General features: G+C 38.4%; 41 protein-coding genes, 4 long non-coding RNA genes, 4 other non-coding genes and 2 pseudogenes across 69 annotated transcripts; 30 read left to right on the plus strand and 21 right to left on the minus strand.

Annotated features, from left to right (window-relative positions):
* The first annotated feature begins 3103 nt into the window (after nt 1-3103).
* LOC122655771 (levodione reductase) lies at nt 3104-13268 on the plus strand. The gene is made up of 5 exons (XM_043850094.1): nt 3104-3266; nt 3350-3552; nt 11659-11888; nt 12851-13144; nt 13185-13268. The coding sequence occupies exons 1-4, from the start codon at nt 3175-3177 to the stop codon at nt 13127-13129; spliced, it is 804 nt and encodes a 267-aa protein (XP_043706029.1). The 5' UTR covers nt 3104-3174; the 3' UTR covers nt 13130-13144; nt 13185-13268.
* A 37-nt stretch (nt 13269-13305) lies between these two features.
* On the minus strand, nt 13306-30710 carry LOC122655774. The gene is made up of 3 exons (XR_006332004.1): nt 30699-30710; nt 29872-29873; nt 13306-13434 (listed from the first exon to the last, which is right to left on the minus strand). It is a non-coding gene; the product is annotated as an uncharacterized LOC122655774 (long non-coding RNA).
* On the plus strand, nt 16751-19275 carry LOC122655772 (probable UDP-arabinopyranose mutase 1). Its single transcript, XM_043850095.1, has 4 exons — nt 16751-17107; nt 17968-18218; nt 18358-18526; nt 18888-19275. The coding sequence occupies exons 1-4, from the start codon at nt 16784-16786 to the stop codon at nt 19203-19205; spliced, it is 1062 nt and encodes a 353-aa protein (XP_043706030.1). The 5' UTR covers nt 16751-16783; the 3' UTR covers nt 19206-19275.
* On the plus strand, nt 30536-32540 carry LOC122655773 (probable WRKY transcription factor 75). The gene is made up of 2 exons (XM_043850096.1): nt 30536-30921; nt 32338-32540. Exons 1-2 carry the CDS (start codon nt 30536-30538, stop codon nt 32513-32515), a joined length of 564 nt encoding a protein of 187 aa, XP_043706031.1. The 3' UTR covers nt 32516-32540.
* Nucleotides 32541-41907: 9367 nt separating this feature from the next.
* LOC122653994 lies at nt 41908-45013 on the plus strand (annotated as a pseudogene).
* A 3876-nt stretch (nt 45014-48889) lies between these two features.
* Nucleotides 48890-60418, plus strand: LOC122654548 (SUMO-activating enzyme subunit 1B-1-like). 3 transcript variants are annotated; one of them, XM_043848676.1, is made up of 11 exons: nt 48890-48914; nt 49063-49171; nt 49290-49341; nt 50397-50592; nt 51615-51694; nt 51849-51965; nt 53415-53465; nt 54896-54962; nt 59794-59897; nt 59983-60090; nt 60191-60418. In XM_043848676.1, the coding sequence occupies exons 2-11, from the start codon at nt 49089-49091 to the stop codon at nt 60299-60301; spliced, it is 969 nt and encodes a 322-aa protein (XP_043704611.1). In that variant the 5' UTR covers nt 48890-48914; nt 49063-49088; the 3' UTR covers nt 60302-60418. The 3 variants fall into 3 exon arrangements, with proteins under 3 accessions (XP_043704611.1, XP_043704612.1, XP_043704610.1); XM_043848675.1 differs by lacking the exon at nt 48890-48914 and having other exon boundaries at nt 48976-49171; XM_043848677.1 differs by lacking the exons at nt 48890-48914; nt 51849-51965 and having other exon boundaries at nt 48974-49171.
* A 2186-nt stretch (nt 60419-62604) lies between these two features.
* Nucleotides 62605-94031, minus strand: LOC122654546. 4 transcript variants are annotated; one of them, XM_043848673.1, is made up of 14 exons: nt 93876-94031; nt 82748-82821; nt 81956-82030; nt 79780-79855; nt 78996-79063; nt 73585-73686; nt 66898-66987; nt 66724-66798; nt 66578-66610; nt 66399-66479; nt 66096-66158; nt 63399-63470; nt 62932-62976; nt 62605-62847 (listed from the first exon to the last, which is right to left on the minus strand). In XM_043848673.1, the coding sequence occupies exons 1-14, from the start codon at nt 93916-93918 to the stop codon at nt 62656-62658; spliced, it is 1089 nt and encodes a 362-aa protein (XP_043704608.1). In that variant the 5' UTR covers nt 93919-94031; the 3' UTR covers nt 62605-62655. The 4 variants fall into 4 exon arrangements, with proteins under 4 accessions (XP_043704608.1, XP_043704607.1, XP_043704606.1 ...); XM_043848672.1 differs by lacking the exon at nt 63399-63470 and adding an exon at nt 63974-64045; XM_043848671.1 differs by lacking the exon at nt 63399-63470 and adding an exon at nt 63974-64048.
* Nucleotides 94032-97764: 3733 nt separating this feature from the next.
* Nucleotides 97765-108536, plus strand: LOC122654545 (probable DNA primase large subunit). Of its 2 annotated transcripts, none has more exons than XM_043848669.1 (20): nt 97765-97906; nt 98167-98228; nt 98340-98443; nt 98540-98621; nt 98703-98762; nt 98993-99050; nt 102313-102332; nt 102988-103071; nt 103627-103691; nt 105650-105698; nt 105835-105882; nt 105967-106056; nt 106211-106270; nt 106370-106429; nt 106773-106847; nt 106929-107014; nt 107352-107445; nt 107549-107656; nt 108284-108340; nt 108417-108536. In XM_043848669.1, exons 1-19 carry the CDS (start codon nt 97774-97776, stop codon nt 108299-108301), a joined length of 1356 nt encoding a protein of 451 aa, XP_043704604.1. In that variant the 5' UTR covers nt 97765-97773; the 3' UTR covers nt 108302-108340; nt 108417-108536. The 2 variants fall into 2 exon arrangements, with proteins under 2 accessions (XP_043704604.1, XP_043704605.1); XM_043848670.1 differs by having other exon boundaries at nt 108284-108318; nt 108417-108530.
* Nucleotides 108537-124456: 15920 nt separating this feature from the next.
* LOC122656908 (squamosa promoter-binding-like protein 16) lies at nt 124457-129524 on the plus strand. 2 transcript variants are annotated; one of them, XM_043851599.1, is made up of 3 exons: nt 124457-125197; nt 127601-127737; nt 128694-129524. In XM_043851599.1, exons 1-3 carry the CDS (start codon nt 124719-124721, stop codon nt 129263-129265), a joined length of 1188 nt encoding a protein of 395 aa, XP_043707534.1. In that variant the 5' UTR covers nt 124457-124718; the 3' UTR covers nt 129266-129524. The 2 variants fall into 2 exon arrangements, with proteins under 2 accessions (XP_043707534.1, XP_043707533.1); XM_043851598.1 differs by having other exon boundaries at nt 124458-125197; nt 128646-129524.
* Nucleotides 129525-132162: 2638 nt separating this feature from the next.
* LOC122656906 (F-box/LRR-repeat protein At5g63520) lies at nt 132163-140968 on the plus strand. 2 transcript variants are annotated; one of them, XM_043851596.1, is made up of 10 exons: nt 132163-132407; nt 132549-132656; nt 132765-132857; nt 133046-133189; nt 133291-133395; nt 133513-133552; nt 133882-134079; nt 136186-136367; nt 138083-138189; nt 140415-140968. In XM_043851596.1, the coding sequence occupies exons 1-10, from the start codon at nt 132186-132188 to the stop codon at nt 140869-140871; spliced, it is 1656 nt and encodes a 551-aa protein (XP_043707531.1). In that variant the 5' UTR covers nt 132163-132185; the 3' UTR covers nt 140872-140968. The 2 variants fall into 2 exon arrangements, with proteins under 2 accessions (XP_043707531.1, XP_043707532.1); XM_043851597.1 differs by having other exon boundaries at nt 133046-133174.
* A 1313-nt stretch (nt 140969-142281) lies between these two features.
* On the minus strand, nt 142282-146238 carry LOC122656910. 3 transcript variants are annotated; one of them, XM_043851603.1, is made up of 3 exons: nt 146052-146238; nt 142471-142558; nt 142282-142303 (listed from the first exon to the last, which is right to left on the minus strand). In XM_043851603.1, exons 1-2 carry the CDS (start codon nt 146201-146203, stop codon nt 142480-142482), a joined length of 231 nt encoding a protein of 76 aa, XP_043707538.1. In that variant the 5' UTR covers nt 146204-146238; the 3' UTR covers nt 142282-142303; nt 142471-142479. The 3 variants fall into 3 exon arrangements, with proteins under 3 accessions (XP_043707538.1, XP_043707539.1, XP_043707537.1); XM_043851604.1 differs by lacking the exon at nt 142282-142303 and adding an exon at nt 142311-142435 and having other exon boundaries at nt 142467-142558; XM_043851602.1 differs by lacking the exon at nt 142282-142303 and adding an exon at nt 142311-142432 and having other exon boundaries at nt 142465-142558.
* LOC122656911 lies at nt 143701-144002 on the plus strand. The gene is made up of 2 exons (XR_006332190.1): nt 143701-143875; nt 143943-144002. It is a non-coding gene; the product is annotated as an uncharacterized LOC122656911 (long non-coding RNA).
* An 8655-nt stretch (nt 146239-154893) lies between the features above and the next one.
* LOC122656909 (gamma carbonic anhydrase-like 1, mitochondrial) lies at nt 154894-160348 on the minus strand. The gene is made up of 2 exons (XM_043851600.1): nt 159936-160348; nt 154894-155684 (listed from the first exon to the last, which is right to left on the minus strand). Exons 1-2 carry the CDS (start codon nt 160303-160305, stop codon nt 155308-155310), a joined length of 747 nt encoding a protein of 248 aa, XP_043707535.1. The 5' UTR covers nt 160306-160348; the 3' UTR covers nt 154894-155307.
* A 48296-nt stretch (nt 160349-208644) lies between these two features.
* On the plus strand, nt 208645-214328 carry LOC122653932. Its single transcript, XM_043847897.1, has 2 exons — nt 208645-208782; nt 214084-214328. Exons 1-2 carry the CDS (start codon nt 208662-208664, stop codon nt 214326-214328), a joined length of 366 nt encoding a protein of 121 aa, XP_043703832.1. The 5' UTR covers nt 208645-208661.
* Nucleotides 214329-231990: 17662 nt separating this feature from the next.
* LOC122656621 (agamous-like MADS-box protein MADS4) lies at nt 231991-248809 on the plus strand. Its single transcript, XM_043851229.1, has 7 exons — nt 231991-232285; nt 240040-240118; nt 247028-247095; nt 247170-247269; nt 247425-247466; nt 247548-247589; nt 248619-248809. The coding sequence occupies exons 1-7, from the start codon at nt 232101-232103 to the stop codon at nt 248781-248783; spliced, it is 681 nt and encodes a 226-aa protein (XP_043707164.1). The 5' UTR covers nt 231991-232100; the 3' UTR covers nt 248784-248809.
* Nucleotides 241952-243079, minus strand: LOC122655952 (AP2/ERF and B3 domain-containing transcription factor At1g51120-like). Its single transcript, XM_043850350.1, has one exon. The coding sequence runs from the start codon at nt 243077-243079 to the stop codon at nt 241952-241954; it is 1128 nt and encodes a 375-aa protein (XP_043706285.1).
* A 5069-nt stretch (nt 248810-253878) lies between the features above and the next one.
* Nucleotides 253879-256197, plus strand: LOC122656623. The gene is made up of 2 exons (XR_006332132.1): nt 253879-254023; nt 255863-256197. It is a non-coding gene; the product is annotated as an uncharacterized LOC122656623 (long non-coding RNA).
* A 2263-nt stretch (nt 256198-258460) lies between these two features.
* On the minus strand, nt 258461-259015 carry LOC122656622. Its single transcript, XM_043851230.1, has one exon. The coding sequence runs from the start codon at nt 258961-258963 to the stop codon at nt 258754-258756; it is 210 nt and encodes a 69-aa protein (XP_043707165.1). The 5' UTR covers nt 258964-259015; the 3' UTR covers nt 258461-258753.
* A 5781-nt stretch (nt 259016-264796) lies between these two features.
* Nucleotides 264797-265078, plus strand: LOC122656396. The gene has a single exon (XM_043850887.1). The coding sequence runs from the start codon at nt 264862-264864 to the stop codon at nt 265072-265074; it is 213 nt and encodes a 70-aa protein (XP_043706822.1). The 5' UTR covers nt 264797-264861; the 3' UTR covers nt 265075-265078.
* Nucleotides 265079-267823: 2745 nt separating this feature from the next.
* On the minus strand, nt 267824-268190 carry LOC122653865. The gene is made up of 2 exons (XM_043847820.1): nt 268128-268190; nt 267824-268078 (listed from the first exon to the last, which is right to left on the minus strand). Exon 2 carries the CDS (start codon nt 268073-268075, stop codon nt 267866-267868), a length of 210 nt encoding a protein of 69 aa, XP_043703755.1. The 5' UTR covers nt 268076-268078; nt 268128-268190; the 3' UTR covers nt 267824-267865.
* Nucleotides 268191-271642: 3452 nt separating this feature from the next.
* LOC122653867 lies at nt 271643-271972 on the plus strand. Its single transcript, XM_043847822.1, has one exon. It carries the CDS (start codon nt 271763-271765, stop codon nt 271967-271969), a length of 207 nt encoding a protein of 68 aa, XP_043703757.1. The 5' UTR covers nt 271643-271762; the 3' UTR covers nt 271970-271972.
* Nucleotides 271973-277116: 5144 nt separating this feature from the next.
* Nucleotides 277117-277548, minus strand: LOC122653866. The gene has a single exon (XM_043847821.1). It carries the CDS (start codon nt 277480-277482, stop codon nt 277273-277275), a length of 210 nt encoding a protein of 69 aa, XP_043703756.1. The 5' UTR covers nt 277483-277548; the 3' UTR covers nt 277117-277272.
* A 3937-nt stretch (nt 277549-281485) lies between these two features.
* LOC122656702 (CBS domain-containing protein CBSCBSPB1-like) lies at nt 281486-287737 on the plus strand. 3 transcript variants are annotated; one of them, XM_043851319.1, is made up of 15 exons: nt 281486-281844; nt 282411-282413; nt 282661-282826; nt 282917-283049; nt 283146-283316; nt 283452-283530; nt 283650-283763; nt 284356-284422; nt 284616-284721; nt 284821-284879; nt 285900-286009; nt 286081-286214; nt 286814-286899; nt 287001-287097; nt 287190-287425. In XM_043851319.1, the coding sequence occupies exons 1-14, from the start codon at nt 281714-281716 to the stop codon at nt 287094-287096; spliced, it is 1455 nt and encodes a 484-aa protein (XP_043707254.1). In that variant the 5' UTR covers nt 281486-281713; the 3' UTR covers nt 287097; nt 287190-287425. The 3 variants fall into 3 exon arrangements, with proteins under 3 accessions (XP_043707254.1, XP_043707252.1, XP_043707253.1); XM_043851317.1 differs by lacking the exon at nt 287190-287425 and adding an exon at nt 287461-287737 and having other exon boundaries at nt 281489-281844; nt 287001-287090; XM_043851318.1 differs by lacking the exons at nt 282411-282413; nt 287190-287425 and adding an exon at nt 287461-287737 and having other exon boundaries at nt 281489-281844; nt 287001-287090.
* A 7004-nt stretch (nt 287738-294741) lies between these two features.
* On the plus strand, nt 294742-334936 carry LOC122656701 (calmodulin-binding transcription activator 4-like). The gene is made up of 12 exons (XM_043851316.1): nt 294742-294903; nt 296659-296784; nt 296946-297061; nt 299976-300064; nt 311134-311179; nt 314967-315480; nt 323320-323456; nt 323706-324155; nt 325830-326512; nt 327851-328439; nt 328761-329054; nt 334623-334936. Exons 1-12 carry the CDS (start codon nt 294894-294896, stop codon nt 334722-334724), a joined length of 3156 nt encoding a protein of 1051 aa, XP_043707251.1. The 5' UTR covers nt 294742-294893; the 3' UTR covers nt 334725-334936.
* A 4012-nt stretch (nt 334937-338948) lies between these two features.
* On the plus strand, nt 338949-339996 carry LOC122653933. The gene is made up of 2 exons (XM_043847899.1): nt 338949-339146; nt 339491-339996. Exons 1-2 carry the CDS (start codon nt 338949-338951, stop codon nt 339941-339943), a joined length of 651 nt encoding a protein of 216 aa, XP_043703834.1. The 3' UTR covers nt 339944-339996.
* Nucleotides 339997-342728: 2732 nt separating this feature from the next.
* Nucleotides 342729-344657, plus strand: LOC122654831 (non-specific phospholipase C6). The gene is made up of 3 exons (XM_043849097.1): nt 342729-343843; nt 344015-344191; nt 344331-344657. The coding sequence occupies exons 1-3, from the start codon at nt 342730-342732 to the stop codon at nt 344627-344629; spliced, it is 1590 nt and encodes a 529-aa protein (XP_043705032.1). The 5' UTR covers nt 342729; the 3' UTR covers nt 344630-344657.
* A 4392-nt stretch (nt 344658-349049) lies between these two features.
* LOC122654833 (nuclear transport factor 2B-like) lies at nt 349050-353930 on the minus strand. Its single transcript, XM_043849098.1, has 2 exons — nt 353510-353930; nt 349050-349402 (listed from the first exon to the last, which is right to left on the minus strand). Exons 1-2 carry the CDS (start codon nt 353804-353806, stop codon nt 349328-349330), a joined length of 372 nt encoding a protein of 123 aa, XP_043705033.1. The 5' UTR covers nt 353807-353930; the 3' UTR covers nt 349050-349327.
* Nucleotides 353931-367362: 13432 nt separating this feature from the next.
* LOC122653686 (mediator of RNA polymerase II transcription subunit 30-like) lies at nt 367363-370295 on the minus strand. 3 transcript variants are annotated; one of them, XM_043847616.1, is made up of 4 exons: nt 370208-370295; nt 369277-369591; nt 368967-369068; nt 367363-367651 (listed from the first exon to the last, which is right to left on the minus strand). In XM_043847616.1, the coding sequence occupies exons 2-4, from the start codon at nt 369589-369591 to the stop codon at nt 367553-367555; spliced, it is 516 nt and encodes a 171-aa protein (XP_043703551.1). In that variant the 5' UTR covers nt 370208-370295; the 3' UTR covers nt 367363-367552. The 3 variants fall into 3 exon arrangements, with proteins under 3 accessions (XP_043703551.1, XP_043703552.1, XP_043703553.1); XM_043847617.1 differs by having other exon boundaries at nt 370235-370256; XM_043847618.1 differs by lacking the exon at nt 370208-370295 and adding an exon at nt 369935-369956 and having other exon boundaries at nt 369277-369596.
* A 318-nt stretch (nt 370296-370613) lies between these two features.
* Nucleotides 370614-370695, minus strand: TRNAS-UGA. Its single transcript has one exon. It is a non-coding gene; the product is annotated as a tRNA-Ser (tRNA).
* A 1344-nt stretch (nt 370696-372039) lies between these two features.
* TRNAS-UGA lies at nt 372040-372121 on the minus strand. The gene has a single exon. It is a non-coding gene; the product is annotated as a tRNA-Ser (tRNA).
* Nucleotides 372122-377193: 5072 nt separating this feature from the next.
* LOC122654287 (histidine kinase 3-like) lies at nt 377194-385360 on the minus strand. Of its 2 annotated transcripts, XM_043848305.1 has the most exons (12): nt 385344-385360; nt 384679-385258; nt 384169-384450; nt 383666-383835; nt 382459-382674; nt 382175-382361; nt 382034-382085; nt 381694-381923; nt 381481-381579; nt 379928-381066; nt 378756-379117; nt 377194-377721 (listed from the first exon to the last, which is right to left on the minus strand). In XM_043848305.1, exons 2-11 carry the CDS (start codon nt 385186-385188, stop codon nt 378853-378855), a joined length of 3150 nt encoding a protein of 1049 aa, XP_043704240.1. In that variant the 5' UTR covers nt 385189-385258; nt 385344-385360; the 3' UTR covers nt 377194-377721; nt 378756-378852. The 2 variants fall into 2 exon arrangements, with proteins under 2 accessions (XP_043704240.1, XP_043704242.1); XM_043848307.1 differs by lacking the exon at nt 385344-385360 and having other exon boundaries at nt 384169-384436; nt 384679-384845.
* Nucleotides 382734-398577, plus strand: LOC122654288. The gene is made up of 4 exons (XR_006331891.1): nt 382734-382744; nt 385843-385847; nt 392959-392964; nt 397987-398577. It is a non-coding gene; the product is annotated as an uncharacterized LOC122654288 (long non-coding RNA).
* Nucleotides 398578-405836: 7259 nt separating this feature from the next.
* LOC122653728 (protein NUCLEAR FUSION DEFECTIVE 4-like) lies at nt 405837-410579 on the plus strand. The gene is made up of 3 exons (XM_043847664.1): nt 405837-406235; nt 408578-409506; nt 409606-410579. Exons 1-3 carry the CDS (start codon nt 405900-405902, stop codon nt 410120-410122), a joined length of 1782 nt encoding a protein of 593 aa, XP_043703599.1. The 5' UTR covers nt 405837-405899; the 3' UTR covers nt 410123-410579.
* A 5559-nt stretch (nt 410580-416138) lies between these two features.
* Nucleotides 416139-420190, plus strand: LOC122655913. 3 transcript variants are annotated; one of them, XR_006332017.1, is made up of 4 exons: nt 416139-416349; nt 417038-419489; nt 419553-419776; nt 419887-420190. XR_006332017.1 is itself a non-coding variant. In XM_043850297.1 (2 exons), exon 2 carries the CDS (start codon nt 417216-417218, stop codon nt 419628-419630), a length of 2415 nt encoding a protein of 804 aa, XP_043706232.1. In that variant the 5' UTR covers nt 416139-416349; nt 417038-417215; the 3' UTR covers nt 419631-419826. The 3 variants fall into 3 exon arrangements, 1 of the variants encoding a protein (XP_043706232.1); XR_006332016.1 differs by having other exon boundaries at nt 417038-419776; XM_043850297.1 differs by lacking the exon at nt 419887-420190 and having other exon boundaries at nt 417038-419826.
* A 2765-nt stretch (nt 420191-422955) lies between these two features.
* Nucleotides 422956-426558, plus strand: LOC122653964 (stress-associated endoplasmic reticulum protein 2-like). Its single transcript, XM_043847931.1, has 3 exons — nt 422956-423071; nt 425545-425701; nt 426309-426558. Exons 1-3 carry the CDS (start codon nt 423069-423071, stop codon nt 426353-426355), a joined length of 207 nt encoding a protein of 68 aa, XP_043703866.1. The 5' UTR covers nt 422956-423068; the 3' UTR covers nt 426356-426558.
* Nucleotides 426559-428592: 2034 nt separating this feature from the next.
* LOC122653791 (protein transport protein Sec61 subunit gamma-like) lies at nt 428593-430575 on the plus strand. 2 transcript variants are annotated; one of them, XM_043847729.1, is made up of 4 exons: nt 428593-428785; nt 428939-429058; nt 429527-429529; nt 430323-430575. In XM_043847729.1, exons 1-2 carry the CDS (start codon nt 428701-428703, stop codon nt 429052-429054), a joined length of 201 nt encoding a protein of 66 aa, XP_043703664.1. In that variant the 5' UTR covers nt 428593-428700; the 3' UTR covers nt 429055-429058; nt 429527-429529; nt 430323-430575. The 2 variants fall into 2 exon arrangements, with proteins under 2 accessions (XP_043703664.1, XP_043703665.1); XM_043847730.1 differs by lacking the exon at nt 429527-429529.
* A 1871-nt stretch (nt 430576-432446) lies between these two features.
* On the minus strand, nt 432447-438161 carry LOC122656593 (F-box only protein 6-like). Its single transcript, XM_043851186.1, has 2 exons — nt 437938-438161; nt 432447-433971 (listed from the first exon to the last, which is right to left on the minus strand). Exons 1-2 carry the CDS (start codon nt 438069-438071, stop codon nt 432717-432719), a joined length of 1389 nt encoding a protein of 462 aa, XP_043707121.1. The 5' UTR covers nt 438072-438161; the 3' UTR covers nt 432447-432716.
* Nucleotides 438162-447576: 9415 nt separating this feature from the next.
* On the minus strand, nt 447577-449066 carry LOC122656143 (non-specific lipid transfer protein GPI-anchored 1-like). The gene is made up of 3 exons (XM_043850597.1): nt 448724-449066; nt 447966-448046; nt 447577-447846 (listed from the first exon to the last, which is right to left on the minus strand). Exons 1-3 carry the CDS (start codon nt 449058-449060, stop codon nt 447788-447790), a joined length of 477 nt encoding a protein of 158 aa, XP_043706532.1. The 5' UTR covers nt 449061-449066; the 3' UTR covers nt 447577-447787.
* Nucleotides 449067-452021: 2955 nt separating this feature from the next.
* On the plus strand, nt 452022-452095 carry TRNAV-AAC. The gene has a single exon. It is a non-coding gene; the product is annotated as a tRNA-Val (tRNA).
* Nucleotides 452096-453842: 1747 nt separating this feature from the next.
* Nucleotides 453843-454862, plus strand: LOC122653679 (probable methyltransferase At1g27930). Its single transcript, XM_043847608.1, has one exon. The coding sequence runs from the start codon at nt 453844-453846 to the stop codon at nt 454846-454848; it is 1005 nt and encodes a 334-aa protein (XP_043703543.1). The 5' UTR covers nt 453843; the 3' UTR covers nt 454849-454862.
* A 2738-nt stretch (nt 454863-457600) lies between these two features.
* Nucleotides 457601-458545, plus strand: LOC122653938 (glucuronoxylan 4-O-methyltransferase 1-like). The gene has a single exon (XM_043847903.1). It carries the CDS (start codon nt 457601-457603, stop codon nt 458537-458539), a length of 939 nt encoding a protein of 312 aa, XP_043703838.1. The 3' UTR covers nt 458540-458545.
* Nucleotides 458546-458660: 115 nt separating this feature from the next.
* On the plus strand, nt 458661-460572 carry LOC122653940 (annotated as a pseudogene).
* Nucleotides 460573-461532: 960 nt separating this feature from the next.
* LOC122656494 lies at nt 461533-472663 on the minus strand. Of its 2 annotated transcripts, none has more exons than XM_043851036.1 (5): nt 472233-472663; nt 471530-471630; nt 463888-464001; nt 463020-463103; nt 461533-461758 (listed from the first exon to the last, which is right to left on the minus strand). In XM_043851036.1, exons 1-5 carry the CDS (start codon nt 472507-472509, stop codon nt 461702-461704), a joined length of 633 nt encoding a protein of 210 aa, XP_043706971.1. In that variant the 5' UTR covers nt 472510-472663; the 3' UTR covers nt 461533-461701. The 2 variants fall into 2 exon arrangements, with proteins under 2 accessions (XP_043706971.1, XP_043706970.1); XM_043851035.1 differs by having other exon boundaries at nt 471530-471633; nt 472233-472661.
* A 10144-nt stretch (nt 472664-482807) lies between these two features.
* On the minus strand, nt 482808-504494 carry LOC122653941. Its single transcript, XM_043847904.1, has 14 exons — nt 504182-504494; nt 503565-504091; nt 503430-503496; nt 503010-503347; nt 502862-502925; nt 502427-502773; nt 501816-502257; nt 501615-501715; nt 501229-501272; nt 497251-497443; nt 494637-494781; nt 483830-483954; nt 483140-483319; nt 482808-483023 (listed from the first exon to the last, which is right to left on the minus strand). Exons 1-14 carry the CDS (start codon nt 504237-504239, stop codon nt 483018-483020), a joined length of 2637 nt encoding a protein of 878 aa, XP_043703839.1. The 5' UTR covers nt 504240-504494; the 3' UTR covers nt 482808-483017.
* Nucleotides 504495-522913: 18419 nt separating this feature from the next.
* On the plus strand, nt 522914-535120 carry LOC122655526 (alpha-ketoglutarate-dependent dioxygenase alkB). 2 transcript variants are annotated; one of them, XM_043849716.1, is made up of 7 exons: nt 522914-523086; nt 523182-523333; nt 527069-527424; nt 530159-530297; nt 530501-530567; nt 530660-530781; nt 534783-535120. In XM_043849716.1, the coding sequence occupies exons 1-7, from the start codon at nt 522980-522982 to the stop codon at nt 534920-534922; spliced, it is 1083 nt and encodes a 360-aa protein (XP_043705651.1). In that variant the 5' UTR covers nt 522914-522979; the 3' UTR covers nt 534923-535120. The 2 variants fall into 2 exon arrangements, with proteins under 2 accessions (XP_043705651.1, XP_043705652.1); XM_043849717.1 differs by lacking the exon at nt 534783-535120 and adding an exon at nt 533570-533705.
* A 155-nt stretch (nt 535121-535275) lies between these two features.
* On the minus strand, nt 535276-535782 carry LOC122653944 (zinc finger protein SHOOT GRAVITROPISM 5-like). Its single transcript, XM_043847907.1, has one exon. It carries the CDS (start codon nt 535780-535782, stop codon nt 535285-535287), a length of 498 nt encoding a protein of 165 aa, XP_043703842.1. The 3' UTR covers nt 535276-535284.
* A 5560-nt stretch (nt 535783-541342) lies between these two features.
* Nucleotides 541343-541423, minus strand: TRNAL-AAG. Its single transcript has one exon. It is a non-coding gene; the product is annotated as a tRNA-Leu (tRNA).
* A 295-nt stretch (nt 541424-541718) lies between these two features.
* LOC122655524 (pentatricopeptide repeat-containing protein At3g62890-like) lies at nt 541719-544070 on the plus strand. Its single transcript, XM_043849714.1, has one exon. The coding sequence runs from the start codon at nt 541737-541739 to the stop codon at nt 543663-543665; it is 1929 nt and encodes a 642-aa protein (XP_043705649.1). The 5' UTR covers nt 541719-541736; the 3' UTR covers nt 543666-544070.
* Nucleotides 544071-546197: 2127 nt separating this feature from the next.
* On the plus strand, nt 546198-546619 carry LOC122655528. Its single transcript, XM_043849719.1, has one exon. The coding sequence runs from the start codon at nt 546229-546231 to the stop codon at nt 546517-546519; it is 291 nt and encodes a 96-aa protein (XP_043705654.1). The 5' UTR covers nt 546198-546228; the 3' UTR covers nt 546520-546619.
* A 3317-nt stretch (nt 546620-549936) lies between these two features.
* Nucleotides 549937-552426, minus strand: LOC122655527 (chlorophyll a-b binding protein, chloroplastic-like). Its single transcript, XM_043849718.1, has 5 exons — nt 552287-552426; nt 551946-552134; nt 551774-551811; nt 550290-550801; nt 549937-550190 (listed from the first exon to the last, which is right to left on the minus strand). The coding sequence occupies exons 1-5, from the start codon at nt 552340-552342 to the stop codon at nt 550173-550175; spliced, it is 813 nt and encodes a 270-aa protein (XP_043705653.1). The 5' UTR covers nt 552343-552426; the 3' UTR covers nt 549937-550172.
* A 2022-nt stretch (nt 552427-554448) lies between these two features.
* Nucleotides 554449-566309, minus strand: LOC122655525 (ubiquitin-like modifier-activating enzyme 5). The gene is made up of 14 exons (XM_043849715.1): nt 566126-566309; nt 565551-565619; nt 565330-565443; nt 564566-564694; nt 563891-563959; nt 562596-562748; nt 562286-562322; nt 560568-560650; nt 558652-558726; nt 558297-558371; nt 557876-557962; nt 557648-557763; nt 556470-556519; nt 554449-554741 (listed from the first exon to the last, which is right to left on the minus strand). The coding sequence occupies exons 1-14, from the start codon at nt 566213-566215 to the stop codon at nt 554602-554604; spliced, it is 1287 nt and encodes a 428-aa protein (XP_043705650.1). The 5' UTR covers nt 566216-566309; the 3' UTR covers nt 554449-554601.
* Between the last annotated feature and the right edge of the window lie 10407 nt (nt 566310-576716).

Here is a 576716-nt window from a genome sequence, read left to right on the forward strand (position 1 = left end):
TCTAGAAAGAAGATCTTTTGTTTCAAGATAATTTGCTTCAGTCCCTTTACGAAACTTTCGTTATTGGGTTAGCCATACACTATCCGGTTAAACCAAACCTTGTGGTACAAATCATATATCAACAACCAGAACTTCAAGCAACAAACTACTTTTGTGTTGAATTTCATGTCTTCTTGGTAGAAAGTAATGGGATTTCATTTTGGCGTTTAGAACCATCAAAATATTCTTCTAATTTTTGGTGAATAGAATTTTTATTGAAATGATCAACACAAGGTTTCATCATTGTAAAGGGAATGAAGCCAAAGAGTGTAGTTTGGCCAAATTGTCATACTAGATAATGACATGGCCTCCCTTGCTAGAGAATGGGCTGTATAATTAGCCTCACTAAGAACAAAGTTGAATTCACAAACTATAAAAGGAAAAAAAAAGTGGCCAGATGAGTAAGATCATCAAAATAGTCCTTCTCTATATATAAGTATACGACCTCACTTTATCTCTCTGTCCCTTCCATGTTTGGCATTCCTAGAGCTGAGAATTGCATGGATTGCATGTGCGGTTGCATCTACGCCGCTCAAGCTGCTAGGGCAGCTGTGCCATAGAGGATCCATAGAGGAATTGCATAGCCCATGCCATTTCTAAACGGGCCATTCGAAATTCATCTGAGTTTCACCCACAGCCTGGATTTATTGTATATGAATTGCTCCCTTTTGATTTTAGTTGATGAATAGATGAGCCTTATCTTGCATGAATGTAGTTCATGATATTGCATTGGTTTGTTTCAAAATTGATATTGATATCGATATGTATTGATCGTATTAAATGTTTTGTCTTAATTTTCTGACCATCTTTACCCACTGTTCATATCATGCCACTGATCCAATACCAATATTGATGTTGAGCTTATGCTAATACAGATCGCTGATTCGATACCAATTACTAAAACCTTATTTCTTGGTCGGATAAAAAAAAAAAGGTTTTGTGGTGGGATTCCTTTTTTTTCTCTTAAGAATGTGTTGGGATCGTATTGGCGTCTTTGAAATAATAAAAAGATGCCATCTCATGAGTCAATCAGTCAACCACAAAGTTTCGTCATGAACATATGAATTATCATTAAAATAAAATTACCTAGTTATCAGCCATTTAGGCTTTTGTATGACATACGAGTAACAATTTATTCATCCATGTGTCATTACTAGCAGTTATATTTTTCTTGAGAACCAAAACAAAATGGATTAATTGTTAAAAAACAAAAAAACAAAAAAAAGAAACCTTCTTGACTATTAGTTATTTGAGAAAAAAATAAAAAGTCTACCTTGATGACTCATGAATCATGATCCACACCTTAACTTTCCAATTTTTTTTATATCATACAAGAGTTCACTGAACACCATGACTAAGGGTATGCTATTATTACGAACTTTTTTCTATCAAAGAAAAAAGAGCAAATTACTTAGACCTCCCCTAATCTTTCTGACAATTCAGGAAACTTCCCTATCCTTCTGACAACTACTCAGACTTCTTTTATTTTTTAAACTTGATTTCACTTAAACTTGTGTTGGGCTTCTCTTTACTACTCAGACCTCCCCTTCTATTTAAACTTGCGTCGGGCTCCTCTCTTTGGAGGCATCTGCCCAATGAACGTCCAATGAATGCCCAATGACATGTCCAATGGCTGAGCTATCTGGCACATATTCCGGTGCATGCTTAGGAATGTGTGCCAGCCAACCCAGCCATACTACCATAGGATGCTCATTGGGCTGGCATGCTCCAAGGAGAGGCCATAGCCGCACACAAAAAACTTACTATAATTAACCTCTAATTCCCTTCTTGGCTGAGCAAAAGAGTTTGTTTTATGACTTCTTGGATCCCTGGTACCTACTATTACTTACTAGTAGAGATACCACCAAGCATCAACTATGTTTACAATTGTTTTCCAGAACATAAATATTTGTCAGTCCCTTAGTAATAGTCGATTTAAATCATAGTTAGTTAAAATAGGAACGACAAAAAAAAAATTTGTATGATACGACATTTTTGAAATGGCTCTGATTTCAAACAAAATGATAGAAAATATGGTCAAATATTTTGAAAATGGTAAAAAAATAAAATAAAAATGAATGATACAAGTTTTAAACATTTAGATTTGAAAATCCTTGAACCAAAAAAATGGCATAAATTACAAAACAATAATAAAAAAAAAACATTTAAAATGGGTTTTAACTAACTATGATCCCAATCATTCACGATTCATGTCTGGGAAAATGGATTAACATAATTTTTTTTGTGTTTTGGTCTTTAGCTCTCCCCCATCTATTTCTCAACATAGTTAATGAGCTTAGACCGTTGAATATCCAAGTTGCCACACGTCAGCATCTCCATCTAGTATTGCCGCACTATCGAACTTTAAGGAATTGTAGAGGATAAATTCACCCCCTCCTCCTCCTCCTCCTCCTCTTATTAATATATCTACTTACCAAAAAGGGATATGGGAGAGTGGGAATCAATCATGAAGGACTTTTATATGCCAGGAGGACAGAGGACCACTTACAAGGCTCTAAGCTTTCAAGCGACAACTTAACCGGTACATCTCTTGTTTGGCACCCCTCCTTGTCTCCTTTTCTTTGTTTGGTGTGTATTTGTACCATTTTGGAGAGACCAATTCTAAGGTTCTTGTGATTGAATAGCTGGATTTCAGATCCGAGGGGCCGATTCTAATGTTCCTCCGATTTCAGGACTGGTTCAACCCCAATTCCTAGATTGAAATCATTTTTGTTGGTTCGGTTTTGTGCCACCCTACATTCCTAATATGCCATCCCTCCTTTCATAAATCATAACAAGTTCTAAGCTCGTTCCCTCTCAGTCTCTCACCAACCCATCCACCTACTGACTGACTGACCCACCGAACCACCCCGGAAAAAGAAGCCTGATTCTGCATGGAAGGTTGGTAACGAATTGACGTTCCCAACCCAACAATTTAGCATATGCATTTCGGTTCACATAAGAACAAAATACAATTTGGTAAAAGATTTTGGGTAGTGTTCCTCTACTGTATTTATACCTCTCTGCTCGTTCGTCTCGCACCTTGACAAGTTGAGAAAGGGCAGTTTGTTGATCATCCATTTCTCGTTTGCAGTGGTACGCTGGGTTTAGTTCGATTGGTTTCAACTTCCATTAATGGCAACTCCAGGGAAGAGGGTTTTGCTGACTTCCAGTGGTGATGATATTTCGCTCAACATTGCCCTTCATTTAGCGAAGCGCGGCTGCAGGTTTTAACTTTCTTATCTTTGATTTTTCTCCCAATTTAATCCAACAGACCATTTTTATACGTTTTTTTGGGGATAATTATTAGGTTAGTTTTGATGGGAGATGAAAGTCGCCTTCAGAGCGTTGCGGCTAAGATAACAGAATCTCTCGACAGAGGGACTGGTCAGATCGAGGTGGTTGGGGTCGATACGAAGGATGGGAGTGAGGCCCAGTTCGATCAGGCAGTCGATAAGGCGTGGAAGATCTTGGGGAATTTGGATGCTTTTGTCCATTGTTTTCACCATGAGGGTACGTCCCTTTTGCCTCAGTTCTGGTTTGGTTTTGGTTGCGATGAGAAGAGTATCGTGGAAATCATGTTACCCCGTTAAATTATTTGTTCTTTTTTAATAATTCTGCTTAGTCGTAGACTGCTAATCAGTTAATCGGTAAGAATTCTGTGATCACAGGGAGAGAGAGGAAGAAAAAAAAACCCTTTAATTTTGGTCTGGTTAAATTTTACGGCAACTCTCTCTGGATTCATCATATCAATATTTTCATCAGAGGCACCCCTATCTGTTATTCATAGTTTAAAGGAAAACCGTAGTAAAAGAAACACTGATATGAACACTAAAACCAATATGGATTCTGGTCACATATTTTAATATTTTATCCTCTATTGCTGTCTTGTTAATATTTTCTCATTCGATAGCAATTCACAATCAAGTTATAGGTCATTTATTTATTTTTAAGGTTTCTTTCCATTGCTGTTTCCAGAGAGAAAGTTTGATTCCTGTAGTGCATAACCAGCATTGGTGGGTGAATAGATGGGGAAGTCTTCCACTGTGGTAAGAAACAAAGGCTATCCTAAGGGTTGGGCCATTGGAGAAGCAAATGGAAGTCTAAGGTGCAAGAAGGACATACTAACTGGGGGTAAGTGGGAAGGCACCCTGGTAGTGGAAGGTTGGAGATACATGGCAACTGTTGAGGCCAGGATGATGTCTCCTGGTAGGGAGCTACTAAATGAATATGATAGGTGAAAATCATTTTTCACTTTTATTGAAACTAGCAATGTTTCTAGAATGAAGAAGTGATTAGAAATCTGGTTTTATTCCTTATATGTGATCCTGTTGCAAGCTTATCTCCTACTAGATCTCATTGGTTCGAGATTAATACTACATTATTTAGTATCAGAGCCTAACCTGGCCGTGAACACCTACGTTTCAAGACTAGAGTTCGTTTGCCGAACAGAAAAATTGCTGTTTTATTCATAGATGAAGGGTAAAGTGAAAATTTCATCTCGCGGTCTGTGGTGGAGATGTCATCAAAAGTTAATGAAATCATCATTGGAACTAAAGATGATGTTTTCCGTTGTATTTTAAACTTCTCAATATTGTGGTGGTGCCTATTGTGAGCTATTTTAATCTTTCCAAATGCATCATTAAAGTGGGTAGAGAGTGGTTGGAAGCACGAAGCGGCGTTGTTGATTGCGATAAAAATGTGTGTTTCCCTAGAGCCTTCTCATCTACGACAGAGCTTTACTTTTAAAGTACTGATTGACGAAATTTGCTCAAAGCCAAAAGAAACAACATTAGCAATCCAGCCACAAAAAGAACCGCAAGTAACGAAAAAGGTAGATGTGAAGATTGTGATTCATGTTGTGGATACAACTCTACCTGTTTGATCCCCTTGCAAAGGACATGAGATTGAAGCTTAGGGTTTGCTTAACGACCTGATTGAAGACTTGGAGCCCCAAGAATAGATTCCAATTGGAGAGACACAACTTTATTTTGTTCATAAGGAGATCGAGACAATTGACTTTCTTCTTCCTCCACAACTCTTGGAAGTAACGAAGCTGGTCATTGCTCATTCTTATGAGAAGCGCTGGATCACATCAAGTCAAAGCAAGTGTTCAACGATGTTGATCAAGTGGTGTTGTTTCTCCCTTACTATAAAACTTGAGGATGAGTTTTTCCAACACCAGAAGAATCGATGCAGTTAAGGGTGTCCAATTGGGCTCAGAAGACTTTATTTTGGCCCATGGTTGGGTTTCATGGGCCTTGGGCTTGTTATTTTTTTTTGGCTTATTGATGTAATGAGCCTAATTTATAAGACCGTAAAGTGGGGGTAAAATTAGTACACAGGATTAGTTGTTCACTTAAGTATTTGACTTAGATTAGGATACTCAATCACTTTTAAGAGTTTTGTTTTCTATTTACTTTAAGTCAGTATAAGAGAGTGATTATGAGTCATTTTACGAGTCAATTTAGGAATTTTAGAAGATCTTTATATATATAATACATCTCTATCAATTAAAGATGACTTGAGTAACGATTATAAGTTTTTTAAAGAGTTTTGGAGCTGTTGAGCTTGGCATATGGGATTGGTATCCCAAACTCGTTTCTTTTCTTCTCATCTTCTTCTGCATTGATAAGAAGGTTAGTTTCTACAATTCTCTTCTCTCTTCATTCATATTCTGATTCTGATTCGTTTCTTAGCATAAAAATCCTATCCTTTTTTCTTGTTTCTTGAATTCCTACTCCAACTTGGAATTTTCTAAAACTTCAATTCTGACCATTGGATTTCAATTCCAACTAGGAATTTTCTAAAACTTCAAATCTGACCATTGGATTTCAATTCTGCTTCCATACTTAGCAATTGTTTTCTGTTCTAAAGTGTCTTATGGTTTCAAAATTCCATCTTTTGACAGATTTCTGGTTTTCCTATTTCAAGTTTGACTTCAGTCAACTTGATTTTCAAGTTTGACTTCAGTCAACCTGATTTTCAAGTTTGACTTCATTCTCTGGTTTCATATTTCTGGTTTTCAGTAGAATTGTTAAGTTGGGCTGAAATTGATTTCTAAACTGGATTTTCTGAAATCTGCATTGGTTCTCAGATTTGGGAATTCCTTCTTCAAGTATGAATCTTCAGATCCTAAGAATCTGACCATTGAATCAAGCATGATTTCTGATATTATATTCTCCCATCCAATTAGAGTATTTGACCAGAATTTTGGCTGAATCTGATCCCTTGATTCTCTGCTATTGAAATTCTTTAGAAATCTGGTTTTATTCCTTACATGCAATTCTGTCGCAAGCTTATCTCCTACTGGATCTCACTGGTTTGAGATTATCATCGCATTACTTACACAGCTAATCCTCTAAGCTTCTTTTTTCTATAATTTGAATTTTCATTATTGGAAGTTACAGTTATGTCTACTTATTGTATCTAACCATCTCCATTATGGCAACTTCAAAAGCTACTTCATCATCCTCTGCCCATGAAGCAGTAGAAGGGAGAATGAGATCCTTTGTGTATGTAATCCTTTCATCATCATTTATTTTCCCCTTATGGTTCTTTCCCCTTAGTTTAATGCTGTACATGACATAGACTAATAGACTAGACATTTTTTCCCATCCCTTTCTTTTCTATCGCTTAGCCTATTTCCCCCTTGTTGTACGCACCAACAGTGATGTGAGACTCAGAATTAAATTCTTCATGAAAATAAAGACCCTGCTCAAAATTTCTCCGGCTCTTGTTGCAACTAGAAACACTTCATATTAGGCTTAAGACCACTTGATGCAGTTTAATCACCTAAATGGTCTTATTTTATTAAAAACATGTCTTGGGTTGGGTTATGTATGTGTTGGGCCTTTGTTCCCATGTGTTTTTATTGTAATGGGCCACTTTAATGGGCCTATACAATTGGTAGAGGCTAAGCATATAGGGCTAGTTAGTTAAGTATCTTGATTTTTTTTATTAATTGTTATTAAGTTTTTTATTTATGCTGGATTAGGATTCTATAAGTCCAGTCTTTTTTTTGAATCAGTTTCCTTTATTATTTCAGTTTCGTAGTGTCTGAGTCTGTTTTTAAGTATTCTATATAAGTTTGTAAGGGAGTTCAGAATTGTACACAAATTTTGATTGAAAAGCTTTGTCTTTGCTGCCTATCGTGGACTCGTGGTTTGCCCTTCCCTTGTATCTGATCAAGGTTTGGCTGGTGTTTGATCCAACCAAACACTTTGCATGGGAAGCTCGGGTGCCCTTCTCTCATTCTCTCATCTTTTCTTCTATTAAAGGTATTATTTCTGCTGAGATTTTCTCTGCAAATTCTGTTATTACTGCTGCCTGTGCTTCTTCAATCCTATCTCCAATAGGATTTGCTGATTTGGGGATGAGTTGCATACTGGTTTCAAATTCTGATTTCAATCCCTAGTAATCGATCTCTTCGTCTATCAGATTCTATGTTTCAATTTCAGAATCTATGGAATAATTACAGTATCTTAATCTTACTAGGACTGTTTGGTTTTGATAGATTGGTGATGTTTATTTCAGTTCTGTCCACAGAATTATTCAATTGAAATTTTCTCTTTCATAATCTGTCTTCAATTTCAGCTTCTGTTAGAGTACTCGATAGAGTCCTACTTCGAGTAGGATTTTTTTTATGGGTTTCATTGTTGAATTCTATACCCTGTCATTACTGGTCTGATTTGTTTGAAATTGATATAATAATATCAGTTTTTTTTTTTGGGGGGGGGGATTCTGCTGTCTGATGAGTATTCGGATTTGTGAATTGACAGTTTTACCCTTTCCTAGCCTAACTAGAAAAAGGGCGTACCCAGTGCACAAGGCTTCCGCCACTGCGGGAGGGTCATAATGTACACAGCCTTACCCCTGCTTTCGCAGAGAGGCTGTTTCCAGAATCGAACCCGTGACCACTTGGTCACAATGGAGCAACCTTACCATTGCACCAAGGCCCGCTCTCTAACTAGGATTCCTTATTATATTCTGATCCAATTATTGAATCCTGCTGAAACTTTCAGCAAGGGTTTCCTTCACTAATAGTAGATCTCGGCCTGAATTTCAGGTCCATCTGATTGCTGGATCTTGTTATATGAAATTTCTTCCAAAAACTGCTTGCTTGTCTCTCTGTTTTCGATTCTGTTTTGGTACTGTTTTAGTTTCCTAAACCAGTATTACATTACCACTTCATGCGTTACATCTATCACATCCGTCAGCCATAATGACATGTCTTTGAGGGCCTCACATAGAAGCAACCTCCCCTCATATCCAAACATTAGGCACCATCTTCCAAAAACTGCTTGCTTGTCTCTCTGTTTTCGATTCTGTTTTGGTACTGTTTTAGTTTCCTAAACCAGTATTACATTACCACTTCATGCATTACATCTATCGCATCTGTCAGCCATGAAGACATGTCTTTGAGGGCCTCATATAGAAGCAACCTCTCAGAAGATCCAAACGTTAGGCACCATCTACTTCACAAAAATTTACATTGCATCAGAATTTAACATTGAAATAACTATTATGTGCTTTGATACCTTAACATTCTCTATTTGGTTGAGGAGGCTGTTTTTGCTGGTATAGACTTGGAAAGTCAAATAGGTGGCAAAGCATGTCACAGTAGGATGTAAAATCTCCTCATAGAGCCATCGTTGATCCAAAATCTGATCATGCTGATAAATGACTTCTGTCACTTGCTGCATTCTCTACAGCATCACAATGTACTCTCATCTTCCTAATGGACTGCACACTAAATCAATTTTGAGTGCAGCAGTAGTTAGGAAGTGCATTTAGCTGTAGATCTCAAAACTGAAGAAGAGTGATTGTTTTCACTCCACTATTCTCTGGAGGAAGAAGATTTTGAATTTTTTTTCCTAGAAGGACCTGTGCTGCATGAAGAGACCCCTTCAATTGAAATTTCCGTATTTGTTTCAAATGGATAAGAAGGAAAGGTATCTGATTGTACAAAATAAGATCTGGACTCCATACTTGAGGAGGAATCTAGATGGCTGGGGAGTGCAGCTATTTGTTTGTCTGATGGGGTTTTTGGAGAGTACAGCAATCGGAGAAGGTATGGAACATATAAGAGTTCAGCTAGAAAACTAAGGTCTTTTTAATTAGAAAAATCTCAATTCGAAGCTTGAACTAAACTCTCTCCTTTATAAAGCTATTTGTTTGAAGGGAATTCCTACAAGAATGCAGTTCTTTCTTTGGTGTGCAGCTTTGGATGGTATCCGAGTTCCTGATACATCTAATTGAGGGAAAGCTTTATCTTATAATATCTCCTGTTTCTCAATACAGCATACTCTGTTTCTTATCATATGATGCATTGCTATTTTTTTTCTGAAGCTTGGACTGCAATATTTTCAGAACTCGGGGTTGGCTGGCCTATGCTGATTTTTTTGCCTAACATTTTGGAGGTTTCTGCGTCCGTCTCTAAGAGCATTTGGAGAGATAGGAACACTGTTCTTTCGGGACCATGCCAAGCGAAAAAGTTGCTTGATGAAATTATTATCCTTAATAAGTGAACTGGCTAGAGAGGGCGGGCCTCGGCACAACGGTAAGGTTGCTCCATTGCGACCTAGTGGTTACGGGTTCGAGTCGGGAACAGCCTCTCTGCGAAGCGGGGGGAATGCTGCGTACATTATGACCCTCTCCAAACCCTGCAGTGGGTACGCACAGTGAATTGGCTATAGTCACAACTCTTTACTTCACAGTTTCCGGAGTAATGCTATCTGGGTCCACCTACTTCCATATCTACAACAACAACAACAAACTCAGCCTTTTCCCAGCTTAATGAGGTCGNCNANANGNANANANANANANANANANGGATAATGGACACTTACAAATGAACATACAAGCCCCGTTAAACCATCATATATCTCCTCTTCATATAACCACACCTCATCTTATAGTCTCCCATTTGATCCTTTTAGATAGTAGTTAATTCAAACGCTACTCTTAGTTTTACACCTATATTGTTTTCCAACTTTCAACTTCTTTTTTCCATATCAAACACTAGCTTTAAACATCATATTGAGCCTTCTTTTTGATAAAATCCCATATTTCTTTACTTCTTCTAGTGTAAAATTGTCTACTTTTATCAGATAAATTGTCCATGAGCTTTACTGGAGTTTGTGCTTCATAGCTCCCACATGGTCCTCCTTCCAGATGTGTAGAAGGAAGTTACTTTGCACTGCATTATAAGGACCAATGATTCTGTGGGTTGTTAGCTCTTAAATTGAAAGGACATTGTGGAAACCACGGATAATGTGGGAGCCCATCTGGTTATAACTACAACAACAACAACTCAGCCTTATCCCAACTAAATGGGGTCGGCTACATGGATCCTTTCAAAAACAAAGTAAGAGGGATGAAGATTAAAATAAGAAGAAATGGGATAAAAAAGTAAGTAGTGAAAAATAAAAGTAATAGGAAAGAGGATAGCCCAGGAAAACAGGAAAATCTCAGCTACATATTTTCGCTAATGTGGATCCTTGCCCTCCAAAAGTGATAATACTGGGGGAGAGGGATTTCTCTACAGATGCACATCATAATTGCCAACTCTGATAAAGCAAATAATTGATAAAAATGCAAATATTGATCTGCCCTGTCCCCATCCTTTGAACCGAAGGATAATATATCTAATTACTGTCCATCGAAATAATATGGTTTAGTGAACAAATAGTAATGTGGATCATGGTATCAAAGGGTGGTACTGATATTATTTAAAAATAATACTAATGGAGCTTAATACATAAAAGGAATTGTATGCTATTTTCAATGATGCTTTCAAAGATGTTGTCTGGTATCTTCTACTGTAGAATATGAGTTGAAAGTGTTGTTTGAGGTGATATTTATAGTGTGGAGGTCATTGAGTGCACTGGTTAGGAGGAGTTATGTGGTGCAAATCATGAGTTAAAAGAATGTGGTAGGAAAAGGATATGAATTGCTTTGGGCTGATGACCACATACATGCTTTAAACATGGTTGAATGGTGAAACAGATCCATCGAGCCAACCCCATTTAGTTGGAAAAAGGCTTAGTTGAGTTGACTTTTGCATTCAGCTACTTGTTACTTCTGTTTGTTTTTCTTTCTGAAGGTGATTTAAAAAATGGATAAAAATTACTTTCCATCCACCAGCCTATCGACTTCTCATAGCAAATGCCTATCACACCCATCTCGTGTCCATGGAAAAAAAATTCCTTGATCTCAGTCTTTCCCATTTGCCGTGCATTCGTTTAATTGTGTTAGGTCAATCTCTGTCTGAAAATGAGGTCACAGGTCCTATTTGTAACTTCATTAAAGAGAGCCAAAAGAAAATCATGCAAGGAATATCAGCTTTAAAGTGTGAGTTATACGATATTTAGAATTATGTATCACTCCCATGATAGTGGGTAAAATCATTCCCTGAACATGGCCAAATACTCTCCTTAAAAAGTCTTTGTTAGTCATCTCAAAGGTGGATTGTTGCTGCTAGCATGAAAAATAATAGACAAATGTCATTTTTTCGTCTGCATTGTTCTTTCTTATTTTTCTTTTCCCCAGCCACCCTTCTCCTGATGTGGTTTTATCAGCTGGAATTCAAAAGATTATCTATGTGATCTGTAACAGGAAAGAATCAAAATCTTCTCGACCTGGTTGATGAAGAGTTCCAAAAAATAGTGCAAATTAATTTCATGGCGGCGTGGTTTCTGTTAAAAGCAGTTGGAAAAAGAATGCGAGATTTCAATTCAGGAGGCTCCATTGTATTTCTTACCTCAATCATTGGTGCAGAGAGGGGACTTTATCCAGGAGCTGCTGCATATGGTTCGTGTGCTGCTGGAGTGCAGCAGTTAGTAAGGGTATGGACATTTTTATTTGCATCACTTTGAATTCGTTTAAGATTTCATTATTTGCTGAGAGTTTATGGATGTCATAAATCAAGCTTTCTAAGATAGTAAGCCAAGTGTGGTCCTTACAGAATAAATATTTTATTCCAGTCTTGTATGGAAAATTTTGACCACTTCAATTAGTAGCTAAGATACGTATGCATAAAAAGGTGCTTAACCATAAACTCTTGTCTATTTCAAAAACTGAGGGTGTCTTAAATTTTGGCTCAGTAGTTTTGATTTTGAATTTTAGAAAACTCCTTTTAGGAACCATGATTTGTTATCATATGTGCCTAGGACATGGCTGTTCTTATCTTGAGAAGCTGTGTTTCTTTGATGTGGACTTTGAGACTTTTAGGAAAGTCTGATTACTCATGGAACTTGGTTCCCACTGGCATATAGTGGGAGAAGCATTCATTCATTCCTCAACATACCCAGTAACATTGAGCTTCATGTTTAGTTGAGTCTCAGTCTCCATACTTGTGTTTACTCAGTCCCTGCTATTATTCTCCCTGAGATCCTCAATTTAGCTTGGAACATCTTAGTACTTTAGAAAGGTCAATAACCATGAATGTGCTGAGATGGCCTGTAAAATTTCTCTCTTATGTCCAATACTCAGCTTAATGGGATTGCAATCATATCTGGATATAGATTGTAGTCTCTTGCTTTCATGCTTTTGAGTGGTTTCATTCCTAATGAAATAACCCAATATTACCGAAAAATAAAATATTTCTGATGTTATACACTACAATAAGAGACATCCATTGAATCTTCCATACCTACTACTCCCCCCCCCCCCCCACCCCCCACCAATAGAAAGAATCTTCTATAGCAGATCATTTGTTTCAGCTCACGTTAGTACTTTATATGTATATTCTGGATTTAATTTCTCAATTTGTTTAGTTTGTTGCCTAACATCTACCCTTCCAATTCAGTTGGCAGCATTAGAGATTGGAAAATATCAGATTAGGGTCAATGGAATTGCCCGTGGTTTGCACTTAGAGGATGAGTTTCCATCATCAGTGGGGAAGGAGAGGGCAGAGAAGGCAGATGGTGACGTGTTGCCGCTCCTAAGATGGCTTGATGTGAAGAATGATCTTGCATCAACAGTTATCTATTTGATCAGTGATGACTCGCGATACATGACTGGGACCACCATTTTTGTTGATGGGGCTCAGTCCATAGTAAGGCCTCGAATGCGATCTTATATGTGATTTAATGTTCCATTTGTTTAAAAATTTTCATTTAAGAAGTATGCCTGATTGTTTAATTACATACTGAAGATGGTACTGATGAATATGGTGCCTTGCAAGGAATAATTGAGGGCTACATGCATAAGTTATCTGTTTGATCTTTGATAAATCTCTTACCAAAAAATAATAAAGATCATTGGTAAGTCGCGATACATGACTGGGACCACCATCATGGATAGGCATGCCTACTGTGGAAATTTGAACCTATGCATGGATACACTATTATAAGCGTAAAAATAATGTAAAAATCTACATAGTTTTTTTTTCTTCCTTAAATTCATAAGAGAGCTAATGATGCATATATCTGATGAGAAATACCACTGTGATATAGATATTGATGTATTTAATTCTGAATTTCTTAGGTGATAAGCACCATTATGTGTAGAGTAAAATACCTTGAATTTCTGAGACAAAATCATTGAAATTAGTGACAGGTAATATATGCATTAGTTAATGTCCAACAATTCTTATGCAGTTAATATTTAGAAATTGATTGCGGGTGATTCGCCTAATCAATTTCATGAGCAGAAGTATCTAGTGTTGTTTCAGTAATTATAAGGGAAATTTACACATACCACCCTTGAGGTTTGACGAAAGGATATTTTCACCCCCCCCCCCGTTTTGGAAATTTCTAATTTTTTTTGTGGGGGGTTTTTCTTATAAGGGCAATTCCGTCAGTTCAAGTCTAATTTTTAACAGTGTTAGTTATGAACTGACGGAATGAACTTATTTGTTAATATTTGCAAACCTCAGGGGGTACGCAGAATTTTTCAAAACTAGGGGGTGAAAATATCCTTTCGTCAAACCTCAGGGGTGGTATGTGTAAATTTCCCTAATTATAATTACCCACCCTGTGTATTTCTTGGAAGGGATTTTCTTATTGATACCTCTTAAGGTGTTGAGACAAATAATGTTGTAATATTTTTTTTTTGGCCTTATGGTATAACATCCTTCTTCTCTGAATGAGGGTAAAATCTTGTCATTTCATTCCTATTTGAAAAAATGTACGAGACAACAACAGTTCTTGATGATGACATAATGGTAAATACATTTTTAAATTTTTTTAGAACATGTATCCTTCTTTTGATTGCCCTAGCCTTATTCTCAAAAACTTCTTTAGGTTACGGGTAGAAAGGGGTTTTCAAAATAATTTGAAAACAACTAACTATTATGTCATTTTCAAGAGTGGTTATTATTTCACATGTTTTTCTAGTACACATGTGAATGACGGGATTTTACCCTTATGTGTTATGCTTAAAAGGGAAAAAATTGTGATTACAATAAGATTTTTCTTATACGCTAGACCTACAACATACTTTGAAACCTATTTTATATGGAACTGAAATCATTGAAGGCTCTGTTTGTTGTCATGTAAAAAAGCAGGAAAGGATTTTTTATTATTTTTTTTGTAAAATAAGATTTTTCATTGTTTGTTCTAATGTAAATGCAAAAAGAAAAAAAAGAAGAAGAAGAAGAAAGCATTGAAAAAGTAAGAAAAGTGTACATGGAGGAAAATTTTCATGTAAAATATTATTTGCAAGAAATGTTTTACAACAAAACAAATAGGACCATAGTAACGGAGCATTTTTTAAGCCATTGAGGTAGTGTTATTGTGCTTTAGATTTTGCATTTGCCAAGGAAAACATGATTTTTCAAAATCAGATTTATACTATACTTTCAAGCATTCGACAGGTTTATTAATGATCTCAAAATTTGACAGCTGATTTGGAATCCCAAAATGGATCCACCTATTTCTCCACATCACCTCCAGGCTTCCTTTCCATGAATTTTTTTTCTTTTTCTTCTAAATATTCATGGCACACCTTGTGGTATAGTGGCTACTTTCTTAAGCACTCACCTTCCATTTGATCCAAGTTCTTTGCACCACTTGTGAGTTTGGGCTTGGCCTAATGGGCTTAGATGAGATACGCGGCGGGCTTGATACGTACATCACAGCTTGCATGTATGGGTCTCGTGGCCTTTCACAAATAAATGCTTCAAAGTGAATTAAAGCTACAGAAATCATGTGGGGTTCCGTAGTTATAAGGAGAAAGAGTGAGTTCTTGTTACTCTTCATCAAGGACTTTATGATTTCCCCATATTTAAGCTTGAAGTCTAACTTTGAGCCCAGTTTCTTCGCTGTTATAACATGGATTAACATTTAATAATCTCGACCCACTTTTCTCTCTCATAAAAAAATGTTTTGGAAAGTCACTTTTCTTACAGGAAGGGTAATGAGTTTGTCCTTAAAGTTAAAAACTCGATTTGTCCAATTTAAAAGAATGAATGATAACATCTCTATCTAAGGGTTTGAGTTTCCTATCCGGGCTGTGTAGCATATGCTAGTGCTGCTCTCTATGCTTCTCTCTCTCTCCCCACATTAAAGGGCAGATATGTCATTTCATAGGAATGTTTGCAACACTCGGGAATTATGAATGGGCCTCTGCCGCATCAAGTCTTTTCAATCATCAAGGCCATATCCTAACCATACTGTTGGACTTAAGCCCAAGCCCAGATTTGGATTATAAGTTTTTCAGAGGTTCGCAAGTCGCAAGAGATTGCAAACTCAGTTTAAAAAACAACTGGTGGTTAATCCAAGGGTGTCAATTGGTCTATTTCCGTTTCTCAGTTTCGATTCAGTTTAGGATACACTGTATTTACAGATCGAAGTAGAATAAAAATCAAATAATCATAATCGATTTTGGTTTTATTCGGGTTTCATTTGATTTGTATACAATCTCAGTAATTTGATTTAAATTCATTTTAAGTGGAATAACCTGCTGAAAAAAATAAAATTGGAAAGAAAATTAACCTTATGAAGATATAGTCCCACCATATCAAATCTAACACCTTTCAATCTTTTTTATACAACTCAACAAAAAAAATCCATATTAAGTAATTTCACATAACTCAACAAAGACATGATCGTAGAGTTTAGTGTGGTTTATGTTCAGTTCGATTTATACAGGTTACATTTTATTTGGTTCTATTTGATACAAATTGACGATTTTTAGTCTAAAATCGAAATCATATCAAAGTTAATATAATTTTATGGAATAAGTTTTCCTTAATCACACGATGAAGGTTCGACCAATATCATAAGATTCACAAACCCCTACAAGGTTTGAAGATATTTCTTAAAGGAAGAAAATTCTCTGTGCCGCAGCGCAAGCTGTGCCAAGACACATAGGCCTGCCATTAAAGGGGCAGCAGGGTGGTCATTGCACCCACCCCATGTGCACAGGGAACAGCGCCCTTTTCTTAAAATACCCCCATAGGATTTAGCTAGTCTCTCTCTCAAACACACTTGAAAAAAACGCTCATCTAAAAAAACCCCAAGCAAAGCAGGTCCATGTGAGGCAGCGTGAGACTGTGAGTTGTCTTCTCTCTCTCTCTCTCTCTCTCTCTCTCTCTAACCCTTTTCACTCATTCCTCGTTTCAAAACAACGAAACCCGCGCTCCCTTCTCTCTCTTCCGTCGCTATAAAAAGGAACCCACGCTCCCTTCCACACCCGGAAATCTTCTCAGTTCTCTTGCTCACACATTGAAGTGTTGAACTCTTTGAAAATTAAACAAAAACCTTTTCGGATTTCTTTACCTTCCCTTCCCTTGACCATGGCACACCCTGCAACTCCGATCTCTCCTCCTCTGAAAGATGAACTGGACATAGTGATCCCAACGATCAGAAACCTCGATTTCTTGGAGATGTGGAGGCCTTTCTTCCAGCCTTACCACCTGATCATCGTCCAAGACGGAGATCCCACCAAAACGATCCGAGTCCCTGACGGCTTTGACTATGAGCTCTACAACCGGAACGACGTCAACCGGATTCTGGGACCCAAGGCCAGCTGCATTTTCTTCAAGGACTCCGCTTGCCGATGCTTTGGCTTTCTTATCTCCAAAAAGAAGTACATCTTCACCATTGACGACGATTGCTTCGTGAGATCTCCCTTCCTTCTTTTTTCCTCTCTTTTTTTAGATTGCTATTATGTGATTAGGTAGTTAAAGTTAATTAAGGTTACCTGGATTGAATTATCACTATTGTATTGGAAATCATTTTTAACTTTTTCACTGTTTAAAAATGAGAATTATCGATCGAATCTTCGGATCGGAATCGGCATTATTAAGGTTTTGAGTCGGACTAACCATTCATGTGGTTTCTGTGCCTTAGACACAGGACTGGGCGAAATTACTGCTCAGTCCCCAATAAATTAAAAAATTAATATGCACACGCTGCGAAACCAGACGAAACGTTCTCTCTCTGTCGGTCGGGTCATGGGGCCTGTGGCCCGTGCCCTCGGCCCTTGTCCTGCCAGGCAGCTTGCAGGCAGTAGAGGATCCAAATTGCAGATAGATGATCATTTTTTTTTTGGATCCAGATCTTCTACGGTGCAACTGCCCTAGTGGCCTGAGGTGCGTGCAGACACAACCGCAAGTGTAATGACCGTCTTACCCCGCTCAGGCAGCTATGTGCAGCTTCGCAGTAAAGGATCTAAATTGTTTTTTTTTTTTTTGTGGATAAACTAGGACAGACAATCATATTCCCCCATCTGATTCAGGATCTAGGCTGAGATATTCCAGTCTGACTTTGGATTATACTGTACTGGACCCAGGGTTGGGTTGGAGTTTTAAAATATCTGGCCGCTCAGTTGCAACCTTAAAATTATAGTTCTACTCTCGTGCTGGTGAAATTATCGCAATGCCCTTAGATTGGTTGAGTCCAAAGCCCAATTCCTTGGATTACAGTAAGTTGTTACAGTTACTTCTGGTGTGGGGTTGTTTGTTTTTGATTTTGGAAGGTGGCTAAGGATCCGAGCGGGAAGGAGATCAACGCGTTGGCTCAGCACATAACGAACCTATTGACGCCCTCGACGCCCTTCTTCTTCAACACACTGTATGACCCCTTCAGGGAGGGTGTGGACTTCGTTCGGGGATACCCATTCAGCTTCAGAGAAGGTGTCTCCACTGCTATCTCTCATGGCCTCTGGCTCAACATTCCTGACTACGATGCACCCACTCAGCTCGTTAAGCCTCACGAACGTAACACCAGGTTACCCCTCTTCTTCTGTTTCACAAATTCGTGGGTCAAGAATTTTGAGTGTATGGTTGTTTAATTAGTCTTTTTCACCTTTTTGAACGAAGGGGAAAAGTTTTTCCTAAATGTATAGTAATTTTTCTAGCTCACATAGGTACGTGGATGCAGTCATGACAATACCCAAAGGCACCCTGTTCCCAATGTGTGGAATGAACTTGGGTTTTAATAGGGAGCTGATAGGACCTGCTCTGTACTTTGGGCTCATGGGTGATGGCCAACCTATTGGAAGATACGATGACATGTGGGCTGGCTGGTGTGTCAAGGTATATATTCTCATTTCTCCTGATTTTATTTTCTCATACTTCAATCTATTCTTTGAGGCATTACTTCATACAATCTATTGGGAATTCTTAACATAGCATTCAATACATGAGAAGAAAAAAAGAGATAGATGTGATTTAGTTGAAATTCCAATGACCATTATGAATATGATCATTTACCTTGGAAAATAAAATATTAGGAGCTAGCTAACTTGTGAGGTATTCAGAAATTGTCAAGGACTGTCGATAGATCATATAAAATAGAAATACAATTTCCATTCTCTAAGCGTAATAGCTAAGTCTAAGTAGATTATTATGTTGAAAAGATCTTGCTTATAAAATTTTATTTGGATATGGTTCGTAGGTAATCTGTGATCATTTGAGTCTTGGGGTGAAGACAGGGTTGCCATACATTTGGCACAGCAAGGCAAGCAACCCATTTGTAAACTTGAAGAAAGAATACAAAGGAATCTACTGGCAGGAAGGAATCATCCCATTCTTTCAGTCAGTTTCACTCCCAAGAGAATGTACAACCGTGCAGAAATGCTACATTGAGCTCTCAAAACAGGTGAAGGACAAACTTGGTCACATCGACCCTTACTTTGTGAAGCTGGGAGATGCTATGGTCACATGGATTGAAGCCTGGGAAGAGCTCAACCCACCACCTAAAGCAACATCCTAGTCTGACATCCGAGTCCTCTCCCAAACCCAAGAAGAAAGCGGATAATGATAAAATTCCTTTACTTTTACCTATTCTGTTTAATTTTATGTTCTTCTATGCCTCTCTAGTTTTTTATACCGTTAAAAGTGTTTGTTTAGCTTCTAAGAGATTGTTTTCTTCGGCTAGAAATGTATCTCTTCATAGCTGTTTTTAGTACTTTCTACTATCATCACTATATAGAGGTTTGGCGCTATGTCTTGAGAATGATATCCGGAAGATCTCTATCCGTTCGGGTTTGAAGCTGACCCATGGACTCTGCAACATTTGAAGAGTTTGATTTCAGATTTGGATGATATAAGCTGTCTTGGAGTATCGTCATGTGTAGAGGGAACTTAATCAACCAGCGGATTATATTGCCTCCAGCCTGTTGGAGATGTGGAAACTATCATGTACCCTTCTGATTTTCTAGATGAGTTTTGTAAACTTCTTAAAGATTATTATGACCGGTTTTTCTATTACCGAATGTAAAGTTCTTCGTTGGTCAATGAAATTATCCACAATAAAAATAAAAATTAAAAACTCTCCATTCAATCCTCGTGTATATGTTCTACTCTTTATTTAATTTAATTGAACCTAGTCTCAACTAATTAAATGAGTTCAACTACATGAACCTTCTTTCTTCAATTAGTCTATTCAAAGACCTACTTGTTATAACTAGTTATAAGTTATGCATGTTTTTCCTGCTCATTTCTCTTATGATCATTTTAACTCTTATAATCTGAATCATATTACTACTCTTTATTAATGGAACATTCAAAAGCCTCCGTTGTACATACTCATGTGACCTTAATTAATATGTGCCATTTAAAATTAAATCTCTGATTTGACCAAGTAGGTTCTGCCTCGAGAAATAAATTGAGATTATGTTTTGAATCTAGTTGAACCAAGTTTGATTGGCCTCAGCCTTGATAAGACACAAAGCTTAAAATTACTGTAAATGGGGAATAAAAAGGAAAAGGGTGACTTTCTCAAAGCAAGTGGGGGTAGCCCAACCCTACATAGAGATTTTTTTTATTCATTTTTTTTCCTGTTAAAAAGAAGTAGGGATGAAGATATTTGTCCGGGGGTGTGGCCTACGCCAGCACTCCCATGAGTCTATCGCTCTCCTTCCCATGTGAAAAGACACATCTGCCCCTTATTTTAAGGAGGAGAGAGATAGACACATGAGAGTACTGCTGGCGTAGGCCACACTCTCGTATAAAAAACTGCTTCCCAAAGAAGTAATAAAAGAAAAAGTTAGGAGGCATAAATTACCCTAGGGGTGTCAAATGTTAGCCTGCACTGATAGGATCGATTGAAATTGATCAATTATAGCTCGACAATGGATTGACAGATTAGTAAATGGCCAGGTGGCAGACCTAGCCCAATTATGAAATAGTCATTCTAGTTGTTTAGTTGTAGCTAGACAAGCGCCCGCCTGAGACTGAACGACACCGTTAATCGACCATTTATAGCCCTACTGGTCCATGTATAACACAATTAACCCATGTACAACATGATTAGCCTGTTCATGGCCCATTTATAGTCTGATTAACATGATCTTAACTATGGATTGGTAACCGATTGACTGAATAGAAACATGTCCATGATTGAGCTATGAGACCTGATTAACTAAACTGTCTAAAATGATAAGAGACCTTCAATTAATGGGGACTAATTAGACTTGACCTATTGACATCCCTAAGTTATGCCGCTTGTTCAAAGATTGACATCCGTAATTTATGCCACTTGTTCAAAGAGACTTTTCCCAAAAGAAAAGAAAACACAGTGGAATAACTTAGATGACACTTTCAATATTCAAGAGGGCTGACCTCGGCGCAATGATAAGATTATTGCTCTATTATAATTTAGTTATTGTTCTATTATAATTTAGTTGTCATAGATTCGAATTGGGAAACAGTCTCTATACAAAGCGGGAGTAACGTACGCTGCCTATTTTCTGACCCTCTCCAGATCTCACAATGGTTGTATACTGGGATTCTGAGAATTCCTCCCCTCCCCCTCTTGGATTGGGCTCCTCTCCACTGAGTGGAGAGCCCAATGATGTATCCGATGGCTGGGTTGTACCGTACACATCCCAACGATTGATTGGACGCATATTGAGATGTATGCAGCACAGCACAGCCCAATCGTCAGATGCCTGAGAGGAGCCGGATCCCCCCTCCCCCTTTTTTCCACTTAATTTCAACGATCAAGGAAAGGCCTTGGTGCATCCGTGGATGTGATCTTTTGTGTTACTTTGTGTAAGTGTGTAACATTATCATCTTTTAAAATAAAAAAAAAAGCATTATTATCGCTCTCTAATTGGAAAAGAGATGTCATGGTCATTCTTTTTATAGTACAATGCATGCAGCCATGTACTCTACCATCTGGAACTGCAGGAGTCCACAAAACTTGGGGTGGCTGCATGGAAAATGGAAACTTGTTGGAAACTGCCGTTCCTCCTCCTCTTCTTCCTCCTCGTATCCTATCTTATTGCTCTTAATCGCTTCTCTGCGTCCATAGTCTTTACCAGGTGACAATTATTAGTATATATATATATGTCGCTTTGTGGCATATAAAAAAAAGTGATATTGTACCAACTCTACAAACTTAATTAATTAGCTCGTAATTTGAATTTTTAAACATTTTGCACTTAATTTTTCTTTTTGATTAAAACTCACACGTGACTTAAATTTAATAGTAGACAATGATCAGTGGGAGCTATAACAACCTAATTTCCATTGTATTTTATCTTTATTTTTCTTATAAAAGATGACATATATATGTAGTTGTTAATGAAATTTTTAAACATGATTTGAAATGGTTAAAAATAGTACCAATTTTTTTTAATGTTTAAATTTGTCCCACAACGGGCAGATGATCTTGACATTAATCCACAATTAGATTTTTTTTTTACGTTCTTTATTTATTGGTTGTCTAATTGATTGGGTTTGTTGCTTTCGTAGCGAAGGAATGAAAGCAACTTTCTAGAAAGCTTGACTGGATTGGCCTTGGCCATGGTTGAAACTGAAAACCAGACCCTCCTTATGAAGTATACTATGAAAACGAAATTATTAATTATTAATTACTAATAATTGTCGTCTCTACTTTTTTATTGCCCAGTCCACATATTATACTTTGAGGCAAAAATATACCATGATTCAATTTTTTATGTGTTTATCAAAAGATTTTATTTATTTATTTATTTTTCTTTTTATGTTTGACCATTCCTTAAGAACGAAGAAACGTATCACTTTGTCCTCATACTGAAAAGCCCTGAATTCTTGTACCAGTTTTAAAGATCTGTGCGCTCTGACATTTTTGGTGTCGATTCAAATGAGATTTTTTTAAAAAAAAATCTATGATGGTAACGGAGGGTTTAACCCAACCTGATAAATTGACCCATTTGGAGGAGTATTTATATGTTTTACCCATCTTTTTGTATAAGCAAGTAAAACAAATGAGATTTGGAGATTTTCAAGTTAGGGTTTCTAGGTGAGAGTTTTTGTTACCGTTTAGTTGTTCTTGAGAGATCTCTATTGTATTCCTCTTCAATTTACATAATGAATCATTTTCAGCTTTGCCTATGAACGTAGCACATCATATTGGTGTGTGAACCGCATTAAATGTTTGTGTTATCTTTATTTGCTCTTTTTTTGTTTTGTTCATGTTCGTGGTGTTTGTTTTAACAACAACTATTAGGGGAAAATGTCATTGAGCTGCTGGGATAATCTATGTCCTCTCACATAGAGTTTCTTTTTCTTTTTAAAAGAGAAAAAAAATGAATAGGTAAATTTATATGAAGGGGCATATGATACCGGGTGACTCAAAAACTTATCTTTATTATTATTATTATTTTTTGCTAGGGCAGAGGTTTCTCATAATGTTAGAATAGAAAACCACACCATGTGGACCAGACAGCATATTATGTGAGAAGACATGGGAAATAATCCCCACTAATCTGGCTTCATGGGGATCTTTTCACAAACAAGAGTTCCATTCTCATACGATATACAATTTTTTTTTCTTTTTTCTTCTAAGATAAAACATTTGTTTGGGTTCCATATGAAAGCAATGTCCCACATTAGATGTGAGTAGTTTGATAAAGACTTATAACGACTTGAACACCATCTCCTTAACAACTAATTAACTTTTTAAGGATGAGTTCTATCCGAATTGCAACAAGTACTATTAGAACTAGGACGTGACAACTACAATGTAATACTGAGGATGAAATAAAAATTCCTTAGAAAAAATCTCAATTCTCATGTGTGCTTTTGTAATGAAAGATGAATTGTTTTAGTTCCACATGAAAGAAACAATCTGCTAGCTCCCTTCTGTATTCTCATTGGTTTAGGATCACTTGGCGGCCCACAGCCCCCATCTCATTAATGGTGATGAAATGATCCTTATTTCATTCACATGAGATAAGGTCCACTAAGGTTGTGGGCTATAATTGAGACAAGTTAGGGTTCACAATTATAAGTACTTTGAAGGTGTATATCATTCCATGTTAATAATTTATTGTCTAGGAACCTTACAAGATTAAAACAGTCTTAAATGTGTTTGTGGATCAAAATCCACTGGATTTGGACTTGGCTTTGGACCTTTTTAAGGGGGGTGGTACTTCGAAGTTGGAAGTGTTCAATTCATCCCAACAACAACAATAACAAAAACAACGAGAGGAAGAGGGAGTCTAACACGTGATAAATCCTGATTCTCTGGTCCACCTACGACCCAGGCGGCTGGTGCACGAACGTAAGCTGATGGTAATTTTTTAATTTTTTAATTTTTTAATTTCCAACACCTTAGGCCCTTATGGTCAAGATGTCAAAGTGGACCTTGGTCAAACCATAACCTACTAAAATACTAATCAAATGGTTGTTTGGCTCTTTGCACTTTGTACGACCACCGCAAGAAAGAGTTCATTGTGGCCCATCCATGGACTTAGGTATTGGTATCGTATCGGTCGATATATATATAACTGATAAAGCACAAAATCATCTCACCAATTAGAAGCTGCCACGTGATTGGCCTAATGTCAGTCCAAGAACCGAATTGAGCTGAGCAGGAAATCGGGTCGACCCTATCCCCGATTGGTCGCCTAACAGAGCCGAGCTCAATCAAGTCCGCCAAGCTGAGGCTGAGCTCTGAACCGAGTTCACACGAGTCAGCCCGACTAGGCCGAGCTCACACAGGTCAGCCATAAACTTCTGTCCGAGCATACTTAGGACAGCAAGGCCGAGGTGACTACGGAGATCGACCTCCCATGGCCGACCTCCATGACAGAGCTCCTAGGCCGAGCCCTCCACTGAGGTCATCACAACGGCCTGTCAGGAATCGCAGAGCCACGTCAGCACCGCCCGAGTATCCCGGAATAAAGATCGAGCCACGATCCCAGCGCGATACGGAATCACAGTTTACATGAACTCTTACCTTAATAAGAGTCCGACCCCGAAAATGACTCTCCACTTCGCTCTACGCGAGAGAGCCTTCCAAAAGAAGAACTCCTACCATACTAGGACTCTCCCAACCGCCTCACCTCATCCACGCTCTATAAATACCCAGGTATGGAGCACAATTCCACATCTCACTTTTACTTAGTTGTTACGCTGTTGCACTGGAGACCTGATTTGGGCGTCGGAGATTCCTAGGCCGGAGCCACACCGGCTCTCTTGCGCTCATTCATCTTTTTGCAAGCTCATCTGTGGGCGAACCGGACGACAGAGGTTTTCACACGCAACAACAATGATATTGTTGGTGATCAATACTAATATGGTACCGATATATATCATCACTAACAACTAACAAGCAGCTATTTGGGTCTAAAAATTGATTTTTGTGCAAATTGGATTGATATGGATTGATACGATGGTTCTGTATTGCTTCGGTATCGGCAGTAAGCCATAACTAAAATCTTAACCCAATCCAACTATTGTTGGGTCTTATGTCTTGTACTCTGTAATGATCTACATAATTGAGTTAGGTTTTTGGGTTCATTACATGTGTGAGAATAGAATTATAATAGTGTGGGAATTAGAATCATAGTTTTAGTGCACGGTATCAGAACAAGTATCGATCAACTTGGAAACCGACATGGTATTGGATCAGTATTGGTATGGATCCACAGTATCAGACAAATTTACCTTTGATTCTCTTGTAAAAATAGGTTTTTTTTGACCATTTTACCCCTTGTTCGTACTATGTTATTGATACGATATCAAGATTGATCACTTGCAAAATAAATATCGAACGATACGATACTGATACCTCAAACAATGATTATAATTAGTATCCCAAGACAGATGTTTGTTTCCAATTTCTGAGACCAATTCTTAGAATTATGTTTCACGGTGGAGGAAAACTCTCCTTCTAAAAAAGGCAAAAATTTCTAGGATTAAAGATTGTTGATTACATGTATTTCAATGGTAACATTCTCATAATTTCCCAATTAAACATTAGAAACAAGAGCCAATTAAGAGAAAAGGAGTGTTTTGTCATCAACCAAGCATCCAAACACAATTCTTCAATTCCAAAAATCGAAACCAATTTTTGATTATTAAAAATAATTGGTTCGTTTTCTTATGCATATGGTTTTATGGGGAATGCGGTCCCACATGTGGCAAAGTAGAGAAGTTAGTCAAGTCACGTGTTTGACGGCAAACAAAAAACTATAAATCCACATGGTTTTATGAAATCTCAAATCTTTCCCCTTTTAATATTCATGTAATTTAATTAATTAAGAAAGGTTTACCAAAAAAAAAAATTAATTAAAAAGGGGTTCAATGTTAGTTCATCTGGTGGTTTTGGTCTTCAATTTCATGTAAATTTATCTTCAATTTCACAAAAAGAGACAAACTATTCTCGCGTTAATAAATAAATATGGGTGTGTTACTCTTTCTCCTTAGCATTGACGAGGAAGAGGAACCATTCATTCTTTCTGGATATGTTTGAAACTTTAAACTTGAAAGAGTTTTCGATGGTGCACATCAGCATTGAGGAAAAGTCGCTTCCCAACGTAATTTAGTTGAAAATTGTTTATGTCATTTATGTCAAAATTGGACTACAATGGATCTCTCTCTTTCTCTCTCTCATGGGTTAAGGTATTGGAATCGGATATCTATACCAAATGATTCGTATCTATATCGGTCGAGCAAATACCAATATGATATTGATACAAATTATTGATATCGATTAAAAAACAGTTTATGTTTTTATCATATCGATATCCACGGTGACCAATACCACGAACTAAAATCTACTACTAGTGTACTAGTACATTAATTATTTTTTGTGCTTAGCATTGCAATCTTCATCCATGGAGTATGGACTATGGGCCATGGTAATTAATTAAGATGAATTGGTAAATGGTAAAACCTACTACTACTACTACTGTACTACAATAATTTTTGCTTGGTCAAATGCCAAATTCAAAGGTTAGATGGGATCACCGTGCAATATCATTCGCTCAACTAATTACTCCATCGATTTCATTATCTTAATTGGACACATTATGTGTGAAGTCATTGGTCTATTGACTTTTATATTAACTTAAGGGAAAAAGTTCTCTCTCCGGGAGTGCTGGCGTAGACATTCCCATGAGTCTATCTCTCTCTTCCCCATGTGAAAAGACACCTCTGTCCCCTTATTTTAATGAAGAGAGAGATAGACACATCCCGTATAGAAAACTGCTTCCTCTTAACTTAATTAATAATTACACATACAATTTAGGTACACCCCCATGCGTCAACATTCCTTAAAAGGTTAGGAAAACTTATGCATGCCTCACCTATTTGACAAATGGAACCAAGACTCTATTTAAATGACACCTCTATAGGTGACTTAAATGTATTAAACTTTGATACCTTGTTTTCAGTGCCCATTGTTTTATTGACTAGACAGAAGTTTTGGGTCAAGAGTAAAAGAGGATTTTTAAAATGAGGACAGTTTTCGTACACGATTGTGTCAGCCGTGCATGTGAGAGGATAGGAGATTGAGGGCTTTAAATAAGGGTGGAGGGGGGAAGTAGGGGATGGGGATAGGTCCTATGAACTCATGATCTCTTATTTGAGGAGTTGATCTTTTGCCAGCTGAGCTGACCGCTGGGGGTCATTTGGCCATATCATTATTATCCTACCTTCACAAAAGAAGGTTTGGTTGGAAAGTTTCTTTATATTATATAGTTAAAAAAAAAAACAGATTTCTTAGAAATTCAGCACTTGCAAACATAGATGTTTCAGATTTGTCTTGTGATTTTCAGAAACAACCCCTTTCTCTATTACATGAATATTATCCTCATAATAATAATCCAAGAATGTTATTCTCTCTGCTGGTATGATTAACACAACAATAGTTTGACTTTTGTTTTTCTCTTTGGTAAAAAGGAGTTTATTGAGGAGTGAGACACATGGCTTCACTTACACAAGCATTGTGAAGCCAAGATCGTAGTGGAATTTTGCCATTCTGTTATTTCACTCAAAGACATGATCTCCCTGGCCAGATTATAGGCTACCCAGTTAGTCTTCCTGGGAATTGAATGAAACTCACAGAAACAAAATTGAGTGTTGGTCAATGGGCTCCACGTCAAAGGGCATGGAGGGGTGGACTACTGTGGTCTACAATCACAAAGAAAATGCCTTACCAAGCAAAGAAAATTACAGAGTGGTCGTAGATCAGCTAGCTCATCTGTTGCTTAGTTGCATGGGCGCTAATGCCTTATATAACGGGGCAAAGGCTCTTCTTGCTAGGGCTCATCCATTGCTTGGTTCTTTTGGTACATAAACAAATGCTTTAAAACCAAACACTTTTAAGTGTTCATATGAGACATTTTTCCTGATCCACACTCTGCTAGATAATCTCCCTTTTAAAGGAATTGAAGGAGATAAATTGATCAAATAACATACAATGCGCATAGCCTCACCCCAAATTAGTATCTTGACAATTTAACAAGTGAGAGCATACATCAAATTCCGTCAAATTCAACATGGATTTTGGATATATTTTCTTTCAAAGCTTGAGCCAAGCCCAACCAGATAGCCAAAGCCTCTCACGTGCCAACGTCGCCGAAATGAGTCGAAGATGAAAAGGTAAAAATTTGGGTCCCCGTCGAACTCCTACCAATCACTCTGAAACCTTCACAAGATGTCAGAGCCAATTCCGATCCGAATCGAATTCAACATGGACACTTTCTCATTGGTCCCCGCCCTAGTGCAGAGCTACATAGGTTAGCAACTCTTGACCAGGGTTTTATAATTTGTAATAAAAAATAGAAACATTCAGAGCCAATTCCGATCCGAATCAAATCTGAATCTGTCCGATCAACTGGTTCTAAGCAATTTTTTGGTGAAAATAGACCCAGTCCAAGAATCGAGAATTGACCCTATCTGATTCAAGATGGATTACAAAGAAAATGACTAGATCCGATTCAGGGAGTAACAGTTAGAAAACAGTGGAAATTGGGATTCTTAAAAGCGTGATCTCGAGTCACGACCTCGCCCACCCCCCCCCTCCCTTCCCCCTCCCTTCTTCCCCTACCTTCCTTTCTTCTTGCATTTGACTCGTCAAAAAGGGTTGGAATAATATTCGTCGTTCAACAGTCAACACACACATGCACGGTTACCCACATACACGCGCGCAGACAGGCTGCGCGGTGGACACTGCCAAAACAAAATCCTCAAAACCACCATTTTTTTGTCTTAATTTTCTTATTAATTATTCGTTGCTTATGTCATTCATTTACTACTTTGGCTAAACCTTACCCCCACACACCAAGTCCGAGTTACCTTCCCCCTGACTTTCTCAAATCCCAGAATCTTCAAAGGTCTCACACACGTGCTCCTTCTCATATCATATCTCATTCACCTAATTTATTGTTAATTACATGCGTAATATTAATTAATAGACTCCTTATTTCCTTCCTTCGATCCTTCCTTTCTTCCTTCTTAGCTTTTAAGGTGAGGGAATCCAAGGCTAAAAATCAACCGGGCCCCATCAAGTTCTTTCGGAACTCACGTGTGATCAATTTCCTTATGACTGATATGGGATTGTAACATAATATCTAAACCTTTTTAAATTCAAATTAATTTATACATTAGACTGATATGGGATTGTAACATAATATCTAAGCCTTTTTAAATTCAAATTAATTTATACATTAGTACTATAATTTAGTTTTACCCACTACGTGATTTGAACAAGCATTAACATAACTAAATCAAATGGCTATATATAATGTCAAATACATACATATTTTTTTATTTCAATCAAGTATGGTAGGGTTCACTAAAAAAGAAAAAAAAAAATCAAGTACAATAGGGTTATCCAATATGGAAGTTGATAGTGTTAGATTTCAATAAATAATTAAGAATATTTTTTTCAAGAAATAAAAACAATTATAGACCAAGTTAAGAAGAGTGGTCAATTAATTACATCATATTGTTCATACTTAAACAAGGTGAAGGTAATAAAGAGGTTATTGAGATAAACTCTAAAGTACTTCTTATTGAGGCTTCATCATACAAGGCATAAACTCTGCATTTCTTTCCTTACCTCTTTTTCTAAGGTTATTTCAGGTTTGTGCGCCTTTGATTATTTTAATTCATTAATTTGAATCAAATCACTCCACCATAATGGAACATCCAAAGACTACTATATATTGAAAATTACCATGCCACCTCAAATGAGAAATGAACATGGAGGAATGACGGACGGTTAAGGATATTATTTTCTATCCAATTAAAGTTAATTAGATACTTGTCCACCATTGCAAGTAGTCATACCCTTTATAAATCTATTCTCTATTTTATGTTTGCTAAAAACTTTGTTAACAATTAGGGTCGTATCCCTAATCATGAGCCGCCAAGACTTTTCTCTCTCTCTGCCTGGTAAGGTATGTTTGGCTTGGCAACCCAAAACAAAAACAAAATTACTTTCTATCCTCTCCATTTTACGTGCCGTTTACGATACATTTCTCTGCGGTACATAGCCCTATCGGCTCTTTCTCTTTCTCTGTCTCTGTCTCATGAGGGTCGCTGCTCCAACCATAGTGAAATTAGACCGCTGGCCATTAGCCGCCTCAACCTTTTATTTTCGCTTCAGAGTTCATATATATCAACCATCTCTTCTTCTTCTTCTTCTTATCTATCAACGTCTAGAGACGGAAGAAAAATAAACCCAACTCATCATCTCATTTCCTTATTATCCTCTCTTTCTTCTTTTTCTTCTTCTTCTCCATCAACATCGAAACGGAAGAATAAAAAAACAGCCCAACTCATCTTTTCTCCTTATATATTATGCTCTCTCAACCTGTGATGGACAATTACCCAATCTTCTTCCCTTCTTCTTCTTCTTCGTCGTCGTTGTTGTCATCTTCAAATATGCTAAAATCTCATGCTTTTATGGATATTGATGGTAACAATAATCCAACTGGGTTTCAAGGTTGGAAGATGGATCATCATCAGACCGAAGTGTTACGTTCGCAGCAGATCAGAGATGATCATCCTTCCCACGGAGGAGGAATAAGCAGATCTATTAATGTATCGGACAGTGAGATGAAAGGTGTTAAAAAGAAAGGTGAAAAGAAGATTAGAAAGCCGAGATATGCTTTCCAAACAAGGAGCCATGTTGATATACTTGACGATGGTTATAGATGGAGGAAATACGGACAGAAAGCCGTGAAGAACAATAAATTTCCCAGGTTTAATGTTCTTTCTTCTTCTTTCATTTATCATCTTATCACTAACTAGACTACCATTGTTATGATTTCTTTGTTCTACTTTACTAAAAAACACCAAAAGTAGATTTCCACTCCACACTTGTTAATTAAATATATCGAAGATTAAGATAACATATATAAAGAGTGCAATCTGACTCTTAATTTGTAGGATATTATATATATATATCCTTTTTGATTCATTTCTTCAAAAACCCAGTTAATTAATTATCAAGCTCTTTAAAAGAGGAGTTGTCCCCTTCCTTGCCGAATTCTTTGACAAGGAATTGAATCTCAAAAATTTCTGTAAGAACATCCTTATTGTGAGCGGGAATGGCATGGCAGAAAGGGAGGCTGACTTAGTCTCAGCCTTATGTACAGTTTGAATTGGAGTGTGATTCATATCCATAATATGGTTATCCGGCCATGACTATTAACAATATTAAGGTTGTTTAATTGGCTCTCTCTTCTCACTAAATTAATAAACTTGGGAGTACTAGAATGACTCCTTCAATCTCTAGTAGCTCAACTTATGTAATCCTTCCTGAAACTTCTCAATAAAGTTCCTTCAATCTCTACCCCCACCATACCAAACCCTACCCCACCCCACCCCCACCAGAGAAAAAAACCAAAAGAAAAAGTAAAGAGGTCTAGTGCAATTAACCCTCTTAATTAGTGCAGGCACTTGGTTGGGGGGTAAAGGATTTCATATGGGTTCATTTGGGCTGATTAATTTAGAAACAAGAGACATTAAGACGATCATAAAATATTGAGGTTGATCAAGGAATAATTGTCTTCGATCTCTGTCATATATCACTCTCTCTCTCTCTCTCTCCAAATATCTACTATGATTACAAGGTTGATATATAGTTGATCTGTTGCTTCTTTGGAAGAGTTTTTAGAGTGTATATATATATATATATGCTAAGTGATGCCACCATGGATCTAATCTTGGAATTTCATTTCCTTCGCTTTCTTGATTGGCAGCCTTTCGTCTTTAGCCTGTCTTTGGAACTTAATTAATTTGTGGTTGACCTTCTCCCTTCCCCTAAGTTTTGAGATGAATCCTCCCTTTTGCAAGTTGTTTCTTAATTTCCTTCCCCCCTTCATTTTGATATTTCATCCTTTTTTTTACAAGATTGTTTTATTTCTTTTTTTTTTACCCCAATCCATTCAAATGTGTTAGTATGAACATGAAATGGCTAATAATTAACCTCTAGAAAGATAGAGCTAATGAAGCTTATGATAAATTAAAATCCAAAAATGTGAATATGGAATGGACCCATTCCAATCCCATTAGATAATTATATGAGCAGTATTGAATTGATCGAAGTAGTGTAACTCATGGGTTTTGTATACTCATTGTTTGGTTTGGTTTGGTTTGGCTTGTGATGCATGCAGAAGTTACTATAGATGTACACATCAGGGGTGCAACGTGAAAAAACAAGTGCAACGCTTATCCAAAGACGAAGGGATTGTTGTCACAACATATGAAGGCATGCATACTCATCCAATTGAGAAGTCTACCGACAACTTTGAACATATCTTAAATCAAATGCAAATCTACACTGCCTTTTAAATCTCTATTTTCTGTTTTTTTTTTTTTTTTTAAATAATTTTGTGTTCGTGTAGGAATGTAGGATGGTGGAGCTTGTACCATTATAGTCTGATTTTATACTTTGTATAAAGTTTGTGACTTTTTAAATAAAAAAAAAAAAAAAAAAAAAGGTTCCTAAATTGGTTTTTTTTATAAATAATAAAAAAAAAAAAAACCTTGGAACTCCAAGATCCACGCAAACCTCAAATTAAATTGTATTAGTATCATGATGAGTTGGAGTTGGAGTTTCTTACTTGGTTCATTTGATGTACAAGTATGGGAGCATATTAGATGGAATTTGTGTCCTTGTTAAGAATCCATTTAGCTAAGCATCATGCGGAAAAAGGCTAGCAAGCTACTACCGGGGCTTTCTGTGCTTTTGTTGCTCCACCCCTGCTTGCTAGCGCACTCTGGGGCATGATGACTTGATATCATCCTCACCTTCTTCCGGCTTATCATCGGCAGTTTGTTTAGGATCATAAACTCAACAGTGACAATTAAACACAAGATACCCAAAAAAAAAAAAAAAAAAAAAAAAACACTGCAGAAACTCGGGCCCAATATGCCCTATGCTTGGAATTTTAATTGAGCCTGCGCTGCACTGGGCCCAGTCCTCCATGAGCGAGCCTAAGGGCTGGGCTGGGCTTCAGGCTAGGGAAATAATTCAGTCATCCATGAATTATGTAATCACCAAACTAGTAGAGACCTAAAATTCGCCCCAAAAAAAAAAAATTTGCTTCATAAAAGGCGAATTCGGTAACCATTCTCGAATTTTAAAAGAGGTATTTATAGCGAGCGGCCCTGCCCGATTTTCATGACAATAACGGTGAGTTCTCATTGCAAGCAGTTGAAAGCTACTATCCAGTCTCTCAATTGCAACAATGGGAGGCACCGACAAAGGTGCTCTCTCTCTCACACCCCCAATCAGTTGTTTGATTGAGATTTGCAAAGCATAAACCTAACTTTCTTGATCTTCGTCCATCTCAGAAGCCCCAGTTGATTCATTTTTGTTAAACAAAACAGCACATATCTATTAACCACCTGTCCACATCATCACATCCACGTGGCCAGGGTATCACGTGAGGCAGTTGTGCTAGTTGTAAACTGTGGAAAACAGTTGTACATCACTATCTATTTTAACTGAATATTTGTATTATATAAATGAATAGAAACAGATCTCATCATTAAGTGAGATTGAAGTTCTCAGAAACCTCTTTCCTTTTCAGTTCGTCTTCTCCATTTTCTCAAAACTCTTTATGGTATCAGAGCTCACCAGAGCAGATTTCTCACGCAGTCCTTCAATGGTGTCCTCAATGGATTTTGTTTTTTCCTTTCCAAGTACTCTGAATGTTGCACATTTTGTGACGATTCGTCTCACGCCGGATAACTTCTTGTTGTGGGAAACACAGATGATTTCCTTGATCAAAAGTCAAGATTTGCTTGGCTTCATCAATGGCGACTGTCCACTTCCAGCTCGTTTGATCACAGATGAAGAAGACAAGGAGGTGCAAAACCCATATCATGCTGTGTGGATTCGAATGGATCGATTAATCAAAGCCTGGATCACAGGTACGCTGTCCGAGTCAGTTCTTGGATTAGCAGTTGGTGTTCACTCTTCGGCAGAGCTGTGGAAAACTCTGTCTGAAGCTTTCTCACAAGTCTCAGAAGCACGAGAGTTTGAGTTGTTGTCCAAACTCCATTTCTTGAAGAAAAAAGACTCCATGTCTCTGTCTGAATTCTTGATTGCTTTCAAGCAAGTTTGTGATCAGCTTAACTCAATCGAAAAACCTGTACCAGATCAACGGAAAGTGTTTCTTCTTCTCACCAATCTTGGTCCCCAATTTGAAAATTTTGCTACTGCGATACTTAAGCCTCCTGTTCCTAGCTACAGTGAGTTGATTCCTCTTCTTCAGAGTCATGATCTTCGCAATAGGGGACATCTTGCTGATAGTGTCAATCCTCATCGAGCCTTTTTTATGGTGAGAAGACTAGCCAAGGTTCTCGCCAGAACAAAGGTCGTGGCAATTCCTCTTACAATAGAGGTCGACGGCCCTATTTTTCCTCTCGTGGTCGTGGCTTTGTTCAAAACAGTCGATCCACCGATGAAAATGCTAACAAGGAGAACAAAGAACCTGATAAAAATTAGCAAGTGAATCATTGATATGATGGCCGCTCTGTTATCCGTTGCCACATCTGTCATAAGTTAGATCATGAAGCTCTGAAGTGTTGGGGGCGTTTTGATAATAGCTATCAGGCTGAAGAAATTCCACAAGCTTTGGCTGTTGTTCATGCCAATGATTCTCAGGACTCGGATTGGTTCCCAGATACTGGAGCAACAGCACATGTTACAGACTCACCAGGTAAGCTTTGGACTCTTGTTCCTTACTCTGGTTCATCCTCTGTCATGGTAGGAAATGGAGCACAGCTTCCTATTACCCACACTGGCACTGCAAATCTAACCACAGCTAATGCCACTTTTCCTTTGAATGATGTTCTGCTGGTACCTTCTATCACAAAGAACTTATTGTCTGTTTCAAAGCTTACTAGTGATTATCCATGTTCTTTTGAATTTGACAAGAATGGTTTTGTTATCAAGGACATTCACACACAGAGAATTTTGGCATCGGGGAATAGGCATGGTGGTTTATACGTTCTTGAAGGGCATTCTGATTCTGTTGCTGCTCAAGCAGAAATTCATTTCTCTTCTCGATTTCAGGCTGTTTGTGAGGATGTTTGGCACCAACGGTTGGGCCATCCACAACATAAGATTACTAGTTTTCTTAAAAATAATAAATCCATTGTTGTAACTCAGGCTTCTAAGCACCTCTGTGCTAGTTGCCAGATGAGTAAGAGTACCAAGCTTCCCTTTAATAGTTCATTTACCCGCAGTACTATTCCTTTAGCCAGGATTCATTGTGATTTGTGGGGGAAGGCTCCTATCTCTAGTATACAACATTTTTATTTCTATGCTGTCTTTGTTGATGATTTTTCCAGATTTACGTGGTTGTATCCTCTAAAGAGGAAATCTGATTTCTTTAAAACTTTTTTGATCTTTCAATCCATGGTTGAATGTCAATTGGACAAGAAAATAAAGGTGTTTCAATCTGATGGTGGGGGTGAATTCTCGGATAAAGGTTTTTTAGCTCATCTTCAATCTTGTGGTATTGTTCATCAAATTTCATGCCCAGGCACCCCTGCTCAGAATAGTATTGCTGAACGAAAACATAGGCATATCGTGGAATTGGGTCTCGCTATGATATACACTGCATCGGTTCCTCTAAAATTCTGGGTGGAGGCTTTTTCGACAGCAGTGTATCTTATCAATCGTTTGCCTTCGATAGTGTTGGATATGGTGTGTCCTCTCATGGTTTTATTTGGGAAAACTCACTCTTATTTCTGTTTTGAGGGTGTTTGGCACACTTTGTTTCCCTTATATTCGGCATTACGCTATGCACAAATTCACTCTGCGCTCTCTCTCTTTTGTGTGTTCTTGGGTTATAGTGCCAAGCACAAGGGTTATCATTATCTTCATATTCCCACAGGCCGTGTGTATATATCACGGCATGTTGTATTTGATGAGGGTGTGTTTCCTTTTCAGCCTTCGTCTGATGCATCGCCTAGTCCTTCTTCCATTGAAGATCTTTGGAGCTTTGAAAGTTGGGTTTCGTTTTCACCTGAGCCATCCTCCCCTATTGAGGATCACAACACGGATAAGCCCATATCAGATATAGGTCCTTGGTTTTCTGAAGTTACATCACAAGTTGTTGTTGGTGTTCCACAGCCAACTACCAATGACCCACCTGTTGATGGGCCGAACGTTGTTGTTGTTAATGGTGCAGCTCACGACTCTATTGCTACTACTGGGCCCTTTGATGATCCTGCTGATGGGCCGCATACTAGTGGTGGGTTTGGCATTTGTGATTCGCCTACTGTTGACTGTAGTAGCCCAAATGGTGTTAAATCTGGTTGTGTTAATGTTAGTGGGCCTGATGTTGGTGGATCCACTGCTATCACACCTTATGTTAATGTTAGTGGGCCTGATGTTGGTGGATCCACTACCATTACACCTTATGGAGCAAGTGGCGGTTCTGATATGTTGGAGTTTGATTCTATATATGCCATGCCACATGGTGGTGCTGTTAGTACTGGTTCGGAAGTGGTTATTCCTACTCCACGCCTTTCTATGGTTACTCGTAGTATGTGTGGGATCCATAAGCCCAATCCCAAGTATGCACTCACGGTTTCTACTATTCCCACCAAGCCGACTTCTGTTAAGGTTGCTCTTAAACACCCTGGGTGGCACCAAGCTATGCTTGAGGAAATGAAGGCGTTGGCTGATAATCATACATGGTCCTTGGTTTCTCCAACTTCAACCATGAATATTGTTCCTTGTAAATGGATTTTTAAAACTAAACTCAAAGCTAATGGGTCCTTAGAACGGCTGAAAGCCCGCCTTGTTGCCAAGGGGTTTACTCAGCTTGAGGGTATTGATTTTATTGAAACATTTAGTCCGGTTATTAAGCTGGGGTCTATTCGTTTGGTTCTTAGTATTGCTACGGTGCTGGGTTGGTCCCTGTGGCAGTTGGACATCAAAAACGCCTTCCTCCATGATTTCCTAACGACCCCAGTCTATATGGCCCAGCCTCCTGGCTTTGTTGATTCAGCTCAGCCTTATGCTGTTTGTAAGCTTCATTGTGCTTTGTATGGTTTGCGGCAAGCCCCTCGAGCTTGGTTTGATCGGTTCAGTCGATTCCTTCTTGGGTGGGGTTTGTTTGTAGCCTCCCCGATGGCTCTATGTTCATTTATCAACATGATGGTCGCATTATTGTTTTACTTCTCTATGTTGACGATATTGTGCTTACTGGGAATGACGCATCCTATCTAGACTCATTTGTTGCTACCTTGAGCTCTCAGTTTGCGATGAAGGATTTGGGTGCTTTGCACTATTTTTTGGGCATCGAGGTTACTACTACTCCAAGTGGTTTATTTCTTTCTCAGTCCAAGATTACCTTGGACATTCTCCAACGAGCCCATATGGTGGACATCAAGCCCATTTCTACGCCAATGGCTCTTCGATCGTCTGTAGAGGGTGATTCGAGTCCCTTCACTGATGTTACCCTCTATAGGAGTATTGTTGGGGGACTCCAATATCTTACTATGACTCGTCCGGATCTCTCGTATGCCGTTAATTCGGTTTGTCAGCATATGCATTCTCCAACTGTGGCTCATTTTGGTATGGTGAAGCGCATCTTACGTTACGTCAAAGGCACTTTGGATCATGGTCTACGGATTGTTCGTGATAGCTCTCTTACTCTTTATGGATTCTCTGATTCTGATTGGGCCGGTTGCCCACTTACTAGACGCTCTACTACTAGATTTTGCACATTCCTTGGCGCCAATTGCATTTCTTGGAGTGCCAAGAAGCAGTCAATAGTATCCCGCTCTAGCACTGATATATGGCATCTACAATGGCCGAGCTTACTTGGCTTACGTTTCTTTTGCTGGATCTTGGAATCCCACAGTATTTGCCTATTACTCTCTTTTGTGATAATATCAGCGCTCTACATATGACGGTCAATCCGATGTTTCATGCGCGCTCCAAACACATTGAGGTTGATTATCATTTTGTGCGTGAGAAGGTGGCTCTTGGTCATCTTGTTACTCGGTTTGTCCCGTCTAGACTTCAGGTGGCAGATCTTTTCACCAAATCGTTAGCTCGACGGGAGTTTCATGCTTTGTGTCTCAAACTGGGCCTTAGTTCTCGGCTCAGTTTGTGGGAGGGTATTAACCACCTGTCCACATCATCACATCTACGTGGCCAGGGTATCACGTGAGGCAGTTGTGCTAGTTGTAAATTGTGGACAACAGCTGTACATCACTATCTATTGTAACTGAATATTTGTATTATATAAATGAATAGAAACAGATCTCATCATTAAGTGAGATTGAAGTTCTCAGAAACCTCTTTCCTTTTCAGTCCGTCTTCTCCATTTTCTCAAAACTCTTTAATATCTTCGTCACCACGGCCTCGTCGGGTCTGCCATTGTCCGAAAACTTGAAGAGAATGGATTCATGTAGTATGCACTTCAACAAGAACAAACATGAGAGTATTCTTTGAGAATTATCTAACAGCATTTGTCTTCCGATCAAGGACAAAGAACATTGGAGGTAACATGCCTACAACCATATATGTTTAAGATCAAGCCTGTGACTCCCTTAAGAAGCTATCAGCATTAAAGCAACTTGAAAGCAGCTAATTGGACATTGTCTCCACTTTCAAGTGGATATACTTTTGAGGGAATTTTGCTTAATACCTTAATTAGGAGGACTCAACCTTGAAATGAAACTTATCCATTTCATTACAAGACATGCTTAAAGTCTGTACATGCCTTCAGGCTTCAGTCCATTGAAAAAAGATGAAGTTTTCATTGGAAGTATCGCCGGAAAGTTAGTTTCGACCATTATCCAATGATGTGGGACATGGGTATTGATATTTGATACGAACCCAATAACAGAAAAAGGAAAAAATACCACTTCGAGGGTGGTGACCTCCTAGAAAAAAGATAAGAGAAGAGATTTTGATTAATTCTTGGATACCTCTACGAGACCTTCGTTCCTCAATTTATAATAACCATTTACGCTCTAATTACCCAACTGCCCCTAACAAATTAACCCAACACAAATTACCCATCTACCCCTAACAGACTAACCAACACAATAACCCATCTACCTATGATCATACCAGGTATGGTTTAGGTTGCCATTTTTTCCTAACCACCCGCCCCTACTACCGTGTGCGCCTCACACACAAGCAAGGCAGTACTTTCTGCTGCGCTTGTGTGTTGGGGCGCACGGCAGTACCGAGCAGGCGGAAGTAGAGGAGTCGGATCCCCTTTAAACAACGGTGCTTGCATGGCATCGTGGGAAGATCGGTAGCTCATTTGCACCATTCTCGCTGCAATGAGTAGTGTATGGACTCTTTAAGAAAAAAGGACTTAGTCAGCACGCCATGGCCGGTTTGGGAGGTTAGAAATACACGAGCGAGAGCATTATTGTCTTTTTCCATATAAACCCTTCCTTGAGAGAGAGAGAGAGACTATGGTTGTCCTATTGTCATCATTGTCAATGGTGACAAAATAAAGCATCTACAATATTGTGCGTCCAAATGGATTCACCTTTCAAGTACCTGTGATTCATCCATTTCACCCATAAAGATTCTTTATCGGAAGCAACCCATCAAAGTTGTTTCATGATGCCCGCCATATTCATATCCTTTATTACCTTACGTGCAAGCAAAGGTTGGTTTTGTGTTTCTAAGGATCTATATTTCTATGGTGACTTTATATAATTAATGTTATAATATACATATACAGCAAGAGAATCCGTAATACATATATTGAGATGGTAAGCTTTAGCTGTTCTAAACTTGTTTCTTCATGCTCTCAAATTAAGTATAAAAGAAATCGAATTAAAATGTACAAAGGTGAAACTGAATGTGAAGCAACACTACAAGCCGCATGTAAATCACATGTAAGCCAAAATTAAACACATTACAAATTGAAATTACAGACAAATTTTCAAAACCGAAACTACGAAACTAGTAAAATCGGACCTAATGGAAAACGATTCTGATTTTAACTGATTGTCATTCCGGTTTTGATTTGCACCTTCTAAAATGGTAACTGAATCAAAAAGACCGAATAACCGGAACTGACCAATAACACCCTTAATCAGAATAACTTCTTCATAAAACAGAAACACAAGCAAAAAAATGGAAATTGCCTTGTAGGAAAAACGAAAGATGGAGCAGTTTTCGCAGTGAAGTTAAGAAGCAAAATAAATTTTCAAGAACAAGAAAAATTAAACATCAGCTCAAAGGATTAAAACAACTGAAATTTGTTAAAAGAAAAGAAAAGAAAATCTGGATTGAAGACGAATCAATTACAGAGTATAAGATTCCTTTTGAAATGGATTACATATTTCATGGATTTCCTAAATTATTTACTTTTTTTTTTTTTTTTTTGGTAGTTTCATATTTGTTATATATTCTAGATTATTTAGTTTCTTATTTTAATCGGATTTCTATATTGAAGTAAGCTAGTTTTCTTTAAATTTGACGATGTAATACCTTTCTATAGTACCTGCGTGTGGTGTTTGCGGCATTGCTGCTCCCTCTCCTCTTCTCCTCTTCTCCTCTTCTCCTCTTCCTCGAAGGTACGAAATCTTCTTCCAGTCTCTGGCTCTTCCTGCTCTTTATTTTCCTCTTCTTTTACTTCTTCTTCTTTTAATCCTTTTCTTCATATCGGATGGTAGTTCTATTCACCCTGTTCTGTAACTGACGATAATGGCAGAGCTACGTATAGTCGCTTCAAATTCTCCTCTGGGAAGTTATTTATTCTGAAATTTTTTGTTGTAGTTTCTTTCAATAGGTTCTTTGTTGCGAACTTATACCTGAAATTTCATGTCAAACCATGGTCATATGAGTACGATTTCCAGCACCTGAATCCAAATCCTGTTTTCTGCCCTTTTCTGGTTGAGTTCCAGAGGTTGAAGACAACCACGTGGTTTTTTTTTATTTTGCCTCCCCACGATATTAGATTTTAGTTTGGTTTCTTGTTTTGCCCTTCCCTTTGTCCATTGATCTCTTACATCCTTGTGTTATTTTTAGTTTCAAGTTTGCCCATTCCACTGACACGAATTACTAACACCCATTCACCACGGAGTTGGGCTCACGTTCACGTACGAGAACAGGTCCCAGCTAATTCAGATGTCAATTTAGTTTGATTTCCTGTTTTGCCTTTCTCTTTTTTCTGACTCTACTCATCCCAATCAAACCTAATCTGTACACCATTTAGTTTAGGAATAATTTGATAATCAAATACAAAGACTCAAGGTTATTAACCATCAACAAGTTGTAGAGGGACTAGAGTTTTCCCTCAACGAACTACCAAATAGGAGGACACAAGGGTTTTTACCATTTTATCCAGGTGGAATAGTTTAATAGATTATTTTTTTTAAAAATGACCGGACTCATCGAATTTGTTGCGACTCAAATAAAAAGATTAAATCTCATTTGACTCCGATGAGTTGTAATCGATTGTTGTCAATTTTTTACCCTGTCCCAGTCTATATGACTTTGGACAAGGTTTTAAAAAATTCTGGCTTGACTCAAAAGACACGCCCCAGTCAAACTCAAAACCTGGTTTTACCTCGGATTGTCACAAATAATTTGGTCAGTTTTACATATACAGCATCTAGAAGGGTTCATATGTAATAGTTGGATTATTTTCATTTTCCTGAAACTTAATAACTGAACAATTTTTCCAACTCTTGGGATTTTATTTTTATTCTCCATGTAGGTTAGAGACCTTTATGTTCCTTTTTTGGAGTATTTTCTCAAATTTCATAAAATGGAAGGAGGTAATCCAAAAGCAGAGAAAACAGAATTTAGAGAATGTTTTCTTACAATTAGGAAACAACCTTATATTATGAAACTCCCTTTATCTGCTGGCATCGGAGGGCTTCTCTTTGGTTATGACACAGGTATGTTGTTTAATATTTTTTTTTTTTTTTTTTTTTATCGTTAATGGCTTCCTAGCTCAAAGATATTTAGTTTTGGGAGAATGTTCTCTTTGCCGGGGGTGTAGACTGCACCCAGACATATGGGGGTGGGCACAATGACCATCTTGCCCCCCGGAGTGGCAGGCCCATGTGTCTAGGCGCAGCCTGCGCTGCTGCACAGAGAACATGAGCCCTTTAGTTTTATACATGAACATTTAAAGGAATATGATACATGCAAATTTAGTTTTTCAATTTTTTTACTTTCTTTGACTTCTTTTTTTGTGGTTCTCTCTTTACTATTACATAGGAGTTATCTCAGGTGCCCTTCTTTATATCCGAGATGATTTTGAAGCAGTTGGCAAGAGTACAATTTACCAAGTAATTTTTTTTCTATATTTGCTTCTCATTTTTATCTTTGAGTTGTAGTTGGTATTACTCCCCATTGATAATAAAATGCTCATCTCTTACATATTTGAGTGTGCAGGAATTCATAGTAAGCACAGCAGTAGCAGGAGCTATGGTTGGTGCTGCAATTGGTGGATGGTTTAATGATTGGAAAGGGCGAAGAAAATCAATAGTGGTAGCTGATATTTTGTTTTTTGTTGGTGCATTAGTCATGGCTGCCTCAGCCCCCCCCCCCCCCCCCCAAACCACCCCCCCCCAAACCCCCCCCCCCCCCCCCCCCCCCCCCCCCCCCCCCCCCCCCCCCCCCCCCCCCCCCCCCCCCCCCCCCCCCCCCCCCCCCCCCCCCCCCCCCCCCCCCCCCCCCCCCCCCCCCCCCCCCCCCCCCCCCCCCCCCCCCCCCCCCCCCCCCCCCCCCCCCCCCCCCCCCCCCCCCCCCCCCCCCCCCCCCCCCCCCCCCCCCCCCCCCCCCCCCCCCCCCCCCCCCCCCCCCCCCCCCCCCCTGATCCCTCCCCCCCCCCCCCCCCCCCCCCCATCCTTTGATGACAATTTGTGGAAGGTTACTTGTTGGTATGGGTGTTGGAATGGCATCCATGACTGGACCTCTTTATATTTCAGAAGCTTCTCCTGCTAGAATTAGAGGTGCTCTTGTTAGCACAAATGCATTGTTCATTAAAGGAGGTCAATTTTTATCTTACCTTATTAATTTGGCTTTCACAAAGGTACATCTACAACAATAGAAGTAATTTGAAAATAAGGTCCTCACACTTTTTTTTTTTTTTTTTTGGATCCTGTACAATAATATCACAATACCTCTTACTTGGACCTAGGTACCTGGAACTTGGCGTTTGATGCTTGGAGTTGCAGGGCTTCCAGCTTTGATTCAGTTTTATGTGATGTGGTCACTTCCTGAGTCCCCTAGGTGGCTCTATAGAAAGGTTATTATTCAAACAAATTTCATCCATTTGACTTTTTTGTTTTGATATAACTTAAATAAGCTCTACCTAAAAGTCTAAAACTATAATCAATGGTATATTTGACACACCAATCCATTAGCTCCTCTTTTGTACATAGTTGAGGATAAAAAAAGTAAAGTTGCCAGTTATTAATAATTCCTTTTCTCAAACTTCTTTTCTTTTACTTCTGTTGAGTTTTACTCATAAGAAATGAGTAAAACCCTTTGCTTGAATGGTGAGTTTTATTCTTACTTCCTCCAAAACTATATGTTTCTTACTGTAAATGTTATTGTTTCTTATATTTGTTGAACAGGGTAAGAAAGAGGAAGCAGTGGATGTTTTGAGGAAAATATATCCACCTCTTGAACTTGATAGTGAGGTTGAGGCCTTACGCATATCAGTTGAAAATGAAATAGCAGAAGAAGGTTCCATTGGTGAGGGTAACATATTTACTAGAGTGGGAAAGCATGGAGTAATGCGGTAGTCAGAAGGGGGCTCATTGCTGGAATTGGATGTCAAGTAGCACAACAGTTTGTGGGCATCAACACAGTCATGTACTACAGCCCAACTATTGTACAATTGGCTGGGTTTGCTTCAAATAAGACAGCACTGGCACTCTCTCTTGTTACTTCTGGTCTTAATGCTATTGGTTCCATTGTTAGTATATTATTTGTTGATAGATATGGGAGGAGAAAATTGCTTCTTTGGAGTTTGTTTTTCATCATAGTTTGTCTTACTGGTCTATTTGGAGTGTTCAAAGAAGCTGCTATGCATTCTCCACCTGTAACTCAAGTAGAATCGGCCCACTTTGGTGGAAATGCTACTTGTCCTCTGTACTCAACAGCAAGAGATGCATCATCTTGGAACTGCATGTCATGCATAAGAGCATCCTCTGATTGTGCGTTTTGCGCCAATGGTCAAGTAAGTAATTTTTCGTCATTTTCAGTTTATGAATTATCTGTTGTGTCAAGAGAACATTAAAACTTAAAAGATCTCCTGCAACCCATTTTCAATTTTCTAATTTTTTGTAAAGCTTCTTTGAAGTTCTAGTGTTGAATTTCTTTATATTATGCAGAATCCTGGTGCATGTCTGACTTCAAACCCAAGTGTAAAAAATGCATGTCATGGAGAGCACAGTGAATGGTTCACTAAAGGATGTCCAAGCAGTTTTGGGATTATAGCAGTACTTGGCTTAGGAGCATACATAATTCTTATTCTCCTATTATGGGAAGTGTCCCTTGGATTGTGAACTCAGAGATATACCCACTGAGATATAGAGGGCTATGTGGAGGGATGGCTGCAGTTGCTAACTGGTTTTCAAACTTCTTGGTGAGCCTGACTTTCTTAACTCTGACTCAAATCCTTGGCTCAGCATATACATTTCTCTTGTTTGGATTCTTTTCATTCTGCTCTTTTGTATTCATCTACTTCAAAGTACCTGAGACCAGAGGGTTGTCGTTTGAGGAGGTTGAGAAGATGCTGGAACGAGGGTTTAAGCCCTGGCCTTTCAATTCAAAAGAAAAGAGCAGCATAAATGAAGCTCAAGGAAATCATTGATCTATAGTCTTATTTTCATTACTTTATTTGTTTTAAGGACTTAAATTTTTTTTTCAGGCCATGTTAAGCCATAGCTCATGGATAGACACATAGACAGGTATTTCTCAGTTTGGAGTTAACATTGATTCTCATACTTCTGCTAATATAATAGTATGTGTCTTTTATACACTTGATGTGATGTGTCTTTCAATTTTTGTGATCAATGGTATGGGATTTTAGCTTACTACATCCAACCTTGTATTGCCATGAGTTCCCTTCTCATTCTCAAGTGAGTACTTATCTTCCTTGGTAATGTGTATAACTGAATTTTTTCAGGAGATGGGGAGGGTTGGTTTAAAAATTTGCTAAAAGACAAACCAAGAGTTGTTAAAATAAAAAATTTCCTCAATCATCTGATAGAAAGGCATATTTAGAATTTAGTACACTACCCATTCTTGCAGAAAATGGTTTCTTAAGAGTTGACAATGGGAAAATATATTGATATTTGACAATGATTCATGGCTCCATTCCATTATTTTTTAATTAGATAAACAGAGCACAGGAACTGAACCATTTAAATACAAGTCCGCCTAAAGGTCTGCAAACTATTTTTCCAATTTTGTTTATGGCCTGCAACACAGATCATCTAAATACATTGGTGCGGCTGATTTCAATGTTGTGCATAGTTCTCTTACTCATTTTCCTTTGGCAATTGGGCTGCCTTTCTTTCATCCAGTTTCGTTGCATGTGCTTCCTGTTGCTATCAAAAAATGGAAAAAATACAAGCAAGAGCAAGCAAAGTACATGGAATGGAAAGCAAATGCAGGAGAGTCCTAAGTTGATGTTCAGCAAGTCTCCATTGATGACTGTAAAAGAACACAAAGGATCGACTAAGATGAGAGATCTCATGATCTGTGTCCCATGGAGCAAGTCTCCATTGATGACAGAATTTGTGAACTTTGGATTTTCCTTTGCTGTATTGAACATTAGTAGATTGACCAGTAATGATGTTCCTATGCACTCGAATTTTGCAGAGCACATCTATTTAATTTGATGTTATAGGTCAGGAGCATGCCCTATTCAACTGTCCAATGGGGCTAGCTGATCTGCTCTGATCAAGAAGAAGCCCAATCAGCCACCATATGGTCAGGTCACAAGACTTAGAGCTTGGCATTCTCTTTCTCATATTTCATGAATCCATAGCATAAGGCCTGCCTTTACACAGTAATAGTTCTTGACTTTATTTCCTATTAGAATTAAACGAAATGTCCTGACTCCTGACCCCTTGCACTTCTGGGGTCCCAATTAGAACAAATACTGGAAGCCTAACAGCACTTACATAATTGATCAATTTTGTACGAGTACAAGTGATATCCAACTTCAATTAATCCACAGTCACCGCATCGAACTATATCAGAGTGATATAATGAATTCAAGGAACATGGATTGGAGTAATGGAGGTGGTCAAGTAAACCTTGTAAGAAGATCATTCTGTGTAAGAAAAAGTAGAAGAATGAATGAACAGAACAAATTTTGATAATTATTATTAGGGTGCCAAGAAAACTGAAACACTCTTCATGGCAGCTGAAATTCTTACTGAGCTTACCATTAGAATCCCCAATGCCTTGAGATCCTCCTCAGTCATCATGTGCGTCAGTGCAATTATGGAAGATTCCAATCATGGGGTCACTCAAATCACCATTGGAGAAGAAATTCTGACTTCTATATATGCATGAACGGAAAACTTTTAGTCCAAAATAAAAAACGAAAAGAGATCTATCCTCCAAACTTCTCTGTCTGTTGGAAATCACCCCTTTAAGTTCCACTTAACTAATCTAGTAGCCTAAAGTAGAGCCTTTGGTTCACAGCGGTTTGTGTCTCTCGTATTTCTAGAGACGACTCTCCAACTTCTGGGTAATGGGGGAAATATTGATCATAATAGCAAAACTTATTTAATACCCACCCCGTTCACTTCCCTCGGCTTTTGTTTATAAAACGAGAAGAAGTGAAGAAACCATAGATGGAAGGAGCAAGGTTAGGTTCATTCCTGACTTTCTATCTGGGCTAATCGATCACTATAAAAAATAGTACTAGACTTTAAGCTGAAGTTGAACCAAAACAAAATTTTAGCGAGGAGGAGATGAAGGCGAAGATGAACTCAATACATGAAAACGATCAAACACGTGGTAAGCTCCGTAAGCTTAGATTGTCTTTCGTACCTTTGGGAATAACTCTGGATCTGTGATTTGTTAAAGCAAAAGTATGGTTTTCTTACAAGGCTGCCTGCAGGCCTAAAAGCAATACTGTGTTGTGCTGTACATGAAAAGCAACCTTGCAACGATCGTTTAGTTTCAAGGCATGAAATGCTTAAAATTCCCACATTTAGCAGGCAAGATCAGTCTCCTTATCCGCCTTTCTTTCGTATAGTAATGCAACTCTGATTCATTACAGTGCCAGACACAGCTTTGTGTAGTACAGTTCTCCTGTATTAAAGGAATTTAGCTCGTGTCTCCGGGGCGGCGTGCACCCAGGGTGATGTCAGGGGGCATCCAGCAGTTGAGCCACATACATTTTGGCGCATGCCCATGGATGTGTGCAGCACAGTGCAACGCTGGCAGCGCCCTGGGGGTTCCCTGCTCCCTATTTAAAATCCTCCACCCATAATCTTCATGTAGTATGTATCTGGACTTTGGAAGAAACTTTCAAGCTTCTGCTAGGGTTTTCCAGCCCATGGACCGGGTTCGGATACAAAATATAGGCCCAAGATCTATCCGAACTGGGGATTCTGATTAAGGGTTAGGGCTGTGTGACCTCTACGCCTAAATACAAAGTAGCACAAAATGACTGCCAAGCCCCCAATGGAAGGCAGAAATCCCACTCAATTAATGTTTACATGCATGCTCCCATTGCCTCTCCCCCAGTGTTAGGCGTTAGCTGCCCCATTAGTGAATCCTCTCCGTTTTGATATTTAGGTGTTTTTTTTTTTTTTTTCTCATCTTGATATTTTTACAAATGAAATATAGTTTTTGCTCTTTGAATATGGGTTTTTAGTGAACACAAGACAAACAAGAGCTAGCATAAGTCTCATAGAAAAATTGGTTAATTACATTGTAAATATGGATCTTTTTACTAACCTAAGAAATGATCCATTCCACATGGAATAAAAATAGATGGCTAGCACTATTTATTTGAGTCCTAATTTCAATAATACTTGTAAAAACATATAATTAAACCCCATTTTATAAAAGATGGAGTTTACCTTAACCCCTGGTGAAGGAATAATTCATTCATCATGGGCATCTACAAGTAAAGGGGTAGTTTTGACCCCAAACAATAAGGCATGGGAGTATGTTATGAGAACTTTGGCTCTAACACAGAAGCCAGATAGCTTGGCAACAAACCCCTTCCCCTTGCTCCCAATCATAAAGCAGTGTGAAATGACTGCCCCATGCCCCATAAAAAACGTTAGTCGTGTCATGTTGATTCTACTTCTGTGGATGCTCCTATAGGCACATGTGTTGGCGTAGGACTCACCTCCCTCTATTAGATGTACTTTACGACGAGGACCGACAGAGTAATTGAGAGGATAAAAATTCCTCACACTTCCTTTCAAGAATCCTCTCCCCTTATTTTATTGCATTTCAAGCATAACCTCAAACCTTATCCCCTATCGCCAATTTTGGATAGGGCAAAAGGGTCTTTTTGAAAGAAGGTTGAGAGAGGAAAACACTTACTGAGCACGCCGAACACTTTTCCTTTATTTTCTTGCATTTTAAACATGACCTCATCCCGTATACCCTGTAGAGCCCTGCAATAGTTCTAAGGTTTCCAGTTTTCACTCACTGACAGACAGAGGTAAGAACTGAGTTGATCACCCAGCAAAGCCTCTTCCCCTTCCCCTTGGGTTTAGTTGGGACGGTCAAATTCGTGTTCAGCCAGTGGGTTGCCCAGTAATCGTAGTGGGTTTTAGGGTTTTCATATTTCAGTCTTCATCGCCTATATACTGACTTTAACAACGACTTCCTTTTCTTTCTTCTCCCTCAAAACCTCAACTTTTACTGCGTTCTTATTCCCGAGGATACAACAGGTTGCGGCTGAAAATGGATGGCGAGGAGTTGACGGAGCAAGAGACTGCTTTGTATGACCGCCAGATTCGTGTATGGGGTGTTGATGCGCAGAGAAGGTATATTGGTTCTGTCCTCCTTTTCTTTCTTTTTTATTTCTATCCTGGTCTTGTAATTTTTGTTCTTTTCTCAATCAACGCCTTGTCCGTTCTTAATGTCATCGTTGTTCATTGACAGGTTAAGCAAATCCCATATATTGGTTAGTGGAATGAAAGGGGCAGTTGTAGAGGTTATTCTCCGACTTTGACTTCCTGATGTGATGTTCTCATTCTTGTTGCTGTTGTTCTTGGACTTTCTCGAGAAAATATCAAGTTTAATTGTGCAGCCGAAAGGGAATGTGGCAGCTCAGAATGGTGAACTATGTTCTCAAGGAGCGGAATTTAGAAAAACTCAATAAAAAAATCATTGAACTTTAAAAAAAAAAAGGTGTATCCAGTGCGCGAGGCTTCCCCCCATTGCCGGGTCTGTGGAGGGTCATAATGTACGCAGCCTTACCCCTGCTTTTGCAGAAAGGCTGTTTCCAGACGCTAATCCGTGATCACTTGGTCACAATGGAGCAACCTTTACCGTTGCTCCAAGGCCCTCCCTTTATTAAACTCTATTGCATCTTTTTATTGAAAAAGTACAATTAAAGCAGATTATGTGATATCTAACAAATTTTTTATTGCTACTAGTTCAAGAATAAATGAATGTAACATTGTAACATTAGAGAGATAATGAATATATTTCTCTTTCTTAAATGTATATCTAAATGTTATTTATATCTAAAAAAATTTACAGAAAGAGTGAGAGGTGGGTTGGGGTTGAAGATGGGAGGGGGAAAAAAGAGTCATTAGAATCCAGTGGAGTGTCATATTTGAGTTGTCCTTAATCATTTCAAATGGCAGCAACATACCTCTTTGTGATTTCTTTCTGTCCAAGAATCATAGGAACGATTGATTCGCGCGTGATACATTTTTTGTAGAAAAGCTTTTACCAATTCCAACAAATTTTCCTTTTGGATTTGTTGAAACTTGTTCAAATTAGATCCTTTCGATTTCTATATCGAAGATATGCTTTCGAAGTTTTTCCAACTTATTGATTGATACTAACCCTATATTCTTGCCCCTAAGAAATAATATGGTGTGCTTCATGCAATGTCTGGAAGAATACTTACAAAATTAACCTCAACGTTGGTGTTTTTTATTTATATACTAAACAGGTATCTTTACTCGCTCTTGATGTTCTCTACTCTGAGAAGCAGTGTTATTTAGGTACTCATTGAGATATTTATCATTGCTGCAGTTTTGCAAGAATATTGTTCTTGCAGGAATTGGTAGTTTGACCCTGATGGATAACAGGCCTGTTACAGAAGAAGCACTTTTGTCAAACTTCTTAATTCCTCCTGATGAGAAAATGTACAGTGGGCGTTCTCTTGCTGAACTTTGTTGTGATTCCTTAAGGGATTTCAATCCAATGGTCCATGTGTCAGTAGAGAAAGGTGAGTCGTTTATGGTTGTGTTTTAATTTTTCGATCAGTCAAACCCAGCTGTAGGTTTGTACACTGTAACCTTCAAGCTTACATAAAATCAGCAAGCTTGTATAAAATGTAATCAAAATGTTCTTATGTTGGACTGTTCTAGTTTCTAGCCTGGCTGTTGGTTGGCATGGAGGCCTGACAATATTACCATCAAGTCCAGCACACTGAACAGTTAGATTGATTAGTACACAATTTGCTCCAACATATAATATATTTAAAATAAATATTGTTGTTTGAGCACAAGCAGCATGGCTGGTATGATGGTCAGGGGACTAGCATATAGTGGTGGAGTTCTTTACTTTAAATCTTGCCATGAGCATGTTTCTGTAAAATAGTTTTTTTTTGTGACAATTTTTGCCAACTATCCAAAGTTTGGCAGTCCAACCATCTGATGAAACTGATCCAAAAGATCTGGTTTTGGGAGGTTTTGTTGACCAGTTAATGATTTTCGAAGGACATCTGGTCCTCAAAGTACAGACCATTCAGGCCCAGCAGCCAACAGTGGTCCGCAAACATTTTGGTTCTATAGCTTAAATTCTTCGAGTATGGATAGCTCTGTAACTTCTTTAGGTCAAATATGGTGTAGAAGGGCTCGTTTTCTTCATTTAGGAATTTCTCATTGCTTGGTAAAATCACTTCTATATTCTATCTATACAAGAAAGAAAAAAATCTCTAGACCATAATCTCGTCCCCTGGTCTGCTTATTTGAGGATGGAACCTAGTTGTGCAAACTAGTGCTATACAGCTCTTATTTGCACAACCCACCCCCCACGCCCCTCCAAAAAAAATTTTTAACATGAAACTGATCATTGGAGACCCCACAATCAATCTCAGGTTCTCAGCAATCGTGGACTGATGTATTATGTTGTATTGTTGACCTGTTTAAACTTTAGACCTGAAGAATTCCTACTTGGAACTTCAATATGTCTGGTTGTCAAATTATATTTTTGATATGCACTAAATTCCAATTTTTATTCTTACAGGTGATTTGTTGAGCTTTGATGAAGATTTCTATGACAAGTTCGATGCTGTTGTTGTCAGTTGCTGCTCTTTTACAACCAAAGTAAAATCTATATTCTTCTTTGTTCATATAAATAAAGTTAATGCTATCTTCTGTGCCCCATGATAATATTTTATTTTTTATTTTTTTTATCTACTTCTTATTAACAATTTTTTAATGTCACTTACTTTACTCTTACTGTATTATTCTATTGCAGAAGACAATCAATGAAAAATGTCGGAGGAGACCTAAGCGGATTGCTTTTTATACTGTTGATGGTAGAGATACATGTGGTGAAATATTTGTTGATTTGCAAAAATATAACTATATGCAGGTGATCATCTTCTCTTATTGTTTCTGTTTTTAGTTGTTGACCATGTGTTTTTTGTTCTTATTTGACAACTTTATGGTTTACTCTCCCTTAATTGTAATGTAGATTATGGAGACAGAAGATGTAACAAGTCTGTAAACCTGTTAATGGCTTTAGCATGTTGCTAAGACTTCTGATGCTGCTTGCTACTGTTTTGGATGTTAATATGTTTATCACGATATTTCTTTATTTTTGAGCTGTTGATTTGTTTAGATTTTTGTATTCGATTAGTGTGTTACATAGCATGTCTTGCTTTAAAATTTTATATTATTTCTTAAGTGACATTTTATTGGTAGAGATACACGCCTCCAAAAGGAGTCAAGAGACAGGATCCATTAGTAATAATAAATCAACATTGAGCAGCTGGACATAAAATAGATCTACACCTTATGGCAGTAAACTACTCCCAAGACAATGGATAGTGTGAACTACACCCTTTCAGTGAGAGATCATCAGCCAGTTCATTAAAATCCTATGGATCTCATTGGAAAGAGAAATCCACGCATGTAAGGGCCAGTTGAATCTGTGCCACACCTCAAATAGGCTCCTTTGAAGTATTAGTTATCAAAGAAATGATGTTGCCGAGTCCCCTTCCACAATCAATCTTCATAACCACATTGGATGATAAGATTGAAACTGGCTTTCAGACAACGTATTTTTTTTCTACATGTATACACTTTTACAGATTGGCACACATTTTGCCCAGGAAAGGATTTGTTATTACTGACATTTTGGTGTAACTAGAACAATATAATTACTTGAAAGTTATTTCATGTTGTTGTAAGCCCCTCTAGTTAATTTGAGTATCTAGAAGCAATTTGTTGCCACTTGTTGGCCTTTTAAGAGCTTATGCTGGCAGATCTAGTAAAAATGATGAACCAGATCCTTTATAGTTGAACAGATATAGGACGATTGATGGACTAGCCGAAGGAATTACTCGAAGGCTTGATCATCTAAACTTCCTGTTTAACGAGCTAATTGATTGTAGAAGGAAATTCTTTCATTACAACTTGGTCGCTTGCATTATATCAGAGTTCATTGATGATATGTTTTAACAACTGATGAGCATTGCTGCAATTTTTGGGTTGAACTGAAGTGCATTGATTTTAGCGAGACAGGCTACCAACGAACCAAGCAAAGACAATTATTATTGCGAAAGAATTTCAGAATTATTAAGAGGAATAAATAAGTGATCTGTACCAATCATATGCATTAAACGTTTACAGATATGATTGCTGCTGGCTTAACAGATTTGTTTATTAGTTTATGTTTAAATAATTGTGTTTTGCATGAATACAATTATGACTTCCATAGAAACGGTGGATTTTCAGCTTTTCTAGCTTGTTCCTGCTCATATTTTTTATGTCAACAATAACATAAATGAACTAGTGTCATTGTACATTCTTTTTGCAGAAACAGCTTGATAATACAATTGAATGCCAATTACAATATCCAAGTTTTGAGGTATACAATCAGATTGCCAGATCTTGTTTGAATGATTTAATTTTTCCTTGGTACTGTTTTCTATGGTTGAGTGCATGGTCCCACAATGTCATTTAGCATTTCCATTCAGGAGTTTTAGGTGCTCTCAACTCACCTCAACCAAGCGTTTTCCCAACTAAATGGGTTCAGCTATAGACAGGCCTGTTTCGCTATTAAACTGTGTTTAAAGGCATGTTTGTTGTCAACTCAACAACAACAGCAGCAACAACATAGCCTTATCCCAATTAAAAGGGGTCGGCTACATGGTTCCTTGCTCTCCAATCAGCTCTATCCGAAGTCATACTTGATGCAATGCCTAAGCTATGCATGTCTCTCCTCACCACTTCTCCTAGGGTTATTTTTGGCCTGGCCCTGGCTCTTTTGGCAACTTCCATCAGTATCAAATCACTCTTTTGAACTGGGGGCATCCCAAGGTCTCTGTTGAAAATGGTCATTCCACCTCAAAACGACTTTCCCAAAGTTTATCACATATCGGAGCTACTCCCAACTCAGTTCTAGTATGATCATTCCTCACTTTATCCACCCTAGTATTGCCACACATCCCTCTCAACATCCTCCTAGTTTGTTGTCAACTCAAATTCATTTATAATTATTTTGACATTTCTTCCCATGTCATTTCAGTCTGTCCCTTGGTTTTTTAAGTTCTCTAATGTGCATCACATCTACTTATGGTAGAATCACTTCTAAGTGTCAAGAAATTCAATATAAGAGTGGAGTCTTGGTACCTGGTATGTGCAGGGAGACCACAATAAACATTTTATAACTGATACAAGGATACCTTTTGGATGTAGGAAAAGGTTTAAGCGATATTGTAATCATCAATGAGTAGGTTTTCTCCTCGACCATTTGTTTATTTAACCTTCCAAAGAACATAGTTATAATTGGATGATTGTCATCATCCAGTTGGTATTTGGCTATACTGGTGTGGCATCATGTAGATCATTGTATTTCAGGAAAACACCACTTTATTACCAATAACCAAATTAATGTTTTAGCTTCCCTCCCGCACTATCATAATTCATTAGTTCCCGTTCTTTTAAAGTTGCATTTTGTATGACGAGAAACTTTCCTGTGCCTGGATAACTATTCCCACATACGAGGAATGCTCAAAGTTATAAAACATATGGAAGGGCCTTGAATTTCTTTGCTCTCTTAGGCCACTCATCTTGTTTTTCCCGACTTTTTCAAATAGCATAATTGAACAATGACAAGGTTACCAGCATGGGACAATTTTAGTTGTGGGACTAACCTACATGTAAAATGTTTGGCATTGAGCTATATTTCATGTGTTTTTAGAACATGCCACTACTTAGATTCGAATTTAGTTGAGTTTTGTTCTCCAAAGACTTGGTTGCCAATGAATTGTACTTTACTCATACTCTAATTCTCAGGAAGCAGTTGCAGCCCCTTGGAGATCACTTCCAAAGAAAGTGACAAAGCTTTACTATGCCATGAGAGGTGTGTTATACTGTTCATACTTCCATGTTAAGATGTTATGTACATTGCTTGTTGATTCCCCTTGTACATAGTATGCTGTGGTTGGAAAACGGGATTAATATTTGTGCACATGTCTTTGGTTGTGTCAATCCTTTGGCAATTATTGAGTTTTATATGCAACTTGAAACTATTTCAAGTGGAAGCAGTTTTCGTTCACCCACGGTCAAAGGAGAATTCTTTGATCGAGGGGTGCGGATGGTATGCAGAGGTTATCGGGGAACCATGAGGGTATTATCGACTTCTTACTATAGGGGGTAGAGCATTTATGACCCTAGATGGGTGTACTCCTTCACCTATAGTGGAGGAAAACTTCCATTCCAAGCTAGCTTCTATGGTTAAGAGGATGTGACAGACAACATAATGTTCACAAATGCCCATGGGGGGTTGGGGAGGAATATCTATGACATCCATTGTGAGAGAATGGTCTTTGGTGTTACAGTCTGCTTTACTCTTTGATATGGTTTGCTGTCTAGTGACCAGTATCCTCCATGGTGAACTATGTCGAGCTAAAGTTTGATAGGTGCTTTGTTGGAACCCTTGGTTATACAGTTCCCGAGGTGACTTCAGGGATCTATTAGTCACGGAATCGTATTGTCTCTGGACCATTTAGGCTCTCTATGGTATGATTTAAATTTAAAATTTTCTTTAATTTCTTGAAAGAAGTCAACAAATAGAGTTTTGGTTTAATAAATTGAAATTGTTTGGTTGCATCAATTGAAAATTTTCCATGAATAAGAAATTCAGTTGGTAACTTTTAGTTTTGACAATAGATCATAGTTGTCAAGGCGACCTAAGGCAGTGGAGTGGTGCCTAAGCGCTTAGGCGAACAAGTGCTATATTTTATTTCTCCTCTTTTCTGACATTATCTGGTATGCTACAACATATACCTTATATCATCAAAAATCAATATTAAGCCACATATCAAGTCATCAACTCTGGAAGGGCAGGCTTCTCTCCTATGCGGGTAGGCTTGAATGCATTAGATCAGTGCTTCAATCCTCTTACATCTATTGGTGCGGCATCTTTGTCATTCCTAAAGCAACCATCAAAGCTATGGAGTCCTTTTTTGCTACTTTCCTCTAGAAAGGGAAGGAATCCTCCAGATTCCTCCACCCGGTCAGTTGGAAATCTATCTGCCTTCCCAAATCCAAGGGAGGTCTCGGTATTCGCCGTATCTGGGACTCCAACACTGTGGGAATTCTGAAGCTTATTTGGAAAATCTCCACTAAGCATGACTCCATGTGGGTCCATTGGGTCTATTCCCATTTTCTCAAAAACGACTCCATTTGGACTGTCTCCATCCCCAAGGACTCCTCCTGGATCTGGCGCAAAATTCTCCACCTTCGTCCTTTGGCTATCTCAGCCATTTCCTCCTCTATTGCTGATGGATCCTCCATATCCTTATGGCTTGACCCCTGGCACCCCAATGGAGTTCTCTATAACTTCTTTAGAGCTAGGGCAAATTACTCCTCCAGGATCCCAAAATCAGCCCCACTTTCCTCCATCATTTCTCATGGCACTTGGTCCCCCTCCCTCCTCCCTTACCCCCCCCCCCCTCTCCCTGATCTGGAATTCCCTCCCCCCCCCCCCCTTGGTCTTGCAGACAAGGTTTCTTGGCTTCCCTCCAACAATGGCCTCTGTAGCTTTAAATCTGCCTGAAACCTAGTTAGGCCTCAAGTCCTACTGTCCTTTGGCACAAGCTAGTCTTGTTCAAAGGCCACATCCCCCGCCACAGCTTCCTTGCCTGGAGAACCCTTAACCTTTGCCTCCCAACCCAAGCCTTCCTCTCTCACAGAAGAATCTCTGTCCCCCTCTCTTGCATTTTCTGTTGAAATGGTTCCGAAGACATTGATCACCTTTTTTTTCGCTTGCCCGTTTACTTCCACCATCTGGAAAAAAGCCCTTTCGTTCATCTGGCCTCGCAGCAGAAGTATCCTCCCCTTCGCACGAGAGTGGCTTTGGTTGGTCATGACTTTTCCTGGATGCACCACTTGCGACATTATTGGCAAGCTTCTGTTTGGTGCTACACTCTATCACATTTGAATGGAGAGGAACCTTAGGAGATGGACCTCCAACTCTCACTCTTTTGACTTGATTTGGAAAGCCATCTTTTGGGATGTCTCCTCTAAGCTCAGTTTTCTGCCTCACAAGGCTCTTTTGGATTCCCCAAGGAACAAGCATATTGTTGTTTCCTGGGGTTTAGATAGTGCTCTGTTACGCCCCCTTTCCCCCCCTTAGTTGGGATCGGGGTCTCTCTCTCTCCCTCTCGCCCCTCTCGGGCTTTGGTAATTTAATTTTTATTCACCAAGCAAAAGAAGTCATCAAAAATCAACATTAAGTCGCGTCAAGTCATCAAAAATAACATCAAGTCATCAAAAATCAACATAGAACTAGAAGACTGCAGAACTGAATAAGCAATCTATTGAAAGTTTGGTTTACCAAAAAAAAAATCTATTGAAAGTTTGAAACAATCAAAACATACATTTGGTTTATACTATCCTTGGAAATGATCATTGTCCTGGTGTACCCACTCTCACATTTGGTTTATAGTATTCTTGGAAAATATGATCTTATCTTCAAGTAATTAAATTGCTCTCGATTTAGACAAATGTTCTTGTTCTCTAATAAGTTTGACTTGTCAAATGATTTAATTTTTACATAAGATTTTTTGTATTAGGTAGAGCACAATGCAGTTTTCCAACAAATCCAATATTGCTTAAATCTGATTTATATTGAAGGAATTATGTTCCGGTCAAACCTTATTTGGTGTGTGCGAATGCTGTTTAAAATCACCCCGAATGAAAATAAATTTTTAAACATCAAAATTCAAAACAAAAGATTATTTTACCACTCTTTTGATTATTGGTTTTGTTTTGGTAATAATAAGATTCATAGAATTTTTAGATTTGAGAAAAAAACCCAATATTTGAAAGTTGAAAATTTTGCCTATGATTGAAAATCTAGTTTTTGTTCTTGAACTGGTGTTTGGCTTTTTATTATTTTGGAATTTGATTTTTTAAGTATTTTTATTGGATTCAAATAGGGAGTATTTGTTTGTTAATGAATAATATCTAAAGTAAATGGAATTATATTTGGAATATATAAGTCCCAATCCTGGTTCGATACCAGTAAAACCAGAGCCTTGCACTACTGCAACAGTCGCCTAAACCCCAAAAAAATTGCCTGGATGCGAAGCTGGCGCCTAGGCGACGCATTGACAACTATCCAATAGGTCATCTGCTCTTCCTCTTGTACCAAACCAAGCATCCAATGCTTTCTCTGATAATTCTATCAAACATCTTCCATGGATCTTCAACTTGAATCACTTTGGCTGGTCATAAGATGGATTTAAAAGTATACGATGACAATATGTGATTGATTATCTGAGTCGCAACTCTTTTCTTCAGGTTGTCCTGTACAGAAGGGAAAGCCTTAGTCACAGAAGGGGCTACATTCAGTAACTGAGTTCCTTTGTTTGGATAATCTAGTAGGTCTGAACAGTGATCAAGCCTAGAAAACAGAACCTCATGTCAAACAGTGGAGCTGAGAGGAAGTGAGGTGGTAGAGCTGATAGGGTGTGGGCCGGGACTGCTAAGTGGGGTTGGGGTGTAACTGTTGAGAGGGAGGTGGTGGAGTGGGAGAGTTGAGAGGGGGTGGGGCAGAACTGCAGAAAGGGAGAGGTTGGGGCAGAAAGGAATTACCCGAAGGAGGGTTCATAAAAGCATCAGTACGAACGAGACACTTTATCCACACCAGCCGTAGATTGAAGGTGTGAATCTGCCAAACGGGGCGGCTGCCCAGCAAGAGAACTATCCCGCACCAAGGCCATACTGCTTTCTTTATCCCACTTACCAGTAGTCCGTGACCCACCAGGTGCTAGAGGTAAGCAGTCGATACAGTACTTGTGTCTTGAGAGGAAAAACAGAGCTGGGGTGGGGCTGGGATGGGGAAGAGGGGGGGCGGCGGAAGGCCATGGTGGAATTGAGGGAGGGACTGCAGAAAGGGGTGGGTGGGCGGGAGAGTTAAGAGGTGGTGGGGCAGGAGAGAGCTGAGAAGGGGGTGGGGTGAGATGGTATACTGGTAAGTCCGGTTGACGAGCGTGCTTAACATACCTATCTTCAGTGCAATGAAGCTGAAGAGGGGAACAAATGGGGCTTTGAGGGCAATCACTCAAGCATCAGTCACATGGGATGCTTAAGGAGGAGCAATGTGAGTTTGGAGTCGAGGAAGGTTTCCAGTGAACTAACGGTTTAAAATAACTTTTGTATCAAATGACATTTTTGCCCATGATTTGAGCCATTGCAAACACGTGCTCATGAATCCTCATTGCGAAATAGATTTGAATTGAATTCAACAAAATAAGTGAGAATAGCTCTATTTCACGGTTTTGATGAATTTGATTTCAATTTCTAATAAATAAGGTGAACAAATCATACCAAATACCCTAATTTCACCAAATCATACCAAAGAGAGCCTTAGTGTAGTAGATTCTCTGGGAAAGGGCCTTGCATATATCTTCATCGTCCCAGGTCCTACGTGAATCATTCACCAGGTCAGGTTTTTGGCTTTTAGCAGGTTGCAGTATATGCAATGTATCTATTGCGATATCTGTCTACACCCAAGTGCTTTAGACTCCAGAGCTGTGAACCTGACAAGCTATTATAGGTCATCAATTATGGTGGCTCACGGTTTTCCGTTGTACAATATGGAAGCTTTTTTTGTTTTTTTTTTACGTCCATCTTTTTCAACTATGCAAAGAAGTAACTTGTTTAAATTGTCTCACTTTTTACAGTGATAGAAGGGTTTGAAGAGTCCGAGGGCCGTAATCCTGGTGAAGTCTCAGTTTCAGATCTCCCTAGTGTTTTGAAGATGAGGAATGAACTCTGCAAGGCTCAGGTAGGTGGTTTGGCTGTATCTTGTTTGCTTCCAACAAAAATATCTTCATGTTCTGACACTAATCACCCCTCCCAAAATATGGCAGTCATTGACTGAATCTCATATACCAAATGGTCTCCTAGAAAGATTGCTGCTGGCAGGTACAAGTGAATACCCTCCTGTGTGTGCAATCATTGGGGGAATTCTTGGCCAGGTACCAACTGCAAATCACGTCATTCTCCTCTCTCCCAATTCTAATTTTATTTTCTACTTTTCAATGGTTGCAATTGATGTTGGTCCATCTAAATTAATAGGAGGTCATTAAAGCAATATCAGGCAAAGGTGATCCCCTCAAGAATTTCTTCTTTTTTGATGCCATGGATGGGAAAGGCATAATAGAAGACATATCAAACTCAAACCACTAGAATCTGAACATTATTGTACGGAGAAGCATTGAGCTATTTTAAGGTGGGGATTGGGATGTAAGTCTTCATTTGTAAGTAGTTGAACTGCATGAGTGCCGCCCTTTTGTCATAGATTCAAGTAGCTTTGCCAATTCTTTGGTGCAAGTGCAACTGATTTGATATGTGTGGCCACTCCATAGTTTCAAAGTGATGTCTTAAGAGTTTTCAAGATTAATGTAATGGAGTTGTCATACTTGGATTTATATATTCATTTCTTGTTTTCTGCATTTCTCTATTCCAGTTCCAGGCCGAAAAGATCCCATTTTAGTGCATCAAAAGCATACATATGGTTCTCATTTGAAAAAAGAAAAGGTATCCAATCCTTTTTTGTTTAACCACCATGTATATTAACATCCTTTTTTTTTGAAAAATGATGTTTTTGATCCTGTATTGGTCCGATACATATCAGTATTGGTATCCAATCCTTGGTGGCCATAGCCTCCTTGATGTTTGGCGCATATGAATACCAAGCAAATGTAGACGTTAAGATCAATGGGTTCTGACATTTGAGTGCCGAACAGATAAACAGTTCTCTGTTCTGGTGAGAGCCAAGCTCTCTCTCCAAAAGGGAAAAAGAGAAGACGGCATGGAAAGATCATCACAAAAGGAACTGCAGCAGCAATTGAAGTCTCTGGAGCAGGACTGGAATTCCTTAAAGCAATCCAATGTGAGATGAATTAAGGGAAGGAAGCTTCTCGACTTGAACTTCCTGGATGTTGTGGGGAGGCATTCTGATATTAATATCAGGAGTGGAGAGGATATGCGCAGTGGCTGTTCTTCTATTTTGATTCAAGCCAGTTAAGTGATATCCATTTGCTTCTCTTCTTCTTCCGATGAAATTGATGGTCATGGTGTTATTCCTTAAAGATGATAGGGATGGATCCTTTCTTCGTTTGTTAATGCATAATATCTAAAGTGATATCCATTCTTTTTTTCAGCTTCTTGTGTCCCCGCAGACTAAGGGATGGCAGGCGTTCGTGGGAAGAGACATTCGGAGAGGTTTGGATGAAAATGGAGAGAGATGGAAGGCGTTGCCTTGCCATTGTTTTTACGTTATTGTGGAGCTTTGAGGGAGTGGGAGATCTGCAATCTTTTTGATTCCGACATGAGATCTCCCACTGAACGCACACATTCTCTCTCTCTCTCTCTCTCTCTCTCTCTCTCACGTACAATATTAAGACCTCTCACATGTGCATTAAACTTGAAAAGAAGGTAAATAATATTTTCATATTCCTGTTCTATTTTATGGGGTTTCCAATGCAAAAAAAAGATCTCTACAAAAAAACAATGCCAAAAAAGATTTGTGTATGAACTGTTTGCATAGAAATGTGAGTAACTTCACCGTATGGGTGAAGCTGGTAAAATCCTGAAAAGAGTTTATACATGATTAAAATTAGTTTTACAAGCAACCATAGATCAACCTTTCTATATGAACTGCCTTCTGGATCTAATACCAAAGCAAAAGTTTTCCTCATCCAGTGGACAACTTAGGATTTTCCCATTGACAATTTATCAAATACCACAGCTAAACTCAAATTATGTTGTATCAGGAATATTTTCTACCGTCCAAGTATAAACATATTGGTATTTTTTACTTAGCATTTTCAGTCATCCATTTATTTCCAATGAGTTACAATTTTATTACAGTATTTTTAAGGTGGTGTTTCCATTGGCTCACTCCATATCGGTGGAAGCTTGAAATGCCATCAGGGGACTTGCGGGTCTTAACTATTCACCAAATTTCCACCCATTAGACCTATCTCGTGGTAGATATCCTTGGTTTCCCTATATTTCATAGTGAACGTGCCATATAAGAAAAATGCTCCCAATTATAAATAAACAAATAAAAGAAAACCATATAACTAAAATTAACAATATCAATATGTAGAAACAACCCCACCCCCCCCCCCCCTTGTTTTTATTTTTCCTCCATAACCCCCTTTATTGCCATTATGGAGGGGAAGTTCTTGTGACCATATAAAAATTATGATCTACAAAATTTTGTGCCTGGTCCTGTTTTCATGTATATGGCAAACACTCTCAACCTGACGGATCCATACAGCATTAATTCTAATGTATAAAATATGGGAAAAGGCTGGGCACGCCGTCGAGCTACCCACCCTTGTGTCTGTCTCTCTTCCCCCCACCCTCCCCCCTCCCAGTAAAGTAACCAACCTGTCCCCGTCCCCCCCCCCCCCTCCCATGTGCCTGTCACCCACTAGTTTACCCGGAGTGGGAGACGTGCCCAACCCTTGCTCATAAAATATACAGATAAATTACGATCAATAGAGGGGGTGAGTTGGCCTGAAAAAATACTACTTGAAGGAGTAAGTCGAACTGTGTTTTCTTGGTAGAAAATATGCATTCAATCCAGGAATTCTCCACCCAGCCCGACTGGAACTACTCGTAGATTCATTGCTGTTAACATCTTCTGAATTTTGGATCCCATTATAAATTTTGGGAAACGTTGATGCCTCAATAGTAGCATTTGTCATTCCTTGAAGCTCCTGAAACAGAAATGTCAAGAGTTACATAATTAATTCACATTGTCAGTAAAAGAATGAATGGGAAAACACACGACATAGGCTAACCTTCAGACCCGAGGCTGACACAGCACCCTGCAGTGGTCGTGAAACCTGTAAAGGAACTCGAATAAGGAATATTACATTTCATCCTTTACAACAACTTGAGTCTAAAACAAGGCAGGAATTTTCTTTCTTAAGTAAAACTTCCCACCAAATCTCAAAGAGCAGAAAGAAAATGCCACGATTTTAAGGGTCCCCAGAAGGAGATTTTTAAATGGCTATTAATCCACTCAAGGCAGATTCATTTAGCTCATTCAATCTAAACCTTTCTGGACCAGTTGCCATATTTTGGGGACACCCGAAGAGCCAGCCATATGTACTTCGGGAGACATCCGACATTTGGAATCACCACCAAAATGGTGGATACCACTTCTGCACATGCCACGTGCAAAGTAGTACGCATAAGAATGGCAGTGTACTTTCCTCGTCTCAGTTTATTTCTCTTATCCTTTTCTGATGGCGAGTACACTAACCTTTGGAGGTTCACTAGGTGCAGATGGAGATGGTGGTTCCGATGATATAACTCTGGGCGGCAAAGAACTCATCCGCTATAGCAAAAATGACAAACACACAGTTTCAGTTAGAAAAACTACCAATTCAACAGACTAGGCCAATTGAGGTTCATGAGGACTAGCACTATGGGGGGGTATTTCCCTACAAAACCCAACGAAGGCTACGTTGTGTGTACACATGGGGCCTTGGAAAGGTTTAAAAGTTACAAATAAAATTCCAAAGCCCACATGCACACACTCAAAGATCCTCTGTAAGGGTTTCATAAGGAAACCATTCACAATTCATCGTTTTTCTGTAGTACCTTTTCAATTGGTAATGAGCAATAAAAAAAAAAGCATACAGTGAGGTACAAGATACATCACAAAGTAAATGTCTTTTTTTGTGAATCATAAGCATTTTATTAAAGAAAACAAAGCCCTTTTTATAATAAAATAAAGGTCCTATTTATTATATGTTATATGCAAGGAGAAAAACCATCATATAATACATAGTGTAGAATCTATTAAGTTTTATAGGAATTCTATAGTACACTAACCTTTGGAGGTTCACTAGATGCAGATGGAGATGGTGGTTCCAATGATATAACTCTGGGCGGCAAAGAACTCATCTGCTATAGCAAAAATGACAAACACAAACAGTTTCAGTTAGAAAAACTAATTCAACAGACTAGGCCAATTGAGGTTCATGAGGACTAGCACTATGGGGGGTATTTCCCTACAAAACCCAACGAAGGCTACTTTGTGTGTACACATGGGGCCTTGGAAAGGTTTAAAAGTTCAAATAAAATTCCAAAGCCCACATGCACACACTCAAAGATCCTCTGTAAGGGTTTCATAAGGAAACCATTCACAATTCATCGTTTTGCTGTAGTACCTTTTCAATTGGTACTGAGCAATAAAAAGAAAGCATACAGTGAGGTACAAGATGCATCACAAAATAAATGTATTTTTTTGTGAATCATAAGCATTTTATTAAAGAAAACAAAGCCCTTTTTTATAATAAAATAAAGGTCCTATTTATTATATGTTATATTCAAGGAGAAAAACCATCATATTATACATAGTGTAGAATCTATTAAGTTTTATAGGAATTCTATAGTTCAAATTTTTTTAGAAAAACATATGCTACCAAAGTCTATATAGGTACTTGACCGATACGTCAAAAGCTCCAAAGCAGATAGAACGCGTTAAATCAAGCCATTTAACCTATACCATACTAGGCTAGCCCAATCTAGCGTCCATACACTAGATTAAGCCCCATTAGGCACATAGCAGACCACCACACTTTCGCAATCGTCATCATTGGCGACTCTCACTCTAGCGGTAGGTAGCCCGTTCCAAGCCGCTCCACTTGCTACAGGGTTTTTGCATGGCGGCAGGTAGCCCTTTCTTGACGGCTTTCACTCTACTCTAGGTAGCCCTTTCCATGACTCGAACCCGTGACGTGATGCCCAGCTCTGATACCAAATGTTAGGTATTTGACCGATACGCCCAAAGCTCCAGAGCTGATGGAACACCCATTTCCATGACTTGAACCTGTGACGTGATACCCAGCTCTGATACCAAATGTTAGGTACTTGACCGATACGCCAAAAGCTCCAGAGCTGATGGAACGCTTTAAATCAAGTCCTTTAACCTATCCCATACTAGGCTGGCCCAATCTAACGCCCATACACTAGATCAAGCCCCATTAGGCAGCCAATCAAATAGATTTTCTTTTGAACTATATGATTTGTTTCACAACTTTGAAATAATTCATCAGTAGAAGATATTACATCAATGGATTCTCTTTATGGTGACTGAAATAAATTAATCCTCCTGCAAGTAGCTGAACAATCAAATCAACCGTTTCCTTTTTCTTGTTTGTTTTTGGCAGATCCATTTTAAATTGGCAGTTGCTTCCAATGAATGCACTAGCAGTCTTCAGACCATAGAAAAGAGACATAAAGTACCTAGTAAGGGAATCTCGAAGATTCCAGAGGTTAAAATCAAATAATGGATCATTTTGTTCTAGGATAGACCCCTGATTAATTGATCCCATGTGTGCACCAGATGTTCAGAATCCATATATAAAGTGACACCAGAAGCAATGGTTACGAAACTAACCCAGGCTGGCCCAAAAGTAAGAAAACCTGGAATGGGCCCTGTAGGATGAGTAAACAGATCCTGAATAAACCAGCCAATGCAGCTGGTCAACCTTATTCATTAGTTGGACGAACCATTTTGACTAAGCCTTGCTTTGGTCAGCTTTTGCTCCAGACCTGATATTCATGACTGGTGAAAGGGAGTTCCTGCCCCCTCAAGATCTGCCAAAAAAGCACAGATTGAACCAGATGACCCAGTTGGACAAACCATTTTGACCCAGCCAGGCCCCTCCAGTTCAACATTTGCACCAGATCGGATAACTATGAACGGGAGAAACAGCAACCCCCCCCCCCCCCAAAGAATCAGTCAGGCTTGTATTATGATACTGAAGCCACAAACCCCCCCCCCCCCCAAAAAAAAAAATTTACTCTGCAGACTTCTTATTAATATCAAGTTAACTAAAGAACTACATTTGTGAGGCAAAACGTTTTCAATGACCTTCCTCCACCTAATGTCTACTGAAACATACTTTCAACAAACTCAATTCTATACAAATGAATTATGGAAACTTACCCTTGATATCGGTGTGGTTTGTGGAAGGTCCAAAGCTGGCCTGGATGAACTGGACTGTGATGCCTATAGAGTTCCCAAAGAGAAGTTGAAATTAAACAAAGAGGAAAAAATGTAAATATGGTGTAATCTGAAAATTAGATCTAAAATTTGAAACTTCACAACTAAACCATGAACGGACAAAGCGTTATGCCTAAATTGAAGAGCAGAATTCAAAGATGAAATGTATGAGAAAAGACCAGCAAGACGGTCTTGATAAATAATATTTGCAAAACCTGACAAAAATGTGATAATGATGAATCTTGCCTCAATACGCTCCGGCATTCTGTTTTGCTCCAAATCCCAGACAAAAGCACACAACTTTTGAACTCCTTCGTTAGTAAGATCCTGATGTAGAATTTCACAGAAAATACATGCAACTATTAGAGGGCTTAAATGAATTATGTCCAAAATTTTATATATGTGGTTGAAAAAAAAAACAATACCTGTTTCCCTGATATTTTCACAATTCTTGTTTCCTGAGACATGAATAAAAATCAAAAATAAATGAATTATTTTATCTTCTAAAGACCATCTTATATGCTAAACGCACAGAAACAAGAGCATATTAGGTAGAATGAAGATATATCACCAGAGTTTGCACTGCACGATGAACAGATTCCACATCAATGCCAATACTCTCCGTATCACCTCGTACTTTGGAAATCTACAAAAAAAAAAAACCCAACAGTCAGTATACTTCTAGAACAATAGTTTAAATATCAACCAAGGAAGTTTAATTACTAAGAAGTTAAACAGGTCCAACCTCCTCTTTTGTTGCGGCTGTGATCTCTATACACTCATCTAATCTAATATCCACACGATCAATTCTTGTAGATAAAAATCGCTTTGCTTGCTGCAAACACAAGGAAAATTGGCATTAAGACGAGGGTATTACACTCACGAGTTCTATATCTCTTAGTCAAAATTTATCTTAAGTTGGCCAACACACACAATGAAAAATCCATGAAATAAGAAAATATTATCCACACCAACAAACATATAACAGTAAAAGATCATGTTTTCTGCAGTGCATATGTCCCTGAACTGTTCCATGGCTGAAAAGGTATGGATAATGTTTCTTGGTCTGTTCGGGGTGAGTCTGATATGGCCTGAGAATGTCAACAAGCTTTTACTCAATGGCATAATAACCCTATGGAGAAAGGAAGTGTCATATCACCTACGAAACTCATTAACATAAACGATTGTCTGGGCTATGTGGAAAGAGAGGAATAGGTGGGTGTTTGAAGACGTCCCCAGGTTTAAACCTCAGAAATTGTTTTAAATATTGGCTGGTACCTGATAGATTGGGCTTTGGTTGCAACAGTTCATTGGGATTGATGGGAATTGATTTCCTTCCAATAATTATATTATAAAGGGATGTGATGAAAGTTGTTCCAATTGTAATTATACATCTTTCCAAAGAAATATATATACATTTCTGTTGCTATTCCCCCCCCCCTTCTATTTCATTCCGTTTTTGCTTTTAACTCCATTTCTTACTTTTCATCTTCAAATTGAAATATAAATACTAGAAGAAGAAAACCATCCAAATCAATCAAAAACTTCCGTACACAATTTAGTTCCTTAAATAATATGCAATTGAGTTCTCAAGCATCTACTAGCATTGAAACTTCAGTGGCCATGGTAAAAATATTTTAGGATTTACGGATTGTCCATTTGTCCGAGTTCACTAAATAATTTGATGATTTCATTGATGAAACATGAGGAGTTGTCAAACAAGCATCTACCGGCTTCCTTACTGCTTCAGATGTTTTGAGATTTCTGGACTATCCTCCAACGTGCCGAGTTGTTTGTCGAAGCTTCTCAAAACATGGAAGTTGGCTTCTGTTGAAGTACTGTTCATGTGACACTGTTCACGTGAACAATGATTTGGTTGATATGTGTATCTTCTATTTTCCTAGTCCTAGTTGGAGTTCTTGCTTCTAATTATGTCAAGTCCAAATTCTACTGTGAGTTGTTATTCTTAGTTTCAGTTCGAGTTGTTAGTTCTAGTTCTTTTCCTATTGTAACTTGGAATCCTATCATGATTAGGAATTCCTAATCTAATTAGGAGTTCCCCTTTCTATTTGTAATTTCCCCTCTATTATAAATAGAGGGGCTTTCCTATCAATGACAACAAGAAGTTATTATTCTCTCATTCTCTCTTTTTTCTCTTCTCTCAAGTTACTGGTTACAGGGCCTAGGTTTTCTACATGGTATCAAAGCTAGGCAATCAGTGACTGATTCTCTCCAACATTGCCATTTTGAGAGTCGGTTCGGGTTTCTGGTTTGAAGAAGAAAACCCTAGTTCATAGAAAAAGAAGAACTAGGGTTTCATGTACTCAATTCATTTATTCGATTCTGAAAACTCTACATCAGATTTCGAATCTGATTTCTGCTCTTCAGATGAGTTGCAGATTAAATACTGATTTGTTGATCGATTAATGAAGAACCTGGTTCTGGGCTGTAGTTGCTTCTGAAGAACCTGCTTTCGTTGAAGGTGCAATCCCTTTTTCTCGATTTGACGGTGATCGAGGGGCTGGAGTTCAGAACCTGCCCTATTTTTGCTCAGTTTCTCTTTGCTTATCGTGAGGAAGATCTCTGATTTTCTGGTTTTCGTCTTGCTGAGTGTTGTTTGGCTTAGTTGTTGGATGGGCTCTTGTTCTCTGATGTTGGCTATTGATTTCTAGTGGTATCGATTCTTTGCTGGTATTTTGTTGCTGCTGGTTCGATTGAAGCTGTTCTTCCACGGAGTCAAATATTTATCGCTGTTGTTCCCCTACCGTCAGATTGGAGTTGCAGGTTTTCTGTTTAATCTTCAACCTTCTATTTGGAGTTGCGTGGAAATCTTCCTTTGCTGGAATCATATCTTTTCTGGTTTTACTGTGAGGATGAAGTTGCAACTTTTGTTCCGCCTCCTCCTTTCCCTGCTTTCTAATCTGAGATTTTGGAGATTACATTAATTTTCTCCATGAGCTGCTGCTGTTTCTGATCGAAGAATCAGTTGGCTACTGGTTCTCGTTTTCCTCTGTGGCTCATTTTCCTCTTGTGGTTGGTTCTTTCTCCCATCGTGAGGTTGAACTGTTGAAGACAGCATTATAATGTTTTGGCTGGTTGCGTGAGGAAGACATCCAATATCTCAAAGTGGGTTTCCTTTTATGAGTTGGTTTCCTTTTTGGTTACTCAACTTTATTCCTAGCGTTTTATTTTATTCTTTAAGTTCCCTTTTATGCCCTTATCATCTTTTCTTATCTACCTTTGTCCTTATTTTACTGCTCATTCCAACATTACCCTTTTGCCTTGGGTGGTATTTGTAAGTAGATTTCATCTAAATTATCTACCCAAGAGCCCCTTGACAATTCCTGTTATTTACTAGATTGCCACTCTCCATAGCCATTATTTTACTTATTGCATCCCATTGCTTTTTGTTTAACAAAAAGGCCCTTGCAAAATTTTGGTTATTTACGGAACTGCCATTACCTTTGAATACATTCCCCTATTTGATTACCCAATTGACCCTTGAAAATTCAGGTTTATTACCAGTTTACCCTTTGGCTTGGATTGAATTTAAAAGTGGATTTCCACCAAATTACAGTCATGCCATCCTTTTTTCCAACACCGTTCCCTTTCAATAATTCTAATTCCCTTCATATCCCAAAACATACATTTGGCATTTACCCATAACACCTTTGGAAACTTCTGGTAAATTACAATTTTGCCATTCCTTCCTTTTTAATTACCCATAGCACTTTTAGAAAATTCTGGAATATTATGTTTTTGCCCTATCTTTTACATTATCTCTATTATGTCCATGTGTACTACACGTGAGGGGGGATTATGTACAGTACACCTGCAGACATTGTAGAAGCAGAACTTGCAGGAACACTTGGTGCAAAGCATAGACGATCAGAGTTTTCACCATTGCCAATGGATATCTACTTTGTTATTGGGTTGAGTCTACCGTAAGGGGGAGATTGAAGTATTGAAATATTGAAGATATTTGGTTGTTGCCTATTTGAGGACTTTCGATTGGGTTGATACAGTTTTTTTCCACTGCATGATTCAGTTTGTTTTCGCTACTTGCTGCTCTAGTTATTTCACTTCAAGATTCTAAGTCACTATGACAATCTGAGATTCATCACTGGATGGCTATTGAAGATCGTTGAAAGCTGCCTTTTTTGGAAGACATTCTAGTCCCGGATTGCTGATCATGTCTGTCCAAGTTTTGAAGATCTATTTTTTCAAGTTCTTGAAGGTTTATTTGGGAACTGCATTCATATGTCAAGTTGGATTCTACTACAACTCAGTTTTTTTTTTTTTTTTTTTTTTTCATTTTGTTCAAGTTGGGCATTAGTACCTTGTATGCACCAACTTGAGGAGGAGTGTTAGCATTATTAGGAGTTCTTTTTTCTTTAGTTCAAGCTGGATCTTCTTTCTTTACTTATTTGTATAATCCAGCTTGAGGGGGAGTGTTGAAGTACTGTTCATGTGACACTGTTCGCGTAAACAGTGATTTGGTTGATATGTGTATCTTCTATTTTCCTAGTCCTAGTTGAAATTATGTCAAGTCCTAATTCTACTGTGAGTTGTTAGTCTTAGTTTCAGTTTGAGTTGTTAGTTCTAGTTCTTTTCCTATTGTAACTTGGAATCCTATCATGATTAGGAATTCGTAATCTGATTCGGAGTTCCCCTTTCTATTTGTAATTTCCCCGGGCTTTCCTATCAATGAAAACAAGAAGTTATTCTGCATTCTCTCTTTTTTCTCTTCTCTCAAGTTACTGGTTACAGGTCATAGGTTTTCTACAGCTTCTTTTGAAAGAAGGTAAAATTGTGAAGCACCCCAATCCAAAACAAAATATGTGAAGAGAACTCATTGAAGATCAATATAAGATATAATATCAGTGAAAATAAGGAATGGATATAAATGGGTAACTAGAATAATGATAGAATTTCGGGGGGAACTCAGGAGTCACACCAATAAAACCATACATGGAGGAACATCTGTTGCAACTGTTCATCCATGCGCAGCAAAAAGACCAACGAGCAGAGTAATGATGAAATTTGGGAGGTGGGAAGAGGATAAAGGGAAAGGTGACAATCACCTGTGTTGAAGTGTTGTGGAAGTATATGAATGCTGATGAGTTAACTGCTACAGATTTAAATAGTGTAATTGCACATCAGAATTTGCATAGCTGATTTCAAGTAGTTCCCGTAAGGCTTATATTCAGTCAAGAGAATTGACTTCAATGAAGAACAGCCAAATGGTTAACGCAGCACAGGATGTCTACATTGTAAGGGTTCACGAATCTAAACTTTAAGTTGTTTAAGGATTGGGATCATTTACATTCAGGATGTGCAGCCGTTTCTACCCTTTTTTAAAGAGGGGGAGGAGGAACTTGATAGCTTATGAATGGATACAATTCCATTCAAACAGAGAATTTGATTTAGATCAACCACTTGACAAAAGCCAATTGAGAAGATCCATCGACCTAAGACGAAGAGAAAGGTCTATCTGATGCAGATTTAAGACCTACCACAGGAGGAAGACCAAGACAAGCCAGATTAGTGTGGCCAACATGTTTAGTCTTTTAATTCTGTTTTTAAGTTAGTTTCTTTTATGTTAAGTGTTTTTGGTTCAGTCCAATTGAATTAATGGGTCCAATTTAAGTCATGGTTCAAGTTTGGTTAAATCTAGTTATTTTTTTTAATTCGCTTTAAGTTGAGTCAGAGTCCAAATCCCTCTTAAAGTCGACAAAGGTTAGTAGACATTAAAAGTGGTTGTGTTATGTACTGTTGGAGTCGTCTAAGGGGTCTCCCTAACCCAACTCCAACTTTATCTCTCTCTATTGTCAATAAAAGGCCATGCATAGGGAAGTTTTTCTTCATCAACAATTTTTAAAATATGCTGCTGCTGATGCTGCTCCTCCTCTCCATTGGTGAAGAACCTTGTGTTTGATCAAGAAATCCTTGTGTTCGATCAAGGCTGGTTGGTGTTCGATCCTTCCAACTACCTTCCGGTGTGAAGCCCGGGTGTTTTCTCTTGTTATTTTTCTTCTTTCTTCATCTTCTTCTCCATTAATTCAAGTACTTACTCTGAATTTTCTGCAATTCCTAACCTGATTTGGAATTCATATGCAACATTTTTTTACACGGATTTCAGTTGAGGAATCTGGCCATCGGATCATCCTCAAATGTTAAGGAGCTGTTCTTAAACCTACAGGAAACCTTTGACCAGATTTTGGCCTAGATCGAACCTGCTAATCTGGAGTTATTTCATTATTTCAATTCCGCCCTTATTTCTTAACTAGTATACTGATTCAAATTCATACATTATGACCCTTCACAGACCCCGCGGTGACAGGAGCCTCGTACACTAGCTACACCCTTTTTAGTATACTGTTTCGAATTCTAGTTTTTAGTGATCTGTTATTGCTGAGTTTTATGGTTTATGTTCAGAATTGATTGCTCATCACATTCCTATTTTCTGATTTCTATTTTGAGTGGTGAATTTAAGGATATACCTCTCCTAGTGTTACTAGGATTGACCCATAACTTCTAATCCAGTCTTTGGATCGAGTTAAGAATTTCAGCAAGTCTTCTACCCCTTGTTCGCTGAACTCGACCTGAGTTTAGAGACCACCTGATCTCTTGATCTTGATCTATGTGATTTCTACCTAATCTGGTTTTATATTCTCAGGAAATTCAATTATGTTTGGTACTGTAACTAAAATTCGTTATTGGAACAGATAGCAACAACCATTTCATCGGACTTGCATATTTTTTATTTTCCAATTGATTTACATGTTTCATTAATGGAAATTTTTGGACGTAGTGATTAGCGATTGATCTGGTTGTTCACCCTTCAAGAATTCTTGTTCAGACAGTTCATACCATCAATACATAGTATTTTGATCTAAGATTTCAATTCTTCCATGTTTCAGCGATAGCATATTGTTCCATGGAACTAATGTCCAAAATATGGGATAAACAAGTGTTTCCACAACTCTACCACCCTGTCAATTCTGTTCATTTTATGGTGAATGGCGATATACATGCTGATTAATTCTCTGTTATTTCTTGGTGCCAGTTTGTGATATATCTGGATTTTGTTTCTTGCTGCGTAATCCTTTCATATGAGAAAAAGCCCACTATCCATCAGTGAAAATGGTAGAGACAAGTTCGGAATCTCCACTTTCCTGTCTCATCCATCACAGAATACAGAAACAGAAACTAGAGAAATAGTATTTAGTTGTTCAAACAGCAAATGAATATGGAAACTATATTATTTCTTCTCTGTTAAACCTACAGGGATCATGTGTTTGTTCAAGCAAAGGTTCTGTACATGATACATATCTGAGCTCAGTAGATAAGAGTTCACAAGGAGTAGCTCTTAAATGTCTTGTTACAATATTTCAGGAAGAAGATATCAAAAACCAAATGGGAAACTTACTGAAATGGATGAGGAAAGTTGGTCAAGCTGACTAGCTACAGCTGTGCGAGCTTCAGATAAACCACGTCTTGTTGCAAACATCATGTCAGAAAGCTTCCAACCCTTAAAAAAAAAAAAATTCAAAGCAGCTGTAATTAAATGGGAGACACTGCAAATTAAAGATCCTAAAAAGTTTTAGGGTAGTTATCTATGTAACAATGGAAGGTAATGTTTCCGACAATTACAAGATAAATCTGAGCCATCCATTTTTATGGGTTTTTTAATCTAAATGTTTGAACCCACTCAGAGTTGGGAGAGTGCACAGTAATGTCTAGAGTCCTGATACACATATATGGACATATACAGGATGCGTACCAATACAAAAAGGGGCATTTGATTAAATTAGACTGAAAAAATTGACGTATGGCTAATCTAGATCATTCCTCTCTATAATGTAATCCTAGGCAGGAGTAATCCCACTAGGAACCAGGGTAATGGGGTCACACTAAAAGGCTGGCCGATTGGATTAGGGTTTAGTAATTTAGGGCAAAACTAGGGTTAGGGTTGGATATTGGGAAAGGGGTTTATAGGGTATTAATGGGCAGGTCTAGAGGGCTATTATGGTATAAAAAAGTTAGGGATTGGATGAGTTTTGAAATTCTGCAATTTTGGGCAGAATTGAATTTTAGGTCAAAAGGGTTAAAGTTAGGTTTAGGTTAGGGTTGTCTTATATACTAATGATGGGCAGGTGTAGGAAAGTCTAATGGTATAGGTTTTATGATGTTTAAGTGAATGGAAGTAGGTTAGATGAGTTGGACAGCAAGATAAGGTTATTTGAGACAATTCCTAATAGAGGTAGGAGAAGGAGACTCTAGGGTTTAGGGTGGTGGGGGTCTGATGAAGCTTGGATCGAGTGTCAATAATGATGTAAGAGATGTATGCTGAAAGTTTGGGCAGAATTGAATTTTAGGTCAAAACTAGGGTTAGGGTTGGATATTGGGAAAGGGGTTTATAGGGTATTAATGGGCAGGTCTAGAGGGCTATTATGGTATAAAAAAATTAGGGTTTGGATGAGTTTTGAAATTCTGCAATTTTGGGCAAAATTGAATTTTAGGTCAAATTAGGGTTAAAGTTAGGTTTAGGTTAAGGTTGTCTTATATAGTAATGATGGGCAGGTGTAGGAAAGTCTAATGGTATAGGTTTTATGATGTTTGAGTGAATGGAAGTAGGTTAGATGAGTTGGACAGCAAGATAAGGTTATTTGAGACGGTAAGAGAAGGAGATTCTAGGGTTTAGGGTGGTAGGGGTCTGATGAAACTTAGATCGAGTGTCAATAATGATGTAAGGGTTGTATGCTGAAAGTTTGGTTTGAAACTGATGGACAGGTTTGAAGTTATGGAGGAATCCTAGTTAGGATAGGAGTGAGAAGAAAAATGTTTAAACAAAGTTCAGATTCAAACTTACTGGATTTGAAGAGATCTTCAATGGCAGCAGCTTTGAAGATGAACAATGGGGTCTCCCGATCTTCATGATGCTTCATGATGCAAGGAGTCGATTGGAGATCCTCCAATCCCTTCCACCTTGATAAACCCACAAGGATGCAACACTCTCAAGCAGCAACAGCAGCAACAAAGGCAGCAAGTATAAAGCTGAGTTTTTATTAATCAAATTCATATCCAATGCTGGACTCCCTTACAAACTTATATAGAAGACTCAAAAATAGACTTAGACACTAAAAAGGGAAAGGCCTAACCCTATCCCTAACCTATTATGTAACTTAAACTGATTAGGAAACTGAAATAGACTCAAAATAGAGTCCTAATCCAGCCCAACTAACAACTAAAAGAAAAACTAATAAAATCACTTAAATTGAACCACTGGTTTAAACCAGCTTTGGACCGGTTCAATTTAAAACATTAAAAATATGAAAATAAACTAAGTATAGGGCTAATCCCGTATGCAACTTATGTACCCATATTTGAGGCCCATTAAAATGGCCTATTACATAGAAAACCCATGGGATCAAAGGCCCAACACGTATATAACCCAAGCCTAAACTTATTCCTAATAAAAAAATCCCAATTTGGTGATAAATCTGCATCAACTCTCCCCAGCTTGAAAAAATTCGTCCTCGAATTTTGCAGTGATGAAGGGGAAACAACTTGTGAGTAGCAGCTTTAACCATTCCCAAACAAAATTCTGGTGAGGCAGGGACATTAGGAATAAAATCTTCAAGGCGTGGAGCTTTCTCTTCGAAGAACCATGGTGGCATAACAAACTCTATGTGCTCGAACTCTTCAAGAACAACATCTTGGATGTCGATGATTTCTTGTGAAGTGTTCTCAATCACCACTTCATCTTCCATGTCCTCAGCCTTGTCTACTTTGCTCTCTTCAGTGTAGACCTCTTCAATAGTTTCTTCTACCATTGTGTTTTGGACCTCCACATCAATTTGATGGCCGAACTTCTCAACCATGATCTCAACTACTGGTGCAGCTTGGTCTACTTGAATTTCTTTAGCTATAGGTTCTTAAATCTCTTCAACACAAACCGTCTTAGCAGAATCTTCTGTTGGTGCAATCGCTATTGGTGAAACTTCAAACACAGTCGATGTCACTTACGTTTGAGTTGACATGTTCGGCAACTCCTATGGTTGTACAGTCGATGTGGTCACCTTTGGTTGTAACTCTTTTAAAGTAAAACAATGGTATAGACAGTGTCGATCAGGTAGGACACACGAGTTGTTTTCAAGTTCAATCCAACCTTGTCGCTCATCCAACTAATCACAACTTACTACAATAAAGCTCTTTGGAGATGGTACCGGCTGACACCAAGCACCGTCAGAGTATGAGGAACGCTCAAATTCAACAAAGACTTTACCTGTAGGGATGATGCAAATCTCTCCTGATTGGGGCAACAAATCCACCACGGATTGTGAAATAATGTTGTAACGTCGCCTATCATCAACAAATAATATGGTTGTGCTCCCATTGGGTAGACGAACTTGGGTCTTGAAAATGAAAGGAGGTGGGTCTCTCGAGGCTTGGTTGGAGCTTCCCTCCGCCATAGCTTTGACACCAATTTAATGTAGTCCTAGGTAGGAGTAATCCCACTAGGAACCAGGGTAATGGGGTCACACACAAAGGCTGGCCGATTGGGTTAGGGTTTAGTAATTTAGGGCAAAACTAGGGTTAGGGTTGGATATTGGGAAAGGGGTTTATAGGGTATTAATGGGCATGTCTAGAGGGCTATTATGGTATAAAAAAGTTAGGGATTGGATGAGTTTTGAAATTCTGCAATTTTGGGCAGAATTGAATTTTAGGTCAAATTAGGGTTAAAGTTAGGTTTAGGTTAGGGTTGTCTTATATAGTAATGATGGGCGGGTGTAGGAAAGTCTAATGGTATAGGTTTTATGATGTTTGAGTGAATGGAAGTAGGTTAGATGAGTTGGACAGCAAGATAAGTTTATTTGAGACGGTAAGAGAAGGAGATTCTAGGTTTAGGATGGTAGGGGTGAGGGATCTAATGAAACTTGGATCGAGTGTCAATAATGATGTAAGGGATGTATGCTGAAAGTTTGATTTGAAACTGATGGACAGATTTGAAGTTATGGAGGAATCCTAGTTAGGATAGGAGTGAGAAGAAGAATGTTTAAACAAAGTTCAGATTCAAACTTACTGGATTTGAAGAGATCTTCAATGGCAGCAGCTTTGAAGATGAACAATGGGGTCTCCCGATCTTCACGATGCAAGGAGATAAGTAGCAGCCCTCCCGATCTTCACGATGCAAGGAGTCGATTGGAGTTCCTCCAATCCCTTCCACCTTGATAAACCCACAAGGATGCAACACTCTCAAGGAGCAACAGCAGCAACAAAGGCAGCAAGTATAAAGCTGAGTTTTTATTAATCAAATTCGTAACCAATGCTGGTCTCCCTTACAAACTTATATAGAAGACTCAAAAATAGACTTAGACACTAAAAAGGAAAGGCCTAACCCTATCCCTAACCTATTATGTAACTTAAACTGATTAGGAAACTGAAATAGACTCAAAATAGAGTCCTAATCCAGCCCAACTAACAACTAAAAGAAAAACTAATAAAATCACTTAAATTGAACCACTGGTTTAAACCAGCTTTGGACCGGTTCAATTTAAAACATTAAAAACATGAAAATAAACTAAGTATAGGGCTAATCCCGTATGCAACTTATGTACCCATATTTGAGGCCCATTAAAGTGGCCTATTACATAGAAAACCTATGGGATCAAAGGCCCAACACGTATATAACCCAACCCTAGACTTATTCCTAATAAAAGAAGCCCAATTTGGTGATAAATCTGCATCACTCTATCCAACAGTCAGAATGAACACATCATCTGTCCACATGGCAAAATACCTTGTGTCATTTGGAAAATAACAGACCTTTGTGATAATAATAATTCGCAAAAAGTTAAGAAGAAAATGAAGACCTTGTAACTTCTTCGGCAGCATCTAAGCTTCCCATATAATCGTATCGAGAAAAAAGAATGAGTTGTATACCAATAGAAAATGTAATACTTGCCAAATTAAGATCATCTACGACTTCAAGTCCAAGATCATTGTTTTACAACCGCACCGCAATGCCCCCCCCCCCCCGGACCTGCCCCTTGATAAATCAAACTTTTATTGATGAAGGCGAGAATTTATACAACAGCAGTAAGCAGCTACACAAAACACATACCTTCCCCCCCCCCCCTTAATTAGCGGCTTGTACTAGAAACAGAAAACGATAGCACTAAGAGGACTGCTGCATTGGTGGTTTTTACTGGCCTATTTTGAGAATACAAAATAACACCACAAGCCACATTAGAAGAGTTGTTAAATAAATTTCATGGACGAAAAAACAAACCTTGAACTAGGAGAAATATAGATCTTAAATTTTCTTAGAAAACCATGTGGAACCCACAACCAAGGCAACCTGCACTAATAATATAACAAGCCCAACTCCAAATCTCCAGTCAGGTATAACTCAAAAGAAGATCCTGGAAGTGATCTCATTCAGATAATCCAACCCCCTCCCCCACTCCCACACGCCGGCCAGAAAAAAAAACACAGACAAATATCAAGCTTCTCCATATAAAAAAGGACTTCATTGTTCCTGCATTAAAACTGCATTCAACGTGTATGACAAAATCCACACTAGATCTGTGAAGTGAGCCAAATCAAACAAAACTGAGGCTCAGCATTTTAGTATTTGCACAATCTATATTAAAACTGCATTCAACGTGTATGACAAAATCCACACTAGATCTGTGAAGTGAGCCAAATCAAACAAAACTGAGGCTCAGCATTTTAGTATTTGCACAATCTATATGTTTCATATTGAATATTTCAAGAAAATGTGTCCTCCATATTCTGCAATATAGGACATCATAAGAATAGGAGATCAATTACCTTCCACCATATATATCCATATCCTACACCAAAGACGATGACAACTGGGACCCCATAGGTGCCAGCACCTGCACATGATGAAAGCTGATTAAACAGATGTTGTGAGGCTCCTAAAGAGTAACAGATACCAACATACTAAAGCACGCAGGAAGCATGATAAATTTCAATGTGAATACAGTAAATATTTAAGTCTCCTATTTAACTATGTTTCATTCCTAATTTCTGACTGTCCCTATCTCTGCTATCAACAGAAAAATATAATTAGAAAAACTGTAGCCAAATGCCACAGTTAATTGTTAGAAATTTAAAATTTTACATATATTAAAAGCTACCCAAATTTTGGGATGAAATAAGTTGGTATCCAATGCTATTAGGCATTGCAGGGTCACCATATCCAAGTCTCGGATCATATCCCCCTGTTTTGCAATCTATAGATTCCATCTAAATCTTGGAACCAATGGGCCGAAGATATTGAAGAGTACTAACATGGAACCCTTCCCCCCCTCCCCAACAAAAAAAAAGGCCATTGAATATGTAGAAAGTCACATTGTCGGTTATGAACAGCAGCTCTCACTGTCAAAACGGTTAGACTTGAACCTAGACATAACTTACCAACAAGCAAAACTTCCTCATAGATACACTTACGAGTATGTTCTACATGCTCATAATCATTAACCAGACATAACATACATTTAATGAAAATATCTAATATTGTGCTAGAATCTAAAAACCAAGGAGTATTCACATCAGATATAAAGTAAGATTAATATTGCAATAAGCCAACCTGATCTACCCCCAGTTATAATCATAACTGATCTATTCGATGCCAAAAGCTGCAGCTCTTGCCGTAAGCTATTTACCTGTAAAATAGCAAATATGCTATCATTAGTTCCAGCATATTATTGCCACAAACCAGATCACACACGTTTAGAAGAGGCCCTTATACTTTCTAAAGTAACTGGACCATCCATTAAAGGGAGAAAAACTAGGAGCATAATATGCAGCAAAAAGATTATAGTGCAAAAGCAAATGAAGTTGCAGTAAACAATGACTGAGAATACAAGGCATATAAGCAATCAACGTACTAGGAAAAGTGAATAATTGCACTCACAACGATCACCCTCCTTCCCTTACCATCTCGAGAACTATAAAAGCTTTAAGAAACGATAAATTCTAGATAGAGCTAGTGGATAATGAGATCAGGACAGCATAGAAACCTCACCCACCAAACCCAGAGAGAGAGAGGACACCGTCTGAAAGAGGATCCTATCACCTTCTCCCAAACTCATGTATAATGGGTTGAAAAAAGGATATCCAAGTTCCTCTAGCATTCCTTCAAGGGTAAGATATGACAGCATAGGTGCTGTGTTGACATTAACATATTCCATATTCTGACAACTAAACCAGATAAAGATATCACCAGATGACATGGATGAACTAGGGTGGGAAACTATGAGAACATTAACTGAGCATAAGTTCTTTAAGCCACATCCTAGATGAATTGTTCTTAAAACTTAACAAGAGCATAAAGCTCCTTTAAGAATACGCACTAGCATGAGAAGATCTGCAAAAACATTGAGTGATCTTGGAATCAAAGAGAGTGTGACAAGGACAATACCAAGCCATAAATTTCTTTGACAGTATCAGAGATTCCCAAGAGTTTTATGGATGAACAGATAGGAAAGAGAGGAGGAATGAGAGAAGGCAACCAAGGTTTCAAGGATTGGGACTGGGGGGTTCAGATCATTCCCAGCTGATCAGGAATTCAGGATCTGGATCAGTATCAGGTTGTTTGATCCACCTGACCAGATTGGACGACCCAGCAACTGTGGTCATCCCAATTGATACTGATCTATATTAGTGTTAGGCTATCAGCCCATCCTTGAAACCATGGAACATGCTGCCACCAATGTAAACAGTTCGGTGAACCATAGGTTCCAAAACTGGACACCTAGCCAATATTAAAGCCATGCATGGAAAGGAGGCGGCGGGAGCCAATTCTGCAAAAGCCACAGAAACCAACCTGAATGAAGTAAGCTTCACATCTTTGAAATACTAGAAACCAAAGACCAAAAGAAGTAAGCTGTAATTTTATAATGACCCTTGAGATTCCCAAGTAATCAAATTAGAAAAGTAACTGCTTTTTTCTTTCTTAAGGCACCAGCTCACTTGCAAAGGGAGCATTCGCAATAAATTCCTACCCCTGTCAAATACTGCCAAGGCCCAACCATGTGAGATTCATCTCAACATGATGTGGGTGAGGAGCACTAGTCAGACCTGGCAAAGATGGTAAACCAGCAATCTAATGCTAACCTTGCACAACAGGGTCAAAAATTTTCCTAGAAAAGATGCAAAGTAGTTACCACAAGGACAACTCTAACAGAGGTCATATCTATCACATATCTACTAGAGATTTCTAGAGACCTTAAAGAAAGGCAAGATTTCATCCTATTGGAACCAAGATAATGAGAACTCAATCTTCAAATGTCTCCAAGGAAATATATCACCTCTGATATTAGTATGGCCCAGATTTCCAAGAAGACATTTCACATAACATGGCACATACTCATCAGTCATCACTGGAGCCTGTAGGACAGTAGTCCACCTAAAGTATGGAAAATTGGGGGGTGACCGAGCCACCCCCTCAATAATCCTTGGAATGTGCTTCGACTCCTTAAAAATCTTTAGTAGCAAAAACCCAATCAGAATTCTTATGTACACAAAATTTTATAAGTGACCATAACAAATCTGTAAAGCTCAGACAGTTCATGACATGTAAGTGAATCTTAAAACTGTATTTTTAAGTTTTAACATCTTTTGGGGTATATAACCAAATCAGAACCCATTAAGCAACCCAAATAAGAGAAACATAAAAGTGCTCATGGAACTTGACACAATTCAAAAAATAAACTACAAAATACAAAAATCCATTAAGAAAATTATAAGAATGGAATATAAACCTGTGCCAGAAGAGCATCATTTGGGGGTTTGGCACTTGGAGTAGAATCATCTCTCTGAATTTGCTTCACAACAATCTGTTCAAGGAGCATTAAATGATTACAACAATTAGCATAATAACTATCAATTACAGTTTGATCTAAGAAAGGGGAGGGGAGTACGACCACAGTCAATCACTACTATGAAGAGGTAAAATGTGGCACAGAATTAATCAGGACAAGAAGTAAGTCTTAATGTCTTGTGGAAAAGCCAAGTTGGGAATAGCCAAAACCTGGTAACATCGAGCCATAAAACAAAGGTTTTAGCCAAAAGCAGAACTTGCAGGAACTAGTCTCTTCTCAGCCATATTTAACCATCCGTATCACACAATTCTTAAAATCTTTGATAAAGTCCTAGTGCTACACATCTACAGTATCTCAAAAAAATATATATGGGCAACATTTTCAAACATAAAAGGGAGTGCGATATCTGATAACTCTAACCGGACTGACTAATGCAACTACTTAAAATTAAACTATCAAACAGGGAATAGATCTGGTTGGAAGAAACAGAAAATATGGTATGCCAATGCCAAAGCCACAAAACTGAGCAGGCTTGAAAGGCAGCCAGCAAGTTAATCATCCAATCAAGTTATGAGAAATGGCGAAAAAGATTCTGGCAACAGTACTACAAAGATGTATTTATCAAAAAAGTGGGAGGTGGGACCCAAATATGTGTGCTTCATTGAAAAGCTTGGGAAGTGGGCCTAAATATCAAAATCAAAATTATATCTAGTTGAATAGAAACATGAATACCTTAAAAGCACCAGACAAAAAGTCAGATACATTTGACATGTGACCCTCCTTCGCAAGGACAGACCCAAGTATACCTGAAAACAAATTCAATAGGTTAGAACAGAGCTCTTCTTTGCATCGAGCATCAAGCAACCAACAAATCAACAATCAAATGTGAAAACTTCTTTAAACTTCAAGATCAAGGAATATTTGAAAAGGAAAGGGAAAACGGTCAAATCAATTGAGTTTACAACAAAAATGAATTTCATATTGAGGCATTTCAATTGCACATAAGCTTCCCCTTCCAATGTATCGTTCAAAAGTATTTTTAAAACAATTACATGCGAGAAAAATATAGGACGAGGTAGTGCTGGATGAGAGAGGAAGGAAAAGGGGAAGAAACCGAGGAAGTTTAAATTCTCTGAAGGTCCAAGCGAATCCTAAACTTAAATAAGTTAATTACTTGACAATATTTGCTTGTAGAAATGGGGCATTGGAAACTAAAATCTCTCAAATTTGACAGGATGTCACAAAACATGCCTGAAAATGATTTTTTCTGGGGGGGGGGGGGGAGAGGGGGGAATCAGAAAAAAAAAATAAGCATAAATGTTCAATATAGACAACATAGGAAATGGTAATCACACATACCATTCAAAGTTAAAATAAGGAAGAGATAAAAATAAAGTGTGCTATCTCTACATAACACAATAGTTACATTAACTACGTCTAAAAATAAGAATTAAAAATTGCTGTAATCCTACATAGAAGTAACCAAATTCTCTGTACTATCCTAACCAAAATAGGTCCTAAAAGTGGGCCCAACAAACCAACCCCGCCCACCCAAAAAAAAGGCTGCAACTAGTCTGAAGCACATAACTTGGTCTCTTTCTGCTTCCTCTTTTAACTACTAATACAATAAAAAAAGTTTTTCAACATCCTGGATTCAGCTGTGGGGTCATTGACATAAAGGATGACCAATATGCCCTTGACATATCAATAAGGTTTTTAAAATATTTTAAAAAAAAACTGATCAAGTTTGTCAGTGGCCAGAAATATTGTTGAGGCAAGTTCACAGGTGGGTGCCCCCTCCTATTGGAATAGTTAAGCTAAATTTTGATGGATGTTCAATGGGAAACCCGGCCTATTAGGGGTAATCAGGTGATCAGGTCAAGCTCTTGTTCCATTAAGAGAATTCACCCAGGTCCAGTGGGAGAAGGAACTCCACATGGGTTTGTAACTTCGTATTTGCCATCAAGGGTGGTTTTACTAATATCGCAGTGAAAGGTAATTCAGCCACAGTTATTGCTTGGATTTCATTGCTTGAGGATCAATATCATAAAACAAATAAAGTTCTTGGCTTCATAAGTGAATCGCGTGTTCCAATGGAAGCCAAGGTCTGCAAATGATTTGGCAGACCTTGAGGCTAAGGAGTAATGAGACCAAGGTGGTGTTTGGGGCATTCTTTTCCTTCGTAGCATTTATGCATTGTAACATTTGGGTTTCCGGTGGACGATAATGAATTTTTGCATTGGTGTACTATGATGTTGAGAGTTGTTGTGCCTATTTCTGTTGGTTGTACTATTCTTACTTTGAATTCCCATGATAAAGTCATAGCTTATCGAAGTGGCAGGAAAATTGTAGGGGGTCTGCTAGCCTTGTAAAAGGGCCACAATTCTCTTCACAAGTTGAAATATAGGTGGCTTGAAGTATTCAAGGACATAAATCACAGTATCAAAGACCAGATTGGACTCCACTGATCACAGTCCAGCTGATACAGCAAAATACTCACTGGTCTTTAAGGAAATATTGGCAGTATCGGCCAGTATCAGCTGGACTGGTGCTGGATGATCCGCCTGATCCAACCTGAGATTGAAATCCTTGAGTAATGAGTCTATTACATCAATAAAGGAAATTCTTGAGCTATAACATAAATTGAATTACTATTTAGAGTACTTTTTCCATTCTGAGTAATGTATTAGGGCTTTAAATAAATATTCAAAAGTAAAATACATAGATTCAGTGTTTCAAAACATGCATGACAATGTTTTAAGTATTGATCTTCTTAAACCGTTACACATGGTTGTCTTTCTTTGCAATGGTTCTTCAAAGTGTTTGGCGCTTAGCATTTCCTGAAGTTTCACCTAAAAGCAGCATGATGTTCACATGAATCCCATGAAAACATTCATAAACTTCCACAGGGTAATTCCACTTCTGAATGGACAGAAGGTCATGGCAAAACCTTCCATGACCGTATAACTCATACACATTGAATTGACACTAAATGCAAAAACTGAATAGCATCTTAAAACGCAACTGTGAATAATTCTTACAAAACTCTGGAGTTCATCCTCTTGCCAAGATAATGGAACCGATGACCCATGACACAATCCCATTGTGTATAATGGGGTGTATATTATTAAATTCTCATCATTCTAAGCATCCATAAGGTAATCTATGAGAAAGGATTTGACAAATAAAATGGTTAGATCATTCAGTTCAGTTACACTAATTGTTGGGCAGTGATTCTCTCCCATGAAAGTGGAGCAGCAACAAGTGAAATTTGCATGTTGGAAGCAAAACATATCCCTTTGGTGGGAGGATAACATAGACCAAGAGTGCTTTGGATGAAATGATTGCATATACTATGTCCCTATTAATACTGCTGTTTACTGTATCTGGAATAATTGAGAAGCTACAAAGAGATTGTAATTCGAAAGAAAGAGGGAGGGGAAGAAGTTTCATTTGTTTAATTGGGAGTTGGTTTCAAACTGGTGAGAAATTAGTAGCTCGAGTGCCTCATGAATAATGCCCAACAAGGAAAATGACATTGCTCATTTCCCGGAAGATGATTATTAGTGGGGATTGGGGAATATGGAGTACTCATTGGGTGATAGGATCCACAGCAAGTATCCACCACTTGTATGTTGCTTGGAGAGGAATCAGGTCACAAAAGAAGAATTCTCAAGCAGAATAATCATTAGAGCTGGTAATGGGGAGACCGTCCAGTTGTTAGTTGGGAAAACTATGTGATCTAAGCAAACTGATACATCTAACTGTCAAGAAAGAAGCTGCTAATCAATTACTTCATTTGAAATACTCTGCCAATCTCTCAATTCTTTGGATCAATCAGGAAAATAGTTAGTGTTTCACTATATACATGGAGTCTAACTTGAAAAAATGGAGAGAAACTATATCATCAAGTTGCTAGCTGTATAAATACTCCCACCTCCAATTGGAAAAGTTTGGGAAAAGCCTATATCATCAGGCCTCGAAGCCTTTTCTCCAGACTTTGTCCTTTATAAGATTATGAAGATTCATGATTTGAATAAAAAACAGAGACAGGCTAGCATTTGGCTAATTGTTGCTTGACGGTAATTTAAAAAAAAGGCCAGGTGTGAACCATCTATTACTTCATTGCCAAATATCAGTGGATGTACGATTGTGTATGTGCAAACCATTCAGTGTTAAAAAAAAAAATTTTAAAAAAAATACCCAGTGCACGAGGTTCCCCCCACTGCGGGGTCTGGGAAAGGTCATAAATGTAAGCAGCCTTACTCCTGCTTTCGCAGAGAGGCTGTTTCCAGACTTGAACCCGTGACCACAAGTGGTCACAATGGAGCAACCTTATTGTTGCACCAAGGCCCACCCTCTCTCAGACTATTCGGTGTGCATTGGGCAATCCGAACCCCTTATGAAGTGATGAGAAACATGACTTTTCATCACTGTTCATACCCTTTACTACTCAAAGAAGTATATTATGGAAGAAGGTTGCTGCCCCAATTTTGTGGTAATCTGTTTTCTAGCTAATGAACCAGTCATTGCAACTTACGAGAGTTTGCTAGCATGCCTGGTTAGTCTTTGAAGAGGAGTTTGGATCCATATTGGGAAACAATGAGTGTAAAAGTAATCGCAAACCGAGCCTAGTAAAATAGTTGGGCTGGGGGATTGGGTTCAAGTGGGCTGGGGTCAAGTGGGTTGCAGGTAAGCTACGGGTAGGGGGAGAGGGTGTGGTTGTAGGAGGTGGAACCGTGGAAATGGAGAGCGGGAAGACTAGGAAGCAAAGTGGAGGGAGAAAAAAAATAATCAACTACAGACCCTCGATTATCCTAGGCATGTGAGGAGGGAAAAAATCAAGGTGACATCAACAAGCTACCTAGGGAACCAAAGGAGCCTTCTAGCAAAATGTGCTTGAATGCTGACGCCTTGACAACTATGATTTGTTAGCTGTCAAGTATGAATTTCGAGACAGTCTCTCTAACTTTCCAGCTATCTCACTGTCACTAACTCTCACTCTCTCTTCACTTCCCTCCTCTATACCTTTCCCTTGTCACTCGTGTCCACTTTTTACTTTATTTTAATGGGAATCTCCTGTGTGGCGCACCTCACCTGATCGTTTCAGGATACCAAGGCACAAAGGCACTTAAACAACCCAACCTTTTACCCCTTCAACCTTCTTTTTCTCACCTTTCCTTTTCGTTCCCTACCTTTCTGAGATTTCCCACCTCTTGGTCCCCACGTTACCCTACCAAACCTCTCCGTTTTTCTCGCTTGGACTTCAGTCATGGCATACTTTAACCACGCCAGTAATCCTACTAATCCAAACAAGCGGTCCCCTAGGCAACACCAGTGGACCCTTATTTCCCCTCCGTGGATCAGGCAGAAATCCGACCACTTCGGCACACCTGGCCGGCAATCGGCTTCTGGGTTTAGACGCCTTCGCGATCGCCATTTAAGTACTGGATCTTCCTCTTCTTCACATCAGAAGGCCTCCTCCTTTCAACATTTTGGTAAGCATTGCTACACTACTGCTCCTGTTTCTGATCCTTCGCTGGAAGCTGATGATGACCTCTTACCGGCAGGTCCAACTACTCTTTTTGGCATGGTTCTTGGATGGGCTGACCCTCCTATTTTTTCTCTTAAAAACCATCTTGCCTCTTTATGGCAGTCGTTGGGTGCTCGACGAATTCATGTTTGTGATGGAGGGTTTTTTTGGGTGGAGTTTTTCTCTCTTGATGAAAGGAATTTTATACTTTCTGAATCTCCATGGTGTTCTCTGAACATTTTTTACATCTTTTTCTGGGGTCCCCTTTTCAGCCCCATTGTGACTCCTCTGAGTTTCGGGAGATTCCTATTTGGGTTCAACTTCTTAATGTACCGGAGTTTTGTTTCAATGAGCAATCTAACTCTTTGGCTGTTTCCCCTCTTGGGAAACCCCTTACCACCCTTCTTAATTGGGATCATTGGGGCTTACCCCCTTGGACGGCCAGAGTCAAAGTGCTTTTTAACTTTCAACAGCCCTGTGTGCTTCTACTAAATTGAACATGAGTGCTGGGAATGAAGTGGTGATTTTCATTCGTTTTGAATGTTTCTCTGCTTGTTTTGCATGTGGATTGGTTTCCCATCGTACAGCATCTTGTCTGTACCGTGAAAAGCCCTTACTTGGTGTGGATTTCTATTTGGCTCCACCTTTAATTGCTGGCATCCACTCTGGTACTAAAGAGAGTTCTGATGATGTTATAATGGTGAGTGCGGATAAAGTTAGTTCTGCTAAAGGAAGTAATGAGGGTGATGGAGTTACTACCAAGAGTGATTCAAGGAATTTTCAAACCTCTCAAGATCTTCAGTTTTTAAATAATTCGAGTCTACTTCAAGCTGTGCAAAATGATACCGTTTTATCTAAGCAAAATACTGACCACCACTTCCAGCCTTCTGCAACTCAACGGCTGGATTCAAGTGAACTAAATTTTACTGGTTTTTTGCCTTCCTCATCGGACTTTCAATCTACGGTCCAAGAGGTGGAGGCTTTGATTTGTCTGGCCAACTCTAATCTTCAGCCTGGTTTCACCTTTCCATCTGCAGAGCACGTATCCCAGCATCTACAGGAAGAATGTTCTTTGGGTTTCTCAAAATCACCGGCTCAAGCTTCTTTTCCTCCTTTTGAAGAAACCAAACAGGTACCTGTCTCAAGATACATGGACGGTTTTAATATGGGAACCCCTATGGATGACCCAAAAGCACCCATCAGCCCATCCTTTCTTGAACCAGTGAATAACTTTCAGGGTGTACCTCCTCAATCCACTGGTTTCCACAACTCTAATGCCTTCACTGTTAACACATTCATTTTCCCCCCAACTGGATTTATGGGTACCACTGCACAACCAAATTTTCTTCCACCCATCGATACTTGTCAGCCATCATCCAACTCATTCTCAATTCACCCCAACAGATCCATTTCTGACAGGCAAGACTCCTTTGGATGCCAGAAAATGAAAATTGGGGAGGCTAACCTTGATTACTCGGACAACTCCTCGGATTCGGCTTTACTTAAGATGTGTGCTAATCAGCTCGCCCGTACTAAGTCCAGATCTAACCTAGCAGCTCGCCTTTGTGCCTTAGTATCCGAAATGCAATCAGATGAGGGGAACAACCCCCGGAAACGAAAAATCACCAAAACTTTGGGGAGGATTGTTGTTCTAGCGCCACACAGAAGATTCCACAAATCTCCTTGCAGGTCTTTCTTAACCTTTTCTCCCTTGTTTCTGCAATTCCGTTTGATATTTTCTTTATGTTTCTCTGGAGCACTTGCATTTGTTATTTCAAATTAAGTAGGAAATATACTGTTCTGCATATCAGGTTCTTACTTCTTTTTGTTTTATTATTGTATTTACTATTACTGATTCTATTTGCTTTATTACTGCCTTTACTTTTACTAGTTGAGTGGTACTTCATCTTCCTAATTCTACCCCCTACTAATCTTATTTTCTTCCTCTTTCTTTTTCCCTCCTTTGGGACTCCAACCATGATTTCCTTCTGCTGGAATGTTAGAGGACTGCATTCTAAAAACACATTAAGGGCCCTAAAGAAACATTTGGATACTCATAACCCGGACCTCATAGTGCTTTTGGACACTAAAATACTGGTTTTGGAGAACTTTAAAATGCCTAGATTCCGTAACAGATACACTCTAATCAGGTTCTCCCCTAGTTCTGGTACTAGAGGCCTCTGTGGTGGGTTGATTTGTTTAGGGAAACAATCTCTTGCCTTTAATTCTACTGTCACTAGACCTCAGTTCATTGCCATCACTGTCCCTGGTTTTGGGCATGTTGAACCTCGGTGCCTTATTGGCCTTTATGCCCCACCTTCCCCAAATGAAAGACATGATTTTTGGACCTCTTCAAACAGCTTCATTTCTGATCTACATTTACCTTTTGTACTGATGAGATATTTTAATCAACTTTTATGCCATGAGGACAAATTTGGGGGTTGTACACCTTCCTTTACTTCCTCTACTGCCCTTAGCTTGAATCACATTGTCTCCAGTTCTGATCTGATTAATTTACCTCTCAGAGGATCCCGTATTCCCGTTTCACCTGGTCAAACAAACAAAAAATTCCAAATCTTATTAAGGAAAAAATTGACCAATGTCTGTCCCATCCTCTCTGGCTCTCTCGGTGGAACCATGTCTCCTTTTCCTCTCTTCCCCCTTTTGGATCAGATCACAACCCTCTCCTCCTGAAAACTGATCTTTCCCCTTCCAAGCACAAAAAACTTTTCCATTTCAAGCTGCCTGGCTCTCTCACCCCGGTTTCCTTGATTTCTGCAAAAGCAAATGGATTTCAATGAGTGTCTCTGATAACCTGTCCTTAAAGCAACATCGCTTCAAGGCTGACCTTATTGAATGGAATCATGATACTTTCGGCAACATTGCCACTCTACGTGATTCTTTCTTCCACCAGCTTGTAGTACTCGAGAGCCTTGACCCCTCCCCTGAAATTGAAGGAAAAATCTCGGCATCAATTCTAATATTCAATGGATTCTGGAGGCAGAGGAAATTTTTTTGGTTTCAGAAATCTAGGCACCTCTATGTGACCCAAGGAGACCGGAATACTCGTTTTTACCATTCTATCTCCAACCTCAACAATAAAACCAGACAAATTGAGGGCATCAAAAACCACGAAGGCACCTTTATCACTGATGTCAAATCAATTCTCTTCTCATTTCTCCGCCATCCTTACCACTTCACACCCTTTAGACCCTTCCTTCATTAAACCCCTGTTTTGCAATGTTATATCTGACTCCTCCAACTCTGACCTTATCACCCTACCTTCCTTGGAGGAAATTAAGGATGCTGTTTTCAGTATTGGGCCCTACAAGGCCCCAGGCCATGATGGTTACTCGGTTATCTTCTTTCATAAGAACGAGGACATTCTACAATTTGACATCCTTAACTTTGTTCACACTTTTTTCACTAATGGTTCCCTCCCTCAAAAAACAAACCATACTCTCATCACCCTCATTCCCAAGAAGGACAATGCCGTTGTACCTCCGGATTTTAGACCGATTAGTCTTTGTACGGTCTCGTACAAAATCATTGCAAAAATCCTCGTAGGTAGACTTCGGAAACATCTTGATTCATTCATCTGCCCTTTCCAATCTGCCTTTGCTAAGGGCTGTCAGATCTCTGACAACATCATCATTGCACACGAAGTTGCTCACTATTTAAGAAAATGCAAAGGAAAACAGTGATGGGTCACTATCAAACTTGACATGTCCAAGGCCTATGACCGAGTGGATTGGAGCTTTATCCAGAATCTCTTCTCCTTTCTGGGATTCTCTTCTAACTGGTGTGACCTGATATACTACCTCATGTCCTCTGTTTCCTACTCCATCAAATTACGTGGGGGTGCTTTTGTTTATTTTGAGCCTTCGAGAGGGATCAGGCAAGGATGCCTCTAAGCCCCTACCTATTCATTCTTGCTATGGAAGGTCTCTCACGACTTTCGGCCACCTACTGAGACCTTAATCTTTTCAAAGTAATCCGCATTTCTAGACAGGCTCCCGAAATCACCCATCTTCTCTTTGCAGATGACACTATGATCTTCTGTCGGGCCTCGATGGAAGATATTGACACAATTCAATCCATTCTGCAGCTTTTTGAGGACCTTTCTAGGTTATCCATTAATTGGAACAAAAGTGAGGTACTTTTCAATAAAAATACACCTCCTGAGACCCGAAGCCAAATCTGTAGACGCCTTCAGATGCAGGAAATGACTCCCGATTCAATCTACCTTGGCACTCCCTTATCTATATCTCAGAGGAAGAGCACCCATTGTCAAAACCTTATCTCTAAGGTCCAAAGGAAACTATTCTCCTAGAAATCATCCATGCTTTCTCAAGCAGGATGTAGTGTTTTACTCAAATCTGTCATTTGCTCCATGCCCACTTACCTTATGTCCTGCTTCCTTCTTCCAAAATCCATACACTCCAATCTTGACTCCATCAATTCCAGATTCTGGAGAGGTGCAAAAACAAATGAGAAAAAACTCTCCTTAATTCCATGGAAGGCAATTTGCAAACACAAGTCTGAGGGAGGTTTGAGTATCAGACTCTCTTCCATCCCTAATGAAGCTCTCCTAATTCGCCTTGGTTGGCGTCTTCTTAGCAATCCCAACTCTCTTTGGTGCAAAATTCTTAAAGCTAAATACTTCCCTCATACGTCCATCTTGCATACAGCTTTTAAACCAAAAGCTGGCTCTTGGACTTGGAATAGTATTGGTCATATCCTACACCAAATCAGGCACATGACGAAATGGAAAATTGGTATTGTCTCAATGGTTTCACTTTGGGATGGAAATTGGATTCCGGGTCATTCACCACCATACTGGATGAATTAGAACCATACCAGGCCACCTTTACAAGTTGTCTCCAACATCATGTGTGATAGAAGTTGGAACCTACCTCTTATTCAAACCATCTTTTCATCTAATCTAGCATCTCAAATTTCCACCATTCCCATATCTCTCCACCCTTATAATGACTTCCTCTATTGTCCCCTTTCCAAAAATGGTACCATCACCACCAAAACTGCTGCTCGAATCCTCAACATTCCATCACCTGGAACTCCCAACCCTCAAGCTACCACCTCTTCCAGGAAGCTTTGGAATACTATATGGTCTTTATAAATCCACCAAAAATTCAAATTTTTCTGTTGTAAACTCCTACAGAATGGCATTGAGACTAGAGCAACCCTAACCAAATTTCTCAATATCAATGGTGCTTGTGATCTTTGCGGGAACTCCACGGAAACACTTTGGCACCTTTTCCTATCCTGTGATATCTCCAAACATATCTGGCTTGCTGGGCCGCTGGGGCTTAGAACTGAATTCCTACAAGCCGAATCCATCCTTCATCTTTGCACTTCCCTCATTATTCAATCACCTTGGCCTAACCTTAATCCAAAACTGTTCCTCTCCCTGTTTGCAATTACTTGCTATTTCATTTGGAATGAACGGAACAGATGTTGGATTAATCACACACCCCCCAACCCTTTGGCAATAATCACAATGTAAATAAATGGACCCATGAACTTAACCTCTTACCTTTAAGTCTTTCCGACATCACTCCCAACCTAACCCCTGTGTGTCCTAGTACACATGACTTGCTTCTATCCTTACCACATAATTCTCTAACAATAATTTGTGATGGAAGTTTTCTGGCAGAAACTATGGAGGCTGGTTGGGCGGCACTTCTATTCCACAATGACTCATTCAAATGTGCATACTCTTAGTTTGGTCATACAGGAACAGCACAAGAGGCAGAAGCTCAAGGGGTGCTACTCGGGCTGCAGCAAATAGAGGAGTCTCAAAGCACAACTCTCACCATCTGGACTGATTGCAAGGATATTATTCATTGGCTGTACCCCCAAAATCACAATGGCGATGGGAGATGTTTACTATCTTGTGGGACATTAAACATTTTTTGGGAAAGTTCAATAATTTTGTGCTTTCCAAAAAAGACAGACCTTGTGTTTATTTAGCTCATAAGTTAGCAACTAAAGCAAGATGTATTAAGACTGCTGTTTGTATTTCTGATTTCAATTTAATCTAATCGTAGTTACCTTTATCAAAAAAAAACAATCGCAAACCTATCGTATGTTGTATCCAATTAGAAGGTTCGCTAACTTACTTGCCCAGATAAGTTTCTATTGCTTAAGTATATTATAAAAAACTTGAATCGATATGATTTCAAACAGAGACGGCAGTAATCGGAGATGGATTTTTGGCAAAACGTAAAACAGTATTCTTTCAAAAGCACATACATGGCTGAGATGTTACATATAACATTGAGAAATAGAAAAGCGAAGAAAAACCTGCACCGACAAGGATAGTGAGCTTCCCCAGAGGAAGCGCCATCGCCGATCAGAACCCTACCACGTAGCTGAGAATCTATCAACCATAAATCTTCTCGTCTACTGGCGAGTTTGTCCCAGGTTCAGACGGTATTTTCATCAGTTTGAAGTTCCCGTCTCTGGCAAAGAGTAGAATTCCAAATATCTAATAAAATTATCAAATCTCAAACAAACCCTATTTACAAAGTCACACGGCTTGAGGTCCACGACTCACACTGCATGTTACTGCACTCTTAGAGGACAGTGATTGAACACCCGCGGGTGAGCTATCTGATCAAATCACAAGGGGAAATACGGAATCCTTGGTTTCTTCAGAAATTTCGGGGTTCCTTTTACCGTGCGATACGAATATTCGTCTTTTAACCTTAAATCACGGAGATTTCGGAGTTCCTTATACCGTGTAATAAGAATATTCGCTCTTATATCAAAGGGTGTCAAACGGTTCTGCTTTGGCTATTCAGTTTGGTTTTTAAGTTCTTTGTTTTTTTTTTTGGTAGAAGATTTTTGAGTTCGATATGGACAAAATAAACTAAAATCAAAACAATTAACAAACGCACCGGTTCTAGTTTAAATGGTTTGATTCGATTTTGATATATAATTTTAGCTTACAATTCACAACGTTAGTTATAACTTTTTCTTTTTTTTTTTTTTTAAACTAAACAACTTAATAACCTTAGCCATAAGTTCACAACTCATAACTACAAAGTTCTAAAGCTGTCAATGGCTCGGATTGGCAAATTTGAAATCAAATTAACCAAATCTCGATCCAACGATGCCTGACTCCCCATACAAAGCCCATTTAATATCGGGTTGGTGGATTAGAGGTTAGGACCCGTCAAGAGCCCATTAATTATTTAGGCAGGTTTGAGTGGGTGGATACTGGATACGCAAGCCATGCTAATAACTGGCCCCTAATTATGGGTCGAGCTTGATTCAGTTGATCGATCAACTCTATAGTTAATTTCTCACATTGGAGGGTTATGGTTTGGGACGTTAGATCACATGTAACACTATCAAATCCATAATAAACACCTACTGGATCATTTGGGCTCCAAATATTGTTTATCATATGACCAAGTGAGTTTTGTTTATGGATCTTAACGATATTGGAAATGTTTTTGAAAATCTTAGTTCAATCGACCAATTCAATATTTTTGCAAATATTTGGAAGAAATTGATGCGAAACAAACTGGACCATATGATTACAAAAAAAAATGTAACAAGTGGTTAATCCCTTAATATAAAGGTTCCGGAGATTTGGACACAAAAATTACATGAGATGGGACATTTTTTTAGCACTATGAGCCTATGGCTTTATCTCTTAAAACTCATACCATATTTGATCATTTTTTTTTTTCAAATATAATTTTATTTTTATTTTCAAATCCAATAGATTATAATGTAAAATAAAGTAAAAGTTAATAATCAAATTAAAAAGGAATTTGAATTAATTACATAATCATCTTAGGCAATGATTATGGAAGTTTTATTTTAGTTGTGATTTAATTATTACTTGTTTTCATTTTATTTCTTTCGAAGCCAATTTCACTTTACTGCCTGTTATTTTTCTTGGAGCGAGCAACAACTTATGCTACTAGGGTTTTTTTTTTTTTGGAGGGGGGATACTCTTGTGTCATAGACTTTAGAAACTAAAATCATAATAACAAAATTGAAAACCAACCATAATAAATTTGGCAAGATATCGCTATCTGAGTGTGTAGCCCCTACACATACGCGTCAACATGGATGAGATTTTCGATTTTGATAGGGTGAAATGATAACTATGCACGTTCGTGAGTTTGAACGCAGGAGCTACAAGACCAGCTAGTATTATTTTTCCCAGTCACTCTCATCCATTCCATTATACCAGAGAAGGTTATTTTCAACTTTGTACATGAGAGTGGGAGTGTGACAAAGATTCGAAAGTCCAATCACATGGTCATACCTTCAGCAAAGAAGATATTTCTCTATGCAATACATGTGAAGGAAAACTTATGTTGTGTTTGATATGAAATCTCCAAATATATCACAATTTCAATAATGCATTTTGATGACACCTGAATCTTCTGTATTTTCTTGTTTTAGAATACAATGTATACCTATGATCTATTACCAGACACAAACTTCTGAGTGAAAGTGGTGGTGTGGACCATGGTTTCAAGAACTAGGGATCGGATCGATGAATGACTGATCAGATCAAAATTGGCCATGACCAATCCCAATTTTGACCGATCCTATATGACAAATTCATGGCTAAAAAGAGGTTGGATCAGGTCCACGCATAGTTAGTAAATTCGCGTATCAATCATCGTATCTGACCGTATGAATCAATAATTTGACTCTTATCATATTCTATCAGGTATTATAATTTTATATGTGACTCTACAGAAACATCGTATTAATTGTTGTATTAATTTGGTTTCATTTTTCTCCCCCCAAGCATTTTAAATCAATAATTTGACTCTTATCGTATTCTATCAGGTATTATAATTTTATATGTGACTCTACAGAAACATCGTATTAATTTGGTTTCGTTTTTCTCCCCCCAAGCATTTTAAAGCAAACCTAATCAAATCGTTTAACACCCTTAAGATTTAACGTCAAGGTTTTAAGAACTAAGAATTGAATCATTGAATCGGTCAAATCAATCATAACTGATCCTGATTCCAATCGATAAGATTCACACCCAAAAACTAGGGGTGCAAGTTTGGCCCGAATAGAGCCTAGGCTGAGATACCTAGCATTGAAGGCGGGTCAAGGCTGGAAATTTTTGACCATGAGTTAGGGTCAGGTTGGATCAAGGCTGAGGCCTCGGCCTGAACCCAGCCCTGACCCTGTTTTAAGTTATACTATAAAATACGGGAAAAACATCTCTACTTGGTGGTGTTTCCTACGTCCTCTCATAGGACACCATGAGATGACGTCTCTGCCCCCTGGGTAGACACCCAAGCGTGCTCACCTATTTGCCCAGGTGTCTGTGTAGAGACCATGCGACCAAGTAGAGATCTCTTTGCTCAATAAAATAGGCCACCGTGCTCACCTATGGGCTCATTCTTCTCATCATACTTTCAAGTGTTTATGAAGGAATAAGATATTAGAATTTAGTTGCAAAAAAATCAGTTTGCTCCTTGATTTTTATTAAATTACACCCGTATTTTTGTTCTCGTTCTTTTACAGAGCAATCGTATTAAAACACGTATTAAACACGTACCATATTATTGATGTACGCGTTTTATTGTGTCAGATTTTTGAAAACATACTATTGCCGTATGGGTTGATTAATTGGCATATGTACCCGTTCCCCTATTATTGTCGTACCCGAACTTACTAACTATGGGTCCAGACCCATGTACGTGGGCTGACGTTGGGACCTGATCCATGCTTCACATGGAATCCACTGCCCTTTATGTGGGCCCCCTGGATTCCATATGGGCACAGAACCGACTTTTGGACCTGATCTGTGCTTGCCTAAAAACCCTAGCTGTTGTTTTTTGGATCCGATGTCCGATTCCAAGGTTTTTGGAACCGATTCTGATCCAGATCTCGAAATTGGTATGGACCGATTCCGTTTGAACACCCTGGGTAGGAATGTGGGATAACCCTGACCCATTCGTCTCGCTTCCAGTTTCAACTTTCAACCAGTGGGTTATGAACTTATGATCATTAGGCATTAGGTTGAGTTAATTGCCTTGACCGACTTGGTCCGGTGTGGATCGTTTCCCGCCAATCACAAACTCCCGCCATTCACAAGCTCCCTTCTCTTTTCTCACTAGCCAACTCATGTTCTCCGTTACACAGCACCTAAGCAGGCGTCGAAAAGGTGTTTTGTTTACTAGGTTGAAGCTTTCTTAGAGAGAAAATGGAAATTGTACGATCTCAGAGGAAAACGTCTTCGGTGGACGCTATTCCAATCCTCCCTTTGTACCGATCTGCTCCGACGATCGAAGTGAGACTGGAAGATTTCGAGCTATTTGCCATCGACCGTCTTCGGGGTATGTTTAATCTGTTTGCAGGGTCATATATCTCAATATTTTGTTTTTATTTGAGAATTTCCGTCATTGCTGAGCTTCATTTCTTGGTAAGCTTGCCATTGCTGAGCTTCATTTCTTAGTAAGCTTCTCAGTTCATGGTTGAAAACATAGGGTTTCTTCATGAAATTGAGGGTTTCAATTTTCTAATTATTTTGAGTCTATTGAGAGGCGTAGTTTGAAGTTGTCACGTTAATTATTTTATTTTTAATTGCTCATGACAGTTCTAAAAGGGATTTCTGATGGTTTATCACGCGGGAAGAAATCCGAGGAAATGGAGAAACTGGTGAGTTGCAACTTCCAAATTTATAGCCCTGTCGCACATGTTTGTGTTTTCCCACTGTTAAAACTTTTTAGATATCAGCCACTGAATTTTTTCTTTTGTTGATTTGACAAGGTAACTGATCTATGGAAGACTCACATGAGACACCAGTGTGCATCAGAGGTTATTAATAAGGATATAATCTCCCATTTTGTTCTTCGTCTAGTTTATTGCAGAACGTAAGCTATTATTCTTCTCATTAATTTTTATCCGTATTTCCTGTTCCCCACATACTCCCCTCTTACATAATTAACTAATTATTGCAATGGTGCTAGTGAGGAACTGAGGAAATGGTTTTTGCAAATGGAGACTGCACTTTTCCGTTATCGATTTCGGCTGGAGATCCTTGACGCTCAGGTAAGATTTGGTGCAGCTGTTCGTTATCAAAGGCATTTTTCCCAGTTAAAGCTGTGGCATTAAATTTTCTTGAATATACAGAGGGCACTTATGGGAGAATTTGACCTTCCCTGCAAACAAGTCAGCAACTCAGAGTTTGAGGTACTTACATCTCATTCACGGAACCATCTTAATTGCAATGGCTCGTATGCTCATATTTAAGCAAAGTACACAGCCTTGAATTGCATAGTGGGTTTCTCTTTCTGCGTATTGGGATAGTGCTGTTTGTATTTGGGCAGCCTCAGCTGATGGTTGAGATTTTTTTATCCTTACCATCCATATGCCTCCTGATGTTCCTGAAGTTTGTTAATTTAGTTATTTCACTTTTACAGGTTCTAAAGGAAAAATTGGGTCAACTTTCACGTTCCATTGCTCAACCTTTACCAACTGGTAAGCATAGATTACACATTCATTTTATCTGATAACATTTCCTTCGACAGTCGCCCGTTCACTCTGTTTCAGTTTTGAATTTTCCATTTTTTCGTAGTATTACGTGCAACACTATGGGATGTTTCTGTATCCTGTTTAGTCTCACATAGCATCATGGTTAAACTATTGCTTTTGGAGTCGAAATTACAGGATGATACTTTTGTGATGGAATCTGAACTTTGCTTCTCAGTGAATATATTTTCCGATCTAATGGTGCTAGTCATAATACCTTTGAGAGTAAGGACCTGGTCTAAATGGCCCGCCCTCTTTTCCATCCTTAAATGGATAATAAAATCCCTAGATTGATTGTTGGCACAGAGTGCATGTCCTTTTATCTATTAATTTCATCAAGCACATTGCTATACTTAGTGTTTTCTTATCCTAACCACTCAAAGTATGACTTATTTTTGGTAGACATTCTACCAATACAGAACATGTGTTACAACCGTATGGCCGGGGTTGTATATTGTTGACCTTGACTAATTAAATGGTCTTATCTTTGTACCATTGTTTTAGCTGACATTTTCTTTTAAAACTCCAGCCTTCCCCCATTCCTCATGTGTGTGTGTGTGCCCATACATGTGAGATCATGACTTCACAACAGGCTTGGGACAAAAAGATTGACCTAGCAATTTTCCAATTTTCCATGAATCATCCTATAGATGGTGGTTTGATATTTTCTGAAACTGAGATTTATTGTTGCTGTGTATCTGATCCAACCTTAAGTTGATAGAACTCAAGAAGGTGGTCTAATGTGGCCAGTTTGTTTTCGTGGGAAATTTTTTGTGATCCGATTGTGTCCTTCACACAATTGACTTTTACTGCCTTTCATATTTTTAGATGAACAGGTTAAATTGGTATTTTGTTATTTGTAATAGCTATAGATGAGGGAAAGGAAGAGTAGATCATGACCATGTTAGATGTACTAAAAGTGAGGATGGTAAAGTACTAATAAGGAATGAGGAAATTAAGGAGAGATGGAAAGAGTATTTCTGCAGTCTACTCAATGAAGACACTTCTAGTACTAGTGTCCCAAAAGACTGCGTTATCCATCAAGACACCAAATGTCGTAGATATATACGAACAATTAGGGTGTCTGAAGTAAAAGAAGCTTTAAGGAGGATGAAAGTAGGCAAGGCCAAGGCTCAGATGAGGTCCCAATAGAGTGGAAGAGCTTAGGAATCTATAGTTTATCTTGGCTAACCAAGCTGTTCAATAAGATTATGAGCATAAGGAAAATGACGAATGAATGAAGTAGAAACATTGTGGTTCCGGTTTACAAAAATAAAGGTAATTCAGAGCTGCAATAACTATAGAGGCATTAATCTAATGAGTCATACCATAAAATTATGGGACAGGGTTATTGAAATCCACCCGGGACAAAAAAAACTACTATTACTGAGAACCAATTTGGTTTTATACTAGGAAGATCCACGACAAAAGCTATTTATTTACTTAGGAGACTCATGGAAAAGATTTAGAGATTGCAAAAATGATCTCCATTGGTCTTTATTGACCTAGAAAAAGCTTTCAATAGAGTCCATAAAGAGTTGATCTGGCAAGTACTAAAGAAGAGAAATGTTTTAAGTAAATATGTGGACATAATTAAAGATATGTATGATGGTGTGGTGACTTGTGTAAAGACTGTGGGGGTCAAAGTAGTGAATTCCTGATTACAATTGGGTTACATAAAAAATCAGCTTTAAGCCTGTATTTGTTTGCACTTATCATTGATGATTTAACCAAAGGCATTCAAGATGAGGTTCTTTGGTGTATGCTGGTGGATGAGACAAAAGCAAGGATTAATGCCAAGTTGGGGCTATGGAGATCAACCTTGGAATGAAAAGGTTTTAAGATATAAGTAGAACAAAGATGGAGTATATGGTGTGTTACTTTAGTTACACTAGGACGGATCATAAGGTGGTGAAAATTGATGAGAGAGAGATTCGGCAAAGTGATTATTTTAGGTATATGGGCCAATCATAAATAAAGAGGGTGATATAGGGGATGATATTTCACGTAGAATTAAAATTGAAGTGGAGAGGTGCGTCCAGAGTGTTGCGTGATCGATGTATTCCTTTAAAAGTTAAAGAATTTTTTTAGGACAATCATACGACCGGCTATGATATATGATGTGGAATATTGGGCAGTTAAGAAGCATTATATAGATAAACTCAATGTAGCGGAGATGAGGATGTTGGGATGGACGAGTGGCAAAACTAAGAAGGATAAAGTAAGGAATGATGATACTGGAGCTGATTTGGGAGAAGCTCCGATACATGATAAGCTATGAGAAAGTCGTTTGAGGTGGCTTGACCATGTTCAACGGAGCCCTTTGGTTGCTCCAGTACAGAGGAGTGATTTCATTCATATTGAAGGAACTAAAAGAACCAGGGATAGACCTCATATGACCCCAAGAGAAGGGGTGAGGGAAGACATGCATAGCTTAAGCCTTGTATCAAGTATGACCTCAAATAGAGTAGATTGGAGGGAAAGGATCCATGTAGCCGACCCCATTTAGTTGGGATAAGGCTGAATTGTTGTAGTTGTTCTTGTGTAATAGCTATAGATTTTCCTGATAATTGTACTTCTATTGTTACCCATGGCAAGTTGGGTAGTGATTCAGACCAATGAAATATTTGGACCGTAACCATTTTCCAAAGGTTTGGTCATGAGGCAAGTCTTCATCTAGTTGACCTCTGATAGAGGTACTCACAGATTGCATACTAAAAAAATTATGAACTTCAAGAGTCATAGTCAAAGGATCCTAAAGACATTATAGTAGAACATGGCCACTTCGAACTTGCACTTTTACTGTTGTGCGTACTATGTGTTAATTCATTTAGGTATCTATCTTCCTCATTACAATGCCTTTTCTTCATGGCATGCCGCATGAAATTGCATCTTCAAATGTGATTGTTGTTATTTCCTTTCCATTTGATGGTTGCTATTAAGATTCTTTTATTGTACTTTTTGATGAATTTCTCCCTTGGCTTTCTAATGCCTCAATAGTCAGGTAGCATTTTGGTCTTGGCCTGTAACAGAAGATGCTTGATGGATTTTAGCTTAATTTAACTAGTTTTCGTCATGTTCTTTTATTTTTTATTTTTAATTCAGTTTCTTTTAAATTCAATAGCTTGATTCAGTATCCAAACCACTTTTATTATATCAAATACCCTGGAATGATGTCTCTTTTTATTTTTTATTTTTTATTTTTATGCAGCTGATACCGTATTCTTCAAGGTTTGTGTCCCCTTTGTTTAATTACTCTTTTGTGGCTGAAAAGCTCTATTGGCATCTTTTAATTAATGGAAGATATCTTTTTACTAGATTTGGAGGGAAGATGTCCCCGTCTTGATTGGTCTAACGATTCTAACCTGGGATATCTACCAGGCCAAGATCAACAAGTTGGATTATTGCAACTATTGGTTGTCAATGATACAGAATCATCCATATGAGCTGGATGGTTTTTATTGAATAGATATTCAACCTAGAAAATCTCATTGGCCATGTCTGAAACCCAAGATGGAGTATTGCCTGAAACAGCTTGGCCCTGGTCTGGCCTACTTGAAAATTCATGACTGATTTAAGCTCATGCATCCTCTGCAATGTGCATGCATGTGTGTGTATGTGTAGGGCAAGGTCCCATTGGCTGGCTGCTCCAGGCAATGGCCTGGGCCAATAAATAATGGTGCCTATAAGTTTAGGAGCCCTGGCTTAAAGATATAGTCCCTACCCCAAGCTCAGATCAAAGTGAGCTGGCCCATTTGCAACCCTACATGCAAGGATTGTTTATGGCAGAGTCAGGAGGGAACATCTTTCACAACTCCTTAAGCAAGCGTACCACATCTTAAGATGGTTTGTTTTTACTGATCCATAATGAATGGTTTGTATGAAGGTACCCTTTGAGGAAGTCCCAGATCTTGTTTCCACCCGCAGAGTTTTAATAGTGAAAGGTTATGCATATGTTGCTGTGAATCAGGTAAACCTTTAACCTTCCTTTTTCTCCCCTCGATGAATAACAAAAGAGCCTTATTGGCCCTGTAGCTGGGATTGGTGTAAATTATATAGTATTATACAAGAAACTACTATCCAGCGAAGCCCAACTATGAAAACAAAACAGAATTCACATCTTGCCTATGGATACTCCCTAGTGTACATCACCTCTCTCACTCCCCTCTGCTTAATGAATCTGCAAAGGAGTTGCTAGACCTAGGTCTCCAAATAAATGAAATGTTCCTTTGGAGACACAAAGATCTTGCTCTCCTAATTAAGTGTGCTGATCTCCATTGAGTTGCCTCCATCTGGGAAGCGAATTAATCATAAGCCAAATCTCCTTCTACAACAAGATGGGTCTACACTTGTGTATTATATATATAGCTAGCCTCTGAGTAAGGGCATTGATACAGGCATGGAGTCTTCAACTGAAAGTTTGATCCCACACTTCACCCACAAAACAGTAGATTCTTATTTCTTCATCCAGCATTCACTTTTGTTCTTTTACTTTGTAACATTTAGGTGTTTTCATTTTCTCCAGGTGGTTTCCCTTGTTGTCACTCATTTCCGCAGTCTTTTATCAAAGGCACTTGTGCTGACAAACAGGTGAATGTTAGGTCACTTGTGTTTTTTGGGGGGTCAATATACTCTGCTTCATTGTTCCCTTAAAAGGTGGATTCTAGTAATCATGTCCTTAGTTGCTAACTGTTGAAGTTTGAGTTCTATCACATCATAATCTTTTCGAGTGACTACAAAGTGCTGTATGCAGCTATCAATCTGACAAAGCCTGCAACAGCAGCAATCCGCCAACGAATAATTTAATACCATTGCCAACACTCCTGGACATATCATGCTATAATGCTATCTAAATTAAGATAGACAATTAGACACACCTCCTTGAGTGCAACTTTCCAATTGCTCCCCTGCCATATGGCATGTAACTGGGAGAGCTCAATCTTTTTTTTTTTTTTTTGGTAATTTATTTTGGGCCAAATGTTCTCTGTGCCGGGGGCGCATGCTGCCCAGACACATGGGGTGGGCAAAATGACCACCCTGCCCCCCCTGAATGGCAGGCCCATGTGTCTGGGTGCAGGCTGCACTGCAGTATAGAGAACATCAGCCTTTATTTTTATCTCAAAATATTCTCATTGCTAATATAATGATCAGTAGTTTCGGTTACAAAGCATACAGAGTCATAGAAGGATGAAATTTCCATCCTCCCATGTAATGGAATGCTGACAATTGTACTTTGGAAGAGGATTGGACAAAAAAATTGAAAAAGCTGCAAAATTCTCAGCCTTTTCATATCTTTTATGCTATGTTTGCTTTTGTTCACTAGAAGGATTAAATTTTCATCCTACTCTTGGTCATGCTAGCATGTTTTCAGTGATGCGATATAAAACTGTTGTGGAATAAGATCTCTTCTACCTAAAATTATCAGAAAACAGCTCATATTGTATTCATGTTGAGATATATCTTTTGTGTTGAAGTGATTCGAAATAATCCCTCCAATTGGAGGGATTATATCAGTACATATCATGGGTCAGGGTTTCTAAAGTTCAAAATTCTCCCTTGTGATATGTTCCTTTGTGTAGATAATTAAATTTACTCCATACTGACTGAGGTCTTGATCAAAATTCAGGCCTGCAGTCTTCCCCTCTCTCCTCTGATCTCCTCTTTTGGGCTTGGGCATTTAACTTATATAGTGAGGTAATTGCATTAAGATTGAGTCTGTAAAGTGACCTGATTGCATGAGACTTAGGTAATAATTCTGTCGAGTCCATTCCTTTAGGTGGCAGATATGAAAATTCCCTTAACTGCATGCACTGGCTTTCGCTTCTCTGAAACTCTTAAGATCCTGTTTGGTTTCAGAGATGAGTTGTGGAATGTTTATGCATCGTGTCAGATTCACTTCATGCCCAATTCGCCTCAGCACAAACACAATCCGTTCAATAAAGCTGGTTATGAATTTGATAAAAAAAAATATGGCATGATTAACCCATTTATTAAATAGGCCATTTCGGTTTGACTCATACTTGACAGATATGAACTGTTTTAGGCTGATGTAGTTAAAAGTTTGTCATGACACTACAATAAGATGATTTGTAACTCTTGACCTGAAGCATGGAAAACAAGTTTCCCATATCCAAACTATACATCCTATTACTGTTTATATGTGATTCTTATTTAGTATGATGAAGAATGTAGCCTGCCAAATGGGTTGAGTGGCTAATAGATCCTCAATCTGATCACAAACTGTTTGTTAAATGAGTTTGGTTTTGTAGTATCAAAATTTCCTCGTTCCAAATCTCTCCATGTTGTTTTTGTGTGAGTTGGTGGGTCATGTCATACATTACCACCCATAGGGTTTGGCAGAGTTATACGGTCAAACACTAATGTTATGCCATATTCCGTTCCTAGTCTGATTCACCTGGGAAAGTCAAGCATGTCTGTGTTTTCTGCTTGTGATTTGAATGCATTTTAACTATCTGGAATGTCTTTGCAAATTAACGTAGAAGGTTTAGATGGTTAAATTTTTGGAATTATGCAACTTTTGCTTGCAGAAAATGGACATCCACCATCAGTGGGCAAGAGAAGGACAGGTTGACTCCTGTGAGTATTGTTTTATCTTAAGAAAATATAGCTTTAGCTTTTAGATTACAGGTTATAAACATTGTAGAACCTGCAAGTGGAGAAAGGGGTTTGGATTGTCCAACTCACTGCTTGTTTTTTATTTTGTCTCATCTAGATAGTGGAAGCACTGAGTACAAGCTATCTGGGTCCTGATTATTCTCAGGTATCTTAGATGCCTTTTGCCTGTTTATATGCTATTCTCAGGGCATAGAAGTTTGGATTTGTTTATTGATGGTGTTTTCTGCAGCCCAAAGAATTTGTAGAGATATCAATTAAGGACATTGATCAAGTTGCTAATACGTCCTTTCCTCTTTGTATGCGTCACCTGTTTGATAAGGTAGGAAGTTTGGTTCTAAGATTGTTTATGCACTTAGTTCTTTCTTCATTTTTGAGTTCATCATTTTCTGGCCTTTTGTGTTTGTTTCTTTTCCTTTTCCTTTTGCAAATTTCTTTTTACTAACTTCTCTCTTAAATCCCATATTCATGTGCAGCTAAGAGAGGAACATCATTTAAAGCATGGAGGAAGGATGCAATTGGGTCTTTTTCTCAAGGCAATTTCCTTGAGACAGATAAACATTCATGAGCGTGAATTCTCAGTCGCATAGACACATTATTTCTTAACTACTTGTTGTGTTGTTTTCCTTTTACAGGGTGTTGGCTTGAGAGTGGATGATGCTCTTGCATTTTGGAAAGCAGAGTTCTCTCAAAAGGTAAATAAGCACTCTACAAGCTGCCCGACTAAACCTCTGGTTTGACTGAAATTTGTCCATTTATCGTGTACCATTCCCTTGGTCATATTGCTGTGCATTAAAGTGAGGAAGCAATTCCAAAGTGTGTTGATCCTGTAACTGGTCTCACCATGCTGATGTTGCTATCAGTTACAGTTAAAGAATGCATCAATCCCACTTATTTCTATTCTTCGGTTTCACCCACAATCATATATCTTCAATGTATCATAAGCAAATTATCAGCAGCAGCCAGAACACATCAGTGGTAGCTAGCTTGATGCTTACATTTCAATTTGTATGGAATGTTGAATTGTTTCTATTGTAGGTTGGTGCTGAGAGGTTTGACAAGGAATACGCATACAGTATACGCCATAACTATGGAAAAGAAGGAAAGAGAACAGTAAGAGAGCTTCTGTAGCGCTTCTTTTAACCAAAAACTCAAGTACCATTTTTGAAAGATTATGTTTCTTGGATGTTGCAGGATTACACACCCTATTCATGTCAAAAAATAATCTCATCAACTCCTGGTGTAGGAGATCATCATGGCTGCCCTTATCGCCATTTCAGGTCTTTTCTCTTACTGTCCATTTCAGTCAAAATCTAGGGACGTGACTCAACATTGTCTGAACCTGCCATGTGAAACATGAGCCCAACCCTAACTGAATTAGAGTTCTGCAAATCCTGCTTCAGTAGGGTGGGGTGGGGTACCAGTTTAACCTGCACCATTGGCATCCCTAACTACCTTAAAATATAGGTTTTTTGCCTGACGATCTGATGTTGGCATAGTCTCAGTCCAATGATCGCATGGTCCTAAGGTTTAAACTGGGTATAAATTTGTATGGTGGTTCTGATATGCACTGATTTTTTATAATGTTATACATGTCTTCCTAATTTTATTTAAAAGCGAGGAGAACTTGAGAGCAGCCCTTGGTAAGATGGGAGTTGGTGGTCGTGCAGTAGAGGACGTGATGGACAAAGTTCGAAATCGGCATTATCAGGTTTTGAATTTTCTTTACACCCTCTAATAGTGGTTCCCGGTGTATCAGTTTTTGTTTCCTTAAACCTTATATTCATGTTCTAAACATTACACCACATTTGCAGCTGGCTTGTACCTTGACATTTGAAGCTGTTCATGGCACCTCGTGTGATGCTGGAATCAACCACCCGAACCAATACTTCAGCGACAGCCAAAAGATCCTTCAATCAAAGGTTGATGCAATTTATTTTACAAATTCAAGCCATCAATTTAAACCCCTATGTGTGAGTTCAGGGCTACATTCTAACAGGTCCCTTTGTCAGAGCATGTCGTTCTGTACCATTTAACTTCTGCATTAGAAGAGTCCTCATCCAACTGAGGTGTTGAGAACCACCTTTTGATATGTTCCACTGGAGAGATTCTGAGGCAAAATTTGACTGATTGATAATCATGCATTACACTACTTTTTATACAGAAAAACAAGTTGTTCTAGAGAAGCCATGGGTCAAATGATAAAAGAACATGAAATGGTAATCCCATACAACTGAAGACTCTACAGATGCACTTTCACCTTAAGCACCACCATTAATATGGACCTATTGTGAAAGTGTGGTAGAGCATAGTATCTAATGCAAGGAATACCAATTCTGATCTTTTGCCCCAAATTGTTGCTCAGACCTGTCCTGCATGTGCACCATGCTTGCTGCATAGGTATCTCAAACTGGAGAAAGAGATGTATGGGTGTCCTTAAGTACATTGACAATTTGGGATAGTCTCATTGTTTAGACTGCCTAATCTTTACTTGGCAATCAGACAGTTGAGCTTACTTTATTACCTGATTATTCTTGTCTCCTTTGCAGAACAATACTGTAACATAAGGAATGACTATTTTCAGGTGCTACAAGGGGCTTCTGTTGGTATGCATTCTTAGGTCTTGTATCTTGTGGGTCACATCTAGTTAAACTTCTAACCTTGTTTTCCTTCTTTTTTCAGTTCTTGAGGCTGGTAGTGATATGCGGGTATTACGGAACCGACCATGAATTTCCACACACAAAATGTCCATTAAAAGAGCTAATGCCAATATCCGAAATTTCACCTACCTTTTTAATCTATTCCTCCCCTCCCCCACTCCCCCACTCCCCTAAAAAAAGGGAGAAAACAAATGTGACCCATTTGTCTGTCAAGACTGTACATCACCTAGCACATGTTTCCCTTGCAAGAAACCTATACCTTTTTCAGTTTAAATATAAAGAGACCATCTTTTCACTATGGCTAGTGAGTTTTCACCCTCATGTACGAGGAGGCACTACAGGGCCACTTCCTTTACTCAAATGCATTTGTAGCTTATGTCATTGGTTGCCCCAAAAAAGACAGTGCCAACAGTGTGTGGATTAGTAAAAGTTATCATCAGGGGTAGGCTTGTAATATGGCAGAAATTCTGTGTAAAATATCTATATTGGCAAAATGAGTTCTCATAGATAATAACTTATCATCTGGGAGATAGAAAATGTTATCTGCTTTTGGGAACAGTGTCTTTTTGGAGAAAAAGAGGGACCTTATGAGACTCAACCGAGATTATGAAATTGCTTTCTCTTTCCTTTGTATCTTCAGGAGATCATTCTGGAAGGACAAACATGCTGTTGCTTGAGGTAACATCCTCGACATGCACCAACTTTGATAGACACTAATGCAGGGCCCTGGGAAGATGAAAGGCAGGGGAAGTGTATCATTAATACATCATGCATCAGTATAAGTTATCCATTCTTCTGTAAATTTGTTAGTCAAATCAGCATAGAATTGACTTCCAAACATTCGGAAGCATTCAAGTGAAAGAAAGTTACATGCTTAATCAAATGGCAAAAAATTTGCCTACCTTAGTTGGAAACAGGGAAAATTGAAGACTAATCGATTAATGCATTAAGCATTGATTGTTGAAAACTGAAATATGGTGGAAGCTTTATTGGACAACAAAATACCTACACGTAAAGCTTTTGTTTCTTTCAAGCTGTATTAGATTCTAAAATATGAGATGGAGCTCAACCCTTAAAACCCATATGCAGACAATCCTAGCGCCGGAGAGTAGAAAGTAGGCACCATATACCAACTTTATAGTCTGAAACAATTACATAACAATATAGTTGAGTGATGGTATATTGGTATTATATGTGCTCCTATGGAAATTGGCAAGTCTACACTGTCAGTTTTATATGTGAATCTTTTGCATGGGAAGGTTCTATCCCTTGCAGGGGAATGCTATGAGGGGAATAAATTAGTTGCATTGAAGTTGTCCACGAGTCCAACCCAAAATTTTAAGGCACTAGGTGGAGAGAGGGTCTGACTCAAAACCTCAAGGCGTTATTTTTTTGGGTAAAAAACCTCAAGGCATTAGGTTGAGAGTGTTTCTCATGTATATAAAGGCACCAAAGACATGAGCAATCTATAGTTTCGACATGCATGTTGGAGGGTTTAACTGAAAACCTTTTAAGGCATTAGGTAGAGAGAGTTCTTTAAGTATACAAAGGCACCAAGACCTGAATAAATCGATGTGGATTATAGTTGGTCTCTAACTCCCAAGAAAGCCTCGGTTGCCTTTTCAAATCTGCCTGGTCCATCCTGGTTGCCTCCTGCACGTGGTTCATTCAAACTAAATTGCGATGCCTCATGGAACCCAAAGAAGAAGCGAAGTGATGGCAGTTTCTAATTTGATTTCATTAACGGATATTTTAATAGGGGAGGCATTGGCTATACGGTAAGGTCTACTGGAAACAGTTTTTGAAGGTACCTACTTTTTGATGGTGGAGAGCGATAGCTAGGAAGTCACTTACTATCTGTGTGATGCTTCAAAGGAAGTGCCGCTAATTGTTAGATCCATAGTGGCTGATAATAGGCAATTGGTCTCTTATCTTGATGATGTTTCTTTTCATTTTATTTCAAGGGATGTAAACACTATTGCAGACTCCCTTGCAAGGAGGGCTCTATCGATTATGGATAGATTAGTTTGGCCCAATTCCAATCCCTGTGTCTCTGCTGATAGGAGTGAAATCCGTTCTAATCAATAGAATTTGATTCTACCGAAAAAAAAAAAAAAAAAAACTCCCAACATCTCGATAGAAGTGTAGTTTCAGATTTATTTGAGCCGCAGGTTCCCTCATTCGGCTTGCATGCAATCACATTCATGGTGTTGTTTTGACTGTCCCCATTAGGGAATTTGTTTGAGAACAAGTTAGGGTTAGGTTTTCCGAGGTCGATTGACCGTTGTAGGATGATTCGATCTCCAAGATTGAGTGACCATTTTTTAACAGAAGATATTGGGCCTCTAAGAGCTTAATAGCGTGAGACCGGCCTAAATCCAATTTATAGATATATTTCTTTTTTTTTATTTTTTTGGAGACAGGAGGGGTATCTGACTTTAGGTTGACTAAATCCCCCCTGGGCTCGTACATGACCCCCACGCCACGCATGAACAGGGAGCTTCTGGGCCCTAGTGAGCCTTAGGAGGGTGCCCCCAAGAAATTATGCAGCGGCGAAGATTTGATCACGAGACCTCGCTTCCTGAGGCGGAGTCTCATGTCCCCTCCAAAACAGCTGCGCTAACCCCTTGAGGTTTAGATAAATTTCTTTGTTTGTTAATAGGCCAAAACCATGGCCCATGACTCCACCAGTTGGCCTATTTTGGGTAGAGCCAAAGGCTATGAACTGTACAAGTTACCAATAACAGTCATTAAATGAGGGAAGGGCTAAGGGCTCAGGCGTTCGAATTGATCCCTGCAGTTGGAATTAACGGGAATCGATCCCAAAATCCTTAGAATCAATCACTCCAAAACATCCAGAATCAGAAACCAGCATGATCGATTCCGATCCAAATCAACCGATTCTGAGTTTGAACAGTGCGTTTAACTCGTTTCAAAGCATCAGACCCATTTATCTTTATCCAAAAAAATAATAATAATAAGAATAATAATAATAAAAAATTGAGACCCAATTCATAATTAGGACAATAAAGTCAGCATTCGTGGATCCCACTTAGTAGTTTAGCCTTTATGTTACATTTTTAGTAACATGTACTTGAACCCTTTTTTGGACTTTTGAGTGAGAGAATAGCATTCGGAATTCTATCTTAATACATTTATAATACTAAAATTCAAAAAAGTGGTAGACAGTCCCTCCTAACAAGGAAGGGTTTGGGAGTTTGGACTTGTTTTCTGCCTTTTTATTTTTATTTTAATTGTGGGGAAGAGCTCGAGAGTTGAAGCTTTAAAAGGAGAAGGGCCGGAGGGACTGGGATTTGCTTTAAAGATGTCATCATCCACCATTTCGCTTTTGCTTTTGCTGCTTATTTATTTTATGTCTTCCGTTGTTCCTGAGTGGTGTGACTGGTTATAGGTAATATGTATTCCTACCAAAAATAAAAAAATAATTAATTAATAGATATAAGTATTGGAGGCCGTATTGGTCTCTAGCGTTATCGATGCATTTATATAGGTCTGGCATTGAGTCGTATTGGTATAATAAAGGGATGAATTTTTATTTTTATTTTAAAAAAAAAATCAATTTTTTGGTCAATACCTGGCATCTATGTTAATATCTTATCAATATTAATCTTCGACAATATGATATGTACCGAGTCAATACAGATGATCGATACCAATACTTCAATCCATGACGATGATAATGATTAAAGGGAGTGCAATTATTTTACTTTTTGTAGCATTTGTGCATATAGATTTAAAAATTGAATCAGTATCTACGAAATGGCCAGCTCTAATCCGATTAATATTAAGAACTTAGTTACTCGCCACCCATGATCTCTTTTCATCTTGTTTGATTGGACTCAAGAAGGGTATCTTAACCCCTGAACAATAAGAGGTGAGAGTTAATGATGATCCTAGAGTTTAATCATAGCGTCTCTCTTCACTATGAGTGAAAAAAACTTAATTGTAATATCAATTCCTAAAACTTGTTTTGAAATCACCTACAAATGTGCTTTGATCTTCATTTTTCTCTCTCAATATTCCTTCTTTCAATTAATACAATGGCAGAAAATGAATGAAACTTACCTCTTGTAAATAGATCTACAAGAATATTGAAAAAAAAAAAAAAATTCAAATTAAGATATTTTGAAATGTTTGCTTTTTCTTTTTTATTCTATTTTCTAGTGTTTCGACCGATCTCATGTCCAATTCTAAGTTGTGCATGCATGCGTTTGCTATCAACACTAGTCCTAAATCCTGACGTATGTGTGTGTTAAGTCGTGGGTATCAGGAAGGTTGGGCGGGTTGGAAGGGTGACCCGAGAGCATGCACAACTCAAGTCCAATCCAACCTTGGGTTTGAGCTTGCCCAGCCTGAACCCAACACGTAAGTGAAATCATTTAAGCCTGCAATTGAGTTTGGATTTTCTTGAATTAGGCTTAGGGGGATTTTCTTTTTCTAATGTGGAAGAATAATTGTAAAACTAAATTTTCCTTCAGCTTGACCATCAATGCCTTGGGATGGTGTTAAGAAGGTATTGCGCAAAGGGTGGGGGTATTATGAACCTCGTCCAACAGGGAAGTATTAATGATACTAGGATGATGGTTGAATCCTACCCTAAAAGAGAAGGAGAACTTTTGAACTCTCCCCATAATTGTATCGTGGATACTTGGATTTTCATCATTCTTTTCTTCTTCTTTGTGCTGTTCTTCTTGCATGTTTTTGGAAAAATGAGTCATGAGTGAACTATCTAATTCAACCAAGCCCAAACCAACCTCGGGTCTATTCCGTCCGGCAAGAATTGATTCAATCTAAATTAATCGGAATTGAGATCAATCTCTTCCGCTTCGATTTTACAAACCCTAATTTTGATTCAATTTAAAGGGATCTTTATCGCCCCCAGTACTGGGGGGGGGTGCTGTACGTATTGTGCTGTGTAGCATCACCCATGTGTGCATGGTGGGGCCCACTGTGCACACATGGGCGGTGCTGCGCTGCCCGATGCGCACACTTGGGGCGATAATTTTCCAATTTAAAGGTAGGCCAAGATAACTATAAATCATTACAGTGACAAGTCGATGTATTACTTAAACCAAACTATTACATTGCATGCGAGGGGAACACTGAGAGACTGGAATGAATCCCTATGGATCAATGATGAATGAAGAGAGAAGTGACGATTGCAATGAATTTAACTTAACTACGTACAGGGGGTGGTGGAGAGGAATTTAATTTTCCTGACCGTCGATGATGGCTTGATTGGATTATGTGAAGAGTGAGGCAACAACGTCAAGACTAGGACGTATAGCCTTTGTCTGCTATACTTAATTTGTTTGATTGTTTCACCCTTTTTTTTTTTTGGCTTTATACAATGAATGATGGTCATGGGACTTATTTTAGTCTCTCAAATTTATTTTATTTACATGGGAGGGATAGGGAATAGACATTGTCACGTGGTCCCCCTTAACTTCTCATCGCATTTCTAGTCCTCTTCAACCCTCACCTCTCATTTTCATATTAAGTTTAGCTTTCCTGAAAGCTACTACGTACTACTACTTCCCCAATCAGCTTCACGAGCTACGATAGTGAACCTGTGGACCCAATGACAGATCATCATATTTGAGCTTTTGCTTACATAATTAGGGATCGAGTTTGTCATCTACCACCCTTTCCTATTAATTATAAGGGCAGGTGATCCCCACGTTCTTTGTGTGGATAAGATGTACTTTTCACATCAAATTGTAAGCCCACATGAGAGGGGGTGTCACACGATTCTTAAACAAAATGATTTATAATTTAATGAATAAAAAGAATATTAGAAAAGAAAAAAATGTGATAAATAGAGATTATGAAACTGATGTAACCATCATTTTTCCTAATTATCAACATACACAGTTTGATTATCAGCCCCTTCACTTAACAAAACACTTTTCGGCGTCTTTCTCACACTTGTAAGATAAATCTAGTTGATAATAATAAAATGTGTTAAGTAGATTTAAAAAAACCCACGAAATAACTATTGGTATTATACCTTAAGACATTAAGTGGAGAGAGTTCATCAAATATATAAAGCTACCAATGACCTGAACAACACACGGATGTAAGAGTATAATTCTATAAATCTCAACACCCCCTCTCACATGTAGGCACAATGAGACCTTGTCGTACATGTGAAAAGATAATGCAAAAGAAAGAATAAAGGAATGATGGGCTCTGATATTATATTAAATGAAGTGAAAAAACCCACGAGACACCACTTGGAAGATTTAACCCAAAACCTTAAGCTATTAGGTGGGGAGAACTCATTGAGAATATAAGAACGTCAAAGACCCGAACAAATCGAAAGGACCAAGTTTTCCTTCATTCATCACTGCGGGGCGGGAGATGGCAAAAGGAGGTATAGAAGGGCATTTTGAGAACATACTAAAACTCTATAGGGGTTTGTGAACCTTAAGATGGAAGGTGAACCGTCATCCTCTATGGGTGGAAGAAAACTTAGTCCTACATACAATACAAAGAATCTGTGAGTTCAAAACTCAATTTGGAGACTCATAAAAACATGCTTGTGTCCGTTCATATTCAATAATTTTGAGTGGAGCAATGTTAGGGAATCCAACACCCAATTGCACTACACATGAATTTTTAATATTCCATTACTTTTCTCTAAGATATTTATTATTCCATGTTAACAAATCAAATTTAGGCTCTCTAGATAGCTAGTTCCATTAGTTCCCAAGACATTTTCCCTATTGGGTTAGTTAAAGAAAAAGAATTCTTTTTTTTATTTTATTTTATGGAAGATTTCCAAAAGTAGTAGTGGAGGTGGAGGGCAGGAATACTAATAATATATAGTTAAATGTGGTTGTAGGGTCCATCATTTAGGTCATGTATTGAGCAACACACACCTGGTACTTAAATGTCTGATGCTGTTTCGTTTATGATGATTACTTTTGATTAGTATAGAATTAATACAAATTGTCTATTTATAGTCACTAATCTCCATACATTCTACATGCATGCCTCAATCAAAACAATAAAATATAAGGATTAATGTACACTTTGATCAGAAAGAAAAGAGATCATCTGAATAGATGAAGACTGCAAAATAATCATAATAACTGAAAAAGAAGAACATTACTGGCAATGGTTTAAGAAATCAGAAAAGTAGAATTCCCTCCCCGGCCTCACTATAGACAATACTGATTTATTTATTTATTTATTTACTTATGACCAAAACAAAGGAGGTGGTGATCACTAGTGAACATGTACCATTCCTTGTGGGCCGTGGAATGTGGGTTGAGGTTATACTTATATAATAATTTTTTAATCAGTAATCTAACTCTTAAACCGTCTTAAGGAACGTGTAAATTATATGCCTTTAATTAAATTTTTGTTAAAAAGTTTGCCCATTCTTGGGTTTTAGGTTTGCAATACCTATCATTGATTTCATTTACAAGAGTTTCTCATCATTCATGGCGAAGAGATAGCATCTTAAGCCACAACATCTGACCTTTGGTTCGAGAAAAGTGTTTTCAACTTGATATAATTAAGTTGGGGAGTTAATGATAAAACTTAACTGTCGAAAAGTCCAATCATCGAGTCATGTTATGGCGGATTGAGAGATTGTCTCTTTCATCCTGGACCACGGAAAAAACTTTCTCCTCATAGAACCAGCTCAAGAAATTAAAGAGATGCTTTTTCTTACTGATACAAGGGAAGGAGGAGGCACGGTTTCAAGAATCGAAATTGGATGTGCCAAATTCGCATTGCGTTTCTAGGGTTCAGTCCAATCCTAATCAATCTTGACTGATTACCTACTGAATACAATTGATTCTAGTTGAATCAGAATCAAAATTGGATGGACCCGATTCCTAGTTTAATAATCAAAATTGGTCGTTATTGGATGCAAGATCTTAGAGGTATTAGCATTAGTACCAGTATCAGTCACGATTGATATTGATATACCCCTTAAAATATCGATACCGTAGTATATTTTATGATCATTTTATCTTCCCCTGTATTGATACCACAGATACGGTATCGATATTGAATACCAACAATACCGATATGTAATTGGCTAATATACTGGATACCTTGAACCGTGGATGGATACTTGGATGGTCCCTTTGTGTTTGGAAACAGAGAAAATAGAAAAGACAAAAGTGGAGGGAAAAAAAAAAAAAAGAGAGGAATTTTATGCCGACAAGTAATATTTGAATCCAGCGTGAGCCAATCATTTCCAGAATAAATCTTCAATTGCTTCATCCGTTACCGTTGATCAAAGGGACACGTGTTGTATTCTGGGTGAACACGTTACCTCTCTATTTCTATCCTTTGTCTGTCGCAAAGTACAAACACGAAATTTGTTTAAGTCCACTCACTACTCACCAGGTGCCACCCTCATTATGGTTCCCTTGTATAGTAATAAATCATCAATAATATATGACTCTTTGCTTCAATGAATTGTGAAAACTGAGGGAAACTTAGGGATTAATTTAGTGGATAAACAATAATAACATCTTAACCCTTCCCATAAAACAATGATCCTGTTTTCGGGGCACCATTGTTGTTTTAGGTTTCAATTATGAAAGAATGATTCCTTTTTTTTCTTTGGGGGGTGTTAAAAAACAAGAATGGTTCTTCCAATTTGTGTAGTTTAAGTAAAAAGCCCAACCTTTTTCTTTCTTTCTCAAACAAGATAATGATAACTCATTCTAATTACATTATGTGAAACACCAATTTTTTTTCCCAATCCCCATAAAGAACTGTTTTAATTACATTATGTTAGTTTTGCCCTGCATTACTACAAGTTCTTCAACTTCCTACCCTTTTAATTTGCCTTCCTTACTATGAGTTACACTTATATGTTAAGCATGACCCACAAGACGGATTCTACCAAAAAGAGGATTAAAAATTCATCTTTCCTATATTTAGAAGCAAGACATGGATTTGCAAGAGATTACGCATTTCCAACCTTTTCAAGTTTTTTGACAAACCCTAACCTCTAAAGTTCACTTGTCATCATTTCATTAATGGAAGGATCAAATTAATAAAGTTTCAAGTTCTATTATTAAATATTGTGATTCACATGCATGTAGTTTTGAAAGAGTTGATTTTACTGGTAGATAGACAACTTAGGAAAGACAACAAAGATTTGTACTCCCTAATACTATGTTACGGATCCATTTCAAAACTTTTAAGGCATTGATCGAATGGAGATATCTCCTCAAGTATATCGAAATAAAAAGAAATTGATCAAACCAATGTAAAACTATAGTTCTATTTCCCAACATTTTAATATGGAAAATATCGTTCATGCTATCCTAACGACGATGATGAATGAATCCCAAAGTTTAAGAAGAGTGGAATTCTAAAGAAATGCATTCAAGAAAACTTTAAGGGCAGCACCAACGGTTGATAAGATTAGGTTAACTTGATTGAGACAACTCAATTATATGGACAATGGTCAACAAGCGGATTAATGGAAATTGAAAGGATGCAAGCTAGACGTTTAGAAAATTGAAAGCAGAAGTACCATCAAAATGAGCTATGATTTGCCTATAAGTTAACAAATGAAATATCCTTAACTCATAGGCAAATGAAATTTATAAATCTTGCTATGGCCTCAACTCCCAATATCAGCACATGAGAGATAAGGATATATCATTCATTGGATTAAATTGTATGTTTACTATAACCATAAAAAAAAAAAAAAAAAATTTAAATTGTATGAGATGATGGATGGAGGGTAGTTATTTGAAGTGGACGTGTCAATTTAAAAGGTTTAGACATGACACCTGCTAGGCTTGAGGCTAGTGTAGTAGAGCCTAGCCCCAGAAGGGTTTGAGTTTGAGATTTCTTGTTCCTCATCTAGTCTAGGATCCCCATTTAATGAAAAATTGAAGGATTTAAACCTTAAGAGTGTGGGAAACTAAACTTGAGACTTGAGAGATGTCTTTTTTGTATTATGAGAGAGAGAGAGAGAGAGAGAGAGAGACCAAATCATCCTGATAGTAGAAGTTTAATGAAGAGAGATGGTGTGAGATCTACGCTTCAATGTGAGAGGGCATGCATATGAATCTGCACACTAACGTGGGGTAATCTTTTTCTTTGTAAATTATCATCAAGTCCCAGTCCCTTACATTTCATACTATCACATCATCTTATGTGGATTAATGATTGAATCTTTATAATCTTTTAAAAATTTATAAATCAAACCAACCACCTAATATTAGAAGATTATCATGGTGGGATTAGTATTTGAGTTCGTCCAAATATTTTATGTATTTTGTGTAGTATCTATGGGTTTAAATTTAGGATCGAAACAAGGCACATTGTGAAATTGACTTGTAAAAATCTGGATTCAACTTATTTTATTACTAAACGGGATGGTTTTGAGAACCAATTACTAAATTGGACAGGATGGTTCTAGAATGGGTTTTCTTAACAATTCCAGAACTGAAAGACTAATAAGAAACCAACTAGAATCAGAACGGTCACGACCAGTTTAGGATGTATATTTAACCCTAATTAATACTTAATAATTATAAGTTATAAGGGTTATATTATAATTACTGAGAAAAATAAGGGTTTGATTTTGTGTATAATACTTAGGAACATATATATTCTATTATTTGTTTGCCTTAAAATTTATTTGTATAAGTAGGAATTTTAAACTTAAATGTGAGTATTTGAGGGCCCAAAACTGAACTGCTTGATTATTAAATGGGACCTGATGTTAGTTTTGGAACAAAAACGAGACAGTTTTAAGATTGACCCCGTAGGATGGGAACCAATTACGAACGATCTCAATTATTTAGAACCGTTCCGAAGGACACCGGATATCTGACTGAACATCCACAATTGTTATATCTTATTCTAAAGTCTGTGAAAACGATTCGAACCCAATTCCGAGTTATAAAAATCCACAGTTATATCGCACTTGGATCCATAAGGGATGTGGTGACACACAGTACGTGTAGGGCACCACTAAGCTTTCAAATGGCTAAAGTAGCGACAATACTCTCAACTGTCTCTCTTTTGTCCATATTCCCTTGACCCGCTATGAGTCTATGGAGAGGAGTGCCCCCAACTACTTATTTAAAAGAGGGCACCATCAACAATGAAAGCAAGACTTTCCATCTGTCTACAATGAATATGTAAGAAAGAAAGACCCCCTCTTCTGCTCTGCTCTGTTCTGTTCTGTTCTGTTCTGCCCATATAAATCTTAAAGTGTTTCAGTCAGATTTTGACGTCATCCCTGATATCACTTACCATTAATACCAATTAGTAATGGTTAAGTAACCTCGAAGTTTGAATTGCTTTTGTTTTCTATCTTGAATTTACCAACATTTCTGCTCAAATTCACCACAAATTTATGAAACCAACCGTTCGGATTTTTATTTTTATTTTTTCTGCAAATTACAATGTATTGAAAATGAAATTTTGTCTCATATCATATCCGAATTCTGAATTCAGAATTCAGAAAGCTGTTTCAAATTTTTTGTTTTGTCACTCCATGTCTCCATGTTGGGTTTTACTGCTACCTGCCACGCTATAATAAACATGGAATCTCAACTCTGCCCATCTAATTTTTTTTCCCCAATTCTCTCTCTAGGATTTCCTGGTCTTACAGTTCCCCGGCATGTACACATAAAAGACAGGTTTAAGAGGGAAAAAAAATTTCTTATCAAAATATAGAGGGGATAACTCACCTGTTGGTATTGTGAAGGTGGGCCTTATGACATCGAAGGTTTTTGGATTTTCCCTTTTCCAAGGGATTGTGAAAAAAAAAAAAAATCTAAATTTAGAGGATGAGTTGATCATAACATGAAGGGTTTATCAACGATGTCAGTGTGGAGGGAATCTGCATGCCATATGAATATGACTCTACTCCGTTAGCGAGTTATGCATAAAAAATAAAATCTGAATACTGAGGGCAAGTTTATCATATGGAGAAGGTTCTCCATGACGTCAGTGTGTAGAGGAATCTGTATGTCACATCAATTGTGATTGGAAGAATGGTATCATTTTCAACAAAATAAAAAAAAAATAAAAAAAGAAGAAAAAAAAAGAAGAAGGAAGAATTGTATCATCCACATGGGCTCACATGATTGGAGGAAAATAATAAAGAATTGAAAAAACAAAAAAAAACACTATATGATCATGTGGTTCCTATGCCCAAACATAGGAGCATGTGAAAGTAACATTTTGCCCCATGAAATCAAAAATTACATCGATGTTGATGTCTTTGTGTGTGTTCTCATTGATCCCCACGTTGGTGTGGACACTACATGACCAGACAACGTTCTCTTATCTTAAAGAATCTCATGTGAAACGGAGATAGTACTTTGACATTGTGACATTTCTTATATGGGAACGGTTTTCCATCACCCACGACGAATGAGTTATTCTTTCACTGTTGGCATTAATAGGATTGAGAAGGGGGAGGGGTATTTTCGATATTCAACTAATAAGGGGATTAATAAATAATAATAACCATTAGATTGTGGGTTTTTCTTCTCCCCACCGTGGGGGGAAAACTTTTTCCTATTCATATTTATTTTAGTAGATGATGTGTTGAGGGTGGCATATAGATAAGCATATGGCCACCATTAGATGGATGGTTAAACCTCAAAAGATTGATTTCAGATCAATTTAATCCTCCATGTGGGTTTTTATACCTTAAAAGAATAGTAATCAAGAAGATAAGCATAGTGGGAATCTGTCAGGCTAAACAAGATTAGTGAGATTTTTTTTTAATAGATCAAACTCATGCAAAACCCATAGGAAATATATACCTTGGCTGCAACATCATCTTCTTAAAGTCAATTTTAGCCGAAAAGGTTTAAAGTTGATCCATCTTTAAACCTACGGGTGTAATGCATCATGGACACCAACATTATACATTAGGGCAACCTGTTCCACCATTATCATTACTTTTTCTGCCACATGCTCAAAATGATTCTACATTTTGACCATTTGATAGATGAGAAATTCTTTGGATAATCCGTAAGTTATTTTTAGTGGCTTTTATCAACTTTAAATGATCCACAGTATATAATGTTTCCCCCATTTTTTTAATTATCATTATGGTTCAAATAATTTCATATTTTCATGGGAAAAATAATTCTGTGGGAGAGCGTGGTCCCTGCGCATAGATATAGAGGCAGATGAAATGATCGCTCCACCTCCATAAAATGGAGAATTGACATCCCTATTGATGCTTCTACGCATGCCCCCATTGGTTCCTGGTGCTCGCAGGGGCCATGCTTCCCAGAGGAAAAACTTCACCTAATTCCATATAAAATAAAAAATTTCCATCAAACTTGAAACTACCATATTGACATATGAAAAAACTAGATTAAATTGAAATTTATCATAAGACAAGGTGATGTTGTGGAAATGTATTAATCAAATTTAGACACTCTTAAAACTACCATATAAGAATTATTAGCAATTAAAGTGGGTGATTAGGAAAGAATTCCTATAACAAGTATGTATGCATAGTTGAGGTAGATTTATTGCAAACAACTGTTAGCTCAGTTGGTTGGTGGCATTGCAAGTTGGTGCATGCCCCTCAGGAGGTCAAGGGATTGATTCTCCTGGATTGCATATTGTGTCTAAAAAAAAGGCACATTTCTCCCCCTCTCCCCTCCCCCCACCTAGTTGTAGATTGTGGGTTTGTCTTAGCCTTTCCCCCTTAGCTTGTAGTTGGCCTATAGGCCCTTGAGTCGGATAGTCCAAAAAAAACAAAAATGTCCTCACTTGACATCACCATAGGAAAAATAAATTTTGAAGGAAGTTATTGGCCTTTCTAGGCCTACCATAAATGATCTATAATATACAATAGTTAAATTTGTAATAAAACTTTGTTAACGTTTTATCCATGCCACCTATACCATTAATTTGTTAAATTTCTACTAGCAAGAGCTTAGGATTTTGCCATGTTTTGGAATAAAGTTTTGAAAAATGTTTCTTCTACTATGTGTTAAAGTTCATGTCTAGTAAGAGCTTAGGACTTTGATGTATATCCGAATAAAGGTTTGAAAAATATTTTCTTTTATCAGGTGTTAAATTGATTCTAGTAAGATCTCAAGACTTGCCATATTATGGAATGAAAGTTAAAGAATATTTATACTATTAACGAAATGACTAAATAACATTAAGGAAAGAGTCCAATAAAAAGTAGTCATATACGTGTGATAGACCACTAAATTTTTAAATGGATAATCTAAAATAAAACATATCCATCCCACTATTACAAAGCTCAAATCAGCTCTCCCAATATTATAAATGAGCACCAATTTCATTCACACCTTCAACAAAATCATATAAACCATGCATTTTTTGAAATGAAAGTTGTTGTTAAGCAATCAGTTGTTTAGATTTCTCATTTGATGGCTTAATTGGCGACTAAACTTCGATGGACTAATTGTCCACATCATTGTCAACTCATGTGGCGATTGTTGAACCAAGCATAATTTGTCATAAAAAAAGCCAATACTTTTATTGGACAAAGTAAAAACATAAGCCATCTTCGCAACTAAAATAGACCATGAAATTTGACATTCGGTTAATTCTTTTCTACTAGCTAATGGATGGATTTGAGGAATGAACCCTTTTACATGGCAGGAAGGTGTGACTACTTAATTATCAGCGTGGTCACAACGAATATATTGTTTCACTACCCATTATTGGTTTGACGTGAAAGATGTCAATATAAATGAGGGGAATATAGATCCCTCTCCCTAATAAGGGGTAATCAACATGGGTAAATGAAAACATCAACCATATTTCAAAGGAGAAATGTTTAACAAAATTATGGGAAATGGATTGGATAAACACACCGCCAGTGTATGGTAAACTAACAGGCAACACCAATGAGGGAACATGATAGGATATCTTATAGGAGGGGTAGGAGGTCATTTCAAAGGGGAGGGTGAGAGATAGACATGGACACTAGTTTACGATACACCGGTGATGTGTCGATCCTTTTCCAAAAAATTATAAAAATCATAAGTGAAGATTAAAAACATGTCATCTAATGTGAAACACAATAGCACATGCAATTTGTACTTTTTTCCCTTCATTTGTAAAGTTGAAAGCAACAACACCCTGTCTCTTTCTTTGCCACTCATTTTTTGCTCCTTATGTCTATTAAATTTGAAAGCTCAATAAATCCTAAAAGGATAAAAGGAAAGAAAAATACAAGGAGAAGGAAATCAAACAGAAACAGCAATACTTGCAATTTTGTGTTTAGCTCAATCACTTATCACTCTCACTATAGACTAGGTATTCTTAAAAGTTCACTCTACAAACCTTCTTCCATACATTTTATTTAGCAGTCCTTTACTTATCAATATTTATTTTGATGGCTACTTTATCAATATTTTGGGAAAATGCTATCTAAGCTTCTGGGGTAGGGTATGCTAGCAGGTCTATGTTTATCTTTCTTCATCTCATATGAAATACTTTGCTGCCCTCTTATGTACATAAGTTTTTGCGATACCGCATTGGTGCACTCTCCTACGTCGTTTGCCCTACAATCTCTCTCCCAATATTTTTTAGGGATTCATTTGCACCCTCTCTTGCTCTTTATGTGAAATTATCTCATTGCTCTTCTACATACAAAACCAATTCACACACCTACCTATATGCCGCTTGTTCAGATAATGCTCTCCCATTTTTTTAATGAAACGATCATTCTTCCTTTTGTTAATCAATTTTTTTTTTTTTAAAATTAAGATATGATCAAGATGGTATATATCTATACACTTAATTCATTATCCATCTTTACCAAAAAAAAAAAAAAATTCATTATCCATCTTTATAATTCACCCCTGAGTCTCTCCGAGCTCTCTTCAAATTCCCATATTAGCCCACCATGTAACTCGGTTACTCTGCCCTCCTGCTATAGGGAGCGGAGAGAGTGATTCTTCTTAACCTACACCCCAATTTTTTTTTTCTTTCTTCCCCACCTTATTGATTTTTAATGGAATCCATGTCAGAGAATGAATGGCTGGCAAGCCCAAATCGGCTGTCTGTAAGTAGTCTCTCAAATCCTCAGTCCCCAGTCTTCACTTCTTCCTTTGTTTCTCCTCTCCTTCAGCTCATTCCCATTTCTTCGGAGCTCCTCTGCAAGTCGACTGTGTGACCCGAGTCACTATTCTTTACTTACTCGTTTGTTTCTTGCTTGATTTCGTTTGACAACTACTTTTCTTGCTTGGTTCTTACTTCTTGCTCTCTCTGCTGCCGAAAGTGTGAAGAGTTGTGAATGGGTTGGTGAGACAAGTAGTGAAAGAGCTTGATTTACGGTGGGCATATGATGAGGAGGGGAGAGAGAGGGAAAGAAGAAAGAGTAGAAGAAGAGACAGGAAAAGGTTATATGGACTGGGATTTGAAGACGCCTTCGTGGGATTTAGCGGAATTGGAGAGGGAAGCCATGGCCCCACTGGTTGGGTCTAGTAACTTTGGGGGCCAGAAGTCTAAAGGGGATTGCTTGGTTGATTTGAAGCTTGGAAGGTTGGGTGATTTCGGGGATGGTTCTTTGGACAAGTCGAAGGACCAGAGGATCTCGACAATGGTGTCATCATCATCATCATCATCATCAAGTTCTTCGAAGAGGGCTCGGGCGCCTGGTAATGTAACCCAGACGGCGTCGTGTTCGGTTGATGGGTGCACGTCCGACCTTAGTAACTGCAGAGACTATCATAGGCGCCATAAAGTGTGCGAGGTCCACTCTAAGACACCGACGGTGATGGTAGGAGGCCAGGCGCAGCGCTTCTGTCAGCAGTGCAGCAGGTTATTGGAAGCGAAGAGCTATGTTTGGTTGACTGGTTCCATTATCTCGATAATGTTTCTTGGTTGCTACATACCGTTAATCTTTACGTTTCTGTGCTTTTTGACACTATTATTGCTCGGATACTTCTTGAGCGATGCTAGTAATCATCCTCTTTTAGAAGCTTTTGGTTGGTTGACGCTCTCCAGTTTAGTCGAATTGCAATCAAATTGCTTGCATTTCTATTCTCACCGGTTGTTTGGAAAAAAAAAAAAAACAATAAAACTAAATATTTTTCACACTAGAGATCCTATTTCTTTGCTGAGTCCTTGATTCCATAACGGTTTTGGATTTCTATTTGTTTGTAGATTGTTTTACATTATACTTTTCAAAATATGTTTTACAGTCGACAAAATCTTGTCTCGTATGTGTGAATTTCCATGGATGCTAATTTTTACTATCATGCTAGCTACAAACCCCAGAAGTTGGAAAGGATGTCACTGGAGTGTTATGGAAGTTTCCACTAAGCACCTCTAAGACCCCTTTGGGAAGTAGAGTCTCTCATTCTCTGTTACTCCCAACCTTATGGATAACTGGGTTTGCGCTATTCTGTTGCAGTTTGAATCTATTTGGATAACTGGGTTTGCACTATTCTGTTGCAGTTAGAATCTATTTACTCCAAATATTTCTTCTTGTTCTATGAATCTTTTCTTCCCCCCCGCCCCCCCTAAAAAAAATCCTTTGTTCATAACAATAAGGTATGTGAATTTGCCTGTCCCTGTATTATGTCTTGTTTTTAAAATGATTTTATTGTATTTTGATATATCGAGTTATAGTGATCATCTGATGATCAATGATAATGTATATTCTTGATACATAAGCCTTTCAGTAAATAGCTCAACTTCAAACTTTATTGCACAATACATAACCATATTCATTTGGAAGTTACATGGCCGTGCCGAACAGATTTTTAATCTATGCACATAAGCATTATGTACAACTACATCACCTTATTTTCACTTGGGACAGATATTTGGTCCTCTGTATTCTTCCTATTTATGATATTATTTTCTCTGTTATCGTTTTACAATTAAGTTTTAGGATTGCTTGCTCACCTGTAACATACAACAAAACTTAGTTAATTTCAACTTATTTGATATAAACCATATGACTTCTGTCATTTTTTTCCAGTTCTATGTAGGGTTTTATCTACCCAAAACATGAGGGTTTTTTATGTAATTCAGATGTGATTTTCAAAATATCTTATCGGAAACAAAAATTTCTCCCTCCTTAGAATTCCACTTAATTGATGGTGCGCCCTGTTAAAACCATAATGTGGAGAATAGTACAGCTATATCTATTATGTCAAATATTGTGAATAATCATGAGAAGGGATTTGCATTGTAAGAATAATACAGCTATATCTATTATGTCAAATATTGTGAATAATCATGTCATGAGAAGGGGTTTGCATTGTAAGAATATATTTCAGTTTGGTTGTTTGAATTTCCCTTGTTGTTATGCACTTTTAATGCTGCTCACTTGCCAAAAGTTTGTATGCCAAGAAAAGTGGGGTAAGGAATGTTTATTGTATTGAGCAAGGGAGAATGAAGAGAATGGGGATTTTAATGACTGCTTCATCTTGGATGTGATTTGTCTTTCTTCGTTGTGACAATTTTAATTGGGTGCTTTTTGAACCAGTGCTACTCTGAGGTACTGCAGTAATTGCCTGTATACATGGTTTACCAAATACTGCATAATACTGTCCGGATGCTGTGGAGAGATCCTCCTTTGATGTATTCAGCATTGGAATCTGCCATACTAAATCATTTGCTGCAACGATTATGGCTGTTGTATTTGTTGTTTTCTTTAATTCTTCTATGTACACAAGTACACATGTGCACACAGGCAAACTAAGCAATTCTTATCCTTTCCCTTCTATCCAATGTGATATGTGCTTTTTTGCCTCTGATGAGTATCAATTATAGCATTTTAACTCAATTGATTAAAGCATCATGTGCCTTTTTCTCCCTTCTCTACCAATAAGAAGAGTGAAAAAAGTTTATATTACTGTTAGATGTTCTTTTATTTATTTGGTCAATATCTGACAGGAAATTTCCTAGTTCGGTTTCTGATCCATCACCCATGCATGCATCTACATGGTCCATATGATAGGCATCCTAGATTTCCTTTTCTGTGTATTATTATACTTCTATAAACTGTTTGGAATTTCAATGTTGTTTTTGACAAACTCAAACTGGGGTAACTCTTCAAGGTTTGTGTATTTTATTTATTCATTTTCCTTGCAAGCTGGAACCTCTTGGCTTTTAGATTTAATGATGGTTACTCTTAAAATTACTAGGAGTTTCTTTTCTCTCTCATTCTTCTGTTCATAAACTTGTTGAAAACTGTCTGATTGCCTGTAGGTTCCATGTGTTAGCGGAATTTGATGAGGTGAAGAGAAGCTGTAGGAAACGTCTTGATGGGCATAACCGGCGACGAAGAAAGCCTCAGCCAGAATCCCTGTCTGTGAATTCTGGAAACTTCTTGTCCAATCACCAAGGTATGAGTTCTTTATGCGGAGTTTCAAAATATGATCCCAATTCCTCTGCCAGCCAACTAAAATTTTCATTTGAAGCATGAAATGAATTCTTATTCATTTGTCTCATTCCGTAATCAACTTGCCTGAGCATTACATAAAGTAGCCGAATTGATGGGCATTCTGTTCAAGTCATCATTGATTTGTCCTGCTTTTGTGGAAATTTTCTCTGGCTTTCTGACATGTTATAGCTGTTATTTTCTGCCTATTAACCTCTTAATTGGCCTACTCAAGTTGCATATACTCTTGCTCAGTTAGTTCCCTGTTGAACCTGGAAGTTTGATTGTTATAGAATGACATTCTTGTACAGCTCAACATATTGTTGATTAAAAAATTGATCATGAAGAGGCTGATATTGCATTTTATTTGTTTATGTTCCACTTCCCTAGTTAAGGAGGTTTTGTTATGCAGAGTAACTTTATTGGGGGTTGACATGAAGCTGTACTAGCAGCTTTTGCCACATACATGTTGGACTTCAGTTTTTTCCCCTCCCTTTTTTGTCTCCTTTTCCCCATGTTGTCAGCGTTACAGGATGTCTGGACCATAATTTGGTAGTGCCTATTTTGGAGATTCTCTTTGGAAATGGAACTGATTGTCATTTGCAATCATATGATCTATGGACTTCCTTTGGATATTCTGCTATATATCTGCTACTTATGTAGTTATTCTACTTATGATCCCTAAGGGGTTTGAAAATGGTCAAGATCATCTAATGAATCTGTCTTAGTCCAAGTTATCATTTACTGTACACACGGATCATCTCTTGCAAAACCTTTCATGCCTGCTATTTTCCAAAAAAATTCTCTGTTTCTTGTGTGTAATTGATCTGCTCCATTGGATTTAATTTTTCTTCCTCTTCCAATGGGTTCCAGGTTGTTGCCATTTACCTAGTCCACAAATATTTCCCACAACTTCTGTAGTGAGTGCAGCATGGACTGGGGTGGTCAAAACTGAGGAAGATGCTACAATTTGTAACCGCCACTTCATCAACAGACAAAATTTATTTGCTGGGTCCTTCTCTCACAGCTACAAAGGAGCGGGGAAGCAATTCCCCTTCATGCAAAGTAATGCCACCACACTATCAAATCAAAATTGCCCAGATGCTTCTGTTTGCCAGGCACCTCTTAATACCATTGCCTCATCACAGAGTGAGGGTGGTAGGAAAATGTTCTCCAATGGGTTAAGTAGAGTCCATGACTCAGATTGTGCTCTCTCTCTTCTGTCATCACAGTCAACACAGACTTCAGGGGTCAGTCTGAATCACATGGTGCATCCGGAATCCATCCCTATGGCTCGGCCGCTAGTTCCAGGTCTGCAGTACAGTGGTCTAGGTCTGTATTCCTCAGGGGGAATGGAGGATGAGCAGATGGGTTCAGTTTTGGTTACTGATGCCGGTGATGCTGAGCTCCATTGCCAGGGGTTCTTTCATGTGGGATCTGATGGACCCTCCCAAAATGTGGGACAGCAGACACTCCCTTTCGCTTGGGAGTAGGCTAAACTCCGGCAGTTGTCCCAATTTGTGAAATGGTTCAAGTATTCCATATAGTTAAAAGAATTCTTTTTTCCTTTCAATTGTTAAGTGCTTAAGATGATTCTACCATAACATGTACACATATTGTCTTCTAGTTGGATTTAAGCATAATGTCAAGGTACATGTTTGTGTGAATGAGGGGACCTGTTCAACCTTAATTTTAGAAGATTGTTGTAATCCAAAGGGTTCAATTTATTGAGTTGATCTTTTGTCTCATTTTCATCTGTTGTGAATAATAACTGTAATTGGGCTGTCTCCTTGATCTTGGTTCATTATTTTTGGAAGTTTGTATTGCTTCAATGTCTTTAGCAGGGGAACAAGATTCTTTTTATGTGGCCAATAATGCCGTGGTTTTGTTGGGATACATTGTCGATCTTTGTTTGACCATTGACCATAACTGTAGGTGTTAAACTTGACCAGTCTTCTCATGGTTTCTCTCAATCAGACTGCTGGTTAATGAAGTCTTGTTCATGTTCTTAAGAAATTTTGTGACTATTAGAATACAGAAACTACCATTAAGGAAAAAAGGAAATACCATACCTCTCTCTTATGGAAGATATCTTATTTTTAAAAATTTTTGTTTTTTGTTCTTGTTTGTTATGAAATCCATTAACTATTAGCCATTGCTATGGTTAAAGGAGCAAGTTTTTCTACACTGAGGCATGATCCTAGGGTCATTATTACTCCCCTTGCTCGTTGAATGTCGGAAAATACCCCATAGTTTTTGGCACCCATCCCATCCCATTGAGTGCTGGGGTGTGGAGATTCCCCCTACACCCACACTCGAGAAATAAAAGTGTATATCATGAGAAGTTCATGGGAATTATTTTTGTTGGATTTTTTTTGGGCTCCTTAGCTCATCTCCAGGGAGGCGTGCACCCAGGGTGCTGCTAGGGGGCATCCAGCGGTTGAGTTGTGCCACACACATCTTGGCGCATGCCTAGGGATGTGTGCGGCACAGTCTAACGGTTGGCAGCGCCCTGGGCATTCCCTGCTCCCTGGAGACGATCCTGATCCCCTGTTTGGTCGAGCTTCTTAGAATGTGATCTAAGGTGAATTTGCATAGTTTTCATTGTGCACTAAGGTCCATGTACTCAATTTTCTTTTGTTAGATAACTTTCCGTGTGCTCTAATTAAACATCACATTCATGTATTGGATTCTAATTTGTGCAAGTTAATTGATGGAAGTTCATGGGAAGGCGAAAGAACTTAAGGACGGAGTGAAGAGCAAGTTGGTGTGCAAATCCAATGGTTAGGTTATGGGGTGCAATGAACTGCCCACCCTTTTGGTAACCATAAAAGAACTAGAAATCAGTCATTATTCTATTAGCTTCTCAAATAGATCTAGACAAACCTAAAATAAATGTCACCCTGCCCCCTTTGAGAATGAAATCTGACAAAACTTATAATTCTCCCAACACCCAAAATAAAATATCAGTGAGAGGATCGGAATCCTCATCAATGAGGACATGTACCAACCAGCCCAGCCATTGGATGCTTCATTCAGCATTCATTGGGTGCGTTCTTCATTGGAGCTGATTCGGATCTTGAGATGGGTTTCTAACACGTTCAATATCAAAAGTAAACCAATATTCGACATTGGAGTGCAACGAGATCATTTCATGTGATTAGGAGAGAGTTAGACACAGAGGTGCTAGCCTACCCTACCCTACCCTACTGGCTTAGAGAACCGTTTTCTCAATCATAATTTTAGAAAGGATAAAACTTATTATAAACTTCTTGCAGGTTTATCAAGGTGGTCCAAGTATTTGCCATGTGGCAGGCCTGTTAGGTCCAAATTGAGTGGACCAAGGGACTCCAATATCCCCTATTCATTGATAAAAATTTTCGATCCAAGCAGAGTTTACCATGTGGCAAAATAGAGAGTTGAAGATTAGGATTGTAAAAGAGTACAAAATGGTGGTTAATTATGGATACACTGAGATGCATGTCAATACTCTTTTTTTTTTTTGGGTAAGAATGTCAATACTCAATACATGGAAGGACATTTGATTAAATTACACTCTAAAATTGATATGTGGCTAATTCAAGGCATTTACTATCTATCTAACATTAAGAATCATTTGATCATCATTTTATAGGAATCAGATCCTCTCCAATACCCCAGTGTGCATCTGATGGCTGAGGCAGCATGCTAGGACGCGTGCTGTGCATCCAAACGTTGGATGCTCGTTAAGGCATTGAAGAGGATCAGGGTCCCATAACTCGCATTTCACATGGGATAAAGAGATGAATGGTGTTGACAAATTTTTTTTTTTTGTAATCAAGAATTTATTGAGAAGAACGAGCAACAACAACACTATCCGCAACCTATCAGGAAAAAAAAAAGAAGAAGAAGAAGAAGAAGAAGAAAAAACAGTATCCACGAGGCATTTCTCTTGGAGCCAAGGAGTGGAACAGAGCCAATCTATCCTGCTCGTAAGATGACTGACAACAACACTATCCGCGACCTATCAAGACATGAACATTCAAATGAGAGATTAACTCGGTTGCTCACCATGTGGCTGATATCTTGGCTAAAAAGGCCTTGTCATTGGAATGTATGACAATCTCATCTCTATCCACTCCATTTCTTGTCAATCTGTGTAAGAAAGACACCATCATATGTTGTTCTTCACTCCATTCCGATAAGATTTCCATTTACCAAAAAAAAAAAAAAGAAGTTTTAACTGGGTGGCTAAGTGGCCCGACAAGTTAAGCTTCATTGGTGCACATCTAATTGTGCAACGTAGATGGATGATGTGGCAAATTCTGATTGTTCGATATCTAAGAATATGCAATGATCCGCATTGGCCATGTATTAGACCTTAGTAGTGTCTCTCTAGGCTCTACTCTTTACTACTATTAAATACTAATCGAAATGGACGAGGTTACGTCATCTAAGAAGGCGATGGAAGGAGCGAAGAAGGGCCGATGCTTAGCTTCAATCGGAGAAGACATTTTTCGAGACATCCTCTCGAGGCTCCCTGCCTCATCCTTCGCGTCCGCCGCCTGCGTTAGCTGCTCCTGGAACCGTCTCTGCAACCAAATCCTTTCTCGCCCCAAGCTCCTATCTGCTCTCTCTCTTAACCCCCTTCTCGAGGTATATCGTATAATTCGAAAATAATAGTTGCCCTGGCTCTAACCCTAGCGTCCCTAATCCTTAGATTGTCACCTGACGATTCTCATTAATTTTCTCTCTCTCACATACACATTCGATTTTGGTTTTGCATTCTCATTTCAGCTTGCTGTAAAAGAGGTTATCGATAAGGTTCTGGCAGAGCCAATTCGACCACATTTCGCCATTGCCTGTGTTGGCCCGAAATTCTGCCTCAAGAAGACCCATCGGCTTGTATCTATTCTACTCCCTATTGATATGAATTTTTTTTTCCATAACCTCTGCGTTCTTTTTTGTTTTCTCCCCTTTCTGCTGTTTGTTCTAAATAAAGCTGCACTGTAGGTTACGAAAAGTTTGAGCTTCCGAATCCCAATTGTCGTTTCTCAAGGTCCTGGTATCATCGGTAGCGATGCTGTCTCCAACGAATTTAGAGAGGTTTCAATCTTATGCTTCTTTTATTTGTTCGCTTAATTTAGTCAGATTAAAATGTTAGAAGCGGAGGCTATAAGAATAAGCTGAAGTATATTTTTCTTTATTTAGTTCATTCAGATTAAAATTTGTGATGCCGATTCTGTGACATTGAGCTATAGTCATTACTGTTATTACCTTTTTATTACGTTTAGGTTAAATGGGTGAAAGGGGATTGGGAAGCAGTGAATTCACAGCGAAACATCAATCGTGGAATCGTTCTGATTGTTGGATTCGTGCCAGGATTAAAAGTCAGTGCCATTCCTTTGTTGCGACCAATGGATGTAAGAATGCTGAACATGAGAACATCTAAACTATTCATTTTACTATCTTTCCTCAAGTGCTTTTTTTGTGCTTTGCAATGGTAAAGGAAACTGAACTAAGATCTTGCCAACCTCAGGTGGCTCCTCCAGTCTCCTTAATCGACAAATTTGTGATGGACATTAAAGACTATGTGGCCTCTGTATCTGGTTGCACCTCCCCGGCAGCAATTTTGATGTTTGGAGTAAGCTAATATTATTTGTCATTTCTAGCTATGAAGAAGCTTGGATTTTCAGAATTAGTTTTGTTCCTCATTTGATTATTCCCTTCCTTGTTACTGGTGATTTGGATTATGCTCTAGGGTCAACATTCTGACATGAAACCTGTTCTCGATAAAATGGGTAAGCATTGTCTTGTGCATTTTGGTCTTTCATTCAATATCTGTCTCTTCTTCATATTCCTTATATTTCATTTTTTAATGTAAAACAAATTTCGCAGGCCTGTGGTGTTATCTATGAAGGCTACTTGTGTTTGTTGTATTAGTGGTCTGTTGGGTATTTGACATATATATGATAGAATACTTGCCTGCTATGGTCACTAATTTTATTTTTACATGTCTTGTTATTTGGGAGATGCTAAGCAGTCTCCAATTTTATTGGGTTTTATTATGAAGTTTACAGTCTGCTGCTAGCCATTAAAAAAATAATTTACAGTTGCCTGCTGGATGCAGACTATGCCTTCTCTGAAGAAACTGTCGTTGCGGGTAATGAGTGTGGTTGCTTCTTATATAGCAGTGGAACTGATTTTGAAGTCATTGGTGGGAGCAAAGAATACTTTTCATGCAAGAATACTGAAAATCATATATATCAAAATCACAAATGCGGTGCTGTTGCTATAGTCTTTGCTAAGGATAGAGGCAATTCTCCTGGTATGTCATTTGACTACTCATTAAAGATTTTGGTTTTTGTTATCTATATACAAGACCACATGCATATGAATATGAGCATGCACAAGAGGAGAGCTCAATATAGGACCTGAAATGGGGCAAACTTGTGAGTGCAGTGCCGTCGCATTCTTTGGGAAAAAAAAGAAAAGAAAGAAGAAAAAATACCCTACTTGCATACATTCTCAACAAAATAATAGAAATGTTCATTGGATTGAGTAGATATAATAGTATAAAGAGATTGTCACACCCCTTTCTGTTTTTTTTTTTCACATCAGTTCACATCATGATATAGATTATCATTTGTTTGTGTTGGTCTCAAATTCCATAATGCTAATGCATTGATTGTTGGGGAATAAACATTGTCAATGACAATGTTTATTCACCAATATAAATTATGAATACAACAAAATGAATGCATGTTAAAATAACAATAATTTAACAACAATAACAACAATCTGAATGGTGGTTTACACTTAAGAGCCATATATGGACACGGTGCCATCCCATGGTCTTTGGGAGGAGCTTAGTAGCTGGGATGATTCACAATCAAATAATTAACACTTTAGAAGGCTAGATCATTGGTGCACAAGTGAGTTAAAAGAGTAGAACAAGCAATGAGGTCGGAGAACCCTTCCCAAAAATGTACTTAACCCCCCCCCCCCCAAAAAAAAAAAGAAGGTGGTTGGAGACGGAATGATCTGAATTGGTGGTCCAGCTAAGTTGAAAATAAGTTTTTCAAGTTCCAATTGTGTCTTGTAACTCAGTGTTCCTGTATTTTTTGATGCGGAAACAAATACTTTAGTAGTTGGGTTAAAGTGCTTTATGGAGATTATTATTATTATTCAACCCATTAATTCTACTAGTTATAATTTTGTTTACTTTGAGGGCAGGCCTTGGCGCAACAGTAAGGTTGCTCCCATGGTTCAAGAACTTGCGAGATCTCGATTTTTTGAGAAATCGAGTCGAGTTGCCATACGATTTTAAAAATTACACTATCTTGGTCGAGTTCTCGGGTAACTCGAGATCTCGGCAGCCGAGATCTCGGGTCGACCCAGAACTCAACCCATCTACCTATTTAAAACTTACCTAACTCGACAGAACTCGACATATCTCGGTCGAGTTCTGTCCAAAGGCCATTTTCTTCCCCATTTGAAGCTCCTTCTTCATTTTACCTGTGGATTTCAAGTTCAAACCTTCGGGAGAGTTGAATCAGCGGCACATTTGAAGGATTCAGCTACACATCTTCAAGTGGCATACCATGTGCAAAACTACCACAACACTATGACATGGAAATTCTATGTGGATCGTGTTGGGACTGAATCCATTAACATATCACATTTTATGTAACATTTGTTTAAAGATTGATGTATTGTACACTTTAACATTTGTAATGCTTATTTAAGTTATTTTAAGAACATTAATTGAATGTTTTGATTGCTTTCTATTACTAAATTATGTGTAGAGTAGGGTATTTTAGTACTTCGTCGCCTACCAACCTATGGTCCGAAGTGAAATTCATATTTGGACTTTGTTTTGGCAAAATCTGATAGTGCCATTGTGTTTAAATGGCCTAAAATAGGCTGAATACCAAGTTTCAGACCCAAACTAGATCTAAAACCCACCGAGTTGAGGCTTCGAGTCGGGAAAAAAAATGCACCAACTCGGCGAGATCTCAACTTGACTCGGTTTTTCCAAGGGCCGAGTTGGTACCGAGTTCCGAGCTTTAGTACCTTGGTTGCTCCATTGGGACCTAGTGGTCGTGGGTTCAAGTCCGGAAACAGCCTCTCTGCGAAATGGGGGTAGGGCTGCATACATTATGACCCTCCCTAGACCCCACAATGGTGGGAGCCTCATGCACTAGGTACGCCTTTTTTATAATTTTGTTCACTTTGCAAAAGCATAGAAGAAATATGTTTCTTTTTTCATATTTGCATAGAGACCTGTTAGGGATTGATTTTTTTTGGCTCTGCTGATTAAAACAGAAATGTTTATTAGTGCTTTGAAACCTTACATCTTATTCTTACAAGGTTTTGTATTGCTCTCATTTTCCAACCTTAGTATTTCTTATGCCTGTATTCAATTAAGCAGGTGATGGGGAAATTCACTTTCATCTTGCATTGTTAACTGGTGTGTCCTCTGTGGGTCCTACTTACAAAGGGGCTTCAGTTAGAGTAACAAAAGAAAAAGAATCTACATGGCTTACCGCGAGAAGAGAAGGGTCCAATGAGAAGCTTGATGGTCGAAGAATTCTAGATGATATTGATGATGAGGTATTTGCTCTTCCCCTGGATTGAGAATTTTGGCTGACTCATTGTTCTATAGACTAGTAGTATGTTTGTTGAACCCTTTGATGGGTTTCTAGAAGCCTAAGGGATCAGATTCAGAAACCATGGTTCAAGAACTTGGTTTCGGTACAGGTTTTGCCCTAGCCAAAAATCGAGTTGAGCCGAGATCTCACGAGTTGGGGTAAATTTTTTTTTTTGAACTCGATGGCTGGTTTCGGTGGGTTTAGACCTAGTTTGGTTATGAAAGTTGGTAAACAGCCTATTTTGGGCCATTTAATCACAATGACACTATCAGATTTTGAAAAATCAAAGTCCAAATAGGAGTTTCTCTTAGTGGGAAACCAGGACAAACACTTACTTATGCCAGAAACCAGGACATATACTTATTTATGCCTAATATCATTTAAGTAAATGTTTTAAAAAGCCAAAAGTGCGATAAAATATTCATTTGTTTTGTAGCCCAAAAAAATATTTTCATTCAGAGCGATTTTGACAGCATTCGCGCACACGCCAAATTAAGTTTAATAGGTACATAACTCCTTCAATATAAATCAGATTTAAGCAATCCTGGATTTGTTGGAAAGCTTTGTTTTGAAACCGATCCTTTAATTTGAGTTATTTACTATTATTGTAGGCCTATAGCGATCCAATTTGATGGTTTTGGAACTCGGGATTGCATCACATTGAGCACCACTTTTGAATCCACAAAAGAATTAGTACAGGGCTTTAGTACTTTGCACTTGTTTATAATGCTGTAAACCATTAAAAGAAACGTAACCCAAACTGACTCTTCTTAACATACTTCCAATTGATGGGCTGTGATAACAGTCCTAAACTGATTAAACTACTTTAAATAATAAAAAAAGGCAATCCAATTGGACTGGATTTAAATAACCTAGTCCGAGGCTCCTAGCCTAACTAATGATTTCAGTAGTTAATAAAGAAAGAGAAAAAGGCTGGTAGGAAGCCTCCACAATTTGGACTGAAGGATTCCTGATGTGATAAGGAATCTAAGATCAAAGACTGGACCGATTCAATTAATCTGGACACTGAATGTGGTCCAGTCTGACGCAGACGATAGCTCTGGTCTGCCTTTTCCTTTTACTCTACTAGCATTGCCGAAATTCTGCATCATTCGTGATCAGGTGATGTTGTTCTGGATATTTTTTTAACATTGCAAGTCGTAAAATTTTTGAAACCATTTCCAACTCTTTGGCCTTTCTATTGGTAGGTATTATAATTTTTTTTGTAAATTTTCTTGGTCTAATTATGTTTTTGCCCTTTGGCAACATGCATTATTTATAAAGTTTACCATTTTCAAAGATTTTTTTTTGTCTTCCATTGAAGTATTTTAAATTTATTGCATAATTTTCAAGAAAGGTTAGTTAAAAGTATGGGAAAAGGAACGCTAACCGGTGCTGTGTGTGGGCGTGTACCTGCACCCAGACACAGCCCAACGCGAAAAGACCGCCACACTCCCTGGAAAGGTGGAAAGGTCCAGGGGTGCGGCGGTCTTCTTGCGCCAGGCTGTGTCTAGACGTAGGTACACGCCCACACACAGCACCCTTAGTGTTCTTTCTCCCTAAAAGTATATATATACACCCTTTTAAAATCTTATTAAATCAGGGGAAAGTCGGTGTTTTTACACTGTTTCCATTAAGAGGTTTGGATGAATCTAAGTATGATTTGTTTCACGACAGATCCAAAGTGGTGATTTGTATATTGGGGTTACAAGAAGAAGAAAATGTTTCATTGGCTCAGAGAAAGGGAGATTGGTTTCGTCCTTGGCATTTCATGAAATTCAAGAGTAAGATACCAGACTTTGTCATGTGTTTTTATCTATATCTGCTGTTGCATTATTTGCCAACTTGAGGGAAATATGTCATATACTTTGCTGTCTTTTTTGTTTGTGCTTCAATGTTTATGGCATTCCTTTGTCCCATTCTGAACAAAGCAAAAATTCTCTGTTTCCAATCACCTTAGCACACTGTACCTTGGTAGGCGTTCCAACACTCCTAGCTATAACTGCCACGTCATAGTTCTGTTAGCATCCATATTTAGTTGAGATGTTGTTCATGTTATTGTCTAGTCATGGCTTAAATATTTAGACCCAACTGTCTTATCTGTGAGTTGTTATAATGCCTTTTAAATTCAGCATTCTTTTTGAGACCCTTTGAAGGACATGGAGTTGAGAAAAAGGGCGTACCCAGTGCACGAGGCTACTGCCACTGTGGGATCTGGGGAGGATCATAATGTACGCAGCCTTACCCCTGTTTTCACAGAGAGGCTGTTTCCAAACTCGAACCCGTGACCACTTGGTCACAATGGAGCAATCTTTACCGTTGCACCAAGGTCTGCTCTTTACATGTTGGGCCATATGGTTGAAATGGGTCACCCAAAATTTTAGAACAAAGAACCACACATGTAACTAGATACTATAACTTTTAAGGGTGTTATTAAAGGTTAACCATGACAGGGGGAATGTCTCTATCGTGAGTTATGTTGAATCTGAGTTAGTTTAGGTTTTAGCTTTAGTATTAGTGTTTACTTTCCTTTATTGTTTCCCTATGTTAGATTGTAATTAGGTGTTGGAGTCTTAGTATGTTTCCTACTAAGACTCTACTTGCTGGATTATAAATAAAGGTGAAGACCACGATAGATAACAGAATGAATCTATCGTGGTTCAGCACATTCTCTCCCATTTTTCTCTCTTCTCTCCTCTTTCTTCACAATCGCAGGTACTGGTTTCAGGTCCTGGTTTCGTTGCAGGTGCAAAGCTACTTATGTGCTAGATAGGATAATCTACAATCCAAAACAACATTCATTCCTGATCTTTAGTAAGTAAATTCACACAATGTGTCAATAGGACATTCAATAATTTGAAATTATACAAAGGCAACAGCCGAATATGGTACTTTCCACTGATTGCCCCTGTTTGCTACAATGGAGATGATCTCTTTGCTGTTTTTTTTTGAGGGGGGGGGGAGATCAGGTCAGGGCCTTATACTTCACCTTGTACTGTTGATATTCTTAATAATTATTTGTTTTTTACTAGAAAATGCAAAACGAGAAAAAACCTTGAAAAAAAAAAGTTTGAGTCACGTTATATATATATGTTAAAAGAAGGCTGCTTGGTCGCGCCCCCTATGCTCAAACACATGGGTGGCAAAATGACCACCCTGCCTCCCATATTGGATGCTTGGGCGTGCGCTCCCATTGGTCCCCGTGCTGGCGCAGGGGCCACGCGTCCAAGTAGCATTCTCTCTCCATATAAAAGGTGCTTGATCAAAAAATGGGTTTCCCCTGATCGTATAGTTTTCCACTATATGAATCAGGAATTCTGAGTATATCCACCCAGAAAAAAAAGGGGAACTTAATGGTTATGCATTACTTCAGCGTATAGATGTTTTTGTTGGGTTGAATTATTGTAGGCTATGAAGAGAAAACATGATTAACATGAGGCGTTTAACGGCCAAAAAATGGATATGGATAATGTAGATCATTATTCTCATGACTACAAGTATCTTGCTCACAATTCGATTAATAATTTAGATTTCTCTCTCTCTTAACCAATAGGAGGAGGAGGAGGTGGAGAGGAAGGTGCTCTGCTCTTTCTGGTATAATGCTAGATTAGTCTAGAAATGAATGTATTGCTGATTCTTTGCTGAAATTATATAATTATGTAGATTACTTCAATTTATAATTTGGGAGTGGTTTAGATGAGAAATTTTGTGGAAACTGTTCCACGCTGGAAAAAGCTTAGAACTTACAATATTTTCCATTATAATTTCAAGCAGTTTTTTTGTTTTTGTTTTGAAGTTTCATCTTAAAACACTTGTCTATGATCTTCCTTCGATGTTGTCTATGACCTTCCTTGATGCCATGTGATTGAATATAATTGATTCCTAAGGTTGGACCATTTTCTTTGTGTTATTAATTTTACTTCTTGATCAATGCCTTTCAAATAATCTCAATTAAAAAGTCATTTCTTTCTTTAATGATGCTTAAACTACCATTCTTTGGTCTTCACAGCGGAGATGAGGAGTACCTTTATGTCAAAGGTGATGGAATTAAAACTGGGGACTCCTTCTGTTTTTACCATCCAAATCCTGAAGCCGCTTTAACAATACGTGATAACATCTACGAGGAATTTAGAAATTTGAAGCAGGATTGGGGGTCGGAAGGTTGCCATCTTGTGAATGGAGCCGTTGCCAGTGGTGATAGGAAGGAAGTTTGTGGGGGTCTCATCTTCTCTTGTTATGGTCGTGGTGAGTCCTTTTTCGGGCGCCAACATGTTGATAGCTCAGTATTTTTGGAGAACTTCCCTGGGGCACCATTGGCAGGGATGTTTTGCTTTGGGGAAATCGGACGTGGTTCTACTATCTTGAATAGAAATGATATTGAAAATCAAAACTCTAGATGTTGTCTACACGTTTATAGCACAGTTTGTTTCATTATGGTGCATACTATGAAATCTTTGGGACGTTAGATCCTTCAGAAAAGTATTTTGGTCCCTGAGCCAGCATGTCCCTAGTGTGTGTACACCAACTGGAGCAATTTGAAGTCAATTGTAAAAATTTGATACCTGCTTCTGCATGAATTCTAGTGTTACAAGGTTATCAGATGGTGTATGTATATATTTGGGTGTTGGGGGAGTAAATATCTGATAATCCTTTGGACAATGTCATAAGAGGAAAATTTCGTACTAATAGAGCTGCATTTTTTTTTATCCGTTGGAACGTTTTCAAATCAAAACGGTAAATAAGACCGTAGGGATGTTTTTCCAAGCTGCACTTTTTCTAATGTAAAAATTTGAAGACAAAAAAAGGTGGCAGAAGATGTACTGATTTGAGTCGCATGGTGGATGATCTGCAATTTCCAGGCGTAGGTTCCTGAATTTGTTACATGACAGATTTGGGCTGTGTTTTGTATGCATTTTCAGAATAGATTTGGGTCTAGAACGCATTCTGAAATCAATTCTCCCCTATTTTCTCACTTAGAGTTCAGAATCCATTTTGAACCGAATGTTTATTTCAAGAATGCATAACAAACAAAGCCTTTGGGACTATCCCCAAGGGGTCAGCTCAGATGGTAAAACACCAGCTCCTCAAATAAGAGGTCATGAGTTCAAACCACCTTCGGGACTATCCCCATCCCCTAATTCCTCCCTCCACCCCCCCCCCCCCCTTATTATACAAACTCTTAATCCACAAAAAAAAAAAACAAAACAAAACAAAGAAAGCCTTGGTGTTCAAACTCAATCACTTGTTGAGTTGTATTCTGAGCTATACCCATATATTAGCTCAATAACTCAACTAAATGTTTAGCTATATTTTGAGCTATCCCCGTGTATTGACCTTTTGGAACTCTTAAAAGTAAAACTCCGATCAAGTTGACACTTATGTAGAATGGAAAGGTGGAACCATCATCTGTACCACATTTTTAAATGCAAGGTTGACTGCTTCGTTGCAGATATATGTGGAAAATTTTGTCAAGCTTGGTAAAGCATCTCTTCTATCGTGTTCCACTAGTTCTAGCTCCAAGCTTCCATTTCACTACATAAATACTAAACATAGACTATACGCTGTGTTTGGTATATATCCACGAAATAGATTCTGGGTCTAGAACAACATTCTGAAGCAAGAAATAGAAAAGAATTGGGTTTTAATGTTTTATAATACATTCTAAATTCAAAATCTATTTTAAGATTGCATACCAAGTATAGCTTAAAAGTAACTGAATCTGAACTTAATTTGGCCTCAGTTTGGACCATGGAATCAAGCCGAATTAAGGACCTTGATTTGGGGATTAGAGGTTTTTCACCAAAAATCCAACACGTAGTGCTGACATTGGAGATTCAAGAATGTAAGCTTCCTTTCCTTTCCCACCCCCCCCCCCCTCCTCCTGTTCATTTCTTCAACCTGAATAAATCACAAGTAGAAAAGTAAAAACATGAAGGTTTAGAGAACATGAACGCACAACAAACTTTTGTGCATGTCTACCATGATATTGGTCAAGCTACATAATACATAAACCAAAATGAAGATGAACTGTGCATATAAGAATTTTGGTTTCAAATGACCCTTACTTCGTAAGACTAGTGTTTGCCCTCCTTGTTTACATCTTTTTGAGGAACTTGAGATTCCAATTCCTTATGCTTCACTTTTTCTGCTGCCCTGAACCAAATACACATGTATGCTGTTTAGGCAAGTTACAGAAGAAACAAGGTCAACTAACTTAAAAACCAAACCTCCCACCATCCCCTCAATAATACAAGCAAAATAATAAGGGCACATAAATAAGAGACAAGGAATGAATAAATCCAGCGTAACCTAAGCCACACGTGTCTCACACCAAAGAATTCATCAAGCCAAAATAGATATATCAGATGAAAACCAAACAGAAAAAGAAAGAAGGTCTTATCTAAAAAATCTTTACTATGAGGATTGCCAAACTCAACAAAGGAAATGCTGAAGGAGCCAGCCTAGCATGCTGATAGGGACCTTGGCCCATTGTCATCAGGTCTTGGGATCAGAAGAGGTGGGGGGGGGGGGGGGGGAGGAGTGTAGTTAAACGGACAGTGAAAATATGTTGCAAGTACAAAAAACAAAAAGGAAGCAGAAATGCTAAGGCAACACCTCTTATTGCTGTGACCCCATCCATGCAGTGGGACCAAATAACAGAAGCAGATATTGTATACAAAGTCTCTGAAATTGGCCACATACAGAATTGGTAACCCCATCGGGTATGTCCTACCAAGTATTGCTGTCTCTAATAAGATCAACCATAGACCATTTAATCTGTCTGAAAAAAGAAAAATGCTCACAGAAAAAACCTTCTTCTGTCAAGTGTAGAGGTCCATGCAGCTAAAATTTCATTAACTGGCAAAAATGTAAGATTCCAGGTCGCTATCTACAGCGTCATAAAGAAAAATCAACCCCTTTGCAATATGACTAATGTATCAAACCCATACTCAATTAAATATTGTCTTGTAAACACTTCTCTTGGACAATTTCCCATAAATTTCCTGAATCTGCGACTTACAGGAACAGATCAATCACTGAACCACTCAGATGTATAACTTGGATCTGGCCAAGTTGATGCAGTCAATTGGTGACCAATAATTTTTCATTGAGGTCATTTACATTAAAGAAACCAGTATAATCCCAAATCTCCTAAAATTCATGAATATAATGTGGACAAAGAATTGAATTATCAACTAATCAAACTGTTCGGACAAAATATCTGGTGATCTAGTGGAAGCTCCATGTTGGCTGGTAGCTGAAGATAACAGCAACTCCCAGCAGCAACTCAGAAAAGATAAGATTCCAAGAGGCAAAAGTACTAGATCTGGTATTGGGAGTATGTCATACAGATTACATAAAAGAGAAGCACAGTGTTTCAGCGTAAGGGTACAAGGAACCAATCTAAAAGTAATAACTTTGGCAAGATAGCCTGATCGAGGGAAGACGGTGGCAGTTTCTATGATGATGGTTTGATCAAGATGATTGAGCCCTTGGTGGAGGAGACTTCAAGAAAAAAAACAGAATCACTTCATAGTGATTGAATTCAAGATGGTTGAGCCCTCAGTGGAGGAGACTGCATAGTGGTTGAAATCAAGAAAAGAATCACTTCACAGTCAGCAGAGAGGGAGATCCTTTTAGACTCCATGTCTCATCCATGGTAAAGGTGAAGCATTTTTGTGCAGGTATATTTTCAGCTTCTAGGAGCCCATCTATATTCCAGAGGTAGAATCACTGCTAAACAGATTTGGAAGCTTGGGAGCTTGAAGAATATGGTTGAATAAGCATGGACTCTAGAAGTACTTCAGTGCACTGAATTTTTCCAGGCAATATCAACCCTTCAAATGAGAAGGACCTTATGGTGGAAATGCTTTTCCTGTTAATCTATAGTTTCTTTCGATTGTTAGTTCCTGGAAAAGTGAGAATCAATATTCAAGGTAGTCCATTTGACATGAGATTGGTGGAAGTCGATGAAGCGGGTGGTTTACCATAGTGAACCATCTACAAACCAGAAGTATGTTGCAGAACAATATGACAGGGTTGCTCAGGGTCAGGCCAGACGCAATGGGGAGCAGAAATAAGTGCTGGCTTATAGGGAGATGATGAGCTAGACCAATGAAGATTTGAATCCTAATTTTTCTTTCTAGATGAATCCTGATGTGTATATCATACCTCTTACTCTTGTAGAACTAATGTCGCATGTTGGTGGAAAAGGGAGAAATTGGGGCTGCATAATTGAGCCAGAGAATCCAAAAAGAAAAGAAGAAAACCATACGAGATAAGAGGCTGCTTTGCTAATTCAGGCACAGTGTACAGGCAGAGTGATTGTTATTCACAATGGCCAATGGGTCAACAGGTTCAAATCCCAGAGCCACAATAAAAGGATGGTTACAGGGTTCAAAGGAGAGGAGCCACAGTGCTCAATCAGTTTGTGGGTTGCATGGGGCAGCAATTCAATTTAAAGCCTATCACCAAGATGAGAGTCTAGAAGCTGGAAGATGGTAGGTGCAAATTAAAAATTTCAAGGCCAGAGAAAACAACAGTCTGTTTAAGAGAAAGGGTACAGAGGAGACCATCAATCACAGAAAATGTTTAAAAACGAAAATGGCAAGATCGGTGGGGATTACTAGCTGCGATTTTCTGAGCATGGCATTTGAAGAACGTTGTTGAATATTGTGAAGGCAAGACCATGTTTCAACCTATTATTGGTGATCCTGAGGAGCTTAATAGAAGAGCTTCAACATACAGAAATAGATGAAATCATGTAAGTCACACCATTAGCAATAGCACCACTATAATTTGGCAAGTGGTTTAAAGGTGTGGCTTAGTAATTACCAGGGAAGCTGATATTTGGGATGTTTATATAAAGAGAGGGAGGTAATATGGGAACCACGATCCCAATGCAGTACACCAATCACAAAGGAAGAGAGGGGTGGAGTGACGGGAGCAGATCATTGACTCGCACCCTCTCTAGTCTGTGTTTGCATACATGTGAGAGTCACCAATTTGGCTAATTACTCACACCCCAACCTTGACCAGAGACTGGACCTAAAGATTTGGGTGGAGAGTAACGGAGACATGAAGAGTTTGGCGACCTCCTCAAACTTATCTCTCCTAGACCAAACATTCCGTATATTAGTGAGACTGCAAAACATTATGGAACTTCTCTCTTTCTCATGTTATTTATTCTACGTACTAGGATTGAAGCCACACAGTTCACATCGATGTGATTATCATTTCAAAACAGGGACGACTACGTGCAGTATATCTTGGGCCAACAAATAAAATAGATTACACCGAAAGGGAGAAGACTTCTGAACGGCTTGGAAAATTAAGGTTTGAAGACTGACCCCGGCAAGATTGATTCTTTTTTTTTTAAGTAGTAATTTTTTTGCAAGTTGACAGTATCTATGCCATAATACAAACTGAAATCCAACAATAATACATATTTTAAGATTCCGCTAAATTTCCTTATTAAGATCACTATGAGAGAAAAGAAACAGCAAGCGTTTGCTTAAACTATTAAGGGGATGGAGAGAGCGAAACCCCTGGCCGAGGTCGCCGGTGGTTCTAGGGTTTTACTGCTGGTCGGCGCCGGATTCGAGGATCCACAAAACCAAAAAAAGAGATGAAAAGAGAAGCTTACTTAGAAGTAGAAGAAGATTCTTCTTCAAGCCACTGGCGAATCTGACGAACGTTGCGTCTGAAGATTGCCGCAGAGTGCTTGACATCGCTCCTGAAGAGTAGAACAACGGCACCCACACCCGCCACTGTAAGGATGAAGTTCGTTAAGGCCATCACACCTCGCGAATCCCTTTACAATTGGAAATTGAAATTCCCTTTTTTTTTTTTTCACGCTTTACGACGACAATCTCACTTCGCCATGAGGCCCCGTAACTGAGTTTTTTTTGGTTAAGGCCATAACTGAATTGAAGAGACGAGAATGTTACCTGGCATATGCTGTTACATCTGTCGAGTTCCTATCATGGAATTAAATCTTGGTAACTTATCGAAGTGTATCGGTAAGAACCGTCGACACTAAGCGGAGTAAATCTTTTGATTGAGAATTAGATCGGGTTAGTGATGTCAATCAGTCGGGCCTAATCAGGCCTCCCCACTTTAGGGCCTTGCACCGTGACCAGCCTGTTTAAGTAATCGGGCCTCATATGCTAGGCATGGTCCCGTTTATAAACGGTTGGTCGGGTACCCGTCCTTAATTGGGCTACCTATAATTGGGCTAAATGGGCCTTTGGTCGGGCCTTAAACGGGCTAATGACACATTAATCTTTAAATGGGCCATAGTTAGGATATAAACGAGCTTTAAACGTGTTGGGCTGAGCAAAATGGACTATAAACGGGCTGTAAACATGTCGGGCTGGACCCTTGCACCAGGAATGATGGACTGTTATTTGGGTTGGGTAGGTCTCAGGTTTTCCCGATAGGAATTGGTCGGGCTGTCGGTGTGGGCCTGAAATTGACACCCCTAGATCGCGTAGCGTCTCTTGACATGGTGGTGGCTGCCGGTGCACTTGGGTACTAGTACAAGTCCAAGGGAGAGAGGTCTCTGATTCTCTTCCTTCCCTCCCATCCACCTACCCACCCACCCCCCCCCCAACCTAAAATTCAATGTTAGACATCCTTATTTTCCCCTCCCCCTCTCCCCTCTCCTCTTAGAGTTGGGATGTCACCCTAGCCGCCTACTTCGACTGTCCACCACTAGTGGTCAGACCCTTGTAATATTTCCCTCTCACATGTGGATGATGCCACTTTTGCACCACTATTGGTGTGGCGCGTAGAAGACTCATGAGAGTAGCGCAACCAATAAAATTCTTGTTTTATTGAGAAAATGTTTTATGTACGACCATGCATGTGCACAATTGTATGCAATACCGTATAGCAATACCGTGCGATAGAAGCAATACCGTGTTTCGTTTCCTTTCTTTTAACTTCATTTCTAACAAACATGCCTTGGAAAAATTAATGTTAGTAGCTAGGACATATAAAGTGTTTATGGTTGCCCACTCACTATGCCAAACACGTTGGGGCTCATTGTTTTTGGGCAGCTAAGGCATTCCGATCCTTTTTATGGAACCATGTTGCTGGTGTTCTTCTTAGTACGTAATTGTTTTTCAAGACACATGAAATAATTAATAGTAATTGAGTACAAAGAGTAGTCAACCAAAGACATGATCGAGTTCCAATATTTCTATTTCCTTCACGTTATAAAAAAAACATATATACAAAAAATCTGGTTCGAAATTTCTATTAAAGCCCATTATTATCATAAATTCTTGTATCTAGCTACTGCTCAAAGTTCCTCTCCCTTAGCCATTCATTGCTTTGATCAATTTGAAGAGTCAAGCCACACCACAACATATGAGATACAAAGTATAATTCTGTCTCTTGGCATCCTCAAATCCATAGTATATATTGGTGCTCCAAAACCTGCATCAACACCTAGAAAACTTTTCTACGGCAAATTAAATATTTTGTGCTATAAAATTAATAAAGAGAAATGTTTTTTTTTTTTTTTTTTTTTTGATAAACAAGAATTCTATGTTACTTCTTTACACATGGTGCTTTTGACATGAAAGTATAAAATTGAGATGAAGGCTAATTCAAAAAGATTTAGGCTGTGTTTATTGGTATGCATTCTTGGAATGCATTCTAAGTCAATTTTGCATTCTTGGGTGATAAAAACAATCATTTTTATCATTTGAGAATGCCAAATTGACCTAAAATGCATTCCAAGAATGTATACCAAACGTTGCCTTAGCATAAGATGGAAGTTGTAAATAAGGACAGTCTTTATCTAGTTATAGAAGTAAAGTTTTGTGTTGGTTCTTGTCATAGATGAAGTGAAAAGTAAAACACAAAAACCTTGAAGTTCCATTTATTTGAATGGAAAAATATGGGGAAATGTTCTCCACATTGGGGGTGCATGATGCACCGCACTGAGACACATGGGGGTGGGCAAAATGACCACCCCGTCCCCCTAAATGGCTGAAATGACCAGTATGTCCTACCCCATGTGTCTGGGTGGAGCCTGCGGCCCCGTGCACTCCTAGACAGAGAACATTACTCTGAAAAAATATTTAGTGAAAGATCATTATTCCTATTGTCACTAAGTCAGTGAACTAAAAGGTGCAAGGTAAAAAAGGTTTTTCCAAAACAGTTGATTTCATTGATCCTTGACACCTCCCCCCCCCCCACCCCAAAAACTAAAAAAAAAAGAAAGTTAATTTCATTGATACTTTCTTCACATTTGTCTACTTGCAAGGAAAAATAAAAAACCTTTGACAATACTTCAGTAAATAACTACTGCATGTATCATCATTTAGGGGAAAAAAGAAAAAAGAAAATACTTTTAGAGTCTTTTTAAGTGTACAAATTTAGAAATAAAACTCAATTTTACCTTGAACCAGCTAACATAATTTTTCATTTGTCATTTTCCATTGAACCAGATATACAACACCAAAATTAAAGGGAATTTTAGTTTCACTTTATGTCATTTTTTAATTAGGTTAAAAGTTAATGTTTCACTAAAATTTGTGAAATTTGTAAACATTATCACCAATGTGGGAAGAAAAAAGTCAATGTTAGAGAAGATGATGCATACATTTCACCGGTTAAGTTTAAGCTCAACAAAAAGTATGTATGTGCAGTCAAAAACATGGTTCAAAATCATAGAAAATTAATTACAAAAATGTTTCAAACTTCTATATGGTTTTTAACATGAGTTGCTTGGGTATATAATGGACAAGGGAAGGTTGTATGGCTCCAGCTCTAGCTCTAACTGAACATGTAGTAGATCCCATTGCAAGGCACAACTAAGAATGTAGTATCACACACACCCACCCAAAAAAAAAAAACAATATACTCCTCCTTTAGAAATTCCAATTATTGGTTAGAATTCACAAACAGAGAGAGACAGAGAGAGTAAATATGTTGCCTTAATTTCTACCCAAGTGCTGCAGCTCCTAAATGTGAGTGCAGTGAAAACACTGGGGAAGGGAACAGACTCTCAATAAACCATCAAAACCAACTGATTATGGATATCTTCATAAACTGTACAAATTGCAATATTGAAAAACAGGAACATTAAGAAGAAGGATGATGGAGAGCTAGGGTACGTGTAGGTGAAATCCAATCTTATTTAATCTTTGTATACTTCTCCCTAATCATAGGAGCAAATTAAGAAGGTAATTAGATATGATATAAAACTCAGATGCTAGCTATTATTGTAAGGGCACTGGGTCATGTATCTCTATCATCAGTTTCATATGTCAAATAAGCCATATATCCAGAAATGAAATCAATCTTCTGAGACTAATACCCTATCAAGTAACCCAAGGGGAAGTGATGGTAATTAAACTGAGAAAACATGATATTGGCACGGCTCAATCAGATCAAAAAACCCAATTCTTGGGAGCTTTGATTTGATTGAGCCATTCCAACATCCCACTTTCACCCACAACGATGAAGAAGACATACCAGAAGATCGGAAGAAGACGAAAGATGAGCTTCATGACTTCCCTCCTTTGGTTCAGATGTGATCCTCTGCTCATGTCTGTGGATGCCATGAAAAAGGTCACATATTGAAGGAGTTGTAAAATGGGATTCAAGAGAAAGATCAGTGGTTGAATCGTGCATCTATATATCTTTGTGTTGCCACAAAGCCAATGGGTGAGGAGGAGACTAAATTTATACTATCTTTCTTATATAATATTACTAGAAACCAGATTGATTTAAATTATTGATTGATTTGTTTGTCGATGAAGTGTTTGATGGAATTACCAAAAGAAATTAAAGCCTCTTTTATTCTCACCTAAGTAGTAGTCTTATCTTTTTGCTGTATAACTTTTGTTTGTATTAATTTCTAATATCAGTGTTGGATATATATATATATATATGAATATCAAATAATTCCGGGTTTCTCAACACAAGGAAGGAAGAACAAAACGTTGTAGGTGATATAAAATTACCCGTTGACAATGGGCTAGGAATCAAACACTATTTAATGATCATTGGCAACTAATTAGTAAGATTATATCTCAGGAATTTTTTAAAATATGTGAATTAAACTGTTCCAAGTTATGTTTTTTAATCTTGGGTTTTGCTTGTTCCAAGCCAAAGATCCCAGTTTAGTGGATACAAAATTTTCAAACAGAATCTTTCTTTCTGTACTAGCTAGAATTAACAAAGGCAAGAGTTGTACTAGCAACTCACTCTTTCCCTTTTTCTGGGTAAGGAGAACTTAGATGAAATGACCCTTGTAAGAACCACCCCCCCAACCCACCACCCCCCCCAAAAGAAAAAAAAAAAGAAAAAAAAAAAAGAAGTCCATTTTCACCATGAGGCAAGCAGCTTAGATTTCTCTAAAAAATGGACATAAGAAAACGCCAACCCAACGTGGGCCAGTAGATGTATCATCAAAGTTAGGTAGGTTTAAATCCTACTCTGATACAGCCAAAAAATATTTTCTGGTACCATACCTTAACCATAATCTGACATGGAATCTGATAGGCTACCAAGATTGGTTCAACTTTGAGTACTAAACTTTAAATCTAGAGAGGTTGAATCCTAGACGACCTTCTGTTAAATCCTTGTTATTAAGTAGTGTAGGTCAAAATTAAACTCGATAATCTGATTCGAAATGTGTCATTAGTTGGGACAAACAGGTATTAATGCACTCATAAAAGTTAGTTAGGTTGCTAATATATACATCAACTAGCTATATTGCAAACCTGCATTTAGAGATAGGGTGTGACTTCCCTATGTAAAATGATATTGTGGGAAGCCAATCACACATGATTAAATTTTCTATTATATTTCAATGTTTAAACCTTATAGGTATATATGTTGTCCACATTATCATCTAATTAATCATAAATTAATATTAAAATTCATATTAATATTATAAATAAAAGTAATTTTATTCATTTCAGGAGTGTAGCTCACAGATTTGCTAAAACAGAATCAAGTGATGTTTCTTAGATGATCAAAAGTGAATAAATTCATTCAATAACCACAAAAGTATAAATCAATTTAAAAAAAAAAAAAAAAAAATTTAAATTTCAAGCTTCATTGAAGCTTTATCTAATTTCTGGTCAGAAAAGACACCCAGAAACCATACATTCGCCAACCCATTTGCTTACTACATAATCAACCAAACTTTTTTGTTCGCTTCTCCCCTCCCAAGAAGAAGATTTAAAAAAGAAAAATCAGGGTTTGGAGGTGAAACTGATAAGTTCCACGCCAATATTTTTTAATAAGAAACAAACAAATAAAGAAAAATTGAAATAATGTCAGAATTGGGCGGCGGAGAAGAGAAACTGCTTATTCGTCCTCTGGATACGATTGCAGTTAGAAATTAGAATGAGCGAATGAATGCTTATCTTCCTTTGATTTGTTCTAATCTACACTTTGGTGTATATTAACACAGTTTCATGATTAGCTAGCTAAATTGACAATTGAAGGATTCAAACAAATAAGAAAGGTTGAGACAGTTGGAGGATTGGGCAGGCAACAAGAACATTCTCGATCTGCTTTTCATTTCGTTATTGTTATGAAAAATTAATTATTATTATTATTATTGTAGTTCTCTTCAATTCTGTTGTTTGTTAATCCTCGCAATCTCATCATCTCTATTGAGTTAACTGACGTTGGTATGATCTCATCGCTTACGTTGGTTTCTTTCTTTTTTCTTATTTCTTATATTTATATTAATAGGATTAAAGTCTTTATTTTCAGGTATGAAATAGGAAACATGAAAGGGTCTCTTTTGGTGGGAGAATCAAGAATGGAAGTGAATGAGACTCTACACAGAGAAAGTCAAGGCTACAAACTTATTACCTTTAGAATAAGGAGTGGGTAGCCTCTTGGTAGTTGGCTAATCGAGCTACAGATGCCACGTAACATTAGCTGGCTTTTGAGTTTTATTCTTTCTTTCTATGACTCTGTTATTTTAATTATTAGCCTGGAAGTTTGGTAGTTAGTGGTTAGTGGTTAGTGGTTAGTGGTTACTGGTTGGTGGTTGAATGGATGGTACCACCACCAAATTTGACAAACGGCTTAACTAGAAGATGCCTTGTTTTTGAGTACTGTTAACTTCAAGCTTAAAAAAATAGATCCGGCTCCTCTCCAGGGAGCCCAGTGCCTAGGGAGTACTCGGTTGGTATTCAACGGCTGGGCTGTGCCTGTGTCGCACATATATTGGTGCGTGCCAACCATCGGGATGTGTGCGGTATAGTCCAGTTGTTGGATGCCCCCTGGCACTCCCTGGGCATTGGGCTCCCTGGAGACGAGCTCTATGCTAAAAAAAAATTGATTCAAAAGCTAAAATTGTGTTTCATAAAAAAATAAAAAACCAAAACTTCTTCTTGGAACAACATGATGTCACCAAAGTGGTGACTTTTGAAATTATAACATTTTTTTAGAAAGTTATTTCATGCAGGGACAGAGAGATTTCCCAAAAAAAAGTGAATTATTTAATGAAATATTTAGTGTAGTTTTTATGTGAAATGACAGAATTTATTCTCATTGAAAAAAGGAAAAAAAAATTCTAATATTAAAACGGAAAAAAAAATAAAAATTACAATCTTGTCATAACTACTTTGGTTACAACAAGATTTTCCCTTCTGAATTTCAGATATCTAATTTAACATCTTAGGACAATTGTGAATTATCCTAAATATTACATTTTAAGCTAAAGGTTTCTTTGACTGCCCAAATATGAAAGAATCTCTGGATTAACCACTAGTCAAATTTTAGGGCTCTAACTTGTCATATGACCACCTTTAATTGTATTCAAAATAATATATAATTGGTCTTGTTTTCAAGTTATTTCCAACCTTAAACATGAAGCATATAGAACAACATTTGGATTTTGGACTGAAACAAGATACTTGAAGAGGCTGGAGACTATTTGTTTGACAAAATTTGTGCCTCACCTGATTTCTCACACGCAAAAAATGCCATTTTTCATCGGTGCTAAAAAAAATACAAAAAAAGTCAATTATAGAAGCCTCATACAGGTCGCTACAAGTTTAAAGTGGTAGAGAGGATCTGAACACATATCCACATCATTATCTCTACATCTTATAACCTTTTCTTTGTTTGTCATGTTAGATATATTAGACATTTTAATGGGGGTAACGGAGATGGATTCCAATTGTAGAAACCTCATTTTATCGCCTTTGAAGATAAATCACTGTTCTCCTAGTGGTGCTGCTTCGATTAAACATTGTTTCAGAGATGAGGAAGCAAAACATCCTTCTTATTTTCCTGAGAGGGAGGGAGGGAGGGGGGGGGGGGGGCAAAAAGCACCACTCCAATTACCATTTTCACTGCTTTTGATATATTTTTAGCTGTCGAAGAATTTATTTTATTGAACATAATTTCACTCAAGTAGACTTGAGCAAGGTACCAAGAGATTTTTGCTCACCCGGATAAAATGATGAATAAGTTCTTTGATTTTTACCTACATCGTTATGTCAATCAAAGAGAGAGAATCTATAGACACCTCACCCTGATAATACGATGAATAAGTTCTTTGACTTTTACCTACATCCTTGTCTCAATCAAAAAGAGAATCTATAGACACCTCATTTTGTCACCCACAATTATTTCTATCATATGATAAATCAAATAATTTTCAATATAAAGTGAACATCACAGATCATCTCTCATGGGATAATGTTGAATTCCATCCTAGTAGATATGGGGTGCAACTTGGATTGAATCCAGATTCACTTCAAAACCAAATCAGGCCGGGCTCTGGTTCAGTTTAGTTGAAAGTTCATCAGTTTTTCAACTCAAGCTTGCTCAATTTCTATACAGAAACTTCTGTTACAAAGCAAGTTAGATGGGGGTGGATTGGTTCGATAGATCCAAAGACCCCTTCTTCACATATTAAGTCTCAGCCCGAACAGAACCAATCCGAGTGGCAAGACTAAGTTATGAAAGGAAGAGGTAAAACAATAAGTTTCCAAAGGGTGTAATGGATAAATTGCTAGCCGGAAGCAAGCCAGCCCAAGCCCAAAATGAAATAATGGGCTAGGATACAGCTAGGTTTTTTTAGCTCGAGCCCAAAGTATTTAAGTGTGGGCTGGGCTTAACCTATCCAAGCCCATCACCCTTACATCCGTAGATGGGATAGGTGGGCTGAACACTCATGTTGCACCTGTCCTAGTGTTTCCATAATAACAAATTTGAATACAAGTGGGACAACCTAATTAAATAAAGTATTTTCAATAAAAAAATAATTATGATATACCTCTAGAGAGTAATTATCTCAAATACAATGCCAAAAAAATAATTAAATAAACCAGTTGAACTGTAATCGGCCATTGCTGGAGCCCCTCCAATAACTCGTATCACCAATAAAAGCGGGCCCAAATGATGACTGCTTTCAAAGCAAATGTATGACGAAGTCCCCAACGACAATAATTAAAAATATGGTTCAGGGATGAATATAGGCATATCGAGGGCACACCATATCATAGTTACAATGAGGGCAACTATCAAGCTTCAGCCATCAATGATTTATAACAAATTGCTACAAACAACACCCAATCAAGAATCTATGGGAAAGAGACCTCTAGCCGATTCTCACAACCAAGGCCTAAATAACAGATGTTGTCAATGCTCCACATCTGCTACAATGATTCCAAACAAAAATAGGGGGAGCTGGGAGCATACCGTAGACTGGATTGAAGTCACAGGACAACTCCATTGTCGTCACCCATCAACCCAATTCTTTAGATCTACAACCAGAGCTAGTTCTTGCATTAAACAATCTAACAAAAAATAAGAAATTCAAATGCTTGATTAATTGAGTCTTGGTGAGCTTTATTTCCTCGAAAACACCTCCAACTCAAGTCTACATGAACGGAAAACCTTTAGATAGGGATCCCGAAAGACTTCTTAAGCTTCTCAACTTCCAAATACACTGTAGAATAAGGAAGGAACTCTGAGAAGTAGCTTTTGCTCAGATCATTGATTGCAACCGCAAGTTTAGGAATCTCCAAGGTCTCTTCATGGGTCAGACTTCTAACAAACCTTGCAGGGTTCCCTGCCCAAAGTTCACCAGTTGGAATTCTCCTGCCCGGGGGAACTACGGAACCAGCTTCAAGAATAGAATGTGTCTCCATCAATGAACCTTCCATGAGTATGGAGTGCTGTCCAATGATACACTCTGGCTCAATTGTGCATGACCGTAAAAGACAATAACCCCCAATTGTCACAAATCTTTCAATAGATGTCTCTGCTGGTAGTCCTGGTGAATGAAAACAATTTGCAAGTAAGTTTAAACACCAAAATCATAGTTAAACATGAAAAGTACAATACCTTTCTATTTTAGAATTTCATGCTAGACATAAAAACTTGAAGCCTAATTCAATCCAACCACTAGCAAAGCACCACAATGCCCTTAAAATGTTTGAAGTTTCAATTCCAGTGATTTTGACAGATTGAGATTGGATATAGGTTAGAAGGCATTTTTAGGTCCCAATTGCAAAAGCCCATATCCACAAATTACCATGATGCTGCTACATGTCACCTGATTCAATGTAAATTTAATCCAATACATGGATCAAATTAACCTAGGGATGGTCCCCAGGTAGTAATAGTATAGAAATGGTATTCTAGCCCACTGAGTTCCCACAGGACAATCCACAGACTGTCCAGGAGAATGTGATGAAGGGGATGGTCATGCTTCGTTAAAATGCTTGATTTTGAATCAGAAGACATCTGGGTAGACATGAGGATCAAAGATTTCTGACAACCAATTCAAGTTTCAGGTGGACATATGCAATAATAGATGTACCACACACGGGAGATTGTGAAGATCAACAATAAACTGAACAGGATTCAATGGTAAATAAATTATTGACCAATATGTTAATTGGAGTGACCATACAGATGACATCAGATGCATGGTGAAATAACAGAAAAGGTAAGGGTTAAGGATACATGATTGAAGAATGTAAATAGGCAGTCAATTCAACAAATGGTCAGAGATGGCATTCAATCATCATCCATCTCCACTAAGTAACATTAAAGTAACCTAACATGAATGACCAGTTCAGAGGAGTTATCGTGGATAACTATACTCAAAGCTTCTCAAGAAGTCCAACCAAGGAACAAAGAAGAACAAATTTAGAAGGCTTGTTTTTAAGTTTGAGACAAGGACCTTGGCCCTCAATTTACAGTGCCAATCACAACTGGCACACAGTTAAGTAACCCCTGTTCTTCCTCTTCTTTTGGTCTCCTTTTTTTTTTTTGATTTTCCAAAATACACTTCCCCTTTCTGCAACAGCAGTGGCGACCAGAAGGCAACTGCAGGATGCAAATACCACTTCATCTACTACTTGTTTTTCCCCTTCTGCCCAGCCATGTAAGATTGCTGGAAGTCATACCCAAAACATGCTCTGAACCCCTATCTGGGTCCTGTCATGTCAAGAAGGGTACTTCAGGGATTAACCCTGAAATGTATGGGACATGGAGATCCAAACTATGTCTCAGATATATCAGATCTGATGTTATCACATTCAAGTTTGAAACCAACCAAATTCAATCATATGTCTACCCTTTATTAAGAGGAATGAAAATACCATGGTTGATTTTAATCTACAACCATCATTTATAACTTATTAAAGCTAAAACCAAAGCAAAATTGGGGGGGGGGGGGGGGGAGGGAAATTTATTAGCTCTATTATTAAAGCTAAAACCAACTAAACAAAATGGGGGGGGGGGACAGAGGGAAATTTATTAGCTATTATTAAATCTAAAACCAACTAAACAAAATGGGGGGGGGGGGGAGAGGGAAATTTATTAGCACAAATGCCTTTAAGAAAAGAACAATGCCAAGTATTCAATGGGTTAATGATAATAATTAGAAAATGAAAAAGAACAAAACTAATATGAGCAAGCAGAAGAAAGCTTCTCTAGCTCAAGAATCTACCAAGTCATAGATTTGTTTGCACTCAAGTTTTGTTGACATGCAAGTACACGGGAAGTTTCAGTCGAGGCAGAATTTTCTCTATTTCCTGCAAATCTAAATGGTTTACACTGAAAAAAGGAAGCTCTCTCTCTCTCTCTCTCTAACCAAACCATGCTTATGCCCACCCTTTGCCTGCAAGACCATATTAAGAGATAACTGATGCAGTTAGGCCCATGTGCTTCTTTTAATTTTGGGTAAGGTATTTATGTAATGAGCCTTTCATGGGTCTGGTTTATGTATTTTAATTCAGTGTTGGGTTTTGGATCCTTGGCAAACTAGAAAGATAGATTTTGTGATCTTTAGTTAGAAGTTTTATACTTTATTAAGTTTTCAGCCTAAGAATATCTACTGCTGAAGGGGATAAGATTTCTAATCCAAGTCCATAAATTTTTGAATGGAATCGAATACAGCTATTGTTGTATCATAGTAGGAAAAAGAGGTTCCTCTCGTTTGTGGTTGATGGGAAACCATTATCTCTCCCTTTGATCTTCTATTTGAATTTCAATTCTGTTTTCAATAATTCCCATAGAGGAAAACACTTCTTCAATCTTTGGACAGATGAGTTGCTTCTAAAATTCAACTCCTTATTTCTGAAATCCTGACCTGACAGCCCCAAAGATTGATCTGTGAGGGTTCTCTGGTTAATCCTGTCTGGCCGGAGTTCTAATTACCTAAACCAAATAGGTGAAGTGATTTTAAGTACTTTAGTTATTTAGGAATTTTATTTTAAAGCTTCTACTATCAGTAGTCATCCAACAAATCTGTTAAAAGCAAATCTACTCAATACAAGTCTTTGGGGGGTGACGTTTCCGCATCAGAAACAACCCATGTTATGTTGGAGTGGTGCTATTCTATTGCCCCTTTTTTTTGGGGTGGGGGGGGAACTAAAAATCAGTTCTGTTGCTGACCTCTGTGAGTTCCAAAGAACTGATTTCTATTGGAGTTTTTTTTTTTTAAATATTTTCTTCACCCTTTGATTTATTTAATACTTTATTTCAAGTGGGGCAAGGATTGACTACATTTTCCTAAGGATACACAGTGAATGAGCGCTCCTAGATATTCCTAGAAATTTACGAGCAAAGAATAATTTTGAGGCCAATTTGGTAGCAGAAACTATTTATAAGTATGGTCAGATTACAGTATTTTAAAAAATAGCTTGGGAATTTGCTGTAATTCCAGGATTATCTTTTGGACTTCGCTTTGCAAGCTTATTAGAGGGTTGTCATTAATTGTAATCCTACATTAGTCATAAAAACTGATTTTGACAAGAATGAGGACTTCAACATAGAGAAAAGAATATGGATGGTTCCCTAACTTATCATTCAGAAATTCACCGTTGTAAAGACATGGCCTCCAACACGACTAAGGAGACAAAATTACTAATCAATTCAATCTTAACCTAGGGCTTCTAGTTTTCTAGCCAATTAGAATTTTATCCATTCTTTTCCAGCAAAACAATTGACTCACATAACAACAAAAGCACATCTACATAATATAATAATTATCAAGGGGTGCATAACACCATTTATAACTTAGGAACCATAGTTGTCAAGGTGTCACCTAGGCATCCAAAACCCCTCCAATGCCATGAAAACTATGTAGGAACCAAGAATAACCCCCTGAAAATGTGTATAATTGTTAAAGTTAGTGGTCAGCAAAGTTGACACTCGAGTCCTATAACTAACTGTATAGGGCACAGATAAGAAAACATAAAAGAATGATAAGCCAGAAATGATGAAAATGATACAAGATTTTTTTTTTGTAAAAAGCTTCCTCCATATACACAGATAGAGTGCAAGTACTGCAACTATCTCTGTTAATACATTCTTAGCATAGACAAGATACACATTCCTGTGATGGCTTATTTTCTGTCAGAGCTCCCTATTTTTAAAACTTTTCACATTGTTTTTCACCTTGTTTCTTTCAAGAAAACTTTCTATGGTCCCAACCATAGGCTTGAAGCTCCTAGCTCAGTTCTTGACATCGTGCAAGGCATGCAAACTACTATGTGAACCTAAGTGCAACTGCTGATTAGCTACATCATTCACCATAAGTGAATGGTTAGCAAATATTAGCTAATTCAGTGACCATGACCTGAACTTCATCATGTTTGATTCATGTAACTATTCTGGTATCTAATAAAAAAACTAAACAGGTGTAAGAATTCATCATTTATGTTTGAACGTCGTAGTGAGTAACTACAATCTCAATAGAACATCAGCATTGGAATTTCAAACCCAAACAGATTTCAGGAATTCTTTCCAATTAGTTTCATTAAGTGTGTACCTGGGAGATAGTTATCACAGTGATGCTTAAATCCTTCTTCATTTTCCATCCTTAAATCACATAAAGAGGATTCTGAGAGCACACTGCTACCACAGAACCAGATGCAAGCACAAAAAAAGGGGGAAACCACGCTGATTTATTACTTACAAAACACAAAGCAAACCAACAGAACAAAAAACAAAATAATTCAAAACCCTAACAACCAAAAACAAAGAGAATCGGATCAAGAATAAAGGGAACCTGTGGGAGACGACCAAGCGGCATGGAGAACGCATCGCTCCTGCACATTAGAGCAGAAACCAATCGTGATTTTGTTGAGGTCACCGCGAAGAACTGATCCGTTCCAAACGGAAGATCCGTCGTTAACAGTGACTTGGCCAGCTAGAACGACGTTCGGGGCGACGTAGGCATCGACGGCAATCTTGGGAACCCATTGCCCCAACGGGATTATTTTCCTCTGCCCTCTATAGTCCCATTTCACTCTATCAGTCGCATTTGCAGTCGTTGCTACTTTCGCCGCATCAGTGGAAAGACCACGAAAGGCCGCCAGAGATGTAGATGAGAGACTGCAACTTAGAACTCTTCTGGACAGACGAGACAGCGCTGCCATTTTTTCTTTTGTTTCTTCTCTCTCTCTCTCTCTCTCTATTTCTCTCTTCCCTTTGACAGAAGAGAAGCCACAACGAGAACGATAGAGTCGCGAGCCTGAGAGAATCCGGATTGTCCGAGTCGGCCCTCGGAAATGGGCAGCGTGTAAAGGGTAAACCTAAGCCAATACAAATCTTGGTGTCTACACCGTCGGATGATTCTTGTGTGACCCTTCCAGTCTCCAGCAACAGTGCTGATGAAGTGACTTCAACAACAGCTCGAAACGTTGATTTGTTAGGTCTACACCTTATTATTGTTTTCAGTTTACACAATTACACACGAGCGCTAATGGGATGCAAGTCTGGCCATGTTCACCCGAGCCCGCCATGGCCCACTCTGAGTCCGAACAGGAAATGAGATGAGATGGGGGCGGGCAAGGTTGAGATTTTCTAGCCTTGGAGTCATGGTCAGGCAGCGTCAAGATTAAGGCCTTGGGCTGAGTCTCACCTGATCCAATCCGATCCTATCTTCTTCTTTTTCTTCCTCTTGTTCTTTCTTTCTTGTTCTCCCCAGCTAGGCCTAACCCCTGCATATCCCTTCCCCCTGGTCAAGGCCAATCAGGGTTAGCCCAGCTAAGCTCCTAAGGGTGGGTCAAGGTTGGATTTTTTAGGCCCTAAGTTAGGTCGGGCCAGGCCTAGGTCCAACTAAGGAGACCCAGAGTTGGGCTGGGTTTTAAAAAAAACCTAGCGCAACACGACCTTGTTGCAGCCCTATAGTATAGGTATGTAAATGGATGGTCTGAAAAACCTAGCCCAACACGACCTTGTTGCAGCACTATTGTATGGGTATGTAAATGGATGGTCTGAAAATTTGAAAATTCATATTCGACTCGTGTTGGAATCTGCTTTTGGAAAATCAATTTTCAAATTTGAATACCTTCAAAAGCTATTTGGATGTGGATACATAAATTTCAATTTTTAGAACAGATATTATCTGATTCGTTGAGGTTTGATTATAAAAATTTCACTAAAAAAATATTTTATAATATTAAAACCCCCTTATCAATTTAGTGTATATTATAAGTAATTAAATGGAAAAAAAAAATCATGAGAACATCTATGTAATTGCAGATATGACATTTCAACATCAACCTTAGTTAGGTAGTGGATTCATCCTTTCACCTTCTTGTCCTCTCTAGTTCTCAATCGTCCTTCATTGTTCAACGGAGATAGTGAGACCCCAATGCCATTCTCTCTCGACTCATGATTTTGCTCTCCACTCTCTACTAGGGATTTAATGGATAGTTGAAATCGTTTAATTCGTGTTATAATTCATTTAGGGAATATCATATGCCAAAAATTGGTTCCCAAAACCATTTGTATCCATTTGAAAACTACTCAAATACGGATACAAGTAGTGCTATATTCAATTCTAATTCGATCCGTTTATATTCCTAATCCCAAGCATTTTCAATTGGCGACCCTACATCGAAAATTGAAAGAGAGAATTTTTTTTGGGAGGGGAGGGGGTTGGGTTTAAAAACCTAGAATCAAGATCTGGATTGGTCTTGGCTGATTCCAATCCGACCAGCGAGTAATTGGTTAGAATTGATCCAAAAATGTTGTAAACCGAGTTTTTGTCTAGGAATCAGCTGAGTAAGATTAATCAGAATCAGGTTCTGCCTCGGCCAAGCCAACCAATCCGATCCCAAAATTTTAAAATTCTAGGTGAGTGATTGGGTCACCCGATGGCCAATGGTTTTTTTTTTTTGGTAGAAAAGAGGCTATTCATTCATGCACGCCCAACACCAAATAAAGAAAATCGAAATACTTAACATAGGTAAAAGACATGATAAACACAAGGAATAGATACATAATATCCAAAATCAATGAGTGAAATTTGACCTGAACTCACATACCATTGATTGAGTCATCCAAGGTAGGGTTTGGTTCACAAACACTTCCCTACAAAACATGTAAAAGTATTTGTAACTGTATATATATATATATATATCTATAGTGAGAATAGGTATTTCCTGAGGTTTTAATACTTTGATCTGAATCAGTGGAGTTGGTCGATTTGGCTCAGAATCTATTGAGGTCAAATTCGATTAAAATGGAGTTAAATTTTTTTTTTTATGAAGTTTTGAACTTTTTCGATAGTAAGGATAGACATACCCTTACAAGTTTTTTTAACTAGGATTTGAATTGGTGAAATTGGTTGATTTGACTCGGTATCAATTGAGGTCCCATCCGATAAAAAAGGAGTTTTTTCTTGAAGGTTTGAATTCTCTTCCAAACCCTAGGTTATGGGATGATAGATGCTTCAGCTCTGACGACGTCGATTGAAACATCAATTGTAATTAGTGACATTAGATTTGTTAAGGAGTCCTTCTTTTTTTGTGATTTCTCTATTATTCATAGAGAGGATAATTCTCATGCTCATGGGTAGGGGTGTCAACCGGCCGGTTCGGGCTGGTTTCAGTTTGGGCTTTTCGGTTTCGGTGTGACTTTTATAGAAATCGAAATCAAACCATTAAGAAATATTCGGTTTCGATGCGGTTTCGATTTCGGTGCGGTTTGGTTTTGTGTCGGTTTCGATTTATGATAACGGGTTGATATCAGTTTGGATTCGGTTTGGTACTGGTTTTATATAACTAGTAAGGTCCGGTTAGTGCTAATTTTTCTTCTCTTTCTCTTTTAAGTACATAAAATATTTCAAATACAATGCATCTTTGTATCCTATGTCCTATGGCCTATGGATACAATTGGTTGGGTAATCACTAACAAAGGATATGAGATAAAGTGAGAAACTATCACAACACATTTAGGGGGCAATAGGGCATTAGGCATTCTTGATTTACTCATTTATCGGGTTAGGTTGGTTCGGTTTGGATTGGGCCTAACGGTTCGGACTACCCGGTGCACCGTCGGGCTAGCCCAAACCAAACCAAACCAAACCGTTTGCCTTTCTGGATCCACAAACCGAACCGAACCATTAAGAGTTCGGTCCGGTGTGGTTCGGGCCGGTTTCATCGATTCGGATTGGGTATTGACACCCCTACTCATGGGTTTAAGAAGGTGGGCCTTGGGTTATATAACCAATACCTTTACACAACAGAGAAGGTGGGCCTTGGGCTATATAACTAAAACCTTTGCACAACAGAGAGGTTGAGGCTTCAAAAGACCCAACCTTACTCCATCTCTGCTCAACTGGTAAAGTATAAGAGAGAACCGAGTTTTACTTCACCAACGGTGAAATTGGTGAAGAGACAATCTTTTAAATCAATGAATCTGATTGTTTGAACTAAAAAAGGGTATTTCGAACTGCAACCAAAAAAAAAAAAAGGCTGAAGCTAACTACGATATTTACTATTTTAAAAGTTCAATCAAAACATCAAATCACCTTGAACGAAGAGATTAAACTTTGTATAATTGGGTAACCAAATTCCATCTCTTCAAAGTAAGTCACTAATGTCTTTAAGGGATGTGTGCTAATCTCAAATGTGGCTAGTGGCAATGAGTAGGATATATTCGGGTAATGACCTCACCCTTTTAAAAATGTACGTAGATTGGCTTTACCCTTGTTCGTTCTATAATGTAATGAAAGGTTTGCCTTTATCCTTTATCCTTATAAGATAAGGAAATCTTGTTTTTTCAGAGGATCTCCTACTTATTGTACTATTGTTTTTGTCCCGGCCAAGAGTATGAATAAAATCTTTGGGTAATAGTTTTCATGAACGGGCATATATTGAGTATGGTTGGATGGCCAGCCTTTATCTTTATAAGATATGGAAATCTTGTTTTCTAGATGATCTCCTACTTTTACTATTGTTTTTGTCCCAAGGGGATGAATAAAATTCTTCGGTAATATATAGTTTTCATGAATAGACATTGAGTATAATTGGATGGACACAAAATGACCAGAGACGACCCCTACCTTCTATAAGACAGGCTTGATGGGAAAATCTCCCGTGCATGAGTCTTATTCCAAAAATTTCCCATTTACGTAGTGTGCAAGACCCAACCTCATTCCCCCTCTCACCCTCTCCCAAACAAAAAAAACAAAAAAAATACATCAAAAAGGGTAGGATTTCTACCTTTCATGGGGATGGGGCGATCATTTTGCACCATATAATGTGTCTAGGAATAGGAGCGACACTCCTGGACAAAGTCCTTTTTCCCAATTAAAAAAAAAAACAAAAAAAGAAATGGAAAACATTTTCCATTACTTGGTGGCTAAATAGGTAATGTAATTAAACATCACTAATATATAAATTCCAAAACTATCATGTTTTTGTTATTTTGATTGTGGAAATAGGCCATGGCTGGATTAAAAACTAAAAAGATAATCACATGAATACCCCCACCTAGATGGACAACTGGCAAACGGGTACCCACCGAATGAGTGTTACGTGATGATACCCATTAGCGAGACCTAGATAGGTGTAGCACGAGTGCACGACAGAAAAGGAAAATGAAAAGGAAAAGGAATAGGCATAGAGTGTTTGATTCTTTCAACCCACGATTACGTACTCTTTTGTGATGTCACGTCATGTGGTGAACTGAACTGATGAACATTGCATTGACTTACACCAGCTCTTTTAAATGAAGCACTTGCGGACATGTATGTGGGCGTGAGAGAGAGAGAGAGAGAGAGAGAGATCCTCATATCCATAGAACTGGATTCCCAAACCGTTTAATTATTAATAGCTAAATCAGAAAGAGAAACATAGAGATATCATCTCAAGGCATGAGATACCCGACTAATAATACCAAATTCTAGAAATTGATCGAAAGTGATAGAGGCCTCCCGCTCCGCTAGTGATCATGGTATGGGATTCCTTTCTGCGCCCTATTAATTAAGGCCTAAACCAACAAGAATAAGCCATCACGTACCCTAATTAATAATGAAGTTGAAATCTAACTGATACAATGAATGTTGCGCCATTGCTAAGAATAATGAGGGTTTACTTCTACATTGGTTGGTTGGGAAGTAAGAGCGATTATTAGATTTATGATCTTGGAAAGGGTCTCTTCACCTTTTTTAGGTAAAGATCACCTTGTATATTAATAAAATGGGAAAAAGAGGAGATAACAAACAAGAACACAAACTACAGCAGCTTCAGGTTAGCTGAAAGCCAACCCACCAAAGGGAAAGAAAGAGGGGGAAGTCTATCCAAAACGAAAATAAGACCTGCCCAAGGCTTCCCAAGTAATCGAGTGGGAGATGAAAAAGGGTGCTTCATTCCAAAACTCCGAAGTTCCAAAAGGGTCTCTTCATCTCTCTTTATCATGAAGTATGAGAAGTGGATGAATCATGACTCAAAGTTGAGACAGTTAATGGAGTGAATGTCATAACCAATATTGAAGTATGTAGTCCTACAATATTAATAGAGTAATGTGCAACTACTGAGCTTATGACTCTAGGAATCAGGAGAGAGAAAGATATGCTAGGGTATGAGATTCCCAAAAAATAAAACCAAATTCTAAAAAGTATTAAGCATTGCATGTGACTATTTAATCAAGATTTAGGAGGCATAAAAAGACAGTTAAAAATTAAGAATGAGACTAGAGGCCTGCTATATATAGTGATGGTGGTATGCGATTCCCCTAAGCACCCTATTAATTAAGGCTTAAACCAACAAGAAATAAGAAACTTTTCTTCATCTATTGGTAGACTAGAGATAAGAATGGCCAAAGGAGTTACATTAAGACCTTGATCGCCCTAATAAAATCCCAAACACTAGAACCTAATAACCTCACGATTATAGGAAGCAAAGTGAATGCACTCATGGGTGGAGATTCTTACCTTTGCACTCAAAAAAAAAAAAAAAAAAAAAACAAAAGCAGGAAAAACAAAAAAGGCTCCCGAGGACGCTTCTCTGTTTGTATATTGATCATATCAGATATTATTTTAGTATATTTGCATTACACAACTACGTAAGCCATGAAAAAATGGAAAAAAAAAAAAAACAAAAAAACAAAAAAAAAAATCTTACTCCCAGAAGAGATTGAGAGCCCACTAGTTCTTTGATGACCAATTAAATTGTGATCCGAGCTGTCTGATCATTACTTAAATAGGTAGAGAGTCGTGGTCTTTCCATATGACCTTCGTATGACTAGAGAGAATCGATCTCTTTTATCTACTAAATACGGCCACCACCAATGTTGAAAATCATGTTGGCGTTCTGTACTACTTGTGTACACATGTCTGAGTAAAGCCACACCAATCCATCCAAGTTATTGCAAAATCAGCAATGGACGTACGACCAAGGCAATATCCTTTACCTCATCAGAAAAAAGCAACTTTTTGAATACATATGTTTCGAATTACAATGGGTTCGTGCATATCTCATGTGTTCTACAGATGACGGGGAATCAAACTAGTGCAAAGAAACAAATTTTTTTTTTGTTGGATAAATGATAAAAAAATTAAGAGAACAAGCCTATGATCAATCCTCATCTTTCTATTTTGTTAACTGCTTAATTTGATGCTTCTATAGGGTCAAAGAAGAATACTAACCTGTTGCGTGATCCCTACATTAGTGCGGGACCAATGAGAAGATGCGCAAAGGCATCAATAGGATATATTTTTTATTTTGTAGGGGTATGGGGCGGTCACTTCAGGGGGCCTATGTCTGAGATAGGCTGCATGAAAATAGGCAGTGTTTTTTTTTTCTTTCTAAACTATAAAATAAAAACTCATGTTATCATTGAAATATCTTCAAATGGTGAGATGGTGACAGTTACATGGTTATAATTTCACGTTGTTTTGATCAAGTTTCTAGTGCCTTCATATCCTTGAGGAGCTTTTCATTTAATGTCATGTTTTGAGTTGGACCATCAACATGGTATCAGAGTTAGGTCGTTATGTCTACATGTAAAACTAAGTATGCCGATGTTACTTAGTTTTACATAAGGGTAAGAACGCCAAACCCTAAATCAAACTGGTCAAATGATCAAAACTGATCAGAAAAAAACGCAAACCAAACTTATTCCTTAGTGGGCCGACTTTGGTTTGTGGTATTATGACACCGGTAGAAATAGACCACACCTGACCGATCGATAACCAGACCACAATTGATACAAAACTGATAATAATAATAATAATAATAATAATAATAATAATAAAAAGAAGATGAAAATCGTTATAAACCCAAAAACCAGGAAAAATAAAAATTTCCACACATATATAGGAAACCGAAATAGAATCAGACGGAGACCGATATCAAACCAATAACAGCCCCATAAAAAGAAAATAAAAAAATAGACCAAAATATAATCAGAGTGTCTTTGGTTTCACACATTTTCAGCCCAGAACTGGTTCAGTTCGATCGAACCAACCAGACTGTATTCATTTTATAAGTCCACTGTGGTTGGTTCTGAAAAGACACTATCCTTATCCACTCCTCCCGTTGCTACGCTTTATTAGTACATTATTTTCAACTTCGTGTAGTACAAAAAGGTTGTATTGATTGAGAATAATCAAAGCCCAAAGGTATAAGAATTTTGAAGTTGGAACGGCAGGGCTGGTCCTCAAATTAATTATTCTTCATTCCGTGTATAAAGTGAAACCCATGGACAAAGTTTTGATTGGTTAACAGAGATTGCTTATACACATATATGTATATATACATACCTTCAATTAATTAATTGTTCTATATATAGGTATTAGTATCTGTAGAGATCAAAGCCCAAATATTTCCCCCTTTACAGTAGTACTACATCACATCTTTTTGCAACGCAACGCAACGCAAGTATCCACTACTATCATTAGGTTATTTGCTCCCCAACTTCCATATCGGTTAAAGTTACTAACAACTAGCTAGCTAGGTACGTTGGAATATATTATGCTTTTGTTCCCAATTATTAAACAAATATATATATATATATATTTATCTATGTTAAAGACACTAGATGATGAATGTTGCTGTACAGATAATTAAGGGACCCACAGTTTTCAAATCTATCTCAAAAACCCAGGCCACCTTATAATTCAAGTTTTATAGTTATTTAAACAGTACTTTGTCACACCAACCAATTGCTATAAATATATATGGGGGTCTCTCCTTGTTTCAAGAACTCATTCATTCATTCATCTATCTTGTGGTTGATCTACCTAGCTTCAAGGCATTTATACTTCATATATAGCTTAAGTGTCAAAACACAAAAATTTATGGAGGGGAGCCGTAAGCAGAGAGGTTTCATGAGAGGTGGTGGTAAGCTTGTGATGTCTCTCTTTAAAGCAGCCAAACCTGCTGCTATATCCATTGTTCAATTTAGTAGTAAGGTGGTTAAGCCTACCCCACCGTCTTCTGCGTCGTCGTTGTCGTCTTCGTCCTTGGGTTTCCGCCGGGTTGATCATCAAGATCGATCCATTCCACCTGCTGCACCGAATCAGAAGGTTTCATTTGCGAAAACAGAAAGTATTATTGTTCGTGAATCCATTAATGGCCGCGTCAGCAGTCTCTACGGTAGTGGTGGTGGTGGAGGTGATGAAAATGTTGATGTCAAGGCAGAAAGCTACATCTCTTGTGTTCAAGAACGTTTCAGGAATGAACAAGAAGATAGGATGATGGATTGTAGTAGGATTAGTAACTATCAAGACAATAATAAGCACGACGACTACTACTCCGGATCACATTCTCGTACCAGAATGGCTCTCGTACGCCCCTTAGTTGATGCACATGATCACTACTCCTGAGTCCTGATTATTAATTACCATATATAATTAGCTAGTGTTAATTAAAGATCACTTTTATTAATTATGATCTTCTTTTGAATGTACGTGGCATCTATATATATTTTGGGTCCATTGAGTCCACTAGTCCAGTCCATGTTTTAATTTGGTTCTGCTTAATTTGCGAAGCACTCTAGCTAGGCTGTATGGAGGAGTGATTCCAATTCATCATCAATAGGATTAATATTATCTCACTACATTATGTTAATGCTTTACCACTCTCTTTACAAAGTAATCTCAGTTAATTAATTAGAGTTCTTATTCTAAACAAAAAGAAATATCGATCTGTAACCAAAGAAGTTTCATTGCCCTACACTAGAGTACTAGACTAGACACACTCTGTGATCATTCATGGAATAACAGATAAAAGCTTAATTGGTTAGCAATCTAGTAATCATTTTTATTTCCTAAAATTTATTTAAAAAAATAAAAAAATAAAAAAATCGAGTTTCTCTTTATCTATCTATGGTGAAAATTAAGACAACATCTTAACTCTTCTAACCTTTGAATTGAAACCAAAAAAACAGTCTTAATTTTCACTTCGTACAGCAAGGGGCAGGAGTTAATGATGAAACTAGCTCACATGTCCAAAGGCCCAACCCTTGGGTCTTAATCAATCAATTCATATTAGTTTTCGAATGGCTTCAAATAATCTTTGAAAATCGATTTTTCAAATACAGATTCTGACAAAAATCGAAAATGAATTTTCTTCAGGACTATCTATTTAATTACATTTTTAGGAAATATTAAACCTACACAAGGATTCGCTCTCGTGTGTAATTGTGTAAGCTGCAAACTATAAGATATAGACCTAACAAATCAACGTACGTTTCCAACCGCTGGATCTCCCAAGTTTGCATCTCGGTTTTCTGGTCAACGGATCTGTTGTTGAAGTCACTTCATCAGCACCGTTGCTGGAGACTGGAGGGGGTCACATAAGGATCATCCGACGGTGTAGACACCAAGGTTTGTATAGACTTCGGTTTACCCTTTACACGCTGCCCATTTCCGAGTTCGGACTCGAACTATCCGGACTCTCTCAAGCTCCCGATTCAATCGTTCTCTCTCTTCTGTCAAAGGAGAGAGAGAGAGAGAGAGATAGAGATCCTATGGTATAAGATTTTGATACAAATAATTAAAACCAAATAATAGTAGAGTAGAGTAGATCCAAATTGTAGAGAGTATTAAAAGCATTAATGCAGATAATAAACGGCATAACCAAGACTTAGGAGGCAAAATTGGATGCGTATGTTTATGGCCCGATGAAATGAAATAGTTAGAGAAAATGAATGAAGCTGAAAGTGAGAGAAGGGTGATAGTGATGATGGTATGCGATTCCCATAAGCACCCTATTAATTAAGGCCTAAACCAACAAGATGGAGTAATTAATTAGGAAACTTCTCTTCATCTATTGGTAGACTTGGAGATAAAAATGGCCCAAATTAAAGGAGTTACATTAATTAAGACTTCGATCGCCCAAACAAAAGTCCCAAACCCCAGAACCTAACCTCACGTCACGATTAAAGGAGAGGCAAAGTGAACGCACTCATTGAGTGAGCTCCCATGCATGCATGGATGGAGATTCTGACCTTTTCACTTAAAAAAAAAAAAGAAAAAAAAAAGAAAAAAAAAGGCAGAAAAACAAAAAGGTTCCCGAGGACGTTTTTCTGCTTATATATTGGTCATATATATAAGATATTATTAGTATATTTGCATTACAAAACTACAAACAAAAGCTATGAAAAATTGAAAAAAAGAAGAAGAAAGAATCCCATTCCCAGGAGATAGAAAGAGCCCACTAGTAGTGTACTTGCTCTTTGGCAACCAATTCAATATTGTGAGTTGTGACTCTGCTGATCATTACTAGATATATAGAATCATAATAAATGGCCATCAATGTTGAAACTCATGTTGGCATTACTACTACTTGTGTACATGTCCAATTAAAGCGACACCAATCCATCCAACAAGTTATTGGAAAGGCATCATCAGTGGAAATAAACTGCAGTACCACACTGATGGAAAACCAGTGTTTTGAAATCATTATCAACCCCAAAACTAGGAGAACAATTTTTTTTGCATAAATCTTTTATTTATTTATTTATATATATATGGTAAATTGAAGCGTCCAGAAAGTGGGTTGGAGGATCTTCAGATTTTAGCCTCGAAAACAATCTCGGATAGTCTAAAAAGCGGATACGTCACCACCGAATAACAAGAAGAAAAATGGTAGAATAAGACAGCTAGCTAGCTATTCATTTTCTACGTCCACTGTGGTTGGTTGTTAATTAAAGAGACCGACACTATTCTTATCCATTCCTACCTTCCCTTGTTACGAACTTATCCATTCCTCCCGTTGCTACGGTTTTTTTAGTACATTATTTTCAATTTCGTACTGCAAAAGGGTTATTGAGAATAATTAAAAGCCCAACGGTATAAGAATTTTGAACGGGCAGCAGCCAGCAGGTCCTCAAACTAATTCTTCTTCCGTGATTAAAGTGAAACCCATGGACAAGTTTTGATTGGTTAATTGAATATCTTTAATGCGTTGGCTACGTTTGCCGATACCCTCCGTCGTCCATGTCCTTGATTAGATAACGGAGATGGCTTATATGTATTTTATATTATATACCTTCCTACTTTTGGCTTTTTCGTTTCTTTCTTTTTGATAGATAATATATACCTTCAACTTTTTTCTATATATAGGTATTAGTATCTGTAAAGATCAAAGCTCAAACATTCCCCCCTATACAGTAATAGTACTACATCACATCTTTAATTTAATTGGCTACGCAACGCAAGTATCCACTACTATCATTAGGTTATTTGCTCCCCAACTTCCATATCGGTTAAAGTTTTTTTTTTTTTAATTTTTATTACGCATATCTGTTAAAGTTATTAACAACTAGCTAGGTACGTAGGAATATATTATCCTTTTGTCTCTCAATTATCAAAAAAAAAAAAAAAAAAAAAAAAATATATATATATATATATTTAACTATATTAAAGAAACAAGATGATCAATGCTGTACAGATATATTAAGGGACCCACAGTTTTCAAATCTAGCTATCTCAAAAATTAAACCAACCTTATAATTCAAGTTTTATAGTTATTTACACATGCAGTACCTGTGACACCAACCAATTGCTATAAATACATATGGGGGTCTCTCCTTGTTTGAAGAACTCATTCATTCATTCATCTATCTGGTGGTTGATCTAGCTAGCTACAAGTCATATATATATATATATATATATATATATATAGAGAGAGAGAGAGAGAGAGAGAGAGAGAGAGAGAGAGAGAGAGTTCATATATAGCTTAAGAGTTCAAATATACATGGAGGGGAGCCGTAAGCAGAAAGGTTTCATGAGAGGTGGTGGTAAGCTTGTGATGTCTCTCTTTAAGGCAGCCAAGCCTGCTATATCCATTGTTCAATTTAGTAGCAAGGTCGTTAAGCCTACCCCACCGTCTTCTGCGTCGTCGTCGTCCGTGGGTTTCCGCCGGGTTGATCAAGATCATCATTCCATTCCACCTGCACCGAATCAGAAGGTTTCATTCACAAAACCAGAAAGTATTATTGTTCGTGAATCCATTAATGGCCGCATCAGCAGTATCTACGGTGGTGGTGGTGGTGATGAAAATGTGGATGTCAAGGCTGAAAGCTACATCTCTTGTGTTCAAGAACGTTTCCGGAACGAACAAGACGATAGGATGATGGATTGGAGGATTAATAATTCTGATCAAGACAATAATAATAAGCACGACTACTACTCCGGATCACATTTCCGTACGAGAATGGCTCTCGTACGCCCCTTGGTTGATGCACATGACTACTACTCCTGAGTCCTGATTATTATTAATTACCCAATTAATTAAGCTAATGTTAATTAAGGATCACTTTTATTACGATCTTCTTTCTCTAATTGTTTTCTTCTTTTAGAAAGAAAGCATAAATGCTCTCCCTTCTAATTAAGTGGCATCTATCTTGAGTCCAGTGAGTCCAGTCCATGTTTTTGGTTCTGCTTAATTTGTAAAGAACCACAGGCGCAGGCTGTATCGAGGCATTCCAATATTTAATCAACAACAATATATTATCTCGATCATTACGGTATATTGATGCTTTAGCTACCTCTTTACCAAGTAATCTTTAGTTAATTAGAAGTTTTACTTATTCTAAACAAAAAGGAATAATATCTGTAACTAGCTAGCTAGCTATATATGTAACCAAAGAAGTATAACTCCCCTACACACACTGTCATGGATTAAGAGACAAAGCTTGGTTACCAATCTAGCTAGCAATCATTTTTATTTCATAAATCAGCTCTCCACCTCCTGCTTTAAATATAGGTAAATGTCAGGGGGTACGGTGGCACTGATAATTTCCCATAAAAAAATATATATGTCAAAGTTTCTCTTTATCAATGGTGAGAGAGAACAACTTAAGTCACCACACCTGACTTTTCAATGGTACTGGAGAAGAAGAGTGTTTTCGACTTAGTATAAGCGCGAAAATTAGTATTAGCACGAGAATTAATGATGAAAATCACATGTCTAAGAGTCCAATTGTAAAATCATATCTTTACCACAAAAAAAATTGTAAAGTCAGATCTTGGTGGATGAAGAGATTCTCTTTTCATAATGGGTGACAATAAAAAATTTTCTTTAGAAATGAAAAGAGCTGAGAGCCGATATGCCCTATTTGTACTTTTGGATACATATGGACTGGGCCACATTTAGTATCCATTTTTGATCAATTTCACATTCTAGGAGGACGATAAAAAACTACTATTTTTATCATCTGAGAATGCAAAATTGACCTAGAATGCATTCCAAGAATGAAAACCAGGGGTAAATCTCTCCAATCCCAATTGATAAAGGGCTATCCGGATTGGTGTTAACTGAGACCAATCCTATATCCAGTACTGGTTGGGAGGGGGTTGCCAGGGGGGGGAGGTATATATGTCGCTTTTAATCTTTGAAAAAAGGATAAGAGATCGCTGATTATTCACATTGCCCTACATCAACGTAAGGGCATTAACATGGATGAGATTTTTTATTTCATAAGGGGTCAGACAGTTATTTTGCATGCTCTTGTGTTTGGGCGTAGGCTCCACCCAATTAGACAACGTTCTTTTTCCCTTTTACTAAATAAACATGAAAAAAGTTGATGAAGTGCAACTTTGATAAGGAGAGGCCGGGTTTCTCATGCAATTAATGTGGGGAAGAGTCTTCTATACTATATGCCAAAAATAAAATCATTCATATTGGGACTCACATGGTAAAGAACTCAGGATAGAAAAAATAATAATAAGGAAAATAAATTCAAGTGAAAGGAAGATGGTACACTAATGATGTCGGAAATGTTTTCCTATTTTGATATTATTATAAAGCAAATGGCACCATGATATATAAAGCATCCAACCTAAAGCAATTCAGAGAGAATATTTGATCTCCTTAATTATAATTAGTTGTGGACTCGCTCTGATGTAGTCCTCATTAAAATATGCCAATGGTGGGGGTTCCAATATATCTTATGTTTGTATCCGTTACCAACGTGATTGAAAGCCAATGAGAGTGCATACAAGGGCATCAACATGGATGAGTGAGTGATAATTTCATACTCTCTTGTGTCTGGGCAAAGGTTCCACTCGGCCCGGCAGTATTCTTTTTTCCCATATGTTTTATTATTCCAAAAATAAAAATAAAAAATGAAATGCGCCGTATCGAATAAACTCCAAAAAGATGTATAATCTAAGCCTTCATAGTTTTACAACAATCAACACTCACTATGTAATATAACAATGAAACCTATGGAATTTAAAATGAACTCTTACATCATTCCAGTGGCTCTTGATTATTGCCTTCGTGGTTGAAATTAATCTCCAAGACATTTTTTAATGTAAACCTCCAGATTGAGAGTAGCCTCATGTATTCACTTACATATAACGTGATTTAGAATTTGGAATTTTAGATTTTGTCCGGAAAGTCATCCTTGGAAGAACTGCAATTCTATGGTGTTCAAAGGTAAAATACAGGTCCGTATGGATATTATTATATACATAGAGAGATGTTGAGAAATTTGATGCTGGCAAGTTGTGCAATTTTAATTAAGGCCTTGTATTAAAGAAAGAGATTACACTCGAGGATTTTGGAGATTGTTTTTTCAAATTTACTATTAAGGAATTGGTCAACTTTTTCATTTTCGTTTTTTTTTTAAATGAAAAGTTTGCTGATGTATAGGGTTCCATGGAAGCAAATACTTTTAATAGGTTCTCTGATAATGATAAACGTGCATAGGTGTAACGGCACTTTGCCCGCTTCTCAATGGTCGCTTAAAAGTACTATGAAAAAAAATTAATAATAATAAGGGGTGCTGTTCTCTGTGCTGCAGCGCAAGTTTCGTCCAGGTACATGGGGGTGGGCGCAATAACCACTTTATACTCTCTGAGTGGCAGGTCCATGTACTTGGACATAGCCTGCGCTGCGACACAGAAAACATTTTCCCTAATAATAATAAAAAGATATAGCGTACTAATGTATCAATATTGGTCACTAAATCGATATGGATATGGATCAACCGACAATAGGTTTCTGTTCTAATGTTATTATAAAGTTTTCCGGATGACAACTATGGAGGGGGAGAGAATAACAAATCGGAACTATGTAATCATGCATAATATCCGAAACAAATGTTCATGGATAGGGTTTTTTTACTGACAAAAAAAAAAACACATTTATTGCAAAATTGGACCGATACAACCTGATACGGCCAATTAATACCAATATCGACATATATAGTGATCGATATGGTATCCCATACCGTGATTTTTAAATCATTAATGCTTCCATATTCTATTGGAGGGAAAAGCATATGGCCATTACCTAACTCTATCCTTCTTGATGCTACCCTATAAGTCCCTAATAGCCATGACAAATTTAGAGTAGGGATCAGGTTCTTTCTTGTACTAGAATGTACGAGAACCTAATCCCAACTCATGCTCTAATTTGAATTAGATTGGGTTGGGTCGAGCTTGGGTTTATGTTCACAATAATTAACCAACCCAACTTGTTCCACACCCCCCCCCCCCCCCCATATTTTAACCATCCATAAAATGAAAAAAATATTCCGACACTAATTTACAGAGAAATGTAAAAGAGAATCATAGTTGGAATGCACGCACCATTTATTTTTGCCACGTGGTTCACTATCAAGTTGGACATTTTGACCATTGGAAGGGGGAACGACTTGGATGAGTTACATGGCAAGCCTGGGAATCTATCTCAATGCTAGGGCCCACCATGTATAATGATGAGTAGTTTTTAATTAAAGCATTTCATATGACATGTGGAAAATGATGAATAATGGACAATGTAATGTGTTCGCTACATTTTGGCTTCATAAAACATTGAAGAAAGTTTTTGTTCACCCACAGTAAAGAGGATCATCAAGGGTTATAATTTCTTTCCCCTCTTACACGAAATCGAAAATTTCCCTTACGTGCCTAAAGTGTTAAAAATATATATATATATATATATTTTTGGAAAATTGTTCCTGGTGGGGTAAGAATGTAAGATACTAAGATGGGTTAAGATTATTAACCCAAAAAAAGAGGATAAGATTTCATATCGTATAGCAACAAAACGTATATCTAGGAGTCCAGGTAGGTTTTTACCAAAAAAAAAAGAGTACTCCAAGTAGGTAGTAACGGTACAAACAAAATAAAGGAGGCAAAATGGATGGGCTTTTGGGCTCCATGAAATGAAAACAGTTAAATGGAATGAAGATGAAAGTGACAGAGGCCTGTTAGTGACCATGGTATGTGCGATTCCCTTTAATTTGCATCCTATTAAGGCCTAAACCAGCAAGAGCAAGAAAGTTCTCTTCATCTATTGCTTGAGGTAGAATGGGCCAAAGAAGATAAATTAGGCCCTCACCCTAATAACTTTTCCAATCCGAAATGTTAGACTTATGATCTTGGAAAAGACCTCTGCACCATGAAGTGTGGGTTTTTAGATTAGATGTTGTCAAATGATATCAAAGCGGGGTTATCTGAGCATCAATCATGAATCATGTGGGGGACCATGGGTCAGAGCTGAGGTTGTTGATGCAATAAATGTAGTTTCATGACTAGGAGAGAGATATTCCCTTTTGTATATCCAAGGGTATGAAATTCTCATCAAATAAAATCAAATTCTATAAACCATTAATCATTGCATGTAATTAATGAGGGTATAACCAAGATTTAGGGAATTTTTCTCCTCTCAAGTTTCTTGTCCGGTTAGGTTCGTAGGTTCCTCTCATAGGGAGGGTGGAAATGAAGAACTCACCCCACCTGGGTAGTGTGTTCGGACAGGGGGTGAGGTTGTCATTTTCGATCCCCTATGAGAAGAACCTATGAACCTGACCGAACAGGAACCTGAGAGGAGTTAAAATGGATGCGTGTATGGCCCCCCCCCCCCCCCCTCCCCCTCAAGAGTTAAAAATGAATGAAGCAAAAAGTGAGAGAGGCATCTCGATTGATTATAGAAGGCATATGTAGTGGATGCACTCATGAGGTTAGGTAATTAGCTAGGTCCCCATGGATGAATATTCTCAACCTTTAGACATTGTTAAAAAAAAAAAAACAAAAAAAACAAAAGGATCCCGAGGACGGTTTTCTGGTTATTTGTCATTACCAGTTGATAGGAAAGCAAAAACTTAGCAGGTGGTGCAGATAATATAAACTGCTTGAAAAAAACAGAAGGCCATATTATTTGGAAAAAAATTGAAAAAGAATCCCAGCACAGAGAAAGAGCCCCCCCACTTGTTCTTTGGGGATCAATTCAAATTCAATAGTGGGAGTTGTGATCGATCCAATCAGTCTCATCATTAATTACTAGGTAGAGCTAGTTTCGTCTTTCCTTACGTACCTTTGTATGACCTGGATGGATGGATGGACGGACATATAGAATCTCTAATATCTACTGCATTACAAACGGCCACTAATATTTGAAACTCGATCGTACGTGTTGACGTTCTGTACTAATCTCTTCTCTTATCTACATAAAAAGAGATTAGAGACCATGCGATCAAATAGTGATCTTTTGTTTCAAACATTATTACATCCAAATCTTTAAACAACTTGTTTTAACAAACTAACAACTTATTAAAACTAACTAATAACTCTACGACATCAGAAGAATTTAATAGTCACCACTTTCTTCTTTTCTTCTAACCGGCCCATTTCTTAAGCAATAAAAAATTTAATTTGTTTTCAAAATTTGATTGGTTAATTGTCTATCTTTGATGTGTTGGCTAAGTTAGCATGTCAAGAGTCTCCGTATCGTCCAGATACGATAACAGAGATTGCTTATACACATAAATATATACCTTGAACTTGTTCCATATATATATATATATATTAATTACGTAGGAACGTATGTACCTGTAGAGGTCAGATTAAGTTCAAATATTTTATCCTCTACAGGAGTCACACTACAAGATATCTTTTGGGTTTTTAAGTATCCATCCACATCAGGTTGTTCTCCAACTTCCTTCCATATCGGTTACTAATTAACAACTACGTAGGAATATTTGTCCTCTATTGTCCAAAAATATATATATATATATATATTAAGGGACCACTTAATGCCATCCACAGTTTTCAAATCTATCTCAAAACCCACCCACCAACCAATTGCTATAAATATTTATGGGGTCTCTCCTTGTTTGAAGAACTCATTCATTCAGTCATTCATTCATCTGGTACGTAGTTGATCTAGCTAGCTAGAAGGCATAGTTCAGAGCTTTTCTAAGAGTTAAAAGACAAAAATATATGGAGGGGAGCCGTAAGCAGAGAGGTTTCATGAGAGGTGGTGGTAAGCTTGTGATGTCTCTCTTTAAAGCAGCCAAGCCTGCTGCTATATCCATTGTTCAATTTAGTAGCAAGGTCGGTAAGCCTACCCCACCATCTTCTGCGTCGTCGTCGTCCGTGGGTTTCCGCCGGGTTGATCATCAAGATCGATCCATTCCACCTGCACCGAATCAGAAGGTTTCATTCACGAAACCAGAAAGTATTATTGTTCGTGAATCCATTAATGGCCGCATCAGCAGTATCTACGGTGGTGGTGGTGGTGGTGATGAAAATGTTGATATCAAGGCTGAAAGCTACATCTCTTGTGTTCAAGAACGTTTCCGGAATGAACAAGAAGATAGGATGATGGATTGGAGGATTAATAATTCTGATCAAGACAATAATAATAAGCACGACTACTACTCAGGATCACATTCTCGTACCAGAATGGCTCTCGCACGCCCCTTGGTTGATGCACATGATCACTACTCCTGATTATTAATTAATTACCCTTATATAATTAATTAAGCTAGTGTTAATTAAAGATCACTTTTATTAATTATGATCTTCTTTCTCTAATTGTTTTCTTCTTTTAGAAAGAAAGCATAAATGCTCTCTTAATTAAGTGGCATCTATCTTAATTGTGTTCAGTGAGTCCCAGTCCATGTTTTTGGTTCTGCTTTGTAAAGAACCGCAGGCGCAGGCTGTATGGAGGCAATTCCAATATTTAATCAATAACAATATATTATCTCATTACATTATATTGATGCTTTAGCTACCTCTTTACCAAGTAATCTTAGATAACTACAAAGTTTTAATTATTCTAAACAAAAAGGAATAATATCTGTAACCAAACAAGTTTCACTGCTCTACACACACTAGACACACACTGTCATGGATTAAGAGACAAAAGCTTAATTGGTTACCAATCTAGCAATCATTTTTATTATTTCACAAATAAATAAAATATATATATATATATATCAAGTTTCTCTTTAGCAATGGTGAAAAGAGAACATCTCAAGTCATCACACCTGACCTTTGAATCGAACTGGAAAAGAAGAGTGTGTTTCCGACTTGGTATAATAAGAGCGAGCATTAATGATGAAACTCACCTACCTAAGAGTCCAATTGTAAAATCATATCATAGTGGAAGAAGAGATTCTCTCCTCTCGTACGTACTGGGTGACAATGGAAAAACTTTCTCCAAAAAAATAATAAAAGAGCCTTGTACATTTAGATATATATGGAATGGACCACATCTAATACTTAGTGGCCCAAGCCCAAATCAATTACCATTAATTGGACTTCGATCTTGTTCACCTTTTCTCCCTCTCACTTTCAGTTCAGCTTTTAGACCGTTTTAATTCTTAGTACTTTCCAAGCTTTATTTCTTCCAAATTGCAATTTATTAGGCTTGAAATTTGACAAATAAACGTATAAGAATTCAAATGTTTGATTATTTGACAACCCCATACTACTACGTACCTATCTATACTCTTTCAATTATTGTAATATTTCATTCGAAACTACGATAAAAGTGAGACCCAGTACCTAAATTGGCTTTTCAGTTCTTTTTCTTTCTTTATGGAGGTGGGTGTGGGGGTTGAGGGCATGGTTCTCGGTAGTGGATCGGAAGGAATCGATTGTATTGAATAAAAGTTGTTGGAGGGCCATACCATACCTGTGGATTGGTACGGACCAACAAAGGTAAAAAATAAAAATATATTTTTAAATGTAAGCCAAGGGTAAATCTGTCCGATCCTTATCAATGCTGGGCTATCCGGATTGGTATTGGCCAAGACCAATCCTGTATCTAGTACTGGTTGGGGGGGGGGGGTTATATATGTCATTTTTAATCTTTGAAAATGGAAAAGAGATTCACGTGGTCTTACACCAAAGCAAGGACATCAGCATGAATGAGATTTTTTATTTTACAGGGGGCAAGGCAGTTATTTTGCACGTTCCCAGACACCATTCTTTTTCTCTTAAAAAAAAACACGAAAATACTTGAAGAAGTGCAACTTTGGTAAAAAGAGGGTTTCTCAGGCAGTTAATGTGGGGGGAGAATCTTCTATAGCATATGCCTATTCATATGGGATTCACATGGTAAAGGACCCGGTATAGAAAAATAAAATAAGCTCATGTGAAAGCATTATGGTACATTGATGACTGTGGGAAACGTTTTTCCATATTGATAATTATTATAAAGAGAATAGCACCATGATTAAGCATCCAACTTAAATTAATTTAGAGAGAATATTTGATCTCCTTAATTATACAGAGTAGTGGACTCCCTGACGATGATAAAATTCGTCACTAAAATATTCCAAAAGTGAGGGTTCCAATCTATCTTATGTTTTTTTTTTCAAGGAAAATTTTGAATTTATTATATTTTTAGGATAAAAGATCGTTGTCTGGTTGTGTAGCCCTGGCACCAATGTGAGGGCCAATGAGAATGCATGCAGAATCATCAACATGGATGATTGGTAATTTCATGCTCTCTTGTGTCTAGGTACAGGTTCCACTTGACCTGACAGTGTTCTTTCTTTTTTACATATTTTTTATTTTTCCAAAAAAGATGAACTCTTAAATCATTCAGTGGCTCTTGATTATGGGCTCCAAGGTTGAAATTAAGCTCTAACATTTTGTTAATGTAAACGTCCAGATTGAGAGTTGCCTCATGTATTCACTTACATATAACGTGTTTTAGAATTTGGAATTGTGATATTGTCCGAAAAGTCATCCTTGGAAGAACTGCAATTCTACGGTGTTCAAAGGCAAAATACAGGTCCGGATGAGTATTATAAGGCCTTGTATTAAAGAAAGAGATTACACTCAAGACTTTTGGAGATTGTTTATTCAAATTTAATATTAAGGAATTGGTCAACTTTCTTTTTTTCATTTTCGTTTTTTTTTTTTTTAATGAAAAGTTTGGGGATGTATAGGGTTACATGGAAGCAAATACTTTTAATAGATTTTCTTATAATAATGATAAGCATAGGTGGTGCGTAGGCGGAGAAGGCATATCAATTTACTTAATCCAAAACCTACATGAAAAGAAGGTTCCATGTATGGGCACTGTGCCCGCTTCTCTCTGGTCACTTGAAAATACTAAATAAAATAATAATAATAATAATAATAATAATAATAATAATAATAATAAAAAGGGTGTAGCGTATTGGTGAGACCCAATATTGATACTGAGTCGATATGGATCAGCCTACAATGGATTGTTTTCTAATGCTATTACAAAGTTTTCCCGATGGTAATAATAGAAGGGAGAGAATAACAAATCGAAACCAACAAATCATAATATCTGAAACACTGAACAGCTGCCTAGCACAATGGGGTCATGGGTTCAAGCCTACTGTTCACATCGTCCCTATACGAATGTTCATGGATAGGGTTTTTTAATAGAAATCAATAGCCATTTAATGCAAATCGAACCGATACAATCTAATACGGTCAATTAATACCAATATCGACATATATAGTGGTTGATTGATATGGTACCCAATACAGTGATTTAAATCAATGCTTCCATATTCATTGGAGGGAAAAGCATATGGCCATTACCTAACCCTTTGCTCTCTTGGTGGGGTAAGTTGTGTCATGTTTAATTGGCTAGTAAGGATGCAAGTATGCAACATGTAATAGCCATGACAAATTAGAGAAGGGATCAGGTTCTCGTACGAGAACACCTGTGACGGATACAGATGGAATCCATCATGTGGGTCCCACCTATGGTGGATTCCTTCTGTACGCCACACAGGCGTTCTCGTATGAGAACCTGATCCCAACTCAGACTCTAATTTGAACTATATTGGGTTGGGCAGAGCTTGGGCTTATGTTCACAATTAATTAGCCCAACTTGCTCCAAGTTGCACCGTACCCCCATATTTTTTGCAATCCATAAAATTGAAAAAATGTTCCGACACTAATTTAGAGAGAAGTGTAACTGAATCATAGTTGGAATGCTCGAACCATTTATTTTTGCCACGTGGATCACCACCAAGTTGGTCATTTTGACTACTGGAAAGGGGGAATGACTTGGATGGGTTACATGTCAAGCCTGAGAATCTATCTCGATGCTAGGGCCCATAATGTATAATCCTTTTCCCTTGTCGTAAAATCAGAAATAAATAAAAATTCGTTCTTAATTAAAACATTTTACATGACATGTGGAAAATGATGAATAGTGGACAATGTGTTCCCTACATTTTGGTTTCATAAAACGTTGAAGAAAGTTTTTCTTCACCCATAGTCAAGAGGATCAACAAGATTTTGGAGGTAAAATGGATGCGTTCCATGAAATGAAAACAGTTAAATGGAATGGTGTTGACAGTGATAGAGGCCTGTTAGTGATCATGGTATGTGATTTCCTTTTGCACCCCATTAAGGCCTAAACCAGCAAGTTCTTACCCAAAAAATTAAAACCCGCAAAGAGTAAGAAAATTCTCTCCATCTATTGGTAGAGGTAGAATGGGCCACATGAGATAAATTAAGCCCTCACCCTATCCTAAATGTGTCTTAAACAATGAATGTAGTTCCATGGCCAAAATCAATAGGGAGGGTTTACTCTCACATAGGTTGAGTGTTAGACTTATGACCCTGGAAGGACTTCTCCACCATGAAGCTTGGGATTTTAGATTAGATGTTGTCAAATGATAGTTATCTGTGCACCAATCATGTGGAGAGCCATGGTTCAAAGTTGATGTTGTCGATGCAATAAATGTAGTTTCATGACTAGGATTGAGTGGGTTAGTTATACATGAGCGATGGGAGATGAAATGAATGAGAGAGAGAGAGAGAGAGAGAGAGAGAGAGAGAGAGAGAGTAGTCGGACTAGAAAGACATAATAGGGATAGCGGATTGGGTTTTACGGACGAAACTGGACGTTTATCTTATTGGGAGGTAGAAGACCTGGATCTTTATCCCCTCAATTTGTCTGCCCCTCAATTTCCTCAATTCCATCTAATAGGGGGACAAAAATGATCACCTTATCTCCTGCCCGAACACACTGCCTGGGGTGGGGTCCACCTCCCTCTATTAGAGAAAATTGAGGAAATTGACGGACAGAAAAATTGAGGTGATATTTTTCTAGTAATGTAACCACTAGCCTTGACAACCGTATTTAATCATTATTGTGAATGATTAAATTATAGATAACTACTCCACATCATCTCCATTGAACGTAGCAACTAATAACTAATCCACACCGTCCCATCATAATTAACCTACCAATTTACGATAATAATAACCCATACATGTATGGTGCAATTGACACATGTAATATTTATTCCTACATCAATTAGGTAAAAAGTTAGGTACTAACCAACTATGATTATTGGGCTTATGACCCTAGGAATCAAAGAGAGAGATATCCCAAGGGATATCTCGGGGTATGAGATTCCAGCCAAATAAAACTAAATCCGAGAAAGCATTAAGCATTGCACGTAATGAAGGTCTAAGCAAGATTTAGGGGAAAATATGGATGCATTTATGGTCCCATGGATGCAAATTCTCAATTTTTATACATAAATAAATAAATAAATAAAAGAAAGAGAGAGAGAGAGAGACACAAAGGGTCCCGAGGACGGTTTTCCGCTTATTGATTGTTTTCAGTTGATAGGAAAGCAAAGAACTACCAGTTGGTGTATATTTGCATTACAAAAGTATAATTAATCTACTTAAACAGAAAGCCATATTATATTATTAAAAAATAATTGAAAAAAGAATCCCAGCCCACTTCTTATTTGACGATCAATTCAAATTCAATAGTGGAGTTTATGATCCAATCTGTGTGATCATTACTGGCTAGGATTCCTTTGTATGACCAGATAGAATCTCTTATATATCTACTACGTAGTACATACGGCCACTAATATTGAAACTCGTGTCCTAGTTCTGTACTACTTGTGTACATGTTTTCGACAACAGTATACTCTACCACACAACGACGGGAAGGCATCAAAAGGACTTGCATTTGGACCCAAGGATTTGATGAGTTCAGTTCCTGTGCATGTATCAACAGGTGAATATACATGTAAGGGCCAACCACCTATTCTATTTTTGCCATTTACAAGGGGAGGGAGGGGTTTTTATGGAAACAAAATTGAAATGTGATTGACTCTGAGATGTACGTTCACCTGTTGGTATGTGCAGATGATCCATTCTCGGATTTGATTATCCTAATATTTTTAAGTGACATTGTCGTCCCAAAATTCAAGAGGGAAGTCGGGTTTTTTTCTAGGAAAATTATCTCCTCCAGTTTCTTGCCCGGCCCAGTTCCCCTAGTGCTAGTAGTAAGGGGGGTGAACCCCATCAGGGCAAAGTGTTTGGGTAGGGGTTGGGTGGTCATTGCGCCCCCCTTACTACAGGCACTAGGAGAACTGAACCGGACAAGAAACTGAAGGGAACAAAGATCCTTTTTTCTATTGATATCGTATGCCTCTATAAGCCATAGCCCTTTGTTTGGTCGGTTAAGAAAATCTCTCCTCTCTCTCTTTCATTATTTTTTTTTTCTTATTTACTTTTTAGATTATCCATGCACATTCATAACATGTTGATTACTATTGATATTTGTATTGGTCGGGGATTTAATTTTTTGACTTGTATACCTAGGTCATTTTTTCTCTTTCTTTTTCTTTAGACTTTGTGAAAACATCTTATCAAAATATAAGAGAGTTTTCTAAGCAAGGAGCATAGGGGAGCACACGAAAAATTATCTCCTACAATTTCCTGCCCGGTCCAATTCGCTAGTGCCAGTAATAAGAGGGGGGGGGTGGATCTACCCAGGCAGAGTGTTCGGGCTAGGGTGGAATGGTCATTGCGCCCCCTTGTTAGGGGCACTAGGGTCTAGGGGAACTGAATTGGGCAGGGAATTGCAGGGAATAAAGATTTGGAGCACACGAACGAGATGGGTGACAAATTAAACAGTATCATACATTGGAGGGCAACAATGTCATTTCAGAGAGAGAGAGAGAGAGAAAGAAGCATTTGTAGGTTAACGATGAGCTAAGAGTAAGAGGGTGTAGCGGCGGTGGAGAGAATAGGGTTGCGACAATAGACAACAAGTTGAACGGTTGAGATGCAGATAGGGGATCTGACAATGAATAAGATGTTAGTGTGTAAGAAGAACTCATTACACACCACAAACGTATTAGGTCCCTTTCCAAATATAAGTAGAGTACAAAAAAAAAACAAAAAAATTTGAAAACTAGATGTTATATTACAAGTGGGAACCAAACTACCTCAATATTAGGTTCTAAGTGGATCGACCTTCGACATTTTATGTGCATTAATACTAGTAGGATCAATCATATGAATTAATACAATCAACCATTATGTCACTTGCCATTAATGTTCTCAAGACATCAAAAGAATTTAGCAGTCACCACTTCCTTCTTTTCTTCTAACCCATTTCAAGAAAATAATAAAAAATTGTGATTTCAAATTTTGATTGGTTAATTGACTATCTTTGATGGGTTAGCTACGTTTGCATGTCGAGAGCCTCCAAGAAAGTCCAGATCCTGATAAGATAACAGATATTGCTTATACACATATATACGTATCTTGAACGTGTCCCATATATGTATTACGTACCTATAGTCCTGTAGACATCAAATTAAGTTCAAATACTTTATCCTGTACAATACAGTACAAGACATCTTTTGGCATTTTAAGTGTCTATCCACATCATCAGGTTGTTCTCCAACTTCCTTCCATATCGGTTAAAGTTACTAATAAACAACTAGGTAGGCATATAGGAATATATCATATATATATATATATATATATATTGGCCTTTTGTCCACTCATCAATTATTAAAAAAATATTTATCTATGTTAAAGAGACACACATCATAGATTTCTCTATCTAACTAAGATTAGAAAAGATGATCAGATATTAATTAAGGGACCACTTATTGCCATCCACAGTTTTCAAATCTATCTCAAAACCCACCCACCAACCAATTGCTATAAATATATATGGGGGTCTCTCCTTGTTTGAAGAACTCATTCATTCATTCATTCATCTGGTGGTTGATCGATCTAGCTAGCTAGAAGGCATATCTAGTTCATATATAGAGCTTAAGAGTTCAAATATATATATGGAGGGGAACCGTAAGCACAAAGGTTTCATGAGAGGTAAGCTTGTCACGTTCTTCTATAGATCACCCAAGCCTGCTTTAAGTAGCAGCAAGGTTAAGCCTACCCCCTCATATTCTTCTGCGTCGTCGCTGGGTTTCCGGAGGGTTGATCATCAAGATCTTTCCATTCCACCTGCACCGAACCAGAAGGTTTCATTCATGAAACCCAACATTACTACTGTTCGAGACTCCATTAATGGCCGCATCAGCAGTCTCTACGGTGGTGATGAAAATGTTGATATCAAGGCTGCAACCTACATTTCTTGTGTTCAACAACGTTTTAAGAAAGAACATGATATGGATTAATGGAGAATTAATTATCAACACCAATCACTTCAGCTGATTGCTATTATTTTTCCCAGATTAGTGTTAGCGATCACTTTTATGATCTTTTTTCTCCTTCATTTTCCTTTTATAGAAAAGAAAGCAGGTCATGTGAAGGTAACCATTTAGTGGCATCTATATATGTTGTTGGGTCCAGTCAATGTTTTTGGTTCCGCTTTGCGAAGCACCTTTGGCTGTATTTGAGTGATTACAATTAATCAATAACAATATTATCTCATTACATTATGTTGATGCTTTAGCTACCTCTAGTGATCTTAGTTAATTAGAAGTTTTAATTATTCTAAACAAAAAGGAATAATTAATATCTGTAACTAGCTGTATGTAACCAGACCAAAGAAGTTTCACCGTCCTACACACACTAGACAAACACTGTCATGGATTAAGAGACAAAAACTTAATTGGTTACCAATCTAACAATCATTTTTATTTCACAAATTAAATATATATATATATATATCAAGTTTCTCTTTATCAATGGTGAAAAGAGAACATCTTAATTCATAACACCTGACCTTTGAATCGAACTGAAGAAGTTGCGTGTTTTCGACGACGACTTAGTATAGGGTGAGAGAGTTAATGATGAAACTCAATTGTAATGTCATATATATCATAGTAGATGAAGAGATTCTCTCCTCATACTGGGTGACAATCAAAAAATTTCTCTAATAAAGAAATGAGCCGAGGGTTGATGTGCCCAATTTGTACTTTTGGATACATATGGACTGGGCCACATCTAATACTTAAGTGGCCAAAGCCCAAATTGCAAGACTTATTAGGTTTCAAATTTGACATATAAATGTAGAAGAATTCAAGTGTTTGATTATTTGACAACCCCATAGTACTACCGATCTACTTGGCTTTTCAGTTCTTTTTCTTTCTCGTTGGGGGCATGGTTCTAGGGATCGGTAGTGGATTGGAGGAATCGATTGTATTGGATAAAAATTGTAGGAGGGCGATACCATACTTGTGGATTGGTATGGACCAAGGGTAAAAAGTAAAAATATATTTTTAAATGTAAATCAAGGGTAAATTTGTCCAATCCCTATCGATGCAGGGCTATCCAGATCGGTATTAGCCAATAAGACCAATCCTGTATCTAGTACTGGTTGGGGGGGGGGGTATATATGTCACTTTTAATCTTTGAAAATTGACAATAGATCGCTGCCCGATCACGTGGTCCTACACCAACGCAAGGGCATCAACATGAATGAGATTTTTTATTTCATAGGGGGCAAGGCAGTTATTTTGCACGTTCCCAGACAACGTTCTTTTTTCCTTAAAAAACATTAAAATAATTGAAGAAGTGCAACTTTAATAAAAAAAGGATTTCTGAGGCAGTTAATCTGGGGGAGAATCTTCTATACCTTATGCCAAAAATAAAATAATTCATATGTAGGACTCACATGGTAAAGGACTCTGCATAGAAAAATAAAATAAACTCATGTGAAAGCATTATGGTACATTGATGACGTGGGAAACGTTTTTCCATTTTGAAAATTATTATAAAGAGAATAGCACCATGATTAAACATCCAATCGAATTCAGAGAGAATATTTGATCCCCTTAATTATACGGAGTAGTGGACTCCCTGACGATAAAGTCGTCACTAAAATATTCCAAAAGTTAGGGTTCCAATCTATCTGATGTTTGTATCAGTCATTCATTAACTATATATCTCTCTTTTTTATTTTTAATACAATCAAATAATTATTTTTTAGTAAAAAAAATATTAATAATAAATAAATAAAAGACTTAGAGGTTTTTTTTTTCAATGAAAATTTTGAATTTATTATATTTTTAGGATAAGAGATCTTTACTTGGTTGTGTAGCCCTAGCAACAATGCGAAGGCCAATGAGAGTGCATGCAGAATCATCAACATGGATGACAGGTAATTTCATGCTCTCTTGTGTCTAGGTGCATGTTCCACTCAACCCGACAGTGTTCCTTTTTTTTCCCATATTTTTTATTTTTCCAAAAAAAGGAAAAATAAAATGGGTTCGAATTTGGAATTTTGAAATTCTAAAACACGTTATATTTTGCAATTAATCTATAACATGTTTTAGAATTTGGAATTTGGAATTTGAGATTTTGTCCGAAAAGTCATCCTTGGAAGAACTGCAATTCTACGGTGTTCAAAGGCAAAATACAGGTCCGTATGGATTTTATTATATACATACAGATCGAGATGTTGAGAAATTTGATGCTGCATGGCAAGTTGTGCAATTTTAATTAAGAAGGCCTTTTATTAAAGAAAGATATTACACTCAAGGCTTTTGGAGATTGTTTTTGTTTTTTCAAATTTTATATTAAGGAATTGGTCTCAACTTTTTCTATTTCTTTTTCCTTTTTTTTTTTTTTTTTTTTTTGAAATGAAATGTTTGGTGATGTATAGGGTTCCATATATGTAAGTAAATACTTTTAATAGGTTTTCTTATAATGATGATAAATAAGCATAGGTGGTGCGTAGGCGGAGAAGGCATATCAATTTACTTAATCCAAAATCCACATGAAAAGAAGGTTCCATGTATGGGCACTTTGCCCGCTTCTCTTTGGTCACTTGAAATTCTAAAGAAAAAAATAATAATAATAAAAGATGTAGCATATTGATGTATCAATATTGGTCAGACCAGATATTGATACTGAAGAGTCGAGATGGTTCAGCCGATTATGTATTGTTTTCTAATGCTATTACAAAGTTTCCCCGATGGCAACAATAGAGTGGGAGAGAACAACAAATCGAAACTAACAAATCATAATATCCGAAACAGTGAACAAGTGCCCTAGCTTGTGATGCATAAAATCCCCTCACCTACAGAAAAAAAAACATAATATTCGAAACAAATGTTCATGGCCAGATGGGGATTTTTTAATTAAAAACAATAGCCATTTAATGCGAAATTGGACCGTTACAACCTGATACGACCAATTAATACCAATATAGACATATATACTGATTGATATGGTACCCAATACCTTTATTTGAATCAATGCTTCCATATTCATTGGAGGGAAAAGCATATTGCCATTACCTAACCCTATCTTTCTTGTTGCTCTCTTGGGGTAAGTTGTGTCATGTTTGGCTAGTAGGGATGCAAGTATGCAACATGTAATAGCCATGACAAATTAAAAAAGGGATCAGGTTCTCGTACGAGAACGCCTACAACGCATACAGATGGATGGAATCCATCATGTGGGTGTCATGTGTGGTGGATTCCATCTGTATGCCTCACAGGCGTTCTCATACGAGAACCTGATCCCAACTCAGGCTTTAATTTGAACTATATTGGGTTGGGCCGAGCTTGGGCTTCTGTTCACCAATTAACCAACCCAACTTGCTTCAAGTTGCACCGTGCCCCCATATTTTTGCAATCCATAAAATTAAAAAAATGTTCCGACACTAATTTAGAGAGAAGTGTAACTAAAACATAGTTGGAATGCACGAACCATTTACTTTTGCCACGTGGATCACCACCAAGTTGGTCATTTTGACTATTGGAAGGGGGGGGGGGGAAGGGGGGGGGGAATGACTTGGGTTGCATGTCAAGTCTGGGAATCTATCTCAATGCTAGGGCCCACCATATATAATGCTTCTCCCTTGTCGTAAAATCAGAAACAAACAAAATTTCGTTCTTAATTAAAACATTTTATATGACATGTGGAAAATGATGAATAGTGGACAATGTGTTCACTACATTTTGGCTTTATAAAACGTTGAAGAAAGTTTTTCTTCACCCATAGTTAACAGTTAAATAGAATAGTGTTGAAAGTGATAGAGGCCTGTTAGTGATCATGGTATGTGATTTCCTTTTGCACCCCATTAAGGCCTAAACCAGCAAGTTCTTACCTAAAAAAATAAATCAGCAAAGAGTAAGAAGATTCTCTACATCAACTGGTAGAGGTAGAATGAGCCAAATGAGATAAATTAAGCCCTCACCCTATCCGAAATGTGTCTTATACAATGAATGTAGTTCCATGGCCAAAATCAATAGGGAGGGTTTACTTTCACATAGGTCGAGTGTTAGACTTATGATCCTAGGAAAGACTTCTCCACCATGAAATTTGGATTTTTAAATTAGCTGTTGTCAAATGATATCAGAGTGGGTTATCTGTGCACCAATCATTGGAGAGCCATGGCTCAAAGCTGAGGTTGTCGATGCAGTAAATGTAGTTTCATGACTAGGATTGAGTGGATTAGTGATACATGCACGATGGGAGATGAGAGAGAGAGAGAGAGAGAAAGAATAGTTAGAATAGAAAGATACAATAGGGATAGTGGTTTGGCTTTACGGATGAAGCCGAACATTTTTCTTATTGAGAGGTAGAGAACCTCTTCTTGGATAATTCCAAGAGATAATTTAAGATTATAACTGTCACAATAGTGAGTACTTGTGTTGTAGTAATGTAACAACTAGCCTTGACAAGCCCTATTTAATTATTGTGAATGATTAAATTATAGATAACTACTCCACATCATCTCCACTCAACGTAACAATTAGTAACTAATCCACACCATCCCATCATAATTAACCTACCAATATACGATAATAATAACCCATACATGTATGGTGCAATTGACACATGTAATATTTATTCCTGCATCAGTTAGGTAAAAAGTTAGGTAGTATCTAACTATGATTATTGGGCTTGTGACACTAAGAATCAAAGAGAGAGAGATATCCCTTGGGAAATCCCAGGGTATGAGATTCTCGCCAAATAAAACCAAATCCGAGAAAGCATTAAGTATTGCATGTAATGAAGATATAAGCAAGATTTAGCGGAAAAATGGATGCATTTATAGCCCACATGGATGCAGATTCTCAACCTTTGCGCATAAATAAATAAATAAAAAAGAGAGAGAAACAAAAAAGTCTCGAGGACGGTTTTCCGCTTATTGGTCGCTTTCAGTTGATAGGAAAGCCAAAAAAAAAAAAAATACCAGTTGGTGCAGATTAGTATATTTGCATTACAAAAGTATAATTAATCTACTTAAACAGAAAGCCATATTATTATATATATTAAAAAATAATTGAAAAAAGAATCCCAGCAAACTTCTTCTTTGGTGATCAATTCAAATTGATCCGATCTGTCTGATCATTACTGGCTAGAAAACGTCTTTCCATACTTTTGTATGACCAGATAGAATCTCTTTTATATACCTACTACATTGTACATACGGCCACTAATATTGAAACTCGTGTCATCATTCTGTACTATTTGTGTACATGTTTTCGACAAAAATATACTCTTACGACAAAACGACGGGAAAGCATCAAAAGGGCTTGCTTTTGGACACAAGGATTTGATTATCCTAATATTAATTCCTAAGTGACATTGTCGTCCCAAAATTCAAGAGGGAAGTTGGGTTGTTTTTCTGATATCACATTTCGGGTCTATAAGCCATACACCTTGGGTAAAGAAAATCTCTTCTCTCTCTCTCTCTTCTTCTTTTTATTATTATTTTTTATTTATATTTTAGATTATCCATACACATAACATGTTGATTACTATTGATATTTGTTTTGATGTGGGATTCAATTTTTTGGTTTGCATACGTGGGTCTTTCTTCCTTCTTTTTTTTCTTTACACTTTATGAAAACAATTTATCAAAATATAAGAGAGTTTTCTGAACAAGCAGCATAGGAAAGCACACTAATGAGGTGAATGAAAAACGATATCATATATTGGAGGGTAACAATGCCAATTCATGAGAGAGAGAGTGGCATTTTAACACAGAAAGAAATGAAGGGGTTAGATCTCGTTCTAACGCTAATGAACTTGAATCCACAAGTAGGAAAATGAGGGATTTCTTTCTATTCAAAATGCAAAATTGATTACAAATGAGTTATAGAAGCCTTAATATAGAGAGGCTTGCTTACAAAAGAAGAAAACACAATTTCAAATTTCAAATTTCAAAATTTGACACTTTCGGGCTGTTTGACTTCGAAATGTGAGAAATAAGCCAAAAAACGCATACATTACCACCAAAGGCGTTGTCCTTTGTAGATCTCGTCGAGATCTTCGATTTGATATATAATTCAACCCCCTTCATTTAATACCTCAGACCTGTCACAGTGGACCTTTTTTGCTGGTCCAACCTGGTCAGGAACTCGTTCGATATTTCCTCTACATCACATTTGTAGGTTAGCGATAAGCTAAGAGTAAGAGGGTGTAGTGGCGCTGGAGACAATGGGGTTGCAACAATAGACAACAAGTTGAATGGATGAGATGCAAATAGGGGATTCGACAATAAATAAGATGTTAGTGTGTAAACTCTAAAGAACTCATTACACACCCCTTTCCAAATATAAGTAGGGTAAAAAATAAAATGAAAAATAGTTGTTATATTAGAAGTGCGAACCAAACAACCTCGATATTAGGTTCTAAGTAGATTGACCTTCCACATTTTATGTTCGTATCCAATTATATTCGCACAGATTCGGATAATATCCTATCGATTTTTGGACGGATTCAGATAATATCCGATCCGTTGACATCTTTACCGTTTTCTTCTGTGCTTCTTAGTTTTTGATTTTTTATGTCTCCTACATTTTATTTTATTTGTATTTATTTTAATAGATATATGATTCCATGTATCACAATGCATAAAACAATATATATAAACCAATAGAAAATCTAGAAAAAGAATCACATTAACTTAACTTATAAAATAATAAAAAGAAGAACTTAATCGGAATGACGGACACAAAGATATATTTCAGATATTTTATTACCGTCGAATTGCTAAACGAATTGGATAATAATTGATCGGATAAAGGGATTATCATATTCGTATCTGATTAGTTTTCAGATGGATTCGGATCTCTTGAATGAATACGAACACAGATCAAATACGAATTTTCAAATACCCGTTAACATCCTTATAGGATCAATCATATGAATCCATGCGACCATTATGTCCCTTGCCATTAATGTTCTCATGACATGAATTTAATAGTCACCAGTTTCTTCTTTTCTTCTAACCCATTTCTAAAGCAACAAAAAAATATTTTACAAATTTTGATTGGTTAATTGACTGTCTTTGATGCGTAGAATATTGGCTACGTTTGCATGTCGAGAGCCTCCGTATCGTACAGGTCCTGATACGATAACAGTGATGATTGCTTATACACATATATACCTTGAACCTGTTCAAATTAAGTTCAAATACTTTATCCTGTACAGTACAGTACAAGACATCTTTTGGCTTTTTAAGTATCTATCCACATCATCAGGTTGTTCTCCAACTTCCTTCCATATATCGGTTAAAGTTACTAATTAACAACTAGGTAGGTGTAGAAGAATATATATTTATTAGCTTTTTGTTCTCATCAACTATCAAAAGAATATATTTTTTGGTAGGTCAAAAAAATATATTTAACTATGTTAAAGAGACACATCGTAGATTTCTCTATCTAGGATTACAAAATATGATCAATGCTGCTGTACAGATATATTAAAGGGACCCACAGTTTTCAAATCTATCTCAAAAACCCAGGCCACCTTATAATTCAAAAGTTTTATAGTTATCTACACAGTACTTGACACACCAACCAATTGCTATAAATATATATGGGGGTCTCTCCTTGTTTGAAGAACTCATTCATTCATTCATATAGTAGATCAAGAAGGTAGTTCAATTCGTTCATAGCTTAAGAGTGAGTTAAAAAGGACAAAATATATGGAGGGGAACCGTAAGCACAAAGGTTTCATGAGAGGTAAGCTTGTCACGTTTTTCTATAGATCACCCAAGCCTGCTTTAAGTAGCAGCAAGGTTAAGCCTACCCTTCCATATTCTTCTGCGTCGTCGTCGCTGGGTTTCCGAAGGGTTGATCATCAAGATCTTTCCATTCCACCTGCACCGAACCAGAAGGTAATTTCATTCACGAAACCCAGCATTACTACTGTTCGTGACTCCATTAATGGCCGCATCAGCACTCTCTACGGTGGTGAAGGGGATGAAGATGTTGATATCAAGGCTGCAACCTACATTTCTTGTGTTCAAGAACGTTTTAAGAAAGAACATGATATGAATTAATGGAGGATTAATTATCACGACCAATCACTCCAGCTGATTGCTATTATATAGTTTTCCCAAATTAGTGTTAGCGATCACTTTTATGATCTTCTTTCTCTTCGTTTTTGGTTCTGTTTTGTAAAGAACCGCAGGCACAGGCTGTATGGAGGCATTCCAATATTTAATCAATTACAATATATTATCTCATTACATTATATTGATGCTTCAGCTATCTCTTTACCAAGTAATCTTTAGTTAATTTGAAGTTTTAATTATTCTAAACAAAAAGGAATAATATCTGTAACTAGCTAGCTAGCTATATGTAACCAAAGAAGTTTCACTGCCCTACTACACACACTAGACACACACTGTCATGGATTAAGAGACAAAAGCTTAATTGGTTACCAATCTAGCAATCATTTCTTATTTCATAAATAAAAAAATATATAATTCAAGTTTCTCTTTATCAATGGTGAGAAGAGAACATCTTAAGTCATCACACCTGATCTTTGAATCGAAAATTTTCTCTAAAAATGAAAAGAGCCGAGGGCTGATGTGCCCAATTTATACTTTTGGATACATATGGACTGGGCCACATCTAATACTTAAGTGGCCCAAGCCCAAGTCAATCACCATTAATTGGACTTCTTGTTCACCGGACCTTTTCTCCTTCTCACTTTCAGTTCAGCTTTTAGACCGTTTTAATTCTTAGAACTTTCGACTTTCCAAACTTTATTTCTTCTAAATTGCAAGACTTATTAGGTTTGAAATTTGACATATAAACGTAGAAGAATTCAAGTGTTTGATTATTTGGCAACACCCCATAGTACTTCCAATCTATATATCCACCACCGTTTTTGAAGACTTACACCATTCATTTGAAGAACATCCGGAAAATTTTAAATATATTTATCTCTTTCAATTATTGGAATATTTCATTCGAAACTACAATAAAAGTGAGACCCACTCCCTAAATTGGCTTTTCAGTTGTTTTTTCTTCCTTTCCATAGGTGGGTGTGTGGGTTGGGGGCACGGTTCTAGGGATTGGTTGTGGATCGGAAGAATCGCTTGGATTGGATCAATATTGGTGAGAGGCGATATCGACTGTGGGGCGATTCCATACCTGTGGGTTGGTAGAGACTAAGGGTAAAAAGTAAAAATCTATTTTTTAAATGAAAACCAGGGGTGAATCTGTCCGATACTGTCAGATACAAGGCTATCCGTATCGGTGTCGGCAAGACCAATCCTGTCTCTAATACTGAAAGGGGGGTGGGGACGGTATATATGTCGTTTTTAATCTTTGAAAAATGGACAAGAGATCTCTGTGTGGTCACATGGTCCTGCACCAACGCAGGGGCATCAACATGGATGTGATTTTTTATTTCACAGGGAGCAAGGCACTTTCACAACGCTCTTGTATCTGGGCACATGCTCCATGTAATTAGACAACTTTCTTTTTTCCTTAAAAAACATAAAAGAGTTGATGAAGTTCTATTTTGATTAGTAAAGGGTTTCTCACACAGTTAATGTGGGGGAGAATCTTCTATACCATATGCCAAAAATAAAATCATTCATATGGGACTCGGTTACCCAAAAAAAAATTCATATGAGACTGAAAAATTATCTTCTCAGGTTCTCTGTCTGGTAGAGTTCCCTAGTACCTCTAATAAGAGGGGGGGTGGATCCCACTTGGGCAAGGTGGTCATTTCCACCCCCTATGAGAAGAATCGGACGAACTGTACCATGCAAAGAACCTGAGAGGATAAAAATAATAATAATAAAATAAACTCATGTGAAAGGATGATGGTACATTGATGATGTGGGAATCCTTTTCCCATTTTGATATTATTATAAAGAGAATAGCACCATGATTAAGCATCCAACCTAGAGCAATTTAGAGAAAATATCTAATCTCCTTGATTATAATTAGTTGTGGATTCCCTCATGGAGTCCTCATTAAAATACGCCAACGGGGGAGGGGGGTGTTTCAATCTCTCTTATGTTTGTATCCATCAGTCATTAATTCTATCTTTTTTATCTTTTTAATACTATTTGACTTTTTAGAAGAAAAAAAAGTTTGAATTTATTATATTTTTAGGATAAGAGGGCCAATGAGAAAGAATGTAGGGACATCAACGTGAATGAATGACAATTTCATGCTCTCTTGTATCTGGGGCCTCTGAACTCAGGTTCCATTAGACCCGCTTCTCTACTATGAGGAGATAAAAAAACAATAAAAAGGTGTAGCGTATTGGTGTATCAATATTGGTCAGACCCGATATTGATTTTGAGTGGTTATGGATCAGCCGACAATGGATTGTTTTCTAATGCTATTACAAAGTTTCCCGGATGACAACTATGGAGTCATGGTGGGGATATCCGAAACAAATGTTCATGGATAGGGTTTTTTAATATAAAAAAAAAAAGCATTTATTGCAAAGTACCAATATCGACATATTGTAGTGATTGATATGGTGCTCAATTAACTGTAATTTAAATCAATCCATCTATATATTCTATTGGAGGGAAAAGCATATGGGCATTACCTAACCTTATCCTTTTCTTGTAGAGAGCTCTACCCATAAGTCCCACTTTGCTGCTCTCTTGGGGTAATTAAGTTGTGTCATGTTTAGCTAGTATTGAATATTGTATGATATTATTGGGCTTATGACTCAGGGTATAAGATTCTCGCTCGTCAAATAAAACCAAATTCTAGAAAACATTAAGTATTGCATATATGTAATTAATTATGAGGGTATAACCAAGATTTAGGAGACAAAAATAGATGCATTTATGGTCCCCATGAAATGAAACAGTTAAAATATGGAATGAATGAAGCTGAAAGTGAGAGAGACAATCTCGATTATAGAAGGCATATATTTATGTCGTGGATGCACTCGTGAGGTTAGGTAATTAGCTAGGTTCCCATGGATGAATATTCTCAACCTTTGCACATAAAAGAAGAAAAAATAAAATAAAAAAAGCAGAGTAACAAAAGGGTCTCGAGGACGGTTTTCCGCTTATTCGTCATTATCAGTTTTTTTCCGGTAAAAGCCGTCATTAACAGGAAAGCAAAAACGTACCAGGTGGTGTAAATAATTAGTTTTTAGTATATTTGCATTACAAAAGTATAAACTAATTAAATAAACAGAAAACCATATATTATTATATGAAAAAAGAATCTCAGCCCACTTGTTCTTTGGTGATCGCCAAATCAAATTCAATAATGGAGTTGTGATTCCAATCTGTATGATCATTACTGGCTAGAGTTGTCTTTCCTTACTTTTGTGTGACCTGGATGGATATAGAAACTCTTATCTATTACATACGGTCACTAATATTGAAACACATGTTGACGACGTTCTGTTCTATTTGTGTACATGTCTTCGACAAAAGTACACTCTTTAGGGATGTAAATGGATATTCGTAAATCCGTATTCGATCCGCATTCATATCCGTTTAGGAGTATCCGAATCCGTCTGAAACTAATCGGACACGAATATGATAATCCCCCTATCCGACCGATTATTATCCGATTCGTTTAGCAGTCTGACATTAATAAAATATCTGAAATATAACTCTATGTTTGTCTATCCTTTTAAGTTACCTTATTGGATTTTGTTATCTTATTTTTATAAATTTATAAGTTAAGATAATGTGATTCTTTTTCTAGATTTGCTATTGGTTTATATATATTATTTTATGCAATGCGATACATAGAATTACATATCTATTAAAAATTCAAAAGTAAAAAACGTAAGAGAATAAAAGACTAAGAAGAGTAGAAGAAATAGTAGTTACTGAACTCTCAAGTCTCAACCCTAATCCTCATCATAAAAACGGTAAATATATCAATGGATAGTCGAAAAATCATATTCGATCCGTATTCATATCCATTTAGGAGAACCTGTATTTAAAAAATCACTATCCGAATTCGTCCGAAAACCGATAGGATATTATCCGAATCAGTCCGAATATAATCAGATACGAATATGATAATGCCACTATCCGACCGAATTCGATCCGTTTACATCCCTAATACTCTTGCGACAAAACGACGGGGGCATCAAAAGGGCTTGTATTTGGACGCAAGGATTTGATTGTCCGGATATTCCTAAGACCCTGTTGTGGAAAATTTGTGAGAGTGGGTTTCACATGTTGTGGGTTGGGTTGATCACACAAAAAGGGGATTTGTGGGAGAGAGAGGAAATAAACATGGGGTGAGACTCTATGCGAAAGAAAGGAAATAGAAAGAGGATAGAGATAGACTCAAAAGTAACTTTTCCATGAATAATGCCTTTCAGGTCCGTCGTACGAACGTTTTCTTTGTTTTCTCCTTCCGCTGTAGTTTGTGTCTCAGTCCGCCTCAGTGCGTGTTGATCTATCCGCCATAGTGCATGTTTCTTTTCCACCATGCTCATCGGAACCACCAACGAAGACGACGCCGAAGCCGACGACGATGACGACGACAGCTCCAACGGCGAGTTCAACTCTACCGTCTGGTCCGGTAGGGTCTTCGACCTGAGCTTTATGGAGGAGAAGGTGACGGTGATGAAATTTTATGGAGGAGAAGGGTTTTCGACCTGGATCGACGCTGTGCTCATGAGCATTGGCATCTCAGGCAGCGATGACGCCTTCTATCTGTGCGCTTTCGTCTTCACCGTTTTTTACTTGGCCATGTTCAAGAACAGGGAAGTTCTCGTACAGTGTGCGGCCATGGCCTCCATGGGCTTCCCTTCCATCTTCCTTCCCTCCCCCCTTTATCAGCACGATGTCCCTCCACCCTCCCCTATTTTCTGCAACCATGCCCCCCCCCCCCCTCCCCTCCCCTCCCCTCCCCTTTTCTTTTTTCCTGTTTCCTTTTCTTTGTTAGGTTTTGGTTTGGCAGGTTACGCTGGTTCTGGCGTTGGTGCCGCCATGGAAATGGCCGGCTCCCTTACCCCTCTCGTTGTTCAGATCTTGTGCCCCTGTCACCGTTCACCGAAGCTCCTCTCAGCGCGGCAACGTGTCGGCTCGCGTGGGCATGATGGCGCAGATCTTTTCGGCACTTATGGGGTCATTTCTATTGGCACAAAAGTGCATGTACTTATCAGTTGCTGTGTCGACAACACTTTTTCTGGGGCAATGGCTTTCACCCATCCCCTTCTTCGGATGACTCAGTCTATGGCATGCGAGACCGGGTCACTTTCCTCTTCGTCGGTGTGGGTTCTGTATACCCAAACCTTCTGTTGGTCATGCTACCTATCTTTTTTCAGTATCTTTTTAGTATCCTGTTTTTCTGTTGGCCTTGGGCGCGTGTGAATGAATAGCCCTATTATCTACCAAAAGAATAGTGTCTTTCAAAGTGAATGGGGTGGGAAAAAGGGGGGTGCCACATTGCCACCTCACCAAACTTAATGAGCTTGTTTGGAAGTTTTTTACCCCACGTAACCAAACAGTCATATTTGTGGTAATTTGTGAGAAACAAGTACAAGTTTCCCATCATTTTTTCCTTTTCCACTTTTCTCTGTCAAACAAACAATGCCTAACTGACATTGTCGTCCCATGATTCAAGAGGGAAGTCGGGTTTTTTTCTATTGATCTCTCATATCTGGTCTATAAGTTAGACGTCCTTACTTCGTTGGTAAAACAGATCTTTTTTCTCTCTCTTTTTCTATTATTTATTATTTATTTTTTTCTTTAGATTATTCGGGCACATAACATGTTGATTGCTATTGATAGTTGTATTGGTTGAGGACTTAATTATCTTGCTTGTATACATGAGATTTTCTTTTTTTCCTTTTTATTTACACTTTATGAAAACATCTTATCAAAATATAGGAGAGGGTTTTTCTGAGCAAGAGCGCACAAGGTGGGTGACAAAATAGTATCATACATTGAAGAGCAATGATGTCATTTCATGAGAGGGAGAGAAAGTCAATCGTAGATTAGCAACCAGCTAAGAGTCAGAGGGTGTAGTGGCGGTGGAAAAAATGATGTTACAACAATAAACAAGTTGAATGGTTGAGATGCAAAGAGGGGATCCGACAATAAATAAGATGTTAATGTGTAAGAATTCATTACACACCACTAACGTATAGATCCTTTTTCCAAATATAAGTAGGGTAAAAAACTAAGATGAAAACTAGATGTTACATTAGAAGTGGGAACCAAACAACCTCAATATTTGGTTTTAGGGGGTCACAACTTTCTTATGTATTTTTCTAACGCATTTCTAAAGCAACAAAAATTATGATTGGTTAATTGACTATCTTTGATGCGTTGGCTACATTTTCCGAGAACCTCCAATGAAAGTCCAGGTCCTGATGATAAGATAACAGAAATTGCTTATACAAATATATACCTTGTATTACGTACGTACCTGTAGAGATCAAATTAAGTTCAAATATTCTATCCTGTATATTACAAGACATCTTTTGGCTACGTAAGTGTATCCACATCAGCAGGTTGAATTGTTCTCCAACTTCCTTCCATATCGGTTAAAGTTACTCATTAACATCTAGTAGGTAGGTATATGCATGGGAATATATATATATATATATATTTATTAGCTTTTTGTCCTCATCTTTTGTCCTCGTCAATTATCAAAAGAATATATTTTTTGGTAGATCAAAAACAAAATATTTAACTATGTTAAAGAGAGATGCACATCATAATTCAAAAGTTTTATAGTTATCTACACAGTACTTGACACACCAAGCAATTGCTATAAATATATATGGGGGTCTCTCCTTGTTTGAAGAACTCATTCATTCATTCATATAGTAGATCAAGAAGGTAGTTCAATTCGTTCATAGCTTAAGAGTGAGTTAAAAAGGACAAAATATATGGAGGGGAACCGTAAGCGCAAAGGTTTCTTGAGAGGTAAGCTTGTCACGTTTTTCTATAGATCACCCAAGCCTGCTTTAAGTAGCAGCAAGGTTAAGCCTACCCTTCCATATTCTTCTGCGTCGTCGTCGCTGGGTTTCCGAAGGGTTGATCATCAAGATCTTTCCATTCCACCTGCACCGAACCAGAAGGTAATTTCATTCACGAAACCCAGCATTACTACTGTTCGTGACTCCATTAATGGCCGCATCAGCACTCTCTACGGTGGTGAAGGGGATGAAGATGTTGATATCAAGGCTGCAAACTACATTTCTTGTGTTCAAGAACGTTTTAAGAAAGAACATGATATGAATTAATGGAGGATTAATTATCAAGACCAATCACACCAGCTGATTGCTATTATATATTTTTCCCAAATTAGTGTTAGCGATCACTTCTATGATCTTCTTTCTCTTCGTTTTTGGTTCTGTTTTGTAAAGAACCGCAGGCGCAGGCTGTATGGAGGCATTCCAATATTTAGTTAATAACAATATTATCTCTTTACATTATATTGATGCTTCAGCTATCTCTTTACTAAGTAATCTTAGTTAATTAGAAGTTTTAATTATTCTAAACAAAAAGGAATAATTAATATCTGTAACTAGCTAGCTATATGTAACCAAAGAAGTTTCACTGCCCTACTACACACACTAGACACACACTGTCATGGATTAAGACACAAAGGCTTAATTGGTTACCAATCTAGCAATCATTTCTTATTTCACAAATAAAAAATATATATATCAAGTTTCTCTTTATCAATGGTGAGAAGAGAACATCTTAAAGTCATGATACCTGACCTTTGAATCGAAAATTTTCTCTAAAAATGAAAAGAGCCGAGGGCTGATGTGCCCAATTTGTACTTTTGGATGCATATGGACTGGGCCACATCTAATACTTAAGTGGCCCAAGCCCAAGTCATTCACCATTAATTGGACTTTTGTTCATCTTACATTTTCTCCCTCTCACTTTCAGTTCAGCTTTTAGACCGTTTTAATTCTTAGAACTTTCGATATATGGACTTTCCAAGCTTTATTTCTTCCAAATTGCTAGGCTTATTAGGCTTGAAATTTGACATATAAACATAGAAGAATTCAAGTGTTCTATTATTTCACAACCCCATACTAGTACTAATCTATACCCACCACATGGTGGATTCCATCCGTACACCTCACAGGCGTTCTTGTACGAGAACCTGATCCCAACTCATGCCCTTATAATTTGAACTATATTGGGGTTGGGTCGAACTATTTGGGTTTATGTTCCCCAATCGGATTAGCTACCCACATGGGGATGGGTGGAGACAGATATGACCCCTCCATGGGGCATAGGTCGCACACCCGATGGCGAACCCAACTTGGTCAAAATTGCACCCCAATATTTTAGCAATCAATAAAAATATTACGGCACTCTAATTTGGAAAGAAGTGTAACTAAATGAAGCATAGATGGAATGCACTTCAATTGAACCATCTATTTTTGCCACGTCGATCAGTACCAAGTTGGTCGTTTTGACTATTGGAAAGGGGGAATGACTTGGATCAGTTATATGTCAAGCCCGGGAATCTATCTCAATGCTAGGGCCCACCATGTATAATGCTTCTCCCTTGTCGTAAAATCAGACCCAAATAAAAATTAGTTTTTAATTAAAACATTTCATATGACATGTGGAAAATGATGAATAGTGGACAATGTGTTTTCTACAATTTGCCCTTGAGTGCCTATAAGAGTTATAAATTTTTATTTTTTTTTATTTTTGGGGGAAAAATGTTCTCTATGGGAGTATGATAGTAAGATGGGTTAAGATTATGCACCCAAAAAAAAATAAAAATTCATATCGCACAAACAAGATTTAGGAGGCCAAATAGATGCGTTTTTGGGCCCCATGAAATGAAGACAGTTAAATTGAATGAAGATGAAACTGACAGAGGCCTGTTAGTGGTCATGGTATGTGCGGTTCCCTTTTGCACCCTATTAACCAGCAAGAGTAAGAAAGTTTTCTTTATCTATTGGCTGAGGTAGATTGGGCCAAAGGGGATAAATTAAGTCCTCACCTTAATGACTTCTCCAATCTGAAATGTGCCTGATACAATGAATGTAGCTCCATGGCCAAGATCAATAGGGAGGGTTACTCTCACATGGGTCTGAGTGTTAGATTTATGACCTTGTGAAGGACCTCTCCACAATGAAGTTTGGGCTTTTAGATTAGATGTTGTAAAATGATATAAGAGTGGATTATCTGTGCACCATGTGGGGGGTCATGGCTCAAAGTTGAGGTTCTTGATGTAATAAATGTAGTTTCATGACTAGGATTGAGTGGTTTAGTGCTATGTGCACAATGGGAGATGAGAGAGATAATATAGAGAAATACTAAGGAAGAGAGAAATTAAACGCAAGAAAAAGATATAATACGGATAGGGATTTGGTTTTACTAGGGGTGTCAATTGGTCCGGTTTTGGGTTATTGGTCCAGATTCTTAGCGGTTTCGGTTCTAAGATGTCAAGATCATAACCGGATCAATCAGCTTACCGGATCCAAATATAAGACCCAGGACCGTTTACTAATGAGTGATCCGGTTCCGATTCCTAATCAGTTCCAAACATTATTGAGCCCAAAACAAGAACAATGAGAGTTTCTCTAAGAAAACGGGAGCTTCATCTTATATATAGATAGAGTCTTGTAGAGCCCAAAATAAAGACATTGATGCATATATATTAATAAGAAGACAACTTTAAGAGTTCAGGATTTCCCTTTCAAACTCAATTCATATAATAATGACTTAAAGAGCAATAAAAGAGCACCATTTAAAAGTTCCTGAGCAATGTAATACTATTAATAGGTTAGGGGTTAGGGTTTCAGATTCTAATTTTCCATTCGATTTGTTAACATATCATCTGGTTCCAACGGTTTCAGTGCTACCGGGTCCTTAATGGACTGGAACCATTGGGAGTCACGGACTAGCTAGAACCGGCCCAGACCAATAGTATATCATTAGGACCATATCCGTCCCAACAAGCTATTGGTTGATCCGGTTTTGGTTCTTGTTGGTCCGGGTTGGTTCCGATTTCCATTTCTGGTCCTAAATTGACACCCATAGGCTTTACAGACGAAGTCGGACGTTTGGCTTATTGGAAAGTAGCGGACCTCTTCTCCGATAATTCCAAGAAATAATTTAGGATTCAACGACTTAGGTAACCACTTCATTCACAATAACAATTAAATAGGGATGTCAAATGTAGCCGGTAGATAACTACAACACAAGTACTCACTACTGTGGCAGTTATAATCCATTCAAAGTAACAACTAATAACTAATCCACATCATTACATATTAATTAACCTATCAATACACGTTAATAATAACACATACATAGATATATGATTTTATCCGTCACATTGGAATTCACAACCAAATGTGTCTCTATTCCAACCACCATGTAAGCCCCATATAGAGGATAGGCTGGTTTGCTTGAGGAGAATCTTTTCTATGATCAGACCCAAATCATGTCATGCATGAACAAGCTCCGTAAAATCCAATACAATATCAGTAAAAGTAGAATAAGTAATGTAGCATAATCTAGATTATCATACATCTATTCAACAAACATGGTGCAATTGCAATTGACACATGTAAATGTAACATTTGTCTTAAGAACAAAACGGAATTGCGTTTGGCATCAATCTTTGTTAGCTTTGCATCGCGATTGGTAAAACGTGAGCAAATCTACTAGATCTCCTCTCTCCTGCTCCTCCTCTCCTCTCCTCTCCCCTTCCTCTCTCTCCGCTTCTCTCTGTTGTTGGGAGACTTTGAGAATGAAAGAACGACACATGGAATCAAAGATAGAGATATACCAGGGTATGAAATTCCCAACAAATAAAACTAAATTCTAGAAAGATTGATCCAAACCACAGTGGATAAGATTTCTCTCACATCGATCCAATATTGAATATTATTGATTTTATTGGGCTTATAACCCTAGGAATCAAAGAGAGATATCCCTAGGGAACAAAATTCTAGAAAGCATTAAGCATTGCATGCAATTAATGAGGGTATAACCAAACTTTAGGAGGCAAAATAGATGCATTTATGGTCCCCATGAAATAAAACAGTTAAAATGAATGAAGCTGAAAGTGACAGAGATTTCGATTAAACAACGCATAGTGGATGCCCTCATGAGGTTAGGTTCCCATCGATGAAGATTCTCAATCTTTACACATTAAAAAGAATCCCGAGGACGGTTTTCCGCTTATTGGTCATTATCAGTTGATAGGAAAGATTATCAAAACAAAAAAAAAAAGTTAATAGGAAAGCAAAAACGTACCAGGTGGTGTAAATAATTAGTTTTAGGGAAAATATCTACCCCCTCCCCTCTAAGTTTGTCTAATATCAATTCAATACCTAAGTTTTGAAAAATATCTACCCCCTTCCCTATTTTATAAAGATTGTATCAACCATATCCTAACCATGAAACGGTGTTAAAAAAAACTTGGTTAAAGACAAAAATACCCTTTTTAATATCTATTGAAAGTAAATGGCTTTCTCCCTTGCTATGGAAAAGACTATATTACCCTTATGTAGACTTGAAAGGCAAAAGACTTTCTTCTCCCTTGCAACACCCAAATCGAGAGATAGAAAAAGGGGAAGAAAGAAGAGAAGCTGAGAGATTGAAGAAGGGGGAGAAAGAAGACATCCGTTGCAACCTTTATCCGCCATTGACGATCTGCTGCAACATTCCTTCGCCGATCTGCATTGGCTTACAGAGATACATACTCCAGATCCAATTAATTCCATTTTTGTTGGTCTAAGTATATCTCAAACTCAACCATCTCACTTACCTAATAGTCCTCCACGTATCACAGGAAACTAAAACTGTTCTTCGTGCAAGTGATTAGCTGATTGAGGTGCTGTTGATTACAATTTAAAATTGCATTAGACCTGGAATTTCATTGTTTGGAAAACTTATAGATCTTCAGTTACTGCAAATCTATTTAGCATTTTTTCAGGGTTAATTAACCCCTCTTAGAAGACCATTCGACTTCTGTTTGAAGGTGATTAGCATTGCTGATCTTTATCAATTGGTACTCTATATAACTCCATGTGGTACTCCGTTTTGGAGTTCTTTTCAGAAAGTGAGTTTTTAAATTTTTTTTAAGTCCATCAGATCCTGGTGTGCTTTTGTGGTTTTGTTCCCTACTATAGGAAGTTGTTCGATCCTATTTTGGATCCCATCTGAGTTTTCGCAGAGCACAGAGAGAAGATGAAGATCGGCATGTGTTGTGGTGCTGCCGCTGCCGCTGCTGCTACTGCTATGATGGTGGTGCTGGCGCTACGGCTGCTGCTATGGTGGTGGTGGCGCTGGCACTGCTACCGGAATAATACGAAGAAGAAGAGGATCTGCCAGAGAAGCAGAAGAAGAAGAAACGCTAGAAGCAGAGGAAGAAGAAGCAACCAGAGAAGCATAGGAAGAAGAAAAAGGGTATTTGGGCATTGGAAGGATAAAAAAGGTATTTGACTTAAGGGTAATTTGGAGTTTTAGATAAATTACACCTATCCACGTCATCAGGTATTAGTCATTTTTAACGGTTAAGGTAGAGTTGATACAATCTTTATAAAGTAGGGGAAGGGATAGATATTTTTCAAAACTTGGGTATTGGATTAATATTAGACAAACTTAGAGGGGACGGGATAGATATTTTCCCTTAGTTTTAGTATCTTTGCATTACAAAAGTATAAACTACTTAAAAGAAAAACAGAAAGCCAAATATTATTATATGAAAAAATTAAAGATTCTCAACCATGATCATGACATGAATTTAATAGTCACCATTTTCTTGGTTAATTGACTATCTTTGATGCGTTGGCGTTTGCCTAGAGTCCCCAAGAAAGTCTTGGTCCTCCTGAAAATATTACAGAAATTGCGCTTATACACATATATACGTTGAATTTGTTCCATATATGTATTACGTACATATGTACCTGTAGAGATCAAATTAAGTTCAAATATTTAATCCTGTACATTACAAGATATCTTTTGGCTACGTAAGCGTATCCAAATCAACAGGTTGTTCTCCAACTTCCATGTCCGTTAAAGTTACTAACAACTACTAATAGGTAGGAATATATATATATTAGCCTTTAGTCCTCATCAATTATCAAAAGAATATATTAAAGGCACCCACAGTTTTCAAATCTATCTCAAAAACCAACCTTATAATTCAAGTTTTTATAGTGATCTTCAGAGTACTTGTCACACCAACCAATTGCTATAAATATATATGGGGGTCTCTCCTTGTTTGAAGAACTCATTCATTCATTCATTCATCTGGTGGTTGATCTACCTAGCTACAAGGCATATATATATATAGAGAGAGAGAGACAGAGAGAGCGTTCATATATAGCTTAAGAGTTCAAATATATATGGAGAAGAGCCGTAAGCAGAGAGGTTTCATGAGAGGTGGTAAGCTTGTGATGTCTCTCTTTAAAGCAGCCAAACCTGCTATATCCATTGTTCAATTTAGTAGCAAGGTCGTTAAGCCTACCCCCCCATCTTCTGCGTCGTCGTCGTCGTCGTCATCCGTGGGTTTCCGCCGGGTTGATCATCAAGATCATTCCATTCCACCTCCTGCACCGAATCAGAAGGTTTCATTTGCGAAAACAGAAAGTATTATTGTTCGTGAATCCATTAATGGGCGCATCAGCAGTCTCTACGGTGGTGATGGAGGTGATGCAAATGTGGATGTCAAGGCTGCAAGCTACATCTCTTGTGTTCAAGAACGTTTCAGGAATGAACAAGATATGGATTGGAACATTAATTATCAAGACAATCACGAGTTCGGATCACATTCTCGTACAAGAATGGCTCTTGTACGCCCCTTGGTTGATCCACATGAGTACTACTGAATCCTGGATTATTAATTACCCAATATAATTAATTAAGCTAATAGTGTTTATTAAGGATCACTTTTATTATGATCTTCTTTCTCTAATTGTTTTCTTCTTTTAGAAAGAAAGCATAGATAGATGATCTCCTAATTAAGGGACATCGATCTATACGGAGGCATTCCAATTAATCAATAAGATTAATATTATCTCATTACATTATATGGATGATTTAGCTAGCTCTTTACAAAGTAATCTCATATAATTAGAATTTTTATTCTAAAGAAAAAGGATTATCTGTAACTAATTACTAGATGTAACCAAAGATGTTTCAGTGCCCTACACACACTAGACACACGTAACACTGTCATGGATTAAAAGAGAACATCTTAATTCACGATAACTCACCTTTAAATGGAACTGCAGAAGGGTGTCTACCACATGGTTACATTAGGGGTTAGAATTAATTATGAAACGTACCTGCCTAAGACTCCTATTGTAAGGTCATATCATAGTGGATGAAAAGGTCATACTGGGTGACAATCAAAAATTTTTCTCTAAAAACGAAAAGAGCCCAATAATTATCACCTCCAATTTTTCCAATTCCTCTAATAATTAAGGGAGAGTGGATCCCATCTTGGGCAATGTTTTCAGGCAGGGGATAGAGTGATTATTTTTGGCCCCACATGAAAAATTGGACAAATTGAAGGAAACAGCGAATTGAAGGGGACAACGATTCAAGGCAGATGTGCCCAATTTGTATTTTTGGATATATATATGGAATGGACCACATCTAATAGTTAGTGGCCTCAGCCCAAGTCAATCACCATTAATTGGACTTCTTGTTTACCTTTTCTCCCTCTCACTTTCAGTTCATCTTTTAGATCGTTTTTTAATTCTTAAAACTTTTGATATCTGGACCATCTTTCCAAGCTTTATTATTCCCGATTGCAAGCCATATTAATAGGTTTTAAATTTGACATATAACGAGATTAGAATTTAAGCATTTGATTATGTGATAACCCCGTAGCACTACCAATCTATGCTACCACCCTTAAATTAAAGAATCTCTCTCTTTCAATTATTAGAATCATTCATTATATATAGAGATTTTGAGCGATTTGTTTGATGCTGGCGAAGTTGTGCAATTCTGAAGTCTGGGATTACTCTTAAAGAAATTACACTCACTTCAAAGTTGTGCTCATCCCTTTCTCTTTTTTTTGGTGAAAAGTTTTGCTGATGTATAGAGTTCTATGGAAGCAAATAATGCTTTTAATAATTTCTTTATTATAAATTTATAAAATTGATATGCATAGGTGGTGCTTAGGTGGAGAAGGCATTTCAATTTAGTTAATCAAAACCTACATGAAAAGAAAGTGCCATGCAAGGGCCCTTTGCCCGCTCCGCTTTGGTCACTTGGAAGTACTACGGAAACAAACAAAAAAAAAAAAAGGTGTAGGGCATCTGTGTATCGGCTGATATATATTGATATTGATCCGACTTAGAGTCGATATGGATCAAACGATATGGTATGGATATGATTTTTTAACAAAACAAAAAAAAAAAAAACCGTTTGATATGTAATTGGAGTATAACTAGTGATCGATATGGTACCCAATACCATGATTTAAATCAATGCTCCCACATTCAATTGGAGGGAAAATCACATGGCCATTACCTACCCATTTAAGTCTCACTTTGCTCTCTTGTGGGTAAGTTGTGTCATGTTTGGTAGGGTGCAACATGTACTAGCCATGACAATTTTAGGTTCTAATTTGAATTATATTGGATTATTGGCCGAGATTGGGATTATTATATTCACCAATTCAATTAACCAACCCAACTTGCTCCGAGCGAAAAGCAGTTTGGCTTTAGAGTTCTGCTCCCACGATGACGTGGTGAACATTGCCTTCACTTACACAATCTCTTTTCCCCATAAGCACATGCGTAAGTGTGAAAGAGATGCCTAGAACTGGATTCCCTCCCGTCTGATTGCTAAATCAGAGAGAGAGAGAGAGAGAGAGAGATCCCAGATTTCCAGGGTATGAGATACCAATTTCTAGTGATGTTTCATACCAAACAGTAAAAGGGGTTAAGATTTCATATCAAATAGCAGAAGTGATTAAGATTTCATATCAAAAAGCAACAAAACAAATACTAATTATTACTGCAGGTAGTAACGGTATAAACAAGATTAAAGAGGCAAAATGGATGCGTTTTTGGGCCCCATGAAACGAATACAATTAAATGGAATGATGTTGAAAGTGACAGAGGCCTACCGCCAGTGATCATCGTATGTGATTCCCTTTTGCATCCTATTATTAATTAGGGTAAACCAACAAGAATAAGAAAGTTTTTTTCATCTATTTGTAGGGTATATAGAATAGACCAAAGGGGATGATACAATAAACCCTTGCCCTAATAACATCCCCCCAACCCTGAACCTCTATCGTAAGGATCGATTATGGGGTTTAGGTCAGGTAATGTTCAACTATTGGGATTATGATTATAGGAATCAAAGAGACAGATATAATTGAGGTATTAGATTCCGTATAAATAACTAGAAAGATTGATCCAAACCACATTGGTTAAGATTCCTCATCAATGGGGGGAGTTTAGTCTCACATTGACCTGGTAGTGTGTAGTTTTTTGGATAGATAGGCCCTATGGAGATTTGAACTCATGACCTCTTAATTATGAGGTGTTGGTCTTTGCCAATTGAGCCATCCGGCCCCTTGGGGTGACTCGTTAATGTGTAGTTGATGGACTTATATCAGGGGTATATCACAGGGTACGAGATTTTCTTGATAAATAAAACCAAATTCTAGAAAGTATTAAGCAATATTGCAGATAATAACCATATAACCAAGATTTAAGAGGCAAAATGGATGAGTTATTCACCCCCATCTCTTGTGGACGGGCTTGCAAGTAGGGCAGCATGTTCCAAAAATTCTGAGGTTTGGAATGGAACAGCTGCCTTCATACCACATTCAATAACATGGGAAGCCTTGGGCAGACCATACTATCGATTTTCTTAATTCTTGAAATCTTTTCTTGTTTCTTTGGCTGGTTGAGCACTCTTGCTGCATCAGCTAATTAAGTCTTTTTTGCTGTAACTATTCTTGTATTATATCCTCCTTTTTAATCTTAATAGATACCTGCTGACCTTTAACAAAAAAAAAATTTCGCCCCCATGAAATGAATGAAGCTGAAAGTGACAGAAAGAAGCCTGCTAGTGATCATGGTATGGGATTCCCTTCTGCACCCTATTAAGGCCTAAACCAACAAGAACAAGAAAAGTTCTCTTCATCTCTCTTATTGGTAGAAATAGAATTGACCCACAGGAGCTAAATTAAACCCTGGCAGTGGCACCATAAAATAAAGTCCCCAACCCAGAACCTGACCCCCCCCCCCCCCCCCGGGATAAAGATTCTCTCTGTTCATTGGTGATTATCTATCACTTGATAGGAAAGCAAAGAAGTACCAGGTGCAGATAATTAAAGTATATTATTTTGGATCGATCATAGTACAGAACAGAGCCTCCCACCCACAAATGTGAGTTGTGATCCCATCTGTCTGATGATCATTACCTAGAACCTATCCTTTGTACAGATCAGATAGAATATCTTATCTACATACGGCTTCCAAATCCACTATTCAAACTCATGCTGACGTTGTGTACTACTTACTTATACATGTCCTCCTAGTAAAGCCACATCAACCCAAGTCCCACCGGATCTTTATCCTCTTTAGTTTCTGTCCGGCATAGTTCTTTAGTTCTTCTAACGGGGTTGGAAGGACCACCTTATTCCTGTTTAAACACTTTGCTCGGGTGAGGTTCACTATTCTCTATTAGAGAAATTGAAGAATTGAAGGAGATAATTTTCCGATCGAAACTTGGCCATGGTCAAATAGTGTTGTATCCTTGACCTTATTCTTGCCCATCATACAAAAGTAAAGTAGTAAATTTGTTTGGAATTATACGTTGGTTATCTCAAGCCTTGTTTTACATATTGGGTATTGGTATCGGATCGGCTGATACATATCAGCCGTGATTGACACCGATATATCCCCCTTTTTTACACTACTTCTATCCAATCCTACACCGATCTAGAGTTTCAATTTCGTACTAAAAAAAGTGATTGGGAAGAATGCAAGGTATTGGAATTTTAAAAGGCAAGTGCTCAAACTTGATTCGTTCTTCCGTGTAAATTGAAGCCGTACGTATGTATTTATTGACCATCTTTAATGCCTTGGCAACGCGGAGAACCTCCGTCGTCGAGGTCTAAAACTACTGATTGGCTTGTACATATATATATATATATATATATATATATATATATATATATATATATTCGAAGTACTTGTTCCTTCCATATATGTAGTATTAAAATGTACCTGTAGAGATCAAAGCTCGATCAAATTACCCGGTACAGTACTACAAGACATGTTTTGGCTAATGGTAAGTATCCACATCAGGGTTGTTCTCGGATCCCCATAAAGTTAATAACAATTAGGTAGGAATACATTTGCCTTTGTCCCCAATTATTTTATGTATATATGTTAAAAAGACACAAATCATAGATCTCTATTTAGGGTTACAAAAGAAGATCTATGCTGTGCAGATAATTAAGGGACCCACAGTTTTCAAATCTATCTCAAAAACCCAGGCTACCTTATAATTCAAGTTTTATAGTAACTATTTACACACCAACCAATTGCTATAAATATGGGGGTCTCTCCTTGTTTGAAGAACTCATTCATTTATCTGGTGGTTGATCGATCTAGCTACCTAGAAGGCATATATAGTTCATATATAGAGCTTAAGAGTTCAAATATATATATATATATATGGAGGCAAACCGTAAGCCGCAGAGAGGTTTCATGAGAGGTAAGCTTGTCATGTCTTTCTATAGAGCAGCCAAGCCTACTTTAAGTAGCAAGGTCGTTAAGCCTAATCCCCCATCTTCTGCTTCACTGGGTTTCCGGGTTGATCAAGATCTTTCCATTCCACCTGCACCGAAGCAGAAGGTTTCATTCTCAAAACGAAACATTGCTACTGTTCGTGAGTCCTTTAATGGCCGCATCAACAGTCTCAACGGTGGTGAAGGTGATGAAAATGTTGATAGCAAGGCTGCAACCTACATTTCTTGTGTTCAAGAACGTTTTAAGAATGAACAAGATATGATGGATTGGAGGATATGATTAATTATCAAGACCAATCACTCTTGATTACTATTATTTTTCCCAAGTTAGTGTTAGCTAGAGATCACTTTTATGATCTTCTTTCTCTTCGTTTTCCTTTATAGAAAAGAAAGCATAAATGATCACGTAAAGTGGCATCTTTCTTGGGTCCAGTCCATGTTTTTGGTTCTGCTTTGCGAAGCACCCTAGGCTGTATGGACTGATTCCAATTAATCACTAAGAATATTAATATCTTATTACATTATGTTGGTGCTTTAGCTAGCTCTTTAATTACCAACTAATCTCAGTTAATTACAAGTTTTATTCTAACCAAAAAGAAAAATCTGTAACTAGATGTAACCATAGAAATTTCATTGCATTACACTGAGTTTGGATCTCGTCTCCATGTTGCGTCACATCCAAATCCTCCATGAAATGAGATCCACACCCCATGAAAGATGTGTATCTGTCTCCATCTGGGAACAGAATCTACACACACTGTCATGGATTGACAGACGACAGAAGCTTGGTTAGCAATCTAGTAATCATTTTTATTTAAAATAAAAAAACAAAGAATGAATTCTTCTTTACCTATGATGAATAGAGAACATACATCTTAAGTGACGACACCTGGCCTTTGAATTAACTTGAATTGGAGAAGGGTATTTTTGAATTCGGTACACTAAAATGCGGGAATTGATCAACATCTGCCTAGCACAGTTGGTGAACCATGGTGCGCTTGATGCCTATGCTCTCCAGGAGGTTTCAAGTTTGAATCTCCTAACTGATACTTTTCCCCCTCCCCGGTTCAACCCCCCTCCTCCCTCTATAGAAATATGTATATATGGGGAAAGGTTTCATACACGGTCGTGTAAACCGTGTAAGTGAGAGGGTCTCTCACAAAAAATTAGAAAAGTCATAAATCCCAATCTATTAATTAATGTCTTGAAACTTCCACACTCTCACATACACGGTTTACACGACCGTGTATGAAAACTTTTTCCTATATATATATAAAAATAGGGAAGCAGCTTTTTGTACGAGAGTGTGGTCTATGCCAGCACTCCCATGTGTCTATCTCTCTTCTCCTTAAAATAAGGGGACAGAGATGTCTTTTCACATGGGGGGGGAGAGAGATAGACTCATGGGAGTGCTGGTGTAGGCTATACTCCCGTACAGAAATTTTTTTTCCATATAAATAAATAAAGCTCTCAATTCCCAAAAAAAAAAAATAAATGCAAAAATTGATGATGAAACTTACCTGCCCATAAATCCAATTATAGTTTCATGATATAATGATGAATGAAGAGATTCTCTCCTCATACCAGGCACCGAGGGCGCATGTGCCCAATTTGTACTTTTGGAATTTGCATGCATGTGCTGCCCTTGGACTGGACCGCATCTAATTCATAGTGGCCCAAGCCCAAGTCAATCACCATTAATTTGGACTTCTTTGTTCACCTTTTCTCCGTTATTTTCAGTTCAGCTTTTACATTGTTTTAATTTTCATAACTTATGGTATGTGGATTCATTCAAATTGCAAGCCTTATTAGGTTTGAATTTCTTTTTTTTTTTTTTTTTGTTAAAAAGAAATTCTATTCAAATACAAAACATGTGTTACACAAAGTTTCAAAAACATCTGGATTTAAAAATCAAGGAGTGAAATATGGTCCTGTCTTACATAAACGTGGCATACCATAGTGGTGTGTGAACCACTTTAAATCTCTGTCATCTTACTCTGTTTTTTTTTTTATTTTGTTTGTGTTTTGATTGATGTTTGTTCTAACAATGTATGCAATGTCTATGCAACTCGATCAAATGGGCAACCAAAATAAGAAGGATAATATATTATTAAAATATAAAAATATCCTACATCTATCCTACATTTTCTGTGCCATGCCAATTGCAATGCAAGAAATAAAATCATGCACATGGAACACACATGGTAAAAGTAAAAGACAAAAAAAAGGGGGGGGGGGGAAGTTCTTTGCACCGGGGTGTAGGGTGCACCTAGACACATGGGAGTGGGTGAAATGATCGGCTTATCCCCTGAAGGACCGAAATCCTGCTACTATCCCGTCCCATGTGTCTGAACGCAGCCTGCACCAGATATGCTCCCGGGCAGAGAACATCACCCCATATATATATATATATGAAAAGAGATAGTGCACTGATTGTGTTAGTGGGAGGGATAACGAAATGTGAGTCTTCGAGTAGGAGATTCTAGTTCACAGCAAGATGCGGGCACTCCCGCTGGTCCCATAGCAAGAAGCGGTCTGGAGTGATATTTTCACAATTTAATATTATTATAAAACGAATAGCACCATGACTAAGCAAGTAAGCATCCAATTGACGAAAGAAAATCTTATAAAATAAAAAAAGTGACGAAAGAAAAGCAATTCACACAGAATCTGAGTATGTTTACCATCCTTTATTAAAAATTAGTTGTGGATTCTTTGATGAAGCCCTGATTAAAATATGTTTTTTCTTTCTTTCTACTCGTCATTTGGATATTCAATTATCATCAAAATGGTAAAATCATTCTCTCAGATCTCCAAGTGGATCAAAATCTTAGGATTCTCGAAAAATAAAATCTGAGGGTTTCAATGTTTTTCTTGGACGGTGGAGATACAGGGGAAAAATGCATATAGGTTTTCATGTGAAGGAGACTATTGCACTAGAGGTGCCAACTAGTGTAGCCAATAAGACCCGAGTTAGCTACAGCAAGATCTAGAGATTTAATTCAACTTTCATTCATTTGGGAGGGAATTGGGTTTTGTTTTTTTTTTTATTGGTGGGGGGAGAAGGAATTAAAATATAGTATATTTTAATTATTTTGAAAAAAGAATGTTGCTTGATCGTGTAGTCACTACTCGAATTAGACCACTGGCAACACATGCATGAACATCGACTAGGAGGGACCGGAATAATCCATGTATTGCGAAGTGACAAATAGTGCAAGGGTTTCACTAGACATAGTGACACTAGAAGAACCCTATAAAAAACTATATAACAATTATATTTGAAATATTATAATAATTTCATAATTCTACAAAATATGACCAGTAATGTCTTTGACATACAAATGGAATAGAGCTGAAACAATTTCAAGGAAAGTGAGGGAAGTGGGGGGGGGGGGGGGGAAGAACGATTCCTGAAACAGATAACTGTGAAAAAAGAAGGTACGCAGCAAGTTGAGAACATATTTAAAAAAAGAAGAATGATGCCGATCAATCCACGATTACGTAGTGAACATTACATTCACTGACACAGTTATCCCCACCTTCCATCTCCAAAAGGAAATTACACAATTACAGCAGCTCTTTTAAAATAATAAGCACGTGCGCGCACTCTTGACAGAAAGATGGATTCAACTGGATTCCATTCCTTTTAATTATTAATTACTAAAACAGGGAGAGATATATCCCATGGTATAAGATTCCAAACAATTAATACCATTATATGGTTTTAGTGTACGGTAACGGAACGGTTATCTGTCAATCCGAAAATTGATATAATATTGAATCGGTATCGACATGGATCGATCATATCAAATATATCTGCCCTAATTTTTTGTTTAAAAATGGTTTTTTAATTATTATACCTTTTTTCATATCGTATCGGTGTTGATACAATATCAACATAGTATTGGGATCGATCACTTGTAAAACCAGTATGTATCATCCATGACGACACACGATACCGATATTGGTTAAGCTTTCATATCAAACAGTAAAAAATAGGTTGAGATTTCATATCAAACAGTAAAAGGGGTTAAGATTTCATATAAAAAAGCAACAAAACAAATATTAAGTACTGCAGGTGGTAACGGTATAAACATGATTTAGGAGACAAAATGGATGCGTTTTTTGGGCCCCATGAAATGAGTAGTTAAATGGAATGAAGTTTAAAGTGACAGAGGCCTGCCAGTAGTGATCATGGTGTGTGATTCCCTTTTGCATCCTATTAATTAATTAGGTCTAAACCAACAAGAATAAGTTGTTCTCTTCATTAGAGATAATTTAAGCCCACCTCACATTAATAAAATCTCCAATTCAAAATCTAACAAATACAATAAATGTAAGTAGCTCCATGGCCAAGAATAGGGAGAATTTACTCTCACATCAGTTGGGATGAATGGGACTCTTAGACTAATGATCTTGGGAAAGGCCTCCCTACCATAAAATTCAGATTTTTGGGTTAGACGTTGTTAAATGATATTAGAGTGATTGTCTATGTACTAACTATTTGGGGGTCACGGTTCAAAACTAAGGGAATTGATGTAGTGAATGTAGCTCCATGACCAGAACTGAGAGATTTCTTCCTATCTTAGTTGGGTAATGTGTGACTACTGAGCTTGTCACTCTGGGAATTAGAGAGAGATGGAATCAAAAGGAAAGATATATGTACCAAACCACATGGATTAAGATTCCCCATCAATGGGGAGATTTAATCCCACCATGATCCGGTAGTGTGTGATCACTAAGCTTATGACCCTAGTAATAAAAAAGAGATATCCAAGGGATATCCTCTATGCTATAAAATTCTCTACAAATAAAAAGTACTAAGCATTGCAGTTAATAACAGGCAAAATAGATGCGTTCAGTTAAAATGAATGAGGGTGAAAGTGAGAGAGACATGTTAGTGATCGTGGTATGGGATTCCCTTTTGCACCCTATTTACGCCTAAACCAACAAAAGTACGAAAGTTCTCTTCATCTCTGTTGGTAGAAATAGATTTGGCCCAAAGGATCTAAATCAAATCCTCACCCAACCCAGGACCTAACATCTCAATTATAGGAAATAAAGTGGATAATTCATTGAACTCCCATGGATAAAGATTCTCACATTTACAAATAAAAAAGAAAAGGAGAATCATTCTCTGCATGGGAGCGTAGGGGCTATGCATGCGACAGTCAATGAAAACGTGGGTTGGCACATTGAGAGTGGAAATTCTATCATTCATGGGGGTAGTGTTAGATTTAATATATATTTTATTTTATTTTAAGTTTTAAAATATTTTGATTGCTTTGTTATGGTGTGGGACCCATTTGATCAAAGAAGTAATTCCAAAGGTTGTAACATTCTATGGGTACCCTAAAGTCTATTCATAGTCACTATCATGAGTGGGAAGGTGGATCAAGGATATTGAATGAGATTGATTTCTCAATTCATGGCCATAAGTGATGTCTCTCCTTTATGGGTATTAAGGCATTTATGGTCCTTAGTGGAGAATGACCATTTTATTGGGTTTTAAGGCCTTTATGGTCTTAGTGGAGAATGAATGAATTTTAAGGTCATTCATGACCCTTAGTGGAAATGACCATGAATTTGGAATTAACCTCCAATTCATGTCCATATTCATGCCCATAAATCTTATTCTTCAATTTGGTCATAAGTGGATGGTTATTCTTGAGAATTCCAAGGGAGTGCAAGGATTGGTCTTGGGCCTATATAAACCCAACCAATTGCTTTGTAAGAGACATCTTTGGATACATGTTCATGCCCATACTTAGCAATCACTAAGAGTATTATTCTCTTTCTCTCTCTTTTCTTTTAAGTGTGTTAGAGGGTTGCTGTGTTAAAGCTCTTGGCTCTTTCAAGGGAATAGAATGACTGCTTCATCTTCTAGTTGGAGGTTGTTTTATCTTGGGATAGTGGTGCAGAACACTCCTTGGTAGTAGGAGGCATCAATTACCTTAAAGGCAGCACCACAAGTGTGACTCAACCTCAAGCTTGTTCAAGTTGTTGCGGGTGTGGTTCTACATCAAATTCAAGCTTTGGTCTTCTCATTTCAGCCAAAGGTCAAGCCTAGTTTCTACTGCTTAATCTATTGTATTGCAATTCGTGTTGTTTCAATTATTTGTAAGGAATTGCAATACAATTATCCAACAAGTTTAAGGTAATTGATATTATAAGATCTCATGGCTGATCTTGGAGTCGTAAGCAACAAGGGTGATGCTTCGAACAACAACACGCCGATGGAGTCATCAATGAAGGAAATCCTTCAAACACAAGTATTGAAGGAGCAATCAACAACCAAGAAGGCGGAGTTCCTGTTAGCCGCAATGGTAAGGAGATTCCTCTTTTTTCTACCGTTGACTCAATTCCCACCAATGTTATCCCGTCGATGACGAAGCTTATCCCGGATTTGGGTAAAATGAGGATTATCTCTGAATTTGACATGATCGAACAGTTTGGAGGTCAAAACTTTAAACGATGGAGGCAAATGATGTTGTTTGCATTAGCCCAAATTGGGGTGGTATTTGCCTTGGACCGAACCCATGCGAAAAAAGTAATGATCCTGAAAAGGAGGGCAAAAGGGTGGCTTGGATTCAAGCGGATTACCGTGCAAGAATCGAATTTTGAATGCATTATCAAATGACTTATACCATGTGTATAGTTCTTTGGAGTATGCATGTTCGATTTGGAATGCGTTGGTAAAGAAGTACTCTCTTGAGGATGCTGGTTCAAGGAAGTACTTGGTGGCTAACTTTCTAAACTTTGCTATGAAAGATAGGTACACCGTCTCAAGCCAAATTGATCAATTTCAAATTTTGGTTGGAAAGCTAGCAAAGGAAAAGATGGTTCTACCGGAAGAATTTGTGACCGATGCCTTGATTGAAAAGCTTCCATCTTCTTGGGATGCCTTTAAAGCGTCTATGAAACATAAGAAGACGGAGTTGACTCTAGACCAATTGATTGTAAGGATCAAAATTGAGGAGAAGAACCGGTACAAGGACAAGGGTGAAAAAGACCTTGGGGAAAGACGCCTAAAAGTGAACTTGGTAAAGACCAACAAACAAAACAAGAAAAGGAAGAATCGTCAAGACAATGATGAGCCTTCTTTCAAGAAGAAGAAACTTACTTGTTTTGTGTGTGGTAAGCTAGGACACTTCAAAAAGATTGTCGGTTCGGGAAGAAAAATTTGAAAAGGTGAACCTAGTTAAAGACAACGTCTTTATTGCTATGGTCACGGAAGCAAATTTGGTTGAAAAACCAAAAGATTGGGTATTGATACCGGTGCCACAAGACATATTTGTGGTGATCTCGAAGATGTTTTCCTCTTATTCCATGAATACAGAGGATGAAAAGGTATTTATGGAGAATTTCCCAAGTGCTCTGTTATGGGAAAAGGAAAAGTGACTTTGAAACTCACTTCAGGGAAGACTATGGTTCTCACCAATGTTCTTCATGTGCCGGATATTAGGCGCAATTTAATTTCGCTTTCTTTGCTTAATAAAGCGGGAATGTAATTGGCTTTTGAAAGTGATAAGCGGTTATCACTAAAAATAATGTTTTTGTGGGGAAGGGATACCTTAGTGAGGGGTTGTTTGTACTAAGTGTTGGAAATATTGTAATTGAGAAAACTAGTACTTCTTCTCGCTTACATGATTGTCTCTTCTAACTTTTTTGATTTGTGGCATGGTAGGTTGGGTCATAGTAGTGTGAAATATATCACCAAACTATGCAAGTTAGGCATGATCACCGATAAGGTGGAATACCCCGTAAACAAGTGCATAACTTGTGTAGAGACAAAGTTAACCAAAAAACCTCACAAGACTATGGATAGGAAGAGTAATCTCTTGGAATTAATCCATAGTGACTTATGTGACTACAAGTCATATGAGTCTAGGGGAGGAAACAACTATGTCATAACTTTAATAGATGACCACTCTAGATATACCATGGTGTATTTACTCAAATCGAGGATGAGGCCGGAAGGCGTTCATATCTTACAAAATGGAAGTTGAAAATCAACTTGGTAAGAAGGTTAAGAGACTTAGAACTGATAGAGGGGCTGAGTACTTTAACCTTGATAAGTTTTGTGAGAAAAATGGAATTATCTATCAAATAACAGCTCCATACCAACCGGAATCAAATGGGGTTGCCGAAAGGAAAAATAGGTCTCTTAAAGAGATGATGAACTCTATGTTGTTGAGTTCAGGTGTACCACTTGATATGTAGGGGAAAGCCATGCTATCGGCATGTTATCTATCAAATAGAATCCCACATAGCAAGATCGGTATGGTTCCATTTGAGAAATGGTTTTGTAGGAAACCAAGTCTAAAACATCTACGGGTTTGGGGTTGTTTGGCTAAGGTGTTGTTACCGGATTCCAAGAAAAGAAAATTGGGACAAAAAACATGTGATTGTGTGTTTTTGGGTTATGCTACAAATAGTACGGCTTACCAGTTCATGGTGATCAAAGCCATGGATGATGTTATTGAACCAAATAGCATCATAGAATCAAGAGACGTTGAGTTTTTTGAAAATTTATTTCCCTTTAAGTCCATATTACCTATAAGTAAGGATAGTCAATTGACTAATGGGGAAATGGAGTCAAATGAGAGGGTTACCAATCAAGAATTGAGTAATGATGACGAAAGTCGGCCTAGGATGAGCAAGCGACTCAAAAGACCCAAATATACAGATGATGAGTGGCTTGTCTATTTAGTAGACAAGGATCCTCTTACATACAAAGAGGCAATTACATCACTTGGATGCCGTCTTTGGAAAGAGGCAATCAAGAGTGAACTAGATTCAATCTTGGCAAATAACACTTGGGAATTGGTGGATTTACCATTCGGGTCCAAAACTTTGGAAACCAAGTGGATATTTGAAAGAAATTAAAAGTGATGGGTCACTTGATCGTTTCAAGGCCAGACTTGTTGTCAAAGGTTTTAGGCAAAAGCCTAATATTGATTACTTTGACACATTTGCCCCGGTATCTAGAATTGCCACGATAAGGGTTATGTTGGCAATGACGTCAATATATAACCTGGTCATCTATCAAATGGATGTGAAAACGGCATTTCTTAATGGGGACTTAGAGGAAGAAATTTACATAAAGCACGGAAGGTTGTGTTGTAATTGGCCAAGAGCGAAAGGTTTGCAAACTTCGAAAATCCTTATATGGATTGAAGCAAGCACCGAAGCAATGGCATGAAAAATTGGACAAGGTTCTAATTTCAAATGGATTCGTTGTAACGACGCTTGAAAGATGCTTATATAGCAGGTTTCATGGTGGTAGGGGTGTATTCATACTACTATATGTAGATGATATGCTCATAATGGGAACAAACTTGGAAATGGTTAATCAAACTAAGAAACTTTTGATGTCTAGTTTCGACACAAAAGACTTAGGAGAGGCTGATATGATCCTTGGGATCAAAATCACCAAGCAAGGAAATCATATTTCATTATCCCAAGCCCAATATGCAAAAAACATACTTAAAAAGTATGGGTACCATGAAGTTTCAGCGGTTAAAACACCTTTTGATATGAGGTGTCACTTGAAAAGGAACCTAGATGAACCAGTGAATCAAAAAAGATATGCTCAAATTATTGGTTCGGTCACATATCTAATGAATTGTACGCGCCCAGATATTGCCTTTGCGGTAGGAAAGTTGAGTCAACATACTCACAAGCCAAGTAAGGAACATTGGAGCGCGGTTGATAGGTTATTAAGGTACCTAAAAGGCACTATAAACTATAGTTTACACTATAGTGGTAAACCAAAGCGACCTTGGAAGGGTATTGTGATGCAAATTGGATTTCGGATACAAACGAGTCCTTAGCTACTAGTGGATATGTGTTTACACTAGCGGGAGGTGCAATCTCATGGAAGTCCACAAAGCAATCTTGTGGGACAGGCTCTACCATGGAAGTGAGTTCATAGCCTTGAAAAAGGCAGAGGAAGAGCCGAATGGCTTAGAATTTAATGGCGGGTATTCCATTGTGGCAAAAACCGCGCCATCGGTATCACTACATTGTGATAACCAAGCGGCTATACATCTAGCCAAGAACCGGATATACACTGGTAAGAGGAGGCACATACGCCTCGGACACAACCTTGTGAGACAAGACATAGATGAAGGAATGATAACTATCGATTATGTGAAGTCAAAAAGTAACCAAGCTGACATGTTCACAAAGCCTATGTCCGTCAAGAACTTGTGTAGTGCATCTACAGGAATGGGGTTAATGCCTAATCCATAGGTCATGTAATGGACACCCTACCTATGTGAAGAGGCTAAATGTCCGAATTAGGTTCAAGGGGTACAAACGAAATCACCGGTTGACCGGTTTTGTACTACTACTTGTATAAATATTCATTCCAAGTTGTAGATGGTGAAAGTAGTACTACCACAAAGAAAGAGGTTGAGCGGTAAAGCTCTTAATTAGTCTAATCCCGGGAAATGTGGGGGTGTGTCGGTTGTGGTGCACACTAGGGACTAACCTAAGTGAATGTAGGGGTGTGGTCGCGCCGATGAGAACTTATAGGCGAGTTCTCTAAAACATTCACGAGTTCAAGATAAGGGATATGGCCGGTTCAAAAGTCCAAAGTGATTTTATGATGGGTAGCGCAAGAGTCGACCTATGGGATATGGTTGATGGGACGGTCACTACACCAATGAGAAAAGGTTCAAGGAGTCGACTCCACCTCTACTCGTAGCGCGATTCATTAGACCTAGTGTAGGTTCAAGTCAGGAAGACACCTACAACGATGTGTCCTATAGTGTCTAATTCAGTCACAGCATGTGTGTCTTGTGTCGTTTTGAAACTTGTGGGGGATTGTTAGATTTAATATATATTTTATTTTATTTTAAGTTTCAAAATATTTTGATTGCTTTGTTATGGTGTGGGACCCATGTGATCAAAGAAGTAATTTCAAAGGTTGTAACATTCTATGGGTACCCTAAAGTCTATTCATGGTCACTATCATGAGTGGGAAGGTGGGTCAAGGATATTGAATGAGATTGATTTCTCAATTCATGGCCATAGGTGATGTCTCTCCCTTTATGGGTATTAAGGTCTTTATGGTCCTTAGTGGAGAATGATCATTTTATGGGGTTTTAAGGTCTTTATGGTCTTAGTGGAGAATGAATGAATTTTAAGGTCATTCATGACCCTTAGTGGGGAATGACCATGAATTTAGAATTAACCTCCAATTCATGTCCATATTCATGCCCATAAATCTTATTCTTCAATTTGGTCATAAGTGGATGGTTATTCTTGAGAATTCCAAGGGAGTGCAAGGATTGATCTTAGGCCTATATAAATCCAACCAATTGCTTTGTAAGAGACATCTTTGGATACATGTTCATGCCCATACTTAGCAATCACTAAGAGTAGTATTCTCTCTCTCTCTCTTTTCTTCTAAGTGTGTTAGAGGGTTCTTGTGTTGAAGCTCTTGGCTCCTTCAAGGACTAGAATGATCGCTTCATCTTCTAGTTGGAGGTTGTTTTATCTTGGGATAGTGGTGCGAGAACACTCCTTGGCGAGTAGGAGGCATCAATTACCTTAAAGCGAGCACCACAAGTGTGACTCAACCTCAAGCTTGTTCAAGTTGTTGCGGGTGTGGTTCTACATCAAATTCAAGCTTTGGTCTTCTCATTTCAGCCAAAGGTCAAGCCTAGTTTCTCTTGCTTAATCTATTGTATTGCAATTCGTGTTGTTTCAATTATTTGTAAGGAATTGTAATACAATTACCCAACAGGTAAGATAATCATTTTTCGACTCCAATGTATCTAGGCGTGGCATTCGCGTTCCATGCAGGGAACTTTTCTCCTTAAAAAACTGCAGAAAATCAGAAGGGTCACAAGGCCGGTTTCTAGTTATATATCAGTTGATGGGGAATGCAATGAAGCCATGGAATTTTTGAAAAAATGAATCCCAGCATGAAGCTCAATTGCTCTTTGACGATCAATTCAATTGTGACCTGATGTGTCTCAGCAGTCAGTACCAGCCGGAGTCTTTTCATACCTTTGTATGACCTCATAGAATCTCTTATCTACATACTGCCACCAATATTGAAAGTCGTGTTGACGTTATGTATCAAACAGTACCGAATTAAATTCGGTATGATATCGTTATGAGATACATGTATTAAATTGGTATTCGGTATAATATTAATATAGACATAATATTGAAAATGCATCATATCGTATTGAATATCTGTATCGATTTGATACAGTATTGATATGAGATATTTTTACCAAATTGGTATTTGATATGATATTGATATAGGGTATATGCACAGTGTAACGTAGCGATTGACATCCTTAGAGTTAAATGATGCTCTCTGTTGGAATTTCATGCGAAAGCATGAAATAAAAGTGGCCCAATTAATGTAAATATGTAACCAGCCCTGAAAGGCTGAAATGTTGGGTCATTTGAACAAGAAGAAGAAATATAGTGGAAGACAAAATATATTAATTCTCTAGGTCCACTGTGGTTGGTTCTGAAAGAGACATCATTCTTATCTACTCCTACGTTGATACGCTTTTTAGTACATCATGATCTGGAATTTTGAAGATTGTACTACAAAAAGTTATTGAGAACAATCAAAGGTATTGGAATTTTTTTTTTTTGTTCGGAAGAAAAAAAAGTAGATTGGAAATTTAAACGGCAAGTGCTCAAACTTAATTCTTCTTCCGTGTAAGTAAATTGAAGCGTACATATATGTACAAGTAAGTATTGAATGGTTTATTGACCATCGATCTTTAACACATGGGCTACGTGGAGGGCCTCCGTCGTCGAGGTCCAGAACTACTGATAAGATAACAGAGATGGCTTATACAAAAAAATATACGTTCAAATACTTGTTCCATATTTGTATTATATGTACGTGTACAGATCAAAAATATTTTAATTATCCTTTACAGTACTACAAGACATATTTTGGCTACGTAAGTACCCACTTTAAGTTGTTCTCAGCTAAAGTAACTAACAACTAGGTAGGAATATAATAACAAAAAAAGAAATATTTCATCCATGTTAAAGACACACATCATAGATTTCCATTTAAGGATTACAAAACAAAATATGATCAGTGCTGTACAGATTTATTAAAGGGACCCACAGTTTTCAAATCTATCTCAAAAACCCAGGCCACCTTATAATTCAAGTTTTCTAGTTATTTACACACTTTGACACTCCAACCAATTGCTATAAATATATATGGGGTCTCTCCTTGTTTCAAGAACTCATTCATTCATCTGGTGGTTGATCTAGCTAGCTAGCTAGAAGGCATATATGATGGAGGCAAACCGTAAGCACAAAGGTTTCATGAGAGGTAAGATTGTGATGTCTCTCTTATCCATTGTTCAATTTAGTAGTAAGGTTAAGCCTACCCCACCTTCTACATCCTTGGGTTTGCGGCTTGATCAAGATCTTTCCATTCCTGCATCGAAGCCGAAGTTTTCATACGCGAAACCAGACATTAATGGTCACATCAACAGTCTCTACGGTGGTGGTGATGAAAATGTTGATATCAAGGCTGCAAGCTACATCTCTTGTGTTCAAGAACGTTTCAGGAAAGAACAAGATATGATGATGGATTGGAGGATTAATTATCAAGATCAAGACAATTACTCCTGATTATTATTATTATTGTTATATTTACCCAAGCTAGCTAGCTAGTGTTTTTGATCACTTTTATGATCTTCTTTCTCCATTTTGGAAGAAAGCATAAATGATCTCCCTCTTTGGTTTAGTGACTCCAGTCCATGTTTTTTTTTTTTTTTTGATGAGACTCGCGTCCATGTTTTTGGTTCCGCTTTGGGAAGCACCCTCTAGGCTGTATGGAGTGATTCCAATTCATCAATAACAATATTTTCTCATTACATTATATTGATGGATGCTTTAGCTACCTCTTTACAAAGTAGTAATTAATCTCAGTTAATTAGAAGTTTTATTCTACACAAATCAAAAAGGAAAATCTTTAACTAGATATAACCAAAGAAGTTTCCATGCCCTACACTAACATCCCACACACATCCATGGATTAACAACAGACAATAGCTTGGTCGCAGAGAAGACATCTTAATACACAATATCTGACCTTTGGATTGTACCCGGAAAACGTGTTTTTGGCTTTGTACAATTAAACTGATCCACCCAAAAATCCAATTTTAATATCATATCATCGTGGATAAAGAGATTTTCTCTCCATCATGGCAACGATAAATTTTCTAAAAATTAAAAAAAAAATTGATCTGTTTTGTTGGATAGATATGGTGCCCTTAGAATTGAATGGGCCACATCTAACACTGTTGTGGCCCAAGCCCAAGTCAATCACAATTAATTGGACTCGTTTTTCAACCCTTTTCCCGCTCACTTTCATTTCAGCTTCAATTAGACTGTTTTTTCAGAACTTTTGATTTCTGGACCATCTTTCCAAGCTTTATTAGGCTTGAAATTTTGACATATAGAGAGATGAGGAATGGGACTACCAGTAAATGGCATTGAGGTGTTTGAAAAATATCCTGGAAGAAGAATTATCTCTTTCAATTATTGGAATATTTCATTCGACAAACTAGGCTAGATGTGAGGCCCAGTCTCTAATTAGCTTCCCAGTTCTTTTTTCCTTTCTTTCTTTCTGTGGGTGGGTAGGAGGAGATGAATCCAGATCAGCTACCCACATGGGGACAGGTGGGGACAGATCTGACCCCTCTATGGGGCGTGGGTCCCACACCCTAGAAGCAGGTCGTACACCTCATGGAGGGTTCAGATCTGTCCCCTCCCGTCTCCATGTGGGTAGCAGATCTGAACTGGGAGGAGATGAAGGAAATCCCAAGCTTAATAGCATAAAAACCAGATGAACTACACCTTGGATAGGGAGAAGGTTTCCAAAACGCCACTAGTGTTGAGGAATCTTCTACGGCACCGTTATTGCGATGGTCATGAGGCCCACATGGTCCGGACAAGAAAAAAAAAACACAATACGAAAACTTATGTCATAGGGTGATGGTATACGAATCTTTATCCTCTCAATTACATTGCTCGTACTTGACATCAAGTACATCTAACAGAGGTAGAAATGACTATCCTACCCCCTGCTTGAACACACTGCCCGAGGTGGGGTCCACCTCCCTCTATTAGATGTATACCTGGGTGCAAGCATCAAGCATGTATCTTTCTCTCTCCTCCCTTGTTGAAAAGACCCATTTGTCCTCCTATATTCAGCCCTGTGATTGGTGTATGTCACCAACTTATCGAAAACTGGCAGCATACCCAACCCACTTCTTCTCTTCATTTCAATACTCAATTATCATCAAAATTGCAAAATCATTCTCTAATATATAAATCTTTAGTGTACTCCACCAACAAAAATTAAGCTGCGGTTTTCTATGGGTATGTTAAATGATCGAGATAAAGTGAAAAAAATGCTACGATCGAAAAATATCTGGATCGAATTGAACCGATCCTTATTGGATTAATCTTGGGCTGGGGCATGACGGACCGCATGTCAAAGCTTGGTATCTATGTCAACCATGGTTTTAGGAATTGGTATTGATCTTGACAGATATTGGTACGACACCAATTTGGATCAGACCGGATCCGGAGTGGACGATTTTACCCCTAAGTTTTAATGAAAATCTATTTTATTTACATTTTTACCCTTGATCAGTATCCATGGATCGATTTTATATCGGTCAAGAATCGATATTATTCTCTTCCGATACCAATACAAATCGATTAATACAGCCGATCCGATACCGATTCAGTGAACCATGATGTCAAGTTGTCAACATTTCAGCCCATCATGTATAATACTATAATGGTTTTTTCTCGTCTTTTGATTGTTCCTGGAAAATCAAATTCCAAAGAAAATTACTTTTTTAATTAAAGCATTTAATAAGGCATGTGGAAAATGATAAATACTTAAATAGTGAAGAATGTGTTCACTAAATTTAGGCTTCGAAAATATTGAAGAAAGTTTTTCTTCACCCGCAGTGAAGAAGATCAAGGTTATAATTTCTTTCCCCAATTACTTGAAGCCCAAAATTGCCCTTAGAGCCGAAAAAGTCTCATCCAATCGAAATAAAGGTCGTGGGTAGGGGTGTCAATACCCAACCCGAATCGATGAAACCGGCCCGAACCAGCCCGGACCACATCGGATCGAACTCTTAATGGTTCGGTTCGATTTGTGGATCCAGAAAGACAAACGGTTTGATTTTGTTTGGTTTGGTTTGGGCTAGCCTGACGGTGCACCGGTAGCCCGAACCGACCTAACCCGATAAATGAGTAAATCAGTAAATGCCTAATGCCCCATTGCCCCCTAAATGTGTTGTGATAATTTCTCACTTTATCTCATATCCTTTGTTAGTAATTACCCAACCAATTGTATCCATAGGCCATAGGACATAGGATACAAAGATGCATTGTATTTGAAATATTTTATGTACTTAAAAGAGAAAGAGAAGAAAAATTAGCACTAACCGGACCTTACTAGTTATTTAAAACCGGTACCAAATCGAATCCAAACCGATATCAATCCGTTATCATAAATCGAAACTGACACGAAACCAAACCGCATCAAAACCGAAATCGTACCAAAATCGAATATTTTTTAATGGTTTAATTTCGATTTCTATAAAAGTCACACCGAAATCGAAAAACCCGAACCAAAATCGATCTGAATCGGCCCGTTGACACCCTTAGTCGTGGGTGAAATTTTCCTCTTAAAAGAAATCACTCCTACAACATTTATAGGATCCGATCGGGTATTCACTTATGTTCGTAAACCACCACCAACAACCCCCCCCCCGAAATCGAAAAACCCGAACCAAAATCGATCTGAATCGGCTCGTTGACACCCTTAGTCGTGGGTGAAATTTTCTTCTTAAAAGAAATCACTCCTACAACATTTATAGGATCCGATCGGGTATTCACTTATGTTCGTAAACCACCACCAACAACCCCCCTCCGCCCACCCACCCCAAAACAAAAAGGGTACTTCACGTATGGATTCTGATCCTTATATGAGACTCCTTGAATAGTTAAGGGTATTGTGGATAGCGATGAAAACAGTGGGGTGGATGAAGAGATTACTTTACCCACATATCCATATGGAAAGAAACAGACTGAAACACTTTATTTGGTTTCCTCAAAAAAACACTTTATTTGGAATGCCTTTAAATTGCGCTTACCTGGACATTGTACCTTGTTTTAAATGGGTTGGGCTGCTTGGGCATGGAAATGACACCGTTGCCTTATTCTCATCGCCACCAAGAAAGGTTGTATCCTTCTAGGTGTCCTTTGTATACCATAATCCCTTTAAAAAGTGGACCAATTTTTGACCGGTCCAACCAATCCATATTGATATCATTCTACTTTTTCTTGCTGTGATACCATCGATACAATACAAATTTAGATATCGATGTCTATCCCGATACTTAAAATGATGTGCATGTACGTGATCCGGGTTCAAGGCTCATAGGGATCCAGATCTCCTACGGCCCAGCTGCCCCCATTCGGGCAAGAAACTGGACAGGAGGTAAAGCGGTCATTATACACGCGGTCCAGTCTGCGCCACACAGGCTGCTACGGACAGCTGGGCCGTAGACGATGTGTATTGTGGCTCATAGTCATTGTTGCATTCGGGTGTCATTATGAAATCATAGGGGGTATTTTCGTAATAAGAATAAGGACTCTTGAGTCTGGACTCTGGACTGCGAGCTATGTTATGTCAATATGTCACATGATTGCTCTAAGGTTGGGGTTGGGGTCGGGGTCCCTGTCCCGGTAAGAATCAGAGTTTCATCACTTGATAAGTCGACACGTAACACTGGTTGGGGACCTTTGCATTAAATGTAGAACCATTTTAGGCTTCTGCTTCTTACGTACGTCCCTCAACTCTCCCTACTTATTTCTACAAATACCAAACCAAGTCTGGAAAATCAAACCTCACACTTCTTCTCTTTCTCTGCAACTTTGCTTTCTGTTTTTGGTGTAGTGACTAGTGAGAGAGAGAGAGAGACAGAGAGTCATCTTCCCTTCTGAGATGGGAAGAGGAAGAGTGGAGTTGAAGAGGATCGAGAACAAGATCAACCGGCAAGTTACCTTCGCCAAACGAAGGAATGGCCTTTTGAAGAAAGCTTACGAACTTTCTGTCCTTTGCGATGCCGAAGTTGCTTTGATCATCTTCTCTAATAGAGGAAAGCTGTACGAGTTCTGCAGCAGTTCCAGGTATAAATTTTTTTTTTAGGTTTTAGTTTCAGATTCTTCCTTGATTTCTCTGCCCTTCTGCAATTTGCTTCGACGTTCTGATTCTGCTTTTGGATATTGAACGCCTGCTGGGATTTTTTTTTCTCCTTTTTCATAATTTCCTGTAAAACTTTCTGTTTTCGAGGATGTCAGTAGTTATATACAGTGATCTAGTATTGTGTTGTAGATCTGAGACTGAAAGTAGTATACAAAAGCAGATCGGTGGTTTTTTAGCTGCACATTTTCTTCTATTTCGGATTACAAATCTTTTTGAAGTTTAAAGGTTGAGTTTTTATTCAAAACTTTTCCTATTCTCCATGTTCTTGTATTGAAAAGGTACTAAATATGTCCTTACCTGCTTCAATTTTGATATATTTGCCTTTTCTCACTATAGATTTTGAAAAGATCTTTTGAACAGTAGATACCTGTAAGATTTTTTAAGATAATTTTATGTGTAACTCGAGCTTGCAGTTTTTAAGAGACTTAAGCAAGATTAAAGTTTAAAGATCAGAAGAAGGGATTAAATTTAGGATTTTTTTGTTCCCAAAAGTAGAAGAGGTATTAACCAAGGGAACAGGCTAAACTAGGCACCCAGCAATTGCATGGGTGTATTGACTAGTTATGTTATTTTTATCTTCTTTAATTCATTTGGTTAATATTTCTTCTGAAAAGACAAATTCATGACCCATGTTCTACAGTCCACTCCCCATAAAAAAAATCCGGTGTTTCGTGTTCCGAGTCTTCCGACAGTCCACAGACTCTCTCTCTCTCTCTCTCTCTCTCTCTGATCGCTCTATATAACTCCTATTCTCCCTACGGAAATTGATGATCTCGCACTGTTCAAGATTATCTCAAGCGGTATTCTCAGAAAATGGTCTCTGAAAAGATTCATGGCTTGAGCTAGATGCCTAGATCTGATAGTGCACTTTATTACAGTGCTAGCTAGGTGTTTCAAATCTGATGCTGCAGTCCACTTAAGAGTTCATTCACGAGTCCGTGATGCCATACCGAAGTAGGGTTGGTGCCTCAAATTTAAGTTAAGAAATTACAAAAGTATCATTAGATTCCATAATAACAAAAATAGCATCTTTGTAAATTTGCCTTGCGTTTTATTAAACTTTGGATTATCTTTGTTTTTAATTAAGAACGTCTGTTCATATGATTAACAAGGTCTTTTTCTCGGGAAGTATAGAATATCATCACTCTAGCCTTTTAACTCCCACAACTACATCCACCCACGTCTCTTTGTCACCTTACTCAAATCACTAAATCTCTCTAGTTCCATTGGGGTTGGCCAAAAATAACCAAGATCGATCAGAACTTTCTTTGAACAGGTTCAGACACCATGATCGACCTTGCCTAGCTAGTATGTAGTCTGAAATCTGTTTTTCTTCTTTGGAAAGATATGACCTTTTCTTGTCAAAATTTAAAACCAAATTTCCTCAGGTCCATGGTTGTTGAATTGGGAAGAACTTGCTCAATTTTGTCTTGATTCAGAAAACTAATGACATTGATAAAATAATAAGTAAATGGGATGATGTTATCTGTTCGGGAGCATGGCTTAGGCTAGTACACCCTGAGTCTATCCCTAATAGGGGAAGAGATGTCACTTCATAAGGGAGAAGAGAGAGAGTGATATGTACCAGTTACGTATTTTGAAATAAGAGAGATGAGTGAAGTAAAAATTAGCCAAAAGGTTGTGTTTGATTTTGGGTTCAACATATCATAACCTTGATAGAATGGTCATTTCTTTTAAATAATAATACAATCGATCAAACCGTAACTTACAGTTATACAAATCACTTCTAAAACTTCCCACACCCATTACAAAAGATAACTACAACACCACTCAACCCAACCCAACCCAACATAACCAACTACAACTCTCTAAAAATACCCAAGCACATACATCACAACTCACAACCAATTTTGTGTATAAGGAGGTTGCCTCTATACTATCAATTTTGTGTATGAGGAAATTGCCTCTATACGACCATTATAGAGGTAACCAACTACAACCTAACCCACTATAACTCACTAAAACTACCCAAGCACATACATTACAACTCATACCTAATATTATCCAACGGTTTCAATGTATGGGTTGAGGTTGAGAAGAATTAGGCTTGTAGAGTTGATGGATGGGGATAAGAGAAGGGAGAAGATGTAGAGAAAATATTGAGGAAGCAGAAGGGAGAAAATGGGATAAGGAAGATAGAAAAAGATAGCAGGCAGATAAAATAGGTAGTGTTTTGGTTTTACGGAAGAAACCTGTCGTTTTAGCTTAAGCGAGGAAGCTTACTTAATCTCTTAAGAGATAATTTAGGGTTTTCAAAGTCTTCTAACTCCTTCATTAGATACTTCAGCTATAAATAAGTGTTACGATAAAGATAACTACTACTTTGTTATCGAATTACCCCCTTCCCTAACTTATTTCCTTCTCCATTACTAGCCAAATTCCATAACTAATTAGCCACGTAAAATAAATATAAAAAACTCTCATAACTACATAACTACTCCCCCCTAATCTCCTTAACCAATAATATTTATCTTCCTTGTATTCCCATGCAAGGTCATGGAAGCCATACATATAACAGTACATCCCCCATAAATTCAGTCTTGTCCTCAAGACCACTCTTTAAGAACTGAATTTTCAAAGCATCCAAGTTACAAATAAAAATTAAAATAATTCTACCCGGATCCCAATTCTTGGTGGAGTAATTCCCAAGTTGCTTCGGCTGATGATATTTCTTGTCAACGGATAAGGATCCATTCTTTGTGTTTGTGAATTTGTTGATGCAATACAACTTCCAGTCTTGCAGTTTAGGACGTTCTTGTTTTTGTTTGTCATCTCCATTTTACACTTCTAGTTGGTGGTATCTTCGTCGTTGTTATAGGGAAAGTCAAGCTTGACCAGCTTAGGGTTGTAAGTTTGCGGTGAAGTAAAGGCTTGTATGGGTTGATGATGTGGCAGTAGTCAAACTTCCCAAGGTACTGCGTGGAGGCACTATAGTTCTCACCAATTTTGACCCTAAGAAGGATTCGTAATAGATGACAAGTCAATACTCAAAGCACTTTAAACATTAGTACATGAAAATAGATTCTTAGTAATTCATGAAACTTGCTTAAGCAGAAAAAAGTACTACGAGCGGAATGTATGGCCAATTTGAGCTATTGAGTACCATTGAAGAATTGAATCTGACGCACTATATTTAGAAGAAGTGTTCAGATTTAGGACTTGCTAGTTGGGACTCGAGCTTTTAAGGGTGAATTTTCCCAAGTCCTAATAAGTGGTATCAGAGCTAAGGCATGACAACCTTGTTGTGCCTCTGAGGATGGAGAAAATCCCTTAGGAAGATAAGGGAGATATTGTTAGGGTTTCACGTGAGTAGTTCAATGTGAAGACTAATAAGGACTTGGGCACCCTCTCCTTAACGGCTAACATTTAATGGTGAGTTCTACCCGAGTCCTAGCAAACCCTTTCTCACCTGTGTGCAAATTAATGGAGACAGAAGACAACAAAACATGAGCAAAACTAATAATAAAAATTAATCAAACTCTAGCCAACCACAAAAGGTCTCCTCAATTTATGCGCAAAAAGACAAACTCTTTTTCTTCTCTCGTGGAACAATCACTAACGGAAAATATATGAACCCACGACTTGGAACAAAAATATAAGTTCCCAAGTGCGCTCCTACCTCTTATTTCCCTTTTATAATCATTGAGAAGGAGAGAGCGTAAAATCGGTTTTATGACTTCATTGCCTCTCATAAAAAAAAAACATGTATATGACCCTCCACGTGAAGGAGGAACCCAATAAACTCCCCCTCCAACTCACAAGGAGGGATCTGTCAAACCCAAACTTGCCATGTTTTAGTCATCATATCTACACTATTTTTGTCAGTATGGAACTTCTCCATATGCTTTTATTCCAGAACATCCCTAATGCAGCGGTACCTAATAGCAACATGCTTAGTCTTGTAATGAAAACTCGGGTTCTTACTCAAGTGGATGACACTCAGGCTATCATAATCAATGATGTACTTGCCTTGCTTCAAACTCAGTTCTTGAATGAACCACTTCATCCACAACATCTCCTTGTGGGCTTCTATTGCAGCAATATACTCAGCTTTTGTAGTTGATAAATCCACATTCCTCTGCAACTTGGATTGACTTGACACTATTTCCCCTACAAAAGTAAACAGATGCCTTGATGTAGACTTCTTTGAATTGATGTCACCTATCATATTTGCATTTGTGTGTCCTTGTAACACAGGTTTATCACCTCCAAAACATCAAAATACAATGGGTGAACCTCTGAGATATCTTATAATCGATTTAACTGCTTCCTAGTGCTCTTTTTTAAAGAATGGCAAGAAATTTACTTGCAATTCTAATTGCATGTACAATGTCAAGTCCTATACACACAATAGCATACATCAAACTTTCTACAGCGGACACATCCATTTTATTCATCTATGTTCTTCCTTGCTCAATTAAAAGGCTCTGCTCATTTCTTAGTCTGAAATGACTTACAACTTTGTTTTATCCATATTGAACTTTCAAATATCTTCTGTATGTATTGTTTTCTTGTGAGAGCCAAATTGTTCATACTTCCTATCACAAGATCTTTTAATGCAAGCTTCAAGATAGGCTACTAGTCTCTGATCGGGAGAGTAAACACAACTCAACTACAAAGAGGCTAAACAAGATAGATTCGCACATTGTCAGTAAAATAAATATAACTCTTAACTCATAACTTTGTTTAAGGTGATTTCAGTTGGAGATGAAAGCTAATAGAAAGGGCTACAACTTTGGTTCTTTAGATTTTCAAAGATTCGGAACAGAAGAAGGTGATGATGGCTTGTGAAGCAGAGATTGCATCATAGGACGAAAATACGGAAACAAGGGAAGGTTAGAGGGACTTACTTCCCTTCTAGGATGCAAATCAACTCTAATGGTAGCCTACAACTCGTCTAGGATGTAGGTAAAGAATAAAACTCCTACTCTTCTTGGAATGAGAAAAACTTCTTCAAGGGTTTCTTGGTTGAACTCTTCTAGGTTCAGAAGAGAGAACTCATCATGGTTCTAAGAAAGTTCAAAGCAATTTTCTTTCATCAAATTTACTTTTCAGAAAGGACTTCACTATCCTCCCCTACAAGTCCCTATGTTGATAACATAATTAGCAAAAGTCCCAAGTTCAATGGTTAAGTGATGACATGGATCATTACAAATTACTTGGTACAAAAGAAGAGAGTACAAAGATCAAAGGTTGCTTTGATACTCTAAGTGGATTTCTTCTTCCAAAGGTAGTTTAAGAACATCCTCCTATAAGATTCTTTTAGTCTCCAAGAAGAGACCCTGAAAAAGACAAAAATTGAGTTGTCCAAGAAGACTTGTTGAGGGCTGGTCAAAAGTGGATTCCACATCATCTATCACCATGGGAGGTAGAGGGTCGGGAGGTAGAGGAGGGGCACCCAAAATTTGGCTAGGGTTGACTGGAGTTGGACTTGATTTAGCCTTAGACAAGAGCCGGCCTTGTTTGGACTGGCTCATAGTCTTGGGCTTGAGTTCATGGGCCTTGGAATGTACTTGTTGGGCTTGAATATGAGCTGATCTCCTTAAAAAAAATGACATGCAAGACTGGTATGCATCATCTTCATACATAAGATTTGTTGTACCGATCCCAAGTCCTTTATAGCAAAGGACTAGCTCAATTTGTGATTCAACCTACCAATTTTGCCGATATCCTATCCAACAATCAACATGACATTAACATAGAACAAAAGAATGACAAAATCACATTCTTAATTTTTTTTACAAATACCCAACGATCTGATGTTATGCTGTTGTACCCATGATCCTCCATGAATGAATGAAACTTCCTGTATCATTGCCTTAGCACATGTTTCAAGTAGTACAAGCTCTTCCTTAACCTGCAAACAATGTGTTATTTACCCTTGATGTTGAAACCTGCAAATCATGTGTTATTTACTCTTAATCTTAAAACCTTCGGGTTGTTCCATGTAAATCTCCTCCTCCAAATCACTATGGAGAAAGATTGTCTTCACATCAAGTTGCTGAATTTCTAAATTCATGTTTGTTGTCTGACCTAACATAACTTGAATGGAGGGACATCTTCACTGCTTGAGAGAAAATCTCTTCAAAGTCGATGGCTTTCTTGTTCCCAAAAGCCTTCACTACCAACCTCACTTTGTGCCTCGGTCTTGAATTGTTCTCTCCTCTATCATCAACCTGAATACCAATCTATACTTGCGTGCCTTCTTACCTATAAGTAGCTTCACCAAATCATAAGTGTAACTCTTATGCAAAGAATCCATCTCCTCTTGCATGGCTTTAAACCATTTAGTTTAATTAGAGCTGCCACACGTTCGTAGAAGTTGTAGATCCAAAGCTGGACCATTATTGAGCATCATTGGCTTGAAAGAAGCATTTATACAATAATGTTGTTTATCATAGTCCTTTGCCACTTCTATGCTTCTTGTTATTTCTTGTTTAAGTAGTAGGGAAACCTTTTTTCCTTCAGGGGTTGAAAGAGGAGGAAACCAATTAGAAAGACAATAAGATGAAAGTGAGTAGGAATAAAAGTGGTAAAGGATTTTGTCCCTCTTCTAATTGTACAACACTGATTTACTCAAGGCACACAAAGAAAGAACTTAACTATAGCTTTGAAAAAAGATGACTTTGTAGTGCTTGGTGTAGGGGTGAGATAAAATAGATTCACAACTGGGTGAATCCTGTCATTCGAGAATACCAGTAGAATCATTAAACATCAAAGAGTGAATTATGGTCTTGGTCAATTCAGAGGCAATAATTATTTGATGGATAATTCTCTCCAATGTGGAATATTACGTGGCTTGATCTGTTTCTACAATTGTTGACTTTGATTTTTGAGCACCTAACATCAATGATGCCTTCTTCTATTATCTTATCTCCAGGGAATCATAAATTAGCTAAAACACTTTCTCAATTCTCATAAACCAATTCATTCCATAGGCCACTGCTTATCTGATTTACTTCATCAGATTGATAATTACTGTTTATGTGCAACAAACACACAAATATTTGACCCAATGCCCCCTAATTCAAATCAAAAGGTGTTTGTAAATTTTTTATATTCCTTGATCATATTGCTCCATTCAAATTGTAGTAATGTAAGATAGGATACTTCTACCTGATCCAAGTAGTTGTCGATTGGTTGATATTGCCCTGCAAATAATTCCAAAATTCTTTCCTGCACTTATGAGATTTGTACCGAAGATCGCATTTCTGCCAAGTGAAAATCAGAATATTATTGAATGATCAGACACAGTTCAGGGAATCCCTTGGTAGAACATTTCTCTAATACATAAGTTAAAGATATTGTCTCACCCTAGATGGACTGGAAAAGAAGTCTGGGAAAAAACTTTGAGATGTTGGGGACCTTTATAAATCTTGGTAATATAATAGGTTTTAACAAGACATCATCCCTTTAGATAAACCACAGAGAGTATCTGTTTGTGATCTCCTGGTTTCCATTCCGAAGACGTTTGATCTAGGAAGTAATAGATTTTGAACATGAGAAAAGCTTGGGATGGAAAGTGAGCTCATTACAAGACTTTGTGATCGAGGTGTTGGAACCAATATCAAGTTTCTGATCTTTAGATATATCTATGACATTTGCGATTACGTTTGTTTCCATCTAGTTTTATGTCTTAATACATTATTTTTTATAGCATGTTCAAAACGCTCGAGAGGCATCAGAAATGCAGCTATGGAGCACCGGAGACAAATGTGTCCACAAGGGAAATACAGGTATTCTTCCTTTCCTAAATATATTTTCTCTAGGCCAATTACTTTTCACTTTAAATTATGTTTCCAGCGATAAACAGTTTCTCTTAGTGTTCGGCACTCACACGCCATTTATATATGAACGTAGACATCTAACAGTATTGTCTTATGATGAGAATATCAGGGGAAAAAAAGAATATAGATATTTATCTAGGACCATATATATAGTTGCCAACTTGCCATAGTACTTCAAGTCGAGTCATTATAATGAAAAATAAAAAGAAAACAGAAATTATTAAAGTGTTCAATCCAAAAGCTTTAAGCTATTAGGTGGAGAGACTCAACGGTGAATGAAGTCATCCAAAGTCTTAAAATTAGTTCATATGGGACTATTCCCAATAGAAATAGGAAAATAAATTTGTCTACATCTTGCATTTCGTCTTTGAGAGAAAAGAACCAAAAATATGAATAATTGAAACGGATGGGATGGGTGTGAGCTTTCATGCTGTCCACTAGCTCAAGTTCTGATTCTTGATTTTGCGAGTCATCTTACAAGCATGATCATCTTTACCAACAACCCAAAGGCAAATATTCTCCCTCTCCCCTACCCAAAGTGAGAAGAAAAAAATAAAACCTTAGGGGAAGAAAGAGGGATGGTAAGAACGATGATAAACTCAACTATGAGGAGAGAACTACTATGCGAACCCACAAGCTCAAGACAGTCGAAGACTTATTTGCATACAATCATGGATACACATTATCTCATTGTAAATCCCAACCCAGATGTTTTTTTAACCTGTTAAAAGGCAAAGATGCCGTTAAGAGGCACTAGGTCCAACTAACAAAGAGAAAAACAATAGGAACAAAAATATCAACCGAAGGACTGTTAGAGAATCAAAATTGGAACGAATCAAAAAAGAGAAATAACAAGTTATTACTACGATTTTGTAAGAGGAATCAGATTTTCCAATCGGTTGAGCAAAGGAAATAAGGGACAGACCTACTATGGTGACTCTTCCTTCTACGCCAAACAAAGACTTGAGTGTCTTCCCAAAAAAACTCCTCCTCTTTTTGCTTCAAATTGGGTGCTTCTTTTAGATTATGTATAGTTTTTTCTTTCTCACATAGAAGAATTTGTTGTTGTTGTTGCAGTCCTATTAATTGTCGTTAGGCTAGATAATAAGGCAATTCATTATAGCAGCAGAACAATCTTATTATACCCAAAGCGTTTGCAGGCTTCTAGCTATGTACTTACTGGGATCTTATCAAATAACGATTGAGATGTGTTTGCTAAGGAAATATATGTTAAATGTTAATATGAGTTGTATAAGAAAGGGGAGAAATTAATTATGTATGGTCAAATGACAATGTCTAGTTAATAGTATCGTACGTTTTATATCCTATTAATTACTTCCCTGCTCTGTTTTGTAAATACATACTTCAATTCATTAATGTCGGTGCAGACCTCTGGTGGCAATGCCTTTGTACATGTTTAATTAGTTTCATTGTATAGGTGAACCCCCTGGGGGTTCTGGGAGGGATTTAAGACACTCTTTATACAAACACAGCAGGTTTTTTTTATTTTTTTTTTTTTGGGTTAAAGACACTCTTCATACAAATACACTCTTTATACAAACACTGCAGGTTTTTTTTTTTTTTTTTTTGGTGAAAGACACTCTATACAAACACACACTTTATACAAGCACTGTAGGGCTTTTTTTTTTGTTATAATATTCTCAATTGCTCACATCATCTAATTCTCGAAGGAAAAATAAAAGACCACTGTGTTCATTCTCACAAATTCTAAAACCTTAAAATTGTAAATTATTAACAAAATTGCCGAGTTTACCAATCTTCTCAACGAATTCGTACACCAAATAGTCTAACTCCCTTTCCATCAGAGTGCTGTGGCGATGGCGGCGGCGGTGGTGGTGGTGATGGTGATGGTGATGGTGATGATAGTGGCATTTCCATGAATAATTTCTTTTCCTCTTCCCATCTTTTTTCCTGATAATCAGAACTGCATTCAAAATTGCGTCCTAAACCTAATCCGAGTTGTAGCTGTAGTTTCATCTCCATAGCGACTGGTCCATCAAATCCATCAACACTGTCGCTCTGATTGTGACTTACATCAATCAGACAAAACGTTTTCTCCTCTTTGCACTCTTCTCTGTGTTCACACCTGTAGAAGGTGATTACATCCTTTGCCTTCAATTCCTTCTCCTTGACAAAACGATTCCAACCCCTCGTAAACACGAAGCTCTGGCTACTCTTCCAATAGCAGTATCTGAACTTCCACGACCTCATCCACCTATCAAAAAATACTAGCTGGACATCATCCACTCCACTACCTTCCTCGTCATCCTCCGAGCTTACTTCAGAGACCTGCGGGAAGTATTTGACGGCATGTTTCTTTGGGATGACGAGCCTGTTTAGCTTGCCCACATCGCTGGGTGTCAACTCCTTCTGAAAGAGTTGGTGACACATGATTCCTCTTCCTCCTCCTCCTCCTCCTCCTCCTCCTAGTACAGGTCCTCCTCCCCTTATCATGTTGAGGCTGGAGTCATTCCCCATTTCCAAAGATCTACTTAAGTATTCTTTAAATTTGGACTGGTAGGATCCGTCCTTGATCATATTCAAGATCGATTCTGTGGTGTGGAGATGTTGAAATTTTGGTTCTCGAACGGTGAGGTTGGTCCAGGGAAAGTTTCGGTGGGAATCTCCACTTCGGAGTCTGATGGCGGCACTGTCATATGCCATTGCTGCTTCTTTCTCTGACTTGAATGTTCCAAGCCAGATCCGCTGTTGGTTGGCATATATTTGTGCCCCCCAATGCCCGTTTTGCTGTAACACCACCCCTTTGAATCTCATGGAAGAACTCGTACCTTCGTTTCTCAGACGCTTATTATTCGGCTGACATAGAGGATTATTGCTGGTGCTATTCGATTCTGATCCTTCTGCGATCGCAGAAAGCATTCTTACCATCTGTCCTTCCATAGGATTAATTCCTACCTAAAAGAAACACTAATAATGAACGGGCAGACAAAAAGAAAGGAGGAGGGGATTACATTCTTTGGTAATTACATAGTGGAGGATAACATTCAAGAACTTTGAGAGAGAAAATAAAATTGGAATTAATAAAGATAGAAGAAGCAATCTCCAGAGTAAGAGACATAAAGGAGCTTACATTCAATGCAGCATTATCGATTTCTTGGTGTGGTGTCTAACCATTCAACCTGTAGCGGGAGCATGTTTGGATTTGAGAAGAGAGACTAATAAATAATAAATAATTAGGGTTTTATAAGAATCTACAGGGAATGGAAATGGGAATGGGAAGGGAGCGAAGAACAGGGCAGAAAATCGGCCGGAGTGAATCTGGAAATCAACCAGAAAAAGAAAAAGAGATGATGCTCAACATTAAAACATGGAAGGTTTATATTCGAAATGAGGACGTTTTGGAAAGTGAAACGAAATTAGGTGGAACTTGACAACTTTCCTTAAACATGTGCCCAGTGGCAGTGTCTCAAAATAGGTAAAAAGGTAGAGTTTAGTTATGAAGAATAAAAAAAAAACCCATCGATGATCGATTCGAATACACCACCTAAAACCCAAACCCAAACCCCTCGCCCCTCATGGATATTCGACCTTTTGAGGCCCTATTGGACGGTGGGTCTCAATGAAGGGTCACAAGTGTACAATGCCACGTAAGATTATTATTCCCACCAGCTACAGTAGTCTTCGCTCGGTTATTTTCTTGTTTCTAAATCTCTGGCCTTTTTGACATGCTGCTATTTTGGGAATTGTCAGCTAGAGGAGCAACATTATTCGATTCTTGTTTAGTTTTTTTTTGGTTTTCCATGTTGTAATTTGCATGCAATAGAGACGATTTATTTGTTTAGTTTCCTATCAAACATGATTCTTAATAGTTGATAACCCGAAATTATAGTAGTTTTCTTAACTTATTTAAAGAGGAAATTTCGGAGGATAACCTAATGCTGCATTATGAAATCATGATCTGGATATCGGGGCTATCACATATTCAGTCCAGTAGTAACCACCTGGGTTCTAGGTATCGCCGTATCGGTATTGTATTACTTGTACTCGTACGCCCATTCGATAGAGAGACGCTGATATCGACATGGGTATGGATCAATTGTATCAACCAAAAAAATGCATTTTTGATCTCAAATCGACCTCATACAACCAATGTACTGTACCAGTATTGGTATCGTATTGGAGAGAATTGAACCGGTCTCTTACTAGAAGGGTTCAGGTTGTATTCTATGTGGGTGAAGAAGATATCATTTTGATCAGCAATCTTGAACAAGAAGGATGAAGAAGGGTTTCCATCATTGGAGCAGACTCTTGGACTTTTATCACCAGACCACGAAGCATGTTTGATGAAGATTGTAATTATGCCTCATTAGACTTTCATAGCCGCCTCAACAGTTACTTGAAGAAGATAGACATGAGCATGCATGCATGCATGCGCACACATACATACATAAAAAGGGTGCTGTGCTGTTTTTCCAATCAAAGACATGTGCATGTGCTTAATTCCTGATTAATTAGCGTTGTGTATATAAAACGAGAAATTTTAGCCTACACAAAGATTGGTAAACTAAGGCAGTGTTTGGTATGCATTCTCAAGACAGATTCTGAATCTACAATCCAATTCTTCACTATTTTCTCGCTTCAGAAGCGTTTTAGATTCAAAATCTATTCCGATAATGCATATCAAACACAGCCTAACTCAAATATGTGAAGTATGTAATAAAGATCTTCTCGTGATTCAAAGTTTTACTGAATCATAAACCATCACTAACCTCTAATATGTAACAGTGATGTATGGTGTGGTTAATAGAATATAAATTCCCAATGCATTTTTAACTCAGAATGCTAATTTTTTGATCAAATTAACTAAAAAGCTGAGTGGAGTTTCTTTCTAAAATGGTTCCGTCCCATGTTTTGGCATGTCATATGGGGTTTAAACATGGTGAATTTTACTGAATTCACTGACCTTGCAAGTTTGGGTTTTAATTTATGGGAAACAGTTTTCTGTCCGAGAGTGTAATCTATTCCAGCACTCCCATGTGTCTATTTCTCACCTCCTTAAAATAAGTGGACAGAGTTGTCTTTTCATATGAGGAGGAGAGAGATACACTCATGAGAGTGCTGGCATAGGCCATGCTCCTGGACAAAGTTCTTTTTCCTTTTATTTATATATTTGTGATATGAACACATGGATAGACTTGAGCTCACCCCAACCCTCACATACACAATCTAACCCCTAAACTCCCAAAGGCCTGCTCTCTCAATACGATACATTAATAGGGGGTGGGAGTGTGATAATGACTCAAGAATCCAATCACATGGTCACATCACCCATGAAGAAGAAATTCTCAAATTTTTTTGTTTTTTTTTTTTTGGCGTGATGGAAAATTTTCACCTAATTATATTGTATAATGTAATGTTACCTAGCTCTGTTAATATAGGGGCACGCATTAAGTAGCCATTGTAATGTTATAATTTTCCTTTAGGTGCTATGTACTCCTATACTTTGGATGTTACCTTCTCCTTTATTAGGTACTGATATTAATCAACAAATTGGAACCATTCAGTTGCTTTGATCATGCTAGTGAGTAGTGATAATGTCTTGTGAGAAAATCTTGACTGGTATAGCACAGAAGATCATATGATGACTTGTGCTTATTTTAAAATTGTATGTATAGATTATTTTAACACATAAAATCAAGGCCATAAGATCATATGTTGACTTGGGCTTATTTCATATGTTGTATACACTGTGACTGGACCATTTGAAGTGCCAAGACTACAAATAGTCCATATCATCCCAGGCACTAAAGTCCTTCAAAGATTGTGTTGTTGGGGAATTGGATTATTGAATCAAATCATCCAAGCATGCATAGAATTGTTTGAATACGACTGTTGGATCTTCGGGCCGACAAATCTTATGTCACACCGTTTCTTATGTTACAGGCAAATCTTAAACTTGTACAATATTGAATTCAATTGACCATATATAAATTGGTTGACTTGATGGTTGCATTGTCGAACCATTTACTGTAGTGAGTGCAGTTTCATGGCCAAAGAATAAGTGGTTTCAATTCCACATTAATTTGAAGCGTGTGACACATTAGCAGAGATCTCTCCACCTTATCTCCTGTCCAAACATATTGTTCGAGCTTATTTGAAGGCACTAGAGAATTGTACCGGACAGGGAACCTATGAAGATAATTTTTCACCAAAATAGGGGTGTTTGGTTCATTTCACAGGTGGGATCCCTATGAAATGACCAAACTCCTCCTGTTTTGACTGAGCTAGATCCTCCACCTCCGTCCATGGCTGAAGGAAAGCCAGGTTCCCCGGAAGGCATTGACTTGGAAAAAACGTGGGTATGAGCAATTAATAAACATGTAATACAAAGGTATCTAAATCACTATTTCGCGACCTTGTGCCTCTGCACTGGTTGAATCGACATTCATAGGGGGTCATTATGCAATTCACATGGATCTGAGTTGGTGGTGGGCTGTGTTGCGTTCCCATCTGTTAGAATGACTTTATCCGCAAAGCGTCATATCACCATATGCTCTTTGACCAGCGGGCGTAAAAGTGGTGGACCACCCAGCTCATGGATTATTTTATGTCAAAGGATTTGATCTATCAATTAACAAAGTGGTTATAACCAATAGCTGCGTGCCATCTCATCTAAATATTCAGTCAAATGAGAGATTGACTAAGATATTTGTATTGCAATGTATTACTACTGCGTTAAGATGTATTTTAATGCAAATTGCATACTTGTTGTATTAATTACTGTGTTAAGTTTGATTTAGAACACTAATTATATGAAAATATATAATCTCTTCTCCAATATATAATCTACATGCATGTTTTGTGCAATGGGTCTAGGAACAACATAGCTATCAGGAGTACTTGAGACTTAAAGCACGAGTGGAGGCCCTACAACGGACCCAAAGGTAATAACATCTCTTCGGATTGATGGACAAGTCTTTTTTGTTCCTTTGTAACTCTTTTATCTGTATCACCCTAGGAATCTCCTGGGAGAGGATCTAGGCCCACTGAGCGGCAAGGAGCTTGAGTCACTTGAAAGGCAGCTCAATATGTCGTTGAAGCTCATCAGATCGACCCGGGTATTTCACTACTACTTCAAATTTAGTAATTACTCTCAGTGTTCAATAACTCATTCTCATTATTATTATTAATGGAATTCCAAATTCAAAAACAAAATCGACGATGACTGAAAACAAGTCTCTCATTGTCAACTTTTTGGTTTCTGATCCAACAGACTCAATACATGCTCGACCAACTCTCCGATCTTCAGAAAAGGGTATGACAGCAAAGCTTAAGTTCACAGTCAATTGATCGATCTTGTTTTCTTCCCTCACTAACCACTTTAAGTCCCTTGCAGGATCAAATGCTTACTGAAGCTAACAGGACATTGACAAGAAGGGTACGTGGCTTGCATCTTTCTTCTTATTTTCTTGTTGTCGTTTGGTCAAGTCTTGATCCTTCTCTTGAGCTTGTAAGGAAAAGGAAATGCATGCACATGCATGCTTCATTTCACATCAGTGGCTGCAATCATCTTTTATTCCAAAACCCAATTTCCAATCTCTAAAAAGTCTTGGTCCTTCTCTTGAGCTTGTCGATCAGGAAAAGAAGATACATGCATATGCCTCACATCACTCGCTGCAATCATCTTTTTCAAATCCATTTCCGATCTCTAAAGTTTTGATGCTGTCATTCGTCCAGATGTACCCTCTAGATCCATATTCAGATTCCCATCTCTTTAAGCCACACACGAATGTACCCATTTTGAACCTGATTGAGAACCTTAATTACTTGTTATAACACTTAAGCTGTGTTTGGTATGCATTCTACATCTATAAATTATTCTAAGATATCACACCAAACGCAGTCTTAATTTCAAAATGTCCATTATATGATTTCAAACATTTTCAAATTTTAGTTGTATAGTTCATCTTTTTAACCATGATTATCTTCACCGATGTACAGTTCATTCTCTTTAACCACGATTTAGAATTGAAATCTTTAAGTGCTAAAATATTGACAAATATCCTTCAAATAAATAATGAGGGGTCAAAATGTTTAATATCATGGGTGGAAAATAAAGACTGGATTTGGTATGGTTTATTGGAAGTAGAAGGCAACCCCACTGCCGGGGGTACGCTATCATTGTTGTGGATGGCTTTGATACCATATGTTGGTGGTGATCAAACATGACAGCAACATTAACACAAATGGGATCATCTACCTCCACAAGTTGTGTCTTTAGACGCTGCTGTCCAACTCCGGCTACTCTGTTTTTCGGTGATCATACTAACAATGAGATGGGGTTTCCTTTTGGCTTCTCAAATTTCTCTCTCAGTGGTACAGAGATTAGATGGAATTATATCTGATTTCTAATAGAGTGATTGTTTGTTAAAGTAATAAGCTAATTATGAGCTGATTTGGTTGGCAGCTGGAGGAAGGGAGCCAAGCAAATGCAAGTCACTGGGATCCAAGCGCGCATGGTGTTGGGTATGAAAGACAATCAGTTCATCCTCACGGCGACCAATTCTTCCACCCCTTAGAGTGCGAGCCCACATTACAAATCGGGTACGACACAATAACCTCTGTGTTTTGAGAATAAAGTAAATATCCAAACACTACTGCTTAGTGCTTACTTACCTCCAAAGAAAAGACCCATTTCAAGTCTTCGCTAAGAATAATTGTTAAAGCCCGGATCTCCAGACTCCAGACTCAGTCCATTTATTTCGGATATTTTATGTATTAGTGACTGAGAGAGTAGGTAGGTTTTCCTAATTATATAGGACAGTTGAGGGTGGTTTCTTTAATAAATTAATCATGTGTGACCCATGTGGGATGGAAGTTTGTAATTGTGTCCGGTGACTCAGGGATTAATCGCTGCCCACTTATATTAGTATCTTATATGACAAATCAATAGAAAATTAACAAAGCAATATATATATATATATATATATATTTTGGTAGGACAAAGCAACATATTAAATGATAGAAAAGAGAGAGGGAGGGAAGAAGGGTCGGGTTTAAAAACCCGGAATCAGGATCTAGAATTGGCCTGGGTCGGCTTCAAAATTTGGTTAATCCGCCGAATCCGATTCCTTTTATTTTCCAACCTTAATCCCCTTATGCTCACAAGGGATGTAGAGGATCATTACTCTTGTCTTACTACTTGTGGGGAAAATTTCCTTTACCCAACAGATACACAGGTAAAGTGGATAAAGCATCAATACTAATGGTATTAGGAGGAATTCGGCAATGGGTATATGGTTTATGGGTCATGATTGGATTAGATTGGATGTGTATGAGCTAGATAAGGAATTATATAGATTGCATTAGGGTTGCAACATGGTCGGGTTGGGCCGAACTTTTTAAAACCCTAGCCTGACTATAAGTCCCCTTAGTTGGGCTCAGGCCCATCCTGACCCTAACCTTGACCTCAACTCTGCCCTACTGTAATAAGCAAATTAAAATAACTCAGTGTTTATATAGCAATACAATAAAGCGAGGGATTCACATTAATCTAGTTATTTTATTATGTTTCTTTTTCTTTGGTATGATGGTTAGGCTTCATTTTAAATAATTATATTTCTTGATCACATGTGTCATAGCTTCTATTTTTTTATAATAACAAACCCTTGTTAATCGTTATTTGTTACATTAATAATTTTCTATATAATATAATATCATACTATCATTAGATATAATCAAGACCAAAACTAGGGTCAAAATCAGGACCAAGATCAAGACCATGAATTTCTGGCTTAGGCGGGCCAGGGCAGATCCGGGCCAAACTTGCAGTCCTAGATTGCATGTATATAATTTGTGTAAATTCCTACTAGCTCTACCGGCCCTTCTAACCCATATTGATGGTTCTTCTACTCAAACAACCCTCTTCTTGGATTTGCTATCATTATTACGCTTTAATCTTTGTATTTGTAACGGTCAACTATAGTTGTTGCAAAGTAACCAAAGTTGAATTTTCAAATAATTTTTCAAGTTTTATATCTCTGCGTACGTGAGCAAATCAAATTGTATTGAAACTTTTTTTGTTTTTTGGGGTGCAAAAATTGTATTGAAACTTACTTGATCAATAGATGAAACTTATATTCGTAATCAAAGGGTTCAAATCATGTGATAGTCCTCGCCATTAGAAGAGAAATGGGAACCTTTTATTTAATTTTTTTTTTTTATGATGATTTCATTATTTTTAACTATCTATTAGATCAACCGATTGTCATGAAACAAATGACGGCAGCCACAGCGAAAGAAACCTTCAACATTACTTGCGTGAGAAGTGGGCCGGGAGGAAGTGACCAGAAACATGGAATAGTAAGAGGCGTACATGACACCCTAGTCGATTATGGGAGATGACCTAAGGACCTCCCGCGTCTCCATATGAAATTTTCTCTCACTAGTTCTTTTCAATCAAATAAGGATTAAAATTTATATAATTTAGGCCAAATTTTTCATACATGGCTGTGCAAACATGCACAGTCGTGTACGCTCTCACAAAAAGTAAGAAAAGTTATAAACCCCTACTCATATTTAATGTGTCGAAACTCCCACCCTCTCACATGCGCGGCTTACATAACCGTGTATGAAAACTTTCCCTTATAATTTATTTATGAAAAATTGTTAACTAGATATATACTATTATGTAGGCAAGAGATCGTTTCTTAGTCACATGACCAGCATCAAATTGGAGACCAATGAGAGTGTGCAAAGAGGCATCAACATAGATAGAATTTTTTATTTACATGCTCCTATGTGGGTACAGGATCCGCGTGAATCAGATCTGATTCATTTATTAGACGGTTCTAATATCATGAATTGAATCCAACTAATAACCTATTTTGGTTAAATAGTTTTAAACAGTTCAAATAAGCGGTTTTACTGGTTTTAGTTTAGGTTTTATTGTCGATTCCGGTTACCAATTGTTGGCCTAATTGGGAACCACGACATTTCGGTCAAAACTCTAGAGAACGCATATAGAATGCTATTAGACTTAAAAGGTTTTTTTAATCAAATTTGTATGTTTAACGGTTCAATGGCATATATCAGGTCTAATCAATTTTCATTTATGCAAAACGGAACCAAATCATTTGATAAACGGTTTTACTAAACAGTTTTGGTTTGCAATTGACATCCTTTTCCTCTACGGTTGAGTATAATTATAGTCCAAACTCCCAATGTATCTATACTTGTTGGTTGTAGTCTCTAAATTTGCCCTAATGGGTACAAATAGATAGCCCTTTTTTTGGAATTGTAGATAGCGGTTTTTTTATACTATAAAATGACAAAAATTTTGTTACATTCATGGAAAAGAATCCCCACAATGCTAGAATGGTATTTCATTTTCACGTGATATTTTTTTTATTTTTTCTCTTATACTTTAACTATGTATGCCTCATGTAGATGATTCTATTATCCACACCATCATTGGTGTGACATGCAAATTCTTCCATACATTAGATAGTGGGGAATCCTATTCTTGCACTTATAAAACTTAAAAAAAAAAACTATACATTATATAATTGTTGTTAATCTTATATAGTCTAGGTTAAAATGTCAAATAATTAAAACTCTATGATTTTTATTTCCATTCAATCAAAACCCAGTTGGCAATATATCTTATATACATTACAGTAGATTTATGGGAGAATGTTTCTTGTCCCGGGCATGGCCTCCACCAGCATCCTCCTCTCTTTGTCCCTTATAGATTGAACCGACAAGGGATGCTCATTGACTCTCACTTGCCCGCATAGCCTTTGCTATCAGGCAAGAAACATCTTCCCAAAATTTTATATTGGCAAGAAATCGATACTAGATCGCGTGGCCTTTGCATCAACACAGGCCAATAAGAATATACGAAAAGGCATCATCATGAATTGAACCTTTGATATCACTGGGACAGCAATTATATACTCCTATGTCTGCACACAAGATCCATGCGGATTGGGCTCCTCTCCACTGAGTGGAGAACCCAATGATGTATCGGACAGCTGGGCTGTGTCGCACACATCCCAATGGCTGACTGGGCACACATTGAGATGTGTGTGGCACAACCCAATCGTCAGATGCAGGCCTCATTGGACTTTCCACTCAGTGGAGAGCAACTGAATCCGATCCACGCTAACCGGTATTGTATATACATATAGACATAGAATAAAAAGAGAGTATTGAGCATTGGGTGTGTACATGTGGTGTGTGTTGTGTATATCTGTCATTCCATGGTCCTAAAAGTCGTTTAACCTTTTGGGATTGGTATGTGATTTGTGTCATTACACTTTCATCAAAAAAAAAAACTGCACTATGTGTGTTGGGTGCATGGGTTTAGTCTCACATCGGGTGTGTGTGTGTGGGGTGTGTGTTGTGTATATCCATCATTCTACGGTCGTAAAAATCGTTTAACCTTGAGGGCATTGGTCTGTTGTTTGTGGTTTGTGTGATTAATGTTTCATCAGAAAGGGAGTATTGAGATGAGGCAACCGGTTATTCAACTATTCATTGCGTACCCCACACGGACACACCTTGCCTTTTCTCCATCTCTGCATACAACAATCATTGTAAGCCTTTCATACTAGATAATTACTAGTAAAGAACGCTCCCAGTGACACGACATCAAAATCGTTATCCTCTTCTGTTATAGCATGGTGTTGTACTGCATCATGCGATGCTGTAGAGGTCATGTGATACAACGGATCCCACATAATGCACATGGCCTCTACAGCTGCCGCACGATGCATTATAACACAATGCTGTAACAGGAAAAGATAAATATTCCACGACATCGTCATTTATCTCTACATTTCGCATCAGACAACCACCTCACCCCTTCTCTTCTTAAAACTTCTGTCTGCCGCAAAGAAGAATTAATTAGAAGGGAAAAAGACGCGTTGCCGCTTAAACCCTCTCTCTCTCTCTCTCTCTCTCTCTCTCTCTTCATCATCTTCTGGAAGAAGAGAAACTCCTCTTAAAACCATCCAACCGGAATCCTGTCACTTGCAATTCAGTCAGAGTATTATATATATCTCTTGCAGATCTCTCTCAGCCTTCTCCAATCACCATTAATTAAAGTTTTGGATTATCATCAGACATAAGAGAGATAGGGGTGAAAGTCGTCTATAAAGTATAGAAGAGAGGTAAAACTTACCCTTAAAATATAATTGGGGCTGAGTTTGTGAGTTTATCCGTTAGTCTCGATCGCAGGAACAGAAAACACACAACATCTTAATAAAGGGTGGCTTTTTCCAACATCCATTCGCCCCCTTTCAGCTGTTCTTTCTCTCTCTCTCTCTCTCTCTCTCTCTCTCTCTCTCTCTTTTGTTTCTCCATTTTGCTCTTAATTATTAATGTATAGGAACCGAAAGAGTAGTCGTCTTCTTCTGATTGCTGATTGTTTAGGTTTAGGCTTTTAGGGTTTCGACGGTTTTATCGTCTATTTTATACCTAGAAATATGAGGAGAAGCCAAGATGAGCAATCAAGGGTTTTCTACGAGCTCTGCGCTCTCATCTTCAACATCCTTCGTTCTCCTCCTCTCCCGATGCCCTTATCGACCCCTTCTTCGGCCATGGCACCAACTGCCCCGCCGTCAAGGCGACAATCGATCTCGCAGGTGTCTCCGGCTGCGTTCGCTTCGCTTCTTCTTGGGATTTCGCTCTCTTTGATGCTTTGTGGTTCTGTTACCTTCGTGATTGGATTTATTTTAATGCCTTGGGTTCTCGGGCTGGTCATGTTTTTATACTTTGTTGCGATCGTTTCCAATCTCTCCGTGTTGGGTCGATCAATTCTTTACCCCACTGCTATAACATCTGCCCTGTCTCGGAAGGAGATGCCTGGTGAGGGTTTTAAATTTTTCTCTTTTTCTTTTTCGGTTTATTCTTCTTTCCTTCTGAAATTCAATTTTCTTTCCTGAAACTTGAAAGCTGTTTCTGCTCTTTGGTTGAGATTATGTATTGCTGTTGACTTGTTTCTTCTTCTGGTTTGCTATCTCATTTGGTTCACATTATGTTGACTTTGTCGATGAAAATTAAGCTATCCTGTGCCTGTTCCTTTTATTTCATTTTCGTTTACTATGAGCAGTCTCCCTATTTGTTATGATTCTAAATTCAAATGTAATTTGAGTAATTTAAAGATCTTTGTGTAGAATTCTTTTGATGGAATAATTTTATATCACTTATTCGAAACGCTGCTGTTCTTTGTTCCAATAGCTTTCTATACTTCTACCAAAACAAAAAAGCTTTCTATACAGGGGACATATTGGAAGAAGACTTTAATTTTCTTACTACATGGCCGTATCGATAGTTTTTATTCCTTGATTATTTCTGATTGAATTCTTTTTTGATACCATTGTTGACATGGATTAAATTTGCAACGAACAAGAAACAGGTGAATATGTCGTTCTGAATGGTTACTTTGTTCTTGCACAAATTTTCTTTTAAGTTCGATGAATTCCTAGCAGAGTAGAGACCTCCATGGTGCAATTTTTGTAATTGGAACTTCTGTTTTTCCATGTCTTTCGGTTGAACTGATTTTCGGTGCTGGTTCAGTATAATTCCAAAAACAAATCCCCCCACCCCCACCCTTTTTCACTCTAGACTTTAGTTTTGCTTTTGTGTTAAATTTTTTCAATTTTTTCAATTGAATGAGAACGCTGAATTTGTGGAGTGTCCATCACAACTATGATATTGAAATCTGGTAAATTTGGTCAGTACTTTGCCATATCCTTCATTGTTCTAGCTTCTTGTTCTTATTTGAGAAGCATTCTCTCTTCCTTTCATCTACTTCACTATAACTTGGTTCTTTTATCTATATCTAGCATTATGCTTCCATTTAATCTCATGGGTTTAAGATCTATTTCAATTGCAGCCTGATACATCTAAGTTGTAAACTTATCATTGTTGCATATCAAGCTAACCAAATCAACTTTGGTAAATGATGACCTGAATAGAGTTGAAACGGTTTTCAAGTTGACATTTTGATTCTAGTAACCTGCACTTAGTTGAATAATCAGATTGAATGAAGTTTTTTTTTGAATAGGTGGCCCCAAGAGTGAACTCACAACCTCTTAATTGTGAGGTGTTGGCCTTTGCCAACTGATCTTACCCCCTTAGGGTAGGTTGAATGAAGTTGTTGCTGGGCCTATAGAAATCTATTTTCTTAGGTTATAGTATACTGTTCACATCTATTGTCAATAAATCTAGTTCACTTACAAGTGGTGAACCATTTGGATTGATTCAAGAATTATTTAAGCTATTGTACATGCTTCCTGAAGTTTTTATTAATGTCTACAAATTGGGTCAGACACAAAAAAAATTCTGATTTGCTGCCATAATTTTTTCATCTGAAACGTAGACGCTAGTTTATTGTCCCTGATTGATTTGAAGGGTTAATGTCAATCATAGCTCTTGTTCAGCCTAAATTTGAAGTTAGATGTGATGAATTATATAAATATTAAGGTCCCTTTATGGCTGTCTTCCCATATTGTTGCTTCTGTTGATTATCAAGCATGTGGTTGTTAGTGTGTGCCACAAGACTTTTATGCAAGTGGAGCAGAGGTGATTGACGTATAGCATCTGTAGATTATTCTATAATTTTCTGTTCTTCAAGAATATTTTTTTATAATGGGCTTCCTGTGTATGGCGACGTTTAACCATTCCTTGTATTCACTGCTACAGCATGGAACTTTTTGTGAGGTTGAACCACTGCTAGATGAAGATTCATGGGGAGAAATATCACTACTGAAGTGATTTTGCATTATGAGAGGGTGATAAGCACCATTAAGATTTGTGAAGTCTACAGAACTTCTTATGTTGGTCATGCTGCCCTGCCTCTAAGCTAGACTTTGTCAGTCTTCGGCTATCGATGCAGAAACTATGCTTGTATGTTCTTGGATAGCAACTACTGAAAGTTTTTGAAGTGTGTTCGACATTGAGAATAACTTGTGTATTGCTAAAATCGATCCTGATGGTGTTGACTTAGTCGAGAATATCTACTTTTATGATTCTCATTTCATCTCATATTGGTTTACTAATTTCTCCAACCACCCCCCCCCCCTTGTCAAAGAAAAAAATGTTTTGCTGTGAGTTAGACGCGGTGTTTGAAGAGGAAGAAGATACAATAGTTCTTGTTATTCTCTCGGTTGGGTGCTTGCTTGACTTGTGTTAATCTTGCTCAATAGTTATGCCTCACATTTATGTAAGAACATGTTAGTGGTGTTTGATTCTGTCATGAAGATATATTTACCAGACACAAGGCAGACTTGGCTGGATGACCCAACAACCAATCTGAGGCCTAAACAAGCGTTTTCAGAATTGGTTGAAGGCTTGAGAATGCAGTTTCACTGTGCTGGAATCTAATCTGATTTCCTGGTTGGAACATGCAGATGGAATGGGTTTTGGGTCCTCAATTACATGGGCTCAAGCCATTTTTCTGATTCGGCATGTTTACTGGATTCCAGATGCAATGGATTTTTTTTTTTTCTTTATCTTCTTTTTGTGTGAAGAATTACTGAAGATTGCCATGAATAGGGTGTTAATGTGTTATGGATATCATTATTTAGTCATGGCCCATGGTTAGTTTTATACTGTGGATAGCTTTTGTTCTTGTTCATTTTTTCGTTGTGTGAAGATTGCAGGAATAGGTTGTTATAGGTATCATTATTAGTCATGGCTTAGTTTTTGTGTCAGTTTGATATCTTCGCGTCTTCATGTAACGTTTTGAAAATTTTAAAATTTTGGAATAATTGTGACGAGAGAAAAACACATGCATTTTGGGTGAGAGTCGGCCCATTAATCTGGGCTGAACCTCTCAAGCAACCAGGTAAGCGTTCTTTATTCTTGGTGTTTATTCTTAATTTATTCTTAAAACAAAAAGACAATCAAAAGAAGGCGTTTTAAGCATTTGATATCTAGAGTTCTGATCCATTGTGACCGATTCCTGGTTATTCTAGAAAAACTAACTCGGACCAATCCTAATCTCGACTCCATTTCATAAAACTCTGAATTTAGGAATCGGTATCAGTCTCAGACAATACCGATTTAGATCGAGAAATCAACATCAGCCTCTGCCGATTCGATACTGGGTTCTCAAACCATGGTTGGAAGTCAAATTCAGATTTTACTAAGTGAACTAAACTAGGCTGTGTTTGGTATGCATTCTTAGAATGCATTTCAGGTCAATTTTGTGTTCTTGAGTGATCATCTGAAAATGCAAAATTGACTTTAAATGCATTCAATCTATCAAGGTTTTGCAGTGGTAAACTTGGGAATTGAGATTTGCAATGAAGTGGCTGATTGGATTCGTTGAACCAGAAACCCTTGCAGCCAGCCATGGCTTAAATAACTGGATTGGAATGCGGACTACCCAATTCCCAAATAATGTCGATTCCCATAACTTACTTTGGAATTAGCATTTAGCCATGAATGCTATTTCATGTTTATTTTTATTTTTATTAATATATTTTTTTTTTTCAAAAAACAATGGATACCCCTGGTAAGTGGTAATTTAGATATAATTTTGAATAAAATAAATAAATTACTCTATTTTCTAGGGTTTTGGCTGATTCCTATCAGTTCCTAATCGATTTGAGGTCCCTACAGGATACCACAGAGAAAAAGAGGTGGTTTTGTCTTTCGGCACTCGCATCGCATGCAGAGAGAATAATAGACGATACAGGAACGAACCCCCAATCTCTGCAACCCTTCTGTCAAACCACTCAAATCAGAAAGGAGAGATCGTAGTCTAGGGTGTCTTCTTCTCCATAGTCCAATATAGCTTTAAACATTACCGGGTGCTCATTACCCATGATTCATTAACGATGGTCTCTCTCTCTCTCAATCTCTCTCTCTTACTTCCATTTCTAAAAAATACAGATATTTCCATCATCTTGCACCCTTTTCTCCACTCCCCTGTTTATCATGCCATGTGGACTGGTGATTTTACAATTTGACCATTGGACTGGTGGGTGATGCATGGGTGGGTCTACTTCTACTTCTTTACCATGCTTGTTGCAGGCAGAGTCCTGTTTAACCTTGAATGCTGGATTCAAGGATTCTACAGCACTCCTTGCAGCCTAACGATGATGGTCAGTGATGGTCCTCCCTATTTCAAACGTTCCTCTTCTGGGAGTCCACACCTAACTGTCAAAGTCTAGCAAGGGTAGAATTTTTTTATTATTATTTTAAGGCATTAAGTAGAACTTAAAATAATTCTCTGCAGACAAGGTGAAAAACTTGAGAAAAATAGTAATGGCAAAAAAATTAGAACTAACTTAGTCGCAATAACTAAAGAATCATCAGATTTTAAGGAAAAAATGAACGAAAAGAAACAAGCGCAAGTGCCATAACGTTTGGCAATCACTCAAATATCAATCAGATTTAAGAATCCAATTTACCAAATCACTCACCATCACTCACATACATAGAAACCTAACACTCAGATTTAGGGGAGAACCCTTAAAATAAAAATAACAGAGAACATATATAGAGGGAGATGTAAAGATGATTTAGTTAAGAGACAAACCAGAGGAAGGACGAGTAAACTAGGTAGAGAGGAGAAATTAAAAGAGTTAGCCGGCGTAGATGTGAACACCGATGGCGATGAGGAAGATTGTGATGAGACCAAAATAGATAATGGTGTGAACAAGGATGGAGATCCCACTGGTCTGCATGTTTCCAAACTCCACAACTCTGTTCCTGCCCGGTATCTGGAACAGCAGCCCAGGCGTCAACAGCACGAACAGCACCACCGCTATCAGCACCGGCCCCCAATCTGCCATTTCCTTCGATCGATTTTTCAAACCCCTCTACTGTGTGTGTATGACAGAGCGAGCGACCAAATGAAGCCCAAAAAAAAAGAAAAGAAGAGATGTAGAGAGCAATAGGAGAGGAGATACCAAAGATGAAAATTGAAATGCAGAAGGTGGGTGGGGAGAGAGAATATAGTAATTTAAATGCAGAGGATATGTTCGTTAGTATGTCGAAGAAGAAAAAAGAGGAGTAAAAGGCCAAGACAACAAGCAGCATCGATATCTACACCTTTCGGTTCAGGGAATAGACACGTGCGGGACAGCTAATGAAACGGTAGCATCGATTCTCTCCAGTAAGTGGACGGTTGCGATATCCTCTAATACTCCACTTTTACTGTGAGATAAGAGATAAACATCTGTTTGGAGTTCGGATTTGTCTTTCATATATTTTATTCTTCCTCCCCTTCCTTCTTCTTCGTTTTTCAGGTTATTCTTGTTCTCATGAACGTCAGGTCTTACTTGTTAGTGAAAGTGTGAAACACCCCTTTGGCACTTTCTGCTTGTGTGTTGTATCTTGTCTTTTTAATAATTAGTTACACAGCGCAGGTGTCGCTCCTTCATCACTTGGACTGTTTGATTTTGATTGCAATCCCAATTTCGCAGTTTTTTTTTCCTTATCTATCATGATTCTATTTTTTGAAAACAGTTTTCTTTACGGGAGTGTGGTCTACGTCAGTATTTTCATGTTAAAATAAGGGGACAGAGATACCTTTTCACATGAGAAGAGAGAGATAAACTCATGGGAGTACTGGCATTGTCCACGCTCCTTTCCCTTTTCTCTTTTTTTGGATAATAAAAATCAAATGGATAAAAAACTCTACTTGATGGTGTTTTCTATGTTTTTTTATAAGGCACCATGGGATGATGCATCCGACCACTGGGGTAGATACCTAGGCATGCTCACCCATTGGCTCAGACGCTTGTGTAGAAACCATGTGACCAAGTAGAGAACTTTTGCCTCAAATCCAATAGTGATATTTTTTCTAACATGACTTTAATTCATGGATCGAGTTTTCTTCCACCCACGGTGAATGGGATCCCGCATGGGAAAGGATGTCAGGAGTATATTTTAGAACATACAAAAACTCTAAGGGGGTATAAACCATCCTCTATAAATGAAGGGAAACTTTAGTCTTACTTCATAGTTTTATTTCACAATAAAAACAAACAATCCGACACGTTTCAGACAATATCGATTCGAAGCAGTTGCAAATTCAAAAAATGGTATTTTTTATTCAATATTAATGATATGTATCGATCTTGCATTAATAGTGATCACGACTGAAACATATCCGATACCTAAAACTATGCTTTAATTACAACTACTAGAGACTAGAGAGAGGGGGTCTTGGGTTGGTTTGGTTAATTGGTTCCATAAAATATATCTAGGCCCCATTATCCAACTTATTGAAGTATCATGGGGATAGGGTAGTTGGGGTTGAACCGCGGTTTTAAAAGTCGGGATTTTGGATATAAATCGGTCAGAGTGATCATAATTTTGATCGATTTCCTTTCAAAATCGAGGGTTAGGGTGACAGATTCCTCATTGATCCTGATCGATTGTACACCAGAGAACAATCCCGACTATGATCCCTTCCAAAATCTAGGGTAAAAAATTGACTCGATCGATTCTGATCTAGGATTAGAATTGGTCAAGACCGATTTGGATCCCGATTACAGGTTTTAACCTTTCTGAATCAATCAATTTGAATTGGCAGGAATCAGGATTAGGCTCGATCAATTCCAATTCCATCAATTCAATTTTGATTTTTCAGACAGACCCTGAACCAAACTCACGTCCTTTTTGTTTTTTTCTTTTGGTAGAACCAAACTCTCCTGTCATCTCATGTAATATATGACAAACGAATTCACTATTCAAAGGTATCAATTTCAATCTCTACTCAAGGTTTAGTCTGGATCAACGCCTTGTACATGGAGGTAGGGATGTAAATGGATAACCGAAATCCGAATCCGAATTCGCATCCGTATTCGTTTAGGGGCATCCGTATTCGTTTAGAGATATCCGGAAAATAATCCGAATACTCCGATTAAAATCCGTCCGAAAAAAAATCCGAATACTTAATAATAAAAAATTAAATAAATAATGATTTCAAGGGTTTTTGAAGATTAAACAAGTTCTAGAATATGATGAAAAGAGAATCATGATCTAAGAGATATGGATTGAGAGTGAATTGTATCCGCTAGGGGGAGGAAGGTCCGGGTTACACAAGGCAGAGATGTAAACGGATGGTCGAAAATCCGAATCCGATCCGCATCCGAATCCGTTTAGAGGTATCCGTATTCGACCAGGGAATATCCGGCTCCGATCAAATCCGATCCGTATCCGATCCGAATCCGATCCGTTTACATCCCTACATGGAGGGTAATAACTCTTCGTGTTAGGTTCCATTACATGTTTTTTTTTTATTCCCAAATGTCCCTGTGAAGTGTGAACACTCTGACAGCACATAGAGGGGGGTATTCTTGAAAACAGAAGAATATACATATTGTCACGACATCCTACGTAAAGTCTTCACCAATAGGGAGTTGATCCGGGTTCAAGACGACTCAGTTATCAAGAGGGGAATAAATTTCCAGACTCCTCAAGCATTCATCATTTTTTATAGTTCCATAAATAATTAGGGAGAAAGAACGTTATCCAGTCCTACGACCACGCCTAGACAAAAAAGTGTTTTAGAGTGTCTGAAAATGATCACTTTATTCTCATGTAAAGGTGGATTTTTCAGGTGCCACTAGGTTGTTTAGTTTTTGGGCGTGGTTGCCACGCGAGGCGCTCGATCAGGTAGCATTCTATTGCTCAAATAATTAAAAAGAAAGACAACGCTATTTGGTGGCATGTTGTGTGTGATGTCTGTGTTTAAATACAGAGAGTCATGTGAAATTATTGTTGCAGCATTAGAAATTTCTATCGTTTCATGGGATTATGGTAATCATTTCATGTGTCCCTATGTCTAAACGCAAGAGCCGCTTGTCATACAAAATAAAGTGGTGTTATTTTTTGTTAGATGACAAGTTTGCTTTGCTTGCTGTAGGGAGTTTTAATTCGTCACATCATATGAAACCAGAATTAGTTAGTATCCGGACAGGTCTCTAACATGCATCCAGTCTAGGGTTGAAGGTGAAAGAAGTGTGGTGTTCCAATCAACGGATTGTCAAGTCTCTTCCAACTCCAACACATACTCCTTGGTCTTGACCACTTCTCAAGGATTTTGTGTATATAAATACCATAGGACAAGACATTACATTTAGTACTAAGGGGGACCTTTTCTGTTTTGCAGTGGTTTATAACCTAGCTAAAAATGCTCAAACAATGAACTATATCTCTGTATCTTTTGCTTAGTTGTAATATATTTTATTTTCTCACTAAAAAAAAAAAAACGTATTCATACAAGGGAGATTCTCAAGCTAATAAAATAAACTAACGAGCTTGCTGGACAGCCTAGAGTAATAGCGTATTACCCAAAAAATTAAAAAAAAAAACCAAAAAAAGTTAGAATAGTAGCGTTTGCGTCTCAATTTGGCGTGGAGAAGACTCAATAGTTTTCTTCTTCTAACTTGCTTAAGGGTGCCTTCACGAGTCACTCATTGCTATTTACTTATCTCTGTTGCTTCGAAGTGATACTTATGGATGTTATTGTCTGACACGTAGTAATTCAATGGAACAAGCTCTCCCAACTTCTCTTATGATCGTATGATGGGATAAATTAGGAAACATCCACAAGTGTCATTTAGACTCATATTTATTAAAAAAAATAAAGGTTTTCTTGTACCGTGGGAGAAGGAAAAGTACACCAATGTTCTGTTCTGTGTAGATTTTATGAAATTGATAATACCTTTAGTTGTTCCTTAAAACCTTTTGCACACCATTTAGAGTCCTCGGTCAATGGTGAAAGAATTCTACCTCGCATTTATCTAGGAATTGTCTAAATGATATCTCTATAAATGTATTTAGAACTTGTAATCTTTTTTTAATCGTCTTTTATCTTATTCAAAAAAATCTTTTAAGATAAGTATTAAAAAATAGTTTTCAAAATAATCTAAACGTGTGTTATCTTTACATATTTTCCAAGTAGACATGTATAATGATGAAAGGATTGTTGGGACTTGGGTAGAACTCATCTTTAAAAGGTAGTTCTTAAGAAGGGCTATTGGCCATTAAGGAAAGGGAATAACCCTTTTTTGTTGAGGTTTTTGGTGTCTTGACTTTTGATGACGGACTGCTGTTGGAACTTGGGTAGAACTCATCTTTTTGGTGTCTTTTTTGTTGAGGTTTCGGTAAATTTCTTATATAGGGTTTTCGCTATAAATCTGTAGCAAGAGTTCTTTCTCTGTATTGAAAATCTCAGAGATGTGTGAGGAACGAGCGACTGTAACCTTATTCTCCATTGATAGTGAAACAGATCTCATCTCACCGTGGATGCAGGTAACTTTGTCGAACCATGTAAATCTTTGTGTGATTGTGTTTGCAATTTCCATTATGATCTGCATCGTGTTAGGTTTTACAAATTAAGGAAAAAATGCCCAAGTCTTTATATGCATTTGTGTCATGGTTTTAGTGCACGATATTGGATCGGATATTGTTTACTTGCAAAATCGATAAAATATTTATACGGCATCGGCATGGATCGGCCGTATTGGACACATGTGTCCCTAATTTCACTTTTTAAAAATAGGATTTTTGACAATTTTACGTCTTGTCCATACGTGTCACTGATACAGTATCGACATGGTATCAAAATCGACAACTAGCAAAACCATTACGTAGCGCCTAATATGGGTGATACGATACCGATACCTCAAACTATGATCCCGCCTTGATTTATTCACATCCAAGGATGGCCAAGTGCTTGTATATATACATCCATATCGGGCTATTCACAACCAATGTGGGATATATACACCAACATCAGGTTATCACATCTGATGTGGGATAATTGATTTGGCATGAAAGCCCAACAAAGATTTACCTCATTAAAAAATTTTATTATACTAAAAGTAACATAAAAATAAAATTATAAATTATACACTTTAATTTAAGGGTGTCAATAAGAAAATCCCATTTATAAAACATACAATACATTTTCTTAAATTTATACACATACAAAAGGAAGGGACTTGCATTTCAATCCCCAAAAAGGGCTGTGTGACACAATTCTTTATGAATTTCATCAAAATGACACAGCAATTAAAATACTCACACGGGAGTTTGCCTTTGTCGTATAATTGATCATCTTAAAAATCTTTGAATTTGAGGTGGTGGGATCATTGATGGAATGCATGCATGACCATACATGAAAGGATATGACTTTTTTTTCTGAACTATTATATATCCAATATCCAATTCATGGACGATCATCTATGAAAAAGAATTAAAATCCAGTTATTGATAGTATCATTGGTTAACTAATAATCCTTAGTTCCTTAATAAGCAAACCATATTAGCAAGCAATCCAAACCGACCTGTTTTCTAGTCTACTTTTTCACACGCCATCTTTTCTTTTCTTTTTCTTTTTCTTTTATTAAGAACTTGGCATGCATGGAAAAGCTTAAAGCTCCACCACCACCTTCATCAATCTCAAAAGCAAAGACAAAGGAGCAACTAAGTCTAGGAATGGTGAAGAAGGAATTGCTTTCAATCCCCACCCTCATAAAGGGTAAAACCCACCTCATCCCCCCTTCACATTTGTCTTCTTTCTCTCGAAGTTTAGTATCCTACTCTCCTTCTCCGTTAAGGAAATTAAAATATCTCACATCAATATCTCCCTACAAAACCCGGCCTGCACAGACCTTGCTTGTTATAGTGTCTTCCTCCATTGAGATTTTCAGAGAGGGAGATAGCTAAGAGAGATGACTACAGATTGGGGACCGGCGGTCGTGGCGGTGGGATTGTTCATATTACTGTCACCGGGGCTATTGTTTCAGCTACCAGCAAGGACAAGGGTGGTGGAGTTCGGGAACATGTACACCAGTGGGATTTCAATTATAGTTCATGCCATTCTCTACTTCTGTATATATACTATCTTGGTCATTGCGTTTCATGTTCATATACTCGCAGGTTGATCAATCTTCATGACTACTTAATTCCTCTCAACAACTCTTTCCTTTTTCTTCTTTCTTTCTTGTTTCCCCCCTTCCCTCTCACTACTTGCAGTAAAGCAAATCGTCTTGTTGTGAGATGGGTTTCTTTTCTCTATTGTTCTGTAATCTTTGATTGACGTACTCCTTAGTTGTTCAAATAAGGAAAATAAAAGAGTTTTCTAGTGTTTTTTTAAGCCTATGTTTATGTAAAAATACACATTTCTATATCCAACAAAATCAGCCACAAGTTCGTATGGGAGAGGGATCTACATGCTACCTACTTATATAAACATCTTACAGGCCAAATCAATAACGAACGAATAACAAAACAGTATATTTCATGATGAGAGAGAAGGGAGGTTCACCTATTTAAAACCCATAGGGAAAATGAATTTTTCCATTTCCTTAGCTGCCGGCAGGGGTAGCAGTAGCACAAATGTCATGTAGCAGCAAAAATTTTTCCGACAACATATAAAAAAAACAAATACAGAATTTCATTCACTCTACATAGATATATGCCCAAGCAAGTCCCAAGACCGAACAGAGAGTATACACTACACATGATCCTTATTTATTCCAAAAAAAGCAGCAAAATTCAAAGGCTACGACAACAGGTTAGGCCACACTAAAAATCACAAATTCAATAACCCAATATCTATTATGTATCTAATAGCTAGGGGCCACTCTAGTGTATGGGTCCTTCATTGGACCAGTTAAGTATGTGATAGATTAAAGGACTTGATTTAATATGTTTCATCAATTCTGGAGTTTTTGAAGTATCGATCAAGTACTTAACATTTGGTATCAGAGCTGGACACCACGTCACAGATTCAAGTAACGAAAATGACTATCTACAGTAGAGTGAAAGCCATCAAGAAAGGACTACCTGTCGTCAGACAAAAACCTTGAAGCAGAGTGAAGCCGCTTGACAAGTGCTACCTACCCTGAGATCACATCGGACAATCATGATGCCCTCACCATTACTGTTGTGAGGCTAGTAGAATCCTTCCGGTCTGGTCTATCTTGTTTCAATTAAAAGGAAATAAAGGGAATTGATGAAATTGATTTAAAAAGGAAAATTTTGTATTTATGATTATCAATATTTTTTAAAATTCATTCGATATTTGGTGAGAGCAAGAGATTGTTGCCTAGTCACGTGGCCCTTGCACTGGTTTCGGGGCCAATGAGAGCACACGCAAGGGTATCAACATGGGTGAGATTTTTGGTTTCATAGGGTGACTTAACACAGGGACAACACGACCAGCCAATGTTATTTTTCTCATTTGAAAATTATATTTTTCAAATTAATCTATATTTTTCTTTTTAAATCAAAGTAGATTTGGTTGTAATTTGTAAAAATAAAAAAAAAAATTTGAGGAAAAGATCAGGTGGTGTGGGGATGTTTTTCCACACCCTCTCACACTTTGACCATGTAGGCCATGTATTGACACACTCTCTCTCCTCAGTCCTCTCTGACCATATGGGTCTCCTGTTGACGAAATCGTTTCATGTGACATAGGAGATTCCCGCCCTCCAACACAAGCAAAGAATTTAAAAACTAGATTTGAACTTATTAGTTACATAATCATGTTAGGTTGTGATTACACAAGTTTACCTTTTAGTATTTGATTTTATTTCACTTCCCTTCTCTTTATTTCCCTTGTAATCGGAAGGAGCCTTTCATGCTCACGTTTTAAGTAAAAAGGTTTTCCATATCGCCAAAAACTAACCCTTGTTCTCTCTCTTTTCATTTTCAGTTCATCTCCATCCAATCAAACTTGGAACTTGAATCCCAAGATAGAGAAAGGAAGAAGAGAAACCTTATGTTAATTATTAGTGGCCTAATCTGAGCTCAGAGGTCTAAGCAGGCTTCCAGTTTTGGATCTCTTTAAACACTATATTTACAAAACTTAGCCAACCAGAATGCAGAATAAGCTATACAGGATGGCTCCAATATTGCCTCGATCCAATTAATAAGTTATAGGATGGCTCCAAATTCTCTAAATTTTCTCTTAAAAGTGAAATATTTTACAGAAAATGCAAAGTCCAGATTTGAAGGTCGGTGAGGCCCAAGTCTGATTGGCTCATGGATGGGCCGAGGGCCAAGCGTGAAGATTGAAGAGTAAAAAGTGAGAGTAACGAGTGAAGAAAGAGATGGAATCTTTCTGGTTCAGGGCTAATGGCTCAATGGTATAGGATTTTAAGAACAGAACATTTGATCTGGGTATTGTTAATCTTTTTTGTAGGGTAATATTCGTGGTTAATCTTAGTACCAATAAATGAATGAAATAATCACCCAATAATAGGAAGAGGTAGTTGCAGGCAATGGCATTCCCAGTTACCCACTTCCCCAGAGCATGATTTTACATTTTAATGGCGTCTTATGTCTGGCACTTCTGCTATTAGTTTATCAGGCATTGAATCGCACAATATCATCAACGCGATGGAAGTGCACTTCATTAATTGGAGGAAAAACGAAAAGCGGAGCAAAAAACAGGGGAAAAGGGGGGTTGGGGGTAGAAAGAAGCGATGCGGATTAGGGATAGATTCGTTCCTTGATAACACAAAATAAGGCCACAACACCAAGATTACAGGGGGCACTGCACTGAACTGAATTGTTAAAGCGAATGGATTTCACAGACAAAAAACAAATTTATTAAGATATCCTAACCCTAACTCTCATAGTGTCTTGTGCAAATTACAAATACAAGATGAGGAATTAGGATATTTTAAAACACAAAGGTATTACCAGATCGGATTGGATCGGATCGGATCAGCCAGTGTAGATGTGGACGCCGACGGCAAGTATGAGGATGGTGAAGATGGCGAAGAAGATGATGGTGTGGACGACGACAGCTTTGCCGTTGGTCTTAAAGCTCCCGAACTCCACATGGCGGCTGTGTCCCGGTAGCTGAAAGAGGAGCCCCGGCGAAAGCAGCACAAATAGCAGTACTCCTACCAAAACCGGTGCCCAGTCCGCCATTTTCTCTTAAACTAGAAAAAATAGATTACTCACGCGAACAATCGCGCAGCACCGATCTTCTTCAAGAAAGAGAGAGAAGTGCGATCTAAATGACAAAACGATGACACGGTCACGATCCTGGTGTTGTGCAGCCCTGAAGACTGTAAAGGGAAAAGAAGGTCGGTCGGAAAGGATAGCACGGTTTCACACTTTCACTCCACAGTGACACGAATGCTTGGGACTTGGGAGCCTCCTTATACCGAATTTTTATCCACTTGCAGTACAAACTACAAACTATCGGTTTTAGTGCACGGTATCGGAACGGGAGGGTATCGATAATATGTAAAATTGATACAATATTGATACGGTATCAGTCTGGATAAGTTGTATCGGATAAAATTATTCCTGAATTTTTTAATTATTTTACTCCTTATCCATACCGTACTACCAATATGGTATCGACACGATATCAATATCGATGACTAACAAAACCGATACGTATTGCCCAAAAATATCTATCCTCCATATGTAGTAAAGGGATTATCAGAAACACAAGTGTTGATGAAGCGAGGTTAGATACGAAGTTTGAAAGAAGGACAACTCTCATATGGAAAAAGAAAGGACTGAAGGCTAAAGGAATCTTAGACAACTTAATCAAGAAGTAAGGCTTAGGCCTTAATGTTTGAATCCGACTGTGTGGACTCTGGACTCTAAATCATTTCTCTATCACGTTTTTTTTTTTTTTTTTTTGGGTGCATGAGGCCCCAACCCCCCCCCCCCCCCTCCCCAAAAAAAAATCCTCAAGAAAGGGAAAGGGGGGAATTTAATGAAGTTTCAAAGGGCAAAAATTGCATTTCAGTATTCAAAAGAAACTTAAGAAAGAAAGACAACTAAAAGCCCTGTCTAAGGTAATTAATAACTCACTTGAAAATAGAGTGGGCAATCACATTGACCGATCGACTAACATGTCGGAAGGTATAGAAAACAAATTCATGTGTTGATTTTACATATGAAAAAAATGAGAGGGATGGACACCTCCTGGTTATATTAGCATCTTAAATGTGGAGCCAATACTGGGGCATGAAAGAGGAGGATTTGGTAGTCTTTGATGTGTCATATAAGGGGGTCTACGTTCACATCATAAATAAAGTTTAAGGAAAAATGTCTTAACCTAGACACATGAAGGGCGAAACAACCACCACTCACCCAAATGAAAATTCTCATCCATGTTGGATGTTCCTATGTGCGTCCTCATTGGCTCTTGGCCCTCGTGCCCGATGCAAGGGCCATGTAACCTGATAGTGATCCCCCTCTCTTTAAATAAATTATATATTAAAATGAGGATGGTGTAAATGATATCTCTAGAGGTGTATTTAAAATTAGGCACATTCTTTTGATTGTCCTTTGTTTTATTCTTAAAATTTCTTTGAATTATGAATAAATGAGAATTTTTAATAACAATTTAAAAATGACATTATTTTGTTATTATCAAAAGTTATCGTTATCATGCACATTATTTGAGTACACATGTGAAATGATAAAATTTATCTTTATTAAAGAAGGAGAAAAAAAAGAAAGTTACTTTCCGTCACTTCCCCTCACTACAAATGTTTAAATATACCCTCAAACTTGTGACCTTGGGTCCAAAATGCCCCAAAAAGCGAGGCATTTATCCTTAAAATAATTCTTAGAAAAATGGATTATATGTAACAATGCATGGTGATAATAAATTGTCACCATCTTACGTGGCATAGAAGAGAAAAAACTCTTTTGTATATAAAAGAAGGGGGAAAAGATTCATACCATTATACATGTACGGATTCTTTCTCATGCTCTCTCACAAAAAAGTGAAAGCCCCACACATGTTTTGTTTTTATTTTAATTTTTTCTATTTTAAAAATGTGAGGTTCACATGGATTAATACCTTTTTCGGACCACTAAGTGGTGATATCGGGCAAATTACTTCCCACGCTAATTGCATGAGAAATCCTCTCCCAAAAAATATCATTAATGATATTGACATTTGACTATCCAAAATACCATTTATATGGGGATGAAAATTCCATCCTCCCTATGTAATAAAAGGATTAATCAAGAAGTAACCAACCATGGACACAACCAAGCAAAAGGGAAAATACAATTTCGATGATATCCTCTGGGAAAAAGGACTTCCACAAACCCAAATAAGGGTAATACAAAACCACTAAGATATAGGATACACACAAGCATTGTCGTCATCTTTACTAACAAAAGAGAAAGAGATAGACTAAAAGAAGAGAAGGAGAAGTCTTATATCCACCATAAGAGCAGAAGCTTCAATAGGGGGAGAACAAAGGATTCATGAGGCACTTAACAAGAACCTGACAGTCAAAGTGAAGAATAACTCTGTTGAAGCCCATCATCAATTCCCACTTTCATCCCAAGACAAATGGCCCTAACGTCCCCAATAATAGCCTATCATCTTGTTTCCCTTCTTTGCGAATGGACATCTTTAGATATTAGCAAGTGATTTCCAATTTGCGCTTAGATATCATCTTGTTTCCCTCCTTAACTTCCGCTGAAGTTAAGCCAGCAACTTGCTAATTTGTAAATACCTTATAAATTTTATTTATTTATTGGTAAAATATACCTTATAAATCGCAACTTCCAACTATAGCTTGATTCATGCATTTAGACTGCATTTTTTGTAAGCTAAAGTCACACTCCTAGCCTTAGGCATGGGTTAATTAAATTTTGCCTATTAAAGGTCATGGAATTTTAAAATTGGATTTGGTAAAGCATAATCGAAATCACATATATAACGGGGAAGTGCCTCTTTGGTCGGTGGCTGCCAGCGAATTAGGGTTCTAGCCTTAAGTCCAAGGAGAGGTCGTTTTCATGAGATATAATCAAGCTATGGAGCTTGGGCACCGACTCGGTAAGTTAAAAAACCAGGTAAACGGGATCAATGTTAGTCGATTAAAATTGAATCAACCAATACCAATCCGAATTTTTAAATTCGGGCACATATCCTCGAACAGAGGATCAAAAACGGGTAGGCAATCGTAAGAGATGGGTGTTGTAAAGTTTGTCCGATCTCTAACTATGGATTCAATCGGAATCGGCCGAGTATGATCTCAATTCCGATCCAGAATAATCGATTCATGCTGGATTTCTATGGTTTAAGCCGATTCCCGATTAATTCCATCTAAATTAGAATCAGACTCGGTCATCACAGATTCACAACTTCATAGATGGTAGGATCCTAATATTTTTTTTAGTGCTACTAAAGTGCTAAATGGTGATTGGCGACTGCACTCTGCCTACCAAGCCTCACTCATGAACGCATTAGGGGGTAAAGGATGGCTGACCACCAACGGACTTCTGAAGAACAAATAAACAAGCATATCCACAACTGTGGCAATGGACAAGAATAAGTGGGTTGATTTCATGGTGATGGTGGAGGGTTGATATTCTCACTTTATAGGATTCTTATTCTGCTTTTGCCATCCCAAAAATTCAAAAGTGGAATTAAAAGAGTCGACAAGATTATGGAACCCAAAGCTCCTTTAATACACACACTGCACAGAGAAAGGAAAAGAAGAAGCTTAATTCTCTCGTCTACAGAGGAAGTAAAAGGAGAAGAAATCCATCCTCCTTCAGTTGTTTCCTCACTTGGCCAAGAACTGTAGCTGGGTACTAGTATTTACTAAGCAAAGTGTAAGTAGAATGAAAGATTGGGCAGCTCTGATAATAGCAGTTGCACTATTTGCGTTTCTCACACCAGGAGTGATCTTCCAAATGCCTGGGAAGCATCGTCCCATTGATTTCTTGAATATGAAGACTAGCCCTGTCTCCATTTTAGTACACGCCACCATCTACGGTTTGCTCCTTATGCTGTTCCTTGTTATTCTTCGTGTACATCTCTATGCCTAATTTTGAGAAAACTGAGAAGCCACTGATTTTATTATCTCTCTCACTAGAAGAGTTCTGCTGCCATTTTACATTCTTGTGTTTCTTCTCATATTTGTAGTCGTTGTTCCAGAAAGCAGCTCAAAGTGTTTCTTCCTTTTTCTCTTTTATTTCATCACATTCTCAGATGATAGCTCTGTCATGTGACCTTTGATCTGTCAAAATTTCAGCTTGAGTTGTTTACAGAGAGGATGCCCAAGCTGCATATTTAATGTTACTCCTCATAGAATTTATACTTGGTCAAAAGTCAGAAGAAAATATGTATGGGTGTGCCCTCACTGTGAAGAGGGCCCAACCCTGCATCAACTAGACTCATTAAATCATGTAATCTCCATCAGTTCCTACTATAATTTCCCTTTTTCAAATATGCAAGTATCTATATTCTACGATGAAAGATCATAAAGGCATCCATTAATGGGAGAAGCAGTGGATGGACACTATTAGAGTAAATATCAATTGCAGATAGTATTGAGCTGCCTATAAGATCAACTATAATTTCCCTTTTTCAAATATGCAAGTATCTATATTCTACAATGAAAGATCATAAAGGCATCCATTAATGGGAGAAGCAGTGGATGGACACTATTAGAGTAAATATCAATTGCAGATAGTATTGAGCTGCCTATAAGATCAACCACAAGTACATTCTCTATAACAATCTGAACAAATGCTACCTTTTAACAGCAAAAGCACAAAGGTTGATGCATTGAACAGCTGCGACAATTTATAGGGCCTTGTAACAGCCAAACACAGAGGGACCCTCACCCCAGAATTCAGGTTCATGATCCACCTTTCCCAGGTAATGTTTTAGTTGGTAGAACAGCCAAATCCAAGAGGTGATCCATGACATAAACAGTACTCCAGATGTCAGGATTAAGGGCGCGTTTGGTAACGGTCTGAAAAGAACGCCCGTTCTTGACTAGAAACGTTCTTTTGCGTTTCTAGTTTGGAACAGCATTCTGAGACTGAAAATGGTCGTTTGGTAACGGTCTCAAGAACGCCGTTCAAACGAAAATGGTGCTTGGTAAAACCTGTTCTTCCTTATTTGATGTTAATTACAATAATGACATTTCTTTGTCAATTAGACCAAAAAAAGACTTGTAAAATCCTTTTCTCTTACCAACCTTAGCATAAAATTAAAATATCTCATTAACATAACTAAAGTAAGTATAAAAATATGTCAAATTTCAAAGATGCCATTAAAATTGGGTTCTTGTGTGGATTAGTGGCATAACTGACTATGCTATGAACAGTTGAATAAAGAGGGCCTTGGTGGACTCGAACCACCATCCTCTTGGAACATGCTCATGTTCCAAGTGCTCTACCAATTTGAGCTAAAGACCTATCAAGTTGTCAATGAATTAACACAACAGATTAAACCAAATTATATTCTCCATTCTTTTTTGAATTAATTTGCAATGAATGATTTTTAATGGCCCAAGAAGCACAAAAGAAATCACTCAACGAAGCTATGGAAAGGGAAAGCGCTTTTACCCTATATGTGTGGCCTGTAATCTCCAATCTATACAATCTTTGTCTTCAATTCTAAGCAAATCCCAATTTGCACTCTGCTAAAGTCTTCCCGAATTTTCCTTTGTTACAGTAAACTTCCAGCATCTCCTAACAACAAAATTAACAATTAAAAATGGAACCGAATATATTTTGCTGGTCTGGTCCTTAGGAGGTCCTTTGATCATTAATACTAAAATAGTACATGTCATGCAGGTTTAACTTCCCAGGTGAAAGCCTGGAAGTCGTCATTTTCTCCTCTAAAAAGCTTACAGATTTTGGATTTGAGTTCAAGTACAGCTTAGAAGAGATGTACAAGGGAGCCATAAAAACAGCTAAGGAGAAGGGTTTGCTTCCCCTTTCTAATCCAAACCCAACTCAATAACACTAGCTGGAACGCTAAACCAAAATCAGAGGAAGCTGGAAAAAAAAAACACAAACAATGAAAGCCAAGAGGATATAAAAGGAGGGAGGGGGCAGAAGAAGAGGAATTAGGCACAGCATCATAATGCAAAATCTCTTCGATTCTCTCTACTTTAACCTGAAGCTCCAAACTTTAATTCCTAATTACTAACCAGACTGTTCTGTGTTGTGCAATTGAAAAAAAAAAATAAGGAAACACATTCATAATGATCCTCATGCTTTTGTAGGAACATCTCATCATGATCATCCCATAGAGAACTAGTTCTACAAATTCATAAGTGAATGTACTAGAGATAGATGTATCTTTAAGGGAGTCTATGCATCAAGGACATCATATTTGTATGTTGCTTTACCTTTTATTGTATAGAGCAATATCTGGTTTGTCGTCCCACTTAGTGGGGTTTCTTTGTCTTCTTAATTGAAGTGTTTATTCATTTAGAAAGGGGGAGGTGGGGGGAAGAGATTGAAATACAACCAAATGCTCTGTAAGAATTATTCCTTTAGCTTGAGACCTGACTACCATGCCAAGCCTTCCAATCTAAGCTACCATCTTACAGAACATAGTCCAGCAATCACATAATATCAGTCCATACAAAGAAACCAGTTGATTAACACCTGAGCTCAACCAATCGATAATATTTAATACTGAAAACAAAATAAATCAATGTTGAGCAAACCATACAGGTTTGTTCTAGATCAAATCAGCCAAAAGAACCCCAATCATCAGGCATAATTTGAGAACCAACCAAATTCAAATTAAAAATCCCCCATTTTCAATCGAATTACCTCACAAAGCTGATGTGAACACCCAGGCATCGGTGAACAGCGGAGCAATCGATGCAAAGAAAAATCCCATACGTGACGAACGCCCATGTCGGATTCTTCGCATTGCAATCGAAACACATCTGCATCAAAAAATCGAAACAAATGAACAGTGAGAACCGACAATGAATCTGTATAGATCCGCAACTCTTAAACCAGATCTCAAAATAAAAAAACCAATAAAATTGAAATAAAAAGAGGAGGGAAAAACAGAAACATGAACCTTGTCACAGGTCATACAAAATTCCCAAATCACACCAAAAAAATCCCTAAAATTACAGATCATACAAAATTCCCAAATCATACCAAAAAAATTTCTGAAAATCCCATACCTTTTCGGCTGAATCCTTTGAAGTATAGGATTGGTGACCCAATTCGAAGACAGAGAGAGTGAGAGAGAGAGAGAGTGCGAGACAGAGAGAGTGAGAGGGAGAGAGCGAGACAGAGAGAGCCAAAGAGAGAGAGAGAGAGAGAGGAAGCGAGAGAGAGAGAGAGAGAGAGAGCGAGGGATAGAGAGCGAGAGAGACATGAGATCATGGTTTGGCCGTAGTTGCAGGTACCTTCTCTTCCTCTGCTCCTTCTATTTTCTTCTCTTCCCCTACTCCTATTTCCTTCTCTTCCCCAGATCTATCGCAAGGAGGCAACGAGCCTGTTGGCTTCTTTCTCAAAATCACGGGTTTTCACGATATCGCGATGTAATTGTTGTTCTTGTTCTTTGCAGACCGTCTCTGAGACGATCTGTAAAGAACGTTCTTTTGGTGCTCCAGATCTCCGGTTCGTTCTAAAAGAACAAAAAAAAGAACCCTAAAGCCAAGCACTTTTTCATGTTTTTTTGTTCTTTTTGAACAAAAGAACTATTCAAAACGGTGTTCTGAACGTTACCAAACGTACTCTAGGAGTTCGAACCCTTTTGTTCTTTTATAACTTCCCATTTGAATTTTGAAGCCAGATTACTGAGCTGCTTTGTCATGCTCGGATTCATTATTTGCATCTGGTAACTACATGTGAAAATTCCTCGTATGCAAAAATCTATGTCCTCAGTTATAAATGTTGCAGTAGTTAAACTACCACACATTTGATTTTCATCCATGTATATTATTTCATTGAAATCTCTTACAGGCTCGCTTGTATACAGTTTTGTAAAGATTGAGTTATAATTTTGTTGGTTATCTGGTGACTATTCCCATCATACAAATTTCCCATTCATTTTACTGCCCAGAAGGGAGGAGGTTCAAACAAATCCTGGGGTGAACCAAACTACGCAGACCAAAATTCAATTCTGGTTCTAAAGGTTCAGCCCAAAATGGCAAAGAACCAAATCTGAGACAGGCATTACATTTTATTTCTCCACAGCCCTGCCAGTGAGATCTCAGCTGTTTCACCATGATGTCTAGGTCTGTCAATTCTCCATCCATCAGCTCTCATAGGCAGCGTTTGGTATGCATTCTAGGTTGATTTTGCATTCTCGGATGATAAAAATAGTTGCTTTTATTGCTCGAGAATGTGAAATCAACCTAGAATGCACTCCAAGAATGCATACCAAACACAGCCATAGTCTCCAACTCATGCTTCTTAGGCACAAAATTTAAGTGGTCCATTACCTTTGTTCCATCACTGTTGCTCTCGGGTTCTCTGGTTTCATTATAGAACAGTTCCCCAGATCAAAGAAGCCATGTCGATGGAAATTACACAATCTGGCTTATCTGTGGATGCCACAGTCAACCTTCTTCAATTCTAAACCTTGGATATGCTTATATTAAAGGATCTCCAAAGTCTTTGGCAAAGAAGGAAGAGTTGCAAAACTCAAAAGGAGATGATAAGAAAAATGAAAGAACATGAGAAGAATGTGAACTCAAGAGAAGGTACTTGGCATAAGGCTTAATTGAAATGAGGTGACAATCAAAAAGACTTCTAAGCTCTCAAGCCACCTAATCGAGCATGGTAAAGACCACAAAGGAATTGGCATAAACCCCTAAACGATTGTAGGTAAGATCTTCCTTTCAATCAACTGATTAAAGTACAGCTACGAACCAATCTGCCGGTGATTAAAATATTTCATGTTGTTTAGAATTGTAAGTTCGAAGTTTTAATCCCCAGAATAGAAACCAGAATCATATGCTTCGGACATCCTCCATTGAAGAATTAAAAGTCCTTGAGTTAATTCGCCAGTATTGTTCCTCACACCAAAATGTCGGTAAGAATATGAGATCAGGTCCCATTGTGGTAATGTAATGAAACAATAGAAATACAAATACAAGTAACCCGAATCTGAAACAGCAATGCGGAAGAAAAAAGATGAATAGCTCACAACAACAAAATCCAGATTAAAAATAAAATAAATCACTTGTGAATTGTGATAACAAGTGATTTATGTCAGAATTCCCTACATAGCACAAAGAACAGAGAAACGGGAACAACAATGTGAGCAAGATATCAAACGAAGAGAAGCCAACTTAGAGACACTAGGCAAGGAGGGAACGAAAAAAGTCCACCACGAATGCAGATGAAGATGATCAACCAAGGTAGACGTGAACTCCAATAGCAATCAAGAAGATGCAGATGAGAGCGAAGTAGAGAATGGAGTGAACCAGAATCGATACCCCACTGGTCTGGAAGTTGCCGAACTCAACGAACCGGTTCCGCCCCGGCACCTGGCATAGTAGACCCGGCGTTAACAGCACGAACAGCACAACGGCCACGAACACTGGTCCCCAATCCGACATCTCTGCTACTTCTCTGCTCTCTCCCCTCTGGGCTTTTCTCTCTCTATCTCGGAAGATAGATAGATCGATCGATTAGTGATGGAGGAGCCAGGAAGTTGGGAAGTTGTGAGTAGCGCGATAGGAATTGGATGCATTTTAAAGAGGGTGGGGGTTTGTTGGTCTTATTTTGGAATCGAGGACAAAGAGGAAAGCTAATGGCTACTGGGTCTGTGACTCTGCGGAAAGTGAAGCTTAGGGAATCAAGTAACTTGGATTCATTCCCGCCGTCCCATTTGAGCAATCTAATGACACCAGGACAACTATCTTATTACAGATGAATAAACATTTCATGTGTCTTAAAACTTAAAAGAAAGGGGACAGATACCATCACCAGGTTAGGGTGCAAGAGAGAATCTCTTCATCTAAGGTGATCCATCGTTGTGACTAGCAGGAAAAGTGGATGTTTCCTCCACAAGTCCACCCATGGTGGAGTTTGTCGTTGGTTTTTCTAGAGCTGCGGTTGTGCCCAATAAAAAAGGTGGAATGGGAAGGGCAATGGATCATTTTCATAGGGGGTGGGGGGGGAGAGACAGACTTAGGCTGCTTACAGCATCAACATGCCCAGCCTTTACCCTATATGCAATGATAATATAACCTATGCAAAAAGAACTCTGCCTAAGAACGTGGCTTATGCCACTCCCATGTGTCTATCTCTCTCCTCCCCATGTGACAAGATGTCTTTGCTTCTTATTTTGGGGAAGAGAGATAGACACAGGGAGTGTTGGCGTAGGTGGTACTCCCAGATGGAGAATCACTTCCCAAAAAATAGAAAGGGGTTTGCTGCCAAGCTATGTGGACCAATGGGAGTATGTACAAGGGAATCCAAGGGGAGGGGCAAGGTGGTCATTTCATTGCCCCATGTGAGAAGGCACAGGAGGCGCTGCCGAATGCTATCTAGTCGTGTCTCCTAAGCTCAAACACGAGAACACTCGAAAATACAGCCTTACAAGGCTACATCCCATCCCATGAAATAAATAATAAAAATAAAAAAAATTTGCATCCATAATGATGGTCTTGTATGCACTCTTATTGGCCCTCACACTGGTGAAGGTGTTACACAATCAAACAACGATCTCTTACCCTAATAATATAGCTTCAAATTGAAGCTTAGTGCTTAAACACCATGGATCTATAATGTACTGCTCAAGGCTTAAAAACCGAAAATTAGGATTCGAAACGGTCTAGTTGATTCCTATCCAATCCTAGATCGAAATCAATCAAAATCAGTGAGGAATTGATGAAAATTAGCTAACCCTAGTTTTTAATAAAAGGATCGATCAAGCCAGATCAGCCAGAATCGGGGATTGGCCTCACAAAATTTCAATCCTAATCGTCGAATCTGACTGATCCGATCTGATACTGATTGTTGAAACTCTGCCTGCTAGCTAATGCCATATCTGAACTCTGGAGTTGAAAATTTGGCGCTTTTTACTTTTAAATTTTTTATAAAACTGCTTTATGTATGGGGTTGCTTGCATACTAATGGAGCAACCAAGAAGCCGAGCACAGGATTCGTGGGCCTTTGTGGATATTAAACTTGTCCCAATGGACTTGGATCATCTCTTATGGCACGCAATCCTCCTGGACTATATAATATTCCTTCACGCGGTCTTACTTATCGCCAAAGCTGAAAAGGAAGGTCCATTATGGAAACCAAACCCAAACACTCCAAGGCCGCCTCTCTTCAAAGTCTAAACAAACTTGGGAATTACCCAACTCAGCAACTACAAGAGAATCTAAAAGTGGACTTTGAAACATAACATGATATGATGAAGAGACAAGAATGTCTTAAGGGTGATCCATCTCCATCACCAGTGAACCATAAGAAATTTGGGCAGCACCCCAACACCTCCCCTGCTTCAAAAACGGCTGGTAACAAACTAGAATGGCCCTTAACACAACACAGTTCCCAAACAAAACAACCCCCAAGTGCTAAACCCTGTCCAGCTGATTTATTCCAGTTCTTCATCTACTACCTGTCACCATGAACAAAAAACCACTTTAGAACCGAATTTCGGAGTCACTTCTCTTCACAATAATTGTGAAATCAAGCTGCACTCCCCTTGGTGTGAGCCATATGGATGATCAAGTCAACCGCGCGAGAGGTGCATCAAGATGAAAAAGTGTCAATACAATGACATCTTTTGATAATGCTTCTTAGTAAGTCATTTTCAAATTATTTTTGAAAAGTCTTTTTTAATCTTTGACTTAAAAAACTATGAGGAATAAAATTATGGAAATCAAAAGAAAGTGTCCAGTTCCAAGCACACCCATAACGGTGTCATTTAGACAATATCAAAACTATTCTATGTTTTTGTCCGCAATTGCACAAATCATGCTAAATAACGAGTAGACACCTTTTTCATAAATAAAGGAGTTTAACACCTTGAACGAGGACTTGAGATCGACTCCTATTGTTGATCCTTTGTAAATTTTCAAGCTCTAAGGTGATGATAACTCGTGTTGATGTGCGATGGCCCCCATAGATTGAATCAAAAGAGGATGTTGATTGGGTCTTTTGTAGGAATAGAAGCCACGCTCTTGGATAGAGAACACCTCTCCAAAAGATTATTACTTAATCGAAAAGATTGAATTGAATCCTCAAAATATTATAAGATATAACAGATTGTTGGTTTAAATTGGGCACAAATTCCAATCATAACGATTGAGATATCTAAAAATTTGATGGCATTTAAGTCTTATTGTTACCAACATTAAGAATCAAGGGTGTCAATTTAGAATTGGAATAGGAATTCGAATCGAAAACTGGAACTAAAACCAGTTGTTTAATGCCGAACTATTTTGAATAAAAAAAGCTGGATTCAATTTTATTTTTGGAAATCAAAATTTCATTTTATTCAGTTTTAAGCTAAAACTAGGTTTAAACCAAATAAATTATTACCTATAAATACTAAACCTAAATCGAAACTAAATCATATTAAGTTTTAAAAATATTAAAACCCGAGTTCTAAGATTTTAGTTTTCACTTGGTCTTCGACTATCAACTCTATTCACTTTTCATTCATTTGTAGTTCTACACTTATATGCTTGTTTCCTCTTTCGTTAAAGTAAAACTGAGTAAAATTGAACTAAAGAAAATCAAATCAATTTTGGTTTGAGATGGTGATAATTATTCCTTTTAATTTATACATATTATATCTCGAATTGAACCAAAACCAAACCAAAAAATCAAAATCAAACCAATTGACACGCTAGCCATACGGGTACGCACCTGTGCCTTTTGCCAAACCAAAAGAGCGTTATCTCAAACGTGGTGCTCTAATGGAGAGTGGACCCACCAAGTATTTGTTGGTGGACCTGTATAACTGATTTTCACGGATGAAAGTAAACTAGCTAATTGTCCACATCACCGATCTCCTACGCCTAATGTTTTTCTACCACCCATTAAGTGCCACGTGTTCATTTACTACGGTCAACCCATACAAGCCTTAGGACCGTCACGAGAGTGGAGACTACTCCACTAGAAAGTTCTAACCTTGACGGCTGAATTTAACGCTCTATTACAGATTTACAGTGCCGCCGGTAATCAACGATTCCAAATTACGAGGAACTGGGCTTGGTTTCATTAACACGTGTCACTTTGTTCACCGTCTATTCTGAATATAATGCCAAGAATTCTGATCCAACAACGGTGAATACATTTCACCTAGATATAACGCATCAACGGAAGCTCTTCGATCCTGTGAAATTGGAGCATTTCGGTTGGAATCGTTGACGTCCGAGAGGTTTACTGCGCGACCCTTGAAATTTGGAGTTTCAGGTTGTACGAAACAATCGAATGTTGGCCACTCGTTAGGGTTTCTCTTCGTTCCCACAATCGACCCGCCGGTCGGCTTTTCTTCGCTGGAACTGTAATTACGATAAATTACCGGCGGCGATCGTTCTCTTTCCATTCTGCACAAACTTGTCCGGATTCTTTAGGGTTTAAGTAATCGGTTGGTTCCTCCTTTGTCAAGTCTTAGCTTGAATTTATGATTGATGAGCGATGCAATTCATCGGATTTTGCGTTCGAAAAGACGTGGAATTTGGTTCGAAAGCTGAGATGCAATTGGTGAATTTTCCTTGTTAGCTGCTTAATCTCTTTCGTTGTTTTTCGCTTGAGGAGGGTCTGTTATCTTCTCTTCGAAAGGAAAAGGATCAGAGATTCGTGCCTTTTGTTTTGGCGGAGAAGATGAATGATCAAGGAGGTTCCTCCAGGAGGAGCATGACTCAGTATAGCTCGTCATCGCAAGGAAAGAAAAAATCTTTTGACAATGGAAGCAATGATGCCGGCCGTAAATCAGTTGCTTCATCTCGTTCCATGTATGGTTCCTTGGGATTGTGCTCTCATTTGATTTTTTTGCCCTCTTCTTTATTTGTTTTTGATAAGCTTAAATTCGGTCGGTTTAAATAGGAAGAAAGGGTCTTTCACTATTTTTATTTTGATCATTGGACTATTGGGATCCGAATGATAATAAGAATTGATGAGGTTTTTTATATATCATGTTAACGTTTTCATATATTGTTGCGGCAATTTAATTCCTTATATCGAATACCAATTCGATTTTGTTTTCATTTTCTTGGTTATATTTCCAAATTGAATTACTCTGGTTAGAAAGGAAAATAAGTTCATTAACAGCAGTACTTTAGTCCTCACAAATGTATTGTTTGGGTCATCGGATGCCATAAAGGAAGGAGGAACGGTATTATTTGCAACACAACAATTGGCTAGGTGAAAAAATCCAGTTCAATATATCTTGCAGCTATCCTGAACTGCGAAAATGATTCATTGGTGCTGTCTATTTATGCATTTGGCCTTTGAAACTTTGGTATTGAATCCACTTAACGCCTTCAGCTGGTACTGTTTTTACTTAGTGTTGCAAGTTCAGGATGTTTGGAATCTTTCATAAATGTTATGTGTTGTGTGTCTACCAAAGTGGTTGGTGTATTAGGAGCCTCTCTGCACTTTCTTCCTTTCTTTTTAGCGTGATAGGTCATGCCACAACCTAGACCTACCTCTGCATGACACAGAACTGCTCCTTTGTCTCCTTAATTTACAAGAATTCGACTGAGCATGTATACAGAAAGTGGTGGAATTATAGTCACACATTTTTTGCTATTTTCTTATTCTGTTGACAGGGTATCTGGTGAGCGTACCGTAAAGCGCTTGCGGCTGTCAAAAGCCTTGACAATACCTGAAAATACTACCATCATTGAGGCTTGTCGTCGGATGGCTGCTCGCAGAGTTGATGCTTTGTTGCTCACGGATTCAAATGCTTTACTTTGTGGAATTCTAACAGACAAAGTATTACTTTATTTTCTTGTTGTTCAATGTTTTCTTAGATGTCAACAGTTTTAAAGTTTCTTAAGGTGTTCCATTCAATTTGATTTGAAGGATGTAGCAACAAGAGTCATTGCTCGTGAGCTAAACCTTGAAGAAACACCCGTCTCCAAAGTCATGACAAGGAACCCAGTTTTTGTTCTTTCAGACACATTAGCTGTGGAAGCACTGCAGAAGATGGTGCAAGGTTGCTAGAGTCTTTGAAGCACACCAATTTATTTGTTAAACATGTTCACTCTTTGGGGCCCTCTAAAATTGAAATCCCAAATATTTATTTCTGTAGGGAAATTCAGGCATTTGCCTGTTGTGGAGAATGGAGAGGTCATTGCTTTACTTGATATAGCAAAGTGTCTGTATGATGCCATTGCACGTTTAGAAAGAGCTGCTGAGAAGGGAAAGGCCATTGCTGCAGCTGTTGAAGGAGTTGAAAAGCATTGGGGGACCTCAATCTCTGGTTGGTGGAGAGCGTCTGCCATGTTGCTTCTCTTCTCACCTCCCTCCCCTGCATTTCCTATGGATTACTTTCTGTTTGACTTGTCACATTATAAATTTAGTACTGTTGAGAAGTTTATTGTTGGTTCTTTTACAGGTCCTAACACATTCATTGAAACTCTTCGGGAGCGAATGTTTAAGCCTTCGTTGTCTACTATCATTCCAGAGAATTCAAAGTAGGTAATATCCTTATTTGGAATTGATATTTTTTATCTTACAAAGCCATTTGCTTTGGGATTTATTTTTTATGGGGCCATGGCTTTATGCCACTTTGATTGAAATTGAAAATTTTCAGGATAGTAACAGTGTCACCCACTGACTCAGTCCTAACTGCAACAAAAAAGATGCTTGAATTTCGTTTAAGCTCTGCAATTGTAACTGTTGGGAATAAACCTCGAGGAATCCTTACGTGAGTATCTTCTGAGGCTTGTTGTTATATATTAGACTTATTTTTATTTCTGTAGTTACCTAAACACGCATAGAAGTCAGTTGTTGCCTATTAATTTTCATTTATGACTTAGGGGTTCCAAGTTCTAAACCTTATCTCAGTTTTAATTTTCTGTTAGAGGCATAGTTGTCAAGGTGTCCAGGTGCCTTGGTTGTTTGGCGAGCACCTAGGCGCCTTGTTGGTGTCGTCTTGTGTCCAGGTCCCCTTCAACGCCTTGGGTCGCCATGATAACTATGGTTAGAAATACCTAAATCTGATCTGCATATGAATGGATTGACTTCATATATATTTAGACCTTATCCTATATGAGTCCAATCCATTTACATCCCTAACCTGCTTAGTCAATGAGTCAAACTCTCACACTAACACATCCAAAAATGGGTCTATAGGAACTTTGTGGTAAACTTGTTATGTTACAATATTATAGCCTTACAAAGGTGCCATGATAGTGAAACCTCTCGTCTTCCCCTCCACCCCCCCCTCCCCCGACCTTTTTAATAATTTAAAGAAAATGAAAAGGTTGTAATTTCTGTTTCTCAATTCTCTTGCTTAGTTCAAAGGATATTCTGATGCGGATCATTGCACAAAATCTTTCACCAGAGTCAACTCCTGTGGAGCTGGTATGGCCATCAAACATAATTTTCCCTAGCTGAAGTGAAGCTGCTTATTGTTACCTTTGATAACAATAATTTGAATTCTGTTTTCATTCATGAAGAAGAGATCCAAGGAGCACGCAATATTTTTGCTCTTCTTGCAAATGAACTGTACTTTCTCTTGGAATTTGAGCATCTGGTACTGTACTCTGTTATCCAGGTCATGACCCCAAATCCTGAATGTGCAACAGTTGATACACCAATTGTTGATGCTCTGCATAGAATGCATGATGGGAAATTTTTACATCTTCCTGTTGTGGATCAAGGTATTTTTGCATTCAGATAGAAAAGAAAATTTTAGTGGTAGTACGAGTGCCTTTGATTTTTAGTACTAATTTCTTTTAAGTTTGGATGGCTTGCTACAGATGGAAGCATTGTTGCTGTTATTGATGTAATCCATATCACTCATGCAGCAATAGCCACAGTAAGTTGCATTGCCACTTTGTGGTCATCTTATGGCTTTCATTCCTGCATCTATTTTTACCTTCGCTTTTTGAAAAAAGGAACATATGTATTATCTGTGTCTTTGTGTCATGTAGTGATGGTAACTTCACAAACTTGGTATCATGATACTTGTCAATGCTTTTTAGGGAGGAAAAGAAAACCTCAATTATGTTTTGTTACTCCTCTCATGAGGCAAGTTCCTGGTTCCTCGCCTGCTATCTATCATTCCTCCCTCCCCCATTGCTCAGGGTGGATGCTTTGTTGGTAGTCATCCTCACACCATATGGAAACCCTCTTTGTTGTGTCTTTTTAATTAAGGATTTGAATTATTGGTGGCTGCTATGACTAGGGGAAAAGTCCAAAATACAACTCTTGGGGAATTTCAGGGTAGCACAGACATGGCTGGGACAGAAAACTGATGTTCAATCTTGAAGATCAAGTTTCTAATGGGCAGCCTGGATTGCCCATGTTGTCCATCAATGTGCCTAAAAAGAGGGGTAATGAAGGGATGATACAAAAATGAAAAAAATTCCAAAGAAATGTAGGCGGCATTCTATTATATTGAGAATTCTCTGGATGTATAGATATTTGGAATTTTTACCTTCTAACCAAGCAGCTGTAAGGCAACCAATTTGCTCATTGCACCTCTGAGGGAGGATGGAAAAACAACAGAAGTTACAACATATTCTATCTCATTTCCTTCTGCATTTTTCTTTATTGCTGTCTGTAAGCTTTATCATCCTTCTGAGGTGGTTTTGTCTTTAACAAATCATATTTGGGTGTAGAATGTTCATTATCAATTAAATTATTTATACATGTTAATGATCAGTGAGACACCTGCACAGAACATTCTAAATACACTATAGCTGCAAACCTAGGATGAAATAAATCTTCCATTCGTCAAATGTTTACCTATTTATCTTTCTTGTTTTCTGTATCAACTGTGAATGTTCCTGTTGCCCTAAATAATATGCTCTAATGATTTCTGGTATCAACTAAGGTGGGAGGCACTGCTGCGGCTGGAAACGAGACAACAAATACTATGATGCAAAAGTTTTGGGATTCTGCCATGGCATTGGGACCTTTGGACGATGAAGAAGAGACTCGGAGGTATTCACTCTTATAACTAAAATGATGTATCTAGGATTTAATACTGTTTTCTTACAGTCTTATGTTTGCAGTGAAGGATCATTAAAACTGGCTTCTGACGGGGCAGAGACTGGGAGGTCTGCATCTTTTAGTCCGTTTAGCATGCCTAATACCTTTGGCTTCAAGATTGAAGATAAGAAGGGCCGGATGCATAGATTTATCTGTGGTATGTTTCTGCTTTCATCCTCTAAACCAAGATTGTGACGTCTGCTGAATTATAAGGTGCTTCAGATGACGTGAAGGACACTTTATGAACTTTTTAATGTAGTGTACTAGCAAGGAGTAGGTTGGTTCAATGGGTCTTATAGGAGAGCCATCATCTTGGGGAAGCCGACACAGTTGGATGATCCTGACTTCATTGTCATCCAATTTATTAAAAAAAGGGCGTACCAGTGCACGAGGCACCTGCCACTGCGGGGTCTGGGAAGGGGCATAATGTATGCAGCCTTACCCCCGTTTTACGGAGAGAGGCTGTTTCTCAACTCAAACCCACAACCACTAGGTTGCAAAGGAGCAACCTTACCATTGCACCGAGGTCCGCCCTCTGTAATGCTGGCCAAAATTGATATGGCAAATGGTCTGATAAATCAATAGATTGAAATAATTGAATGGCTATGACTGTTGTTTCCTGGCCTAGGAGATGATGGACCAATGTAATGCTGCTGACAGACCCTAGACTCTTGATTAGCCTAACTAGTTTCCTTGTCTGCTTAATTGTGTGGTAATACTGCTTATTTGATTTCCTTTCCCGTTGCTGTTTCTCAGATGCTCGTAGTTTGACAGATCTTTTAACTTCCATCGTCCAGAGGGTGGGAAGTGACATCGATCGGAACCACCTGCCGCAGATTTTGGTACTTGAAACCCTTTGGCTATATTTTAATTTGTTACTGTTGTTAATATGTATGTGTGTGGTTTTACATATGCCTAAATTTTTCTGTAACTGCTCCTGTAGTATGAAGACGAAGATCGTGATAAAGTTGTGATTTCATCGGATGGTGACCTTGCAGCAGCTGTGGACCATGCAAGACTGGTTGGTTTGAAGGTATGATCATACTATGATCGTTGCTGTCCCCTTTTCTAGATAGGAAAATGAAGGTACTCTTATATTATAGGGGTCGTTTAATGGTGACTATCTTTGGGCTTCCTAAATATGCATGGTGTTCATGATGATATTTATATACATAATTCATAAACCTGGATACAACCACTGTCCCTTTCTGTTTTATTTCTTTGATCCAAGGGAACTCTTCAACATTTGGTTGACTTGGTCTAGAATCACACCTTTAATGGTTGAAGTTGGCACTTTTGGACCTGTTCTATTGATTGATAACTAACTGTTGCCTTCTATTCATTTATTATTAGAATCTGTTTTTTCTTAACATACTGGGACACTGATTGACAATTCAAAACAGAGTTTGAGGCTGCATCTAGATTATTCAGGGTTGGATGATCGGAGGGGTGGTGGTTCAGGAACTTTGGATTATGCACAAGGGGATGCATGGGCTGCTGCATATAGTGCTGTTGCAGCTGGGGCTGCACTTGTTGCTGGACTTGGTGTGTTGGCATTTTTGAAGAGATCTAGTGCCTGATTAGTGTCAGATGTTCTGGTATTACCTGGAATCACCGGGAGCACACAAGTTGTTGGAAGAAGCAGCTATTGGTATGGAAGGAATGCAACTTCTGTATTCCAAGGCATGCATCCGTTTTGTTCCACACCAATTGTGATTTGTATGGCTTCTCCTGAAAATTGGGAGAAAAAGGGGAAAAGAGTAGAACAGAAAGAAAAGAATGCCAAATTTGGATTGGCTGTATTGTTTTAAGGCCTGGGTTTGTAAGATCATTGAAAGGGTCATTTTTGTCTCTGTGGCAATTGGATAAATTTACATTTTTTTTAAAACACGGATGATGGTAGACAATGTTGATTTGGCCATGTTTCCATTGCAAATTAATTGAAGTTTATGAAGTTACCCCCAGGTACCTGGGTAGAAAGAGAAAAACTCCCAACCTTGCCTGAATCACTGTCCTCAATCTTCCTCTCTACCCTAACTCCAGTCATTTTCTCATCTTTCTCTCCATGGATTGAAATAATCATTGCTCTGTAATTTGTATTGGAATTCTGTTTCAGCCTCATTCATTGCTCTCTGGTTATTAGCGAGATTTGTTGCCCTTTATTAGGTATATTTTTATGGGAGAAAGAACTCTACTTGGTCTTGTGGGTAGTGTATATTCCACATAGTCAGTCTCATGGTCAGCGGATTGGAATCATACATTAATGACCATTGATGCATTTTAGGTATTTAAAATTACTTGATTTAATTTAATTAGATTTTTAATCTTATTTTAATACTGATTGAATAGGTTAACGGTTTAGATTTATCAAAAATAAATCGGTTAACAATTAAGGTAGATTCTCTCTCTCTTTCTCTCTCTCTCTCTCTCTTTTAAGGTAGATTCTCTCCCATAATCTCCTTGTCTCCTCCTTTGGGTCAAACTCTATTAACGGCATCACCTGCATAATCGGACCTGCTCCATTATCACAAGCTTCAAACTTGGGCTACGAATTCGAGCATTCAGGAGCTATTAATGTTTAGTATCCCGTAGCTCTGTAGACAAATTTTTTTGCGCTTTTTTTGGGTCCATTGCTTGTCATGGGTCACTGATTAAAATGCATAGTAGGTAATGTGCGGGAGATGTAAGAAATATAGCTAATGGTTCATTTGTGAGGCGGATTCACTGGAACTAATCTACTGAATATCACTCTCAGTCCTTGCAATGTAAAAGCTGATGGGGTTGGTGTACTGTAACTTTTAATTTATTCTTACCATCTAAGAGGAGGGGACAAAGAATGTGAATCAGTTTAGTTTGTTTTTAAAATTTTCCAGGATCATGAATTGCTTCTTTTCCTGCACACATCAGACCAGTTGTTAGTTACGTAATTGTTACCAATGGTATGTTGGACATGTTTTGTCAGCATGAAGGGCATTTCTATTTTGGATCTGGATCTTTAGGCTCATACAAACTAGCCTGCAACCTGCTATTCGTAATCAAGTGATAATAGAGTAGGTCCAATTATGCAGGGGCGCGTTAATGGAGTTTGACCCAAAGGAGGAGACAAGGAGATAATGGGAGAGAATCTACCTTAATTAAGAGAGAGAGAGAGAGAGGGATGGAGAACTGGAGAGATACTCTACCTTAATTGTTAACCAATTTATTTTTGGTAAATTTAAACTGTTAACCTATTTAACTAGTATTTAAATAAGATTAAAAATCTTTTTAAATTAAATCAAGTAATTTTAAATACGTAAAATGCGTCAATGGTCATTATTGCACGATTCTAATATGATGACCATTAGGTTGGCAGCGTGGAATATACATAGCTACAAGACCAAGTAGAGTTCTTTTTCCCTATTTTTATTTATCTTTTTAAATCAGTGGACGTAACAATTTCTATTTTACTATGGGTAAGGCTCCCTGCCATAGATTTGGATCCTCTGTTATCGTTGCCCGTGTGGCCAGCGTATGACCTCACACAGGCAGGGGCAAAATGATCGCCCTACCCACTACCCAAACACCTTGTCTGGATAGCGTCCATGCCCTGCCTGTATGAGGTTGCACGCCGACCGCATGAGATTTGTAACCCTTTAGGTATATATTTCTTTATCTTAAATATTGGGTGGACGGTTGGATTCTTTAGTGTGGTGCATTGGATAGTACACTACACTTGAGAGGATAAATTTCCATCCTGATTGGATACTTCCACGAGCACTTTCTTTGGTCCTAAGCTGGTGCAAGGACTATGGAACTTGGCAACGATCCCCTTCCCAAGGGAGATGGTTCTTTGAGCAAACATCAGGGAGGAGCACACCAATGACTCAATGAGTACCGGTGGAACAAGGTGTTAACGACCGAGAATTTTTTCTCAAAATCAAAAGGAAAATTTTCATACAGTGCATGAAAATGATTGACATTAAATATGGTTACATTGACATAAATTTTTATACAAAATGACATAAAAACCCCAACCCCCTTATTTGACGGAATGGATGGGAGACTTTGTCGGGTACGAATTGCCTTCCCCAAATTTAAATTGTAAAGTCATGTAAAAAAGCATATAGGTGCTGACAAGGGTTTTTTATGAAGGAAAACCTTGGTAACGGTACCAATGGGAAAAAAGGAGAATAATTTCTCACATAAAGTACGAAAGCGCTCCTTAGACTTTAGAGGCTCCAAGATTCTCATTCAACCGTAATAAAGGTCACAAGACTCACAACGGATAAGTGAAGAGAAAATATTATTTAAAAAAAAAAAGAAGAAGAAACCCTTAACATCAACATTTATGATCTCTTTTCCATTTTCAAGGGATCCAATGGGGATCAAATTGGATCCGATTGATTCTTTAAAACATCGACAGCTTTTTCTATGGTTCAGGTTAATTTTAGCTAATTCCAAACGATTCTCATCCAACTCCGATATATTTAAAATCAATAGAGGCCGATTGACTTGTCGATTCTATTTCCTCAAACAATGCAAAAGAACCCTCTTAAGCTGACTCAAACACCTCTAGGGATGATCCACATGGTGTGTTCTCAATGGAAGCCTTGTCGCAGAGTTTATCCGATATTCTGATTCCCTTCGGCCATTGTTTGGGAGACCATAGGGGAATTCACAGTGAGTTGCAGGAGACCCACCTCCAACATAGCGGGGACAAGTTAGGTCTGGCGAGCCCTAGCCCAGCCTGAGCCTGGTAATGTCTAGGCCAGATTTTTTAGCCTATGGGCTAGGTTAGGATTGGGATTTCCACGTGTGGTGTCAGGGTGGGCTGGGTTTAGGTTGAGGATTTGATTAGAACGCTTTTAGGTAGGGTATGCTAGCACCTTTATGTCTATCTATTTCTTCCTCAAATAATATGATCTTGCTATCCTCCAATTTCTAGTGTTATTTTGTTGCATCTCATTGTCATGCTCTAATGTACCGCTTGCTTAGAAAACTGTCTCTCTATATAAAAAAATACATTTTATTTAAATCTTACTAAAGACGTGTTGAAGGCAACAAAATACCCTTTATCATTGATATGTGAGTGGAAGCATAGTTAGACCATCCAATTGTGGATATGGTTCAAGGTATCAGTATTGTATCGATCAATACATATCAATATCACTGGTACTTGATATCAATACTTGATCGATACGGTAGTGGTATATTGGTCCATATAAAGTGCAAAATGATCCCAAAAAATGACTTTTTCTTAATAATTGAGATGCAAAACTGTTTGATACGATCCATATCATTACATCAACTGGTCTGTATTGGTACTGATGTTAGTATCCCACCCGATATCGATCCCAATACTGTGATTTAAAAGTTAAAACCATGATTGTGAACTGGGAAGTGAGAATAACTAACTGGATTCTTTACTGAAACTGTTGTGATTTGTGGAATAGAAAAAATAGAGGGTTACCACGGTCAATCAAGTCCAACTCGGCCCAGCTCGACCCAATCAGGGTCAGGCTGGGCTGGGCGGTACTGAACCCGACAAGGCTGACCGTGGGCTGAATTAAAGGGAACTAGGTATGGTTGCAACCCCTACTTTGACATGTGTTCCGGATTCTTTGATACCCTATGCCTGCAATAAGAAGCCACGTCAACGTAATTGTACAAATGTATCGATCTTACTGTACTAGGCGCACCGGGCCAGGCCAAATCTGGCCAAACTAATTTTTGGGCATCCGCCACCAAACAGTATCTTCCTCAACTCTCTTTCGTTTACTCACATGTAAGGGTGTCAATCAGTTGGTCTAGGTCGGTTTTGGTTGGGTCTAATTAGTCCCTCTTAGTTTAGGATCTTGCACTGTGACCAACCCGTTTAAGTAGTCAATCCTCATAGGTTAGACATGGTCCCATTAACAAATGATCGGTTGGGTACCAGTTTATAATCAGGCTTGTACTAAACGGGCTATAAATAGGCTACTACACATGCCTATACACAGTTTCATACTAAATGGGTTACAATCGAGCTATGCAAGTTTGGTCCATACTCCATATAATTCCTACTGAGATTCAATTATTAGTGATAAAACAAGATCTTACTTGAGAAAATGTTCTTCGGTGGGCTAATTGACAGCCATAGGTAAAACTCAAATTTATTTAGAACTCTATGGCCTTCAATCTCAATGGACATATATATATATATATATATATATATATATATATATATATATATATATGATGATATTTCGTATAACATAAATGATTTTAATTATGTGTTCCATTTATTTTTGGCTCATCAACTTGATAGTGCAATTTCTAGCAAGAAAAAAAAAAACTTGATAGTGCAATAATATACAATAATATATTTGAGATAAAATATAAAATTTGTGGGGTACTTGGGGGTAAAACCAATGGTCCATAAAACGAGTTTAAATGTGTCGATCCATAAGCGTGTCGTGCTCGATCAGGCATCCGTAGATCCATCCCCTTGCATCGTGATCAATATGTTTAGCTAACATGCCAAACCTTAGTCCAACACATTTAACTAATGTATTGACCCAATTTTGAGCTTTTACTAGTCGGGACAGGTTGATCCTTGATCCTACTGTTGCGAACTTAGATTTGACACCCCTGTTCACATGGACATAGGCCGGATTCAGCTTCTCTCCTTGGAGGGCATCACCCAATGAGTGCCCAATGAGGCATCCAACGGCTGCTATGCCGCACACATCTCGACGTGTGTCCAGTCAACCATCAGGATGTGTGCGACAGCTCAACTATTGGATGCCTCATTGGGCAATGCCCTCCAAGGGGACTTGGCTCCTGTCCAGTTGTGGCGGGAGCTGGATGGTCCAACTGATGGGTCTCCACATGTGAAATGATCACCTCACCCTTGTTTTTACTGTTGTTTAGTGGTGTTGGACCGTCCAACTCCCGCCACGGTTGGATAGATCATTTTCCCTTCCAAGGAGATGAGCCCAATCCACATAGGATTCGTGTGGCCTCTCCGTACCAACTTATATAGAAAAATCAAATATTGTGTTATTTTTATTGGGTAGAAGAAAAAAGGGAAAGGTTTCGTACACGGTCATGTAAACTGTGTACGAAAACTTTTCCCCCCTTTATTTTTTGCTTTTCCCCAAAATCCCCTTACTTTTCACTCACAATTTTCTCTCTCTCCTCTATTCATCTCTCTCGTCTCTATTCACCTTCTCTCTGCAACTGCTAGTCCCATTGTACAGATATTCATCCAACTGCAAGGAAGATTTTGAGCTCGAAGCATCTGTTCTATGAAGAGATGTGCTCCTATCACAATGGGAACCGGCTGCACCTCCCAGCTGATCCAGTGCTGCAGCGATCCTTGCAGTTGGCGCTTGGGAGTAGGAATGTTCATGAGAGTCATGACACTAAGAGGCCTCCACAAGATGATGTTGATGAAGAAGATCAGGAGGCAGAAACTGATGATTGTGATGATGCATCGGAGGAGAATCATGCCTTACACAGGGATAATGGGGGATCATTTGGGGTTCCTGGATTGTTTGCAAAGAGGATGAAACATGGACAGGATCATGAAGACATGAATTTTGGGAACCCCTCAAGTTCTCAGGATTGTAACAAAAGTTACCCATCTCATGCACTAATTCTCCCTGCTGACATTGATAAAGTGTTCCTTGAAGGGTCCAAAGCGGCTTGGTTACAGAAGCAGTGGATTCAGTCTCAGGAGTTAGAAATTGATTATACCTAAATGGCCTGAGCTGCAACAATACATAGTGTTCTTTATTGTTAGTAATCAGTTGTTGATTTAACAGGAGAATATATTTGATAAATGTTTACTTTTTACCCTAAAAATTTAAGAACAAAGAGAATCGAAGTTATGAATTTCTCGCACGCAATTGCATAGAAGAGGTGAATAGTGACAAGAGAGATGAATAGAGGAGGGAGAAAATTGTGAATGAAAAGTAAGGGGATTTTGAAAAAATACAAAAAATAGAGGGGGGAAAAAGTTTGATACACGGTTTACACGATCGTCGTGTACGAAACGTTTCCCCGAAGAAAAATCTAATATTGTTATCCCCATAAATTTACACCTGATAGGTACCAATTCTGATATATATATATAAAAAATTGGAAAAAGTTAATGTCAACGTCAACGTCAACGTCAGAGAAGACGACAAAGATAATCGAAAGTAAGGGTATTATCGTCACCGAAAAAAAATTATTATCTCTATAAAAAAGTGGTGAAAACAAGGGTTTCATCGTCATTTGACAAAAAAGAAAAAAAGTATATCTGCGGAGTGCGGAGTGGGTTTTCTCCACAATCATCTGCTTTACGTACGAGATAAACACAGTCTCAGACACAGATTAGCCGAGATTCATCCATAAAGCTCGTAATTCTCCCTTGTTTGCCTTTCCCCGGTTTCTTTTAAACTTCCCAAACACAGAGGAGCATCGTTAGTTTAAGGCGACGGCGATTTCCTGCAAGTTGCAACACTTTCACAGAGTCACAAGTCAAGATTGACTACCCTTTCTTCTCCCCTTCTGTTTTCTTCTTTTTCATTTTCTTAAAAAGTTAACTAATCGCCTGAAACCTTGACTCGACTTTTCCGTTGCTTCTTGATTCCTCTTCTGTACCGGTCGCTCCCTATGCACTGTTGGTTGCGATTGTCATAATTGGATCCGTAGCTGTCTAGTATTTTTTTTTTTTTTTTTTGGGGTCCTTTGGAGCTTCTTCGTGCTTTCCTTGGCGATTCGAGTACTGCCTCTATTCTATCGTTTCATGGCTACCGCGTTCAAACGAGACGACGACGAAGGAGGTCGCCTACAATTTTTCACCCGTGACTTGTAGGAATCCATTACCATGCAATCTGGTAAGTATTCGACCTCTCTTTTTCTTCCCCCCCCCCCCCGTCCTTACTTTCATCTTTAATCTTCTTTTGTTCACATTCTATTATGCTCTAAAAGACGCCTTTGCATTTCTCCATTTTTTTCCCCTTGTGGTTATGCGAATCCCTTCAGTTGATTTGTTTAGTAGAGATTGTCAATTATGACTTATGGGAAAGGAATGCGTTATTTTAGAAGTTCTGACATCTGCTCGTTAAGTTCTTAAGTTGTTCCAGAGACTCGTGGTTCTTGATTTAATCCTCATGGCAAAGCAAAGTAATTCGTTTAGGTAAGGTGAGGACTTTCCTTGTAGAGGGATAATTTATAATAAAATTTCAAAGTCTATAATAATACTAATTCATGGAGAGAACCAATGGTCTTGGCCCAGGATAGAGGAGATGGGATATCTAAAGGCTTTTTTATTACTTTCTACAGGGTTAGGTAGGCTTTTTAAAACTGGGAGATACTTTGTCTCATTTCTTGTTTGCTGTCGGGTTTTCCCCGTTGATCCACAGGCAAATGCCTTAAGCTTTTTAGTTTATTTTGTATTATAGGAACTAGGAAGAGGGAGATTAGTTTATAAACAGAACTTAATTACATCCCCAATTCCCATGGTGAATCACATCCTCTTCTCTTCCTCTATAAAGCGGGATAGATCACTGGAATCAGACGGCGTTTCTTTTCTGGGACTTTTGAACTTCTTGTTGCTGAAATCTGGGAGGATGAAGTGTCACTGGGAGACCTGCACACCACCTGAAACCAAAGAATGGGCACAAGAGAGGGACGGAGTTGGACTCCAGTGGAGACTCTCCGCCGGTTAAGTCAGAATTTGGACAACAACAGTAGAGTTTGGAACAATGAGAGAGCAGTGGTGAATAAAAAGAATAGTGTTGGATGTTGTCTAGAGAGTTTACCTTAGGATTCACCTTCTTATTTATTTAAGATAGATTTCACCTTAAATACCCACATACATGCTGACTTTACAAAATGTTGTATTTTAAAGGGTGCCAAAATTTTTATGTGTGAATCATATGATTTATTTCTTTAGGCCCTTCAAGAACCCTGGAGTTCCCATGATGGATTCTCAGAAAGTCTACTTTTCAGTATCCAATACGCGGAAGGTTAAAATCTGAATTTTGAAGATAAAGAGGTAGAAAACCACATAACAAATTGAAATTAATTTTATCTGTTGGGCTTATGTGTCAGCTTCTTAGTCTAGCTGCACTATAACTTACTTTCTGATGTAGAACCTCTATTTCCTTCTTAGTACTCTGTTGAGCTAGTTATAACAAAAGGCTATCTTGGTTTTTTTAAGAGGTATTGTTCCTTGAATTATTTTGAACAATTAACACTACTTTTTATCTTACACCTATTAATTGCACGCTGTAAGTTGTTTTTTTCTTCTTAGTGTTCATATCCATATAATTCAGTGAAAGAAGGTTTGGCATTTGTAGTTTCTTTTCATTATTTGTCAGAATTCCAATGAGGATCTGATAAGCTATAAATTTCTTTCTGAAGTTGACCTATGCTTGTTTTGATGTGCACACAAAATCAAATAAAAGTTCTTTCTGCATGTGAGTTGTAGCTAGTCTCAACGAATTATTCTTCCTTTGGCAGGAAAAAAAGTGGGGGAGGGCACTGGGCACCAGTAGCCCTACCAAATTGCAATTGAATGACTGTTAATTAGACAAGTTGTTCTGAATTTTTTTTTTTTAACAATCCTCTTTATTTTTAATTCTCAGGATTTGAAATTAATGCGTTGGTTCAAGAAGCTCAAAACCGCTGGTTGAAGCCTGCCGAAGTACTCTTTATTCTACAGAATCATGAGGATCATCAGATAACACAAGATGCCCCTCAACAGCCACCTGGTAACCTTCATAGTCCTTATGTTTTATGGAAATATATTGCTTTAACTTTTTTTTCTGCTAACGAGGAAACCCTTGAACCTGCCCGGGTTTACGGTTCAGGCCCTAGGGAAAACCCTGGTTTCTTTATGGCATCCCTGCCTACTAATTGGATTTCTTAACAGGTGGGTCTCTGTTCCTTTTCAACAAGAGGGTCCTTCGATTTTTTCGTAGAGATGGTCATACGTGGCGGAAAAAGAAGGATGGCAGAACTGTAGGTGAAGCTCATGAACGGCTTAAGGTTTGTTATAGTTCATGTAGTTATGTTTGTTAGTGTTGACCTTGTGGCCTTATGCTTTATGATGCTTCAAGGAAAAGGCTTCACTGCTTTATTTGATCAGAATTACAGTCACTCTCAATGACAACAAACACTCCACATATAAACAACCATCTCCCCCCTCTCCACCCTCAAAGGAGAAGGAATTCCAGTCAAATAATTTCTTAAAAATAACAGTCAGCACTCACTATCCAACGTGTAGTAGCTAAAAATTACATTATTCCAAAAAATCTTGCACAATCTTGGTCATCTATCCATAATCCTCCACAATGAAATTAAGGGGAAAAAGGCAAGAAGAGGGTGGGTAATGTAGTCCTAGAATAGGTGATAATCCTACTAGGAGCCAATTGGAATCAAGGTTTGGTCAAGCCTGCTGTTTAGGGCTGATTAGGGGCTGTTTTAGGGCAAAATTAGGGTTTAGGATGGGAATTTGGGAATGGGGTTTATAGGGTTTTAATCTGCAGGTTTAGAGGGTCATTATGGTATAAAAATATCTGGATTTGGTTAGGTTTCAAAATTCTGCAGATTTAGGGTTAGGGTTCCGGGTTTTTAAAATTAGGAAAATAGCCAAAACTGGGGTTTACAGTAGGATTCAGGGGCAGGGCTTAAGGTCGAGTGTTAGAGGGACTAGGGGGAAGGTTCGGCTGCAGCAGGGAGGTTTTCTGATGGCTGAATATGTCCCAGCAGAAAATTAGGGTTTTTTAGGGTTTAAAGGATAAGAGGGATTTTAGGGTTTGGCTGGACAGAATGGGCAGCAAGTCTGGTCGAGTGGGGGAGATGGTATGGGAAGGCTGTGCTCTGATTTTGGTGTAAAACAGAGGTAGGATGATGGCTGGATAATGCCTAGATGATCTAGGGTTTTGGAAATTCAAATAGAAAAACAAGAGCGATCGAATGGGGGAGGGAAGGAAACTAAAAACAGAAATTTAAATCTCAACTTACTATAGGATTCCACCGGCAGCAAGTTAAGGGATGAAGGATGAAATCACCGTCGAAGAGAGACCCTCCCAGCCGTCACGGCGTAAGGAGTCGCAGGATTCCACCCACCCTTCCACCTTGATGTACCCACAAGGATGCAAACACTCTTGAAGAGCAAGGAGCAGCAGCAGCAGTCAGCCAGCAGCAGAAAACAGTCTTTTAATTCAAATTTCAATTGTGGGGGAGCCTCCCACGATCTCTTATATTTATAATAAGGCCATAGGCCAATTCCTACTACAAATTAAATGCCTCTCCTTCACAAAAACGTGGAAGGGAGAGGTTTAAGTCTAATTAATTACTTAAAACAGTATAATGACTTAACTACCCCTGCTAACTTAAAAATAAAAGAATCTAACTTAGAACAATTAACTTAAGTGAAGATTCCATACTAGCCAATAGGATATAAGAACCTATTAGCCAATAGGAACATTTCACTTAAATTAGACCAATTGAACCAATTGGATGCAACCAATTTAAGCCGGTTCAATCTAAAAAACAGAAAAATAACTAAGTATGGAAAAATAGAAATCCTAGCCTACGGCTCCCTATTTAAACCCTAAGTTTAGGGTTTCTTCTTCTTCTTCTTCCTTCTTGGAGCTGCATCAGTGGGGAAGTGAAGTGAAGATTATTACAGTTCTACTACAAAGTAGAGTCTTAGCATACTTCAGAAAATTGTTAACAAACATAAAACACAGAGCCTACTAAGTCTCATTTATATTTCAACCATAACCCGGGGAGGGCGAGAATTGTAACCGACCAATCAGCCATAGAGGTGCCTATTGTTGGTATTATGGTGAAATTACTCAATTCATGGTTGATGGGAAACAGCCTCTCCGCAAAGCGGGGGTAAGGCTGCCTACATTATGATCCTCCTCAGACCCCGCAGTGGTGGGAGCCTCGTGCACTGGGTACGCCCTTTTTTTTTATACTCAATTCATGATGAAGGTGCTGTCTCAAAGTGGCTGCTAGTATGCCTGCAAGATTGAAGTTCAGGATTTCTTCCATCATTTGTTCTTTGCAGCAATCATGTCTCTGATTGAGGCTTCAGCTTTGATCTTCCACCTAAATATTTATTTGATTCTCAGGTCCTCTGTTTGAGGATCTAATACTTGAGTTTGCTTTTTTCACCTATAATTTTCTTTAAAAAAATAATATTTCCATCACAATCTACATTGACAATTAACTGCTGACCAGACCTGAAACAACCTCTGTTGTAAAACTTTATCTGCTTTAGTTAATTAACTAATATACCTCCAAATGACTGAACTTATTTAAATAAAGGGTGCATCTTATTGTCACCAAAATGTTGCAAGTGAGAAGTTGTAACCTTCTTTTAATTGCCCCTTGTCTTATTCCCAAAAGTTATTTAATGTAGGGATAAAAAAAGGGTGTTAAAACATTTTGAAAGTGACTTGTCATTATTAAAAGCTACACATTTTTCGAGTAGGCATATGAAATGACAGAATTTGCCCTCATTGAAAAAAAGTGTGTTTTATACTAAAAGGGCAAAAAAGTAAGTTTATGACTTTTTTTCACCAACCTTGGTAACAACCGATTTTCCCTTAAGCAAAGGATAAAAATTATAATTATGCCTTAGAACACTTAAACTGATCCTGTATTGGTGCATCCCAGCCTACAATTACTAGGTCCCATGAAGAAACTTTATCAAATTGATTTTTTTGAAAAATCAGTGACTTAGAATGCTGCCAGAGATGCTTGTACATTACTTGCTTTGAATCCTGATATAGATCAGTCTATCCAGAGGTTGGGGAGGGGGTGTTTGGTTGCTTGATGAGGAGAAGTGATCTTAATTTTAATGTTAGTGTGATTATATGTTGTGTTGTACAGTTTCTTTGTTTGGAATCTTTTCGCTTCTGAAATGATTTTTTTTTGTGGCAAGGTTGGGAACGTTGAAGCTTTAAATTGTTATTATGCACATGGTGAGCAAAATCCCAATTTTCAGAGGCGAAGCTATTGGATACTGGATCCGTAAGCGTCGTACATTAAAGCTCTTCAGCTATAATTTTAAAGCCTACTGGTGTAACTTTAACTTCCAGGAATCAAGTTCTTTCCTAGTTCTTATCATATATGACTGTTACACGATGCTTAATTTCTCTTTTCTTTTTTTTTTTGAAATGTGAAGAATATAGTTAAAAATTTGTCAAAAGGGCTTCTATAAAGATTAAGTCCATGATTATTACAACATGGTCACTTGACCCTTTTCAGTAGTCTCATGGATATGTATTCAGATTTCAGAAGCACAACTTGATACAGCAAGGTTTTATGGCGAACACTGTTTATCCTGATTGCTTTGTTGGCTTCATGTGTTTATTTAGTTTGAATTGTTTTCTAGTGCGGCTGCTGCTAAATCTTGGAGGTTTGATGGAACCTCTGCGAGACAGTTTGCAATCTAATATACACGAAGACAATTGCGATCTAGGATGGAATAGGGATAACCTGTGGGCGTTGCCAATGCCTACTGAAGAAACCTTTGGGATTGTATGATACCTTGGAAAATCCTTCAGTTGAGACGCTAGTACAAGAAAGGATGCTTGCTTCAAGCCTTGTGCTCCTTGATCTTCATATTTGGATTTTAAATTGTCTTTGATACCCTTTTTCTTTGTTGTTGATACATACTATTAAAAGCAAATCAGGCATTGAACCTTTGAGGGATCAGGATCTTGTTTTCTGATTTAACTGCCGGTTTTCACGGATATCTAGGCATTTAACCAAGAACCAGGAACTTTTTTGGTGCATGGTTTCAGTCTAACCCAGTTCAACCAGTCGATCTGGTCTTTTTTTAGAACCTTTTTTTTTTTTTTTAAATTATATTTTGGAGCTGAGAGCCTAGAGATGCTGGGTAATTATAGGCCATAGAGTTCAGGATTTTGTTTCTTTAACTCCTGCAAGCATGTGAGTCCTTCAAGCTATTCTTCGTTGTTGGATTGGACACTACTTGGTTTAATTGGGCTGGCCTGTGTTTCCTGTGCTCTATTTGTAACTGGGGTCAATATAGTCCCCTGGGTTCATGGCCACACTCCAATGGACTTAAGTGGAGCATAAAAGGGCATACCCAGTTAATGAGGCTCCCGCCACTGCAGGGTTTGGGGAGGGTCATAATGTACACAGCCTTACCCCTGCTTTCGCAAAGAGGCTGTTTCCAGACTCGAACCCTTGGTAGTTTTAAGTGGAGTATGTTATACTAAAATGCTGTTTAATAGTAAACTGTGAGAATGGTTGAAGTGCCCTTGGTGCTGTTTTAAGAATCCATTCAAGTATTGTAGGCTGGTTGACGAGTTTTGCATCGGGTGTCTTCACAGCTTGAAGCTTAAAGGCAGAGAAGAGGTAGTTGAAGAGTGTGTCACCAATTACCAGGAGGATGACCAATTTTCTGAATATATATATTTTTAAGTCCAGCAGAGTTCTGAGAAATTTGTCAGCTCCCTTGCTATTTAAAGGGCATACCCAGTGCACGAGGCTTCCGCCACTGCAGTGTCTGGGGAGGGTCATAATGTACGCTGTTTCCTGAGTCTCGAACCTGTGACCACTTGGTCACAGTGGAACAACCTTATCGTTGCACCAAGGTCCATTTTGGTCACAATGGAGCTCCCTTTCTATTTGAGGGGGATAATTTGCTGCTGTTGCTACATCATCCAGTCTTTGTGACAACTCTAATTAATTATTTGGCAACACTAAGCCCATTTGCATGAAAGGGGATGCTTCTACACTGAGCTTGACAATTGTGATCCCAGGACCCATGATGATGAGGTAACATTTGATGCAGTATCAAAGACGAAGAGGAAGACCTGACCTGCGATGATGTTTCCTTGTGAAATTAGGAGTTAATATCAGTCTGGGTTGTGGGGTTAGAAATTAGGAGTCATTTTTATTGTTAGTCCATTTCATAATCATGTCTGGAATTGTATCAGTCCTTTTCCAGTTTGATTTTGATAGTTTTGTTAGAATCCTACCTGAACTAGGAATTCTATCAGTCTGGGTTGTGGGGTTAGAAATTAGGAGTCATTTTTATTGTTAGTCCATTTCATAATCATGTCTGGAATTGTATCAGTCCTTTTCCAGTTTGATTTTGAAAGTTTTGTTAGAATCCTAGCTGAACTAGGAATTCTATCAGGCTAGGTCAAAAGGTCTGTTTTATCAGTCTTAGTTTTGTTTCTGTTCTCAGTCAAGGAATTTATCTGTCAGTCCAACAGATCAGTTTTTTTCTGTTCTTATGCACTTGTGGCTCCTCTGTTTTTATCCAATCTTTCTGGTTGTTTTTCTCTACAATAGTTCTCAGAATACACATCAGGTTTGGCTTAAATTTTGCATGCAAATTTCTGATATTCTGCTCTCTGGATTTCTGATTTATTTTACTGAGTTTGAACTGCTGGGGAATACTAGTTCTAGAGTCTGCACAGTCCATTCTAGTACTCTGTTTACTGAGATTTTCTGCTGAGATATTCTACTGGTCAGACTAACACTCTACCAGAGAACTAGTCCCTTCTGATCCCTCTGTGTCCTCTATTTCTCTGTTATGTGTGATCCTGGTTCTGCTAGTCAGCCCTGGTTCTTCTATTTTGGAACTGTTTTGCATTAAAACATGACTGAGAAAAAGGGTACTATATTGGGGAGCGAGGATCCGTTAAAGATTTTTGGGAAGACCTTTAACAGCAGATGTTGTGATTGTGGGAGCAGTTGGGTGCAAGCTGCTGCTATTTCGTAGGTGAATTAGAGGGTACTGAAGGTTTGAGTATTGTATAAAAATACAAACAGAACATTTTTAGATTTCGGGGAAAGAGAAATGACAAGGCATTGCATCATTCTTTGAGGTTTTCTTGTCACTTGGGCTTTCGAAAGCGGGGTGGGAGGGGGGGGAGGGGAAGGTGCATTTGTCATTTTGGGATTGTTAAGATTATCGTATTTAGGTGCTTGGGGTTATTTATGTCTTTTTGTGGTTCCTTTTAGTTAGTTCTAATTAGTTTTACGTCTCAAGGGTATTTTGGGGTTTTCTATTGTAACTCATTAATGTTTTATTATAAATAAACATCTCTCTCACGATTTAGTAATTTAACTAAATCGTGAGAAGTCTTCTTTTCTCTCTCGGTTTTACTCTCTCTTCTTTTCTTCTTCTTTGCTTTCTTCTTCTAGTTGTCTTGCTACAGATTAGGTTTTAGATTCAGTTTTGCGACATGGTATCAAAGCATTGAATTCTGATCCACAAGATTCTCCTCTCTGCTGCTGTTTTGAAGGGTTTTCACCTCTTTGTTTATATCGTGGTCTACAGCAACCATATGCTGCTTATATTGATTTGAACTCTAGTCATATATTCATGAAGGACTAGAGTTCTCGCTATCCGCAATCGCTTGTGTGTGTCCCTGCTGCTGTGAAGCCCTTGAAGATTGGTTCCTTGCTTGCTCTAAAACCCTAACAATCGATATTCCAAAATTCGAGGAAATCGATTTGTTTGTTTTCTTGGATCTTCTTCATCCTTCTTGCTGGATTTACGGTGATTATACATCATTGGTGCTGGTTATTATCGAAGATTATACTACGTATTGGGGCTTCTGCCCTACTCTTCAAGGCTATCGATTTTACCCTGATCAGGGTTTTTGTTTCTTTTCTCTTGGGCTGTTATCGCATTGGTGTTTGCATCTATTAATTTCCCTAATGGCTGATACTAAGTCTTCTACCGACAACTTTAACATTCAGATTACCAGTGTGAAGCTGAATGGTGCTTCTAATTATCTACTTTGGTCTCAAGCCTTTGAGGTCTATATCACTGCTCGCTGGAAGATGAAATACCTTACCATGGACCCTCTGCCATCCACTGATGGCAAATATGATGATTGGAAGGCTGAGAATGCAACCCTTCTTTGCTGGCTTAGAACCCTCCATTGCTTCTAATGTTATGTTCCATAAAACTGCCAAGGGTGTTTGGGAAGAACTCAAGCAAAGCTACTCTCAAGATACAAATCTGTCCCGAATTTATGATCTCTATGAGAAATTCTTCTCTTTTAAACAAGATGGAAAATCCCTTGGTGAGTATTACAGTTCATTGAAGGGGATGTGGGAAGAACTTAATGTATACCAGCCTATCTCTACTGATGCTGCTGTAATTAAGTCCCAAAGATCTGAATTTTTGGTTGCCAAATTTCTCTTTGGGTTAGATTCTGATCTTCAATCCGTCAAAAGTCAATTGTTTACTGGAGAGAAGATCCCCTCTATGAATGAAGCATATTGTCGGCTCCAGAGAGTTGTATCCCCTTCAATGGTGAAGTCTGATTCAGCTCCTACCAACAAAGATAATTCTGCCCTGTTCACTTCTATTGGAGGGCGTGGCCGTGGTGGTGGTGGTACCTCTTCTCGCGGTCGTGGTTCTACTTTTGGGCGTGGTCGTGGCGCTGGTTTTGGAGGTCGTGGGAATATGTCTAACATTGCTGGTTCTGTTGATGCTAGTTCTCGATGGTGCACTCATTGTAATCGGTCTAATCATACTATTGATAAGTGTTGGCTCAAACATGGCAAACCACAGTGGGCCCGTGAGCAATTTGCAAACTCTGCTGTATCTGATGGCGGGGCTGATTCTGTGCACTCTTCTGACACTGCCCCGGGATCCTCTACTGATGGTGGTAATTCTTCTAATGATCTAGTCTCCCAACTCTTACAACGAGTCCAGCAACTTGAGGCTTCTTCTTCTACATCTACCGCTGTCCTTGCCCACTCAGGTACTACTGCTTGCTTCGCGTCCTCATCCTCTCCGTGGGTCATTGACTCCGGAGCATCTTCTCACATGACCGGTAAGCCTAATTTGTTTTCATCTTACACATAGCCTTCTATGTCATCTCGAATTTCTATTGCAGATGGATCCTCTATCCCGATCAGGTCATGGAAAGTTTCCTTGTCTTCCGACATATCTTTAACTAATGTTCTCCATGCTCCCAAGCTTCCTCTTAATCTTTTGTCTGTTAGTCAATTAACTAAAGCTTTGAATTGTTTTATAACCTTTCACCCTTCTTATTGTGTCTTTCAGGATCTTGCAACAAAGACGAAGATTGGTGGCGGGTATGAGAAGGGAGGCCTATATTACTTTGATTTGGGGACTACATCTACTGCGGCGTTTACTTCTCTCTGGCGTATCTCCTTTACATTGGCACTATCGGCTAGGACATCCTTCTCTATCTATTGTAGAACCTTGTTCCCGATCTGAAGTCTGTCTCCGTATCGAGTGTGAAGCTTGTGAGCTTGGCAAGCATCATCGTACTATTTTTCCTTTGAGTCCAGAGTCTAGGAGTACTTCTTTATTTCAGTTGGTTCATTCGGATATTTGGGGTCCTTGTAGGGTAAAAAGTCGGTTAGGGTTTTCTTATTTTGTTAGTTTTATTGATGATCATTCTCGGATGACATGGCTGTACCTCTTGAAGGATCGATCTGAATTTGTTTCTGTCTTCAAACAGTTTTATAATGAAATTCGAGTTCAATTTGGTGTTCCTTTAAAAACTTTGCGTACTGACAATTCCCTTGAATTAATTCAGCGTGAGGTCTCTTAGTTTTGTTCTGATAATGGCATTCTTCACCAAACTTCTTGCTCTTATACACCCCAACAAAATGGTGTGGCCGAGCGCAAGAATCGCCATTTGTTAGATGTCACTCGTTCTTTGATGTTTCATATGCATGTTCCCAAACTCTATTGGGCAGATGCAGTGTTGACAGCTTGTTTTCTAATTGATCGTATGCCTTCACCTGTTCTACATAATCAAATTCCTTTCAAAGTAGTGTTTCCTGATCGGGCTGTTTTCTCTCTTTCTCCTCGTGTTTTTGGGTGTCAGTGTTTTGTTCATGTGTTTCGCCCCGGGCTTGATAAGTTATCTCCTCGGGCTGTTAAGTGTTTATTTCTTGGATATTCTCGTACCCAGAAGGGGTATCGATGTTTTGACCCTGTTACTCGCCAACAGTTTATTTCTGCTGACGTTACCTTTTTCGAGAGTTCCCCTTATTTTGCTGGTTCTTCTGTTGATGTTCATCTTGATGAAGTTGGTCGGGTTGCTGCCCCTGCTCCTCTTCCTCTGTCGATAGCTGCCCCACCTGTACAGGTTTATGTGCGTCGTCACCAACAGCAGCCGCTGCTCCCACTTCAATCTATTGCGGCCCCACCTTTACTGCCACCAGCTGATTCTTTGCCTGCAGATCCTCCTGTTGATGTTGATGATCTCCCTATTGCTCAGAGAAAAGGTACTCGTACTTGCACTATCCGTCCTCTTTATCCTCTGGCAAATTATGTGTTTGTTTCTCATCTTCCCTCTCATTGTCGTCTTTTGCTACTGCATTACATTCTACTTTTATTCCCTCTTCTTATACCCTTGCTATGTCTCACCCTGAGTGGAAAAATGCTATGGATGTGGAGATGGAGGCTCTCATCTCTCGTAAGACTTGGTCTTTGGTTGATCTCCCACCTGGTAAGGATCTTGTTAAGTGTCGTAGGGTGTACACGGTGAAGTACAATCCCGATGGTACTGTGGAGCGGCACAAGGCCCGTTTGGTTGCCAAGGGGTTTACCCAGACCTCTGGGGTCGATTACTTTGAGACTTTCTCTCCTGTTGCACGGATGAATTCGGTTCGTATCTTGCTTTCTTTGGTTGTTAACCTTGACTGGCCCCTTTTCCAGATGGATTTGAAGAATGCTTTCTTATATGGTGACCTGCAGGAGGAGGTGTATATGGAGCAACCTCCTGGGTATGTTGCTCAGGGGGAAGATAGTGTCCGAGTTTGTCGCCTTCATAAGGCAATTTATGGACTGAAACAGTCTCCCCGTGCTTGGTTTGATAAATTTACCAGTGTTGTTGCTAGTTGTGGATTTTCTCAATGCTACTCTGATCACTCTATCTTTGTTAGACGACAGGGGTCTAATGTGGTCATCTTAGCAGTATATGTTGATGATATTATTGTCACTGGTAATGATGCTTCTGGGATTGCACAGGTGAAGACATATCTACTTGATAATTTTCAGATTAAGGATTTGGGTAACCTCCGGTATTTTCTTGGCATTGAGGTTGTTCGCAGTTCTCGCGGTCTAAGCTTGTCCCAAAGGAAGTATGTTCTTGATTTACTTGATGAGACAGGTATGACGGGTTGTAAACCGATTGATACTCCTATGGATCCTCATGTCAAGTTTGGTGCTTCTGATGACACAGCCTTTAGTGATCCACACCAGTATCGACGCCTGGTCGGTAGACTTATGTATCTTACAGTTACTCGTCTTGATATCTCTTTTGCTGTGGGTGTTATCAGTTAGTTCATGCAAACACCTAAGCAAGTTCATTGGGAGGTTGCGTGTCGTATTTTACGTTACCTTAAGGGTGCTCCTGGCAAGGGGCTTGTCTATCGTTGTCATGGACACACTAGCATTGTTGGATTTTCTGATGCCGATTGGGCTGGTTCTGATGGTGATCGTAGATCTACTACTAGTTATTGTACTTTCTTTGGTGGTAACTTAGTTACTTGGAAGAGCAAGAAGCAGACTCTGTTGCTCGTTCGTCGAGAGGTTGAGTCTGAGCTATGGCTCACACATTCTTGAATTGATGTGGGTTCGTTCCTTTACTCATGAGCTTGGTTATTTCAGTGATCAGCCCATGGAGATGTGCTGTGATAACCAGGCTGCTATCTATATTGCCAACAACCCGGTGTTTCATGAACGAACCAAGCACATTGAAGTTGACTGTCATTTTGTTCGCGATGCTGTTCTAAAGAAGTTGATTACTACTCCTTTTGTTCGGTCCCAGTTTCAGCTTGGAGATATGTTTACCAAAGCTTTGTTTCGACCACAGTTTGCAAGTGGCTGTTCCAAGTTGGATCTTGGTGATGTCTACGCTCCAGCTTGAGGGGGAGTGTTAAGATTATCGTATTTAGGTGCTTGGGGTTATTTATGTCTTTTGTGGTTCCTTTTAGTTAGTTCTAATTAGTTTTATGTCTCAAGGATATTTTGGGGTTTTCTATTGTAACTCATTAATGTTTTATTATAAATAAACTTCTCTCTCACGATTTAGTAATTTAACTAAATCGTGAGAAGTCTTCTTTTCTCTCTCGGTTTTACTCTCTCTTCTTTTCTTCTTCTTCTAGTTGTCTTGCTACAGATTAGGTTTTAGGTTCAGTTCTGCTACAGGATCCTTATGAATCCCATCTTCGCTCTCTCTTACTGAAGGCATTTTGGTCATCCTCAGTTTTGTATAAAAACTACTGATACCGTGGGAGAGGCAAAGTGGGGCTCTCTCTCGATTTCTATCTTCTTCTTTCCTTCTAGCATCATAAACCCAACCCAAATCACATAAGCTACCTGGTATTATAGCCAAAAAAGGTCAAGAGGATTCAATAGTGGTGTGTTAGAAATGTGTCTCCGATTGAAAAGGTGAATATACTTTGTGTCCAAGATCTCTTTCAGAGGATCTTCATTTTGATTGAAAAGATGTACCAACGCTGAAGACTCTACTGATGTTAGCCGTGGAAGATATATTTTTGAGTTTGCTCATTGAAGATTTTAATTCTTTGTGGTTTTGTTTGTGGATCTTTAGGAAAGGGTTGAGGAAGGAGTTTAGTTTGCTTCTTATGATTACTGTAATCCTAAAATAGCCTTTTGTGATTAAATTTGTTTATATGATCTATAGATTCATATATTTTTGTATACAAGCCAGTTGGGTCAATCTCATAGAATCTTTAGATTGGTTATCTATCAATTAAGCTTTTCCAAAATTGATTCGTCTTTGTTATATATCCAAGGGGGGGGGGGATTCTTGTTTCTTTTGAATTCAATTGACTTGTTGGTTTTGTAGCCCCAAAATCTGCAAGGTCTACCTTCTCATCTTGCATCTTGCGTAGGAATATATGTGATTTCATTTTGATATAGTTAGCATAGCCAATTAAGCGTTAGTCATGCATGTTGGTATAGGAGATATAATTTGGGAGAATATTCAAACTTTTGCATCTAGTAGAAAGACCGGTTATACCGGGTGGAGTGGGTGCCTAACACCTTCCCACCTCCTTAACTTGACCCTTACCCGAACCTCTGACCAAACCATGTGGAATCAAACCTGGCTCTTTCCCCTGACCAGGAATTGAGCCTCCCCTAATGGGTCCTAGGCCCTCATCCTAGGTGGCTACTCCTTTCATCATGTATATGTCAATCCCCCCATCGCCAGTCCCGGAGAAATTTAGGCCATTGCACCTACAATTACATAAACCTGAGTTACTAGATACAAAAACTCTGGTTTTTTCTTTCTTTCTTTCTTTTTCCTCCTTCCTAACAGACACTTGTTAATGCAAGGATTTTTAAAGTTCTCAAATTTCTATCTTTTGCACCAACCTTTCATTAATCCATTATCTATTATTGATGCATTTAATTTGCTTTACTTCTTCATTGGTCATCCTTTCTCCGCTTTTATGGTCAACAAGGAAAATAAGAGAAAACAAAATTTGCATAAAACCATTATAGAAGAGTTCCTGATGATGGAATTCATTTAAGTGGCATGATTCCTTTGATGATGTATGTTGATTATCATTGAGGATCGACTTCAAAGTGGTATAATATAAAGAGTGATAGTTAAGAGATAATGTGTACTGATATTAATTGGAAATACTTATCAACTGGTTAAGAGGGTGGGCCTTGGTGCAAGGTAAGGTTGCTCCATTGTGACCAAGAGGTCACGGGTTCAAGTCTGGAAACAGCCTCTCTGCGAAAGCAGGGGTAAGACTGCGTACATTATGACTCTGCTCGCCTTGTGCACTGGGTACGCCCTTTTTTTACTCGTCAACTGGCATGGATACCCCTGGACTACCTACTGACCTATCAATGATTTGTTGAGCTCTAAGTCTTAAGCGTAAAATGTGCATATCACTTCATTTATCAAAAGAAAAAGAACGTTAATATATTTTCTTCCAAGATTGTTAGTCTGAATTTATGGAGGTCGTTGATAAAATCAAATGCAAGGTGCACATGGGGCACTGGCAGATGACATATTCAGAGGCATCCCAGCAGATCAGTTGCTTAGAGATTGGGGCCTCTTGATATTTGCAAGGAAAAGATTGGATAGGAGGGGAATTGAATGGTAACCTCCTTCTAAAGGAATGACTTAACTAAATGTGAATGGGTGTTTCTTAGGAAACTGTGGTCCATTGTGAACGTGATTGAACTGTGGCATTGAAATGTTGTAAGTGCTCTTTCTGGTTCAATTGGTGAAGGAGACTCCACAAATGCAGAACTGAATTCCCAGGGTTCCAATTTTTGATTGAGTAGGGATGGATTTCTATAATATTTGAAGTTGATTCAAAGAATTTAATTGGGTGGATGAAGAATATTACAGAGGAACCTTGGTGATAAGCCCAGGTTATAAGGCCCATCCACATATTATGCTTCCCAGCTGGATATTCTTTTCAAATAGTTGTTAAGAAGTGCTAATGAAACTGTTGAGAATTGGCAAGGCAACATGTTGTGTGACTGAGAATTTGTTTTGGAGAAGATATTCCTTTGGGAGTGGCAATTTCTGTGAGTGTTATAGTAATTGTTATGGGATGGCTTTGTGAGCCTTTGTATTTTTGGTAGGATTTTATAACTGTGTACTCCTCCTGTGCATTGCTATTCTCCTTTCATGAATAAATTGTTAATTGTCAAAAATTGAAAATATAATTGGGTAGATTGAGTGCATCAGTTTTCTTATGTTTATGCCTCTGTACTTAAGATTTGAAGTTTCTAAATGCACTCTGATTCAGATATTTGCGTTTCTTTTTTTGTTTTTGTTTTTTTTTTAAATACTGTTGAGGGTAGGACTGAGTTAAATCTGAAACAACACTAATAAGAATTCATTTTGGGTTTTATTCAATATTCTGTGGAATTGTAAATTGTAAGTTTAGTAGCTTCAAATGTGAAAAATAAGTAAGTGCTAAAGCAATGGAATCGTATCACTCAATCTAGTTCATTAGATTCTGCAGTTACTATAAAGAAATAACCTTAAGAATAACTTATGACGAGTATTCCAGATATTCACCTTTGCCCTCATATAGTATTTTCTTTGCAGGGCGTATGAGCACATCGTTCTTGTTCATTATAGAGAAGTCAGTGAGGTACGCTACTCATGCCTGATTATGGGCAGGGCAAATCATGTGTGACAGCTCTATTATCTGATCTCATTGAAATTGATAATTCACCATGTACTGACCTTTTCTTTTGTAAATTTTCATTAAACTCAGGTGATGTTAGGGCAACTTGAGCAATATGGATTGTCTTGTGTGCCACTTATCTTATTGCTGCTGAAATAAATAGAAAAAAGAAAGATGAAAGATGAAATATAGTAAGAGGAAAGAGGCGGCACAACTCAATATGTTAGGATATTCTCAGCTAAATGGGGTCTGCGACACGGATCCTTGCCCTCCAATAGGCTCTGTCTGAGGTCATACTTGGTACAAGACCTAGACTATGCATATCCTTCCTCATCACTTCTCCTATGGTCATTTCAGGTCTACCCCTAGCTCTTTTAGCTCCTTCAATCAGAATCATATCACTCCTCCTTATTGGGGTGTCCCTAGGCCTCCGTTGAATATGACCATACCAACTTAAACAACTCTCTTGGAGCTTGTCATTGATCTGGGCAACTCCCAAGTCCGATCTTATATGTTCATTCTTTACTTTATCCTTCCTTGTTTTTCCACACATCCATCTTAACATCCTCATCTCTGCTACACAAAGCTTATCAATATGACACTTCTTAACTGCCTAACATTCTGCTCCATACATCATGGCAGTTGAACAATAGTCCTATAGAACTTTCCTTTAAGCTTTAAAGAAATACTTCGGTCACATAGCACTCCGGATGCGCCTCTCCATTTCATCCATCCCACTTTAATTCTCTGTGAAACATCATCCTCTATGTTATGTAGTCCTAGGTAGGTAGGAGACCTACTAGGAGCCAGCTAACAGGATCAATAGCAAAAGGGGTTGTTGGTTTGAATGGACAACACTAGGTTTTAGGTTAATTCTAGGGTTTAGGATGGGAATGTGGGAATGGGTCTTATATGGCTTTAATATGCAGGGCTAGGAGGTCATTATGGGATAAAAATAATTGGATTTGGTTAAGTTTACTGCAATTCTGGACAAAATTGAATTTCAAGTTTAATGGAAATTAGGGTTTGATGGATGGAGGGGCGTGTGGATTAGGTTAGAGGATGAAGAGGGGAAGAATATATGTAGGGAACTAAGATTACTTACTGGTTTGATCTCCTTCAAAGGCAGCAGTAGCAGCTTGAAGAAGCTCGATTGAAGAAGAAGAAGAACCTCCTGGTACTGGACAGACGCAAGGAATCGCAGGAGTCCACTCACCCTAGCACCTTGAGATCCACAAGGCAACACTCACACAAGGGAGCAATAGCAGCAACAAAGGCAGCAAGCATAAAACTGAGTTTTTATTAATCAAAATTCGTATTCAATGCTGGCCTCCCTTACAAACTTATATAGAAGACTCAAAAATAGACTTAGACACTAAAAATGAATGGCCTAACCCTATCCCTAACCTATTAGGTAACTTAAACTGACTAGGAAACTAGAATACTAAAGGAAATAGACTCAAAACATGGCTAGACTTATAGAGTCCTAATCTAGCCCAACTTACATCACATGACCACTTAAATTGTCACATGACCACTTAACCAAGTCACATGATCACTTAAATTGAACCAATTGGATGCAACCAATTTGAACCGGTTCAATTAAAAAATATAAAAATAAATTAGGTATTGGGCTAATCCCGTATGCAACCTATATACCCATATTTTAGGCCCATAAAAGTGGCCTATTACATTAGAAGCCCATGGGATCAAAGGCCCAACATGTATGTAACTCAACCCTAGACTTATTCCCAATGAAACAAGCCCTATTTGGTGATGAATCTGCATCACTATGTCACCTTCTTTATTTATGATTGGTCCCAGATATCTAAAATAGTTACTTTATGGTATCTCTCTTTCCTCAATTCGCACCGTATCAGTATCTCTCAGTGTGATTAAATTGCACATCATATGCTCCGTCTTCATTCTACTAATCTTAAAGCCTCTGGTTTCCAAGGTTGACCTCCAATGCACAAGAAATTTCTAATATGGAAATATTTTGTAAATATTCGAAAGAGTGAAAATTTTCACTAGAACTTCAGAGAATATTCCTTTCTTATACATTTTTGCATCCTAAGAAAAATTAGGGAATATTGAAGAAAGCATGTTTGGGCTCAAAATGAATTACAAATAAGAATCAAAGCAAAACAAAAAGGAATGGAATAACTAATATCTGCTAAGATGATTGTGGCCGCATCTTCTTCCCCCCCAACATGACTCAGAGTTTATAAAATCTTTTCCCTCACATTTGTTGGTGTAGGGTGTTTCTGCGGACACATGGGAGCTCGTAAAAACTGTTACAGTACCAAAAACAGATAAACCAGTCCACAACCAAGCTACGAAGAGAAGAAGAGAAGAGAGAAACCGAGAGGGAGAGAAGAATAAGAAGTCACGCTAGAATGAATGTCTAGCCGGGTAGTAATGTACTATAGAATACCCAAACTACCACTAGAGTGGCAGTAACACTTACAAAATCAAAACTAGATAGACAATGCCTGATAAATTTCCAAACTTTTTAGAATCCATTGTCTTTGTCATTAGTGGAAAAACGGAATAGCCTTGCTCCACATGTATAGAGTGCATAGCTGAAGGCATCATATTATAAAAATAAGGCACACCGGTACTGCTATTTGAGGTCTTCCAATTTGGACTTGGTATTGAGGATTTGGAATCAGATTCTAGTGGACCTTTCTTGAACTGAAGCTTATCTGAAGCATTACATTATCACTATTTTTAATTGTTCGATGTTTCTGGTGCTGGTATTGAGTATTTGGATTTGTTTCCAATGCATCTAGTCCAAGACTCTTAAGTCTTTGGGCTTATCAGGAAGATTACTATGACTTATGACTCATGACAAAACTCAACAAGTGTTATCCCAACTGAATGGGGTTGGCTCCATGAATCCTATTTCACCATTCAACTCTATTTAGGGCTATATTTGTTGTTAATCTTAAGCCATGCATGTGTAATCTCACCACTTCTCCCATAGTCATTTTTGGCTATCCCTTATCTCATTATCTAAGTAACGGGCAAAGTTTTCTGTCAAGTTTGATTAGAAATTGCTTCTAGACTGTAGACCATTTTTTTTACCCTTTCAATTTGATTTTTTCATCTTTGTTAAATGAATATAGGGAAGGTCCAAGGGTCCATGTGCAAAAAATAAAGTGTATACTGACTCACATAAAAAAGTGGTACTGTACAAAAATTTATACAATGGAAGAAACATTAGAAACAATCATGTCCCATTGTTTTCTAATGTAGCATACTGGATACTTTGAAACACAAGGGTTCATTTGAACACCAAAGTAGTAGATTTTTTTCACTTTATTCCCTACTTTTTCCCCAGCTGTACACCTCAAATGTTTTTCCGTTTCATTCCTCCCAAATGGACCAAGATATGTTAAGTACTATGGAAAAAGGATGGATCATGTTGTTCCTCAGAGATTCTCACATGATATAAAGCTGTCTTGACCAAAATTAAATTACGCTATACTTCATCGCCACCTGATTTTGGTTGCCCATTCAGTGTTGTGAACGTTTTTTGTTTTTGGGGTGAATGTGAAATGTTCTTACTAAATGTCCTTCCTATGAACCTTGACTGACATTTTCTTGGTGTAGCTCTTATCTTTATTTACTGGTTGTTACTTCTTTTGATGCTTTCTATCTGCTAGTTTTTTCTATAAAAGGTGGTGATTAGTACATACCCTGAGTTGCTATGTTACAATTCTAGGTTCATTTAATGTGTTTACAGGGAAGGCACAATGCTGGATCAGGCTCTTACCTTTCACCAGGCCTGCCTTCTACTCCAAGTCAGAGTACCAGTCCTTATTCTGCCCAAAATCCTGGCTCATTTTCTGGAACTAGTGAATTGTATGAACCATCTCGCAGTTCCATTAGTCGAGGATCTGTGGAAGTCAGTTCTGAGTCGGTTATCAGGAGTACTGAGCTGGATCCCTTGGATATAATGGAGAGATCAGGAGAGTTTAGTAGTTCATCTGAGCCTGAGGTCAACCATGCACTGCGAAGGCTTCAGGAGCAGTTAAGTTTGGGTGATGATGACTTTGCAGAGGAACTTTCTTCATACTGCACTCAGAAGGAGAAGTCAAAGGATTCAGGATTCCTAGATTCTGAAGTGAAGGGATCCAAACAGGATGAGTTTGAAGTTTTACTACATGGATCAGAATACAAAAAACATAATCTGAATTATAGTGGAAATGCTGCGGGACTAGAGAATTCAAATAACCACCTGTTGCCACAAAATGCAGGTACATTCTGTTTGTTAGTGTTCAGGATCACTAGCTTTTAGAAAACTAAGAATTAAAAGAACTATTTTACCCTTCCTGCTTCATTTTGGTATGTAGCAGGCTAACTGCTTCCCATTTCTTTAAAAGGGGTGTACCCAGTGCCAAGGATCGAGATCTCGGTTTCGACATGGTTTCGGTCAGACCTAAAACTGAGACATGCTGGATCTTGTTTCGAGGTTTCGACACTGGGTTTTGACCCTGGGCCTCCCTGGGTTTCGTCGAGGTCAGGCCCGAAACTGAGACAACTCGGACATTTCGGTCAGTTTCGACCAAGATTTAGATCTATGCCCAGTGCCCGAGGCTCCTGCTACTGCAGCATCCTGGGGAGGGGCATATGTACGCAGCCTTACCCCCACTTTTTGTGGAGAGGTTGTTTCCTTGTTCGAACCCGCGACCACCAGGTTGCAATAGAGTAACCTTACCGTTGCGCCGAGGCCCACCCTCAACTGCTTCCCATTTCTTTTTGTCTTGTATGAAATATTATCGATGTTAGCTATCTTTGCAATGTTGATTCCATTCATTATCAATCTCATACAATTTCTTCGTACTCTTTTTTATATTTACATTGATTTTCTCTTCTTGCTTGGATTTTTACCTCTTAGCTTTAATCTGAAATCTGAATTATGAGTCTGATGTTAGATAATTTGGATACCTTTTGGTTATGTGCCCCCAATAATAGAGTAAACTGAGGCCAGGAACCTAGGCTATATTTTAGTTCTGAAAACAGGGCTACAATCAGAAAATATATTTCAGAAGTAGGTTTCTCAACCAAAATATGAAACTACGTTTATAAAAAATTTAAAAAAAAAAGGAAATTCAGAAACAAAGCATAATTCCAGATCTAAAATTCTAGCTTGAACTCAGCAAACCAGTTTGAAGAGAGTAGAATAATTGGAATCCGTTAATTGAAAGAACTAAAAGCAGTGAGGATATAGGACAATCAGAATAGAGAACTTTCCGTCATTCAAAGTTGCACAGAATCGAGAGAAAAACATGGCATGAGTCACCATGAACAGTGTTTTAGGTTTGATCACCAACCCTAGAAGGAAAAAAGATCACTCCTCTCAAACGTGTAAATCCATTCCATGACCATAACTGAATGAAATCTGATTGCAAGGTGAATAGATATAACCCCACATATAAGAACCCTTTTTTCCTTATTCCTACCTTGACTTATTTGCTTAAGGCTCCAAAACAGAAATTGATAGATATATAAATTCGATTGGAACTAGAGAACTTTCCTAAGCCCAAAATACTTATCCTATCTTGCCTAAAACACACTTGAACTATCCTTAATACTATCCTATGACAAGTCCTTTAAATTTAAATAAAATTATGCGTTTGACTCCAATCACTTAGATATGATAACATGATTGAAGAAATAATGATAATAATGGCTTGTGTAGAGCAATGAGCCCTCCACGATTTATTTATAATAGTAAATCCATAAGAAACCAATTACAATTAGAACTCTAACTCTAACTAGCTGACTAGGCAACATAATATAGCTAGGAATAGGAATAAACAACTAAATAGAAAAAACAACCTCATGGGTCGACCCATGTCTCACAGAAAGCCCATATTCCAACGCTCCCCCTCAAGTTGGTGCATAAATATCTGTCATGCCCAACTTGCACACTAGAGGTTGAAAAACTTTTCCACTTAATCCTTTTGTGAACACATCAGCCAACTGGTCTCCAGATTGCACATAAGGAACGCAAATAGTCCCATTATCCTGATTCCCCTTGATAAAATGACGGTCAATTTCAATATGTTTCGTCCTATCATGCTGCACTGGATTATGGGCAATACTTATTGCTGATTTGCTATCACAGTAGAGTCGCAGAAGTAGAGTATTAGGAATGCTCAAATCTTGTAACAAGGTTTTGAGCCACAATAGTTCACAATACCAAGAGCCATAACTCTAAATTCAGCCTCTGCACTTGAACGGGCCACTACTGTTTGCTTCTTGTTGCGCCATGTAACACAATTTCCACCCACAAATGTATAGTAACCTGTGGTGGATTTTCGATCAGGGGAACCAGTCCAGTCTGAATCAGTGTAAGCCTCAATCTGTAGATGATCATGACGGGATAATAACACACCTTTACTAGGTGCTGACTTCAAGTATCGTAAAATCCTGAGTATTGCTTCCATATGATTAGACCGAGGGTCATGCATAAATTGACTGATAAGACTCACCGCATAGGCAATGTCAGGCCGAGTGTGAGATAAATAAATGAGTCGCCTGACTAACCTCTGATATCTCCCTTTGTCTACTAGTTCACCATCAGTGTCTCGGAAACTAGCATTTGCCTCAATAGGCGTATCAACAGGAGAACAGCCTAACATGCCAGTTTCAGACAGAACATCTAGAGTATACTTGCGTTGAGATAAGAATAGCCCTTGAGAAGAATGAGCCACTTCAATCCCTAGAAAGTAGCGAAGTATGCCTAGATCCTTGATCTCAAATTCCTTGGCCAAATATGTCTTCAACTTGGAAATTTCAGCAGGGTTATTTCCAGTTACAACTATATCATCAACATATACTATGAGGAGAGTTATAATGCTGTCTGATTTCTTGATGAATAAGGTGTGGTCTGCGTTGCTTTGTTTATAACCGAATGTCAACATTGCCGTCTGAAAGCGACCAAACCATGCACGTGGTGATTGTTGCAGGCCATACAAAGCACGCTTAAGTTTACAAACCTTGCCGTGAGTTGCAGCAGATGAGAACCCAGGAGGAACATCCATATATAATTCTTCCTCTAATTCACCATGGAGGAAGGCATTTTTAACATCAAGTTGCTGCAGACTCCGTCCTAAGTTCATAGCACAAGAGAGAATTACCCTGATAGTATTCATTTTGGCAACCGGTGCAAAAGTTTCCAAATAATCTATCCCATATGTCTGCGTAAATCCGCGAGCAACCAGCCTTGCTTTAAAACGGTCAACAGTTCCATCAGCTTTCTGTTTAATTACAAATACCTACTTGCAGCCAACAGTCTTCTTCTGTGGTGGAAGTGTGACAAGATCCCATGTACCACTCTTCTTAAGAGCTTGCATTTCTTCGACCATGGCCTCTTTCCACCTAGTATCTGCAAATGCCTCCTGCCAAGTCTGTGGTATAGAAACAGAGGATAAAGAGAAAACAAAAGCATGAAATGAGGGGGATAAAAACTCATACGAAACAACCTGTGAAATTGGATGTTGCGTACAAGATCTTTTTCCCTTCCTGAGGGCAATGGGTAGGTCAAGTGATAGATCAGAAATAATAGGAGAAGGATCTAAAGGATCAGAGATATTACCAGAGGAAGTGTCATTCGGTCCTGGTTCAGAGGAGAACTCTTGGTGTGGTAATACTGCAGTGGTGGGCTGTCTTTGCCCTTTTTTTTTTTCTATAATACTGTTGATTAAAGTCTTTCTTTGGCTATACCTGCTGCTCCCCCTGGACATCATCATCTAAAGGTACATGGTAACCATCAATGGGTTCATCTAGAGGAGGTGGAATAGTAACCGACACATCTTCTAGAGTAGGTGTAGACTCCCCCTGAAGAGGTGCCGAGGAGGGAAAGAAAGCCACAGCCTCATGAAAAACGACATCCATGGAAACAAAAACACGACGAGAGGTAGGGTGATAACACTTATACCCTTTTTGATTTGAGAATAACCAATGAAAATGCAGCGGAGACCACGAGGATCAAGCTTACCATGGGCATAGTGATTCCTAACAAAACAAACACACTCGAAAATCTTGGGCGGAATAATATATGAAGAAGACCCCTTTAAAAGATCAAGAGGGGACCTGTAGTCAAGGACCTGAGAGGGCAATCTGTTGATAAGGTAAGCAGCCATTAAAACAGCCTCACCCCAAAAATGAGAAGGGACATGCATCTCAAATATAATAGAGCGAGCCACATCAAGGAGATGTCTATTTTTGTGTTCAGCCGCTCCATTTTGGGGTGGAGTTTCAACGCAACTGGTTTGATGAATAATACCTTGAGTAGCAAGAAATAACTGAAATGCTCCATCGAAATATTCACGACCATTGTCACTCCGGAGAGTTCGAATGGTGGCCTGGAACTGAGTTTGAATCAAGCTATAAAAAACTTTAAAACAAGAGAACACTTCACTTTTGTGTCGCATTAAATAAACCCAGGTGGTGCGTGTGTGACAATCAATAAAGGTGACAAACCACTTAAAACCAGAAATAGAAGATGTACGTGAGGGACCCCAGACATCAGAATGAATCATAGAAAATGGTTTAAAACATCTTTTATTGGAACTAGAATAAACAGAACGAGTTTGTTTTGCAAAAACACAAGCCTCACATAATAAAGAGCGAGGATTACAATGCTGAAATAAAATAGGAAAAATCTCAGCTAATGTTCCTAAAGGTGGATGGCCCAATCGACGATGCCAACGATGCAGTTCAGATAAATGATGGTCAGCGGAAGTAGTAGTAAGAGCCTGTCCAGACTTAGTAGCAGCAGTACCAGAGATAAGATCATCGTCAAGCAAATAAAGGCCACCACGCATTTTACCAGGTCCAATCGTTTTTCCTGTCCCTAAGTCCTGAAAGACACAATGTGAAGGATAAAAAATAGCTTTACAATTTAGATCAGAGGTTAAACTTCGGATAGAAAGCAAATTAGAAGTTAGCTTAGGGACATGCAAAACAGAGGACAAAGATAAAGAAGGAGAGCAATGGATGGCCCCCTTCCCAGATACAGAGGAAAGAGAACCATCGCCTATTTTAATTTTATCTTTGCCTGAACAAGGAGAATAACGAAAAAACAAATTAGATGTACCAGTCATGTGGTCAGTAGCTCCTGAATCAATTATCCAAGGATGAGATAATGCCGAAGCACATTGACCAGCAAAAGAAATACCTGGTTTGGACAAAACAAGGTTGGATTCAGAAGAGGGAACCACAGTCGAGGTAGAGGCAGATGCAGATGAAGATGCAAGAGATCCAAAGTTTGTCATCATGCGACGAAAAATAGCAAGTTCCTCTGCAGAAAGGGTAGTAGTAGGGGCTCTTTCAGTAGCTTCAGAAAGGTGAGCCTGTGTGCCACCACGACCACCCCGACCACGACCACGGCCCCGACCGCGACCACCACCATGACCATCAGATGAATCAGATGGCCGACCATGCAACTTCCAGAAATAATCCACAGTATGTCGTTCTTTTCCACAATGGGTACACTTAAGAGGTTCCTTCTCAGATGAGGAACGGGTACCAGTATTAGAAGAGCCACCCCCAGAGGAAATTAAAGCAGATCTCTCTGGCTGTGTAGTTGGTAACATGGTGGAACGACGAGTATCTTCCAATTGTATCAAAGAGTAGGCTTGCTCCAAAGTGGGAAAAGGTGAACGGCTCAGAACTTGAGACTGAAGCTGATCATATTCCACATTAAGGCCAGTCAAAAAAGTGTATACTCTGAATTTGTCCTCCCTAAACTGAAATTTGGTAATATCAGAAGGACAATCAAGCTGAAAGTTATCATAATAGTCAAGCTCCTGCCACAGACTACAGAGTTCACAGTAATATTCGGATAAGGTCAGTTCACCCTGTTTGGTTGCATGAATTTTCCGTTGAATATCATAAACTTGTGCATCATTCCCTACCTGGGAATAGGTACCCTTAGCAGCTTTCCAAATTTTTGCTGCTGAATCAAGTAGTGTATAGCTACGGGCAATGGAAGGAGTCATTGCACTGAGAAGAAAAGACATAACAAGAGAGTTACTTGAACTCCACTTGTCTTGTAATGAACCAGCCTCACTTGGCTTGACAGTGGTACCATAGATATATCCCTTATAACCCCTTGCATCAATGGAGAGAAAAACTGATGTGGACCAGAGTAAATAATTGGTGCCATCGAGCTTCACTGGGCTGACTGGAAAAGAGGGATAATCATGATGATTCCCTTGTGCAGTAGTTTGACCAGTGGCCACTGTAGAGACTTCTGAATCAGGCATATTGATCACAAAAAAATCCAAAAACAGCCAAGAAAATTGCAGATATCGATTCCAAAAAAGTGCAGAAATCGATTTCTGCAAAAAAAATCTCAGCTTGTGATGGAATACTGGTTCTGCTTATGTATAGTGCAGAAAAACTGAGAAGAACAAAAAATCTGCAGGAATGCTGGAAACCGAGAACTGCAGAAACAAAAAAAATCTGTTGTGGCCGCAGGTCTGCAACAAGAAAAAATACCTGCAGGTTTTTTTTGAATAATCTGCAGGTCTTTGAAAAAATTGCAGGGCTTCAAAAATCTGCTGGTCCTCGAATAAAAAATTGCAGGTCTTCAAATAAAGCTGCAGGTCTTCATAAAAAAAATCTGCAGGTCTTCAAATATAAATAAGCTGCAGAGCTTCAACAAATCTGCAGGTCTTCAAATAAACTGCAGAGCTTCATAAAAAAATCTGCAGGTCTTCAAATAAACCGCAGAACTTCAATCTTCAGACATGGATCTCACGATTGTTGGAGATCATAAAAAAAAGAATACACGAAAGGAGGTAAGATTATGGGCAGGTACTAGATCATTATGAGATCACCTCAAAGTACCGCCTCCATAAAAGAAGAAGAAGAGAAGAGAGAAGGCTTTAGGGTTTCGGTGGGTTTAGGGTTTTAGGAAGGGGAAGATGAGTGGGAGCAGAATTCAATCTCAAATAGAGAGATCGATATTGGGATGTGAGAATTATCTCTCAGGTATCGTTTTCAGCTTTGATACCATGAAGAAATAATGATAATAATGGCTTGTGTAGAGCAATGAGCCCTCCACGATTTATTTATAATAGTAAATCCATAAGAAACCAATTACAATTAGAACTCTAACTCTAACTAGCTGACTAGGCAACATAGTATAGCTAGGAATAGGAATAAACAACTAAATAGAAAAAACAACCTCATGGGTCGACCATATATCATGGGTCAACCCATGTCTCACGGAAAGCCCATGTTCCAACAATGATGAATATCAACATCCAACCGTATGTGAAAACTCTAAAATTAATTCCTTTGATAATCGAAGGCTGAAACTGTTGCTGGAGATGCTTCTGCATCAGCATCAGAATCCCTCTTGATAACTGTTTGGGGATGCATTTGAATACTTAATTCAACATAAAATGTGATAATAATCCTCCGCAGTCCTAGTATGCAGGAGATTGCTCATTGGTTAAATGGAAATGAATTGTTGGTTTCTTGTAGTGCAGACAATTTCTTTGTTTGTGTGGTTAAGAAAATTTCAGGGTAGCAAACATTATCTAGAATTTCTCTTAGATTCGAACCCATAGCTGATGATGGAACTAGAATAGATATTTTTTTGTTTCCTACTCACACGAGCGCATATCCTTGCTTTTCTATAAATCTCTAATTCTGATCTTCCTCCCCAATCTCAAGTTTCATCCCAGCGGAATGCCAAAATTAGAGGCCAATCTCCCTATAAACTAAATCCAAACAAAAAAATGCAAGACCTCTAAAACATTCCGACCCTTAATTCGAGAGGTTGTATCAACAATTTCTACATTTTGGGCCCTTGTCTTCATCGTAAAAAATAACCTCACGTTCCTTAGCTTCCTAATCCTCATTGGGCTTGAGAAACCAATTTGTTGTACTGAGTACTGATACTTCCTTTTTCCATACAGATGTTCTTGACATCTTCAATAATTTTATTTGTTTCTTTGTGTTTTGCATGTTTATCTGCCTTTCTTTTTGGGGTGGGGGGGGGTAGGGGGCCTTCACTGCATTATTGATTTCAAAAGGAGAGAGAGTATGATTAACTACTTCTATTTCTTTAGGTGACAGGGAGCCTTTGGGTCCTGAATATACACATGAGAAGGAGAATTCTCCATCATGGAAAGAGATGCTGGAATTGTGTTCCCCTTCAACTGGTTCTGATTCTCGAGAGAAACTTTTCAACAGATTGGATGGAAAGGTGAGTTACATAAAATATTACTCTGTTTTATTTGTTTTAGCTATTGATTTTCCTCCTATCTCAGATCCATCAAACTTTCTGCCTTTACTAAAATTCCTACCAAAAAATGAATACTATACTTATGTTTCTCTTAGTAGACTCGCCATTACACTTCTGTAATATCCAATTTCCTGATTTTCTGGATAAGGAAGTTGTTATGCATTATATTGTGCAAATTCTCAACTGATTGGGATGTTTGTGCTGATACAGACACTACAGGAAAAGCCTCTGTCCCCAGAGAGGGGAACAATTTTGGGGAATCCAGTTAGACAGCAGGAAATCAGGTCTTCTCAGTGGTTGGATTTTGGTGGAAATAATTCAGAAAATAGGGCGAATTACTGCACAACTTCTGAGAGTGATTTAAGCTTACAAATGCAACTTTCAGCTGCTAGGGAGTTTCTATTAGGCTCTGACAATTCTCTTGTATCTGCAACTTTAAGAACATTGCCTCAAGTAGTAGAAAACTCCAAAAGATCTTCATATTCTTCAGGAACAACTGTTCACAAAGCCAACCCTAACTCTTATACATTGTGGTTTGACCAAGAAAATCATCTTGAAGTTCCTCTGGATGGAGATTCAAGTTTGACCATTGCACAGAAACAAAGATTTACTATTTGTGAAATATCGCCAGAATGGGGATATGACACTGAGGCTACCAAGGTATATTCCATGAATTCCTGCATCTAGTCGTGCTCCTCTCTGAATAATAATTTCTGGTTTCCCCATTGTAAAGCTAAACTGTTTTCAAACTCAATGGCTTGAATCATCAAATTTTTTATCCAGAAACTTGGATTGGATTTCGTGATTAGTTGTTTCTGTACATGTGTGGACCCAATGTCAATTATTAAATGAACTTTAACCCCACATATCATGGATGTGATCCATCAACTCATTCATCTAGATGATTGGAGTGGTGGTCACTTCTTCAATGTTGCATAGGCATAACAACTGACTAAACACTTGTTGACCGTATGGTATCTTCGTGTGTTATCTCTTGTTATTGATATAAAATATATGGCCGCTTATATTTAGATTAAAATTTCCTTTATGACCCATTAAGATAAGGCTGTGTACATGGCCCTAAATATCTGCAACATGGCAGCCTAGTTGGCCCTCAAATTTCTTGGACCTGTTGTATAAGTTAACATGTTTCCATCTATCCACCATAGTAGTTTTAGCCCAACGCATTTTCCTACATGGAAATATAGAGCTTTAAAAACTGGTTGAGAAGTCAACTTTGGAAACTTTGTTCAACAGCCAAAGATAAGAGGATAAAGTTAAATATATGTCAGCCATGTGGTTGAGATAGGACCTGTAATTTGACACGTGGCTAATCCTAGGTGTATATTACCCATCCAACAGTTGGTTTGACCAGATCTGCCCTCTGCATGGCTAAAATGGTGGGCTGTTAAGATGAGCTTTTCCTATTGAGGAATACAAGGGGCATTTTCTTATTTTTACAAGGAATGATTTGTAGCAGATGTGAGCACATTCTTTTGACTTTTGAACTGTCAAATTGGATGTCAATACAAGGTCTATTGACATAAATGCCCTCTGAATTCCAATCCAAGTGGTGAAAGAGCTGATGGCATCTACCCACATTCTTACGAAATCATTGATCAATGATCATGGACCCAACCCCAAGTTACATGAGACAATGCCCAAGAAAAAAAAAGCTATTAAACATTATTTTAGGTGCTTTTTGATAGTCAAGATTTCAAATTCTATAAAGGTCCTTAGAGACCTTTGTAGGGCAAAATATATCGTACACTACCTTATGTAGCTTGCAACTGCGTCACATCTTTCCCTTTTACTTCATTTTTTCTGTACATGTATATTAGAAATCCTACTTTTTGTCACACCATTATTGTGTGTTGGAGTGATAAATGAACTTCTCATGCTAATCAATTTAAACTTTCTGATTGATGAATCACCACTCGATTGCTGTGTATCGCTATTTACTAACAATCTTACCCAAGTGCCTATTTATAGGTCAACTAAATCATGGATTCCCCCCCCCCCAAATAAAAAAATGAAACCTATTAATAAAATAATGAGGATCGTCAAGCTCATGTGACATGAATTACAAGCAATATAAAGACGGTATTGAACAGTTGGGATCAGTTTGAGTTCAAACATTATTGATAACAGAAGAACTGTATAATTGAGCTGTAAACATTATTGGTAAGGAAGAACTGTATGATTTTGCTGTGATGAGCACTATACTATCATTTTCCTATTTTTTTTCTGAACCCCCTGTCAAAGTTGTCAATATTTCAATCAACTAGTGTTTCAAAGTCTTAAAAAATCTAAAGATAGAAGTACTTGATGCAGGTCATTATTACTGGATCTTTTTTATGTGATCCATCAGAGTTTGCATGGAAATGTATGTTTGGCGAAACTGAAGTTCCCATAGAAATCATTCAAGAAGGTGTTCTTCGTTGTAAAGCTCCTCCACATGGTCCTGGAAAAGTCAGTCTCTGCATCACATGTGGCAATAGGGAATCCTGCAGCGAAATCAGGGAATTTGAATACTGTATCAAGCAAAGGAGCTGTACTCATTGTGATTTACCCTTGACAGAAGTAACTAAAAGCACAGAAGAACTGCTACTCCTTGTAAGGTTTGCACAGATGCTTCTGTATGATCCATTGGCTCAAAGAGAAGATAGTGTTGAGTCAGGAATTGATGTACTGAGAAAAATGAAAGTTGATGAAGATCCATGGGGACATATTATAGAGAAACTCTTAGTTTGCAGTGAGACTCCATTGCGTACCATGGATTGGCTTGTTCAAGAACTTTTGAAAGACAAGTTGCAGCGGTGGCTTTTGTCCAAATACCAGGAAGAAAGTGACACACCTGGTTGTTCCCTGGCCAAGAAAGAGCAAGGGATAATACATATGGTAGCTGGGTTGGGCTTCGAGTGGGCCTTAAACCCAATTCTTAACTCTGGGATCAGTATAAATTTCCGTGATGTTAATGGTTTGACTGCTCTTCATTGGGCTGCACGGTTTGGAAGGTAAATTTAAAAGTTCATTTTCTTTCCTGTACAATAGGTTTTCCTTGCTTCAAGCCTTCATATTCTGCCTTGTGATGCGTTCAAGTAAGGGTTTGGCATTGAGGCTTACACTCTAAATGCCTAAGGCACGCATGATGATCATTCCCGAAAATTTAGAGGCTTTTCTAATATTTGAGACTCCTTGTGCTTCATACATTAAAATCCAAAATGATATTCTTGTCAATTTACTCGATGCTATAACTTAACATATAATTTGTACTAGTAAAAAATCTTCACACTGTTCTAATTTATTTTAACTAGATGTTGATTTGTGGAGCATTGGTGTTTTCCTACAGTATGCGTAGAAATGCAGCCTTTTTTTTTTTTTAAATCTTAAATAAACTAATTTGAAATTTCTAGAATTATGCCATCTCAATTAATACTTATTGAAAGATAAAGGGGTATAACAATCTACAGTATGTGTGGAAATGCAGCCTTTTTTAAAAAAAAATCTTAAATACTACTAATTTGAAATTTCTACAATTATGCCATCTCAATTAATACTTATTGAAAGATAAAGGGGTATAACAATCTACAGTATGTGTGGAAATGCAACCCTTTTTTTTTTAATAATCTTAAATACTACTAATTTGAAATTTCTACAATTATGCCATCTCAATTAATATTTATTGAAAAATAAAGGGGTATTACAATCTATGTATGGCATTTATCTTCATATTTTCTTATTTTTTGTTAGAAGAAATTTAAAGTTGTGAAGTTAGTGGCTCCCACTCTAGGCAAATGAAATGTCTCACATCATGTCCTAGTGTAGGGGAACACTGTTATAGGTCCCTAATCTAAAAGGCACCAATTACGTGTCAAGAAGTCCACTGGTAGTCTACAATCCGTATCGCAGTGTCTGTTTCACTCATGCAGCCTTGGACCCATGAAAAAGAAGTGGTCCCTACAACTTAACTCAACTCAACTCAAAGTCAAATCAACTCAACTAAGCCGTATGCCTACAAAATGGGGTTGGCTACACAAACCCTATTTTGCCATTCAATTTTATTCAGAGCCATACTTCTAGTCAACCTTTAAGCCATGCATATCTTTTCTCGCCATTTCTTCCAAAGTCATTTTTGGTCTGCCCCTAATCTAAGATTGGGCCCTTTCTGTTGCATTATTAAAAGCTATTAGGTTCAGAAGTTGAAGGTATATTAAGTGTGACTTTTCATCAAGATGGGGCTCCTAGACCAATGTTCAAGAAGTTCAGTGATTTAATCCAAACCAAAGAGAACAGCAAGTCAGAAATTAGAATCTTGAATTCTTATACAACTGAAATACTGTCCTTGTGTGCAGGGAAAAAATGGTTGCCATGCTTCTAGCTGCTGGTGCATCAGCAGGTGCTGTGACAGATCCCACCCCACAAGATCCAACAGGTCAAACCCCAGCGTCCATTGCTGCTGCCAACGGCCACAAAGGACTTGCTGGATATCTCTCTGAGGTGGCTCTAACTAGCCATCTTTCATCCCTGAAACTGGAAGAAACTGAGCTTTCTAAAGGTGCAGCTGCTCTGGAGGCAGAAATAACTGTGCAGAGCATCTTGAACGAGAGCCTTGATGCCACAGAGGATCAGCTTTCACTCAGAGATTCCCTTGCTGCAGTTCGAAATGCAGCTCAGGCTGCTGCACGCATACAATCTTCTTTTCGTGCACATTCTTTCCGAAAGCGGCAACAAAGAGAAGCAGGAACTGCTGCCGCTAGTGTCGATGGTTATGATATCACTGCAGACAACATTCATGAGATTTCAGCTGCATCAAAGTTGGCCTTTCGCAGCCTTCGTGATCATAAATTAGATACTGCAGCTTTGTCTATTCAGAAGAAGTATCGTGGTTGGAAAGGGCGGAAAGATTTTTTGGCTTTGCGCCGGAAGGTTGTTAAGATACAGGTACTTTAAACCCTTTAACAATTATCTCGGATAGTTTGAATAATATGCACTTAAAAAATGAAGACTTGAGATATGCTTATGAATCCTCTTTACTGAAAATTCCTGAGAAAGTCCTTTTTCTTTCCCCATGTTCCTCCTTACTTATGTAAGGCATTGCATACTCCCGTATATGTATAGTCTGCTCAGGAAACAGTGTTGTGACCGAGGAAAGCCAGAACTTGGATGATTTTCTTCATCCTTGTTCCAAGTGCATACCTAGAGATGCATTAAAGTACATATGATTTGCATAATGAGGTTTTCATTATTTTGCATTTTTGTCAGGCTCACGTGAGGGGGCATCAGGTCAGGAAGAAGTATAAGGTGATTATATGGGCTGTTGGTGTTCTGGATAAGGTTGTCTTGCGGTGGCGTCGGAGAGGAGTTGGTTTGCGAGGATTCCGGCCCGAATCAGAATCTATTGAAGACAGTGAAGATGAAGATATCCTGAAGGTATTCCGCAAGCAGAAAGTAGATGCAGCTATTAATGAAGCTGTAGCTAGAGTTTTGTCCATGGTTGAGTCTCCTAAGGCACGCCAGCAGTACCGACGGATGCTTGAAAGCTACCGGCAAGCTAAGGTTAGTAGGTGAAATAACATTACAACTGAGAACTCAAACCACTGCTATTTGATTATTTTATAGACTGTTTACCTTTGAAATCTAAATTCCATACATCTTACAGTCTATCTCTTGCCTTGGCCTTCATTGTACTCTTCACAACTTTAGAAATTGAAGGTGTTTAGGGGATCATGAATTTTCCACCTGTGCGGCACTTGTAGAACAAGTGCACAATGACAGGATTGATTATTCATTGTTTTTTTGTGGCAAGCAAGGTTCTAAATCTCGGTTTCAAGGCCGGTTTTGACCCTGACCGTAAGTGAGATTTCCCTGGTTTTGACCGTAACCTGATCGAAACCTGGTATTTTCTGGGCAAAACTCGACATGTCATGTGCTGTTAAAACTGGTTGAAACTTGTTGAAACTACCGAAACTGGTCGAAACTAGGCTGGTCAAAACTGGTCGTAATTGGTCGAAACTACTAAAATGTGCAAAATATGGTTGAAACCAGGTCGTAACTGGTTGAAACTTGGTACGAGTTGTCATGCGAAACCGAGATTTAGAACCATGGTGGCAAGTAGATATTCAGTATATGATTGATTTTATCCAACTGTGGTAATACCAGAACATAGTGAACCAGAAACCAGAGAAGAAGATGAAGTGTTGGGGGGGGGGGGGGAAGAATAGCCTTCTATCGCACCAGCCAACTTACTTATATTAAACTGAATTCCAACTCTTAGTAGGAATTCCACTAAGAGTGGTAGTATAGTTACAAAGGAAATAAACAACTTATTAAGCCTAAATCCTAATTATAAAAAGAAACAATAAAAGAAATAAAGATAAAGACAACTAATTAATAGCTAACTAAGCTATTCAATGGAACTATTCCACGGTACACTACATTGGTCCATGGATCACCATCCACGATACATACTCTAACACCCCCCCTCAAGCTGGAGTATATATGTTTTCCTTACCTAGCTTGGAACAACCACTAAGAAATGCAAACTGGAACAATGCCTTTGTGTGTTGATGTATACATTTCGAGCGTTTAGGTGAAACGGTAGCGAACATGGTATCAGAGTAGGGAGGTCGAGTGTTCGACTCCTAGGAAGTGCAAAAACGGATAAGGGCTGACACTTCTCCCTCAGCGTTGCACAAAGAAATGCTTCATGAGCTCCACATATAAGGACCATGGGATCTTAGCCTGTATGTGTGGTGGAGTGTTGATGTAAATACATTTATGCTGCCCTTCCCTAATAGTTCGAGCTTTTAGGTAAAATGGTAGCTAAAATTGTGAACATAGCCCAAAAGTTGATTGTCAAAGTTAACAAGCGAAGTCAAAATAAGCTTTTGCATAAATGCATTTCTCACAAAATGACAGTCGACCTCAATATGTTTAGTCCTCTTATGAAAAACCGGATTACTGGCAATATAGATTGCAGCTTGATTATCACAATATAGCTTCATAAGTTTCGCAATCGAGAACCCCCAACTCTTGAATGAGAGATTTCAACCACATTAATCTCTACAGTATGCATGGTTCTATATTCAGCCTCTGCACGAGACCAAGCCATAGTAGTTTGTTTCTTACTCCTCCAAGTCACAAGGTTACCAACAACAAAAGTGCAATACTCAGTAGTTAGCCGACGATCATCTGCAGCACCAACCCAATCTGCATCAAAATACCCCACAATATTAGTGTGACCATGATGTCCATAGACAAGACCCTTTCTGGGAGCACCTTTAAGATATCTCAGTATGCGGCATGCAACATCCCAGTGAGCCTGTTTAGGATTCTCCATAAATTGACTAATAACTCCTGTTAATTATTGTAACACAATATAGGGGGTTTTCCCTCCTATTGTGACATGGTATTTGTGTGTCCTAGTATGTCTAGGAGAATTGGGTTTAGTCTTTAAGTTGTTCTCTTTATTTTATTTTTTGATTCCTTCTATATGTGGGAGTCTTATTCTATGTATCTTTCTGATTATAAATAAAGCCTTGGGGGGGGGGGGGGGAACTGCTAGATCTATCGACTATTGTTCTCCAGTCAGTCCCCTCCTACTCTCCCATCTCATCTCTTCTCTCTTCTCTCTTCTCTTTTGTTTACTGATTCTACCATTCAGATACTGTTACAACTCCAATCACAAAGGAAATATCAGGACGTGTAACAGTCAAATAAACAAGGTTTCCAACCAGTCTTTTGTACTGATATTTATTCAAAAATCCTTTGTTATCACACGCCCCAAGTTTCAGATTAGGACAATAGGATTATCAACAGGCTTACAGGCCAACATATCAATCTCAGATAGAAGATCAAGAACATATTTCTTCTTAAACAAACTGACACCCTTCTTGCAGCGAGCAACTTCAATTCCCAAGAAGTATCTGAGCATCCCCAAGTCCTTCATCTGAAAATGCCGGTGGAGATATGTATTGGCATACTAAACTTGTCGAACCAGGTGCAAGGAGACTGTTTCAACCATAAATTGCCGTGTGAAGACGACATACCTTGGATGCATTCTCCCCCTGAGCAACATACCCCGGAGGTCAAGGTTTAAACTATCCTTTCGTATCCATCGATACTGACTGATACATATTGTATCTTCAAGGTACCGATATGATACGGTGCCAAAACGATGTCTAAAAAACTTGATATTAGTTCATGTAAGAAACCTCATCCTTTATATATAATCAATAGAATGCACTTGTCTCGTTGTACTTTGTTCTCCTTACTTTCTATACGCGATATATTTTATATATTACTTATTCTGTAGTGTGTTATGCTTCAAAACTATATGTTCCATACATCCTAAGCATTTCCATATGTATCTTTACTAGATCTTGCGTCACTCTGATACGATACATTTCTTAAAATCATCCTTTTATTACAATACCCGATACCGATACTTTGACCTTCGTTGAATGTTGCTCCATATACATCTCTTCCTCAAGATCACCATAAAGAAAAGCATTTTAATATAAAGTTGAAATAGAGGCCAATCAAGATTCACTGCCAAGGAAATTAGAACACGAACAGATTTGAAAAGTGCCACTGGAGAGAGGTTCTCAAAAGTGTCGACACCATATGTCTGAGTAAACCCTTTGGCAACTAGGTGAGCTTTCAGCCCCTCATCAGAACCATCTGGTAGGTACATAACTATGTACACCCAACGCACCACACAAGCTCCTTCCCAGGGAAGGGGGGGTAAGTCCGTATGAGACCATGTCCGATCCAACAAGGCATTCATCTCAACATCCATAGCATGTTTCCAAACCAGGGTGCAACAAGGCTTCTTGATACTTAGTAGGTACATACACAGTAGATAGAGACAGAGTAGAGTTGCGAAGTAAAGGTGGAAGATGAGATACAACAACAAATTGAGAGATAGGAAAAATAATATGAGATTGTTGAGTACTAGTACGAGTACCTTTATGAAGGGCAACTGGCAAGTCAGGAGGAGGATCCCCAGACAAAGGTTCAGATGAAGTAGAGGGCACTAGCAAAGAATTAGCTTGGGTCATTGAAGTTGCCTTGGGATGATGCTTTTAGACCTGTAGTTCCTTAGGTGGAGGATTAGTAGTGGAAGAGTCAGTAAAAGGAATAAGAGCAAGAATCAGTGGAGAAACCAGCAACCAGAGAAACCAACGTACCAGAGCTTAGTGAAGCAGCAATAGAGAAGAAGAAGATGAAGTGGAGAGAGAGAGAGAGAGAGAGAAGGACTAGAGTGTGATGGAAGGGAATAGCCTTCTATCACGCCAGCCAACTTACTAATATTAAACTGAATGCCAACTCTTAGTAGAAATTCTTCTAAGAGTGGAGGAAGTATAGTTACAAAGGAAACAAACAACTTACTAAGCCTAAAGCCTAATTACAAAAGGAAACAATAAAAGAAATAAAGATAACGACAACTAACTAATGGCTAACTAAGCTATTCGATAGAACTGTCCCACGGTACACTAACTAATGGCTAATTAAGCACCCACACGATACATGACTCTAACAGAGTCATTCTTAAGGGACAATTTTTTAGCCTGTATATATTTGGCAAAACTGTCAAATGGTGCATCTTGTTCCCCACCCCTCTCTTCATGTGACACCTTTTTGGCAGAGGTAAGGAAGAGAACTCAACTCAAATCAGCCTTTCTCCAATCAGCTCTATTCAAAGATATACTTGTTACTAGTCCTGAGCTATGCATGTCTTTCCTCACCACTTCTCACAGGGTCATTTTAGGCCTTCCCTTGGCTCTTTTAGCTCCTCTAATCTGAATCATATCACTTGTCCCTACTAGAGCATTCAAAGGCCTCCAGTATACATGTTCGTGCCACCTCAAAGGACATTCTCTTGACTTATCATGTGTGGTAGCTACTCCTAAATTAGCTCTAATTTGTTCATCATTTTGTGTTTTCTAGATTTACAATTCATCCACTCAACATTCTCATTTCAGCTATACACTAAGTTTGTTTATGTGTTGTTTCTTCACTGTTCAACATTCAGCTCCATACAGCATTGTTGGTCGTATAATTGTCCTATAAAAAGGACACACCTCTCAACTTCATCCACCCTGCTCTAATTCTTGTGCAACATCCTATTTCTCCTTTGTTTATGATTGAACCTAGGTATCTAAAATTATCACATGTAGGGAAGATGGATTCTTGAAAACCTGTATTCTGGAATTTAGTCTGCCGACTGAAGCAGGAAACCATTTCCATGGAGACTTTAAAGCTTTACCAAGGACAGAACACTTCTTCTATAGATGGCAAACAGCTTCCCAAACACTGCAAGCACAAGTTCTAAGCATCTTGCTTTTCCCCTCTTGTTCTTAGGTTCTTTCAATTAATTGAAAATTGGAATCCATGGAAGTGATGCTTCTTTACATCTGCTATTCATTTATGAACAATTTTCACTTTGCAACATGTTTCCACTATGGCTTCGTTTGGTTGCAAGTGGAATTAAAGGGAAGGGAAGGGAAATTTTCATACTTGAAAAAGAAATTTTTGTAATTAGTACATTATGTGTCCATATCACTAACTCCAAATTCTACCATATTTGGTTATTAATTTCCACTTTATTATGCATCCAATTCCTTTTGGTTTAAAAAATAAAATAAACATTACATGTAAAATGTATCATTACTAAATATGGTAAAAAATTTAAGTAGTATATACAATCACATGGGATAATGATTACAAAAGTTTCTGTTTTAGGTTTGAAAATTTTCACTTCCCTTCCTTTGCAATCAAACGTAGCCTATGTTTCATTACCACCAACCGTAATCATACTAGTTCATCAATTTGCTAAAAATTTTTACCCCTGGATGAATTTCCGAAGCTGTTTATGCATAATAACCACTATCCATTAGGTTAAAGTTGGTGGTTGGTTATACATGGGATCCACTATGTCTAATACCCTTGGAAGAGTAGTATTCAAAATCTGCCTTCCTCTGTAGTTCACATTTATTCTCATTTGTTAAGTTTTTTCCAGATTGTTTTAGTTTTTCCTCTGGTGAATTTTCTGAGTATTCATGCCAATGGGAATCAATCCTTTCCCCAAGCTTTATTATGTGATAAACTTTTAAAATGCAGGCTGAATTAATTGGTGAAACAAGTGAAGCGTCATCGGTTCCTCAATACGATGTTGATGACATGGAAAATGATTACATGTACCAGTTCCCACAGGAGTTCTGAGTTACCTTGGTATTGATCTCTCTGCATACTTAATTTTGAAGCTCACCTCACATTTATGGTAACTGCATTCACTTGTACATATATTCTGTTGGTTCAGGATTTGAGAGTTGTGTTTCTAACGTCTAGATATAGTTGTTGCGTTTGTGCTTGATTGTTAGTGCTGTAATGATTGTAATTATTGTAAAATGGTTTTTAATAATTGCTGATTTGGTTAATTAATACTTTTGAGGTTCGTGTTTCCTTTCTTTTCGCCTGCCTTCCTTTCCTCGTCGCTGTTCAAGCATTTGGCCCATTTGCTAGGACAGATTACATTGCAGAAGAGTAGATATGATGGGATGCCAGTGTTGATTAGCTCAGAAGACTTGGCCAGGGTGAACGAGTCTAACATTATAATGGAAAAATGATGAACACATCAAGGATTCAAAACACGGAATGGGGATTGGATCGATCGGAATTAGTGCTACGAAAAAAAAACCCTAGATTTGGTACTCAGATCTGAAAACTCTTAACACTTCAGATCATAATTGGCAGTAATTGGTCTAAGGGTACAAATATAAATAAAATCAAATTTTGTTGAAATTTTAAGAATAAAACCGTTCGATTTAGACCAATACAGACCAATCTGAATCGATATCGTATCAATATCGCCCAATCACGATATCGATTACTAAAACCCTGATGGTCATTACGCCCATTCATTCCTGGATAAAATCTTTTTTCCGAAGAAAAAAATATAAAGAAATTCATGTACATTTCCAGAAAACCAAACTCTATGGACTGTTGTCTATGGATAAGTTATACTATGGGGCAAGTTGAAATGTCCATGTCGAGCTACCACGTGACATCCACTAAAGGTACTAACACATCCTTTCTACAAGTTTCTAGTCTGGGGAACCCTTTTCGAGCACGTGGCATTAGTAATATGGGTTACCTAAAGGACCTGTAAAATATATATATATATATATATATATATATATATATATATATATATATATATATATATATATATATTTTTTTTTTTGATGAAAAAAAATGAAAATTACTGATTAGATATAATGTTTACAGCAGTATGCATGCAGTCCGTAGAATACTTGTTTTTCCTAGCATATTTGGCTAATAAATCCACAAGTTGCAAATAGGATCTGGGTTTCTTAGTTATTCTTACAGACCGGAGGGAAGAAAGGGTGTGGGAGATATCAAACAGAATCGCAAACAACTCCCATGGGCAAAGGACCTGTAAAATAATTAGCACGACACTGATGTGCAGATTCTTGTACATGTCTTCTCACATGGATTTCATAGTCTTTCTTATTAAATCCCTAATTGGATGATTTGGTATGAAATTGCACTCTTGCGTCATCGCAAACCCTCTACCAATAATAAAATGGAAGACAATTTCTTTGTCTAGGAGCATTGCTGATACGTGCCTTTGCGTCTGTCTCTCTCTTCTTCCTTATAGAAAGACCTCGTTCCTCATAGATTAAACCAAGGGGTGGGTGGGGGGGGGGGTTGATTGGGACTTGTGCAGGTGCAACCACCACATCTCAGACATAGAACAATTCCAATAATATGGCATGAGAACGCTAACTGGTCGTGTAGCCCTTGCACCAGTGCGGTAGCCAATGAAAGTGAGCACAGAAGCATTGGTTTGAATGTAATTTTTTATTTTATTGGGGACTGAATGGTCTTTTCGTACACAAAGTCATTGGTTTGTGTCTAGGTGTAGGAACCACGCAAATCATGTGACCGGTTAACATTCTTTTTTCCAGAAAATATATGGTGAAAGTTTATAAGAAAAGGGAAGAACTCCTTTCTATACGAAACCTGAATCCCTCTCCCTCTCGAGCCAGCTATGTTGCATGTAGGCATGCTTAGAGCTAGACGCAGTCATTTTTGTTTCCTACAAATGGCTCTATGCACTCTAAATGACATGGAGTCGGACTCCTTTCGAGCCTGACGTACTTGCAACAATAATAGAACCAGACTCTCATCTTCCTCACGTCGGCCCCTCCTGCCATACCCATGGAATAAGTTCTCTAGTCAATGTATAGTCCCGCTATTCGTTGATCTCTTGCTAAAGGGAATGGGGAAGGAGGCCTCAATCCAATCAATCCAATCCAATCCAACTCTAGAAGGTCACTAGTGGATACTTTGATGTTGCTGGTCAAATCTATTAGGAAAAGAGAGCTCCTCAAATATATAAAGGCACAAGGGTAAAAAAAAAAAACAATGATCCTAACACTCCCCTCAGATGTAGCTTTTTACCCTAGTTTTATATATGGTAAAGAGGATAACAAAGAGACTTGGGCTCTCATATAATGTTAAATGAACTAATCAAAAGACATTAGGTAAAGAGAGCTTCTCAAGCATATGAAGACACTATCACTAAGGATAACAAATATGTAACTATAAATCTGTAGATCCTAACATCTCAACAGATCAGTTAACGCAAGGGAGAAGAAGCATTAGGCAGACATCTATCTTTGTTTTTTGGAAAATTTACGAAACACCCCTTGAAAATGGATTGAAACTCGGATCACCCCCTGAAATTTGAGAATACTCAGATCACCCCTGCATTAGAGCCCTATACTCAAATTAGACCCTATCGTTAGTTAATTGATGAAGTCAGCTAGTTAAATTTTTTAAAAATCCTAAACTACCCTTGAGAAGAATAAATTACTATTTTACCCTTAGATCTAAAAACTTAACATATGCAATTAAATTTACAATACTACCCTTCCTTCATCTTCAACCTAAAATACCCCACCCTTTTCCTGCAACTCTGTTTGCAGCACTGCTGCCGCCGTTGCCGCTGTCGGCATACCTCATGGAGAAAGGTGAAGATTCAAGGAACCAGCTTGAAGGGAAAATCCCGTACAGCCAAATCTCAATATTACCCATGCTCCTTTCATCTTCTCTGTCTCCGTTCCTGATCGATTGCACCGACGGGAGCATACTCTCCGTTCCTCTTCTCTATCTCCTCTCTGATATTCTCTCTCCCATCCCAGGTAACGTTTCTCTTCTGTTCTCTTTATTTCTTCTTCTTCCCTTTTCTCTTTTTTGTTTCTGTTTCTATTAAACCTACACTGTTACTTTGTTTTCCATGTAACACCGACAGCGACAAAGTTGGATCAATCTCCCTTGATCCTCCGTTTCTACTCAGATTTAGGGGGTTGAGGCCTTACCTTTGGGCAACCCATCCTGCTGAACCTAAGCTCCAAAGCTGGCTGGAATAGTGGGTTTCAAAACCACTTTCAAATCTGAATCTAAACCTACCGCTATAAGTAGTTTCAGTCATATTTCCTTGAAATAAAACTTGATTTCTGATATTGTTATTGCCCATCCCTAAGAGAAATTTACAAAACTCGATTACAAAGGTTTCAAGTTTTCGATTTAATTTATAAAACTCGATCTAAGCTTTTAGGTAGATTCGTAACACATAGATCTCTTAGGTTTCAGGTTTCAGTTGAAATAAAACTTGATTTCTGATTTGTAATGAGTTTTATAAATTGAATCAAAAGAGGGTTTCCGCTGGAAAGAACCCTGCAGTCACGCTGGAAATTCCCCTTCTCCCTCCTCTGCTTGTTCGACTGCTTCTTCTTCCTCTCCCACTTTCTCAGATTCTTCATCATCATACGCATGTGCTCCACCTTCACCCTCCGATTCGACATCCGAACCGATCCCAAGTCTTGTAGCATTCCTCAGTTGCTTCTCACTATTCTTGATTCAGACCGGTGGCTGCCGGGATTGAGTTGCAGGTGTGAGGAAGCAGAGGCGGCAGCGGCGGTGCTGCTGAGCGAAGCAGAGGCAATGGGGTATTTTAGGTTGAAGACGAAGGAAAAGGTAGTATTGTAAATTTAATTCTAATGATTTAATATAAGGGTGAAATAGTCTTTTTACACCAATAACTAACAGCAGACTAACACCGTTAGTGTAGAGGGGTGATCTAAGTATTTTCAAAATTCAGGGGGTGATCTGTGTTTCGACCCATTTTCAGGGGGTGTTTCGTAAATTTCCCTTGTTTTTTTTATTTTAAATCTTGGTAGATTTTCCGACTTAGGCGGGTAACCGGTGATGTGTTATCCACGTGTTATCTGTTAAAAGTAATTTAGTTTAATACTATACCAGTATATGTCACAGTGAGTTGAGCATCATCAGTAGTATAGGGAACAGTCGAATCAAATCAAGATCTTCGGCATTAGTAGTGCATTAATGCAAATCGCCATGGACAGGAAGGAGGAGGAGACGAAGAAGAAGAAGAAGAAGGTAGAACTGCCGAGGAATGCTAAGTATGACGTGGGTCACATCCACCGAGCAATCAAACTGGTCATTGAGGAGAAGAGAACTCAGAGAAACAAAGCCTCCGGGGATTGCTTCGTCGACGACGACGATCGGGTACTGCTTTCCAGATTTCTTTCGCAGGTAATTTAAAAAATCTTCTTCGTATAATACTTCAGGGATTAGGAACTTAGGGTTTTGCTCTGTGTTTCTTATTGCAATAACGCTTCCGTTATAATATTTGGTTTGATTGTGATTGAAGCTGTATGTTCGAAATAGGAAAAGGATTTTTCCCCATCCCTCCTTGACTTCTAGTACTTTTGCCTTCATGGGTCATGCTCGAATGTTCTTCTCTCTCTCTCTCTCTCTCTCTTTACAAAATCTCCAAACCCCCTCATCCTTCTTCTCACTGTATTTGCTCTGTAATATACAGGCACCCACTTTACTAAAAATATTCATCTTGAAACCTGTATTCACTCTTGTAACAGTTAGAGTCGTTAAAGGAAGACACAGCTATTGAGCCACAGAAACCAGCATCAGAAATAAATGTGCTTCCTAAAGAGGAGGCAAAAGATGAGAATTTAGGTGGATCTGAATGTGGAAGCAGAGAAACAGGAGAAGAAGAGATCCTAAGAGAGCTTCAGAAGGTGAAGAGACAGAACTCTATTACCCATTGGCTTCTTTCGATCATGATATTTCTCACTGCTGCTTGGCAGCTCTCTGAAGTCTCACTCATAATGATTGTGAAGAAGAAATTGAGTTACCCTTTTAGCACTGTTGGAAGTGCAGTTAAGGGAATGCTAACAGGTGGAGGGAAAGATGAGACTAATGGGTCAACAAATCTCATTCAGATTGAAGCTCCTTCACTCCATGGTCTCAAAATGCCAGAGCTTCCCCCTGTAGGCTTGCCAGTCCTGGGTTTAAATGAGGAAGATGACTAGACCTTCTCTTTCTCTTGCTTTTCAACAGAAAGCAGCTCAGTGTCTTTAATTCTTTTCTGAGAGAAGGAAGAGGAGCTGATATGCCCTTTCAATTTGTTAACAGTTGGAGGAAAGAGCAGGAGAGCTACCAGGACATTTCCCCAGATTCCTTGGCGCGCCAATCCTGTAAAACTAATACCATTTCTGATGCGAGATAAGTTTGTTTTACGTTTTAGTCTCTTGGCAAATGAGAATTCTTATGAACCCATATCGATTTCGTTGAAGATTGTAGAACCAGAGATTGCCTTCATTATCGGACTCATACTGAAATGTGTTGGGAGTTGCAGAGTAATAGTCCAATATCGGTTTTCATGGACTCACTCTACCTAATAGTTCAAGCTTTAAGAATGAAAACTAAGGAGCCATCTCTTGGTTGTCTTTCTCTCGAAGCTGAGGCGGGATGTACTTATTGCTTACTGGTTCTCTGAGAGCTCGGAAGGATCGGTTAAATTTGACTAAACTTGGATCTATTTAATTTCCTAAGTTTTGGTTAATGGAATTTGCTCTCATAAAAATAAAATAAAATTTTGTGGTATAAAAATAGATGAGATGAGAACCGACAAGAGTAACATGCCGGGCAGGCAGTGGCCAGCGGAATGACAAATCGTGGCTTATGACTCACAAACACTACCTTTAGACACTCCACAGTCCACATTCCGCGCTGCGGATTTGCCGACTTTTGCCAAGAGGAAAAGTAATGTGAAAATGGTGGATCCAACCCAACAGGGTAGGGTTTTGCGTCATGGTCTTAAGAATTCGTGTTGGTATCAGTATCTATATCGATAAGGATCGGTCGTATTAGGTTGGATCGGATTTTTTTTTTTTTCTTTTTTGGCTAACGAGGAAACCCTTGAACCTACTCAAGGTTTATGGTTCAAGCCCAAGCACATCGTTGTTTTTTTTTTTTTTTTAAATATAAACCCATGGGGGGTTGATTAGACCACCATTTTACCTTTCCCTATACCGATAACACCACTATGGTATCGATAAGATATGATTGATCATAGTTGATATTGATACAAATCGACTAATACAATTGATCAAATACTTTTACATTAAACAGTGATTTTGCTTCATCCTAGACTTCAATCTATCTCATGGTTTAAAAAATTGGGATCAAATCAGCCAAATCGTTTGAGAACAATCTTGATTCTGGCCGACCTAAATCTACAAATCAGCTTGAAGGGTTAGGGCAGCTTTAGGCCGATTTTGATTTATTTCTTATTGATCCCAATCCATTCAATCTAAATCAAATCACAATCGATCTGGATCCCAATTCTTAATTTTAAAACTCTAAGTGTATCTATCTATTTAGACCCCAAAAAAAAAAAATTATCTGTGTTTACTGTTTATACTCTTAAAGGAGCATTGGATGCATGGTTTAAATAATCAGCATCAGAACAACAGTATCTATATCGAAAGAAGCTGATATCAATATATGACCGATACCATATCAATATAATAACATTGAAAAAAAGGTTTTTCAGAACAAAAAAAGGTTAACCAATACAGGCTGATCCAGACTTATCTGTGCCAGTATCGATCGAAACCGAAGTTAAGTATCGGTACTGATTGATTTATTTTTTTTTTTGGGTAAAGAATATCGATATCGATTACTTAAACCATGCTTGGACACTTGAGTAAAAGAAAAAGAAAAAAAATAGAAAATAAAGTTAAAAGGAAAAAAGAGTGTTTGTCACAGTGAGTGCCATGTGTGGCCCCAGTGCCCCCACATATCACAAAACTTCCAAAAGCGTGTTGATATGTTCACACAAACTGTGTGTGTGCGTGTGGAATGATCTTCAACTTCGATTGTAATTTGGGACAAATACAATCTCCACATATTCGCCTTCGTCTTCTCGTTACGGATTAAAGAGGCCATTTCCGATCCAGATTCCAGACGTCGGGGTTAAGAAAAAAAAGGAAAAAACTTAAGTATTTTTCAGGTTTAAAATTTAGGGGTTTGTTTTAGGTGCCTCAGCGCAGCCTGCGCCTAGGCACATGGGAGTGGGTGTAATGATCACTCTGCCCCCTTAAGGGGAAGAGAATGCTACCTGATCACTTAGCGCAATTCCTGCACTTTGACGTAGGGACACGCAAAATGATTGTCATACACTTGATCATTTTCAGGGTTCCTACGATCAGTTGGCACACGCAGAGGCGCGATCGGATGACGTTCTTTCTCAAATCCAGATCCTCTACTACCGAGCTGTCCGGCAAGACCGTGCTGCCCAGACATGGTGCTGCGTGCAAAGACCACTTTACCCTCATTCGGACAAGGCATTTGGACAGGGGTAAGATAGACATTGCACGGAACATCATGTCTGGACAGCACAGTCCTGCCGGGCAGCTCGGCTGTAGAGATCCAAATTGTTCTTTCTCCCGTATCCTTTAATTAATTATAAATAATTATTCAGATTGCTCCTTTAATCCTTAGTTTAATACTTTTTAGAGCAAGAGAACAAGACCCACCTCCACTTCGGCCTTCAGTCGACAGTCGGCAGTAAGCACTCATAGCTTGTGCCTCTGTTTCTTTCTGCTTTAATCTTTCTTTCTTAGTCTCTTGTTCTCTTTGGATCACAATACCCATAAGCATTTTGTTTTAGAGAACAAACGAAGAAGAAATTCCCTTCTATACCCAGAAGATTCAGCTACAATCATAAAACTACTGTCCTCATCCACTCATGTATTTTTCTTCTTCTGCTTCTTTTTCTTCACTAAAGACACTGACCACCTCATTCGTTCCAATGAAACAACTTGTTTACCTTGCAGCCACGAAGAACATGGAAAGAGTTAATAAGCCCAAACCATCCCTTTTTCTATCCGCTCTTTTTGTTTTTCTAGTCTTCTCCACTCCTGCTTCTGCCGCTCAACAACCCATCAAAACCATTGTAGTCCTCGTCATGGAGAATCGATCCTTCGATCACATGCTCGGCTGGATGAAGAAATCTGCAAACCCAATAATTAATGGGGTCACAGGCAAGGAATGCAACCCTGTTTCTACTAAAACCCCAGGTTCCCAATCCATCTGCTTCACCGACGGCGCCGAATTCGTCGACCCTGATCCAGGCCACTCTTACGAGGCGGTTCAGCAGCAAGTCTTTGGCTCCAGTCTCATTCCTTCCATGTCCGGATTTGTCGAACAAGCTCTAACCATCTCTCCTAACCTCTCCGAAACAGTAATGAAAGGCTTCAATCCCGAATCGATACCAATCTATGAATCTCTAGTTCGTGAGTTCGCTGTCTTCGACCGGTGGTTCTCTTCGATTCCTGGACCCACTCAGCCCAATAGATTATTCGTTTACTCTGCAACTTCTCATGGGTCGGTCAGTCATGTTAAGAAGCAGCTTGCGCATGGGTACCCGCAGAAAACCATCTTCGATTCTCTCCATGAGAATGGGATTGATTTTGGTATTTACTTCCAGAACATCCCCACTACTCTCTTCTATAGGAATTTACGGAAATTGAAATATATATTTAAGTTCCATCAGTTTGATTTGAAGTTCAAGAGGCATGCCAGAGAAGGGAGATTGCCTAGCTTGACAGTGATCGAGCCAAGGTACTTCGATCTTAAAGGTTTACCTGCAAATGATGATCACCCTTCTCACGATGTTGCCGCTGGGCAGAAGATCGTGAAGGAGGTGTATGAGGCTTTAAGATCGAGCCCTCAATGGAATGAGACCCTTCTGATCATTACTTATGATGAACATGGTGGATTCTTCGATCATGTTAGTACTCCATATGTGAATGTGCCAAACCCAGATGGGAACACGGGCCCTGCTCCTGATTTCTTCAAGTTCGATCGATTGGGAGTTCGTGTTCCGACGATCATGGTCTCTCCTTGGATCAAGAAAGGAACTGGTAATTTCAGTTTCATAAATCGTTTCCTTTTCTTCCCTGTAGAGTAGAATCATTGATGCTGCTGTTCCCCGTAATTAAATTTGTAAATTAAGTAATGAAGCAGAAGGGTGATTGGCATTATAATTACTACTAAATTGATGTTTTATCGGCTTGAATTTCATGTTTCTGTAGTGATAAGTGGCCCAAAGGGTCCAACTCCGAGCTCTGAGTTCGAGCATTCTTCAATACCTGCAACCATAAAGAAGATGTTCAACCTCTCCTCCAACTTCCTGACTCACAGAGATGCTTGGGCCGGTACATTTGAGCAGGTCGTGGGAGAATTAACATTGCCTAGAACTGATTGTCCAGGTATATCTCTGACATTAACTGCATTTGGTATTTCAAATTTAATCTTCCTGTGCATAACATTGATGAGAGAGAGAGAGAGAGAGAAGAACAATGAGAAATATTACCAACTGTGCTTTGTGGGGTCTTCAATTTGTTGCAGAGGTGTTACCAGACGTGGCTTCCCTAAGAAACACAGAGGCAAAAGAAGATGGAGGGCTATCGGAGTTTCAGGGGGAGGTAGTGCAGTTAGCTGCGGTCCTCAATGGTGATCACTTCTTGAGCAGTTTCCCGGACGAGATGAGCAAGAGGATGAGTGTCAAAGAGGCTCATGGGTATGTCAAGGGTGCAGTCTCCAGATTCATCAGAGCAAGCAAAGAGGCTATTAAGTTGGGAGCACATGAGTCTGCAATAGTTGATATGAGGTCCTCCCTCACCACCAGACCCTTATTCCACCCTTAAGACATTTATATATATACCTCATGCCTCACCCCTTACCCTTTCATTCTTGGTTAGTATCATTTGTTTCCACTGCTCAAAAATTTTTCCTGCAACTGCTTATGAGAAAATTTTTTGTCTAGAAAGACTCCCTTGCTTGAGTCTCTCTCATAGCCAAGGATTTTAAACTCGGAATCGGTGACCCAATGCTAACCGGCTGATTCCGATCTGAGCTGGAATTGACCAAATTCGATGCCAAAAACTCTAGAATTGGTCCCTAAGGTCTGTAAACCCAGTAATCTGGTCCCTAAAAGCCTAGAATCGGCCTCTCTTAAACGTCCAGAATTGGGATCGATCATGGTCGATTCCGATCCGAATGGGCCAATCCAATTCTGATTTTTTGAGTAAGTGCTCGTTGCTGGAATACTAAGATGATGGACATCGGCACAACGGTAAGGTTGTTCCATTGCGACCTAGTGGTCGCAAGTTCAAGTCGAAAGACACTCTTGCGAAGCGGGGGGTAAGACTGGATACATTATGACCCTCCCCATATCCCACAGTGACGGGAGCCTTGTGCAAAGGATCCCTTGTTTCAGTGGTAACTAAACACTACTTGGAACCGAAAAATCTAAGAGAAAAGAAGACGCCCACTTCAAAGACATTACATTACTTTCGTAACAATTTACGATCTAATGAAAAATGAATCTTTGATGAAGAGAGACAGTAGTAGTACAAATTGGCAAAGCTACAGAATTCTAGTTCATATAGGCTTTATTGAGGAATCCAAGAGTGTCCATTGATGGGCTACCTAGTAATGCTATCTTAGATCTTAGAGGGTGAGATAGCAATTTCAACTGTTCAATACCTAGAGAATGGTTTGGATTGATGGATGCCTCAAATTTCATACTTTAAATTCAATCACATACTCTCCCATATACTCATTCGCATGCCTCTTTTAAATTTTAAACGTTTCACTTTGCCAGCTCTTTTTAAACTGAAACTTTACAGTATTCTTACATTCCCAATCTCCGAATTTAGCTCGTCTTCAGGGAGGCGTGCGTCCAAGGTGCTGCCAGGGGTATCCAATGGTTGAGCTATGTCGCACACATTTCGGTGCACACCTAGGGATGTGTGCGGCACAGTCCAACAGTTGGCAACACCCTGGGTGTTCCCTGCTCCCTGAAGACGATCGTGATCCCCAATCTCCCATAACTGAAGTGCCTCGTCAAAAAAAAAAAAAAGTTACTGGGGTAGGTTTAAACAGCAGTAACCATGAGGGACTACTCTTAACCATTTGATACAGAGAGAATGATCTGAACTAGTCATTTACCAAATCTTCAAAGCCTATATGGTACTCGGACCACCACTGTGCTCTCCCATAGCATTGGATTATTGAAACCTTTGACACATGGTGAACTCTTATCGAACTGAAACTTTAACATGTGAGAAGATACCTAAAAGTTTTCCCATGTGCAGGAAGGGTTCAGCCACCATCATAGGGTCCTAAAATATCCCCTTATTTACAAATAGTGGAACATAAACAACACCCAACCCAAACCAAACCCCCCCCCCCCCCCAAACAAAACAAACACTAATGTGCCATGCCTTCTCCCACCCATCCTAATGTCACGATCAAGGGATTCCACTACACTTTTTTTGGTAGAAAGAGACTTATTTCTTTAGGCGTGAAAAACGCTTGGAATCCGAATTACAAATATCAGATATCCAAGGAGCGGATATGGGCCAAGAAGTCCTACACACAACGGACAACGTCCTCCTGGACAGGGAGTCAACCATGCTGTTAATCTCCCTGGGAATATGAGAAAAGGAACAAGTTACAAAGAAGGTAGCAAGGTACTTGATGTCTTGGATAATAGAAGTGATCTCCGTCCAAGCAATCCCTTCGCCGCTAGAGTTGATAGCTTGTACTAGGTCTTTATGATCAGACTCCACAAATAAGATATCCAAACCCTCTGAAATCCCTTGCAGTAGACCAGTTCTTAAGGCAATTGCCTCCCCTTGAGTGATGGTGGAAAAAGAACTCGGTTCAGAGATGGCACATATAGGCTTACCATGAGAGTTTCTGATAATAAAACCGATGCTAGCTTTGTCCCCGTTGAAGGAGGCATCCGAGTTTAATTTGAAGCACCCCGAAGGAGGGGGAGACCAAAATATATCAACTCGTGGGATTGGAGGGCAGGGAGGGTGATCTGGGATATTGGTGGTGGCGTTGAGTTGAGAGAATTCCAAGTATTCCATGTCAGATTGCTGCATAACCTCAATAGGTGACCCCTGCTTCCCCTTGAAAACCAGCTCATTTCTAGATTTCCACAAATTCCAACAGAGAAACGCGGCCATCCCCGAGACATGTCTGTGTTCTCTGCTCTTCGCTGTGCCCACATCGTTCCAGCTTTGAATAAATTCATATAGATGGGGGTTCGAGGCTGGGGAGAGAAAGACAGCTGCGCACCAAACCAGACGGCCCTCGCAAAGTTGCAATCCAAGAGAATATGATTGATGGTTTCGTCTGCGGAGCCACATTGAGGACATTTTGGGTCAATCAGGACACGGCGACGAACGAGATTCACTCCTGTAGCAAGGCCCTCGGCACACGCCCTCCACAAAAAATTTCTGACTTTAGGGAAGGTATCGCAACTCCAAATTTTCTTCCATGTTTGTTTAGGAACTTTGCATCGGCTGTGGGCTGAAGAAGAAGACGCTGATTGAGCTCTCTTAATGTCTTCTTGGTTGCATAACAAGTGATATGCTGACTTGGCTGTATATGCTCCATTTTTTGTGCCTCCCCACACTTGGAAGTCCTGCTGGGCAAATAAACCAAGTTGAATTTTGAGGATGGCTTCCTTGTCTTCCTGATGGAAAATGGAATTCAGTAGTTCTATTCGCCAGATCCTGTTATCCTGATCGATAAGCTCCTCCACCAAAGTGCAGCTGTCCTCCTTATAATGTGGATGCCTAATCTTGAAATTAGGGGCAGAGGGTATCCGGTGATCATCCCATATGTTAATCTTTGCACCTGTCCCAACCACCCAAATTAGACCATTCTTGAGCACCTTGCGGCCTTCTATAATGCTGCGCCACCCCCAAGAAGGGCTAGATCCCAGCTTTGCCCGTAGGAACTCTGATGTAGGATTGTAAATTTGCTTCATTACAGAAGCCCAATGTGACGTAGGGATTCCACTACACTGGCTCAAAGAAAACTCAATCCTAAAATAAATAGAAGCACAAGTTTATCTTTCAAGTATGTCTTCCGACGTTTGGGTGGCGTAGTAAGGTAGTTGCGGATCGGACAAAAATGGAAGCATTTCAAGTAATTGTAGAAAACAACATCCATCAATAACTGTCAATACCTACCCCAAGTTGGGTTCCTCTACCTCTACACGTACCAATAAGTGAACGTACATGTTTGAACCAGCCATCTGTTCTATTTTTACCATTTACAAGAGGGGTTTTTATGGAAACAAAATTAAAATGTGATTGACTGTCCCATATACATTCACCTGTTGGTACTTGCAAATGATCCATTCTCCTGTTGCACAATGCCGTATGGACACTTTTTGAAACCCTTCAATTGACCAAGGCTGACGGAAAACTCAGTTTTTCACAAAATACCTCACTTCATCTTTGTTTTTGGCAAACAAATACTTCACTTCCATCTCACAACTGCTTTTTGCTTTCGCAGCCTACCAAAAAGGAACTGGGAGATAATAACTTCTTCAAAAACAAATAAAAAGGGCAGACATATATATGTAAAACCTCATAGGCCCATACCAAGAGTGTGGAATGCTTTTCCACACCGTGGATCCCCGCATTGACAACCTCAAATCCTGACCTTGCAGGCCCCTTACTTAAGATATTGCCCTAATTGGCCCCGTGCTGATGCAGGGCCACGAGCAGTGTTCCCTTTTGTTTTATAATTTTTTATTCACCCATATTCTACACAACTGCATCACACAATGTATTGATGCTTCCACCAAATCGTCTCAAGGAGAGGAGGGGCGAAGAGGGGAAGGGGAGAAAATTTCTCTCTAAAAAGTACAGGTTAGGCGAAGCGGTTATTGCCATTTTAATGTCAGGGGAGGAAGGGATACCAAGGCATTGTCTCATATGAAACATATCAAAAACATAATAGACTCTACCAACTAAGTTCCCAAATTGAACAAGTTAGGCGAAGCAGTTATTGCCATTTTTATGCTGAGGGAGGAGGGGATACCAAGGCATTGTCTCATATGGAACATATCAAAATCATAATAGACTCTACCAACCAGGTTCCCAAATTGTGCCATTACCTGAAATTTCTCGTGTCCTCGTGTATCTTGGATATAAAAACTCAAAAGGTTCCAGCTCAAGCACCCCGTACACAAACCAGAAACCCTACTTTCTCAAATATCTCAAATACAATACAACAGAAGTATTTCAAGCCTTCTAATCTCAAAACCTATTCCATTCTTCAAGATTTAACACGTGTATCCATGAAGTAACTTTCACCAATTCATCCAAGCACAACAACAAAGGAGTCTGGTGCTTCCAAAGTCAGAATATTGAGAACACAAGCAAACCAACAAAAGGGGGAAAAAAAGAACAATGATTGCATTCGAAATGTCTAAAGAGCTAACAGAATTAAGCAAACTCACTTTTGTCCCAGATGTTCCAATCAAATATAGTTCCTACTCTTGTCGAGTTCCCAGCTGATCATTTCTATACTCATGCATAATTCAACCGGAAAATGTCATTCAGCACATAGAAGCTTCCTTGCGGGGTTGGCATCAAATGAAACATCTACAAGCAAAGATAGAAAAAAAAAAACATAACAATTTAGATGACAGTAGCAGGGAAGAGGGGAAACAAAAAAGACACAAAATGCCAGAAAATCCATACAAAGAAAGAAATAGGAACTTCATGTATCCCCCTCAACAGAGACCTCAAAATATCACTGTATAAGTGCATAGCATTTTATGTACACGATACTGTAGGAGCCTCTCAACATAAAAATGATCAGCTCCAGCCAAGGTTGCTCTTTTTTTTTTTTTTTTTTTTTGGGGGGGGGAAGAGGGGGGTAGTTACTTTGGGGACAATCCAATATGCGATTGCATACATCTCTCCTTGATTCCCTGTCAAAGCATCAACTTCTGTTTTCTTAATTCAGTCAATTCCCACTTTCCAGGTCAGATTCTAACAATGTTCTCTCTTCTAAAGTTCACAATACTCTGCTTTCCATCTCTATTTTGTTCAATTGATTTCTTCAATGTCTGCCTGTCCTTCTAGTTGTTAGCTTAACCTGAAATTCTATAGTTAAGTTGCTTTACCATTCTCTACAGATTCCAGTATATAGAATAAAGTTCACTCCACTACTTGCATCTATCAAACCCTTGCCCTGTTCTCCATTTAATTCAAACCAGAATTCAGTTAGTTGCTTGTTTAATCAGCTTATTTGTTCTCTTAAATTTCCATATCAGCTGCTTATTGAAATCTCTTGTGAATTTTCTGTCCCCCCTATTTAATATTTATTCAGGATGATTCTAGTTAAATTCTGATCCAAATTTCCCAAATTTAGGGTTTTTAGTTTGCTTGTCTACATTAATCAGTGTCACCAGTCCTTCAATCCAATTAGCTCATTTTCAATTGCGTATCTGTATACCAATTACTATGGATCAGAATGACATGCTTGCAGCCCATCAAACCAATTATGGGCGAGTAGACCACATAAATAGAAATCTGAATGCAAGTTTAGAGAGAGAGATGCTTAATCTGTTTTGCAGAAAAGAGAGAGAGAAGGAGCAAGTAAGTGGGTTGCGGGAACTTAACGAGCCTTGAGAGAGAGGGTTAGTAGTTGAGGAGGGAAGTGGGGATGTGTTTCAAGATGTTAGGTAAGTGCGGACTTGTTTCAAGCTGTTTGGGAATTGGAAAAAACAGCTCCCCCTTGGATTTCCTAATTACCATAAAACATGTGTATTGTGATCCTGAGAATATCTCGGTTTACATAATTTTAGGAGATCCACACAACCAAAGGTTGAATTCCAACATCAATTCCAATTTCCAAATGCCAATATATACATAACCCAAATGCAAATGCACCATGAAGCTATTTACTCATCCATTGATCTCCACTCTCCAAAAGTAAATTCATGTGCCACACTGACATTCATACACACAAATGCACAAAAAAAGAGTGATTTAGTTAAGGCAGAATGATAAAGAGTTTACAATTATGTAAATCATCAACCAGATCTAAGATCCAAAGCCAAGACCAAATCCCAACAAAAAACCACTACTGCTTCCAAATCTTATAGAGGAAAAGCAATAGAACACAATATAGTAGTTATCAAAAGGGTAAAAAAAAGGTAATGGAATTAATGACAAGTCTTTTAGAATTTAGAATTAGAATGTTGGTTTACTCCATGATACATTTGGTCAACTCTACTTATACAGACCTCGAGGTTCACACCTTTAGTCAGACATGAAACTCACACCAACTCCTATATAGGCTTTGAGAGCATTGCAGCATGATACCAAGTAAAATGAAGCAATACAACAAAAACCATAATCATATTAGCAAATGGCACTACACATACAGATTATGGCTTTAAAATGCCTCAAATGCATACAAAGAGAGCCAAACTATACCTCCAGGATTCTAGTTCTAGCCCTCTTCAAATGAACAAGCTTACTAGATTGATGAACTTGATAAACAAATAAAAAGCTAGTCATAGTCAGCACCGATTGATGGATCACAATTCTGAATTGGTCAGGGTTACGGATTCAAAAGTGCTTTTAGCAGTCTAGAACCACCAATAAATTGATTCCCTATCCTAAATGCCATTTTCTTTAGACGGAATAGTTATGACAGAATCCATATGATGATGTGCACAACACTTGCAGCATAAGAGTATATGGAAGTCAACCGTAGGCATTCATAAAGCAGTATTCAAGCATAACCACAAAGCAACACAGACAGAACAACAAAAGGTAAATAAGAGCCGGTATGAATGCACAATTGGCACTAATTTGACTTTTGATCCAACATCCAAAAACTTTCAAAATACTGAAATTGAATTTTCCAATATGCACAGTGAATTAAAGATGTGGCACTTGCAAGATCATCATGCTTCCCAGCCATCCTCCCTGATTATGTCAGGAAATAGTGTATACGCACACCGAGGCAAAACTTTGATAGTATCTGTTTAACAATGAGTATCATCCTCAAAAGCATCCTGAAAAGCTGACACATCAAATCATTTATAGCCATACATTAATGCAACACCATGCAGCAAAATATCAAGTTCAACCATGATTGGGGCTCAAATCGACAGACCAACGAAATAAAAAAATAAGTTAACTGCAACTTGAAACAAAATATATCCATCTAAAAAATTTTCAATGAACACAATCATGTATTATTCTCATACATTAGGAAATAACAAGGGATGTATCTTTGTAACCAAGCCTATTGAAAGATGAAATGATGAATCGATTGCATATTTGGTAATTGTATATAAAATATTAGAAAGTAGTGAATCATTTACTTTTACATGGTAATGAGACGCATATACAAGTAATAACTGGATTATATGAAATAATAGGTCAACAAGCTATGTAATCCGCAAAAATGCAGACAAACAAAAGCGGACAGATAACTCATACAAAATTATATGTAAATCCCAAAACTAATTTGATGGTTAAAAGGAGGAAATAAATAATATTCCCTAAGAAAAGAGGATAAAAATGCATAGAAATCAAAATGGAAGAAAAGCACAATCTATCAGAGAATAGAAGCTGCAGAACAAATAGTGATGTGCTGGTGGAATTTTAAATTAAAGAAACAAAAGTTTCCTATTCATCATCCATAGAATTAAATCCCATAGAGATGAGGGACAATAAATAAATGCAAGACAACACAAAATTAAATTCCAAAGAGAACATAAAATACATAAAAGGCAGTCAATGCAAGGAAACGGTGATGGAGGAAATGGAAGTATCTAAGTTTGAAGGAAAAGAAAATCGTTTTCCATCACCAGCAAAATAAATTTCACAGATAAAAGTAGAATTTTGTAAGCAAAAAATGCATAAATGGCTGCAGCAGTGGTGGACGTGGAGGCGGTGTTGGCGCTGGTAGTGGTGGAAGGTACGACTAAGAATAAAGAATAATTTGTTGAGATCATATATCCCAAAGTTTTAATGAAGGTAGTAAAGTTCAAAAACATTTACAGGAGAGAACCAAGCATGAACCATGAGACTTCTGGTTGAAACAAAGACACAACGAAGAAGGCATATAAATAAACCTAGGCCGAACACCAAAATAGATCAAGAGGAGGAATAAGCTAGAACCTTGTAATGATCCTAAACAGGAGCGCCCAATTGCATGCATTCAAATTCAACTTTGAATACATTCATAACTCAATTATCCAATTAAGTTCCAAGAATAAATCAACCAAGAGAAGCTAGAGATCGCTAAAGAAATCAAAGAGATCCACCAATCGAAGTTCCTGCCACAAATTTATCATAAGTAGATCAAATGGAAACGACCTACCAAAAACCGTGAATCTCCATAAAAAAAAAATTGTAGGTGGAGAAAATGCTTCCCAATCGAACGTCAACAATAACAGGCGATCAAATCTTAATGACCTATTTAGTGAATAAGCTACCTAATCAATAACAGAAACAACCGTTCAATCTCAGCCCCAAACCACGCATTAAACAACAATCAGGAAAAGAAAAGAACGAAGTGGCATATACGGATATACACCAATCAGACTTGACGGACGATTCATCAATAAACAGATCCACTAAAAGATCGACCAATGAAACTAATAAAACCCTAAAACCCCGAGGAAGCGTTGACAATACAAGGAAGGCCATCGGGGAGTGTGAGGTGTTAGGACGGTATACCTGGCTGAACTTCAGGGCATGCTGTTCACCGGCGAGCTGAAGGTTGCCGCTGACGAAGACGAGCATGCCGCCGGCGGGGCCGGAAGGCTGACAATCGACGGTGGTGATACTGTGTTGACACTGCTGAAAAGGGAGACTGGTAAGCTTAGCCACGATATTCTGAGAACCCTGGATCTTCTGACCCTCGAAGCTGAGCATCGAACCCTCCTGATACAAGTTCGCGAGACCGGCACGATTTGCATCAAATGTCGTATAATAGTGCTCCACAAAAGCCTTGGCTACTGCGTCGGGATCCATCGCCGTCGTAATACACTCTCTCTCTCTCTCGCTCGCTTCGCAACTGGGGAAGAAGAAAGGAGGGAGAAAAAACAAATCAGGAAGACGGGGGAGCCTCACAGCTTTTATTTGTAAAGCCACCGCTAATAGTCTTGCTATACATCGGCCGGATTATTTTATAGATTACTACTAGTGTCTATGAATCTTTTTTTTTTCTTCTTTTCTTCGCTTTGTTTGTTTCCAAATGAAAATCCTTACAAGAATATTTGGGAGAATGTTCTCTGTGCCATAGCGCAGGTCGAGCCAGGCACATGGGCAGCGGATCCTGATCCTTTACTGTCGAGATTCCCGGCAGGACCATGCTGCTAAGACACGGTAAGACATGCAATGACCACCTTACCCCCACTCGAGCAAGATGCTCGGGTAGGGGTAAGGTGGTCATTGAATGCCTCATTGTGTCTTGACAGCACGGTCCTGTCGGACAGCTCGGCAGTAGAGGATCCAAATTGATGGGCAGCCTGTGCAGAGGGCAAGGTGGTCATTGTTCTGCATAGGGTGGTCATTGCACCCACCCGCATGTACCTGGGCACAGCCTACACTACGGCATAGAGAACAACGCCCCAGAATATTTATAATACAATAGTGTTTTATAATAATTTATTAGTTTCTATTCTTGAAAATATGTTAAAATTTGATTTTGGAATAAAAGATTTATTTTTGCACAGTTTTCTATGAGTTCAAACCGTAGGGTTCAACCCTTAAACCACCATCCTAGGATCCTAAAATATCCCTTTATTAGACAAAATCGATAATACTCTCAATCCCCTTAACCATGTGGAAGGAAAATTCGATCCTTTATTTTTTTACCAATTATATCTTATGTTTTTCCTTTTATGTGATTTTTAGTCGAAAACAACTAGAGAATTCTATTAATAAATAATAGGAAATCTATTTGTAATTAACCCAATTACAATAAACTATAAACTCTTATATCGGTTTTCTTTGCCCTTGACCACATTACTTATAACTTCTTTTAAATTTGGTCATTTATGTAATTTTATTGTCCATCCATTGTTTCAACTTCGCAGGAACTTCCTGCTTGTAGGTCACATGGACATGACAATGTTTGTGTTACCCAACAACAATGACAAAGACAATCAGTGCCTCAATTAGAAGCACCAACTTCCGCATGACCCCTCTCCCGAGCCCAACTACCTCCACAACTATAACTTCTAATGTAACACGTTAAATCAAGCTCTTTAACCTATCTATCCCACATTAAGCTGGTCCAATCTAGTGCTCATCCACTAAATTGAACCCCATTAGACACATAACAGATCAATCCTTCACTATAGAGGAGAGGGAAGAACTTATTCATGAGCCAGCCATCATAGAGGTGAGGACGGCATGATTCCATGTGGAGATAAGGGACCAACCGTCATCTATAAAGGTTTGGTGGTCAAAGCTCAATTCCTATTCTAAACCCGTTAGGAACCAACTTGCCATTAGCGGATTGAAACCTATCCCTGGCCTCAGGCTCTAGAAAACGATCAACGCTCCTGAAGATTCTGTTGCCGCCCTACTATCCTTTGGATTGCGTTTAGGAGGTAGTTGCTCGTGCCCTCTAGTCATGGGAGAGAATGGACAAGACTGAAGGAAGAAGACATGGCCGCCCCCATACAGCTTTGTTGCTCATGTAGATGACCGGACAGTGGGGGCTGGGAGCCTGGGATAGGGAAGGAGCTATGGGTGAGGATCTAAACTCTAGATGTGAATTGAGGAGTGATGAGGCATAAAACACTCCACCAATCAGAGGCTGCCACGTGGCCGACCTGAGGTCAGTCCAAGAACCGAACTGAGCTGAGCAGGAAACCGGGCCGACCCGGTCTCCAATAGGTCACCTGAAAAAATCGAGCTCACACAAGTCAGTCGGGGCTGAGGCCGAGCTCTGGGCCGAGCCCACACAAGTCAGCCATAAACTCCTGACCGAGCATACACAGGACAGCCTAGGCCGAGCTGACTGCCGAGACCAACCTCCCGGGCCGACCCCCCAGGCCGAGGTGACTGCCAACAAGAGACCTACCAGGCCGACCTCCTAAGCCGACCTCCGAGGCCGAGCCCTCCTCCACAGAAGCTACCATAGAGCCCCATAGGAGATCGCGGGGCCACGTCAGCACATCCCGAGAATCACGGGATAAGGATCGAGCCACGATCCCAGCGCCATACGAAATCACATTTTACATGGACTCTTACCTTAATAAGAGCCCGACCCCGAAAATAGCTCTCCACTCCGCTCTATGCGAGAGAGCCTTCCAAAAGAAGGACTCCTTCCATACTAGGATTCTCCCAACTGCCTCATCTCATCCTCACTCTATAAATACCCAGGTATGGAACACCATTCCTCATCTCGCTTTTTACTAACTGTTACGCTGTTGCACTGGTGATCTAACTTGAGCATCAGAGAGTCCTAGGCCAGAACCACACCGGCCCTCTTGTGCTCATCACTTGGTCCTTGCAGACTCATCCGTGGACGAACCAAGCGTCGGAGATTTCCACACGCAACAAGGAGGGATCAAGTTCTATTGGTTACGAACCCATAACCAATAACAGAATAACCTCTCTCTTTAACCCCTTCAATGCAATTTCTATAGTTTTCAAAACCAGATAGGGAGGCAAACTGTTACGTGCAGGTTTAGTAGTTAGTGCATGTAATGGGCGAGTGCTTGGTCAGCAGGTGGTGTAAGTAGTGGTAGACGTGAGTTAAGTCCTTATTTGGTTTAGTTTCATTATTGCATGTGAAGTTGTTATCACATGTGGTTGTTAGTCATGGGTAGTGCTATCAGCATGTGTAGGGGAATGTGGGTTCAATTTATGTACGTGGGTGAGTGTTGGTAGGGAGGTGTATCACAATATAGCCTATTTATTCCATTAAAGTTAATGAAAGGGAGGAGATTTGCAACCAACAAACATCTCTCTGAGATTGAGGCAAGGTTTCCTCAATTAAGCCTACGTTATCTTCCCTGGTTCCTATTTCCATCTTTAGACTCAGCCATCTTCTCTCCAAAATAGGTAAGCAGCGCACGTACGTGCCAGCCTGGTATCAAAGCCGGAACATGGACGAGCGTATGGAGAAGCTGGAGGACGAGGTGAGCTCACTCCATGAAGGTCAAAGGAAGTTACTCAGCGACCAACAACAGATCCTTACACGGTTGGGAGAATTTTTTGAGAAATTCTCTACTTCTCAAGGTTCTACTCACCACGATGCTGGCTCCACTTCCAAGGTACCCATCCCTCCTTACGAAGGGCTACCACCGGCACCTCCACCGATCATCCAACGGACTACCACCTTCCGACAACCTGGCTCCAAAATTGGTCAAGTTAGATTTCCCACGTTACAATGGGGATGAAGACACGACCTGGATGTGTAGGGCGAGCGATTCTTTGCGTTCCCACCGAACGCCGGAGGAGGAACGAGTGGCACTGGCTTCCTTTCACTTAGAAGGGAACGCACAACTGTGGTTCCAAGTCTTTAAGCAAGACGAAGAAATGTTGACATGGCGGAATTTTTGCGACGGACTTCATTCTCGGTTTGGACCTACCCCGTTCCAAGATTTCTTTGGGGAACTTGCAAAACTACAACAGTCGGGGTCGGTACAGGATTACCAATCCAGGTTTGAGAGATTACTCTCCAAGGTGGGACGACTTCCACCTCACCAACAAGTGAGTTTTTTCATTTGTGGATTGAAGGAGCACATTCGGGTAGACGTCTTAGCAGGGCGACCCACCACCTTATCTGCAGCCATTGGTCTGGCTCGACTCTATGAGTCTAGAAACAATGCACAGCGAAGGGGTCCTTTACAATATGAAGCAAAGAGATCCAACCCGGCTATCAAAGAGCAAACACCAGGTAACCCTCCTTTACCTATTAAGAGATTGACATCAGCTGAAATACAAGATCGCAGGGCTAAAGGGCTATGCTACAACTGCAACGAGAGATTCATGCCCGGCCATAGATGCAAGAAACTCTTCTTAATTGAAGGGTTCTGTGATGGAGAGGATACGGCAGCGCTGGATGAGCCAATAGGCGAGGTGGAGGGAGACATGTACGAACTTCCTGAGATATCCTTGAATGCTATCAGTGGAGCCAATGCACCAGAAACGATGCGTGTTACAGGGAGTGTAAATCAATTCTCTGTCTCTATTTTGATCGACTCAGGCAGTACACATAATTTTATGAGTGAGAAGATAGCAAGAAAGGTGGGACTCTACCCAACCGAGTCCAACAAAATGGAAGTAATGGTGGCTTCAGGTGAGAAGATTTCGAGTTCGGGAAGATGCGCCGGCGTGGAGGTGATCCTGCAAGGAGTCCCTATCGTGGCTGATTTTTATCTTCTCTCTCTAGGTGGTTACGAGATCGTGCTAGGTGCTCATTGGTTGCGCACGTTGGGCCCTATTTTGTGGGATTTTTCTCAACTTACAATGCAATTCCATGTGGATAACAAGGAAGTCACTTTGCAAGGTCAAACGGGTAGGGAAGACAAAATCATCCCTGATCCTAACCGTGAGATAAGGAAGAAGCAACATGGAGTCTTGTTGCAACTAAACTCCCTAATTGGAGCTGTGTCAGCCCCAACAGAAGAGATCAAGTCCAACCGCCTTCAAGGACTCCTACATCAATTCAAAGAGATTTTCGAGGAACCGAAGGAGTTGCCGCCATGTAGGACACACGACCACCGAATTCCGTTGAAGGCTGAAAGTGTTCCGGTGTGCGCAAAATCGTATCGATACCCCTACTATCAAAAAAGGGAAATTGAACGGTTGGTGTCTGAGATGCTCAAAACCGGAGTCATCAGGCCGAGCAACAGTCCGTACTCGTCCCCGGTGATCTTGGTGAAGAAGAACGACGGCACGTGGAGGATGTGTGTCGATTATCGAGCTCTTAATAAAATTACCATTAAAGACAAGTTCCCGATTCCATTAATCGACGAACTCTTAGATGAATTGGAAGGGGCACGGTATTTCTCGAAGCTCGATTTGCGATCCGGGTACCACCAGATCAGGGTTGTTCCTGAAGATATGGACAAAACGGCATTTCGCACTCACCATGGCCATTACGAATTTTTGGTGATGCCGTTTGGTCTGACCAATGCGCCATCAACCTTCCAATCCCTGATGAACCAGGTATTCCAGCACCAGTTAAGAAAATTCATTTTAGTTTTCTTTGACGATATTCTGGTCTTTAGTAAAACTTGGGAGGAACACTTGGCACACTTGGAGACGACGTTGAAAATCCTCAAAGACCATCACTTGTACGTCAAGCAATCAAAGTGCCAATTCGGCCAGCGAAAGGTGCATTACTTAGGCCACGTCATCTCAGAAGAAGGAGTGGCTGTTGATGGTGATAAGATCATGGCGATGATGGAGTGGCCCAAGCCCAGTTCGGTGAAGGCTCTGAGAGGGTTCCTCGGTTTAACCGGCTATTACCGTAAATTCATTAAAAATTATGGGAAAATAGCTCGGCCCCTCACCAACTTACTCAAGAAGGACCGGTTTCAATGGGACCTTACAGCTGACGAGGCATTTCAGTCTCTTAAGGAAGCTATGACGCAGGCACCAGTGCTCGCACTCCCAGATTTTTCAAAAAAATTTTTAATTGAGTGTGATGCAAGCGGTTGGGGCGTGGGAGCAGTTTTGATGCAGGATCGGCCAATAGCTTATTTCAGTAAGGCATTACAAGGCAAAAATCTATTGTTATCGACATATGAAAAAGAGATTTTAGCCTTGGTTTTAGCCGTGCAAAGGTGGCATTCCTATTTAGTAGGGCAACCGTTTGTGGTGCGAACTGACCACAAAAGTCTCCAATATTTATGGAGTCAAAAAATAACCACCCCTGCGCAGCAAAAGTGGTTATACAAATTGATGAATTATGATTTCCAGGTTGAGTACAAAAAGGGAAGAGAAAATATAGTCGCGGATGCGTTTTCACGAAGAGATGAGGTGGAGAAAAGAGAGGAGATGGGTGGCTACAAAATAGCAGCACTCTCATCACCTTTAGCAAGTTGGTTGGACTCCATCAAAGAAGAAGTCAATAACCATGAGGATTCTTTGGAATTAAAGAAACGGATTTTGGAAGGAGAAGCTGTGGGCCCTTGGCAAGTTAAAGATGGTATTATCTACTTTAAATACCGAATTTTCTTGCCTAAGGACTCTCCCTTAATTGATGATATCATAGGAGAATTTCATGGCGGGACCCACGAAGGATATCACAAGACGTTCCAGAGGATAAGGTCCACATTTTATTGGCAAGGAATGAGGAAATCGATCCAAGAAAAAATTGCCCAATGTGACACGTGTCAACGGCATAAGGTTGAGCAGCTAACTCCCACTGGGTTGCTTCAACCACTTCCTATCCCAGAACGTGTGTGGGAGGACATCTCAATGGACTTCGTGGAAGGACTACCGAATTGCAAGGGGCGCACAACTATACTGGTAGTTGTGGATCGGTTATCTAAATATGCGCATTTCCTACCCATCTCCCATCCCTACACGGCAACAGCAGTAGCCCAAATATTTTTTGATAATATCTGCAAGCTGCACGGTCTACCCCAAACTATTGTGTGTGACCGAGATCCCACGTTCACTAGCCAATTCTGGACCGAATTATTCAAGCTACAGGGAGTCCGATTCAATTTCACCTCAGCATATCACCCTCAAACCGACGGCCAGAGCGAAGTTGTCAACCGAACGTTGGAAATGTATCTCCGTTGCTTCACAGGATCCAATCCGAAAGAATGGGGTAAGTGGGTAGCCTGGGCCGAGTACTGTTATAACACCAGTTGGCATTCCTCCATTAAAACCACCCCTTTCGAAGTTGTTTATGGTCGTCCGCCACCCACTCTCTTGACCTATGTTTCTGGAGCAGCAAAAGTAGAAGCGGTCGAGCAGGAGCTATTGGCACGGGATCTCAAACTCAAGGAGTTAAGGGAAACTCTAGCAGGGGCGCAGAATCGAATGAAGGTGATATACGATCGTACCCATCGTGATCGGGAATTTAATGTGGGAGATTGGGTTTATCTGCGGTTACAGCCTTATCGACAGGTTTCCTTAGCTCTCCGACGGGTAAAGAAGTTATCACCTCGGTATTACGGGCCATTCGAAGTTACACAACGAATCGGAAAGGTCGCATACAAGTTGGCATTACCAGAGGGCTCGAAAATTCACCCTGTCTTCCATGTGTCCCTACTCAAGCCAAAAATTGGAAAGAACCAGCCGATTCAGGGAGATCTGCCGTTGATTCGAGAAGACGATGGGAATCTTCAGCCACAACCGCAAGCCATATTGGACCATCGCACCTTCAAGCGTCGACAACAGATTTTGGTCCATTGGCAGGGATTGTCACCAGCGGATGCAACATGGGAGGATCGTGAACATCTCCAACTTCAGTTTCCAACCTTGGGTCTTGAGGACAAGACCGTAATTTAAGAGGAGGGGAGTTGTTACGTGCAGGTTTAGTAGTTAGTGCATGTAATGGGCGAGTGCTTGGTCAGCAGGTGGTGTAAGTAGTGGTAGACGTGAGTTAAGTCCTTATTTGGTTTAGTTTCATTATTGCATGTGAAGTTGTTATCACATGTGGTTGTTAGTCATGGGTAGTGCTATCAGCATGTGTAGGGGAATGTGGGTTCAATTTATGTACGTGGGTGAGTGTTGGTAGGGAGGTGTATCACAATATAGCCTATTTATTCCATTAAAGTTAATGAAAGGGAGGAGATTTGCAACCAACAAACATCTCTCTGAGGTTGAGGCAAGGTTTCCTCAATTAAGCCTACGTTATCTTCCCTGGTTCCTATTTCCATCTTTAGACTCAGCCATCTAGCCATCTTCTCTCCAAAATAGGTAAGCAGCGCACGTACGTGCCACAAACCAAAAACTTCCAGTTCCAATTCAATCCGATTTAGACTAGCTTCACCAAATGAGCCCCAATTTGGGAAAGAAGAAAATAAAATAAATAAAAGGAAAATAAAATAGAAACGTGGAACAAAATAAAACAAAAAATGTTTTGAAAACGACCAAGCTAGATTCCGAATTTGAAGTCGGAGAGTTCTTAGTGGGGATCCGACGAAAAAGGGATGGCTCCGATTCTGACCGGTTTGACATTGATTCGAACCAATTTCTAAAACTATGGTAATTTGACTCCCAACCTCTCTTATCACTCTTCTTCTTAAACATTGTCAGATATTCACAATGGGGTTCAATAGGGTTTAGGTTTCACATGCTATATGGTATAAGGTTTTATAATCTATAATTGTTTGATGAAGATCTCCAGGAAACTATTTTTAAGTGAGAATACCAGGATTTTTAGTTCATAGTTTAAGGTTCCATGAATATTTTGATCACACGTGTTTTCTGGCTTGATTTTATAGTTTCATAGAGTTCTCCAGCCTCTTTAAAAGTTCCATGAATATTTTGATGATCGGGCCGAGCTGGGCCACGTTTTTGAAAACATAGGCCAGAAGAGTGCCAGAACAAGGTCCCCAGGGCATAACCCAAGCTTCGACGAGCTCAAGGTCAGGCTTGGATATCATAGCCTACCCAGTTTCATCCATAATTAGTTACTTACTGATAAGGGTGCCACTAGGCTGGGTTGGGCTAGGATTTTAAAAATATAGACCCAGACCATGGTCTGGCTGGGATATCTCAGCCCAGTGCCCCAGCCCAACCATGTCGGCTTGGACTGACCTTGTTTTGCCATTTTCATGTTCCTTTCTACAAAAAAGTAAAAAGAAATTAAAAAAGGGGAATAAACATGACAAGGGTACTAGTGTACTACTAGGCTCAGTTGCCTTGTTTCTCTAGGCCATTTTTAGCTACTAATCTGCACCATATCGTTATATATTGAAATGTGTTATATTCCCATTTCGTCTTAAAATTGCTATGGGAATATGTGTACATGACAAGAACACAAACATAATTGAAATAAGGGTTAGTTTACAAGCAAGTACATCGTATGAAGGTCATGGACTCATGGATGATCTAAGGGTTCCCATTAATCACAAGGTTTCCTAAATATGACAGCCAACTATTGCATTCAAAATCTCAGCTCTAAACCTATAGTATTCAAAACCCATCTCTAAATGTATAGCATTAATCTATAGATGTGCATTAGTAATGAGTTTCTAACTAGGCAATAAATAGCTAATTGGAGCATTAGGCTATGTTGGCTAAGTTACAGATTCTAAATTTCAAGGTAGAACTGGGAAGACAGGGAATATGTTTGAGTAATACTTTGAGAATGAGTATCTTAATTGTAGCAACAGCATTAAACCAATTATGAAATACATATCACAGGTTAATTCAATCTCCAAACTTTTGATTTGATTATGCAGTGATTTCTTCAAAAATATGATTATGCAGATCACAGAAAGAAGTTCTATACTTTATACTTTTCTCTTTTCATATATATATATTTCCCCCTGCAGGATCTTATCATTCTCCTTTTTGGTTTCAATTTCAGACAGCAAACCCAGCAAAATTTGCAGCATTGCAAAGAGGCAAATATATTGGAAAACTCAAAGCTCCATCTCTTGCCCAGGGACACCACTCCCCTTCAAATATTTCATTTCTCAAATTTACCCATCTAGTCTTCCTTATCAAGACCATTGACCCATCTAAACAACCATAAGTACACATCTAAATCTCTTTTACACCCAGCAAGCCATGGGCCAGCTTCGGTTAAACCGGTTTTTACCAGATGGTCTGGGTTTTTCTAAACCATGCCATCTCCATCAAGGAGGTCCAAAGCCCTTCTTCTCAATAAACAAAAGATGTTTCCTCTCTCTCTCTCTCTCTCCTTTATAGACTTTCATCTGATCTAATCTGGGCAAGTAGATAAGAGATACAAGTTATTATGGAATACAAATTGTGAGATCGGATCACAATGATGGATGTGTCTGACCTCAACTAGATTAATGGCATCAACACCAACCAGAAGAGAAAGAAGATGAAATATACCCTAGTTTGACTGAGATGCCACAGTTCAAAAGCTTTCATAAATATAGCAGCACAGAGAGATAAATCAAGTCAATCTTCTGTGTTAAGAAGGTATGAACCCAAAGGCTGTCCAATCTAAATAGCATAATCCTCCAGCAGCCATAACATGTTTATTTTTACTGGATCTCAGCTTTCAAGTGCTCCTATGCTTAAGATACAAGGAGTTCACTCTTGTCAGGTATTGCTTCTCCCTCAATCAATTGATTCTGGTGTTAGATGTATTAAAAGTGCAAATGGTAAAGTACTAATAAGGGATGAGGGCATTAAGAAGAGATAGGAAGGTTTTTTCCACATCCTACTAAATGAAAACACTTCGAGTAAATAATCCGAAAGACTGCATTACCCATCAAGACACCACATTTTGTAGATATATAAAAAAAATTAATGTGTTTGAAGTAAAAGAAGCTTTAAGGAGGATGACAGTAGGCAAGGCACAAGGCCCAGTGAGGTCCCAATAGAAGTGTGGAAGAGCTTATGAACCAGTGGTTTATCTTGGCTAACAAAACTGTTTAATAACATTATGAACACAAGGAAAATGCCAGTTGAATAGAGGAGAAGCATTGTGGTTCCGATTTACAAAAATAAAGGTGATATTCAGAGCTACAATAACTATAGAGGCATAAAACTAATGAGTCATACTATGAAATTATGGGAGAGGGTTATTGAAACCCACCTGAGACCAAAAAAAAAAAATTTATGCCTGGAAGATCCACGACAGAAGCTATTTAGCAGACTCATGGAAAGATTTAGAGATTGCAAGAAAGATCTCCATATGGTCTTTATTGAACTAGAAAAAACTTATAACAGAGTCCCTAGAGAATTAATCTGGCAAGTACTAGAGAAGAGAAGTGGTGCAAGTAAATATGTGGACATAATTAAAGATTTGTATGATGATATGGTGACAAGTGTAAGAATTATGGGGGGCCAAGGTAGTGAATTCCCAATTTTAATTGGTTTACATCAAGGATCAGTTTTAAGCCCTTATTTGTTTGCGCTTATCATGGATGATTTACCAAAGACATTCAAGATGAGGTTCCTTGGTGTATGCTTTTTGCTGATGATATCTATTTTTCTATCCCATCCATTCTTGGTGTACCTAGCATGGAAGAAGAACTCGGTTTTGACCGAGTTGTCTTAGCTTTGCCAAGCTACCAAGACGAGTTTTGACTTGAACACCTATAATTCACTTATTCCCATTGAAATTTGAGGAAACTTGGCTCGAAACCAAGACATGCACTTATTTATGCCAAATATCATTTAATTTCATTTACTTAAGATATCTTTCATAAATAAGCAATACAACACCCCCCCCCCTTATTGGAATCCAATAAAAAAAATGATAAAAAGTCAACCCCCCAGTTCAAGAACAAAAACTGGATTTTCAACGGTAAGTTCAATTTTCAACTTTTAAATGCTAGGTTTTTTCTCAAATCTAAAAATTCCGTAAATCTTAATATGATAAAAACATTGCTAAAAAACAAAAGAGCAGTAAAAATATTCATTTGTTTTGATGTCTAAAAATTTATTTCCATTCAGAACGTTTTTAAACAACATTCATGCACACCAAATTAAGTTTGATCAGAACATAACTCCTTCAATATAAATCAGATTTAAGCAATCTTGGATTTGTTGGAAAGCGCTTTTAAATGAATCCAAGATTGCTTAAATCTGATTTATATTGAAGGAGTTATATTCTGGTCAAACCTTATTCGATACCGTGTCTAAGAACAATATACACTATCAAACTTGGGTCAACACCACAAGTATTATTTTGAGTGTTCTCTATGTCAAACTAATGCATGGATTGGGTTCAAAGTGTCAAAAATAGGCAGCACAACAATAATCAAATAACTTTTGGGCCTCGAAACCAAGGTTTCGAGTTAGCCTGGAGAAAGTACCAGATTTCGACTGAAATATGGTCAAAACCTGGGAAATCTCGGTTTCTGGCTGGTCGAAAGTAGCATCGGCACCGAGTTCTTGAACCTTGTTACCTAGTGCACGAGGCTCCCACCATTGCGGCGTCTGGGGAGGATCATAATGCACACATCCTTACCCCCGCTTTGTGGAGAGGTTGTTTCCTAGCTCGAACCCGCAACCACTAGGTGGCAATGGAGCAACCTTACCGTTGCACCAAGGTCCTATCCATTCTTCTCAATAGGTCAGATTTTCATCTATTCTGTAGCTTGCGATATCTCTGTTTTGCAAATCTAATTCTGTTTTTACTTAATCTCATTTTTCCATATCTACTGATCTGTTTTGCGCTTTTGCTTCCAAACTGATACATCAGTTTCTGTCTTATTGGTCTCTGAATTTCTGAACTCACATCTGGAAATTCCTGACCAATCGATAGGTACAGCTCTAATTCTGTTATTTACTTTCCTATCAGAAGTTCAGAACGGTCTCTCCTGATATTCAAAATCCTGCTATCTGAATTTCTTTAAATTTTGCAGGACTGTCCTATCATCAGAATACACCACTCAACCTGATTTTTTGGACAATCTAAGTTTTCATTATTGAGTTATAGAATTTCTCTTCAACTGTGCAAATTGTGATCCTGTTGAGCTAATCTCCTATTGGATTTTCCTGGTTTGAGGTTAAGACTACATTAGGAACTCAAGAATTGCTCCAAAAAGTAATCACAGTATCAGGGAAATTGTTTGTCTTAAGATTGTAGTAATCTGCGTAACGGCAAATGGGTCTTATTGCAAGAAAATAAATAAGTGAAAGATATTCACATGGAAATTTGACTAATACATTGCAGGCTATGTGATTCTGTTTCCCCCCTTTTTCTTCTACTTTTCCTCACCAATTCTTCTTTTTTTTTTTTTTGTTTTTACTTTGTTAGCTTTAGTTGCATAATTGTATGAAGAATTAGGTTAAAGTCTGAAATTCTTCTATATTCTTAGTTCTTTGTTCTTATTGCTTGACATGTGAAAGTGTATGAGTTCTTTTATTTATTGATTGAGATTATTATTTCTGTAATAGGCTGTTAATTTATATGTTTGTGTAGCTTATCATCTTTAATGGGCTGTTAAATTATTCATAAATCATACTTGCTGAATTTTTTGTATTGTTTTGTTAATTGGAGAGTAGTATGTGTTTGTGACTTTGTCTAGTTGGATAAATAAAATGATTAAAAAAAAAAACTAGGGCACCTTGATCGCCTAGGTGACACCTTGTCACCTAAGCGCTTAGTCGGCCCTCCAACGCCTTAGTCACCTTGACAACTACGGTCTCCATCCATGTTTTTGTTTCTACCATTCCTATATGGGTGAAAGAAAAGGTTTGTTTTATATCAATTGTAATCCACACTTGTGAGATTACTATAATTCCATTGTTTTCCTGAGAGATACAAAAAGAATTCACCTGGAACTCCCCCTATGGTTCACCATTTAGTTTCCCTAACATCCCATTTACATTCAGAAGAAAGTTAACTACTTAGATTGGATCATCTTCAGATTGTTTAAATTTATTAGACAGCCAGAGAAACCTACTCCCTTACACCTACCACCTAATTAAGTATGCCTCCAACAGATAAATTCACATACTTGACAAACCAAACAAAATCCAGCATACATTATAAAAGTATACTCACCTCACAGAAATTCTAGTACATCTGTAGTTTCATAAGAGAAATTACATCACCTTAGAAATACTGTAAACAGATGACGACCTAAATGCTGAAGCTGCTTTCCATGTTATACATGTTTTCTCAAAGTGTTAAATGGGACAAGGACTCTGCCATGTGGATATGTCAGTAATAAGATCTCGAAGCTGATCTATAAGAACCTTGAGATGATTGTTCTTATCCGTGAGCTCCTGTATTCGGAAGGAGAAATGACTATTCATAAATAGTTACAAAGAGAAACTAGCAAACTCGATAAACAAAGACTATTTTTAAATCAATTTCAAGAAATTGGTAGTTTATATTAGGTAGAGAGCAAAGATGCCTCTGCACATAAACTTATTTCAATTTATATTTGTTAAGGAAACAACAAGAGAAAGGAACATCTGGTGAAATCACACCTTCAGTTTGTGGCCTAAAATTATGATTCAACAGTGACTTCTACCACTAAGAAAAGGTCTATTGAGATGCTACAATCAGCACCAGTTTAAGCAATCAGGATCTTATGTGTGCTGAAATACACTATATTGTTAATGCAAAATCATTAAAGATGCATTTCTATGTTGTGAAAATATAGAATATTGATGAGTTTTCAAATTCTATCACTAAAGAGAAAATTTGGCATATTTTCTATGAAAAATTCCCACACATACTCGTAGTGTATAGAGATGAGCTCACTTGCCCATCAATCCAGATACTGGGTGGACTCACAACCCCAAACTTAAGGATCCTATCATGGGCTACCACATACATGAATCCCCACCCCAAGAAAAAAAAGTTCAAAAACAAAGTAAACATTCATCATAAACCCAGTTCTAACCCACACAATCCGCCTCAGTTTATATTGGGTGGTGAAGTGCAAGACAGATACAATTGCCAAGTATCTTGCAACTCCTTGTACAGATTCAATAAAGTAGGTTTTTACTCCATTTTAATTTTCTAATACAGAGCCGTAAATTTATTGTAAAGAGTGTTGGTACAGGACTCATCCTGACTTAGTCACCCAGTTAGAAGGAAAAAGGGAAAGTCCACAGATAACAGTTACAGGTTCTTCGGCATGCCTGATGTTTAAGCCTAAGCAAAGCATAATGAGCATAAGCAGTACGTGGATAGATCAAGCCCTGAGACAAGCCAGGGTTCCAACATGGGCGACGAAAACTTCATCACAGTTTTAATGATAAAAGCTATAAAAAAGATTGAATAATATTAAAAAGACTAGCATAAACAATTTACTTAATTGAGTCATGGCAAGTTGGCAACTGAGTTGGAGACGAAGTTACAAAAGGGAAACACTTTCAATACAACTATGACCCAACTTCTTACATTCAGCCCATTAATTCCACCAATCAATAGTGAAAGCATGCATGTCTTCATCTAAAATTCCTAAACCCTCCACAGGAAAACGTGTAGAATAGCATAAACCAAGAGATGTTTGTTACCAATTCAAATTGAACTTTGAGACCCCACAGAGCTTACAGATAAAAAGTTTCAGTACACGTTGAAAAGTACCTGTCTTAGTTTGATGACTCTCACTTCTAGTTTCTCAATTTCAGCTTGATCCGCTTGGGGTTCTGAACCAGCACTGGTGGAGCCCGCCTCATATGTGTTTGACTATGTTAAGATGAGAAAAATTCATGGTAAGAGGAATCTTAAGGTGAAAATTGAACCGAGATATCATAATCAAGTTCATAGACCGTACAAGCCCTGGACAGGTTCATGAAATATTATCAACCAAGTCCTTCCCGATCTGTCCTACAATCAATGTCCTAGAAAAATATTAAAAGTTCAAATTTTAACTAAACCTAGGGTTTTAATCTACCTTACGAATACTAGGAATGGCAGAAAGAACTTCACGAAGAGAAGCCACGGAAGACTTGTAACGGAGACGAGCCTCTTCAAGAGCTCCACCACCTGTTTCTAAGTGATGTGATGAATCAGAAGCATCAGCATTGATGCCATTGGAAGAGTGAGCAACAGAAGTTGTAGACCATAATGCTGGATTGCAGAGCTCCTCGTTCATGGAAGAGATTATCTGATACGCTGCCTCAATGGTGTCCTCTAAATGCTTCAGCCCCTCTACAGCAAATTCCTGTGTGCTTTTTCTGTTTACCATCAGGCCTTTCTCTTCCATCATCTGAACAAATGAAAGTAAAATATTTTCAATGATGAACTAGATTTGCATCTTATCATCGAACCCAATTTTGAAAGCCATGATATTGTGTGTGTTAAGCAAAGGGTTCTCTGGACAACCATATAGGAAGGATTTCCGGTGTGATCCGCCTTAGAAAGGCGGCAGTCGTCCAAATTTTGGTAATAATCTTATTTTGTAATTGTTATTGGAGATCCACAAGCAGTTAGTTACACAGCATCGTTCTCTGCTACCTTCTTGTTGAAATAGATTTGATTTCAATTGAAACTAGGTAAAGAAAGCTTGTGCAAAGCAGCCAAGCATTACTTAGCAGAAGCTTCAATCTGACAGTCCAATTTGAAGCAAACTCGATCAAATCACTATCTTAGTCGCCAGTAGTGCTACCAGTGTTGAACCAGGAAACGATTGAGATTTTAAGAGTCTACGTACGAATCGAGAGTTGAACATATCATGTAGGAGGAAATTTTGTCCAAAAAAGAGAAATTTGTATATAAGAACTTGAAAGAAGCAATAATTCCTCTTCCTGCACAACAATTATCAAATGCGCAAAAGTAAAACCGCACATTAACACTTCAGAAACTGTTAATGTTAAATTACTAACCCCAATTCCGAGGCCTTTAGAGATGACCTGGGCCAATTGACGTTCGCCTCTGCTGCTTGTCTGCTCATCAATGGAAGTGGTCGTGCTCGGACGAAAGCAGAGAAAAGGCCGCGTTTATTTCCATTTCAAAAAGCATCTAAGGGGAGGAGAAGACGACCTGAACACACATATCTGTTCCCTGCCCCATGTGCGCTGCAGCAATATACGTAACCTGGAAAAGCGCTTTTATTAGTTGTTGGCTGTGAAAATGAAGATTGAAGAATACATAAACCATTACTCGGCATCGCGGCTTTGTCCAACGTTTTTGAAGTTTAACGAAAAAATCTAAGCCCACATAAACCGTTGGGATGGTGGTTTTATCCGACGAGCTGGAGGTTTAACCGGATTAGTGTAAGATAAATAAAAATGTCGACAGCAGGGTTCGAACCTGCGCGGGCGAAGCCCAACAGATTTCAAGTCTGTCTCCTTAACCACTCGGACATATCGACCAGACAGATGAGTGATTACGTAAAGAGTTCTAATCATCATTTTATCCGATGAGCTGGAGGTTTTGACCAGGCTCTAGATGTCAAAACCTTGCCCAAACCATTAAGACGGAATCGAATCGATGTTTATCGAATTGGTTTTGGACTTGGGTATGACGGATTCGGTTGAAAATCGGACTGCATCAAATCGACCGGTATCCAAATTGAATGAAACCGATAAAAAAATCATTGAGTATAAGGTTATAAATAGGTGAATTGACTTTCCATTAATTTCAATATCAATGAGTAAATTTTTTATTGTAAGGGGAATTATTAGAAATCAATGAATATGAGGTTATGAATAAGGAAATTGATTTTTAATAATATTTTTTCCATTGATCTCCTTGTTCAATATACAAAATTAGTTGGATTGTCAAATAAATGATTTGATAGTAGGGTTCATTTTGTGACTTCAATATTAGTTATCTTCACAGTGACTATTCATTGATTTCAATTTTAATTATGTTTTCCTTACAATTAATGATAAATAATTATATGATTTATAATAATGATTTTGTTACAAACTTTATTTATCCATTGATTTAAAAATTAATTATCTTCCATTCTTCCCCTTACAACTTGGGTGCTTGGTTACAAACAAAATTTGTAACCGGTCTTTTTTACCCAAACTACAATGATGTGTCAGTCATTTAAAAGTTTCTAAATGTGTAAATTCACAACTCGTACAATAGTGAAGAGCCTAACATCTCCTACTCAGACGATTCTTCCGCTTACGGTCAAGCTCAATATGACCGTTAGTGTGGTTGCAGGGGTTTACAGATCATTGACAGCCATCGCATCTCTCTTCTTCTCACCCTAGACAAGGAGAAATGACAAATGCTCTCCACTAACCAAACCTTCACCTCTTCAATCATCTTCTCCCCCCCCCCCCCAACTAACCCAGACTACCCTGCTCTACTCAAGTCATGATGTTGTGCTGCTATTTTAGTTGGGATTAGCTTTATTTGACTTTGAGTTGAGGTGTACAGTGACTACCCAACGGTGTGATGGTTTGTGCTGCTATTTTAGTTGGGATTAGCTTTATTTGACTTTGAATTGAGGTGTACAGTGACTACCCAACGGTACACTGTTTAGAGACCGTTTAGAGTTAAACGGCTCATTAGCCCGTTTAGCCTGAATAAGGCTACCCTGATTAAAGACCGAACACAACTGACCGAAATGAAACCGTACCCCGCCCAAGGCAAGCCCGAATACCTAAACGGTTGGACACAATGCAGCCAGTAAAATTGGTGAGGCCCGACCGGTTGACACCCCTACTAGACTAGACTACTGGAAAATAAATAAAAACGTCGACAGCAGGGTTCGAACCTGCGCGGGCGAAGCCCAACAGATTTCAAGTCTGTCTCCTTAACCACTCGGACATATCGACGAGATTAATAATAAATCTTTATTTTTTATTTTTTCGTTTCTTAATTTAGACAAAGTAATTCTTCTCCGTTATTATAGCTCAATGGTTTTAAGGAATCGGAATCGGAATCGTAATCGTAATCAGGTTGGATGAATTGCTGGTTATTCACGTTTGATAGATCTCCAATTATTTTTTTATTTTTTTTTGTGTCAGATTCTTTATTTTAGTCAATAAAATAGCAGAAAACCAGTTAACTCGAGTCTTATAGCAAGATAGATCCCTTAGATTTAAAAGATTTATGATACATATAAAAAAAAGACACGTGGTAGGGGAGATCAAACCCGAATACCCGATCAGATCAAACCCCTCTGCTGTGTTTCACTGACTTTCCATAACCGGAAAATTTCTATTGGTATTGAACTTTCCACAAGGAAGCCTTTTCCTTACAGGACTCTCTGCGAGAATATCTTTTATCGTTCCGGACTCCTATTGGTCTTTGATTTTATAATAGGGTTTCCTATTTTCAGAATTGATCTCTCTTCGACTCTTCTCCATACCTAGATCTCTCGATCGCCGACTCAGAGCAATCGGTGTTCCTTTTCAGAATTGATCATATATCTCGATTTTTCTATCCATCTTAATTTATCCTCTCACTTCCCATCTCGATGATCTCTGGAATCTGCAACAGCAACAAAAACAACATCATGCGTAGCAACAGCAGTAGTGGTGAAAAAGACGTACATGATGTGGAACGTTGCAGTAGTGATGATATTCTAATGGAGATTCTAATTCTCTTGCCACTCAAATCAATCTACAGATCTAAATGTGTATCAAAGAGGTGGCACCATCTTATCTCACACCCTTCTTTCCGTAACAGAAAAAGAATCAGCAGCAGAACCAGAACCAGAAGCAGCAATATTGGCTGTGACCGTCTCTTGGGCTTCTTCCAAACCCCTACAATAAGGCCCTTTTCTGTATTTACATTGGATCCCAGTCCGATTTGGAAATTTTTCGCAACCACACCACAAGTGACATGTTCTACAACTAGTCTTGATGACAAATTTGAAGAAGAAGAATGGCAGATGATATCATCAAGAGTTTGGAATCAATATTATTTACCGAAAGAATTCCCGATGGGTTTTTTGACTACTTAAACTGTTCTTCCAATGGTCTTTTTCTCTGTTGTCGCAGCAACGAACAACAAGAAGACGACCACCAACAGGTTAAGACGAACTATTACATCTTTAACCCTCTCTGCAGAGACTATTACAAACTTCCTCCTTCTCCCAAGCAGCAGCAATCGCTACTGCAACCATGCATGGGTCTTGTCGTCGATGCTATCGCTACCGAGAAGGACTATTATTATGATAGATACAAAGTGGTGCGTGCGGTAGCCGCATTACCTCCTTTTATTGATAATGAGACTTTCTCCTCCGAGACGGGAGTATGGGAGTTAACCATTGTGGCTGTCAGTCTTGACACATATAACCAGTTCTTACAGTTAAACCTTCCAGCGATGCATTACAAGACCAGTGTGATAAGAGGAGCCATTCACTGGATATCCAGCAGCTGCATAGGTGGTGGCATCATGGTGTATGATCCGGCGCAACATATAGTAGAGATGATTAAAGCTCCTCCCTACATCCACTCTACGGATTTGACTACTTTCTGGACGTCATAGGAAAGTCTAGTGATGGCCTACTCCAAATGGCAGCGATGTATATTCCTCTTTTTAAGGAGCAGTTGCATGTGCTGCTGCCGCGGATTCAGTTATGGGTTTACCATCCAAACAGTAGCGAATGGTTGATGAGACGTTTCCTGCAACTCCATCTTCCACCACTATTACGGCCGCCATCATGTGGAAGATTCAGAAATCCTTATTTGAGTGTAGTGGCCTTCCATTCTCATAATCCAGACGTTTTGTTTATCAATTTCAATGGTTACATCTTCCTCTATCACTTCAACACTACTGATCTAATATTAATGGAACCAGTATTTCGGTACTGTGCCGGCTACACCATTGGCCTACAACCATACTCCTTCCACTTTGGCCCATCTCTCCTCTCCCTCTCCCACTACTACTAGAATTCTAGAAAGATATATGTAGAAGAAGAAGGAAGACGAACCCCACATTCTAGAGATGGTCCCCACACCCATGGTTCCCACACCCCATGGATGGTGGGAGATCGACTCATCCGATTAGATCGATCTTCTTCTTTTCTTTTCTTTTCTTTTTTTTAATCTCGTACCACATAAAGGTTTTTCATGTATTTCGAGGGATCTAAATATTATTGCGGATACCTTGGCAAGGAACGCACTGCCTCTGGTGTGTGAGACAGAGTGGCTATTTTCCATTCCATGACTTCATGATTTATGTATGAACGAGGTCATTGATTGTACACACTCTAGAAATCAGTAAAATTCCTCTTTACCAAAAAAAAAATAAATCTGAAAGCACCACATAAAGGTTTTGTTCTTCTTCTTTTTTATTTTGCCCATTCCTTTCTGAATGTGTTTATATAAGCAATTTGACTCATCTACTTTCGCCTGCCCCTATTGCTGGATGCGCCCCACTCACAAGTAAGGCGGAATGTACCACCTTACCCCTTGCCTGTAATTATTTCAAAAAATGACAGGGGAAAATAAATAGGGATAATAAATTCTGAAATCTAGCTATGAGCATACGAGAATGGCTCACAACCATCAAAATGGAATCCAACTTGTGGGACCCACATGGGGTGGATTCCATCTTGACGGCTGTGATTCTGAGTGTGCTGTAGTTCAACAATTAAATAGCACTAAGCTAATTTTATCCCAACTACGGAAAGGTTATCACTACAAAGGTAGGAGAATTAAATTTTACTTTTTTTTGTGGTACGAAATTAAATTTTACTTATACATTAAAAGAAAATGGTGGACATTGAATTTTGTCACTTTTGAAATCTCTATCGGTAGACGTGTTAAATTTTTATCTCCTACAATTCTGACACCCACCAATTCCCCTATAATCCTTCACATGGGAGCTGAAATGACCACTTACCCACTGTTTGGACACACTTCCCAAGGCAATAGGTAAGTGGTCATTTCATTCCCATGAGAGGGATTGTAGGGAATTGGAGGGTATCCGAATTTTAAGTGATAATGATCCGTGGCATGTTAGAGAAAATATTATTTTTCCCCTGATGCCATTTTTATACCGAAACTTTCAAAATTGACCAAAACTCCTAAGGTAAGTATGTTTCATCATATTTAACCTAAATCCAAAGTTTGGGGTGAAGATGACACCAGTTTTCAAAAAAACCAAAAAAAAACTGTTTTGCTAGTTGAAATGAATGCCTTTTGTATAAATTAAGTGTCCCAAATCTTTTGGCAATGGTCCCAATTCTGTATTTCAGTGTGTTATCATTTTAAAACATTTCCAAAAAAGTGGTGTAAAAATGGTTTGATTTGATTACTCTTTTACCAAATTTACCCTTGGATTAGACCTCGAATTCCGTGCCCATTTTGACCAATTTTTTATCAAATCATCACTCACTTCTTATATTATGAGATAGTTCATCTCAATACCTTCTTAACAATACTGTTTTTTTGTTTTTTCATAAAGCCTTCTTAACAATACTCGGATCGCAAAAATTAGACCTACGAATCAAAAGTTACGGGCCTACGGCTGTGAAAACGCAAAAAGATCTTGTCAATCAGGGCAGCGTGCAGCACTTGTGTAACACTTGGGATTGAGCACGCATTTTGACCGCCTTACCCTTGCTCAGGCAAGACGTTGGGCAGCATCCTAATGCCTTTAATAAGAGGGGGTGGATCCTACCTGGGCAGGGGGTAAGGTGATCTTTTTCACCTCCTATGAGAGGAACTCTAGACGAACAATACCGGGTAGAGAACGTGAGAGGATAAAGATCCTGGATGAGGTACCACAGACAATTGTATTTTTATCTGCTTCATTTCTTGCCTGCTCCATTTCCCCAAGTTCCTCTAATAGAGGGGGATGGACCCCACCCGGACAGTGTGAACGGGCAGGGATAGGGTGGTCATTTCTGCCCCCCTCTATTAGAAGAACTTGGAGAAATGGACCTACCCAGGAAATGAAGCAAATAAAGGTCCCAATCCCGTGATGTGGCCGACCGATACATTCTTGTAGAGTGGATGTGTAGTGTTTCTATTCCTATAAAGTTTAGTGATGCTGCAATTGGAGAAGCCTTAGCTATTTGTTCCTCTATGTTGGAAGCAATTTAGGAAGGGTTTGAGGGTGTGCTTATTGAGTCGGACAACAAGAGTGTGATTTCCTATTTGCAAAAAGGAATCACAACGTCCCCTCTTCATTTGAGATCTATCCCAGATGAGGATGTTTATCTTACTTCTTATTTTGAAGTTTGTAACTTCACTTTCATTCAAAGAGAGTACAACAGTATGACTGACTCCGTGGCAAGGAAGGTCTTATCGGTAATGTGTACGATACGATAGTATGGCCTAGTTCTGATCCATGGCTTCTTGAGTTATGTAATTAACAGCTATGAGCTTTCACGTATCTTCAATAATGATTTCCTTTCACCAAACAAAAAATCTTTAGGGTTCTAGAGACATGTCACCTAGTCCATCCAGATCCATGCCTGGGGGGTTTCAAGAAGTACTAAGCCCCCAAATATGGTAAGTCTAATAGGTGTGAATCATAAATGGAAGTAGATACATGGGGAGGTGCGACTCTTGGCTTGGCAGTAAGGTCTCTCTCTCTCTCTCTAGCTGTTGACAATGGAGTTCAGTAATCAAATCCAGCCTCATGTGTTGGGGAGGAGGGTCAAGAGATTCAAACCAGGTACACAGTGCCATGGCCAAGTGAGATTTTCTGAGACCCTGTAGGGATTGTACGTACACCATATTTTTGTACGTGGGAGTATCTCATGTTTTTGTAATAAGAATTCAACTAATGCAAAACAGGAAATCAAGAAAAAACCCTCTCAAAGATTTGTCAGCAAAACAAGATGCTTCTCAAATAAAAACACTTCACCTTGAAAGGAGAATACAACACTTCAAAATAAGGATTGTTACAACAATTTGTTTGATCTAAGCTTCTGCTTTTTTTCTTCCTTTTGGTAATAAAACTAGAGTGAAAGGAAATGTACATAAAGGGCTACAGTGAATAGACCTCAATCATCTTTATTGGATGTGGCTAATATACATTGATCAATTCTTTTTTTTCCCCTGAAAAACATGTGTAATCTGTCAAACCTGTATGAAATAAACATCTATAATACACCCCCAATTTTTTTAGGGAACCAAATGGAATCTCCCTGATGCTCTCAACTTCATTATCAGATGGATAGGATACATTGTCTGGTAAATCCAGAAGCTTCCATGATTCATCCAAGTGCATGGTGTCTACCCCATGCCTTTCAGAGTAGTAACCCTCAGTATTCAGTTTAGTCTTTGTGAACTTTCACCTGTCCATTTGAATACCAAGGCACTGAATCTAATGGGAGTTGATACACAATAGTTCTGCTATTAGCTTGGATGCCAGGTGATGAATGGCCACCCATCACAGATTGAGCATGGCATGCACACGAGAGACACTCCAAACAACCAGTTTTTTTCTTTTTTTTGGTCCCCTTTCAAACCTGGAAGAATCCCAAACACAGCAACAGTAGTCAATAAGTGATAAACATTTCCAAAAATGTCAATTTTAAGTCAAATGCCTTGGCTGATTTGAATCAGATTAAGGAAGAACAGAACATTCAACATACTTGTGTACAAAGGCCAAACTATGGATGTGATGGCACATTCATAAGTTTCCCAAAATAAAAATCACAAAGCAGTCACAGGCAATATTTTTCTTTAATGGGTTTGGATGGGAGGTTAAGCTGAAAAGAGTTCACCATTATTCCAAATCAGGGAACCCCACCCTCAATAGTTAAATTTCTGGTGACATTTTAATACTAGACTGCTGTAATGCACCAGAAAAAAGGTCAAAATTTTTAAACAGATCTCTGATTTGGTAACCAAATATGGCACAATATGCCAGTGGCAACTCATCAACTTGTTTCGGCGACATAATCAAAGTTGGTTTAAGATGCTAGGAACACAAGTTTTGGTTAAATAGTGGTAAGACTTCCTAGAATCACTTTTAAGTATCCATGTGACGGAATGTTTCTTGGAATGAGGGTAGACAAAAGGAATACTCAATGCCACCACCACATGTCTAACAGAGAAAGCAACAAGGAAAACTCTAGGTGACATAATTAATAAAGTCAGGGTGCGCAGAGGAGTAGGGATCCTCCTCACCTGTGTTTCACACAGGAGAAATACAATTGTTAGAGTTGAATCATGTCCAAGAGAAGACAACTCGGGCCAAAAATTAAAGAGACAGGGCAACCCCAGGTAAGATCAGCACAACTAGGATTTATTAGGGAATTTCCCGGGTGATATTCAATTCCACTTCAAAGCATGAAAACTGCGAAGCCCAGGTATAGGAAAAGGTTTCATTCTTTTCTGACAATAGTTGGGATGAGGCTTTGCTAATGGGAGAAAAGGATTTGGCTGAATTGAATCTATAGACTAAATGTAATCTCAGTATTTTCCACCTGCGAATTTTGTTCTTTGAAGCGTTGAACTTACACTGAAGGAGATGGGACATGACAAGTGGAGAACTTACCCTTTGGGACAACCGAATACCCATTTAAGCGTCTCACTGTGTCCTGGAGAATAGCTGTTTGTGCCTGTCTCTCCACCAAGTCTGTTTTAAGTGCCTGCTATTGGATGTGGGACTGAGTCGACTTGAAAAAGCGTGCAACTTCCCGGTACAGTTGTTCTCCCTCAAATGGTTTTGACACATAGCCATCCATACCACACCTCTTGCACTCCACACGCGTAGCCTGAATGACATCTGCCGTCATCGCAAAAATAGGTACATGCCAGTTCATAATGTTTCCATTGGCTTCCGCAGATACTTCTCCATGCCGAATATGACTGTTGATATCATGTTCCATTTCCCGAATCCTTCTTGTAGCTTCAAACCTGGAAGCATTTAGGATATTTACATGTAATTACATATCTGAATTGAGAAGGGGGGTGTGGGTTAGGCACTTTGAAAATAGAAGATAAAGTTGGGGCTATGTCCTAGTCTCATAAGTCATAACAAAGCATTCAATTTATTAGGAAGAGTATGGCCAGTAAAAAAAGAGGGGGGAAAGTAGAAGAAGAAGTAGGGAATAATACGGGAACTAATTAAGACCATGTGAGCATACCATCAGAACGTATCTTCAGTTACTCTTCAGTTACTATCATGATCAAAGGAAACATAAAATCTAAGCTAGGACATTATGTGACACAGAAAGCTGTCCTTAAACTATGCCGCCAACCATTCCATTTGACTAGTATGCTCCATTAATTCAATGGTTAGACAATGTTCAGTTTGGAGTCATACTTTTATAGGAGAAACATAGCCCCAAAATTCTAACAGGATCATCTAATATCCAAACTCCAAATAGGGCCAAGACATATGAATGGAGAAGGGTTTTACTCATTATAAAGTAATCTATATTGCAGAAGTTGATGGTTTCAAGAATAAGCCTATCAAAAGAAAGTCCCACTAACTAGCTTCAATCATTAACTAGTCCACATGACACTATAGGATGATACATATTATTCACACAAGGAGCGGCATCACAAATTTCCTCATTCTCAGAAAGTTGATTGAAGTAGCAAATATTTGACTTTCTTCCATGCATCTTGGAGTTTATTAGTTTCATATTATCCCTAGTCAGAATAAAGCAATGCCTTAAGGTGTAATCCTCGGGAGCTCTAGAACAAAGGTGTGAAACATACCCATCCATTTCTGGCATCTGAATATCCATGAAGCAGGCATCAAAGGTGTGAGGCGGTCTAAGCATTTCAATTGCCTTATTGCCACTAGCTGCACACTCCACATCTGCTCCATACTTCTTCAAAGCACCAGCAGCAACCCTGAGGTTGACATTATTATCATCTACAACAAGTATACGCTTGCCCTTAAGAAGATTGCAGAGAGAGAGAACGGGAAGCCCTCTGTCATGGCAGTTGACCGTGTTTCCAACACCCATTGCTCTTTGCAGAGATGCTGCCAGCATACTAGCCCGCAGGGGCTTTGAGATAATAATTGGGGTATACTGAACAGATTTTGCAGACCTGGTTTTGGTAGAACTGATGGAATTAGCCAGAAGAAACAGTTTCGGGAGATCCACTTGGTCAATCTTCCTCAACTTGTGAACAAAGAGATTTGAGAAACCCATATCCGAATCCCAAACTTCTTTCTCAACAAGAACCATGTTGATAACCGCAGTCCCAGAGGCTGTGCTAGCAAAATCTTCATTCAGATCAGAAGTTATTTCAACTTGAATCCCAAGCCGTTGGAGGTGATATCTTGTCACTTTTGCCCTCACGGGTCTGGGGTCCACAACTACTGCTGTCATCCCATGAAATTCTGAGGACAAAGACTTGGACTGATTATTCTGCTGGTTTTTGTACTCTGTTGAATTGGAGCGGACATTGGTGAAGACAGCCGTAAAGGAAAAGGTGGACCCAATCTGGGGTTCACTAACGAATCCAATCTCCCCATTCATCATACCAACCAAACACTTGCTTATACTCAGTCCAATACCTGTTCCCCCATGGATACGAGCAATGGATGGTCCAACCTGCATGAAAGGGGTGAAAACACGAGATTGGGCTTCAAGAGGGATACCGACACCTGTATCTTCAACTGATACAATTAAATTGATGAGCCCTGAGGAGGTTGACAAGAAAGTCTGTGGACACATATGTCCCTCTTGACTGAATTTGTCAAAGTTTTCCCAACTGCGGCATCTGTCTGGCACAGGCAACCCACTTAAGGTGTTCTTTGATGAAAAATCTGTCTCAACTTCAATAGAGTTTATCACCTCCTCAACCAGATGGACAGTCACAAAGATGTGTCCTTTCTCAGTGAACTGCATAACAGAGAAACAATGAGGCTCATTCCACTTGTTATTGTATTGTGAGAACTAGCATCCTCCAGGAGAAACAATAGTTAAAAATAGTAAGCAATTATAGTTAAATGAAATTCTTTCTACCAGGACAAATCATTATATTCTATTGACAAATACAAAATTCCGATAATGGCATCAAAATCTCTGTTCATAAAGCAAGAGTGAAAAATAAAACAAAAATGCACTTCCTCTGAATCCAACATTTAAAAATTAAAATCAGATTCCAGTCCATTCCCATTAAAGTTTCACTTTAAATTGAAAACAAAACGATTTTGCTTACTAAATCCTGATTACCAATCATGTTTTTCACCATCCCAACAGAGAAGGCACTTAAAACCCAACAGACTTTCACTTAAAATTACATTTCACACTTACTTTAATTGAATTCCCCATGAGATTCGTGATGATCTGCCTAAATCTCCCTGGATCTCCAATAAGAATTTCAGGAACCCGATCAGAGATATACACTGCCAACTACTCCCAGTAAAGTTGAAGAGGAAATTCCACAAGTTGACAAATCAGAGAGAATAATTAGATCATTAGACTTCACAAAAGGGAAACTACGAAAAGCTGGAATTTTTTGGTTACCTCTATCCCCTTGTCTTGAGACTTCCCAGAGAAAAGTGACAAGACATCATCCAAAATAGCCCGCAAATCAAACCGGACAGCCTCTAGTTCAAGCTTACCAGATTCAATCTTAGCCTGGTCTAAAACCTCGTTTATCAGTGAGACCAGAGCTTTGCCACTGGCCTGAGCAGTGCTCACATAATCTTGCTGTGTTATATCTAGATCTGTGTCCATGAGCATTTGCAACATCCCTGGAAGATGAAAATGCTTAAAGTTCCATGCAAAAGAGTAGAGAACTAAAACAAGCTTAGAAAGAAATCAAAAGGATAAAATAGCAATTTACAAGATCATCTATCCTCACCTAGGACACCATTCATTGGGGTTCTGATCTCATGGGAAACAGTGGCAAGAAACTACAGAGGATAAAACACCTTGTTTAGATCATGATAAACGAGATGATGGATAGGAGAAGATTGATTAAGGAAACAAAATTATCAATCACCTGAGATTTTGCAACATCTGCTGCCTCAGCCCGTTTTTTTAGCTCCATCATCTTATGGAAATCATCCTCGACTTTGGCAATACGATTAATTGTTGCATGAAATATATGTCCCAAAAGCAATGCAATCACAAGGACACCAATTGATGTTGTTATTGCCAACCAAGGCCATGGTAGCTTCTGCTTGAATCTGTTGCAACAATGAGCAGCATTTGACCATCCATTTCAACCACTTTTCACCTAAAACGACAAAATATTCTGTGACAAAGAGAGATCCAATAAATTACCTGCAATGCATCTCATGCTTCCTGATTGGATCACCAAAATTAAGGGTACTTATATGATACATCGTATCATCACCTTCTTCATCCGGACCGTACATGCTAATTGATTGCGAGAGATTAGTGGTGTCATACACATTGACGATAATGGATTGCTTGCTTGCAAGCTGGTGTAGCAACTTCTCCACAAGAGATTCTACATCAAAGACTCCACCTAGGTACCTGCTCACCAGTAGTTGCACCATTTAAGTATTCTATCCTTTGTCTGTTATGTCATATCAGTCTGTGTCTGGTTTATATATTCTCTGCTTGTCTTGTTACATCATATCAATTAGTCTGATTTAGAGTGTGTGACTGTGCCTCTGTGTCTGTTTCTGTTTCTCTGTGTGTGTGTGCATATATCTGTGTGTGCAGATCAGTGTAGAACTCAATATTACCAATGAAATTGCCGTCGGTTTCACCATTCCAGTCTGGCCAATCAATAGACAAACTCTTTGAATATAGCACAGTCCCAAAACCAGGAGCATTGTGTGGCTCTCAATCACCCAACATGAGCTTTTTGTCAATAACCACTTATCCATCTAACTAACAACCATTCAAAAGTAAGGGACACACGTGGATGAAGTGTAACTGTTCAGTATGAGGGTGCGCTTTCCATAACTACAAACTGGTTACACATTCCCGACAAGGAAAATCTTATCCCCCCCCCCCGGCCCCGGGCGCAGGTGGCAGGGTTGCATTAGGTTGGTCACTGGTTAACCATGTCTGTTGGAAAAGAGTGTAGTATGACCTCAAATCAAGAATCATAGGGTAATCTTATTGACCCAAAACATTAACATTTTGTTCACCGTTAGATATTTTTCTAATGATCATTCAAAATCAGCAGATGACTGAAAATACACAAACATCTGAATGCAGAATTTGGGCCTTCCACATTCATACGTTGGTCGATTTATTACAGATTCAGACGAACAAGATCTTTGGGCTGGAAAATTAACAGTTGAGCTGAATACACAATTCACCATACACAATAAGACTCCTAATTGAAGTTGCATGTGCAGAACATTTCACTACATATTGAGTCAAGAGCACACGGTTAACAAACTCAGACTATTTCCTTAAGTGAAGAACTACTAGAGTATTGGGTTGTCCTGCTTCACCATTTCTGAGCTATTTCAACAATTAAGAGAAGTGATGGAAAGAGAACCCATACCCATCAGTAGCTTGGATTCGCTCCATCGGGGTTGCATTTGACGGGAGCTCTGACTTGTAAACAGCAAAAGTCAGTATGACCCCAAGGCGGTTTGATTTGAGCAACCTAAACGGAGCAGTAAGGACCCCTTTTCCTGATGCTCTAGCACGTAATACATTCTCACGATCTTCCTGTAGATACACAAGTTTTTTTTGTTTTTTTTTCTTTCAGATCAATGATTGAAGATTAATAACAGTTGATCAAAATTTGCCTGATCCACAAATATAATCGATGATAAAATTATCTGAAACAGATTTGCCTTTATTTAGAAAGAAAAACAAGAACAACAGCAACAATGGATGACTCCCAAACTAAGTTCGACAGACCACATTCCATGGTTGCTATTTTGTAAAAGAATGTATCTCTTCAACTGGGACCATGTACTGTAGTGTCTCCTACCACAATCTATCAGATAAAATAGATGCATAACCAGAACATGCAGGGGGAGAAAAGAAGAGAATCACCTTCCCCGAAAGCATATCAATAGAAATCACATGTGAAATAGTCTCCTGCGCAAAGATAACCGGGGCATATTCTTCTTGAGCGGGTGATGGATCCTGGGTTTCAGGGGCATAGTCATCCTCCTGAACCTGGGTCTGTTCCATTGTATCCATCCTCTTAATAGTCCAGCCTTGTTGTTTCTCAAATTGTTCCCTTTCTGAGTGAAGCACCCTAACAGCATAGGCTACACCACTGGTTAGTGGCCTCTCAAAAACGGTTCTCTCTGTATACCTTGCAAAAGTTGCCTGTTGGTCAAGAAAGATTCTCGTAACTAGCTGGGTGTGTACAAGTAAGGGAAAAACTAAAGTCTAATTCTGACATAGACAAATGAAACAAACAAATGCTCTAGAACGAAATTATGCAATGAAACAAATCTTAGATTAAGGTAGTTGCACTGAAATGAAGTAACTACAGATAATGGCTTAGACTCTAAAATTGCAAGCTGGGCAGATAAGAGAAGTAATTTGAAGTACCTGATCAATAGAAGATGGATTCTTTCCATGGTGAAAGGTTGAAATCAGAATGGACAAGGCTTGAACATGGTTCATACTGACATTAAACTGGTCTTGTAGCATTCTCGCGCGCTCATCACACATGCCCGCGAGGGTCTCCTTCCTCCTCTCGGTAGTCTGAGAGCTCATGTACCAGAAGAGCCATGACGACGCCACGACCCAACCAATTACCCAGGCAATCAAAAGGTTCTTCCACCATTTTCTAGGGAACATCTTTGACCAAATATACTGGTAGTAGTGGTGGAGCTTCGAACGGTTTGCAGGGATCTCCCACAATTTGAGCCATATTTTCTCTCTATAACCGAGAAAACCAGCTCTCTTCTCCATGAATCCACCATTAATGAACCAGTTCATGGGGATCTCAGAAAGAATGCAACAGCATAGCGTCAAAAAGAGAGGCGCTGTCTTCAAATCAAACCCAAGTACATGGAGATAGCTCATCCACGACAGGAACCAGAACAAGTTAACCATAAACGGTAAAAAGAGAAGTGGGTCTTCCACTTCTGCTTAATTTCACTTGTGAGAGGAGTAGTGGGCAAAATGAAAACAACCAACATCAAATGTATACTAAACCATCTAGTTAAACCCAGAATCTCTTAAAAATATCTAAAATTTGATAAGAGGGGGCGAAAACCGAAGTATCAAACACTAGCAACAGAGAAAAAGGCAATCTTCCTAATCCTCAAACACGCACAAAATTCTAATTTGAAGCTCCAAACACCCAAAAATTTAAAAAAAAGAAGAAGGAAGACCCACCAGCAAAAGCAATGATCTAAACCACCACACGCCCAGGAAAGAATCAAGGGTTGTCCCAGAAACTGATTTCTAGCTTTACAGAGTTATACACTTACAGTCACTCCAATGTAAGCTGCCAACCAAAACCCATAACCAGAAAAGGGATTAAAAGTAGCGTCAAGATTCTAATTTAGTTATCAAGCAGAAGCTCAACATAAGCAGAGAGAAACCTGAAAAGAATCTGTCAGAAGATGTAGTTACCATTCCTTAAATTTCCTGCAATCAAGTGGGTTGAAAATCAACCATGTGGGGGGGGGGGGGGGGGTTAAAGGTTGACTCCTAACTATGCATGATTATGGGTGGTTTGATTGAGGCAGACACGCGAGATAGTAACAGTATAACAGTATGAGAAGAAGAAGAAGAAGAGGGAATGGAAGGGAAGAAGTCTGGTATCATGTGCTCTGTAAAAGCCAAAATTGTGGAAAAAAACAGATGAGAAGAGTGTGGTAGGAGAAATGTCTGCTAACGGAGAGCATTATCCTCAGCTATCCACCCAAAATTGAATCCAGAACAAGAGATAAACGAAGCAAACAATAATGGATAAATAAAAAAAAGTAATTATCAATCTAAAGTTCTAAACAAATAACATAACAAGCCGGAAAAGGTGTAGTTCCACTGAGCAGCAATCGCTGCTTTTACATTTATCATTATTTATTATTTTATTCATTTATTTATTTATTTTATGTTCACATCACCATTCATGGCCAGTGGACAAGCCCAACACGCTACCTCCTGATTTGTGTGGCTGTGCATTTTTTTGACGACAATACCCTCATATACAGAGTTAAATTTCGGAAAACGACATCCAGCTTCCAGCCCTTTTGGTGGGTTTGGCATTAGATGCCCATGCTTTTTCTAGAATTACCAAAAAGGAACCAAAGGGTTGGTAAGAATGAGGCCCCATGACAGGAACTCCTCCTCCTCGAGGTGCCATTGTGTCTTCTTGTCTTTCGGAATCTAAGCTAGTGTTTGGCTGCACAGCAAACTCTTCTTTTATGTATCACACTACCTATAACCTATTGTCTATGGTTTTTAGAAAGGAAGAGGATTCCTGCGACACCATTGTAAAAAAAAATCCATAAATTATTTTAATGACGGTGTGAAAAATAGTATAATTTATATGAGATCCACGTGGTTAAAATAGGAGAGCGAAAAAAACAGACTTGTGAGTAAAGAAATTAAGAAAACATAATAGTTATGGGAAACTTTTTCTAATTGAAAAAAATATATAAAGAGTTTATTTTAGCATCAGTATATTCCCAATGTAATACTGTGTTATGATTAGCAATAGCAACCTGAATTTCAAATTTGGGGAGTGATTCTTTGGCATCATTTCTAACCCAAAACAATTAAATTATTGGTTAACTCTTCCTTAGAAGTACAAAACTTTCTGGACGACTATTGGCATCTTCTAAAACAATTGATGAGTGTTCGGCTTCAACACTTGAAAATTGAAATCAACTTTGCACCCGACTGGCTTGCTTCTCATGCTTTATTGCATCTTCAGTCCTATAATCCTTTTGTTATGGTATGATGTATCAGGAATTCAGCATTCTCTAGAACCTGACTTAATACTATGTAAATAAAGAAAGCGGAAGGGGGGTTGCTGCTAGGCTGTGTGGCCCCTGAGCCAATGCGGGGGTCAATGGGAGTGCATGTACATGCATCCAAGGAGAGGGGTAGGTGGTCGTTTCACTACCCATGTGAAAGGGCCAAGGGGCCCTGTCGGGCTGCATTTTTTTCCCCCCATAAAGAACGATTTTGTGTAACCAAAAAATTTTTCTTGGGATTGATTGCATTTCACTTAGTAGACTCAATCACACACGATAGACTCAAGCTCTTACACTGTTGTATTAATATTAAGGGAAAGGGTTCTCTGAACATGAGGTGTAGGAAATGCCTACACACATAGAGTTTTCTATTTTTTTTTTTTAAAGATAAAAAAAATATAATAAAAAAACTGAATGTGAGTAGACATTACATCTCATGTTCATATAAATTTTTCCCTAATAATAAATTGGGATTGAGTTCATTATTTGACTGTGTAGTATACTTTAGCATCTCTCTACGTCTCTCTCTCCTCCCACAATGGAAAACATATATGCCATTTTATAGGAGAGAAGAGAGAGATAGGCATAGGAAGGCGCTAGCGTACATTATACAGCTCAACAGCATTTGATCCATATTTCTTCTTATCCTATAGTATAGGTCTAGAACATTTGGTCCCTATTCCTTCTTATCCTTTCAAGGACGGAATTTCCTTTTTAAAAAAATTAGGGATAGAATTTTGGTTCACTTAGAATGAAAGACTATATCGATACCAAGGGATTGCACTATGGAAGAATAGTTGTAACTTCGTTAATAGAGGGTGGGAGTTTGAAAGTATAATAACAACATAGGAATCCAACCCATGGGATTACTCAATCCATCCTTCAATAAATACCTACATGTTACCTTTTTTTTTTTGGGTAAAAAACATTTTACCTTGATCTCGACATATAAATTTTAATTATAGAGTCATAAACCAAATTTATGTTGCTTATCATATCTTGGACTTTTCTCCCTTTTTCTTCAATTCTATTTGAAAATATTCTTTCTCTTCAAAACCCTTCAAATTTTTCCATGTCACGAAAGGCATATGGGCTAAAGCGCCATGTTAGCAATGGTTGATCCTGATGTGGGTTATGTGTGAATTTATTTGAAACGGTATAACATCAGCATCCATGTATGCAAGTTGGTTAAAGTTAAATCTATCCATTATGATTATTATTAAGGAGAGGATTATCTGAGCAAGCTGTATAGGGTAGTATCTCAATGAGGTGCGACAAAATGGTATTGTATCTCGGAGGACATTAATGTCATTTCTTGTGAGGAGAAGAGAAATAGACAAAAAGAGTGTTAGTGTACCAACCCCTACAACTCAAAGAAGATGAATTTTTGAAACAGTTGGTGATGAGAAGAAGATGGATTGATCAATTTTAGATATCGCCTCAGACTAAGGGTATCAATCGGGCGGTAAGGTTTGGGTTCGGGTTCGGTTTTTTGGTTTCGATGTGAGTTTCAGGGAAACCGAAACCGAACCAATAAGGACTTTTTGGTTTCGGCTCAGTTTCAATTCCAGTTCGGGTTGGACTCGGGTTAGGCTCGATTTGTGATATCGGTTTCAATTTGGTTCGGTTTGTATGAAACCCGGGTATAGGCTGGTTTTGGGTAGGGAATGGGTAGATTTTTTTAGGATTTGGGGATTTGGTTTTAGTGTTCGGTTCGGTTTCAATCCTATCGGGGCAATCTAATCGCTGGCCCATCAGTTTAGCCCAAGCTGAGCCGAAACCGAATTGTGTTTTAACTTTTAATAAAATGTAAACCGAAGTCGAACCGATAAGGCCTCGATACGGTTTGGATAAGGCTCTATCAGGTTGGGCCGGACCGGTTTTACCGATTCGTTTAGGTTTTGACACCCTTACCTCAGACTCACAACTTTCGACCAATCGCAATAATTTATGGAAACTTTTCCTTTGATGCGAATTTCTTCTAAATTATTTTAGGCATTCATCCCATAATTTTCTGGGCCCCGCGAAGCAGCTCCCTACCGATTCAGGCCCAAATCCCACTTGGGGAATGTTTAGTGGGCCGAACTATCTCCCTTACTTAAGCATGAAGGGTTGCCTTACACTTTGCATGGCCTGGCCCAGATCATTGACAATCATGGTTCAAAGTATCGGATCCGATACTGATACAGACTGGGATTATCAGTAAAAAATGATTTAGTTTTTAATTTATGTTCGATACGGACCAATACCAGCTGATCCGTATCGGTATTGTATCAATATCTGTGACGAACCGATATGGGGGCACTGATACTAGGATTACTAGCCCGCAACAACTTTACTCTCTTTTTTAGTCAAATTTACCCTTTTTTGTATAATAAGGATGATCTTCTTTGTCATGTAAAGGATAAAAATGATAGGGAAATCCTTCTTAATGCAATTTTCCTCTCATATGAGTTTTATTATTATTTTTTCTTCATTATTCCAAATATATAGATCACAACATCATGTATAGAAAATATCTTTTCGGGAAAAAGAACTCTATCCGTAAGTGTGGTCTACGCCAGCACTCCCATTAGTCTATCTCTCTTCTCCTCATATGAAAAGATATCTCTACCCCCTTGTTTTGAGGAGGAGAGAGATAAACACATGGAGTGCTGGTGTAGGCCACACTCCCTAATGGAAAACTTCTTCCCTGTCTTTTCCAAGACAACAAATGGTATAACGATTAGATTCCTCTTCACACTGACATCATGGAAAACCTTCTGATTTTAATTCTATCCAATTCCCTAAAAGTGTACAGTGCAGCAGTGCTAGGTGGAGACAAGCTCTCAAGCGTCGACATCTCCACCTAACACTACCGCACTACACACTTTTAGGGAATTAGAGAGGATTGTTTTCCAAAACCCTCTCTCCAAGAACATAACAGTGGGTCCAGATCATCGTCGGGTGGGTCCCCCTCAAACACACACACACACACACACACTACTGGCACACTCATGTAATGCATGTAGTGATCTTTTTAATTCTAAGCATTTGTTATTGTCGATCCAAAGCTTGCCCCGATGGTTTGCTACTCCCTTGCGAACACTATCGTCAGGACATTGACACCAAGTCCACATTTACTTGCTTTTTAAGAAATGGATCCCATGTGGCCTGTGGTATCATATTTGCACAGATAAGTATTTTCAAGGGCAGTCTCGTAAAAAAAAAAATAGATAACCCCCAAGAGCCCTAGCTATTAGGGGGAGGCAACTGCGTGATGCAGCATCCATGTGCGGAGGGGCCCTCTTATTAGGTTCTTAGACTTCATCGTTTATATAGAGACAAAGAGTGGGCTTTCAGTTGGCCTCCACGTCTTCTACTTCTACTTTTAAAATGAGAATTATCTCAGTCATTGAGATTAAGGATTGCTTTGATAAAAATTATCTCATTAGTGAGTCTATTTTTTGCTTGATTACATCATCATTTACTCTCGTTTAGATTTTCCCACATGTTAATATAATATTTGAAGAAAGGTTCCCCATGACGCTAGTGTAGGGAGAATAACCTCTCTCGCTACACCAATGGTGGCTTAAGAAATAATATAATATACACAGACCAATTAATTTGGACATATGGTCAAAGTTAGGAAAGACAAGAACAACAACTCAGCCTTAACCTAATTAATTGGAATTAATTATATAGATCCTTGTCTTCCAATCAGTTCTATTTAAGGTCATACTTGATACAAGACCAAATATATGTCGGCTTTTCTCACCACTTTTCTCGTAGCTTTATTTTTGGTTTGTCTTTGACTTTAATTTCTTCAATCTAAATGAAATCACTCCTGTGCATTAGAGCATCCAAAGGTTTTTGTTGAACATGATCACACCACCTCAGACAATTTTCTTGTAATTTATCACACATCGGAGCTACTCCGAAATCTGATCTAATATGATTTTTTTTGGGTAAATATCAAATATTATCTATTTTTGGTATGATCATTCCTTATTTCATCCATTCTAAGTTCGTCACCCATCCATCTCAATATCTTCATCATACATCATAGATCGTATGACTATCTTATAAAGTTTTCTTTTAAGGTAAGAGAGAGAAAGCAAAAAAATACACATGTTAAAGGACAATAATATAGTATCATTTTTTCCTATAATATTTAGTAGATTTAATGAGAAAAGAGAATAGAGACCCACATTTAATGAAGAGAAAGAAAGCAAAGAGAAGAGAGACTCTGAGAGGAAAGTATAAATTGACGTCATGTAGTTTATTACTTTTTTTTAAAAACTATTTGAATGCTTGAGTAACGAGGAAAACCCTCTACCACTGTTTAAAAAATCGGAATCGATTGAATTCCAACTGATTATAGGATTTTTAGGATCACCATTTCGAGGGTTTTGGACCGATTCGACTTTGGGTTCCGAATTTAAACCCCTTGCCCTTTACATGGTAGTGCCAAGGTTGAGATAAGCCAATAAATTTTATGGCGGCCTATCCCTCTATTGAGTGGGACTGTAAATGGATCGAATTCGGCTCTAATAGCAGATATGGAAACGGATTTGGATTTACCGTACATGATTGAGACTAAACTACTAATGGTCTATCAATTATTCATGGATTTCCCAAAACAATATAGTGGTTAGATGTCCATAAGGTCCGTTTGTTTAGAGGGGAAGGTGGGGTGAGATTGTTGGGAAGATGGGACTCACATGTTGATAGCGTTTTGTTGGGGTGAAAATATTAAAATAAAGTTACTTTTTCCATGAACAGTAATCCAAGTCCCATCAATTTGGTAGGATTTTAGACTATAAAAATCCTTTGTCATAGTGGTGTGCGGTGCACATCCTGTGGCACAACGGAGGCCACGTGTGCCATTTGTTCCACGTGGTTTCTATTGTATTGCAAGATGTGCACCACACACCCTGTAGTACGACAGAGGATCCGGATTCAACTTTGGATAGCAAAATGGTGAGATTTTGAAATGTAACATGAACAGACTAAACAATTAATGATGTCCCTTGAACTTTTGTAAATTCATCACCCCAAATTAATCAAACAAGATTGGGATGAAATTTTAAAGTCACATTAGTATTTTCCCACCCCAAGTCTCCCACCCCACCTAATTCCCCTTTAAATAAACGGGACCTAACTTAATCTTGGAGTGAGCAATATTTTTTCCGGTATATCCATTGTTACCCTAACTGCGAACGACATCTTGGCCTTGAATTAAGAAAGAATTTAGCTTAGCTAGACAGGTCGGCACGTCATTGTAACTTTGTTGGTTCCTGTCATACTCATATATTTGTAATACTTATGCATATTTGAATCGTTCACTAATCTTCTCATAAAGAAAAGAAAGAAAAATATTATGGAATGGAGGATTATAACATAATTAATTTATTTTCTATCCCAAATGTGAAAAAGGGTAGGTGATGCGGACTTCATGGTTGTTGGATCAAGAACCCAACATATTTCTTAATTAATTTTTTATAACTTGAATTTGACTCAACCTCATTTTAAATGGAGTTAAGTTTTTTTAGATAGTCTTTTTTTTTTGTCATGTGTATGAAAAGGATGATATTAAGGTTGTGTTGGGTATGCATTCTCGGGATACATTCCGAGTCTAGAATGCATTTTGACATAAGAAATAAAGAATGATCGAGTTTCAAAATGCGATCGAGAACCATAATCTATTCTAAAAATGCATGCTTACTAAACACAACCTAAAATTATATGGATATGTTGCTTTATAAACCGGAAATATGTTAAGTTTCACTCTAATTAGATTTTATCAAGTAGTAAAATAAAATTGAGGAGACCAAGAACTTATATTGATCTTTATGAGGAGAAGGATATCTCATTATAAGGAGTGTCTCAATGACACCTCAATAGGTGTATTTAGAATTTGGTACGTTTTTCTAATTGCCTTTCATCGTATTCTAAAAAGTTCTTCAAGACAAAGTTACGAAAAGGATTTTCAAAACTAATTTAAAAACAACATATCATTATGTTATTGTATACATTTTTCAAGTATACATGTGAAATGACATTATTACCTTGATAGGAACAAAATATGTTATCATACTAAAAGGAAAGGGGGGGGGAATTAAGTTAAAAATTATTTGAAGGTGTAAAAAAAAAAAAATTCCCTTATAAGAAAGATAAATTATTAAATTTGGATCTAAAATTTAAGATGTGACCAATTAATCTAGACTAATTCTTACATATTCTACTGTCGGAATCATCAAATCACACATCCACATGGCAAAATTAACTATGTTTGTCTAAAAAATCCTCTAAATAGGTATATTTAGAGATACTTTCTGTTTTTTAATTAATTAATTAATATAACAAAACAGGAATGAGAGGACAAATGTAGCTAAAATGAGAGAGACAAATTAAAAGTAAGACGATCAAAGCAACCAATTAGCTGTGGAAAATTCTTTACATCAACATAGGGGAATAAAGGTGGTTTAGGACCTAAAAAGTTTTAGACATAAATTAAGGATTAATTATCTTATTATAGTACAAAATATAAACACACAAACACATAAGTTAGTGCTTCTCTTACGTGTATAGGCAAGTGATATACATCCCTATTTTTTAATATTTTTAAATTATTTAAACGTTACTTGTTCTTCTTTGTCTTCTTCACAGCTGCATTCCAATTTCCTTGTCTAAGATGCCCTTAAAAGCCACGATATCACATTCCCGATTACTTACGTGGTATCGCTCTCCACCGTACAACATCTCTGAACGGGATCTGATATTCTGATCCGGGCTTTTGGGCTCGACTCGTAATAGACTATATAATTTAAGGGTGTCAAAAGTTGTTCCGCACTGGTAAGGCCCAAGCCCAATTGACCGTTTGAAGCCCAAGATCGGCCCAATATTTTACTAAATATGTCGGACTCACAAACATCGACAAATTTTAATAATCGAATGGTAGTCAATTTAGCCCGATTAAGGATTGTTTAGAACCCAATTAGCCCATTTGAAGCCCGATTAGACAGTTTACTTGAACTCGATTATGGACTAGTAACTGGCCAACCGTATAAAAACGTGTCCATGCCATCTCCTATGAGATCCGATTACCTAAACTGGCGACCTGTTGCCACCCTTACTATATATAATTGCGACATTTTTAATCCATCACCAATACAACATCCAAACATATGGACTCAGGTTTTTCACACCCACAGTCAAGGGGGAATCCCTTGAGACCTATGGCTTCGGATGGAGAAATTATAGCACAACAGTTGGATATATTATGAGCAAAAAAAACCTCTGCAGTGCTCAAATCTAGCGGTGCACTGTAGTGCGGCTCTGAGAGATCAGCATGTGGAAGATGCAATATCCACTGGTGCTAAGCTCAAGAAGAAAGAAATTAAAAGAAAAAAATCTGCCTTGCATCGAGCTCGCACCGTTGGATGAAACTTCTTCCACGTATCGAGTTCTCAGGGCTGCACTGCAGTGCATCGCCAAATGCCCGCACTGCAGAGGATTTTAATCCCTTTCACCTAAAAGTCTTCCTCCGTCATAGATGGAAGAAAAGTACACCCATCTAGAATCATAAATACATCACACACCATTCGACAACACCCTTCTCATCCTGACTACAGCAGAGTTCAAAACAACCTAGTATCAGGATCCGGTTTGGGTCCAACCAATTTAAATCTGACCTTAGGTTAAGAATCAGTCGAAATTCTGTCTTAACCCTAGAATCTGAACATAGATCGGCCGTTTTGACTCAAAATCAGCCTAAATCGATCGATCAATCTAATTCCAATTTTTTAATCTTTGCATGGCTGTGATCAGACTTCATTAACACTCTTTGGCTCGAACCCATTATCCTGCATACCATGTTTGTTGGCAATTACATCTCCATATAGACTCTTCTTCATTTTCATATGTCCATAACCACTTTCCTATTAATGTTCCGTTGTCTCTTTATCCCCAGCATGGTATTAAATATCGGTATTGTGTCAGCGTATCGGCTGATATGTATTGATATAGCCAGAGACTGATACTGATACGACGCCATTTTAAGGGTAAAATGATTTAAAATTAATCAATTTTTTTAATCCAATTTGAGGGCAAAATGATCCAATTTAGTTCTCAATCATATGGAAAACCCACCCCAAAAAAGAAATTCAAATTTTCTCCAGATCAAACCAAACTAAAGGATAGAAAACCCTAAAACCACTCCAAACAAGATTCACTGAGAATAAAGCTTGAAACATACTAAGAAAACCTAGACATGTTTAGCCAAAAGAGGAGATATAATTGCTCCAAAACAACACTTAAAAAAGTCATCCGATTAACAGCATTTGTTACAAGGAAACGGAGGGGAGGTTCATTGAATTGTCAGAAAAGTTAAGGGAGGTCAGAGTAATTTACTCAAAAATTTATGAACAAGTCCAATCCAGGCTTGACATGAGAAACCCAGATTTGGGCCCAATTACTTCTGAGCAAGCCCTTTAATACTTGCAATAAAAAAAAAAAAATGCCGAAGTTGATTCCATAGCCCAATTACTGAACCAATTAAAGGTAGAACCTTTAAAAGTTCATGCCCATAACGAGCTCCTGGTTGATATTGCTTGAAGCCCTACTATCATAACTAGGGCTGCAACAAGGTCGGGTTGGGCCGGGCTTTTCAAAACCTCAACCCGACCCTGATTCCCCTTAGCTAGGCCCAAGCCCGACCCTACCCTAACTCAGGACCTGGAAAATTCAACCCTGACCCGCCCTCAGGGTTGGGCGGGCTGACCCTGATTGGCCCTAATCATAGAGTGGGGGAAAGTAGAGATGCATGGACTGGACTGAGTTGGGCAGGGTCTGGGAGAAAATTATCAATTTTACATAAAATAATAAAATATATTATCACTTAGTATCTTCATATATATTATATTATATAACATAATATGTGTGACATTTAAAATTTATAATATATATAGTATATATATATATTATAGTATAACTTAAAACAGGGTCGAGCTAGGCCGGGCCGGGCTCCCTGAGGCCTTAACCTTAATCTGACCCGACCCTTACTCAGGGCCAGCAATTTCTAACCCTGATCCACCCTCAGGGTCAGGTATCTCAACCTAGGCGGGTTCGGGCCGACAGGGCCAAACTTGCACTCCTAATCATAACGAATACAAGAGGACATCAATATACAAAAACTTGGTTCAGAAAATGTGCCTTTGTGGTGACGTACGGTTGTGTGACAAGGGTGTCAACGACTCAACGACTCAGGTGTTGTTGCTTTCAGTCGGGACTTAATTGATTCCCACCAATTTAAGGCCTTACATATATGAGTTGGGTTCCCATTCTTGTATGAGAACGTACGAAAATGGGTGTGAGCCGCCTAGATGGCATTCAATTGGTATAATCGGGTTTTAAACAGGCTAATCGAGGTATAAATAGACCATAAATGATCCATAATCGGGCTTAATCTGACTAATCAGGCTATAAACTGTTGATTAACTGTCCCGGTTGGTCCCAGTCAGGCACTTATCGCCTGTCGGGCTACAACATCGTTGTTGACCCGTCGATAAATCGAACCAGGCCGGACATCAGGCTGTTTACTAAATGGGTAGGTCCAGTGTCGATCGGCAAGGTTAGGTTAATTATGAAAATTGGTACCCAGAATCGAATTGGTTAGTGCCAATTCTGATATGAATTGAATCGGCCGAAAAAAGTTGGAACTGGCCAGAATCAGATCGGAATTGGCCTGAATCAATCATGGCCAATTACAATTTGAGCTGAATCTGCCTATTCGACCGATCCAGTTCCAATCAAACTCAATAGTCAATACTATCCTCATTACAAATATTCAAACAAGGGATATCACCTTCTCATTCTGTAGAAGGGGTTGCAACTCTAGCCTAACCCGTTTCTTGTTCAATAGAGTCTTGATCTCATCACCACATCTCAAGTCTGTTCTTTTTCTTTTAATGAAAATCGTTTTAATTCTACCATGCTAGCAATTATACGTTAGACTATTGAGAGATCAAACTTACATGGATACAAAGTTACTTTTACTACAGTAAGAGCTTTCAAACTACCATTTGTACTGTCTCTCTTTCAAAAACCTATTTATGTTAGAAAAAATTGATGGCTGAATTGCATCACTTGATATTGTCCTTTAAAACTATTTAAAGTCCCCTATGGTACATCTGTGGGTATTACAAATTACCTTTCAAATAAAACAACTCATTGGCCCCCCTTGTAATCATAAGTTTAAGAATATTCTATCTGAACATCTGTGAGTTGTTGACATACGCTCACGTACGTGAAAATTCACCGGACTCTCACTACTAAATCCCTTTAAGTACTACAAGAATGTACTCAAATAAAAAATAAAAATAAAAAAACCCACGGGAAATTTTAGACACCACCCCTGAGGTTTGACGAAAGGATATTTTCACCCCCTAGTTTTGGAAAATTCTACGTATCCCCTGAGGTTTGTAAACGGTAACAAATATACCCGTTCCGTCAATTCATGACTAACACTGTTAAAAATTAGACTTGAATTAATAGAATTACCCTTGCAAGGAAAAAAAAAAAAAAAAAACTTGCAACTCATCTTCCCCAATCGATGTTGCTGGAACTGTTTGGAAAAATCCTATTTCTTTTTTCCCTGCTAAATTAGGTTTTTCACCTCTAAACTTAGTTAGTCTTCTTCGAGTTTTACTTCACCTAGGTTAATGTTCTTGTTTTCTGTAAGCAACTTTGTTCGGATTTCTGCTGTTGAGTTCTCTGGTTGTGCTCGAATGTTAGGCTGGTGAAGCACAGTTTTTCACAGACTGGGGTTTATGTCTGTTCAGACTGTGCTGAGTGTTTAAAACTTTGGCTCAAAGCTTTTTGAATTTTTTTCGTATCTGGAATTTCCTCCAATGGAATTTCTCATTGCAGTTGGCGTTTGTAGTAACTATCTCGCTTCAACGTGATGATTTTCAGGTGTCAGAGCAAAATCTCAGCTTTTTGTTTCAGTATCCAAAAATTTCGACTCTAATTTCTTCTCGTTTCAGTTTCCGACAGGTGCTGTAAAAGCTTGTAGGATTTGTAAATGGTTTAATCTGTAGGTTCTTGCGTTTTATGATAATTTAAGGGGTTTATGGTATAAAGGGTTATCGAATTGTTATACATGATGTCCGGATCTGAGCCGGGAATCATGTCGGCTAGAGAATATTTCGACGTCGGTCTCCAGAAAAGTGCTGCACCTTCTCAACCTTCGGGGATAGCCAACATGAGATTAGCGTTCAGTTCCGATGGGACTGCAGTCTACAAACCTCTCAACACCTCTCCAACAACTTTTCAACCAAGCAGTGGAGCTGCTGCTACTGGTAGTGCTGGTGGTGGAGGCGGTGATGGTACAACCGGCGCAATTGTTCAGCACGGTCTTAATATGAACATGGGTGAGCCGATGAAGCGGAAGCGAGGGAGGCCGCGAAAATATGGTCCTGGCGGCACCATGGCACTTGCATTGACGCCTACGACGCCTGCTGTCCCCTTCGGACACCATTGCTTTGTACGGGTATCAAAGGGAAGACAGGGACTATGGTGAACAAATCAGAATTTAGGGTTAGGGTTTGAGGGTGGAGCAGAGAGTGATGGTGAAGATGGTGATGATTTGGTTCAGGTAAAGAAGTTGAAGAAGAGTGATTAAGTGGCAAACGTTTTAACGAATCACTGGGGCACTGGGATGGTTGCAACTCATCTTCCCCAGTCGATTTTGGGAAGATGAGTTGCAGGTTTTTATTTTTGTTTTTTTTTTTTAAGTTGGATTTTTCTTAAAAAGGTAATTCTATCAGGTCAAGTCTAATTTTTAACTGTGTTAGTCATGAACTGACGGAATAGATTTATTTATTACTGTTTACAATCCTCAGGGGTACAGAATTTTCAAAATTAGGGATGAAAATATCCGTTCGTCAAACCTCAGTGATGGTTGTGTAAATTTCCCAAAAAACCATTTACAATACTATTATTTTTAAACTCAGCAACCAAGAAAAGCCAGAATAACGAAACATACACACAAATTATGGTCTTTTAAATTTCTTCCATGAGGTGTCTTAAGCTCTACTTGATCGGTCCCTATAGCTCTACGTGTTGCTTCACTGGAAAAGCAACAACAACACGAAGTAGTCTCGAACTTAGCATCGAAAGGGTTTTGATGATGAGATATTGAGATTAGAGGACGTAAGCGACGACCGTTATTCCTTTTCAGCTCCTTTCTTTACGACAAAGGTGGTATTTGGCACTTAATTTGATCTAGCTGAGACTGAGACTGGGACTGAGACTGAGATGTTGGTCTCCTTCTAACTTTGGTTCTTAGCTCTTGGCTTCTTCTTATAGAAACGAACACTGTATTGTATTCCCTGTGTTGTTGATAAGAAAGGAATTGAAGCAGCGTGGGACCCCTGGCCTACCCGTACTGTGTGTCATGTGGTAGCTATAGGGTAGTCCCATACCCAGAACAGATATTTAGAACTAAAGACAGATGGTTGAAATGCCCTCATGTGGTAGCTATAGGGTAGTCCCATACCCAGAACAGATATTTAGAACTAAAGACAGATGGTTGAAATGCCAGATTTTTAAGCATATTTTACTCCAGATCCTTCTCTCCGTATATGTGGAGAGGATCTAATACTGTCAAGTGTCCTATGTTGCAGACAAAATAAAGCATTATTATTATTATTAGTTTCTTCAGGTTCTAAAACGTACTAGTAGAGGTGAGTTTTGGATCCAAGTATGAAAAGAATTGTTCCAAGCTGTTCTGTCCTTTGTACAGTTGTAAGTTCATCTCTCACATCAAAGGGTAGAGCCCTACAAGTGTTTGATATACTTAAGTTCTTGAATATATATATGTTTCTGACAAGACATAGAATAGTATTTACTACCTGAACAACTGGAGTTGTTTCTTAATAAAGATATATAGGATCTTTAGGTTGAATAGAAATTGGGTCTCGCACTTTGTAAGTTCACGTCTAATACGCGTATTCGAATATTTAATTCAAAAATATATATTTTATTATATATTTTTGTATATATGATAAAATATTCATTTTTTAAATGCACCAGTATTATTTACGTATTAAATATGAATTAAATGTGTTTAATATTTTTTAATTTAAGTTTAGTTTTGTTTAAAAAAAATAAGAAAAAACATAAAACAAAACCCTCGTTTAATACGATGTTGGTTTTCTTCTCTTCAAATCCTAGCCATCGACTGCCCCCATTCCATTCATCTTCTTTATCTCTGTTCTCATTTCAGTTCAGGTGGTCAGTTAATTGCAGCTGGATAAATTGGTGATTGTTGAGGCAAATGAACTTCCATTGATGATGTTAGTTCATCTTGGAGATGAGTTCATTGATGTGAGTTCATCTTAAAAATGAGTTCTATAACACATTATATCTTAATTTTTTTTTCTTATGTCGGTTGAGATATTTTTATTGATATTTTGATTTGTTAAATAATAATCTTATGAGATGTAATAGGGGATATTATATTGTGTTTATTTTAGTTGTGAGGTTTCTTTCTTGATAAAATCATTGTTTATATGTTATTATTTTGTTTATTAGGTGGTGCATGTCTATTACATAGGGAATATATACCTGTATTTTTGCTTATAGAGCGATCATATTAAACACGTATCGTATGATTATCATATGCATTTTATTACATCAGATTTTTGAAAGGTATTATTACCGTCTAGTCCATTTAATTGCCGAACGTATCCGTTCCCGCTCAATTGCCATTCCCGAACTAACTAACTAACTTGCATTACATTACATTTGATTAATACTAGCATATATGCAAACATTTTAATTACATAAAAAAACAGAACTTGCATTTTCTCTAGTGCAAGTTTGAGTTCTCTTTTTAGAGAAAAAATTAGTGATTGTTTATGATCTGGGCTGTTTCCCTCTCGACTTTGGATCTTAGCACTCAAAAAATTAGTTTGTACAAACGATGACGGCCTGTATTCAGAGTTTCCTTGGGGTTGGTAAAACGAAATGGGGGCCACCTTTTATTTTTTGAGTAAGATATTTAATAGTATTAAGAGTTTACATGAAAGATGAATTCTTGGGAATAATCCCACATCATGTAACTCTGGGATCGATCTTAATAAGATCAATGACTTTATATACGAATTGGGCCTCTCCGCCTATTTTGTTTTTTTAACTTTCATGTGGAATTTTGTGGCTATTTCAACTTTATTTTACATGGGCCCAACATAACTTATTCTCCACATATGCAGATGGGATCTAGACTTTATTACATGAGCTAATTCATATTTATTTTTGTGGCTCCTATAAAGGGAGCCCCCGTCCACTACACATGCAGGCAACGGTCAAGATGCCGTTGTCCTTTTTTTTCTTTTTTTTTTTGATGAAAAAGAAACCACATATTCAGAAACCAGGAAAGTTTTTACAGTTATGTCAGGGTTATTGCACCATTTAAAAGTTAGGGTAAAGAAATTCTGTGTGAGTTCAGCAAATTCCAAAAAAAGAGGTAAAATGCTCCACGGTATTAAGGGAGAGGTCTGATTAGTAAAAATGTCAAAAAGTTTGTTGTTGCAGCACCATATCTCCTTTAAGTTAATATGTTTTGCAACCGCAGTCTTCCATCCTTGTAGAATGCCACAAAACTCTGATTCCATGTCATCTGTAGATGCTGTCCGGCTGGTTCTAGTTATAATTCTCTGCCCATTAATGAACATGGAGAATGTCGACCTGGCTATTCTAAGTTCGGAATCAAAAACTCCTGCGACCAGCAAATCAGGGAAGTCCATTGTGGAGTCAGTGATTGGAGCAACACTAATGGGGCAATGTGTAGGTGGGCAAGGTGTTTGATGTGCTGTTATTATGGGTGCACTTGTCCTATTTGCTTCTAGAAATGCCCCCTATGCATTCATGATGGCAATGGATGGGACCATGGATTGAGGTATTGGTATCGAAGTATCAGTCGAGGTTGATATTGATCTCGACTGATACTGATACTTGGCCTAATGAAAAATTAGAGTAAAATTGATGGATCCAGACTGATACCAGTCGATCCAGATCGGCTCGAATTAGTATTGGTAAAAACTGATATCAATACCAATCATGGTTTTGGTGCATGGTATTGGAATGGGTATCGGCAATATGTAAAATCGATATGATATCGATACAATATTGGCCTGGATCGATTTTATCAGACAAAATTACCTTTGAAATTTCTTAATAAATGAGTTTTTTGATTATTTTAACCTTTGTCCATACCGTGCTACTGATACGATATCGATACGATATCAATATCGATGACTAACAAAACCAATACGTATATGAACGATACAATACCGATACTTAGAATCATGATACCAATATCTCAATCCCTGTTTGGAACAGGTGTCGAGCATTATCCATTCGTACATTGCACGAGCCAGACTCCTAAAACTGAGTGACTCCATGTCTATTATTTTCTTCTTTTCTTTTTTTCTTTTTTTCTCTTTCAAGAATTCCACTCAAGGGCCTTGCCACTCTAAAGTCTAAACAAAAGTAAATGGGGCATAGAACGTGCACGTTATAAATGGGACCCCCCAAAAAAAAATGAAAGGCTAAGATGCAAGCAATTGGCCCACGACGACCAAAGTGGTCACTTGGCTTTTGTAAGGCCAGAAAATGTCTATTCTTTTTTGGACAACTTATGAGATTGTAACCTCCACTGCTTTTTTCATAAGGAGGGGAGGGGTGTTGTATAGAATCTTTTAAGCTTTATATTAACAATGATTATTTGTCTTAAAAAAGATTAAATAATAATAATGATAGAAGGAACACGAGTTTAGCTTTAGCATTCCAATAACCGGACTTTTAATTGTCATTATTAGTTCACTCGTAATTTGATTTTTGTTGACAAATAACATTAAGCATGATATTCTTTTTAAGGATAAATCAGTAATTAAAAAAGAAAGAAAGACACCCAATTGTGATCATCTCTTGAACTTTACTGTCTTGAAATAAGGAAACATTTTTTTATGGTGGTGTTTCCCACCCATCTAAAACAAACTTGAACAAAATTGATTGTTGCCCGTTCCCTCCTAAAATTATTAAAAAAATAAAATAAAAGAAAAAATTACACTCATTTAGGATCATTATTATTTTATTTCTTAAATTATACAAAATTGATAATACCTCTTTCTATGTCTCTTTCCATCTCAAAGCAATGACACCCACGGTTCAAGGTATCAATATCATATCGATCAGATTGATCGATACATATTGGAATCATCAGTACTTGATATCAGTATTGGGGAGGGGAAAATGATTCAAAAAAACCAAGATATCGATATTTTAAGGGATTCTCACCCAAAAAAAAAAAAAAAAAAACTCAGTCCAATAAATAAATGTGAATCATATTTCCTTCTTTTTATGTACACATGGACACAAATTTAATGTCATTTATTTGGGGGGGGGGGGGAAGAGAAAGACCTTGGATCCAATGGTCATAAATCCATGGGAAAATAAATCGCACGATGCCATCGTAAAGATTTCTTTTCCTGCTCCCTCACAAATAACCGTCCTCACACTCTCTATCTTCCATTAAAAACCCCATATTTAATGGTTCGAAATCCTCCCCCTCCTATTCAATTGCGTTGAAGAAAACCTTCGCCCGTATTATATATTCATGCACACTTATTTCCTCTATGCAATCCTTTTACGGTTTGATTGCTTTTTTGGATAAATCTGTATAGAGGAAAAGTAAAAGAATTTGTTTCATTACAATATTATTCAATTGCAATTGGGAAAATACTATAAAAAAATTAATAGAAGAGATAAGACAGAGTAAATAATTTCAAGTTTATTGAACATCCAAAGTCTAATTTGGGAGGAGGGTAAACACTCCTACACATTTGGACTTCAAAATATATAAAAAAAAAACTTTAAAAAATTCAGAAGAGATTAAACTTAAATTAATTAAACACAATTAATTTCATAATCAACTCTTAAAAACACATTGAGAAAATTTTTTAACTTGTTTTACATTTGATTAGTTTTCTACACAAGTAATCCAAAATACTAAACAAAACCCTTGTCTTTTTTTTTTTGGGTAAGAAAAACCAAAACCCTTGTTTCTTTATTATTACAAGAGTGAAAAAGAATCTACAAGTTCACTATAAGACTAGATAGGGTGTATCTAGTGTAATATGACACATGAACTATGTTAATACAATTTTGTTAAGCTTTTGTAAAAAGACAATGGAAGAATGTTTTTGTTGTGAATGTTTACACATGGTGATGATGCCTTGGTCATTCTATTCAATAAGTACATATCTTTGAATAATTGCAGATGGTCGAATTTGTTGGTTTAGCTCAATCATTTGGCTATGCGATGTAATGCGTATACTACGCAAGTAGAAGTGAGATGACAAATGAATCCAACCAAAACCAGTTGACAATATCTGTTTTATTGATTTTAATTATGTTGAGGGTTCTCCAAGTGGACTTGGAAAGGAATTTCCAAGCAGCTATCTGAATATTTGCCAAGTGACAGAGGCAAGACCCAAATTTTGTAGAGACCTCGACCTCGAAGTCTTCTGCTCACATGTAAAATTTAAGCCCATGAGAAAGTGCACAGTAGTTGTCAAATTAATCATAAGTGGACATTGCACTAAATTAAGTTGCAAAAACTTGACAAATGATGAACCAATATCACTCTCAATATCTAATAGTCAAAACTGTCATATCACTCATCTATATGGTAAAAAAATGAAGATGCTTACTAGGAGATTCCTTTCCAAGCAACCCGTTTGGAGAAATGTTTCTTTTTACTCACATGATTGATGATGTGGCAGCTTCTAACCGTATAGATAACTAAGATTCCATGTAGATTAGTCACATATCAAATTATATAAAACAATTCAATAATATGCTCAGGTTGTATTCATTTGTGTTCATGTATTTTGGATACATTGCCCATAAATTTTATTCTTATTTCTATTTTTAATCATATTTTGGGAAAAAGAAACGTTAACCGATGTTGTGCCTGGGCATAGCGTGTATGGTGTACCTATGCCTAGGCACAGTCGTGTGCAAAATGACCGATGCAACCCCCAATCCTTTCCATCTTTCTAGGGGGTGCACTGATCATTTCACGTGCGACTATCAAAGAGAATCAGAGACACAACACCGGTTAGCATTCTCTCTTCCTTGTATTTTTAACTTATTTTTTCACACAGAGAAGTTGGATTGGTTTCAAATTTTGTCAGAGCTGTTAAGGAATAACTAGGTATACTTATAACCAAGTGGCAGACATTTTTGTTAAGCCTGGCAACAAAGTTCTGTACTGTTTTTTTTACCTTCTTCTACCTTTACATAATAAATGATGATGATTCAAAATCGTCCTGTTGTCCATAAATGTTGCTGCCAGAGATTCAATAGCTGTCCTAAAATCTCTAGTCTATGATTAGATTTGGTGGCATTTTCAGAAATTTGGTCAAGTTTCGGAGATCATTTACCCAATATAGCCTGAATCCAGCTTACATTCCAGAATCCCAACTTCTCATGCAATCGTATTTCGCAGGTCCCGGATCGAGTGAAACAGAGTACTCCAAAGATAGGAAGAGACGGCTTACGTCTCCCATTTACAAAATTCCAAAATCCTCTACTACCAACATCTGATGGAAAAAGACAGAAAAGGAAAAAAAAAAAGATAATCATTTATGGCGCTATATAGTTCGATTTTATCTTACAATTCAAGCCAACCCATCTATATTCTACAGGGAAAAATAAGAAGGAGAAAGTAGTTTTAGCTTTTTGGGTTTTTAGCGTTACTTCTGAATTCAGAAAATTTTCTGAGAAATGCTTCCATTAAGGGATAGGATTAAGGTGTTTATCAATAACCGATGGCTTGTGTTTGTGGCGGCAATGTGGATTCAATCTTGCGCTGGAATTGGGTACTTGTTTGGGAGTATTTCGCCAGTGATAAAGGCCTCTCTGGGCTACAACCAGAAGCAGCTTGCGAGGTTGGGAGTGGCGAAGGATCTTGGGGATAGTGTTGGATTCCTTGCAGGCAGTTTGTGTGAAGTATTGCCGCTTTGGGGGGTTCTACTCATCGGTGCTCTTCAGAATTTTGTTGGGTATGGATGGGTTTGGCTCATCGTAACTAATGGAGTTCCGACGATGCCTTTATGGGTGGTGAGTACATTGGTTTCTGATTTTTCTTTGATCGGTTTCTCTGCTTGTTCATTTATTTTGATCAACTTCACTTTTAGTCTTCTGGGTTTGATTTTTTCTCCCCGGAGATATTCATTATATTTTTCCCTTTTCCCCATTTAAGAGAGTTTCAGATTTCAACGATTTCCCTACATTCTTGGAGCTACCAGTTCCTCCTTCCAGATTGTGTTCTAATGATTTAGACACATGATCTCTTGCTTTCGCTTTATTTTCTAATTTTTGTAAAATAGCTTTGTTGGTGGGATTTTTTTAGTTTCCCCATTTTAATATTTGATGAATCGAATTATCAGATATAATATTTTTTTAATTAGTCGAGTGGAATAATTGTTCTCTGTCTATTTTCTTAAAAATAATTTGAGTTCCTCCCCTGGGTCTCCTTTTTCTACTGGTAGAGCATAAAATATTTTGCAAATTCATTATTTAAATTGATTACAGGAGCTAATGACTCTCTTTTCTGCATATCTTTTTCTTAATTCCTAAAACTGTTAAGGAGTAGGATATAAGTATTTTGCTGAAATTAGATTTACTATTTTGAATATAATATTTAAATTAGTTCTGAATTCTGAAGCACAAACATCAGAAACTGTAACCCGTGAAGGAATGGTTCCCTATTACCATTGCATCATAAAATTTTCATTATTATGATACAGATGCTTAGAGGAAATAGCTGGTTTATTATTGACTATGAATTCCATATTAGTTTTCCCCTTGCTAAAGAGTGTGAAGTTGTCAGGCTTTTAGTGTCTGAAATACATGCAACCTATTTTGTTTCTGTTCTATATTTAGTTGTTTTACCTTGGTAAGTTTATTCAGATTATTTCAATTATATAATATGTGGCCCTTGTGTTGGTAGATTATTATTTATTTTTGAATCTAACAGACGGTAGAGGTTCATAGCTGGTAAAGACTCAGTTTTTTTTTTTTTTTTTTTCTTTCTTTTTCTTTTCCATCTGGTAAAGGCTGAGTTTTGTTGTTTTCTTATTTGTGCAATCTTTTCTGTGTCTGCTGAAACCTTAAAGTTGAGGGTTTCCACCTCATGCATGGACACCAGGTTTGAACCACCCACTAAAAAAATTGTCATCTGTGATTGATGCCCTCTCATCTATTCTGACCATGAAATTCTGTTACCTATTCTAATAATGCTGACTTTCACACTTGTGCAATTGCAACCTTCTAAGAATGGCGCCGGTTTTTCCTTTTCTGTTTCCCCTCCATAATTTTTTGTTGCTTTGCTCATCATCTCCCTTGAAGAATACTAAATGATGGTGTTTTGCTGCTCATTGACGCATGGTACTTTTAGGCCTTCCGACCATACCATACCTAATCCAAATCGACATCTCCTTTCTCTTTTCTGTTACTTCTCTACCTCACAATGTTTGATCACTCCGAAAAAACTTTGTTATGTTAGAAGGGGGAGGCTATCATGCCATGTTTGATTAATGTACAATTGTGTTGCTAGTTGTATTGTCCTAGTTGTTTCTTTAATCATGTCAGCACAGGATGTACCCAGATAATTAGCTGCTAAATCATTCAGCAATATTTATTTTGGACCTATTGTAACCATTGATTTCTTTTAAGTTTTGTATTGTTGCATTATCTGGGTTGTTATACCTTGTCTTGAGAAACATTAAATTGATCATTGGAGTTTTAAACAAGGGTAAACTACCCCTCCATAAATTACTATATCTAGATATCTGGTGCTAATGCGAGTATAAGAGTCCTTCTTTGCGGTACCCACCAAGGACAGAGGGTAGCTTGCTGAAGCTGCCAGTGGATGAACATGATCAATCTGTTTGATTCATTCAATAATTGTGGCATCGTATCAGAGACCTTGCCGAATGTCACAAAACTTTTTCTGTCATTCCATTCTATCCAGAAGAATGTCCATTGAAGTGAAACATAAGAGCTCAGTGGATAAACATGATCTATCTATTTGATTCATTAAATAACTGTGGCATCGTATCAGAGACCTTGCCGAATGCCACAAAACTTGTTCTGTCATTCCATTCTATCCAGAAGAATGTCCATGGAAGTGAAACATAAGAGCTCAGTTTCTTTTCAAAGCAAATTTTTTTTTTGTTTTGTGATGAATTCCAAGCAATGCATGTATGGAATATTCTGAATAATTTATATACTTCTTCATTCAGCTTAGTTTGCTTGTATAAATATGAAACCATAACATTCATCTGGCTGACTTATGTGAGAGCTATTGGTTGCTAGTTAATACGAAAAAGCTACAAAACTCATGCTTGCTAAACTCTTTTTTGCCTCATTCAATAGTTAACCAAGTTTTGGGTGTGCAGATGTGTATTCTTATATTTGTGGGAACAAATGGCGAGACCTATCTCAATACAGCAGCTCTAGTTTCATGCGTGCAGAACTTCCCCAAAAACCGGGGTCCTGTGGTGGGGATTCTGAAGGGGTTTGCTGGGTTGGGTGGTGCAATTTTGACCCAGATATATGCTATGATCAAAGTTCCTGATGAAGCAGCGATCATCTTCATGGTTGCCGTTGGGCCAACCATGGTGGTTATAACGCTGATGCTCCTTATTAGACCTGTTGGAGGTCACAGACAGTGTCGGCCATCTGATGATCTGAATTTCACATTTATTTACAGTGTCTGCCTCCTTTTGGCTGCTTATTTGATGGGGGTCATGATTGTTGAAGATACTGTCGATCTGAACCACACTGTGATCACCTTGTTCACAATTTTGTTGTTTGTCCTCCTATTGCTTCCTATTGTAATTCCCATCCTATTGAGCTTTTCTTCAGAGCAGAGACCCATTGAAGAGAGCCTTCTCCCTGTGCCTCAGAAAGAAGAATCTAGCAAATCTGGCCACGATGTAAATGAGGTTATTTTCAGTGAGCTGGAGGATGAGAAACCAATGGAAGTAGACTTGCTTCCTGCATCAGAGAGGCAAAAGAGAATTGCGCAGTTGCAATCAAAACTGTTCCAAGCAGCTGCAAAAGGGGCAGTGAGAGTCAAGAGAAGGAAAGGTCCACATAGAGGGGAGGATTTTACATTGATGCAGGCATTGATAAAGGCAGACTTTTGGCTTATTTTTCTCTCCCTTTTATTGGGTTCAGGTTCTGGTTTGACTGTGATTGATAATCTCGGTCAGATGAGTCAATCTTTAGGGTATGAAAATACACATGTATTTGTATCCATGATCAGCATATGGAACTTTCTTGGCCGTATCGGTGGTGGTTACTTCTCTGAAATCATCGTAAGGTGCAACATAATTTCCATTTCTTCCAGAATATTAACTTGGTTTTATTCTTGTTTATTTTTCAATGGTTGTCCATCTAAGGTGTGATATTTTTTCACCAGGGATTATGCATATCCAAGGCCAGTGGCCATGGCTGTAGCTCAAGGCATCATGGCAGTTGGGCACTTCTTCTTTGCTATGGGGTGGCCTGGTGTAATGTATGTTGGTACCCTGTTGATTGGACTAGGTTATGGAGCTCATTGGGCAATCGTTCCAGCAACAGCCTCTGAGTTGTTTGGCTTGAAAAAGTTTGCGGCTCTGTACAATTTCCTCACATTGGCAAATCCTGCTGGATCACTGCTCTTCTCTGGTCTCATTGCTAGCAGCATATATGATTATGAAGCAGAGAAGCAAGCTCAGATGCATTATCAGCCACACCAGAATTCGTATTCTCTCCATAGGATGCTTGACGTAGCACTTGGAGTGGAAAATACATTGAAGTGCAAGGGTACCATATGTTTTTTCTTTACTTCCCTGATAATGTCTGGACTTTGCATCATTGCAGTAGTCTTGAGTTTGATTCTTGTCCGTCGCACCAAGATTGTCTACACACACCTCTACGGAAAATCACGTACTTAACAGAGTTTGAAAGAGAGTATTAGTCTTCTAAATATATTTGTCAGTGATGAAAGTGCTACTTGATCTGTTCCCCATGGTGGCCTTGTCATTGCTTATATAAAGTTGTGGAGATTCCTCCTATGTACCTGCATTGTTTGGAAAGAAATCTTATCTTTGTCAGGGGAAGAAGCAGCCGATGTCCGCTTCGTCTCCAGAATGACAAGCAATGACCAAAAAAGGGGTTTATATATCTCTTAGGAAGTTTAGAGTTTAATTTTGTTAGGCCAACTCATGTAAGTGGTACAAATGTTGAATTGATTTTCTGTGTTATTTCAGAAATCTCTGCTTGTGAGGTTCTGCTTTGTGACTCATGAGGCTTTTTGTTTTTTTACGTCTTTGGGTCTCATTCATCGTGTGTCATAAGCCTGGAGCTTGTTTATGTGATTGAGTAATTGGAAGTTGGTCCTTATGGATCAAAAGTGAGTGAGATATGTCTACTCTGTTATTCATTAACGAGCTTTTAATTTCTTTATTTTTTTTGTGTTTTATCAACAAGTAATGGTATTAAAAAAGATAAAAACTTGCACATATGCATCAACTTCTAAATCAAATATTAGAAATGGGCACCAAAACTACCTGATTACCCTAATGTCCTGGGGCTATTTTGGGACCCAATGTGGCTAATCAAGAATTGACTTCATCTGTGAATTCTTTTTTTCACTGTTCTATACAGATCTTAAATGTAGAAGAGTTTGTGCAACTGGATTAATTGATAAGTACTCAAAACATTCTGGGTGTGCAGACTGCAGTTTGGACTGTGGAGTCATCTCTTATTTTTCATTATCTCAAGATCCATCCTGTGACACCTTAGGCTTGACTCAGACAAGTTAAAGCCAAAGGTAGGGATGTAAACGGATCGAATTCAGTCGGATAGTGGCATTATCATATTCGTATCCGATTATATGCGGACGGATTCGGATAATATCCTATCGATTTTTGGACGGATTCGGATAATTTTCAAATAGTGATTTTTTGAATATAGGTTCTCCTAAATGGATATGAATACGGATTGAATACGATTTTTCGACTATCCGTTGACATATTTACCATTTTTATGATGAGGGTTAGGGTTGAGACTTAAGAGTTCAGTAATTACCCTTTCTTCTACTCTTCTTAGTCATTTATTCTCTTACGTTTTTTTACTTTTGATTTTTTAATAGATACGTAATTCCATGTATCACATTGCATAAAACAATATATATAAACCAATAGCAAATCTAGAAAAAAAATCACATTATCTTAACTTATAAATTTATAAAAATAAGATAACAAAATCCAATGAGGTAACTTAAAAGGATAGGCAAACACAGAGTTATATTTCAGATATTTTATTACCGTCAGACTGTTAAACGAATCGGATAATAATCGGTCGGATAGGGGGATTATCATATTCGTATCCGATTAGTTTCGGACGGATTCGGATTCTCCTAAATGGATACGAACACGGATCGAATACGGATTTACGAATATCCATTTACATCCCTAGCCGAAGGATGGAGCTTTGGACAGTAAATTTCACAACAAAGTATAATACCTAAGTTTGGACTGTGTTCCAGTCTTCTCATTAATGGCTCTTCCCCATTTCGAGCCAAGCTTTTCAATAAGAGAAAATGGAAAAACGATACTTTAAAACAAGAAAGAAAATCAAACCTGCTCTCTTTTGTATAACTGTATAGTTCATTCTCTTTAACCGCGATTAAGAACTGAAATATTCAAGGGGTGAAGTGTCCATGACTCACAAAATGTTGAGATTGAGAAGACGAGATGACAACTATACGTTAAATAAATAATGGGTCTAGATGTTTAGGATCATGGGTGGAAGATTAACGCTACAATTGATACATCATTGACCTAAAATGCATTCCAAAAATCCATTCCAAACACACCTCTAATGTGGCACATGCCTGATTAATTATGAAATTTCTAAAAACTTTTTCAAAGAGAGAGAGATCTATTCCATGCTTGACGTGACTTGACGGCTTCCATCTTTATTCGTCGGTGGTCAATGCTTGTAAAGTAAAATCACATATATGCTTTCAATCGAAAGCCACTCACTGCATAAAAACCATGTCCATGTGGCTCTGGTTAGTTATTTGTTTTTTGGGTGTTATTTTATGTTGGTGAGATGGTTTTGGACCTTTTAGTTTCTCTTTAATTTTATTTCTTATGAAAGAAGGATAGATCAGGAGATATTAGCTTCTAATGAGTCTAACAGAGCATCAAAAGAAGTCCAAATCCATGCTTCCATAGTCATTGCTTCTAATGTGTGTGATGGCATTGATACATTCTGAATAGATGGATATATTAATGATCTGCAGCTCTCTCTCTCTCTCTCTCTCTCTCTCTCTCTCTCTCTCTCTCTCTCTCTCTCTCTCTCTGTGTGTGTGTGTGTGTGTGTGTGTGTGTGTGTGTGTGTGTGTGTGTGTGTGTGTGTGTGTGTGTGTGTGTGTGTGTGTGTGTGTGTGTGTGTGTGTGTGTGTGTGTGTGTGTGTGTGTGTGTGTGTGTGTGTGTGTGTGTTTTAGCTTCTTGCACCTACTGAAACGAATGGTCCATTCTCATCCCTTGCTATCCACCCTTTGCAAGGGATGATAGATTTAATAGTGACTTTGTTTGGTTTGATAGATTCCCATTGTGATTGATGGGTGTTGTTAGTATGTTGTAGTTTTTGTTTCTATTTAATGTTGCGTTTAATTTATTAATAATAAAAGAGAGAAAGAACGCTATCTGGGTGTATGCGGTGCACTGCCCCTGAGCCAAGACATAGGAACTTGTACAATGACTGTCGTGCCCCCATGGAATGAACGTCATTTCGCACATATTGTGTCTGGGCGTAGGGGCAAGGTACCGCACGTGCCCAGGTAGCATTCTCTTTCCCTAAAAAGATATTTCTTGCACTATCTAAGAAAAAATTCTTATGGGCTACAATGTAATTATCAATTATAAATCTTCCATTCATAAGCACACTTTGATTTTCATCCAGAATTTATTGAAGATTCAATTGTACTTTATTAGCAATGGTTTTGTAGATAATCATGTAGACAACAATGCATAAGCTAATATGCTTAAAATCTTTCCAAATTTAGGGGTGCTCCTTACATATCATAAACAAAGGAAGTTTTATTCAAAGAAATTACTGAAGTTTGAACCTAATTATGATTCTCATCAATCACATATCAAACTCAAACCTGTAATATTCCAAAGGTTGCCCTAAAGCTCCTATGAAGCCAAATTCAAACTCTTAGTCTTATCGCCATAATTGAATTTGTCTTTGAAACAAAAGCTGGTTGAACATTTAGGTTGCGTTTGGTATGCATTCTCGTAGTGTGAATAAGTTTGAACCTAATTATATTTCTCCGTAACTGACACCATTTTTAAAACAAAAGCTGGTTGAACACTTAATGTGATAATAGATTAAAGGGCAAGGGTTCTCTAAGCTGCCAAGGTATCCTATACAAAAAATAATTATTCCATTTTTTTTTTGAGAAAAGAAAAAAAAAATCAAATAAAAATTCTCTGTGAAGCGACGTAGGAAACCCCGTCGGTCAGAGGTAGGATTAGTTTCGTTTGTATGTTATGAGTTGACACAAACAATTCTAATTAGAAAGGATTGGTTATTTCTACCCTAAGTATGTGTTCGCATGTATTCCTCACCCCCAATGGCTATACAACTCACCAAAAGCAATATTGTCTAGTTTAAATGTCAAAGGCTCTACATTCAAGTGGTTATGATTGGACTAATGTAAACACTTGGGTTAGAGAATTTTATATCATGGAGAGTAACAAAAAAATTATAGCAAAACTCATGCTAAGGAAAGACGCAAAAGAAATCAATAGCAATAGAACAAACGGTTCTATATATATAGGGCTAATGTGCTCTGTGCCGCAGTGTAACCTGCGCCCACACACATGAGCTTGCCATTCAGGGGGATAGGATGGTCATTTTGCCCACCCCCATGTGTTTGGGTGCAGCTTGCATCCCCCGGTACAAAGAACATTTGGCCTATTTAATAGGTTCTTTCACAAGTAACTGATGAACCACATGGTATCATCCATGGTACCTACATAAGATTTGCTTGTAACAGGGTTTCCCTTTGTAGGAGACTGCTTATGAATAACATATCACTCTCAAATGCACATCAACCTTCAAAGAATACTTATCTTCCAAGATAAAGTATTGTCGAAGAACAAAGGAATAGGAAGCCAAAAACAAGCTTATGCAATGATGTGTCTCCTTGTTGTGGGGCTTGAATCTAGGCTACACAGATTTTGCATGGAAAATAAGGGGATATAACAGGTGAAGTTTTTCCACATTGACTCTAATTTCATTGGGAGAGTCTTAAAATGTGTTTGATTATGCATTCTCGGAATAGATCCTGGGTCTAGAACGCATTTTGAAACTCAGCTCTTCTCTATTTTTTGGTTTCCAAAAAGCTCTTTAGCCTATAAATTATTCCAAGAATGTATATAAAACACAACCTAAAATTGCTTAACATGTGCTTTCTATCATCTTGGAAAAACAAGATAGCTAGAATCCTATTGAGCACCTTCCACACCTCCCATTCCCTCAAATTCCAAAAGAAGAAGAAAGATTACTGAGTGGTTGATTCAGTGATGATTAGTGATGAAAGACATTATATGTGGAAGAGAAGGTGAGAGAATTCACAAGCATCAACAGAAGTAGTACCCCAAAGAAAAGAAATCATCAACATAGTTTTTCATTCACTTAAAAAAAAAAGGGGAACTTTGACATTTCATTATTGGATTTGTAGCTGGTTAGATCACAACACACATTGATATACAAACCCTTTTATCCTTTTTATAAAGGTGTGTCAAAGATGCCACAACTCATCTATTGGAATCAAAGACCTCACATGGAACCTGCACTTATTTATATGTTGCTGATCTCCTCCATCTTTGCATCAAGCTTAGACATGAAAGATGATGTGGAGCAATGGAGGGTTCTAGAAGCAAATTAGGAAGTGGGTCCCATAATTACTAACATACAAGGTACCTATTGTCTTTTGGTGGCCCATGGTAAATACTCAACTCTATACTCAATTTATGTATGGTTAAACAACCCTATATATATATATTATGGGAAACAATCCTACATATTTTGGAGAAATGTTTCTTGTGAGGAAGTGTACCAACCACGTCTAAACACAGAGGGGTGAAATGACCGCTCCACCCCCATTAAAGAAAAAATGACTGCCCATCTAATGCTTCTACGTGTGTTCTCATTGGTCCTTGTGCGCCATGCTCCCCGGTGGGAAACACTTCCCCATATTTTATGGGAAAAAAGACTTATCCGAGAGTGTGGCTCATGCGCCCAGGCATAGGATGGGGCAAAATGACCGCCCACTACCCATGAAAGATGGAAATACTGCTCTTGTCGATGCTTCCACGCTTGCTCCCATTGGCCCCGTGATAGTACATAGGCCACGCTCCTAGACATAAAACTCTTCCCCATATTTTATTTCCAGCACCTCATGCATGGGTCCCATTTGGATAATTTATTGGACAAATTTATTTTTTATTGAAAAATAGAAAAAATTTGTCTTTAAAAACATAAAAAATAAAAGTTAAAAAACTTAAAATTTTAAAACTCTTCCCCATATTTTATTTCCAGCACCTCATGCATGGGTCCCATTTGGATAATTTATTGGACAAATTTATTTTTTATTGAAAAATAGAAAAAATTTGTCTTTAAAAACATAAAAAATAAAAGTTAAAAAACTTAAAATTTTAAATGAATTTTCTTTCCATTAAATATTTAAATTTTATGAAGAGGAAAATATTTGCATTATCAGCAACATTAATTTCCACTTTCCATGCTAATAATTTTTCTATATTTAGGCAACCTCCAAACCCAGCTCAAGAGTTAAAAATTAACCATAGTTAGTATTTCCACCAATTGCAAAAAGTGGGTTAGGGTTAACAAAATTCTTAAAAAACAAGGGAAGCCCATACTACCTTTTATTTTCTTTTTTTCATCACATTTGAGAGTTAGTATTAGAGAATTCTGTAAGTTTTGAGGGGTTTTGACAAAAGCTCCTGTTTTGGAGGTTTTTTTTTTTTTTTTGGATTTGGGTGGGAAAAAAAGGGCAATTTTTTTTGGTGATGGAGGTTCTCCCATGGATGCTCTGTGATTCAAATTCCTCAACCTGCAGAAAGTCTCTCCAAATGGGTAATTTCCTCATATCTTTACTCTCTTGTCGAGCTTTACGTGGAATATGTTTTTACTGCTCATCGTGGACTGTCGATCGAGATCGGACGTCCTAGGGTTTCAGTCCAAAGTACTGAGATTAGGAAACTCCAAAAGGGTTCGGAGATTTCAGATGGAAATTGTTTAGAACATCGTGTTCTCTAGATCCACCGCTGATGCTGTTATTTGATTTGGGTATCAGAGTCATCCGAGAAGTTGATACTTTGAACTTTTCGTTTTTCTTGATTTTCTGCCAAACATTTTCCTGTTTTGTTTTTGTCTTATTTTGAAGTATGTCGTTGCTTGGGCAATCATTTTGAATGTTTATACGAAGAAGAGTGCAAACAGAATCAGGGTTCTTAGGTTGATTGTAATGTGGCTCTGTATACTGGGCGTATTGTTTTGAGGAAGAAAAATTGTTGGATATGTTGTTGTTGCCTATTTAATTTTACTTCTTCTATTAATTCAATTCGTCTTTTTGAGAAATTGAGTACCAAAAGTTCAGTCTTTCTGCAATTGCATCTATTTTAAGTTTCAATACTGTTCGAGAGATCAAAAACTTGGTTTACTCTGTTGGGTCAGTTACTTAATGATCTTTCTAGTTAGGAAATTCTGCTACACTTCCTCCCACTCTCTCTTTTGTTGATGTTGTTAATTTTCCTGTGATTAGGTTTCTGAACATGGAAGCGAATGCTTTTTCTGAAAGTATGGAAAGACATATGGTTTGTAGAAGCAGATAGTGGCAGTTGAATTATCATTTGTAGGCTATTTGTCGCAATTAGCAAACTGAAAGAAAAGAGTGGTGTAGTGAAAAGAAAGAAGTGAGAGCGAAAGTGAGAGAGAGAAAGATGGAGTGCAATAAAGATGAGGCCAGCAGGGCAAAGGAAATTGCTGAAAAGAAGTTTACAGCAAAGGACTTTTCTGGTGCAAAGAAATTTGCTTTGAAGGCCCAAAATTTGTATCCTGGGCTTGAGGGTCTTCCCCAGATGTTGGCAACTTTGGATGTTTATATCTCTGCGGAGAACAAAATATGTGGGGAAGCAGACTGGTATGGGATCCTTGGTGTGAATCCCTTGGCTGATGATGAAACAGTTAAGAAACAGTACAGAAAGTTGGCACTAATGCTTCACCCTGACAAGAACAAATCGGTGGGAGCAGATGGGGCATTTAAGCTTATTTCAGAGGCCTGGAGTTTGTTGTCTGATAAGACCAAGAGAATAGCGTATGACCAGAAATGCAATGTTAAAGGATCCCAGCAGAAAGTTCCACCTTCAAGCGGAGGAACATCAATACCACCTGGTGCGAATGGTTTTTATAATTTTACCAACACAACCACCTCAAAGGCTAAAACTCAGAAAAGTGCTGCTCGAGCCCCAACACCAGTGCCTGCTTCATCACGTGCTCCAAAACCAAATACATTTTGGACTGCATGCAATCGCTGCAAAATGCAATATGAGTATCTCAGGGTGTATCTCAATCACAATCTTCTTTGCCCCAATTGTTCCGAGCCCTTTTATGCAGTGGAGACGGCTCCCCCACCTTCAAATGGTTCTAGTGCTCCCACATCGTGGAATTTCTCTCAGCAGCGTCAGAATTCAAACCATCATACGGACAACAAGAATGCCTATCCTTCTGGAAGGAACACTGCTGCTTCTCCCAACATGGTACCAGGGGGGGTTTCAGGCCTCCATTCATTCAATCACACAAACTTCCAGTGGGGTCCATTCTCTAGAACAGCTGGTGTTGGTTGTGCAACTGCCTCAGCTTCTGCTGCTGCTCAAGCTGCAAGTGTGGTTCAGCAGACTTATGAGAAAGTTAGAAGAGAGCGTGAGGAGGCTCAGGCAGCTGCGAGAAGAGATGAGGCGCTTCGGAAGAAGAACCATGTCTCTAAGAGGATGGGTAGTGGTATATCTACTGGATTTCCTAATTCTGGTTCTAGTGCTGTTCTCAAAGGAGAGAGACCTGTGAAAAAAAGAAGAGGCATAGATGGTGAAGGAGGAAACACTTTTGGATGTGAGGGGGCACCTCAAACTCCCACAGGAACTGGAGGAGCCGGATTAGTAAGTGGAGTCGGATTTTTTAAACAGGGTAATTCTGAAATGGAAAGGGTTACTGGTTTATCCGGTACTAGTAAGCCTAATGGTCTAAGGGAGTTGTCACAACTAGAACTCAAAACTATATTGATGGAGAAGGCACGGGCAGAAATTTGCAAGAAGTTAAATGAATGGAGTTCAGCTGCTGACAAGAAGAAAGAGAAAGAAAAGGAGAAGGAAAAAGATGCTGTAAATGGTGGGACACCTGATCAAAATGAGGCAGTTGGCAAATATGTGGATTCCAAGAAGAAAATATATTCTGACAAGATTTCATCTGGAACTTCTGGTGCTGATTTGGATACAGAAGCCGTTGAATCCATGTCAATCAATGTTCCAGATCCAGATTTTCATGATTTTGACAAGGATAGATCGGAAAGATCATTTGGTGATACTCAAGTCTGGGCTGCATATGATGATGATGACGGGATGCCTCGTTATTATGCCATGATTCATAATGTGATATCATTGAACCCATTCAAGATGCGTATCAGTTGGCTGAATTCCAAAAGTAATAGTGAGCTGGGTCAACTAAACTGGGTTGGTTCTGGCTTCGCGAAAACTTGTGGGGATTTCAGGGTAGGAAAATATGAAGTCAATGAGTCACTCAATTCTTTCTCACACAGGGTGAGATGGACAAAAGGCACACGTGGAGCCATCCGAATATTTCCCAAGAAAGGTGATGTTTGGGCCCTCTATAGGAATTGGTCTCCCGACTGGGATGAGCTTATCCCTGATGAAGTGATACACAAGTATGACATGGTTGAGGTGCTGGATGATTATCATGAGGAGCATGGTGTAACTATTACTCCTCTAGTTAAAGTTGCTGGATTCAAGACTGTTTTCCACACACATTTGGATACAAGAGAAGTCAAAAGGATACCAAGAGAGGAGATGTTTCGGTTCTCGCATCAGGTTCCTTCTTACATGCTTACAGGTCAAGAAGGTCCGAATGCTCCTAAGGGTTGCCAGGAGCTGGACCCAGCAGCTACTCCATTAGAACTTCTTCAGGTGATAACAGATGTCAAGGAAGAAGAGATGGTTACTGAAAAAGCTGAGGGAGAACATATGGTAGAGAACCTCCAAAATGATGAGGAAGAGATTGTGAAGAATGTCAAAGAAGCTGAGACAGAAAAGATGGTGGAGAAGGCTGAAGAACGGCTATCTCGTTGAGTTTTGGAATATGTGGGCGTGACCAAAGTAGTGGAAATTGACCTTTTGATGTAAAATTAGACCAAATCAATCCAACATTTTGTGGGTTTCTGTGGCCGTTTGCTGCTGGGATTGGAGAATTTCATCTGGAGTCACATGTAAACACTGTAAGCACTGAATCTAACCTCAGTTTTATCTGCAACTTAAAAATAGTTTAGAAGAGGTATGCTTCAATTGTTTTGGAAGTGAATACTAACTATGGTGTTCTCTCTGCCAGGTGGAGCTTCTTTCAAGGATCTGCTAGTGGGTTCTGAATTTTCTTCCCTACAAGAGCTGGTTTTGACCCCAAAAGAGCAATTTGTCTAGCAGTTGCAGCCGATAAAACACAGCCCCACCTCAGCTGCCAAATTTTTTCATCTACTTTACCATGGTTTAATTGCTCTATTTCTTGTTCTTATGGTAGAATATGAGGAAATTGCAGCTTTTTCTTCTCTGTCTGAAGTCTGATATTTTTGTTGGTTCTGATTACAGATCCAAAAGAAATAGTGTAGAATATAAGCTGATTTCAATTTATTGCTCAATTCAGTCTTCTTGATTGGTATTACTGTATAAGAATTTAATTAAAAAAAAAAACTTTTTTTTTTTCGAGGACTCTCAGACTGTACAACAGAATGGTAATTTGCATGACAAGTATAGAATTAATTTTAGTTTGGTTCAGTTTCTTGCTTGTAAACTGCTTAAAATGTTGCCCCCTATGTTCTCTTTTACATGATCCTTTGACATATTAGAAATTGATCTTCGCCTCAAAAGTTGTTGTCAGTTTCTTGTCCTCTGAACTATTTTCTGAAGGATCACAAATTCTGTTCAATCTGTATGATGCTATATGAGGTTCTTCATGGAGTTGTCAATTCTCATCCCTTTTGAAAATAGGTTATGCGACACTTGGTGCTTTACCTTCAAATATGACTTGTTCATGAGGAAGAATATGATGGGATATATGGTCATTCTACCTGTAAACATAGTTTAATGCCCAATGATATTGAGTCTGTCTGCCTGATCTGATCAAAGGCTTATCCATCTAGTCACGTTGTCTGAAAGGTTTTATTTAAACATTTCCATGGTTCAATCGAAATTTTTTATTTAGTTCTCCTATAATCAATTGACTGTTCTGGATGGTCATTATTTGTTCGAATATCTCTTTATTTCCCTTCTTTGACATATGCAATCCAAGCTAGATTGTTGAGCAGCTTGTGCATACAAACAAGGTAGTGGACAATGAGACTATCACATGACTACTCCACCTTCTCTTGCCTTTCTAGGAAATGGCAACTGAATTACATTTTTCTTGCTCTAATGGGCAATAGTGCGACACTTGAAAATCATTAATGCAGAGTGGTGAATGTTTTTCTATGCTTGGTGTTCAGGAACAAATTGAAGTGTCCACTGTAAGGTTTCATAGTGCAGAACTCTGCCCCAATAATACTCTTATGTCTCATAGAGAGGTTCAAAGACTGGTTGATCTGGCCTCTTATATGACAGTGAATTGTCTTTGGTACTTTTGTGCTGATCTGCTGTGAATTGGCTAACCTGTCTGTGGACATGGATTTGATTGGGATTGATATGGGTCTGGTCGGAACCCTGGTCTGGTCCCTTGTTTCATGTAATTAATAATCATGAATTGTATTACCTCGGATGAATGCAGGCACAGAGAAAGGTGGATTGATCAGGTCTTCTGAATAATCCAGCTTGTGTTGTTTTGGGCCAAGGAGATGAACTGATTGAATGATGCAGTCTAGTTCCTGCAAACTGAGGAGTTGAAGTATTCTACTTATCATTCAGAAGTATCCTGCTATTCTGTATGTTTTATTTGTTCTGTCTTTATCTTCCAGTAATCATCTTGTTGATAGTTATGGTTGTAAAGAAAATGACTTTGAATAGAATTGTGATAGTTAGATGTAGTTGGTAGATTGATGCATATGCACTGTATGCTTTTAAATAATCAAGACTGAGTTGAAATGGCATGAGAATAGGGGATGGTGGTAGCACAATGGGCCATTGTGCTCGGGTTCCATTTGTTATGCAAAATATGTGTGTGTGTGTGTGTGTGAGAGAGAGAGAGAGAGAGAGAGAGAGAGAGAGAGATGGCAAGTTCAGTTTTACAAGTAGTTGGGGACACCTGAGACCAAAGCAGTGGAAGATTCTTCTAGTTCTTCTATTTTGGGTAAATTACATCAGGGTCCCCAACATTTGGGGAAACTATGGTTGCAACCCCATCGGTCCCCACGCCCTGCTACAAGCCTGCATTCCAATTCAATCCCACCCGCCCCTAACTCCTGCTGTAGCCCAACCTGCCGCCACACTCCGTCTTCCTTGTTTTCCTCTCCCTCTGTTACTTCCCCAACCCCCACCCCACTCACTGCTGCGATCAAACAAACTATTCAATAATTAAGTAAGGCCTTAAGTTTTTTGTCGAGGAGAGTGGCCTACACCAATGTTCCTTGAATCTCTCCCACCATAGGAGGTAGAGATATTATTTTATAAGGGGATGAGAGAGATAGACACAAGGAAGCATTGTCATATGCCATACTCCCGATCAGAGAATATTATCCAATTAAGTATATATCAAAGTGGAAAAATGTAGGCAGTGACGCATAGTTGGAGGACTTTCAATTACAGTTTGTTGTTTTGATATGTCGACTACTTATTTAGTCATTGTAATTGTTATATAGACAAAGACCAATTATCTATATAGATCACATTTCAAATTTGAGAGATTGTCTCAGCCATGTACAAATTTTTTTTACTTGTATTTCAAATATTATTATATTGTGCCTAGCTAGTACTAAATAAAAAATTATTCTTAGAAAAATCGTTAGATGACATTTGGTTGAAATCAAATTAGTCTAAAAATAAGATATGGCTGAAAATTTCACTCAGTTGGGACACCTTCCAATTATGCTTCAACTAGAACATCGCTCCTATTATACTCAAAACATACCAAAATTTGGTTTTCCTCTCGTTGTGCTATCTCGAAATTGGTTGATTCGGTTTGACGGTTTTAGCCTTGAAACCTAAAGAATCGAGAAAAGATTTTAGATTTTGAAATCAAAATTGAACTGTTTTCTTTTTATGGTTTGATTTGATTCGGCTTTAAATGGCCGATTTCGATTTCACTATTTAGTTTGGGTTCTTCATTCATAAAGGATATAAATGTCATTTCATGTGAAGAGGATGAGAGAGAAAGAACCCTCCTCCCTCTAATATGTCACAGTTTACCCGTGAATAAATAATTTTCCGCGGCTTTCTCTTCAACCTTCCACGACACATATTAAGAGGATTATTTTGTATGTGAACACGTTTTCCTTCCTTCACGCGAAAAGAAAGTGAGGAAACGCCCAAGCTAGAAACCTCCCGGAAGAAAGTAATCTCCGTTCCCGTCTGCAGATCTCACTCGTAAAAATGGTAAATTTCAAACCCTTACAATCTTTCTGTGAAAATTACTTTCGATTACATGTATTTGATCATAATTTTCATGGACATCACTCCGGATCTGTTTTTTTCTTTCAGTTTCTTCACTGTTTTTTTTTAATTGAATTTATAGAAATGCGATCAATTATTTATTTTGTCAGGCTAATATTTCGTATTTCTAAAGATCGAGCTCAGGTAGATCTCTGTCTAGTTTGTGGTGTAAGGATCGATTTCGGATATGTTTATTAGAGAAGGGGTTTGGTAGTTATTGCTGGGGCGGTGATCTATTATTTTTAATGGATGGATAAATTGATCTATTTATGCGTGATTTCAATGCTTCTTAGTTTTTCTTTCTTCTCCGGTTTGCTGCAAAATACACAAACATGTTGAATGTTTAGGTTAGTTGTAGAGAAAATTCCATTTGTTTGAAAGATGACTACCCCTACCATAATATTAAGCAGTAGATTATGTTAATTTTGCTGCTTCTTTTTTGCCCAGACATTTTTATTCCTCTCGTTAACCACCCACAACTAAGTTGCCATTTTGATGATGTGATCATCTAGATTTTTTGCTTGATAGTCACCTAGCTAGAGTCTCATATCTTAATTATATCTGTTACAAAAAAAATTTTGTTTTTTAAGGATGAGAAAGAGGGAGGTGCGAGTTTGCCTGCAAAAAGAAAAGATACTATATGCATCGGCATAAAGGAAACAAAATTATAGTCACAGGTAGGTCATTGCCTATAGGAAGAAATTCTGTTTAACGTTCTAGGTTTTCATGTTGGACACAGGCACATTTGTTGTCGTTTAGGTAGCCAATGTTACACAGGCCTGGAAATCAGGTACTGGTATGTGTCAAGGAGTCAGATCCATTTGATCCCTAAAACTTAGGTGTGTATACATGTGTCCAGGAAGTGGTGTATGCAGATGGGGACTTGGCTAAACTGTATCAAAGAAAAGGGGCTGATGTTCAAAAGGTGGCAGTGGTTTAACATTCTTCAGTGGCGATCCAGTGTGTGACAACTGGGTGCATGTTGGATAAATATCCCATTTTCCATTCCCATGTCATGTTGTGTCAACCTAGGTACTCTAGGTTCAAGGTACATGAAGCATCCAAATAACAGAGTTTATAGCTGTTTAGTTTTTTGTATAACAATATTAATGCAAGAGCATGAGCACCACCATTGGATGTGGTTTGATCTTTTATTTTGGGCCTGTTTTAATAGTATTTGATTATGGGTTTTTGTTTCAAGTGTTTTTATTTGTAATGGGTTCAATTATAAGGCTCAAATTTTAGGTCCATATGAGGTACATGAAATTAGGATTTTAATTAGGTAGTTAGTATTAGTAGTGGAGTCCATTAGCTATTAATTAGTAAGTTATCCTATTAAATAGCTGTCAATCACTTGTGGAAAAGATTGAGAAATTTCGGGTCCTAAACCCTGATTTAGGTGGTGACTCTAAAAACTTCCGTCCTTTCTTCGACAGAGATCGAGGATGACAATCTCACACACCTCTTGTCAATAGGGAGATTGACGGGGTGAAAGACCAAATGCCAAATAATCCTTCCTTAGTGCAGGCTACCACCCTCCACCACCAATTCCGCGATACCATTCAAGGACCTAACCCATCCTCCCTTCCTCCCTCAGGGATGATCCTCTCCCCCAAACCGGGTTATGGAATTAAGATGTTATTTACAGGCTCAGGCTGTCTAAAACAACTATAACTGATTAAATTTTTTTAATTGATTGGTAACATACTAATTGGTTCTGATAGTCAGTCCAAGGATGAGAACTCACTGTTCAAACAAAGTAGAATTTGATTTCACACCCTTGGTTAGGCATTTGACGAATGGATTTTATAGTTTTCCTATATTTGTTCTGTTGCTGATCCAAAGGTTGCTATAACTTTTACATCATAGGATCAATCACCTATTAAAAAGGATTCTGTGGTTTCAATATGGTTCAATTTAGAGCAAAGGTATGAAAAGCATATTGGTGGCCTGTTCATGTCAAGCAATAAACCATTAACATCTGAACAAATGGGAACGACATTAGGTATAGACCAATCGCCAAATCAAAAATAGGATTACCAATATGCCAATGACATCCTAACAAGCTAACCAAGCTCAGTCTTAGTTCACATTATTTGGGCAATGGCCATTGTCTCAATTCCAGTCCCTGTTAAATGTAAATTGGCATATCTAATAAATCAGTATATGCATGGTGGCCATCATGTACATAAAGACAGATATACATTCGAGTATTGATTCCAGTTCCAATGTGATTAAAAGGATGTTGGTCATAATTGTGCACTCAGTTCAGTTTATTGTATGGATGATTTGATATTTCAATTTTGTTACTGACTGATACCCACAATAATTTGGTATAGCTAGTGGTCTTTTATCCCCACTCCTTTTTTATCCTTCAAAAGTTCAGAAAACTAATAACTTATTTTGAAATATGCAGACGACTTCGAGGCGCCTTGCACATCGGAAGGTGGAGAAGTTTGAGAAGAACATTACAAAGAGAGGAGCGGTGCCTGAAATGAGTACAAAGAAAGGAAATGACTACCCGGTTGGGCCACTAGTCCTAGGGTTCTTCGTCTTTGTTGTCATTGGATCTTGTAAGTTTCTTCGACATCCCTTATGTTGAGTTCCCTTATGTTGAGTTTGATTACCATGGTTCTCCAACAGTTCAACAATGAGATTTGGATCAATTAACAGTGCCTAGTGGGAAAGTCTAAATGTCAGCAGTGTCATTGATGTTCATATTTGTCACTACTGGTTACGTGGCAAATATGGACGGGCATGGCTGAGTCCATGTGATAGAGGACCTAGCTTGTGTCTTCCAAATGACAAGTGGTGACGGACACCAATTATGCTGAAGTAAAAAATGGAAAGGCCCCAAATGATTGGCTGGAAAGTTTCCATTGATTTAACTCCTAAAATCTTCTATTTAGTTTTCTTTCTCAGAACCCTAAGATTTTCCATTTTTGTTTTCAATCTACGAGCTCAGACGAAACTGGCACCTGTTAATATCCTTTGAGACCGGCAATAAACTACTACCAATTCACATGGTTCATGACATCCTCATCTTTCACAAGGACCTCAAAATCTTTAATAAACAAAATCACACACAAACTGACTTTTTTCTGTCCATCCCATCCCCCCCTGTTACACTGTACTCTTCATAGTTCCTCTTATTGTTTTCATTTTTTTGCTGTGTATCAGCTTTATTTCAGATAATCCGGACGGCAACTAGTGGTGGAATGGCGTAAACTTATATTGGAGAGAAGCTCTAGCTACGGGATACATTCTTAATGGAAATTTATCATTTGCTGTCATGGTCAGTGTGATTTTTCCATTAGCATTAAGGTAGGAAATCTTGGTAATCACAGGAGTTAACAAATTTGTATTAGTGGATCTTTGGTTCTTCTGGGAGCCAAATATTATATGAATAAGGTCATCTTTAGTTATTATATTTCTTAATTGGTATTCTCTCCTGAATACTTTCCTTCATGTTAAGCACATATCATCACGACAAAACGTGAGGAGTAGACGCCTTAGTTTGGCCGCTCTGACACACTTATATTATCCATCTATGAAACTTATTCCGTGGTTGAGGTCCAACGTAAGACTTGAACAGTTATGGGATATATGAGCTGGGCAAGTTAAAGACTGAAAGTTATGTTGGGTTGGGCTGGGCTGGGTTGGATGCCTGGGCTAGGTTTGTGCTTATCCTTCATGGCCTTCAATTGACTGGAACCTTCCAGCCCATTTTGTCTGTCAAGATTATAATTATTAGGCTAAATGAGTAATGTCCTAACATGGTCAGTCATATTATGCTTGAGAAAAGTTGAAACCAAGGATTTTAAATTTAGAATTGAAGTCGAATCAGGGTTTTTTGGGTTCCGACAGTCAGAATCGATCTCAAAAACCCTACAATTGGCTTCAGAACTTTGAGAATTGGGTCATATCCAATTCCAGTTGGATCCACCTGTTTTTGAATAACAATGGCTGAAACTTACACATATGTAATGAATCCATGGTGAGTTCTCCAATCTAAGGATTGTTTGACCAAATACATGGCTTAGAGAGAAGCTCTTCTGATTTACCAAAAAAAAGAAAAAAAGAAGACGCTCTATTGGTTTGATGTGTAATGGCGTGATACGTCAATATATAATTTTCATTTGATTTATGGTTTCTTGGTTAAAAAGTAAAAACATATTGAAGGAAATATGTTGATCATGTGGCATGCCAATTGAATAAACCTGAACTGTTGAATGAAAAATGGGTCAAGTAATTACTTTAGGAGAAAATTTTTTCTGCATAATACGGCAATCAATAGCTGTAAATGTGTGCTCACCTACAGTAGAGGGTGGATAATAACCGGTGTACTATTCCCCGATACCCTTCTAGGGCCATCCAAAGGCCTCTCGATAAATGAACGATCGTGGCTGAAGGAAAACTGTCTCCTTAATTTAATTGTATATCCGTTAAGCAAGAAAAAAAATGCTTGGAATCACGACCCTATTAAATTATGCAAAAGGTCTTTGATAATTTCTTAACGTCATCCGAGCCCTCGGTCAAGGGAGGATTGTGGCTAAAGGAAAACCGTCCCCTTAATTTAATTGTATACCCATCATTTAGGCATGTAGGTAACCATGCAAGAAAAAAAAACAAATGTTTGGAATCAAGACCCTACTAAATAATTCAAAAAGTCTTCCTTAGATATCCAATGGTCAGATTTTCAAAGTTCATGTCACTTTTCCACATTACACTACTGTGTTCGCCATTAAAGATATTCTTTACCTAACTCGAATTGGTTTGAACTTTGACAATGTGAGCAGAAGTCTACTTATACACAAAATTTCAGTTCGATCCGATGTACCACGTTGATAGATCTAGATACATGTTAAGGAGATTTTTTCCTTAATATACGTGTACAAAAACTTGGTCTTTCAATTATTGATAAATTCAAAAAATTAGAGAAAGAAAGGAGAAACTGGAGTCAAGCTCGCTAATCAGGTATAAAATCCCTAAATTGTTGATAAATTCAAAAAATTATATGAGAGAGAGAAAAAAAAAAAAAAACAAAAAAAAAAGGGGAATAGGAGTGACGCTTGCCAATCAAGGGCCGGTTTCAATGGGCTTAGAAACGGGGCCTCATTTAAATCAGTTTTGACTTAACCCCGTCCAGCACTGGTTATCAATAAACCAGCCCTTAGACCGGATAACATGATATTTTGGACCGCTCGCTGCGAAGCAAGACGGTCCATACGGTCCATGGTTGTTCCAGACCGCAAGCAAGAAGTCCCTGGAAAATAGCCGGGCGAGAAAAACTCGTGATGATGCGACACGATTTTGTTTCCTCTCCAGTCTCCACTCCACCTTGAGAGAGAGAGAGAGAGTGGCGGAGAAAAAGTCGCGACGAGGCGACACGATTTTGTTTCCTCTCCGTTCTCTACCTTTTGTTGTGTGTGTGAGAGAGAGAGAGAGAGGGGTTCCATTAGATTATTAGGTTAGAAGTAAGATCGCTGTTCGCCTATTTCTTTGTTTTTTTTCGTCTTCTCAAATACGATCTTCTCTTTCGAGAGTTGTGAGAATTTAGAGCTGAGAGAGAATGGATTCGGTTGTGGATCCGTTGAGAGATTTCGCTAAGGACAGCTATCGCTTGGTGAAGAGGTGCCACAAACCTGACCGGAAAGGTATTCTATCTATAAACCTTCTTCATCTCTTCTATTCATGTATCTTTTATTTCCTGTTTAGTTTTCGATTCGAAAGAAAAAATCTTCTTCTTTTTGTTATTATATGATCTTCGAAATTGGATCTCTTTGACATTCGTGCTGCTGCTTAATTAGAGTTTTCGAAGGTTGCATTACGCACGGCCATCGGTTTTGTCGTGATGGGGTTTGTAGGATTCTTTGTAAAGCTCATCTTCATCCCTATCAACAACATTATCGTCGGATCTGGCTAAAAAGGTAAAAATTCCTGAACAATTTGATCCGATTCTTTTTTTCTTTCTTCTATTTCATAAGATGCTTTGCTTTACCTTCTTGACTCTGAAAATCCTCTTGCATGCGATGCGTTGTGTTGGTGTTTTCCTTGTTTATTTGGAGGCTTGAGTCATGACGACAAAATCCTATGCTTCATATTTGGGAATTAAGTAGATCGCAGGTTTCATGACTCTTTTTGAAGTTAAAACTAATATTTATCTGTAAAAGTACAGATGCTATTCAATTAGCTGAGTTATCACCTCAAATTGCTGAGATGAGTTCTGATGATGATGCATCATCTGAAGGAAGCTGGTGGCATTTTTTGAATATTGACTATTTGTTCAAAATTTTAAATTGTAAATTGCTTCCTCTCCCTCAAATTTGAGATAAAAACAATGTTGTGACAATTAAGTTCATTAGAGAGTTCAGGATTTGGAGAAGGAAATGAAGCAGAAGGTTGTAATCTTTGAATTTTTTAAAATGTGTAATCATATATAAGTACGCATAAGTCAACAGTAGAGAAAATTTGGTAGCTGTACAAAGTAGCACAAGAGCCAGACAGAATCTTCCCCCACATTTCTTTTTGTTTCACTATAGGTTAAGTGATTATTATTATGTAAAAGGTGTAAGGTTATCTTAGGAGAAGGCTTAACTACAGAATGTACTGAGGAGTTTTTGATGTCTATATGAGATGGAAGAGGAAGGGATGAGGGGATTAATGGTGGGAACTGAAATGTGGATATTTGGTTTTACTTAGGTTCCATCTCTGACCAGGTAAAATTTTTCCTTTTGTGTGGTTTTACCTGGATACTGATGAAGCCTTAAAGAATTAATAAAATGAAGAAAAATTTAAGTTAGAAAATTTAGCTAACGTCTTTTGGGATGAGATTGCTGTATACCTTTAAAGTAGTAGGAAAAAAGATTCCCAGAGAATCTGAAACAATAGGGAGATCATATGAGGACTTCATTGTGAAATGTAATCTGAAAAGCCATTAGAGCTTAGAGTTTTTCATAAGGATCAATGAAAGATTTGGAATGAGCACTGATTACCATCCCCGATGGACAGATTAGATGTGCAAAGACTATCCGATTGGATTCTTCATTCTGATGCACATGGTCTGTTTGAATTCTGGCTGTGAAACTTCTGTCTATTATCATGGGGTAGCACTGGATTTTGCAATTCATATCTGCTTTTGTTTGGAGTGATGAATGGTTTGACTGCGTCTAAAAAATTGTTTATTGGATGCAGGTCCCATAGGGGTGCAATGTTCCAAGAGTTATGGAGGTAGCCGAGCTGAGGAAACTTGTAGACAGAGAGAGATTACAATGTTTTAGATCCTTTTTGAATGCATACACCTAATATAGAGACAGTTTGAATGATGAATTTGCGGACCAGACATGGATCATTTTTATTCACCCTTTCTCATGTTTTGGAGTTAGTTATACAAATCATGTTAGGTAATATTTATTAAAGTTTCCATTCTAGTATTGGTTTGATTTCACTATCCTTCTTTTTACCCCCTTGCAACCAAATAGAGCCTTTATGTGTTTTTGTTTTTAGGAGGGGTTTGGTTGTATTTGTACCATGACCAAACTGAGCTGCATTTATTTTGGGGTAGTATTTTTCGGAATCAGATCCTCTCTAGTGTGCATCCAATGGCTGGAAAGGCGTGATGTGCACCAGGATGTGTGCCTTGGTGTGCATCATGCCTCTCCAGCCGTTGGATGTGCGCTGGAGAGGCACCAGTGCTGGAGAGGATCTGGATCCATATTTTTCATGGATGATGAAACACCAGACCAATTTAAGTTGTTCAACTTGATGAAACTGTTAGGAAAAACGCATCAATTGCTGTTTTTTGATGAGTAACTAGCATTGAAGAGGAGTACAACACAGCAAAACAATTAGGGATTTTTTTTTTATTGAAAGAAAACTTTCATAGGTTAAACACTAAATGATGCCAATGGAGGTTTGCATACAGTTACACAGCTAGAGAAAAGGCGATACTAGCTACAGACAACAAAAGAGACTACCTACAGAGGAATTGGGTAGTTTCCAATGTCTGGTGCTTCCTTGCTCTTCCGTTTTGTTTGTTCCTCTGCTATGGAGTTGCAAAATCTTGGGCACCAGTAGATGCTCTTGGTTGTCCGTAGTACTCTTGATCTGATCTCCCCCACTATTTGATTATATGGAGCAGACGCGGTGTAGGGTTCAAGTACCATTTCGATTCTCCTTAATTTTCCAATTTCTCCTTCATCGTTGTTGCAGTCACTGCAGATTGATTCATTCATTATTGGAAAAAAGAACGCTAACCATGAAAAGGGACGGGATGGTATCGATTATTAACGGGACAGGATGCTAATGATTCTTTGTCGGTTCTAAATATTATAGAAAAGGGATCAAGAACTTGACTGGTTCCAAATGAGATGGTTCCGTTATTAGTGTTATGGATCTTTTCGTTATAATGAGATCTTAAGTATCTCTTACAAAACCTTGATGCAATGACCAAATAAACAAGTTCCGGTCTAGTTTTAGTATCACCATCAAACAAGGTTATAATAACAGAAGCAGAACTGAAGGTCCATCATTTGAAACCTCTGTAAGAAAAAGGACACTCAAATGCATCACACTTTTGAACGCAAGACTATGAAATATATCCTTTGAAACGATATTGGCAATTACGGTTCCATCCTGTACACTATATTTCAATACTGATACCATTGAAAATCCTATCCCAGAACTGTCCTATTTCATTTATTATTCGATACCAAAATCAGACCCAATACCATTCCATTAATTAATGGGACAAATGGGACAGTTCGGTACCAAGTTTTGGCAGAATGGATTGCAGACAATTTCAATCTGAGGGTTAGATCGCATGAATTAAGACGCTCTCTCTTCTCCCTGGATGAAGAGAAACTCGTTCCATGGTTTGATGAGGAAACAACCAAGACCTTAAAAACTTTCTTTTACGCAGTCTATAAAAACGAAATGGAGCCTAACAAAAAATACTACCTTTGGGAACAAGTTCCCCATCTCTTTTGGCTTGCTTTTCGTACAACAAAAGCAACAAGTAGTTTTCTATCTACTTCAAATTTGGCTGTTAAACAGGTATAAGACAAGGTAGGATCAGGGCGAAAAATGGTGTAGCAATTCAGTTGAGTATAAGAGGTCATAATTTCAGTTGGTTTTGGGGCAAAAACAGAACCTTCCAAGGCAGCTAACAAGTTCCCAAAGAGTCAAAAGGGGGTACAGTACATTAATAGAAGAAAGCTTCAGATGAAATGCCCTTCTCTTCCACACTGAAACTACATATCATACAAAGGTCTCTACTGCCACTAAGATGTGTTGATAGTTGATACCGGCAAGCAACTCAGCACGCAACAGGACTGAAGAAAAATGCTGGCATCAATGGTCCATGATAAACATGATAAGCTCTCCGCCAAAGGAGAGATGAAATAACTTTGAACATCCCACGGATCTTTTGGGGCACCAAACATGTTCTCCTGTTTGAACAAGGAAACGAACATCAGCTTAACTAAGCATCAATGACACTGTCATGACATATTTGATCACAATGATAATCCCAGTAAGACAATTTGCAGCAAATTCTTGCAAGGTAAGTGTATGAAACCCACACTTAGCCTATGCCACTGCTGTTGGACATGGGTGGAATGCTGTGCCACTTGCAATCCACTGTCTCTTCCTTCCACGAGGAAACATGCACCCAGGGACCCGCTTCCATTCCCTGGTAGAGACATCATAAGTAACCAATCGATTCATCTGCCCCAACCTTAATGACAGCATGAGTAAACCCTTGTTACCCAAGCAAGCCATCCTCACGTGCTTTCCATAAAACTCCAAGCACCATATATTTGGCATTCTGTCAACCTCCTTCCACAAGAGTGTCATCTTCTGCAGCTCCCATATACACACACATGTGGCTGCATTTTTAGTCAGTAATCCTACAAGCATGATCCTGCCCCTGCACTCTGCAAGTGCATGGTCTGTCAGATGCGGTGGGGACGGAATAGTAAACTGTTTCCAAACCCCAGTTGCCGTATCATAGGACACAATCCCTTCTGGCTCACCACGCATGAAATACAGAGTACCATCAATTGAGACAGCCTGTGACTGAAAGTTCAGGGAGAGGGGTTGCTTGATGTTTGGAGGCATGCTTCCTGGATGGGTCCAAGTGTTCTTCACAGAATCATAGACCTCATATTCCCCATCACCTCCTAACCATAGGACTTGATACCCCATTTCAGTTGAATTCCCATTCAGAGTCATCCCCACAGCCACACGAGACCAGACCCTAACAGACCTTGCTGGCAGTTCTTTGAAAGAACGAGTCAAAGGGTTACACACATAAAAGTTCCTGTGACCAATATCAATAAAACAGACAAGACCACCCACTGAAGCCACCGGAAAGATGATTATCTTTGTGCGTAACAAAGGAATTAATGGATGGTACCATTTATTTGAGGACGGGTCATACACAGCTCCACTATTGGCATATTCATGCTCGTGAGTTATGGTGTAGAACCAAGGATGGCGTTGGGGAACTTCAGTACAATGTTGAGAGAAACTATGAGAAGCCAGTAAGGAATTCCATTTTCGACAAACAGAACGAAATCGGAAGAAGGTGGCAATAGGGAGTCTTGCAATCATGGCTTCAAAAAGGTCCTCTGGGAATTCTTTCCAGATCTGGTCTTCCATTACCTCATCTGAACCAGCAGTATCAGACAATTTTTCACGGTTACGCTCTCTTCTAGACTTTTTGGTGGGTGGAGGCTTGCAATTTTCGACCATCTTGAAACTGCTTGACTTTCCTTTCCTCATTATAAGACCATAATAACCATCATCACTGGAACTATTATTGAGATCGAGGAAACAGCATCTGCACAGGAGAGACAACATTTAGATAAAACCTGTAACAAAGTACTCTGTGATAAAACATTATGCCCCAGCTAAGTGGGAAGATAATACTTCTAAAGAAATGAAAATATAGGCCTGCAACATGGAAGAGGAAGTAAACAATCTATTTACCAACATTGTCCAATTTGACTGAATAATTTGAGACTAATAACCCCCCAGGCATGGAATTCTGCCCCAACAAAATGTCAGTAACTGTAGATTAATACACCAGCTAATGCACATGTTAACTGAATCTGGTTTTACCAAGAAACAAAAAGTCTGACAATAATACCAGACGCCAATATAGTGTTTTTCCTTGAAGAAAACTTAATATTTTTTTTGGAAGAGAGTTTGTTTCCCAATTCCAACTACTAGACTACTTATTTGTTATTTCCAAAACCATGTATATAATTGTTGAACAGTTTTAGCAGAAAAACCTAGTCTAAAGAGAAGCTATTATAGTCACATTAAAGCAATGATGCGTTAAACTAAATAAAAGGAATTAATTGGACATCAGCTACAGTAGTTAACGTTGCAAAAGGAAGGGTGTAGCAAAGCATAAACACATTGTGTTCATTAAGGCTTTATAAAAGTTAGGCTTGCGGAAAGCTTACCAGGAGGTAAAACTTCAAGATAGTAGGATTAAAACATACAATCCACAATCCAGGCACTTCAGCTGCCTCTGATCTTACAGATGACCACATATCTCAGTTTAAGGATTTCCTGATCATTAGGCAGGCCAAGATCAAGCCCAACCGAAGTTGCATTCTGAACAACAAAACCTTGAAAGGAAAAAGAAGCGAAGCAACACAGTAGCTGGACGACCAACCATTGAGTTGGGGACCTTCCTAGTTGTCAGCAATAAGCACTATCAAGGTCTGGTTAGACCAATACAGTTACTGTAGAACATGCTATGCAAAATCCCATGATAACCTGGGATAGTGATTCTGCTAATACTCAAAAAGAATAAGACATCAGGTATTGTGTTCCTGATGTAACCAACTAAAGTTCTTTAAGATGAAAAGGGGAGCCAGTGATGAAAATGATATATTGGAACAATGTAGCATCAAAGGGGCTATAAAGTTATGGGGTATTGCAAAATTGTTGGTTCAATCAGGTGCTCTTCTTAGTTTATGACTTCTACTGTCCTAAAGATTACAGTTATTGCGATTATTTTGGGTCTTTAATTCTTTCTCCGGGTACAGGTGCAAATTTGGCCCTGTTTCTTCTTTGTGCCATAATTGGGTTGTTTAGCTTATCTTATCTTAATCCAGCCTATGGTGTGGTTGGGTATAGGTTTATCTTTTTAAGTTCAAGTCCTTCAATCCTGTAGTTGTCCAACATAAAACTTCACTGTTGAGAGGTCACTGTTATTGCTTGCATATGCTTTGAAGATAATAAGAGACTCCAAGCAGGTTGCTCAGTTGGCAAAGACCAACACCTCGCAAAGAAGAGGTCATGACTTCAACTCTCCTTGGGGCCCAACTATCACAAAAAAGATAATAAGAGCTTCAAAAGCTGTTTCTTCGGAGGTAAATTAGAGGAAGTGAGGAAGTCAAAAGGAAAACCATTGGGTGCAAATTGAAGCTTTTGAGCAAGGCAGTCAATGGTTTTGAGTAAACATATTTTGGCAGCACTGGGAGGTAACAAGCTGTTTATTTGGTGTTCACAAGTAAAATTGCGGTGGGCAAAATGAAGCTCTTGAGAAAGTTTATAAACGGTGTCGAGTAGACAATTTGGACCATCAAAGCTCACAATTAGTGTTTGGACATAAAAAAGTAAATAGGATGAGTAATAGACAAGGTTATGGGGCAAAAGAAAGAATACATAAATAGACCTGGCTAGACTACCAACCTAACTTGGACAATTTAGAAGGCCAAAGTCCTTCAAGTAAGAAACCAACCTCTTACCTCTAAAAATCTGAACGCATCAAACTACCCTTAGTTGAATGAAAACATAGACGGTACCGCACCCATTCTGGATCAACCGTTAGATAAAATTGCAGCGAAATTACGATTCATCCTGACTCTAATTAAAAAAAAAGAATATCCTATAAATACTGCTGAACACATGTGGACTTGCCTTTCCTCCAAACCCAAATGGACACCACATCATCACAATGTTGATAAGTCAGACTCAGGCTATTGAATTGAAGCCTTGATGCCTTCTGTACATGATTCCCATCAATCCCAATGCATATCATCTCAGAAACAGATGTCGTAAAAATGTTAATTAAAGCTCAGACAATCTAGATGTTTTGAATTGCCTTGATAAGAGGTAAATGATAAGCGGTCCATGACCTCTAGTAATTCTTTACATTCAATAGAAGGGAATGCTTCTTTACATCCAATAGAAGGGAATGCAATTCCTTCAGCCTCCTTCACAAGAGTAAGTCATGTATAAAAATGTTGAGATTTAGCTTGAAGGCAGGAAGAAGTCTATTTATAATCCATTTTATGCATTATAACTAAGAAAGGCAAACCAAAAGAAGATTACCCTAAAAAAACTGGTTTTTTGAGGATTGTACATTAAAAACAAAAAAACCTAAATCCATACCCAAGAAATCAACAAACTGGGAAACAGCAGGTAACACTGAATTTTCTGTACAACCTAAGAGTAAAACATCCAGCACTGTTCAATACATGAACCAGTTCAACTTATTCAACTTACCAAGTGAAAAAAGTAGTCACTACTAACAATGAACAGCAGTGCGCAATTCTTTAGGGCCAAGCGAGGCCAATGAATAACAGTTAACTTTTACAGAATTCTCTCTGTAGTTCTCTTTCCCAAGTTGCATATTCCCAATCACTCAGAATCTCAATCCATTACTAGTTAAAGAGTAGACAATTTGAGCCCATGTACCATACCCCAAATGCTAAGGAAGTTCAAGCAAGTCAAATCTGTCATTTTGCAAACGCACAAAAAGGGGAAAGATAAAAATAAAAAAAAATTGAGCAGGAACAATATATGTACTCTTCACCAACTATGTTGAGATGTATTTGGTAACTACAAAATCACAATAGTTTCTGGATTCTTTGTGGCGACTAGAACAAATAAAACTATAGAGCAACAGAATTTTCGATACTCGGCCCCTCCCCAATCCCCCCCTACCCCCCTCTCCCCCAAAAAAAAAAAGGAGAAAGAGAGAGAAAAGAAGAAGAATGAAAGCACGACTACAAAAAAGTAAGTCCACAGAAAAACTAATGCCGAATACAAACGCTTTTGACATACAGTCATACGTTACATACAGAAATACATCCACTTTACAGTTTCAAAATCAGAGAAATAAGATGAGAATTCTACCAAATTAAAATGCTCAGGTAACAGATATCGACCAAAAAAGAGAATTTATAGGAAATGAAGAGCGACCAACTCCAAATACTCATCAAATAAAGCCAAACTCCAACACAAGAGAGGTAAATAGAGGAAAACGAAACCCGCAGAGACAGAGACAGAGATAGAGAAGGGGGGAACCTAATATTCCAAAGTGACATACATACGTCAGTTGTCAGTAGAATGACTACACTCAGAACTCAGCAACTAGAAGACAAGAAGAAGAAAATACGAGAATGCCGCCATCACAAATATTCGCCTTTTCTCATCAAACAATGAGGATAAGAAAGGAAGGACGGAGGGAGGGGGAAGAAAATTCTCGTCCAAAACACAAAAAACAGAAAGAATTAATCTGTGAAAGGGAAGATAGAAGTAGTAAAAAACAGCAACATCACAGAAATTCGAATACCTAAGAGGCAAAGAGAGGGAGACAGATAATCCAAACCAACCAATTTAAAAATCTGAAAAAAACGAAATGTATGTTTGTTCTTGAGGGAAACAATTCTCTGTCATTCGCAACCAGCGTATAAAAAAATATCCTAGGGATCCAAAGAACAAGCCAGAAGAGAACATTAAGACAGAATGCGTGACCAGAGAGAGAGAGAGAAAGAGAGACCTGTGCAGTTGTAGTTGATGTTGTTGTGCTGGAAGGAGATGGTGATGATGACGATCATAAGAAGGAGAACTATAGAGTTCACAGAGCTCCTGAACCTGTTCGATTAGCTGCCTCAGCATGGCCAGTCCCTCCATGCCCCGCCTGGCCTTCCCCAAGCTCCAAACCCCACTACCTCCTCCCCTCCACTGCTATTTCTCCCCCAACCTCCTTCTTCTTCTCCTTCTCTCTCTCTCTCTTCCTCTTCGTCTGTCCACTTGCCTTTTACCACGTCAGTACGACCTATGTAATAATAGTCATAATTGATAAATCCTCAATTTGGGCCTCTTGTTCATATATATTTACGGATATACCCCTACTTTCCTCAAACGTGGAGCGAACATTAATAAACACGTGTCCACCTTTCTGCCACACCCACAACCACATATACGTAAATACCCCTACGACTCCATTCCAACTGCTGTTAGCGTCCATAGTAAGTAGACGCACAGTGGCTCCAATAGGTTTGGATGCGTTCTGTCAAATCCCCTTCCTCTGGAGCCCTCTTTTTTGACAGAAAAGTTTCCAAATGCAGAGGTATTTTAACCTACGGACGACCAAATTGTGCTTCGAGTGTCCGTAAGTGCTTTGCTTTCCTCGAGCTGGTAGTGACGTGGCGTCTAAGTGTGGGAGATTTTCCCCTGGATCTCCGTTAGTCTTGTTGCTTCTTACTGCTTACGTCACCTCGATTTTCAGACTTGAATTCCTAAAATACCCACTGACCACCCTTTACCAATTTTCATTAGACCACCATTGGACCCCGGTGGATCAGACCATAATTGGACGGACCATTCAACTTGTTGGTCTCCAGCGCCTCCCCCTCCCCCCCAAAGAAAGTCATTTTTTTTCTTGAGAACGAAGTCAATGGTTATACTGTAAGGGAGAGGGTTCCTTACGATACTACTGTGGAGAGGAATCTGCAAACCACACCAATGACGGGATAAAGAATGATATCCTTCATATGGGACCCACATGGATGAGAAATAGGATTTTAAGAATTGGTATCCAGGTATGGAATCAGATAATCGAAACTTAGTCAAACCAAACCATAATCGATTTTGGTTTGAAAATTTAAATGAATAATATTCTGTTAAATCATGAATTGAGTCAATTTGAACCGGTAAACACCCCAACCTAACGTGGTCCGATTTCAATTACAAAGACGTGTGTGGACTGTGAATCGTGATTATAGATTAAAATGGAATATTTTGAGATCTAAGCTTTAATTGGAGGGCATTTCAGTAACTGAAATCCCAACTGCACGTTTGAGTAAAATTTTGATTCAATGGAAAAAGGTGTGGAATTTTCTTTGCACGTGTAAATGGTAGTCCAGTCAAACCACCTTTCTAACGATCTTTCCTCTTTCAATTAATGGACGGCTCCGATTTGATCGCTCCACTTCCTTTCTACTCATGCTACTTTCTTCTCACGGTCTCACTAGCCTCATGACTCATGAGTCATCATGCATGGCATGATCGATGTTTTCCGTTTTTAAGATGAATAATTGATTATCCACTATGAAGCCCAGTTTTAAACACCTAATAACGAGAGAGCCCTCAACTCTTGTGTCTTCTTGGTTCAGTTTATGGACCTCTTCTTCAGTGTGAATTGCCTGACCATTCCACCATTTCTAAACCTCCATTACTACACAAGCTACCTACAAATGTCACCTATAACTAATGTAGTACTCATGACTTTGAAGCATAATTACTTTTTAAATAATTTTCAAAGCACTAGGAAGGTTGAATTAAGACCAAGGAAAAGAGAATGTTACTTAGTCGTGTGCGGTGTGTAACCTTGCGTTCAGACATAGGACCGCACGTAGGGATGTAAACGGATATTCGAAAATCCAAATTCGATCCGCATTCGTATTCGTTTAGGAGAATCCAAACCCGTCCGAAACTAATCGGATACGAATATAATAATCCCCCTATCCGATCGATTATTATCCGATTCGTTTAGCAATCTGAAATATATCTCTATGTTCGTCTATCCTTTTAAGTTACCTTATTGGATTTTGTTATCTTATTTTTATAAATTTATAAATTAAGATAATGTGATTCTTTTTCTAGATTTTCTATTGGTTTATATATATTGTTTTATACAATATTATAATATGGAATCACATATCTATGAAAATAAATACAAGAGAAAATCAAAAGTAAAAACGTAAGAAAATCAAAGACTGAGAAGAATAGAAAAAAGGGAGTTGCTGAACTCTCAAATCTCAACCCTAGCCCTAATCATGAAAATGGTAAAGATGTCAACGGACAGTTGAAAATTCGTATTCGATCTATGTTCATATTCATTTAGGAAGATCTGTATTCAAAAAATCACTATCCAAAAATTATCCGAATCCGTCCGAAAATCGATAGGATATTATCCAAATCTGTCCGAATATAATCGGATATGAATATGATAATGCCACAATCCGACCGAATTCGATCCATTTACATCCCTAACCGCACGAAATGACCATCGTGCCTATAGGGATTTCTGCTTTTCAGATAGCATTCTTTCTTCCTAAGACTAAATAATGATGTAGTCTTTAATTTGCCAAACATGATCTAGATTAAAAAGGGTAAAAAATACTCGGAGGTATCATTTTATTGTTATACTTCTTACACTTAGCTACAAAAAGGTGGATATATTAAGAGGGAAACTTAAAAATATAGCCTAGATATATAAGATTGTAGAGAAAGTTTTCTTTCACCCACAAATCTAAAGTCTTCATTATTCCCTTTTATATGTTGAAATTCAAAATTCCTTTCACTGTTTTCTAACACCCATCCAACCCCAACGATGGCCATCAATGATGGAATTCCTTGTTCAAACATCGGAGAACTTAGGAGATCTACATATTCACGTTTCTAGATGAAGCAATAGACATTGGCCAATTTGGATTGTGTAATGAGTTCTTGATGGAGGGTCCAATCTAAAACCTACCGGCATTAGGTGGAAAAAGTTATTCAAGTATATGAAGACATCAAGGGTACAAACAAAATCGATGTGATACTATATCTCTATAACTTTCAAGATCTCAACACTCCTCCTTCTGTGGAAATAAAATGAAACATCGTAATTGTACATAGGACACATAAAACTACACGAGCAAAACAACCATGAAACCATGAACTAACCAATGAAAAAGAGATCCCAACCATATCCCACAAGGGACCATTTGTAATTCTGAGTGTATATATTCCACACACCTCCACTTTGAGTTTAAGTACTTGTTAGCACCTAATGATCAACTGCAAGTGCATGCGAGCAAAGAGCCCATCATCATCCACCACCATGCCACCACCACCACTATCTCAAGTGGGACCTGTTGATGCAAGGGTTAATGTTGCAACCACCTGTACTGCTTGCCTAATTGGTGTAATAACAACTTCTAGTGGTTTACCATATCTCTACGTAGCATCACCACCTGTAAGGCAAATGTAATATTGTTTTGCTTTCTTAATTGGTATAACAACCGTTACTAGGTAGCACCACCAGAAGCGAATGTCATGTTTGCTTTTGCTTCAGCTTAAATAGTTTGGGGCATGAGGGCAGTTGGTTCTCTTCTAGCTACTGAGAGAACTTTCATAATTTTAGGTATACATATATAGAAAAATGATATACACATTGTGGGTAGTACATGTATTCTCACACGTCATCACTATCATTCTTTGATACTTTCTGTCTTACCTGACCATGTGGGTTTTCTGTATTCAAATAGTGATACTCCCGACCCCAATCTATTCATTGGATTGACATGAGAGATGGCTATACATGCAGATAGCGTGTAGATCCCTCTCATACATAGACTACGTGTAAGTAGGGATTGTCAATTTCCAGCCAAAACCAGCTGGACCAATCAAAACCAACCAAAAAAGCAGACTGAATAGAACCCGTATCAGTTTTGGCTTGTCATGAAACCGCTAGAGAATAAAATTGGATTGGACCGACCAAATTTGGAAGAAAAAAAACCGAGAAAAACTGAAAAACATCATAAGCAAACATGTTTTTCCTATTATTTTGAGGGGAATATTTTGAGGGGAAAAGAAGAATCGTGGCACCTGTGCCCAGACATAGAAAGGGCAAAATGACCATTGTACCCTCATGAAATGAAAATTATCACTCTTGTTGGATGCCCCTCGCACGTTCTCATTGGCCATGCCTAGCAACGAGTCTCCCCCCCACCTCCCTATTGTTAATGTATTTTTATGAACCATCAAAATGAACCGGTAACAATTTGATAATGGGCCGAAGAGAGACCGTTAAGGCAACCTGATAAAAGATCGAATCAAAACCAAATTTTGTCTTAATGGTTTGATTCGGTTTGACCTAATATCCAGTTGAAATCGATTCAACCAAAACCAGACCGATCTGACGAATTGACACTCCTAGAGTCCTAGTGTAAGCAAGCATCAGGAAGGAAGGGTATAGAAGAAAAAATGAGAGCAATAGAGGGCATTTTGGTGATATGGAAGTTTGGTGAAAAGTAATGATGATAAGGAAGGGGCTAAAGTTAAGGGTGTGAAGAAAGGAAGGAAAGAAGGCAGACAGGGTAAGGTTTTAATGATTATGTTTTGTCAAAACCAAGGAGATGCGGTGTGTAATCATTTCCCCCTTGGTGAAGAAAGGGGTATGGGTGGCTACGGGAAAAATGGGTTATCTTGGATGATCCATCATGATTTATGATGATGATGATCATCATAATGATGAATTATCTTGTGTAATTATGTATTTTGCTAGGTAAACTAACCCCGACCCCCCTTGGTTTGTTTTGATTCTAGCCGGGCTCATTCGAGTCCGGTCGACCCAGCCCATATATGCCTGGACCATGCAGCTATGCCAGGAGGTTAGAGTTAGAGAAAGTTAAGTGATATCTACCTCTCCCAATCTGACCTGATTTGACCAAATTGAAATAAGGGCAGAAAAAAGTAAGGCATTTTCTTTTGGGTCAATCAGATCCGTTAGCTACTTTAGAGGTATGCTTTGTCCTTTGTCCCGTTTGGGTAAATTTGTAACCAAACTAAGCCAAGCCCTGCCTTAAAATGTGGGCCCTACTTTAGCCCAATTTGCATCCTTAGGCCCACCGATTTACTTTGTAAAAGAGGTGTGTATCTTTTTTAGGGTCGTGCAATATTTTGAAATAGTTGGGTGTGGCATTAGACTATTAGGTGGGGTGCAAGTCTGGCCCTGTCAGCCCGGGCCCACCTTGAGCTCGAACAGGGCGGCTTGGGCTGAGATACTCTGGCACTGAAGGTGGATTAGGATTGGGAATTTCTGGTCTTGAGTCAAGGCCGGATCCCGACCCAGCCTAACTCGTCGACCTTGTCTTCTTCTTCTTCCTCCTATCTTGTCTTTTTTTAATCTTCTTTTCTTTCATCTTTTTCTTCTTCCTGGCCTGGCCCAACCCCTACATTTCCCTTCCCTCTCCCCATGTTAAGGGCCAATTAGGGTCAAACCATCCGAACTCTGGGATGGGTCAGGGTTCGATTTTTCAGGCCCTGAGTCAAGGGTGGGCCGGCGCCTAGCTAAGAGGACTCAAGGTTGGGTTGGGGTTTCAAAAAACCTGGTCCAATCCTACCCTGTTGCAGCACTACTATTATGCTATGTTTGGACACCATGAAAAGAAAAGAAGAAATCCCAAAAAAAAAAAATATTGAATTTAAGGAGAGAGATCGACACATAATCAATCATTGCATCATCATGATTTTTTTTTTTCTTGTTTAGGCATCCAAACATAGGCTTAGTAGAAATGAAACCTGCAAGGCCGAAAAGATAATAAAGATATAGTCCAAAACCACGTAAGGGCTGGCCAATCGATAGCCCAAATAGAATATGGCCTTGGATTTCATTTGGGCTTAGTCCTCCAGCAGTAATTAGGCCCAGCACCAAAAGTTGGTTCAGTTTATGGCCTTTGGCACTTTGGGGAGCAATGATTTTGTACCTTTGGAACGGTACTGCGGCTATGCTAAGCAAGCAAGACTGCATCTACCTCTGGCCTTCTCCAAGTCCCAAACAAGAAGCAGGTTTTTTTTTTTGTTTTTTTTGTTTTTTTTGGGTAAGAAGAAAATTTATTGCAAAAAGGGACAAGAAGGGCTCAGGGCATCTTAATTACACAGATCAAGAAGCCAAGGATAAGAATTTGGTCAAACTATCTTACTTGCCAAACATAGGATCTTCCTGGCTAAAGAGTCAGGAAGCAGGTTGAGGCTGTTGCAAGGGTGTTAGTTTAGGATTAGACTCATGAATTGGATTGTCATTTTGAACACACAGAGGGGCATTTTTGGAAGCAAAAGGGACGAGTTGAGCATTGACTGTATGTTAAGAGTAAAGCATATATCTCTATTCCCCGGTCAAAAATGAAGGCTAAGACTGGAGTTTTATGGAAAGACCCCCTATATTTGCATATATAAAAGGAGAATTGAATACCCCTAATCTGTGTTAGCTAGCTTCCTCTTTTTTCTTTTCAATCCCCCACCCTCCAAGTGAGACTGAAACCTCGATCACCTATCTGTACGTGTATACTTCATATACAGTTATGTGATGATAAGTGCCCTTTTTTCTTCCATAAATGTTTTTCTATGCAATTTTAGTGGCCATAGATGAAGACACATGTAATCACTTAACTGTACGTGAGCCCATTTCAAGTTGAACCCTAAACCCTTTAGATAAAAGTATTTGAGAGCTTGAATTTGAACAATTAATGGTTCCTTTACGTAGATGGTTGTGAGATGTGAGGTACTCAATAATTTACATCGGTTACATTTAATTGCAAGGGAAAATAAAGGGATGGGAAGGGCTCCGCGAGATGATGACTTTGCCCCTTAGGATCAGACGGAACCCTAGAAAAGCCATAAGGAGAGATCAATCCGAATCAAGAGGAATCGATATTGATTACCTTCGATTCTGATCTGAATAAGGGGAGAAACCATTCTAGGGTTCAAAAATCCCCATTCGGTTTTAGTATGTTTCCCAAAATATCCTTCTGATATCTAGGAAAACTCGGTCATAGTTTAATTGAATAATTTGAATTGTCTTTACAGTCTTTGATACTTGTATCAATATTTTGAGGGATAAAATGGTCTAATCTGAAGTGATCAAGCGATATCAGTATCAGTATCAATATCAACATCAACGACGACCGATAACAATACCAATAAAACCCAAATGCTAATCTGCCGGTTGATGTACGATGTATGCATATATAAGGGAAGGTTGGCAGATGACAGTGATCATACCTTACCTGCTATGCACAGGAAGCTTGGAGCCCGTTCAGTGTAGCCCATCATGGCTGTGGGAATCAAGAACCACATGCATGTGTATTCTATAATTTACAATTAAATGCTTGTCTTCTTTACTAATCTCAGTACTGCTACTAAACATGCACATGGCTTCATGTGCTTAATTTGTGTACATAAAAGATCGATCATCATCAATAAGAGAGGGGAGATAAACTCATAAACCTAAGGCTATTAAACTTGGAATTGAGATTAGGAATGAGTCCAGATGAATCTGATCCGATTCCATTTTTGAATCGGTCATAATCTATCATGAATCGACCAGAATCATTAAAATAAATATAAACATTTTACTTCTTATGATTTATTATATTTTTTTAAACATAATTAGGGAGTTCTAATGGAGGCCATGAAATTTGTTAAAAATAAATAAATAACGAGCTTATATCTTGTATGCTCTGATGATTCAAGATCACTCTTCCTATGTCATCATGCGGAAAGGGGTTTGGCCTGGAAGGTCGTGTATTGTGTGTGTAAGACAACCTGGCCGCTTTCCACTCTTTAGTTGTCGAGTCTTTATAATTGTGTGACCTTGAGTTGTTCATTCATCAATAAATAAGTTTGCTTCTCACCAAAAAAGAAATGTGGAAAGGGGTTAGTTGAGAAAAGTTGGGACATTTATTTGAGTTTGGCAAGAGATAAGTTTTTTTGATCCGCCAATCAAATAAGTGATATTGTGGTCATATATATATGAAGACTGGAAGAGTGGAAGGGTTGAAATTACATTTTTTTTTCTTCCTCTCATGCCTAACCTCCTTTTTTTTTGCTTTTTTTTTTTTGGTTCCCTCTTATGCCCCCAAATTTCCATGGTCCATCAACAAAAAAAAATTTTGAATTGAATCTCACTGCTCCACCTTTGGAATTGCAACCAGTAGATTGCAAGAAAATCACAAATTGACTAGAGTATCCACCTTTAGCATAGCCATCAGCAGAAGAGTTTGGACAGCTAAGAAAAAATATCAGCCAAATAAAAAACAAATTCTGAGCATCTCTTAGACATCCCAAATAACTTCCTCATGGGAAAAACGAGGATGAGAGGACCAAGCATAAGACACTTGAGAAAAAACACTCTTTTTGGCAAGTTAATATGCAACTATATTCACTTCTAATTTTCCAGTTAATAGAAGAGAGAAGAAAACTAATAGCATGCCATCTTAGTTGGAAATACCACTCAATATGTTGATTTTTTACGCTGAACAACTTTATTTGAATTATAAATGAGAAATTCCTTTTTCTCTAGCCAAGCGTAAGCCACTAAAGAAAGCGTCAAACTCAACATTTACAGAAGTTGGATTTGACACCCGAAAAATAGATAAGCAGTCTAAGAGAGATAAAAAATCATTCCAATTTTATAGCACTTGTAATAGTATTATCTAGATTACCTAAAGAACATTTGTTTATATTTAGTTTATATCAACCTTAGTTCAGACTTGCACAATTTAAAATCCAAAATTTTTGTGGGGATGATAAAATTGTGGTATGATGACAATCATTTTTGTGACATCGTATCACAACACAAGATGGGCAAAGAAATAAATAATTAAATTAAATTATTGATGCACAAAATTACACTTTACCCCCTGTAATATAAAAAAAACTCATCCATATTGATGCCCCTACATGTGCTCTCGTTAGCCCTTGTATTGATGCAGGGACTACATGACTAAAAAGAAATCTCTTGCCCTAAAGATAAATATCACAAAGATATATCATTTTTCTAAATGTCACAATGCATTCTGCTTTGTGGACAAATGATATGTACTTTCTGGCTGAAACCTCCCTTCAACAATAACATGACATACGGCAAAAATCAGTTCCCACGCCTTCTATGAAACAATACATCCCTTATATTCACTTACTTGAAAAAAAACAAAACACAAGCAATTTCCAATCCTACTATTGGCATGATATCAGGATCGATCACTTACAAAACTGATACATATCACCCGGCCCGATACAAATAACACAATACCAATGCCTCAAACCATGATAGATACCATTCGATTACATTGGAGTAGGATATTTTCGACTTCATCAATAAGAGACTAGATTCTAACAGTGACACCGGATAAATAATCCTATCATATGGTCAACATCTCCATTGGAGAAGAGACTTATCAGATCTTACTGCTTTGTCCTTTTAAAGTTTCATACAGTTGCCGCAGGTACCTCATTTCATATTATTAAAGAATCTAGTGGCATTTTTAAATTTTCTGGAAGTGCAATAAAAATCATAAGAGACCTCACAAAGTTCAAACTCACAGAGTTTCATCGAAATGTCTGAAAAACATATTCCTTAACTTGATCACTTGCCTTACCTGCTACCACTAAATTTTCTGGCATTCTGAAGAGAAAAGTTTAATTAACATAAAATTGATGATTCATTACTGCAACTTCAAGCCTTAATGCTACTCCTCACACCAGGGACAAGAAGATCGAACCCAGTTGGGAACATTGAAATGAAGACAGCCACAGCAATGGTGATGGCAGTGGGACCTGCAACTTGGAGTCCGTGCTTAAATCCATTGGATTTTGAGTCGTCGCTTGAGGGTGGAGACACAGCTGCCGTTGAATCTGCTGCAACATACCAAGATCATCATTCACAGGGGTTATTACATTACATGGATAATTTCTGTGAAATTGAAGGTTAACTCAATGAAGCTAAGCTAACAGAAACAAAATAAGGGGAAAAAGGGAAGGTGAAGCTCAAACCTGCTGATGAAGAGTTTGTAAAGATTGCAGCATCAGGAGAGTTGGGTGACAACTTTAAGAGCTCTGTTCAAAGTCAGTGTGAAAGATTGTATTTAAACGATTAATGGCTAATCATATCAAAGCAATGTTAGAAATATGAAAAATTAATCCTCAAAAAATTAGCCATTAAGGAGAGGGTGCTTAGTACCTATAGTATTCGGTTTTGGTTCTTCTCCAGCCATAGCGGGAGCTGGAGGATCCAACCCAGCAAAAACAGGGGTGTTTGTATCATTTGACAGGAGGTTCCCCTATGAAATTACCAAAACCCCTGTGTTTGCTGGGCTGGGCTGGATCCTCCAACTCCCACCACGGCTGGAAGAGAGCCAGGTCCCTCCACATTGCGTTTCTCACATCCGATGTGGAATTATTACTTCTGCCTTCCTTCCCCAAGGAACCCAACAAAACTGCCCATATGGATCAATTAAAAGGGATGACATGCATGCATATCCCTGATTAACACAACCATCCATCTCCATCTGCTGATTATATATTTTCAAGTACTGCATGATGCATGCACAGTTTCATACTTGCATGCTATGAGGATACGGTTGGTCTAGAGTCTCTAACAGCTATGGCGTTGTATTGGAACTTAGAAACCCTCAAAAATGTTTGAAAAGAAAGAAGATGAGAGAGATATTGAACCAAAAAAAAAAAATTGCAGTAAAAAGAGAGAAAGGTTGACTGAGAAGGTCATTCATTACTTGGGCAGTCACTGATACTAGCATTAGTCAACTTGCAAACAGAGGGGAGTTGAATCAATTTGACCTCTTGAAGCCCCATCTGTTTGGCCTGACCCTCATGTGTTTGTTGAATGATGTAACAGAGACAAACTGGGTTCTTGCTCTTGATTTCGCTCACTTCGCTGCAACACTCGGCCGAAGGATACGCCGATTTCCCAGTGGCATAGCTCAGGCAAGGACTCAACTTTGCGAACTCCTTGCTGCACTCTTGTTCCGTTGATGCTGAGCTGCTAGCTGGTTCAATTAGAAACACAGAAAATACCAGAAAGACTGTGAGGAGAAGTGTCTTCATCATCATCTTTGATTGATTGATTAATGATTAATGATCAATGATCTTCTATCTTCCCGAACCCCACTTTCCTTTTTTGTTTCTGTTCTCACGTCTCACTAATTAAAAGGGTTCTTTCCCTTTTTTTTACTTTCTTGCTCGGAGAGAGAGAGAGAGAGAGAGAAACTCCTTTAGATGGGGATGCGGGAGATTTATGAAAGAGAAAGATGCATTTAATGGGATCTATTGAATGGTAGGCCAGGCTGTAATGAGATGGAACATTAAATAGGAGTACATATCAGTGGTGGTCGGTGGTGGTTGATGGGTGGTGCAGTTATTTATTGATGACGAAGCAAACAAGAAAAGAAGGTGGTCACAAAATAGATTTTGATTTTGAGGGAGCTGATGAGTGTTACGATTGGAAGAACTCGTTCTCATAAATCGGTCTATAAAGGGAGAAAATCCAATATCATATATGCCCACATCCAATTTCTTATGGGATCGATGTGGGACTATTGCACATAATATTACTTCATCCTTTAATGGTCGACGTTTTCGTCGGATCATTTCGGATGAAGTTGCTTTTTTTAGGGGGCTCCACTTTGCTTTAGGACCCTTTTCCAGCGGCAGGTAACCCTTTCCTAGTGACTCGCACTCTAGCATCAGATCATCCCACCCAAGTAACCAACCACAAAAAATGGATCAATAAAAACACAAATGTTACGATTGAAAGAACCCACCCTCATAAACCAGTCTAAGAACCCAATATCATATATACCCACATCCAATCCCTTATGGGACCGATGTGAGACTATTGCACATATCAATGAGCTAGTAGCAGAAGTAGATAAGATATGGTTTCCCTTTTCAAAACAACTTCTGAATTGAGTTTCAATTTAATCTAAAACATTTGCTAGAGGTCGTAACGTGTCAAGAGACAGAGAGTGTGTGAAACTGTGAAAGCGCTACTAATAATGGTGATGGTGATCCTCCGTTCTATCAAGAAAGATTGCAGAAATATCTAGACAGAAATCTTACCAACTCGATAACGTAAGTATGGTCAATGTTCTGGAACTGACTGGCATATCGGTCCTTAAATCATTTCGGTAAACCATACCTGGTTCAACCAATCCATAACTTAGTTAGTAAGTTCGGGAATGGCAATTGAACGGGAACAGATACGTACGACAATTAAACGGATTAGACGATAATAATATTTTTCAAAAATTCGACTTCATAAAACGCATATAGTAATAATACGATACGCATTTAATACGGATATAATACGACATAGACGGCAATAATACTTTTAAAAAAACAGACATATATTCATTATATAACATGCATTCACCACCTAATAAACAAAATAATATCATGATTTTATTAACTAAAATAAACACAATAATATAATATGCTATATAACATCTCTAAGATTATCATTTAACATACCAAAATATCAATAATCTACAAGAAATGAATGTAGATTGTCTGAAAATGACATGAGCAAGTTGATTACCTTATCATTAACTCATTCTTCCAACATTACATTTCTTTCTATCTACAATGAGATAACCATATATTTTTAACGAGATGTGTTCTTGTGAAGGGGGATGAGTTCCCACTAATTAACCAACACAAGACAAGAGAGAGAATTCCAGATATGGATCTCCACTGTACACATTAGCTACAAGAGACAGAAAAACAATAATAAAATAGAATAGAGATTGAGCCGTTCTCGCCAATATCACACCAGATTCATTTGCTTCATTATCACCATCAAAGTTCAAAGACCAGAGAAACAAGAGGAGAGTACAAGACTTAAGTGCCGCTTTGTTGAACGGAGATGGCGAGGATGATTGGAGATGGAGGGCGGCTACTGTTGCCTGCTACGGTTGGATGTTCAACGCAAATCGAAAGGGACGAAAGGGAAAGTGAAATCGTTTCCCTAAATTCTAATCTTTTGGGTAAAAAAATTTAAAAAAAAAAAAACGTCTAATGCGCGTATTATACGAGTATAATACTCGATCGATTAAAAAATACATTTTTTTTATAAAAATACGAGGACGGGAGTATTATACGTTTAAAAATACGGGGATGTATATAATACGCATATGATACACGAATTTACTAACTAAGATCCATAACCACTTAGACCCTTACAATTATTGATATCGGCACCCGTATCGGTTTCCATTTTGCCTTTCAAAATATCGATATCTTTAGTTTTTGGACCATTTTACCCTCTCCTGTTCTGATACAATTGCTCTGGCACTTATTTTGATATTTTTTCATTACTAATTGCTGAACCGGCACCAATACCTTTGGTTGCCTCAATGGTCATAATCTTGAGAAGATTTTTTATCATTTGAGTGTACCTATAAAATATATAGCCATCACACTTGAGGGGATAAAAATCCAATACACTATAATAAGGTACATCGTCCAAGGCACTTTAAAGATGCATTAGGCTGTACACCACACCTGAGGAGATAATAATTGATCTTAAGATGTGTAGCTGGGAAACTAGGGATCGAGTATTGGTACCACCGAAGCGAAGCATTGACAATCCAAACCACATATTAGAACGAAGAATTGTTTTCATAAGCCTTCCCATGCATGGTTGGTAATCTTGGATTGGTATCGATCAAAGCCAATCCCAAATCTTGACTAATCCAATATCGATCCAATGGTACGGCAAAGGGGTAAAAAATGTAACAAAAACTGAATTTTGTTAAAAAGCAAGGGTAAATCTGTTCGATTTTGACCGATGCGGATCAATATTTCATTCTTGACCGATTCTGGGATTTTTTTTATATATTTTTATTTTTTAACATTATAATCCGATTCTGGAATTTTGAACATTTTTCTAATTTTTTATCTAAAAAATATTTTTATGCTAATGTCTGATTGGGCGTTTTATGTAACTGGATTACTTCATCTCTCTTTCTCCATGATATGATAACTTATAACCCCACTAATTAATATGCAATTGGTTTCGTGGTGTAGTTGGTTATCACGTCAGTCTAACACACTAAAGGTCTCCGGTTCGAACCCGGGCGAAGCCATTCTATAAATTAATATTTTATGCATGCTAATTAATTAGCATCTGATTTAGAATAAAAGGATTACTATTAAGCCAATATTAGGAGTTTTCCACATTCCTCCTATTTTTTCCCGTATGAAATAACCATTTGATAAAGATTAAACTCTCTGCATATTTTCCACTATTGTTGCTCAATCAATTATATTTTCTTAAGTGTTTTCATAATCTTCTTTTGTCCGAAGAAATGATTCATTGAAATAATGAATCACCCGTTCTGTTGGTATGAACACATCTAAGATCACCAAAAGAAACTATTGAATTTTGGATTCAGATCCTCTACTGCCGAGCTGCCCGGCAAGACCATGCTGCCTAGACAAGGGGTTGCGCACAGTTACCGCCTTACCCCCATTCGGACAAGACATTTGGGCAGGGGTAAGGCGGTAACTGCGTGCAGCCCCATGTCTAGGCAGCACAATCCTGTCGGGCAGCTCGGCAGTAGATGATCCAAATTCGTGAATTTCTCCCTCCTATTTGAATGGTTGAACCGAAACCACCAAACGTGAAATTTCAAATAGTTTTTAAATTTTATGGCAAAAGTTTTTCTTTACCTTGTGGATAAAGAGAATCTAGCTATTAGGGTGTCATTATTCCTTCTATCCCTTATAATATGAAGTCCGAACTCCGCAGTGCCCTTGGCAAATGTCCAAGAGTCTCAATCTAACCATCAAAACCTATTGATTAAGAGATTCTCTCTCTCTCTCTCTCTCTATCTATCGTGGGTGAACGAAAACTCGATCCAAACAGTATTTCTCCAAGTGACAAAATTTGGTTGGGTTGACCCTTGCTATACTGGTAGATAATTATGTGATTAATTGATTGAGAAAATCTGAGCACCAATAGAACCGTCACATGGTAGAAATTTGAGCTGTCATAAGTGGCTTAACTTGATGGACTATCCAGGGGCTCTAGGCCCAATGCAAGGGCCGAAGCCCGGGGCAAGTCCAGAACTATGTTGGACTGGGTTGAAGTGGACTCGGCTGACATAGCCCATTTTGACAAGCCGAAATTGGAGCAAAGGTAGCCCGACTATGGTTTGATCTTCTCTTTTATAACCTGAGTATCATGTTTATAGTCTGATTAATCTGACTAACATTAGTTTGATTATAGATCAGTAATCCAATTTGGTAACACAATAAAAGCATAACGCCCCACCCACCAAAAAAATTAAAAAATCCCGGGCCCCATTTAAGTAAGAGAGAGAGAGAGAGAGACATTTTGTCCATAACTCTCACTCACACCTAGGGATGTAACCGGATCGGATTCGGTTCGGATAGTGCTATATCCGCATCCAATTAGCTTTTGGGCGGATTCGGATAGTGCTAAATGTATTCAGACATGGATACGGATCAGATATTTTATTCGTTTACATTTAAATATAGCTTTTCGGATAGCTATAGTCTATCCGTATCTGCATCCGTTTAGTTTTCGGACGGATTCGAATAGTGCTAAACAGATACATAAACGAATTTTGGCTGTTCATTTACACACCCCAACTCACACCCTCTCCTCTCACACAAAGATCACATCTCTCTCTCTCTCTTATCTAGGCATATATAAAATACATGGGAAGAGACGCACAGAGGTTACAAAGCGAACGGCCCACAAGGAGACTTAAAAGAACAAAGTGGAGTGGTCCAAGTGGAGCACGACATATGTAACATATTGTCCTTTCCCATTTATATACCAAGTAAGGAAGCTGGAAAGATGCCAATGCCTTTGCAACCGAACCAAAGGGAAGAGAGGGAAAGAGAGAAGGAGATTGAGAAAGAGAGAGTTGGTCTTGGTGGTGGTGCTGCTGCTGCTGCTGCAATAATGTCTAAGAATCGTTGGCATTTCCTCAACTACTTGGCCTCGGACAAGCAAAAGTCCAAGCACTGGTTCTTCCTGGCCTTAGCCTTGGCTTTGGTGGTCTTGATAGGAACAGCCCTCCTCATCTCTGCCCTCATCGGTACAATCTCTTTTCAAGACTCCATCCTCTGTTCCTTCAACGGTGGCGCCGCCTTCAACAGCGTCGATACCCATTACCTGACAACCCCAACACAACTACTTGCGGTGCTCCACTACGCCACGTCAAAGGTGACCCCACAACAATCGGTACAAGAGATCAGGGTAACCTTCGACGTGCTACGTTCACTCTCCCCCTGCAACTTCCTGGTCTTTGGGTTAGGCTATGACTCGCTCATGTGGTCTGCCTTTAATCCACGTGGCACCACACTATTCCTTGAGGAAGATCCCAAGTGGGTCCAGTCAGTGCTCAAGGACTTCCCAACCCTCCATGCCCAAACCGTCCGTTACCGAACCCAACTCTCCCAGGCCGACCACCTCCTCAAATCTTCCCGTTCCGAACCTTATTGCCGGCCGGGAAAAGCGTATCTCAGGGAGAACTACAGGTGTAAACTAGCCCTGACAGGTCTCCCAGACGAGGTTTACGAGACAGAATGGGATTTGATAATGATAGACGCACCCAGGGGTTACTATGCTGAAGCACCAGGTCGAATGGGAGCGATATTCTCGGCGGCAGTGATGGCAAGAGCTAGGGTAGGGTCAGGGGTGACCCACGTATTCCTCCATGATGTAGATCGGAAAGTGGAGAAGATGTTTGCACAGGAATTTCTATGCTTCAAGTATAGGGTAAACCATGTTGGAAGGCTTTGGCATTTTGAGATTCCTCCTGCAAATAAAAATAATTCCATCATTACCGACCATTTTTGCTAAATTTGATGATGGCCGGAGGATTCCAAAGTTAAGAGGTTTTTTTTTTTTTTTTTTTCTGATTTTCAATTTTCATATATATATATATATATATATATAAGCTACTGTTGGCCTAGTGTCTAGTGCCAGTAGTGGAGGGTTTATCATTTCCTTGTTGATAGTGATTGGAAGGATTAATAATATAAGATATCCCATACTTCCTTTCCTTTAATTTATTATTGTTTTATCAATTTTTTTTTGCCCTTTAAGATTCCTTTTTTCTATTTTTTTATTGTTATATATTTGATAAGATTATATATTGGACTAGGTTCCTTGGATTTGTGATAAAGACTGGATGGATCCGTGTACCTAGGGTGTACGAAGAGAAGAATGGATTTTGTATGAGAACGTGATCTTCCTTCGGAAAACTCGGGATTTTAAAATCCACTCTAAATTGGAATCAATTTTAATATAAACTGAAATTTTTGACATGAGTAATTGAAATTTGTTTAATTTCTTGAAGGACATTTAAATTTGCATTGGAATGTTTATGTGGTAAGTGAGTAACGCATTTTAGGTGGACTAGACTACTAGAGTCAATTGCGAAATAAGAAAATGAAGTTTTTGTATTCTGGATGGGTTGGGGGAGGGGGGCGTTGGATGTGCTTTCAACAATAAGAATAGGAAAAAAAAACTAAACAAATTGGAAGCCTTTCGAATTTTAAATGGTTTCTCTTTCAAGGTGGGAATATTTAAATGATCTTACATCTTGATAACGCCAAAGTCCCCCATCCCTTCCAAATATATTAGAAAAAGACATAAGAGTTTAATGAGGAGTGTTTAAAACATTAAAAATTATTATTTTTTCATTTTTTAATATTACTATTGTTTTCCTTAACATAGGTGAAGGTTCAGCCACCATCCTTAGATTCATATTTCATAGGGGTTTTGATATGTTCTTAAATGTCCTTCGATACTTTCTCACATCTTTTGAGAAACCCACGGTGAATGGATTCTCATTTACCATGGCTAAAGGAAAATTCGATCTTATTACTTATTTAAATTCTCTTTAAAGTGGATGATAAATGAAAATAATAATTAATGTAAAAGTGCTAGGTAATAATTTTGGAAAAATTTATTACTTGATTTATGAGGTTAGAAAAATTTATTACTTAGTGTATGAGGTGGATAAAGATTTTTTTTTTTATTTTTTAGAGTAATAGGTGGATAAAGAAATTAGAGCAGCCAAAAATAAGAAAGAGGACTGTCTTTATGGAGCAAAGGAAGGATGACGTTGTCTATGATGATTGATTGGGGTATCTAATCGGAAGACATATTTGGGATAACATTGGGGGGATAGCATCTTACCCCCCCCCCCCCATCTCCCTCCCTGCCTCCCTCCCTCCAAGTAAATAAAATCCCCACGCATATGGGTGTTAAATGGTTCAGTTTCAAGTTAAACGGTTTGATTCAAAATGTAGTAGATAGAAATCAAAACTATAATGTTAATTAAATGACTTGCAATTAGTAAAATCGAAAAAACTAAAAGCGATTCCCGTAATAGCGGTGAGCGAAATAGGAGAGCAGCCTAAATCATAAAAACAGGATTGTGGGAGAGCAATACAAGCATCGTATTGCTAGGCGAAACGGTGAAGTACTGCACCCTAGAATATCCCATAATCGAGACAATTGACTGAATCCTGTGAAAAAATTTCATAGAAGTTCATTAATCTCTTCATTTTATAAAGCAAATTGACTTTGATTCTTGAATAATCACTTTTGTTTCTATAATAACAAAAAGATTCCCTTTTTATGTGAGAAAGGCCCGTATAACTAATTATGATCTTTTTCATAAAAATAAAAATAAAAAACTAATTATGATCGTACATATGGACAATTCGTCAACAGTTTTAGTCTTGCCAAGTTTTAAACTCCTTGTCTGATTGCATATTTGCAATCTGTTCTAAATTCTAAGTACATTTGCCAAAATGTGGAGACTTGGTCTAATCGAAAAAAGTTTGAAGTTTTCGGAACCCTAGTTCTGAAAATTAGTTTGCAGAGAGATCCCATGGCTATTAAGCTCCATAACCATGAAAGATCCAAAATGGAGCTATGGAGAAGAACTTGATTTCCATACCTGGGGATTGGGAGATGGAGGAGCCAAGACCAAAAGCCAAACTCCCCAGAAACATTTCCTTTTTCGTCTCCAGACTCCAGAGGCGGATCTCTACTCAATTAGGTACATCAGATCAACTGAACTTTTCTTAAATTTCCCACTTCATCTGACGAATCTGCTTCTAGAACCCGGCTTTGAATCCACATTCCCCCTTCCCTATCTGATGGCCTATTCCAAGATCACTCCGTACGAAGAACTCCAAAACGAAGGAAGAATTTTTAATGGAAATTCGAAAACGCCTTGGCAGCTACTACTTGTTTCAGTCTTGCAATTCACTCAATACTACCCAGAGAACCACCAGGAACTACTAACCGCACACAAAGTGCCAAACTATGACACCCTTTTCTGGTGGGTAAAGATGATAGTCCTCAACAGAAAAAGGGTCTCACTTGAAACAAAAGCAAACTACTTCAATCCTTCACCTTTACTCTAGAAAACCTCAAAAAGGCAGATACAGATGGCAATCAGTGGTCAATGCCATGTCCTACACCACCATGAAAGAAAGCAACAATGTAATGAAAGCCTGAAAGAGAAGAAACACCATCTTCAAAGCTATCTCTTGGTTCACAATCCTCCCATCACTTTGTTCTCCCTCAAGTCATGCCTTCCCTTCCTATGCAACGACCAGTTGATGTGTACCTTAGCTATCACAAAGATTACCTCAACAAGAAGAACAAAATAGAGGAGGAAAAGGGACTCAAAAGCATGAGGGTCAGTGTAACAAAACCGATTCTCATCCTCTTCTTTATTCTCTCTACCATCACATTACTTAGGCTCCTTAAGATCACAACCAGTACTTCATCTTCCTCTCATCCAAATCTTACTCTACCTCTAATTCCTCCTAAAACTTGTTCTTCTCCATCTCCAACATGCACAGAGACCCCAGCACACCATGATTCCACTGCTGCTACCATCCTTGCCGCGAAAGAATTCCAACTTCTATCTAAAATTGTCTCCTTTAGAGCCCCCTGCAACCTACTAGTATTTGGATTTCAACCCCAATTCCTCATCCTCTCCTCTCTTAATGGTGGTGGAACTACAGTCTTTCTTGAAGAAAACCCAGTAAAGATCAGGGCTTTCTCAACAAATTCCAAAAGCATTCGTATCTACAAAGTTGAGTATTCCACTGTTGCAGGAGAAGCATACAAACTTCTCAAACAAGCAAGGACAGACCCTGCTTGCACACCTCAACAGAGGCCACTTCAAGCCTCAACCTGCAAACTGGCATTGACAAAGCTACCATGGGAGGTATATGAGCGCAAGTGGGACGTGGTCGTCATCGATGGACCAAGAGGAGACAGCCCAGAAGCACCTGGGAGGATGGCTGCAATCTACACCATTAGCATGATGGCAAGGGCAGGGAATATGACGGATATTCTGGTTCATGATGTAGATCGGATGATTGAGAAGTGGTTTTCCTGGGAGTTCCTATGTGATGAGAATCTGGTCTCATCAAAAGGGAAGTTTTGGCATTTTAGGATCAAGGGCAACTTGAATTCTACTAGTTTTTGCTCCAATTCAGTAGTTCAAATCCAGTAATATATTCTTTTTTTCACAAACCCAGTTAAAATGATGTGAATACTCTTACAGAGTTATCTTAGGCAATAAAAAAAAAATTCTCCAGCTTTTGGCAACAATAGTCAGGTAATGTGGAACACTAATGGAAATTCTGGACAAGGTTTTGAAACTTGGAGCCGAGCAAGAAGATCAATCTCCATTGATTCCGATTGGAATTGATTATGAATTGGCCAGAATCGGTCTCTGATCTGGTCGAACTCAATTTTTTGAGAATTGGGGTGGAATCATAATTGGGGTCGACTGATTACTATTCAACTCAAGCAATTCACCCAATCTGATTCCTATTTTTGAAGCTTTGATTCTAAATCTTGCCAATTGTGTGGTGTTTGAGACTATGTCCACATGATCGTTGTTTGAAACTACAGCAATTTACAATCATTAGCTAAATTGCTAATGTTACTGGGAAGACAGTGTCATACATGGTAGGAGATGTTGACGCAGACGATCATATCTCTATCAATCATCAAATTTAACTTACAAACCCATCTATATAATTGTAAGGAGATAGTTTTCCGTCCTGGAGTGGCCTATGTCAACGCCCCTATGAGTCTTTCTCTCTCTTCTCCATTGAAAAGACACCTCTGCCCCTTTGTTTTGAGGAGGAAAGATAGACACATGGGAATCCCAAACAAAAAACTACTTACCATAATCGAGTTTCCCTCCATCCACGGGGAATGGAATCCCATTCACCGTGGAAAAGGGTATTAGGAGGGTATTTTGGAACATATCATAACCTTAGGAGGGGTTTGTGAACCCTAGGATGGTGGGTGAACCATCCTCTATGAGCGGGGGTAAGGCGATCATTGCGCTGCACCTTGTGTCTATGCCACTCAGGCCACTATGGGCAGCGTGCTGCAAAAGATCTGGATTGATGGGTGGAGGGAATATGGAGGGAAACTTAGTCCTTTAAAATGAGTTTTTTTTTTTTTTTTTTTAAGACAAGTGGGATTCACGTCACTCACCCATTGAATTTTGAAAATATTTTTACTTTTTTCTTTGATCAATCGTGTCTTTGTTATTGTGAGTAGTATAGACAACTGAAAATAGATTATAGAACTTTAATAACATACCTAGGTGACAACTGCTCCTATTATCCCATAATAGCAAGAAGAACAAAATGGAGGACGATAAAGGACTCAAAAGCATGAGGGTCAGCACAATAAAGTAAATTCTCATCCTCTTCTACATCCTCTCATGCATCACATTACTTAGGCTCCTTAAGATCACAACCAATACTTCATCTTCCTCTCCTCCAAATCTTACTTTACCTCTAGTTTCTCTTAACAACTGCTCTTCTCCATCTCCAATATGCACAGATCTCCCTTTCCCCGTTACACAACTCACCCCCACACACCATGATTCCGTTGCTGCTGCCATCCTTGCAGCTAAAGAACTCCAACTCCTATCTAAAATTGTCTCCTTTAGAGCCACCCTGCAACCTCCTAATATTTGGGTTCCAGCACCAATTCTTCCTCCTCTCCTCACTTAATGATGGCGGAACTACTGTCTTTCTTGAAGACAATCCAGAAAAGCTCAGGACGTTCTCAACAAATTCCGAAGGCACTCACATCTACAAAGTTGATCATCGTACTGCTGCTAGAGAAGCATACAAACTTCTCAAACAAGCAAGGGCAGACCCTGCTTGCACACCTCAACCTAGGACACTCAAAGCGTCAACCTGCAAACTGGCATTGACAAAGCTACCAAAGGAAGTATATGAGCACGAGTGGGATGTGGTCATGATCGATGGGCCAAGAGGAGACAGCCCAGAAGCACCTGGGAGGATGGCTGCATTCTACACCGCTAGCATGATGGTAAGGGTAGGGAATGTGACGGATATTCTGGTCCATGATGTAGATCGGATGATTGGGAAGTGTTTTTCCTGGGAGTTCCTCTGTGATGAAAATCTGGTCTCATCAAAAGGGAAGCTGTGGCATTTTAGGATCAAAGGCAACTTGAATTCTACTAGTTTGTGCTCCGATTCAACAGTTTAAATCCAGTAACCTTCTTTCTCTCACTCGGTCATTCTCATGGTGTACTGAAAAGTGTAGGCACCACTGTGACAAGCATGCCCACATGATGTAGCCACAAATACTCTTGTTTACTGATTTCTTTGCACTGTACAATAGCCAAACATTATCTAACTGAGAATCAATTTATATGCAGAGGCAACAGGATTGTCATTGTAAATGCTTATGAGGTACTCAAAATTAGATCAAGATGACTTGTCAGCAGGCAAGTAACTTCCATCTACATACTTGTGCTGCATGCAGGAAGAAAACACAAAAGCCTTAAAAAGATCCAGCTCAAGATCATCAAAATGCAGAATAGGTAATAGAGACAGCAAAGAGTGCCTGAAAATACATTTGTTTGGTGGTGAATGTAAGTATCAAGTGTTACTTAGTTTAGGACATTGTTAGAAAGTGATTCTAAAGTGTAAGTTCATTCTTGAATGGGAAAAGCAGCACAACATGGGATTGAAGTACCGATGCAGATGAAATTAAAAACCTGCTAGCTGGTCCAGATGTGATTATATGCCAGTCCTACAAAGAATGCAATGAAGTGGTTGATGTTGCTAGTAGCCAAAAGAGAGAATCTTCAAACAAAATCAATATGAAAATGTTAGCTTTTACATAAACATTTTTCCTTTTAAATGGTTTTTACCAGGAAACAAACTAATCATACGGCCTATATGTGCAGCTGAGTCTGGACCAATATTTGATTCTAAACTCCCAAGACAACCTTTGTTGTTTTGATCCTTGTGCACATATAAGGGCAAATGGTCAATTTCATATGACATAGCCAAGAGGCCACCTAAACAAACTTCATGATGGATGAGATAATAATGGGATTCAAATTTCATCCCCTACGGATGGCAAGTAGTAACAATCACAAGAAAGAGCTTAGATGTGATCAGGCTCAGTTTTTTTCCTTTTTTTGGCAAAAGTTTGTCGGATAGATTAAGTTTAGACCATGAAGTTGCCTGCTATTAAAGGAATGAGAAATCTAACTGTTCAATACAAACATATTAGAAGAAGAAAATTGACCGAGATAGAATGGCGATTGACTACTGCCGTAGTTCATCTGCTTTCTATACAAATAATATAAGAACATATGCCCAGCCTACAAAAAATACTTCATCCGGACATCTCTCCTCATGGCATTGTATACAGCTTGGACCTGGAAAAACACAATACCAACACTTTTATCACAACAATATCCTACACTTGACTAGTCAAGAAAAATAGGTGCACATCCTTCGAGGTCCATTATTCCATCATATACATGGAATTTAGGATTTCATGGTGGTACATGATACCTTAACAACTTAATTTTTTACCGAATGAGTGATTACGTTAAAAAACAAAACACTTAATTAAGTGTATTGAATCACAAATATTATCTATGCACATTCATTTTTATGCATTTCCACAATAGTTTTGAAAAATATTGAAATAGCTTATTGATCAGAGATCCAACAGGCTGTCTCTTTTCCTGTTATTTTCCTAGAAAATACTCTGGAAAACAACATATCTTAATTACATGTAGAGGTCCCTGAACCCAACCTGAACTAGAACCAACTTAAGCAAACCCAAACCACAAGAGGTTAACATCCTCAACCCAACAACCCATCGCGTTCTTTTCTCCTTCATCTGCTAAGCCAAGGATCAATTCTTTGGATCAACAGCCAAGGTATTATTTAGATATCTGATTAAACACTTTAATTTTCACTCATAACATATGCTGTTAAGTCAAACATAACTCACAGTCTACATCACCATTTTGTGTGTAATTATCAGATACTATACCTAAGCATATCTAAATAGCTAAGCATATACGACCTCTTGAGTTGAGATATCACGGCACACACCAACAAGAAAATCATGAACTAAAGTCCAAATCCCCTTCTCTGTGTTGGGTTCCATCGACAAACATGTGGAGTTTCAACAGTGATTAAACATGTAAATTACCATTGACCCAAAAAAAAACATGGGAATTTCCTATTTCAGTAGGAACCATTGCAATCTAAAGTCAATCTTATCTAAATTTATTATTTTTCCCTTAAATTACAGTTTGAGTCCCCAAGTTCCAAAATGAGCCTAGCGGAAAACATAATTATCTTAATCAGGCATCTAATTATATAGATTCTTTTTCCTCATGCTATGTGGGATACCATGCTAAGACTTGACAGCTCATTTGGCATTAACTTTACGATAGTTTCAACTCCAATGATCTCAAGAGTAGGATCTGGAGGATAAAATCATGAAATATCCATGATGCTTATCACCTTCACCTGCTTCAGTGTGGAACTAGACCGATCACTAGAAGTTTGGATTTACAGCCCTATCTTGTTTTTTTACCAAGGAACCAATGAGGGGTGTGGGTGTGGGTGTATGTCTGTGTGTGTGTGTGTGAGAGAGAGAGAGAGAGAGAGAGAGACCTGCTCACTAGAGACAACTTTAACAGGTCCAATGTTCACAGACACATATTTGCCCCTTGAAGATAATTTCTGCCTTACACGGCCCTGTAGCAGACACATAAGCCAATGTTAAATTAAAAGACATTCAACTAAATCAACAGAGTCCAGATGCAGACAATACATTGACAGTGTATTCATAGATCTACATGCCAAAACAATTCTCCCAAATAAGTATACATATCAACTTTCAGAAAGAAGAAAATGACGAGTGAGGGAGGGAGGTCCCTCTCCATATAAAAACACATTGTGGCACTTCCCACTATCAAATGGCCAAGTGTCAGATGTCTCAAAGATTGCAGCCAGTAGTGGCAAAGAAGTTCCATTGTATAGCATGATAAACTTATCAAGCGAGCTTCCTCCACAGCCAAAACTGCTTTTCAAGCTGCCAACATAAAACTACAGAATTACCCATACTTCCACAGAAGACAAAGCCTAGTCTTCTCCACAATCTTAAACAATTCCGCAATCAATCAATAATACTGGGTAGAGCCCTTTGAAGAAAACACGTACTGAATACATCTATTTCCTTATTTCTACCTTAGAGTGGGAATTGTTTCCCCATGTGGTAACCTCCCCACCTCTGACTCGAGGTCTGACATCCCATGGATGGTAGGATCAGGGGTGGGGAGGTTACCACATGGGGAGAGGATCCGGACTCCCTTTAAACAATATATGATCTGATGCAGTTTTGCCCCCAGACTGAAGCTTGCAATCAGCCAAAGAAAACATAAAGCTGCCACAGAAATTGTATCACCCTTTCACCCTTCAGAATTATTAATGAATCTTTGAAACACTTCACCAAGAAACTGTTTTTGCACATAACATGTACCTCAGGAATTGTTTGTTGTAGTACGGATTCAACAGCAATGACCATAGCTTGCACAAAATCATCACCTCCAGTTCCAATAGCAGTAAACCCTCTAACTGTTGGGTATGAGTTTACCTGTTAAGTATAATAACAACATATTAGCTGAAGGAATTATACATATAGTGGTTGGATTATGCATGAGTTGAGCACTAATTGTGGTCTCTATGTCATAGATATCGAACTACATGTCTAATTTCTTCACTTCAACAACATATTTTCCATACCTCAAAATGTTCACAAGAAGACAATAAAATCTGATTTCAAGCCATGCAACTTCTCTTTTCCCCCTTCTTTTTTTTTGGTGCGGTGGGGGGTGGTGAGGTATTTAGTTAATTTCATTAAAGGGGGTGGCTGGACACCCAGAAGATCCCAAAGTATGGTATAAACAAGCCAGACCTCTAGATAAAGTCATCTCCATGTATATATTGAGCATAAAAGGTACATCTCAGTATCTCACTCAGCCCAGATATTTGAAGCACTCATATCCCTAAATTTGTTATAATTGTTTAGCCTAAAAATACCAAATCATTAGCTCTCAGCTACCATATAAATAGTTCAGTCTGGTTTCTGTGAAGTGCAATTGCTAGGCTCTGGGATAAGGCTACCCAACCTCCCACAGTTTTGGTCTAAAGACTGCTCAAAAAACTCACACCCGTACGGATCTAGGGCCAAACCTTGTAAGTGTACAGGCAATGTAAGAGCATGTGCGGTCAGAGTTTGAACTTCTTAAGCATGGAAGAATTGAGTAGATTATTTCCGAGATAAGGTGATCAATGAAATATTCTGATGTAGAATCTGGCCAGAGAAAGAGACACAAGAAAGCCCATCGGACCAGGCCCCTTCCTGGGCTAGAAGACCCAAGTTGAAGACTAAACACTGTTCACGTCACTGTTCACGTGAACAGTGTCAAAACGAAATATGCCCCAGGATTTAGAGAAGATTCTCCTTTGACCAGTCAACTAGGATTGGCGCAATTAAGTAGTTACTATATTCATTGGTTTCTAATTTTGTTATTTGCATGTGGCTGAATTATAAAGCCAAGTAGTTAAGTTTAGTTACTTTCTATTTTTGTTAGGATTTAGTAGTAGCTATTTTGCAAAGTTTCTATTTTAGATTAGTTCTTATTGTTAAAAAGTTTCTATTTCATTGTAAGCTTGCCTAAGCTATTAATAGGCATGGTATCTTAATGAAAAGGGAGAGTTTTAGTAAAAGATTATCCTGGCCACATTAGCCATCGATTATGGGAGCTTGCTCCTATGTGCAATAGCTGAGATAGCTGTGGGCGAGAGACCCAGGGTGAGAAGCCCATTCCCCTATCCCCCTTCTCTTCTTCTATCCTCTCTTTCCCTTTTCTCCCTAACCTGATCAATCCCTGGTTGCTGATGTGTTATTGTGACTGTTCCAACCATAGAGAAGACCATCCAAGTGCTACTATTGTTCTTCAGATCTGCTGCTGTTCTTCATTCGAGGGAGGTTACTGTGCTCCTGCAACCCAGTTCTGCTGCTGCAATTCCAAGTGAACATATCTCTGCAACAAAGGCTCATCTTCAATTGAGTTTTGTAGGACAAGATTATACCACCTAAGGCTTGACTCGAATCCAACCCCAGTCCCTGCTGTTGGCTGGATTGCTCTGCAGGCTGTTACCGTCTAAATCTGAACCAAGCCTTCTAATTTTGGAACCCCTCTGCAACTCACAATTCTGCCATTAGAATTGCTTGGAATTTTCAGCAAAGGTTCATCCCTATTGGACCCCTACTTGATCCAAGTTCTGGTCCAAGCCATTGGCTGGTTTGACTTCTACAGCTAAATTTCCCTAAACCTTCTAATTTCTGGCCTAGTTCTATTCTGAATTTTGTGGGTTTTGGGACTGGTTTCAGTCTTACATTATATTCCCATCCCTTGATGCAGCCCAAAGGGAAAACTGGACTTTTAAGGAAAAGTGCCAGATGGAATAATGGATATAAGATGATCCTCAAGATCCAAGAGGAAGCTCAACAGGAGATTTGAAAGAATATCGAACTTAACATTCTATATACCCTTCCTATCTGCCACCCATGCCTCATAGCTGCCCTTACCAAAGTGATCAAAAGGCCCACAAAAGATTGAAATACCAATAGTTGAGGTGCATCCAAATAGGAGATCAGTAATGGAGAAGCATTGTCTACCAATTAATGAGGAACCTCACTTCACTATATACCCAGATATAGTCCATTTGGGGGAAAACTTGGTGCACTATAGGTCCTTCCAGAATTCATATTCGAAGAAAGACCAGCTGTATGCTGAACTGGCACTTCAGAGACCCAACCCACCTTATTTTTGAACTTGGAACACCACTACAACCGCTTATCCTAAACGCTCGAGCTGTTAAGTAAGAGCCACAACAATGTATATCAACACACAACAACAAACCCCCACATGTGCAGGCTGCCCACACACGCACGGCTCTTCACGTGACACCATCACGTGGCACCAAGGGGGTACAACGTGTAGGGGTACAAGAACACATAACACAAACCCCTTGCACTCACCAGGGATCGAACACCTGACATCCTGGCTCTGATACCATGTTACAACCGCTTATCCTAAAAGATCAAGTTGTTAAGTAAGGGCCACAACGATGTATACTTCCACTCCATAAGTTTTTTTTTTTTTTTTTTTTTTTTTTTGATAAATATATCCAGAATGAAAGAACGATCAGGCTGAAATGTCCTTTTCATCTTTGCTGCCAATGAACAAGGAGCACGAAATGTTTTATGATTTTATCTACTAATTTACCCATGGATTACCATGGAAAATATCATTCCTGCTAACTACTCCTTCCCCGCCCCCCAACAAAAAAAGAAAAAGTTAGGTGAGTTGTTAAATAGATCAAAGGGGATAAAAGCACTAAGATTCAAAGTGAAGCCTCTTAAGTTATAGAACTAGAACAAATAAAAACCCCAGCACATAACTCAATTCACTAAGTGACACATACCCTTGAAAGTTTTCCCATTATGCTCCTCCCAAATTGCACAAAAAAGAGGAAGAGGTGATTGCTTTTCAAATGCCCAATTCCCAAAGGCTAAGGCTTCAGACACCAGCCATCCAAGAGATTAGCAAGATTACAAGGAGCAACCCAACTGGACCCAAGGGCCTTTAGCAAGTAATACCATACTTGTTGTATGAAGACAATAGACCAAAAGAGATGAACCAGAGGCTCACAAGTTGCTTTACAAGAATGATATATTTGGAAGGATTTTCTTCCTTGAGGTAAGATGATCCAGAGTCAATGTCTTATCAATGAAAATGATCCACAGGAAAGAGGTCATAAAAGACCCTCACGCCAAAGCATTCTCTAAGCCAAAAAGTATGGTGTGACTGGGATGATGGGATATGCTGAAGAACCACAAACCAGCTCAAACTCTGCCTCAACCTAGACTTCAAACCCAAGCTGGTTTGGCCTAAATTGGGCCAGGAAGTTATGCATCTGGCTCAGCAGGGCCAAGATATTTGCTTATTCCCAAAGCAACTCACACTAAATATGAGGCAGAGAACAACTACAACTCTGCATCCCAAAGAATCTGCTTAGATAGTGCATGTACTTTGGGGAACCTTTAGAAGGAAACGATTCATTGGTGAACTACAAGTAAGAAATGCAAGGCCCTCCCTTTTAATGGAGTAACTAATTTTGAACCAGTGAGATCTGGTGAGAGATCAGCTTGCAACAGGATCGGAGAAATAGGGATAGGACCAGGTCTGAGAGAAAACCAGATAAATTGATTTGAACAATTCGATCATCCAAATATTCTAGTTGAATGAACAATTCAAGCAATAGATCGAGAGTGTAAAATATGGCATTAATCTGAGAGAGAGAGAGATTTGAGGTAATGAGAGAATCCTTCTGCGGCTAGGATTCTTAAAACCCTGAAAACCATAGAATTTGATAGCAGAAATTTTATGCCCCTTAAATAGGAACTGAAACTGATATGCAATTGTGCAAAAGGGTTCCTGAATCAATCAGCTGATTTGTAGGGCTGAAATCACCACCAATACCCCAACCTTGGAATCACTATTAAGGGTTCCTGGAATCACCACCAAGGGTCCGACTGAATCACTATAGTAGGGAACATTCTGAATCACCACAGAACCAATGACAAAAATCCAACGTCTATTCATCAAATTCGCATACAGGGCTTTACAACCTTACATAAAAGACTTAAAAACAGACTCAAACAAAGCTTAAAACTTCTCCACCCTGTAACTTGTTGTGGAGCAGTGAGGTAGTCTTAACTGACTGTAACTCGAAACGAAGCTGGACTCATAGAGACCTAATCCAGCCCAACTAAAATACTTTGATAACAATAAAAAATAAAAGAATAAAACTCTAATTAGATACCAAGACTTAATAAACACTTTAAATGTATCAATAAACCATTGGACCAAAGGCCCAACATGTATAGAACCCAATCAAAGACTTGGTCCCACTAAAATAATCTCACTTATGTATTCTAACTGCATCACCTTTCCTACAAAGAAACCTTCCACCAACCCCACCTTACTCTCCCCTTCACATAAGCCTATTGAGAGACTCAGTAACAATTAACAACAAGGAACAGAAAGGAGGATAACCCTTTGCGGGATCCACCTAAAGCTCCTGAAGAAAGGCTGCTGGAGATCCATTTGTCATTGGCTCATTGCATAAAAAAGTTAAAGCATAAAGGTTGCAAGAGAAGATGAGGGGCGAAGGTTGAAGGAGAAGGAGAAGAAGAAGAATAAGTGGCGGTAGACTGATGTGGGACAAGATTGATCCCTTCTCCCTATATTGATTCACTTAACCAATAATAAAAGGAAAATTACATGCCTGCCACTCATGCTAATATAAGGTAGCTAAGAGAGAAAGATAAAAAAGTAAAAGCACAATACAACACAATATACCCAAAGTACCCTTATTACATGAACTCTAGCACTCCCCCTCAAGCTGGAGAATAAATGTCAAGCATTACCAGTTTGTACCAGTTTGCACAAAAGGGTACTAAACTGATGATGGACAAGTCCTTTGGTGAAGATATTTGTCAATTGATCACCAGTCCTCACAAAAGGAGTGCATATGTAGCCAGAGTCAATCTTCTCTTTAATGAAATGCCTATCCACCTCAATATGCTTCGTCTAGTCATGTTGCACAGGGTTGTGGACTATACTTATAGCAGCTTTTTTTTTATCACAATAGAGTCACAGGTGCCTCAGTAGCAAACCCCAATTCTTAGACCAGCCTTTACAACCATAGGAGTTAACATACTCCATGAGGCATAGCCCTGAATTCTGCCTTTACACTTGATCAGGTGACAATTGGTTGTTTTTTGCTCCTCCATGTGACCAGGTTACCACCCACAATGTAAAATAACCTGATGTAGACTGTCTGTCATAAACTAAACCAGCCCAATTGGCATCAGTGTAACCTTCTATCCTCAAGTGATTGTGCTGGTATATAATAGTCCTTTCATGGGGTGGAACCTGAAGATGCGATATATAGCATCCAAGTGCCCACTCTTGGGGGCATGCATAAACTGACTCACCACCCCAATTGCATAGGTGATATCTAGACGAGTTAGAGAGAGATATCACAAGTCTCTGGTACTTCCCTGAATCAATAAGGGGTGGACCATAGTCTTCTCCTAACTTGTGGTTTTGCTCAATAGGAAGTTTGCTGGTTTAAAACCCAACATTCCTGTTTCCTTTAACACATCCAACACAAACTTCCTTCGACAGATGTTTATTCTTTTTTTTTTTTTTTTACCGAGACACTTCAGTCCCCAAGAAATATTTCAAGGTTCCAAGGTCCTTGATCTCAAAATGCTGAGCAAGGTAGGACTTCAGTTTGGTTATCTCAACCTTGTCATCTCCTATCACCACAATATCATCTACATAAACAATTAGGGTTGTGATAGTACCATTACCTTGCCGGGTAAATAAAGTATGGTCGGCTTGACTCTGGGTATATCCATTATTCAAAATAACCTTCCTGAACCTCTCAAACCAAGCCTTTAGGGACTATTTGAGACTATATAAAGCTTTCTCGAGAAGACACATTTTCCCTTCAGTTAAGGGAGACTTAAAGCCTGGAGGAGCGTGCATATATACTTCATCGAACCCTGGAGGAGTGTGCATATGTACTTCCTCATCCAAGTCACCATGGGGGAAAGCATTTTTTACATCCAACTGATACAATGGCTGGTCCTTATTGGCCGCCAATGATAAGAGGACTCTTATCGAGATGTGTTTAGGGGCAAATGTCTCCTACTAGTCGATCCTATATACATGACTATATCCTTTGGCCACTAGTCTGGCCTTATACCTCTCAACAATGTCATTTAATCGGGTCTATTGAGTAGACCCATCTACATCCAACCGGTACTCTCCCCCTGGGAAGATCAACCAGTTTCCAAGTACAAGTTTTTTTAAGGGCCATCATTTTTTCATACGTGGCTTCCTTCCACTTTAGGTCAGACATGGCCTCCGCAACATTCTTGAGAATCAGAGTGGAAGAAAGAGCAGCAGAGAAGGCAACGCCTGTAACTATAAGAGAGATAGCATCATAAGAAACAACTTGGCTATTGGATTAGTACAAGTTCTCTTTCCCTTTCAAATAGCAAGGGGAAGATCTAAATCAGGAGGAGGAGATGAAGTGTTACTTGACTGAGGAAGGCATATCTCAAGATGTGGATCCAAAGAGGATTCTTGGTAGGTCTTCTTTCCCTTTATTTGATACACAAGTAACTCCTCATTGTCAGACCTCCCTGAATTATCAACAACAACAACATTCACTTCCTTATGTTCCCCACATCAAGCAGGAAAGGAGAGACAAGAGAAGGTGAAAGGAGAGGGGTGATCCAGCAGACTTTTCACTTCCACTCTTCTCCCTTGAAGAGGATGCTGATGAGGAGTACAAAGAGGCACAGATTCAAAGAAGATGACATCTTTGGAGAGAAGACACCTTCGGGAAGATGGATGGTGACACTTATAACCTTTGGTAGAAGGGGCATATCCAAGGAGAAGGCATTTGAAGGCCTTTGGGTCAAGCTTAGTCTGAGCAGATTTATTAACATGGACATAGCACACATACCCAAAAACCTTGGGAGAAAGAAAAAAAAGTAGAAGTTTGAAGTAACAAAATTTCCAAAGGGGATTTGGAACCAAGGAGACTAGTGGGCATACAGTTGATTACATAGGCAGCAATGAGAAGGCATCAAACCAAAAGGTCTTAGGGACATGCATGTCAAATAACAAACTCCTAGTGACTTCCAATAAATGGCAATTTTTTCTTTCAGTTACCCTATTTTGTTATGATGTATAAACACAATCAAGTTGATGGATACTGCCATTATTGGAAAAAAAATGTTGATATATGTACTCCCCTCCCCCCTCCCCCCTTATAGAGCACACAATTTTAAGTTTGATATCAAATTGGGTGCAAACCATTTGATGGAAATTATTAAATAGCGAAATTTCGTTTTAAGCATTGAAAACTAGAGAAGTTATAAATAAACATTTTAAGACTACAACAAATAAATAAATATTAAGAGGTAGGAATATCATGGAGTATGGGGTTAAATTTTAACACCTAACCTTCTGATCCAGATCAAGCCATTCATTAGTAGAATCATCTGTCACTGTACCTCCGATAACAACATTTGTGGTTTGTCCCACCCTTCCTTCTGTTTTTGAAACTTCTGAATCCAAACAATTGAATTCATAAGTAAACTTGTTAGCAATTAATCAAAGACAATAAGACATTTTCCATCCCAAGGAAAGAAGGGGGAGGGGGGTACAAAAGGGAGCAAGGAGACTCAATATTCCAATAAAACAATAATCTAAAAGGAGATGGAACCACTGAATTTGCCATACTGAAGGCTTTTCTTTCTTTCTTTATTGGTTTGTGGTGGGGAGGGGAGGGGTTGTCCCTTTTGTTTTCCGGTTAGCCCGAATGGAGAGCATGGACTGCTGAAAAATAACTCCAAAAATAACATGGCTTTCGTTGGACCTTAATCATATAATTACATCCTAGTAAATTAAATATCATGAGAGACCAATAATGTCCGCAACCTTTTTCTTTTTCTAAAAATCCTTGGTGAGCTTCTGCTTGAATTAACGTTAAATTTGCCAAACATAAAGTTAGCAACATCCATTGTCGAAACGACAAGCAAGTTCAGGAGAACAAAGGAAGGAACCCTTGGGACGTATCATATACAAACATGTGCACAGCTGAAAGAGGGGGAAAAGAAAAAAGGATAAAAAGATAAAAATGCGCAGAGCAGAGCGAAACTCTAACCTGAAATGGCTTTGAGGACAGCTTCCTGAGGGGGACCTTGATCGTCTTGCCAATAAGAGGACGAAGGGCTTTCGCCATTGGAGCAGTTCACATGAACCACTCGTCCTCTATGAAAACCTCGGACCTCAGACCTAATTCCACAACTTAAAATTGGCGTTAAAGGTGCACAGGAAAGCGCAAACGATGAAGAAGAAGATGCTGAGCTGCAAATTGGATGCAGCGGGCGCCACGGCTCCGTCGTGAAAACGGAGCGGTAGACAGTCCGGCAGGCCATCATCACTGATCAGTTTCCGACTTTGTCTTGTCGTTAAAAGTTAAAAATAAGTAGTTATTAATGGAGAACAATGGAGCGGACCTCTTGGAAGTTGCAAGTCTCAGGTTGTTCTGCAACCCTCAATTCTCCTCTCTCACTTCACAAATGTCCCCGCCATATCGTAGATGAACTAAAGATGGATAAATATATAGGGAACTGCAACTGCCGTAGTGCTAGCATTATGGCCTTAACACGCGATTTTAGATGCGCGTGCCTTACACATATGGCTGGGAACTAGCCCTTATAATGGGCCCCATTGAAATTAGACCATCATTGGGGTCTAAAATAGGGTTTTAAAACTCGGATCGGATCGGTCGGGTGTATTTGATTGGAATCGGCCGAATCCAACACAGCCAAGGTGGATTCTGATTTGGGCTGATCCAGACTGCATTTCTTGGGTTTGTTAGATCAGGATCAGGATCATGGCCAATCTATATTGGAATTAGATCAGGATCGGCCGAGACTGATCTATATCTTGATTCCGTTCAGGTCCTACACATACGAAACTTGGAATGACTTGGACCCAGGCCATTCATGTGACTACGGTCAATCCGGTTCAAGGGCGTGTGCCCATGGTTTTAAATCTCGAGATCGGATTGGTTGGAATGTTGGATTGATTGATTCAAATTAAAATTGGTTGAGTTCAATCCCGATCTGACCGGTCCAATAATACATTTATGAGATTAGGGCAGAATCTGGGCGATTTTGGTTAGTTTCGGACGTAGTTTGGTCAATCCGGATCACAATTACCATAACCGAATGGGACCGAATTCTGCTCTTTAAAACTCGCCATGTGCCTTCGATTTCCAAAACAATGTTCCCAACCTTACGGTGTCAAACAGGACGGTTCCTTAGCGGTTTTGGTCTCAATAATAGGATCCAGTCTTGTTAAATAACCGAATGGTATGTTTCCCGTTTTCAGTACCTTAAGGCTATGTTTCCCTTAAAATTCAACAAATTTGAATTTGAGGGGGAGAGATTGACGTTTAAATAAATCATTATAGAAAAAATAACATCTCCCTCCCCTGTACTTTGCCTTAATTATATTTTTTTTCTCTTGATTTTTTCACTTTACATACGAATCTCCTATAGTTTTTTAGAAATTACTAAAACCTCCCCTGCCGTTAGTATCTGTCTGTTAAATGCTGATGTGGCATAGTTAGTTTTTTTATAATGTTCAAACTAACCCTAGGTCATTTGCGAGATGACCCATTTACCCTTTTGATAAAAAACGAAAATAAGTTGACTTGCTCTTTCTTCTATCTCCCAACTTCATCTTCAACCTCCGAATTGTGAAATCGCCGGTGACATACCCTCTAGGCCCCTACCATTGCCTGACTCTTATGCTCTACGGCTAGAGAAGAAAGGCCCGGAGAACACACAATCGCAGTTGTTAAAATAATTACTTTACATTTAATTAGTTTTTTGAGAACTCGTGTAGAGGGTGGGGGAGACATGTCTGTTGTTACCACAAGTTCTCACCCACCCTAAGGATTGGCAATCTCAAATGACTACATCGCACCACCGTCGCAAGCTTGCGTTGTTTCTCTAAAGGATCTTAAGGCAACCACGATGATGAAGCAGGATAAAATAGTGGTAGCGGTTCTAATTAGGTTATCATTCTTTGTGTTCTGGAAATTTTCAGGGGGAAATTAGATTGACAGCCCTCTGAGTTATTCATTGTTGTTTTTTCTTTCTCTAATAGGGTAAATAAAATTAAGGGGTTTCCTTGATTGCATTGTGGAGTCTATATATGAATAGATCCATCAATTGGTTGTCTCTAGTCATCCTCTGTGTTGCTTACTTCTTCGTCTTCTGCTATCGAAACCCATCTGATTCTCTGCAGAAAATGGTAGAAAAATTGCCCAAATCCATTGACGATTTCACTATCAAGGTATATGGTTTTCTATAGGGCTGCAACAGGGTCGGGTTTTTTAAAACCCTAGCCCAACCCTGAATCCCCTTAGCTCGGCCCAAACCTGCCCTGACCCTGACTCAGTGCCTAAAAACCCTGACCCTGACTTTGACCCTAACCCTGACGGGCCAAGCCCAGCCCAAGCCTGCCTTGATTGGCCCTGATTGGGCCGGGCTTGGCCTATTGGCCCTGACCTTGACCCAACTCACAAGCAACATGAGCTGAAAAGAGAAGATATACAAGGGGGTTTTGGCTATACCTTCTTGAGTTCTTGTATTAGCAACCGAGAGAACCAAGTCTCTTAGAGTAGTAGCAATAGAGAGGAGCAACAGATCTACACTGTCAAAAAAAAATAATAAAGAGATTTTTATATGAAAGTTAAGAAGAGGGAGAAAAAATGAATAAAAAATTATGATTCACAGACCACGTTCCCCATCTTAGAGAAGATTTCAATTCAAAAGCCATAGATAAAACTTGTACAAAATATCATAATAAACAATTTTCTAATCTATTAAGCTGTCACAACTCACAAGCAACACAAGAGCTGAAAAGAGAAGATATACAAGGGGGTTTCGGCTATACCTTATTGTATTAGCAACCGAGAAGTCAGAGAACCAAGCTTGTTAGGGTAGTAGCAATAGAGAGGAACAACAGATCTACACTGCAAAAAAAAAAATAAAGAGATTTTAATATGAAAGTCAAGAACAGGGCCTTACCAAAAAAAATAATAATAATAAAAAGAACAAGGAGAAGAAACGAAACTTCTGATTTACAGACCACGTTCCCCATCTTAGAGAACCAGATATAAATTAAATGCACAATAGAATGAAATGAAAGGGATTCTTACAGGAATGTAATTACTGCAAGAGAAAGTTGGCGAGGGAGGGATCCTTAAGGGTTTGTTTGGTTGCAAGGGGAATGTAAAGTTTTGATGTAAAGTGAAATTTTTGCCTTAAGGTAAACAAGTTTAGGTGTTTGGTTGCCAAGGAATTGTTTTTTTCCATGGAGAATAAATTTCACGTAAGGTTGTAATTTTTATTTTCTGACAAAAAACGCAAGCAAATTCAAAACCCTGGGATTCTCGAATTTGCGATCTTTTCTCTCGACTGAAATATCGAAACCTCTGAAGGCTTGGAGAACCTCGAGGATGTAACCTGGACTGGTTCTCTCTATCTCTTGAGATCGAAGCTTGGAAGATATGCGCTAGATCTTCTCAGGTTCTCTTTCTGAGAAGCTCGGAAGACATTGATTTGCTTTGTGTGTGAGAAGCTTGAAAGCTCTGAGCATGGTTGGTTTTCTAAAGATTGGAAGCTTTGATTTAATCGAAAGTTCATCAATCCTGTTCTGATCAGGTATTAGATTGTTTGCATATTTATGATTTGAATTTAAATAAAATAAATGGAATTTGATGAGTGAAAAAAATCCTAGGTTCCCCATGTCGTCTCTGATATAGGCAAACAAACAAAGATGTGTATCTCTTATCTCTAGTATTTGATTTTAATCTGTGCTTTCTCTCTAGTTCTATCTATAGGGTTTGTTGAGCTTCAGTCCGTTAGTCTCTGTTTTTGGGTATTTCTAATCATTCGCAAGCATGTCTGTAACGGCCTGTGTTAGGGATATAGTTGGAATCCATAAACCAGATTCTAGAGAGATTCGTTAACAACACCAAAAATTGAAACCATGAATTTATGATTAATTTTCCACTAAATGACACCTGCTTCTTCTTCCCCCTTCACTTGAATCTTATGGCTGCACTCTAACATTAACTTATCTTGATCTGTTGTAAGGGAGGGAAAGGGATCACAGATCTGAAGTCTGCTCTTCAGGTACCATTAACCACCTGCTTTGAACTATCTGATATTTAGTCCCTACTTGTACAATAAAAGTTGGGTAATTTTGACAGGCAATTTTTGGTGAATCTCTGCTTGAGAATAAGGAGGATTTTCTTCAAACTTTCTCCACGGAGATTTGTAACATCAGGTACAAATGGCAGCTTGTGCATCTTTGGTTTGACTGGAAGCTATCCACACATCCTCATTCTGTGTTCTCAGCCTTTTGGTTAATGCTTGTTTTCCATCTCTTTTCCTGTTTCAGAACTTCTATCTCAAATGGAAAGGTCATAGACTGCAAAGCTTCCCAGGATTGCAGTAACAAATCTAATAATCATTTGGAATCAGAGGCAAATATTGTGGAGGTTCTTTCTACTACTCAATTTTCCTGTTCTCATATGCATTATATTTTATTGTGCCAGCTGAAATCAAAAGAACTGAATTCTTATAGGAGAAGCTTAGACTCAATTACTGGTTTATAGCAAGTGCTTTCCTCCCTTGAATTTACAGGTAGTAGCAGTCTCTGTAATATCTGTCCTATATAAACAAGTATTTTAAATGAGTGTGTGGGAAGTGTTTGGTTGTTCGCCTGGGCAACTATTGTATATGCAATTCTTTTTTTCAGTTTACACCCTCCTTTTGTGGTTGGAACAATGGTTAAATTGTTTAGACCATCAAATCCCATTTTTTTAATATATAAACTGGCTTGACCTTAGAGTCCACTGTCCAGAACTGTGTTAAAGGTTATTGCTCCAGGATATAAACCTTTTATGAACAGGGTAGCCTTGAAAACCACCTAAAATAATTTCCAATCTATGTACTTCTACTCTCTAACATCTTTAGCATACTTCGCTTGACAACAAGTGCAATAAAAATGACCATTCTCTTTACTGGTACTCCAATACCTTGGAACTTGCTAAATTGTTGTATACTCCCCATGCATCTCTCTCGCTCTCTCTCACACACACATAGATGCACAGTTGTACCATGCCCTGTATGCTCTTAATAATAATACATGTAAGATTATGAGAATATGCTTCAGTGGTGCTCCAATACTTGGCAATCCTTTCACAAGTGTTGTGAGTTTAGATACTGCTTTTGAACTTGTAACCAAGTTCACTGGTGAGTGAGCCCATAAATCGAGTTACATGTCTTAGCATTTCCAGTCCTTTCTAATTTGTGGAGAGTTCTTAAACTGTATTGTTTCTTAGTTGTTTAGGACTTTCTATTTTAGGCAGTTACTAAATTTTCATTGTTGCTTTGTAGTAAATTTCTCACTTTATTACAGAGTTTCCTATTTGGTTGTAATGATGGTAGCTTATAAATAAAGAACAAGGGCACACTAGCCCACAGATTTGGATGTTTTGAAAAACATGTATACTGTGGTGAATCAGTCACAGTCCTTGTGGTGAAGCAAGTAGCAACCCAAGGTGGGGAAACCTTGGTTTGGGACTGGTGGTGAAGCCTTTCCCACAGGTCATAGATGGTGAAGACTATGATCATAACCCCTTCTTGTCCTCTTTCTTTCATCACTGTTCAGCAGGTATTCCAGCGGCTATCTCTAACTCTTATTAGGTGATTTTAGAACTTTGTGTGCTTATTTAATCCTTTATTCTTTCTCTTCAAGTTGTTTCTATCTACTATATTTTTTAGTGTTGTTTCATGTTTGCGATAGGGTTATTTGACAACATATAAGTCTGAAGCTTAGACTCTGTTTTTAGAGTATCTAAACATCAGATGGGGCTAAGTTTTGACTATGTTATTATTCCCTCCCCCATCTACTCCATTCAACCCAAACTTGAGCATCATCGCAGTGGTGGATTGAGAGTTATTCAAGTTCTCCTTACTTGCTATTTTCTGTTTTTTCGTAGTATCTATTTTTTGTCTCTGGTTCTGCTAAATTAAAGGTGCACAAGTCATTTTAACTTTTAATTTATAGTGTTTTTCTGCTAAACAAAGGGTTTAGTTTGTATACCTGAGAAATGTGATTTGCCAAATGCTTGTTGTTGGTTGATCAGCAAGAAGGATAAACAAACAACCATTTTAATCACATTCAATACCTCTATGTTTGAAACTCTTGCCTAACTCTTCTTTCTTTTCAATAAGTCCTACTTATATTTCCTTTTATTGGACTCAACTGATTCTATTGATTGATTGTTATTTATTTATTTATTAGGGGGGGGGGGGGGTTGTACTCTGTTATTTTTGGGAAAAGGTTCCCTTGCAGCACACTTGGATATGTTTGATGAAATTTAGGGTGTTGGTACTTATTAATGGTGGATAAATTTTTAAATTGAACTCTCTTTGATCTGTATTTGCCCAATGCCTTAATTTTCCACTCCATGACATTAATAATATTCTTTTTCTTTGTTCCAACCATTAAATATAATGTTGATTTGTCCATCGAAGGTTGGCATTTTTTATCGTGGAGATTTGCTTGCTTGTAGGTTCTGTGAGGAATGCCTACCATATCAGATACATGACAGTTTTTGGGGACCAACCTTCTTCTTGCAGATCTTGAGGAAAGGAGTCATTGGAGCAGGGGTTGCCTTCATTGTATTTACTGGCATACTCAACAAACTCTTTTATGTTTGCTACTCTAAGGCTAAGGATGGATTCAAACTGACTTTGGCAAAGACACTGGTGTGGGGTTGGGAACCTACAGCTGAGTTAGCATAAAATACAAAATTGTTAGATACATAAGATACAACATTGTTAGCTAAGTATGGAACTGTTTGCACTCTGGATTTATAATGTTTGTCTCACTTGTTGAGTTTCATTGGTGTTTCCTGTGAAGCTTAATTTTGGTCTTTGGATATGGTATTTGATCCTAGTTTCTATTCCGTATATATATATTCTTTTCTTGTAACACTATCCTTGCCCCTGTATACAGTGCTCACATCGTAGGTGGAAAACTTCAATTAGGAATTTGACATTGCAATTTGACCATCCAAATTGTTAGAATTTAGAGGCTCTCTAATTGCTCATTCACATTTGTGTGTAAATGTTATGGGTCTCAATGTGGTGGATATGATGTGTTTTCAAATAGTATTTCAAATTCATTAAAATTTTGTTGTATATTACAAAAGTGTGAAATGATCCGCGCACCCCTGGTCCTTTCTGCCTTTCTACGGGTGCATCGGGCATTTTGCACGGCAATGCCTAAGCACAGGTACACACTGCGCTGTAGCACCGGTTAACGTTCCTTTTCCATAAATTATTAAGAAAGAGTCATAATAAGTGAAAGTTAGTAAAGTGGGTTGGATTACAAGTTTAAAAAAAATTTACATTGATTTTACAACAATTTCATAGACAACCAAACGACTTAGCAAAATTAATTTCACTTGACTTCCTTTGCAACCAAACAACTTAAAAGGGGAAAAAAATTCCCTTCCCTTCCTTTTCCCATCCCATTTCCCTTGCAACCAAACACGCCCTCCAGGAATATTTAATACATTTAATGAAGTGAAAAGATAGATCTAAAAGAGACCTTTACGCTTTTAATGAGAGAGGAAGGATTTGGTGGGCAACGACTGTAAGAAACTAAAATGGCTTTCTAGTTTCAATTTTCAACACAAGTATGGGAGGAATAAAGTCTGAAACCTTAGGGGTTTAATTAATGAATAGACACATCACCAAGACACCAACGGTTCTTGGAACCTCAATGACCTTTGTTTCCCTTTGGGATTTCTGCGTGTTCATATTAATAATTAGAACATTATCAAAAATATATATATATTAATAATTAGAAGGGATGTATCAACTAACTATCAAGTCAATTGCTAGCGATGTTGGGTTGGGTGTGTTTGTGGATCGACATAATTATTATTGGAGAAAGAGAACGCTATCAGGGCGCATGTGGTATCCTGCCCCTGTGCCCGGATACAGAGGCAGGCGAAATGACCATCACACCCCCGAGAAATTCCATTTTTCCATGGGAGTATGGTGGTCATTGCGCCCACCCATGTGTCACACACCCAAGTAGCTTTCTTTCTCCCTTATTATTGGGTCTGTATTTATAATGCAATCGGGTTTTGTTTAGTGGAAAATCTCTGATTCTTTCGTGTGGATGTAGAAATCCGTATTTGAACACGTTAAATGCTAACTTTCTTCCTCGTGGTTATGCATTTGTTCCTAACAAGTCCCTTCAGCTCAAGAAGGAAAAGAAAAAAGAGAGAAAATTTCCGATTCCAGCTGTTCTAAAGAGCCACCCAACAATGCATGACATGTGAATTCATTAATTGGGATAATTAAATAGTCCTCAACTGTTGATGTTGAATTGTCTGTCTCTCTCTTCATTCCAACTGAAAGAAAATACCATCCTTTTCTTCTTGTAAGTCTCTCTCTCTCTCCTTTCTTACTGAGAGAGAAGGATTGTGGTAGTTCTTAAAACCATCCATTTAATCAGGTCGAATTGGGGTTGATATTTCTAATTAATTTGTTTAAGAGAGCGAGCCCACCAAGACAAAGCTATCCCCGCATGATGGACCTTATGAATGGGAAGACCCAGTTGTCCCATTCATAAGCTTCCCTTGACCATTTCTCCAATTCCAAATGCTTTCAAGTTTGGTCTAAATTATTTCTAATTTCAGAAACAAAAGTCGTATTTGTCTCTGTCTCTCTTCTTTCTTTCCATTGTTTCATACTTGGACTTCAAACATAAACAAAACCTAACAAGGAAATGAACTATATTTTTATGTCCATGCATTCTCCGAGACTATAGAACTTAATAAACGACCAATCCAACAGTTGTGGAGATAAAAAAAAAGAGGTTTACTTCATTGTCTCAATGTTCATATAAATTGATTTTGTCTACTAATTAACTTGGCGAGTCCATATCTACAATGAATCCGATTAAGTGGGTCAAGCTTTGTGTTTGACCTTCCCCTTCTGGAGTGGTGGCAGGTTAATTGTAACCAACTCTAGTTACACAAATTACATCTCTCTCTCTCTCTCTCATGGGTGGTTCCATAAGCCTGCTATGAAGTTACCCAAACTGAGGGTAGAGAAAAGAAGTTGTATAATTGTTGTATGAAATGCATTTACAAAGGAAAAGAAATATGAAAATACATCTTTTATGATTGACATTGTTTTCGTCATTCACTAATGTTGAACCCAAGACCTTCCTGATGTTGCATCTAGTAAAATAAAGAAGTGGGAAATTTTTCGTTCCACATTGGTTTTAGAAGAGATTGAAGAAAAGTTTATACTATATAATAGGAACTACAAGAGTAGAGTTCAATGAAAGAAAGACTAATTGTACCTTGTTTTCGGGTAGGGGGGATTTGGGGTTTGTTTTCATGTGCGTGGCTTGAGACAAGCAATTTCCTTTTTGCTAGTGATCGGACTTAGTTCCATAAAATCTTTACCGACGTCAAATAAGGTTTTTCCAACGCTGGGTATGTTGTTTAAAACATTGGATAAAGAGTTTGTCAAAAACTTAACCTAAGTGTCATGTTCTCTATTTGAAGTTTAGTGAATTTTTATTGACTTTGGATTAGTGTCATCCGATGCACTGTCAATGTTGGTGATTTTTTATTGTGCGTCGTCCAAAATGTACTTAACGTTAGCAACGGCTCTTTTTCTTTGTCTTCTCACTCCAAAAGATCCATCTCTTTAGCTCTTTTAGCTCTTTTGGATGGATGTTGCTGAAGGGTATCTTTCTTCTATAAATAGAGGATATTTTGGACACTTAATCTAGTTGTCCTATTTCCTTTCTCCCACTCGTAGATTCTCTAACTGTTTTGCCTCATGTTTTACTCCTTTGTTGAGCACAAATCGAATATATCCTAACATGACTCAATAAGTTAATGCAACAACTACTTGTCGATTCATAAAAACCAATATTGCATCCGAGAGAGGGGGGCAGGGGACTACGATCTTAAAGAGAGTGACCGGTGGCACAAATCAGGCTCATTTTCAATCTTATATTTTATAGCATATATATTTCTGCTACAAATTTGTTCATTTGCCCTCCAATGTACATGCATGCAGCCCTAAATAGTCCCATGCAGCCTTTTCATGGACCTCAAAATATTTAATGATTTAAAATTTGCAACTTGGCCAATTCTGTTTATGCGGGAACTTAACATGTGAACTAAGGACCTTCGGATCTATCTATACACAATTTCAGCACAATCAGACCTTCCATGTGGCAAAACTAGGTGCCCACCCAAATATCCTGCTCCCCTGCATAAAGTAGAATTGCTGCCATACTTCATTCAATAGCTTAGCAACCCACCCTCCCCTCCCCTCTCTTTTTGGGCTGAAGAAGTGGGTTTGTTGATTTCCTATTGATTCTTAGTTATTAATCTCAGTATGAAAGAATGCTGCAGCCATCTAAATAGAAAAAATAGAAGGGCCACTCCATAGGAAACCCAGGTTATGTAAATGTATGATCATATACATAAGATTTATGACATTTCCAAAATTTTTTGATCATACAACATTGCACAGATTTGATGATTATCAATACAAACAAAATGAACTGCTGCAAGTGTGTTGGAATGTACATGCAAGAAAGAAACCTCAATAGACATAATATTAGAATTCTTACACTTGATCAGTACCACAGTACACCAAAAAAATATTATAATCAATGAATATTCCCTATAAATTTTCTAGTTTGAGTTTGTTAGTCAATAATCTAACAGTTAATATGGAGTAAATAAATAAGAAAACAGTGGAGACAGAAAGTTATATTCAGTTAAAAAAAAATAGTTAGTAATCTACAAATCATATTTCACCCTTTTCCCCCATCTTCAGGGTAAGAATAATCTGCGCCTTTGTAAAAGTCATATTCACCCTTTCCCCCATCTTCAGGGTAAGAATAATCTGCGCCTTTATATAAGTCATATTCACCTTTTTCCCCATCTTCAGGGTAAGAATAATCTGCACCTTTATATTGACTCCACCTACAGACATCATCTTCACTGTCAAGAGACATCCCAGTATTACAAACTTCAGGAACCTTGAGTTCAAGATTGTTTTCTTCTTGTTCTACTTTCTGGTCTGATTTTGCTACTTCTTCCTGAAAGCACAGGTGATTCCAACATTCAGCAAGAAATAGAAACCGGATAGAGAAGATTAAGGAAATCATCGAAGTTACAAAATGGCAAAATATTAACTGAACAAGAGGAAGGTATAATTATATGACCGTAATTGAATTTATCCTTTAGGTTCCTCTATCACATGCTTGAAGCACAAGCAAGGAGTCCTGACCACATTAAGGAATGAACTAGTCCTAGGAGATCTGCATCTAAGCCTAACACCAAAAGGTGAGCTTAAGCTTCTCCACAGTCCCTTTAGTGGATTCTTCCCTACATACTTTCCAATTGTTCAAAAGAAATGTGAATCTGTCAAGATGGTTAAGAGCATGAAATTGAATGGCATTTCAACAAGATATCCATGCCATTAATAGTCTCAGAGAACAGATGATGTGCCCAAGTAGTGGAACTCCATTATATGATTAGCATGACCAATAATTGCTATCTGAATGCTTAACAGAAAAAATAAAAATAGGCTAAAGGTTAATACATACATTTTCTTCACGAGTCACCTCTTCCTCATCTGTCATAGCAACTGAAGCCACGTCTCCATCAGAATTCTTCTCTGCCTGAGCAGCAGCTTGTAATCGTTGAATCACTATTTCAAAATGGGAATGATCTGCAAGAGAAATGGACTCGATATATCATGGTTTACAAACATATTAATTCACCATAACGTAGCCAAAGTTAGACCTCCAATGGAAATTATGAGTCTTCTTGGACTTGATGATTCATCTAGGAACTCAACAGTCGAAGCATTTTTCCCTTCCAATATTTCTATTGGGGCTTCTTCCCTCATTATTGAGCATTATGATGTGAGTCTAACCTATACTTGCACAGAGAGGCATTTTACCTAATGTTCACATCTTTGGCAACATGAGTAGAGAATGCATTAAAAGTTTTACCCAGTTTGATATATTTAGTGACTAAATCATGCTATACCTAATTCAATTAGATGTAGTAATGGAAGGATCTTATAACAAGAATTAGTAAGAAGTTTGATGAAATCACGGGTTCCCAAAACCCTGCCTTAGGTCACTATGCGCCCACCTTGAATAATAGAAACTCAAATAATGGTGTTAGAGGCAGTTTCATAATTTCACAGCATAATGAGAACCCAATTCAGTAAGCAATAGGAGCTGGGGCTAAATAGTAGTTAACCCTTAAAGAGGAGAGAAGGATCAATCAGGAATTTAGTGAGGCCCAGGGATAAGATAGGAATAGTTTTAAAAAAGACAATGGCAGTTAGGTCAATCAAGGAAAAGAGGGCTTAATTGTAATTACAAAAGGAAGGTTGTCTTCAACCTCTTGACAGAATGGAGAGGGGGAAGAGTAGACCTGGTTCTATGGTAGAGAACTCACCGTCGGTTTGACCCGAAATTCCAAGGGAAAATCCGAATCCACAAAACTGTTAACCCAACACATCCAATAACCAAATCTGAAGCCCAACAATGGACAAGGAAATTCTGAAACCAGGTCCGGCAGTAACGCAAGGACCAGACATGGATCCAAACTTAAATCTCGCGGCACAGATGAAACTCAAGGGCAGGAAACCTATGGTTCAGATTGTTAAAACAAACACCAAAGAAACAAGAACAAAAACCAAAACAGAGCAAAGATGAGACACAGATTTAAAGTGGTTCACACACCAATATCATGTGCTACGTCCATGGGTGAAGCTGAAGATGATTCACTATGTATTAGGAAGAAGATTACAATGGAAATCTCTCAAGAACACCGAAAACGGCAGCAAGAACTCTCACCCAGAAACCTGAACTCGAAAAATCCCCAAATCTCACTTGTTTCCCTTGCTCACCCAACAAGGCAAGGAAAACATATAAGTACTTCTCCAAACGGGTCGATCCATCGGGTCGGATCGGCACGAAAAATGTCGGAGGGGGTCAATCTTTGAAACGGGTACAAAAATTAGAGACACATAACACAGGTCACCCTAGGTGGTGAAAGGCTGCCAAAAATATTAGGGAGACTGGAGGAGTGAAGCAGCATATTAAACCCAAATCGTGGATGGATCTGATTACCGCTTGAACAAGATAACTCAGTTAAAACATAAGAAGAAATAGGGAAAGGAAGCAGCAATAGATCATACCTTACAGTAGGATATGAAGGAGAAAACAGAAAACAGGAAAAAAAAAAATAAACAAATAAAATACCAAAGGAAAGGAGGGTAGGTTCTATGATGAGGTAGGAGAGAAAAAAGGAGAATACAGATGAGAGAGAGAGAGAGAGAAAGAGAGGGGAGGGCAGAACAGTCAGCCAAAAGGCTGCTTTCAGGCCACGCAGGCACATTCAAACAAAATATTTCATTCTTCACTCTCCATTGTTAGTTACATGCATGTATATAAAGAAGTAAAGACTCCTATTCACATCCTGAAACTAGAAACAACTTTAACTCAAACTCAATCTCCTATTTGATAGTAATGTATCTAACTTCAACATAATAAAATAAAGGGCATATTACACTTGGGGAACCCAATGTATAGAGAAATTATGCCTAAGATACCTCATGTGTGATATATTATCTTTGGGGTATCTTTTCTTATACTTCCAACTTTAGCTATACCAGCACCTCTAGAAACTTCTCCCCACCAATGGGGGAGATGGTTTGACATAGAAAAAGGATAAATTAAAACGACTTGGTTGATTCTCTGATTTCTCTCACCCTTGTTTCTCTCTCTTTCCCACTACGGTGGGTGTTGCGGCCAAGCTGCCGGAGGAGATGAAATAAGTATCGCCAAACATAATCCAATGGGTTAAATTGGAAAAATAAAAAAAGGTACCTAATGGAGAAAGGGTTCAATTAAGAACCACTCTACAGTAGGATCGATAATAAATGCAGCAGATCATCAATAAGGGTAAATCAGAATTAGAAACAAAGGCAGGTTTAGAAGGTTAAGGTTTCAAACCAAACCAGCCATGGGAATGCAACCAAACTTGTATCGATTGAAGCTTGTATGGAGGGAAAGCACTGCTGAAAGTTTCACTCAATTCTGATGGTGGAGTTGGGAGATATGGGGATAGCACCAAAATAGAAGGTTAGGTTTTGCAGATCAAACCAGCCAGCAGACTGGGCTGGTATTGGGATCGAGTGGGCCTCTTGTGTGGTTGATTCAACCTTCCAAAGTTCTACTGGATCAGGGCTCAGGCTTCAGAGCAAAGCTAGTTCGATTGTTGCAAGCAGCAGGACAGAAAACAGATCTGCAGAGGTGAGCCTCGATTTTTCTTCTGGTGATGATTAGCAGCAGCAGTTGTTTGCTCACAATAAAAGTCACAGAACACAGCAGTAATATGGTTCGGTTGGATGTAGAAGACAGTGACAAGAAGAGGATAGGAAAACAAAAGGTAAGGGATAAGTAGATTTGGCTCTCACCAGCCAGGCTCTAAGAAGCCCTAAGGTTTCGGCTCTCTCAACCAAGCCCTCTGCCCTTCATCCTCACAATTGGGACAATAAAACTTGCATAAGCAATCTTAACTCTTCATTCAAATCGTGGGGAGCCTCTAAGGGCTGTTACATATAAATAAAAGCATAGCTTGCATCTCAAGCTTTAATAAAAATAGAAACTACTTGGAAATAGAAACTAAATATTGCATAAAAATAGAAACTAAACTAAACTTCTAATTCCCCATACATAGACAAAATTGACCCTTCTAAAAAGTCTTCACATGATCTGGTCTTGAGCCCCCACATGATCTTCTAATAATATTCCACTAAGGCAAAATAAGGGGTTGTAACACTGTTCACGTGAACAGTGTTTTGGCCTCTTCAAATTTTGATCTACATCAGTATCCCAAGGCCAAACATAACATCTACGAAATGTGAGATACCTCACACATAATACTTTATGAAACGTGAGGTACCCCAAACCTAATATATCAAACGTGAGGTATCCCAAACATAATTTCTCTACATGTAGGTACCCTAGGGAGGTAGAACCAGCTTTGCAGCTGCATCAAAGCTTCCTTGATCCCGTAACTTCTAGCTTCAAATCTTTGCCTTGATTTCCACATCCAGTGTTTATCTAAAAGGCTACCATTTCAACATGGTTGTTATTAAGGTATGCTCAATATTTCATACAGGTACTTACAATGAATTTTATACCTAATGACAAGAGCATGATGATCATAAAAAATAATACAAAATCTGGTCCGAGTTTTTCATTCATTATTCCTTAAGTAGAGAAAGAAGCAGAACCAGTCAAGATCAGCAATTGGTAACATGCTCTCTCGTAAGTTCAGAGATCATCAGCTCATTTAACTCGTATACAATTTGCTAAGAAAACCATGTACATGAAAAAAGAGGGCATCTGTGGTTTTCAGTCACATTATGTACTCATGAAGCATCATAAACCCAGGATTCAAATTTACACCATCCATGAGCACAGAAACTTCCATGTCATTCTACTAAGTGTAATTCCATATCTTTTACGGTTTTTTTTTTTTTTTTTTTTTTTTTTTGGGGGGGGGGGGGGAGTATAACTTCCACATTGTTTGACAATAATACTGCAGAGACATTTAATGTTGATTTGCCTGAACATGCTCATCCTTGGTACCTATCAGGTAATTTGCAACCTTTCTTTTTACAAGAGTATATCTGCATACATATGATAATACACTGAAAGTGACAATGACCCTACATAGTTGTTATGGCACCGGAGCAAGCTGTGGGGATGACCAGGCACTTCAGCACCTACGCAACACCTAGATTAGGCCAAGACTCGCAAGGTGAGCACCATATTTGGACCCAAAAAAATACGCCCAATCCAGATATTATGCCTGTTCATAGGTACATTTTTCTCTTCCTCCCCTCTTTTTTCCCCTTTTTCCCTTTCTTCCTCCTCCCAACCCCTGTTTTGACTAGTCCAACTTTACATGCCTGAAGACACAAGGTGACATGTCTCCTTGGGCATCACAGGGTGCATTGTCGCATAGGCAACCCCCTGACAACTATGATATAACATGTAGGATTTACTAGGGGTGGGCTACTAGGTAAATCCAGGGATTTAAGTATCGGTATCAAGTAACATATCCGAGGGGTGATTTTAAGATGTGTATCGTATCGGAGAGACACAAGATACGCAAAAAATATGCATGGAAATGGTCAAGAAATGCATGGATGTGCTTATGATACATATAAAATACAGTTTTGAACTATAAAGCACCTTATTATGCAATCTGTAAATATTAAGAAATGCATGGATGTGCTTATGATACATATAAAATACAGTTTTGAACTATAAAGCACCTTATTATGCAATCTGTAAATATATATCCGTTTGATGCAAGGATTTGAATCGTTTTTAAGTAATCTAGTGATTCATGATTTTAAAAAATATACATTAAGAGAGAGAGAGAGAGAAAGGAGATGCAACTTTACTACCACTTTTTCGCCCAAATTTGTTTCAATCCTACTTGATCCATGATTTGAACATTGTAAGTGCCCAAAACTTGTTTTAATGGTGAAGAATAGAGTTGTTTATTTTTTATGTTAGATGAATTCCTCCAACTCATATTGAAGAGAAAAAACAAGTTTCCAAGGCCCTCAGTTGCTCTCAGTTTCGTATCTCACGGTTTCAGTTTTGTAGAGTTAAAGGAGGAGTATCTTCCTTGTTGTATCAGACCGTATCGGACTGTATCAGTCCCATATCGATCGATACAAACTTTTTTGAAAAATAAGTATCATATCAATACCCACTGAAACGTATCGGCTGATACGATACAATACCTACTGATCCTTAAAACCCTGGGTAAACGGTAAACCTCTATTTGAGAACAATGAGAAAACTTTCCAAAAAAGGAATCTCTTCCGTACAACAACAACATAGCCTTATCCCAACTTCAACTCTATCAAGATACGAGGCCGAACCTATGCGTGTCTTTCCTCACCACTTCACTTAGGGTTAGAAGTGAATTCCTCCCACACTCAGGGCACCACCCATCTCATTTGTTGAAATGGAATCCCGACATATTATACAAAATGTGGAAACTTATAGTGGTTTTGGTGCTGTATAATGGCTCCTTGCTCTGAATTTTTGGCGCTGGAGGTTACTTAAGGGTTGATTTCCTCTTCCACAATTGTTCAATGCTTTGTTATGTTCAAGGATGATGCCGGGAGAGAAGTTTTTTGACTTTCTGATTTCATATTTTGCCCTGCTTTGTACACAAACTTCTTTTTTCCCAGATGATAAGTAATCAAATTTTCTCTTTTGCCTATCTAAAAGAAAAAAGGAGGGGAACTTATGCCATTATGACATAGAAGAATTTACTAAGGCTATGTTTGTTTCGATGTAAATATTTTATGGGAAAATAATTATTATGTTATTTATGTATATTTTCTACCATTTGGCATTTTTTGGGTTGGACATGACCAATAAGAACATATGAATATGATTCAGTGAGAGAAAGAATCCAGCGATATGATGGAGGTGGAGTCCTCCATGGGTGCCAAGAGTACGATTGATTAAGGTGTCATCAATATTTCGGGAAAATAAAGTCCTAAATTTTGAAATGGTTATTGTTTATGAACATTTTTTGGATTACACTTCAGTAAATATTTTCTCCCTTCATAATCCATACACAATTTTGTATTGGTACTCAACAAATCCTGCAACATATTTATCGCGAAACAAACACAGCCTTTAATTGTGAGTTTAAACTGAAAGAATAGACAACAGAATATAAATGTTGAAACAAAATCCAGAAAAAAAAAAGAACTACCAAATATCACTTAAAACACATAATAACTGATCATGAATAAGACCACTAATGATTATTAGAAATTTATCCAAAATATGAAGATGATATCAGATATTGAAACTCATACCAGTCCTATAAATGCAACGGATTTTAGTATTCTTTGCACCCATTGGTGATGATTAATATTTTTCACAACTTGCCATGTTACAAGCATGGGCAGGTCCTTGTAACCCATCTCATTGGCCACGTTTTGATACAAAGAATGTATAGAAAGTGTCTTAAAAGTGAGTCCAAATCGACAAAAATTATAAGAATGCCACTAGAATCCATTGCAATTTTGCTAGAACATCTGGGTGCATTGTATCCCTATTACTCCATACTGGAATCCTCAAAGGTTTTTGTGACCTCTAAGGGGTTTTGCAGTCTCCCTAGAGAAGAGAACCAATCTTATGTGGCACTGTCCTTTTGGCCAAACTCTGGAGTTGGGAGCATTTGTACAGAGAGAAATAATAGGGTGTTACAGGTTGGTCCAGATCTCCTAAGGAGGTGATTGAGTTAATCACGTCGAAGGCTTTTCATGGGATTTACTAATGCACTTCGGGTTCCAGAAATAATCTAAAGCCAAAAAAACTGCTAACAGTCCAGGATTGAAGTTGAATCAATAGGGTTGAGCAGGGACAAAATTGTTAGCTGATCAGAGCATTAAAATATTTCACAATCCAACGGCCAAATCTGAACGTAAGTCTGTAAGAGACTGATAGATCTATCAATTGATATAAAATTCTTGGAAATCAGAATTCAAGGATAGATGATTCCCAGGCTGCTTAAGATTTAAGCTAGAAGCAAGAATTGAGAAAGCAATTCAGATTTTGATGATCAAATCTAAGAAACTAATATGGAATGATGATTAGATCACAGACATCAGTCTAGCAAATCAAAAGTATTATTCAACAAGTATAGTAGAAGAAACTAGAAAATGATAGAAGAAATCAGCAGATCAATGAAAGAATAAGGAGGAGAATTAGATACAAATAGAAGGAGCCAAACTAAGATAAGAAGAAAATGTAGAGGAAAGATCACACCTGATCATGTCTAACTGATGGGGGTTATATATATATATATAGGACTCCTAATCACTCTCACACTGACTTAATTGAGTAGACTCAAAGTAATCCTAATCTAACTCAAACAGTGAATTTAAACTACTAATCTTGTGTCATAACTTCACCCCCCCCCCAACTTTGTTGACTTATAAATTAGGCTCGTTACAATGAAACCCCAAGAAAATAAAAGACCCAATCTATAATTATAATTACCCAACGCTTGTTTTCACCCCCCATTGGACTGCAACTTGCTCCTTGTGGACCTTCTAGGCTGATGTCTTGGCGTTGCTCCTTGTGGACCTTCTAGGCTGATGTCTTGGCGTCTATATATGATCATAGTATAATGCAACTGCATCATAAATTAGGCTTGTTACAATTAAACCCAATAAAATAAGAAACCCAATCTATAATATAAGTACCGAAAACTTGTTTTCAGCACATTGGACTGCCACCTACCCCCAGTAGGTCTTCTAGACTTATGTCTAGGCCTCTATAAGGAGTCATAATCTAATGCAACTGCATAATTTACGTCGACAAGATGCATTGGAATCTTGCAGTCTTCTCTTATGTGACTGATATGCAGATCCAAGACCTCTGGCTAAACCCTCCTCACGTCATTCAAGCTCAATGTTGATATAAGGGATAATCCTAGACCTGCTTGTATAAGGGTATTTAAGGATTATGATGGAGCTTTCTTGTTTTTTTATTTTTTTTCCCCGGAGGAGTTATAGGCAACACATTAAATTTTATTTCAGAACATGAGAAAAGTACAAGGCAACCAGTAAGACAAGAATACCCAAAACAATCGAAGGAGTCTGCATCTGTATAAGAACCCAAATACCCAACAAAACCTAATTAAAAAACCCCTGCCTCAGTTCATCATCCATAGAATTAGCAGACCTCATTCTCCAAGTAAAAGATAGTTTTCCTTGAGAAAACAAGGATCTGACTTTCCTAATTAGATGCAAAAACTGACATGGATCCTTAGATGATCCTAGGATTGATCTGGCAAACAATATCAAATCACCTTCAATGATCATCGTCATCAATATGATGGAGCCATTTTGAGGGGTTTCTCAAGTCCTATGCATAGAAGCGACTCCATAACAGCTGAGCTCAAGGAGGTGATTCAGGGTTGAAAATCTCCATTGAATCATTAATAATGGTTGGCTAGATACCACAATCGAAGGAGGTTCTCAGCTGGCTTCAAGATTGCTCTGGTATTCCTTGGAGATTGTTATAAGGAAAGTAAGTTTCTATCTTCCAGAGGAAAACTCTCTTCCTATTGGAGACTCCAATCGCCTTACTCAATTTTATCAACTAGCTTGTTTCAGCCCATTGGACTACCAATTAGCCATTGTGGGCCTTCTAGACTTATACCTAGGCCTCTATATGGGATCATAGTCTAATGCAACTACATCAAATTAGACCCATACAATGAAAACCAAGAAAATAAAAGGCCCAATCTATAATATAACTAAGCTTGTTTTCAGCCCATTGGACTGCCACCTACCCCTTGTGGGCATTCTAGACTCGTGTCTAGCCACATGATGCATTGGGATCTTGCTATATGTGTCATATGCAGATCCAATACCTCTAGGTAAACCCTCCTCCTACATCATTCAAGTTCAATGTTGATGTAAGCATAAAGGATAATCCTAGATCCATGTGACAAAATCGGATAAAATCAGAAAATATCACCACAACTTCAACAACTTGTATAAGGGGAATCATGATGCAGGTTTTTTTTTTTTTTTTTTTTTGGGGGGGGGGGGGGGGCCGAGGGGAGAGGTTATAAGTAGAAATAAACTTTTAGTTCTAAACATGAGAAAAGTACAAGGTACATACTAAACCAAGGGGCATTACCCAAAACACTCGTGGCATATGCAGCTGGATAGGAACCTCAAATACCCAACATAACCATATTGAACCCACTGGCATTGTCAACAGCCATTGAATTACCAGACCTCATTCTCCAAGAAAAAGAAATTTTTCCTCAAGAAAACAGGGATCTGGATTTCCTAATCAGATGTGCATATATTGGCATTGATCCTCAGAATCCTAGCAGTGATCTTGCAAACAATATGAAAATGCCTTGAATGATTTTAATCATCACCATGATGGAGCCATTTTGAGGGTTTTCTCAAGCACAGCTAAGTTCAAGGAGGTAATTTAGGGGCTGGAAATCTCCATTGATACCGGTTAGTTGGTTACCATAATCGAAGGAGTTTCTAACTCAGTTATCACCTAGCTTCAAGATTGCTCTGGTGTTCATTTGAGGTAGTTACAAAAATAGATTTTTATCTACCAGAAGGAATTTCTCTTCCTCTTGGATACTCTAGTCGCCTAACTCTGTCGCTGAAGAGTTGGCCAGGGGGTGAACCTTGGTGAGTAGTCCTTTATGGATCCTTTCTTTGTAGCTCAGCCTAATCTTGTATTTTTATTGTACACTATGACATGTGACATGGGCATAGGGATCACCTATCACATGGACCCCCTGCATCTATCACTTGCATATTTCAATGTTTGCCACATCGCATCAGAGTGTGACCTTGTGATGATACTAGATGTCAAGTACAGTTGTAATGTTTAGTTTTTCCCATATCAAAATGGATCTGTTTTGTCCGTAAAGATCTCTGAATAAATGGTTTGTCCCTGCCTTAGCCAGAGAAGGATATCAAGCAAAATATATACAAAAAAAAAAAAAAAGAACCTAGGGGATGCCCAATTCATACATAACATGTTACTAACTTTTCAAGCTCTTTCCGAAGTTTTTACCCCTTTCTTTCCCTTTTCAACCACTGAAGCCTTTTCAATTTCCTAGTTTTGAAATGGTGTTCTAGTTTGAACTCATCAAGAGATAGGATCCAGTGAAGTGAGGTCACAGGTGACCCAAGTACAAGGCGAATCCAGGCACGTGTTGCACCTAGCCCCAAATTGGGGGCCCAACCCTTTAACCAGGTTATGCACTTTGATTAAATCAGGTGCGAGAGATGCTGCCTTCATTAATATTATGCAAATGTTTGAAGTTATCCTACTATATTTTTTTCAGTTCCTCTATTCTTCCTTTTCTTTCTTCTTTTGTCCTGCAATTCTTATCTGTTGCCAGAGCTTCTTTATGGGATACTCTGTCCTTACAAACAGAATTGTCCAAGATGATATTACATAATTTTATTGCAAGGGAAAGATAATATCACCTACTAAATTCCTAATTTTATTAGGTAATGGGTAGTTATCTGTCCAAAAAATGTGTACTTTATTCCTATCTTCTAAAATTAACTAGGCCTATGCACCTTGTGTATTTTTCACCTTAGCCAACACTTAGCTAATGACCACAAATTGTAGAGTCCACAGTCCAGCTTCAACTAATCAAGAAAAATATGTACAATCAAGATTCTACTCGTTAGTGTATAACCATCAGGAAGAACCAGATAAAATTAAGTAGAATGAAGAAGAAGATCAATTAAGGCATCAAGTCCAACGTCACCTTTAGAACGATTAGTCAAGGCATCAGAAAGCCTCAAAGGATGTTGACGTTCTTCTTTCTTATATTTCAATTTCACTTGATGACGGGTACGACCAGGAAATAATTGTTGTATCATTGCAAAATCTGTGCCGAATTGCCTAATAGCCTGAAACACAGAGTAAGAGTGAAAATTTTGATTAAAGCTGGTGAATACATATACAAAGACATAATTTAGCATCATATATGATTTAAGGGGTTCAAATACTGAACTTATCATTATTAGTTTTATAGAAATCTCTCTCCCCACTCCCCCCCAAATTACAAAGCTGGTGCACTTATTTGGCCATTACGGTATGAGGAGCATGGGGTACACATAGGAGTCCGCTTAGAAAGGGAAAACTTCTATGTCAAGACAAGAAAGCTCTGTTTAGTTGCAAAATGTCTTAGAAGTACGTGTTTCAAACTTTCAATCCACATAATTTCATAGAATATTAAATATTAGACGCTAGCGGCAACTCTCTAATTTTGAAAAACTGATAAGTGTTAATGAACCCAAACCTGCTTCTTGTATACTCTGATGATTTGTTTCATTTTTGGTCAGTTGCTCAAAATATTTGGTTCTTATTACTTTTAGGGTTGGCAGGTCAACAGGTTTCAAGTTTCTATTTTTGATCCAAGAGTACTAGACAGTAACATAATATTAGGATCGTTGCCCAAATAAACCCTCACAGGCCACACCAAGCCCACAAAATAAACAAAGGCCAGAAAGTTAAGAGGGCTATCATCTATCCAAGACACATCTTAATTTATTACCTATATCCTGTACGCACCGATGACATAACACTGCAGAAGCACCTCTGCACTTCATCTAGTTCTATGAGTAACATCATCAGCAATTTCTCCTTTATTTATGACTGCACCTAGCTATTGAAATCATCACTCTAAGACCTACCATCAATCCCATTTTCACTCCTATTTTTAATAAATTGCACTCCATATATTCTATTTTAGTTCGGCTAATCTTAAAACCCTTCGAAACCCAGGGATTTTTCTAATAATTCAACCAAGTAGGTAACCCTACTTTTGTTTCAGCAGCTAGCAATCTATCATTAGAAACACACCAAGGAAATTCAACTTGAATATGACTTGTCAACTTATCACTATTTTAATATATAATGATATTGACTTAAAGCTGATCCTTGGTGGAAGCATGGCTCAAGAACTCACCGAAATCTCGGCGAAATTTCGCTATTTTTCTGATTTCAACAAGGCTGAGACAAAACAGGAGGCAAATTACAGAATCAGCAAAATTGAAGTCGGAATTTCAGTGTTTCACTATTTTTTTATCTTGGATTTTTTCCACCTCACCTCTACACACTGCTGGAATACGTTGTTGGGAGTTGCCACATCACTCCAACGACATCATTTAGTGCATATTGGTGAAGATTTGGCCACACGCAACAGTCCCAGGTAATGAACTTCTCCCCAAAAATGAATTTTTGCAAAAAAAAAAAAGGATAAATACCCAAAAGTTGGTGATGAAAATTTTATATGTTAAACACTTGATCGTCCTTTGTGGACAACCTATTCTCCTACCCAGACCACCAGCCATACATGCTGTCAACACCATCAAGTCACAGTGGCTCAGTGGCTAGTTCTTCACAATATGGTGACCTATACCCTAGGATAGGTTACCTCCAATATGTAGATGAGGCCATTTACAGGGCAACTGTGGAGGACTACGAGCGTTTCTTCCAGCACACTATGACGTGGCCTGCATTTGTCATACAGTCGGAGGAAAATGCACGTCAGCACCACCATCATGAATGGGCTTGATCCCCCACGTCATAGTTTGTGGTATTAGCCACTTTGTAGTTTGTACTCCTGTATTTGCAGACAGTATTGTATTGTTGGGACTTAGGTGTCTATGTTACATGTACTTTGCACTATTTCATAAATAATTAATCATTATTATGTTTCTTCATTCATGGTGCATTATTTACTTGTTTTATTTGCCTTTTCTGTCTTCTAGTACTAAAACAATGTATATAATAGGCAATATTACACAAGGTATCAATAGAGTTCGACGTATACTGCCAACAAGGGTGCAAATCCAAACCACAACTTTGTGTTACTTTTCTTGCAATATAAAGGTTTACATATGTTTGTATAGGAAAAAATAAGGTTCCCAGAAATATCGGAGCTTATTATGGCTGTTGTTCCCCGAAATGACCAACCGAAACATACTGGCCAAAGAATGCATTGTTTTGGCGAAATTTCTTGTGATATATTTTCTTATTCACCCAATAAATAAATAGACTTTTACATTCCTTACTGCTACTCATATAAGTAACAGACCTTAAGAGAAACAAACACAAAAACCCCAACTCAACTAATTAATATATCTCGTATATTTCTAATTCCTAATTGATTCATATATCCCGAACGGGCACTACATACTTTCTTGTAAAGAGAGTTGGTTGAATTGCATACTGAAATATAGAATTTATTAACTTATCCACTGTTGATTCTATATTTAATACCCTCAGTGGCAGGAGCCTCATGCACTGGGTACAGCCTCTCTTTCCCCTCACTTTACAATAACACATTTATGTCAATTTACTGATGAGAATACCTCATAGAACAGCTCTGTGTCCTGTTTCGACCATCTTTCAGAAGGTGTTCTATCCATAAAGGTATGGTAATTCAATTTAGAGGAACTCCGTTGAACCTGCTGAGTCGCTTGTTCATCGGGTGAGTTTAGATCTTCCATTGACGCAAAGGAGTCTTCATTATATGAGGCATCGTAAGGAACAGAATTATCAGCACTGCATAATACAAAACAGTCAAATAAAAACATACGTATGAACATGAAAATAATAAATTAACTCATTTTGCATGCAATCTATTCCTTCAAATCCTTTTAAATTGATCTACCCCGCCCCCAAAAAAAAGTCCTTTTAAATTAGTATGCATTTCTTCAATACTGAAATTTGTTTTCCACATAAGCAAATAATTACCATATTCTGAACAAGGCAGTCCAAAGAGAAGAAAGACAGCAGGAGGGATGAGAGAGATGGCAGATCAATAGGAGAGAGAGAGAGAGAGAGGGAAGAAAGGAGCCTTCACTTGACAACACTTCCAAATAAAATCTCTCTATTCAAACCCTTGATGGGAGAGCGTTGGTTACATATTTATAAAAAAACCAAAGAAAGTCCTTTCAAATGTAAAACTCTTAGACAGCTAGACTAACTTAACTAACAAGGACTCTAAAAGAACCAATTAGAGAATTAATGAAGCCTAAATCTTCTAGATAACTTGGGTCTCACATAACTAACCAAAAGAGGACTCTTTACTAACCAAACTAAAGCCAAAGTACCTAATAGACCACACTACTAACTAAATACCTTTTATCCTACACCCCTTTAGACCCCCCCCCCCCAAAAAAAAAAAAAACTTTTGGGCCTTAAAATTAGCCCATTACAAATAAAAACACTCAAAACAATAGCCCATAACCAAGTAAAAATGCAAAATTAAATCAATGTTTGAGCCTACATTAATAGGCTTAATTTTGACGACCCAATGGGTTATACAGGTCATGTGCTAACTATTCTTGGGTTTACTGTTGCATTGGGCAAATTCTATAAGCCCACTTGAAGGGATGGTTAGTCAAATATGAGATTAGGTGTTAGTTTTACTTTCTATTTTCGATTGTCTAGAGATTTAGGCAAGATTTGGGTCAATATTTAGTTTCTATTTTTCAGTCCAAGTACTTTCTAGAAGTTTATAATTTTCCTGTTCATTTGGTTTTCAAGTTTAAGAGTTTATGGTGCAACCTAGGGTCCCAAACCAGATTTAACTCACTATGGGCCCACCAAAGTGATAAATAACTCAAATTGAAGGAATAGAGGCAATTCTATAATTTCTGGAAATTAGGACCCTTTTGGGTAAGAAAACAGAATCTGGGACCAAATGGTAAACTAATTTGAAGGGAATAGACTAATATGGAATTTTAAAGGGATTTTTTGTAATTATAAAGTCTGGTCTTATTTGAAGATAAGAAAAGAATGTTGTCTTCAACCTCACAACAGACACAGTAATGGCCAAAGAACCAAACTCAGCCCAGGTGAGAAATCTCACCCACCCGTTTGGAAACCAATCATCCTCAAGTTCTGGGGATAATATCTTCATACTAGGCCCCTCTCAAGTACAAGTGTACAACAAGTAGCAACTTGAAAGAACAAGTAGGAAGAGAACAGAATTGATCTAAAGGTCAGGCACTAAAAACAGAACCCAACTACAAGATTTGGACATATCTCCCAAAACCCAACTCATTTTAGCCTCAAGCTTTACAGGCTCAGTTGCCCTTAGGAGTATAACCTATACTCAAAATTTCACGAAGAACAGAGAGGGATTGACAGAGTTTGATCCAAATCTGGTGGGCCTCAAGTACCACTGGAAACAGGGTGCAGCAGATAGAGCTTAAGAAACTCAAACAGAGAAAAAAGAAAATAGAAAGAAGCAGATTAGAGGAGGAATACAGACCTCGGAAGAAGAATGGTTGGAGAGGAGAGTCCAACAGAGTAGAAGAACAAGAATCACCAATCGAACCAGGCTCTCGTGGCACCAGCATATAGAATTCCAATTACCAATCGAACCAGGCTCTCATGGCACCAGCATATAAAACTCTATTAAACAGAATATGAAAACCTATTCAGACTCCATAACTGAAATAGAGTACAAATCAAACGCAACTATTGGCTGCTAAACAGAATTAAAACCAATATTAAAGGGTCATACCCAGTGCACAAGGCTCTCACCACTGCAGGGTCTAGGGAGGGTCATAATGTACGCAGCCTTACCCCCACTTCGCGGAGAGACTGTTTTCAGACTCGAACCCGCAACCACTAGGTCACAATGGAACAACCTTCCCGTTGCACCAAGGCCCACCCTCAATTAAAATAAATATTAATTTGACAAAATAATCCCAAACAAATAATAAATTCCCTGAATACCCTGTTGGGATGAAATCCATGTTCAGACTGGCTCTCCTTGGGTTGGGCTTCAAGACTGGTTCATATTGGTCGACCATGAAAGTGCTACTACATCAGTTTACAAGGTTTTTAAATTTAGATTGAGTCAATTTAGAAGGTTAGGTCTGTTGGTCTATAACCAATGTAATGAAGGTTTTTTTCTATGAATGAGAATTGTCAGAGTTGCTGAGGGGCAATCTCTATTGGTGTATTGTGGTAGAGTCCCACAGTCAAGGCCTGGATGACTGATAAGCATTCAACTGGTGTTTATCTCTTCGGCCCCATTTGTTTGACGGAGAAAAGTGGAAAAGGAAAAAAGGGGTGGGAAACTTGTTTTTGTTTCCCACAAACTACCACAAATGTGCATGTTTGGTTAGATGGGGTGGGAAACTTCCAGACAAGCTCATTAAATGCATTTATTCTTGTCTGGTGAGATGGCACCCCCTCGTCAAACAAACGAGGCCTTCAGTTCCTATTATCTAGCGGTTAATCTCATGTGTTAGAAAGTCTGTTTGATATCTATACCTAACCCTTTGTACCCTTTTATGAGACAATTTCCAGCCTTCAAGTTGTTTATCCTCCATCTTCTATTAACCTAGTCTATCAAAACCCACCTTGAAATTCCATATCCAAACCTTGCTTCATACTCAACCACAATCTCTACCCTGTTTTGGCTCTCCCTCTCCCCCCCCCCCCCCAAAAAAAAAAAAAAATTTGGTCCCATTGCACCCCTTCCCTAGAGAGTTTCAGAGAGATGACAACCAGAGTCAGACCTATTGAAAGGGCCACCTCAACCTGAGTTTCAGCCCTGTGGAAATTCGGCTTGTTAAGTTATTCAAAATCCTCCCCATTCTGTCCTCTTAATCTTACTTGCAATTTAGCCCTAATTCTTTAATTTAGTTTTTTTAGGCAACCATGAATCCTTTTCCTTAGGTTTTTAAAATGCAATCATCACCCTCATCTACAACAAATGCTGAACTCCACTCCAAGAAATCAATTTTTCATATTAAACGGCTCCCATACCCTAACTGATTTCCCTCAAAAGATTCTTTATGTTCTTTCAATATCCGCCCTGGGGGCTAAAGAAAAAATAATGTCCCCTTTAAGTAGCTACAGGGCCTAACCCACTCTTGTCTCTACCCCTTTTATTGACCTTTCTCCGATTGTTTGGATGCCGTTCTAGTTTTCCTTATATACCTCCTATTTTTACTTATGATTTGATCTGTTAACCATTAAGAATATTTTTTTAGTGTAAGGACACCCCTTCAGGATATAGCCCTCAGTCAACTTCCACCCCCCCCCCCCCCCACTTTTCCCTTACTAACGAGGTTAGCAAAGATCTAATGTCCTACACCAAACAAGTTAATGTTGAAATCTTTATATACATGCTCTAATATTATTTTATAATCATTGGGCCAAGTCTTGGATCAAACAATCCATGATCTGGATCCCGAAGTTGAGATCATAAAGGTTTGTAATACCCCTTCCAAGGCCAACCGGAGGTTTAAAAAACACAAAAGTTTGTAGCACCACATGAAAGTATAGAACATAATTAATAAAGCAACAAGCTATTGCATTACCTTCTATTGGGAAAGAACTTTTTTGATGCTGCTACTTCTTTATTCTGCAAGAAAAGAGTGGGAAAGTGTTGGGAGAAAAAGCAATGACATTGGAACTAGCAAACCCAAGTTCATGTCAATTAAGAAAAAGTCTACAAAGTCAGTAGAATATTGCATGTAAGGATTTAAGTGGAAAACCAATTAAATCCAAGGTCAGTGGCCCCAAGCAGGTAAGAGGAGTCGAACACAGGTCGCTTGTCGATTTAGACCAGCACCCATGCCAACTCGGCTACCCCCTGTGGGGTTTGCATGGGCCCGGGGGAATAGTCAGGCCGATGGCCTGGATACCCTCGTTAGCAAAAAAAAAAGTAAGAAATCTCATCAAGTAATGGGAGAAGAATATATACCAATAACTTTTCCTTAGCCTCTGCAAGCAGGATAAGATCTCTAAAAACCAGCTTTTGAGGGTTGATTTCATCCTCGGGCGTTTCAAGCAAAACTTTATCCACTAAAGAAGTGGGGCATGAAAAATGTAAATATCTCTCACATGACTAAATTTGTATAGAATCATAAGGTTTAACAACTCAATAAATAGAAATTGAAAGTACCTAGTCTTCTCTTTCGTTTAGTTGAATGAGAGAATCTCTTTTTAACCTTTTTCTCTGATGGATCCTGTCCTTCAGATGCCTTTTTACGCTTTTGAACCAGTCCATCATTTTCAGGTGCATGCTTCTTTAATTTTCTTGGTGCCCTCCTTTTCCGGGACATATCCTTCCCTCTATATTCGTCATCATCTCCTTCTTCATCTTTTTCCATGTCAGAACAATTAGAAGCCTCCTTATTAACATTCTCACCTTCACCAATCGCATTCTCCCCCTCATCAGCAGGAACACAAACAGCTTTTCTCTTTCTAAGTCTCTTTGATGACTTACTAGCTTCATTCTCATCAACAGCTGTAGATGCAGGTCTTCGATCCTGGCCCCTCTGAGACTGAGAGTCAACCTCTTTCACCGTACCTTCCAATACTGTTGACTTTTTCTTTTTCCTAGTCTGAGAAACCCAATTTATAAGAGAGAGGAATACAATCAGATTAACAAGAAAAATTGAAAACAAAGAAAAAAGGAAAGGAAAAGAAAAGATATGAACGCCTAATGCATGAAAAAAGAATGAGATAATTATTGAACGAAAATGCATGATTGACATAGATATTGAGAAATACCCCTCTTCTTGATGCTCCACCAGAACCTTGTAAATCCATAACTTTTTCAGATGTTAAAACATCTGAGTGAGATGCCTCAACAAGGTTTCTGGGCCCTTCAGTCACCAGAAGTTCAGGGGGATGATCTGAAGGGGCAGTCTCAGAAAACCTCATGGTTGAGAAATCAAGAGAACCATCAGGATGAAAGGTAGAAACTGAACTCTCATCCAAGTAGATTTGAGGAGTCAACTGAGCATCTCCAGGACAAGAAATGGACTCAATGGCATCAGGCATACTGAGAGAAGTGATGGGCATTTCATTCTCACTTTGGGCCTTGCTCTTGGACCACAATTTGCCCCTATTCTTATCTGTCACAAACATGAATTCAATTTACAACAGAAAACAGAAAATATTAAGTTGAAAGAAAAAACCACTCAGTTGACTTTTGTCATTCACCAGGAGCAATGGTGGCTTCAGAAATAACATCAAGAGTTTCCAATCCATGAAATGTCTCTGCTTCCTGAAAGCAAACAAAACCTCAAACATGATAATTCAAGACGGGGCCAGGAGGGAGGGAGAATAACACGAGAATACAAATATTTACCTCTATTGCAGACCTTAGATTATCTATCTGCATATGCCTGCTGCTATCACAAGCTGCAGCTTCACTGCTATTTACTGGTTCATGGGGCAAAACAGATTTGGCAGAAACACCAGTTGTGTTGGCATTACATTGCAGGAAAATTGAAGAGTTCACAGAAGAATGAACTTGAATGCAATGTTCTTCCTCTGAGTCCTGATGGTTGGAAGACTGAAAGATATGGTCCCTAAGAGGAACATTCGAGTCCACGGCATTACTAGTAATAGGATGAGATATTATTTGCTTGTTTCCTGGCTGAGAACTCACTTCAATGTTACACTGGAAGTTATTTTCAGTACCAACTGCCAAAAACACAACTACCCAATAAAGTGAAGAAAGAAGCAAATAAAATCTTCCAACAGCTGAAGAAAGTGCATTGCTCACCAGTTGAAGTGTTGGCTTGAAAAAGAATATTGTCAAGAGATTCGAGCTCAAAAAAAATGTCGCCAGCCTGTAAGCAATGAAACTTAGTGAAATAATTCGAGCAGACGAGAAACAAATTACAAACATTAACCATACCTCTCCTCCCAACTTTCCAAAACCAGAATGAATGTTCATATTGTTGTTGGAGATGGAGATGGCAGCTTCTGAAAAGAGAGCATTTGTGGACCCTGCATCCTCTTTGCTTATGGTGACTTGTGATAAAGAGCCCACAGTTTCAAAACTTCTGTCCCCATCAGACGGTTGAACTTCAGAATGGGAAGTCTCTGTTTTGTTGGCCAGCACTTCAGCTCCTATAAGTTTAGAAGAAGGATCTTTTACCGTCCTAACACACTGCCTTATGATAGAGTTATTTACAGAGAAAGACGAGGCATGAATCGAATCAATTGATCCACTCTGTCCTGAATACACGGGAGAAAGAGATTGAACAGAATCTTGAAGGTTGGTGGCCGGTGCTATGGACTTCACAGCTGGAGCATCATTACTGGAGGTTGTAATGACAGATTTTTCCTTTGTGGCACTAGGGAGACTGGTGGGTAGTGTGCTTGGTGTTCCTTTCTTGGGCCGTGCTTTGGACTTTGGCTGGAACTTGCCCCCAGCCCTGGCTGCCAATAAAATGTATCATCATACACTAAGCCCCAAGATAATAAGAGCTAGGAAACAGTCTTTGAATGTGATAAACAAACTATTCTTACCATTACAGCTGGCATTCTCAGGAATAGTATCAGCAAAAGGATCCAAATCAAAGTCCATGGCCTCGTTAAAAGAGTTCGTTTTCTCTCCGATCAAGAACAATATGCCACGAAACCCATAAGGCTCTGAAATTTCCTTAAATAAAAGTAACTGCACAAACAATGGCAGGAAAGAAAGGAAAAAGATGGTTTTCAGTTTATCAAAGTATTTACATCTACAGCCATGTTTCAGAAAGTGCAAAGTATGTGTTTGGCAGAGTTTTTTGGCTAAAGATAAACATTTTAAAAACTGTTGTGTTTGGTGACGATTTTAAAAAACAGTTTTCCAACAAGAGGGTTATTTGGTAATTTATATAAAAAACTTCGGGTTTTTTTTTCATTTCTTATTACAATACTGTCTTACCCTTGCCTCCCAAAAAAAGGAACTTTCCAAGTTCCTCCTATTTTTCCCTCTCATCAAATCCTAGATTCCCTTCAATTTAAATCTAGTGGGCCCAGGCCCAGTCCATGTGTGTATCTCTCACATCCTCCAAGCTACCTAGAACTTGAGTTTAGTAGGGGCTCACCTTTGTTAAAACTTAGCAATATTTGCAAATAAAAGCGTTAAATGTTGGCTACTTAGATGCCCGTCTCTAGGTGCTCACCTAAAGAAACCCCACTCTAAGCTAAAACATGATACAACAATTAAGTTAGGCAGGCCCCAGCCCCCTGGCTCTGCCCTTGGGTTGGGACATTATTCATGGGACTCAACTACTTGGACCTACACTAGACAGTCCCCACTGTTATATTAAGGAGAGAAGTCAAGTTCGAAATTGGCTAAATGAGAGGAATAAGCTGCCAGGATGGAAATCATCTCTCAAATATCGAATTCACCACTTCACACTTCAGCACAGTCACTGGTGATGATATTAGATAAGACCTGGTGTTGGCCAATTGCAGATCATGAAGTATTGTGATGCAGATCAAAGGTACTTTCAAAAGTACCACCGCAGGAAGAAGCAGCCCAGGCCAGAAAACCAGTTTTAACTGATCTGAGGATCAAGTTCGGGTTCAGGTTTTCACCTGAAGAACCAGGTTGTGGGGTCATCTTTGGGACTACTTTTTTATTATTTTATTGTTTAATTATTTCCTTGTAAGGCTGGAATACTTCATAATGTAGTCCTAGGTGGATAGGAGACCAGCTAGGAACCAATACTTCAGGATCTGCTATAAACAGGCAGTCCGATTGGGGCAGAATAAGGGTTTAGTCAAAATTAGGGTTACAGTTAGGTTACGGTTTGAGGGTATGGTTATGCTTGGAAGGTGTAGGGAAGTCTATCAATATTGGTCATGTGATGGTTTGATGAGCGGAAGTGTGAGAACTTAAAAGGCAGCATGTTAGGGTTTCAGGTTATTGAAAAGAGGGAAGTGATGGAATCTAGAGTTTAGAGGGGGAATTAGGGCAAGGGCTTCAGGTTGAGTTCTCTAGGGGTAGAGAGGATCACTCGGTCAAGGTATGGAGGTCTAATGGTGGCTGGATGTTGCTGGACTGTAATTTAGGGTTTTGGGCTTTAATGGGAGTTGAGGGAACTTAGGGTTTTGATTATGGGATGGGGCAGAGGTCTGGATTGAGTGGAGGGGGTATACTGGGGATGCTGTCGTTTGAATTTGAAGTGATTCTGATGGTGGGTTAGGTCTGTGAGTGATTTAGGTTATGGGAATTTGAAGACAACAACAGGGGGAAATTAGGATTGGGGTTGTAGAGGATTAGAAGAAGGATGGGGATGGGGATGGGGATGGGGATGGGGATGTTTCAAACTTACTGTAGCAGCAGATTACTCTTGGCAGAAGCTTATTTGAGGAAGAAACTTGAAAAAAATTGAATCTTTGAACTTGAACTTGAATAAAAATCAGATCTTGAACTTGAAGAAAACCACTAGGGCTTCACACCGCAGAGTGTCGATTGGATCAGACTCCAATCCCGCCAACAAACCACCCGGGCTTCACACCGCAAGGTGTAGATTGGATCAAACACCAATCCCACCAGCTTTGTTCACACACAAAGTAGATATTCAATAGAAGAAAGGTTTCAGCAGCTTCCAAGAGCAGGTTTCATAAGACAGTGAGGTAAAGAGGAGCCCCACGGTTTGCCTTTATTTATAATGGCCAAAGGCCCAAATTCCTATGCAGCCTAGGAATAGGAAATCCCTAATCCTTGGCTAAGTCTAAATACAAAACACTTCCTCTCTAAAATCCGTGAAGAGGTGTGGAACCTAAAATAAAACTTAAGTTAAGAAGATTCTACCCTAAAAGAATATTCTAAAATCACTTAAATTGGACAAGTGGTTCAACCGGTTCAATTTAAAAGACTAAAACATGAAAATAAACTAAGTATATGGCTAATCCCGTATGCAACTTATGTACCCCAACTTTAGGCCCATAAAAGTGGCCTATTACATCGAAAACCTATGGGACCAAAGGCCCAACATGTCTATAACCCAACCCTAGACTTATTTCTAGAGAAAGAAGCCCAATTTGGTGATAAACCTGCATCACTTCATGTAAATTCCAAGCGTGTTTTAAGTATGTTTCCTAAAAGTCCCAGTTGATTGATGAGTACTCCTATAGCTTGCGTATGGGAGGAGTTATTTTTAGTTGGCTTGATTATTTTATTTCCAGTTATTTCTAGTCTGCTGGATATCCTAAGGCCAGTATGATAAAAATCTATTAAGTCCATAGAGGCTCCCCCATGATTTACTAGTTGAATGAAGCCTCTTATTTTCTGTGACTCAAAATTCCTGTCGTTAGATGTAGCAGTTCCAGTTATTTCTAGTCTGCTGGATATCCCGAAGCCAGTATGATATTAAGTTCCATAGAGCCTTCCCCACGATTTACTACTTGAATGAAGCCTCTTATTTTCTGTGTGACTCAAAATTCCTATTGTTAGATGTAGCAGAACTTTGGCTGATGCCAAGACTGGCTGGTGGGATGCCGATCAAGTTCCAGGTGAGAAGCTTGGTCCATATCCTTCTACTCTTCTTACATTCTTCTTCCTCCTTATCCATCCATCGATTCAGGTTAGTTTCTGTAACTTTATTTCCCACGCATAGTTTCTATGGTTGAATATGATTTCTGAATAAAGTTTTCTTTCCTTAAATGAGTCTGAGTTTCAGTAAAGTCTTTAACCGGTTTCAGAGTTTTCATACTTCTAATAGAATATTGTGAATTCCTTGATCATACATAGCTGATTTTCAAGTTCTGCTTTATCCTTGCTGTTTCAGTGTCGTACTATTATTTATTTGTCGGTTCAGACCATTAGACTGCTATTATAAGATCATTGAACCTGCTGTTATCAGTTACTGTTCTGCACCCTATTTCTAGGTAGGAGTATTTCATTTCTTCAGATTTGATACAGATTTTGAGAAATCATTCGTCTCCATTATTCTGACCTTCAACCAGAACATAAGCCCATTCTGATTCTTGGATTGACTGTTTTTAAATTTCTCCTAAAATATGGGTTCTAAACTTACTGCGATTCTAGTTATTATCACAGTTCCAAGTTTCAGTTTCGAGTCAACCAAACTCAAAACCAAAATATTTCACGAAACCACAAATTTTGGTCGAAACCTGGAATGTTTCGGAGGTTAGTTTTGAGTGTGCGTTTCAAGGCCCAAATGCTAAATTAGGTTCTGAAACTTCTAGGAAACCTTATTTTAGGCCTTCTAAATATAGTAGAATCGTTAGTTTTTTAAAAAACACATGATAGTTTGGCTTCGGACCCAAGGAGTTCAATAATAGAAATGATAGAGGCTAAGAAGAAAAAGGTGAAAATAGGAGGAAGAAAGAAGAAGAAAATGAGAGGAAGGAGGAGTTGTGGTTCAAAGTTGGGAGAGGTCTTTTGACTCCTCTTCCCTACATTCAAGCAATAGATACAAAAGAGAAATTACATGGATGCCCCTCTACTAACATAACATACACATATGTGCTTATTCACATACTATTTACCATTATACCCTAGCATTATATAATTCTAACACTCCCCTCAAACTGGAGAATAAATGTCATACATGCCCAGCTTGCTAAAGAGGGTATGGAACTGCCGAGAGTTGATTTCTTTGGTAAACACATTAGCAAGTCGATTCCTTGTCTTCACAAAAGAAGTGCAAATATAACCGGAGAAAATTTAATCCTTGATGAAGGGTCGATCAATCTCAACATGTTCTGTACGATCATGTTGAACAGGATTGTGAACTATGCTAATGGCAGCCTTGTTGTCACAATATAACTGCATGGAGCCTTCATTCTCAAACCCCAATTCTTGAACAAGTCTCTTCAACCATAAAAGTTCACATAGTCCATGGGCCATGGCTCTAAACTCTGCCTCTACACTTGATCTAGCCACCACAAATTGCTTTTTACTTCTCTATGTAACCAGGTTTCCACCTACAAAGGTCCAGTACCCTAATGTAGACCTTTTATTTTTTTAACAGTGATGCGAACCTGGTCGAAATAACCTTTACTGAGTCGCAAAGGAAGCAAGGGATCGTCTTCAACCTTCCATCAAAACCAAGGCGGAAACCAGAACCTGCACTTGGTCGATGGTAATCACTCTCCAACAGTCCCAGGTTCCAGAATCAGAATCGCATGGGTCTACTGCCTTGAACCAACATCAACAACTCTAGAGAACAAGCAGCAGCGGCACTTGGATTAGAAGTTCTGAAGTTGCAGGCCAGCAGTGGGATTGTACATCTTCAAGGAAGAGATTTCCCTCAAAAAGAAACCAATGGAGTTAGGACTTTGGGGTTTGAACCACAAATAAAATTGGCTACAACAATCAATCGCCAACCCAAACAATGGATTAGGGCCCTTGAAGTCCTCGTTTGCGGTGAGTATGCATTCAAACCTGCAACTGGTTTCATTACTCGCAACAGAAGAGAACTGGGGGTTGAAACTCTAAAGTTCTGATCGCATAAGAAGGCTCAACCTAAGACCCAAATATCAAGCCAAATAGAATTCTGTTGAAAGAGCTCTAATGACCTCCCGGTTGGTGAGAGCCGAATCTCCTTATCCTTCCCTTCTATTCTATTTTCTCTTCTTTATTATTCCTCTGCTCCCATTCGAGTGTGCTTGCTGCTATCTTTGTGTCTGCAATTATTGCTGTTGGAGAGTCCTTGAAGACCTGAATCGATTCCTCAATCAACACCAAGTATTGCTGCTGCTGTTAACCAATCAAGTGCAAAACTGTTGCACCCTGCGGTTCTGTTTCTCTGCTGATTCTGCTGCAACTTCAAGGCTTCAGATCTCTTCAGCTGCTGAACCTATTGGGGCCATATTCGAAGCATCTGGAGCATATAATCTGGTCATCAATCGACTCTTTTTGGTTTCCCCAACTGCTGGCCAGACTGTTTTCTCCATTAACCTTCTATTTTGAAGGCTGGTTTCTAATTTCAAGTCCTCTTCATAACTCAACATTCAACCATCAGAACTGGCTGTAATTTGGAGCAAAGGACATGATTAGCATCAACTCCACTCAACCTAAGTTTGGTAGTCATCTGTTGGCCAGTTTGCTCCCTAACTCCTAAGTTACTAATTCTGGTTTATTACTATTCTGATGTTCTGCCACAACCTATCAACGATCCTACTGTAGTGTGGTTCTTAATTGAACCCCTTCTACATTAAGACAACTAGTAGGAAAGAAGGTAACACAACAATTTAAGGACTTGGTTAAATGTCTCACTGAGAGAAGATTGGTTGCAAAATTTGGGACATGAAGAACGACATCAAGGGATAGGGAGGAAGTGACACAAGCACTACCCTTACCAAAGAAGGAAGAAAGAAAATTGTCCGCAATTTTAACTTTATCCTTACCAGAGCAAACAAAGTATGAGTCATAATGCTCCAAATTACAGCCAATTCTGATCAGTAGCGCCAAAGTCAATGACCCAAGAGGGGGAAGGTGCGGAAATGGAGGCATAAAGAGCAAAGGCCGAAGTACCTGACTAAGTGAGGGAAGACGCAGCTGTGGAAGAAGTGTTGCCCAACTGTGTCATGACCCATTGGAAGGATGCAATATCATCTTGTGTGAGGGAGCAGTTGTCCCCTCGAGGTCCAGAAGTTGGCCCCATGTACTCAATGGCAGCAATCATAGTGTGAGCCATGGCTCCCCCTCGCCTATCACCTTGGAAACCACCACATGTCGGCATAGGGGGACGCCCATGTAAATCCCAACAAGTCTCTTTAGTGTACCGGAATTTACCACAATGCTCACACTTGAGTCTAGCCCTGTCATCCCCCCGGCACAAACCTTGGCCTCGTCCTCCTCCACCACTCCAATGCCATTGTGGTGTAGAGACTAAGGCAGATCTCTCAAGAGGTAGTATTGGTTACATAGCCACCCACCTTGTTTCTTCACTATGCAAATAACCACACACTTCATCCAGGGATGGGAAAGGTGCTTTATCCAAATTTTGTACCCTGATTGGTTCATATTCTTGGTTTAGCTCCAAGGAGGATCAAGACACGCTCCTTCTCAAAAGTACTATAAACATTGGTCTCATCTTCAAGGTTGGACAGATGGAGATCTTTGTAGTGGTCATACTCTTCCAACAGGCCAATAACAGAATTTTATTACTCAGAAATAGACATATCTCCCTACTTAATTGTGATAATCATTTGGCGGAGTTGATAAACTCAGTTTCAACTGAAGGAGAAACACTCAGTTTAATTCTTTTAGCTTACTTCTACCACAAAACAGGATAATTGTATTCTTGTGAGAGTTATTAAAATGTTATAATTGATTGGTGTACAATACATGCTGGTATTATTTTGTAAGAACAGTTATAATTGATTGGTGTATATGTAATGGTGTTATGTTGAATTTCTTCTCTGGTTATTGGTCCAAAGGCATGCTGCAATAATTCCTGAAAATTTGCAATTCGTATCATGATATAAGAACTGTTATAATTGATTATGTATATGTTGAATTTCTTACTCTGGCAGTAGGTAGCACTTTTCAAGCGGCTCCACAAAGTTCCAGAGATGATGGAGCGCGTTACCCATACCAGGCACATAACACCTCATAATTCGTGGTTTCACTATTATGAGGTTAGTTGTCAAGGCGACCCAAGTGGAGAGGCGTCTGGCCGCCCTAGGCGTGCATGGCGGCCAAGCCATCTCTTATAAATGTAAAATCTTCAAAAATCCTTAAAGCTGCCAATAACTATAGAGAATAAACAAGAACAGGAAACGGAAAGAGAAGATAATCTATTTAATTCTACAGAGACATTCACACCCACATGAACACGTACACGAAACAGAGAAGGAGGACTTACTGGTGTTGGGTTGGCCGGTTAGATTGCATCGCAGGCTCACAGCCATCACAAGGGAGTTGACACCAATTAGGTCGCAGTCACATGCTCACAGCCTTCGCGGTAGAGTCGCTGTCTGTTGGATCACAGTCGCAGGCTTTGCTTGATCAACGAAACTTGTACGCCAGAAGAAAGAAGAGAGCTTGCCGAGAAGGTGACTCCACACTCCCTGCGATATGTTTGCGAAAAGAAAAAGCGGTTATTTTAGGATAAATTGCATAAAAAAAAAAGTTCTTTTAGTATAAAGATGCTTGCGACACGTGGCACAAACTAATCGTGTGGTGAAAATTGCTTTGAAATATTTGATGAAGCCCGACCCATTTTAACAATCGGATCCTCTCAACCCGGTTAGAATGTAAACCCTAAAACGGAGAAAATAGAAGAAAAAAACGCAGACAGAAGAGAGAAGGAAACCGTTTCTCATCGCATCTCTCTATTCATCTCCTTCCCTTCTTCCCAACAATGGAGCTGCAGAGGTTACACCAGACCAACTTCCTGCGTGCAAGGATTTTACATTTGAATACATCGGTAGATTTCCCTCTCTCCGTACATCTTTTTCGAGCACTTCTTCAACTAGCGGAAGCCTTTTGCTTGGCTTTGTCGTCATGTAAATCTATTTTCAACACTACTATCTGTAAAAAATAGCAACAGAGATGAAACAGAGATGATAAGAAGATCTCCAAAAAAAAAAAAAAAAAACTGAAAAAGCACATCAAAGAACGAAGCATTTTAACTGAATTTGAGCCACACAAAAAAAATAAAATAAAAAAAAATTAGGAGACAGAAAGAGAGACCAAGATTAGTGAAAGTTGTGTACCTCTGCAGCTCCAATGGTGGGAAGAAGGGAAGAAGATGAACGAGAAACGAAATCTGCGATTTGAAAGGGTTTCCTGTGTTTTGGGGTTTACATTCTAACCGGGTTGAGAGGATCCGGTTGCTAAACGGGTTGGACTTCATGAAATAGTGCAAAACAATCTCCACCACACGATCAGATCCTTTATTTATAGGGTTAATCTGTTTAGGGTAAATTTTACAAACACCCCTGCATTTAGGCCCTTTTTTTTTGTTTTGGTTAGACCGGACGTTTAGAACCGTTAATTTAAAACTTGACATGATGTCCATTTTAACCCTCATTACTTATATACATAAATGTAATTCAAATCCTGTTCTACCCTTTCTTCACTTAAGGGTTTCTTGTACTTCACTTACCTGCAATTGAGAGGAGGCGACAATTGTACATGTCCATAAACCGAACTCGATGAAGCCCAAAAGATTGCAGACTGTGGATTGGCAGACTTGCAGACCTCAAGGACATTAACGAGCCCGGCAATGTTGCTGTGTACAGGAACCCGAACGATGGAGAAGGAGGTGATCGGAGGAAGAAGATGAGAATTAGGCCAAGGAAAAGAAAGGACCAGAAGGCCGCTTTGCTAGCGAAGAATGCCACCAAAGCTGCTGAATGCAAGACGATTTGTCCATCTTGAACTTGCCAGGCGTCGATGGAATGTTGTCAAGATGGGAAACCAGCTTCAGCTGCGACATTGACCGCAGAGTGGCCTGGAAACAAATGTCAGAAGGGTTAGGGTTTAGGCTTCAGATTTCTAGACCTGTTCACAGAAAGGGAAGCGTTCGAAGATCTCTTCTTCTTTAACTTTGCTCATTTTAGGGAATCTTGAACTCACGGTTTGTTTGCAAGGGTCCAATTCATAAACTGCTTAAAGATTTGGCTTCTAGTGACAAGTGTTTGGATCTGCGGAAGAGAGAAACCAGATCCCAATATGGGAAAAGGAATAGGCCCAGCTTATCGAGCATATATCCTGAACTTGTGTTGCCGTAGGTTTACCTATGATTTAACTTTTTTTTGGGGGGGGGTTAAAAGATATCTTATTTCAAAGAAATGCAAGAGAAACACGAGGGCTCCGAGTTACAACGATCCTGAAGTAAGGGAGTAGAAATTGGTCAATCTATCGTACTTGCCACAGACAAGATTTTCCGGGCTAGGGTATGAGCTGTTACTGATGCAGATTCATCACCAAATAGGGCTTGTTTCATTGGGAATAAGTCTAGGGTTGAGTTACATACATGTTGGGCCTTTGATCCCATGGGTTTCTAATGTAATAGGCCACTTTTATGGGCCTAAAATATGGGTATATAGGTTGCATACGGGATTAGCCCAATACTTAGTTTATTTTTATGTTTTTTAATTGAACCGGTTCAAATTGGTTGCATCCAATTGGTTCAATTTAAGTGATCATGTGACTTGGTTAAGTGGTCATGTGACAACTTAAGTGGTCATGTGATGTAAGTTGGGCTGGATTAAGACTCTATAAGTCCAGCCATGTTTTGATTCTATTTCTTTTAGTATTTTAGTTTCCTAGTTGGTTTAAATTACCTAATAGGTTAGGGATAAGGTTAGGCCATTCCTTTTTAGTGTCTAAGTCTATTTTTTGAGTCTTCTATATAAGTTTGTAAGGGAGGCCAGCATTACATACGAATTTGATTAATGAAAAAGCTTTTGTTTGCAGCCATAGCTGCTGCTCTGCTCTGTTGAGTGAACCTTGTGAGTAATATCAAGGCTACTTTGTGGGTAATATCAAGGTGAAGGGATTGGTGGACTCCGATCGACTCCTTGCATCTTGTAGATCGGGAGGTCCTTCTTCTAGTTCTTCAAAGCTGCTACCATTGAAGATTTAATCTTTCAAGTAAGTAGTTTATTAATTCAGCATTTAACCTTCTTCTTCTAATCCTCCAACCTAAGCTCCATCTACTCCTATTATCACCCCTTCCATTAATCCATAGATCCATTAGAACCCTAAAACCCTAAATCCAATTCTGCCCTAAATTGCAGAATTTTGTAACTCATCCAAACCCTAACTTCTTTATACCAAAATAACCCCCTAGACCTGCCCATTAATACCCTATAAACCTCTTTCCTAAAATCTGCCCCTAAACCCTAGATCTTACAAACAGTCCATTTTCATAAGGCATCCTACCCAAAACCCTAGAATTCCAACCTCAACCAAATTTGATCCAACTTATACCATTAGACTCATAAAATTCTGCACATCATTACCAAATAAAACCCTAAGTCGAAACCCTAACCATAACTCTAATTCTGCCCTAATTAGCCTACGCTGTCCCAATCGGCCAGCCTTGTTAAGAGATCCTATTACCCTGGTTCCTAGTGGGATTACTCCTACCTAGGACTACATTAGTTACATTGACTCCTCTAGGGATAAAAGAGAAGTTACACCTATGATTTAACTTTTGGATCGTCAAAAACAATTGTTTAATTCAAAGTGATACCTCTCTCTCTCTTCAAATTTTTCGATTCAGCAAATTTCTTTGTAGACATCCAATGGGTATCTTTAGTGCTTACAAATTTGCAATTGTTTAAATTTTCTTCCATGTAATTGAAGAAATTATCAAGTCCTGCCATTTTTTTGGATGAATAAAAATTTATTACCAAAGAGAGAACAAGGAGGCATGGGTTCGAATCTGGAAAAAAAGGGGGAAAACATACCGCCCCAATTTTCAACCCTAAGGGCGGGTTGGAGTCGAAATTTTTAGGCCCTGGGTCAGGGTCTGGCTGCGCCAGGGTTGAGGCCTCGGGCTAAGCCCAGCTCAGCTCGGCCCTATGTTAAGTTATGCTTTACAATTTATTGTTTACATTTTGTAATTTTTGTTTAGTATTTAATTATCTATTGGTTTACCAAAAAAATGTTGATTATCTATTAAATGAAAATATTTACAATTTTAAGATTGGATTAAGTTTTTTTAAACCCATAGAAAAGTCTAATACCCAATCACATGTGTCTCGTTTTCTAATTCATAGGATGACGTACATGGAAAAAAGGTAAGCCAGTCAGGGCCAACCCGGCCCGATCAAGGTCAATTAGAATCGGGCTGGACTAGGCTGAGATAGACCTAGGGTCGAGTTGGACTTGGATTGAGCTAAAAGGACTCAGGATTGGGCTAGGGTTTTAAAAAACCCAGCCTGTTTCACCCCTAGTTACTGTAATTCCCTTCTTTTGGATTTCTAAGCCTCTAAAATCAGGAAGGAGAGAGACAGATGAAAATGGAGGAATGAGGGGGAGACAAGGTTATATATATATGGAATGGCCAAGGGGATAATTAGGAGTGGAATTAAAGAAGAGTCAAATGAACAACCACCCCAAAAGTGTGTGGGTTGTTCTTGTTCTGTGTTTCTCACAGAAGACAGACCCACTAAAATACACAACAACCCATCAAAACCAATCATTTTGAATTGCTAAAACTCTCAATTTTGGAGCTAGAAAACTCAAAAACCATAAACAAAGTTGCTCTATTTTTCTTGGTCTTCTTCTTAGTTTACAGAAGTAGATCCAATCACCCAAGTAATGTTGGCTATGTTCAATTTGTGATGTAGATGAGAGGAATATGGATAGATAAAAGGGGGGGCAACATACCGCCTCAATTCGCAAGTCTTAACGATCGAAGCTTTATGGTTGGATTGCAGGTTTTCTTTAAAATGTAAGTTCACCCTGTGGTAAGGGTAGTTTCGCAAGTTAACCCAATGACGTCATCACTTAACTATAAACACCTAACAGAGTAGACTTAACAGAAATGGGGTGGTGTGTGAAATTTTGCAAGTTTTTGTGTGCCTATTCCGACCCTGTTGCAGCCTTAGGGTTGGGCTAGGGTTCTAAGATGTGTCTCTAATTGAATAGGCACACAAAAACTTGCAAAAAAAAAAAAAGAGAAGATATACAAGGGGGTTTCGGCTATACCTTCTTGTATTAGCAACCGAGAAGTCAGAGAACCAAGCCTGTTAGAGTAGTAGCAGCAGAGAGGAGCAGCAGATCTACACTACGAAAAAATCAAATAAAGAGATTTTTATATGAAAGTCAATAACAGGGCTTTACCAAAAAAAAAACAGGGAGAAGAAACGAAACTTCTGATTCACAGACCACGTTCCCCATCTTAGAGAACCAGATATAAATTAAATGCACAATAGAATGAAATGAAAGAGATTCTTACAGGAATGTAATTGCTGCAAGAGAAAGTTGGCGAGGGAGGGATCATAAAGCAAGCTGCCGCTGCAATCGAACGGAAATGGAGAAGAAGAGGAGGAACCGAATCGTCGCCCTGCAACCGAACGGAGATGGAGAAGAAGAGGACGAACCGATTCGTCGTTGCTGCAACTGAACAGAGATGGATATGGAGAAGAATAAGAAGACGATTGGGGTTCGGGGGAAGCCTGCGTCTGTGCTAGGGTTCGAATAAAATGGGAAAAGAAGAGTTAGAGAATGAGATTCGTTTTAAGTTTTAGAGTTTTACTTGCTTAAGCCAACAAAAAAAAAGATTTCACTTTAACTTACACTTTACTTGCTTAAGCCCAAAAAACAAAAAAAAGAATTTCACTTGCTTAGGGGTTTTTAAATAAGCTATTATTATTTATTAACTTTGAGTTTTGAACTGGTTTGAAAGAAAAAAAAAGAAAAGAGTTTTGGATCGGTCTGGTTATTTTAAAATTTGACATTTAAACCATCCATGGACAATTGAATCAGGTTTTGACTCGATCAAGACGAGTCACCCAAGTTGATTAAAAAATTATAAAATTTGATCAAGTATTATGGACTCATGGACATTCGTCAATTGTCAATCTTATAAATGATCAGACCCGGTGTTGGTCAGTTTAATTTTCCCTTGAATCGGTGATTTTGTTCTAATCAAAAAAAAAAAAATTTACTGAGTTAGGTCATTTATGATTAGTTCTCTCTTACTCTTGCTCTTTGCTTATGTGACATGCTAACATCAGTAAGTAGTAACATCTCTATCTTACTTTCCTCGATTTCCCCTGATGCTATGGAGGTTGATGCCTTGATGGGTATAGACTATAGAGTATACTCGTATAGTACTATAGTAAAGCACTAGAGGTCTAGAGCTAAACCAAATATGGTTCTGAATCGACCTAAGTCACAATTTTATTAATTCAATTCTCTATTGACATGGTTTGATTTTAGTATTTTACTGTAGATAAGCTCTGATTCTTCACCGACGACATTGTTGTCTAGGCGTCGCCTTGTAGATCAAGATTCTTGACTTCTCACCTTTCTTATGTATTTTCTTTTTCTTCTTCTTTCTTTCTTTCTTTCTTTCGCTTTCTTCTTTTTTTTTTTCTTTTTTTTTTTTAATATAGTAGGAAAATCATGTCTTATTTGACATGACTCATCTTTCAAGAAAAGAAAAAAACCTAGTGAGTCAGCCTTGTAAAACTTGGTCAAGATGAGTCACATTCTTTTATTTTTTAATGTTATAAATATAATCATATATGATTATATTTATAACATTATATGACTTGAACAATTTATGACCCTCGTTGTTGTTGGTCGTTTACCGAGTTTATCATGACTAAGGTAAAATACCAAGTCTTATTTAATTCAGACAATTAATGACCTAATCTCGTCATTTTTTACCCTGATCTAGTCTACGAAATTACAAAGTATAGACTACAGAGCTTACAAAGTACCAACTTTGCACTTCTACGGTCTACATGATTCTTGACAAGGTTCTCCAAAATTTTGACTCGACTTTGATGACTCGCCCCAAGTCAAAACCCGATTTTTCAGCTATGCTTTAAATTTTAAAGTTTAAATAATTACTATTTTTTTAAAGGTTTATGTCCATTTGATGAAATGCAGCCGTACAGATTTCCTGTGTGTGAGATTCATGGGATCATCCACTATTCCACTTTCCATTCTTTAATTGAAAAAAAATAAAAAAAATTCTTGAAACAAAATACAAAGGCTGGATAGCCCTAATTGCAGCCTTGCGGGAAGGTTTTTGGACAAAATATTTTGCATCATGTTGGAATAATTGTCCCTATCTAAAAATTAATTAACTTGAATTGGTTTTTGTTTTGCATTGTGAAACCTGGTTCAATTATTTAATATAAATATAATATATATATTTATATTTTATATGATATTTAACATATCATATTATCATATATATATATATATATAATATAATTATATGAATATGATATATATGATATATAATTATAAAAATATGATATATATTTAATATATATAATATATAATTAATATATTTAAATATGATATATTTAATATATCATATTACCCTGAATTAATATATTTAATATATCATATTGTCATATATTATATATGATATATAATTATATAAATATGATATATATTTAATATATATAATATATAATTATATAAAATGTACTTAACAGGATAATTTATGAACCCTAGTTGTTATTTGTTACATTAATATTTAATAATTTCTTATATAATAGAATATCATATTATCATTATACATAATCAGGGTCAAAATCAGGGTCTAGATCAGGGGTCATCATCTGGGTCAAAATCAGGGTCAAGATAAGGGCCAAGATCAGGGTCAAGATCAGGGTCAAAATCAAGGTCAAAATTAGGGTCAAGTTCAGGGTCAAAATGAGGGCCAAAATCAGGGTCGGGCCGAGCCCGAGGCCTCAAGCTGGACCCGACCCGACCTTGACTCAGGGCCCAACATTTTTTACCTTAACCCGCCCTCAGGGCTAGAAATCTTTAGCCCAGGCCCTGTTCGGGCTCAGGGAGGGTTCGAGCCAACAGGGCCAAACTTGCACCCCTAGTTTCCTATACTATTTTAGCTTATGATATATTTTCCCCCCTCGATTTTAAGTTTCTCGGCTGCAACTTCATTCCTGATCCATGTCCTTCCCGACTACTTTCACTTGAATCTTACTCATGCTACATTCTTAGATTTACTAGCAAGGGACGTTTCACAGATGGATATGACAGTACGTTTTTAGGATTTCATGGATTTTAGTTCAGATTAAGGTTGCACAATTCATGGTTCACCAGAACTGATACTCTTCAAGCTCTCCAATTGAAGCACTCAAAAATGGAAAAGCAAATTTGCCCAGAAACACAAAACTTTAGATCAAATCAGATGCAATCCCAATCTCCCAAAAGATAAAAGGCACTCGAAATTTGGAAAGCAGATATTTTTGGGTCCCTAGAAGTCTTGAATTGCAACTATCCCTTCCCTGACCCAACCCACCCCTCCTACCACAGAAGGTGGGCAGAACCAGAGGTCCACAGTTTTTTTATGTGAGCAGGACGGAGGTTGCAACAGCGATGGGGTTTCTAATGTTTTAGTCCTTCCAGCAGCAACCTTCAGTGATCTTTTACCAATCGATATCCCTTTCTTTCTCCTCTAATCTCTTCTTATTTGTTTGCGATGGAGGAGGAGGAGGCGGCAACGGCAGTGGTGGTGGTGGTGGAGGAGGCAGCGGCGGCAGCAGTGGTGGTGGTGCTGGCAATGGAGTAGGAAAGATATGGGTGTTTTAGGTTGAAGATGATGAAAAGGGCAAAATTAGAAATGCAGTTTTAATTTGTTAGTAAAGGGTAATATTGTCTTGTCAAACCATTAACTACCAACACCCGTCAACCATGAGGGGTCAAAATGTAAGATGGGAAAACCAAAAGGAAGAACGCATAATTAGGACAAGGTACAGGGGAGGGGGACGTAATTTTCCCATCATTATATCATCATGATTTTGGTTTCATAATGTTTTTTTTTTTATAGGCATCCTAACTTCAAGTCCACTCCAGCAAAACAAGGGTGGCTTTGTTCATTTCATAGGTGGGACCCAAGTGGGCCCTCTTATGAAATGACCATATCCCCCCTTGTTGTTGGGTGTTTTTGCTAGGCTGTACCCTATTAGCTCCCGTCAGGGTTGGTGCAGAGTGAGATCCTCCTAACATAGCCTAATGGTTTGGGCATTCAACGTCTCAAACACTCAAATAAATCCAAAATTATTCTACAAATAACTTTCCAACCAATAACCATAGTACTATATCTCGCGATATATCGGTATCTCGGGCCTACCGAGATATCCGAAATATCCGAGATATCGCGAAATATGACCGAAATATTGCATTTTTTCTGCAATATTTCGGGGGTCCATCTCGGGGGGTTTTTGGCCATATCTAGGCCTGAAACTTCATGGACAGCCTTATTTAAGCTTAATAAACACATTTAAACCATAAAATTGTAAAAATGTGAATTCAAATTGGTGTTTTGGGCTTGCACCCTTGATTGACATACGGTCGCCGACCCTAATGTATAAATAGTTAAATACACATAGATTAGGCAGTTAATATTTAATAATAGTATTTAACTTCATCACATATCAAGTTAAAGCCAATACACATTGATGAGTGCCATGATTCTCATAAACTCCATAATATTCAATAACTCGCTTAAAGCCTTAAAGGCAATACACTAAGTGTCAAAGTTAGTAAGTCACAAGACTCGCAACTCACAAGTCACAACTCACAAGTTCATAGATCAATGAAATCACAACTTAAGTTACAAATTACAAGTGCTAACGCTAATAGTAGTTCTTTGTGCCTCTCCTGGATCAATCCCACTCATGCCTCGCTGAGTCGACGTCCATTGCTCTCTGTTTGAAGGACATATGTGGACCACGGTATAGAATCGGAGAAGAAACGAGTGTAGTCATCCACAAGTGTCACGTAAATGGAATCATCAACATCTTGTAGGTAACCTATCCTAGGATATAAACTAGGGTTACCAATCGATCCAAGTGAAGAAGATGATCCTTGTGATATGATGTTGGCGCGCAGGCAAGAGGCGATGGCATTGGCGCATGTATGGTGGTGAGGTTGGTAGTTAGGTCCGCTAGGGTATGCAAAGATGTTATTTACAAAAGATGATCCAGTATGTCCCTGGGACTGGGACTGGTAGTCATAGTCCCCTACCCCACTAAACTGCCCATATGATGATGATCCATATCTATATCCATCGTAAGGTTGTGATGCACCATAATCCGATGCCAATGGAGTGGTATGTGAGAAAATTAAAATAATTATTTAAGAGCAGAAAAATAAATCCGACACCGTGAAGCCGTAGATCGGCCATTGGTGTCTAACATATATTTAATTCATTACCATCTAAGTCATATTACCCCTAATTATTTCCTATTTTAATTGTAGGAAAATGAATTTTTAAAACCAGAAAAAAAAAAAAAATAAATACATATGGAAAAAAAATTTCGACACTGTGAGGCTATAGATCGGCCTCCGGTGTCTAACATATATTAATATCATCACCATCCAACAAAATTTGTACATAGTCTTTTCAAAAAAATAGTTTTAGAGGAATAGAATTTACCTTAAATAGTGGAAAAAAGCTTGGATGATGAGCTTAGATGACCCTCCGATGAGTTTACCGGCGAAAATCCGACAACAATGTGCTTGAACAATGGCTAGAGTGTTGGATGAGAGCTTGGAAGAGTGGAAGAATAGGCAAAAGACTGAAATTCCTTAGCAAATGCAGCTCTCGGTCGAAATATGGACCGAAATTTGCGAAATATTGTATTAAAGCCCCCCTTCACGTGACACTTTAAGCCAAAATACCATATTTCGTCGATATCTCACGAGATATCGAGATATTGTCGATATCTCACGAGATATCGTCGATATCTCACGATATCTCACGAGATATCGACGAAATATGGTATTTTTTCATTTCGACCTGATTTCGCATCTCGGTAAGCTCGAGATATACGAAATTAAGCGATATTTCGGCGAAATATCGCGAGATTTTGAACCATGCCAATAACTAAGTAAACGAAAAGAATGTACCCTAGAAGTGTACAACCTGCATGTAGACATAGGGATGCGAAATGACTGATATGCCCCAGAGAAAAGGCAGAAATCCTAGCCCCCTTGATGCTTGCTTGTGTGCTCATATTGGCTCCTATGATAGCATAAGGGCACACGCCCATGTAGATTTCTCTTGCCCATAGGTAAATATGTGTCTTAAACCGTTATATCGGATTAGATCATAACAGATCTTTATTGGTCTTTTGGTTTTCAATTCAATTGGAAAACACAGTTTTGACCATCCTCTTTGATTAGGACTGGGATCTTTTGCTGGTCGCCTACTCGTGCGACCGACATGCAACCTCACACAAGCAGGAGCGAAATGACCACCATACCCACTGTTCAAACACCTGTCTTGGTGGGATCCACGCCTTGCCTGTGTGAGGCTGCACACTGGCCACATGGGCAGGCGGTAGCAGAGGATCCAAATTGCTCCGATTTAATAATCGGTTCCAAGACCAACACCCGAAACCGTCCCATTTAACAATGAAACGGATCAATTCGGGTTTTAGAATGTCAATTCTGGATGTTCCTGGTTCCGGACCCAAACCCATAAAAAACTCCCAAAGCCACCAAATCAAGTCCTCTACCTGCTGGGAATTTTTTTATTTATTTTTGGTAAATTCTACCTGCTGGGAATTAGGCGGTCTGCTTTTTGGGATCCGTCGATCGTTCCACGGGCACGGTGGCTGCGATGGGCAAAAGGAAATAAGAGGCGTTAACATTTGTATCGTGTGTGTCCGTAAAAAATGTATGGAGCCGGCCGAGTCTCCGACGATTCGGAGCGAACCGCTTTCAGGACAGCTGAGAAAAAATACAAGCTCTACTACAATAACGACACCAAGTCCTCTAAGAGGTTTATCAGTTTCAGCTTCCCTCCGCATATTTTCTTCGTGTTCCCCTCTCTCTTTCTGGTTATAACCATCTTCAATTTTTATTCAACTTGCTCAGGGAAAAACAACCTAAACAAGTGGATTTGTCAGAGGTCATCGACTTCAAGTCTGTACTCGACTCCTTCAACCAGAACGGATTAAAACCTCCTGGAATCATCAAACTTCAGTCGGACTTCAATTATCCCGTGTTCTGTCTCGAAAATCGTCCTGGTAAAAATCGTATATGAGTGTGTTTCTTCTTTTTGATGTTATTTTTGTCTCGCCCTCCCTCTACTCCTTGTTGAATTTTTAGAGGGGGGGAGGGGTGTGTGGAATGAAACCTAGAACTGTATATGAGATTGCCAAACGAATGTATTGCAGTGTAACGTCTTGCAAGATACCAACTATTTTGGGATTTTCAATGCGTTTAAAATTATGATTCAAAATATTGAATTTTTTTTTTGGTTGTAAAAAGTTGCATCAAAGTGACTAATTGTGTGTGGCTATTGGAAAAAAACGTTTGAATGGTCAACAAACATGTCTTTATGGAAAAAGGAATGGTGCTTGAGCTTGTCCTTTGAAGACGAGGTTTTGCCCATTTTTTCTGACAGTTTTAAGAAACAATTCCAAATTATATGTTTTCTCTTGATCTTGGCTTTCAATAGTCATGATTTTATTATGTCTAATTGAGCACAACTATGAAGTGTCCCCACGTGGCCCGGTAAGCGAATGCAGCAACTGCTAGAGTAGCTAGTGGGACTGCTTTATCTCGGAGACTGATTCACAATAACTTGGTTTACACCATAGGGGGCGCAACGGTAAGGTTGCTCCATTGCGACCTAGTGGTCACGGGTTTGAGTTGGAAAATAGCCTGTCCGCGAAGCGGGGTGTAAGGTTGCATACATTATGACCCTCCTAGATCCCGAGTGGGGGGGAGCCTCGTGCATTGGGTACGACCTTTGCTTTCTCTAATTTTGATCATTGAAAAGTGATTTTTGGACTGGTTGTATGCAATGATTGGTTTTGTTTCACATGTTGGTTTTATATTGTTAGTTTATTTTATTTTACCAACATGGGTAAGAGATGCAGTGATTGAATGTTTCATGATTCATCTATACAATCTTGTTTTCCTTTGTTCAATGGAAAGAGTGAGAACTTCTCCTACAGAAATGGGCTTAACCTCCTCTCTATCTATAGGAGAGAAAGAAACACCAACAAGGGTTGTCTCCAAAAGACAATGCCCAAACAACATGTCTGTTGACATTCGAACATGTCTTCCAATAATCACAGCTAACATGATTGACGATGGAAAACTCAAGCACCATACATAGCGTCACAAACCTGAAAACACGTGAAGAAATTTAAGGAATCGTTGGGACTGAGTCATGCCACTGGTCACTCTCCTTAAGACTGTAGACCTTCTATGGTGCAATCGGGTTCTTATGAATTAGCCTCCAAGATAAAACAGCCCCGCAGACCCCTTTAGTAATCGTTGCACTCGCTTACCGGGCCACTTGAAACACTTTAGAGTTGTATTAAATTGGACGTGACAAAACCATGAATAGTTAAAGCCAAGATTAAGAGAAAACTGAATTTGGGATTGTTTCTCAAAATTGTTAGAGAAATGGGAAAAACCTCCTCTTTATATAGGAGAGGAAAATGCACCACAAAGGGTTGCCTCCAAAAGACAAGCCCAAGCACAATGTCTTTTCCTACTAGACATGTCTATTGACCATTCATGTTTTCCAATAGCCATATCTATTGGTCATTTAGATGTCTATTAAGAAAAAATATAATCCCCTAACAAACCTTTTACAAAATAAAACCAATATTTTGAATCGTCATTTTAAATGCATTTAAAATTCCATTATTCCATTCACCAAATTTTTTTTCCCAACAATCCCCCACATGATTCAAAATATTCAAAACAACCGGCAAACCAAATTGAGCACATTAGAAATAGTAGAACAGATCGTTGCAAATGTCTTTTCAGACTTGAATCTATACTATGTCTGATAAGCTACGCTATGGAGTATGGGTGAAGTTAAATTTCTTAAACCTTTCCACATTGGTGTAGCTGACTGACTTTCCACCCACATTCTACCATTCGATTCTTTAGTGACTTCTTCGATTATGTGGATAGTTTTGGCTTTGGCCACATCTCAAAATCATGGATGTTTAGAGAATTTGCCCTTAAAACTCTCATGGGTAGGTCCTACACCCACTTAGGTCAGCACATAGTGTGCGCCACAATCAACACACCCTCTCATTTTGTTGGGTTTTGGCTGATTAAGAGTCCTATGATTTATCCTCCAGTCATTGTGGTGAATACTATCTTCCCATCTAACCAGAATGAACTAACAATAGTAGTACTAGACAAGTCATCATGTGACTTTATTGTTATCGTTTGAAGCTAATTCTAGGGATCTCCTCTCACATAGGTAGGGTATCTATCACATGACTTATGTCATGGGCCTTAAGCTCGTTCTTTTAGATGAAACATATATAACATTGGAGGACCAAGGCTTTTGTGAGCATGTGTGTTACATTCCTCTCACGACTTTATATAAATCGATAACAATGGTACCATCTATTTATTCCTTCACCAAGTTATGTCCAAGGCGTATATGTCTTCTCTTTCCATTATAGTTTGCCTCTTGCCTTAGAAATAGCAGTCTACTTATCACAATGTAGTGATATGAGAAACACCAGCTTATGCCGTAATGGAAAATCAGCTACTATGTTAATGGATGGCTTTCCAATAATTCTTAAGACGGTAGACGTCACTTGAGTAATTACTACCCAACCAAGTATCATGACAAATCCGTTAAGGTTAGTCGATATTGGAAAGGTTTTTTCTTTCATCAAGTCTGACCATGTATGTGAATTTGTGATTTTCTTGTTGAATGGAGAGGAAGAGAGGTAATGGTATGAGAAGGTGAAATAAGATGATAAGTGACTCATGGGTAAGAGATGCTGAAAATAGTTTGGAGAAAAGTTTCTCCATTTGCATGGCCCCCGTTTGTTTTTCCTCATTTTTAACTTCCCTCTTTTCTCATCTATATGGAAAATATGCTTTCTCTAATTTTGTTTTTTTTTTTTTAAGCTTTCATTCTCTCATGGATGGAATCTTGAGAACATAGCTTGTGAATGATCATCAGTGTTGGGTTTATCCAAAGTCGCCCAATAATATCGATTTAGATTCAAGGTTGAAAGGTGAACTGAAGAGAAACAGAGGATGAGGGGAGTCTGGGATAGGGAATAGGAAATGTTTTCTATTCTTTCTTCCTTTTGTCCCCCCAGACCCCACAGTGTCGGGAGCCTTGTGCACTGGGTACACCCTTCCTTTTTGTCCCCCCCCCCTCCCCATATTAAAATATGCTAGTAGAAAACAACACTCCATTATCATTAGGTTGTGGGACCTCCAGGTTCTGGTGTGGACCAATAGAAAAGGGCACAAGAAGTGGCCAGAAGGACGATGACCATAGAGGATTTGGATGCTTACTAAATATATTGTCTGCCTGCTTCACCAGCCATCTCGTGGATCGGCTATGTTAAAAAAAACGGATCAATTGATGTGGGCATAAACATTGAATCAGTCTTCTTTATGTAGACAGTAAAACATTGGTAAATATGTTTATGAGTAAGGAAATGGATCACCAGGCATAGTATTTTCTCTAGGGAAGAGTTTTGGTCAAGGCATCTCTGAGGGCTAAGACTGTCAATCAGATACTCTACAACTGCTCGTCATTCAGATTTTCTGTTGAATTCTTTACTCTGGCTAGGACTATATAAAGCTTTTGAGTCAGATATTCTGTAGCGACTAGTTTTTCATATTGTCCACTGAAATTTTGTCTTTATAGTTTGGTAGATATATTCCGCTATTCAATAACTGCTGTGATTTTAGTTCAGATCTTGTTGATAGCATCTAGGATGAGATTTTTGTACTTACTTCAAAATTTGCAGGATTCTATTTTATTCCAGAAGCATTGAGTATTGAAGAACAATGCCATTGGATTAAGGAGAGCTTAAGAAGTTTCCCACAGCCTCCCAACAGAACGAACCACAATGCAATTTATGGGCCTATCCCTGATTTATTTACTGCAGCCCAAAATAAGAAGGTATTTGTTGAGGTTGGGAATTTGGCCAGTGATGGGGCACCTGGACCTTATTCTGGTGGCAGAAATTTAGAGTCTAAGTGGCAATTTTGTGATGGAACTGTTGGAATACCACGGGGGGATTCAAGCAAATCAATTGCAGCATCTGTTCTTTTGCGGAAGCTGAGGTGGAGTACCCTTGGACTGCAATTTGACTGGTCAAAGGTCAGTATTCATCTTAAATGATTTACTTCTTTGTTCATGTAAGTTAGTGTGTTAGGATGAAGTAATCTGAGGCTTATAGATGGTTAAGTTAACAACTAATGTTATTGTTGACTTTAAAAAGAGTTGACTTTCGATTTAGATTATTATGAGTTTGGAAAACATCGAGAAATAGAGAGGATACAGGATGCTGGGTCCAATGTTCGATCGGTACCGCTGAGGAACAATGTTACTTGGAACTTCAAATTATGAATTGTACTCGTGTCTGACATGTCATATAATCCAATGAGAATGCAAGAAATGGAATCTTTGCTGCACCCATATTATATCCATTTTCAAGTAACATTAAAGAGTGAGATTGGACTCGTCAAATTGGTTTTGTCGCAACCCTGAAGCATCATATGGATCATCTGTCCTAATATTGGACAGAAATGGCTGTCTGAGCCAGATTAATTAGTTTCTTCACGTTGTTTGATAATCTTTGCAATAATCAAACATTTTGTATGATCTGTCTCATCAATCTCTTGGGTCAAGTCCTTCAGGATTTTATCCTGTACAAAGACCAGGAAATTCAATAAGACATCATAAATTTCAGTGTATGTCATGGATACAAGAAGTGATATCAGGGGTTTTAAATCTGGGAATAAAACGGTCTCAGGGTCATAAACATAAAATCATTGATGTGGAATGTAAGACAGATCCATGCCGTGAGATCAGGGGATTTATTTTAGTGGACCCATCCTCACACTATTGTAGCACCCCACAATTTCTAGGATATAGGTAACTCTCCTACTTAACTGTCAGATGTATCTTTTGGATTTTGGGTTTAAAATTTTTGTTTGGTGTTGTATTTGACTTTATTTTAGGCCTTCGCATTATGAATTGCTCACTTTATGTTCAAACAAAGATCAAAATGGTCTTTAGTTTGTTTTGGTAGTTAAATTGAGTTAGGCCTTGTGCCATTTTCCTTGATTTGGATAGCAGTCAGAGAAGTTTTTCAGTTACTTATAACAAACTCTAGAATCTTTTCTATGCAAGATTCGTGAGCAGTCAATTACTTTTTCATGGAAGTGGAATTACATGTATCTGTCAGTTAACCACCAGGATATGTGTGAGATAATTACAAAACTACATAAGTGAACTTCTTGTTAGATCAGACCAAAAAAAAGAAAAAAAAAAAACTTCTTGTAAGATGTTATATTGCTAAGGGTTTTGAGTGAACTTCTTATTTTTTTTGTCATATATGCTAAGAAAACTTATGAAATACAAACAAGGGATCAGTGAGTAGTTAATTAGACGGATATAAAAAGTTCCTATGAAGGTTTACCATGTTCACCTACATGCTGATTATTGGGAGGACTAATGCAATCCGGGGTTCCAAAAACTTGGTTCAGATCGCTTATGGGCACACTCAAATAATGAAAACCAATTCATAAGGAAGTGACAATTTGGTAAATATGAAGAACAGTTTAGGACTAACAAGTGAAGGGGAACAAAATCATGGACTTAAATGGAAGCGAATATGTAAGTGGGGGTATTTTGGTAACTTAAAATGAAAGGGAAAAAAGAATCAAAGCATCTTAAAAAGTAAGAGCATAGTCGCAAATAACTGAAGATGAGAAATTTAAACTAAGGGCACCTCCCTCAACCTCACGAACTCCTATGCTAATTGTGGAACCCAGCCTCAGTTCTGGTAGGATAACTCCCTTATATGGAACTCTTTCAATGTGAAATTTCAGGAGGGAATCCCTAACCCTTAATTTTCTTGTGAATGATTTACAGCAGGCCAAATCAACCATTAAATGAGAAATAAATCTCTGAATACAGGAGAGGTGGTAGACTCGAAACCAAGACTGAAGTTCTGATTAGTACGTCCAACTGAGATCCAATTTCGATCCCAAACTCTGCAAGATGGTTCATTTATATCATAGGAATTATGTTCTAAAATCACACGCTGATCCAATGCGAATCAAAGAGTTCAAACTCCAGTTTTGAGGCTGCCAATACCACCTGGAAACTGAGTAATAGGACAGAAAAAGAGTGGTAGAAGAAAGGAAGAACCAGGAAGGAAGGAAAAGGACAGAGATGAGGGAGATAGATGATCAACACTGCGAGACTGTAAATCTTGTCGGCAGAACAAAGGAAGGAGAAAGAGATGAAATAAGGGAGAAAAGAATAAAGAAATAAGAAGCAACAAGAAAAAGAAGGGAAGAAGGAGAACTCACCTTGGAAGGTGGGAGGATGGTGGGGTTGAACCAGGGAGAACAAGAAAGAAAGGAGAGGAAAGAGCACACACCACTCACGCCCTGTGAGAAATCTCAAACTCAAATTTTCATTTCATTCAATTCCCTGAGAATACCAATTGCAATGTACAACTAGATGCTACCAGCTGACATTGACTCTAATATGGAAACAAGAAAATTGGAAGATAACTCAAACAAGGAACTAAATAAAGACGCTCCTACGTATTTAACTCTATCTAAACTCCCAAATATAAAAAGTAATTAAAAGTTACAAACTATCCTCAATCACATGCATGGCCTGATTTGGGTAAAAATTGGTTCAATGAGGAACCAGACCCTGCCCTCTTCTTCTTTCTACCTGCATCAAGGACTCACAAAATCATGAACCCATGCCCCTAAGTGGACATTTATGAATGTGAGCATCAGTGCATGTATGTAATTCAGTGATGGATACACCTCATGATTTGTCTGTTCTTTACATGTTCATGGTGCAGCGGAACTACGATGTTTCTCTCCCACATAACAAGATCCCAGAGGCACTTTGTGAACTTGCTAGAAGAATGGCAGTACCTGCTATGCCAACAGGGGAAGATTTCTGCCCTGAAGCTGCAATCGTTAATTACTTTGGTTTAGGTATGCACTATATGGTTCAGACATTTTCAAACCTAATTGGTATATATATTGATAGGTAAAGCAAATACTATGTTGCTAATGATGTGTTTTATAAGATAATATATTGCTTGATTATTTTTAAGAGTTGTTTGGCTCCCATGAATGACAACTTCTTCCTTAGTCTTAGTTGTAATAATTGCGTTTGACATTTCATGCTTCATCAGGGGACATGCTTGGAGGCCACCTAGATGACATGGAAGCAGATTGGAGTAAACCTATAGTAAGCATCAGGTATTTTGCTATATGAGAGATTTTTTCACTTCCAAATTTTTGTTTTGGGGTCTGTAAATATTTATTTATTCATTTATTTCTTTATTCCTCAGTTTGGGCTGCAAGGCTATTTTTCTACTGGGGGGGAAGTCTAGGGAGGATCCTCCAACACCAATGTTCCTTCGAAGTGGTGATATTGTACTCATGGCTGGAGAAGCAAGGGAATGTTTCCATGGTTAGTATAACCTTTCAGCTCTTTTAGAACATGATAGATATGTTGGCAAATGGGAGAAAATGATTGCAGTCTTTCTTCTGGAACCCATTTTCTTCTATAATGTTACTCTCGAAGAAGTTAATATTATGTATCAGGTTACATTGTGGGGTCAGCATTTACATAGGTCCTCAACCTGTTAATCCATGGGCTGTTTGGACTTAAGACTACCCTTCGATTGATCCTTCTCAGTAACCTTTGATTTCGAAAATGAGTTTACCTGATGATCTGAAGTCACATGCATCCAATTTCTTGCTTTTATTTTGTTTGTCAATAAAAAATGAGCAATGCAACGGTGTGTTGTAGTTTTAGTATTTTGTCATTGCATGTCTCTATATGTACCACCTATAGTGGATGGATTTCTAAGCTGAAAATTCCTTTCTCAGTCTTTTGCCCTTTGACAATGGGTTTGTCAAGATTGTAATGGTAGAAACTTTTAGGTCTAAATAATTTACCTTGAAGCTATAGACCATCTGTTCCTTGAATGTGTATTTGCAAAGATGGGTTCCAATTCCTCTCGATGTTAAATATGAATTGGACTTTTCCTGAAGATTTGATGGGGCAGATGTAGTTTTGGCAAATTGCTTCTTTTGGAGTTTGGGTTTGGTTTCTTTGGAAGGCTACATTATTGAAGGTTCCGTGGTCTATTTGGGAGGAGGGACGCACAGCTGTTTCATGATGTGTTCTCTTCAGTGGACTCCATCATGGAAAGAGTGAAGGTGGCTCATTGGGCTATGGCAAATGTGCCCTCATTCTTGTTTGATGTTTGGGACAACATAATCATATCCTCTATACCTAGAGAGTGAAGTGTGGTGTTTTGGAGGAGTCCACCAATAGGAGTAAACAAACATAATTTCAACAAGACCTCTTTAGGTAAACCTGGCCTATCAGGGGTCTGTGGAGTGTTAAGAACTAGTGAAGGAGCTGTTGTTGGAGCTTATTATCCAGCAGCTATTGGGGAAGTGAACTCTGTGAGGGCTGAGATTCTATACTATAGATGGGTTTGGAGATTGCTTTGAGAGAGGTCTTCCATAGTGTCTTGGTAGAGGGAGACTCGGGAACAGTTGGCTGGGATTGAAGTCATAGGGTCCTTCAAAGTTTGCTCACATTATCAGGATTCAGGTATATCATAGGTCATGGATACAAGACGCATAAAATATTGGACCAGGTGGGTGCAAGAGTGGGGAGCTTTGCCTTTCATGTTCTTAAATAGAAGTGCATTCTAGCCTTATACCAAACATTTAGGGTTGGTACATGAATCGTTTTCTGTTATTGTACTCTATTAACAGCAACAGATTCTTAGTACTCATGCTAAAGATGTTTTGCTATGATTTTCTGAATGCTGGCTACCAACCTGATGCAACCTTCCCTTGCTACCCATCGTGCAAACACACCATTTTCTGAAGAGAAATTCATATACGTATTTTTTTTTTAAATTTAGGCAAATATTTTCTTCATGACATTAACATAAGATTCTCTACACAGCCACCCTTTTCCTTGCCATGTGAAGGTCGAGCTCAGTAAAATCAACTGTTGGAAGGGTAGTTTATCCCATGTATTAACCACATCTCAAATTTAAGGTCCCATCTAAGCCATCTGGTCGTCTATTTTGATTTTTAAACCTTGCATTTTCATCGGTTTAGCCCTCATACATTCAGTTGCATTTCATCCACTTTTTGAAGCTTCATGTCCCCATGTGGCAGAATGCAATTGGGCTGAAACTTATTGAATTGATAGTGATCTTGAACATCTCATTCCTCCTTAGTGGCAGGAGTAGTGAGAAAATGCATAGATGACCTCAGTGTGACTTCAAAAATGCCTGATAGCAGAACAAGACTCATGTAGCTAACACCATTTAGTTGGAATAAGACTAGTTGAGTTCTTTGCCTCTTTGGACTGGATTAGCATTCCTCGACATTCTTGGTTTTTATGGGCTGGCTAACTTGTCCTGTTTGGTAAGTAGGCTATTTTATAGAGATATAACAGATTGTTGGACTATGGTCTATTTTGGAGGAAAGGAAAAAAAAAGACTTGCCATGGGGGAGCTTGCACCAGCAAATGGTTGTGGTTATATACACAACCATTGTCAGAACTACATTTCTTGGGCCTGTGATCATTCATCTATCCTCCGATTCCCTTATTTTTATAAGGAGTGGGTCCCCATTCAGGTCGCCACAAATTTAACATTGATGGTTGCTCTCTTGGGAACCCCAGCCCATATGGAATTAGAGTAATTTTGAAGAAGAGTTCAGCACTTGGAGTATATCTTCTTTGGGCTGTTCAAACTTCAAAGGGACTCTATCGCCATGGAAATCAAGCATTGCTTCTTAGACTGTGGCTTACTCATGATTAGGTATTGTCATCTATAGTTGAGGAGGACACAGCTTGCTCAATGATAGGATGCTTCACCCAGAATCTAGGTGACCTTGGAGATTTTCCCGCCTAGTCTTGGAGGTGAAAGCTATGACTTCATCATGAACACCTTGATATAGAGTCCAAGAGTTGCTGACTTGATGCCATTTGGGGGTTGCAAGGAAAATTTTGTTTCCAGGGTCGTATCATTTGGTATAGAAATCCTGAGTATAGAATGCTGGCTATTTTTAGCTCACTTGGAACCAGTTTGCATCTTCTCCTTGTCTCTTTTAAAATAGAATCCGTTATCTGTACAGATAAACCTAAGAACTTTATAGTTTCTCTTTTAATGGATGTCTTCTTGAATAGATTATTATATGAGATCCTAAATTGGTAACAACCACGATTTTACTGAAGGTTGGTCTAAGAAAAATCATGATGGCAATAATTGGGTAAAAGCTGAAATGAGAGCAAAGGGGAGATCCTGAAGTGGACTAAGCAACCTTGGTGGAAGATTCTGGCATCAAGTGATGGAGTACCAAATAATTTCACTGGGTTCAAGAATGCTTTATTTTGTACACTCCATATCTTGTTTTGTGTATGCATGCTTTCTCTGGACATCATTTAAACTTTGTGACCCTATTCACCAGAGGACCATGTCATCTTCTTTTTAGAGAATCTAATGTGTGCATTATTGAAGTCATCATTTATGATAATTTTTCTAGAGTTAAGGATAAGAATTTGCTGACTAGTCATCTTAGCCCGGCATTGTGGCATCTTGAAAGTTACGATACTTCTTAGTGCTATGACCTATTCCTTTTAGTCATCCCTTTATGTTGACCCAGAACATGGGTAGTGGGTGTTGGGTCTCTAACGTGCAAAAGTTGGTGAGCTGAAAATGATTGGGTACAGATATCAGTTGATATTGACAAATCAGTTGTTTTTCTTTTGGCTTAGTTGCCCATTCCATCTACATCAAGGTTCAGAAATTGGGCCTTGACTGTATCAAGCTCATTTGTTTAAGTCCTGAGTTTCAACTGTATATTTGAAATTAAAGGAGTTAAATATACATTCCTTCCCCTGGGTGTACAACTTAAAGACTTTGTATTAGATATCCCTTACTAAACTAATATCATATTATAGCCAGCTAGTTACGGGCATTTTAGGGGTTCCCAAGCAGATCAGAGTCCCCAATGAGAGACAAATTTCCTTCCATTTAAGAATTTGTTTGAGACTTGTAAAATCTGTAATTAGGGGAAAGTATACAAAGAGTAGAGAAAGCTGGAAGTTGAAATGGTTGAGACTAGTTCCAGTACTGAAGGCTCTGTGTTCCAAATAATGACAAATGAGTGGCTTGATTGTCTATTTTCTCCTCATAATGAATAGTAAATGTGTACTCTTGTACTGGTTGACACAAAAAAAGTAATTAACTTCTAAGCAATGCCTAAATAACTCACTGAGATGCATGACTTAATGAAGCCAAATCTCTGGCCCACTGTCCTTTACAGTGCAGTTTGTAACTCATGCTTCTAATTGTAGATTGATTTAGGTTTTGATTCAACCTTCATATATTTTCCATGGCTTGCTTACCTCTCCTTGGTCTTGTTTTGTAGGGGTACCTCGGATCTTCACAGACACAGCAAATGCTGAAGTTGCTCCTTTTGTGATGCATTTGTCAAACCAAGATGATCTTTGCCTCATGGAATATATCAGGAGTTCGAGAATCAATATCAATATCAGACAAGTTTTCTAAGTTTAATACTTTCTCATTAAAATTTTGAAAATCCATTATCAATTGTGAGATTTGTTTCCCTGATCTGGCGGATTAAAGAAAAAAAGAATAGAAAAGAAAGGCCCCCACTTATTTTTAATTTTCATAGCAGACACTGCTGAAGTTTTCTTGTCATTCTATTGTTTTCTTTTCCTTTTCAATGAGATGCAGGATTCAATGGCTCATTTTGAAGACTTGATGAATTGGCACCCATCTGGCTCAGCTTTGCAAGGGATTTGGCAAACTGAGCTGGCATCTCAGCCATCTTTACTTAGATGTGTACTTACAAGACTTACTCCTCGTGGCCATGTTTTGAGCCAAGCTCCGGGTCTGAGCCTTGACAGTTAAGGTCGGAACCGCTGCCGGCAAGCATGGCAAGTGATTTCCATGCACGTAGTGCCTATCTGGTGGGTTGCATTCTCCTTCATTCTCTCAGCCTTCTCCACTGCTTCCTGGGCTCTCTCCCACATCTGTCTTGCCCGTGCGAATTCTGATTGTGCCAATTCCATCTCCTGCCTCGTTAGCTCCCTCACTCGGTCTGCATAAGCCTTTTCCATGGTAGCCAATCGAATTTGCTCAGCAGCCTGCCACTTCATAACCTCAACACAGCTAAAGTTGGTGTCTGTGTTAAGATCATGCTCACGGAGGGGTCCTGCCAATATCCTATCAGATGGCCGTCGAAAGGGTCGAAGGCTCATGGACAGCTGCAGGTCAAGTGATCCATGGAAAGATTCAGAGGCTGTTGATGAGGACCTGCCGGAAGAACCCGACGTCAAGGCAGACAGATGTGTTGAAGAGAGTGAAGGGAGTAGTTGCAATTCTTTCTGATCATCTTCTCCCATTGGAGAGTGAAGGAGAAGAAGAGGGGGGAGCTGAGTGTAGAAGGAAAGGGTGAGGGAGATAGCTGGGTTGGGTGGCAGAACTGGTCTATGTATATACCAGTCTTGTGATGATGAAATTACCAAAATACCCATCTTTACCTTGTAGGTTCCCTTGAGCTGACAAAAATATCCTCATGTTGTCTGGTTAAACAGTGGGGATGGGTAATGAGGGTAAAGAGTATGTTGGTGATGAAGAGCTTCTTCAGGAGGGGTATGTTGATGAAGGTATGATAGCACCTCCCGCCCTCTCTCTCTCTCTCTTTTTCCTCCTCATGGGAAATGACCTATCGTGCCCCTCTATTTACTAAATCGTTCCATCGTGTTCGTCATTGGCGTACTCCGTTGTCCCGTTTAACGGTTTTAGGTGAGGCAAGCCTCCAAGGGAATTGGAAATTTTGGTGAGGGGAAAACGGATCCCGTTATTTGGCAATGAGTGGCTTTTTGGGTTCTAGTGACTGCCTTTGCGAGTGGCACACTTGCCGACTTGCACTTGGAGAGATCAAAAGAAATGAATTTCCTTTTTCTGCTTTTTGTTCAAGATGAGGATATAGGTGCGTAATTATTACCTTCGCACGTGCAACGAAATCTTAGAATTAGCAGCAATGATCGACCTGTCATTCAGCCCCCCTCCCTATAAGGGGAGACTTGAGGTCAATGACTGGGACCGGGGACAGTTTTCCTACAAAACCATAGTCGCAGGTGTCGAAATGGAATCTCATTATTAAAAGGGGTTTTAATATAAGAATAGGTGTGTGTAGTGCGGTACTTCTGCTGTCATATACAGGGGTGTGCAAAATGACTACCGTGTTTCTCTGAATTTTTTTGGCATAATGGTCATTTTGCACTCCTGTATATGGGTGCAGGCAAGCACCTAGATAGTGTTCTCTCTCCTTTTAATATAATATTAAAATCTAAAAGGCATTTGCAAACCCATAGGAGAAGGTGATTATTTCATTTCAGCGCCTAGGATTATGGATAATAGGAAAATTATTGTTGCCTGGTTTGCAGGAATTTTTTCTGTTTTAAGTGGTGTGTCTAGAGTTCAAAAACCCAAAATTGGTTATGGATCAAAACCAGCATAAAAATGCCTAGAATTAGTTTGTAAATTCCTAAACCTATTGATTCGAGCCGGATTGGTCGGAATTAGGATTAGCCTCGACTAATTTAAATCATTGGGTGAATATTAAAACCATCAATTGGTTCTTTGTCATTTTTTTTTCCAGTAAATGGTTCTTTGTCATTGGTGGGGGATGGGGGTTGATGTCTTGTATTCTAAAGTTTGGGTTGTGGACTGTGTCTAAAGGGTTGTTGAAAGCCCCTAAAACTTTAGGCTTGGAAATTATATCTTTTTGTTATCCTTATAAAGTGGTAGCGATGTGGGTTATTAGGGTAATGGAGAATTCGTTGTAAACACAGAGAGACATGAGAAAGAGAGCTTGTAACATTTTTTTCCATCAATAGTGAAATTACATTCATCTTATTGTGAATGTAAGTACTTTGTTGAAACACGTATATCCTTGCATCATAGTTGTGTGATTATTTCTTCTTTTTGTTTTGTTGTGTTTTTTGCATCATGTATATGTTTTTGTTTCTACAACATATACGTTTATGCATGCATATTGGTACTTGACAAGTATTGGATGTTCTTATTTTTTCATTGCTTTATTTTGTCATTTAGCAAATTTCGTTTGGGGATTGATACTTGATTCAGGAATAGGGGACATTGTGATCTATCTATCCCCAAAATCTCAACCCTCATGTATCCAACTTACCATGAACAGGTGCATTGAATATATTTTATGGGAAAAAAAACGCTATCTGGAGAGGATTTCTTCGTCTAAGGTGATTTGATGCTATGGTTGGATTCTTAGAATAATGAATGTTATCATTACCTCCCAACCCTATTTATGAAGGCCTGAAATATTCTTTCTCAGTCAAGATCCGGTTCCTCTCTAGCGCACTTGTGTGGATTATAGTAAATAGTAGATTGGCTGCCGAATTGGATCCGTTTTGGGTTCCATGATTAAAGCAACAAAGATGCATGCGTAAGCTTGGATACATGGGAGGCTAATTAATATGCCAGCTCTTTCAACTTTACTCTTTTCGTATTAAAATTAAGTTTATTAGATACCTAACTGGAAAAAGAAAGAGCGACGTTATGAGATAAAAGTCTAAATTTCAGGTCTATATGGGCCCACAAGTGTGTGGGTAAACCAGGTAGGGTGGATCATGGGTGGTTCTACTCCATCTTTTAGGTATTGTTTTTTTCTCTGTTTTTTTGGTAAGGCTAAGGTGATCTTTTAGGTATTGTAGGTTTTTTCCTTGCAGACATTTAGGATTGGGCATTTGGATCACCTTTATGTTTCACTTATATTTAGATGATGACATGTATCTTTTTTTGTTTTTGTAAATATCATTTCATACATTTTTAATAGTAGTAAGTAGAACATATGTCATCACCTAACCCTGTGCGAGTGATTCAAACTCTTTTAGTTTTACATGCATATGAGAAAGTGTATATGAAGCGCACATGTATGGGGTAGGTGATTCAAGCTCATCACTTGTGACCATAATAGTCAAGAGGTTTCACATATGGTTTTGCGATGACTTGTCCTTTTGCTTTCACAAATACCCTTTTATGCTGCCATTAAGAGTATTTAGAGAGGCGTGTGTAGAAGAAAAAGGACATGTGATGTCATGAAACCATACATAAAGAGTCGTTACACTCCACACGTACATGGAGTTGATCAGGACTTGTAAGGGACTAATAGGTATGGATGTTGCATTTTCAACAATAGAAATGTGAAATTTGAGATGCTTCAAAGTTGGCCAAGTTAATGTCAACTAATTATAAAGCTAACAAACATAATACCATGAGGGAAGATCATATTAGGCTTAAATTTTCAAAAAATTAAGGATGATACTGTGGTCAATATATTTGCAGAATTTAAACATAAAAAATCGGCCATGTGATAAATATTTGTATTCGTTTAGTTAAGCGGAAACTATCATCCGCCTTTGTGATATGATGGTATTGATGCCCATGGCCAAGAAATTCTTTCTTCACCATGGCTGAAAGATACTCTTATCTTTACCTCCTCATGTCAGGTCAAGTAAGAAAGTTAAAGTTAAACAGGTGCCCTAGTGACCTCAGGTTGAAAGATGAAAGCTAAACCTAAACATCTCCTTCGATGACAAACCATTGTGCAAACTACAAAGAGAGCCATGATATTGTGGCTGATCCCATAATAACTTGTAAGGGTTTCAATCAATTGCAATAGTAGTTGTCTTCATGCCCTCACTTACTCAATAATTCACAAATATTGTTAACGCAAATACTAAGAAACAAAATTTTTTTTTTAAAAATTAGAGCAAAATTGACATAAAAATTTAACGTGATTCACATACTAATGTGATGTGCTACGACCACGGAAAAAGCTGAAGATGATTCATTATGTGATGGAAAAAAATATAATGGAGATCATCCAAGAACACCCCAAAATCATAGCAAGAACTCTCCCCATAAAACCGTAACTTAAAAATCCCTAAATCTTTAACCCCCAAAAAAAAAAAATTCCCTAAAACTCACTTCTATGTCTTGCTTACACAACAGGACAATAAAACAGGCAAATACTCTTCCAAAATTTCTCCTACGAATCACCACCATATATGATCGCCACTAAATAACAGGATACACGTAACCAAGAAAAGAGTTCTCGATGAATCCCCACTCTTTATTTGTTGAAGATCCAAAATACCATTTAATGTTTCCTGATAATGACCATCAACCGTCAACACCATGGGTGAAGGAAAACTGATTCCCTTAACTAGGGTAAACTTAATTGTTAGGATCTATTTGTCCATCCAAGATGCCCCGAGGTTCACGAGGAGCTTACTTTATGGAAAAAGGAAAGGGCAGTGGTGGGCATCTAGGCTAGGCATGTGATTAGGCTGGGGGTGTCTTAATGTGTCAGCTTTGACAAAAATGAAAATATCTCCTCCCCACTTGAATTGAGGTGTGATGGAGATCGCTTTTTGGCTTTTGATTTTATGTTATAAATGGTCTCCCACTGAGCCCTCTTGCACTTTTGAAATCTGAACCTGGCAGCAAGGGCTATTGAATTGTCCACATCTGGGTTGGTCCGATTTGATCATGAAAACCCATTAATCAACCTTGAACCGGTGTGGGTATTCTTTTGCTCGATCCAAGTCCTAGTGAGATTTTGGCCATTGATGACCGACTCTTGCAGGTCTGTTGATTGGGTTATGATCTTAGTAACTGTGAAAATAAAATTTGGGAAAATAATAGTTTGCCCAAAATTCAGATCAGCTTAAGTAGTATTTGAAGGGAATCTCCAAGATGGCCAATGGATTCTTGCCCGAGTGGTTTATGGCATTACCTTGTGATATACATAAAGACAACTCACCTATGGTTGATTGACATGTGGCATAAGGTTCAATCAAAGTGGAAGATTGTAGTGAATACTGTTGACATCCATTGAAGCTTGAACTCTCCTCACATAACCGCTACTGTGACAGGAGATCGACCTTCCACAGGGAAATTTAGATTATTTCATCAGCATGATACCCATTTCTACCACCTCACATCTTATAAATATAAGGGCATTGTACAAGGTAACGAGATGTTTAATTGCATTATTACTCTCACCTAACTACTCATTCAGTTTCTACTAAAAAAAAAGACTACTCATTCAGTTCCCAACTCTTACTGTTATTGCTTGGATTATGGCTCTGACATTGAAAAGTCCATATCAGAGCCAATTTTGACCCTCTCTCTTGCTCAATTCTTAGCTTGTGGTGTACAGGTCTCATTACTTACGTGACAAATTCAAGTTCCGACGGGAACACCTCGCAAGAGTCATGTCCCGAACTCCTGGGGGTTCCAATCATGTTGCATACACCTTGATGACTTTAATCAGATAGTGATCTTTGTCGCTCTCTCCGCCCTTGAAGTTGTGGCCTTTGTGTCATGGTGTGCCTGCATTGTCCTTCTCTCTCACCCCACCTCCACCTACCCCTTCTAGTTGTAGCCCATGTGATATTGTTCTGCACTTTCTTTACTTGATCGAAAAAAGAAAAAAAAAGGGGGTGGGGGACATTTAATGAGATGCTCTAGATGTCCAATAGTTGTATTACTCAGAAAAAAGATGTCCAATGGTTGTCTCAACACTTTTTTTTTTGGCTTCCAAATTGGTTCAAGATGGTCCACGGATGATTAGGATGCTCAAAATGCTTGACAATTATAAGTTATTAAAATTTAAGGGCGTTGTTCTCTGTGCCACAGTGCAGCCTGCGCCTAGGCACATGGCGATGGGCGCAATGACCACTCTATCCCCTTGCATAGATTGCCCATGTGCCTGGGCATAGACTACGCTGCGGCACAGAGAACATTCTCCCTAAAAATTAATACTTCAAAATATTTTTAAATCACTAACCGGAAATATTTGTTGATAACAAAATTTGAATTGAAACCCAATATTGGGTAAAAAAATATATATCATGTTGAGAGTGGGATTTGAACCCACGCCCTTTCGGACCAGAACCTTAATCTGGCGCCTTAGACCAACTCGGCCATCTCAACATTTTGAATACTAATCTTACTAAACATTTTTATTTTAAAATTACTTGAAAAGTCTCTGGACTCTAGGGTGTTGTCTAAGTCTCAACCCCGGGTCCCAACTCCCGCCCCCACCCCACTTCCTCTTCGAGAATGGATCATCACGTACCAACCCCTCCTCTCTCCCGCGCCTCATTCGTGAATCTCCTACGCCCTTTTCTGCCCACCCTTTCTGTTGCCCCCACCTCCTACAACTCCCAACTCCCGCCCACCTCTTCTGGTCACAAAAAACCGTCACCCATCGTGTAGCTAACCGCCGGGGTGATGGGCTGTTGTTATGCCTTCCATTCGTTCGACTGCTAAAAACGCTTCCTTCCTTTGTCATCATCTCCTAATTCAAACCCAAACTTGTCGTTACTCAATAGCCACCACCCTCCAATCTCCACTGTATCTTCTCCCAGAATCTCCTTCACTCCAACAAGTCAAACAAGCCCATGCCCTCACTGTCACCGCCGGCCTCGCAGACGATGCCACCATGATGGGTCACCTCCTTGCCGCATTGGCTCTATCCCCATCTTCCACCTCCTCCTCTGATTATCCCCTCGCTGTCTTCCGACGCATCCACAATGCTAATATATTTGCAACCAACAATATGATTCGTTGTTTAGCAAAGGGCGAAACACCACATGATTCCGTTACTCTATATGTGGATATGTGTCGTAGCAGTCTACTCCCCAAGCCCAACAACTACACCTTTCCCTTCGTTCTCCAAGCTTGTAGTAAGGCTTTGGCAATCGTTGAAGGGTTTCAAATCCACGCCCACATCGTTAGGCTTGGATTTGCCCACGATGTCTACGTTCGAAACGCATTGATTCACTTCTATAGCGCTTGCCACAGGACAGAAAGTTCAAGATATATATTCGATGAGAACTCCCAATCACGCGATGTGGTCACGTGGAATAGCATTCTTGCTGCCTATGCCAGAGATGGGCAGATGGGTCTTGCCGAAAAACTGTTCGCAGAAATGCCTGAGAAAGATGTGATATCCTGGAGTACCATGATAATGGGTCATGTCCAAGGTGGGCATTTGGAGAGGGGCCTGGAATGCTTTAGAGAGATGAGAGAGAGGAAGTTAAGGCCCAACGAGGCTATATTGGTTACCATTCTCTCCGCATCAGCACAATTGGGTCTGCTTGAGCATGGCCGTTTGGTTCACTCAACCATTGAGTCCTTAAATTTCCCCATGAGTGTCTCCCTCAACACAGCTCTTATTGACATGTATGCAAAATGTGGCTGCATTGAGCGCTCCAAAGAAATCTTCGAGAAAATGGCCCACAAGGATGTTTGGTCATGGAACGTCATGATTTGTGGATTAGCGGCACACGGACTTGGGAAGGAAGCTCTTGCACTCTTCCGGTGGTTTACAAGTGAGGGATTCAGGCCAGTGAACATAACCTTCGTGGGTGTTTTGAATGCCTGCAGTCGAGCAGGGTTTGTGGATGAGGGTAGGCACTATTTCAAGTCAATGATAGAGGATTATGGCATTGAGCCGGAGATGGAGCACTACGGGTGCATGGTTGACCTGTTGGGACGTGCTGGGTTCATAGCTGAAGCCCTGGAATTGATTGAGAAGATAACTATTCAACCAGACCCGGTGCTTTGGGGAACACTGCTTGGGGCGTGTAAGATTCATGGTTTAGTAGAGTTGGGTGAAACCATTGGTAAGAAGCTAATTCAATTGGACCCTACCCATGATGGGCACTATGTGCTTCTTGCTAGTATCTATGCCAAAGCAAGGAAATGGGAAGACGTAAGCAGAGTACGCAGAATGATGGTTGATCGAGGTGCAAATAAAGTTGCAGGATGGAGCCTTATTGAAGCTCAGGGAAAGGTTCATCGGTTTATCGCAGGGGATAAGGAACATGAACGATCTCCAGAGATTTACCAGATGCTAGAAGTGATTACAAACCGGTTGTCAGAGTCTGGCTATTTGCCTGACATTTCACCGATCTTGCATGACATCCAGGAGGAGGAAAAGGAGAATGTGATCAAGGAGCACAGTGAGAGGCTGGCTATTGCTTTTGGTATGCTGGTTACTGAGATCGGTGATTGCATTAGAATTGTAAAGAATTTAAGGGTTTGTTGGGATTGTCATGAGGTGAGCAAGATGATATCAAAGGTGTTTGAGAGGGAGATAATTGTGAGGGATGGGAGTAGGTTTCACCATTTTAGGGAGGGTTATTGTTCTTGTCATGATTTTTGGTAATCAGTTGGGTTTCAGTCTGTATATTTCATTATGTTTTATCTATTTTATGACATAAAATGTTTGTCATTCAATTAGCTCTGACTTACAAATCCTTTGACTGATCTTCATTTGTTCAAAAACTTACTTCTGTTGGATTTGGGGGGAATCCATTCCAAATTTAACCATGTTGCCAGTACCATTCATGATTGTTCATTCGTATGCTAGGTGGATTAGATACTTTGATGGATGATGGATCAACCAAACACACACAGCTAAACTCAGCACAACTTGATCGGACTCGGTACCTGTTGAATAGGTTGGAGAGGAAGCCTTAGCAGCTGATACAGATGGTTCTCTCAGTTAAGGACCCCTGACTCTCCTTCGTGTATTGCTCTGTTCTCATCTTGAGAAGTATAAGATTCAAACTTTCCCTATTCTAAGATTCAATGGTCATTGGGGGCGGCTTTAAATTGTGATGGATCTTTTTAGTGTATGTATCTCTGTCGTCCAACCATGAGATTCAAGCCATTATGGAACGGTTGGAATTGGTTAGCTGATCTGCCATTGACCATCTCCGTGAGTCCAAGCAAGCTCCTTGGAAGAAGACATGGTAGATGGTTAAGAAGCAGCTGTCCCGAGTTAAAGCAGTTTCAGCTCAAGTTTGTCTTCAGTGAGGCTAATCAGCTCTAATGCCTAGTGGACCTCTTCTCTAAGCGTCAGGGCAGAATCAGTAGAACAATATTGACTTTTGACTCTTTGCCTACTCGTATGGAGAATTGGAGAGTCTGAGAGGATGGAATGTTACGGCTTACGGCTGAGATTTACATCATCACTCTTAGGAAGAAAGGGTCAAAGCACAACAGAAACTGCACTCATAGGTTGAGGTAGTGGTACGGATTGGGCGATCCGTATTGGTATCGCTAACCACCTATCCTAATACTTGATCGATTCCCCTAGCGGTGGAATCGTATGGACCAGAAGTAAAGCTGTCAAGAAACCCAATTTTTTATCGGTCAAAACTGTCTGAGCCGGGTTGACCCATATCGGTAGATGCGCTAAATCCATGATTGCTACTTGCTAGGGGTGTCAATCGATCGGTTCGGGTTGGTTTTGGTTTCGGTGTGGGAATGGTGAAATCGAAAACAAACCAGTAAGGAAAGTTCAATTTCGGTTTGATTTGGTTTCGGTTTTATATTGTTTCTTGTATTCGGTTTGTTATCGGGTCATATAAAACTATAAAAAAAAGTGAATTTTTAATGGGTTTTGAATTGTTTTCGATTTCTTATCGGTGAAGGTTGGTTTGGTTTTAGGTTCTTTCGGTTTTTTGTTTGGTTTAGTTTGGTTTGGATCGTAATCTCCCAAACCAAAAGCAAACCAATAAGATTCGACTCAGGCCGGGTTATTTTGGTTTAAGTTCAGGGCAGTTTATCTGGTTCAGTCCCAACTTTGACACCCCTAATATTGACTGCACGCTAGAACAGGGATTAGTAGATCAGAATCGGCATAGCTCGATCCCAATTCCTGCCATTTCGAAGCAGGTGACCTACAAAGGTTTTCTAAGGTTCATGCAAAATGTGCCCAAGGTTGTTTCAAAGCGACAATCCATATAGGGCAAGGGTGTTAATCGGTTGGTTTGGTCTGGTTTTGATTGGGTTGAATCAATTTCAATCAATTACTAAGCCAACTTGAGACCAAATTGTTAAGGAGGTTTTTTATTTTTATTTTTTGTTATCGTCTTGTAATTGGACTACTATCGAATTCAGTTCGGTATGGTTTCGGGTTTACATGTATTCATACCCTTGTTTTCTTGGGTTACTATCGGTCGGATATTGACCAATTTTTTAATCTCGATATGTTGATTGGTCTAGTTTCTACCGTTTCCATCAAACCCCAATCAGAAACCAAATCGATAACGGCCTGGTTCGGTCTGTGATAAACCAATTGGTTTCAGCCAGTCCAACAATTCGAGCTTCAGTCAGGACTCAGGACTCAGGAAAAAATCTGGCTGATTCCCAATCGATTTCGGCAGTTCCGTAACGAAATCGGGTCAGAATCCGCTTGCCGATTTCGGAGTATTCCATTCCCGAATCAAATGCAACAACTTTCCTCCCCTTTTTCTTTAACAGGAAATACTGTATAGTAACTATGCGTACTTTCAACCGCCAGATGGGAATCAGATGGTACTGATGCATTTTGTATATTTACAAAAGGTAACCCTAGATACCCATCCAACGCCTATTTATCTCCCCAGTACATGAAGTTGAGATGTACACTCCAACGCGAAGGAGTCCAAGAAAGAAAGGAAGGAAGGAAGAAGAAGAAACCCAGAAAACATCTTCGCTACAATCCAAAATCACACCCGCGGGGAACTTCTTCCTTTAACCACCCGACGCCCAACAGGATTACGTGTTCAACTCGCTAACCACTTGGTAGGTCTCTCGCCGTATAAAATTGAGATGAAAAAATCAATAAAATCTACAGAAAGAGGAGAATCTTTATCCTCCTTCTCTTCTTGCATCTTCGATTGAAATCAGAAAAAATCAGAAATCTCTTTCCAGATTGAAGGAGCGAGAGATTAGAGAAGATGAGTCCGATCGTGGCGTCTCAGCTTGCAACAGGGCTCGGCGTGTTAGCAGGTGCGGTATTGGTGAAATCGGTGTTGGAGAAGCCGATGGCTAGTCAGTGGCCCAGGTGTTCGAGTTGCAACGGTACCGGACGAGTTACCTGCATGTGTACCCGCTGGTCGGACGGTGACGTTGGCTGCCGGACTTGTTCTGGTTCGGGTCGCATGGGCTGTAGTAGCTGCGGCGGGACCGGCACCGGCAGACCTATCCCGGGACAACTCTCCGTACGTCGTTCCAATGGTCCCTCATAACTCTTTCAGTTTAATTGGGTTTCCTGTTATAGTCTTTGCTCGTATGTATATTTCCTTCATACCTTCTCAAATCAAATTTCTTAAATCTAAATTGGTTAGCTTGTATTGATGGGTAGGGTTCCTAAGACTTCAGATAGTTATGGGAGATGTGAAAATATTGGAACCAGCTAGTTGGGTTGTAACTCCACAAGATTCCAATACTTTAGAATGATTGGGCTTTTTAAGCCTATACTCTTTCTGTCTTTCTGTTAATGAAGAAATTGGTTTATTAAGTTCTCTCCTGTGGAGTATTCTTTTCACTATATTTTAATGGAATTTCCGAATTTGTTTGGATGGTTGAGCATTTATGGTTATAATTCTTGATTAAGAATTTCAGAATCCTAAACTCTATTCTGTGAATGAATCAAACACAACCTTAACCTGAAGCCCCTTTTCTGGCTTTAATGTATGATTTTGTGCAAATTATTACGGGAGGGGTGAAGTTCTTGGCAGTCTGAGCTAAATGGAGCTGAGCCTATTTTGTTGGGGATATCAGAATCTTAGATTAAAATATTGTTTTGATAACTCAAAAGGCTGAAGAAGAGGAACAACAGAGAAAGAAACACAGTTAGTTATAGGCCTAAGCAGACTCCAGAGTAGCACGATTAAAGGCCTAAAGGCCAAGGGTAAACGAGTTCCAATGGCTCTAGTAATTTGGGCAACTGTACTGTTCCTGCAATAAGTATAATTTGAGGCCTTGTATACTCAAAACTCAAACGATACGGTGTGCTAATTACAGGAAGTTAGATTGTATATAATCTCCACCATATTATACCATGAATCCGGAAGTTAGATTGTATATAATCTCCACCATATTATACCATGAATCTTGGATTCAGGATCGACTCAATTCCATCCCTCTGTTTATGTGATTGCATTCGCACTCCCATGCATGGTTTTAAGTATCGGTATTGTGTCGATGCATTGTTCAATGCATATTGGTATCACCGGAGCCTGATACTGGCCTGATACAGCCCGATTCCTACTGATATCAATACGGACACCAGTACATATATCTATAACATTGATCCCAAGTGACTCTTATATGTCAATGATTGTGAGATGGGTAAGTTTTCCTTCACCCACGTGAAGGGTTTACCCACGAATCTAAGGGAATCGTTAATTCCCATATATGTTGATTGTCCAAAATATCTTTTATTGTCGTGACACCCATCCAAGAGCAATGATGGCCACTGTGGTTTAAGAAAAACTCCGTCCTTTAAGACGAGAAAGAAATGGCTGGTCGGGCATAAATATTGGAACCTCTACTACACAGGGGTTAGTAGGGTTTTAAAATATTGAATTTGGTCCAGCTGTCCAGAATTGGCATGTAGATCCCTAAACCTACTAGAATTGGATTGAAATCGATCAGAATCGACCAATCCATCTAATTCTTGAAACCTCGAGGGTTAGGGTCCACTATCACGCGATCAATTATTATCCTGTATTGAGCCACACAATAAAGTTATGATCCTGTATCAAAGAATATTTTCTAACCATTGAATGAACAGAGAACCCTGCCCCTTTTCTTTAATGGAGATTTTTTTGTTGATACCTTTTAAGGTGTCAAATAACTTGTAATTTTATCTTTTTGATCTTTTAGTGTAACATATTTTTCCCCAAAGAAGGTAAATCATGTCATTTCACATTTGTACTTGGAAAAATGTGTAAGATAATGAGAGCTTTTGATAGTCATACAGAATAAATCATTTTCAAATTATTTTGAAAACCTTATTTAACCCCTGATGATTTAAAGTGACTTTTGGGAATATGATGATTTAAAGTGTCTTTTGGGAATAAAACAAGAGAGACACCAACAGAAAGTTTCAAGTTCTAAATACACCTATAGAGGTGTCATTTAGACAGTCCCTTTGTTTAAATTTTAGGCCATATCTTAGTCATATAGCCAGTAACCTTGTGTTCTGTTTGCAAATTACAAGCAACACTTTAGCTGAAAACAGTGAATATCTTATCTCCATATGCATATTCCTCCTAGTGGAAAGTCTGATGCAGGAGAGCATCCACCATGGGTATGGTGAGGGACCATTGCAAGTTGTCAAAGAGCAGGTCATATTCGGCACCAGATCTTCCATTCTTCTTGTTTGTTTTGTGCTCTGAGGCTCTTTGTAGCTATTTTCATTTTTCAGTATTAATGGGTTGAATTGACAGTACTAAGATCATTTTGAATTAAGCTACAAGGTGATGCTACTAGCTAGTTATTTTCACATAACAGTGGTAATAATGTTCAGTTCCTGTAACTTTGTTTAACTGACTATCAATGCACTCTCTAACTCCGGTTTATATCAAATGAACATGGTTTGGAAGATGTAGTATTATCTTTTCCTTTTTGCAGTCTGGTGTCTCAGAAGTGATATATGTTGTGGAGAAGAGGTTAATATCTCAGACATTGCATATACTGCTTCTCACATCCGTGGTCAGTGTTAAAGTAAGCCTTACTAATTCCTTTCTTCTCATTTCTGATCAGGAAGCATCAGCCACAGATGACCCAGATTTTGCTTTAGTTTGAGGAGCAGTAGAAGTAAATTTTTCTTACTACATATTCACTTTGCAATTTCTAACCTCCTAAGAAAATTTCCCTTTTCTAACCGTAGCTCAGGAAGCATCAGCACAGATAACCTATTAGATCCCACAGCAATTGGAGGAGCCTATAGCATGTGTTTTTTTATTCAACCCTGATAGTTGTTTGTTGCTAAGTATTTCCTGCTTCACAGAAACTCATTGCCCTCCACAAAATTACTCAATTGTTTTCACATCTTTGACATGAAATTGGCTGTTGTAATTCTTGATGCATATATCGACCTTATCCTTAAGACTTAGGAATCTGGTTTAGTGGTAGTTTCTACTTCTTTTATGCTGGCAGTTTACATTTCTGTTCCGTCTTTGGTAAGCTTCTGGAGTTTCTCCTTGTGGGCTTTCAAAAGCCAGCTTTAAGGAGCAAAAGGTCACAAATCCAATTGAATTTTGTCAGTTTGGAATCTCTACCACCCTAAATAGCCATAAGCCAAGAAGCTGGGGAAGGGCAAGCATATGAGCTTTTGGTACTGGAGGTGGTAAAGATTCCAAGCCGGCAAGTTTAGTTGGACCCACCTTTTTGCTCCCAAGAAGCTGGGTTCTAGCAACCCCATAACCAGAACCAATAAGCTTACCCAAATCTGCCTTAAGAACAAATATTTTGTAGAACAGAAAATACATGTGCTTGAGTAACTGTATTAATGTATTTACAAAGAGTGGTTACTGTTAACATTGTTTCTCATGGAGCATTATTTCTTCCTGCTGCTATGCAACTTTAAATTTTTGAGTAATTTTAGGAAGGTTGAACAAAACTAGATCAAACTGTAGCACACAAAGAGACACACATAGCAACAAATTTCTAGACCTATACTATTAAAGGCCTCAGGCATTCTACTTCAGAAGGGAACCAAATTGGTAGAGAGGTATTTGTACATTGCATAGGCATGCTTAGACATGAACAGATGGCAATACAAAGTTTTTCCTCTGGAACCACTGCCTTTCCTATTCCCACCACTGCCTAAGATTTACACTAAGATATAAGATTTCTTCCCATGTGAATCAATCCATGTTCTTTGCTTTCTTCATTTGGGAGTGAAAGCCTGAAAAAATACCAGAAACAGTGTTAATTCATGGTAATTAAATATACTCATATTCAGTAGATCCATGCACCTACTACTGAGTTTGAAATATGCACTTACAGCAAAAATGGTGGCATGGCCAGGGTCAGCAAGATGGGCGAAGAGGTTGTCAATGGGTCCAGTGCCTGTGTAGATATGTTGGAACCATGCACCCATTACAGCCAACATGGCTAATCGTCCATTCTTTATCTCCTTCGTCCTCAACTCCTTGAGCTTCTCAGGTGAAGCATTCCCCCAGCCAAGTGGATCGAACCAGAGCCCTCCAGGATAACCAACATCAGTCCCAGTGAGTTTGTAGCCGAAGATTGGATCTGTGTTTACGCAGCCAGGCTTGATAATGTCAGCCCATCGTCTCCCCTCAGCCCAACCAATGAAGATGAGCTCAATGATGAAGAGGGTAGTTGTATCTGTGAAATACTGTTGTTCTCCAGCAGTGTACCATGAAGGGGTGTTAAGGATCCCAATCTTAGTTAGGAATTCAGGAATGAAGATGCCTGCAGCACCTAACATTGCCCATCTGCAATGAACAAGCTCAGCTTGCTGGTTCCATCTCAGGCTCTCTGGGTCTGATCCTGTTAAAGACCCCATGGTGATGAACAACCAATTATGCAAGCATTGCTCCAAAATACACGAAATACAGGTTTGGGTATGTGTCTAAGCGTATCCTAATTGGATCATCCTACAGATGGTTTCACTTCTAAGGTCTTAATGACCCTATTGAAGTTTTGGATTGGACCCCCAAATGTCTGGGACCCAAGCACTTTCCCCTCTCTTCTCCTCAAAGTCCCACCCATTTCTCTAACTCACTTGCTTTACCATCCTTTATTCCGTTCCTGTTCCCTACTCCATTACACATGGGTCCTTCATATTTTACTATCCCATCCATTTATCTGCTAAATAGACAAAGCCTTAAAAGTTTCTATAAGTGATATTTTGCGGGCTACCCCAGCTAAGGCCATCTGCTGTCCTTGAAAATATACTCATGTACTACCATGTAACAGTAAATGAAGCATTCTACTTCGCTAGACATAGTAAGATACAGATTTCCATTTTTTACTCTTTTTTTTATAGGACCAGGTTTTCTTTCAGCCAGGGTAGAGAGAGAGAATCTCTTCTATCACAAGATCTGATCCTTTGATTGAATCAACAAGGGTGTTTTGGATTTTTTCCAACAAGGATAGGAATTAATGATGACACTCACTATTCCAAGAGTCCAATCATAACGTCAAATCACTTAAAATTTTAATGGAGAAAATTTTTGATCACCTAAGACGTTCTCCCTTCATCCAAGGTGATGTGACCTTATGATTGGACTCCTGGACATGTGAGTTTCATCATAAACTCTTTCCCACCATTGTAGAAGTCCAAACTAACTTTCCCCAATCCAAAGGTCAAATATTTGGTTAAGAGCTTCTCCCTTCACCATGGGTGAAAAGAAACTCGATCCTTAACTTGGTCCTCATATTCAGGAAAATTTCCTCTTTTTTTTTTTACATGAAAAGAAACAGAAACAGATCTCTGAGATAATTTCAGATTTTACTTACCAAGACCAAGAGGGTCGAAGCCAAAATCTCCCGGAAGGCTGCATTCATCCATGGAATTCAAATAAAACTTGTTACTCTCTCTCTCTCTCTCTCTCTCTCTCTATCTTATTCATCCGATAAAATACAAGAGAACGAACAAAGAGGGTATGTGAAATGGGTGTGTGGAGCTGACCTGCCATCGAGCCATGGAGGAGGGGTGCTGCCTGGGAACCAGAGGGGTCGATCAGCATCAGCTGCTGCTGCAGAAACGGAAAGGGATCTTGGTCCTGCTGCTGCTGCTGTAAACTTCTTCTCTCTCAGTTTTCTCCCACCAAGGAAAGAAGCCTTCGTTGCTCCCACCACAGACCCACTCTTCTGAGAACTGAAGAGAGAGATTCATTCGTGCACATTAATTAACAAATAAGAAAAAGTAAATTAGATCATCAGCTTAAGAAATATTTCTCCTCCTCTCCATAAGTCTGGCAAGTCTACATTGGTTTGGTTTGGTTTGGTTTGGTCACGAGGAGAACTTGCCTGGAAGAGGAGATAGCCACAGTAGCAATTGCAGAAGAAGCACATATGGACGCCATTTCTGGGTTTGGAAAACCACTCTTTGCCTGATCAGTAGTACCGAGGAGATTGATTGTTTAGTCGGACTTGGAGGGAGAGAGAGAGAGAGAGAGAGTATTAAGTAATAGAAGAAGACCCATGACTTGGAAGGAAATCTGGTTAAAATGGATCGGGTGCAATAAGTGTGGGACAGGCTTATCTCGAGGGATAGAAGAGATGGCTGTCCTATTGGCTGCTGCCATGCCACGTGGCAGATCGAATCTAGCTATCAGCTCCGCCTCTAGATTTTTTTTTTTTTTTTCGCTGATCTGTGGCTCGGATTTTTCAATTCTAAGCTAGTGGCTGATAACAAACACTTGTGACTTCAAAGTGTTGGCCAGAGTCCGGCCTGGGCCAAACTGCCCAAGCCCAACTATGTTCGTTCAATGGCCACTCAAGCTCAATGTAGGTTGGGCTTGGGCAAACGCTATCCCTGACCCAGACCCACGCCCCGGGCCAAGTGGTACCACAACTTTGTGCTTCTCTTCCCTTGGTACTGTTTTGGTATCTGGGAGCTATCTGTTGTGTAATTTTTCTTATATCATTGACGTGTGAAAAAATTCTGAAGGCCTTCAAAAAGAATTTATAGTTCTTTGATAAATTACACAGAAATTAGAGAACCATCGTTCTTATTGAAATTATCAAATATATATTTGGACTGTAAGCTGTGCAGGGTGACCTCAAAAAAGTTATTTTAGACAAAAATATTACTACTAAACATCAGTTTCTGTTCTTTGTGGGAGGCTTGACCTTCATAAGAGGACAATCCACTCAAGATGCATCCTTCCCTCACAGCATAGTTACTACTACCCTCATCTTTGAAGTAGGGAAATCTCTGGTGATGTGACCATTAGTATGAATAATTATCACCTCCAATTCCTCAAATTCCTCTAATAAGGGGGAATGGATCCCATCTTGAGCAGTGTTTTCAGATAGGGGGTAGGGTGGTCATTTCTGCCCCCATTTGAGGAATTGGAGGGGACAACGAATTAGAGGGGATAATGATTCCCATTAATATATGAAATGCCCTCCTTATGCTAATTCAATATATTAGATATCCTTAAATGTGGAGATTCCCTTTTCACGCTGGGTATAGAGAAACTCGATCTCAAAAAAAAATAAAATTATGACAGTTAAACCTTGAAACAAGAACTAAGGTTTTGAAAGAGGATGCGCAAAGATTCCATCCGAAAAACAAATTAGAATTTCCCCGAATCTTCAAAGATCCCATCCAAAGTAGACTCCGATTCTTACGTCACCGCATGCAGCGATAACAGAATATACACGTAGACTCAAACCTGAATGTATATTTACAAGATAAATAGGAATGCTCAGCATAGTCGACAAATTCAGATTCGAAAATAATTTTGAAGAAGAATAATTCTGTTCTAATTTCTTTCATTAGTTTGAAAATTAATCATTTATGTTTGCAAGTTATAGAACTAAATTTTAGTCTATTAATTAAAATTTATCCACTTTTTTTTTTAAACAAAATTAATTAAAATTGTAAAGATTCTAACTTTTTTTAAGTTAAAATTTGTATAGTTTTTTACTCATCAAGTCTCAGTCAATTTCATCAAAGAAAAAGAAGTCTTAGTCACACTCTCACCCACCACAGATATCATTATACCACACTCAGCAGTATATTTAGGGGTGTACCATGACCTACCTATGCACAGGGAATACTATTAGTCTGGATTTAAGGCTCCCCAAGAGTCTGAAAGTACATTCAATGGTAATATAGTGGGAGAGGGTTCCCTCCACTGCTCGAGTGCAATAGGGGAAAGAACATTTATGACATATCACTCTCTCACATAAACAGTCATACGTAAGGGAATGTGCAATTTCATTTTTGGGCTGGCATTGTGGACAACTTTTCATACACACCCAACAGAGTAAGGGTGTAAAGATCCGACCCTACCCTTTGATGGTCCTAATCCTGTCCTTGGTTCTTGACCTCTCCAAACCTCCATAAGGGACCAATTGAGGAGAAGAGTGGAAGAGGTAGAAAATTTCTGTTTATGGTGACGCCATCACAATGCAAGTACCAAAACTTTTTGAGGAATGCAGTTTGATGACAGTCTTGGTTGCATCTCATTTATATCCACCTTTCCAATCAAGATAGGCATGTTATGTGAACCCATAAATGAACCCTTCAAGAATTTGCAATTCCTCTTCATTAAATACTTACCAAGTCATTGAGGACAACTAGAACAAACAAAGTATCCTGGGGTAGATGGTCAATCTGCATTAAGAGCATCAAGTTGCCTCCGGAGCTCTTCAAGGTCATCAATAGAGGTGTTTGTCTCTTCTAGAACTGGCAATCTTTGGAACTCATCTGCACTGGGGAGCTCCCGAGTAAGACCTTCCGGCAGGACATCTGAAAAAGAAAGGGATTAGAAAAGGTCTAGTGACATTGATACTTGATAGAATAGGTTAGAATAGGATGAGGGACGCAGAATAGCACATATGCTCTTTATACCAGAAAAGGAAAAGGTCCAAATATATTTACAGAAGAACATATACAATAATACCACTGCATGTTTTGCGGCCAGATTCTGACATAAAAAAAAAGCCTTATAATGCAAGTTCTCCAACGTGCTTGGTTAATTGGCAGGTATTTTAAGTTGACTTATTATCAATCTCTTCCCATTGTCCTAAAGAATTTCAGGTGTTCGATGTTCTATTAATCTCTTCCATAGGTTCTATTCACTTGTACGATGATGTGTTATTTACACAATGCTGAAAAATTATACTTTTCTTTCTCATGTAATTCCACTACTTCCTGACATAAAAATTCCTTTTCCATAGATCCGAACTCCCAATTTCCTAAATCGAGCTCCAAAGATGAAATCCAAAGACCTTTTCACTGAGATATCCTATGACTAGACAACAGAAACGAACTTCAAATGAAATTTTGTACTAAATATATAAATGTCTTTGATGAAAAGGGAATATACAAACAAGGAGAAAACTGTATTCAGCATTACAACAACAATAAACTCAGCCTTATCCCAAGTTGGGGTCAGCTACATGGATCCAAACAAAACAGAGTAGAAAAAACTGAGGACTAAACAAAAAAGGGGAATGGAGAGATAGACAATGAGATGAGAAATGAAACATGGAAAATAAAAAGGAGAACGAAAGAGGAAAGAGGCACAGTCCAGCAAGTCAGGAGAACCTCAGCTAAATGGGGTCTGCTACATGGATCCTTGCCCTCCAATAGGCTCTATCCGAGGTCATACTTGGTGGTACAAGACCTAGACTATGCATGTCCTTCCTTACAACTTCTCCTATGGTCATTTTAGGCCTGCCCCTAGCTCTTTTAGCTCCTTCAATTGGGATCATATCACTCCTCCTTACTGGGGCGTCCCTAGGCCTCCATTGAACATGACCATACCACCTCAAACGACTCTCTCGGAGCTTATCATTGATTAGGGCAACTCCCAAGTCAACTCTAATACGTTCATTCCTTATTTTATCCTCCGTAGTTTTTCCACATATCCATCTTAACATCCTCATCTCTGCTAGACAGCTTCTCAATATGACATTTCTTAACTGCCCAGCATTCTACCCCATACATCATAGCCGGTCGTACAACAGTCCTATAAAATTTCCTTTAAGCTTTAAAAGAATACGTCGGACACACTGTATACTGGGGGTCCATCCCACTTTCCCACTTTAATTCTCTGTGAAACATCATCCTCTATGTATTCAGAATTACTGATACAAAAGATTGAACACACATAATTTGTTTCATTGTGATAAGGAAATAAAACAATTAAATCTCCCTTCTATACATTGTAGAATGGAAAATTAGTTCATTGCAAATTGGTAGAAATAATGGTTTCAGTTTATCTGTTAAAGCCATCATACCTATTCTTAAACAAATGCAGTAATGCACAATTCTTACTTATGCAAACTGTCAAGGAAAGAGACAATAAAGAGAGAACTCCTTCAAGGACATGTAAGGACTGGACATTCTATTCCAGAACACGCATCAACCAATTCTATTGTAAAAAGTCAAACTAATCAACATCATGGACACTGCAAATATAATATTAAATCGACCAAAATGTTAAATTATGTAAGGGAACAAGAGGGTCACCTGAACTGTTGGGAAAATCAGTCGTCTCAATCCCACTATCATCAACAACACTGCAAAGAGCAACATCCTCAAATATTAATAATCAAGATTTGAATTAAAAATGAACAAACTTTTTAGTTTGTAGGTCTGCATAGCAACGGGAGAATCAGTGAAATGCTTTCACCAGTGTCTCTTTGATTTTGCAAATAACTAATTTTAATTTCTAAACATCTATGAATCATTGCTTTTAAATGTAATACGCAAAGCAATCCAAGAACTTAAACCCAACTCCTCAATCCACAGCTTTTTCTTTCTAATAGCTCAACCTCTATAAGAATATCCAATTTCTTATTCTATCCAGCCTCCCCTCATCCCTTATCTCCCCCACCCCCCGGATGCCTCAATACTTTTATGCTCCTTTTTTTTTGGAGTGGAGAGGGGAGTTTGTGGATCTGGAGCTCTTTCCAGATGTTAATGGCATAAGAAGACCCCAATCCTCATTCCTATTGTGCAATTGAGTAGGAGAGGAAACTTTAGTCCTACAGGAAGATTGATTTTATTTTTTGCCAGTGAACAGGATAAGAATCGAAAGTATTCTATTGAAATCTTTTACCTCATTGGTCAGCACCTCCTAATGCGGAATTAACACCTATTCTATCCTACATAATGGCTATGCCTTTTCACCAAAGCTGGTTACATTCTTTCACATATAAACTCAATGCAAAAAAGCCTTGTCACAACAATTTTGGTTGGTTGCACAAGTCCTGTTCTGACTTCTGATGTGATATATTACACATTCTGTAAGAATGTGGTAATTTAATCGTATAAGCAAACATCATAAATATGAAGTCCTGCCGGTATATGGAAAGATCTTCAAAATGCAAGCAAATCAGTAATTAAATTCAATGCCAACAAGACACAGTAAATGGATTCAGCTTCGTTCCTCAGTTCTGATTAAGAACTTACTAATTCAGACTTCATAAAACCAGACTAGAATGCCAAGAACCCATTTCTATTGCATCTGAGAGAAGGTGCCAGCTAGCTCGGCTGGTAAGTTATTTGGCTTGTCATAGCCAAGACCAGGGATCAAACACCACCTTCAACCTCCGATCTCTCTTATCTCCCCTTCCCTCACTCCCAAGTGAATATAATCAATTTCATCTTTGGGGTGAAATATTGCATCTAGGACAATGTAGTACCTTATGTTCCATTCATTATCAGCATGAATTGGGCACTCAATCGCAGACAATGTTTCAGCCTCCATCTTTGCCTTGGCAGCAGCATCCCGAGCTGGCTTTGTGAGAATGTATTCCTTCTGCACAGTAGACACTACTTCTAACATCAGCTAGAAATGTAACATACCCTGAAACAGGTAAGTTCCATACTATAAATTGTAGGTCAACCAATGACTGCTTGGAATTCATTACCTGTCGCTCCAGACAAGCTGAGTTTGAGCATTGAGTGTTTGGCTTCATTTCCATGGTTGGGAAGAAATCTTTAAGAGCGTTATATCCCTGTAATCCAGTCATATGTCAAAATCTTTTGAAAATTAAGTCAGGGTGGTCAGTATATGATCATTGATGTCCCAACTCTCACATGAGCATATGGCAAATCAACTTCTTCTAACTAATTGAATAAAGGGAAGGCTTGGTTTATTAACAGCCGGTTTACACCAGCACTTGAATACAGCTCATCTTTTACACTTGAAATGTGAAACAAGAGGGTCTATTGTTTTTAGGACAATTTTTTTTCCATTTTTCATTTTGAAAGAATCAACCTTTTCAGGATGCAATAGACTCAGAACATTTTAGCAATCAACAGAAACAAAGCAGGTGAAGATAGGCATACCAAGTATGGGGAGACTTGTCCAAACTTCAGCAAGAATTTAAGTGTGTTTTGAACCAGAAGACCAGCCACAACCCCCTACCCAATCAATTCAAACCACAAGAAGTAAAAATGTAAGACGAGAAAGAAAAATATATATCTAGAATATTGAATCAAATATCAAAAGAGGGAAAGAAGTGAAAATATAGACCATAACAATAAAGAGAACTGTTCAATACCATGGATACTTCAGGGATCACTCAAGCAATTCACATAAAGTACAAAGGCCCCATGGAACACATAAACCCATGGCAAAGGATAAAGTTAAAACTCCTCCAGAGAGAAAACAACCAGACAAATACATAATTAATTTCCTCACCATGGTAGTCGGTAGAGATGCAGCACAAACACCTTCACGCTTGAGAGTTCGTTCATCCACTCCAGATGCCACAACCTAATAAGATCAAACCTCGTTTTCAGTTGCATAGTCCACAACAACATGCAATGGAAATTCGAAACTCCAAAACAGAACTGGATCTTACTCGCAGAACATATCCAACTTTCACAAGAATGTTGGTTTATGTCTATTATGAGAAATTAGAGCACTCCAATAAGATTCACCAACCATGAAAATGTGATTATTTTGATCATAGACAAGTTTTGGGTGTTCCATTTGTTAAAGACTTTTCTTTTGCCACTTCCGTTTCGTTCAGAAGGGCTATGTAGGAATATCAATGGGACGGGTTAATTACAAAAGGGTTATCTTTCCTGACACAGCCCATTGGCGTGGGGAATACAAAAATTTAGGGTGGGTTTAGTTCTTTGGAAACCAACCCACTTCAGGTTCAGGCCAGCTATGATTGCTATGAACTGACGGAATAAGCTTCATACTGGAGATTGGAAGAGACTAACGTTTCAAAACACAGCCCTCTCCACTTATCGAACTCCCCATATCTAATCTCTTTTCCCTCCATATCAATCAATATTTGTTTGTCAGATTATGTAGACTGATGCAAGAAAGCTACAATCGAAAAGGAAACCCAAAAAAGGGGGGAAAAAGTCTTGCTCCAAAAGCTCCACCACCTCCATCCTATCTGAATTCGTACTTGCATTTTTTTTAACATATGTTGAAGATTTGTGGTATTAAAGAGTTGTGGTTTTCCCCATCTTTCCTCTAACTTCCCATCCATGCTGCCTAGTTTTGGGGAATGTTAAGGACAGGATGAATATGGTTGGATTCATAGTAGCCCAAAAGCATACAAAAACCTGACCGCTTAATATCATTACTGCTAGCTGAGGCAGTGATATTGATCATATTAGGGGCATGTCATATAATGAGCCCATTTCTTACAAATATATTTCAGAGACTTTTAGAACACTATCTGATGAATCAACAAATAGTGGAGTGAATAAGACAAGTATCATCCCTTGTAGATGTTGTCCCATGGTCCTTTTCGATGTAAAGAGAAGAACACTAATTCTAGTAATTTTTAGCATTCCTTAAAATACCCACCATGAGGCATTATCGAAAACAATATTTTAGAAGGAAAATAACTTATCCGTCAAACAATGGAAACTTGCTTGTTAAAAAAAAGGTTTGGCAAGGTATAGTCTGGCCCACGGCCCCATGTAAACAGTGATCAAGATTGAGGAAGTAAACGGAGTTCCCCCAGCACAAGTTAGAAGAGAAACCATGACATAAAACAGTATATGCATGCTATACATGGACAGCAATGCAAAAAGCTAGCTGTCTTTTAGAAGCCACAATGATAGGTAATTTTTTTTACCAGCAGCACAATACATACTCCAAACCACTATGCCATTTTGCTCCAAACAAATGAATAACAGTTCTCTTTTATAGAAATTTATCAGGGATGCAAAAAAGAAAGAGTGGTGAACTTGATGAGGTGTAAAGACCCTATGCGGCTATGCAGCAATCATGGTGAGATCCTTAAACAATCAGAAACACAAAGAAAGCTTAGCAGGTGCATATCAGTGAGGGCAGGTGTGCTGGAATGCAGGAGCTTGAACACAAAAACACAAAGGAAGTACATGCAGTAACATCGGGAGTTGGTTTCTGACACGGCATCTGGTGTTTAAATTACATAGGCTCACATGTGGTAGTGCTGCTGTCTGACACAGAGACAGGGTATCAAACATGCTAAAATTCTTAAAATGAATTGTCCTTGTGAAGTTGTGATGACTTGCGTAGGCTAAAATGAGCATTCCTTCTCAATGCATTCTACATTACAGTGAGTCTTCCTTATCAAAATTCAGCTAAATAATTGAACCTACCAATGGAGGAACACAAGCAAAACAAGCAGTTTCCCCAGGGACCAGCAGTTGTATATGACCTGAGACAGCATCTTCAGATACACCTGCCCAAATATTTCTTCCATGTGAATTCCGAGTCATTAATCTAAAAAGTAAAAGAACTGAAACATACCATTAATATTTGTCACTCATAACTATAATAATAATAACAAAACAGATAAAAGAATGAGATTTTTATTTTCCATTTTTAGAATTCGACCAAAATATATAGTATACTAAATATATCCATCACAAGAATTAGTTGGACCTGGAATATATATGCAATCAAGCACAAAGTACAATTTTTATTTTTATTTTTTGGGGGGTGGGGGATGGAGACTGGCCAAAGAGAGATAAGTGACTACAAAGTGATGTTGGATCCTTCATTCCTTCTCAAGATATTGATTGAAAGGGAATCAGATTTAGGTTAGAACTTCAGAATTGGGAGAAGAAAAAACAAAACATGAAAAGCAAAATATTAAAGTTATGTTCTGCCCAATATAGCAGAAAAAAGAAAAAATAATGAACATAAGGTGATAGATTGCAGAAAAAGGGCAAGCAAGGTGATGATGCATCCTTAGGGTTGTCAGTGGAAAGAAGCTATGGCTTGAGAGGTAATATGGTTTTCAGGCTGGTTGGTTAGATTTAATAGGGTAGGGGAGAGGGGTAAAAGATCGAACATAAGGCGGTAATGGCCTTCAAAGAATAAAAGATAGTCTAATAGGACAAATTTTCAAGCAAAATACCCGAATGGAAACATGCAGATTTGGGATTTGAGGTTAAATGATAGATGGATTTGCTAGGGTTGTGGATTATAAAGGAATTTAGGGAAATAAAATGAAGAATAAGAGAAGATAAATTCTACAGGAATCAATACTGGACCATTTCTTATCCCAGTGGTTATGACCTAGCTATTGCATTGACCAAAACATCTCAGCCACCTTCCCTTGTTCTTGACACCCATTGGTATTTCATCCTTCTAGAATGGCCACTCCCAACATTTTCTTCTGAGTGAAATTAATTCCTCTTTTTGATTTTGGACCTTCCAAATCATTCATGCATGAGATCAAGGCCGATTTTTTTCTGATGCTTTGATAAAAAGATTCATTCTCTTCATAAATAATAGGAGCTAGTAGAGCCAATAAAGATTTCTTTTTGATTCATCACTGGAGTTGAATACCTCATTCAAGAATTTGTTTTGGATCTAATCCGTAGGAATCAATAGAAAAGGTCAATCCCTTGTGATACACCAATACTTGAAATGCTTTCGAGATTAATTCGATTTATGAGCATGTATAGGCCAACATGAGTTGTGCAAACACCATGGAATGTGCATTGAATCAGATGTTAGATTCGTGGAAATCTTATGACATCTCACCAATCTCTTAGTCATCTATTGAAAGAAAACCAGTGAATCTCTTCCTAAGGATGGATAGAATTAAGACATTTTGTTGGATCAATATTTCCTAGAAATGATGCTTGTCTTAATCTTTAATCATACCGCGCGGGGGGGGGGGGGGAGAAGATCAAGCACTCTTTCTATTCATCAAAAAAAGTAAAAAGAAAGGGTTATTTAGTCATCAAATACCACATATATGAAGGCACACCATTTGATCCCAAGTAGTGTCTAAAATCTCAAACATAATGATCAAGTAAGTTTTCCATGAATAATAGACGATACAAAGAGTTAGCTCTCTTACCAGACTCCATCCATATCTGGTTCAGTTCATTGCAAGCCTGGATAACCACAACTGCATCAGATACAAGATAAAAATACTTAAAAATTCAAAACAGAAAGTACCAAAATTCAAATCTTGATACCGCTTATATTTGAAACTAAAATCAAATAAAGTTTTAAATGAAAAATTGGCACTGCCAACTTCAATAATGAACACAAAGAAGAAAATCAAAACCTTGACAACAAGTTGCACCCAAGTCTCATAATCTAACAACAGAAGTATGCTGGAGAAGAAAATAAACCTCCGATCCTGTTACAGCAGTTGACATTACCTGGTTCACAACCATCCGTGCTTCATAATTATCAACGCAGCTCAGCACAAGATCCACTCCACTATCATGATTCCTGGGCCTGAAACTTTGGTTTCTCAGGCTTGCCATGAAATTTTCAAAACCTTTAACCGTTGCGATGTTCAACGTGTAGCTCTAAACACAAAATGAAACAATCACCATTGGTCACAGGATCCAGATTTCACTGTGATACGCAAGAATCCTGCTTAAACGACAAATATTCATAAAAGAAAATCACAAAAACATGACTAGTTGGAAATTTGGCATATGCTAAATGTGCACTATACTAATAGTGCAAGTATAACTCAGTTTTGAAGGCCAAAGGTCTCCTCCAGAGTCCAGAGAGGATAGGATATTTATTAAGAAAAATTGCAGCCATAATATCTAAATACCCTAGGGAAAACCATGTGGCTAGAAAAGCATAATTTAGTCATTTAAAAAATTTCACTAACATGCCAATATTTTCTATCATTCAAAGTCTATAATACACCTTGGTACACAATATCAGCCACAGATTTGAAAACAAAATTCTCATTAAACCCTTCATCAATGAATAAAGAGAGAACTTTTCCATTTGACAAGCAACTCTAGATTTGAAAATAAAGGAAGACATCTACAGGTTATGCAGATTTGATGCAGGACAAGTAGGATAAAATCTTATCCAACAAGTAGCAGGCTTAAATGAGGAAACAAGATAAAGATAATGCTGGTTTACAATTTTCAGTAAAGAATACATCAGGGAAAATTAAGGTTTTAAGATTTGAAAATGGAACAAATGTCAATTTACATAATACAGCAGAAGATGGTAGAGGAAGAAAGAAAAAGAGAAGAGAGACCGAATATATAAGGAAAGAGGAATCCTACCAAGTATTTCACAGTTGGAGCTCCAAACTTGCACAAGAAACAACTTATATTCTGTCCATATTTCAAAACAGACGCAACTCTAGTTTACTTCAGAAAATAAGCTTTCTAGCATGTCGAAACTTTGTTTTAAGAAACTCTTTACTCTACAACCATTTCCTCTTCTCCTCTCGTTCTTGTAAGAACCCTATGAACATTGACATTCCTTAAGTTCCACAATTTTTAGACCTTTGGACATATTCATATATCAACTAATAGTATGCGTGACACAAATAATCAACCCATCACTCAATTATCTAAAACAATGTAAAAAAATAAATAAATAAATGAATAAATATATATATGTAAACTCAAGAAGTGAGGAACTAATTTAATCAATTACTGCAATAATAAGTTGGTCCTCATTGACCACTGACCTCAAGCACAACATCAGGATTAATATCTGAAAGTGTCTGAAGAGCAGCATCAGTCTTGGTCATACCAACCTGGAGAGGAAAAAGAGACATTATATAAGTAGAATGGTACAAGTGATTTCTTTCCTTGAAAAACCACTTCAGAATCTTGATGCAGTAATACATAAGATCCTTAGTTTACTAAAAAATTAATGTTCAAACCACCTAAGTGAAAGAAAAAAAAAAAAAAAGGCAGCTATCCATGTAACGATGGAAGGTGATGTTTCCGAAAATCACAAGACTAATCTGAGTCATTTATTTTTACATTTTTTTAATCTAAACCATCCATTCCCACTCAGAGTTGGGAGAGTGTACAGTAATGTCTAGAGTACTGGTACACATGCATGGACATACATAGGATGTGTGCCAATACAAATGTTTTTGACTGAAGTAGACTCTGAAATTTGGCACATGGCTAATCTAGAACATGTCCTTTGTATCTAATGGTCGGAATGGACATATTATCGGTCCACATGGCAGAATAGATACCTTATGACATTCGGAAAAATAATAGACCTTTGTGACAATAATCATTTGCTCCCCGCCCCCCCAAAAGAAAAAAAAACATTGTAGGATAGCTAAAAGAAATGTGCCAAACAATAAGGACTGGTCTACAAGCATGATGAGAAGGAACCGTGCCTGCTCTGGACGGAAAAATAGCCTATTCATGTTAGCTAACTCCACTTTGTCATAATCGTACAACAAAAGACGACCTATGCCGCACCTTGTTAGCATCTCAGCTGCAACACTGCCTACGCCACCTATTCCCTGTGAATCATGAGAATATCAGACGCCCATCAAATAGGAGGAAGTGGGAGGAGCAAGAACATCCAAATTCATTCATATGCTACAGTGACTTTTCATGAACAAAAGAGGGCCTCTACTAAAATTGGAAGTAGGACATTTAGGTTATTCTAAAATAGCACATGACTAGAAAAAGACCACAAAAGTCTAAAAAGTGTAATCCCACTATTTTATATATGTGTGTGCAGAACAGTAGCTGTTCCATTAAATCTTCAAATGAGGTAAATAAAGCACAAGGGAACCATAATGATTAACAAAAACCAGTTAATGCCTCTATTGGTTCTCTACTATTCTTTAACTAACACATTAAAGGGGTTCAAAAAGTCCAACTTCATATCCTATAAGACTGTACAACATTTCTTTTAGGCTTTACAAGTCTATGCCAATGACAGATCAACATTCCAATCAACCTATCTCATTCAAGTAGCATCAGCCGCAAACAATGAATACAACAATATTTGGAAAAGACTTCAGTATGCTTCACCCAAATTACTAAGAAATCATGTTTTGTTCAGGTAATCTTGTTTATTCAATCTCAGTACAAGGCAATACAAATGCACCATACAAAAAGGAATAGGAGGACAGAATATAATACATACAACTATGGCAACAGAGAATTCACGTATCGTTTCATAATTGTTCACAATGCCCATCCTTTGAAGTGCCATAAGCCTACTATAAGGGTTGCTATCTACCACCTCAGCACTCATATCCTGCTTCCAAGTGATCCAAGCACAAAGACTAAGCATTCATTAAGCAATATAAGAACACAATGCAGATGATACAGCAAAAACACAAATGAAATCCAATGCATATGAACCTTGACTTTAGATCGTTGAATAGGAGCAGATTTTGCAAGATCAGAGAGATGTTCCACACGCTGTCGAAGCTGCATGACATCATAAAACAAACACGTAATCAGTGTCAATATATGATTAAGGTCCAAATGATGTGGAGAAATTCTTCTTAGTTTAAGACATTCATTGAAATTTCCTCTGCTTAATTCCATGAAAAAGCAATATGTCTAACAAGATAAATTGTCTTCTATCCAAACTCAAGACACAAAATCCATGATTACCTGCAGTTGTTCCGCCTTCACTAATCAGCAGCACATAATCACTATGTAAGAAATTAAATTCTCTTCATGTTCGGCTCGTATAAAAGAATGTATATCTATAATCGGTTTACGGAAGCTCATAGATCATAGATCACAAATAAAACAGACTAACCAAAACATCAAAATTCTCCCACTACTTGGTCTCGCCTCGAATTCGAACATCAGAAGCTTTAAATGAAACCACGATCACCAAAAATAAAATAAATAAAGGAGGACATGCAATCTAGAGGAGAAGGATTTAAAAGGGGAAAGATAAATAGTACGGAGAAAAAAAAAACCTTGGCTATAGAATCATGATGAGATGGATCCGATAAAGCTCGGCTGAGAGCTTCGAGATCTTGTAGCATTTGTTTCAGTTCGACCTCCATCGCTAATTTGATCCTGTGACTACTAAATTTTTTCAGTTTTAAGAGTCCTCCCTGTGTCACAGCATCAGACCTGTGTCGGAATTTGGAGGTTAGAACTCAGAAGTTAGAACCCTTGGCTTTATTGCGATTCTCTGTTTAATTCGTTTCCTCCCTCGCACGCGTACCAGACGCCAGAACGGGCACATGCATTCCATATCTTAATACAAATTTATTATTTTATTCAACAAGAGAACCAACTTTATGGTTTTTTATAAAACGATTAAACTCGTCAAGTTTGTCATGACCTCAGGCAAAAGAACCAAGTGTTATTTTACATGGACGATTTATGATCCAGTCTCGTCATTTTTTACCATGATAATCTACACAACTCTTGACCAGATTTTGCAAAATTTTGAGTCGGCTCGAGCGACTCGCCCTAGTCAAATCCCGATTTTCCATGTATGTGCTAAAGTAAAATGTGGGGAGGGCTCTCATCGTTTTTTAGGAAGGAGATAAAAAGAGGATAAATTACATACGAGGTGCCCAATATTTGATTAAAGTATTTGGGAGGTACCTCAAATTTCGAAAGTGACATATGAGCTTCCCTGTGAACTCCTACTCCAAACCAAAGATATTTCCAATTTTACCCTCTCAACCCCACTCCTGGCCTCACCTTCACCTTCACCTCCACCACCGCTTCCACCCTGTTGCAACCACCCGCTCCATCCCCTTAGACCACCGCCCCCACCACCACCACTTACCCTCATTCCCCCCCTACCCCAACTCGAATTTTTGAATTCTCGTGATATATCCAACATCTTACTGGGTCTCTCTCTCTCTCACAATCACACACACGATCAAACCCATTTTCTTGGGGGCAATATATAAGAACGTAACTCATCAAACCCCCTTGCTTGTCCTTGGGTTCTATATATGATAAGAATGCAACTCCATGTACATTCCATGTGCAATTCAAGCAAAGGTTACCTGTTCAACAATGGCGCTAAGGACCCTAACTCAATGTCTCTACAACTTAACCAAAATACCATCACCAAGCAATACCCTCCTATCACATTCTCCTTTTTCTTCTCTATTGTCTAAACAACCGTTATTTCCACCCGATCCTTCAAAAATAATATTCCATCGAGATTTTTGCACATACTTTGACACCGGTAAGGATAACCTTATCAGGAGATCACTTGATAAGAGAGTGATTATTAAGTTGGCAATTGAAACGCCAGAGCTCCGGTCTCTGTATGAGTTGATGAAGAAGTTGAAAGGGATGAACTCTAGCAGAGATCGTCTATGATTGGATGGACTGAATCCTTCGACGACGAGATCAGATACTCTCAACCACCAAAGTTCAATTTCAGTTGAGGACACGACAAAGTTGTTGAGTCTGTTGCATTTGGAGATGTTGAAAACGATATTGATAAGCATTCCAAAAAACTACATCTCATATTCATATTTTGTTCATATCTTCTCCGACGGTTGCTCAAGTCCCGATCAAAGATTGGAGTACGCAAACACGTTGAAGGAATCGGTGGAAGCAGGGTGAAAGCGGTGGCGGAGATCAAGGTGAAGGTGAGGCCAGGAGTGGGGTTGAGAGGGTAAAATTGAAAATATCTTTAGTTTGGAGTAGGACTAAGTTCACAAAGAACCTCATATGTCACTTTTGAAATTTGAGGTACCTCCCAAGTACTTTAATTAAATATTGGGAATCACGAATCGTTATCCTCTACGGTAGCTGTCCCCTAACATGGCGTAAAATGACGATTTAACTATCCTATCCGAACACACTGCCCAAGGGGTGGTTATGTCGTCATTTCGCGCTCCATGTGAGGGACAGCACTCTTCCGTCGGGCAGCGGACAGCGGAGGATAAAAATTCTGGGCACCACGTATGTAATTTACCGGGAAAAAAAAAAACCAGTGAGGGAGAGCGTGAGACAAAATTAGGGTTTGGGATGGGGGAAGGGGGCTTTATTATTTTTAGCAGAAGAGACGTGGGAAAGAGACGTGAGAGAAAAGGGCGGTTCCTTAGAGAGATTACGGTGAGAGCAGAGAAGCCGCTGTCGGACCCAACTGCTGATTCTTCCGATGACGAAGATTCGCTATATCCATTTGAGTTGCTGCCTATATACTTAGACAATGGTACGCTATTTCCATTTGTGTTAGGTTTATTTTCTCTACGGGGAATTGGATTGAAGATATATATAGCCTATGTTGTTACCCCTTCAACTTGTCTCTTCAACTTAGAATGTTCTGTAGGATTCATTCGGTAATGGGGAAGATTGGGAAGAGATGATCACGGAACAATATCAATCACATATTGAATATCTCTCATGGGAGGAAGTTCATCTGGCAATTCCTCGGGGACAATGTCACTAAACTCAAAGGGTATAGGAGCAACCTCTCTCTGGATCTCTAATGGAACAAAAGTGGGATAACTGTGACTAGTAAAAAATTAATAAGGGAGAGGGAGAGGGTGCTAACCTATGGGAGAAGAGTGAGGTAAGAGAAAGGGGCCATGGCTTCACAACAACTTGGATTCACTCCTAGTTTTGCAGGGAATCATTCATGCTGCAGAGAATGGGATTCCTTGTCAATTCTGTGATAAAGACTTCCTTCCATATTGTGTAAGTAGAGGTCATCAACAGCCTATGGGCAAGATAATTGGATCATTTACATGTCCATGAGTTGAAACAGACATTGCATCCAAGAACCAACATAATAAGATGAAAACTACCTTATAAAATCCCTAAAGCTGTAGAGATTTGACTGCTTCGAAAAGATAGCACTAATAGCTGACTTCAACACCGCCCATGTATCCTCGAAAAAATTGGTTGGAAGTATTGGTTCACCTTCATGGCACCAAAAGAAAAAAGAAATAACAAATCAGGCCACTTAAGAACATTTCAAACAATATTATTTTATTACCTGAAACTTCAAGTCTTTCAGAGTGCAAACTGCCAAGACTATGGAGAACCTAGAGGGACTTTTTATTCAACTTATATCATAAATTACTTTAAATCAACTAATATGAATAGCTGTATGCAAAGCTATGAATAAGTAGTAAACAAATAAGATGCAGCAAAAGAAGAGATTAATATACCCAAAGTACCAGATGCTTATGACTTGACAAGCAGGCCTGCAGAATTGGAAACCAATATGGTTTGTCATTCTGCACACACATGCTTGGCGTTGCATGCGAGCTCCGGAGGTAGGAAGCTTATGGCCTTTACAAGAGAAAAGAGAAGAAGAATGACCTCATTGAAGACATTCTCATCTCTGATCCCTTCCTTATGCAACTTACGTATAGTCCATAAGAATAAGCAGAAAAAGGGAATGTTCATTCTGGAGGGGAGGAGGGGGATCCCCTCTTCACTGGGAAGCTTATGGCCTTTAAAAAAAAATAAAATGAGAAGTACGTCTTATGGGTGTTCTTAACATTTAGGCATAGAATTTGAATACTGTTTAGCGTCTTTGGATTTGAGATGAAAACTGCAGCCACCCCTCCAAAGGGGAATGGTGGAGGAAATTCTTATGTACTTGTATTTATAGTAGTTTAATACGCGTGTTTGCTATGTAAGTATGCATGTGACATATACAGCCAAAGGGATCAGCCATTGTGAATAACTCACTCCATAACAAAACAAAGGGAGCGACCCACTCTATTTGGGCTGCAAGTATCGCCAGAAACAGAGCACACTGTAAAGGTTTAAAGGAAGCTAAAATAAAAGGAATAAAGAGGGAGAAAAAGGATAGAAGATGAAGTCTGACCTGAGAAATGATGAACAAGAGAAGGAGAGGAGTTCGAAGCACACACAGCAACTTATAAACACCGTGGGAGGTAAATCTCAGTTTTTTCAATATTCCATTCCAAATCTGTTACATTGGGGTACATGCAAGTATATAAAGAAAATAGAGACTCCTAATCAGAGTATAAAACTGCAAACAAGTTTGAATGCAACTAAGACTCTATCTCCTGCTTGCCATTAATGACTCTAATAAGATAAAGACAAAAGAAAATCACATAATTATCTATAATTATCCACCTAACTGCATCAACTTACTTCCCACCCACCCCCAACAACAAAAAAATAGCTGACCAAAGGTTTCATTAAGATGATCAAAGACCGAATTAATCCTAAAGATGGTTTCTATACCATAACAGAATTTTTTTTCCTCTCATAGTGCAAGTAAAACTCAGGTATCTAAAAGCACCAAAACTTACCTTTCCTTATCAATCAATCTTAGAAGGCCAGTAACTGTTTGGTGCTTAACTTCTGGAGAAAGATGTTTGCAGAAAAACTGCAACTCCATATCCAACATAGAAGGCATGTTTGGGTTTTTTTTCACATACGTCTGGTCAAGATAAATGGCTAACTTAGCGATCAGAGACATGTTGCGATAAAGATCATGCCAATGTTCCTTTACAAGGGACAAGAAATCCACCCGATCTGGGCTCTGGCAAACCCATGATTGTAGGGTTGCAGAAATGTGTGCTTCACATTCCTTGTCTACTCTGTGATAAAGACTTCCTTCCATATTGTGCAAGCAGAGGTCATCAACAGCCTATGGGCAAGATAATTGGATCATTTACAAGTCCATGAGTTGAAACAGACATTGCATCCAAGAACCAACGTAATAAGATGAAAACTACCATCGGGTAGGATGGGAAAGATTGTGCTGACCTGGAAATGTTGAATGTTTTATCAATTTAGGAAGGTTAGAAGTGGAGGAGCTTTTAGTGTGAACAATTTCAAGGTGTTGCAAGATGAAAGTATTAATTTGTGCGATCTATATTGTTGAGATGTATTGGAGAGAAGGGACATTGGTGGACCAGACCTTATATATGTATCTATATAAGAATGAGAACTGATATGGAAAATAGTATTTCCAAGGAGTGTACTTTCATGATTCTGGAACAAGAAACTTGGGTTGAAGGAGCTTGTAATTTTGCAATTGTAGGTGGCGGGTTAGGGTGGGGACTCAAGTTTCTGGCAGGAAAAATATTGGGGTGGGCTTCCCTTATGTGATGGTTCAGTACTTCACTGCCAGGTCCTTAGGGAGGGAAATTATAGTCATTAAAAATGAATTATTGAACAAATCAATAGCATAACAAAATGGTGGAGTGGGCTTCCCTTACGTGATGGTTCAGTACTTCACTGCCAGGTCCTTAGGGAGGGAAATTATAGTTATTAAAAATGAATTATTGAACAAATCAATAACATAACACATGATAAGGTCAGCAGCCACCAGCCAAGACTGTATTGGAGAGCATAAACTTGTAAACGCACAGAAGTGGGGGGGGGGGGGGGGAAGACTCTTCTGGGTATGGTAGTGAAATAGTTGGGTATCCAAATGGCATATTGTTGTGTGACAGGAAGTGACAGAAAAGAATAATCTCTTTTGCTTGTTAATAGTGTGTGTGTGTGTGTCGATATCACTATTCCTGCAACCTTATTTCCTTCCCCCCCCCCCCTCTTTCTGATTTGTATATAATTGTTAAAGTATTATGATATCACACATTGAATCATTTTTCTTGGACAATTGTCACAATTCCAACTTGTCCTGCTTTTTGGATCACTTCAACTTCTTTTCTCTTTAGCAGTGTAATGAGATCCGAAAGACAAATACCAACCTGGTTGTGATTGGGAAAATGACTGGATAATGACAAAGAAGACTTTGATAATGACGTTGATGATGATGAGGCTGACAATGCAGAGGAGTCAGAAGGTGATGAGTTCTAACAGGAAACCAGTTAATTGAAGCAATTAAAAAGGTTATATTATGCAATCTCTAAATTTAATCCTTGTAGTCTGTGTTGCTGAGGCGGGTGATAGGTCTAAATTTAATGCATGACCCTTTTGTTAGATGTGTACAACCTCATTACTTATAGGTCACTCATCTTGTTGAAGCAGAATATGAGCTTTGTACATATCATTATGTTCAAGCATTCTGTAGCATTTCAATAATTGTTTGCATCTGTAAGTATAGCAGGCTTTTTTTTGCAAACTTGTCAGGGCTGCTTGATCATTCAGGGTGACTAAAACTGATTGTGCTCATCTTGCTTCTATGACCTACGGTTCATGTGGTCCCAATATCTCCTGACATCTCATATTCGGAGGATTGGAAACACTACTGTGTTGGATTCATTATGAAAATTTTACCTCATAGTAGAAAATTTTGATTATCTTTTGGTCCCTGCAAATGGAAAGTGAATTAGGGATCACCGAAAGTTCACAGGCACTGAAAAACCATAAAGAAGCTCAGATATGTGGGTTCCACAGATTTTCCATTTTGTTCTAGTTGATTTCAGTCTGTAGCTATTATTTGCAAAAGGTTGAATTAGTCCAGGCTAGTTCAATAAGAATAGAATTGGGAGCAGGGCACTGAGGTGTTAAGACATGACATGGGGGTTATGAATTGGTTTAGCTATATGGATTGAATATTGTGGGCATTCACCATTATCCTTTTTGATGAATAATGCTAAGAATGTGGTCCTGCAAAAGCAAACCCTAACTAATATGGACCAAAACCTCAACAACCCATTTTCAACGCTGCCAAACTACCGAGGATGAACCCCACTGCTCCATTCTAATGTTGCAGGGCATTTTTTGAAACCTTATGTTGAAGTTAAGTTGATCACCACTTCGCCATGTTATGAGTGCATAGCTTCGTTCTCATGATAATAAGCGTGCCATTTCTCATAGGAGGCAGTTTTACTTTATCTATGTCGAAAGAGGTATTCTTTCATTGTGGGCATTGATTGGGGTGTGTGTGTGCAATGCATGTTATAAACGAGGGAGGGGTATTTTGGACTTTCAACTAGTAGGTAGGGAAGTATTAATGGCGGTTAGATCGTGGGTTTTACTTCTCCCACAGTGGACAAAAACTTTCTCCTTTGTCATATATATATAGACGTCCTACGTATGGTTATGGCACCACAGGGATTATAGACCACCTTTTATGTCGACTAGGCAACAGACCTTTCCTCTCTTTTCACTTCCATTCCATGTTTAAAAACTTGGAATCGGATACAGGATCAGTCTTCTTTGATGCCAATTCAAATTGTTCTGGAAACAATTAGAAATCATTCAGATTTAGTTGGAATTGGTCCAACTCATTCGGATTTTGTGATTAAAGAATTGGGATCAATCAGAATTAATGTTGATCTGATATTTAGAGCTCTGCAACCCTCTTATACAGTTCAACACAATGATACTTAGAAAGTTCAAGAAGTTCAAATAGATCAGCTAGTTTCTGGCCAGTTCATCAGATTGTTCTGTAGTATAGAAGACCTGGATCAATCCAAATAAGAAGGTAGGTTTCCTATAGGAAGATAATTGAGTTTTTAGAATCTGGTATCCTTTGTCCCCAGCTCTATTTGGTCCCTCTTTCATACCATTCCGCAGCAACATTAAGAGGTTGTTGAATCTGTCAAAACCAAGTTTCATCAAATCAATTTGCTGTGGTAATGTTCAGTCTTCCTCTGTGGTAATTCCAAAGGAAAGTTGTGTGTGTCGATACATCATTTGTATTACTTGTTTCTACTGTTTATTCTGTGGACTAGTGTTTTAAATGGAGTTGTCTTCAGCAAGGGAATCAAATAAAGAGAGATGGTAACCTATGGAGGAGATCAAGTTGGTATTCCTCTGGTCATTGGTCAGTTATCATCTCTTTTCCCTATCAGTGGAATGAAAATAAATGGAATCCTCTGCCACTCCAAATTGAATCAAGGCTCTTAAAGAGGACAGTGGGGAGATGGAGGGATGGATATTGGATGTGTAGTTGCAGTGGCTGACAAAGCCCTCAATCCAAAATCATCAGCCAATATTGCTAGAGACAATATTATTTGTGATCCTAGTCATTGTTATGTGATTCCAAATCATGGTTTATATTGTTTAATTTTTAAAAAAAAAATTATTTGAGGTTTCTAACTCCTGATGCAGTCAAGAAGTTAATCACTATTATAGATTTCCTTGTCAGTCTTAGCACTGGATAAGAGATTAAAGGCCATTATTTTTTCTTCTTATAAATTCCTTGGACAAGTTTGCCGCCCACTAGTGCTACTGAGAGTGCTAGTATTTTGTATAGGAAAAGGAAACCTACCTTCTAAGATTCTGTTGCAGTAGCTAGTGAGAATACGAAGATGGAAGGGAAGAGTTGTTGTGGATCCTATTCCTCACCATGTGGAGTAACAACAAGGACAACAGTGAAGAAGGAGGAAACCAAGATCAATCCACAGCAAGAAACTTTTAAGGAGGCCAAAGATAACATTCCTTGTGGAACTACTGCTGCTGCTGGTCTGGTGTCTCCTAAAATTGAAGAAAAAACTTCAGTTGAAAATGGTGACCTGGTTAGAGGTAACCAGTGCTAGGTAAGCCACAACAGTGGAAGAGGGAGTGTTTGGGGAAGCAGCAATTGGCGTAAGAAGGAGAAGAGGAGTCGAAGTCAGAAGCGTTTTTAGTGGCCCCAACGAACTGGCCATAGCAGCAGATCTTGTCACGTAGTAGTTTATAAGGATAGAGGGGGTTAGTGGATCACGGTGGTTACAAATTATTTGATACCTTAGGAAACTCCATCATTTTTTTTGTTCCATATTATTGTCATAATCATGATGTGAAGAGTTATCACATTGTTTATGTTTTCATCTCCCATTTAAGTCTCATCTGTTTTGGCAGAAAAGAAACAACATTAAAATGGAACAAAAGGAAAAATATGTTCTATGGCAGATTTGTTCTGCAACTTGAGATATTGGAGAAAACTAAACAGGTAGAGCTAACTGTCAACCTTTCTCATCCTTAATTACCTATTTATTTACCTTTATTTATTGGGTCCCATAGAAGCATTTTATTATCTTTAACAGCTAGTCTTTATTTTCTTGCATGAATTTTAGTTAACCTTTTCATATAAATAAAAAAGGTCTCTCCTCGTACACATAGTAGAGGCCTTGGGAATATGACAAGTCCTAGTCTCAGTGATTATGACTTCAATCTCCTGGATATGATGATCAATCACATGCTGAAAAATGCATTATCAATGTATAATTGTTGTCCGTGTTGAAAGTATGAGTTACTGCGTTCCTGCAACTCTGAGTTGCCCATTCAGATCTAGGATTTGTCTATTCAGATCTAGAACTTCTTCCACAGACGAGAGGAGATGATTTGTTGTATTAAGTGCAATGTGCTCTTGATCGGGTGAAACAAAAGCGGCCGCCAGAACACTGAAGGCATCATAGATTGGTCGAGGACCATAGGAGCTATAAACATGCGGAACGAATGATTCATAGAACTCCGGCGGATGATCGACAATAACAGTACGACAGGTTGTCTCAGAGGCCGGCGGAAGACCGACCGAGTCATAGATCGCCGATGGAAGACCGACCGAGCCATAGATCGCCGACGGAAGACTGACTGTAGAAGTACGAGCTTTGGTCTCAGTGGCCGTCGGAAGACCGACTGTAGAAGTACGAGCTGTGATCTCAGTGGCCGGTGGAAGACCGACGGAGCCATAGATCGCCGGCGTACTTCAGTCACTATTGGCTACTGATATTATGGGTCCTGATGCCTATAGAAATGCACGTATGTGATCTATAACTTTGTAACCTTCTAGTTTCTGTCCAAAAACAATTACTGTGTAGTGTATGTATACTATGGCTTTGTTATTCTTTTTCTTTCTGATTTATGGAAAAGGAGAGTTGGTCTCTACCATGGGGAGGAGAGCACCCATTGGATCTATTCTCTACCATGGGGAGGAGAGCACCCAGTGGATCTATTAGGTGAAGACAGGATTGGATCTTAAGTTTGGGTTCCTTAACATTCAGACTTTGCCACTTGGGCAATGCCGCAATGTGGCATATCACAGTATTGCACATTTGCACTTATACTTGAAAAATGAAGGACCTATAGCATAATTGCCAAAATTCCTTAGTGTCTGTTTTTTTTTTTTTTTGGGGGGGGGTGGGGGGGGGGGGGGCCTTGTTTCCAAGTAAAAATCTTGTACAAAGTAAATTTTCAAGTAAATCTAATTTAAAACTCCATTACACCCCCCTCCCCACCCCAAAAAAAAAGGAAGCCCAACTGTTGCATGTGAGCTTCAATAAAAGCCCAAGTCTCTTTTTTTTTTTGTTTTTGGTTGAACCAATGCTCTCTCTGTTAGGAAGGGTTTCAAACAGAGGAATCAAAGACTCTCTCCCTCAAATTGTTTTATAGTAGCAAACCTTCATCAGCTTAGCTCCTCCTTGTTCTTTGTTTGGGAGGGTTTCCAATGGAGGAAACAAAGATAGTATTTACGACGAAAACAGAAGAACATGAAAGAAATAAATTGCATCACAAGGACTCCTTTCCAAAGTTCTAAACCAACATAGCAATGATCCTTGTTCATACATTCATACTTCATGAGGGGGCTGTTTATCAAGTAGAAGCACAAGTATTGGATCAGCAAGAGCCCAATTTCAAACCCTTGCTGAGGAGGACTAGAATTAATTTGTAAACAAGGACATGTGCAAGCATGTA

The sequence above is a fragment of the Telopea speciosissima genome, chromosome 3 (genome assembly GCF_018873765.1).
Source record: "Telopea speciosissima isolate NSW1024214 ecotype Mountain lineage chromosome 3, Tspe_v1, whole genome shotgun sequence".
Taxonomy (NCBI): domain Eukaryota; kingdom Viridiplantae; phylum Streptophyta; class Magnoliopsida; order Proteales; family Proteaceae; genus Telopea; species Telopea speciosissima.

Coding starts and splice junctions, on each gene's coding strand:
- LOC122654287 (XM_043848305.1), bottom strand. CDS start 385,188: ATGGTTAACTTGTTCTGGTTCCTGTCGTGGATGAGCTATCTCCATGTA. Junction 383,836..384,168: donor TTGATATGCTTTCGGGGAAG/GTGATTCTCTTC, acceptor GTGTATCTACAG/GAAGATCGTGAGAATGTATT. Junction 382,675..383,665: donor CGAATCCAAGCTACTGATGG/GTATGGGTTCTC, acceptor ACTGGTGAGCAG/GTACCTAGGTGGAGTCTTTG.
- LOC122655525 (XM_043849715.1), bottom strand. CDS start 566,215: ATGGAGGTCGAACTGAAACAAATGCTACAAGATCTCGAAGCTCTCAGC. Junction 562,749..563,890: donor ATCCTGATGTTGTGCTTGAG/GTCAGTGGTCAA, acceptor TTTTGTGTTTAG/AGCTACACGTTGAACATCGC. Junction 560,651..562,285: donor CCAGATATGGATGGAGTCTG/GTAAGAGAGCTA, acceptor ATATTTGGGCAG/GTGTATCTGAAGATGCTGTC.
- LOC122655772 (XM_043850095.1), top strand. CDS start 16,784: ATGGCACACCCTGCAACTCCGATCTCTCCTCCTCTGAAAGATGAACTG. Junction 18,219..18,357: donor CCTCACGAACGTAACACCAG/GTTACCCCTCTT, acceptor TAGCTCACATAG/GTACGTGGATGCAGTCATGA. Junction 18,527..18,887: donor GGGCTGGCTGGTGTGTCAAG/GTATATATTCTC, acceptor TATGGTTCGTAG/GTAATCTGTGATCATTTGAG.
- LOC122656909 (XM_043851600.1), bottom strand. CDS start 160,305: ATGGCAGCGCTGTCTCGTCTGTCCAGAAGAGTTCTAAGTTGCAGTCTC. Junction 155,685..159,935: donor CGCTTGGTCGTCTCCCACAG/GTTCCCTTTATT, acceptor TTCATTCACCAG/GACTACCAGCAGAGACATCT.
- LOC122656494 (XM_043851035.1), bottom strand. CDS start 472,509: ATGATGGCCTGCCGGACTGTCTACCGCTCCGTTTTCACGACGGAGCCG. Junction 464,002..471,529: donor GGCTTGATCTGGATCAGAAG/GTTAGGTGTTAA, acceptor TATACTTAACAG/GTAAACTCATACCCAACAGT. Junction 463,104..463,887: donor TACAACAAACAATTCCTGAG/GTACATGTTATG, acceptor TGTCTGCTACAG/GGCCGTGTAAGGCAGAAATT.
- LOC122655527 (XM_043849718.1), bottom strand. CDS start 552,342: ATGGCGTCCATATGTGCTTCTTCTGCAATTGCTACTGTGGCTATCTCC. Junction 552,135..552,286: donor GTGGCTATCTCCTCTTCCAG/GCAAGTTCTCCT, acceptor CTCTCTCTTCAG/TTCTCAGAAGAGTGGGTCTG. Junction 550,802..551,773: donor CTTCGACCCTCTTGGTCTTG/GTAAGTAAAATC, acceptor GGTCTTTAACAG/GATCAGACCCAGAGAGCCTG.
- LOC122653964 (XM_043847931.1), top strand. Junction 425,702..426,308: donor CTTTGTTGTCATTGGATCTT/GTAAGTTTCTTC, acceptor GCTGTGTATCAG/CTTTATTTCAGATAATCCGG.
- LOC122653866 (XM_043847821.1), bottom strand. CDS start 277,482: ATGTCGGATTGGGGACCAGTGTTCGTGGCCGTTGTGCTGTTCGTGCTG.
- LOC122653686 (XM_043847616.1), bottom strand. CDS start 369,591: ATGATGGAAGAGAAAGGCCTGATGGTAAACAGAAAAAGCACACAGGAA. Junction 369,069..369,276: donor CCATTCCTAGTATTCGTAAG/GTAGATTAAAAC, acceptor ATCTTAACATAG/TCAAACACATATGAGGCGGG. Junction 367,652..368,966: donor GAGTCATCAAACTAAGACAG/GTACTTTTCAAC, acceptor TTCCGAATACAG/GAGCTCACGGATAAGAACAA.
- LOC122653791 (XM_043847729.1), top strand. CDS start 428,701: ATGGATTCGGTTGTGGATCCGTTGAGAGATTTCGCTAAGGACAGCTAT. Junction 428,786..428,938: donor CCACAAACCTGACCGGAAAG/GTATTCTATCTA, acceptor CTGCTTAATTAG/AGTTTTCGAAGGTTGCATTA.
- LOC122653933 (XM_043847899.1), top strand. CDS start 338,949: ATGGACAGGAAGGAGGAGGAGACGAAGAAGAAGAAGAAGAAGGTAGAA. Junction 339,147..339,490: donor TTTCCAGATTTCTTTCGCAG/GTAATTTAAAAA, acceptor CTCTTGTAACAG/TTAGAGTCGTTAAAGGAAGA.
- LOC122655528 (XM_043849719.1), top strand. CDS start 546,229: ATGAGTCCGATCGTGGCGTCTCAGCTTGCAACAGGGCTCGGCGTGTTA.
- LOC122656701 (XM_043851316.1), top strand. Junction 315,481..323,319: donor CCTGTTGCCACAAAATGCAG/GTACATTCTGTT, acceptor CTATTTCTTTAG/GTGACAGGGAGCCTTTGGGT. Junction 324,156..325,829: donor ATGACACTGAGGCTACCAAG/GTATATTCCATG, acceptor TACTTGATGCAG/GTCATTATTACTGGATCTTT.
- LOC122655913 (XM_043850297.1), top strand. CDS start 417,216: ATGGAGTGCAATAAAGATGAGGCCAGCAGGGCAAAGGAAATTGCTGAA.
- LOC122656702 (XM_043851317.1), top strand. CDS start 281,714: ATGAATGATCAAGGAGGTTCCTCCAGGAGGAGCATGACTCAGTATAGC. Junction 283,531..283,649: donor ATCATTCCAGAGAATTCAAA/GTAGGTAATATC, acceptor GAAAATTTTCAG/GATAGTAACAGTGTCACCCA. Junction 286,010..286,080: donor GATGAAGAAGAGACTCGGAG/GTATTCACTCTT, acceptor TTATGTTTGCAG/TGAAGGATCATTAAAACTGG.
- LOC122653944 (XM_043847907.1), bottom strand. CDS start 535,782: ATGGGAGAAGATGATCAGAAAGAATTGCAACTACTCCCTTCACTCTCT.
- LOC122654545 (XM_043848669.1), top strand. CDS start 97,774: ATGGAAATTGTACGATCTCAGAGGAAAACGTCTTCGGTGGACGCTATT. Junction 98,622..98,702: donor TGGAGATCCTTGACGCTCAG/GTAAGATTTGGT, acceptor TTGAATATACAG/AGGGCACTTATGGGAGAATT. Junction 106,430..106,772: donor AAGCAGAGTTCTCTCAAAAG/GTAAATAAGCAC, acceptor TTTCTATTGTAG/GTTGGTGCTGAGAGGTTTGA.
- LOC122653938 (XM_043847903.1), top strand. CDS start 457,601: ATGCCTTCCCTTCCTATGCAACGACCAGTTGATGTGTACCTTAGCTAT.
- LOC122654831 (XM_043849097.1), top strand. CDS start 342,730: ATGAAACAACTTGTTTACCTTGCAGCCACGAAGAACATGGAAAGAGTT. Junction 343,844..344,014: donor TTGGATCAAGAAAGGAACTG/GTAATTTCAGTT, acceptor ATGTTTCTGTAG/TGATAAGTGGCCCAAAGGGT. Junction 344,192..344,330: donor GCCTAGAACTGATTGTCCAG/GTATATCTCTGA, acceptor AATTTGTTGCAG/AGGTGTTACCAGACGTGGCT.
- LOC122656908 (XM_043851598.1), top strand. CDS start 124,719: ATGATGAGGAGGGGAGAGAGAGGGAAAGAAGAAAGAGTAGAAGAAGAG. Junction 125,198..127,600: donor TTCTGTCAGCAGTGCAGCAG/GTTATTGGAAGC, acceptor GATTGCCTGTAG/GTTCCATGTGTTAGCGGAAT. Junction 127,738..128,645: donor CTTCTTGTCCAATCACCAAG/GTATGAGTTCTT, acceptor AATGGGTTCCAG/GTTGTTGCCATTTACCTAGT.
- LOC122653867 (XM_043847822.1), top strand. CDS start 271,763: ATGAAAGATTGGGCAGCTCTGATAATAGCAGTTGCACTATTTGCGTTT.
- LOC122654548 (XM_043848676.1), top strand. CDS start 49,089: ATGGATGGCGAGGAGTTGACGGAGCAAGAGACTGCTTTGTATGACCGC. Junction 49,172..49,289: donor GGTGTTGATGCGCAGAGAAG/GTATATTGGTTC, acceptor GTTCATTGACAG/GTTAAGCAAATCCCATATAT. Junction 49,342..50,396: donor TGAAAGGGGCAGTTGTAGAG/GTTATTCTCCGA, acceptor TCATTGCTGCAG/TTTTGCAAGAATATTGTTCT.
- LOC122656593 (XM_043851186.1), bottom strand. CDS start 438,071: ATGGAGGGACTGGCCATGCTGAGGCAGCTAATCGAACAGGTTCAGGAG. Junction 433,972..437,937: donor CATCAACTACAACTGCACAG/GTCTCTCTTTCT, acceptor TCTCCTGTGCAG/ATGCTGTTTCCTCGATCTCA.
- LOC122654546 (XM_043848671.1), bottom strand. CDS start 93,918: ATGGCGCTTCCTCTGGGGAAGCTCACTATCCTTGTCGGTGCAG. Junction 66,480..66,577: donor TGAAAATATCAGGGAAACAG/GTATTGTTTTTT, acceptor ATTCTACATCAG/GATCTTACTAACGAAGGAGT. Junction 62,977..63,973: donor CATCTAGTGAACCTCCAAAG/GTTAGTGTACTA, acceptor GTTCCTTTACAG/GTTTCACGACCACTGCAGGG.
- LOC122655524 (XM_043849714.1), top strand. CDS start 541,737: ATGCCTTCCATTCGTTCGACTGCTAAAAACGCTTCCTTCCTTTGTCAT.
- LOC122653865 (XM_043847820.1), bottom strand. CDS start 268,075: ATGGCGGACTGGGCACCGGTTTTGGTAGGAGTACTGCTATTTGTGCTG.
- LOC122656143 (XM_043850597.1), bottom strand. CDS start 449,060: ATGATGATGAAGACACTTCTCCTCACAGTCTTTCTGGTATTTTCTGTG. Junction 448,047..448,723: donor TAGTATCAGTGACTGCCCAA/GTAATGAATGAC, acceptor GACTTTGAACAG/AGCTCTTAAAGTTGTCACCC. Junction 447,847..447,965: donor AGGTTTGAGCTTCACCTTCC/CTTTTTCCCCTT, acceptor TATGTTGCAGCA/GATTCAACGGCAGCTGTGTC.
- LOC122656396 (XM_043850887.1), top strand. CDS start 264,862: ATGACTACAGATTGGGGACCGGCGGTCGTGGCGGTGGGATTGTTCATA.
- LOC122653679 (XM_043847608.1), top strand. CDS start 453,844: ATGCCTTTGCAACCGAACCAAAGGGAAGAGAGGGAAAGAGAGAAGGAG.
- LOC122655952 (XM_043850350.1), bottom strand. CDS start 243,079: ATGGTAAGAATGCTTTCTGCGATCGCAGAAGGATCAGAATCGAATAGC.
- LOC122656910 (XM_043851603.1), bottom strand. CDS start 146,203: ATGGCCTTAACGAACTTCATCCTTACAGTGGCGGGTGTGGGTGCCGTT. Junction 142,559..146,051: donor GAATCTTCTTCTACTTCTAA/GTAAGCTTCTCT, acceptor TATTTGGTTCAG/GGCAGCAGAAAAAGTGAAGC.
- LOC122656906 (XM_043851596.1), top strand. CDS start 132,186: ATGGACGAGGTTACGTCATCTAAGAAGGCGATGGAAGGAGCGAAGAAG. Junction 133,190..133,290: donor TGGATGTAAGAATGCTGAAC/ATGAGAACATCT, acceptor TGCCAACCTCAG/GTGGCTCCTCCAGTCTCCTT. Junction 133,396..133,512: donor CAGCAATTTTGATGTTTGGA/GTAAGCTAATAT, acceptor ATTATGCTCTAG/GGTCAACATTCTGACATGAA.
- LOC122655526 (XM_043849716.1), top strand. CDS start 522,980: ATGTATGGAGCCGGCCGAGTCTCCGACGATTCGGAGCGAACCGCTTTC. Junction 523,334..527,068: donor CTGTCTCGAAAATCGTCCTG/GTAAAAATCGTA, acceptor CAAAATTTGCAG/GATTCTATTTTATTCCAGAA. Junction 530,298..530,500: donor CGTTAATTACTTTGGTTTAG/GTATGCACTATA, acceptor ATGCTTCATCAG/GGGACATGCTTGGAGGCCAC.
- LOC122655771 (XM_043850094.1), top strand. CDS start 3,175: ATGGCAACTCCAGGGAAGAGGGTTTTGCTGACTTCCAGTGGTGATGAT. Junction 3,553..11,658: donor CCATTGTTTTCACCATGAGG/GTACGTCCCTTT, acceptor GATCTGTAACAG/GAAAGAATCAAAATCTTCTC. Junction 11,889..12,850: donor GAGTGCAGCAGTTAGTAAGG/GTATGGACATTT, acceptor CTTCCAATTCAG/TTGGCAGCATTAGAGATTGG.
- LOC122653941 (XM_043847904.1), bottom strand. CDS start 504,239: ATGGACTTTGATTTGGATCCTTTTGCTGATACTATTCCTGAGAATGCC. Junction 504,092..504,181: donor TGAGAATGCCAGCTGTAATG/GTAAGAATAGTT, acceptor TTTTATTGGCAG/CCAGGGCTGGGGGCAAGTTC. Junction 502,926..503,009: donor ATCTAAGGTCTGCAATAGAG/GTAAATATTTGT, acceptor GTTTGCTTTCAG/GAAGCAGAGACATTTCATGG.
- LOC122656621 (XM_043851229.1), top strand. CDS start 232,101: ATGGGAAGAGGAAGAGTGGAGTTGAAGAGGATCGAGAACAAGATCAAC. Junction 232,286..240,039: donor GAGTTCTGCAGCAGTTCCAG/GTATAAATTTTT, acceptor TATTTTTTATAG/CATGTTCAAAACGCTCGAGA. Junction 240,119..247,027: donor TGTCCACAAGGGAAATACAG/GTATTCTTCCTT, acceptor CAATGGGTCTAG/GAACAACATAGCTATCAGGA.
- LOC122654833 (XM_043849098.1), bottom strand. CDS start 353,806: ATGGATCCCGACGCAGTAGCCAAGGCTTTTGTGGAGCACTATTATACG. Junction 349,403..353,509: donor ATGCCCTGAAGTTCAGCCAG/GTATACCGTCCT, acceptor CTTTGCTTGTAG/ATGTTTCATTTGATGCCAAC.
- LOC122653932 (XM_043847897.1), top strand. CDS start 208,662: ATGGAGAAGAGCCGTAAGCAGAGAGGTTTCATGAGAGGTGGTAAGCTT. Junction 208,783..214,083: donor TAGCAAGGTCGTTAAGCCTA/CCCCCCCATCTT, acceptor TTAAGCCTAATC/CCCCATCTTCTGCTTCACTG.
- LOC122655773 (XM_043850096.1), top strand. CDS start 30,536: ATGGACAATTACCCAATCTTCTTCCCTTCTTCTTCTTCTTCGTCGTCG. Junction 30,922..32,337: donor AAGAACAATAAATTTCCCAG/GTTTAATGTTCT, acceptor TGATGCATGCAG/AAGTTACTATAGATGTACAC.
- LOC122653728 (XM_043847664.1), top strand. CDS start 405,900: ATGCTTCCATTAAGGGATAGGATTAAGGTGTTTATCAATAACCGATGG. Junction 406,236..408,577: donor CGACGATGCCTTTATGGGTG/GTGAGTACATTG, acceptor TTGGGTGTGCAG/ATGTGTATTCTTATATTTGT. Junction 409,507..409,605: donor TTCTCTGAAATCATCGTAAG/GTGCAACATAAT, acceptor TTTTTTCACCAG/GGATTATGCATATCCAAGGC.
- LOC122656622 (XM_043851230.1), bottom strand. CDS start 258,963: ATGGCAGATTGGGGGCCGGTGCTGATAGCGGTGGTGCTGTTCGTGCTG.